Source organism: Miniopterus schreibersii (assembly GCF_964146895.1).
Source record: "Miniopterus schreibersii genome assembly, chromosome: 9".
Taxonomy (NCBI): Eukaryota; Metazoa; Chordata; class Mammalia; order Chiroptera; family Miniopteridae; genus Miniopterus; species Miniopterus schreibersii.
The window spans coordinates 58,410,607-58,924,098 of record NC_138118.1 but is presented as its reverse complement, the minus strand read 5'-3'; the positions used below and the strand labels follow the sequence as shown (position 1 = coordinate 58,924,098).

At 37.2% G+C, this 513,492-nt stretch overlaps 11 protein-coding genes across 24 annotated transcripts; 7 read left to right on the top strand and 4 right to left on the bottom strand.

Annotated features, from left to right (window-relative positions):
* Positions 1 to 18,409: 18,409 nt before the first annotated feature.
* Positions 18,410 to 42,532, top strand: FAM133B (family with sequence similarity 133 member B). 3 transcript variants are annotated; one of them, XM_081147673.1, is made up of 11 exons: positions 18,410 to 18,536; positions 26,083 to 26,180; positions 28,454 to 28,532; positions 29,202 to 29,276; positions 29,413 to 29,445; positions 29,903 to 29,965; positions 30,418 to 30,510; positions 31,803 to 31,853; positions 37,068 to 37,160; positions 39,423 to 39,470; positions 41,219 to 42,532. In XM_081147673.1, exons 1-11 carry the CDS (start codon positions 18,513 to 18,515, stop codon positions 41,303 to 41,305), a joined length of 744 nt encoding a protein of 247 aa, XP_081003799.1. In that variant the 5' UTR covers positions 18,410 to 18,512; the 3' UTR covers positions 41,306 to 42,532. The 3 variants fall into 3 exon arrangements, with proteins under 3 accessions (XP_081003799.1, XP_081003800.1, XP_081003801.1); XM_081147674.1 differs by lacking the exon at positions 31,803 to 31,853; XM_081147675.1 differs by lacking the exons at positions 37,068 to 37,160; positions 39,423 to 39,470; positions 41,219 to 42,532 and adding an exon at positions 32,801 to 33,855.
* A 1,055-nt stretch (positions 42,533 to 43,587) lies between these two features.
* On the top strand, positions 43,588 to 59,487 carry LOC308561570 (calaxin-like; the record flags this gene model as incomplete). The annotated part of the gene is made up of 6 exons (XM_081146901.1): positions 43,588 to 43,695; positions 51,441 to 51,596; positions 52,833 to 52,940; positions 54,427 to 54,581; positions 57,084 to 57,188; positions 59,431 to 59,487. The coding sequence occupies exons 1-6, from the start codon at positions 43,638 to 43,640 to the stop codon at positions 59,485 to 59,487; spliced, it is 639 nt and encodes a 212-aa protein (XP_081003027.1). The 5' UTR covers positions 43,588 to 43,637.
* A 369-nt stretch (positions 59,488 to 59,856) lies between these two features.
* RBM48 (RNA binding motif protein 48) lies at positions 59,857 to 65,973 on the bottom strand. The gene is made up of 5 exons (XM_081146900.1): positions 65,643 to 65,973; positions 64,923 to 65,113; positions 63,257 to 63,402; positions 61,236 to 61,798; positions 59,857 to 60,167 (listed from the first exon to the last, which is right to left on the bottom strand). Exons 1-5 carry the CDS (start codon positions 65,751 to 65,753, stop codon positions 60,081 to 60,083), a joined length of 1,098 nt encoding a protein of 365 aa, XP_081003026.1. The 5' UTR covers positions 65,754 to 65,973; the 3' UTR covers positions 59,857 to 60,080.
* PEX1 (peroxisomal biogenesis factor 1) lies at positions 65,893 to 108,830 on the top strand. 4 transcript variants are annotated; one of them, XM_081146898.1, is made up of 25 exons: positions 66,185 to 66,266; positions 69,921 to 70,010; positions 72,653 to 72,796; positions 75,104 to 75,187; positions 75,385 to 75,499; positions 75,598 to 76,364; positions 77,677 to 77,796; positions 80,482 to 80,605; positions 80,836 to 80,939; positions 81,801 to 81,883; positions 83,010 to 83,142; positions 84,864 to 84,960; positions 86,126 to 86,296; positions 87,738 to 87,892; positions 90,763 to 90,952; positions 91,167 to 91,333; positions 92,352 to 92,486; positions 94,810 to 94,874; positions 97,221 to 97,363; positions 97,446 to 97,549; positions 98,361 to 98,537; positions 100,250 to 100,480; positions 101,505 to 101,702; positions 101,937 to 102,067; positions 108,336 to 108,830. In XM_081146898.1, exons 2-25 carry the CDS (start codon positions 69,969 to 69,971, stop codon positions 108,418 to 108,420), a joined length of 3,765 nt encoding a protein of 1,254 aa, XP_081003024.1. In that variant the 5' UTR covers positions 66,185 to 66,266; positions 69,921 to 69,968; the 3' UTR covers positions 108,421 to 108,830. The 4 variants fall into 4 exon arrangements, 3 of the variants coding, with proteins under 3 accessions (XP_081003025.1, XP_081003023.1, XP_081003024.1); XM_081146899.1 differs by lacking the exons at positions 66,185 to 66,266; positions 69,921 to 70,010 and adding an exon at positions 65,893 to 65,986; XM_081146897.1 differs by lacking the exon at positions 69,921 to 70,010 and having other exon boundaries at positions 65,918 to 66,266.
* Positions 108,831 to 125,558: 16,728 nt separating this feature from the next.
* GATAD1 (GATA zinc finger domain containing 1) lies at positions 125,559 to 134,512 on the bottom strand. The gene is made up of 5 exons (XM_081147339.1): positions 134,021 to 134,512; positions 133,202 to 133,327; positions 131,615 to 131,674; positions 128,714 to 128,897; positions 125,559 to 127,107 (listed from the first exon to the last, which is right to left on the bottom strand). The coding sequence occupies exons 1-5, from the start codon at positions 134,279 to 134,281 to the stop codon at positions 126,917 to 126,919; spliced, it is 822 nt and encodes a 273-aa protein (XP_081003465.1). The 5' UTR covers positions 134,282 to 134,512; the 3' UTR covers positions 125,559 to 126,916.
* A 7,088-nt stretch (positions 134,513 to 141,600) lies between these two features.
* LOC308561617 (protein lifeguard 2-like) lies at positions 141,601 to 160,731 on the top strand (the record flags this gene model as incomplete). Its single annotated transcript, XM_081146976.1, has 11 exons — positions 141,601 to 141,802; positions 144,911 to 145,055; positions 146,241 to 146,512; positions 150,760 to 150,838; positions 151,008 to 151,061; positions 151,855 to 151,945; positions 155,692 to 155,729; positions 155,824 to 155,911; positions 157,260 to 157,349; positions 159,456 to 159,503; positions 160,579 to 160,731. The coding sequence occupies 11 exons, from the start codon at positions 141,601 to 141,603 to the stop codon at positions 160,729 to 160,731; spliced, it is 1,260 nt and encodes a 419-aa protein (XP_081003102.1).
* A 6,561-nt stretch (positions 160,732 to 167,292) lies between these two features.
* ANKIB1 (ankyrin repeat and IBR domain containing 1) lies at positions 167,293 to 278,980 on the bottom strand. 4 transcript variants are annotated; one of them, XM_081147850.1, is made up of 21 exons: positions 278,902 to 278,980; positions 240,034 to 240,309; positions 230,867 to 231,167; positions 226,561 to 226,743; positions 217,275 to 217,392; positions 210,388 to 210,596; positions 208,888 to 208,976; positions 201,347 to 201,491; positions 199,787 to 199,953; positions 193,596 to 193,684; positions 186,845 to 186,975; positions 181,108 to 181,242; positions 179,918 to 180,004; positions 179,761 to 179,827; positions 177,656 to 177,801; positions 176,457 to 176,635; positions 175,588 to 175,639; positions 171,906 to 172,020; positions 170,815 to 170,948; positions 169,705 to 170,482; positions 167,293 to 169,134 (listed from the first exon to the last, which is right to left on the bottom strand). In XM_081147850.1, the coding sequence occupies exons 2-20, from the start codon at positions 240,219 to 240,221 to the stop codon at positions 169,739 to 169,741; spliced, it is 3,279 nt and encodes a 1,092-aa protein (XP_081003976.1). In that variant the 5' UTR covers positions 240,222 to 240,309; positions 278,902 to 278,980; the 3' UTR covers positions 167,293 to 169,134; positions 169,705 to 169,738. The 4 variants fall into 4 exon arrangements, with proteins under 4 accessions (XP_081003976.1, XP_081003975.1, XP_081003977.1 ...); XM_081147849.1 differs by having other exon boundaries at positions 167,293 to 170,482; XM_081147851.1 differs by having other exon boundaries at positions 167,293 to 170,482; positions 171,906 to 172,002.
* A 60-nt stretch (positions 278,981 to 279,040) lies between these two features.
* Positions 279,041 to 314,325, top strand: KRIT1 (KRIT1 ankyrin repeat containing). Of its 6 annotated transcripts, none has more exons than XM_081147855.1 (17): positions 279,041 to 279,969; positions 283,668 to 283,771; positions 284,689 to 284,839; positions 287,875 to 287,967; positions 289,354 to 289,483; positions 290,839 to 291,082; positions 291,267 to 291,382; positions 291,547 to 291,690; positions 294,971 to 295,127; positions 295,776 to 295,883; positions 297,477 to 297,633; positions 298,677 to 298,828; positions 303,180 to 303,346; positions 304,124 to 304,211; positions 304,901 to 305,107; positions 311,103 to 311,219; positions 311,729 to 314,325. In XM_081147855.1, exons 2-17 carry the CDS (start codon positions 283,670 to 283,672, stop codon positions 311,795 to 311,797), a joined length of 2,202 nt encoding a protein of 733 aa, XP_081003981.1. In that variant the 5' UTR covers positions 279,041 to 279,969; positions 283,668 to 283,669; the 3' UTR covers positions 311,798 to 314,325. The 6 variants fall into 6 exon arrangements, with proteins under 6 accessions (XP_081003981.1, XP_081003979.1, XP_081003982.1 ...); XM_081147853.1 differs by having other exon boundaries at positions 284,689 to 284,848; XM_081147854.1 differs by having other exon boundaries at positions 279,493 to 279,931; positions 284,689 to 284,848.
* Positions 314,326 to 335,708: 21,383 nt separating this feature from the next.
* LRRD1 (leucine rich repeats and death domain containing 1) lies at positions 335,709 to 348,047 on the top strand (the record flags this gene model as incomplete). Its single annotated transcript, XM_081147004.1, has 5 exons — positions 335,709 to 337,661; positions 341,132 to 341,330; positions 344,540 to 344,701; positions 346,860 to 346,977; positions 347,867 to 348,047. The coding sequence occupies 5 exons, from the start codon at positions 335,709 to 335,711 to the stop codon at positions 348,045 to 348,047; spliced, it is 2,613 nt and encodes an 870-aa protein (XP_081003130.1).
* Positions 348,048 to 351,069: 3,022 nt separating this feature from the next.
* On the top strand, positions 351,070 to 369,047 carry CYP51A1 (cytochrome P450 family 51 subfamily A member 1). The gene is made up of 10 exons (XM_081147859.1): positions 351,070 to 353,640; positions 355,207 to 355,305; positions 356,154 to 356,330; positions 357,535 to 357,661; positions 359,673 to 359,847; positions 361,889 to 362,008; positions 362,411 to 362,606; positions 364,293 to 364,388; positions 364,677 to 364,845; positions 366,198 to 369,047. Exons 1-10 carry the CDS (start codon positions 353,467 to 353,469, stop codon positions 366,374 to 366,376), a joined length of 1,512 nt encoding a protein of 503 aa, XP_081003985.1. The 5' UTR covers positions 351,070 to 353,466; the 3' UTR covers positions 366,377 to 369,047.
* A 677-nt stretch (positions 369,048 to 369,724) lies between these two features.
* On the bottom strand, positions 369,725 to 507,066 carry AKAP9 (A-kinase anchoring protein 9). The gene is made up of 51 exons (XM_081147848.1): positions 506,793 to 507,066; positions 487,538 to 487,792; positions 485,022 to 485,066; positions 480,480 to 480,533; positions 479,948 to 480,118; positions 478,078 to 478,233; positions 477,036 to 477,233; positions 469,712 to 472,096; positions 463,125 to 463,338; positions 460,643 to 460,722; positions 458,344 to 458,479; positions 457,552 to 457,637; positions 452,739 to 452,853; positions 452,079 to 452,274; positions 447,416 to 447,503; positions 445,956 to 446,051; positions 441,413 to 441,769; positions 439,882 to 440,106; positions 438,422 to 438,562; positions 437,830 to 437,942; positions 435,168 to 435,376; positions 428,708 to 428,934; positions 420,440 to 420,602; positions 419,429 to 419,641; positions 417,488 to 417,526; positions 415,839 to 416,071; positions 414,789 to 414,908; positions 411,405 to 411,581; positions 410,650 to 410,754; positions 405,357 to 405,509; positions 404,827 to 405,006; positions 403,130 to 404,206; positions 401,543 to 401,683; positions 400,598 to 401,083; positions 400,108 to 400,171; positions 399,899 to 400,020; positions 399,180 to 399,371; positions 398,739 to 398,930; positions 392,743 to 392,887; positions 387,357 to 387,576; positions 386,448 to 386,598; positions 380,632 to 381,303; positions 380,021 to 380,229; positions 379,583 to 379,688; positions 377,982 to 378,164; positions 376,811 to 377,011; positions 375,672 to 375,904; positions 373,308 to 373,393; positions 372,065 to 372,194; positions 371,360 to 371,499; positions 369,725 to 370,261 (listed from the first exon to the last, which is right to left on the bottom strand). Exons 1-51 carry the CDS (start codon positions 506,838 to 506,840, stop codon positions 370,227 to 370,229), a joined length of 11,763 nt encoding a protein of 3,920 aa, XP_081003974.1. The 5' UTR covers positions 506,841 to 507,066; the 3' UTR covers positions 369,725 to 370,226.
* Between the last annotated feature and the right edge of the window lie 6,426 nt (positions 507,067 to 513,492).

Below are 513,492 nucleotides of genomic sequence, written 5' to 3'. Positions count from 1 at the left end.
AGTTCTCTGACTAGAGACAGGAATGCCATTTAAGTTTTCCCCACCTATGACACTGTACTTTTTCTACAATGCACTGCCTTGGTTTCGAAGTATCCATCTTATCTATCCCCCAGCGCTTCTATATATATTACTGCCATTACATAACCAGTAACAGGTTGCTTAAGCTGTGTGTGTGCTCTTTCTTCTTTCTCCCTTCCTTCCTTTCTTCAGTGACCTTTCTGAAAGAGCCGGAGCGTGGCTGGTGGCTGCAGTTCCACGGCCCTAGCGGGTCCCCTGGCTCTGGCTCTAACGCGCTCTCCCTACCTGGCATTCAAGACGGGCTATTCTCTCACCAGCTATAGATGGCTTGAAACTGTTACTTAGTGTTTTATGTTTTTACGGGATACACCGTCTATGTAGCATCTGGAAGAATCTCTTTGTTTTTTAGAGAGAAATATTTACTCTATGAAACACCTTTGGCTCCACCCCCCGGGCTGTGCTCGTTTCCAGAGCCTCGCGCACGCTCCCGCTGTGCGCAGAGCCGGCCTGACTCGGGCATTGAGAACAGCTTCACTCTTCCTCTTGCCTTTCTCTCTGTAGTACTTTATATTTCGGACCGTCACTGCCTTATTTGTGGTGAGTGCTCCTCTGGCTCTGATACCCAGAAGACCCAGATTAGGGGAATTTTAGCTACCTTTGCTTTCGGACTCATGTTTTGAGTTCATGTGACAGTTAGGCCACATTTAGGGTTAGAGTTTTCAAAGAAGGGACATCGTTTCACTGAGTAGAAAATGTTCCAAGGGATGTTTGTGCATAGTCAAGCCTTACTGAATGCCTCACAGCTTAATATTGTATGTGACTGTCCTGAACAAGAGATAAATTAGGAGAGTTTTCTCCTTGAGAGCTTTTTGGATCAGGAACCATTCTTTTTTAATACATATATTGTTTAACATTGTTCTGATTCGGTCACTTGAAGAGCAGGAACATTTTTCTAAAGCAAGATGAGGATGAAAAGATGGGCCATAAGAATGTTTAACACTTTCTTCATTGTGACAGCATTATGTTTTGTCATAACTGTAAATGCTTGAGATATAATGAATCCAGAGCAGTTAGGGCAAAATGTGCTAGCAGTCTCCCCTGGAAACCTGAGTTCTGCGTTTCCTCTGATAGGGAACAAAACACAAAGACATTTTTGCTGGGGCCTAGAAATTGAATTTTAAAACTTACTGCACTGGTTGATCATGAGCTTTTCTCTTAGTACCCATGGTTGAAGTGACCATAGCTTGAGTTTTTGCTTTTGCAAAATTTTCATAAGTTTGCTCGAGAAAAATGCAGCAGTTCTAAACTGGAATTCTTTCAGCATTCTTTAGAATTTTAAACAGATGAGAGCTCAACTTTTATTTGGGTTCATTTCTCAGCAGTGTTTATAAAGAAAACTTAAAGTACAAACATTATGATATTAGATCCTTGGCAAATTATCCTCTGAGAAGCCGAATGAGAGGGCATCACAGCCTCTCTGAACTTGTTAAGGGTCTGTCCCCAGCTCTTCCACGGTTGTGGTTGTGACACTTGAGTGATTACTTTCTTGTTTTCTGTCCTTTACATCAGGCTCCCGGCTTCTGGCTTCTGAAATCCAGATCCCACACCAGCACACCTGCCCTCAGGGCTCTTAGAAGCATAAAGCAGAATGCAAACTTACTGACTACAGCTATCCTTCTGTGACACATGTTTTCAAACATCTTTGCTCAAAGCTAGCCCGTGATAAGCTGAAAAGGTCACACTGCCCCAGAGTTATACTGAAGCAGCTTATAGCAATAAAAATATGGCAAGAGATTTGAAATTGCATTTGAATTTCTAGTACTTGTCCAAAAATGTGCACGATAGTTTCTATATCATACTCCATTCTGCTGGCCCAGGCATTGTGGGAACTGTTGTGCAGGGTGGAATTGTAAAAACGTACATTTAAAAAGAGTAAAGGAGAAACCTGCCCCTTTAGTCATCATAGCTATTAGGTGGCAAAGGGTAATAAAGACCTAACCTTATAACCTTAAAAACACAATTTCTAAGAGCTTGTAAGAATCCAGTGCATTGGAGCCTCCCCTGTGTCTCCCCTTTGAAGTGGATGGGAACTCAAGGAGCAAAAGAACCAGTTTTGGAAGAAAGCTTTGGGCCATTTCAGCCCCCTGTATTCTCATGATTTTCTCTCAGGAAACACTGTGAACGGCAGACTTTTCATTTAGCCCCAGGTGACCTACTAAAAATAGTGCAGAATGTTCACCTAAGAATAGAATCTCAACCTTTTAGTTTTAAGTAAAAATGAAGATTTCAGAATGCACTGGATGTTAATATTTTAAAGAAAACGTATACCTTTTAATCGAGAAATTTATAGTTTGACTCCAGGATGTGGTACTATCCATAATGATGAGGAAAAACTTAAATTGTGCCAAACATTTTGAATCTTAAATTCTGTATTTTAAATGATCTTTTAGCTAACTATAGCTGCTTCTCTTAAAAGTCGTGCCTGTAAAAGTCAGTAACGGCAATTCTCATTCCATTATGGAAATTAAATCATGTAAGCTTTTGATATCATAAACATATTAAAATTCTTCTCTCCAAAGAATTGCTTCTTTTCTTTTAAGTGACAGCTTGACTGTTTTTATGATAAGCACATGAGAGTGTCACAGATTTTCCAAAAGCAGGCTTTTGTTGCATTCTTGGGTCTAAGAAAGAATAATGTTGAAAATTTAATAAGCCCCGAGAATTACTTAATTGTGTTAGTATAGAGACTATAGAATATTTACTTTGGAAAGAAAATATTGAAATATTATAAATTCATAGATATTGACAGAATTCACAAAAATGCTTATTTTTTGCATTGTGACACGTAAAAATAATGTATTTCTAAAAATAAAGACGTTAAATGATTTCTAAATCTTTAAAAATCATAAAACAGCAGGCAGTTGATAGAGGAAAATCTAGAGAAAATGAAGGTATTCAAAGAAGGACATTTCAAAGTGAAATCTATTTTGAGGGGTATATATTTTAACAAATATATTGTAAGAATTGATACTGAAGTCATCTGGCCACTATGAACTTGGAGGAGCCATTCCAAACAATTACCATTTCAAAAGTTGAGCTGAGCAAACTAAACCATCTGTATTCCTTTCTCATTTCGTGGAAAGAAGCATCCATATGAAGCTACACTTGTTATGCAAGTCTAAGAATGTTCTTTTTTTTTTTTTAAAGAGGAATTTTTAAAAGGCATGTATTTCCTATGCCACCTGGATCTTTGAAAAATTGTGAAACCCAAACCATTTATCATGTGCATGTGTATTCAATGTATTCAGATGTATAATTAGGAAGATAGTTACATATTCCTTCTCCATAGTGGAGAAACTTCTTGAAGCTACCAAAAGCCTGTCAAGCAGTGTAAGTCCTCAGATAATTAGTAGTGGTGTTTTCCTCAAAAGCATAAAAAAACAGCATTTTCCTTAACAGTGCAGTTTTCGACCTAGTTTTGTTACACACTTATATCTCAAGCATTTCTAACATGTACTTTTTCAGAAAATAAACCAAAAATATTCTTTTGGCCTGTTCTATCTTCTGACCTTTGTAAACAACAAAAAGAGGCAGGTTCTGATTTTAAACCTTTTCGCCAATTAGGTGTTTGTGTTTTTCTTTACTGAGGCATGAGTGCGCTTTTCAAAATGATTTCTGTTTCTCAGCACTCCCAGGGAGTTAATTTAGATAAATGAATATGAACTTCCACCAACATGCTTGTTTCCTTGATACTGGTGCTCTGGCCTTCAAGAAGAAAACAAGAGCCACCTGAAAATAAGTATTGGCTTTTTCCAAGCATCAATTTCAATTGTATTACAGCAACTGGAAGTTAATATGGTAGGAAAAAGCGGTGCAAAGGTCTGTTTTAAAATTCACACTATCCTAAGTGAGTTTTGTTTTATTCCAGTATATTCCACAAGGTGGCACTTTGGGGGGGCGGGGTTGAATCTGAGCAAGGCTGACGAGATATATCTGAAGACTTCATTCTAATTTTATTTTTCTGCACATACTTAGCTCTTTCCTAGTACTTGTTTTTCAGGATGGCAAATAGTCTTCATACTATTCTGTAACTTAGATATTTTAGTTGTTAGCTAGGTTCTGAAGGATTGTCTGCAATTAAATTGTTCTTGAGAGTGGATAATACACTCATTTTGATCATGTAAGTAAGTAAAGAAAGCCTAGGCATTCATTTATTTAAGAACCATTTTTTGAGGTACCTAATTACCTCACTTTTCTAGGTGCATAAGTTTCAAAGATGGACAGGATTATTATTATTACTAAAAAGGCAACACTCATTTTGTTAGGAGTGTAAGCCCAAGCACCAAACCCCCTGTCTGCTGCTTTCACATTCCCTACATATTTTACCATGGTGGCCATTAGACGTTAAGTTTTTAATCCTAGTTAAAAAAAATCAGATGAATAAAATAGGCAACACATCAGTTATTAAATAGCAAAACTATTTTTCTAAAGAATCAGCTATGCTGAAACAGCCCTGAAATACTGAAAGACCTGGTAATTTTTCCATTTGTATAATCACAAGTGTAAATTCACAAATTATAATTTTTAAAAATTTTGTCTAAACATGAGCATACCTACACAAGTCTTTAATTTCTCCATCGTGAAGTTCTTGGCAACTTTATTATAGATGTAAATGTAGATATCCATGTACTTTTTTTTTTTTTTTTTTTTTTAAACCAGTGGTTGCCTAAGACTGGAGGTAAGGTAAGGCTTTTTTTTTTTTTTTTAAATATATCTATTGATTTCAGAGAGAGAGAGGAAGGGAGAGGGGGAGAGAGAAACATCAATGAGAGAGTCATGGATCGGCTGCCTCCTGCGCCCCCTGCCGGGGGGTCGAGCCCACAGCCCGGGCCTGTGCCCTGCCCGGGAATCGAACCCGGATCCCCTGGCTCCTAGGTCGTGCTCAGCCGCGGAGCCCGCCGGGCTGGGCTCTCCTGGTTGAAGTCACAGGTCTGCCCAGAGGCCCATTAACCCCCAGATGCCGTCTCCTTTTAGAAGGCACTTTCCCCAGTAGTGTCGCTGAAATCTAGGAGGAAGGAGATCACAGTCTTTTTCGGAGCCCCCTCAACAGCAGGGCAGGAGGCAGCTTACTGCTGATGAGCGGCAGGAGCTCCGTGGGGCCCGCTTCTCTCTAGGGAGCAGCCCTCAGGCAGGACTCGGGGGTTCCCGCAGGACCGCAGCCCCGCGCGAGGGGCCCCTGGGCCCGCCACCGGGAGCCCCTCCGGAGGGGGTGCAGCTGCAGGCCCAGCGCAGACTGCGAGTCAGCTGTCAGCTGGACCAGTCTGAATTCTATTTGCTCTATTCTATTTGTGCCCCCCCCCCCGAAACAGCCCCCACCCCCACTCCCCCCACCCCCGGGTGCGCGGCCCCGTCCCCCGCGCCCGCTGCTGTCTCGGAGGCATCTGCTCTGCAACCTGAGGCCGTCAGATGTCCCGGGACGCAGACCGGTGTCTTCTGTGCAGAAATAAGTACAACACAATTCTCCCACAGTTCAGGTAATAAAGAGATGCTGCTCTGTAGGAAGCTGTCAGGCATCTCGCAAGCTCTAAGCTCAGTTGCTTTTTTTGTTGTTGTTGTTTTAAGATGTATAATTACAGGAAAGATTTTTGTTTATTTTTTTATTTTCTATCATTCTACATTATATGAAGGCAAAAGATATGCCTGGAAAAGTTCTGTTGTGAAACTTTATTTTCTGCTTCATCCTCAGTTGGCAAAAGCTCCTAATTCTTTTGTTCCTAATTTTTGTCTTTCTCTTTTTTTTTTCTTTGTCAAGTAATGAAAGGCTTGTAAGCAAATTATCTCATGCAGTAGGGGATTTTCCTGCTTAGAGGAACTTTTGTATTAATTTTTTTGTTAAGCAAATAATCAACCATTCTATATTTTAGGAGTTTGGATTGTTAAATGTAGGTTTTCTTACGGGGGCACATAATTGTACATATTACTACCAAGAGCTATGACTGTAGCACTAATCAGCAAGCATAGAGCCACACAGTTATTTAATTTCTAACTCTCGTGGTTTCTAGCCAAATTCCATTCATGTGCTTAGGTTACAGTCCTGAAGTTACCCTTTATACCCTCACTTGAAAGTTTCTAATTTTAAGTTTTATGAAATGCAATACTATGTATTAGCTAGCAATAGTTCTGTGTTCACCAGCAATTTCCAGTTTGACCTTGAAGTCTCAATAATGAAAAGAGATTCCAGCAATAATAGATTTCTTGAACACACACCTCCCCCCAAGTGCATTATGTATCTTATCATTTTGGTCCTGTGTTTGCAACAATGTATGCGTGACTATTATGGTTCCTCACTTATTTGCATTCATTTATTTTACTATGACAAGTAATAAATACATTAGTTAGTACATGGAGTGAATAGCATCAACTACCCATAGGGTCAGCACTTAACAAGGTAAGGAATATCTATTTCAAGTTTTTCTACATTTGCATAAATTATTTCTATTATTATTCATTTATATTATTTATTTCTGTATCACACTAGTCCTGTGAAAGTACAACTGAAGGCAGGCCGAATTAAGATATGCATTTAACCTTCATTATCATGGTCTTGACGGAACTCAGAAAATAAAAATTAGATGAAGCCCCCAAATAAGCTGCATGCATTTTAACATGGTAGTAGAATTTAAGTCTATAGATATAGTGTTCTTGTGTCTAGATGTTTTAACTATCGTTATATAAAGGAATTAAAGCAAAGGACTTTGTAGTAGTTCTTTTGCAAATATTCATATAATAATATAGTGTGAAAGTACAGCAAAAATAAAAACTACAGGTAGAAAAGCATCGGATACCGCCTTAATTTAGGAACTGCCTGATGGCCATTGGAGTAGATGCCTGGGCAGTGCCTCTCGTCTGGCCTTGAGAAGCTTCCCCGGTGCGCTTTAGAGCCCTCATAGGCGTCGTGTGCAGTAATGGGAACAGGTGGTACTGTGGAAAGGAGAGCAGTGTGAGTTTTCTGTAGAAGCAGAACTGTCAGCTTGTGCCTTGAAGCTTCCAGAACGTGTTAGATGGAGAAGTCCAAGTTCGTGCTTCGCTCAACTTGGTTTTGTACAGAAGCAACCCAGTCTGGTAATAAAAACAAGGACTGTGTGTACAGGAGTCAGCTGTGGGATCTTAACAACCAACAGTTCCCAGCAACCTCAGAAGCTTGTTGCATTTCTGGTATTTTACGTTTGGATCTGAAGGTTGAGTGGCAAGTGTTTGGTCTAGCAGAGCAGTATGTGTTCAAAGAAGCACAATATCAGTGCCCGTAGAGTGCAGGTTAGAACTAGAGGGTCTTACAGGATTATCATTTCTGAGATGTGTGAAATGTATTCGTGTTTCTGCGTTCCCATTGGGCCTAGTCAAAGCTTGCTTCTAGGTTTCAGCAAGGATGTCACACCCAGTGAGCTTTTCTTTTTTTGACTTAGAATAGAAAGTGTTCTAAAAGTAGAAAAAATATTAATTTGGTTTGTGTGTTTGAAATCACAGATCTGGAGATGTAGAGACTGTGCGTGTGCATGTCAGACACTCATCTAGACTGTGTGAACCAGCCCAGGATAACCAATACTCGCCTATCCCCTGCATCTCCTCCTCCCCCCCTCTGAGGTGCTCCCGGCCCCCATCCTGGCCAGTCCATGTGGTGCTCTCCACCCTCTGCTGCTCTTGGCATCAGGGACATGATGAGAGATCTTTTCAGCATCATGGGTGTAACTCAGGCTTGGCCACCATCCTTACTTGCCCTTCTGCTGGCCACAGTCAAGAGAAAGCTCCTGGTGCCCGGTGCAGAGTGTGCTCACACCAATCTCAAATCTAGCATTTTTGTATATATCTTGATTTTTAAGCCAGGTCATTCAACAGAGCATTCCGTTTGGGCTGTGGTACAAAGAGAAAAACTAACCAAGAATACAAACCACATTTCAAGCTGCTGTTTTCTATCCATTTACAGGCTCTACTTTTACTGTATTTCTTCATACTTGAAACTCATTCTGCTATATTAATATCAGGGTACAGACTTACAAGGGTGCATGTTTCTTAAAGGTGCAAAATTGCTCTCATTCTGTTTGCTCATATTGCCACAGAATGCTCTGTTTTGGTGCTTTGGGGTCAGCAGGTCAAAGAAGCAATGTGGAAATTTACTGCCTGGAACACAGTCTTACAAGAATGCTGGCAGATGGCTTGATAGTAGATAAAGCTTCTGCTCTCTTCTCCGTATGCAAGATTGACACTGGCCTGGCAGGTTCACCTGGGTATCCTTCCTCACGAGGTACATAAACCCTGTGCTCTCCAAAAGTAGGGGTGCGGTGCATCTCTCTGAAAACAGAATCTTCCTGCATATCCAGATCACTTACCCTTAAAGAAAAATGGCCTCAGGGGTAGACAGGAACAGAATGGGGGAGGACAGTCTCACTCTAGTGACCATCCCTCCTTTCCAAACAGAAAACCCACATGAGGCCAAAAAAAAAAAAAAAAAAAAGGCATATAAAGCTTAGTTATCCCCTTCATAGCACCCTGAGCTGAATGATCTTGCTTCCTTCCCATTAGGTAGATGAAAATACAGGTCAGTTTATCTAGACTCTTCCCACCTGAAGAAAAAAAAAATTGAAAAGTAGATGTTTGTGTAGTGTAAAATATGTAAGCCAGTGGCTGCCAAAACTCACATTAAATACCCGATCATTAGCAACCTGTTTTTACAGGTAGCTCAAGTAAAGGATGCTCTATGACCCCGGGTTTCCGAGGTCAGAAGTAGCCATTCTAGCATGCGCCTTACTCTAAGATGTGCTTGGAGAGAGAACTGCCAAGAGTGAATGCTGCAGTGGCGAAGGTCACGTCAGAAAATTCAGAGGGTTACACATCAATTATCCGTTGGAAACTGGATGTCTTACTGGGTGCTAGAATGCAAATTTAGGTATTTATTGTCAGAAAATGGAAAATTTATTGTTTTTTAAGAATTGGTGTTGAAATGTCACTGTCCAGTTTTCACTTTTACACAAGCTAAACAGAAGCAAAACGAAAAAATTATTTGTATATTTGTCATGCTTTTTGTATTTCTTACAATAAGAATATTGTTAGCAAATAAAAATAATAAAAACAGCAATATGAACTGCTTTCTTGGAGATGAATCACTATCCTAGCTATATTTCTTTACTGTAATGTAAAATGAATATAACCACAGTGATAAAGTAACATAAAATAAGTTTTAGCAGAATATGTATTAAACTTTTAAAAGACTCCTTTTCAAGCTTCAAGTGTTTTTAAAAAGTAAAATAGCTCCTTGAGCTTAGAGCTTCAGTAACAGATATTTAATAAGCTCTTCTGAGTAGACTGTGCTAAACACTGAAGACCCAAAAATGAGACATGGGCAGTCCTTTCTGAAGCTCACAGACTTGAGTGTGAAAAAGGCTTATGTAACCAATTGCTGATAACCTGGAGTTGAGCTAAGAGTTCACATCGGAAGTGATGCCTGAGTGGACTCAAAAACAAGGCAATGTTTGCCAGTCCTCAAAGGAAAAATACTTGGCGTGTGCAGAGGCATGCCGTTCTGAAGGAGCGGGCAGGAAGCTGGGAGAGGCCGCACCTGGAGCAGTAGCTTTCAGACATCTGGGTCATAACCTATAGAAAAAAGATATAATCAAACAGCATGATCTGGTTCATGGACTCACATGGACATATATCAGAAACTTGTATTTCACCAAATGATACTATGAATCCCACATATGTTCTCTTTTCTATTTTATTATCTTCCACTCTGAAAATACTGGTGGCAACCCACCACGCTGATTTCACACCTCCACCAGTAGGCCCTGACTTAATGCTTGAACACAGTCAGTAAAGGGGGGTGTTCGAAGGAGTCAGGAAGTGATGTCACGAAGGGCTCAATATGCCATATAAAGAAGTTTGGAACCACTGAAGGATTTTAAGAGGGAGATAACATCTGTTAATGTTGGCCTGTTTTTCTTCGGGCCACTTACATACTAGATGCAGAGTGACAGACCAAGCAGCTCCTGAGATACACACAACAAACCAAAAGTAGGGCCATGGTTGCTGCCTGATACATGTTCCCTTCTTTGTGTACAATACCAGGTATTTTTAAATTAATCCTCCAGAAACCCCTGGGAATACTCTCATTAGGACTTGCCTCAGTTATTTTTTTCTTTTAATATATCTTTATTGATTTCAGAGAGAGGAAAGGAGAAGGAGAGAGAGAGATAAAAACATCAACGATGAGAGACATTGACCAGCCGCCTCCTGCACACCCCCGACTGGGGATCGAGCCCGCAACCCGGGCATGAGCTCTGACCCAGAATCGAACCGTGATCTCCTGGATCCTAGGTAGATGCTCAAGGGCTGAGCCACGCCTGGCCGAGCGCCTCAATTATTTTTAACAGGCCCTAAATTGCATCTAAATTTTTAAAACTACATGAAATAGTCAGGAGGAGTAATAAAGGAGTCAAGAATTTGATCTTCATTATGAAATTTAGTTTGTAATTTATTAAGAGGTCATAGTTTTATACATGTTTACAAACCATAGGCATCTACAACCAGATTCGATGACCATTTTTCTCAAAGCAGTGTACCAAAAGACCCGCCAGTCAGTTCTCTCTGCTCTACTCATACAGAACTTCATTCCATTAACAGCCTTTGCCACTGATTTTGCCCTTTGCCACGTCAACCCAATTTACACTGCTTTGTGCTCTAGGGAGGCAGGCTTGTTCTGCAAACGCTGTTTTCCTTGCCATAACAGATGGAGCAACCAGAGCATCCCACGGGATGTGAAACCAGGGGACCATGTCAGTCTGTGACATGTCTGGAACTGCTACCTGTAAATTCATGCCTGAGGGTGGCCACATTTCTCCTGTGTGTGCAGAGGAGCATGGGGAGCCAATCTGGAGAGAGGGAAATGTGCAGAGATTGAATCCAGACAACCTTCTGGTTCCTGTTCCCTGGGCTCAAACTCCCCATATCCTTAAAACGAAGTCTGCGTCCAGCTTTTATTTTTTCTTTCAATTTATGTAGCTCAACTAAATTTCTATTAATTGTAGCAAACATCCTAATACAGCTGCCTCCTCTCTGTCCACACTGCTCTGGGGCCCCTGCTCTGCATTGTAACTTCAAGCTAGTGAAAAGCTAAGTCGAAGAGTTGTGTCCTTATTTAAGTGTAAATAAGAACAAAAATAGGAGAGCCCTCACTTTTCAAACTGGGGTTCCCAGAAACCAGGGGTATGCAAGGGAGAATACAAAGCTAGATAAACAAGGTCAACCTTCCTCAAGATTCGATTTTACTCAAAGGAGAAAAATGTTTCTTATTAAAGAAAGATGCTATTTTTTAAATACATAAAAAAGTGGAATAGAATGCAAAATTCAAAATTTTTAGATAATATAGCCAACTTCAAAGACATTTTATGATTTTAATAACTGCATAAGACTGTACCACCAGATCCCCCTTGACATAATTCACTCTCCTGTGGAAATTTTTGAAAGCACTATATCAGCCAAGAGGAGACATTAGCACTTGGAATGGGGCCCATTGTTCTGAAGGCTGTACTTCCTGTGGTCTCCAGGGTTCCTCGTTGGAAAATGACATCTGTTCTGACAGTGTATTCAGAAAGCTGCTAAGGAAAGTCAATTTACATGTATTCACTGTGCATCTACCACTGGCCTCAACTCTCAAAGAGCATCTGATAGGCAGAAGTGTCAAGAGGCCTTGGATCAATGGTGTTGCTTGATGTTAACGGACCCTTAACTGGATTTCATTGTGATACAGTTATTTAACTGTGGGTGCAGCAAAAATGGCCCTCTCAAGAGGAGAAGGGGGTTCAGTGAGCCCCCAAGGGCAAGGCATTCTGGAACATTCCATACAAACTCTATCTTATTTCATCAAGTCATTCTTATCTCCGGGTGAAAAGTAAATGGTGTGGTCAGCTTTAAACAGTTCTGGAATAAGATTGCATATAACGTAAGAAAGAAATACAATTGCATATTCTAGGGTCTAGAGTTGCCTGGAACCGAGCAGAAGTTCAATTTGTGTTGAATGAATGAGTGTGGAGCTGTCCACCCCATTCAATAAATTGTGCTTTGGGGACTACTTGTTTGTTACTTTACATAGTATCCTAGATAACTTGTCCTTTCAATAAATACAAATCTACATCACCATCTATTATGGCTGTATAGCATGCCATTGTATAAATGTACTATAATTTACATAGCCAATGCTCTATTAGTAGGTATTTTTCTCCACCCTGTTCCCAATTTTCAATATATGAAACAATGCTTCCATGAGCAGTACTGTGCGTGCATCTATGTGCATGTGTCAGCAGTTTGATTTAAGTCATCTAGTCTTTGGACTTACTTATTCATTCAACCACAAGTCAAAAAATGCCTGGGGCCACAGAGAGCCAAAGAAACAAGGAGAAATTGTTCCCTAAAGCCTTCACAGGGATCACGGCCCAGCTGACACCTTGATCTTGGACTTCTAGCCTCCAGAACTGTGAGAAAATAAATTTCTGTTACTTAAGCCACCCAGTGTGGTACTTTGTTGTGGAATCTCTAGCAAAATAATACAGCAATTCAATGAGGAAAGGACATCTTTTCCACAAATGGTTCTGGAGAAATTGGATATCCATATGGGAAAAAGTGAACCTTGGTTGTTATCTCACATCATAAGAAGAAAACATAAAAGGAAATCTTTGTGACTTCAGGTTAGGCAAAAATTTCTTAGCGAAGACAAATTGAAAAATTGATAAATGGCACTTCATCAAAATTTAAAACTTTGGCTCTTTGAAAGACATTTTTTTTTAATTTTAAAGAGAGAGGAAGAGAGGGATAGAGATATAGAAACATTGATGCGAGAGGACCGTCAATTGGCTGCCTCCTGCACACCTCCCACTGGGGATCTGGCTGCAACCCGGGCATGTGCCCTGACCCGGAATCGAACCGGTGACCTCTTGGTTCATGGGTCAACAGTAGCCACTGAGCCACACCAGCCAGGCAAGACATTCTTAAGAAAATAAAAAGGAAAACCACAGATTGGGAGAAAAAGACTGCAAAACATATCCTGGCAAAGGATTGGTATTCAGACAAATACTACACTTTTTTAAATAGGAAAAAGATTTAAAATGACACTTCACCAAAGAAGATTAAAAAAACAGAAAACAAGAGCCTGAAAAGATGAACAACTGAATTAGTCGTTAGGGAAATGCAAATTAAAACCACAACGAGATATCACTACACACCTACTAGAATGGCTAAATATTTTTAAGTTGACAACACCAAGTATCAGTGAACATGGGGAACAACTGAAACTCTCACCATTGATCTCAGTAATGCAAAATGATACAGCCACTTTGCAAAGAATTGGGGAGTTAAACATATACTTACAATTCAATTCAATGATCTACAGTTCAATGTATTTACAATTCAGTGTAAATATATTCTAGGTATTTATCTTGAAAGACATGGTAACATGTATACAGGAACACTTATATATGAATGTTCAAAGCAGCTTTATTCATAATAGGCGAAAAACTGGAAACAATCCAAATGTCCATCGAAAAGTCAACAAATAAGAAAATTGTTATTTACAAATACAACAGACTACTACTTAGCAATAAAAGGGAACAACTGTTGATATACACAACATGAGTGAATCTCAAAAGTATTGTAAGTGAAAGAAGTCAGACACAAAAGGCCACTCCTATTTGATTCCACTTACATGAAATTCTAGAAAAAGCAAAACCATAGTGACAAGAAACAGATCAGTAGTTTCCAGGGACTAGAAGACAGGGAAGGGGGCTAACTGCAAAGAGATATAAGGGAATTTTTTAGAAAAATGAAAATATTCTATATCTTGATTATATATATTTGTCGAAACTCATCAAACTGTACATTTTAAACTGGTAAATTTTATTATATGTAAACTATACTTCAATAGAGCTGTGTGTGTGGTGTGTGTGTTTTTTAATTAAAGGCATTCTCTTTCAATGCTAACAAAAGCCAACCTGAAATAAGTGGCCAAAAACTTTTACAGCTTGTGAGTCACCTCAGTAGGGATGGAACAAGGGGAGAATTATAGTGAAACTATTGCACATTGATTCACTTGAAGCTCTCATGAATATCAGGAATTTTCCTTTCTGAGTCATTTTACTTGGTAACTTCCACTGCCTTGGTTCATTAGTAGTATGAACCAGGGATTTATTGAAGTGAATCGTTACTTAGTTTTCATAATTCAAATTCTGTTTTTAAAAAAATCCTCTCTATGTCTTTTACAGTGACAAATATGCCTGTCAAGAGCACAAGGTAATCATGTTTACCAGTCATTGTTTTTTCTCTGTGTAGGGAAAATTACATCCAGAAGTTACATGGTGAGTGTGAAATCAGAGAAAGGGGAGTTGATTAGCTCAGCAATCTTTCATAAAAATCAAATCAGAAAAGAAGGGGATACAGGTGAAAATAAAAATTCCTATGCCCCACCCCCTCAGCCTACTAGTACTACTAAGAAGTAACCAACACTAAGGGTTTATTGTGTAAACTTTTCAGAAAATTTTCTGGACATACTCAAGCATGTATATATATAATTATTTGAACCGTATGAAATTGAAATTCGTATAGGTTAGAGACTGCCGAATATTAACAGTTTCATATAGTTTAACCAAGATATTCTATTGCTAATGCACATGCTCTCAGATTCTATTTAGTGTTCTATAATTATCTCTCTTAATGTATAGTGGTCATTTTTTTTATATCAACACATACAGTTATACATCACTTTCTAAATATCTGGATAGTTTGTCATTGCAAAGTTGTACCATACTTTATTTAAGCAGTTTCCTTGTGATGGAAATTTAATTTGTTTCCTGTCTTTTGCTCCCTTAGTTTATATAGTTGTATGATGAAAATGGCTATTGTCTTCAAACATGAAAGAGCTATGCTTCCATCTCCAGTCTAGGGATGTGCCCAGTCAAAGGACAGACACTTGGCTTTGTGGATTGGGTTTCTGTGTCTCTCACTATTGTTAAATTTTTTAAATACCCATACAACAACAATGAAAAGTATGTGAAATTCAGCCAACTACATTATTAAATGTGGATGCACACCCAAGTTCATCTTTTATGTTAAAGATGCCATTTGAATTAAAATCTTTGAATGCTCTTCAGGTTAAAAACCCCTCCTCCTCATTATTATTATTATTATTATTATTATTATTATTATTATTGTCACTAGTTAAAGCTTTGCCTTTTATCAATGCTCATGTTACTCCCTGTTCAAGAAGCTTTGCCTGCAGAGTAAATTAAAATGTCTTCCCTTGGCATTCAAGGCCCTTGGTCTCCAGCTCCAATGTACCTTTCCAGCCTTCTTTCCCCTCTACCACACGTGGTCTGTGCTGCCACATCTCACCCCATCACCTTTCCTTTTACTCAGGCTGTTGCCTCTGTTTGGAATGTCCTTCCCCTCAGGTCCTCTGTGGGAATTCTGCCCACTTTCACAGTTCACCTGCAATGCCAGTTCTCAATTCTCCTTCACCCCTCCAAAGCCAGTGTGATGTTGTGAGGAAAGCACATGCTTTCAAGTTTGTCACACGTGCACTGGAATTCCCAGCTTCTCAACTTTCTAGCTATGGGAACTGGGGCAAATTATTTGGTTTCCTTTAGCCTCAGTTTTTCTTATCTGAAAAATGGAATGTAATCTCTTGGTTATGCCTAGAACATTTGGGAAGGCATGTAGGTCCAAGCTAGAAGGGAAATGTGTTCACACATGTATAGAGCATGTGTAAAGCATTTTTTATTCTTCTCGTTGAGTCACTGTGAGTTACATCCCAAGAAGGCTAGAACTGATCCGGTCTTTATGGAATCCACTCAGAGGAGCTCCCAATAGATTTAGCATTCTTCTTCATTATTTCTACATACTTCTCAGTCATTTTCCTGCTTCTTTGTCTCCCCTAGGATCCATGCACCATCTGGGAGGATGTGTACATTGCCAGAGGGGGAGACATCTACAGAAAACAAAAAACCCTTCTGTAGCCTTACGGCATTAGTATATGTTTTAAAAACCTCTGTATTCTGTATAATCAGCCAAAGGAAGTGAAAGGTAAGACAGAGCTAACAAGGAAAAACACCATATTCTGCCATAGGTATATTCAAGCTTATGTTGAAGTGTTGGAAATACAGTAAAACCTCAATATAACGGACTAATTCGGGCCAGGGGGTGGGTATGCATTAAAGCCGAAAGTCAGTTACATAATTAAGCAGGTTTTCCAAATGCGTATGTTAAAAGATTGACAAATTAGTTAGTTTACCTGTTTTTACTTATGTAGACACTTGGTGTAATTAAAATGAAATACGTATGGCCCTAGCCAATGTGCCTAAGTGGTTAGAGCGTGGGCTGGTGCACCTGAGGGTTGTAGGTTTGATTCCTGGTTAAGGGCAGCCTGAGTTGCGGGTTCCCTCCCCACCCCCCCCAAGGTTCCCGAGGGGGAAGCAGTCAGTGCATATCTCTCTCTCTCTCTCCATCCCTCTTCCCTCCCTTCCACGCTCTCTGAAGAGCAATGGGAAGAATATCCTCAGGTGGGGATTAACAAGAAAGAACAAAAACAAAAAATTATGAATGAAAAGTTTAATTTCACAGAAAAGTTTTTTATATGTATTACAGTAATTTTAAATTTACACTGAGTAGATTTAATAAATGCATGCATTCACCAGTCACTGAGAGTAAACAAGTGCACACAGCTGGGGGGGCCTAGAGCACGTGGGAACATAGGTCAGCACTCCTTGAAACTGCTGCAGAAGGTCACCCCACGCAACAACAGGACCAATGATCATGACGGATGCGGTGTGGTCACGTGATAATCATTCGAGAAACGTTGTTCTCAAGTGGTGACTCTCTGATTTAAATATGTAGACTATAGTTGTAGATACGTAACATTTATTTATGTCGGCAAAATTACTACAGTGTTTTTTCCAACATATGGCCTATTTGCTAAAATTTGTTAAAAATCACAGTAAATTAATAATAAAAAAATAACCTGTTAATTTAACTATAAGCAAATCTCGGTTAAAAGCATTTTAAAATTAACAGGGTGTTAATTTTCGTATATGACATACAGGGCCAAAATGTCCATCAAATCCAAAGTCCTTTAAATCGAGGTCAGAAAAATCGAGTGTTTGCTGTAATATCTGTAAAGTTCCTGGAATATTAAAAAGAAAACTATAACTGAGCCATGAAAAAAAGGTAATATTCACAGATTCTCCTCTTGCTGTTGTGCACACAGAAAAACTGTCTTTGGTTAGAGAGTCCCCCAGCTTAAGTCATGGAAGCGGAGGTGAAACGAATGACTGCGGAGGTCTAATTAGCAGTAAAAAGCAGTGGGTTACTCAGGAGAATGAATGTTTACTGGGGAGTAGAACCACTAACAGCTGCATTTGAGAGAGTTTAAGAAAGTTTTGAAACAGAAAATGGGAGTTGGGAGCATCTGTTGTGCAGTATGAGAAAAGAAGGGAAGGAGAAAACTGGGAAAGAGGACTTTAAGAATTTTTCTTGTATGTAATGTGTGAGCCCATTTTGCCATTTTCCAAGAGTCCAGAAAAGATCCAGGTTAATTTTTAATTACTTCCTAATGACACTGCTGAGATGGGCACAGAAGGCCTAGCTTTATCCAGGTCTGTAAATACTTAATAAATATAACTCCTCTGGAGCCCCCATCACCTCCCTTTAAGTTTTAATTCTGTACTGACGATATTCTGACTGGCCATGCAGTAAATTTGGCCCTGTGTAGGCTTATCTTCTATACCACGTCATAAACAGCCCCCTTGAAGGTAGGGATGTGTCTTAATCATCTTTGTGTCCTGACCCAGATCCAGCTTCCAGTCGCCAGTTAGTGCATCACACAAAGTAGATGTTCAAAAATTAGTGTGAAATGAATGTGTGGGTGATGGATAAATGGACTTGAACTTAAAGGGCGATTTCATTAGCAACATCTACGACAGTACTGTCTTCTCCCTCACCACCTGATGCACTCTGTGAAGGACCACCTCTGTCCTGGACATCACTTTATTCCCAGCGCTTGCATTATATTAAGCACACACAAAAAGTTGCAATAATTTTTGAATCCCCTAGAATGAGAATTTCAGCGCATCGGAAATGGAAGGGAGCAAGACAATCCAAGGCCAAACCGAGCGGAGCTGTCTTGGTGAGGGCTGCTGCGCAGAAGAGCAGTGCCCGCACGTCCCTGGTGGGTGGTAAAGAACTGGAATCCGCGGGTGAACCCTGGGGGCCGCGGGGGATCGCCCGCGCTGGCCTCTCCTCCGCGCCGATAGGTGGCGCTGTGGCCAGACGCGGCCGCCCGGTCGGCGCGGCGCCGCTCTCTGGGCGGGGCGGGGGAGTCGCCAGAAGGTCCGGTGCGGGCCCGCTTCGGCCGCTCCGCTGGTCTCGTCTCCCTCGGCGTCTGACTGTGCGCTCAGTCCAGCACCATGGGGAAACGGGACAACCGGGTGGTGAGTACCCGGTGGGGAAAACAATGGGGCGACGTGGGGCCTGCGGCAGAAGAGCGGGGCCCCTCACTCTTTTCGGCTGGGCCTGAGGGGCGGTTGCGGCGCTGGGACCCGGGGCCCGGAGCCTCAGCTCTCCCCCCGCCCCCCACGCCGGCTCCGGACGCGCGTGCGCCGCGCACGCAGTTGGCGCCTCCGGGGGCCCCCTCGCTATTCCTTCTTTCTTTTTTTCTTGTCCCCCTCTTTGCTCTAGCACCCCCAAACACGCCGCACCCTTTGGCGATGCTCCCTGGCTCCCTTCCCTGCCTTACTGGGGCCAGCAGTGCCGCCCCCCCCCCCTTTTTTTTTTTTTTTAAGAGCTCGGGGAGACCTGTCTGTCCTCTCCAGCATGTTTGCCGAAAGTCTGAGGTCCAGGGAGGCGCCGGGACGCGCCCCGCTTCTCGGGGTCTCGCACCCCCTCTGCGCCCGCGTCGTGCGCAGCCCGGTGGGATGGAGGCGCGGAGGCCTCCTGCGCGGTCGCCGCGCTCGGGGCCTGCGGCGCCCCGGTTCTAGCGCAGGCGGGCTCCCGTTTGAAAACCAGAATCGCAGCGTTTGTGTTGGTGGCCGCAGCGCCCAGCACTGCCTGGCACCTAGGAGGCCCCGTGAAGGAATGAATGGCCTGAAAATAGTTGACTTTGCAGTCCACTTGGAATGTTGACCGGAATGTCGGTTTGGGCCCCTCGGGAATTGGGTGACGTGGGCCAAGTTGTTTTTCTCTGAGCCTCAGTTTCTTCTGTAAAAGGAGATCATTACTTACCTTCAACCTTCAAAAAGAAAGATGGCCAGGCGAGCGCTTGGCATGAAAGTTACTGTTCTAGTAAGTGAGATAAACGAGATACATAAATAATAGAATAAGACATGGTATCTGGTAGAGATTTGAGGTTTTGAGAGCATCCAAAAGAGAAGGTACTTTTGACAAGGTGGAGATGGGAAGAAGTCATTCTAGATGGCTACTAGGTTGGTTGGTTTGGAAAACCCAGGTTGTGCATCAGATTGGATGGGCTGCAAACATAAAAGATTAGCAATAAACTTAGGTGGCATCCTTACAATTCCTGGGCTTCCCTATGACGGAGTTTTGGCCACTGAACACCAAAATGAAAAAATAAATGCAAATTAAAGCTAATGTATGTGCTAAATTGAGCATTTTCTCAACGATTATTTCCTTTGTGCGTTTTGGGTGTTTTTTTTTTTTGAAGGAGGGAGCGATGGGAAGTGCTAAGTGATCTTTGCTTTTATGAATTGATGACATTTTCCATCTTTAAAACGTTTGCTTTAATTTTATGTAGTCTTCATAAATTGAAGATGTCTTAGGAACAGCCGAAGTGAACGTTCATTACAAGGTTGAGAAATGTTCTTTTCCCCTGCTCCTCGGGCTGTAGGTCAGAGCGGCTTGTATCCTGATTCTCATAGAGTTGAAATGGTGTTCTGCTGGAACGTTCTTTAGACTTGAAGTGTTAGGAGTGTTTTGGCTCTTTAATGTGCTTGGGCCTTGAATGCTTAGAAATTTTCAGGCCTTGGGTGCAGTTTCATACAGGGGCATAAGATATTTTGTTTTACTGGGGAAATGTGTTGGTTTAAACTTAAAGCATCCCTTTAAAGCATTTGAAAAACTTTTCAAGTGATCTCCTTTACCCTAGAGCATTTTGATAAGTCTGGGCTCTGCTTATTTCTCAGTATGGTGTCTTGGCACAGTGTTCTGGTGACAATTTGTTTGCACTTCAAAGGTTGTGGGAATGAAAACATGAAATTAAGAGATAGAAGACACAGATTGTCAAATTCAGTGTTCCATTGTATGGAGGAGGAGATGTAACTGTTTAAGCTGGGACCAAAACTTGTTATCTGACACTTAGCTCGGTACATCATAATTCTTGATTTTATGTAACAAAATTAAAATATTGGCATTTTTTCTTCTTATATTGATAAAATTATAGTTTTAAAGATGACAGAATTACTTTTTAAAAAACCATTAAATTTCAAGTTGAAAGTTTTTTTAAAAAATAGACTATATTTTAGAGCAGTTTTAGGTTTACAGCAAGATTCAACAGAAAATAGAGTTCCCATATACTCCCTGCCCCAACATGTACACAGCCTCCGCCATTATCAACATCCTGCTCCAGAGTGGTACATTTGTTACAATTGATGAACCGGCATTGACATACCATTTTCACCAGAACTCCATAGTTATATTAGGGTTCATTTTGATATTGAGCATTCTTGAACAGGTTTGTTTAAGTTGAACATTTTAATTCTCGAAATTTGTAAAGGGCCCTTAAATTCATGATGATCAGTTACCCTTTGTGCCCTTTGTTTTCCAGAAATTTCCTTCATTTTTTTTCTGTTACTTTGTGCCCCCTACATAGATGTGTCCTCTAGATAAAAATAGGTAATCAAAGTAACAAATGAAGTTCTGCACATTTTGTCCTTAGTTTTACTGCATTATCTTTCCAACCTGCCCACTTAAATTCCTTTGAGCCCAGCTTGCCATCCTGAGTTTCAAAAACAAATTGTTTTCTGTTGCCCAAACTGATGCAGCAGTTTGGTGCCATAGACAGTTCTAGTTATTATATGAATATGAGTGTTTGACAGTATTTAAAGCAATTAAATGATAGATGTTTCAAGAAATTGTACAATTTCTTTATTTTAACCGATGCCTAACCACCCATCCCCGTAATGTTAGGAGTATTCTTTTTCACACTGAAGCATAACGAGTGAAAAAGCTTTACCTTTATAAAATACTTTTTTTGTTTGTTTTAAAAACCTTTCTCGTGCATAGTAAAAGCACTGTTGCTTATGATTATGAGCACAAACTATCAAGTGTTTTGCAAGGAGCCTAGTACATAAGATGTACTTAATAAATAACTGAAATAAATAATGGAGATGTTTGGGATGAATGAGAGTAGTGTTTATGGTCAGAAACTTGGAAGTTAAGCTTTATTGCATACTCAATGATATTTGATGTAATTGTACTATAAATTGTTTATAAGTAATGGCCCTAACATGTGAAGACACTACTATTTTATTTTCCTTTGAAAAATAAGCAGTAAGATAGGTTGGAATGTACTTTGGGAAAGCAGTTTTACAGTAGACATTAAGACATAATAATATTAATATACTTTTAAAGTAAATTGAAGACTTGTAAATCATGGTAAATCTGTTATGATTTTTTAAAATTAGAGTGAAAAATTACTATTGCACTATTTGTGAATTTTTACTTGAAGACAATTCAGCTCTCTGAATTGGAGTGGCAATATTGTGATCAAATTTTTCACATTTTGTTTACCTCTAATACAGTTAAACCTTAATATAATGGACTAATTTGGTCAAGGGAGTGTCTGTTAAAACCAGAAGTCTGTCATATAATAAAGGTTTTCTGAATGTTTAAAAAATTGATAAATTAGTTGGTTTACCTGTTTTTACTTACACAGACATGTTTGTGTAATTAAAAATAAGTATGTATAAAAAGTCTAATTTAACAGGAAAGTTTTCTATAGGTATTGCCATAATTTAAAATTTATACTGAATAGGCCTAGTAAATGGCATGCATTCACCAGTCACTGAGAGTAAACAAATGCACACGGCTGAGACGGGGCTCAGGCCTGCATGCATTCAAACTCAGGCCACTCTACAACAGAACCAGTACTAACCTTGAAGTGATGGGATCAGTGTTAATCACTTCCCGAACATCGTTAAATATGTAGACTATTGTTGTAGATATGTAATATTTATGTTAGTGAAATTACTAGTGTTTTTTCAACATATGCCGTTTGATAAAATTTGTTAAAAATACCTGAATTAATAACAAAAGAAACACCTGTTAATTTAGTTATAAGCAAATCTTGGTTAAAAGCATTTTAAAATTAATAGGGTGTTAATTTTCACATATGACATAAAGACGGAAATTTTGTCCATTAAATCAAGGTCTGAAAAATTGAGGGTTTACAGTATTGTGATGATATTTGTGTGTGGTTTGGGTTTTTTTTTATAAAGGTAATGAGTTATTTTTTAAAAATTTTCTCTAGTGTACGAAATGATGAAAAGTGGACATCTCCCTTTATGTTTTAGTGCATATGCATCTAGGTTTTTAAATTTTTATAGCTATTTATTAATATGGTATCTTATTTGCGGGCAACTTGCTTTTTTTGCTTTTCACTTGAGAAGTCTTGGACATCTTTCCATATCAGTTACTATAGATCTACCTCATTCTTTTTAATGGCTACATAGTATTTTATTTGGTAGGTATACTTTAATATGCTTAATGAATTATTCTGGTGGCTATTTGGATATTTTCATTTCTTCCTACTTTAGGAATTTAGTTTTGAATATTCTTGTGTATATTTGAATTCTTTGGAAATAAACAACTTTTACAATTTAAACTTAAAATATTTTACCATTGGGTACTGCTGAAATTATGATGTGATACTTGTGTTTTAAAAATGATGAACTTAGCTTACACATTTTACTTGCTTCTGGTTAGGGTTATCAGTATCATTAGCTGGGCAACCAATTCCTCTATTGCAACCTCTGGTGATTGTCATATTTACACATGAACTGACTGAAATTCTCAGCAAAGGCAATTGAATGAAATATTTGAGGGCATAACAGTTAATATAAAAAGTATTATATGCCACTGTCTTTAGCGTTGCATTTTATATCCATGTCTAGCCCTTTTTCTGTAACATCTCTGATAATAGGAGCTCTAGCATTCATTTTGGCCAGTAAGAAAATTATGTTAAAGGTTTAACTTTTTCATCCCAAGTAACTAGGCAGTGTCCAATTGAATGGAAATAGTTCTCAGAATGTATTTATAGTGATTTTGTACTGTTTAGTCTGACAGAGAAATCTAGAAATATATAACTAGTATTTGTTTTGAAGGTGGAAAATGTTGGTCGTTTTTACAGATTTTGTTAAGTAAAATTCAACAAATACATTGTTGTCTTTTGCTTCTTTTGGAACATTAAGTATTAGGGTTAAGGCCTTAAAAATCAGCCTTGAAAATCGTCATTTTCAACCAAAATTCTTTTTATAAATATTTGTTGACTTGAGTTAAATTTGGAAAACTGAATATAAAGAACAAGAGGTTGAGACTGAGTTAATAGCAGATTTTATATCTATAGCAGTGAATTTTAATAAAACAACATATCTTTGCTAAACACTGTAATTAACAAACCTGCTTTATTTTGTCTCAATATATCTTTGAAAATATGTCTAAACTGTCCTGAAATAGTAAGTGCAGTATACAGAGCATAATTTAATTTTCTGTATATTTTTTATTGTGCTAAAATATAAATAGCCTGAAGTTCAGTTTTGAATATTTCTAGGTGTATAGTTCACTGGCATTAAGTACTTTCACAGTGTTCTGCAACTATCACCACTATCTATTTCCAGAACTTTTTCATCATCTCAACAAGAAGCTCCTCTGTACCCATTGAACAATAACTCCCAATTGCCTCCCCACCCCTCGCTCCTGGTAACCTCTATTTACTTTCTGTCTCTATGAATTTGCTTATTCTAGGTATTCATATGAGTGGAATCATATAATATTTGTTCTTTTGTGTCTGCCTCAATTTACTTAGCATGTTGCCAAGATTTATCTGTGTTATAGCATGTAATAATTTCATTCCTTTCTAAGACTAAATAATACTCCATTGTATGTATATACCACATTTTATTTATCCATTCCTCTGTAGATGGACATTTGGGTGGTTTGTACCTTTTGGCTATTGTGAATAAAGCTGCTGTGAACATGGTATACTTACGTTTGAGCCCCTGCTTTCCATTCTTTTTCAATTCCATTTAGAGATGGAATTGCTGGGTCATGTGGTAATTCTGTGTTTAACTTTCTGAGGCACCACTAGACTTTTCCACAACAGCTGCACCATTTTATATTCTCACCAGTAATTCGTAAGGGTTCCATTTTCTCTACATCCTTGGCAACACTTGTTACTTTCTGTGTTCTTGATAATAGCCACCTTAATGGGTGTAAGGTGGCATCACATTGTAGATGTTTTTGTTTTTAATCTTTACCCAACGATATTTTCTTTTATTGATTTTAGAGAGGAAGAGGCGAGAGAGACAGACAGACATTGATGTGCAAGAGAAACATCTATTGGTTGCCTCCTGTATACGCCCCATTCGGGGATCAAACCCTAAACCTAGGTATGTGCCCTGACCAAGAATCAAACGCACAACCTTTCGATGTATGGGATAATGTTCCAACCAACTGAGCCACCTGGTCAGGGCTCATTGTAGTTTTGTTTTTTAAAGATGTTTTTATTGATTTCAGAGAGAGAAACATCAGTGATGAGAGAGTCATTGATGGGCTGCCTCCTGCATACCCCCTACTGGGGATGGAACTGGCACCCTGCTGCCGCCCCCCCCCCCCCCCCCCCCCCCCCCCCGTGTGCCCTGACCAGGAATCAGACCTTGACTTCCTGGTTCATAGGTCGACGACGTTCAACCACTGAGCCACGCCTGCTGGGCTCATTGTGGTGTTTTGATTTGCATTTCCCTGATGACTAGTGATGTTGAACATCTTTTCATGTGTTTGTTGAACATTTGTATATCTTCTTTGGAGAAATGTCTATTCAAGTCCTTTGTGCGTTTTTTAATTGAGTTGTTGGAGTTTTTTGTTACTGGGTTGTAAGATTTCTTAATGCATTCTGGATATTAATCCCTTACCAGACATGACTTGCAAATATGTCCTCCCATTCTGTGGATTGTGTTTTCACTCTTTTGATAGTACCCATTGATGCACATTTTAAATTTTGATGAAGTCCTATTTTTCTTTTCCTACCTGTGCATAATTTAACTTTTAATGTTAATTTGTGAATAAAATTGTTTTCAGTATGGCACAATACTAATACTTCCTGAGATAGAAAATACAGTAGAATAAGCAATTATTTTTTTTCTTTTTAAATATGTTTTTATTGATTTCAGGTAGAGGAAGGAAGAGCGAGAGATAGAAGCATCAGTGATGAGAGAGTCATTGATCAGCTGCCTCCTGCATACCCCCCTTTGGGGATCAGGCCCGAAACCCGGGCATGTGCCCAGACCAGGAATCGAACCTCGATCACCTGGATCATAGTTCAGTGCTCAACTGCTGAACCACACCAGCCTGGCAAGCAATGATTTTAGAGTTAGATCTTCTTTACTTTCTTTGGAACTGAGTTTTTCATTTGCTGGAGAGCAGTGTTATCACCCTCACAGGGTTATTGGGCTTTAAGAGAAAGCAATATAAAGCCATCTTACAGTAAGAAAGAGGTATCATTACTTTCATCAAATCTCTAGTAAAAACACAATTTTTATGAAAGCACAATATTACTCATCACTCAAACTTGTGAGGCTTAATAGAGTGTTAAGTTATTTTTTTGTAATGGAAAATTGGTTAGCCAGATTGCTCGTGCTTAGTTGGATATAATATGCATTTATTTAATAAAAATTGCTTGATAAGTAAGCGAGCTTTTGCATTTGTAATGATTATTTTAATGGAGTAAATTTTTGTTCTTTTCTCAAGGCCTACATGAACCCAATAGCAATGGCCAGATCAAGGGGTCCAGTCCAGTCTTCAGGGCCAACGATCCAAGATTATCTGAATCGACCAAGGCCTACCTGGTATTTTGAAATAATTTACCTATTTATGAAGTTTTCATAAATATTTTAAAGGTTACTGTGATAGCTTGTATTGATTGCCAAGCAGTTGACAGATGGGTAATTTTTAAAAAATTTATCTTTATTGTTAAAAGTATTACAGATGTCCCCTTTATTTTCCCCATTGCCCCCTTCCCCCCTGCCCCTGCCCTCCCCCCCTGCAGGCCTTCACTACACTGTTGTCTGTGTCCATGGGTTATGCATATAAGTTCACTCCCCACCCACTCGCCTCCCCTCTGAGATTCATCAGTCTGATGTGTAGTTTTTGAAGTAATATTTCATATGTGCTCTTTTTTTTTTAATGTATGAAACACATGCATGAGTGTAAAGGAAACATTTGAGAGCCCACCACCCAAAATAGCTAAGGCACTACCAGATAACCTTTTTATACCAATCTCTTCTCTGTCCCCTAAAAATGAACTTAACCTTGCAGTGTTCTATTTAAAATGGTAGATTTGAGTAATCTCATCCTTCGTTGAGATGTAACTAGGTGTTAGCTAGGGTAATGTTAGGTCTTGTTTCAAGTTTTATCTGCTGGCTTTTCAGTGAGTTAGAATTTCCCATTGTAAGATTTTTGCTTTAAATTGATGGTTTTTTGCCCTTGTTGAATGGCACTGACCTTTTGTAAATAAAGCTCATAGCACTGGCCTTACTGTTTGTAGTATGTCTTCCTTGTTATTGCATATCATATTCTTCCTTATTATTAAATAGCTTGACATATGATATGCTTCAGAGTTGTGAGTTACAAACTCTTTCTAAGCTCCTCTAGAAGCTAGGCAACTGTAGTTGAAAGTTGTGCTTACATGTAACAGAATCTTCCTTTGACTTAAACATGAAGTAAGCATGTCACCTTTTACAGTGTTCATGGGTATTATTGTTAACTGTGACAGAATACCAGAAAATAAATTATCCCAAAATAAAGTATATTTTGCATTTAAGTTGGAGAGAAGTAATGAACTTAACAAGGATTGTGCTCAAGCAGGTATTACCTGTGTGTCAGAGGTCCCCAAGGCAAGTCTCAGGTTGAATAATTCCCTAGGACTCACAAATAGTTGTGCTCGTGGGAAAGATTTATTACAGTGGGAGGATACCAGCCACAGTTAGCAAAAGGAAAAGGCGCATGGGTGAAGTCTGAGGGAGACTGGGGGCAGGCTTCCAAGGCTTCTCTCCTATGCAGTCGCCCAGGATGTGTTTAGTTCTGTTAGCAAGAGTTGTGATAACACATGTGAGATGTTGCCAACCAGAGGAGTTCATGGATAGTCTGTATGCCCAGGGTTTTTATCGGGAACTGGCCAGCCTTTGTGTATTAGGTGCCAAAACACCAGACTCTCCAAAGGAATGCAGGTGTTCAGCCTAAACCATAATGTTTGTACAAACAGGCACAGTGAACCACTCTTATTGGAGTGGTAAGGACCCTCCTAAAATCCAAGTTCCCAGGCGCCAGCCAGAGCCAGTCTTGTAAGCAGGCCTTTCTATGAATAAGCAGTCAGATGTGCTTGTTCTCGTTTCTGCACATGTTTGAGGAACGTTATAAGATGGATGATTTACTAATAGAATGTAGTATTTTAATCAAATAGATTTTAGCTCACGCTAATGCTGATACTATCGAAGCTTGGTGACCGTAGGCAGATTTCCTGCCTGCCCCAAGCTGCAGCTTTTTTTTTTAAATCCTCATCCAAGGATACTTTTTCAGTTGCTTTACAGAGAGAGTGGGAGGGGGAGAGAGACAGAAACATTGATTTGAAAGACACATCGATTGGTTGCAGCCCGCGTGTGCTGTGAGCTGGGCCGGGGATCGAGCCTACAACCAAGGTTTGTGCCTTTGGCTGGAATCGAACCCTGGACCCTTCAGTCCACAGACTGAGGCTCTAACCACTAAGCAAAATCAGCAAGGGCTCAAGCTGCAGCTTTTATCTGTAAAATAGTACTACTTTTGTCTTGGGATTGTTGTGAAAATTAAAGGAAAATTTATTTAAAACAGTGCCTGTAGCATGTAGTGCTGAATTGGCTTTTATAATCCATGTTTAGAAAAGTAGTGATTAGTGTTGCCTGATAGACTTTATTATGTTAATTGATTTACAAGGATGTGAACACAAATTTGAACTGTATCAATACTGGAATGGAGGTTTATAAATTAGGATATTAAGAAAAACTTTTTTATGAAATTTTGTGTTGTTTATAAGCATCCATCTCTAATTTGAATTGCTTGAAAACATTTTTACATTCTGTGTTTTAAGGGAAGAAGTGAAAGAACAACTAGAAAAGAAAAAGAAAGGCTCCAAGGCATTGGCTGAATTTGAAGAAAAAATGAATGAGGTTTGTAAATAGTACCTTTTTTAAAAAATAGACTAATATTTGTTATAAGAAGAAGGAATAATTTTTTAATAAACCAAGAGTTTGGGTCTAGTTCTGTAGGTTAAGGGGGCTCTGTATTTTATAGGTGTTTTTGTTATACTGAGTACAGGTTTGTATATAAATTTTATGACCTTTTTAAAAAATAGAGGAAAACCATCTTACAGTAATTTAAATCATCTTGAAGTTTTCTAAATGTTAGGTTTTTCCCCTTCTTTCCCCCATCCCCATGCCCCCATCTTACCCTGAGATTTCCATGGTGATATTTGCTTGCTGTGATTGCAAACATGTATGTAGTAAGTATTTCATCCACAGTAAAGATTAATTTAACTTTCACTGTTTGGAAAAAGAATCTAACCGTCTTTGTTAGAAGGAAAAAAATTCTTCAGCCTCAGTAATAATACCTACTCTCAATATATACAATATACAGTGGAGAGTTCTCATCCCTTAATATCCTCTTTGAAAAGTGCTGGTAGAGGCTCATGTGGTGGTAGTTCTGGCACCTGGAGTGTCTTTTGTAATTAGAGGCTGGGTTGGGTAAGGGGATGGAGAGAAGGAAACAGTGGCTGTCTTATCTATTAGGTCTATTAGAAGGGAGTAGATGTACCCTGATGGTATTTATAACCTTTGCAGAACTGGAAGAAAGAACTAGAAAAACACAGGGAGAAATTATTAAGTGGAAGTGAGAGCTCCTCCAAAAAAAGACAGGTAATACCATTTTTACTTTATTGCTGTCCTTAATCTCACATTTGGGTTTCCATAATACTGCTGTGTACTATTATTAATAGATACATTTGAAAATTCACACCAACTTGCTTAGATCTGTGCTTTTGTTTGCTTTTAGAGAAAGAAAAAAGAAAAGAAGAAATCTGGTAGGGTGAGCGAAACTTTTCCATTTTTCTAAATATTACAATTAAGAGCCTATGAAAAAAGTAAGAGTAATTTATATAGCCTGTATGCTAACTCTAGATCAGTCAAAGAGCCTGGAGGCCCTTTGCTTGTTATGGGTGATTTTGTTCTATTTCTGATATAAAAAACAGGTGCCAACCTCCTCATAACCTAGTAACTTCTGTATTGCTATTAAAGAGGGGAAATTGACCACCATCGCTGTATCTGTTACTGTGTGTGTGTGTGTGTGTGTGTGTGTGTGTGTGTGTGTGTGTGAGAGAGAGAGAGAGAGAGAGAGAGAGATTTGATGTTTTAGTATTTAAGTTTTATGAAAATAGCATTTGTTTCTCAGACACTAGATTGATTTTGTTAAGTATTTGAGAGACTTAGTAAAAGAAAAAAATTCCTGCATCTCACAAGCTTTAATTGTTTTGTGCTTGGTCAAGTATTCATCTTCTTCTTCATCAAGCTCTGATTCTTCCAGCAGTTCTTCAGATTCTGAAGACGAGGTAAGGATTGCCTATAACGATTCATGAAATACCTGAAATTTCTTTAATGACAAAGGAAACACATTATGGAATATCAGTTAAAAATGTTCACTTCCAGGTTTTGATTACTTATCTATAACTGAGAGCACTGACATAAATATCTAGATATTTAAATATTGATGTATATATTTTTTAGATTTCTGAATTTGTCTTGTTCATTTAAAAATAAGAGAAGAAATGATTGGAAAAATGTAAAATGCTATTTGATTAGATGCTAGGAATTGTGACTCAAATCACTTGACTTTTTTATAAAACAGGAAATTGATATGTTAAATTTTAAATATTAAATAAAACATGTTTATAAGCTGGTCCTTTCATTAACTTTTGTTCATTGATAAAGATTTGATATTAGTGAAATGCATCAATTATATTTTTGAAACAGAAAGCAAACGTTTCTAAACATTTTTATATAGGATAAGAAACAAGGAAAAAGAAAAAAGAAAAAGAAGAACCGTTCGCATAAGTCTTCTGAGAGCTCCATGTCAGAGACGGAATCAGACAGCAAGGTAAAATTACTTGAATTAGCAACATTTTGGGTAGCGAAGACATATAATTAGGTTTTTCTTTTAGTTTTTCCTATCTTAAATTGCTCTCAGTTTAAAAATGAGATACTATTTTTTATACTGTGACGCTCTCTGCCAATACCTTACATATGGCGTTTTATTATTCTTTAAATACTTACACACACATTTCTGTCTCTCAACATTTCCATGACAGCTTTATAACAAGCCTGGCAGGCATTGTTTTTCCCATTTTCATGAAGTCACAGTTCAGAGAAAAAATGTCTTGCTTAAATGTATACAGCTAGTATTAGAACTGGAAGTTGAATCTGTCTTCTCCTATTTGGTCCAATGTCTTTTCTACTGTACCTAAGTCTGTTCTGTACTATCCAGATTTTTCTGACACAGTTTGCTCTCAAACAGTAGTGGTCATAAGAAATACATGTTGCAATAAAAATGTAGATTCCTGGGCCTCATTTTCAGAGTCTGATTTAGTAAGTCTGATTAGGTTCAAAAGTCTATGTTTTTAACACATGTCCTCTGTGATTCTGACATGGGTGTCCAAGGACCACAATTGAACAAACAATGTCCTAATGTCCCAGGAGAACAAAGCAACTGTATTGTTTTGTGGCAGATATCTACCCCCAGTGAGATTTCTTCTGACAAAATGCCTGGTGTCTAGGAAGTATTCAGGAAATGTTGATTTTTTTCCTTTGTTTTTTAAAGCCGAAGAGCTAGTCTAATGACAGCAGATAGCTAACATTTATTGAATGCCTACTACATGTTACTCACAGTTCTAAGCACTTGACATGTTAACTCAGTTCTCTTAACCCTATGAAGTAGATATTTGTTGTCCCACTTTATGGATAGGAAAGGCTCAGGGACGTTAATAGCTAGAACTGGGGGATTCAAAAGCAAAAATTCTTACCTCCCTCCTTATAAGGAGAGTAGGGAAATCAGATTGGTAGATGTCCTGAGCACACAGTGAATTAGAACTCCAGTGCATGTTACCACCACAGACAAAAATACGCAATGGCATAAAGTCTTCACAGACAATATGTCATTTTTGGTGTACATAGATTTGATATATGGCCAAATACATGAAGAAGCCTCATTTCCTTACAAGCGCATACACACACACAACACATTTTTTCTGTATTTTTAAAATAAAATTCTGGTATTGAAGTAAACTTTTTTCAGTTATAGAACAAATCACCTTTTTGGTATTTTTGTCTTTATGCTATTATGCTGTATCCTTTACATTTAAAATTTATATATATATATATTTATTTGTTTAGGATAGTTTAAAAAAGAAAAAGAAGTCAAAGGATGCAAGTGAGAAAGAAAAGGTAATTATAATTTTACATCGCCTTTAGTAGTCTATCATACAATACTTCATTCACTTCAAGAAATAATGTGTTCCCCTTTTTAAATTGAGATTTAAACATTTTTTTTGCTTCTATGATGTTTTGTGCTGATTTAAGGAAATTATTTATTAGTTTCATTATTGAAGGTAAGAGATCAAAAGAGTAGTACTGCAGAAAGTTTGAATTTGTGTGGTTTAATAAATTATCTCAGATTAAAAATTTTAAGTAATAGAGATTAAACATTTCCTTTGTTTTTTCAAGTCATTTTAAAGGAGACTTTTTTTTTTTAATATATTGATTTCAGAGAGAAAGGGGGAGGGAGGAAGGGAGAGAAACATCAGTGATGAGAATCATTGATCACCTTCCTCCTGCACACCCCCTGCTGGGGATCTAGCCTGAAACCTGGGCATGTGCCCTGAGTGGGAATCGAACCTAGGTTGATGCTCAACTGCTGAGCCACGCCAGCTGGGCATAAAGGAGGCCCTTTTAATGAAAGAACATGGACTTATATTTCAAATAGAGTATATTTAGATAAGTTTTGAAAAAAATGCTTACTACTGTAAGTAGATATTTTATCTTTACTTGTGATTTAACTATAATTAATGCTAAATTTATCCCTACCCGTGTTTCAGATACACATTTTAAAATCTTATTCTGATTATTAAAAATAAAAACCTAAAGAAAGCAATTACTAATGAAAGAAAACTATGAATGAGTGTCACTATATTTTACTTTTTATATCATTTTTTAAAATTGAGGTGAAATGCACATATTCTATTAATCATCTTTAAATTACAACTCAGTGGTATTTAGTGTATGTACATGGCTATGCATCAACCACCTCGCTCTAGTATTAAAACTTTTTCATTACCCCTTTGAAAACAACCTGTTAAGTATTCAGTTCCCATTTTCTTTCCTCCCATTCCCAGGTAACCTCTAATCTGCTTTCTCTCTCTCTAGATTTGCATACTCATATTATGGATATGTCATATAAAAGCAATCATACAATATGTCATCTTTCCTGTCTGGCTTTTTTTATTTAGTGTAATATTTTTGAGGTTCATCCAAGTGGTAACATATATATCAGTATTTTGTTCCTTTTCATGAATGTATATACCACAATTTATCCATTCATCTATTGGTAGACATTTGAATTGTTTCTACCTTTTGGCTAAGATGAGTAATGCTGCTGTGAACATGTGTGTACAAGTTTCTGTGTGGAAATAATGTTTTCTTTTATCTTGGGTATATACCTAGGAGTGCTTGTGATATCAGTTTGCAAATAAAAATCCATTAAGACACTAAAAAAAAAAAATCTCATGACCAAGTTGGGTTAATTACAAGGATTCAAATATAAGAAATGCATTAATATAATTTGTGGTGTAAACTGGCCAAATGAAACCATACGATTATTTTAATAGTTTTCAAAAGGGTGTGGTGTGATTCAACATTAATTCCTCACTTTCAAAACCATTATAGAATAAGTGATTATTTTCATGTTTTTTAAAAAAAAATGTATATGTCATATGTGTGATATAAAACAAAAGCAACAAATGAACAAACCAAACAAACAAACTCATAGATACAGACACAGAATGATAGTTATGAGAGGGAAAGGATAGGGGGTTGGGGAGGGCAAACAGGGTCAAGGGGTTCAAATATGTGGTGGTGGAGGGAGACTAGACTTCGGGTGGTGGGCACACAGTGGATTATACAGGTGATGTGTTATAAAGTTGTTCACCTGGAATTTATATAATGTTTCTAACCAGTTACCCCAATAAATTTACATATTTTTGAATGTATGTGTGAAACTAAAACCTGGTAATATACAAACATGAAATACTAGAGCACCTGCTCCTGCGTTGTGATTTTGAAGCACTTCAAAATAATATAAGGTACAGAGTAATATACATAATAAAGAATAATATAAATATTCATTAACAAATGATTAACATTTTGTCATATTTGCTTCAGGTTTTGCTTTATTTTTAAAAAAAAAAAAAGTACCAGACACTTTCTCCTTACTTAGAAGCAGCCATTTCTGAAATTAGTGCCCATCCTTCCTTCCACATTTATACACTTTGATTGTATACATTCATAAATAGCATAGGGTATTTCCTATTTTCACAATGGTATCATTGTGTTTCCTTCTGAAACTTGCTTTTTTCACTCAACAGTGCTGTTGACATTTATCCTTGTTGATCCTCTCAAGTTTGCTTCTTTTGCTTATAGTATTCCATTATATTAATTTGCCACAGTTTACTTCTCCATTCTCCTGTTTGTGGACATCGAGACTGTTTTCATTTTACAGTAATGCAAAGAGTACTTCAGTGGCTATTTTTTATCCATTTTTCCTTTCCCACAAGTTATTTTTAATTTTCTGAGATATGCTTGAGATTGCAATTTCTGGGTTCTAGGATGTACATACATTTAACTTTTCTACCTTTTGCTCACCAAAGTGTTTATTATTAATTTCCATTCCCACTAGTAGCGTATGACAGTATTCTTGTTACATACATACATGTCAATACTGGGAGGCTTTCCTTTTTGTTAGTATAATGCGTATAGATCAGCAATTTTCAACCGATGTGCTGCAAGAATTTTTAAAACATGCAATACCTGACAATTTAGTCAGGGGCACTTACCTCTTTTCCCTTAGATTATCAAATAAAAAAATGGCAACAGCCAACACAACGGTAGCTGTCTAGAGTGAAGAATCAAATTATACCTTCGGTTTTTTTGGTCAGATTGGCAAAATGTATTTTTTGGCGTGCTACCAAATTTGAGTAATTATTTTATGTGCCATGAGATAAAAAGGTTGAAAGTCACTGGTATAGATGGTTGAACTTTTTAATTTACTTGTTAGCCATTCAGATTTCATCTTCTGTAAGTTGTGAATTGCCTTGTTTAGTCTTTGCCCTTTTTTTGTTGGATTGTTTTTGACCTTTCTGATTCATAAGAGTTATGTATTTTGGATACTATTACTCCTTTATACGAATGATTAACACTTTTTGGTGTATAGCGTCTCTTAATCTTGTTTAGGGTTTCTGTTGTAATCATGTAAGGGAAAGGTAATTTTAAGTCATATATCAACCATTGTTTTCAGCTCCATTTTTATTTTAAATTGTTGTGAAAGTGCAATGTGATATCCAATTAGAAAACATAGTGGAAGAAAATATCCCAGTTATAATAGTAACAAAGAATATATAAGAAAATTTTGAAGAATTGAGTAGGACTTATTTGAAGAAAACTATAAATCTATTCAGAGATGCATATGAAGATTTAATAAATGTTCCTGGGTATGACTTTCCCTACTAGATGTTTTAAATGCTTTGATTAAAACAGTGTAGTATGGTACCAGAATAGAAAAAGACAATGGAACAGAGTAGAGTTCAGGTTAAAATTTTTAAATATTTATGTAATTCACTATATGATAAAGGTTGCTTTTCTTGGGACAAAATGACTAGCCATTTGGAAAATATAAAGCTGGACACTCATTAAGGCCAAATAAATTCCAGATAAATCAGAGTTTTACATTACGAAAATATAACTAGAGAAAGACATGATTAACATAATACTGAGGTAGGGAAAGACTGTGCCTCAAAACTCAAACTTGTACCAAATAATTCTAATTCTGAATGGCAAAAAAATCACAAAAGAATAAACCATGAACAAAGTTTAAATATAATGAACAGATTTAAGTAAAACGAGGAATACATCACTCAAAAATTTAGTGATCTTCAATATTAAAGAACATTTCACATACAGAAAAACTGGTAAACTATGTGGTTAGTAATTCTAAAAGTAAATATGAACTTTAATCCAATAATCTGATAGTATGATAAAAGAGCCTGATTAAAAAAGGCTTTTTGGTAAAGTGTGACTCATAAAAGAATAAAATAAAAGACTATTGTGGGGTTGTGAGAGATTGAGAAAATCATTTGGGTGAAAGCTACTTTGGTCTTTGACTTAGTCATTATTATTAGGTAAAGATTTTGCACTCAGATACCCTTCATTATATTTCAACTTTGTCTTTAATAGCAAAGAACCCATTTGCCTGCCCTCCAGAAGGTGATTGGTTAAGTAAATTGTGGCATATACTTTCAATGAATGTCAAAGGCCGCCATAAATGACGATGTAGTTGGCATGGAAAGATACTATTGGGTGAGAAGAGCGGGTTCCAAACAGCAAGTATTTGTGTAAAATTGTAAATATACACATAGAAGGATGTTTCCAAAAATCTTAATGATGTTTAATCAACCTGGTAGTGGGATTTAGGTGAATTTTCTTACAATGAGCATTTATCATTTCTACTAAAATAATAAACCTGTTAATCACCTATAATCTAATACATAAGGTCATCACTGTTTATTTTCTACATGAATTTTTTGTTTATATCTTCAAAATTGGGTTCATGCTATATAAAGTTTTATATTATCTTTTTCTGTGTAGGATTAGGGATGAGCACTTTTTATTGTGTGGTTTTGTTGTTATAAACTACTTGAGATATACCAAAAAAGTATATGGAAAATAATAAAATGATAACCAGCATGTCCACTTTGAAGCTTTAATAAATCCTAACAGTTTTTAACAAATCCTAACACTTTTTATTTCTTAAAATATATATTTAAGTCCTAAGTACTCCTCCAGTTCCACTCTGAGACCCTCTCTTTCCCCAGAGTTATGCATTTTTTCATCATTAAAAATACTTAGGGATTAAGATTTTTTTTAAATGTGAATTGAACACTTAATACACTAAAGGAATTACTGTGTACAGATCCTTAGGTCATTGCAAGTAATTACCCACTGAATTTTCCTCTCTGCAGTACTAGGCCTGTCTGGTCCAACACTGAATAGAAACAAAAGGATTAGAATAGAAGGGACCCACATTTTACACCGTCTGTGAAATAGTTCCTTATGACTTTAAAATTCTGTCACAGAGTTAAAGAAGATGAGGAGGATGTTATATCTAAGTGGATATGTAGTTATTTGTTTTCAGGTTATTTAATAAAAGCGTTACTTTCTTGGAATTAAAGACTGAATCCTGCTAAATGTCACCAATTTTAGACATCTCTAAAATGAAAGTGGATGATTTTTACGATAATTGGAAGAAATGTTAATAGAACTTAGAAACAAACTTTGCAAGGCATAGTAATGTCTTTTTGAGTCAAGATACGTGTATTTTTTGTTTAATAGGACACTAAAGGACTCGGCAAAAAGAGAAAGATGTATCCTGAAGATAAACCTTTATCATCTGAGTCCTTATCAGAGTCAGATTATATTGAGGAGGTAAGTATATGATCAAATCTATTTTCTTTACTTTAAAATGTGTAGTTATTTGATTTAATAAATATTAATTGAAAAAATACTTCATAAGTATTTGATTTACTTTTTTAGTATGATGTACCGTTAAAAAGGAAAGAAAGTTGTTCATTTCAGAATAAGTTCTGCAATTTTCCATAATTATATTACGATTTTTATAATTAACCATATTTTCACATTTCCGATCTGAGATATGTATGTTATTTTTATTCTTCTAATAATCTTTTTATTATACTACCTTTTCGATTACATGAAGGATGCTGTGTGATGTCTAGCGGATTGAGTTCCCTTGTTTTTGTTAGAAACTGCTATTTAGGTAGCAGAAAGGTGATGAGGTGGAGCAGAAATGTTGGCATGATCTCAGTTTTTCTATCTATAAAGTGAAGGAGTAGGATGAGGTCAGTTATACAGTCCTTTTCAGCTCTGATATCCCTGTCTTGGATTTTGTACTCTCTTGGAATTGGAGTCCATTTTTAGTTAGTTTTAGGTCTGTAAGTTATCATCCTTAAAGTATTTCTTGGAATTGGTTTCCTCATTTGTAAAATAGGGCCTATTGCTGTTACGTTGTAGCAATATTTTGTAATGGACCTTGAAATGAAATTTAGTTTTTATATAAATACCTTAATTAATATATATAACACCTACACATTTTTATATTACTGTCCCCTAACAGAAATAGAAGAAAATATTGTATTGTTTTTAATTAAATTATATTTTACTACATAAATGCTTGAATATTTAATACATAAATGCTTCTAGGAAACTAATGTCTCAGGAAAAAGGAAGAATACCCTGGCCGCAGATGTATTCTGTTTCCATTTCAGTGTTTTACTGTTAGAAGTATCAGCTCAGTGTTTTGTTTGAGTTTCTTAAGGTGTAGAATGATATTAAGGTATGGTGATTCCCTCTATCTTAAAACCCTGCACAAAATACTACATGTTCACAGTACAGTAAATTTAGCTTTTCTATTATAAATAGATTCATTTCATGAATGTCTAGCAGGCTATTGAGAAGTCATGTCAGGGCTCTCCTGGACATTGCTTGATAGATAGCGTCTTGTGTCTTGGCCTGGTTATGCAACACAGCTGCTGCTACTACAGTTGTTGTCACAAGAATAACAAAAAATAATAATTTCCTAAGTGCTTTCTAGAGCACTTGTCTTAATGTAAAATATGTTACATTTGGACTTAACATTAAGTACACCTGAGCATTAGCAACTTTGAATTCAATCTGTATCAATGTTCCATACTTTAAAAGATTGAAATAAGCCCAGCCAGGCGTGGCTCAGCGGTTGAGCATCGACCTAGGATCCAGGCGATCGGGGTTCGATTCCTGGTCAGGGCACATGCCCGGGTTGCGGGCTCGATCAATGACACTGTCATCGTTGATGTTTCTATCTCTCTCTCTCCCTCTCCTTTCCTCGCTCTGAAATCAATAAAGATATATTTAAAAAATTTAAAAATTTAAAAAAAATAAAAGATTGAAATAAAATATTAATGAAGCAATCAATAATTCTTACTCAAAAGGATTTTAACTGGTTGGGTTATGCTGAGTAAACTATATGTATAGCTATTATTTATTGAACACCACAGAGTTAGAGAAATACCCATTTTATTCCAGGCACTTCCCCTGAGGGTAATACATAGCAGAGGTAGGATTCAGAGCTTGGTCAGTTTTATTTCAGAGCACATGTTTTTGTTTGTTTGTTTGTTTAAATATATCTTTATTGATTTCAGAGAGAGGAAGGGACAGGGAGGGAGAGAGAGAAGGACACATCAATGATGAGAGAGTCATTGATTGGCTGCCCCCTGCATGCCCCCGACTGGGGATCGAGCCTGCAACCTGGGCATGTGCCCTGACCAGGAGTCAAACTGGGATCTCCTCGATCCTAGGTCGATGCTCAACCGTTGAGACACTCCAGCTGGGCCAGAGCACATGTTTTTTATCCATTGTACCTCATTGCTTTTTTTAGGTTCTGAAAGGGAATATAAGAGAAGCCTTTTAGGAATTTAAGATCTTAATTTCCCTCTCTTTAAATATTTTTTATTTAATCCTCTTTGTGATGTAACAGGGGTTTGAGGTAAAACAAGGCATTTAAAATGTCATTTGGTTGTCAGTTTTTTTACATAAAGTTTTATAGATGCAAGGTATGTTAGGGAATGAAATAGAAATGCCATTAGTACAATTCACATATTTGTCTTCTGTTTTCCACAAAAACTTAAACTTTAGGTACGAGCAAAAAAGAAGAAAAGCAGTGAAGACAGAGAAAAAGCAACAGCAAGTATCACTTATGTTTTTACATGACAATAGTATAGCTGTTTTTATTTCATGTGACTGCATTTACTAGGACCAAATAAATATTTATTGTGGTGTTCAGCAGCTTCACTTAATGGCTTCTAGAAAACTAATTGGCTCAGGAAAAAGGAAGACTACGCTGGCAGCAGATGTGTTTTGTTTCCATTTCAGTGTTTTGCTGTTAGAAATGTCAGCTCAGTGTTTTGTTTGACTTTCTTAAGGTGTAGTATGATATTAAGGTATGGTGATTCCCTCTGTCTTCGATAGTAGCTACTTCTAGATCAACAAAATCTGGTGATAACTTTCTACGCACAGGCTGCAGTGAATAATAAGCTGGAATGTGACAGCATAAATGATTCACTAATAAAGATTAATCTCTTGATCATTTCTAAAGCCAGCTCTGCTATTAACACAGATTGAGAAGTAGGAAAGGAGGAAGGAGGAAAACAACGAAAATGAAAGTGGTATTCAGATGGGCCGCTGGCTCCCCTAGGGAAGTGGGAACGTACCAAAGAGTGACGGTGACCCTGTGAGCGAACTAACTTGGGAACACTCGGTATAAGTGTGGACCATGGTCTTTACAGGCATTTCCTTAAGGAGAGGTAAAATAAAGATGAGAACCATTTGTAGGTCTAAGGGTAACTCCCATAATATCCCTAGTTCTTAAGATGAGGTCCTTCTCTAATAAGAGGTTCACTTGGTAATGTATGATTCAGAATTAACATTTTATATGCCTTCAAGACCAAGGTGACATTTAAAATAATTTGAGTGAAGACTGCTTTGGTTTTTGGCTCAGATTAATTAAGATGTAAGATTAACTAATTTTGGATAATTCTGATTTATATTTTCTTTCTTCACTGTTTCATGCGTTTAGCTAGCATGTAATTATTAAGCTTTCTAGGCACTTGTCCTAGGTCTTGATAGAGCTGTTATAATGGAGTACAAGAAAAGAGGATGATATGTGAGAGAGAGTAACTTCTGGGAGGGAATGCCTGTCTGAGGAAGTAAAATTAAATTGAAATCTGATCTACAAGAAAGAGCCAACCATGTGAAGATCAAAGGAATTACATCCTAGGCAGAGAGAAGAGCTAAGGACCGCCTTCTCTTCTGCATCTAAAACAGTGACAAGAATCCGAATTCAGCAAAATTTTAGCTGTCTTTATCCAGTGGCAATCTGACTACTTTTACTAGGCTTCAATGGCATTTTCCTTTAACAGTCAAACATCTCTTACTAAGCTAAAGAAGACTTTTCAGCTCTCTGTCAATATTTTGTACCAGTTAGTTGTTAGCTGCATCAAGTCCTCCGAGCCTAAGCAGTACATGATATCTGTGTTTCTATTACATAGCAGGTTTAGTAGATCTGTTCTCTGAAAACTAACATTTGGACAAGACCGTTGCTTAGCTGTGGTGTGGGGATTCCTTTGCCGTAACTATAGTGACTTTACCTTTAGAAATTAAATAAATGAAATATAGCAATTGATACCATGATTCAGTTAAATTTATTTTCTACAGGAAATTTTGATGTAAGCTCCCTTGAGGTGCTGATGACTTAAGTGTTTCTTTACCCTCTGAAAGTCGATGTGCACTCTGTGTCCTAATAGTGATTATTGAGACTTTTCAAGAAGAAATGCTTTGAAATAACTGCATTAGCTCAGAAGTACCATGGTAAACTTGTTATTTTTAATGCATGTGTTCATGTAGAAATATCTCACATGGAACTGTCTTTACAGGAAAAATCAAAAAAGAAAAAGAAGCATAAGAAGCACAGTAAGAAAAAGAAAAAGAAGGCTGCTAGCTCCAGTCCTGGCTCACCGTGACGTCGGGAACCAGGACTCCCTTACAAAGAAGTGCAATGTCGGAGGAGATCTCAACTGTGAAAATAATAGCATCTTTACTAAAATGCATGACTTCTGTTGTTTCTAGAATTATTCCTGACCTGTTCAGTAGCCACTCAGAGCCGCTGTGTGAAAGGGCCGTAACAGTTGCCTGCTGCTTGAACATCTGTCTTTTTCTCTTCCATTGCTTACTAACTGGGAGATAATACACTGCAGTTGTACTGGTGGCTGACATTTGGGAATAAAGTTAATATTTTTGACTAGAAGTATCTGATGATAAACCAACAGAAACTGAGTCTGGATACATCATTAATATGTAAGCAGAAATGACCAGATGACTCTAATGTTTTTGAAGTAGGGATTACATTGATATTTCAAAATCCTTACTCTGTAGATAGTGTATTTTAATTTTTTCCCCTTGTATACTTTTATTTACCTGGGGAAGGAGCTTTTAAGGGTGGGGGTGGTTTGCTATTTCTTTAGCTAGCAAAATAGCGTGCCTTTTATCCTCACACCCTGTTTTTGTGGACACAGTAGCCATGCTTCATGGGGAGGTCAGAGCTGGGTACGACAGTCTTACATTTTCCTGAGTTAGTAACATCCTTGGACTCTGTCATATGCTTCTGTGAGTGAACCAGAGAAACGGCCTTTTGCAACACGAGAAAGCCCCAGAAGCTCTGGGATTTACCTCCACTTCGATAATACTGAATGATTTTTAGCATTAGAATGTGTTGTAACATTTGAATTAATTTTGACTACAGTTTGGCTTTGGGAAGGAGTCATTTCCAGTAGACACTGGTACTTTTTGAACTTGATAGCTAAAGATTCTAAAATGCATGTTTTATACTGTTAAGTTTTAACCAGTCAGGAAAATTTTATGTAACCAGTGATAGCTATTTTTTGTATGAATTTTGTTAGGCTGTAATGTTTAGCCTTTATTAACTTTTTATTCTTGCTATCTTAAATTCCTTACTGCATTAATGGCGTTCTTGCCAAAATATTTAGCATGTGAAAAGCAGGTTTTTGGTTTGGTTTGGTTTGGTTTGTTTGTAACAGCTTCATATTGAAGCTGAAACCATATACAAGTTGAGTGGCAGGCCTGGTATGCTCTGTCTTGTTACATAAAGCTCTTGCCAGAATCTTAGTAAATATAATGTTTTAAAAGTTTGTCTTTGTATATTCATAAAAAATATGACAAGTTAAACTTAACTGAGAATTACATTATTGCTCTTTCTGTGTCGTTTTACTAAGATTTTTCTGCCTCATATCTCGTGCTGAATTGTTTACTAGTTATGTTAAAGGAATTGATAAATCATTTTCACTTTACATTTTTATATAATCGGGTAACATGAAATATAATTTGATGTATAATTTTGCCTGTGTGCTAATTATAGTGGTATATGCACAAAACATTTTGGCATGACAAGAGGCTGAATAAATAGCTATTTTACTTAAAAATAGCCGTGTTCTATCAGCTCCCTTTGAGTCACAAGTAAAGTTACAGTGATTAAGAAACACAACTAGGTGTTAAGTGGCAGAAGAATAAGACATGTCTCCAAGTTTTTAGCTGTAAAAATAAGACGTTTCTTGGTTAGTTTCATTAAATTTTATGCTTAAAGCTTCATATTCTTACCTAATAAAAGATATCTGTATGCTCTTGAGTACACAGCAAGTTTGAGGGACATTTTGTACCCAAAAGGAAGTTTGGGTTTTGGCCACCTTGGACATAGTTACATCATGTTTTCCTACTAGTTAGTCAGATATAAGTTGGAGGGATAAAAGTGTAGAGTTTACTGTTTCTCTAGAAACTCCTAGATTGAAGCCTCTGTTTGGATATCATGCGAAGGTACTTGGTTTGAGTTTTCAAATGAGGTTATAACCTTTGAAGGCACTTTTTATAGCCTGGGAAATTATTTCAGTTTTAAGGTCTTTATTATGTAGCTTAATTTTGTTCAAATAGGAAGGAAACATTATCAACTGTAGAATTTGTGCTGAGGAAATAGAAATGGCAATAATATCAAGTACCATTTTCAGTGGTGGTTAGACCCAAAGAAAAGTTAAATGTTAGAATTGCTGTAATATTTAAGATCACAGTAACGTTAATGAAATCACTACATTATTACTGAGTGGTAACAATCATTGCATGTTTTTCCAGTTACTTGAGAACCTTCTGTGTTTGGTTGCGGAAATGTTGCTGTAGTCACCTTCTGTGCTGGGTATGACATAGTGGACTGGAATCAGTGGCAGCCCAGGACGCCCAGGCTTGAAGCTAGGCTATTTGAGAAGTGTGCAGTGTGCGGAAGCCACATTCAACATGGACCAGAAGGCTCTGAGGAATCTGGTGGAATCCATCAGTAAAACTATCAAGAGCTGTAAGTGCTGAGCAGACATCCAGCACTGTCTGAGCATCTTTATGCTTCGTAAGCTCCAAATTAGAGTTCCTCTGTTTTCTATATAATATTTTGGTCACTTTAAAAAATAGCAAGTGAACAATTACTCCTGCACTTACGCTGAAAATAACCAGGTGCCCTAAAATATATTTGTGTATGTGGAAAGAAGTGCTTGAAAACTTATGTGACATCATAAGTGCTAAAGGACTGTCTGCCATCCAAGGACTGATTTTTTTGTTATCTGAAATTTAATAAGAGATTTAAAAGTATGAAGGTTTACTTGGACCAGTTCTCTGAGTTCTCTGGCATAAATCCATAGAAGCAGATGATTACTCTGCTTCAGGGGATTGATAGAGATACATAACAGGATACTAGATGTTGAAGTAGCATGGTGCTTTGAATGTGACAAATGTTTATGAAAACTAGTCTAACTTAACAGATTTGGCAGGGGTAGGGGGTGTTCCTTGCCCTGACAGACCTTAAAAAGTAATGTTGTGAATGTTTTTTCTCAGGCATGACCACAAGCCATCCTGACTGATAATCTAGAGAATCTCTTTTTAGAACTGGAAGAAGTTACTTTTATTTCAGCCACATAATTTTATATACTCATTATTGGGCACTTCCACTTCTTCTCATGTGTCCTCCCTCGTAAGGATACACAACACCTTTCTAAGAATCTCATTGTAGACTTAATTGTGTTTTTTCTTATTGTGGTTGGATTTTAAATGATCTAAACCCTTCAAGCACTTCCAGGGCCTGTTTTCCAATCCTGCTGTCAGTTCAATCCTTAAATCTTATTGGCAGATTTAGCCAGTGCTTAATAAATATCTTCTGTCATTTGCTGCTTTCTTTTAACAGAGCCTGAGTTTTATGACATTCAAAAGGAAATTTGGCATACTTGAAAAAGTATAGCCCCTCTCCCCATCCTAATGAAATTATTTTTAGCAATGTCTGCTAAATACCATATTGTTATTTGAAAGCAATTCTCTGAAATAGCCTGTAAGTATGAATATGTAATACTTGATGAGACCCATATCCCACAGTCTTCTACAAAGAAGTTATTTATAACCATTGTTTGAAAAAAGAAATGAGTTACCATTTCTTTTTCCAAAGTTTCTATTTTTGTTTTCTCAATTTTTTTAAAATTTATCTTTATTGTTGAAAGTACTACAAGTATCCTTCTTTTTCCCCCCATTGTCCTCCCCACTCCTGTCCACTCCCCAGGCCTTCACCCTACAATTTTTCCAAAGTTTTGACATTGATTCCCTGTAACCAGATGAATACTTTACACTCAGATTACTAATAGCTGATGTTCATGGAGCTCTCCATTGGCAAGACACTGTGCTGAGTGGTTTATGTTCATCATCTTTAACTCAGAACAAACCAGGTGAGTAAGGTGGTAATTTCCAGTTTCAGATGAGGAAACCAAGACTTAGATTTTGTTTGTCTGAAGTTACAGTTAGTGGATTTTTCTTCCTGGTGGAGGCAGAGCTAGAACTGGAATCTTTATTTCTCAAGTTAACTCTCCTAATTAGCATTATAGACCCTCATGGTCATTCTGTATAGTGCTGTCCCATAGTGAACAATGAACATTGTTGAATTCAGCTCAGTTCTTGGGTCCTTCCATTTGAAACCGGGACAGACACTGTTCCTCTCATGAGTGGTTTTGGTTCTTAATGGGGAGTGATAAGGACTACCGCTAGTGCTGCCTTGGCCTTCTCAATAAGGGACTGTCTTTTTATTACTTCTCTTGGTGCACAAAGTTCTAATTATCCCATGTGGCTGAAAGTTGAAGTGGTTTTTCCTGGGCTTTGCTTTAGAGATTCTTAGGAAAGAGCCTTCATAAGTTGCTCAGCCCTCATATGCCATGTGGCCTCTTTGATTCAAAGGGCTATCACTGCATTTCTCTCTTTACAGAGACCCTCCACTGGTGTCCAGTGACTTCACAAAGGAAAATTAATCACCTTACCAAGCAGCTGTTTCCATTTTTTTCCAGAGAGATCTAAAGTGTATATTCTAGAGCTACTGTAACTTCCATTGATCTTCATACTGCTCTCTAGAGCTTCATTGTCCCATATGGTGACCACCAGCTACAGAGGACTATTCGAACGTAAATTATACTTAAGTGCAATTTAAAGTCCAGTTTTGGTCACAACCATTTTTCCAAGCACAATAACTAATGTGGGTTGTGGCTACCAAATTGGAGCAGCACAGATACAGAACATTCCCATCATCTCATTAGGTTATTTAATAGTGCTGCTCTAGAGTCACAAATCTCATTCCCTTTCCCAAACAATAGCTCCTTTATGTCATGTGGAGAGGCAGATAAATTCCTTCAGGATGTAATAAATGGCTTCAAATGTATACAAACTATGTTCTCATAGGGCCCTGTGCTCAGTTTAGTGCCCTGACAAAAATTTGTATTTGGACCCACAAGTTTTGTTGTCGATCCTGGCTCTGTACCTCATTCGTTGTGCGGTAGGAGTATCTCTCCACCGTCAGAATCACCTAACAGTTTGTATTGAAAATGCAGCTTCCTGGGCACTACCCTAGGCATATTTTAAAATCCCTGGAAGTGGGGCCAGACATCCAGATTGTTCACTCTGTGTATTCTTAGACACTAAAGTTTGAGGATTCCTGACCGAAACTGTCTTTTCCAGGTGAAACTTCAATCTGTCGGCCTAACATCAATCTCAACTTGATTGATAGGGAAATGGGAATTGACCCAGGCTAAGTGAAGAATTTTAAAACTCTCTGACTTCATATTGTTTGATTCAGCTGATTATTTTGGCATCTAGATGTTAACTCTCACCTGGCATGCTCCTTAACTTCTCCAGTTTACAAGTGGCTGATGATTATTTAGCAAACATTAGCCTACTACCATGCTCTGTCGGTACTACTTGATACTGAGTAGATACTAACATAAGGATGGTTAAGAGATTTTGTCACACGTCTTGTTAAAATTGAAATACTTTGTGGGCTGCATTTCTCTGATCCACTCCTAACGGGGAGAAGTAAGTCTAGTGTGATTTGCCCTTGTGAATTCATGAGCCCTTCTTTCCTAAGTGTTCGTGAGTTTTTAATATAATTGTTTTTCCTGGCACTTAGCCCTGGACCACCTACAAGCCCACCAGTCCAATATTTTTGGCTTTCACTTGTAAGACATAACATGGGCCAATAGGTGTGCTTACATAGGTTAATACACATTTTCCTGGCTATGTCTGCTGAGAAGGCTTATAAGTAACACCCCAGTAGCAACAGGCACACCCAGTACCTAGACCTTGGTTTCAAAAGAGCAATCTCCAATTTTAAAAAATTACAAAACAAAACAGGATTCCTTGACAAAGCTGAACAGTGTAAAGGAAAAACCTGCAGTACTTTTTGTTTCTCTTTGACACTACCACCACACGTCTATCACTTCTATTTGCCAGCTGGAGTTTTTCCCCAGCAAGGAATTCTGGCACCAGCTGGGTGTCCTACAGTTTAACTCAATTCTGACACTCCCTGCTGATAGAATGAGATCCCGCAGGTCAGTAGTTCAGTACTACAAGAGTGTGCCTCCCCCCACTTCAGATGCCAATCACAAGTCCAGGTTGTTACTGTGCCACAGGTTCTGACCAACTGGCTGTAAATCTGAGGTTCCCACAGCCACTTCCTTGGGTTCAATTAATTTGGTAGAGTGGCTCACAGAACTTGGGGAAACAGTTTACTTACTAGGTTAGCAATTTATTATAAAAGGATATAATTAGGAACAGCCAGGTGGAAGAGATGCATAGAACAGGTGTGTGGGGAAGGATGTGGAGCTTCTGTGCTTTCTCCCTGCACCTTAATGTTCACCAGCCCTGGGGGGTTTTGTGGAGAGTATCACATGGGCATGATTGTTACCCAAATTTCCAGCCCCTCTCCAAAGGATGGTGGGTCGGGCTGAAAGATCCAAGTTTTAATTGTGGCTTGGTCCTTCTGTTGACCAGGAGCCACCAATAGTCATGTTAAGACATTCCTATCACCCACGAAATTCTAAGGGATTTAGTTTTTTTCTATTTGGGTCAAAGACCAAATAGAAAAAAAGATGCTCGTAGTGCTTATATCACTTGGAAAATTATAGAGGTTTTAGGAGCTCTATGCTAGGAACTGGGGGCAGAGACCAACATATATTTTCCTGTTATAGGGATATTACAAATGAGCCTGGCAAGTAGTGCCAGAAAGCAAGGAATTGTTGGAAAAACAGAAGGTTGGGGATATGTGAAAGACAGGAGCCAGCTTGGAAACTCCCAATCGCCAAAGCTGGAACAATTTGAGAACAAAATAACAATATTGGTATAAAATGTGACCATATGAACGTAAATAAATGGAAAAGAGGCCAATCTTTCTTACCCAAGAATTCCAAATAGTAGTATACCCCTTCCCAAGTAGTGGCGCCTAAGTCCCTTTTCTTTGAGAGACTGGCCTCTAAAGAAATGATTGTGGAAAAGGAAAGGTAAGTACAGTGGAGAGACCTGCACACTAGCTTAACCAAGTAATCAAGGTCACATGTATGCCCCTGAGGTGTGATGACAAGGATAGCACTTTATCTCGCATTCTTCCCCCAAACACACAACCATAGTATAATCCTGAGAAAAACATTAGACAAAGCGAAATTAAGGAACATTCTTAAAATAATTCAGTCATGAAAAGCAAGGAAAAACTGAAAAGAGTAGAGGAGATATGACGACCAAATGGATCCTGGAACAAACAAAACGGACAGTGGGAAAACCACTAAATCTGTAATTTAGTTGATAATATGCCAGTTGCTGTATTCCTTTTGCCAAATGTACCATGGTTATGTAAGATGTCAGCATTAGGGAGAAACAGTGAAGGGTTTACAGGAGCTCTGTACTATGATTGCATCTCCTGTAAATCTAAAATTATTATAAACTAAAAAGCTTAATAACGTGTCAATCTCTGGCATCTCAACACCATTCTCCCTGTCCACGATTTCTCAGATGTCACACTCATACCTTGACCATGTGCATAAGGTCCTCACACTTAGTGAAATGTGAGCCACAAGAATAAACTCAGAAAAAGGTACCTGCTGAAGATTGTATCTGTAACCCCTGATTGCTTTGTTGGATGGCTTGTCAATATTTGACTCAGAGCAGCTCCTCACTTTCTTCAGGGATCCATTCAATGTCATTGGTGCTAACATTTCCACTCGGGTAGTAATTCTCCATCAGAGTAGAGCAGGACGACTGTCAGACAAGCATATATTACTATGCCCTCTGCAGAGTGTGTCCACATCTGAGCTTCCGTTTTCATCATATTCCAAAAAAGAAATGTCTTTCCAAATTGTCCTCAGAGCAATTGAATCCCTATCACCTAACCTTGAAAAGTCACATCGCCTCATTTCCACTGTACTCTATTGGTTGAAAGGAAACCGGTACAAAAGCCCCTCTAGTTTCAAGTGAGGGAGACAGACCCCACCTCTCTAAGACCAGGGTATCAAGTCTCATTGTAAGAAGGGCATATGGGGTGGCATAGATTGTTTCTATGGTCTTTGGGGAAATACAGTCTGTCACATCTGCACTCCCCATCCATAAGGTAATTTCAGGGATCTGCCAAATGATCTTCCTTAAGTGCAAATCTGATCCTGTTAACATGCCAGTTTTTCAGTAAGCTCCCCGTTGTCTTAATTTAGTTCTGCCACCTAGCCACACCAAGCCCCGTGCAGCTCCCAGAACGTGCCTCCGTGCATGCAGGCTGCCTCCTGGGCTCATGCGTACTCCTTTGGCAGGCCTTAGCTCAGGACACCTCCTTGGGACCCTGCCTGATTTCTTCCCACCTCCCCTCATTTGAGTAATTCCTTCTTTGGGTCACCCCCTAACCACTATCAATCACAGCGCTGGTACTGCCTTACTGCCCTTATTTCTTCATCTCCACTAAACTGTAACAACCTTGAGGGCAGGAACCATGGAGCAGTCCTTGCCCGGTTCACGGAAGACCCTTAAATGCTTATTGGATGGATAAAAAAGACCTTTATGCCGTATTTCAGGGCTCATAGCTACGGTGTGAAGCCTAGGGTCGAATTCTGTTCATAAAATAGTAGTATTAGGTGCTTTTGTAATGGCTTATTCTTTAGGTGTGTCAACCGTTGTCCTAGGAATCAAGTCATTGTGCCCGCAGTGGAAACCCTATTGTAAACCGCACATTTGCTGTGTGCGGTCATTCGTTTCAGTTGTGTAACCTGAAATCGCCTCGAAGACAGCATCTAAAAGAATTCTTTTCCTCCCCACCTTCCCCACAAAAAAGAAGAGGCAGAAGAACGGACAGAAAGAAAAAGAAAAAAGGAAGGGGGAGGACAAGGTAGAGAGAAAGACAAATAGTAACGAGCTTTCCCTCTTTATTTTTTTAATATGTGTTATTTCAGAGAGAAGGAGAGAGGGAGTTGAAACATCAGTGATGAGAGGTCCATTGATGGGCTGCCTCCTGCTCGCCCCCTGCTGGGGATCGAGCCCGCAGCCCTGCACGTGCCCTGACCCGGATCGAACCCCCATCGCCTGGATCCTAGGTCATGCTCAGCCGCTGAGCCACGCAGGCCGGGCTCCCTCCCCTTTTAGTTCTCTCAATCTTTGATTCATAGAATTAAACTTTTAGAAACTTGAGGACTCTCAGAGATCACTTAGGACAGACAAGACTCAGTTTTCATAGGTGAGGCATAAAGATCTAGATGACGTGTCTCTCAGCCATTTAGTCTCAGACACGGAAGGGGAACCCACGTGCTTAACTCTAGTCGTACCACCAGCCCACTGAGTCTAACCCCTTAGTTCTCAGTCCTGATGGTGCGTTGGAATCACCTGTGCACCTCTTCAATCCACCGTTAGTTCGCTAAGTTTGGAGTGCGATCCAGGTACATGGTATTAAAAAGCTTCGGTTTGAAATCAGTCCCCAGGTCCTACTGGGTTTTTTGCAGTGTCTCAGGCTCCCTCCCCGCTCTCTGCCCTCACTTCCACCTCCCTAGGCCCATCGCTCCAAGCCTGGCTTCTGTTCCTCTGGTCTCCCCTTCAGTACAGCTGGCCACTTCTCTTCCTAAACCACTTCTCAGCCCTGTGAGGCACAGAAGCGTCAACTGAGCTCTTGTTTAAAAGCTAGTTCCTGGGCCCACTGTTAGCAATTCTGAGGTAGGTCTGGGGCAAGGCCTGGCAATTTGCACGTGTAACAAGCAAATCAGGGTTTAAAGAGGGGGTTGATTTTCATACCCCCTCTCATGGTCCAAAGATGACACCATGAAAAACACTGTTCCAGTGAAATAAATGTGACTCTTCTGACCAGGCTTTCAAGACTCTACCATCAGTCCATTCTCTTCAATCATTTTTTACTTCTGCCCAAGTTTCTTGCTCCCTATAAGACATGTTCAACCTCAACCCCCATTCTACCTCTTTTCTTTACTCATGGTGTTCCCTCTCCCTGGAATTCTCCACTTGTTCACTATCCCCAACTCATTCCTTCCTATAAAAATGCTATGCATCCTTCAAGGCTCAATTCAAAGTCCACTCCCATGGAAATGGCCCAATTTCTCTTTCTGAGTGAGATCCATCTTAACTGTGTAACCTTTTAAGTAACAAGTCCATGTTGTTCTTTTAAAAAAATCTCTAGGGCATCTAGCATCATAGAAAAACATAGATTTTATTAAAAATATTTTTAATTAGGTTGAAGAACTCAGTGATTGTCATATTTATATTTTCATTTTACAGTCAAAAAAGGTGAAGTGGAGTGTCTCATAATCCTTTTTCACAACTTGGCGGAAAGAGCTGATATGAGACTTGATAACGTTGGACTAAATCGGAACACATTTCTAATGGTTCTGCACAGCTTATTTGGAATAACCGATGATAAGCTAATGAATAGGGGTAAGAAGTCATAGAGACTGAAATGGGCCAGCTGGATGGCAAACATATATATATGACATATATATATATTAAAATAGATTAATATATGGCAAATATTATATATTTAATTTTCATCAAAGACTGAGTTTTTTAATGCTGAACTAGAAAGACAATCTGGTAGTGCTGCCAATACAAATCACTAGTTGATTTTATTGTCAAGATGGTTTTTAACATAAACTTGCTCGGGATTTCGTATAACTGTACCACTTTGAGAGATAACTAGTAAATAAGCTAGCAGTATTGTTTTTTAAAGATAAGCATGTGGCTTTTAATCTTGATATCTATGAATTCACATGCTGTAGACATGTAAATTTTTAAATTATTTTTCCTCATAAAAGTGAAAAATATATTAGTATAAAAATGATACTCATTAAACTGAAAAAAATCAAAGATTTTATTTATTTAAAATACGGAGTTATTTAATGTGATCCAGTCATTTTCACTAACAGATTTTTAGTGTTCAATTTGGTAAGTTTATATGTATATATATATATACACATATATATATATACACCATTGAAATCATAACCATAATCAAAATAATTAATATATTCATCACCCCAAAAGAGTCAATAATAATTTATTTTCCATAGGATAATATTAAGATGTCATTGGTAATTTTTAAATAGTGTTATTTTAGTAATTTACCTTTAGACATCGTACAAACTCTTTAGAACAGAATTTTGCCACTTTTTTAGAATAAAAATTACCACTTGATGTTGGCTACATCATTGGACCTATTGGCTCAGAGTCACTATACAAAACATCACAAATGAAGCTCATCATTGATTATGGAGGAGAATGACTCTTTTCTTCCTATAAAAATCTGGGGAAGCCTGTCCGGGCGTGGCTCAGAGGTTGAGCGTCGACCTAGGATCCAGGCGATCGGGGTTCGATTCCTGGTCAGGGCACATGCCCGGGTTGCGGGTTCGATCAATGACTCTCTCATCACTGATGTTTCTATCTCTCTCTCTCTCCCTCTCCTTTCCTCTCTCTGAAATCAATAAAGATACATTTAAAAAAAAAAATCTGGGGAAAACATTTTCAGTAATTCTGATTCTTTCGAGAATGATTGTGCCAAAACCCTTTTCCCCCCTCAGTTTGGGAGGGAAATTTTAAAAATCTATTCATACATGCATATTTTTGAATTGTTAAATAGTTGTAAATTATAATATGCTTACATGTTCTTTTTTTCAGTATTTTTTGCATTTGACAAAGACAGTGATAACTACATAAATGTACATGAGTGGGTTAAAGGATTATCAGTGTTTCTTCTTCGAGGGACTTTTGAAGAAAAGCTGAAGTGTAAGAATTCTATATGGGATTGCTGGCTTAGTAATATATTTTGTTCATTTTGTATTTAGTAAATGTTTAAATACTTTTAAAAAATATAAAATTAGGCCCCGCCAGCATGGGTCAGTGCTTGAGTATCGACCTATGAACCAGGAGGCAACCAACTGATGTGTCTCTCACATGGATGTTTCTCTCACTCTCTCACTCTCCCTTCCACTCTCTCTGAAAAGCAATGGAAAAAATGTCCTCAGATGATTAAAAAAAAAAAAATCCCTAAATGAAACATTTAAAAAGTGGTAGCAACATTTTTTAAAAATCACCAACTTTTTGACCATTTATACTTTGTTTCTAGTTTTGTGGTTTTTCTTCTTTTCTTCAGTCCAATTTTTTACAGGATAACATTTAAATACAAGGTGGGGCAAAAGTAGGTTTATAGACATTCATATGGAAGATCATACAATAAATAATAAATAATACTACAAGAATAAACTCTGTGTTTTGAGTATTCACAACTGAAAACCTACTTTTGCCCCACCCTGGATAGCTGCCACTTAAGCTTACTGCAACATTTCTGTACAAAAGTCTCACTGAAAAGTGAAAAGCTAAGTTTCTTGGACGTGAATTCTTGTAGTAATACTAATACCTGGTGAAAACGGTTGTGACATTGAAAGTAGCTGTACATGATTGAATAGCATCATACTATCAAAAAACTTTTCCTTCTCTAACCCCACTTTCTAAAAATGTTTCATGTAAATTTCAAGATATGTTAATTTGGGTGGAAATACTACTTACAGGAGGGTTGTGTTGCAAACTCATGTATGCAAGAGATTGGAGAAGCTCAACAAAAACACACAGCTAATCTGGTACTCTGGAGTTTTATATGTGGTTCTATTGCTTTTGCTAAAACATTTCATTGGATTACAAACGCCACAAGAGCCCTTTCACTGCTGTCTTCCCAGGACCTAAGTTACTGGTGGATGAATGAGTGAACTGTGGTGGTGCTCACTCCATGAGATGGAAGTCACTCCAGGGAGAGATCTGTCATTTTGGATAGTGCAAGGGGATGACAGACTCGCTACCCAAATACACTGAAAAATGTAGGTGATGTATCAAAATGTGCACTTAGTTTTTGTGCTCTATGTAAGAAGAGAATAATAATACTGAGATTTTTACATACATATGTATATATGTTTTGTATGGTCAAAGATTTAAAAATATGTATCTCCTTTACTGCAGCTTCATAACATTTTTAAACCCTCAATTTCAAAACCCAGGAGTTATAAATCTTTCTTTTCATATTCCAAGAAGGTATTTAATCTTGTAGAAAGAAATAGAATAAAGGGTGCTTTATTTTAGAATCTCTTTACCATGTAGACCAATATTGTAGGTTGTATGAATTGTTTTTCTTTTTTATTATACATTGAAATAACTAAGGAGAAGATTAATGACATTTTAACTGCCCTTATCTAAGTCTTTAAACTTCTTATACTTTGAAAAGTCTGTTTTGAAGTTTATTATTTGAATGGCGATGATGGTTACATTTCTCGAGAGGAAATATTTGACATGCTGAGGAACAGTCTACACCAGCCGTCATCTGAGGAAGAGACTGATGAAGCAGTAAAAGAGTTGGTAGAGATAACACTGAGGAAAATGGTAAGAATGAAATACCGTAATTCATTATATCCAATCCAGTGGATGTTGGCTAAAGCTAACGATGAAGAAATTATTTTCCCCCATAATAAATGTGGCCTTTGTGAGGGCAGGAGTTTTGTTTGTTCTCTGCTCTGTCCATTGCCTAGAACAGTGTCTGGCTGATAGTGGGTGCTCAATAAATACTTATGTAATTGCTGGGCGATTAAATTAATCACTATACCAAATGAATGTTAATTTTCTTATTTTAAAATGTTTTAATATCAGTAAAACCTCACTACTTGTGTCGGGCAGGCAGCAGATTTAATTTGTATAAAATTGGATGCTATTCTAGTCTGTCTTTCTGACCTTCCCCTTCCAGTTCTTCTAAACTCTAATTCATCTAAACTCTCATTATAACAAATAACACAATAGTAAAAGATGCTCTTTATATAGTGCTTGCTATATGCCTGGCCCTTCACAGAACTTTAATATATGAACTCGTTTTATCCTCAGAACCACCCTATGAAGTAGAAATATTATCTCTATTTTGCAGATGAGAAAACTGGAGTACAGATAGGTTTACTCAAGGTCACACTAGAAAATTGGGTGCAGAATTCATCTTTCGATGAAATCAATAATATCAATGTATGATGGACATAGTAATTTCTCTTATTTTCTTAACTCTGACCCTAAACTGGGTACCAGTGAAGATTTGTGACCCTAAGGCAACCCAGGACTGGCTCACCCATTACACTGGAGTTCAAGAAATAAATGACGTGGACTGCCAAGTCTCAGCCTCAGCTAACACAGACTCCAGAGTATTGTGTTCCTTTAGAAATACTCTCACTAGATGCTGCCAGGGCTCAGGGTAGACTTCTTGAGAGATAGTATGTTCCCTCATACCAAACCCACCCCTTTCTTTTTTTGAAAGGAATGTTTTCTTTTTTTAAAATATATCTTTATTGATTTTAGAGAGATACAAACTCTCTCAATGAGGAGAGAGTCAGCGATCGGCTGCCTCATGCACGCCCCCTAGTAGGGATTGAGCCCACAACTGAGTATGTGTCCTGACTGGGAATCAAACTTTGATCTCCTGGATCCTAGGTCATTGCTTAACCATTGAGCCACACTGGCCAGGCGAGTGAACCTTTTTCTCACAATTACTCCCACCTTTCTCTAAATTAGACTTTCAGCAACCCTGACTTAGTTATGCCCAGAAGTGAAAAAAAACAAGGACCCATCAAATCAAATACAAATTTCATTTAAGCAGTTAAAGGCATTCATAATCTCCACACCTCCTACCCCATCCCCATGATTTAATCACCCACAGTCCCTGTCATGAATGCTGTACTTCTGGCCAGTCTCTCTTCTTCCTGACTTACATTCCTGCTTCCTGTCATAATCCAGGCTGGGCCATTCTGCATTTCCTCCACACGCCCCTCCGCTTGTCTAGATCCCAACCATCCTTAAAGGCCTAGCAGTGGTCTGCCTGACTAGTCCATCCTGGGCTGTTAGTGCTCTAATGCCCAGCGCCTTGCTCCTTAACTGAGCAACTGCACTTCTCTCCTTTTTGCATGATGAGCTCCCAAGAAAGAGGTCCTTTTAGGAATAGGTGTTTTGGGGTTTTTTACCCTCACCCAAGGATATTTTTTCCATTGCTTTTCAGAGAGAGTGGGAGAGAGAGAGAGAGAGAGAGAAACATCGATTGGTTGCCTCTGCATGTACGCCAACCAGGGACGGGGATCAACTGAGGTACATGCCCTTGGCTGAAATTGAACCCAGGCCAACGCTTTAATCACTGAGCCAAACCGGCTAGGGCAGGAACAAGTTTTACTACTAAAAATTTAGCTTGAGCATTTTTGGCCTATGGCACTTATTTTATCACAAAAATAGCAATATAATATTGGGCTTCCTCTAATTTTTTGTCTGTCTTGTCTAGAATATAGGGCTATATTTGGTATAAGGTAACTCAGGTGTTCATCTGCTTGGGCTGCTATAAAAAATTACCATAGACTGGGTGACTTAAACAACAAGAACTTATTTCTCACAGTTATGGAGACTGGGAAGTTCAAGATCAAGGTGCGAGCTGATTCACTTCCCTGGTGAGGGCTCTTTTCCTGGGTTGCAGACAGCCACCTCCTCAGTATGTCCTCACATGGCAGAGAGAGGGAGCTCTGGTCCCTTTCTCTACTTAACAGAATACTAATTACATCATGACCTCATCTAAACCTAATTAACTCACAAAGGCCCCCACCTTCAAATATCATCACAATGGGTTTTAAAACATGTGAACTTGGGAATCGGGGAAGGGACACAAACATTCAGCCCAAATACCAGGGATGCCTATACAATTAAGCATAAAGTAAGTGGCCTCCTTAAATAAGTACTTTTTAATTTGTAGGTAGTGCCTACAAAATGTGAACTTAGTTTTACTTGGTATAACCTTTTATTCTAGGTAGTTATTTTCCATGCAAAATTTAAAAACTACACAATCATTTATCAAGAAACCATCTTTCTCTCTAGGATTATGACACCGATGGCAAGATATCTTTTGCTGACTTTGAAAAAGCAGTGAAAGAAGAGAGACTTTTGTTGGAGGTGTTTGGACAGTGTTTACCAGAAGCAAAGGTACAGTGCTGACAGTCCCAAAGGTTGAGGGAACATTTTAAAGGACCTAAAAATAACACTTGCTAGATACTCACCTCTATAGGGCTTCAGCTCACTGTGAAGTTTAGGCAGCCATAGAAGGCTCAGCCCCCATCCTAGTGCTTCAGGAACCAAGACAGTAATGACTATTTAAGTTAATTATATTCAGACTTTTCTTTTCAGCTTATAACTTCAGCTGTACACAAGTCCTGATTTCCTGTCTGTTAATATTTTCCTTAAAAAGACAAGGGTTTATTGGGCTTGCTTAAGGAGTAGAACCGTGAATAAAGAGTAGATTCAGCAACTGCTAGGAGAAAACTTGATGTCTTTCAACCCAAATGTCAAATAAGAATGAAGTAAGTTTTAAAAAATTTGGACACGTATGGAGCATTTTGTGGTCATAAAGGTTTTTTTCATGTTTGGATTTGACAAAAGTTTTCTGAGCTAGAAGAGCCAGCCTAATAATTTATTTGACCATTAACATTTTCTTTAATTCTGCCTTTCAGCAACTATGCTTTGCAAATGTGATACATGACAGCACTTCTTTCTTTTTTGAAGAAACTTTTTTATTCTATGGTAATTTAGATGATTTTATGAACAAATGTACATGTTAAGCTATCCTTAGCCATCTCAGCTCATCCACTCTTAATTTGTCCCACTGTAGTTTATTCCCATATTTTTTTAAATCCTCACTTGAGGATATGTTTGATTTTAGAAAGAGAAGAGGGGGGGAGTGAGAGTGAGAGACATAATCCATTGCCCAGGGGTCAAACCTGAAACCTAGATATGTATCCTGACTGGGAATCAAACCTGCAACCTTTTTGGCCTATGGGACAATTCTTTAACTAACTGAGCCACCCAGCCAGGGCTATTCCCACACTTTTGTTGTCTGGAAATGTGTGGTAAAACGCAATGTGTAAAAGGCAGACTTCTCGTTTTAAGAGACTGATGGGTGAAACAGCGCTCTAGTGCTATGGATCACCTAGGAACTTATGAGAAATGCAGAATCTCAGACCCCACCCCAAACCAACTGAATCAGAATCTATTTTTGGTGCCTGATACAAGAAAGCTTTTCTTTCTCTCATCATGGTCAAATACTATATTACGTGTGTTGGTGGGGTTGGGGAGGAATACTGGCCTCTACACACAGAACAGAACAGAAATCCATACAAGAACAAAGAATCCACTTAGCAGCTCCTCCCTTTAGGACTGTCAGAGAATTTATTTTATTTTAAATATATCTATTGATTTCAGAGAGAGGGAGGAGAGGGAGAGAGAGAGAGAAACATCAATGATGAGAGTCATTGATCAGCTGCCTCTTGCATGCCCTGTACTGGGGATCGAGCCTGCAACCCAGGCATGTGCCCTGACCAGGAATCGAACCTCCATCTCCTGGATCCTAGGTCAATGCTCAACCACTGAGCCATGCCCGGCCTGGTGAGAATTTTTTTTTAATTGTGGTAAAATACACCTAACATAAACTTTACCATCCAAATCAATTTTAAGTATTCAGTTTAGTCAAGTACATTCACATTGTTTGCAATCTCCAGAACTTTTTATCTTGCAAAATTGAAACTCTATGCCCATTAAACAACTCCCCGTTCCTGCCACCTGCCAGCCACTGGCCACCATCATCAGAATTACAGTAAGACCCTGAGGTGGAGGTTCGTAACGCCTTAAAGTCTGAGAAGCCAGATCTAGACAGCAATATATTCTTTCCAATTCTGTGCTGAGGTCTCTAAAGTACCTTTTACCTGAATTCAGCAGAAATATATTACCTTATGAGGAACTAGGGCTAACCCCCCTGCCTGCAGCTTCTATTAAGACCATCCACCACTTAGTGCCCTCCTAACAAGGTTGGATCAGTAAGTCGTAAATGAAGATGAGCCTTCTTAACTGATATGTTCAAATTCAACTAGGCAGAGGCCCTTAAGGACAGGGAGAAAAGAAAAACAGATGCTGTTTGGTATGGGCCTTCGCCAGTTATTTTTATCAGTAACAATATGGAAACAGCCTGGACATAAATGGATTCCCATTGTGTGGTCTACTAATAGGAGAAAAATAAATGTGGGTGTACTATAAGTAGTGGTAGAAGTCTAGTATTTACAAATTCTAATTTGTTTCTGCCATAGATCAAGTAAATACTTCTTACAAGTTAACTAAAGCATGTAAGCTTCTAATTTCAGCTTTGTTCTAACAGTTTATTATCCTTTTTACTTTACAGATTTGTCTTGATTTTGAAGTCCTGGCATTTAGACACATCCTGACTTCTAGTTTTTGAATGTAAATCACTCAATATTTGCATTAAAATAAAAAACAGATCTTGGTTGCCTATGTTTATTTCCTTCAGTTAGTTCACATATAGTTACTGCAATGAGAGGTAATGTCATAAGAACAGTTTTTGTAATATTAAGTATGGATCAAAATAACATCTATAATAGGTAATGATAAGCTAATTTATTTATTTAAGTTAGCCAGCGACCTTGGATCTTGTGGCATACTGTGAGTCAGGCATTCCCAGACCTCTTTTCTCTTGCTTCCTAAACCACCGAAGTTAGAAACCTGAAACATTCACTATTCCAGACTCATCAGTTAGGAACAGTCATGGGCCCAGTTCTAGCCAATAAAGTGTAACTAAAGTCACTGGGTGGAGTTTCTGCAAAAGTTTTATTAAGGGAAACAGTTGGCTGGCATGTATTTTGTCACAATAAACTAATTTTGAAAGATGAAACTAAATTAGACAAGTAGCTTGAATGAAATTACAAAGAGGAGTGCATTAAAAAAACAGCAGTACAACCTCTTCAAGAATTAAAATGACAGGCTAAAAATAAAAAATAAATACTCTTAGAAAATTTTAATTTGCTACTAGTAATCTTATATTCTTCTTCTTTGTTTTAATGGATGACTTGTATGCACATCTTCTAGCTTGTCCTCTGGAGGCTTTGGCACAGATGAAACCACCTAGTTTCAAAAAAGAGAACCAGAAAAAATTTTTATAATAAAAGAGTAAATAAACTACCAGAAGATGTAGGATATATATCTAGTAGTCCAATCCTTGCTATCACATTTGAAGCAGAGCTAACGCAAGTTCAAGGTACAACCTACAAACTAGGTACAGAGCAAAATTTTCTGTCCAAACCTTGATGGGAGTGAAATTTCTAAAGCCATTTAATGTAAAAAAAATTTTGAGGGGTGAGAAGTAAACATATGCTCCACTTTAATATTTCTTTATAGATCCGAAGTCACTTGTTATTTTATGGATACAGATAGTTATCCTCGTGCATAACCTGAAACACTGGTAATGTCTAATATAGAGACATGGAGGTTTGGGGGGGGAGGGGATGAAAAATTTGAAGAAATAATGAGAAAATGGTATGATCCTCAATTTCTTAGGAAAAATGAAATCAAAACCATCATGAGAAGAGTAGGTAATAAGTTAAAGCAAAGTAAGACGTCTTCACTTAAAATGGAAAATTGTTCAAAACTGTAGTAAATTATATTTAGCATCTCTCCTTTTAGTTGTTCTACTATTTCTATACCTAGGATTTGGACCTAACACATTTCTCTTGAAAATACAGTCAGCTCTGGCTGAGACAGCTGTGTGTCTGTACCCATGCCTTAGTTCAGCTATATGTGAAGGAAGGGTTGCCAGAACAAGCTAAAAAAAATTTAAATGAGCCTTAAGCATAAAAATTGTGTCCATGGATTTTTATTATTATAAAACAACCCCTTATCCTTCGGATAATAATTTTCAGGTAAAAAATGTACATAAAATAAATTAAGCTATTTTAACCACCACCCTTAATCACATTATAAAACATAGTATTCTGTTTCTTGTTGAGGCAAAGATTAATGGTATCAAAGCAAATAAATGTGTCAATCAAATTCAGTTAATTCAACCAAGAATTATAGGAAAACATAAAACTAAAAATGAAAAAAATTGACAATGCTATAGTTCTCATAAATACTTTTCCATTTCGCGTTAGTCCTATAACCAAACCATCTCTTAGTTTTCTTCAATGATCTTACCTCTTGAAGTTTACTCCGAATTAAATTCGCTGTCGTATTCAATGAATCATCATGCATGTCCACTTTAGGTATGTCTGGTAACAGAGGCCCAATCAGAACCTCATTACTGCTCGTGCTTGATTCAAGAAAAGTTCCAAGCTTACGATCATCTTCTCTTCTTCTCTTCCGCTCCTGCAGCTGTGTTGTCCTAGGCATAAATCTGTCAACTGCCTCTGAAGCAGTAACCGCCTTCTGTGCGCCAGAGCAGGCCACTGAATTTTTAAAAGTTTTTATCTGCATTTGCTGCAAAGAGTCATTGTGGTTACAATGCCCCACTGTTTCATCATGGTTTCTACCATCCTGAGAGTTTGATGCTCTGCCCATGTACTCTCCTGACGAACACGTACATTTTGAGAAATAACATAAAGGCAACTCACAAGAATAAGGAAGACAAGGATCTGAGTTCCCAGCAGAAGTGTTCAATGCAGCTTCACAAAATCCAGACTTCTTTGAATGGAAGTCCCATCTAAAATCTTTTGTGTCTTTATGCTCTGTAACCAGTTTCTTCTTTGTCATGAAATTATCTTTATATTAAAAGGTGAGAGAAAGGCAAACAAATAGATCATTTGTTTTCTTCAGAAAAGTGTAACTCTAAAAACAAACATTACTTTAAAATGTGAACAAATGCTACTCTTACAAATTTATTTCTTGAGCAGGCAATGCGTTCATGTGGTTTAAAAGCTAAAATGGGTAAAGGTATCAAGCTACACTCTTTCTTTGCTCCCCATATGCCTGGTTTCCACCCCCCATAAGCAATCACTATTTTTACTTTCTTATCTGTCCAATATGTTAACTTTTCTTCCTTCTACCTACCCCTCTTTCTCTCCTGTAATACCCATTTCTCTGCACCTTTGCATTTTCCAGTCAACTGTAGATCCTAGAGAGTTTTTCCATGTCAATACATACAAAGCTGCTCCCCTGCTCCAGCTTCAGAGTATTCTACTGTATGAGTGTATATGTTGCTTAGTTTGGGTCAGTTTTCAAAGGAGATATGCTGGGTCCATATTTCCTAATTTCCTTTGCCCCACACACATACAAGTTTGCATGGAGCTAATTATTTACATACCTTACAGGTTAAAGTTCAGTGTCTACAAATGACCAGGGACTCTCAACAGCTCTCTTCCTAAATTTTCAGGTAAGTTTTTCAAGAGTGTCCCTCTCTTATTTCTCTCTTAACCAATACCACATGTTCATTCCCCAATCAGCCATAAACTCATCATACTCGATATTCAGTATGGACACTGCTTTGTCTTTGAACCAAAGGGTGGAAACTAGATAATCTGAGCCTCTAGTAGTATTTAGATTTCAGACTACACACACTATCTTAATCCAATTCTGACTGCTCTAGTCTTACAATCCACGTACCAGATCCCATGACTCCATTCCAAGCATCTGGAATTTGTGCCAAGGGAAATTCAATTGGGCATATGGGGCATCTGGCCAGCTGCTGGTCAAAGTGAAATGTTCCCGCTTTTAGCAGTTTTACATTAGCCACTGGGAATTGGATCCTAATTGTTTCTCACTTCCTTTAGGTCAAAGCCTTAATTCTTTAGCACAGGACACACAAGGCCCTTCACAATTCACTTCTTTTCTACTTTTCTGTTACTCCTCATTGAAGCCTCTTTGTGTGGTTAACCTGTACTACTCACAGTTTCTTAAGATGCACGATGTTCATTTATTCCTCTGGGCTTTTAAACATGCCACCTGGCCCACCTTTCCATTTCTTCCTCTCCCCTTTAGAGTAATGTCTACTTACCCTTTAAAACTCTGCCACCTCTCTCATCCTGTAGAAAGTCTTCCACAAACCAACATCTCTCTCTTCCCAGCCCCAATTACACTGAGTGCTAAAAAGAACCCTGTTATAGTTATTGAATATTCTGAACAATTACTTGCTACTCTTCCCACTAGACTTTGAGAGTTCCATGATGCTATACCTGGCAGAATGCCTGATACATAGGTGTTTAGTAATAGGCCTTCCATACCTTTATCTTTAGTAGCTCTTGCTATATAAGCCTTCCTCTCTCGTAATTTTTTTCTAGTTTCTTCAACTGTCTCAAATTCTGGAGCATAGCACACATGAAGCAATCCACCAAAGAAACTCTGTTCATCCATTTTTCTCTTGGCTATCCTAAACAGAAATACATGATAGCATGGTTTATTAATTTAGATTTACTTAGGATGAAATCTTGACTAGTATACAATGCATTGATCTAAAGAGCAAAGTCCAGTTTTTGCTATGTGTGTGTACATCCTATGGTTTGGAAATTAAGATAATGTGCTTATGGATGGAATTGACTTTATTGATCCAGTGCATACTCTGAGAGCCTTTCCTCCCCTCTCCCAACAGCGTTAATGGGGTTTGAGCTAAGTCATCCACACATATCTAGACTCCCTTTAACCAATTTGGGTAGCCTAAGGTACACAATCCGTGGTCATAAAATAGAGATTTTCTCTGTGTGGAGTTAAATGGCCCTTGAAAATTAGCTCATATCCAATTTAGCCTTTCAATACAATGTGTTCCTATAACGGGATTCATATATAAAAAGTTAATAAAAATATAATTGTAAAACCAATAATTGAGGAAATACTGAATATGTAACAACTAATCAATGAGAGGATGGTATCATTCACCACTTATTAAACATCTGTAACTGGTCAGGCATTACTACAATCAATATTTAAGTACTTCTGTGCCCAGGGATAGTAAGAAATACTGATTGAGATTTTACCACATGCCAGGCAGTGTCCTAAGTGCTTCATTTGAATTAACACTTCACAACAACCCTATGATAAAGTAAGGCCTGGAGAGATTTAGAACTTGGCCATGCTCACACTGGTTAGTGGAGCCAGGATTCAAATCCAGATGTCGAACTCCAAGGCTACTGTACTAGGCGCTATGGGAAACATAAAAACTGTGGAAAATAGCCTTACCCAACCACGAGGAGCTGGCAAGTTGGTTATAGGGAAGTGAAATTACATATAAGAGCAACCTGACCCCATAAAATAAGTGCTTTATGGCAGACAAATGCTATTTGTGGCACCGAAAAGAAAATCTGAATTATAATAACCAGGGACAGATGGGTCTTGGAACAAATTAGTAGGGGTCACATAAAAATAGAAAAGGCATTTCACATTTCAGCCTTTTTGGAGCAGAGTCTGTTATATAGAAGGCTGGAAGAGATGGGGTCAATTCACACAGGTGCACAACAATAAGAACCCCAATAGCTAATGTTTACTGCATTCTGGACAGGAGGTGTTATGCTATGCCCTTTACATGGATTACCTCATTTCATCCTCACACAACCTCAATAAACAGATCCTATTATTACACGAATTTTATAGAACAGGAAAAACAGGCTTCATAGGATTTAATAACTTGTCTAACGTCATGATATTAGTAAGCAGTGGAACTGGAAAACTTAATCTAAACCCAATTTTTAATCTACATGACAAAACTGTTAAGCATGAGAACAATGTGATCGAAAGTGTTCTGGTAAGGCTAACATTTAAAAAGACTGGAGGAAGACAGGAACAACACAGGGCCATGTTAGGTTATTGGGTAATTCAGGTATGAGTGGGGGAAACCTGGGGCCAAAATAATAGCAATGGGAATGGAGGAGATAAGACAGTGCTTAACTTGCACATTACCTTGCACTTTGTAAATTCATAAATTTAATAAGATAAACTTCTGTAAAGTCTTCTGCTGGGTATTCATCTAAAGCATTATACTGCTCAATTGCACCATATAAAGCAAATCGCTCAACTAATTCCTTCATTGCTCCCACTGCAGGAACTCCTTGTATTATTAAGTACCGAGATTCCAAATTAATTGTATATACCTAAAAGAAATGGAAAAAAGTTAAACATATTTCATTAATAAGCCTAAGACAAACCTGCTTTAAAAAATATCCCAAAGCTTTGAAAACAGTATTCTCCAACCGGTTTGCAGAAAATAGAAAATAAAAAAATTGGCCCTTCTCTCTGATAAAGAATTCACCCCACGTGATTTCACTCAACTAAAGCATAAAAGACAGACTACCTTCGACTGACACGTGTTTCAGAAGTTGGCTCGGTTGAAGTTATTGGAAAGCGTTAAACACTGAATTCTTACCATGGGCCCAGCAGTACCGTAAACACGGAAGACACTATGATTAAAACAAAGCCCTGCCGCAGAGCTGATGTCCTCGCAGTTGACCAAAGGGGTCCTGAGAGTCTTTGGTACCTGATTAGCAGGGTTCCTCCACCAACTGCAACGAGTGACGGATCTGCCAGCAGCCTTTCAAGCCTTTATCTACACAGGCTGGGCGTGTGGCGTGAGAACGCACATAAAACTACCGAGAATAACAAATGAAACCCAAATCACTTTACCCTCACGGCACGAGGCCGTCGCCCCTCCCGATACTTGGCCCGCGTGTCGCAAACAGCCCTTTGGAGGTGGTGGTCGAATAAGCTGCCGAGCTCCCCGCCGCTCGACGCCATCTTGCCGGCTTTGGCCCTCGCAGAAACGACAACATCCGCCAGGCTGCCCTCCTGTTTATCCAATAAGAGAGAGGGATAGGTCAAGACGTGCTGGGATTGGCTGGAGAATCGATAGCGTCGGCCATCGTTTCCTGAAACAAGCGGATTCGGTGAACGGGGTGCCGCCCCCCAGCGGCGCGGTGGAGAGGCCAGAAAAGACGGAGATGGCTTGCTTGCCCCGCCCCCTACCCTCGGTGAGACACGCCACGGGGAAGGGGTGGGGTCTCGGGGGCGGGGTCGCAGGGGGCGGGGCCGGTCGACGTTACCCAGCTCCGGCGCGCTGGGCCTACGGGCTTGGCCCGGGTCCGCTAGGGTGCGCAGTCGCGGCGGCCGCGTCGGCGGACGATGTGGGGCAGCGAACGCCTGGTGGGTACGGGGGAAAGCGGGGCGGCCGTGACTCTGGCCTTCACCAACGCTCGCGACTGCTTCCTCCATTTGCCGCGGCGCCTCGTGTCCCAGCTGCACCTGCGGCAGGTAAGTCGCCGGCCTCGGGCCGGGCTCCCACCCCGGAGGCTGCACACCTGGCCGGTGGTCTGGGGTCGGGTGGGCCGAGCGTGCCAGAGGCGCGGCGGCTGGCAGGCCTCTCCCGGCGGCAGGGCTCGGGCGGCGCTCAGGCCGACCGCGGGCCCCTCGAGGGCAGGGCCGGTCGGGGCCGCCTCTGCAGCCCCGCCACGTCTGGTGCAGCCCGGCCTTTAACTTAACCGGCCTTGTTCCAGCGCCTTTCACTCGGTGAATTAGGCTTTCAAGCAATTTTATATTCTACTTTTGCGTTCAGATATTACTCACTCCAGATTGGAAAGCTCTTGAGAAGTCGTTCCTTTTGCTGCTGTTTGTGTTTGTTTTTTAAAAATATTTTCCCGCCAGAGATTTCCAGGTGCCTGGACGGCTGCGGGCCGGGCCTCCAGAGGGAGGGCAGACTTGGTTGGTTGGTTGGTTGGTTTGCTGGGTCGCTGTGGGTTAACCGGGACTGAGCACCTTGTCCCACCAGCGCGATAGGTTAATAACATGAAGGTCCCGGTGTGCCAGGAATGTGCCGTGGGTTATGCATCCTTGGACGTGTGCAGTGAGGATTATTTGCACCAATGCGGTCAGTTGCCCTGCTGGAGGTTGTGATTGTGGTTCATGGCTCTAACCGTTGGCAGAGATACAACATCTCTATTTTCATAATTAAAAACAGAGGCACCTGGTCTACGAGTTTGAGCGTGCTTATGGGAGCAAAAGGCTAGAATACAGGCTTCCCTTATTGGTTCTGTCCAGGCCACTGCAATAAAACGAGTATGGCAATAAAGCCGGCGGTAATCTTTTGCTGGTGGAGGGTCTTGCTTTTAATTTGTAAAAACTGCCAACATCTGTGAAGCGCAATAAAGCAAAGCCCAATACAAGGAGATGTACCTGTATTTGAAATCCTCGAAAATCCTGGATGTGTGGTAGCCACCACTGGCTAATCCACGCAGGAAATAGGTAAGAGTTTGCAATAATTTCAAGTATCCCACCTTTCCACTTTAGCTAATTCTCGGTATCTGTTTTTCTAGATCAGCGATTTTCAACCAGTGTGCCGCAAGAATTTTTAAAACATGCAACACCTGACTATTTAGTCAGGGTCACGGATCTCTTTTCCCTTAGATTATCAAATTAAAAAATGACCACAGCCAACACAGCAGTAGCCATCTGGTGTGAATGAATCAAAATCATACCTTTTTTTTTTTTTGTCAGATTGGCAAAAAAAATATTTTTTTGGTTGCCGCAGAATTTTAGTAGTTTATGTGTACCATGAGATGAAAAAGGTTGAAAATTGCTGTTCTAAATTATTTCCCCCACCATCTTGCAAAGATTAAAAAGATCCTTCCGTTATTTCTTTTACCATAAAATAGACAGCCTTTTGGCCCTGACGAGCTTCATTCATGGCTGGAGATTAGTCACTATCATCAAATCCTAGGTAGACCCTGCCCTGTGCTCTGTCAGCTTTGACAGAGATTTTCATCGTGCTTTCAATCCTCACCTAATGAGTTTTAAAGAATAGACTCCACACCTACTGAGTTTATAGGAGTGCTCTCTTATAGTCATTCTAATAATTTGATCCTAAACTGTGAATGCTATGTTACATTCATCATTGTTTAAGAATTTAGTGGTTTTGATCTTTGTTTTAAATTTTGAGCCCTCTATAAGTATGCATAAGAATTCATGGATATCTTTTTGAAACTTAAACCTCTTCAACCTTAGAACAAATTGTTTCTGTTTAGCTTATATCAGCAGAATAGGCCAACTTTTCTCCCCAATTTTAAAAGTAATACATAATTTATAGAAAATTTGGAAAACACAGAAAATTATAAAGAAAATAAAAGTTACCCATAATCCCAAAACATAGAGATAGATGTTAACAGTTTGAATCAGATCTTCCAGTTTTGTTTCTGTTCTTTATTTTTAACACAAATGAACTCCTACACACACACCCTACACACACACTTAGAGTTTTGTCTTGTTGTTTTCCTATAGTGTTGTTTTACTTTGTTAAAAAGTAATCATTTTTCGTGGTTAATTAGTATTCTATCATAAATTTGCGTAATTTGTGTAATTATTCACTGTGTTTGAACATTTATATTGTTTTCAATTTTTAGACATTAAAAGTGATACTCTAGTTTTATTTTAATAAAATGTTAAAAATAGCTCATCTTTGTTTATAAAACATTGTTTTTATTTCGGTTATGTAGGATAGGTTCTCAGAATTATTGAGTTAGATCAGTGATTTTTCAACCCTTTTCATCTCATGCACACACAAACTACTAAAAAATCTGTGGCACACCAAAAAATATATTTTTTGCCGGTCTGACAAAAAAATATAATTGTGATTCATTCACACCAGATGGCTATCGTTGTGTTATCTGTTGTCATTTTTTAATTTTACAGTCAAAGGGAAAAGAGGTCAGTGTCCTTGACTAAACAGGTATTGCATGTTTTAACAATTATTGCAGCACACCAGTTGAAAATTGCTGGATTAGAGGTCATAGGTAATTATTAAAGCAGAAAGTCATGAGTTAAGAGTTAACAGGTTGAATTATATTATATAGGCTGAAGCATTTAGTACATAATACAGATAATGTTGTAATGGGAAGAGGGTCAGAACAGTGGTTTTCTGGTCTGTGTCAGACTTACTTTGAAGCTTTTAAAAATAAAGATATTCTGGTTCTTCCACAGACCTACTGAATCAGAATCTTGGGAGGGTGGGCATCTGTAATTTTTAAAATATCTCCAGGCTACTTGGATGCACAAACAAGTTGAGACCCACTGTTGTAGAATCATAAACTGTTGATGGTGAAAGGGACCTTAGGTATCTACAGGGATTCCTCAGAAGTATTGTGGTTCAGTTCCAGATTATTGCAATAAAGCGAGTATGGCAATAAAATGAGTCAGAATCTTTTTGCTGGTGGAGGATCTTGCTTTCAATTTGTAAAAACAAAACAAACCAAACCACACAACGTCTGTGAAGCACAGTAAAGCAAAGTGCAATAAAGCAAGGTATGCCTGTAGGTCATTTCTGTACTTTAACACATAAGGAAACTGGGACTCCTAGGCCAGTATCATTTCCATGCAATGAATTTGCCTTCTTGTCTATAACTCACTCTGCATCATCCATACAGTGTTCTCACTGTTTCTTCTGTAACCCAGCTCCTTCCCACTTCTCTACATTTTGCCTCATTCCATTCCTTTAAAAACTGAGCATAATCCTACCTCCATATAGTTTTTAAATTCTCTGTTGCCTACATTTGTCTCCTTTTCAGAACTTCATAACTGTGTTTATGTGACACACACGTTATACTCCTTTCAGTGTTTCAAGAATTATCTTTTGTTTATCCAAGCCCTTGTTTCAGGACTAGGTATGCAGTAGTTGTTTTAACTCGAGATTTCTTGACCTTGGCACTATTGACATTTTAGGCTGGATAATTTTTTTGTTGTGGGGGGCTGTCCTGGGTATTGGAAGATATTTAGCAGCATCCCAGGCCTCTAACCACTAGGTGCCAGTAGCACCCCTCCTCCCAGGGGTGACATTGCCATAGGTCTCCTGGGGAACAAAATCACCCCCATTTGAGAACAACTTTGACTCACTTACTTTGTCTGTACTCTGGGCTGAAGACTTGCTGTGATTGATGAAATAGGCGAGAGGATTTATATCCACACTGGATGCAAACAAATGAACCTAAATCGCCTTCCACAAGTGGCCAGGTACAGATTTGTCATTTCCTTTGTGTTAGACAGAGATAACCCAGGCCTGGGAACTGGCCATTCCTAAATCATTGCAGCTGATGGTTTCACCTGTAGGTTTGGGTAACAGCAGTCAATCATTTGTTGATTAGATTGAACTGGAAAAGGGGATCTTTTCTCCCCAGTCTGTCTGTTTCTTCTCTACCTGAATGCCCAGGAGTTCTGTGGTCCAAATGAAAAACTTTTGACATAAAAATAAACTCAAAACATTATTAGTCTGCAAAATTTACCAAATCCAGCTGAACATATAGTGTGATTTTTGTGGGCTGGTTACTACATTTTGACCAAATGAATAATTGAAGTATTTTTCCTGTTTAATAAAGTCGATTTCCCCCTTTTCCAGTGACTTGGTAGAATTCTCCTTTTGGATATTTCAGGGCATATTTTATATTTCCTCATTTAGCATCTCTGGTTTTAAAAGTTATTTTATGTGAAATAGGGTAATTGATCTGTGTTATACGTAACTGACTGACGAAACCCTGTAGGAAGCATCTGGGATTGGTCAGCTTCACTCTTGTAATCTCAACTCTAGCAGTTACAGCTGACATAGTAACTCAGGACATTTGACTCCAAATCTAGGTCTCTTTCTGCTTGATCACACTGTACTCAGTGGAAAGGTTTTTGTCAGCCAGAGCACTTGGACTGGCCTGTGAAGAATTGTCAGAAAAATTACACAACTTAGTGATACCCTGTGATTTTTTTTTTATATACAAAATTTTACTAACATGGTCAATTCAGAGAACATTAGAGTGCCTCAGAAGTGGCTCCTATATCCTCTGAAATTTGTTCTGTTTAAAGAAACACAATGAGCAGCCTATCACCAGTTTTGAGGTAGTAGAATATGATATATATTAATGGGTTTATTATTTAATAATTTGAATTTAGTGGATTTATTTTTATATAAGTAAATGAATTTAATACTAAAACTTCCTGATATGTTAAGTCTCTGGCTATGAATGAAATTCTCACTTTTTATTAAAAAATGATCTAGGTGTGAAAATGCTTATGATACAATGTTAAGTGGGGAAAAAAGGATACTAAATCATTACTATAATATACAACTATGTAACAAATTAGCTTGTTACTAGAGGGAAGGAGGATCGGGGAGGGCAAAGAGAGTAAAAGGGGTCAAATATATGGTGATGGAGGGAGACTAGACTAGATGGAAGGCGGTGAGCACAAATGGAGTAATATACAGATGTCATATTATAAAGTTGTACACCTGAAATTTATATAATTTTATTAACCAATGTTACCCCAAAACATTTAATTTTTAAAATTAATTAATTGAAAAATTGTGCATATAAAAAAGATTAGCCGGAAATAGACAAAATTGTTCACATGGTTTTCTTTTTGTGAAGAAAATATCAATATCTCTTTTTCCTTACAAGCTGATATATTTTCTAAGGTTTCTATAGTGAGTTTGTAATTCTTTTTTTTTTTTTTTTAAATATATCTTTTATTGATTCCAGACAGGAAGGGAGAAGGGGAGAGAGATAGCAACATAAATGAAGAGAGAGTCATTGATTGCCTGTCTCCTGCACGCCCCCAACTGGGGATCGAGCTGTAAATCTTTTTTTCTTTTTCTTTTTTTAATATTTTACTGATTTCAGAGAGAGAAAGGGAGGAGGGGAGAGAGATAGAAACATCAATGATGGGAGAGTCGTCATTGATTGGCTGCCTCCCGCACGCCCCCAACTGGGTATTGAGGCCGCAACCTGGGCGTGTGCCCTGAGTGGGAATCAAACCTAGGTCTCCTGGATCCTAGGTCGATATTCAACCGCGGAGCCACACCTGGCCGGGTGAGCTGTAATTCTTTAATCATAGAAAACATTGTTTTAATCCTTAGCCACAAACTTACATATTTTATGTAAATGCTCTTAATGAGAATAAATGTTAGTTTGCTATTTCTTAACTTATAAATATGTTTTCATAGTTCTAGAACTTTAAACATTTAAGAAGCTGAATAATATAAAATTTCTGGAAGTGTACATAAGAAGCTATTAACAGTAATTACCTCTGGAAACAGGGATCTGCCCTCGTGTTATGCTTTTGCACTTTTACCATGTACCTTTATTATTCTAATAAATAAATACTTATATTTTAATGATCATGATATGTTTCTAGTTGATTCATACTTGACTAAAATAGTAAATTTATAGCTTATTTAATAATTTTCCTACTGATAGACACTTAAGCCAGTCCTAAGTTTTCATTGTTATAGAAAATACTACAGAGATATGTTCTGCTGTAGTTTTTTTCTTCTTTGAATCATTAATTCAGAATATATATCTCAAGGCTACATAAGTTCATTGGCTATCTGTTGCCATTTTGAATTCTGGAATGGTTGAACCAATTTATAATGCCATCATAGAAATGTAACTGTATTGGTTTCATCCATAGTATCACCAGTGTTGGGTGTTAGAAATGATTATAGCTTTTTAAATGCTGTCCCAGAGGTGGTTAACAGAGAACAATCAACTATCTGTAGAACTCTTGTGTTTGTGGATTTCAGTAATAGTTTTATCATTTATGTGGATCTAGAAAAGCATGTAAACCTTTTGAAACCTTTCTCCCCCGTTTTCTGCTTATTGAATACATAGAATCAAGCTATAGAGGTATCGTGGAGTCACCGGCCTGCCTTCTTGAGCTGGGTGGAAGGCAGGCATTTTAGTGATCAAGGTGAAAATGTGGCCGAAATTAACAGACAAGTTGGTCAGAAACTTGGACTCTCAAACGGGGAGCAGGTAAGCACAAAATGTCATGACAGTGACTTTCTTTTAATATCACATAATGTAGCAGTGGAAATAGAATTTAAAGTTCAGGTTTTTAAGGAGGAGAGATGACACCTAGCTGGGGTGCCGCTGTAATGAGTCCAGGGCATTCCAGCTTACTGCGGGTGCCGTTGTTAAGTCATTATCTGCAGTGTGCGGTTAGGTCATTATGTTGCAGTCTACCTGGCGCTCTAGTTGATTTTGTATTCTGGCTATTTTCCAGGTTCCCTAATTTCGCTTTTGTGCAATTATTTTTGTTTTATAAATTATTTCATTTTATTTTCTATTATTAAACTTCTTTTTTTTCTGACAAATTTTCTAACCTTTTCAGGGCTGTACTTGATTTCTAAAAATCTCTCCTACAAAGAAGGTTGATTTTCCATTTTTGTCATGCCTGTGAATTTAATGTGCTGAGATTGTAAACTCTAAAGCTTAAGAACCCATGTGTATTTTATCATTGTAATATATTCATCAATTTATTCTTTTAAAAATATTTTAAACTACAGAAGTAATACATTATTTATTATGAATACTTTATTTACACTTTTAAGTAAAAAACCCTTTTCCCCATTCTCTAGCTCCAGCCTCAGAATGATTTTGTACTGTATGTTGGAATCTCATATCACAATACCTTTCCAATAGTAAAAACAGTATGCATTGAACATCTCTGTATATATGGAATGAAATAGTGAAAATTGAATTACCAAGTCTAGAGGGCTACACATTTAAAAATCTGATAAATAGAGCTAACTTGCTTTCTATTACTGGTGTCCCCCAACAGTACACAAGAATTTCATATTTTTTTAACTTGTTTAGACCACATATGTTTTTTGATGAGAATAGACCCTTGATGAGAAATCAATAGGCCTAGCACTAGTCCTTTGCTTACCCTAAATATTTACTAGACTCTTAAAACTTTAGTACCAGAGTGACCTTAGAAATCACTAACTTTGTTGCCTTGCTCTACAAACCTAGGGAGATGGAATATTTTGCCCCGGATTTCATAGCAAGTTAGTTCTCTTTGAGTATGTGCCACTCCCCTGTGGAGAACATCAGTTTCCTATTCCTGATCTTGATGTCTCATCAGCACGCTGAATAGTCCTGCTTGTTTATAACTCCCATTTGCTCCAAAGTGAACTTTTACCTGATTTTGGTAGATCCCCCTATATTATAGCAATGCCACTAAAGCACTGTCTCCTGAAGAATCATTGATAGGAACAGGAAATAGACTGGTTTGCCCAGGACTCTATTCTTAGTGGGCAGGAGCTGCTTTGTTCTTCCTCAGAATCACCCCTTTCAAACAGGGCTTACTGGAGGTACTGAGGAGAAATTCTCGGGGGAGTCAGATGAGGCACTTGAGGAAAGTCTGCTCCATTCCACAAAAGCAGGCAAGGAAGGGCTGGTCACCTAGAGCATTTAATACTTGATGGCTTGGAATTTTAGTCTTCCAATTTCTAGAAATGCCTACAGAAGAAAGAAGGTAAGATGGTAGATTTCAGCTTCTTGCGACACACTAGCATTTAATATATATATCTCTATACTGGAATGAGGGGGTGTTTGTTTTACTTTACTTTTAGCTGTAGATCATTATACCTCTAAATCTAAATAATTGGCTGTGATCTCTATTTCAGTGTGTTTTTTAGTTTTCTATAATAGAAGCAGCGTAGCTTGAAGTTAGTTATATAACTAACAGTTGTGAAACTTCTAGAAATAATGGTTATTTATATACTGGATCAAGCCACGACTTGATGATGTTGTTTTTTGCATTAAAGCGGGTTTTTTTATTACTATTATTTATTTATTTATTTTTAATCCTCACCTGAGGATAGTTTTTCCATTGCTTTTGAGTGAGAGTAGAAGGGGGAGAGAGAGAAAGAGAGAAACAGAAACATCGATGTGAGAGAGAGGCATCAATTGGTTGCCTCCCACACTCGCCCCAACTGGGGCTGGGCATGGAGCCTGCAACTGAGGTACATGCCCTTGGCTGGAATCGAACCCGGGACCCTTCAGTCTGTGGGCTGATGCTCTAACCACTGAGCCAAACTGGCTAGGGCTTATTTTTTTAAATGTGTTGTGCTAGGATATATTTTCCTTTTTGCAATAATTTATTATGAAATAATTTCTCCTGAAATGCTGAGTATATCAAGGCCTAAAGTATTAATATTTGTCAAATGGAGGACTGCACGCGCACACACAATTACATACCTAAAGAGAGAACTTATTTTTCAGGGATACATACAAGTCTTTTAAAAGTAGTTTTACATTTTTAATTTTTTCCAGGTGTTTCTCAAGCCGTGTTCCCATGTGGTATCATGTCAACAAGTTGAGGTGGAACCCCTCTCAGCAGATGATTGGGAAATACTGGTAAAGAAAGTAAAATGAGAACTATTCTAGTTTAAGATCAAACTACTTCAAACTGTCAGTGTCTTTAGATTTCTCTTCTCTGAGCTTCATCATATATTCTGATTTTATTTTAGTTATAAGAATGACTTGAGATTTTCCTGCTAGATATGGGATGGACAAAATGTAAAATGAGCTAATCTTTTTGTTGTTGGTTCTAGGAACTGCATGCTGTTTCCCTTGAACAGCATCTTCTAGATCAAATTCGAATAGTTTTTCCAAAAGCCATTTTTCCTGTTTGGGTTGATCAACAGACTTACATATTTATCCAGATTGGTAGGTGCCATTGTAATATTTGCCATTATCCTGTATGACACAGCATTGAGTCCAAAGCAGAGACGAACATGCACTAATAAACTTTATTTTCTACACAGTTGCACTAATACCAACTGCTACTTTTGGAAGGTTGGAGACTGACACCAGACTTCTCATTCAGCCAAAGACCCGCCAAGCCAAAGAGAATGTATTTTCAAAAGCAGATAATGCACATGGAACATGTCATAATTATGGAAGAGACCAAAAAGGATTGACAAAAGAACTCCAAACCAAGCAACTTCAGTCAAACACTATAGGAGTCACTTGGTCTAATGAAACAGATTCAGAGGATACAGTTGACTCACCATCAGTACCAAGCTTGTGGTCTAGGATAGGAAGCATTTTTTCTTTTGGGTCTGAGAAGAAACAAGAAACATCCTGGGGTATAACTGAAATCAATGCATTCAAAAATATGCAATCAAAAGTTGTTCCTCTAGACAATATTTTCAGAGTATGCAAATCTCAGCCTCCCAGTATATGCAACGCATCAGCAACTTCTGTGTTTCACAAACACTCTACCATTCATGTATTTCCATGGGACCAGGAATATTTTGATGTGGAGCCCAGCTTTACTGTGACCTATGGAAAGCTAGTTCAACTGCTTTCTCCAAAGCAACAGCAAAGTAAAACAAAGCAAAATATCCCATCATCTGAAAAAGAGAAGCAGATGTCAGAACCATTAGATCAAAAACAAATTAGCCCAGACCATAGTCCAGAAGCTGGTAAGGCTTTTGTGCTAAAGGTAGTCTGGAATGGACTTGAGGAATTGAAGAACTCCCTAAAATACACCAAAAATGTAGACACTCTCCATCTTGGGAAAGTCTGGGTTAGTATAAAATTTATAATTAGGGAAGAAATAATTTTATGTTGTTTGAATGTCCTGAAATTACGAATTAGAATAATATTTTATATATAAATTGAAAACCAGTATAATAAGAAATTGTATCTGAAGTCCCTGCAGGGACACATTTCTGGTTGCAGGGTAAAGTCCTTATTTGGGTAAAGATTGTGTATTTTCTGCCTAAGTAAACTTGGACAGTAAAATCTTAGTTACAGGCCCAGAGAGGTCAAAATTACTTGTCAGGGATTAAATAGCTAGTAAGTAGAACTGGGAGTCGAACCCAGGCAGGGTGACTCGAGTTCATGCTTACCTCGGGGTGCCCTACAAAGCCTCACATCTGTAATGCCTGCAAGTTTGTTTCCAAGTTCTTGAAAGTAAAGAAAGAATTTGTTATGTATTGGGGGAAATGCCCAGCGCAGGGAGAGGCCGACAGCTGCCTTTGACGGTGTCTGGATTGGCATGTACCCAGAAGCTGCTTACCTTGCTGGTATCAGCTCTTTAACTTGTGTGTAATTGGAAGAAGAGTTAGCAGAGCCACTGGTGTTCCACCGTCTTATTCCATCCTCAAATATAAATGCTACACCTTTGTGAAAGGAGTCACCAGCCCCCTTTACTTGTACTTAATTTTGAACCACTGTGAAGTGAAACTTCATGATGAAAAGGAAGAAATTGTTAAAATAGTGAAGAAAAGTGGGACGGGATAGGGGTTTCCTCTGTACATTTCTTTTACTCTTCCAGTTTAACCTATGACCTTTATGGAGGCAACTTATGAAGTTTTAATCTCTTTGGCCTACATCATTTTCTAAAGTTCCAGACCATTGCCTCATTATTTCCTGTTGGCTCTAAACTCAGTTTAGGAGATACCACTGCATTGTCTATGGACTTGTTATGACTTATCTCCTTTATTAATGGTTCTGCGTTAGTTGTGAATACTGTTTCACTTCCTTGAAATTGTGTGGTGAGGACGGGGTGAAGAAGTGATGATCAAGTCTTGGGGACCACATAGGATGGCAGGGAGGAGTCCACACTTCCCACACTACTTTAAATGTTGGGAGCCATGGCCGCGGGGAGTGGCAGTGGTGCCCTCAGGCACTCAGACAGGCTTGACTTGGTAGCTCAAGTTGGTCACATTCTGGTAGGGGAACAAAACGCTATGATGTCAATGGCCTTTTAAACTGTGAATCAATCATGGTAACAGTTTCATCTGAATTCATAGAAGTTAATATGAATGTGCTGTGGAATAGTTTTTAATCAAGCATTGAACATAATTATATTTTTGTTTATTTTTAAATTTCAGATTCCAGATGACCTGAGAAAGAGACTAAATATAGAAATGCATGCAGTAGTCAGAATAACTCCAGTGAAAATTACTCCTAAAATTCCAAGATCTCTAAAATTACAACCTAGAGAAAACTTAGTAGGTTCACATTTACATGTTGTGTCACAATTGTTTCACATGTGTTGTAAAATTCTAGTTGCTTTAGCTAAGTAATAATTATACAGTACTCCTTTTTGCTAGAAGGGCAAAGAAGTCTTTTTTTCCTTTATTGTAGTAAAATATGTGTAACATAAAAATGCTATTTTAACCATTTTTAGGTGTACAATTCAGTGGCATTAATTCCATTCATAATGTTGTGCAACCATCATCGCTCTTTCCAAAACTTTTCCATCAACCCAACAGAAAATCCGACCTCATTTAGTAGCTCTCTACCCTCACATCCCCTGGATCCTGGTAACCTCTAATCTGTAGTCTCTATGAATTTGCTTATTTTAGATATGTCATATAAATGGAATCATATATTTTTCCTTCGTGTCTGGCTTATTTTACTTACACATCTTCAAGGCTCATCCATGTTGTAGCATGTATCAGAACTTCATCCCTTTTTATGACTGAATAATATTCCATTCATATATATACGATGTTTGGTTTATCCATAGATCTTTTGGTTGACATTTGGGTTGTTACCACCTTTTTGGCTGTTGTGAATATTGCTGCTGTGAATGTTGGTTACAAGTATCTGTTTTAAGTCCTCACTTTCAGTTCTTTTGGTATATACCTAGGAATTGAATTGAATTAGTAATTCTGTGTGTAACTTTCTGAGAAACCAAGAAGTCTTAATAAACTAATATGCTTATTATATGTATTGTGCCAATACAAATATGATCAGTTTTGGCTTTTTAAAAGTTGATATTTTTGCCACATTTATGTAATTTAAAAAATTTCCTCCCATGTTGTTTTAGTATTAATATTGCAGCCTAAAAGAGTGCTGGACTGTTTTACTTTTCTACTCTGTTAATTCTTTAGAAACTGGTGTGGTCGGGAAATGAGGTGTTGAACTTAATTATGAAATCTTTTCAGTAGAGTACTGTCATCTGTACCAGTCTGGCTTACCAGTTTTCAGAGAATTATAATGCAGGAAAATTACTGTACTGTGTGTTTAAAAAATTCCTTCTCTGATCATTCAGATGGTACTTTTGGTTCCTCAGGATCATGATGGTCATTATGTCATGGAAGAGCCAATTTAACAGAACTTTCTAGTTGATGAAACCCCAGATAAGATAGCTTATATTATATGACTAGAGAAGAACACAGAATAAATGCCGTTTCCATAACAGTATGTAACTGAGCATTTCACACATTGGCTCAGCAGTACACAGTGATCTGTAGTTTTGTTTTAACTTTTTTGTTATTGACCTTGATGTTTTTCAAAAGTTAGGTCTCTTATGTGTGAAAATTATTAGCTACTGGTTATGAGATTTTATTTTTGTCTCAGTGATGGAGTATTACTACAGAACTCCTTTCCTGTCCTAAGTTGCATATTTTAGTGGAAGCTATATGACCTTAGCAGGTCTTTCTGGGCTATGATTATATCACTTGGGACATAAAGATGTTTGATTCTGGAGAAATTGTGAGTTACTTTCTGATTCTAAAACTCTTGATTTTAAATAAACCTCACTTTTATGACTTTGTTTAGGTCTTTAATCCCATTGCCCAATAATATCCAAAGAAGTAACTATTTCTGTGATACTTAAAAATGGGAAAGTGATATCTTTTCTTAATTTAGACTGCTTTTGGTAGTGGTCAAGTTTTGAACTGCTCTTAATCAGCAGATGAATGCTTGACTTTGAATGAAGAGAAATAATAAATATACCAGTTGGAAATGGTAGAAAGAGGTTTTATTTTCCTAGGCTGATATTAGTCATCTTTCCTATATGAGTTTTTGTGTTTCCTTTTTTTAATTTCAAATAGGTTTTAAAAACATAGTAACTTTAATTTAAAAGCCTTAACATTAGCAGTGTTTTTCTCAGAATTTCTTCATACCTTTTGAACAATTTATTAACACTCTATTGATTGAGTATATCAGCACCCCAGCCTGCTTAATAGAAAAGAAGGGGGAAAAGTGACTTGAGCATGTAACGAGTTTATTTTTGTCAGGTACAGAGAAGTTTGAGGAGCTCTAGGTAGTTAAACCATATCATCAAGGATCTAGGCTCTTTTGGTCTTTCTCTTCTGCCATCCTTAGCTTGTGACCTTCCTCCTCTTAGAAGCAAGGTATTTGCTGTCCTAGCAGCCATCATTGTCTGCATTCCAGGCAGCAGAATGGAAAGGCACAAGGCAAAAGACTTTTCCTTGCTAGGATTCTCTACCATTTAGTTAGGAAGAGAAGCCCTCCCCAAGGTTTTCTGGTTATGCACCACTGGCCAGAGTCCAGCCACGTGCACACGCACTCCCCCTCCCCCCGTGCCCCAAGCTAGGAATCCAAGCCAAGAGTTTGCTTTCCCACCTCTGTAGTAGAGAGGGGCAAGGGAGAAGGGTTGGAATGGTTACCCAGTGAGTCACATTATGGCATGTGTACAGCTGGGCATAGAGAATAACCTTAAAACTTTGCCACTTTTTAAATGTTTCTTTAGGTTACATTGTATTCATTACACTGACTGCAATGTTATATCCTAAACCTGTGCCTATAAAATGTGAACGCCCTCATTTTGTTTGGTAAGGCTTATATTTTATTAGCAAGGTAAGGTGTTAAAATAAGGATGTTAAGGTTAGAGTCAGCTATTAGTATAATTTATTCCTGTTCTTTCATATTTTTTTTGGCAGCCTAAAGACATAAGTGAAGAAAACATAAAAACTGTGTTCTCTTCATGGCTACAACAGTCTACTTCGACCACACTTCCTTTGATAATATCAGAGGAAGAATATATTAAGCTGGAAATTAAAGATGGTGTGTAAATTTTATTTGTTATTTTGATATTTTTTCTGTTGAAGAAGTCATAAAATTTTTCATTGTTTTTCCAACTTGTGACACGTGTGAATAGGAATTATAACAGTGATAATTAAACAGATTTTACATACCAAAGAATGTCTTTATTTAAATTTAGATAAATTTGATATTTAAAATCTTAAATTATTTCATCTCAGTTTCAGTACTATACATTTATTTCTTTTCAATAGGGTTGAAGGAGTTTTCTCTGAATATAGTTCATTCTTGGGAAAAAGAAAAAGAAAAAAATATTTTTCTGTTGAGTCCCAATCTGCTGCAGAAGATCACAATACAAGTAACTACATCCTATTGACTGTTCAATGAGATAATATGGACTTACCTGTAACACCTTGCATCTTAAAGTATATTAGAAACTCAAATGATAAGAATAAGGAATAACTTGATTTAAAATATTTTATTTCACAATCTCTTTCACTTATCTAAACAAATTGTTGATTTTTCCTAAATTTAAAATCAATGTTAAGTCTCAGGAATAGAGTTGATTGTGTTAACTGCCAAATGGATCATGATTTAAAATTCCTTCTGTATTGAAACAAAGGAAAACTTAGCTTCAGTGGTTTGAGTTTTAAAATTCAGATTTTTACTTGCAGTTTTGCTGCACAACCCGTATTATTTTGTCAATTCTTAAATTCTCAACTCTTTACAAATATTATTATATCACTTTTCTTCCAGAAGTATTTTTAAAGTTTTCATTTTAGACTATTATGTTTTAGTTAGGATATTTACTCTTAATTGTAATGTTGAAGATGCTCCGGTCATTTAGAACTTCAGTGGTTTGGAACTAGACGCTGTTTCTCTACTTGTAAAATTTAATTGAAGGAATACCATTCAGAGACTATACAAATGTAAGAATTGTGAAAAGAATGTATGACACAAATCAAAATTGCAGATAAAGATAGATCTATAAAATGCATTAAGGAGAGAACATTCTTTACTGCTTGTGGACCATAAATATTTGTGTTCCTTGGATGAGTTAATTATTATTGTCAAGGCTATTTTAAGTAATGATCTTTGCATGCACACTCTGTCTTTTCTCTCTGGTGTAACAATCATCAATTCATTTTCTGGGACACAAGAAAAACAAGCAAAAGATACAACTTTGAAATGTAAAACTGATTTTTCCTTGCTACTATAGGTCCTTCTAGATCCTATGCTAAAAGAAGAAAACAGTGAGGAAATTGACTTTATTCTTCCTTTTTTAAAGCTGAACTGCTTGGGGTAAGAAGTTATGGCCAAACTAGCATGTGTAGAGACATGTTCAACATTATCTCTGGCAGGGTTTTTATGTGTAAATATTAAAGTAGATGTTAATGTCATTGAATAATCTTACTAATGCATTCGTAGATTTTTTTTAAGGATTATTTATGTTTTCATACCTAGCTTAATAATTTGCCTTGTCTTCTTAGATAACAAAGTCTGAAGTTTATTAGAAATTTTTCTTTGAGATTTGACTTGTGAGAAGAAAGCTACTAGATATGACCTGGATCATAGGTGCTTGAATAAAACAATAATTCTTAGAGCTGATAAGTTTATTTTAAAAGTTAAATCTAAAAACATTAGTTCAATGTTTAAAAATATTTCAAATTAAGTTATTCCTTCAATATCTTATTAATGTATCGATCAGGATTATTTGTGTTTTCCTCAACTTTTAGACAATCAAATCTGAAAGAACCTCTTAATTTTTTAAATCTCTTATACAATATGAGATCGCATGTAAACATTACCTCTTAGAATTCTTCACAGAGGCTTTTAGTAAAGGTAATAGTAGTGATTTGATTTCCTATAATAGCATAGCCTGTAAATGTTTTATTAAAAGAATTAAACCATAATGTAACAATGTTTAAATATAGCATAATATTCATGTATAAAGTAAAATCTCTTCCTGATATTAGCAGAAGTAATTGGCAGTCAGAAGCAGGAAGTAGGTTGAAGTTCATGTTTATGTAATCTACAGATCGAAGCTGGATTTCAAAGGCGATTTTTAAGAGGAAATGAATCTTCAAGTGTCCTAACATTTCAAAAGCACCCGTTTATGATTATGTTGATTACCAAACTGAAAATCATTTTGAGGGGCATGTTTGTATATGTTAAGACAGATTCCTTAAGGAGTCCTATTTGGACAAAATGTAGTTATTGCACATGTGTGAAAGTAAAAAACTTGTTTTAAAGCTGTGATTCAGATTTGTTATTAATTCAGTTTACTTTGAACTAAGGAAGAGTTTTCTAAGATTTTACTTTTTTAAAAATCATTAACTAGCCTGGGAAGGAAAGTATCCTAATTTTTTATGGCTAGATTTTATTCTGCTTCAGTGTTTTGTCATACAACTATTTGCATGTTTTGCAGAGGAGTGAGTTCCTTAGCTGTGTCCTCCATGGAGCACATCACTCACAGCCTCCTGGGACGCCCTTTGTCTCGGCAGCTGATGTCTCTTATGGCAGGACTTAGGAACGGAGCCCTTTTATTCACAGGAGGAAAGGTATGGGGTTAAAATGTGCTCATTTTCATCAATAACTTCTAATTCCCCTCTGAGCTTTAATCACCTGTTATCTAGGGTTATTGAAACGAGATATGGAAATCATCCATTCATTCACTAATATTTTTAGTGCCTGCTGGTGGATATTAGGAAAGTGGTGATGAATAAGGTGATGCTCCCCCTGCCCTTTTCCTTTCTTTTTTTCTTTTTTTTTTGTTAATCCTCGCCCAAGGATAGTTTTTTCCATTGATTTCCTTAGAGAGAGAGTAAGGGACAGAGGGATGGGAGGAAAGAGAGAGAGAGAAACACCCATCGATCGGGTGCTTCCCACATGTACCCCAAGCGGGGCTGAGGATTGAACCTGAAACCCAGGTACGTGCCCTTCCCTTGACCGGGAGTCGAACCTGTGACCGACCCTTCAGTGCTAGGGCCAATGCTCTAACCACTGAGCAACACCAGCTGGGGCAAGTAAACCCAAATAAATACTGTAATCCCATCTTTATAAATTTGTATAAAATGTATGTAGGGTGTCTGTAAGCATGATACATCAAAACAATTGACAAAGGTTACTTCTTTGTGGTGGGATTATAGGAGATTTTTTACCTTTATTCTCTAAGTATTTACAATTATTATGGTTTTATTTGCAAAGTATTTTATAATCAAGAAAAAATAAGCTTTTACTTGAAAAAATGAATATTGGATCAAAACCCTATACAATCTAGAGTTAATGTAAAAGTAAATGGTCTACCTACCTTAATAGTCTCTGCAGCTCCTTTGTACACTAATTAGTGCTCAAGTTATACTGTAAGTCACCAAGAAACTGAATTAAAGTAACAGTTAATTTAAGATAATAGAGAAGTGGGTAATATTTTTCTATTAAAAATAATTGATTAAAAAAATTAAAAATAATTGAAATTAAGTAGGAATGTTTCATTGATCTAGAATAATTATTTAATGTTCATATTATTCCCATCTAGTAACAAATATGAAGCGTTACCTGTTTTTAAAGATAAAAGATTTAAGTATTAGTGATTGTTTTAACTAACAAATTGTAAAAACCAAATTAGATGTTTATTTGCCATGTAGACACTATAATGAGCATATGATACATTACATCCAGCTCCTATAAGCTTAAAAGAAAAGCCCTGTGTTAGTAACCTCTGCATATCTCACACAGCAGCTAAACTGGTATATACTCTTATTTCTTAACTTTTTTCAAAGCTATTATTTTTAGTATTTGTATGAATTGAGACTGGAGTTGGGGTAGGGAAATGCTCTTTTTAATAGTGTTTATAGTTCTGAGATTGTGTTGTCTTCTGTTAATCTTTAGTATGGTTATAGAGTACTGGAATCCTGCTATTAAGGCTAGGAAGCTGGAACCTCCTGGTTTCTTTGTAGAATATTTTGTGTTTTCTTTGCTAGACTTGAGTTCTAAGGAAGTAGTTTTTCCCCACTTTTCCTGCTGTACTCTTACAACTTTGTGAATCTAGATTTTCACTTCTTCCTGTTTGTTTACTTTATGTTAAATGTCTCTCACCATAATGTGATCCTAGAGTTCCAGGGATGTGGGTTTCCCCCCCAGCTTTATTGAGCTATAATTGTCAAATAACATGATATAGTATGTACTTGATTGATGAGGCTTAATCTTTGTGGTTGCCACAGTGACAGGGACCACTTCTGTGACTGCATGTATTGCGAGTTCTTATGAGTTGATTATTTTGTAGGGGAGTGGAAAGTCAACTCTAGCCAAGGCGATCTGTAAGGAAGCATTCAACACATTGGATGCCCACGTGGAGATGGTCGACTGTAAGGCTTTACGAGGTATGAATGTGGGAGCACTCTGCATGAATCCCTCAGTAGGTAGAAAGACTGAACGGTTATTGTTTAATGCTGTTAGTCTAATAAATACAAATATCTAATCTTAAATTCCTTAGAAATTTAAATCTTTGGCTGGCTTTCTAATGTATTTAATAAAATTTTTAAAAGTTTCCATATAAATAGAGGCCAATTTTTTTTTCTAGCCAAAATTCTTTGTTGACTGTATTCCTGGAAATGCCACTCTGAGAAAGTTAGTATTTAGAATATGCTCTAAAGGGTATAAATTATCCCCGAATAGCTATGGGAAACTGGCAGCATGGTTGCCTTAGGAGGGAAAGTGAGGACGTGGACGGTAAAAAGGAGAATTACAGTATACCAAGTGCACTTCTGTACTTTTAAAAGTCTTAACATTTACATTATTATCTATTCAATTAAAAAAATGATTGGAAAGATTTTACTTTTTTTTCCCTTGGTGCCACTACCATATAGATTCAACTCATCATTTTACTTTCAGGTTTTTTATCTAGTATATGGTAAGAAACTAAGAAATGGCCCGTGAAACCCATTACTCCATATGCTATAAAGGTGGTTTGGAGAGCTTGCCCATCTCCCAGCCCTGTTTGAACCCTCATGTGAAAATTTTGTTTTACAGCTAAATTACAGGAACTCTTTACATTGGTTTATGAATTGGTATGTTTTCTGTTCTTTGAAAATTAAACCTTTGTCATTCACCAGGAACTTTAAAGCCAAATTTATGTTTCAAATACAACAACTCTAGGAATATTTTTGTGTTTGATTTTTTTTCTGGATCTTGATCCCCTGTTCTCGTTCATATTTTCCCACAACCTGCCTTTTTTTACTATTTTGTGTAAGTCATCTGAAATTCCATATGGAATGATGCTAGGTATAGATAAATACATACGTTCAGAAATTATAGAAGCATATTCCTTTTTTCAGTTTTACAAAATTCAGTACTTAGTCCTTTGATGCTGTATTAATTAAACCATGTCAATGATTAACAAATGTTAATGATTGGTATATTAACAAAATATGGATCGAATTTTCATACTTAAGTCAATATTGAGCTTTTCTAATGCTTTCCAAAGGGCAACCTGAACTTTCCCAGCCATGAAATAACATTAAACCACTTGATATCTTCTGTCTTAAGGAAAAAGACTTGAAAACATACAAAAAGTCCTAGAGGTGGCTTTCTCAGAGGCAGCATGGAGGCAGCCTTCTGTTGTTCTGCTGGATGACCTGGATCTCATTGCGGGCCTGCCTGTTGCCCCGGAACACGAGCACGGTCCTGAGGTGGTGCAGAGCCAGCGGCTGGCACATGGTAATGTAATGCATCCACTCACTGGCTTCAGGCCCTTTTCTTTGACCAGGCAGCGTTTTTCATCTTAATGGTAAATCTGCTCTTTTCAGAGAATAGACTATATATGCCACGTTATGTATTGAGCTTCTGATAGCATTCTGTAGTTTTCTGTATTAGCAAAATCGGTAGAATGAGAGCAGTGTGGAAATTCTGCAACTTCATGATCAGGCTTTGGGGCCTTTTAATTCTCCTGTACTGTTTAGAAAGTGCTTAATTGTATAGATTTACTCTTGCTTTGTTCATTTGACAAATGTTTGTCTAACACTTGTGCACAGTCTGCATTCTCAAAGTCTAGGAGAAGAGAGAAAAGTAAACAGACAATTTTAGTTGAGAATACTGATACTAATAATGACAGCTGCCATGTATTGAGAGCCCCTACTGGGCTAGGGATTGCCTTGTACTCTACACACAAATATTCTCCTGGTTTTACAGGTGGGTAAACAGAAATGCAGAGAATAGGTCATTTGACCAGGGTGGTTGGATATGCTCTGCTTGGAGTATTACAGGGTACCAAAGGAGCACATACACCAAATTAGGATGCGGGGTGTGGTAAGGACTTATCAGGGAAGGCTTCTTTGAAGAGTTGATAACTGAGATATGTTTTGATGAAGGAGTAGAAATTAGCATGAAGCAGCTTCATGCTAATGAAGAACCAGAGGAAGTGTGTTCCACAGGCAAAGGCACAGAGGTACAGGAATCATGGTATGTTAGGGAATAACCCCCAACTGGAGCTTAGAATTCAAGGAGAGGACTGGGGACGGCAGTACCGGAGGACTAGGCAGCATGCAGCTGCCTCAAGGTTCTTGAGAGCTAAAATAGGTACAAAATGCAACCACAGTGGCATGGGTTATTATAAACTAGTGTTAATCTCACATTTTGAATCCTATAGCATTTGCAAAACTTGTTAGTGTAGCGATTAAGGGAATGCTGCAAATTTCTAGTCAGGACTCAGATATACATTACCAAAGACTGGTTTAATTTTGACCTCTTACCAACCAAACCTGCAAGACCTGGGGTAGAAAGAGATTGTTCAGGACGTCATAGGAATGACTGTATTTTGCTTTATTAACAGAACACAATATGGAAATGTATCATCCTTCCATAATATTTATTTCACAAACTCCTTTTCATTTACTTTATAAGATCCACAAGTAAGGAACTTCACCAGGCATTTTTCTGAGCTTATAGTGCCTCCTATTCCTCCTCCATTAGATTAGTTAGAGCCTGCCAAAAATTTTAGGAATGAACAAATGGAAGATTTAATTTTTTAAAAGTATGAAGGAGCCTTACCATTCATACTCTGCCTTAAAGCAAGACTTTAGGTTATTATTTTTAATGAATGTATCATTGAAAATTTCTGTTTATATTTCCTAAGCTTTTACACTGTATTGCTTAATTCTAGCTTTGAACAATGTTTTGAAAGAGTTTATGTCCGTGGGAAGTTTGGTTGCACTGATTGCCACAAGCCAGTCTCAGCATTCTCTACACCCTTCACTTGTTTCTGCTCAGGGAGTTCACATATTTCAGTGTGTCCGACACATTCAACCTCCTGATCAGGTAACGTAGCGCTTGGGAAGATTGTTGAACTATATCCTTTATGTAAATTATTTTTCAACTTTATTAATGACTTATGGCTCTAAACATATGCTTATGTTAATGATCTTAAGAATATTTTAGGCCCTGGCTCGGTTAGAGCATCATCCCAATATGCCAAGGTTGTAGGTTTCATCCCCAGTCGGGGCACATGCAGGAAGCAACCAGTGAATGCATAAATAAACAGAACAACAAATTGATTTTTCTTTCTTTCTCTCCCCTCCCCCTCCCTCCTCCCCCTCCCCTCCCTTCTCCCCCTCCCTCCTCCCCCTCCCCTCCCTTCTCCCCCTCCCCTCCCTCCTTCTCCCCCCTCCCTTCTCCCCCTCCCCCTATCCCTCCTTCTCCCCCCTCCCCCTATCCCTCCTTCTCCCCCCTCCCTTCTCCCCCTCCCCCTATCCCTCCTCCCTCCCCCCTCCCCCCTCCCCCTCCCCCTATCCCTCCTCCCTCCCCCCTCCCCCCTCCCCCTATCCCTCCTCCCTCCCCCCTCCCCCCTCCCTTCCCTCCCTTTCCTCCTTTCCCTTTCTTTCTCTCTCCTCTGGTCAAGGAAAAAAAATTTTTTAGGACTATTTTATTTTTTATTTATTTATTTAAATATATCTTGATTGATTTCAGAGAGAGGAAAGGAGATGGGGAGCGAGATAGAAACATCAATGATGAGAGAGTCATTGGTCGCCTGCCCACAACCCCGGGCATGTGCCCTGACCGGGAACCGAATCCCGATCTCCTGGATCCTAGGTCGATGCTCAACCGCTGAGCCACGCCCGGCCAGGCTTTAAGACTGTTTTAAAGGTGACATTTGGTGCATATTATGCTTAGGAACAATTTTCGTGTATAACTGTCTGAAATATTACTATATACTTTCTGAGGAAATGGCTTTTTGAAAACATTATTTCCTCTTTTTTTAAAACTAATGTTTTCCTTTTTTATTCCATTTAAAAAGAAACAAAAACCCTAAAAATTCTGAGCTGCTTCAATTTTTTATTGATTCAATCTGTAAATACATCATGGAAGTTAGAATTTTTTCAGCTTTATTGAGGTATGCTTGACAAAACTGTATGTATTTAAAGTGTACAACATGATGATTTGATATACATTGTGAAATATTTACCACAATCATCTTAACACATCCATCATCTCACATAGTTACCTTTCTTAAGCATTTTTTTTAATGAGTAAGAGCAGTGAGAATGCAAATACATGTCTTAAAATTTTAATTTTCTTTTTTTACCAGCACTAATATTTTGTACCCACTACAATTCCAGCATCTAATTCCAATGTGTGGGCCTTTTCCTCACACCACTAAGCAATTCTTGGACACCAGCTGGGAGACCTACAATTCAACTCAATTCTGACATTGGAGAAACAGATCCCACAGGTTAAGGGCTCAGCCCTCCACTTCAGATGCCAGTCTCAAGTCCAGGTTGTTACCTGTGCTTCTGACTGGGTAAATCAGAGGTTCCCAGAACCCCCTCCTTGGGTTTGATTAATTTACTAGAGCAACTCACACAATTCAGGAAACTATTTTACTCACTAGACTACTGACTTATTACAGAGGATGTTAAAGTATGTCCTCATAAAAGAGCTTCTGTCCTGTGGAGTTTGGGGCCCAGTACCTGGCACATGGTAGTGTCTGGTTCTCCAAGTTGGAAGCTCTGTGAACCCTCTCCTTTGTGTTTTTATGGAGACTTCATTACATTGGTGTGATTGATTAAATCATTGACCATTGGCAGTTGATTAAACCTCCTGCCCCCTCCCCCCTCCTGGGAAGTGTCAGGGGGTGGGGGGAGACTGAAAGTTTCATTTCTATTTATGGTTGGTTCCCCTGGCAACAAGCCCCCATCCTTAGGTGCTTTCCAAAAGTCACCTCATTAATATAAACTCAGATGTGATTGAAAGGGGTTTGTTGTGAATGTCAAGACACCTTTGTCACTCTCATCACTTAGGAAATTCTAAGGGGTTTAGGAAATCTGTGCCAGAAATGGGGACAAAGACCAAATATATATTTCATATTATAAATCACAATTTCACAAGCACATGGCACAGTGTCCCCTTTGGGGACTCAAGTTCATGATGGTTTTAATGGCAGTGGCTCATCTGGGACTTGGCAAGCACATTTTAATTTCTTATTTAAAATTCTTAGCTAGCATCTACCCTAAATACTCAGACCCTGTGCTAATTAATTGTTACTGAAGAATAAAGTATTGCGCTGGCCAGTGTGTCTAGGTAGGTTGAGCATCGTCCTGTGCACCAAAAGGTTGTCTGTCCGATTCCCACTCAGGGCACATATCCAGGTTGTGGGTTCAGTCTCCAGTCGGTGTATACAGGAGGCAACCGATTGATGTTTCTCTCTCCCTCTTCCTTCCTCTAAAATCAATAACATTTTTTAAAAAAGAATAAAATATACCTGTTAAGCATAACAAAATGAGAGTGGTATTGGTCATTGAACAGGTTTTTAGAAATGTTTTATAGGAGCAAAAAAACACCCTTAAAGGAACCAGATTTTACTTAAAAGGCTTTTCTTACTGGAGAAAGAAATAGCAATCATTTATCAATATGATTTAAGAAAACGAACTCATTATTTAAGATGTATAATTTGATCACTTTCAACATGTGTATATACCATGACACCATCACCACAATTAGAGTAGCAAACATTTCCATCTCTCCCAGAAGTTTCTTAGTGCCCTTTGCAGTCCATCCCTCCCTCCCTCCATTTGCAGACAACCACCAATCTGCTTTCTGTCACTGTAGATTACACCAACCTGATAGTTCTCAAAATATATGTACTAAAATTTACAGCTGAGCAAAATTAGAAATTTGTGTTTTTTCTTTAGGAACAAAGATGTGAAATTCTGCATAATGTAATAAAAAATAAACTGGACTGTGATATAAATAAGTTCACTGATCTTGACCTGCAGCATATAGCTAAAGAAACAGAAGGGTTTGTGGCTAGAGATTTTACAGTGCTTGTGGATCGAGCCATACATTCTCGTCTCTCCCATCAGAGTATATCCACCAGGGAAGGTATGTTTTACCATTAAAACCAAAGTTTGGAATCTTCATTCCATGATGGAGGAATGTAATTGTATTAAGGCAAGAATTAAATATGTTCCACTTTAGTATTCAAATACATAGTTATTTGAGTAGAAAATTGGCATTGCCAGCTGGATTCATGGCATATTTTGAAAATTCATATGCAATATGACTGCCAAAAGAAGTTTTGTTTATTTTTAAACAGAATTAGTTTTAACAACATTGGACTTCCAAAAGGCTCTCCAAGGATTTATTCCTGCATCTCTGCGAAATGTCAACCTACATAAACCTCAGGACCTGGGCTGGGATAAGATTGGTGGATTACATGAAGTTCGGCAGATACTTATGGATACTATCCAGTTACCAGCCAAGGTACTTAAAAAAATCGAGTACTTACCCCTGAAGAACCACTGAGTCATTGGCTTTGGCTTTATCGGTTGGCCTGCCTATTCTCAGTTTGATTCAACAAGTATTTACATAGTTACCAAATAAATGTCCTGCACTATTTTTGGTACGCTAACAGGTTTTTAAAATATTTGACACACTCCTTGCCCGTAAGCAGCTTGTAAAGAAAGCTGGGGTGATATCTACATTAAATACATTTTGATGTGAATTTCATAATTCTTATGTTTTGCCTGACTCATTCAGGTTGTACTAAAGCAAATGAACTGTCAGCTGGGATTTGAACAGAAATAGATAGGAGTAGCTGGGAGGTGGAAAGTCATCTAGGTCACAGGACTGATGGATTAAGCCAGATTTGCGGACTCTGTCAGACTTGGAAAGACAGAGTGATCAGACTGCATAGACCAGGCAGATGGCAGCATATGGGGGCAAATGTACATTGTTCTTCAGATCAGAAGGTAGAGTCTAGGGGGTAGTGTGTTTGAATCGGGAACCTGAGAGATGATGATCATTGCATGAGATCAGGGACCCAGGCAGAGAGAAATGGGTGAATAAGGACCTCAATTAATGTAACTAGATGGCAGATTTTACTGTCTGTTACCATTAAACAAGCCATTCTATTATTTTTCTTTCTTTGAGTATACATAGCTGGTCATAACTGCCCATGAACAATGTAAGTGGAAAGCAGTATACTTGTTAAAAGATTGGTTTTATTTTATGTAGTACTTTTATAATGTTAAAAAAAATGGAAAGAAATTTGATGCAGCTACTTGCATTTTATGTGGACTGTGTTCCATGGTCCAACTGGGAAAAATCTAAAGTAGTTTCTTTTATTTATTATTTTGAGTAATTTTATATTCTATCATTGCTCTATTAGTAAAGGTGGCAGTTATCTCCATTCGAATACCTTTTTTATACATTGATCTTTGGCTGCTGCTTAGTCATATATTTTAGATCTGAGCTCTTTGTCTATTTTTGTATTTTTCAGTACCCAGAATTATTTGCAAACTTGCCCATACGTCAGAGAACAGGAGTACTGTTGTATGGTCCTCCCGGAACGGGAAAAACCTTACTAGCTGGAGTAATTGCACAAGAGAGTGGAATGAATTTTATTAGTGTCAAGGTATGTTTTGCATTTATCTTTCTTTTTTTCTTTTTTTATTGAGGTAAAATTTATGTAACATATTAACTATTTTAAGGTGTACAATTTAGTGCCATTTAATGCAGTCACAATGCTGTGTAACCACCACCCCTCTAGTTTCAAAACTTTTTCATGCCATTGCCTATTTCCTCTGTCCCCTGGCAACCACTCATCTGCTTTCTCTCTCTGGATTTGCCTATTCTGGGCATGTCATATAAAAGGAATCTTGAAATGTGTCACATGTTGTATCTGGCTTCTTTCACTTAGCATGTTTTCAAGGCTCATCCAAGTTGTAGCATGTACTTTAGTCATCTTTATGCCTGAATGATAATTCCTTTTATGGATATGCCACTGTTTATCTATTCATCATTGGTAGACATTTGGGTTGTTTCCACTTCTTGGCTATTATGAATAATGCTGCTATAAATTGTGTACAAATTTCTGTGTGGACATGTTTTCATTTCTCTTAAATATATATACCTTGGAGTGTAATTGCTGGGTAATATGGTAATTCTGTGTGTAACTTTTTGAGGAACCGCCAAACTGTTTCTCACAATGATTGCACTATTTTATGTTCTCACCAGCGGTGTACGAGGGTGCTTTTTTCTTCACATCCTTGCCAACACCATTTATGTTTCTTGATCGTGGGTTAGTCTCATATTTGGAAAGCTAGTATGAGCAGTGATCCATTTGGTTCTCCTAATTTGTTGGCTGTTTCACCTTTGCTTGTGTCACACTAGGTCTGAATATTTTCAGAAAGAGAGTGAGTGTGGAAATGAAGGTACATGCTAGCATGTCTCATAGTCCATGTGTAATGCTTCATAGTTCACTAGTCTGGGATCAGATATCTTAGTTGTACAGTTTCAGCATCCAGCAATATTAGTTTACCAAAGAGTGATTAGATTTCAGGTAAAAGAACCATATATTGTAACCGTACTAAAAATTGATTTATAATCTGAAAGCCAGTTTAGTAATTTGCAATTGAGTTATGTGTACCCTTCTTTTATCACATGATTTTCTGTGAGCTGATTACATGGGTACTCTGGCAATAATGGAGAAACACTGTAACATTTAACTTTCCCTATCTTCTTTTTTTCTGGAGTAACTGTGACCATGCTCTTTTTTCCTTGTCATTGGAATGTGGTTTCACTGTTTTTTCAAAAAACCTAATCTCAAGATTAAAGCTTGTGAATATTGTTATATTTTCTATTGTTTCATTAGGGAGGACATCTTACCCCTTGAGTAGATATTCAAATCACAATTTGGGGTCAGTTCTCTATGGACAGTTTTGGTAGAGAGCTAATTCTCTCTTGAGTGGACCAGGGTCAATCCTAAGAGGCATGCATCAAAGACAGAGGCCTCTTTCACTGACCAAGTATGTTGCCTTGTCCCTACTATTTTGCCTTAGTTATTTCTTGTTCTATCCTCTATAGTTCTCTGATTGTATTAAGGAAATCTAATTAAATACTAGCACATTAATAGATATGTAGATGGCTGTGTATTAGATGTTCTTTATTTTGGTCACATATCCTGATCAGTGTTTGGTCTTTTCAAGGTAATGATTTTTCACTGGAGACTATTTTAGGGTCTAGTCAGTTGTTTTTTAAAAGACTATTCTCATGATTGATTTTGTTATATGTAGTAAAGTTTGTTTTAGATTACAGTATATATTCTTCAACTTCTGTACAAATAAACCTGTCTCAGTAATTGAAGATGCTGATTAATTTATCTCATTACATATTTTTTAGAGTCTCCAAAGATTTGAGATAGATGGAAAATTTTCCTGTAAACCATTTATTACTTTACTAAACAAATAATTATTCAGTACTAACTACGTGGCCGGCATTGGCACTAGAGATTCAGGGGTGAACAAAACTGCCTTTCTAGAACTTACATTCTAATGGTGAGAGACAAAAAGCAGACACATTCAATATATGATATACTGCCAGATGGTGGTAGAGGCTATTTAATAGGACAACAAGCAGGATAAGGAGGTGCAGGGTCACTGGGCTTGTCAAGTAAGGCCTTTCTAAGGATGTGGTGTTTTGTCCCGTCTAAATAGAGTGAAGCCATGGGTCATGAGGCTATCTGGGGACAGATGTTCTAGACAGAGGAAAGACCAAGTGTAGAACTTTTGGTGTGATATTTATTCTAGCCACATAATTTTTAAATGTGTTTAAGAGGCATTTATTTAATCAAATTAAAATTTTTCCATGACTGCATTAGATTTAATCATAAATAAAAATTATATATTTTAAAATATAATTTCATCTTAATTCTAATTTAATTTAATTTTATCTCATAGGGGCCAGAGTTACTCAGCAAATATATTGGAGCAAGTGAACAAGCTGTTCGGGATCTTTTTGTTAGGTTGGTTCCCTATGAGTGTTTTTTAAGTAACAGACTCTATTATTTATCAGTCAGTGCTTTCTGGTCTTCAGTTGTTTTTGTTTTTGTTTTAAAAGGACTAATGTTTGAAAACTGTGATTTATGAATAAAGATTCTGTTTTACCAAATACCATTTACATATAAAACATTTTCAGTATTAAGATTTGGAAATTATTTGGTTTTATGTTTTCAGTAGAAATATTCCCGAAATGCTGAAAGTGGAATCATAAGTGGTTATTCAAAGGAATCTCAAAGTAGATCCTTATATGAACCACATAATCACTTTAGTTTATCTCTTTTTAAGTGAAGATTCCATGTGGTCAACTTAATTAAAATAGAGTATAATGATTACTGCATTTATATAAAAATACATATGAATCAGAAGCTAATATTTAAGAATCAAAATAATTATTTAAATATGATCAGATTATAGAGAGTTTTTAAATTAAAAAGCTACTCTGTTTCATTCTTCTGAAATTTGATTATAAAATAAGCAATTAGGAGAATATATGTAATGTACATATATATACATTTTGAAGAATAATAATGATATGAACTCTTGTATATCCACCACCCAATTTTAGAAATGGAACATTACCAGGAAAGCATTGTTATAGATAAAGACAGTCCCCATATTGACAAAAGGGGTGATTTACCAGCAAGACAGTACAGTTCTAAAAATTTTTGTATCTAATACTATATAGCCTCAAAATATTTAAGGCAAAAATTGACAGAACTGCAAGGAGAAATTGACAAATCCACCTTCATAGTAGAAGATGTTAACACACGTCTCAGTAATTAGTTACATTGAGGTTTAAAAATAGTAAAAATTTAAAATATTTAAACATATTCAACAAGATTGATCTAAGCATATTTAGAACATGGACCCAACAACTGGAGAATATACATTCTTTTCAAGCACACCTGGAACATATTTGAAAACTGGCCATGTGCCACACCATACATAGCAATGGCAGTAGGTTTCAAAGAAACAGTATCATACAGACTCTATTTTCTGAAAACAGAGGATAATCCCCTCCCATACATTTAGATATTTTTTAGAAAAACAAAAAACTCTTCTAAATAATTCATGGGTTAAAGAGGAGATCATAAAAGAAAATGCTTGGCACTATTAAATAATGATAAGTTCATGTATTAAAATTATCAGATGCTGCACAACTTATTTCAAGGAAAATTTATAGCCTTAAATTCTTAGGAAAAAAGTTGAAAGTTGATCAGTAGGTATCCATCGCATGAAATTAGGAAAGTATAAACTAAAAATGAAATAATAAAGGTAAGAACAAAAATTAATGAAATAGAAAACAGTTCAGTAGAGAAGTTCACAAACCCAAATATTTTTTGAAAGCTTAGTACAATTGATCAAGCTCTAGCAAGACTGATCAAGAAGAAAGAGAGTATGAATGAACAATATTAGGGATAAAAGGTAGACATGACAAATGATATACCAGAAATGTAAAAGATAAGGGAAAATTATGAAGTAATACTATGAAATTATGCCAATACCTTTGAAACTTGGGTGACATAGACAGAAATATAAGTGACCAAAATCAAGGCAAGAAAAAACAATCTGAATAGTTTTATAACTAGGAAAAAAATGAGTAATTTGTTAAAAATCTTTTCACAAATCAAATATCAGACCCAGTTGGTTTTCTAGGAGAGTGTTGGCAGTCATTCTATGAGAGATCATTCCAGTCTGTTGTTGGCCCCAAATTTATCTTGTCATGCATTTAATAAGGTATTTGTTGGGTGTTTTTTTTCAGTCATGACAGGTGTTTTGTATTAGGGGCAATTCTTCAGACATCTAGTCCAGCCTGTTACCAGAGCTGGAATTTGTTCTCTTTTTAATTGAAACAAAATTAATTAACTAATAAATCCAAAATCAAAGTTCAAATTAGAAAAAAATAATATACATAACCAAAATATATTTTATAGAGAATTCTTACAAAACAATATGAAAATAATGAGCTTTCCAAATTTTAAGTGGACAAAATGACATGAATAGGCATTTCATAAAAGAAAGGTGGCCATTAGGCATATAAAAATGTTTACTTATGTTAAGAACCAAAGCAGCCTTTCACTTGTTGACTAAGACTCTGGGTTTGTTTCAGTCCCTGTCGAGAACCCCGGAGTCTCAAGCAAACACCTTGACCCTCTAAGACCCATTTACTGAAAGCTAGGCTCATTACATATGCCTTGCCATTTTCAAGGATTCATTGTGAAGATTTAAATAAATACATAATGGGTGTGTGTATGTATATAAAATTACTTTGCAAACTCTGAAGCCCTATTCAACTGTGTTTTTCCCAGAGCTCAGGCTGCAAAGCCCTGCATTCTTTTCTTTGATGAGTTTGAATCCATTGCTCCTCGACGTGGCCATGATAATACAGGCGTCACAGACCGCGTGGTTAATCAGCTGCTGACTCAGTTGGATGGAGTAGAAGGCTTACAGGGTAATAATTGTAAATACTGAAATGTTTTATTGTAACAAAATCTCACCAGGATTTAGTAAAGAATTTTTCCTTTTTTCCCTAGGTGTTTACGTGTTAGCTGCTACTAGTCGCCCTGACTTGATTGACCCTGCCCTTCTTAGGCCTGGCCGACTAGATAAATGTGTATACTGTCCTCCTCCTGATCAGGTGACAATTTTATATTTAGAGTCCAAAACCCAACAAATGCTACACTCTTTCCTTGTGAACTTTACTTCTGCCAGGTAATAGCAATTGTCCTCAGAAGATCCTCTTTAGGCAAAGGTCTTAGTCACTGTTTGCTCACAACGTGAAAAAGTTCTGAATTGGATACAAAGCCTCCCTTTGGTCCAGCCATTTCCATGCAAGTCTGAAAACTGTATGATCTTTCAGTGTTGGCCAGTTGGGGAAAAAAGAAAGGAAGCCTCAAGTATTGCATGTCCCCATTCTCTGTGTTTAAAGATAACACACTTCATTATCCCAATAAAAGACTGATACAGAATCAAGCATATGACCAGTAAGCACATTAGCAGGTTACATAGAGATATGATTCTTAACTCTTCTTAGTCCTGAGTTGTCCCAACTCTTCTTCCCAAATTTAGAAACTAAAGAATAAATTAGTCAGAGGTATAAAATATCTAAATGCGTCACATGTAGCTTTTATTTAAATTATTTTAATTTTCCTTTTGAAACACTTTCTCAGCACATTTGCCCAGATGTCGAAAATAAGCACTGTCTGAATAAGAAATCATTTACACTGAATAATTAAGAATGTTGATTTTCATTCATTTTCCTCCATGTGTTCCTTCTGTTAAGGAAAAAGTTCCCAGGAGAACAGATAGTAGCGTGGTGGTACATCTTTCAACTTACTTGTAAAGCTTATTGGATATGTAAAGTTAATTTATGAAAAATCATAAGATACAGTTTAAAGTAATTAATTTTATGTTTTATTGGTTAAATCAGTTAGTTTTTCTCCCTTCAGGTGTCACGTCTTGAAATTTTAAACGTTCTCAGTGGCTCTGTACTTCTGGCAGAGGATGTGGACCTTCAGCATGTGGCCTCTGTAACTGACTCCTTTACGGGAGCTGATCTGAAAGCTTTACTTTACAATGCCCAGTTAGAGGCCCTACACGGAAGGCTGCTGTCCTGTGGGCTCCCAGTAAGTTATATGAGATCGTTACTAAGGTGTTTTGTGAGTGATGAGAAAAGTTCAATATCCAAATCTCAACCTTAAAAAATTCCTATTTTTGCCAAGCCAGCATTGACCTATGATCTAGGAGATCGGGGTTCGATTTCTGGTCCGGGCACATGCCGGGGTTGCAGGCTTGATCCCCAGTGGGGGTCCTGCAGGAGGGAGCCGATCAATGAATCTCATCATTGATGTTTCTGTCTCTCCTTCTCCCTTCCTCCCTCTGAAATCAATGAAAAATTTTTAAAAATTTCTATTTTTTAGCAACTTTGGTAAACTGTATAAAAATTTACCTTTAGTCAAATATTCCCTAGTTGGAATATTGCCTTTGCAGAGAATTTGTATGTAATAATGAAGAGTTTGGTGTCTTTTTCTTTAACATTACCTTACTCTTGGTAAAATGTTGATGTGTAGAAGGATGTTATTTAAATTGGGAAATCATGAATTAGATAATAGAAAAATATTGGAGTTTTTAGTTTTATACTTTAATTTTTAAAAAAGTTATTTATTTTGAAGTTCAAATTGTCCCGGATCTGGCCAGTAGGAGCTGCTTTGGGATGGCTTCTGTATCCCTTTGATGTGTCCTCTCATTCTTTGGTCATTCTTCCTGATACAACAGGGTGTTCTTGGTTTATCTTGTGCTTTCTGTATCCCAGCCTGTTCTCTGAGGATAGTATTTTTTTTATGGCAGGTAATTTGAACTCTGCTATGTGAAGACTTTACCATACATTTTCTAGGAAGGGTTTTCCTGTGTACTTCTCTTCCCTACTTTTTACTGGAGATTCTTGCAGGTCCTGATGTTCCTAAAGCAGATACTACTAAGTTTTTGCTATTAATTTTGGCAAGCCATTGAAGTTCTTTATCTGTAAAGCACTCTATAATGATAAAGCATCTATAACATGGTTGATTCATCAGAGTTGAAAAATATGAATAGAAAAAGACATAAAAATAAAACCAGAGGTCTGACTCCTGGGTTTGTTACAGAATTTGAGAAGAGATGGCACATTATCTACACATTCCATCTTGGGGTTTTTTTTGTGTTTTTTTTTTTAAATATATCTTTATTGATTTCAGAGAGAGGAAAGGAGAGGGAGAGAGACAGAAACATCAGTGATGAGAGAGTCATTGATCGGCTGCCTCCTGCACTCCCCCAACCAGGGATTGAGCCCGCAGCCCGGTCATATGCCCTGACCGGGAATCGAACCCTGATCGCCTGGATCCTAGGTCGACGCTCAACCCCTGAGCCATGTCCGGCCAGGCTTGTCTTTTTTTAATAGTTTGATTTTTATTATGTCTTCAGAGCCATTAGAAAATAAGAGCTTTTTTGCCTGGCCGGGCGTGGCTCAGGGGTTGAGCATCAACCTAGGATCCAGATCACAGTTTGATTCCCGGTCAGGGCACATGTCTGGGTTGAGGGCTCGATCCCCAGTCAGAGGTGTGCAGGAGGCAGCTGATCAATGACTCTCTCCCTCTGCCTTCCTCTCTCTGAAATCAATAAAGAAATATTAAATAAAAAAAAAATCCAAGGGGAGAAACTAGTGTAAAAATAAAAAAGGAAAATAAGAGCTTTTTTGAAAAATGCCTCAGGTTACCTTGTACTCTTCTGTTAGAAAATGTTGTGTTGTTTATTTCTGAGTTGTATTATTTAGATCTTTATAACTGGTTGTCCTTTTGTGTTTTAGGATGGAAATTCCAGTTCTGACAGTGACCTAAGTCTGTCTTCAATGGTTTTTCTTAACCACAGCAGTGGCTCTGATGATTCAGCTGGGGATGGAGAGAGTGGCTTGGAGCAGTCCCTTGTTTCTCTAGAGATGTCTGAGGTGCTTCCAGATGAGTCAAAATTCAATATATACCGGCTCTACTTTGGAAGCTCTTATGAATCAGAACTTGGAAATGGAACCTCTTCTGATTTGGTATGTTGTGCAGTCATTGCCCAGTGCTGAGATAAAAAGCCATATGTTGATGTAAAGTTGGACAGTGATTTGTGTCCTAACCAGCCCCACATGTTCTTTCTGATGGGTGGGTTTTTCAGTAAAACAGTCTTGTTTTCCTTCCTTACACCGATTAGTTATTTTCATTCTTTGATAAGAACTAGAAGACAGAGGGGGAGCCATAGTAGCCAGTTGGTTTCTTTCAGGTTTATCTCCCTTCATCACTGATTCCAGACATCTTTAGTAGCAGATTCATTTTATATTAAACTTAAATTCTGTTATTATAGAATATTTGAGGATAATGAGAAATTTGGTACAATAATGTAAAAAATTTTTGACAACGAAAATTGTAACACTTTTGGTAGAAAGTATAAGCACAGTAAAAATGTTATGAGTAATAATGTCTCAACACAAAAAAATGTTTAGATTAAGTATGGACAATATCATTTATTTTTCTAAATTAAAATAGCGTTTAACACATATACCCCCCCCCCCCCAATTAACGGTGGTTTGCTATTATTGGCACATATAACATTTTTATATATAGTTATATTTTTCTTGGTTTTGGTAAGTTTGCCCTATTAATTCAGGTTAAAAATATAAAAGTGACCCATTTTTATTCCCAAGAATAGTAACCTCTTGTTTTAATTCTAGTCTTTAATTCTGTTTTCTGTTTCTTCTGTAAATGTCTCAGAGCCTTATATTTGTTAAAAACTAAGAATAAGACCCATTTGGACTCTATCTCTAGGGCATTAGTGTGGTGGATTTAATAACAAAGCATTATAAGAACCTTGTGTTGTGGCAGTTTCCACTTTGGTGGTTCAACAATATAGCTATAAATGACCTTTATAGAATATGAACAGTTTGTTTAATTTTAGTTAATTAAAATGTAAGCTTATCCATGTTAAGGTTTTAGTGCTTAAAGTTTTTAACTTTCTCTTTGATAAATACATACTTTTTTTCCTCTCTCCTCTTCCTTCTCTCATTATTACACCTAACCATGCAGAGCTCACAGTGTCTGTCTGCACCAAACTCCATGACTCAGGATTTTCCTGGAGTTCCTGGGAAGGATCAGTTGTTTTCACGACCTCCAATGTTCAGAACAGCTTCACAGGAAGGTTACCAAGAACTTACCCAGGAACAGAGAGATCAACTGAGAGCAGATATCAGTGTTATCAAGAGCAGATACCGGAGCCAAAGTGGAGTATGGCTTTTCTCTCCCCAACTTTTAAAAAAATTTGTTTTAATATGTATTTATCTGATTTGTAAATGAGCTATGTTTATAAACAAGGGACTGAAACGCATTGATCAAATTGCTATGTGCTTCCTGCTTTCAAACAAGTTTCAGTAGCTTATCAGTAGTCTCCTGAAAAACTGATAAGAGAACAACACTGGGGACTGCTGCTTTTTAATCATGTCATTTTCTTTTTCATTTAAGGAGGATGATTCCTTTAACCAACCAGGACCAATCAAAACCAGCCTGGCCATTAGTCAGTCGCATTTGCTGACCGCACTCAGTCACACAAGGCCATCCATTACTGAAGACGACTGGAAGAATTTTGCGGAGCTGTAAGTAACAGATTCTGATTCATACGTATAGATATTATTAGCGGTGACAGTTATTCACTTACATTTCTAAAGTTCTTAGTTAAAATCACAAATAACATTTTGAATATTTAAAAACCAATTCAGAAATTTGTTTAGTAGCTCTGCTTTTAAACACCCAGTGCCCGGCTGGCGTGGCTCAGTGGTTGAGTGTTGATCTATTCCTGGCCAGAGCACATGCCCTGGTTGTGGGCTCGATCCCCAGTAGGGGGTGTGCAGAAGTAAAAATGCATTTTCATTAACCAATTCATTTGAATTAATGAATGATTTAATTTTAAGAGCTTTAAAGAAAGAAAAGGAAAATTAAAAGCTCAAAATGATTTCAGTATATAGTTTGTAAAAATTGTTATGAAAAACATACCTGTTTCACTTTCAAAATAATTTGTTGTTTTTTTTTTATCTCAAAATATTCAATACATTCAAGTTTACTCACTTGTACACATTTGGATTTATAGTCTTCTTGCGATTGTCTCTGTAGTGACTTAGGAATCTGAGGCTCATAGATTAGGGACCATTCTAGGTGAATGATTTAACTCAAGAAATGTTTTTTCCTCTTCTTTAGAAGTTACAACTCTTTCTTATTTAACTTTATAGCACTTTGGAATATGCATGTGTGTGTACATTTGTAAGGGCAGAAAAATTTTCCCTTCTCGATTCTTTGGCTCGTCTAATAATTAAATTTACATAAGACAGATTAACAGAAAAACAAACTTAATTGCATACTTATAGGAGCCCCATAAAAATAAGAGACTTAAGACTCAAAAACTCTTAGACATTTGAGGCTTATATACTATCCTGAGCTCGGGATAGAGGCCAGGGATTTAAAAGGGAAGGAAGGTGAGAAGAGCACAGGTGTGGTAATCAATGTTTGCTCTGCAGTGCAGATAAGTCTTTCAGATAAAAGGTTACCTCTGGTGATAGCTCTTTTTCTGGCACAGGCCTCCTGTATAAATGCTTCTAGACAGATAAGGGAGCTGTAAAAAAACTCCTGAGTCTGCTGGGTCTTGATTCCCTTCAGCTCACAATGATGCACCTGCCAAAGTGGCATATTCTGCTCTTTTCAGTCCCACCTTTGAAATTTCCCCAAGAAGTTTCATAGTCCAGAAGCTGAGTTGGTAGATTGTTCCGTCTCATTGAAGCAGTCTGTCAGTCCTGAGAATAGATCCGTTTAACTAAACAGTGTGTCTTATTGCAGGAGGCGGTATACAGGCAATCAAGTATTTAATAAGAGGTGTTTCTAAGGAAACAAAAGAAAAACAAAGGTTATCAATTAGAGTAGCATAAACCCAGTCTGAGTTCTGAGGGCTGCCAGTTGAGATTTCTAGGTGTCGGATATAAGTGTCTTTTGCAGGTTGAATGTCTGATGATGTCATTGGGTGTTCAGGTAAACTTTCTGAGTAGCCCACACAGCAACAGGCACAAAGATTGTCTGTGCATATGCTGTTGTGATTTCTGGAAAGTTTATATCTGGTTGTTCACATTCAGTTTTCAGGGCTTCAGGAAAAGAACAGTTTTTGTTGACAGTGTTTCCAAGTCAACAGAGTGGGAGAATTTAGAAATGTTAATTTAGAGAGTTGTAGCCAAATACTGGAGGAAAGTAAAAGAATTCAGGATCCAGTCCAGTTTACCTGTAGAAAACAAAACATTAAAGACAAACATAATTCCTCTCTCTACATTCACCCCCATTTCTAGTGAAGAGAACCACAGTAAGGCTAATCTGTTTGCAAATTAAGTGTAGTTTCAATAAACTTGGCCTGATTATTTACATAAGTGCAGCAGGAATGGTGATTGACTATATAGGCTCTTAAAAATCTGCTTTACTGGAACTTTTCATAAGGAATCTCAGATTGAACTTTTCAAAGCCTCTCGAGGTTTTAGGAAGCCAGGCCAGGGACTCATCATCAGATTTTGTTTGCAATACCTATATCTGAGTTTGTTCCTCTCTTCTTGAAGTTCCCAAGATATCCTGAGGTTTTTGCATCTTCCAGGAAGTGATGTTCTTTACTCACCTGGGAACCCTGTAAGCAGGTACCAGGCTGATTTTCCAAGGTGCTTTATTGGCTCCATAAAGTCAACCTTACTTAGTTCCTTCTATGTGCATTCTCAAATATGATATTCCAGTTCAAGCCCTCAATCAACGTTTCTGTGTCCTGTTATAAGGAGAAAAGATTCTTATTGAACTTATGCAAGTAACTATATTGTCAAAAAAAAATAAGAATGTTCACTAAGAGTTTCTGAATTCTGGAGGGATCAGGTAGGGAGAAAAAAATGTTTAATCTTTGTTTACAAAGGTATATGTTACCAAATTACTAATAGCTTAAAAGAAAAGGTTTCCTTAAACTGGGGGGAAAACATAAAAGAACTGACAATGTTTCAAACAAAAAATTATAAAAATCCTCATTAGTTTCTCCATTAGAGGCCTACAGATTCTTACCCAGTTCAGTGGTATGCTCTGAATGAAGGTTATCAGAAACCTGTACTTGTTAGAGTACTTTTGCAGAAACACTTTTTCAAAAGCATCAAACTAAGACAGTAACTGTCTGTGAATGACCAAAGTGGCCATGATTAAAGATCTGATGTGAGTTCATTATAATCCAGTTGACAAGGTAACTTGGTTATTTCTGTGACACACAACATTTTTAAGATGATACCTGGAAACTGATATTATGTATCAAGTTTTAGAAATTTTATACAGTTTCTGAAATCCATAACAACATATATCCCTACAGATATAACCAAAAGAAGGTTTGGTATCACTTCTAGGTTTTGGTGGGTAAGTATACTCCATGATGTTACACAAAACTGTCTTAATGACACGTTCCTCAACATATCCTGTCATCAAGTGGTCCGTGACTGTGTATCTATCTAATAAGCCTAATTAGTTTAACATCTCTCTCTCTCTACAAGGAGAGAACAAATCTTTTGAGATGTCCGAGAGGTTTCTTAAAAATTTCAAAGTGAGCTTGAGGTCAAAAGACTTCATCAGAATTTCACTTGTGGGACATATGTCAAAAATATCAAAAGATTTTAAAACAGTCACATAGGATTATATGTCACTGTGAAACAATATATAGTCCATTTAACCAAAGTGACAAAAACTCTGCAGGCAAATACAGAAAGTTACACAGTTATAAAACAAACAAAAAGCAACTTTAGCTTTTTTAATAGAGAAAACTGACTTCTCTCTAAATTTGGTAGGATGTTCTGAACATGGAGGTAAATACATCCCTGAAGGACATGATTCTTCTAAGTTCACGTCCTGGCTTTCAGCATTTACGGGAGTAACCTATATGACCCCCCAGCCTGAGTGCTATCTGTAAATCTTGTAGGGAAAGGGAAGTTAAAACAGGCAGACAGTGGTACATATATACAATGGAATATTACTTGGCCATAAAAAAGAATGAAATCTTACCATCTGTGACAGCATGGATGGACCTAGAGGATTTTATACTAAGTGAAATATGTCAGAAAAAGACAAATACTGTATGATTTCACATATATGTGGAATCTAAAGAACAAAGTAAAAGAAACAAACAAAATGTAAACAGACTCATAGATACAAAGAACAGAGAGTTGGTTGCCAGAAAGGACGGGGGTGCGGGGAAGCTGGGTGGAAAGGGTGAAGGGATTATGAAGTACAGATTGGTAGTCACAAAACAGTCACAGGGATGTAAAGTACAGCACAGGGAATACAGTCGGTAATATAACTATGGTGCCAGGTGGGCACTGGAAATGTCAGGGGGAGCACTTTGTAAAGTATATGACTGTCTAGCCACTATGCTGCACACCTGAAATTAATACAAGTTATACTGAATGTAAACTAATTGAAAAAACCCAGGCAGACAGGCTGGACTTTGAGAAGGGGAGCTGACGTTGGATGTGGTGGCTCCTGTTCTCCCCCTCCCCCCCCCCCCCCCCCCCCCCGGTTGAGTCCCTGCGGCCAGCTGCTTTGTCCCGTGTGTCTTCTTCCCATAGCACCAGTAGCGCAATTGTTTAGCACAAGAGTACTCTAAAACTTTTTTAAATTTATAAGTTTTTCCAACTCAAAGGATCCATCACTTGGCCATTGACAAGTAGGATCTTACATTAACCTTAATAGTGATTCAGACCAATAAGCCTTTTTGTGACTTAACCATGGATGCAAGAATTGGCCCAAGAGGATGCAAAAGATGCAGCCCTCACAGGATCCATCAAGTTTACTCCCAGAACTAGCCAAAGGAAGCAAAGACCTTCACTGTCGTAGGTGGTAAAAATGGTGTACTGAAAACGGTGTCTGGTTTCCCGTGAGAACATGAGATGCCTCCGGTGACAGACCCGCTAATCTGTGGCACTGGGCAGGCACTCCTGGAATGGGACCTTTTCAGCACTAACAAAACCATGAAGGTTAAGACAACAAAGGCCCCTTATGGGTTGGGAGCCCTTAACTCCCTGAGAGCTGGCACAGTTGGACGGAGAGAGTGCTGCTAGGGACTTCATGCCTCAGACCCTGAGTCTACTCAGCTTGGCCAGATGCAAACCAATACGTGCATCTTCTGACTGATGGAGACCAGGGAGAATATTCTCATTGGTTACAAAGCCAAGCTTTCAAGACAGGACAAGACGAGGAAAACCTCATTCGGTATTTTTATATAGGGACCCACAGCAGAGTCCATCTACACAGATGCAGGTCTAGTGAGATCTGTGAACTCACCAGTCTGTAAGGCTGGTCTGAACCACAGGCTCATGGGACCTGTGTCTACATTCTGCCCTAGGATTTTCCTTATGACAAATGAATTTAGAAGTTAAATTCATTTACAAAACAAGTACTCATAACAAATCTTTACCAGAGTTGCTATACCCAAGGAACTAGTTCACACAAGATTTTTTCCTGTTGATCTAAATTTAGAAAAAGGACTCTCCCACTGTCACTTGCACTGGACCCTGCTGGCAGATCAGGAGACGGAGGAGGTAACAATTCTTACCTTCTGCCGGCTCTTGTGGGAGGTCCCAGGATCTCAGCTGCAGCAGGCCACTGGTAAGCTCCATGATGGGCACCAGCCAAACTGTAGATGTAGAAAAATGTCCCTTAGTTCCTTCTAGGACTCTTTGGCTGGATGAATTAAATTGACATAAGACAGATTAACAGGAGAGAAACATTTAATTTTGTACCTAATTTTATACCTACTCAAAGGTAGTGAGGCAGTTGAAGCTTCTATGCTGTTCTGAGCTAAGGAAAAGGCCAGGGCTTCAAAGAGGAAAGGGGGGGAAGGCCGTTCACAGCAAGAAGAGGCACACGTGTGCTAATCATGTTTGCCCTGCCGTGCGGGTAAGACTTTCAGATAAAGTGTACTTGGTAATGGCTCTCTTTCTGGCACAGGCCCCCTGTCTAAATTCTAGACAGTTAAGGGAGTGGTAAAAACCCAGAAAACAAAGGGAAGGAAAAATAAGAAAACAAATTTCCCTTAATCCCTCTGCCTCCCAAAGCATATTTATTTGTGTGCTCAGATGATTTTTCTTACTAAAAGAAGACACGCTGCACACACCGCTGTATAGCAGTCCCCCTTTCATCCACCCGTACATCTTGAACATTCTTTCACATTTCACATAATGTTACTATATCGTTTTTAACACATTTTATAATATAGCTATGCCACATATCCAATTTTGGGACATTTGTTTCCAGCTCTTCACTGATCAATGTGATAACTAACATTCTTGGAGCTGAATGTTTGAACATATCCTTAATTATTTCACTGGGGTAGAGGTAGAATTGTTGCATCACAAGGCAATCACATTTTGTAAGGCTTCCAAAATCTGTTGCCATGCTGCCTTCCAAAAATACTAATGTATATATTCCAACAGCAATATACTCAGTGCCCCCTTCGCCACACTCTCACTAACATTGAGTATCACAGTATTTCTCTAATCTTGGCCAATTGGAGAAAAATTCTACCTTGTTTCACAAGGTACATTTCTTTGATTAACACTATAAAGGTTATATTTTTATATTAATCATTGCCCTTTGTATTTTATCTTTTCTGAATTGTCTGTTCATCCCCTTTGCTCCTTTTTCTAGTGGGGTGTTCAACTTTTGAAAATATATTTGTAAGAGCTTACTTTAATTCCTGTTATGAACATTTTTTTTCCAGTTTGTTATTTTCCTGTTTCTTAAAAGTATTTGCAAACAATCCACTGTCTTTTGTAATTTTAGCATTTACATGTATTAAATATTAGCTCTCTCTTTTTTTTTTAGGTATGAAAGTTTTCAAAATCCAAAGAAGAGGAAATATCAGAGTGGAACAATGTTTCGGCCTGGACAGAAAGTAACTCTAGCATAAAATATACTTTTGGTTTTTTAAATTTTTGTGACTTGTCCCTATGTTGTAACAGTAAAAATGGTGTCTATAAATTTCTTTCTTTTTTTAAAATATGTCTTTATTGATTTCAGAGAGAGGAAGGGAGAGAGAGAGAAGCATCAATGATGAGAGAGTCATTGATCAGCTGCCTCCTGCAGGCCCCCTACTGGGGATTGAGCCCGAAACCTGGGCATGTGCCCTGACCGGGAATCGAACCGAGATCTCCTGGGTCATAGGTTGATGCTCAACCACTGAGCCAAGCTAGCCAGGCTGTAAATTTCTTTTTAATAATTAACTTAATCTATAAAATCACAGATTTGTAAACCAGTGGTTATGTAATGATCATGGTTGAGATTAATATTGTATAATAAACTGGGATATTTATAACAGATTCCGTATCTTATTTCCTATAAATCTATCTTAAATCCTTAATGAAATAATATTGGGCTAATAGTGTAATTTTTTCTCCTTTGAAGAAAAGATAATAGAGAATGTAATTAAATACATTTCTTAGAACTCACTGATAGTAGCATTTTCAACATCTTTCTTGCATTTGACAAGTTTTATGATTAGAAACTTCTCGACTGGTTTGGAAATCAAATGTCCTATTATTTACAAATATTTTCTTCTTATATTAGCAAATGTGGCATTTATACAAAATTCAAATAAATTTAATTATTCCCTTGACCAGAAATGAGATCACATCCCCCTATATACTCCACCCAGCTCCAAGGCCAGGATCTTGAATGATGTCCATTCCTCCCTGGCTCCCCCATGGCTTTATCTCAATATTCTTTATTCTGTGAACTACATTGTCAAGTCAGCCACCATCAACACAAACTATGTACAGTAATGCTGTAAGAGGAACGGGAAACAGAGAAAGTTAGATAAAATATACCTAAAAGGAACATGAGACAGCAAAGAACAATGTACAGGCAGTAATCATTGCCCTTTCTGCAGCTAATGAGGCCGTGGCTGTAATTTTTACTTGTTTTCCGTTACTCTTACACGTTCCCTGACTCCAGCCAGCACATCAGTGGAGTAGAGCTTTAGACGGTGGGATGGCCTAATCCTTCATTCCCATCTAAGCCATTGGTCACCTGCCTAAGCTCACAGAAGTTTTCCATTAAATGAGACCGTAAGTATTCAGTATCACCACAGGTTTCCATCCATACTTCTCCCATCCCCCATTGTGTAGCAGCAACTCTATTCACTCGGCCAACATTGTAGCCCTCCCCGTCTAAACCACTGGGGTCATCAGTGTCCCCCTTGTAGAAGCATTCCTCTTTAGCTTACCTCCAAATCAGCAAAGCCCAGAATCATGGAATAAAAGCAAAGACTCTTGGGTCACTACACGCAGTATTAACTGAGAAGTGCCAGCCCCCCAGCATTTTGGTCCCTAGATCCTTGTATTAAGGCCCTGGGCACTGGTTCACAGCATATACTGAATGTACTGCATCTCGCAGAACAGTGCTCCAACCTCACAAAGAGCCGTCTCCCCAGAAGGCCGTCAGTTTCAGGGTGGTGGTGTTTAAGTCCAGTGAATTCTAAGAGCATGGAGTGAGTCCATGAAAGATGGCACTGGCACTGGCACAAGTGTGAAGGATGGACAAAGCAAATCCAATTCCAGCACATGTCCCCTCCAGGGGGTCAGATTGCTGCCTCCTCTCTGACAGAAGAGGAACAGGCGGCTTTCAGGCTAGATGGGCAGTCAGGTCAGCCTTGGTGAATGGAAACCCACGCTGTAGAGACCACACACATACCCCCCACCCCATCCCTGCATGAATCTATTAAACAAGCAGTGGGTGGCTAGAGAGGAAGGCTGACTGGCATCTGTAGAGAGCTCCTCCAGCACACCTGATTATTAAAAGCACAGAGGACTTCGCTGAGCATTCACATAGGACACATCCTCACCCTGCGAGCCGAGCCCAAGAACTCTGGCTGTACCTTTCCCCCAGTCTGCCAGCCGTGCTTTCCAAAGCTCTGATCCACCTGTTAGGTCGTTAGCCATTCTCTAGGAGTCAGCACAGCTTTTACATCAGGCATCGCTACCTGATGGCAAATGGAAGAGACATGTTGCTCACAAAATCTCCCTTGGAGGACTTCCTGTCTCCACCGCTTGTCAAGGCTAGTCCCGAGTACAGCAGTAATGCCTTCGCTCTTACGGGCAGGTCACAGTGCAGTTCTGGGTGCCTAGGAATTAACATTAGTGCAGACCCAGTGTCTCTGATAGTCCTCAGAAATGTGGTTATTTCTCAGGACACCAGGGAAATGGCCTGTGAGTGGTTTCGGGTCCACTGGAGAAGACTCCGAGGAAGGAAGATCCCTAGCAAGTACTCATGTTACTGAAGGGCCCTTTGCCGAGACACCCGGCTTCTCCTTTATCCTTGGTCTGACCCAGACCCGAGAACTGGGTCAGGGGCCATGACTTGTGATAACCCAAATCAGGCCTTTCTTTAACAGATTTTTAAATTATAAGAATCAAATAGGACCATCTATTTTGGTCTTAAGAACCCCACAATTAGGCAACAAAGATCCCTGCAGGTCAGACCACTGAAAGTAATGCTGTGGCCTTGCTGCTGAATGTGGAAGCCACATTCACCTGGCATCTCACGTGGCAGCTACCCAACCTCTGCTACCCCAGGGTCCGCCCATCCCCACTGAAATCAGAGAGCCCACTTCTGCTGCAACATCTCCCACTTCCGTCCCCACCCATTGTTGCAGATCCTATGCACTGGCTCATTCAACATCCATTCCACACCCTCTCTCTTGCCTTCCTTTGCTCCCTGGAAAGTGAATCACCGAGTCACACGCTGTCCATTGCGGCCAGGCATGGCTGTGACATAGTTCTAGACAAGAGTGTAGGTTGGTAGAAGTCTCTGGGTGGGCTTCCTTCCTGGAACGGGGGCACAGTATCTGGAGATGCAGCAACCATCACACAAACAGGAGGGTGAAAGCCACGTGCAGTGCTAACAGCAAGAAAACAGAAGGAGCTTGGTTCCCTGATGGCAGCCCTGAGCTGACACACCAGCCCTGGATCTCCTAGAGACAGATAAACCCCTTGTTTACTTTTCTAAGTAAGGTTCCTGTTATCACCAAAACTAATCCTAGCAAATCAATGTATTTCTTTTTAAAAATATATTTTTAATTGATTTTTAGATAGGGAGATGGAGAGCTAGAAACATCGATGAGAGAGAAACACCAGCTCCTTCCTGCACACCCCCTACTGGGGATCAAGCCCACAACTCAGGCACATGCCCTGACTGGGAATCAAACCTGTGTCCTCTTGGTGCCTGGGAGGCGCTCAATCCATTGAGCCACACCAGCCGGGCACATCAATGTGTTTCTTAAGGCCTTGTGGAGGGAGTGTTTTCTGACATCCCCACTAACTTGGGGGTCAGAGATGGGTGGTGGTAAGTTGGCAAGTTGTACACCATTCACTCAACATGCCTTTCTCACAATATAATATAAAGACACCTTTCTTTATATTATACCAAGATATTTCAGGCATCTCAACTTTCTTCAGTGTGAGTCACTGAATCTGAGGCTCAGTTACCCAACCATGGAATCAATGAGAACATCCCTGGTTGCTGAATCAGCACACAGAATCAAAAGTTAAGGACATTAATAAAAAAGTTAAATACATTAATACATTAAACTTGAAAAATAATTATGTTCTTCCCAATGTAAAAAATAATACAAATGGAGCCATTTTAAAATAAAGTCAGAACTGCCACCTCAGAGGAAGTGCCTCGCATGTCTTACCCCCAAACCTTTGGAATGTTTAAACTGGTCGAAATAACCTTGAGAAGGACCGGGCCTAACACGGCACTATATTCCAAACAGCTGTTTGCAAAGGTAACAAGAAAACAGACATCATGACTACGTGACTGAAAATTAAAGACATTCTTTAGAATTTGTATCACTGTGTTAGCTTATCTGCACATATGGAACTTCCTCCATTTGTGTAATTGTTCCCCTTCCCTTTCTCATCAATACCCCCTGCCCTCACCTAATGAGAACACTGGGTTTCTCCCTCAATCAGTGCTTAGAGAATAGCGATTCTTTTGGGTATCAAAACTTTGTTCCCTCACATTTTGGCCTTTTATTTTTATTTTTTTAAATATGTTTTTATTGATCTCAGAGAGAGAAAGGGAGAAGGGGAGAGAGAGAGAGAGAAACATCAATGATGAGAGTCATTGATCGGCTGCCTCCTGCACGCCCCCCAACTGGGGATCGAGCCCACAACCTGGGCATGTGCCCTGACCAGGAATCGAACTGTGACCTGGTACACAGGTCGACGTTCAGCCACTGAGCCACGCCGGCTGGGCTGCCTTTTATTTTTAGGTTAATACCTACTTAGCCTAGCACCCACACACATATTCTATCTCGACACATATTCTTCAGATTTGAAAAAGCAAAATGCTGTAGTTCCTTTGTAGTCTAAGCTCTCTCCTGGTTTGACTTTTATTCACTCCCTGGGACCTTTTGGGGTCTGACAGTGAGGGGTTGGAGTGCATGAATCAACCTCCATTGCAGGACAGATCCCCCACACACGTGGGCATTTCAGGGTCCTTGAGCAAGGGACACAGGCTGCTTCACTGTCAAGGCAAATTCAAAAGGGCTGGGGATCCAAGGGAATCCAGTTCCTTTCATGTGTCCCCACCCCAACTTCAGGGGCTCACTCTCTTCCAACCAAGGCCTTCACTTTCCCGTAGGAGATCTGATGGCTCCGAATCCAGTGGACATTGGAATCCAAAAGACAAGGGATACTTAGAGCAGTCATTCACATGCCTAATTTTCAGTCTGTACCTTGAGCTGAAAATACAAACATCTGAGTTCGCCTTTCTCTTTTTTAAGCTCTAATGCTGTGGTCAGCTCACCTGTTTGAAATCCTCTTGTGTTTCATACCGTTCTATAGCAGCACCCATGGTTGGACACTTCCTTCCTGGGACTGGTTGGTGACATTTTGGTCAGCCGTGTGGGCACCGCATGCTGTGGACTGCCAGATTCATGCACCTTGATACAAATTGGATTTTCCTTGCCCTCAGCCTTCACCAGCCCCAGATTTTACCTTATTTTCTTGAAAGCGTGTTGCCTGAGACCACTTTTGGTACTGACTGCTGCATCCATCAGAGTATTTGGTTGTAAGCAGCAGAAACCAACCCTAGCCTTTCAAGCAAAAAAGGAATCTGTCAAAAGCTTATTGGGCCTAGAAAGCAAAGAGATGCTCAAAGACTAGTGGGGTCATGTCACCAGTCTTTGGGTGCCATGGAAACTGGCTTAAAGGGCTCCCCACTCCGAAAAACAGGCCTCCAAGAACCCACTTATCAAAAACAACCCCACCCAAAAGACCACACTTGGATGAGATCATCCCATTCACACCCCTCACAGTCTGCCCATTCCTGAACTTCCAGCTTCCCCAAAACCCCTTGTAAATCTGGCCCTGGCCGGGTGGCTCAGTTGGTCAGAGCATCATTCGTACGGCAAAAGGTTGTGGGTTTGATCCCCAGTTGGGGCTCATATGGGAGGCAACCAACTGATGTTTCTCTCCCTTTTCCCCTCCTCTCTCTCTGAAATCAAGAAACATATCCCCAGGTAAGGACTGGAAAAAAAACCCACAACTCAGCAGTCTGCTCTGCTAAGGGAGCCTGGGCCTGAGCAGCCTAGCTCATAATTACTACAGTGAACAAAAAATTCAGCTATATATTTTTATTTCAAATATTGAGAGGTGATCTCATCACCCCTCAGTATTTCCCTAATGAGTATTAATAATTCCTAACCTGCAGTATAGTCGTCTATTAAGAGTCTGACTGGGAGAACATGTAGTGTGAGTGCCGACTATTAATTTGCAGGGTTTTTTTTTTTGTTGTTGCTGTTTTTAAATCCTCACCCAAGGATATTTTTTCCATCGCTTTTCAGAGAGAGTGGAAGGGACAGAGAGAGAGAGAGAAAAACACATCGATGTGAGAGAGACACATCGATTGGTTGCCTCCCGCACGTGCCCCGACTGGGGCTGGGGATCAAGCCTGCCACTGAAGTACATGCCCTTGGCTGGAATTGAACCCGGGACCCTTCAGTCCGTGGGCCGGCGCTCTAACCACTGAGCAAATCCGGCCAGGACTGCAGTTGATCTAGCCAGGTCAGTATCCGTCATCTCCACGCAATATTGAAAATTGAAAACATCCACAGAGGGCTGGATGTTTGTGCATGTTGCTCACTGCTGTAATCTAGAGCAGTGCCTTGTGCTGGGGATCACTCAATAAATACGTGACAAATAGGTGTGAGTGAATTCTTTTTTTTTTTTAATATATCTTTATTGATTTCAGAGAGAGGAAGGGAGAGGGGGAGAGAGAGAGAAACATCAATGATGAGAGTCATTGATCGGCTGCCTCCTGCACGCCCCCCACTGTGGATTGAGCCTGCAACCCGGCCATGTGGCCTGACCTGGAATTGAACTGTAATCTCCTGAATCCTCGGTCAATGCTCAACCCCTGAGCCATGCCTGGCTGGGCTTGAATTAATTATTCTTATTTCTCAACTGAAATTGGAATAATCCTCTTCTGAATAAATAAGGGAGAAAGAAAAACAAAACAGGATCTAATATTTTAGCCCTTAACTTTTTCTTTAGATTGGAGCTGATATGATTGATCAGGAATCAGTTTGACTGTAAAAGCAATGGAAATTGGCCATCTACAATGGTTTCGGGAGACATCAGAAGTACGGATTCTTAAATAGGCACCTTACTTTCCTACAGTAAAATACTCAGTGCTCATAAGCATAAAGAAAAAAATATATAAAATGTAAAACACTGAACGATGGCATGAATCCATGGAGTTTCCTAGTTTCCTAGATAACCTGCTATTTTGGGGAAATATAGGACTCGAACTCCCAGAGAGTTTCCAAGAGTCAAGCAAATCAACAACTAAAAGCTAAGGAGTACTGCAGGGTAACGAACACCACCAACCACAGATCGACAGAGGAATTTTGCACAGTTTCAGGCAGGAAATGGAAATGAGTCGTTTGGGCCTAGAGATTTGCTCTGGCCTATTACTCAGATACTTTGTAGGAACCAGTGCCAGTGAAAGGGGATGCTACAGCTTCTTCACAAAAGTAAAAATGCTGCGATCTAAACCACTGATTTTCAAAACACCTTAACCACAGCCCAGAGTAATACATTTTACTCACGGTCCAGTTCATATATGCACACTGCTGAAAGAACCCTCGCAAAACAGTACCCACTCTTACCACACGGGATGTTCCCCTACTTTCTATTCTCTCTCATTCTACTCTATTCTTTCTTATTTTATTGTATTTCATATAAATAATGCCAGTTTGGACCCATACATGGGTTGAGAGTTGCAAATTGAAAAACACTGGCCTAAATAGGAATAAAGTACTGGATTATAGAATTGCTTTGTATTTTATGGTCACATATGTATGTATGTATGTTGAACACCCCCCTCCCCACAAACCCCCACCACTTTAAACCTACAGCTTTCTCAGCAAACCACAACCAACCTAAGTGAAAGCATGCCCTAGCGTTACGAAAGTATTGTACAATTCTACAGTAGGTAGAAATTTTTTTGTCTTTGGTGCAACTTTTACTCAGAGGCATTTGAAAGCTCTCATCCTCCAGTAAATTTGGGTAAGTGGACTTACCGTTCAATCAACCCCATCACAAAATTATTTGGATCAATGATTAGTTCCCCTTTCCCAATTCTGAAGAGATTACAGAATTTTTCAATTATCGTACATGTAAATCAGGCAAATAGTCCTTAACCTCTGAGTGGATGTCTTTGCCCTTCCGTGGAAATTGTGACAAACCAAACAAGTACAGTCAGGTGACAACGTCTGGAGATGGATCAGTCCGTTCAACAGACGTGTAAAGCTCACAGAAGTTTTACTGTGATTGGAGGGTAGTGAGTATCTTAACCACATTTTATAGGTTTTAGGGCAGGGCTTCGGTTGGTTGGATATAGATTCAACCTGAACTATGGCCTCTGATTAGTCTCCTGGCAGCGCAGAAACATGTGCAACAGCAACTGGCAGTGACTAAGAGACTTGGTGTTGAAGGCGATCTGCCCGGAGGCCAATGGCCAGCACAGCAGAGGTGGTGCTGGACCCCTTCCTCTCCGGGGCCCTCTCGGCACCTGAGGGGGGCACCCTCCTGTATTGTATAATACGATCAATGCACATTGATCCTAAGGGAGGGCAGGACTGGTACTGCAACCCACCACCACTACCAGAAACAATCCTCAAAACAAACCCATGGAGAGTCGCGGTTTCCTATTTTACTTTTTTTCACCTGTGAGTGATAAGCACAGGGCCAGGTGGACTGGAATGGTTGCCAACTGAATGGCATCACCTGATATTCGATTCTCTATTTAAAATCCAGTCTCTCTGTTACACTTAACTGGACTTTCTAAAATGTAAACAGTAACATTATTAAGCATTTACTATGTGCCAGGTACTATGCCTAATCACCTTACACATATTATCATATTTATTCTCAACTGCCTGAGAAAGTATGTAACTTGTCCAAGATTATTTGATTGTCCTTGCATTTAACCCCGGCTGTCAGAGTTTAAAACCCATGACCTTACAGCATTCTACCCTGTCCACTTAGTTCTATTCTTTGTTGGTCAAGCAGAACACTCTATGACCAATTTCACACACAAGATTTCTAAAGCCCTCTGTTTTGTTAAACTCAGTTAAGACAGTACCTTGGGAAGACACAATTAAATGGAAACCTATTCCATGCTCATGGATTGGAAGAATATTGTTAAAATGTCTGTATACCGAAAGCAATCTGATTCAATGTAATCCTTATCAAAATTCCAATGATATTTTTAACATAAATAGAGCAAACAATCCTAAAATTTGTATGGAACCACAGAAGACCTTGAGTAGCCAAAGCAATGTTGAGAAAAAGAACAAAGCTGGAGGACCGTGTGCCCTAATTTCAAACTATATTACAAAATTATACTAATCAAAACTGCATGGTATTGGCATAAAAACAGACACATAGATCAATGAAACAGAATTAAGAGCTCAGAAATAAACCCAATTAATTTATGAAAAGGAGTCAAAAATATACAATGGAGAAAGGACAGTCTCTTCAATAAATGGTGCTGGGAAAACTGGACAGGTAAATTCAAAAAAGAAAAGAAAAGAAAAGAGAACAGAAAAGAAAAGAGAAAAGAAGAAAAGAAAGAAAAGAAAAGAAAAGAAAAGAAAGAAAAGAAAAGAAAAAAGAAAAGAAAAGAAAAGAAAAGAAAAGAAAAGAAAAGAAAAGAAAAGAAAAGAAAAGAAAAGAGAAAAGAAAAGGGAGGGAGGGAGGGAGGGGAAAGAAAGAAAGAAACTAGACCACTTCCTTATACCATATATAAAAATAAACTCGAAATGAACTTAAGACTTAAATATAAGACCTGAAACCATAAAACTCCTAGAAGAAAACTTAGGCATTAAAATCTCGGACATTTCTCACAGCAATATTTTTTCTGATATGTCACCTTGGACAAGGGAAACAAAAATAAATAAACAAATAGCACCACATCAAACCAAAAAGTTTTGCACAGCAAAGGGAACCATCAACAAAATGAAAAGACAACCCACTGAATGGGAGAACATATTTGCCAATGACACATCTGATAAGGCTTAATATCCAAAATGTATGAAGAACTTATAAAACTCAACATCAAAAAAACAATCCAGGTAAACAGTGGGCAGAGGGCCTGAGTAGACTCTTCTCCACAGAGGACACACAGATAGATGGCCAATAGACATGAAAAGATGCTCAACATCACTAATCATCAGAGAGATGCAAATTAAAACCACATTAAGCCCTGTCCAGTTTGGTTCAGTGGTTAGAGAGTCGGCCTGTGGACCAAAGGGTTGTGGGTTCGATTCCCATGAAGGGCACATACCACAGTTGCAGGCTCTCCACCCTGGTCCGGGAACGTGCGGTCTGGTCCTGGTGCATTCAGAGGCAACCAGTCAATGTGTCTCTCTCACACAGACCTTGCTCTCTCTCTTTCTCTCTCTTCCCCGCCTCTTCCCTCCCTCCCACTCTCTCTAGAAATGCATGGAGAAAATGTCCTCAGGTGAGGATTTTAAAAACCCCACATGCATTAAGATGTCACCTCACACCTGTCCGAATGGTTACCATCAATAAATCAACAGACAAGTGCTGGTGAGGGTGTGGAGAAAGGGGAACACGGGGCACTGCTGGTGGGGATGCAGACTGGTGCGGCCACTGTGGAGAACAGTGTGGGGGTTCCTCAAAACACTAAAAATGGAGCTGCCTTTTGACCCAACAATTCCACTTCTGGGAGCATATCAGAAGAAACCCGAAACACTAATTTAAGAAGATCTGTGCCCCCATGTTCACTGCAGCATTTCACAATAGCCAAGATATGGGTGCAACCTAAGTGTCCATCAACAGACGAATGGATAAAGACGTGGTGAATGTATAGGGTGTCCCCCCAAAATGGAAACACACTTGAACAGCTGATAGCTCAGTTTTGAAACTGAGAAGTATTTTAATAAACACTGCCTTTATAATTATCCAAAGTGTGTGTATACATTCTGGGGGACACCCTATATAAAATGGATCAATTAAAATGAAATCTTGCCATTTGCAACAACATGGATAGACCTAGGGGGTATTATGCTAAGTGAAATAAATCAGAGAAAGACAAATACCATATGATTTCACTTATATATGGAAATCTAAAAAACAAAATAGGTGAACAAACTCATAGATACAGGGAACAAATTGATGGTTACCAGATGGGAGGGAGGTTGGGAGGCTGGGCAACACAAGCGAGGGGATTAAGAAGTGCAAATTGGCCATCATAAAGTAGTCATGGGGCTATAAAGTACAACATAGGGAATATCGTCAATAATATTGTAATAACTGTGTATAGTGCCAGGTGGGTACTAGACTTATTGGGGGGATCAATTTGTAATTGCATAAATGTATAATCACTATATTGTACACCTGATACTTATATAATATTGTATGTCAACTGTAATGGAAAAAAAAGTCAAGCTTTTAATAGTCTGCCTTGTTTTTTCTTTTTTAAAATCCTCACCCGAGGATATTTTTTCCATTGCTTTTCAACGAGAGTGGAAGGGGTGGCGGGGAGAGAGAGAAAAGGAGAGAGACACATGGATTGGTTGCCTCCCTCACATGCCCGGGCCAGGGGAGGGTGTTGAGCTTGCAACCAAAGTACTTGCCCTTGGTGGGAACCAAACCAGGGAGCCTTTAGTCTGCAGGCCGAAGCTCTAACCACTGAGCCAAACTGGCTAGGGCCCTACTCCAATTTTTAAAAAATTTTTATTTCTTGATTGATTTGCGCTCGCGCACACACACACACTCACACACACACACACAGAGGGGGAGGGGGAGAGGGAAGGAGGGAGGGAGGGCGAGGGAGAAGGAGAGGGGGAGAGAGGGAGGGAGGGAGGGAGGGAGAGGGAGAGAGAGAGAGAGAGGGGAAGGGAGGGAGGAAGGGAGGAAGGGAGGGAGGGAGAATTTGTTGTTCCACTTATTTGTGTCTCCCATCGGCTGATTCTTGTATGTGCCCTAACCAGGGACAGCCCCGCCACCTTGGTGTACCCTACAAGGCTCTAACCAACGAGCTACCAGCAGGGCCTGTGCCTCCTTCAGCTTTGATGTGCCGCTGATGAACACAGTCTGAATTTCTTAATCTATTCCCCCCGTGCCCCAGCAGTTTATGCTGGTTCAGCAGGAGGTTTCAGCAAGTCCCCTAAGGGCTGCTATCTTGCTTTCTTTAGACTGAGGGGTACCCATTCTTTTCCTGAATTGAAATAATCCTAGTCCCTGAGACCTGTCAGGACTTTGGAGATGAGGTCAGTCAGAAACCCAAATGTTGTGCGGCCCACCAGGTCTCACCATGAAAAACCCAGCGTCTCTCACACCCCAATTTTCCACCTGAAAGGTTTAGGACAAACAAACTCGAAGAGCTCAGAACGCACCGTAAGTGGAGCTTAATCCGAGGGGGGCTTACCTGAGAGAGACGAGAGACCTGAGGCCTGAGGCCTGAGACCTGAGGCCTGAGGCCTGAGACGTGAGACCTGAGACCTGAGACCTGAGACCTGAGGCCTCAGACCCGAGGCCCGGAGAGTGGCCCTGGGGGCGGCGAGCTGCACCTGCGTCTAGATGGAGACCCCGGAATCCTCAGCACCTGTCTTCGGGACCATCTTGTCGCCAAAACTAAAACAAGTTAGTAACCAGTGAGATGCCCTTTATTCAGGAGAAACAAGCCGTGGACGGGGAGCCAGACGCTGCCAGGGCCGCGGGAGCCGCGGGAGGGGAGGGGCCCTGCGGGGAGGCCCTGCCCTCGGGGCTCCCATCTACCGGCTGCAGCTGAGCTGCGGGCTGCACAGGTATTTCCCTTAAGTCCGGGCGTGGTGCAGGTTCAGATCTGTGACGCGGGGGGGCCCGATATACGAATTACCTTTTTCGGTATAAATTTTAGGCCTTGGGTTGTCTTCCTGAACTGTCCCAAAGCAGCACACTCTCAGGTCTCCTCCCTTTGTAGAAATTCAAGCTTTCATCAGCTGAACTTTATGACATACACTAAAAGAGAACTGGCCTCGGCAGTGGTTCTCATTTCTGGGGCATGTTAGAATCACCTCGAGACTTTAAGCGTTTTTTTACATTTTTAGGTTTTACTGGATTCTGTGGAACCTAGTGAGGCCCCGTCTTACTCTCAGAGGTTCTCATTTACTTGGTTGCTGTGGAGCTTCCAGGAGCAGGTTTTTTTTGTTTTGTTTTTAAGCCCCAGAGGTGGCCCTGATGTGTTTGTGATTCATTGGTACAGAGGTGGGGGAGGGCCGGGAAATCTAAACAGGTTAGAAATCCAAGTGATTAAGCGCTGAGATGGAAGGCGGGACAGTTAGATGAGAGGCCTGTGACGCTGCCAGGTCAGCACTGGCTTAGGGGAAGGTGAGCAGAAACCGAGTTTCCCTCCCGCACAGGATTGCGCTTCTGGCCCTCGGGAGCTCAGAGCCCCTCACACCTGTTAGCGCAGCCGCAAGAATGAGGATCCCCGGGGGTGTGCAGGCTGTGCCCCCTGGGCGAGCTGAGGACAGAACTCAGCCCTTGGTCTCCAAGCAAACCCTGGAGCGGCCTCCACGTTGAAACTCTCACGATGACACCAGAATGTGCTGGAGTCGCCGCCCTGATGGGAGGGCCTGAGTCAAAAAGCTGACCAAATTTAGGGTGCGCACTGTCGGGCCAATGTGACTTCAAAGTAAGAGGCTTCGTTCCCCCTCTCAAACATTAAGGGGAGAGATTTCCTCCTCTCCCTTTTTTTCAGAATATTTGCCTTAGAAAACTTGTAAATACAAGTATTTTTCTCAGCCTCTTTGAAATGTATCTTTTTAGAAACAGAATAAGCCTCTGTCAGCTTTATGACGTAGGAATGCCTTTCTCAAAGACCTGGGAGCCATCTCCGCAAAGTAAACATCGGGGATAGCACCGCTCTCCCCAGTCTCCCCAGTCTCCCCAGTCTCCCCAGTCTCCCCAGTCTCCCCAGTCTCTGTGGGATGTAGGAGGCTCGCTCCAGGTTGTAAAAGTACCTGCTGCCATAAAGACATGGGTTTGTTTCCCCCCACCCCTCTGGACAAAGTAGGTGGTCACCCCACTTACCCGGCGCAGTTAGGAAGAACTGTGTGTGACTGATGGTGCTGCCGAGTCCTCGTGGAGTTGTTGTTGATCTTGGGGACGTGTATGCAATGGGCGGCACCTGCTTGGCTATGTAATGGGCTGAGAGTTCTGTCTTTTCAATCAACCTCTTGGCCAGCTGCCTGCGATGAGCATCACGCGCTGGTTTAATGTTCAGTCGATAATAAACGTGTTTTCTTCCTCTCCTGCCTTTGTGGAGAGGATTTCTGGGCTGAGAGATTTGCATTTTTAAAAGAATTCTATTTCTGCCTGGCTGGTGTGGTTCGGTTGGTTGGGTGTCGTCCTGTGCACCAAGAGGTCACTGGTTTTAGGTCACTGGTTTGATTCCCATCTGGGCACAAGCCTGGATTTCAGGCTCCACCCCCAGTAGGGGGAGTGCAGGAGGCAGCTGATGGATGTTTCTATTTTTCTCTCTCTCCCTCTAAAAAATCAATAAAGACACATTTTTTAAAAAGAATTATATTTCCTCAGTAGTACCTTCATCCTCTATTCTAAAGTTACTGAGGTGTTTTGCTCACATCTTCCCAATTCATGGGAAGAAATATTTAAGGTGTTGTTTTTCAATCCTTACCTGAGGATATGTTTTCATTGATTTTAGAGAGAGGAAAGGGGAGAGAGAGAAACATTGATCAGCTGCCTCCCATTCTCGCCCCAACCAGGGATGGAACCTGCCACCTCTTTGGTGCACAGGACGACACTCCAACCAACCAAGACACCCAGCCAGGGCAAGGTGTTTAGGTGTTTTTGTTATAAATCTCCTCCCTTCTCTCCAGCTTCTAACATAGAAGTCAGAGTAATTTGAAATAGTGATGTCATAAGAAGTTGAGGCTATGAATGTAGTTTTTCTGCTTACAGTGTGTCATGTTGACTAAGAAACACTAGTTAATGATTCCCACTTCTTTAAGAGAAAAAAGAAAAGGGAAGAGAGAGTTGTTTGGTTTTTAATTTTATATACACATTTTTTGAAAGGTAGATATTAATTTCTTATAATCCAATCTGTTCATCTTTCCCTTAGTGATCTCCTTCATTACTTCCCATTTAAAAAAATTTATCAAAGTAATACATATACATAGGTTAAAAAAAAAAAGGCCAAATAATTCTATATAGCTTATAATGAAAAACAGCAGGGCCCTGCCATATCCATCAGGGTCTCGGCATCGGGACTTGATGGGAGAAACAGGATGGCAGAATAAAGGAGCTGTGATAGAGATTTTACCTGACGCGATTGTGGGAACCTGTTGGAGTCGGTGTAAGGCTTTTGCTTCTGCGCCTGGGGTCTAAAATCAGAAGGGCAGGGTCTGGAAGGGGAGACAGACTTGAAGTGGAGGAAAGACAGGACAAACTCGAACCTGCATCAGTCTGTCACGCTTGCCAAGCCTCCAACTTGGATGATGCAGGTGCCTTTCAACACAGAGCCAAACGTGCACCGGGCCCAGGGGCTGAGGAAGCCGAAAAAGGTCACATCTGAGTTCTTTCCTAGAATCACTAAGTGAATATATGAAATTAACTCATTCCCTGAATTTATTTCCTCAACGTGTCATTTATCTCCTTTGCAAGGGTGTAAGAATTGCGATTTATTAAATGTTCTATATACTTATGGGCTAGAAATTGGTAGTCCCTCACCAGCCGGGCAGTCTGCAAGCAAGTATGTGTCTGTGTATGCACGCTCATTGTAGAAAAGTTGGAAAATATTGAAAAGTATAAAGAAAAACGCACATTAATGCACTGTAACTTAGGCATTCCCCTCCTTTCTCCCTGGAGCTGACCTCTTGGCTTATATTTTTGGGCGGTAGGTAGGAGATACACCCTCCTACAAAAGGTATGGTTCACATCTGTTATGAAGTAAAAAACAGTTCCTAAAATATCCCAGGGTGGGAGCAAGACAAAATCCACAAAATGCCCCTCCCTTTTCTGGTCCATGGCAGAACACAATTCTGAGTATGTGTAATGTATCTATGTATTTATGCACACACACACATACATAAAATAATATTTTTATCCCAGTGTCCTTCTTTCACTTACTTATGGCTGAAATGCAATTGTGATTCAAGTTTCTCTATGGAAAACTTAGTCCTGGAAAGCCTTTCACAGCCAAGAACCTGAATGGTTTGGGATACTTTTTTCAGTTACTCATGTTAAGATTTGTGTAAGAGAACTAGTTAAAGATCATCTTAAAAACATCCTGTTAAATCAATCTTAAAACAACCTAATACTAATCAAGAAAATAACAATTTGAAATTCTACTTGAGTTGGCTGTTCAAAAGAGAATTTGAAGTTTAAGCCAAAGTTAGTATAAACTAATATTAATTAAAACAACAACAGGCATCTTTTATTTTTAATTTTTTAAATTGATTTTAGAGAGAGGAAGGGAGAGGGGTAGAAATATCGATCAGCTGAATGAAACCAGTGACCTCTTGGTTCATAGGTTGACACTCAACCACTTAAACACCCTGACCGGGCCAGGCATCTTTTAAGAACATCTAACTTGAATTCTCCTCCCGTAAGCCGGGACCTGGGTTAGGTGTTGTGGGAGTTACAAAGCTGAGTAAGTAAAACACACCATCTCTGCCCTCCAGGGAACACAGGGGTGGGGATGGGGCCAAAAGAAGTAGAAACTTAAATGCAGTAATAATAAAATAGAGATTGAGTTCAAGGAGCCATGGGAACCTGAAAAGGTCACATGGGGAGAGGGAATTTGAGGGCCTTAAGCAAGCCACAATAGTTAGAAACAAAGATAGAAAATTTTGCATGGTATCTGTTTCTGAAAAAGGAACAGTTCAGCAGGCTGAATAAAATCTAAGCTGCCCAGCTTCAAAATAGCACAATGCTGGATGGTTCGTCAACCTTATTAGTGATATTTTAATAAGATGCAATAAAAACCAGGTATTGATTTGGGGGGAGAAAGAAAAGCCTTTGTTGAAGTTGGAGAAAACAGTATGAACAAGAACTCGGAGCCAGGAAACAGGAGTGTCAGGGGAAGCATTTCAGCTGTGGTAAGAAAGGGGAGACAGGGCTGGGAACATGGGCTGGGGCAGGCCTTTGATAACAGGGGGAAAGGTCTGAATCTTCCCTGTGAGCAGTGGGAGCTGTTGGTGTTCATTGAGGAAGAAAGTGAAAATTCAATCTATTTTAAGATACTACACAAATATCCATCAATTTATAAACAAATAGTATATACTCTGGTTTTTAAATATTTCATTTTAATAAATATTAAAATATATAAAGTGTTCATTTTATCAATCAGACATTCTTTGATTTTCCTAAAATCTATTACATATTGGTGAGGAAACTCACTCCAACTTACGAATACTGCCAACACTGCTGTCTTATGTGTGTACCATTTTTGGATAGAAGGCCCTATTTTATTGTTTAAATGAAATAAATAAATCCAATGTAAATATATTGTAAGAAAATACATTTTAATACATTGTGAAAAATACATTGTGGAAACTACACTGTATTAAAAAGTATTTTTAAATACATTTTAATACATTTAAAATACACTGAATATTAGCATTTAGATAGTTATTTACAATGGTATTTACAATCAGTTTTACTATAATTCTTGTAAACAGAAAGACAACTACATACAGAGAACTAACTATGGACACAAAACTCTCCAGCTGCTTCTTTTTAACACACAAACTGTAACTGGATAGAGAAGGGTAACAGTTAGTTAAAGGTGCTATAGATCAAAATCATTATGATTGAATTAGATCCTAGCAAATTCTCCTGGGTTAAAAACACTGGCTAAGTCAGAAGAGGAGACAAGTGTATACAATCTCCACTTCTTCCCATTTTCACACTGTCGCTCCCTGACTTAACTGACTTGTGCTTGAAGTAAACATGTAGCTGAATTCTGGGAAATTTCATATACAACAGGTCTTTTAAGTCCAAGGCATTGTTTAAGCCTATTATTATGAGTTCACAGCAGGTGGTTTAACTTTGGGGTAGACTTTTTTTAGGTATCAATGCTAACAATCCATTAGACTTTTATTTTTAATTACAAAATTTTTTTAAATTTATTTTTCAATTGTAGTTGACCTATTAATCATTTTTAGGACTGTCCAATAGTTGTTCTAATGGTAGTCAAGGAACGACCAATTGGGGTGCCTACACCATTCATATTTCCTGTGTGCTTTTAGTGAGGTTAACTGTCCACACTATAAAATTTTATGGTTTCATTGAAACCCTCCTTTTGACTGAGAAAGTAGGTGAGGTCAATGCTGTTTATTAAGATCAACAAAATGATTCCGAATCCCTGTTCTCTACAGAATTAGATGAAAGTTTTAAACGGCCTGGGCTAGTAAAATTATCCACCAGTCACTTTCCTTCAGGTTAAAGCAGCCAGCAGTCTGCCACAGCATTTTCTAGATGAGAAAATAGAGCTTTGTGTAACACTATGACAGACACCGGTGGTCACAGCTATATTTTATTGGGTTCAGTCCTTGGTCAGAAGTCCAAATCTTAATTCATATTGTGTTCTTATAGAAAAATACAATCCATTTTATGTTTCTAGAAATAAATTATGGATATAAATAGACACTGTGTTCCTAATGGAAAATACACATACAGAATGTAATATTTAACTTCAAAATATATTTAATCTTTTCTATCCTTTTTAGGTAAGAAATAAGCTAATGCTTCCTGTAACTTTGTAGTCACTTTTCCATCTAAGAATTTCATTAAATAAACACGTGGCATATCTTGTAGCAGTATGAAGAGGTGATAACTGGAAATCCAGTCTTACTTTTGAAACTACAAATGGTTGGCAACCGTTTCCTTAATAGCTATTGCAGGAGTCGGTCCAACGTGAGTCCATACATAGCCCTTCTCTGGCCTGGTGGGAACTGTGGGAAATGGTGATGAGCGTGATTTGAAATACTCAGAGGGCGCGTGACAGACAAATTCCAAGTACTCCATCTTCCTTGGAAGGTCCTCCTCTGGTCCTAAAGGAAGCCAACGGAAAGGTCAAACACATTTTGAACATACATATCGTTATCACAAAGTGTTAAAATACCTAGACTCTAGGAGAAACCACTCTGGTGGTGACCTGACATTAGCCCTTGGAACATGTATTACTCTGAGGTTACTCATCTCATTTTTTCTACTTTAACCACTTAAGGAACAGTGACTCAATATAGAAAGGAATCTTAAAATAATATTTAGCCTTATATAGTGTTTATTATATGCCTGCACTGTTCTTAGTACTATACATATGTCAATACTTTAAATCCTCACAAAAGCCCTCTGTGGTGAGCACTATTATTATTCCCATTTTACATATGAGGAAAATGAGGCAAGGAAGATTCAGGAACTTGCCCAACATCACACAGCTAGTAAGTGTATGGGCTATGAACCCAGACCGCCTGGCCCTGGAGTTTGTGCTCCAGGGTCTGAGGAGGAGGAGGAGGTGGGAGAGGAGACCAGAGCTGACTCTGTCCCATCACTGCCTCTGCTGAGAATCCTATCCAATAGATCAGGTACGTGAAAGTCCACCGTTTCATGTACTCACAAGCAGAAGACTAAAACTGGTCATGTGTGAAACCTGACATGCAGGAGAGTAACAGTGGGATGTCATTTGTCCCTGAGTTCTCACTGAAAAAATTTTGTATGCTTTTCCTCAGAATGCAAAAGTAATGCATGGCCATTGCAGAAAGATTAAAAAGTTGAGTTTAAAAATTCTGAACACTTTCAAAATTGAATTATCAGTAACTTCTTTTGAGTTTACATAAAAAACTGTACCATTTCTTTTGGCAGCACTGAAATGAGTAAGAGTACAGTGCTGCTGTTCTGATGATCAACAGTGGTAATTATAAAAGGTCTAGAATGATGTGTGACATGTAGAAAGATGCATATTGAGAGTATGTAAGATTCTGAAAATAACCGTGATAGTTCCTTCAGAAATTATTTTTGAGTAGATTTTTATAAGTAACCTAAATAACCTAGTTCCTGAGCAATAAATTCTTTTAATAGTTTAATCCTGGATCACTTAAAAAAAATCTTATCTATATCACTTTTTAGTAGGTGCATGCTGCCCTAACTCTAAACAACTGACAGCACTCAAACCCCAGCTGGATAAAATGTCTTTCATGTTTCCTATAAAGCTCTCTACTTTATTGTACTTAATGCTTCTTTGTTATGGACTGAACTATAGCCCTCCCAAATTCATATGTTGAAGCCCTAACCCTCAAGTGATGGTATTTGGTGACGAGGACTTTAGGGAGGCGATTAAAGTTAAAGGAGGTCATAAGGGTGGGACCCTAATCCGCTAGGATTGTAATTCTTATAAGAAGATGAGACTGGAGGAGGAGTGTGCACTCTGGGAAGGTGGTGGTCCACAAGCCCGGAAGAGAGCTCCACCAGAAACCAATCCTGAGAGCACCTTGATCTTGAACTTCCAGCTTCCAGAATGGTGAGAAAATAAATTTCTGTTGTTTAAGTCATTCAGTCTGTGGTATTTTGTTATGGCAGTTCAAGCAGACTAATGCATTCTTATACATAATAATAGAGGCTTAACTGGGTTCAAGAACCTGCACCATTTGTCAGACTCACCTATGATGTAGGAAGCAGGATCGAATTGGTCTCTGGGGCTAGAAAGAGTGGGAATGAGCCACGTCAGTGCTGCGCTCTTCTCACAGTACTGGTCCTGGATAAAACCCCTGATCTGAGCATAGTAGGGTTTTCCATCTTGTTCATCAATCACAGAAACAACATCTCCAATTTGGTAATAGACTCCCTGGGCGAAATAAAAGATAATCCCATAGTTAAAATAAATAGAACAGCACCACAGCTATGAACTGAAACTTCCTTAATATAAAAGCAAGAGTTTTCAAAGTCGTCAATAAAAGGTCTCTGAGACGGACTAATGTACTGATGTTTATATGGTTGATGCCAATTCTAAAGTTGTTTCACTTTTGAATGAAAAAATTTCACACACACACAACTTGCATCTGGAGAACACGTGTTTATAAAAATACTTTGATTTCCTGTCACAACAGTACTGTCCCTACTTTTCTGCCTAGAGCCACTGACCTATAGAAATGCTAAGTGACTTGCTGAAAGCCACATAAGGCAGAGCAGCAGCTGAGGCTCCTATACCAGCTTGGCTGTCTATCTCTGTACTGGCTTGAAAATCTGGGCTTATCTGGTGAAAATATGCTCTATATACCTTCCTCCTCAACCATCAATTAAGGAAAAGAGATACTATAAATCCAAACCAAAAAAAAAAAAAAAAGTTAGAAACTTCCTGGCCAGTGTGGCTCAGTTGGTTGAGCATTTCCTGTGCAGGAAAGGTCACAGGTTCAATTCCCCAGTCAGGGTACATGCCTAGGTTGAGTGCTTGATCCTGATTGGGTGTGTGTGGAAGACAAGACAATCGATGCAATGTTTCACTCACTTCAATGCTTTTCTCTCTCTCCCTCTTGCTTCCTAAAATCAATTAAAAAATAAAAATTTTTTAAAAGGGAAAAAATTATTTAAAAAAAGAAATGATAGACTCTTTTGATTATAATCAGTCTTCAGGGTAGGTTTACCCTCAATTTACCATACCGCTCCCCAGTCTCACTGGCACCTGTTTTTTCCCTTCCTGTTCACTGTGATATCCTCCCACGAGACAGTTACTGGTGTTTTCCGGCATTCAAGGCCTCGTCTTATCCATACTCTGCTTCACACCCAACTAACTAATCTGTGCATGTCTTGTGTTTAGGCCTCTTATACCTCTTCCCTGGGTCCTGAACTGGAAATAATCTCTCATTTGTGCATCCATAATGGCTGACCCAAATATTTATGACACTCAGCACTGCCTCAGGTGGGTGCGAGGACCAGTCTGCAGGTGTGATTCATCGCTCCTTCCCTCGAAGGGCCTTGACAGCAGGTGAAGCTGCTGGGTGTGCACCTCAACCATAAAAATGACTCTGAGAAAACATTTCCAGTCACTGAGCTGTGACATGAGCACCTGACAGGGCAGGAGTTTCTCCTGTGAACACTTTATCCATGTGTCGGAGGGTGACTGTTGCATCTGGATCATTATGGATGGGTATAGTCAATGGGGGCCACAATCTACTACCTGCTGGTGCATGGACACAAAGTAGACAGTAATAAGTTACTGACACTTGCAATAGCAGGTCTCATGTTCTTTCCATTGAAACATGCCTAAAACTCATTAGTACACTAAGTTCTTAGCTCAGTCAGTTGCTTAGAAACTTAATCTGTTCAGCTGTGAAAATAATGCACATATTTGAAAATGTGATGATAATTTTTACTATTCATTGAGTGCTTACTCTGTTCGGTGCTTAACATACACAATCTCACTTGACCCAATGAAGTAGCTTCTATTTACAATCCCTATTTTATAGATGAAGAAACATCAGAGAGGCTGGTCCTAGCCCAATCACACAGTCACTTGCCTAAGCAGTAGAGTCAGGAGCTGAGCTCTGGATTTGGGCTCTGGCATCATCAGGTGGCCTCGCTCTATGACTGGTTGGCTATGTGCTCTTGGACAAGATAATTAACCTCTCTGTGACCCATGTCCTCATCCATAAAATGGGGATAATAGTACCCACTTCATGGAGTGGATTGAATGAAATAAAGCATGTGAAACATGCACCTAAGTGCCTGATAAATAGCAAGCACACTAAACTTTAGCTATGTATTATTAGCTATGAAGAGCTGGAAATATAGGAAAAATGTTTGCTTGTGTATAGACTACACAGATTCTGGGCTAACAAAAAGGGGTGCATTCAACGAGTATAATTGCTTGTGTTTCCCAATGTTCTGTGCACTTAGGTCAGGTACAAAGCACTAACTCACACCACTGCCCCTAAGGGACAGTAACTAATGGTTACTGCCTGTGCCAGGTCTGCCAGGCCTTAGAGGTCTTTTCTATGCTCCAACTGCATTTCTAATTTTCTGGTTCAAAAATAATAAAATGTCACTAAGGTGTCTAATGTCCATGGGCTCTGGTCCTAGGAAACCTAACCTTCTGTCTTTATTCAAAACATCTTGGGACTTTCTGACCAGGGACTTCCAGTAGGTGCTAATCCTCACTGCTCTTATCCTCTCACTTCTGCTTAAAGGCATTTTAGAATCCCAGTGCCAACTCTACCCACTAGACATCCTCTACTAGTCTCAATCCCCCCTTCAATGTCATCACATTGACTAGGATGGCTCATTCTTTCACGGTTCCACGCCATACACTAGCATTTTAAAAACAATTCCCATGATCTACGTTAAAAATTTCTTAAGACCCTCATCATAATTCAATAGGCAACTTCGCCTCCCACCCCAGCTCTGGATGAGATATTTCATAATAGCTACCTCTGGGAGAAATAGCTTAGAAAAAACACATAATCACACTTTTTACTGAGTATCACAGACCTTCAGACCAACCCAACGTTTTAATAGCACATTATCCAGTAAGCCCAAATCTTCCTCTGTAACTCTACAGATGTTTACCTTGTAGAAGATTGATTCTGCAGTGATTATGGTGGAAACTGACTCAGGTGCTTTGATGGGCTGTGGGGGAAAAGTAAAAATATTAGCACATTCATACTGTGTATGTGTGTACAGGCATTTTCCCAGCCATATATGAGAGTTCTGTAATTTGAGAAGCACTAAATCTGTTGTTTGGTGACAAAAACTGCCAAAAGACAAATGATTTTCCGAATGTTGTGGCAAAGTGCATTATGATTATTTCCACTGCTATTTCTGCTAACACTAGCTTAAAATTTCTGGGAACTGGAGGACAAACTTCTGATTATGCTGCTGAAGGTTAACACAGCCCTCTCAGAGCTTTATTACATATTAATATTTTAGCTATAAAAACATACTGCCTCTAATGGCCTGAGCATGAAAGAAACAGAATAAAAAATGGGTAGGTGAGCACTAAGTGAAAGTGTTTCCTTGATGACATTTTCCATCTCAACCTATGGAACCAGCTATGATATTTGACATCAGCAGAACTCATTTTCTAGCAAGGCTGAACTATGGCTAAAAGAAACTTCTTTGGGAGTTCTTAGTAATCTGCCACCACCTGCCCATCACTGAAATCCGTTCTTAGGCTGAAATACACACTTTTATGCCACAATAGAGAAGGCAGGCCTCCCCAAATGTCTTGATCTCATTCTTGAAGAGGCTGCTAGAGAAAATGATACTGAAATAATTGCAGAGAACATATTCTACCATACTTAAGAGGAAAACATGTTTAAATGATACAGCTATAACCAAGTGAATATTTACTTAACATGTTTTGTCTAGTCAATGAATGCCTCATTTTTAGAAGACTAAATTATAAAAATTTTAAATAAATTAGGGACAACTACTCTCAATAAGAAAAGAATCCACAATCTGCACAACATACTGGAGGCCCCTTTGTGTTTTATGAATGAATATGCCTTTACCAGTAAGTCAACCATTCCTGTTCTGAAAAGGAAAGAATACCATCTGAGATTTTAAAAAATTGTCTATAATGCATTGCCCCTTGTGTTTGACCATATATCCCCTCGTGTTTACAAAGATAATGAGAATTCACTGCACTAAAAATGTGCTTTAACTACCCCCCCCACAAATCTTTCAACAATCTGTTTTCTTATAGCAGAAGAGATAAAAGTTTGAAAAAATTTTAATTCATATTCATCAAACTGATCATATGTCATAAAAATACATTTTCTGAGCTATAATAACAAACAAATATGGAAATGAGTTCCAGTATTTATTTACTTATATCTTTAAAGAATGAAAGTAAGTTTCCTAGTGTACTTGGTCATACCATAGTCCTTTGCATAAAGAGCCCAATTAAATGCACCCGAGGTTTATGTTTCTTCTAGACTCCTAATGCATATTTCCCAGAGGAAAACGAAAAGTTAAGCCTCTGGCCACGGAGCTGAAAGAAGCCTCTTTAGAAGTCTGGCCCACTCCCCAGAATACAACAAAAGAGCTCCCAAGGGGAGGGTTAAAAGCTCAGTGGTAGGAGATGAAGGCAGTGGCGGGACACATTACACACAATGCTACTGCAGTAAAAAGCACTATCTACAATCATCTTACATTTTTTAATTTAAAAATATGTCTTCTCCCTTTTCCTTTGGTGGAAACTTTCTTTTCAGCGGCTGGAGCAGATTTGTACTTAGTGTTTCTGAGCCGAGCAGACCTCCTGTGAATTTCCTGTTTGCTCTGTTACATAAAGAATAAAAAAGAGAAAGAAATAAAAAGTGTGGAAAGGTGGCTGTCGCGATACCACCATCTCGCAAGGATCCCAGAGTATGCACTTTAGACGGAAATTCAAAAATTTAAGTAAGAGTGCCGCCTTTTCTTTTCATGCTGGGCAATCACATGAACTGGGCTCATTAACGCGGGGAGGGCCCTCGGCAAGCATCTCGAGAGCCCCCCAAAAGGCGGGAGCTGCTTGCAACAGGGCAAAGGGCAGGGCGAGGAGTAAGGCTATTCATCTGTAACGGAGGAAACCCCAACCACTCCCCTGCCCAAGGCCCGCACCTCCTTCCGACCGGGAACACTGACGGCCCAACAGGACATACGGACGAACACCCTTTACGAGCAGGGACAAGTCCGGCGGCACGGCCCCAATTTACGTATCTGCGCACGCGTGTGGATGAGGAGACGTCTGGTTGCTCCCCAAAATATTATTACAACTGGGGGATTTCCAAAAGGTTTTTAATTATCTTGCTTCTTTAGACCATCAATTTCTCACAAGAAAAGGTGTTTAGATTCGGAGGAACCAGTTATGGTCTCGTCAGGGGGTGTGGCGGCGGCCGGGCCCGGCGGGGACGCGGCGCCCCGGGAAGCCCGCGCCCACCCCGGCCCGCGCCCGGCCCGCCTCCGGCGACGGCTGGGGACCGAGGAGCTCACCTGCTTGCCGCCCCCACCCCCGTTGCTCTGCGAAGGGGCGGCTGAGGTGCTGGCGAAGGTGGCCGCCCCGAAGCCGCCGCCGCCGCCGCCGCCGCCGCTGCCCCCTGTCCCGCCGGCGGCCCCGGAGCCGGCGCCCCCGCCGCCCGCGCCGCCCCGGCCCGAGCAGTGGTGGCAGAGGATCTCCCCCTGCGGGCTCTTCTTCCACATGGACGACGACGTGGTCTTGCAGACGCTGCAGGTGGGCTTCAGGCCGAGGGGCATTGTGGCCGGCTCGGGCGGCCCCCGCGGGCGCAGCGACACGGGAATGGCGACCGCCGGCCCCGGCCGCCCAATGGCCGGCCCGCCACGTCCAACGACAGGAAGAGCGGCTGGGGCGCGGGCGCCGAGCTGTCCACGCCGGGACCAGGCCGCGGCCGCTGTCCCTGGAGGCAGGAAGCGGATCCCGCTCCTCCGCCTGCACCAGCCGCGGGCCGCCGAGCGCCGGGAGGCGGGGCCGGGGCGGGGCCTGGCCTGGGAGCAGCGCCGAGCGGCAGCCCCGAGGCGCTTCCGGCGGTGGGCGGGGCCCGCGCCGCTCCCGGCCCGCCCGGCCGGAAGTGCCCCCCCGCGGGGCGCGCTGCCCTTCAGGTTGCTGTTCGCAGCTTTTGGGCCTTAGACCTAGGATTGGCAGCTACAATACAGGACGTACAATGGAATTTGAATGTCAGATAAGCAAAGGGTAATTTTTAAAATATGTGCATCCCGTTCAATATTCGTGTTTATCCGAAATTAAAACCTGACTGGGCGTCCTGCCTTTTCATTTGCTAAATATGGCACTTCCACTTGGGATCCTTTACTCAACAAAACAGAACCAGAGGAATGGGTACGTGGGACAGACTGGCAACTGTCAGAGGAAAGGGGATGAGGGGACTGGGTGAAAGAAGGGGAGGGGGTTTGCCAAAGAGCATGTGTGCATAACCCACAGGCCGACCGCAGGGTGGCGATGCCAGGGGGCGGGGGTGGGAGCCGGGTGCAGGGGGGCGGGGGGGGGCAGTGGGACATCTGTAATAGTGTCAACAATAAAAATAAAGTTTAAAAAAGTTATAGTTTAGACCTCCAAATACTTAACTGGTTTTATATGGATTATATGCATGGACGTGTATGCGTCAGGAGCTGCAATAGACATTTCAGCCTCAGATGTCAAGCACACATTCATTAGCCATTGGGTGATGGCATCGTGCTTGAACAGTATGCCAGTGAGAGGATGAGAGTGGAAAAGGCAAATCACTGGCTTGGCGTTGTTGGGAAACCAATTGAACCCCCCGGACTCCCAGGAAGGGTCTTGGGACTTCCTGGGCCACCCTCCAGAACAGCTGGCTTAAGACAAGCTCATTGTGAAAAGCCAGCCCCCTCTGTTACTGTCTAGTGAGTACAGGCCTCGCCAGGAAAAGGAGTCTCTCCTCAGCTTCACTGGGTAAAGTTGTGGTTGCACACCTGTTTTCACCAAACTGGGTTTTTTGGACTTGACATTTTTGGAGAGATCTTGATGTGGTGTTGGTGGTGTGGGTCGAGCAGGAGATGGGGAAGACAAATGTACTGAATGCCTATGATGTCACAAAATCTCACTTTGTGCTTATGACCACTGTGGAACAAGATATTATTATGCCTGTTTTACTGTTAACTGGTCAACGGAGGAACCATGATTTGGACTGGCTGCCAGCACAGTGGCTGCTCTTGGCATCACATCCAGACCGGCCTTTACAGCAGCCCTAGGGCCTGGGCTGTGGCTCCGCCATCCTCGCTGTGAGTCTGACTTTCCCCAATGGTAAAACAGAATATTAACTACTTTTTCCAGGGCCGTTCTGGGGATTAAGACTGTAAAAGTGGTTGAGGAGAACAGGTAAAGAACGTTGCTTCCTTATTTTAGAACAATACACTCTGAGGGGCATCTAGGTATGAAATTTCATGCTCCCTAATTCCCTTCTCCTGGTAATGCATTCCCCTCTGCATCTCATCTCCAAGTTACTCCATCTCTTCACTGAAAACTTAGGCCCCTGGCTCAACAGCTTCCTCTCCACCAAAGGACACTCTCCTGGTTGGGGCAAATAGCTACAGGCATATCCACTGAACTCCATATTTTCTCCATTTCTCCTCATTCTGCTAATTTCCATCTCCTGTTCTTGGCAGCTCCCTGGTCATACCTTCTACCCTTCTGAGATAATCAGGAAGAACTACATTTTTTCCTTGTCAATTTTTTTTACAATCTTTGAAAATGAAGTATAATACACATACTGTAAAGTACCCAACTCATTCCTACACAGCTTGATTATCACAAAGTAACCACAATTGGACAACCAAATTAAGAAATAGAACATTCCTACCATAAGGGTCTCCCCCTACCCCACATTTGCCTTATATACAGAAAGAACCACTCTAATGACTTCTAACACTGTAGATTTTGTAGATTCCCTTTGTCATGTTAAGGAAGTTTCCTTCTATTTCTATTTTCGTCTCGAATGTAGAATTTTATCAAGTAATTTTCTTTACGAGATGATTGTAATGCTTTTTTATCTTTATCTATTAACGTGGATTACACAGATTTCTGAATGTTAAATTAATATTGAAACTCCTAGAATGAATCCAACTTGGTCGTGATGTACTATCCTTTTCACATATTACTGGATTTGGTTAACTAATATTTTAAGATTTTCGCATGTATGTTCATGAGTGAGATGTGCTTATAATTTTATTTTCTTATAATATCTTTGTCAGGCTTTGACATCAAGGTTATATCAACCAAAGTAAGGACTTTGGATTTTATTATGAGTGAGACAGGAGTCTCTTACATATGCTGATATGAAAAGATCTCAGATATCATTAAGGGAAGGGGAGCCATAAATTTAACCAAGGAGGTGAAAGAACTGTATACTGAAAACTACAAGACATTAATGAAAGAAACTGAGGAAGACACAATAAATGGAAAACTATTCTGTGCTTATGGATTGAAAATATTAATATTGTTAAAATGTCCATGCTATCAAAAGCAATCTATAGATTCAATGCAATCCCTATCAAAATTCCAGTGGCATTTTTCACAGAAATAGAACAAATAATCCTAAAATTTTTATGGAACCACAAAAGACCCCAAATAGCCAAAGCAATCTTGCGAAAGAAGAACATAGCTGGAGGCATAACACTTCCTGATTTCAAATTGTATTGCAAAACTATAGTAATCAGGATAGTATGGTATTGGCATAAAAGCAGACACAAAGATCAATAGAACAGAATAGCCCAAAAATAAACCCATGCATATATAGTCAGTTAATTTATAATAAAGGAACCAAGAATATACAATGGGGAAAGGACAATCTCTTCCATAAATGGTGTCAGGAAAACTGGACAGCCACATGCGAAAGAATGAAACCGGATCACTATCTCCTACTCTAAACTAAATTTAACTCAAAATGGACTAAAGATTTGAACATAAGACCTGAAACCATAAAACTAGAAGAAAACAAGCCCCTTGACATCTAAATGGAATCTTAAAAAAAGAACTAAAATAAAAAACTCAAGCTCATAGATAGTCTTGGCAATGATTTCTTTTTGAAACTGACACCAAAAGCAAAAGTAAATAAGTGGAACTACATCAAACTAAAAAACTTCTGCACAGCAAAGGAAACCATCAGCAAAATGGAAAGGTAACCTACCAAACAGGAGAAAATATTTTGCAAATCATGTATCTGGTAAGGGGTTAATATTCAAAAAATATAAAGAATTCATGTAACTCAATAGCAAAAAACCGAACAATCTGATTTTTAAAAAGGAGCAGAGGACCTGAATAGACATCTTCCAAAGAAGACATACAGCTGGCCAACAGGTACATGAAAAGATATCCAACATCACTAATCATCAGGGAAATGCAAATAAAAAATCACAGTCAGATATCTCCTCATATGTTTTAGAGCTGAGCATGTTGATAAAAGGAAAACTTGTGCGCTGTTGGTGGGAATGTAAATTAGTGCAACCACTATGGAAAACTGTATGCACTTTCCTCAAAAAATGGAAAATAGAACTCTCATATGATTCAGCAGTTTTACTTCTGAGTGTTTGTTTATCCGAAGAAAATGAAAACACTAACTTGAAAAGATATGTACGCACTCATGTTCATTGCAGCATTATTTAAAATAGCCCATATGTGGAAGCAACCAAAGTGTTCATCAATCGATAAATGGATAAAGAAAATGTTCTTTATCACACAATGGGATATTATTCAGCCATCAGAAAGAAGGAAATCTTGCCATTTAGGACAACATGGATGGACTTTGAGGATATTATGCTAAGTTAAGTAAGTCAGACAGAGAAAGACAAATACTAAATCATCTCACTTATATGTGGAATCTAAGAAAAAAAACCACAAACAAAAAACCCCAAGCTCCTAAATACAGAGAACAGGTTGATGGTTGCCAGGGTGGGGGATGGGTGAAATGGATGAAGGGGGTCAAGAGATATAAACTTCCACTTATAAAATAAGTCAAGAGGATGTCAAGGGCAGGGTGACTATAGTTAGTAATACTGTATCGCATATTTAAAAGTTGCTAAAAGAGTACATCTTGTTCTCATCACAAGAAAAAAAATTTGTTAACTATGCATGGTGATGAATATTAACTGCACTTATATGTGCTCACCTGACAATCTATGCAAATACCAAACCATTATGGTGTACATCTGAAAGTGATTAATGTTATATGTCAATTATGCTTTAATACAACTTTAAAAATATATATGTCTTTATTGATTTCAAAGAGAGGAAGGGAGGGAGAGAGAGAGAGAGAGAGAGAGAGAAACATCAATGATGAGAGGGTCATTGATAAGCTGCCTCCTGCACGCCCTCCACCAGGAATCAAGCCTGCAACCTGGGCACGTGCCCTAACCGGGAATTGAGCCTCCATCTCCTGGACCCTAGGTTGATGCTCAACCCCTGAGCCATGCCGGCTGGGCTAATACAACTTTTTGAAAAGAGGGGGGAAAAAACAATTTACACAACAGTATATAGAATATGATGACTTTAGCTTTAGCCGGTTGCTCAGTGGTTGGAGCGCTGGCCCATGGACTAGAGTCTCCTGGGTTCAGTTCTGACCAAGGGGCAGCATCTTGATTACAGGCTTGACCCCGGTGGGGCCCGAGGGGAGGCAAGCACTCGACGTGTCTCTCTCGCATCGATGTGGTCCCCCCCCCCTCCACTCTCTTGGAAAACATATCCTCAGGTGAAGATTTAAAAAAAAGGTCTGATTATTTTATGTAGATTTAAAAGCTACATGTATGTGACGGGTGCGGTTTTTTTAGTCACTTAGACAAGAAACTGTTGACAATTGGTGGCAACAGAGGTGGTGAGGACACGAGACTTTCACTTTTTATTTTGGACTATTTTGTATTGTTTAAAATTTTCTCACCAAAGGCATGCATTTTAAAATTAATCAGAACAATAACGAGGCGGAAGAGAAAAAGAAGCGGGAGGGAGGGGGAAGCATCAGATGGGAAAGGAAGGGGAGGCGGTTTCTAGGCCCCGAGAGTCCCCTCACTGGAGGCGGTGGTGCCGAGTGGACGGCGCGTGTGCCTGGCTCGGGGACCGGCTGCTGAACCCCCCGGCGCAGCTCGGTGCCTTTGCAAAGTGCGGGTGGCGTTGCCCACCACAGGGCTGCGTGCGGATTTGGCCAGGTGCTGTGCTCGGCACGCAGATGTAAGTCAGTACGCGGGCTTCTCCTTTAAGCAGCAAAGCTGTAGCGTGACAAAGCTCTTGTGCAGATGGGCCAGAGCAGGGGTTTTCAGCCCTTTTCATCTCCTGGCACACATAAACTCCTAAAATTCTGCCCCACACCAAAAACGGTATCTTTTGCCGATCTGACAAAAAATATAGGCATAATTTTGATTCATTTACACCGGACGGCTATTGCTGTGTTGGCTGTGGTCATGTTTTTATTTGACAACCTAAGAGGCCAGTGCCCCTGACTAGTCAGGTGTCGCATGGTAAAGCATTCTTGCAGCACGCGGTTGCAAATCGCTGTCCGGGAGTGACCTAGAGCAGTGTACTGCAAGGACAAGTAGGACTATTAGACTGAGAAGGCAATCGAGGGCCCAGCAGGGAGGTGAGGGACATGGGTAGGAGACAAGCTCAGGAAGGCACTGCCAGCGAAGGCTTGGACCCAATCCTCCTCTCCCTCCTGGGTGCCTCAGGAAGACCGTGAGCCATAGTTGGTCAGGCCAGGGCTTCCTGAGGTGCCAGCAGAGGGATAGCAGGCAGAGATGGATGGGGAGAGGGAGCTGTGAAGACAGAAATAAATACCTTCCAAGGTCTTAAATTAACACTAAGGGAAAGAAAGCCGAGTTCCACAGGGGATGGATTATCAGGGTCAGCATGTAGGCCAATTTGTATGATTTAGGTGGTGCATGGTTCATTAATTAACTCTTAAAGAAAAAGAAAAAAGCAGGTGCATAAATATATATCACAAGCTTGTTTCAGAGAGACACTATTCCCCACATTTTGCGTCTTGGTGAGATGGGCAGTGCAGGATCCCCGGCCCACTTGTTCTGGATACCTCAGGAGCATTGTGCCACTGGGTCTCCATTTACTTACCTGTCATTACACCTCACAGGGCTGATGTGGGGCTTCGCCGAGTTAGTACATGTGAGGTCGTAGGAAACTTTCACATCTGGTCAATGCCAACTCTGAGGCTGATAAAACAGGAGGAGGAAGCTGCATTTCTTTTGACCAGACTAGTCAAGTCATTCATTACACCCCTTCCCTGCCTGCTCACAGGAAATCTTGGAAAGAATGTAATTGACTCAAGTTGCCTATTAACGTTAGCAAACTAAAGAGAGAGACTGTGGACTGGACGGAGAGAAAGAGACCTATGGAACTGCAAGAAGTGCAAGGGAAGGGAGCCAAGGCAGGTGTTCCTGCTGACCTGCTCCGTTTCCCCCCGGGGGCAGCATGAGGTTCCACTCAGACTTCCTTCTACCTTAGGGTCCCCCTTTGTACCCGTGTCTCCTCCACCACACTATGAGCACGCTGAGCAAAGGACATTTGCCTTTTCTTCTTTGTGTTTCTTATGTTGCCCACGCCTTGCACGCAGCAGGCATGCACTAATTAGCAGTTTAATATGTGGGTTCATATATCAAGGAGCCTCTTCTCAGCAATCGTCTCCATTCGGGACAAGTGTCTGCTCCCACTGCCCCCTCCTGCCCCCCACCTCGTCATCTGACTTCTCTCACCAACAGCCCGAATCGGGCCTCCCCGGCTCCTCGTTGGCCTGCAGCTCGGGGTAGACATCTCCCGGTCCCGAGGGAGGCACCAAGGTCTTCATCGTCCGTCCACCAGGACAGCCAACGCCTGCTTTGTCATTAACGAGCCTTACAATTTGAAAGAATTGTTCAGAATCCCTGGTTGAGTTTCATGAGCATCTTCCCCCTGCAAGGAAAGAGGTGATGGCACCGGGGGCAGGATGCCACACCCTCCAGACACTTGTTGCTGAGGCTTCAGGACACTCCCTGCCCTGGAATCCGTGTTGGAGATTCAGGTGTAGCCTCCCTGGGACTCAGCTCGAAGGATGTTGGCCGTGACTCTGACCAGCATGAGGCTGGGCAAAGGGACCTGCTCAGAGCCCCTCTCCGAGGTAGCAGGGTTCCCTGGACAACCCCACACCCCAACTGCCACTCCCCTAACTGTCGCTCGGAACTCTGTTTCTCAGTCCCAGCCTGTCCTTCGGGTGACCACTGGCTTAGGAGCCGGGGAAGCATTTGGAGGACCAGGTAAAAGATTCATCTTGTGATTTGGGCACCAGCCAACTATAGTTTCACGAGGAAAACTCAGTCGCCTTTGGTTTTTGTTTGCTTGGTTTTGGTTTCAGTGCTTTGAAAACTTTGCTGCCTCTCGCCCTTCTGATTTGCAGGATGGCTGGGGAAGAAACCGACTTGGCTCTCTGAGCATCTTTTAACGCTTCTCAGCTCTGTGTGAAGATCACTTTCTTCAGAGGAGCTCCAGGCTTGATCAAAAAGGAGAAATATTTCCTTTTCTCTTCAAAATGTAAATATTTCTTTTTATATAAATAATAAATACTCATTAGAAAAATGTATGCAATTCAGAGGTATTCCTCAACTCTGCTTTGTTAGAGATAACCCTATTGATAGTTTGTAGTATATCTTTCCAGCCTTCGGAAAAGTGTGCATATATATATAAAACATTGATGTGACCTTACTAAGTATTATTCTCTAATCTGACTTTTGTTGTTGTTTTGTGTTGTTTTGTTTTGTTTAATCCTCGCTTTTCAGAGAGAGTGGAGGGGGGGCAGGGAGAGAGAGAGAGAAAGAGAGAGAGAGAGAGAGAGAGAAACATTGATGTGAGAGAGACACATCTATTGGTTGCCTCCCGCACATGCCCTGAATGGGGCCAGGGATTGAGCCTGCAACAGAGGTACGTGCCCTTGGCTGGAATCGAACCCGGGACCCCCCAGTCCTCGGGCCAATGCTCTAACCACTGAACAAAGCTGGTAGGGCTCTAATCTGACTTTTTAACTCTAAGGTGTATCGAAGTGAACATACCCCATCAGTCCATATATACCTGCCTTTTCCTTGCCGAAATTAATGTAACCATTTCCTGAAGTTGGATATGTAGCCTGTTTTAAATCTTCCGCAGTTACAAGCAATGAAGGATGCAATGAGCTTCTTTATACATGTATGGTTGCCTATTTGTGTGGGTATTTTTATGGGATAAATTCCTAAAAATGTAACTAATGAATCTAAAGTAAGGCATATTTTGAATTTTGATAGATGTGTCTAAATTATTCACCAAAAACATTTACAGACCTGCCAATTCCTGCGAGGTCATCTCAGGGCTGACCTAGCCACTGGGCAGAGTAGGCACATTGCCGAGGGCCCATGATAGTTTTAGGGGTCGTGAAAATATTTTCACTTCTTTTAAAATCAGGAGAGCCCAGCCGGGTGTGGCTCAGGGGTTGAGCGTCAACCTGGGATCCAGGCGATCGGGGTTTGATTCCCGGTCAGGGCACATGCCCGGTTGCGGGTTTGATCAATGACTCTCTCATCATTGATGTTTCTGTCTCTCTCTCTCCCTCTCCTTTCTTCTCTCTGAAGTCAATAAAGATATATAAAATAAATAAATAAATAAAAATAAAATAAAATCAGGAGAAAAAATATAATACCAGGGACTTTATAATATATACAATGGATCCAGATTGGATTGTATATTTTATATACCAATGCAGCTATAAAATATACTTTTTCATATTTTTTATGGAGAGGGGACCCATGATGGCAAATGTGTACAGGGCCTGCAAGTCACAATGTGACCCTGGGTCACCCATTCGCCACACCCCTGCCACTCTGAGAATTATTTATTTTTTTTAGTTTTTGCTAGTCTTTTATGCAAACAAAAAAATACAACATTTCACAACTGTTTCTACTCAAACTTCTTTGGTTATTTGTGAGTTAGGTATCGTCACCTAAGTTTATTGATCATTGACATGTCCTTTATTAATTGCCCATTTATGTTCTTTTATCATCTTTCTATTCAGTTGCTCATCTTTTCTTCGTTAAAAAGTTGTGGGTTTTTTTTTACAGTATAGTAAATATTGCAAATTTTATTTTCACAATTTTGCCCTTCAGAGTTACTGGTATCTTTTTGTCATGATATTTGAAGGGTTCCTATACCCCAGACCTGTCAGGCATTTCTTTTATGGTATCATTTTTACAAAGGCTTACACAAATATTCATTGGTATTTTCTTGAAGACTATCTATGGCTATTACTATTTATGATAGTATCTCTAATTCATCTGGAATGCATTTTTGTAAAAGATGTGAAATAGCGATTAAACTTTGTTTTCCAACATCATGGGACAATAAAGTACCATTTTTATCAAACATTAAATTCTCATGTATACATGAGTCTATTTCTTGAATCTCCTCCATCCCATGGATCCATTTATCTATTGTCACACTAGTACCACACTTCTAATTATGTAGCTTTACAATATTTTGATTTCTGCTAAGGTAAAACACTTCTCTCTCTCTTTTTTTTTTTTAAGTTTTTACTATATTTTTAAGTTGATTTGAGAGAGGGAGAGTGGAAAGGAGAGAGAGAGAAAAAGAGAGAGAAAGAGAGAAACATGTATTTGTTGTTCATTCATTGGTTGCTTCTTGAATGTGCCCTGACTGGGGATCAAACCCACAACCTTGGCTTATTGGGGAAACGCTCTAAACAACTGAGCTACTTGGCCAGGGCCACTTTTCTTTCCATTCTTTTCTTATTTTTTCAATCCTTGCCTGAGGATATTTTTTCCATTGCTTTTCAGGGAGAGTGGAAGGGGGAGAGAGAGATACAGACAGACAGAAACATCGATGTGAGAAGAACACATCTACGGTTGCCTCTCGCTGGCGCGCCGACCAGGGCCGGGGATCGAACCTGCGCTTCAGTCGCCAGGCCGACGCTCCAACCACCGAGCCAGACTGACTGGGGCTCAACTTTTTTCTTGATGATTCTCACACATTTACTCTTTCTGATGAACTTCAGAGTCACATTTTCCAAAAAAATCCCAATGAATTTTGTAAAAATTTACAGATTAACTTGAGGAGAAGGGAAATCTTGTTGCCCAAATGTCTGCCTCTCCAAGAGCATCATGGTATGTTGTTCGGACCTATTTCCAAACATCCCCTGTTTTCTCTAAGCCCTGGCCGTCTCAGCACTTTCCTCAGGCTCCTCCGTGGCTCGCTCTGTGGGACAGGAGGCCAGCAGCAGGGCTTGTCCAAGTCTTCTTGTCCCCAGGAGGCTAAAGGGGCCTTCTCCTTTGCCCTTTTTGGTCCATTGGGTACTGGTTTTCTAAGAACTGTGTTCCACCGCAAAGCACTGTGGCAAAGGCCACCACGGTCTCTTCCCTGGACTTCTAGTCGCTCGGCTTCCACTTTTGCATCCTCCGCCTCATTAGCCACCCTGGGCCCAGTATCATCTTTCCAGTCAGATCCCTGTGGCCCCCTGCTGGAAAACCTCCAGTGAGTCCCTGGTCCGTTAGTCACTTAGCGCTGCTGTAGCAAATTGCTACAAATGTAGTGTCTTCAAACAACACTCATTTACTATCGGAAGTCCCAAATCAGATTCCCACGGTGCCAGCATCAAGGTGTCAGGGGGCTGCGTTCCTTCCCAGAGGCTCCAGGGAGAAAGCATTTCCTGCCTTTTCCAACTTCCAGAGGCCGCCTGCCTTTCTTGGCTCACGGCCCCTTCCTCCATCTTCATACAACAGCTGTATCACTCAGACCTCTGCCTCTGGGGTCACATCTCCTCCTCTGGCTCTGATCCCCCGGCCTCCCCCTGAGAAGCATAATCACAAGGACGCTTGTGATTCTATTGGGCTCACCCAGATCATCCAGGATCCTACCCCACCTCCAAGTCCTTAACTTAATCACATCTGCAACTTTCCTTTTGCCATGTGAGGTAACGTATTCATAGGTTCCGGAGATTAGGATGTGGACATCTTTGGGGGACCCTGGTTCTGGCTACCACAGCCATGGCCTTCGGGATGCACTTGGCTTGCCAGCCGGTCAGTGACCTGCCCCACTGCCCCTCTGCTTAAGCTCATGCCACTCTCCCCTTTGAACTCCCTGCTCCAGCCACAGGAACTTCTTTCAGTTTCTGGAACCTGCCTTCCCCGCTTCCTCCAGTCCTGGTCCAGGCTGATTCCTCTGCCCGGGAAAACCTTTCCCCAGCTCTTCGCCTGACTAACTCCGACTCATCTCCAGCCTTGACTTAAACCTCGCTTTTCCTGGGAGCTTCTGGTAACCTCTTCTGCTCCCTGCACGTCCTTCCAGACTCGCTAGAGGCTCTTGCCCCACCCTCCGTGGTTCCCGGCCCTGCTTGTCCCAATGTTTGCTTGGTCACCTTCCCTTCCAACGTGTAAGCTCTCTGAGGGCCGAGGGGGTGAGGGCAGCTCTGCACCCGGCATGTAAGAGGGAACTTAGAACTCCTTGCTGAATTCATTTAACTTCATAACAGGATGCAAATAGTTTTACTCTGTAGGCATCATCTCAGAAGTATTTATTCATCATTCATTCAGCAAGTATTTATTGAACACTGAGTTGGTAAGTACTGAGCCAAGGGAGTTAACCTAAGGGGAAATCGTGTGAATGTTAGGATGCTATGGTATGACCATAAAGACCCCAATAACAATCTTCCCCCTTCAGGGAAATAGACTTGGAGGTCAGGGAACCAATAGACCTCAGTGCTGGAGATCACCAACACCTGGTCCGGAAAGCAGCGGGTGATAAGACCCAGACCAAATCGAAACAGTCCTACCAAACTTCATCCCCACCTGCGCCAGAGCAAAGTCGAGGGAAACCAAGTTCGAAGACCAGTGAGCGAGCGGATTCCTACGTGGTACAAATTTCAGAAGAGAGCAGCCCCAATGACAGCAGTGTGAACACCAGCCCGTTCTCAGACGCGGCTATCCGCAGAGGTGAGAGTAAAGAAGCTGCCTTTTGGGGAGAGAAAAGCAGATGTTCTCTTTAAAATGTTTTCACAGGGCGGATTGTCAGAAAGATTGAATTTTGCTTTTCGTTCTTCCCAGCCATGCTTTTCCATGAACCATGGGGTAGGGCTGCTGTGATAGACCGCCCCCAGGTTGCCCAGGGCATTCAGAAATTCCCGATAAACATATTAGAGTGAAAAACTTGGGGTTTTCTTAAGAATTATGAATTAGTCATCAATTGTAGAATGTTCCTACCTATATACAATGTAATACTATGATATTAGCTTCAGGGTTAAAGATTATTATTTCAATGCCTTAGATATTCTGTACAGGAAATATATTCAGCTGTGAGTAAAGAAACCGAAAAAAACTGTGGCTTAAATAAATGAAAAGTATTTTTCTTTCATGAACTATGAAGTTCAAAGGTAAAAATTTCAAGGCAAATGCCACAGGTCTCCATGACCACCTTTAGGCCTTGTCAGGGCCTAGACAACATGAGCTTCGGATGCCGTTGCTGTCTCCACGTGGCCCTCACCCTCCTTGCAGCTGGAGCTCTGGCCTTCCAGGTAGGAAAAGGCATGAGGCAAAAACAAAAAACCGCGGCTGGTCTGCCTCCCCGACAACTCCAGGGGCTGCCACTCAGGGAGAGATGCCCTGTGTGCCCTCCAAACCTGACCTCTGTCCAGAGGCTTTCCCGGAAACCACACCCAAGAGCTTCCAGTTGCTTGTCATTGACCTGACCTGGACCACATGGCCACCTCCACCTGTGGCTTTTCAGTCAGGTCCGTTGCCACCTTTCACAAGATCTGGGGTAGAGAGAGAGGAAATTGGGGAGAATGGACGTCCCTAAGCAACTAGCCACCTCTGGCACAGGTACCAACGCTTTCTCACCGGGTGTTGCGCAAGCGGAAGGTTACCGCATCTTGTCCTTACGGCCCTGTGAATGAAGTCGTCCTGGTGCCATTTCAGGACGAGGAACGGAGGCGTAAGGGGCTAGGACTGAAAGCATATGTAAAGCCTCCACACCCCTGAGAGTTAGCACTTGTGTCCGCCTCTCCTGGGGGCAGGGCCCCCTCCCCCCAATTATACAACCTATAATAAGATGAAAGAAAGTACTGGGGAGAAAAAGGAAACATATAGCAGGGTAATGGATTAAGGTTAGGGAGCTACAATTTTTGGAAAAAGCTTTATGGAGATGTATTTTACATACCATAAATTTCACCCCTCTTTAAAAAATATTTTTTTATTGATTTCAGAGAGAGGGAGAGAGAGATAGAAACATCAATGATGAGAGTCATTCGGCTGCATCCTGCACGCCCCCTGCTGGGAGTGAGCCCGAAACCCGGGCATGGGCCCTGACCGGGAATTGAACCTTGATCTCCTGGATCATAGGTTGATGCTCAACTGCTGAGCCACCCTGGTTGGTCAATTTCACCCTTTTTAAGTGTACAATTCAATTACTTTTAGTATATTTACAGAGTTTTGCAACCATTGCAACAAGAAGAAACCCACATCCATTAGCAGTCACTCCCCATCCTTTCCTCCCCGCGGTCTCTGCCAACCACTTAGCTATTGCCTGTCCCTATGGATTTGCCTAGCCTAGATAGTTCATGTAAATGGAATCATATTATATGTGGCCATTTGTGACTGCCTTCTTTCACTTAGCATAATGTTTTCAAGGTTTGCCCATGTTGCATGTGCCAGTACTTCATTCCTTCTTTATGGCTGTATAATATTCCCTTGCCTGGAGAGAACTCATTTTGTTTATCTGTTTCTTAGTTGACAGACATTTAGGTTGTTTCCACTTTTTGGCTATTATGAATAATGCTGTGATCAACATTCATATATAAGTTTTTGTGTAGACATATGCCTTCATTTCTCTTGGGTAGGAATTGCTGAGCTGTATGGTAACTTTATGTTTAATATTATGAAGAAGTACCCAAGTTTTTCAAAGAGTCTGTACCTTTTTACATTCCAACCAGCAGTGTATGAGCAGTAATTCTGTTTCCCTGCATTCTCATCAACATTTGTTATTGTCTGTCTTTTTATTATAGTCATTCTAGTGTGTGTGAAGGGATTGCTCATTGCAGTTTTGATTTGTATTTTCCTCATGACTAACTGATGTTGAGCACCTTTTCACATGCTTATTGGCCATTGCAGAAATGTCTATTCAAAACCTTTGCCCACTTTAAGAAAAAACAATCACCCCTCCGGCATGGCTCAGCGGTTGAGGGTTTACCTAGGATCCAGGAGATTACAGTTTGATTCCCAGTCAGGGCGCATGCCTGGGTTGCAGGCTCAATCTCCAGTAGGGGACGTGCAGGAGGCAGCCGATCAATGACTCATCATTGATGTTTCTCTCTCTCCCCCTCTCCTTCTCCCTTCCTCTTTGTGAAATCAATAAAGATATATTGAAAAAAACAAACTAGTCATTTTACTAGCTCTCATCATTCTGTGGGTTGCCTGGGCTCAGTTGTTGGGCAGTTCTTGTGCTGGTTGCGATTGGAGGCTCCTATGCAGTTTTAATGAGATGGTGGCTGAAGCTACAATGGCCATTAAGACTCTCTGACACGGCTGGTAGTTGGTGCTGGTTCTGTGGATCTCTTCTTGCGACTTGAGCTTCTCATCACATGGCAGCTGGCTCCCAGGAAGAAGCCTACCAGGTGGACGAGCCCCAGCGTGTGAGCCATTTATCAAGCCTCTGCTTGTATTCCACATGCCAACTTTTCATGGGGACAAGCCAGCATCAATGTGGGAGGGCACTAGCCACACAAGCTTTGCCCTTTTTAAGTTATTTGTCTTCTTGTTACTGAATTGCAATTCTTTATGTATTCTAGATATGTCCCTTACCAAAGATATGATTTGCAAATGTTTTTTTCTCTCCATATTCTGGGTTTCCTTTTGCTTTCTTCGTGGTATCATTGGAAGCACAAAGCTTTTACTGTTGATGCAATCCAGTTTATCTGTTTATTTCTCTCTTTGCTTGTGTTTTAGGTGCCAAGTCTTTAAAAGCCATTGCCTAACCCATGCGTACAGAGATTTACACCCATGCTTCCTTCTAAGAGTTTTACTATGTTCCTATCTATAGTCCATTTGTAACTGATAGATTTTGTGTATTACATGAGGAGGGGGTGCAAACTCATCCTTTGGTATGTGTATGTCCAGTTGTCCCAGCGCCATTTGTTGAAAAGACTATTCATTCTTCATTGAATTGTTCTGGCACATTTGTTAAAAATCAATTCACCATAAATGTAAGCAATTATTTCTGGATTTTCAGCTGTATTCCATTTATCTATGGAATTTATTTATGAGGCTGGGCCACATTTAATATTTATTCCCTTACAGTCCCTGATACATAGTAGATGTGAAATTAATGTTAACTGAATGAGTATTTTAATGTAGGCAGCACACATTTGGGTATATATATTCTGCTATTTTCATTACGATTGCGCAGGCCCATTTCTACATTGTCACATGTCCTATGCACAGAAACCACCCAGCAAAAGGACACAGTTGTGACCCTCTAAGTCAACTTTAAGAGCATTTCTTTTTTTCCTTTTAAAATTGGCATAAAGCCACATTCAGAGGCCCCAGGAAAACCTGTGCAGTAGGGAGTAAGCAAAAGAGATGCCTCTGCACTCAGCCTGGGGATGCTGGTCACTGGAACCCCTTGCTCTTGCTCATGATTGATCAGGTCATACCTGTGTGGTTTTCGCACAGGTAGAAGGGAAGGGAGCCGCTAAAGGCAGGCGGTGGGAGAGAAAAGTGGTGGAAAAGCTCTGCAAACTCCCGGCAGCCCAAGTCCAAGGCCAGGCCCAAGCCCAAGAGGCAAACGCCCACTCTACCAGCCGTCCCTGAGGTTCTCTGGTCTCCATCCTGCCCAAGGATGTGGCTGGATCCCCACAATGGGTCTGTGACATCCTGTGACTTTCAGATCACTTTGGGGCCTAAGAGGAAGGATGTACATCAGAAGGGGCTAAGTTCCTGAGTTCGTCTTTTAAAATCTTGGGGCTTCCGTGGCCAAACCCTCAGGCCTCCGACAAAGCCCCTGGGGCAGCCCAGACTCTTTCCCAGGAGCTGCGCGTTCAGTTGGCTGACTCAGCACTAGCGCTCCCTTTCCCATCCTCAAAAAGTCGGAGGAAACGTATTTTTGTTAACGATCAAAAATAGGCAATTACTTTTATATTTTCCTTTTCGAATACTATGTCACGAAGATAACGTTTCTGTGTCCTCAGCTTTCATCGTGAAAGTGTTCCTCCTGCTGTCAGCTCAGCTGATGGTCACCGGGGCGATTGTCAGCGTGTTTGTTTTCTGGTAAGTCGCCCTTATCGACGTCAGGGAAGCACCGAGGGCCCCACCGCTGCCACCGTCCATCGTCTAGTTCCCCCTTCCCCGGAGAAGGTTTTACTTTTATTTAAGTATTCCATTCATTAGCAAAGTTAACTACTTACTGAGTAAAACTATTGATTTTTTTTTAAACCAGGACAGATTTAAGAACTTGGGTGCGCAAGAATGCCTGGTTCACCTATGCAATCTTGTAAGTATTACTGGGTTCAGTAAAAGGTGGGTTTTCTACTAGCTATTGATCGAGGTTCGAGGTTCTTCATTAAAAATTAAGTAAAGATATAACATTCTTTTTTTATAGCTATTTTCCCCCCATCACCTTTGATCCCCCCCATACCCTCCTCAGCCTCCACCCCGCCTCAAAGATACAACATCCTTGAAATGACAAAATTATGGAGATGGGAAACAAGCAAATTAGTGGCTTCCAGGGGTTAGGGGTGTGTGTGTGTGTGTGTGTGTGTGTGTGTACCATAAAGGGATGGAACAGGGAGGTCTTTGTTGATGTTTTATTGATGGGATAGTTTCACACCTTGATTATAGTGCTGGTTACACGTATCTTCACATAGATTTCTGCCATAGTTCTATGATATAGTGCTACATAGCCACACTGTACCAATATCAAATTACTGGTTTGGGTGTTAGTATTATCCTATAAATAATGTAAGATGTAACTATTAAGGGAAACTAAGTAAAGGGTACCCAGAACTTCTCTGTCCCTCTGCAACTTCCTGTGAATCCACAATTATTTCAAAATAAAATTTTTTTAAAAATGAGCCTACAAGCTGTCTGTAGATGACAATGAGAAAAGCTAGTTTTGAAAATTAAAAAAAAAAAAAAAAAAGAGGTAAAGGAGATAATCCACATTTTTGTTTACTTTATAATACTTATTGTCAGATAATATCATATAGTGATACCTATAATCTCTACCTATATCACACGATATAATTATTGGAAGCAAGTGACACATGGTTTTAAATTACCCCCAGCCCAGCGTTTTTCGTTGTGCTTATTGTACTCGCTTGCTGTGGGAACCTCCGCCGTCAGGTGCCTGCCAATTACATCCTCCTGGGATTATTTGTAAGTAAACCTTGTTACCACCTGTCGCAGCTCACCTCTGAAATATATTTTTGTCATAATATTAAATTCATTCCTTGCATTGTGGAAAACCTTCCTGTGCATCATACAGACGGAAATTATTTGTGAGACATTCTCTTGGCTGGATTCCAGTCTCAATGACCCTGGGCTACTGCTCTTGGAGGCCACATGGGGAACCTGCTCCCCCCTCTGGGCTGCATTTCAGGAATAGTCAGCCTCACCGCCCCTGGACTCTCGTGAGGCACAACAAACACACTTTGTTATGGAGAGTAGTTTCCACGTTTAGTTCACAAACTTGTAAGAAATAGAATTATCTTTATATTTGTAAAATGTATCGTATTTCTATTTCAAGTCTCACTGGGAGCAGAAACCATCTCAGCTTGGGTTCTCCCTATTTCCCCACCTTGCTTTTCAGTCCAGGGGGTGCTTTTCCAGTTCTGGAGAGTTGGGGGCCTAGAGCTTCTGGTCCTGGCTCTTCTCCTTTATCCATAGTCTGGTTCTTGTTTCACCAGCGCCTCCTTGTGGGGCTTCCACTCACCAGGCCTCACCACACGGGCCCTTTCCCTGTGGCTCAGTGCTGCTCTGGGTCACAGAAACCTGTGTGGCTCCTTTTCTTGCCACCAGCCCTTTCTGTGCTGCCCATGGGGACTCTAGGTGCTCACCAGGTACCTGGAGCTCCTAGATTTTTTAAAACCTAAGTAAAATCTGAATTTCTATCATTTTACCCCATCCCACCCCAGGGGAGATCACAGGGCTCCTCGGGGACTCAGTAGCATCAAACCATCGCTCCCTATTTCCCTGACTCTTCTTTCTGCTTCCCAGTCAGGCCAGACCTCTCGCCTCCCTAGGCAGTGATCTCTCTGAAACTCACTGATAAGCGTTTGTAAGCATTTGCTCTCTTGAAAAATCCAGAACAGTCTCAGTGTGACCCAATATGTTGAGAAGTGATTCTTTCTGGGACAGTTGGGGTTTCCTCCCAAGCACCATTGACCACTCTCCAATGTGAAGATTTATTTACTAATTGATTTGTTCTTCATCTGGTTCCATATCAGATTTGAAGTAGCTTATAAAAATACCCACAGTATAAATGAAGATAAATTGGTGGGGATCATTAGAAACAAGCAAAATTTTCACAAAGTTAATGACAAATTTATTTCCAGTTACCCATCCAATGAAGTATGACTTCGGTAAATTTAAAAAAAAAAAGATAAATTGGTAGAAAAATATGATGAAAAAAAATAAGGGTAGAAAAATAAATCCAGTGGTTAGGTTAGTGCACAAAAGGCATAGTCCTACGCACCCGTGAGCCTAGGTTTGGAGCTGCGCCTCCTGGTGGTCAGAGTGAGCAAGGACACATGGCCAACGGTGAGACGTCCCTATCCTGCAGAGAGAGGGTCCAGTGGGATTTCTACGTCAAAGAGAACAGCTTCTTCCCGAGGCTGGAGAAGACTGGCTCTCTGATGCCCGTATTTGGGCACTTTCTTAGCTGGCGTGGATACCCTGCTCACTGACCAGGTGAGCAAGTTGGGTCTCCGAGTTCCTGCAGGAGCCACACTCCGGAAAGGGGGTGGGGGCTAAAAGCCAAACAGAAAGATGCTGAGAATCCTGGAGCAGAAGCGATGGGGCTGGGGCTGGGGCCGGGAGGGGGGTATTTTCCCAGAAATTTTTGAATTTTTTATTTTAAAAATTTCTGTGGTTTTAATTTTATTATTATTATTACAAGAAGAGATCAAAGCTACAGGTCTTAAAAGAAGCTCTCGTCTCTGAGGTTTTGCCATTTATCCCAAAGCAGGTAAAGCTTAAGAGAAGAGATATTGTTGAAGGGTAAGAATTAGTTATATTTTCCAGACTTTATGTCTTGCCCAAGTGTTAGGAAATATATGGAGAAAACCATTTCAGTAAAGGACTTGAGGGAAAAAGGAAAACACTTCCACACTGAAGACTGCTTCTGTCCCATGGAGCTGTGGCCCCTTGAGCCGGTGCTCTGAGCTCTCGAGGCCATCAGCAGGTTTGCCTTCCAAGGCCTCTTTTTACTCACTGTCTGTTCTTGGGGCTCCAGCTTGAAATCATTCCTCTCCTTCCCCCACCCCTCCCTCCCCCCTCTCTCCCTCTCACACACACAGACTTCCTCCACGTGCTCCTGAAGATGGAGAAGTGTGGAACAATTGAGCAAGTAGAAGAAAATAACCTTGAGAGGGAGGGCAGAAGCAAACACATTAAAATATCACGTACGCCCTGGCCAGGTGGCTCTGTTGGTTGGAGCATCCTCTTGTACACCAAAAGGTTGCGGGTTCGATTTCCAGTGAGGGCATGTGGAGGAGGCAACTGATTGATGTTTCTCTCTCTAAAATAAAAATAAATAAAAGTAAAAATTAAAAAAACACATATTCTCGGGTTAGAATTTTTTGAAAAGTGTATCTATTCCACGTACACATGATTATATATATTTAAATCCTCACCCGAGGATCTGTTTATTGATTTTAGAGGGAGAGGGAAAGAAAGAGGCAGAGCGAGCAAGAGAGAGATGTGAGAGAAACATCCATCGGCTGCCTCCCATATCTGCGCCCCAACTGGAAATCCCACCCGCAAACTTCTGGTGTAGGGACGGCGCTCCAGCCCACTGAGCCACCCGGCCAGGGGGATACACTTTTTCTTTTAACCTATAACGGAAATAAAGACAGCCTACTTGGTACATTGAACAAAGCAGGCCCTTACTCACCGGGTTGGGACACGGAGAGGCAATCCAGGGCTGTCAGGAGCCGGGGGCTTTCCAGGCTCTCATCCTGAGCCTCGTAGGCCTACCTCCCACCAGTCCTGGCACTGCCGTTAGGATGTGTCCTCATTTTCATTCCCCGTGACTGGAGGGTTGATTCTTTTCTGGCTCTGGCGGGTCAGCAGTGTCTGGATTCACCTCTGATGGAGCGTCCTGCCCGCTAGGGTATGTCCCCAGGCCCCCAGCTGCTCCCTGCTCATTGCAGTTCTCACGGGCCTGCCCGCCGACCTGGAGCCTGGCTGCCCGCGGGCACATCCTCCTGGTGGCTGCCCACCCCTGGCCCCTGCTGGCCCTGGGAGCCTGCGGCCTGAGGCAGCCCCGCGCAGCTCTCCTCCAGCCCCGGGTGGGCGCCTGCAGGTGCGGCTCATGCTCTGTGCCGAGCTCCGTCCACCCGCCCCTCCTACCCAGCGGGTCTCACTCTTCCTCCCGCCTCTGAGGTTCCAGGAGCATTTTATTCTCACCCCGCACCTGGGAAAGGCCGACGCTGAAGCCCTTGGTGGAGCCACAGCAGGCGCAGCACATCCTGCTCCGGTACAATGTTTCCGTGTGGACGCCCCGTCCCATGAACCATGACGTGGGCTACAGATGAACCCTTTACGTTGCTGTCCACATTCCTAATCAATACACGTTTAATTCACTAAATATGCTGAAAGTGGCTATTGTGTCCTAAAACATTTTTACTAATAAAAGAATTTTGTCTTGTTAGTCTTAGGGAGAATGTTAAGGAAATGTTTAGTTGTACTGTTTAATGTTTTTAATAATCATTTGCCCTGTAGCTTGTGTGCTAGGGTTGTGCGAATTCCCACTTGCTCCCTAGACCCCGCCAACACACGCACGCGCACACACACACGCGTGCACACACGCATGCACACACACGCACACACGCACAGTCCAGCCATCTCCTCCGCTGCTGGGCTTCAGGAATCAGGCTTCTGACTGTGCATTTTGTTTTTAGACAGTTCTTCAAGGTCTTCTGCTAGGAGCCGTAGCAGTGTAAGTCTTTGATACACATTTTCTTCTGTGCGTGTGCTTTGCATGTGAACAATCATCGGTTGTCCGTGAAGAGTAATCCAGTCTCTGGTTCTAGCTTCTATAACGCTGAGGAGGTGTTATGGGCCACGGCAGCAACCGCTCTGGTGACGTTATCGCTCACTTTATTTGCCCTTCAGACAAAAGTACGTATTATTGGAACGGGTTTCTGTCACACGGGAGTGTGTGGACGTGCTCCTCTGCCCCTCCTGCCCCTCTCCTCCCCCCACTCTCCTCTCTGCCGACCCCCGGGACTCACCTCCAGGCCTCTTCTCCCAGCCTCTGGCTTTCCCAGGAACCACACTGAAAAAAAAGAAATAGGTGAAGTGAATTTTAATATTCCACCCAATATATGCAAAGCATTAGCATTTCAACAAGCAACTGACATGACAAAAATATTAATGAGCCAGTTTACATTCTTTTTTTGAATTAAAATTCAAATCCAGTGTGTATTTTATACCGATAGCACATCTCAAGTTGGACGAGCCGCGTTCCGAGTGCTCGGTAGCCACACGTGTTGGCAGCACAGCCGTGGACGAGCTTTGGGCAGCCTCAGAATCACCTGGAAAGCCTGTTAAGCCACAGACTGCTGGCTCCACCCCTGGACTTGAAGGGCTGGGGGGGACCCAGCAATCTGCGTTTCCCAGGTGGTGCTGCTGCTGCTGGGTGATGCAGGACTCCAGCTATACTCCTTGGTGTGTTAGGGTAGGGAGGGCAGAAACAGCGGAGCTAGGAAAAAGCTCTTGCAAGAAAATGTCTTGGATTCCAGGATCCTCTTTTGTTGTATAATCCCCAGTTTTTCAGGCCAGAGGATGAATATTCTCCTTTCTTTAAAAAAATCTTAATCCCTCCGCCACCCCCCTCCCCACCGGGCTGATTTGGTCACTGATTTATAAAGGAAAAACCAAAAAGCATATTCATAAACTTCAAAATTACAAAATTATCATTAATAGTAATTTTTGAAAGCTTAGTATATATATTTTTTATTCAAAGTTATGCACACAAATGTGAAAAATGTACTCAGTAAACCTCTTGGTCTATTTTATTTCATTAACGTATTCTATGCACACACTTTTAAAATATGAGTAATTATGATAATTATGTACATCCCACTCATTCACTGTATCTTTTTATTAAGGAGAATTTTATATAAGTACAGAACTAGGGTAGTTTAATGTACCCACTACCAGGTTCCAACAATATCACCTTGTGGTGCCTATTATTTCATCCAAAGTCCTGCCCTCTTCTCCCTCCAGCAGCAAGTCCCAGGCCATACAGCACTTTTTATGTCCTGTCTTCAGGGGTTGGGGCTGATGCACACACTTTTAAAATATGAGTAATGGGCTGATGGCTTTCCACGGTTCTTGGAACTGGCCTGGGGAAATTATTGGCAAATGGGCGAGTTTCTGCCTGTGGGGTATTAGGCGCACCTCGAAACACCCTGGAACTCTGTGCAGACAGTGTTGAGCTGGGCCTTGTGTTGTGTTTCCTCAGTTGGACTTCACCCTGCTAAACGGAGTGCTCTTCGTCTCGCTCATTGTGCTTCTTCTCTACGGGATCCTCTTACTCTTCATACAGTCATATGTAAGTGGGGCTCGCACCCCGAAATCTCCGGGAACGGCTAGGAATCGGGGGTGAAGTGCTGGTGGGGTCACAGTGGACCTTCTGAGAAGCAGACACTGAGAGGGGAATGGGAGGACCTTTGTGGCAGAAATTTCTGCAAGAGAAGAGGGGTGGGGGAGCCGACGGAGGCTGGAAGAGCTGTCGGACCACGACGGCAAACGTGACCCCAAGTGAAGGGCAGGGACGGGGGTCGGTGGGAGCATTCCAGCCTGCGGAAGGCTCAGCAAGGCCACCAAGAATGTCTGGAGCTAAAGTGGACCATCACAGCGCAGTGGTCCCGTGTCTCCCCACCAATGAGGGAAGTGGAAGCGTGGCCCAGGAGCAAACTGCAGCGGGCCTGTGTCGGTGACACGCCCTCTCAGTAGCTGCAGGTCTGTGAGGCAGGTCCTAGTGGCCCCCTGGCGTGGTGCGGTTGGAGGTGCCACGGACAGGAGGCCTGGGGCATGCGGCTGGAGCCCCTGACCTCGACTCCAGCTGTCCTGAGCTAAGAGGGGCTCGGGGTGAACCCACCCACAGGGTACATCCGACTCCCTGGTTGCCTCTTTTTTGAAGTTATGGGAGTGGAGAGATGGGCTTGTTAGGACTTTTCCAACAGCAGCCTAGAGGAGGCTCCTTATTTCAACGATTTCAGAAATATAACCAACGGTTCTGCCTGAGTGGGTTTAGCTTTATGAATGACTATATAGGCTTCTAGCTTTGGAGGTAGCATCTGTATTTTAGAGACAAAGTCAAAGACATAACAAGGATATACCTTAAAAGGCCAGAGTGCTCCATTTATTATTGTTGATGGTAACACAGACATTGGTAGTAATAATACAAATATTTATTAGGTGGGTTCCATAGGCCTTTACAATAGATGCAGTTAAGAAAACTGTCTCCTACTAGATAGATGAACCCTTCTTCCTATTCTAAATTCCCTTTCACACCCTGGCCGGGCAGTGCAGTTGGTTAGAGCGTTGTCCCGATATGACCCAAGGTTGCAGATTTGACCCCCAGTTCAGGGCACATACAAACCAGTGGATGCATAAATAAGTGGGACAACAAATCCATGTTTCTCTCTCTCTCTCTCTAATCAATACATAAAAAGATTAAAATATAAAATTCCTTTCACAAATATCCAGCATATTTAACCTTACACCTATGTGTAAGTGGAAGACTTTGACAGAGCCTTGTCCTAAGTTCACGCGCTTGTCTGACTGGCAGCTTTAAATTCTTCACATCCCGGCAACCAGACGCTTGCTGACCGTTGGCTCCGTCAGGAAACGCTGTGCCTCGCCGCGCCACTGACCCCAGGGCCCCTCCTTCACCAAGGCCCTTCCCTGGGAGCAGAGCACTCTTCCCCTCCTTCCAGGGCCAGCTTGCCTGTCCTGAAGAGCGAAGGAATTGCTTTTCTCGGATGTTACACGCCACGTCCCCATCCCCTCCCCGGACAGGGCCAACCCTTCGGCATCTAGACCAGTCTCCCACTGCGACCAGGGCTGTTTTGGTTGCAAGGAGCAGACAGATACTGCTCAGACTAGCTCGGGGCAGAGACCCAGGGGAATCTCGTGGAACTTCCAGAGGAGCCCGGATTCACAGGCATGGGAAGGGCACCTTCCTCCCTTGGGCTGAGTGGCACAGAAACAGCTGCAGCACCGGCTAGTAAGGCAACAGCCTCTGCTGCGTGGGCCCCTCTGTCCCGAGGATGGAGCTCGCCTGGCCTGGGCCTGGCCGGTCCTGTGGGTGGAGACCGGCTGCTGCTGGAGTGGTCTCTGCGCCCCTCCAGCAGCTGCGGGAGGGCCACGTGGTCCCAGCGCTGAGGGGCGCAGGTCCTCGGGAAGGGCTCCGTGTCCTGCCGCACGCGAAACGCAGACGTGCGCCCTAGCTTCACGAGCCTTACTTGGCACACGCCAGGCTGGCTCCCAGTCGCTTGCTGAGTGGAATCGGGTGGATGCTCTTGACTGATCCTGTTCAAACAGATTGGACTTTCTTAAGACTGGGTCCCATCTAACAGCAGCGACCTACGGGTGCCCTTTTGTCACTTCGCATCTTGTTCTTAATATGCAGTCGTTTCCTTTCTTCCCGCAGTGGTTGCATCTACTGTACGCTGGACTCGGAACCGTGCTCTTCTCGCTTGTAAGTCACCTCTCCCTCTAGTACAGAGAGCATGGCACGTGCGTGGAAAGTGCCACCCCCGGCCGGCCTTGTGCTAGCGATCCCGTGCTCTGCCCGTCTATCCCCCCCGCCCCCAGCCCCTGGCAACCACTCCCCTTTTCACTGTTCCCAAGGTTTACCTTTTCCACAACGCAATACAATACGGCTGCAGTCGTGCCGTCGGCAGCCTTTGCAGGCTGGCTTCTCTCACTTGGTAATGTGCACTGAGGACTCCCGTGTCTTTTCGTGGCCCGAGAGCTCATGTTGGCCTGGAAGCACCACAGTCTGTGGATCCCTCCTACTGAAGGACGTGTTGGTGCTCCCGAGTTTTGGCAGTTTTGCGTGAAGCTGCTCTAGACATTCACGCGCAGGTTTTTGTGTGAACATGCTTTCAGCTCCTTTGGGTAAATGCCAAGGAGTGTGGCTGCTGGGTCACATGGCAAAGGTACAAACCTGCCCCCAGAGTTTCTGGAGTCACACAGGGAGAGGGGAGGGGAGAAGGGGAGGGGACTCAGCTGTCCAGGTGAGGCTCCTGCTTTGCCGCCCCCCCCAGCCTCGGGTTCGACCCCCTTCCCTGCCACTCCGATCACTCACGTGACCTTCCCTCATTCTATTTTGGAGACACTGACATCATCATAAAGCTCCAGGAATTCAGATTTACTGCTGCGTGTGAATCTCAATGTTGGGGAACCATTTAATTTTCACTCTTCATTCAGTGAGAACATGTGGGGAAATGGCAAACACAGGGCGTTTTGTAGTTCATCGCAGTGTCCAAAGTGCCCACACTGGTTGACTAAAGGCAAGAGGCTTCCGGGCCCGGAAAGCACAGGCTCACAGATCCGGCCCCGCCAGCTTCGGGACAAAGGCCTTGCTTGAGTCGATCGAGCACAAGCGTGGGAACCCGGGACGTTTGAGGCTGTAATAACAACATACAGAGCCCCAAATGGGCTTTCTGCAATATATGTACTGATGCTAAAATAATTTTTCCAGATGGCTCGGGACAGTCATCTGATAGAAATGAACAACTGAAGTAGCTAATTTCTCTCTCTCCTTTAAGTACTTGGTGATGGATGTGCAGCTGATGGTGGGAGGGAAACACCATCACTCTAACCTGGACCCTGAAGAGTACGTGTTCGCCGCTCTCAACATCTACTTGGACATAATCAACCTTTTCCTTTTCATTTTGCAACTGGTCGGACTGGCGCGGTAATCCACGGCCAAGGCTGGCCCGTGCCGACGGGAGGGGAGGACGGTCACTTGCGCAAGTGTTGCGAGGCTCAGACACGCAGAGGTGGCCACTTCCTAACCCCTTTCATTCAAAAGAATATTTTAAAGTACTTTTTTTTTTCTCCCCTTTTCCCAAATGAAAGCCAGCATCCAGCAGATGGTAGCTGTCGCTGTTATACTTTAAGTTCCATTGTCACGTTGCAGAACTTCCTGCGGGACATTTCTGATTTTTATAAACTCCAAAGATGAGTAGCAAAGTGCCGTACTTACAGACATTTGTAAGACGCCTGTTACCTTGTTGACATTTCCCTGGCACTAGTGAAAGCTGTAAACAGCGTCTCTCTATATGAATAAAGCTGATTACAGAAACCTGTATTTATTCCATCTCTTCTCTCGCTTCGGACGTTCTGTGGGAATCTTTTGGCACAGCCTGGCTTTAAGGGTAAGATAAGCCAAAGTGCTCAGTCTTTCTCCTGGGCCCCAGGGTCGGACTGGAGAAAGCAACAGTCCCCACCTGCTCGGGGCGGAGAGGATTAATGAAGTAAATGTACACGAAGGACCTGTTATTCCCACCGCCCCACCTCTACTTGTGGGCGTAACGCAGAGACCACCTCCTCCGATCGTCTGGGACAACTGGCCTCCTTTGAAGTCCCATAGTATTAAAAAAATTCATTTCAGTTTTAATTGTGATAAAATACACGTAATAAAATTTACCATCTTAACCATTTTTAGGTGTACAGTTCAGCAGCATTAAGTATACTTACAATATTGCGCAACCGATCTCCAGAAGTCTTTCACCTTGCCAAATGGAAACTCCGTGCCATTCACCACCAAGGAGCCATAGATTTTGCGCTGACTTTTTATTCACACACATAACCTGGTTGATGATGTTGCTGAGGGACACAGACGGGGCGGATCTTTACAGCACGGGTGAACTGTGCAGGGGGGAGGGTGGGGAAACTAGGTGACTCTTCTGGTGTCTCTCAAACTATTCATCATACAGCTTAACGCCTGTATTTAACCAAACCTACAGATCCCAGGTAGGATATCTGAATTTAAGCACAAGCACTATAGCCACACGCACTTGACTATCTGATGACCTGTCAGTTCAGTTAGCCCTAGCTCCACAGCTCTGGTGGAGCGTCTTGTGTTTATAATCTCATTACCACCAGCAAAGCCCTGAAGATGGGCACCACCTGTTGAGATGTGAGCATGAAGAACAGAAAGGGACTTGAAAGCCATCCAGCAAAAAACCTGGGAGGACCCTCCAAAGTTCTGGGTCTGGATATCTTAACAAGCATCATCACTGTGCGTACACCTGTCAGAGGCCTTGGTACCCACGTCATGGAGAATTAATTCCACACAGGAAAGCAAATTCAGCCTGAAAGCCTGAGGTTTTGCTTATTCTCTGGGCACCAAGAAAGTCTTCCTGCATATAATAGGGGCACGCTGGCCAAGTTCTTTCCCCACTCAAGTTCCTGCTGTCCCAGCACCACAGTGGGCATTTCTGTCGTCTCAGCAACGTTCCCAGCCACACCCCCCCCACTGTGTGCGTGTACTGTGTGTGCCCTCACATAGTGGCTATGGCTGGGTGAAAAGAAATTCTAATGCTTCTATGACAATCTTTTGATTTCTGCTTTTAGTAAGGACTTTGAGCAAGACACACCTCTTTTTTTTAAAACAATGTTTTTACTGATTTCTTAGAGAGAGGAGAGGGAGAGAGAGAACTATGGGTGGGCTGCTTCCTGCACGCCTCCTACTGGGGATCAAGCCCGAAACCCCAGCATGTGCCCTGATTAGGAATTGAACTGATTAGGCACGCACAGGCTCAAGGAATGTGAACGGCCAAAGGGCTGTGGCATATTTGACATTCCTGCCAAGAAGGAACATTGGCGGTTTCAGTATCATTTGCTTAACCAAAGTCCTTGAAACAAATGAACCAACTGCTGAAGATCTCTTCAACGGTCCCCACGTTGTAGCACTACTAACAGCTCACAATGTACTAAGGCAACACTGACCTGATTGTTCTAAAGTCGGGGTCAGCAAACTATAGTCCGTATGCCAAATCTGGCTTATCTTTTTAAAAAACTTTTTATTTTGAATTACAGATTTACAGGAAGTTGCAGAGATAACAGAGGCCCTGTGTACTCTTTACCTAACCACCCCTGCAGTGGTTATGTCTTACAAAATGTACAACATACAAACCAGAAAATTGACATTGGTACCATATGTATAGTTATTTTATCACGTGTACATTCATGTAACAAACATACAGACTATTCCATCACCACGTGGTCACATACATACCTTTATGGTCACATACATACCTCTCTGCCCCCCCCCAACCCCTGGCGACCACTAATTTGTTTCCATCTCTATTATTTTGTCATTTAAAAAATGTTACATAAATGGAATTACACTGTGACATTTTAAGGTTGGCTTTTTTCACTCAGCATAATGCCCTTGAGGTCCATCCAAGCTGTTACAAGTTGTGTCAATAGTTCGTTCCCTTCCATTGCTGAGTAGGGTTCCTTTGTATAGATATAGCACAAGTAACCATTCACCTGCTCCAGACCATTTTGGTGGATTCCAGTTTTTGGCTACTGCAAGTACAGCTGCTATAAACAATGTATACAGGTTTTTATGTGGACCAGGTTTTCACTTCTCTGTGATAAATGTCCTGGAGTGCAAACGCTGGGTCATGGTAAGTACATGCTTCGTTTTTAAAAAAAACCAAGCCCGGGTGGCTGTCCCATTTTACATTCCCAACAGCAACGTATGAGTGATCCAGCTTCTCTGCATCCCTGCCAGCATCTGGTGTTGATACTATTTATTTTAGCTGTTCTGGTAGCTGTGGGATGTGTTTTGTGGTTTAAACTTGCATTTCCTGATGGATAGTGAACATCTTTTCATGTGCTTCTTTCTTAACCATGATCATCTTCTGTGAAATGTCATGTCTTTTGTCCATTTCATATTGTATTGTTTTTTTACTGTTGAGTTTTGAGGAGTTCTTTACATATTCTAGATATGTAGTTGGAAAGTATTCTCTCTCACTCTGTAGCTTGTCTTTGCATCTTCATAAGGTCTTTTGCAAAGTTTTAAATTTTGATGAAGTCTAATTTATCAATGTTTTCTTTTATGGATTATGCTTTTGATAAGAATTTGAGAAGAATTATCTGCTTAACTTATATCATAAAGATTTTCTATTATTTTTCTAAAAGTTTTGTATTTTACATTTAAATCTCTTATCCATTTTATGTTTTATATAAAGTACAAGGTTTAGGGAGAGGTTCACATTCTTGCATCTTAGAACCCACTGTTGCAGCACCATTTGTTGAAGACTATTCCAACGCATTGTCACATCGCTTTTGCCCCTTTGTCAGCATCAGCTGATGACACCTGTGTGGGGCTGTTTTGGGTTCTCTGTTCCATTTAGTCCATCTGTGTGTCTATCCCTCCACCAGTATCATAGTCTTGATTACTGTAGTCTTGAAATTGGGTAGAATGACTCCTCCCACTTCATTTTTATTCTTTAAAATAGTTTTAGCCATTTTAGTTGCTTTGCCTTTCCATATAAATTTTGGACTTTTCTTCTCTATAGCTGCAAGAAGAGGTTGCTGGGATTTGGTAGAAATTGCTGCCGAGTGGTCGAACCTAGCCCAGGCACCTGTGAATTGAGACCCCTAATATACCAGTGGCTTTATTTCAGGCAGTTAAGTTGGGCACAAAATATCCCTTAAAGGGGTAGCTACTATTTTTTCATGTAAAATTAAGATACTGTTATGGTCAGGCTAGCTGCACTCCCAAACATACCATTTCTGTTTTACTTGCAAGGCCTGCTGGGCCCATGTTAATTCTGCAGTTGCAGTTCACCCACCCGGCAGTGGAGATGTCACGCCAGGTGACACACAAGGCCTCGTGGGTCAGGTGTTCAGTTTCAACGAGCACCTAGGAGGTTAATGGCTTCCTTTCCACAAAATGGGTGAACTTCCACGGACACACACAATTGTATGGGGAAGGCCTGGGGGTGGAGCGGGTGGGGGGTGAAGATCAATGGGGGGGGGGGGGGGAATATCTGTAATCCTTTCAACAATAAAGATAAATGAAACAGAAAAAAGCAAACAAAAATGGGTGTACTTGGTGGCTGTGGCAGGCAGGTGGCGATGTTGTGCTGGAAAATGGCCTGAGTGCTAAGGTTGCCAAAACAAGTGATTGCCAGTAAGTGTAAAACCAGAATATGACATACCAACAAGTTTATTCAATATTGATGTCACTACACAAAATTTTGTATGCAACACGTGGACTTAAATATTATGGCCTTTATAAATCAGCTTACACATAAAGTTACTCTTTGCCTGTGTCCCACCCTGTGAAGTGCTGCACTAACCTCCCATAGCCTTTTACTATAGGGACAGACAACTCTTCCCCTTAAGACAAGGTTAATTGCATCCGGGCTCTAGGAAAAATAAAAGATACTGGAAGTTGGAAAAAAAGGTGATTTCGCTTTCTCCTCCTGGGATTCTCTATTGTTTCTGCTGGACCACCAGAGATGGGACGAGGCAGGCTAAGGGTTAGGGAGTAATTGACGCTCCACCATCACTTCGCTACATATGGCAGTCCCTGACACCTGAGACAGATACTCATGGGCACGTAACATCAACTGCATTAGACATTTGGATTTGGGAGCCACAACGTTACACTGAATCACCCAAAGGGTCCAAGCCACTACGGAAGCCCCCCTTCCTCACTACTGAGTGTGTCCACATGCTTTTTCTAAAATGTGTGTGAGTCAGAAGCTACAACCAGGTGACAAATGGGTGTCAGATCACCCTCTTTCTCAACCAAGGGGGTGAAGAGCCGGGGGGGGGGGGGAGGCTGGCCCGTGGGGAGGAAACGTAACTGTAGGCCCTCTTTCTCCTTCAGCCCTTTGCTCCAGGCTCAGTGTCTGAACACTGGCACAACTACCTCTCCCATGGCAGTGGTAAGGCCTGTTGGCATCGAGCCAGGGCCCAGGCCTTCTCTCCGCCCCTGCACACTGCGGTCTACCCGCAGCCTTTGGCATCTTGTGTGGCTCCTGCGCTGAGCCCTCATCCTCCGCGCTGGCTAAGTGAGGGCTGGTGCGGCGAGGGCGGCCTGACCGGCACTGCTAGGCAAGGCTTTGCATTCCCTTTTGCATTTGGATAGTGGTGTGACTGCCTGCAGCCCAGCCAAATGGACTTTTTAGTCCACTCAAGGCTCTCAAACAGCAAGTTTCTTATTGCTGATCCCATTTATTTTACACTTGGGGACCCCCTGACTCCGCAGGTGCAGCCACACTGCCTTTCAGGTAGGGCTACAGGAACTGTCGACTCCTTGTCATAAAAACATTTCTTCCTCTGCCCGCCTGCAGGAATGAGCAACAACCAAGGCACCACTTGCACAGCTTGTTTCAATCCTACCTCTTGCCCTGAAGCCTGTAAACAAACATGAGCTCAACTGTTCAGTAACAGGTAGGAGAGCAGGAACCTCACTCTGTCCCACCCCTTATCTATCATGTGGGCCAGTGTTGCTACCACATAGGTTTCAGGGAGTCTTAAACAGTATTCCCAAACCTGGCCACAGTTCCTCTTGCAGAAAACCACTTCTGTCAGCATCCCATCCTTCTTGTCAAAACTGCCAGGTCAGGGATTTCCTTTTACCCTGCTCACAAACCAGGTCAGCCTATCAGTTCTGTGGATGCTGACAGGAGATCTGGGTCAGAGGTAAAGGACTTTAGCACTCAGCACAGCATGAAGAATGAGCATTAGCATGTCAGTTCCCTTGTCCCCAGGTCCACAGGAGCAACGTTATGGGCCAGGTGAACACCAAGTGTGCAGTGGGTTTGTGCTGCATCTAAGGAACCGAGTCAGAAAGGCGATGCTTTTATAGCAAGCCTGCCCTGTAGGGCTACAAGCTGTGTGAATGGCCCCGGCGATTTTGTTGCAGGCCTCGCAGTCTTGGCACACCCAAGATGTGTAGGTGCAGCAGAACTGGACTGTCTTGTCCAGTGATTCTCCCGTTCTGTATTGTGCTCTGTTCACTCTCTCATTAATCTCTCTCTCAGCCAGTCTGTAAACTGATGCCTCACACAGGCTAGGCCCTTATGCAACAGCTGGCTAAAAGAGAACACACAGGCTGATCGAGAATATTTTCAAATTAGTTTTAAAGACTGAAGAATTCCTGCAAAAGTTTGGCCACCACTCAGTTTGTGAGCTACCAGTCAGTCCTAGGTGGAACAGAGAGCAAAAGCAAGCCTTTCTGGCCCACCTTTCTTTAAGAGTATGACTACTGCAGTGCCTAAAATAAGGACAGCCATGTAATAGTCTAGAAAGAGCCACTTACATCTTTCTAGAACGAAATACACTGTTCTGGGGTATGAAATGCTCAGTGTCAAAAATATTAGGCACTGGTCAATTACATGCAGGATCCAAATTAATCCCATCATATTTGAGGGAATTTAACTGGAAGAAAATCAGCTTCCTGACTTGGTTAAAACAAAGTCTATAATGTAACGAGACAAAAGTGATGTAGTTTAAGTAATAAATGTTTAATCAAAGAATTTTACATATTATTAACAGCATTCGTTTGGCGGAACATCTACATGGTTGCAGAACCCTACCATATATAAAGGGGAATGTATCAAGTATAGACTATGAAAGTGCAAATAACAAGTCAAGGGTAGAGTAATCTCCTTTTACATTATAAAATTAACTTGTTTACAAAATAGGCTTTGCCAAATTTTATTTCTGAACTGTAAAGTCAATGACTATGATATTTTTTAAAACATGTAGCAAGGAAATACAAACTGAATAGCGACCTTTCCTCACGTTCAGGAGAGACTACCACAGAAACCAGGGCTACTTACTGCATAAGGCGCCAGGAGCCAAACTCGCAGGAACACGCGTCGCCGCCTCCACGCAGCACTTCTGTACCTACTGCAGCTCCCCAAGTCGCCTCGATAGGACACAAAGACACTTTCTATTGAAAAATTACAACTTGGTCTAAAAACTGATTGGTCTTGATATTTTTAATCCAAAATAAATTTCTAAAAAAATCCTTTAAAGGACTATTTCAGTTTAATATACAGTAAGTAATACATTATAGATAAAAGTTAATATTTACCCCAACAAAGTTTAATAAGGGCTGATATCAATGTTTCTGATAATTGCGGAAATAAAAACCCATGCGGATGTGGGAGGTCCAAAGCACAGGAACAGTTCCCACACAGTTTTCACTCCAGGGGACCCTGGGAATATTAAACAGTATAATGTCCTCGCTGCACAAGTTCCAAATACAAGAATATTTCAAAAGTAGTGTCTGGGGAAGAAGATGTAACAGAAACTGTAATCACAGCGCATATGGGCGTCAATACTGACGTAGCCTTTCACCCAGCCCAGGACTTGCCTGTATAAACTCGGTACTGAAAGTTTGGTATCTGTAGACTTCTGGTAAGAATCTGGCAAAACATTAAATGGAGTGTTGCACATCTATTTTGCTTACGTTATGCTAGTTTGGAGAATATGTAAGTAAAACAGCCATTCCAACATTTTACTCTAGTTTTAATTACGCATTGTACCACTGTATCTCAATCACAATCAAGACCAGTATTTTCTTCACAGTAAGACACTGATAACCAGGAAGTTGATTTTTTTCAACACTAAACAGTAATTACACAGCAAATGAGTGTTGTGCAACAGAACAAACACATGTCAGCATTTGCTATTGAGGCAAACAAACGGATTGAACATTTAATTGTTATATTGACTGGAAAGGCAAGGCCATGGGTGGTTTATGGAGGTCTTTGCAATTCATAGCGTAGTTACTTCAGAAGAGACACTGAAATCTGAATGACTCACTTATTTAACTGGCAACTATTCATTGAGGTTAGGCAAAGGCACGGTACCATGTTGCGCAGGATGTTTTATTAGACTTTTTAATAATCGTGGGATTTACTATAACTCATGAAAACGCCACTTTTATTTCTATTTTATAAAACACTTACCATTAAAAGTAATTGCACCCATTAGTAATTAGAATGCACTGTAAAATTGTGAAAACAAAGAACTATGATTGCACTTCCAATAAAGTGTCTCTTAAAATACAGCACCGCTGTTGCTAATCAACTGTATTTTAATATTAAAATAAACTGTTTTTAACAGCAGCATTAGGTTTAGTTAACTTAAGCTACAGGCTACATTTATTTAAATGCAGTCTCCATGGCAACAAAAGCCCATTAAAGTCTGGAATTTCATTGCTACCAAGTGGCACCTTTTACTCCCGAGAATGCTGAAACTGCTCTGGAGCCCGCTAGGACGCCACACACCTGAATGCCTTCTTAGCGCACGAGTCAGAGTTTGGCACAAGTGGACTGTAAGACATGAAAAGAAATTTTTGACTCATGTGAAAATGAAAACTAATTACATTGTGGGAGATGTAGCACTAAAGAGAAGCTTTGGACACTTGGATTCACACTGCTCAGACAAAAAGGCAGGAAGTTACGGAAGAGCACAAAGAGATTGAGAAACTCCGTGTTACCAGATCTGTCCAAAATAACTTCTAAAATGAAGACAATCTTTTTTTTTAAAAAAAGAGGAAAGCCACCCAAGGATGAGGGAGTAAGCCTTTAATTTAAATGTTCCATTTAAGTACTGCCGACCTTAGGCTCAAGAGAGGACTGCATTTTCTTAGAGTGTGGAATCTAACCTACTTACTCTGCTTGTATTTCTCTCTCTCCTGCTCTTTTTTTTTTTGTCAGCAAAAAGGGGAAAGCTATCCAATTAAATACAAAAGAAATTCCCTGTGAGGTTAAACTCCGAAATGAAGCTACCATTCAAGGGAACTCATCGTATTTAATCCTAATGTCAGTGGTTTAGGATTGAGTTAGAATTAAGTGGATCCAGTCTCTATAAAGCACACTCCACTAGCATGCCACCGGTACCTGCGATTCGCTTGGAGCCCCGAGGGTGTGCGGCTCACACTAAGTGTACTTGTTCAAGCCAGTCACTTGAGGTTTGCGGTGTATGACTGGAGAGATCTGAACCAGCCCCCTTGCTGGCCTCCTCAGTACCACTTTCACCAGCTTGAGGTGTTGCTTCCCCAGCCAGAATGTTCTCCTCCAAAGGGTTTTCTTCTCCTCTTTGGGTTCCTTTACCTTCACTGACCACAGCGTCTTCAAACACTGAGTCTTCTTCTGGCGGCACCAGTTCCACATCCCTCCTGCCTTCTGACCCATCTCTGACACAGGGGAGCGGGGAATCTGCACTGGCCTCTGTAGCCGCTGGAGGGATCAGGGCAATACTCTGTGGGTTCATGTCGTGAAACCACGCCATGATATTGCCCAGGAGATTGTCATCGATGTCGGCGTCCTGGCCAGCTGAGTCAGCGTCACTGGATGAGGGACAGAATTCACTTCTTGCCTCACTGAGAGGGTGTGAACTCAGGGTGTCAGTTGAAAATGGGTCACTTTCTGCTCCTAGTCTCAAGAGGCTGTCGTCAAGTTCCAACAGCTCACAGCTGCTCACCACAGCCGGAGGGCTATCTGTGTTCTTGGGGCCAGAGTCCAGCCTGGAAGGTAAAGAAGTGCCTATAGCTCCTAAGGAAGCTTCACTACTGAGCACGTCTCTACTTCCTTCATCGGTGGCCAGCCCAGATTCTTGCAGTGATAACTGTATTGCGAGAAGTATATTGGGATCATCTTCATCCAAGGAACTCAGAGCCTGAGGGCAACAGAAGGTAAAATCACTTTAAAATTTAAAAGAAAAATGATTTAACCCAATGAGGTTTACCACTGTTTTTTTAACCTAACAGATAATATTACCTCTATTTATACAGAATAATTATTTTACCTACTCAGATCTTACTTGTTTTCTCTTTGTCCATGTTATAGGGGAAAAAATTCCTTAAGCTAAGTATCTTTCCCTGTAGCACATCCCTGAAATAGTTTAGAATGGAAGGAAGAAAAAGGAAAGGAATAAAAGTGAAATTAGGAAACCAGGCCAAACAGAGCAAAAGCAGAGGCAAGGGTCATGAGGCTGACCAGGAAGGCTACCTGAAGAGAGTCCTGGTTCTCAGAGCGGCTGGCGGGGGTGTAGTCACGCAGGGAAGAGCTGTGCAGCATGCTCATGGATGAAGAGCTGACCACGGAGGTGCCTGGCCTGCGGCCACTACCGCCTTCTGGGAGATCTGTTTCAGAGCAAGTGGTAACAGAGACAGTTCAGCCATACAGATTTCATACATCTTTTTAGTTAAACTGCCAATTTCGCTTAGAGTGCTGGTGAAAACTTGTGTTCACACATTCGCTTAATCTTCCAGGGGCTTCTCATACGTATCTGTCTCACCAGAAGCAACAATATATACATCTCATGCCATCTACTTCAAACCCATGATTAGTTTTTGCATTTTTGTTTGCACTACATATGGTTCCATTCAAAAAGGCTAATGCTACCATCCATTCCTTTGTTTTCTTAAGCAGTAATTAATAAAGGTGTTTTAGTTTTCAGATTTTTTTAATTTAAATAAAAAGAATTTGGGAACTACAATGCCTGAAGAACAAATCTTCAGGCTCATTGATCTACTTACTAAAGATGCTCTGCTGACATTGTAAAGACTTTCAATTATAATCTATCATTTAAAGATTGATAATTAAAATAATTTATCTCTAATACCAGAAATTTTCTCTTTTGAAGAATGTTTATAGGAGAACTGAGGCTAAGAGAAAAACACTCCACGAACATAGTAACAGTAACAGTAACCAACAGCTACAATTTATGAGTGCTCACTAGGTACTACTCATGCTTACGGATTTTACACCCATTATCTCATTTAAAGCTCATGATTGGCCCCTTAGTGGCACTATCCGTATTGCTTCTTTAGAATGAGAAGACGGAAGCTTGGAGGTTCAGTGACTCAAATGAAGTGTCTCCGTGATTTGCAGCAGAGATGGGGTCATGAACCCAGGTCTGTTTGACTCTGTAGCCCACGTTCTTAATCCCCCGGGGTTTTTTGTACCCTGTGACCTTAGAAGCCGCTACATATACATTGCGTATCTAAATTTCAAACTCTTTCACAACCACTTATTTAGTTTTAAGGATAAATTCAAGAGAATTAAGAGATTAAAACATACCCAAACCCAGAGCTTACCTAAAGTGCTTTCACTTGGCTCAGCAGGGCCTGGAAGGTTACTGAGCAGACTGTGCAAGTCTCCTCGCCTGCGCTGCCCTCTGTGCCTCCTCCGATACTGAAATTCAGCATATTCCTGCATAAACCAGAGGTTATAAAATACAGGAGAGCATGCAATTTTTCTAACGCAAATAAACAACAAGCATACTTTTTTACCCCATGGGGAAAAATGTGTGATTTTATATACATACTATAAAATCACTTGGCTTTAGAAAAAGAAACTTCAGGTTTTGCCATGCTAAGAAAACAGAAAAGGGAAAAAAAAATTTTAACTAGTCATTACAATCGCCTGGGAAAATCGGGAATACTTGCAAGCTCCAATGCTAGATTGCAACTGAGCCTTATTTCATATGCCTGGGTCTTGTTATCTAATATTATAACTCATCCTGTAACGACTGTACTAATATACATTAGGCTCTCCCTGGAGGTCTGGTTTTAAAAAAGTGACCATGATATATTAGATGGAAAGAAAAGAAAAAAGCACACACTGTTCAATCCTTGTCAGATTGTTAGGTTTTGTACTTTGGGGACTGTGGCATATCACATTCACAAGTCAAATGACTAGGTTAAGAGAAAAACATAAGGTTAGCTTCAAAATGAGATGTTGTTATTTGGCTTCCTTCCTATATCAGCTAATATCTGGGGTTATCCACAACACAGGCAGGGAAATGTTTTCTATTTAACATGTGGGAAGAACACAACTGGGGTAGATATCCCTGAGTTTATTTTACATTTGTGGTAACAGTTTAAAGTAGGTTTGCCATTACAAAGGGCAGAACCTGGGGCTACCTGCTATTTCCTGGGTATAAATGTACTTTTCCAGATTTTAGTGACACAAGAGATGAGAAGAGAGGCCAGTGTGCATGGCACTAACATAAGAAGGCTAATTTTGAGTATTATTATAGATTCTTTCAATGATAAACACTAAGATCCTCAGGTTTATGGCTATCCCTGTTACCCCTGAGTCCTCAATATGCTTATATTGTGAAAGTACTGAAATAAACAAAGACAGATTTTACATCACAAATAAAACTTTCACGTCATACCACTCTGGTTAAATTTCTTTTTTGCACTCCTTCATCTGTATAACCTAGTAAGAGGTGGTAGGCATCTTACAAGATTAGGAACAAATGCATAAAAGACACAAGTGCCTGGAGGGATTATTTAGCTTCTTTAAAATTTCCTGCTTTGCTGGGGTATCATGTCCTCTTTGCCTGGAGGTGTAGGATCCAACACCACATTCCTTAGACAAAGATGACATGTAACTTTTATCTCAGTTCAAGCCTTATACTTAGGGATCATTTATTTACTTTGTATATCTGATAATGGTACAAAGTTATTCTGAATTAAATAAGCTATTACTGACCATAGAATATGCATATTTCCAATTTATAAAAATGAAAGTTTAAAAACTGTAAAAGAAACTTGTTATATAATTTTTTTGACAGAAAACTCACATAGCATTCTCTCAGGATGCAATAGGCTTTTAAAATTTGTTCTCCTAAAATTAAACTTATCTGAAAATGTCCAAGGATACCTAAGATCTTCAAGTAAGCATATGAAAAGGCTTTAGTCGGAATACTCCAAATGGTTTGAGAGTGTTAAGGCTACAGAGAAGATTAAGAGATTCTAAGTTTTATAGAAAAAAAAGGTGCTAGGGGATTTTTGTTTTAAATAATAATCGCTAGCATTAACTGAGTATCAATTTTGTCAGTGACGTAAAGAGATGCTCTAAGCCTGCCAGAACTCCAAGGTCTAACAAGTTCCTGAGCTAGACCTTGCATTTCGGTGTCCCTTAGACTTCAAGATATGATCTTTCCTCTGGGCCCCACTGCCTTTAAAGTGGTTCTAAACAAATATTTTTGCTTGTCATGGACTCATTCAGTTTAACTAAAAAAGACTAAGATGGAATTAACTTTGCTGAAAAAAAGATAAATTCAACCTAAAAGTCTACTGGAATAAAAAAAATATATATTTTTTCAGGCTATATAAAGCTAACTTTTAAAGATAAAACTTTGGCAGTTACTTGACAGTAACACACATGCAAAATTTTAAAGTTTCACACTGTGTGGTAATTCTTTAGACTTGCAATATGGTTTACATAAAAGCTTGGTGTTTCAATGTGCCTAAGACTTTAAAGAAGAGAACAGTAAAAGTGAGTTAAATAATTCTTGTAAAATATATTAACTCATAAAAAATAAATTTAAGAAGGAATTGTTATTTATACTTTCACAATTCTCAATCCCTGGAGAACAAAAGCTCAATAATTTATTTATAAATATCCCCATGTGAGGTGGCAAATCTTCCTATTTTTCACAAAATGAATCTGTGTCAGTCATATTAGCAGGTCCAAAATAGTCAAGGGCAAGTATATCAGGGTTCCTAAAGTTACTGTGAGCCAGCAGTTGCAAGATGATGCATACATGATGGTGACTACAATGGTAAAGTTTTCTTTTTGCTAAATTGTTTCTACCTTGAAATTCTGAAAGCTTCAGTACTCTTGTTTCTGATAATTGAAGATTGTTTATTTTTCCTTTTATGTAAACATTTTCCCCAAAATCCCCAAAGCTGTAATTATAACATAGAAAGAATAAGCACAGATCAGGTAAAGAAGGGGCTCATAATTTGTTTTACAATAGACATTTAATTAAGATTTTAAATTTTTGTAGAAATTTAAGTGAATTTAAAATTCCCATATCAGAGCTCCAAGCACAAGCTGTTTTCTCAAGTGGGTATTTTCTTGGATATATCTACCAACACAAAAGGCAACAAGGTGATTGCAAGTATCCTCAGTAGCTGAAAAGAGAAAGTATCTGATTTAAATAAGCCACAATCATTTCTGGATAATAATCAATTTCACTGTCTTGTAGTTGTAGGTAAAAAACAGGCTATACATGATAAACAAAGGATTCAGTATTTGTCCCTCTCCTTCCAAGAATTAAAGTTAAAAGCTTATGGTATAAAAGAGCGAGGAAGAAGACAAAGCAGAGAGAACTGCTAAAACCATTTAAAAATCAGACTCAACATGACAGTGGCAATTTAAATCTTGGATAATAGCAATGTGATTAAGATTTTCACTCTGTCTCGTTTTTATTTGCAGCAACTACTATTTGCAGTGTTAGTATTTTAAAATGGTATATAACAACAAACAAAAAACAAGAAGAGTGCAAAAATCTTAGAGAGAAGCAGAAAGCAACTAAGCAAAGCATTTCTTACTGCATAAACATCACTAATGTCAAGTTTCCACCTTAGCAACTGATTATAAATCAATTCTCTCAGGTTATTTCACTAACTTAAGAAAAAAATTCAGACTGAAACAATATTACAACTAGAAATGCATTTCTAATAAAAGTTGTATCTCTATTAACCAATTTGAAGACATTTTCCAAAAATGCATGCTATAAACTGGCCTTAATTCTGTTTGGCAATTAAAAATGATAAAGGGGAGATGAATTTAATAATGTGATCATAACCCAATACCATAAATATCTAAATATTGGCTCTGCTGAGCAGTTTTATTACAAAAGAAAAACATTGCTGACAATCTCAGGATTTAGAACAGAAGAGGGTGCAAATACAAGCAGGGTTGCACTAAGGAAAAATATAATTAACACAACAAAACAAATCCCCACAAAACAATTACCTCAGGTGATGCAAATCCTAAATATTCCCAATCCCATGTTCCACCAGCAAAGCTACAAAGAAATTAGACATACCATTTGATTTATTACCAGTACTACAAAGTACAATCAATCAGACCCTTGCCCTTTGAACATTACTTTTAATTTCTCTGCTTGGAACTTGCTTAGCCAAAGTAGATCAATTATAGAATATAATTAAAATGATACTTTCACTATTTCTTTCAAATTCTAAGTTACTTTATGTTTGTGTAAAATGGTGGAAAAATAAAAATCACCAGCTATAACAGCGTATTTTATTACTGCTTCTATTTTTAGGTTATAAATGTTTATGTAGGGTCAAAGGAATTTCTAATGCTTGTAATTATAAGTAAAAAAATATACTTCAATTTAAAATGGCATTAGTAGTATAAGTATATGAAACAACCAAAACTCAACTGTTCTTTAATGGATGAATACGGATCACTTAAATAACTTTACTAATATCAGGTTTCTAATTTCTTCACAATCTCTTACCACAAAATACAAATATGACCATGACAAGTTAGCAAGGCTTCCAAATTCTACAACATGTTTATGGCTATTGTATCACTACACATATTACATACTGGAATGACACATTAGAATACTCTCTGAATTATGAGTTAACTGAAGTGTGAAATTCACCTAGTCTAACTTAGTGAGAAACTACACAATAACAAACAAAAAATGAAAAAAATAGAAATAGTACTTGGGGGAAAATCACCAAAAAGAAGCTACCATGCTTTTACCAGCTACCCATATTTTAGGTATATAAACCCTAGTGGGGTATAAATCAACCTGCTGGTGTTTGTGGCTGGAGCTAGGATGATTCCACAGTGTGCATCCCTTTTACCTGCGCTTAGGAGCTTCAGGTGAGTCTGCAGGAGCAACTCCCCGAGCCACGGATGCCAGGAATTCCTGCCTCTTCTGCTGTACAAGGCATGCCGCCTTGATGATCTTGTGGCGGGGTGTGCGAAGGTAAGGCCTATTGACTTTTTGGGCAAGGTCTTCAGTGACCATTTCTAGGTCTGTCTATGGTAAGAAGAGAAAAAAAAAAATAGGCTGAGCGTATTAGTCAATAGCAAACCCAAATAGCAAATCCAGTGTCTATCTGGTTTCTCAGCTAACTCTAACTCTTTTGAAGTCAGAAATTAATGCACACTTTGAAGTAACTTTGCATTTAACATGTTTTTCTATTTCACGCATTACAGGAAATCAGCACTCATTTGATAGGTGTTTATAGCAAAGTAGTTGGTATGGATCACGCACAAGTAGTGAGTACACCAGCTGTGTATAAGGAATTTATAATGTGTCTATGTGGAAAAAACTAATAAATTTCAAGTCAAGTCACTATACATGCAAATGCAGGATGTGTGGTGCAGACTGTATGTAAATGCTGGAGGAATGTGAGGCAAGGCGAGACCCCTGTGATGTGGGGTCAGGTTTGAAGGCTTCATGGAGAAATGAATATTGAGAATTGAAAGAAATACAGGACATGCATTAGAAGAGGGCAATTCAAAGGGATGACATGAAAACTGTAGCAAGAGGTGAAAATTTGGTGTCTTTAAAAACAAAAGAGGAATATATAATGAAGTTGGTCAGTCACAGAATGTCAGCTGACTTAGGTGTTTTGATTTTTTAAGTCCTGTAACTTTTTTAGTTGTACTCTTAAAATAAACTGGCAAATACCAACTTTCCCATTTAGTATACAATATGTTTTTCTCCCCATTTCTGAAGATAAAATCCTAATTATCTAATTAGGATTAGGCCAGATTTCAATCTCAACCAGTTTAAAATAAAGAAATAAATGTGGTAGAAATGTTTGCATAGCTCAGAATTCATTCAGATCTGCAGAGTGACAAATTTAAACATAAAAAAAAATTTCAGCTTATTACTGGTAAACTTTTCTTTATTTAAAAACCATTCTGAAAATGAAAACAAAATTGTTTACTAGTCAGACCAAATAAGATAAAACTTAGTTAAGTGGTCAAAAAAGGAGAAAATCTGTTTTTCATAACTGCATTTAAATTTAATTTAAAAAGAATATCTTACTTGCATGAGTTCAAAAATTTCTTTCTTTGTGCTTTTAGCTTCTAAGAAGAATCCATAGGGATAAGAACACTTGAGGATGCGTCGAGTTTTTAAGAGCACGTGAACTGCATCTTCAATAAAAGTGGTATCTGGACAGCTTCCCTCAGCTAGGAAGTAAATCAGGCACGGTGAAAAAGTTTTTTGCAAATATGCTATTATAAAGTTAATCACACAACTGGAAAAAAAAAGGGGCCCCTAAGAAGAAACAGCTTGAAGTAGCTGCATAATAGTATTTATCTGAACTAGAATAAAAACCTACCTAGGAGACTTATGTGTGATTTGTATGTATTTATAAAAGAAACACACCCAGTAGCCCAGGAGCCCTGTGGCAGTCATGAAGGCACACACCACACCGATCATGGATTCTGTTCTAACCAGTTGGCAACCAATCTAGCTTTAGGTCAACTCAAAGGTCCCATGCTTTGCTTTACTAAGTTTTTTAGCTTATCCCTGGTGGAACTTTGCTAATTAAGAGCTAGAACAAATGCTTTGCTAATAAACAAAAACAAAAAACAAGTTATGCCTCTATAAAAACAACACTGTAAGGAGGAAAAGACACAACACTCGAACAACTAAGTAACTAATGCTAGGAAATGGAAAACTTCATGGAGAGAGACAAAGGAGGGAGGGGATGAAGAGGGAAGGAGAAACTGCCTAAAACCTAAGAGTGTTTCCTCCCAAAATATTATACCACTCTAGCTTTTTCCTTAACTACAAATAAATCAAAATTAAGCAGCAGAATCTAACTCATAAGTACTTCTGAACGTAAGATTATTCTGTACGTCTGTAGAAAGAAATTACACAGGTATGTACACACACTGAAATACAGACCATCCCAAAATACCTGTCCTAGCGCAGGCATCTGAACTAAGGTGTAAAAAAAGAAAAACAAAACACACCCCCCCTCCTCAATACGGCAAGTGGGTGAAGTTTTGTTTCTCCTTTCTAATCCTTATGTCTTTTAGTTCTTTCATATCTTACTCTGCTGTCTAGAGCCTGCAGAAGACTGAAGAAACAGTAATTCACACCTACAAGTATCTACTAAATGTTTACAGTGGGTTAAGCACTGTTCTAAGCATTAGGAATACATCAGTGATGCAACAGACAAAATCCCTGCTGAAGAACTGTAGAACCTGTGAGTGGTTTTTCTTTTCAATTTGTACCATGGACAATCCTTCAAGAGTTTGATATTGGTGTGATATAGTTACGTCATTACCAAAGTCTAAGAAGTAATAACTAATAAGGAGACTAAGCTGCTATTGACATATATGGTTATTGTCTTAATTAGGAAATTATCCTCATAAAAAGGGTGTTAGCACACACTACTTTTATAAACTGAAGAAAACATACATATAATTGATCATATTTTTTAGGCTTAATATCTTTTATATATAAGCTTTGATTATTTTACAAATGTGACTAAAACAAACTGCCAGAACCTATAATCCGTGTGGTCATTGTGAGGTATTATATTATACTTTTGTGAGATACTATATTCTAATTCCATTTTTAGGAATGTTCTTTTTGAACTTCCATGTCAGGATCCATAAGTTTGTCCTATCTCATGTCTTTGCTTTTTGACTCCAGTGTCTATTATTTACCAGCAAGATGATTTCTCCCCAATCTGTCCTTGATTTCCCCTCCACTAGGCACTCTGCTAAATTTTCTCACAACTCTGGGAATTCAGCCACAGACAACTGGGTGGCATGCAGATCTTGCTCTTTTCACTAGGTCAGGGATGACTTGTAGGGCCCATCTACTTTTCCCAACATTGTAGAGCATCAGCCGTGGAACAAAATAAACAAAACCACGATGTGTGTTTATCTGCTAACAGCGCAGGCTGCATTATGAGGAGATGAGGTAAGCCAGGCAGAAAATCTAATCACAGAGGCCTCAAATGCTAAGCTGCACTCTGGGCTTTAGAGAACTCCAAACAGTATCACAATGAGCTAATGGAGATAATGTATCCTTTTAAGGGCCTTAAGTTCCTACCAATGAAGTGACTGACTTAATAAGCATCAAAGGCTATTTTACATTTATTATCACATATGCCACTTATAACTTACTTTCTTTGAGAGCTCTACTCAATTGCTCCATCTTTTCTTTGGCTGTTTTAAGAAGGCGTTGTTCTAACTAAAGAAACAGAAATAAATAATTTATAACATTCTCTTTATTTATCCACAACAGTGTAATTCTGTGCATTTGAAGTGATTTGAGACATACCTGATAGCTATGCTCATGGTTTTTAAATCTCGTGTAATAGTGCATAAATCTGTCCAGTTCCTGAAACCGTTTGTGTTTTTTCTCAGCCTAGGAAACAAAACTCCGTCAGTGACTTTTATAAATAAAAGTACTAGCTCTTAAAATTGGGTTTTTTGATCACTTAAAGATTTTATTAGTAATAGTGGTAATTTATACAGACTTACTATTTTACTGAGAGAATATAATAACCAATACATTTGAAAGGCTCCCAGAACAAAGTCCTGCATTTGTGTTCCCTGTGACAAACCCCTAAATCCACAACCCCAGAGCTAAGGCAAAGATGCCCCTCAAGCCCCACACTCATCCTATCTTCAGTGTTTTATTACACTGCTTATCACTGTGAACTGAACTGTGACCCAAATTCATGTTGAAGCCCTAACCCCAATGGAGAGAAAGCCTGTGAGGTGATGAAGGTTATTAGGATGGGGTCCTAATTCCACAGACATAGTGCCCTTATAAGGTGAGGAAGAGACACCAGAGCTCTCTATCCACCATGTGAAGACAAAGCAAAAGCAGAGCTGTCTGCAAGCCAGGAGGGGTCACCACCAGAAATTGAAGTGGCAGGAATCTTGGTCTTATACTTCCTAGTTTCCAGAACTGTGAGAAATAAATTTTTGTGTTTAAGCCACCTAATCTATATTTTGTTATGGCAGTCAAGCAGACTAAGATATTATGTACTATAACATAATACTATATTGCTGACATTATGTTAAAAATGTTTGTCATGGGGACGTAATGTATAGTACAGAAAATAGAGTTAATAATATCATAATAACTTTGTATGGTGATAGATGGTCACTAGGCTTATTTTGGTGACCAAAATTTTGGTATATAAATGTCGAATCACTATGTTGTACACCTGAAATTAATACAATGTTAAATGTCAACTATACTTTAATAAAAGAATTGTTTTTAAGTCATTATAGAGGAAGGCTGGGATACATAACTTTTCTTATCCTCAATATAAAAAAAGAAAAAAATTTTAAAACAGCTCTCGTTTATAGAGCTATTTTGTTTAAATTAAGGCTACTCTAAAGTGTATTCAATTTAATGCCTCATTACGATGAAGATGGGAAAAGAAGAAATGCAAAATACTTGCAATGGTATTAAGTAGCTTAGCAAGAAGTGTTGGCTTAAACAGTGTTCTTTACCTCCACAGTCATTTCCTTAGATTGCTCCTCTACATGCTGAATGACTTCATAGCGAGTACATCTGTAATAACCGCCTGTGGACGAACTATGCTTTTTCCATTCTTCTAGGCAAATCCAGCAAAAGTCATACTTGCACTTCAAAAGAAAACATACATGCAAATATCTCTCCATGTTAATGTGCAAGATTATTGCTTATACAAATAAGTTAAATGGAAGTCATAATATTATGGATAACCTCAAGGAATCTTTAAAAATATCAATAGGATATTCTTTCCAAATCATAAAAATACATACTAACAAATGTTTCATTTTAAAGTGCATGGTAATCTTACTTAGGTCCATTAAGCTCTACCAGTCTATCTGAAAACGTCTAATAAATTTGACAAAGTGATTTTGAAACTGGGAACAAGTTTAAAAGGTCTCTTAGAACAGCTGACATAAAACCTGTTTCTCATTTTTTAGAAATTTTCAGTTTCTCAATTACTGTACTTATTAGACAATGCGAAAAAAATGATCAGTCCAGTATGACAATGCACCCCCTCTCTTTTTTATGCTAATGGTATTTGAGTCAGAAAGATCTTCCCATTCCAAGGCTATGTTTTTTCTGGTACTTTAATAGTCTATTTTCTCTTTTTAAAAACATAAATCTTTGAGCTCTTTATATTTTATCTGGGTATACAGTATGAATTCAACTGCCCAGTTGTCTCACTACCATTTTGAATAGTTCAGGTTTATGCACTGGTTGGAGACGCCTCTTTTACCATACACTAAATCCCCATTTATCTGTGTCTATTTTCTGGGGTTTCCTTCTATTCTGTTCCATTGATCTGTAGATTCACGTGCCAGCACTGTGCTATTTTAATTACTGAGCCTTTATAATATGCTTTACTATTTGACAAGGGCAGTTCGTCGTCGTTCTTTTTTAGTTTTCTTAGCTTTTTTTGCTTTGATTTTTCCAAATGTACTTTTGCATTAGCTTATCTGGATGCAGAAACAAAAACCTGCTGCTATTTTTGTTGGAATCTTTCTATCAATGAACTCAGTTATCTTTTGATTTGTCATCTTTTGTGTCCTACAGCTACAGGTCTTAAAATGTTCTTCATATGTCAGATACTTCACATACATTACTTAAGTTTCTAGATTAATGAGGTCTTCTCTTTCAGTATATATTCTATCTGGATGTTGCTAGTACACATGAAGGCTAGTGCTTTCTGCACATTCATTTTGTAATCTGTTACATAGTAAAATTTTTGTTGTTCGTAGTTTTTCAGTTGATTCTGTGGGTTTTTTAGGTATGCAATCATGCTGTCTGTAAAAAAATGATAATTTTATCATCTCATTTCCATTTTTTACATCTCCAATTTCTTTCCATTGTCTAAGTATAGTGACTGGTAACTCCAGTCCAACATTAATAATAATTGTGATGGACAGCACTCTTATCTTGTTTTTGATTTTAGCGAGAATACTTCTAGCTTTCCCACCAAATATCATGCTAACTTTTGGACTGAGGCAGACTTCTTTCTACCATACTAAGGATGATTCTGTCTATACCTATTTCTTTGAGTGTCTTATAAAGAATGGTTGATTTTTTTTGTCAAATGACTGTTCAGCATCTGCAGAAATTTCTCCATGGATCTACTAATAAGATGAAGTACAGCAATAGCTTTTAAAACATCAAACCATTCTTGTATTCCTGGAGTAAAACCCACATGATCAATTACTCTATTTTTTATTTAAATTTTTTTAATTGATATGTAATTGATGGTCAATTACTCTTTTAATGTACTGTGCTGGGCACTTGTTAATACCTGTGGGTTTTTCCCCATCTAATATATATTTTTAAAATATATTTTTATTGATTTTAGAGAGAGAGGAAGAGAGAGAGAGAAAGAGAAAAACATTGATCAGTTGCCTCCTAACTGCCCCCACCCCCAACAGGAATGTGCCCTGACCTGGAACTGAAAGGGCAACCTTTCAGTACACCGGATGACACTCAACCAATTGAGCCATATGGGCCAGGGCATCCATCTAATATCTTAATAGGACACATGCATTTTTATTTATAAGACTGATCTACAGCTGTTGTTTTTTTTTAAAATTTTAATAATCTTGTCAAGTGCTAATATCAAGGTTCTACTCACCTTACAATAACTTGAAAGTTGTCTTATTTTTAACTCCCAGAAACAGTTTAAATCACAACGGAATTACTTGTTCTCTAAAGGTTTAATAAAAGTCTATTGGGGAACCATTAGGACCTATAGCTTTAAAGGATGGAGATTACTGAAATTCTTTCTTCTATGAAAATAGGCTTGTTTGGATATCTCATCTAGGGTCAGTTTTAATAAATTATATTTTCTTAGAAAAATCAATCCATTTCAAACCCAAATTCAAATTTATATGCAAGAGTTGAGCAAAATTATCTCTTATTATTTTAGTTTGCTTTGTTTATTGAGTATTCCCCTTATTTCTCATATTTAAACTCTCTCCCTTTTTCTTATGTAAGCTTAGTGGTTTATCTTACTTTCTTCTTTAGAAACCACTTTTTGGATTTATTTATTAATTGTATTGTTTTTCAATTTTTAATTCACTGATTTGTGTGTTTTTTTAATCTTTCCTCCTGGTTTTCTTCAAGTTTATTTTGTTTTTAAGTCATATCCTTATTTCACTCATTTTCAATGTTTAAAGGTAATAAAGCTACCTACATTTCTCAGTACCGCTTTAGCTACAGCCCCTAGGTGCTGATAAAAGCATTTTTGTTATCCCAGTTTCCTAGAAATTCTTTAATTTCCTTTTTTTCCTTGAGTTGAGAGATTTAAAATTCCTAAATGAAAAGGCTTTTTGTAACTTTATTATTAGTTTCTATATTTCATTTATGACAAGACAATGTTGCATACATTATTTTCTATTTTCCAGAATATTACTTAGATTTTCTTTGATGATCAATGGTCAATTTTTTGTGTCTGCTCCATGGCAGAGTCCAGATTTCTGGATATGGAGTTTGAATATAGCAATCAGATAACCTTACTAACTTGCCATCTTCTCTGTCTTTCCTAATTTTTTCTCTACGTGGCATGTCATGAACAGAGGGCTGAATTAAAGACTCTGTATTCATCTGTCCCTTCACAAACATGTACTTATACAATAAACTGTGTGCTTGTTTCAAGACTCTGACAGTTCTTTTGTTGCCTGGCATAAGCAAACTTTGTGCATGATTTGATACAAGTACCCTGTTAAAATTAGTGGCAAACTCTACAAAATAGCCAAACTTTATATTCTATAATAAGAAAAAGAATGTAGAATCTGAATAATTTTTATATTTTAGTTGCAGCACATAGTTTTATATCATCACATGAAAATTACTAAGTGATTTAAAATATGTGAAATAGGTGAAGAGATTAGGCAAAAATAAAAACCCCAAACCTCATAGACACAGACATTAGTACAGTGATTGCCAGAGGAAGGAGGTTGGGACAGGTAGAAGAGGGTACATGGGGCATAAATGGTGATAAAAGGAGACCAGACTATGGGTGGTGAACACATAATACAATATACAGATGATATATTATAGAATTGTACACTTGAACCTATTTAATAAATGTAACCCCAATACATTCAATAAAAACATATTAAAATGTGTAAGAATGCAAAATTTAAATAGTCTCATGAAATTTATCTAAAGGGTAATAAGTAAAAATTACTGAATTATAATCAACACTGAGGCATTAATAAAAGAGTATTAAGATTTAGTCACTGTGTTAGAGCATGAATTCAATTACACATAACCTGTTTGTTGTTCCACCTTTGCATTTAAAAAAAATTCCAAAAGTATAAAAGTTTTCTGTAGCAAGCCCATTACTTTCCTAGATGTTTTCTTGTATGTCATAAGAAGTATTTATCAAGGGGAATATAGAGATAAGTTTGCAAAGTGACAGATGTCTACTAGACTTAGTGTGATCACACTGTAAGGTATATAAATGTTGAATCACTATGTTGTACATCTGAAACTAAAATAACATTGTATGCCAACGACACTTAAGTTGAAAAAAAAGTAAAATAAAAAAGGAATGACCTATTTGGTTTTTTTGTTCAATGCAAATACTTCAGATGGTATATTAAACAAGATTACTACAGTCCTGTCGTTGTGGCTCAGTGGCTGAGCATCGACCCAGGAACCAAGAGGTGACAGTTCAATTCCCAGTCAGGGCACATGGATGATGTTTCTCTCATCAATGTTTGTCCCTCTCTATCCCTTCCTCTCTCCAAAAATCAATAAAAACATATTAAAAAAAGAAAAGACTACATTTACATAGTATGTAAGTAAATGTTTCTTTTACTTAAATACTTAAAGAAGCTTAAGCAAAATCTGTTTAAGATAAACTACCTGACAAAATTAGTCTGATTAATTCATGAAAATGTTCACTCATGAAATACATATTTATTGAGTACTTACTACTTGGTAAGGTAATGTTGGATCCTGCCCCTTTGTCAGTAGCCCAATTGCTGATTTTTATGGTCAACCTGTATTTCTTTACACATCTATGTAGTCTATATAACATTTTCCAAAAAAAACTAATACGGATATTGGAGATAAGACCACAAAATAAATGAGGTAATTTTGGCCCAATCAGCTGACTAATAAGCACCTCTGAGCACTTTGCACAGAATGCTGTACTAGGTTTTTCTTCTTGCTTCTAAGGAAATTATTATTACTGTCTCACTAAGCCAATCCCTTTATGTTAATTTTGTAGTAAATAGGCTTGTAAAAATCACCAGGTAACTGCCATTATTTTTAATCACAATAGTAATAATGATCATTAGTTTTAAGGTTAAAAATGAAATAATACTTAGAAGATATTGATATATTTTATCAGAATCTTCTTAACTATTTGGATTTCTTTCATATCCTAAATTACAGAAATTACATTGTCCTTCTCTCAATCATTTAAAATATTTTTTTACATACATGGCACTTCCAATGAAAAGAAAAAAGTGGGTTATCATTACAGTTTTAAAAAATATTCATAATTGTAGGAGTAAATTAATAAAATATTATTTACCTAATTCCAGAATAGTTGTTTTAAATATGGTAGCTTCTTTCTATGCAACTAAGTCCGGAGGGTAGCCTTCTAATAGTAATTATTTATATTAATTATTTTTCAGCCAAGGTCTTCATTGACATTTTCATTTTCAATTTAGGAAGGAATTACTTATTTAATTGATAGTTTCATTAGCAGACCTAAAGTCTGCCCACTGCTTTGGGTACCTTTATTATACACACATCTATATATAGGCACCAAGACTTAGACTTGGACTTACAGGGATTGCCTAGGGCCTGGCTTGGGCCTTGAGTCTAAGCTGTGTGCTCCAAACCCAGCTTTGCAAGAGATCTATACATGGTAGCACTCTATCATTTAATACTATTATTTACACATACACAAAACTCTCTCAAGACCCTCACTTGGGAAGGGAAGGTGATGGCAGGGAAGGACTCAGGCATTTTGGACCTTCTGGCCAAATACCAATGAATCCTTATTCTTATTTTTAACATTCACCGTGAGTGTAAAATTTAGTAATATAAATCAATACTTAAGTTATTCAACAAAGAATGTAGAATACAGTCTCCTAGAATCCATCTGAAACCCAAAAAGATTTTTATGCTTACAACATTTCTTCTTTGGATTACCAATCATATTAAGATTCCAACTGCAAAACATTCACAATCCTCTTTACTTCTTACCTTAGCACACTGCATGTGATTGCATCCCTCATTCTTCTGTATTGGAGACTTACAGTTAGCACAAGGCTTGGAGTTAGTTAACAACCAGAGACAGTTGGCAGCATCCTCATAAGCTTCACTAACTCCCACAACTTTGGGATATTAAGCACAAACACAAAAACAAGTGATTTAGTGTTCAACTGCAAGGGAAAAAAACACACCCAAGTGTTCTTTGCAGGTTGTCCCTCAATTTTAATCACAGATTTATTTTCCCACTAGGTTCTATGGCAAAATTTTTAAACTGCTTCATTTTAAATAGCATGATTATAGGATAAGCAGCTATATTCTAAAAGCTCTATTTATGAAAGCTGATTTAAAGGAGATTTCTCCCTAAAGTTGTATCTTAATAAAGTGGGGAAAAAATAAATCCAAAATTTTTTTTAAAGCTGTATGTTATTCTCTGTTTAAACTAACTATTGCAGCAAAGAAAATTATAGAAAGGTTACTTTACACAATTCTGAAATAGGCGTTATAAATATAATTGCCATAAAGTCTTCCTCATAGTAAAAAAACATGAAAATTATATTGAAATATCAACACCTTTTTTACCCATGATTATTTCAGATAAGCTAAAGTGGTATGTCTAAAACTAAACTTATCATTGCCCCCAAACTTGCTCTGTTCTCTACCCCCTACCCTGGTAAAGATAATCTACCCAGAGTCAATCCTGGAAGAGCATGACCTTGGAAACACCCTTCTCTTTCTCTCACACACCATGTCCCATTGACTCTACCTCTTTTCATTCCAGTTTCTCTCCATTTCCAATTTTATTACTTTAGCTAGGGTCCTCCACACCTCTTGCCTAGACAATTAAAACATAGAAAACCAACCTATCTCCCCAGCTCCTTCTTCCTGTTCCCAACCCCCCAGTACAGCCTAAACAGTAATCTCTTTAAAATACAAATCTGCTTTAAATCTTTTAGTTGCTCCCCACTGACTACTATGGACTACCAAATAAAGTCAAATTGCTTTAGCAAATAATATAAAACCCTTTATGATTTGGCCACTGTGTACCTGGTAAGCTTCTCCTACCTCCTGTCCCCACACCAACCTTACGCTCTTCATCATCTTAAACTCAATTTATTCTACTAAATTTGAGATCTGCAATCTTAAGGAATGCCACGGTTTTTAAATATCCTAAATTTGACATTTTACATTCTATTAACTTTTCCCGCCAGTGGAGAGAGTTAGGGGCTGGAGGCAGTTCTAGATGCACAATTAAAAACTTATTTTTTTCCTGCAAGAATGTCAGTAATCAAGTTCGTTTTGTTTTCTAGCTCTACGTGCTCAGGGAAGCCCTGTTTTCTTTACTGAAAGAGATGTTGGAAAATCACTTTGGAATCACTGAAAGTGGCCTGTCCAATCAAGGCTATGATTACATATAGATACTCTCGGAAGGGTGGGGTAGAGGTTAGACCTAATGTTAAAAGCAGTGGAGAAATCAGATGTTTTGAGTTTTGAAGTTTAAAAGGAAAAGTTACCCAACCCCCAGATATAAATCCTTGGAGAGGGAAGTAGGTAAAGGTTTGAGCTGACGGAGCCCTGGGAAGTGGCTCTGTACATGAACAGAAAGAGCTGAGACTAGGCGCAGCCCTCTGAGGAAGCCCAGCAGTGGAGGAGGGGGTTATTCTGCCACAAGGAATACTTAAGTTTGTGCCAACAACAGCTGGAGTGTAAAACACTGGTCTTCAATTTTACACAGCAAAAAAACAAACAATAAAAAACAACAGCAGCAGCAATAAACTGATCAGACTCCACTCTAGTTCAAAATGCACTTGGTAGATGATGGTTTGATTAGGGTGTTAGTGGAGAGAATTCTGAGGTAATTGGGGGAGAAAATTGGTGGAGAACAGGAGTTTCAAAAAGAACTTACCATACTCATGGCCACTAAAGTCAAGCTGGAGAAGTTATGCTGTTTACAAATATAAAACTAATCACTAAGTAAAATGTCTAATTTTTGTTTACATGTAGTAGCCTTTCTCCTCCCTTCACCATCAACATCATTTTTAGCTCAGAGGCTCTCACATATTCTTATGACTCTTATTGTCCATTGTTATACTAAATAAAGCACAAAGCCATTAAAACAAAGCAGCTGTGTGGCCTGCAAAATAACAGTGTTTTTCTCCCACCCTTGGAGAGAATGCTAATTACTAACTGCATTCTAGTACGTTGCATGAAGTAAAGCATGTTTAAGAAATGGCTATTATTACAATAAAAACTTGTGCTGGAAGAAATGCCTTCACTTCCAGTTCTCCGAACATGCTCATTTCATACATGTGCTTTGTACATACTGTCCTTCACTTCTGCAATGCCCTATCTCCCCTTCAATCTACCTGGTGAGTCTTCTTCACCCCTACTGACTTCAATACTCTTCCCTTCACTTCAATTACATGTCTATTATAACTTGATCTTCTTTCCTTTATAATCTTGTGTGGTTAAGTCTTTTTCTAAGAAATATTAACTTCATTTAATCAAACATTAGAGCAAAACAGAATCTAAGACCTACTAGAAGAGTCAACATTTATGAAAGTGAAAACAAAATTCCTGAATTCTTAAAAAGATGATTTGAATTCCATTCAATAACCATTATGTACTATGAAAAAAATCTATTTTGACAATTTTATAAACTAATCATCATTTCACAAAAAATATCATTCCTGCTTTTTTTTTATTCTCACCTGAGGATATATATATTTATTTTTTCCATTGCTTTTCAGAGAGAGTGGAAGGGAGAGAGAGAGGGAGAGGAAGAGAGAGAGAAACATCAATGTGAGAGACACACATCGATTGGTTGCCTCCCACACAAGCCCTGACTGGGGCTGGGGATGAGCCTGTAACCAAGGTAACATGCCCTTGGCTGGAACAGAACCCACGACCCTTCAGTACACAGACCGATGCTCTAACCACTGAGCCAAACTGGCCGGGGCCCATTCCTGCTTCTTGTTTTGATTTAGACATACTCAAGGCAGTTTCAGAACTAAAAAACAGTACCTGAACTTTTATGTAGAATTAATTTTTGAACTGATCTCAGTTTATTATCTAATACTTTTTTTACTAGATTTTGTTGCTCCTTTTGAGTCTCATAATTCAGTGACTTCGGAAAATGGGGCATAAGGGAGAAATCTTACTCATGAATCTACAAGTTTGGCTGAAAATATTTATGCCAGATATGAGATCACGAGCTATTTAATCACTTTTCTTTTTTTGAACATTATTTTTATGTATTTAATGATTCTGTTTTATTTAAGTATTATACTTGGCCCATTACTGTTTGCTTTAAGCCTCACCCTAAATTTCATAAACTTACGTGGCCAATATAATAGTCTCTTGGTCAACACCTTTCTGCGTGGGAGGACAGTGAGAAAACTCCTGGGTTTTCTCAGCAGCTGGAAACATTCTCTACAGCCTTGGCTTTGTCTCATCTGGTAGATACTTCTTGGGTATCCTTGGTCTCCTACCTCCTACCCAATCTTCTCAAAATTTTCCATGGTTGCTGAATTAAAACCCTAGTTGGAACTTTTTGAGGGTGATCTTCAGTTTTTAACCTGAGGTCTCCCTATCTCTGGCCACCAGAGGTAACCACGTATACCATGTGTACCATTTTCTAGTTCTATTACATTTCCTTCCTCATTATCAGTATTACTATCATGTGTAAAGATATTCTGTCATAGTGCCACCAATCTGGACTTACTGGCCAGGTCATTCTCCCTCTTCTTCCCTAGTAAAAGCTTATTATCGGATATGGAGTAATTAATCCAATTTTAGAATTATAAGGGATAATTGAAAATAATCACCCATTTCAGAATACTTGCTTTACATCTCAAATCAGACACTTCTGGCTATTTTCTATTGAAGAATTAAATAATATACTATACTAATTTCTTCTTGTGGTACACTGACTCTTTTTAGGCAACTAGTAAGCACACTCGATTTTCAACTTCATACGACATCTTAACTCTCGGGCACACACCTTTCCTCCCCCATCTGCATTGCCTGTGGCTTGTTCAAGCCCTCACATCCTCTTACCTGGACATTCTGAAGCTGTCTCAGAAACAGCATTCTTACCTAGTGTTTCAGCAGTCCCTAATTCATCATCCACACCTCTGCCCAAGTGATCTTTCTAAGTAAGCATCTTCAGTTATCACTCTTCTACTCAAAACTCATCTCTCCTCCAGCCTACCCTTTCTACTCGTGTATCTTGATAAAAATCTCTGATAATGCCACTTCCCTACTTTAAAAAAATGCTTTCTATGGCTTATTCTGTTACTAGGATAAACTCAATTTGGCAAGAACTCTTGACATGTGGCAACACCTACTTTTTCAGTGTCAGATAAGGTCAGACCTCCCAGGATTACATACAACCCCATCCACACACCTGATTCAGACTTCTGTCTGTGTGGTTTGACTGTTCAATGAGCCTTCCTTTGCACTGGTTGTACTGAACTGTCTGCAGTCCAGCTGCTGCACAGCCCTCCTTTAGCATATGCCTGGAATGCCCTTCCAATTCCAACTCTGTGAAGGGCATCACCCACTTTCAAGATGCAGCTCCTTTATCTGAATTTCCTAAGTTAACCAATGATATCATGACCCACCATCTGACCCAAACTAAAAATTCACTGTCTTACTTCTGGTCTCTCTCTCTTTCAGCCTACCCTTTCTAGTTGTCTACCTTAATAAAAATATTTCTGATAATGCCACATCTGTTTTTAAAAATGTATTCTATAGCTTATTCTATTACTAGCATAAATTCAGACAATTTGGCAAGACCCCTCACAATCTGGCAACACCTAGCTTTCCAGCTTCGTCTCTTGCAGTTTCCTCCCATGGACCTTAATTTTAAGCTACAAAGATATGTATAAAAAATGTAGGTATATGAACAATAGCAAGCCATCTCTAATAGAAACACAGATGTCTTTAGGTGTCTGAAGCAGGAAAAGAAAGCAAAATCCAATTGTGTTGTCATGCTTAAAGGTGCTGTAGGTAATGGCATTAATCTCTTTATGGAACTTGCACACATATAGACCCCCATATATATCAGGAGAACAGGAAAAATGTGTGGGTGTTAAGAGAGCAATGGCACGCTATATCTGGCTTTTAAGTGAGAGACATGATGAACCTGGGGAACAGGAACAATCTAAACAGGTGCTTTTGATTTGTGAAGTGCCTAGCACATAGCAGGTACTCAAAAAATATCTGTTGATTGAATGATGAGTGTACAGGACAGAAATATTTAATCAGACCTCGCTATAAAATATCCTGCGATTATCCATTTCCCTTTGCTCCTGGATAAGAGAGCATGAGCCTTCTAATCATATGTAAAGTACCTACCTCATTAGCAATTCATAAACTGGCATTCTGCTTTACATAGTAGTCTCTTCTCCATGGTCTGAATAACCCTGAGTTGGTGCACAAAATGAATCTTGAGAATCTGAAATGCTGAGGACTAGCTCTAGGGCCATTGTATTGCCTGACACAATACAATACATGCCTGTAACAGGTCTCACAGCTGCCAGCTGGTCTCTCCCAGTGTCAGTTCAGCTGCTGACTGACATGCATACCTACCACATCTTTACCTCTGTAGATATGCTAAAACCCATTAATCTCACTGCCTTCAAGAATCTTCTTTGATGAACCCCTACAACCTAATTTAGTTCTTGTTTTTGTACTCTCATCTTTACTCAACTAAAAAGGGTGGGGCAAAAGTAGGTTTACAATTTTGAGTACGAGAAACAGATTATTCTATTATTATTATTTTCCATACGAACAACTGTCAACCTACTTTTGCCCCACCCTGCATTAGTTATCATATGATATTGTAATTATTTGACTGCTTTCCTTCTAGCCTCTGCACTCTTTGAAGGACAGCATCATTTTTATTATGTACTTTGTTCATAATAAGTACAGGTTCACTGAGTAAATTCTTAATCCTGATATGCAGTACCTCAAACTAACTCCATTATCTAAAAAGTGAAGGAAAAAAACCCATATTAATTTTCATTTACATTAATTTCAAAGAAAATAGTTGCCATAAAACACTTCAGGGGATAAAAATTATTATAAAGCATATATATTTACTTGTTAAATCCAGGAATTGCTATTAGGAAGGCTAATTTAAACCCATTCTGTTTACCAGGCCTGTGCCCTGTATTACTCAGTAGAATGTGTTATTCCTCATATGTAAAATGGGATTACTAATGTCAATCTCATAGCATTTCTGTGAGAATTAACAGAGATAATGCATTTATAGAAGTCTCAGTAAAAATAATTATTGGCATGTTATTTAACATAAGTAAGTCTACAGAACCACATTAGCAAGAAGTTAACTTGTCTTATTCTCTACTGGAAGCTACCAGGGAAATAAGAAGCTTCCTCTCACTACAGATCATACATTTCTTCCCATAAAGTACAGAGAAGTTGGTTGGCCCACCCCAGCATAACAGGGAAGGCTGGAGGAGGAGCCTTAAATGAGACTCGTTTACCCTATCTTAGGCTAGAAAATAGGTCAGCTAGAAACATGGAACGTGTCTATGATTCCCTCTTGCAAAAACCTGTCACCTCCAAAAGGATGCTGATTAAAGGGGTAATGTTAAACAGGGGAGCTCTAGCATGAACAAACTTGAAAACTTCTTAAACGAAGACTAAGAAATATGACCACATTATCTTTTGTATGCTATTAGAAATATGTAGCACAGCCATCTAAAATTCCTCTTACGTTCTTCTGGTTTCATTTCAGTTATTTTTTGTAGCCAATTTTTCCATGTTTGGCAGTCACAAGGCTCATGTGCTTCACCAAGGCACTCCCTAAGGAGGAAAACAGAGAAGGCAATTAAAAAAATATTCTTCACCAACATCAGGGTAAAAGAACAGGTGGAAAGTAACTCTTCCAATTTTAAAGTTGAGAAAACCGAGGCATGGTGACTACTGAGATGAAGTATTTCAATAGAGGAATTGAAAATGTGATTCCAAAGCTTGATACCACCAGGTCAGTTTCTTTTTAAAATCAATATATTCATTTACATATTTTTAATAAAATTCCAAATAGATTACCTTATATTTATAATTTAGTTTTGCATGCCTTAAGAGCTATAAAGTATAAAATATTTTTATCAATTAGGTTCTGCCCTAATATTTTAAATTCTTGCAACTGAAAGTGTGTTCCCTTGGCTAGCAGCATTGCTTTTACTCAGGAGCTTGTTAAACATTCAGAAAAGCAGGCCCCACTAGACCTAATGATCAGAATATGCATTTTATCAATATTATCACATAACCCTTCTGCATTTTATTATTATCTTTTATTTACTGATTTGAGAGACAGAGAGACCAATGTGCTGTTCCACTTTATTTATGCGTTCATTGGCTGTTTCTTGTATGTGCCCTGACCAGAGATGGAGCCTGCAACCTTGGTGTATTGGGCCCTTCTTCTGCATTTTAAAGTTTGATAAGTACTGTTTTATACCTCATTTATGTCATTTCTTTTACCTCTGAATCCCCAAGTGACAGCTAGGGCAATCTGATTTACTTTTCAGTTGCATATTTTCTGTTTCATTGGAATTTGACAAATTTTGATTTAAATAATTAAAAAATATCAATTTATCATTTGTGAGTTAATTTTATATTCTTTCTATTGTTATATAAAAATCAAACATTAAAAAGGGCATAAAGCATTTACAAATGATTTATTTTAATTCAATATGATGCTATATTCTTTAGTACAAGGGAAGTTATTACAGTTAATAACAAAATCTCATTTTTGGAGAAGAAAAACCCAATCTGCAGGTGCCATCATTATTATTTTAAAATAAAAAGTATTTAAATAAAGATCTTACTTGCAGAGTTTAAGAAGACACACCTACTGACTCAGATCTTACAAATTAAGAAGTAACATTTCACTATATTAAGAATGTATCGATTCTACTTCATCCCATTAGAATGGCTACTATTAAAAAAATGAAAAATAGCAAGTGTTGGGGAGGATGTGGAAAAACAGAAACCATGTGCATTGCCGTAGTGATGTAAAATGATGCAGCTACTATGGGAAACAGTTTGGTGGTTCCACAAAATGTTAAACAGAATTATCTCATGATCTATCAGCTCCACTTCTAGATATACACCTAAAAGAATTGAAAGCAAGGACTCATACTTTTACACCAATGTTCATAACAGCATTATTCACAATAGTTAAAAGATGGGAACAACCCCAGTATTCACTGACAGATGAATAGGCAAAACATATGGTATGCATACACACAGTGGAATATTAGCCAGCAATAAAGAGGAATGAAAATTCTGATACATGCTACATACACACTGTAATGCGGATGAATCTTGAGACATTAGAGACAGTATGCTAAGTGAAATAAGTCAGACACAAAAGAGCAAACACTGTATGATTCCACTTACATTAAATGCTTAGAATAGGGGAGTTCATGGATCAGAAAGCAGAATGGTGTCTACCAGTAGCTGAAGGGGAGGGAAGATGGAGAGCTTTTGCATAATGGTTACAGTTTCTATTTGGGATGATGCAAAAGTTCTGAAAATGCACCACATTATGAATGTACTTAGTACCACTGAACTGTATACTTAAAAATGGTTTAAAAACAAAAGCACCAATTACTTTGAAAATAATTTAGTTTACTTAAATTTCTGACATCACCAAATCTGGGACTTGGAAAATCTTTTCTGTAAATACAGTTTTATACAGTGCCTTAGTAACTCAGTGGTAACTTAATAGTCATTCAAAAATTATTGGGTTAATTAAAAATGGAAGTAGATATATTAAACTTACTTTAGTACATATCAAAATCAACTCTGCTTTCCCGAAATGTAAGGGACTTCTGTAATAACTTAATTTTAAATTGGCACATATATTACACCATACACTAGTGTTAGAAATATACCACAGATCTAGGAATACTGTTTCCATATTGTGCTTGAGAATGTATGTAGGAATGCAGAATCTGTATTCCTCATGACTCATTTAAAACAAAAATTAAGGTGTAGAATAGCCTTATATAGCTGCAGTACCTAAAACAAAACAAATGAAGTCAATGAAATAAATTATTTCCATTAAGTTTAAGACCCCCTCCCCCAGGAAATTAAATAGCATATTCAGTATTTTCCCCCCCTTGTAGAATCAATACCAGTATGACTGGCTCTGCTGTTAGAACGTTTTCTGACAGAACCAAGAAAATAATCACAGCTGGGAAACAAGCCCAATGTTTTCAAAAAAGTCTGAAGATACAAATACCACTTCTTCAGAAGTCTACAATTGCTTATTAGTATGTTTGATTCTCTGAAGTTGTGCTGCATTAGACAGCAGCAGGCTTCCATTTCTCACAGGGACACAGATCTGCAGCTTCCTCAGTGCTAGCCCCATTAGGAGGAAGTTATAACTGGTTGGCACAGTTTCTACTAGTTCCCAATGCAATGCTAAGAGTGGGTATAAAAAGCAGCTTATAAATAAAAGAGAAGCTAAAATAAGGGCCATAAATTAGAAAGAGCTACAGCTCTGGCGGGTGTGGCTCTGCGGTTAGAGCGTCAACCTGCACACCAAAGGGTTGTGGGTTTGATTCCCGGTCAAGAGTATGTACCTGGGTTGCAGGTTCAGTCCCTGGCCCTAGTTGGGGCATGTGAAGATGTCAATACGCACAACCATTGGCAGAAAAATAAAAAAGGTGGAAAGTGAAAAGAGCATTCAGTGTTTTGTTTTGCAGCAAGCTATTGCAGAGGCAGTGTGCACCTGAGCAGCAAGAGTGGTGCTGCTTTTACTACGTGTTAGAGCTGTTTTAGGTTTTATGTGGTATTTGGTATGATCTGATAGGTTATATTTTGGGTCTGGGAACATTCAAAATTTTTCCATATAAATTAATGGTAACTGCTTCTTCAATTTCCACTTATTCCACTTATGAAAGGTTTCATAGGAAAGCTCTACTTTAGGGTAAACCTATATTTAGACGGGCATGCTACTTTGTATAGAGGATATGATATTTAAACAGGGTCTTATGATTGATCTCTACCAAATAAATAGCATCCTGTTTTCATTCCTGGCCTAGAAAGAGTTGGGGAATGTTCTGTTGGCTGGAAGGACTCTGATACTTAAACAGCTGAATATTGCTAGTCTGGAAAAATCTCTTTCCAGAACCAGAACTATTAAGCTAAGGGTTTGAGACTCTGATTTTGCAAGAGAAGATGAGACTCAATTATTAGGTCCACAAACAAGGATAACCTCATTTTGCCCAGTGGACTCTTAAAGAGTCCCTTTGTCTGAGAAGTCTATGGAGAAGGAGATGAAGCATGAAACTACTGCTTTAACTCAATCAAGATTCATGATCCTAACAAGGGAGTACGGGTCACCAAAATACTTATCCTGGGTATTGAAAGAAAACCGAATGAGCTGATGACAATTTTAATGCCAAGACATTCACTTTCATAGTTTTCCCAAATACTTAACAAGTCTGCATGTTGTACTCTAATTCACTGGAAAGTTAAGAGGACCAGAAACCCCAAACTATGATTTCTCACCAGGTGTATCACTGATTCAAACCTCCCTGTCAGGGGTTCAAATCTGTTTCATGGTGGTGGTGACACTATTTTAAAGGCTTCCTTGTGCAGTTTCAACAAATAAATGCTCCACAGCTTCGTGATATATTAAAAACCTCACCATTTTATTACTTAGAATATTCTTGCCAGTCAATTTCAGTTAATAACCGTAAAATATGTTTGACTTCTATGGACTTAGTAGAGATGAATTCCAAGTAAGTTTCTCAATTTCCAAAGGAGATATTGGTGATTAAGGGACCAGGAGACATTCAAAGCTGACACAGGGGAGAAATGACCACTATATCAGGTTAATTTTGAGTTCTTTCCTCACAGATTAAGATTTTGGTGGCCAAGAAGTATTTCTGACAACTAATCTTTGAAGAAGAGTTAACACAGAGAAGAAAGATTTTGTGTCAGTTCACAGGGCAAAGTAGTAGTGGCATGTTCTACTTAATAAAACAAAAAACAGAGGGGAGAAGGCCACTGGCTCAAGTGAGAGTCCATCCAGGTTTTGAACACTGTCTAAGGGCAATATTGTCAAGATGAGAAACACCCCAGACAAACAGGCTGGGGGAGAACGCATTCTGGGTTGAATTATGAAGGGTACAGAATGGGTTGCTGAACAATTTATAACAGAAAGGGCTACCCTGTGGTGGGAAGGAAATAAATGCCTACTCCTACCTTCTCTCCTAACAATGAATACATTCAGTTCTACTCAGGCAGACATCTCCTGGGGGTGACTCTCAACTGATTCTGTCACATGCTGTTCTTAAAAAGAAGAAATTATTATTGCCATTTCTTGTGGTTTTTGTAATCATCTTTGGAGAATATTTCTGAGCTTTTTGGGGAAAGAAGCAAACCCAGAATCACATGCCTTTATTTTACAAAGATCTCTCTTGCAAAGCTTCCTTTTGCACGAAGCAGATTTTCTTTCTTTTTAAAACACTGAAGGACACAATTCTCCTTAGAATTTCTTTAAAAAAAGTTTTGGAATTTCTGATTATAGAAAAAGCCCTCCTGTAGGAATAAGAACAGGAAGCTACTATGTAAAACTAAGACTGTGGCTATGTTCCCATTAAACTTTATTTTCAAAAACTGGTATGGACAGTAGTTTGGCGGCACCTGACCTAGAGTTTAGTGCTATATGTAAGCTGGCAGGTGAAGAAATATTTTTAGCTAATGACAATGATGATGAGGATAAGAAACAGATCTTTTATTTTATTACTATGTCTTTTTACTATCTAGAGTGCTACAATTTGATTTTGGTTTCTAATAAGTAGCTAAGTAAAGAGTAGAGTATTAAATTCATCTAAAGTGTATCCTTGCATATGTGATAAACCTATAAATGAGCAAAAAGCAAAATACTACTTCTTTTTTGATCATTTAATTAAATAAAAAAGTTAATTAACATTGAATCTACTCTAATTAATTAAAGTTACACTGCTGATGTCAGACAAACATATACAGTTACATACTACCCATTACTGATTTATCAACAGTTTATACTTATCGAGTACATATCAGGCACTGGAAATTAAGCAAAAACACACAAAGTAGTTCCTAACTAGAACTGTGCATTAGAATCATCTAACAGCTTTTGGGAGCCCCATTCCAAAGCCTACTAAATCAAAATCTTACTTGCTGGGGCTTGGGATGAAAATTTGGTAACACTGCCCTTGCCGGGTGGCTCAGTTAGTTGGGTGTCATCCGTACACCAAAAGGTTGTGGGTTTGATTCCCAGTCAGGGCACATACCTAGGTTGTGGGTTCAATCCCCGGTAGGGGTGTGTATGGGGGGCAGTCGATGGAGGTTTTTCTCTTTCTAAAAATCAATTAAAAACAGCAACAAAAACAACAACAACAAAAAACATATCCTTGGGTGAGGGTTAAAAAAAAAAAAAATTTGGAAAAGTCGTCTTAGTAATTCTGGGCATCCCTGGTTAAGAATCACTGCTAGAGAACTTTTATTTTAAGGAAAAAAGTGACACTCGAAACATTTCCTAATCTGTGGTCAGCAATCTGATATTAGTTCATGGGCTCTGGAATCAAAGGGAGCTGGGTTCTAATACCACTTCTGCCATTTCCTAGCTGCATAACCCTGGGCAACTTCGAGCTTGAATTTATCTGTAAAATGGGTGTAATAACAGCACTCAACTCACAGCAAAGCCGGGAAAACTCAATATATCAAAATATTTGGCACAGTGGCCAGCCCATATCAAGCAATAAATGTAAACTCAGTACACATTTTTTAATTAATAAGAATGATATAAAACACTACAATTTAAAGGCCTGATTGAAGGTACAAATTCTCTTTAAAAACTATTAGAAAGGTGATTAGGCTAATTCCAAATTGTCTTGTACTGACCAGCAAAAGAGGTGTCCTTTTCCACAGTCCACAGCAGGGGCTCTGAGCAAGGGGAAGCTGAGTGTATCAGACCCAGACGTATTTGACCCTTGTTTTGTTAGTCTGACCGCTCTTTCACAGCCTGGAGTAGGACACCATTTAATGGCAGGATTATTTTCAACAAAGGCCTGTTTAAACAGCAAGAACAAAACACAACAAAAAATATTTTAACTCTAAATTCCAATATAGAGTGTGTTCCTATGTCAATTTATTTTAAAGCGGGGAAGAAAAAAAAAGAGTGAACTAATAAATAAGGAACAGTCTCAAAATACTTAAAATAGTACTAGAAAGTATAAAACTATGTGTTTTGGGGTTTTTTTAAAATATAAATGACATGTACTATTATATATTAGTTTCAGATGTACAACATAGTGATTTGACATCTGTGATCACCACAATTCCAGTAAACTCCTGTGACCGTACAAAGTTATTATAATATTATTGACTAAATTCCCTATGCTGTATATTATATCCCTGTGACTTAATTATTTTATAACTAAAAATTTGTACCTCTTAAGTGTCTTTTACATTTTTCACCCCCCCCCCAAGTCCTCCCCTCTGGCAACCATCATTTCTCTGTATCTACGAGTCTTTCTATTTTATTTTGTTTGACCTTGAGATTCCATATTTAAGTGAAATCATGAAACAACTTAGAAGAAAAGAAGTGGCAGTTACCTAGAAATGACATAGTTTTTAAAATTTACATTTTCTTTAAACTAAAAACCAGGATGATAGATGATGATAAAGTAAAAATGTAATTATTCACACAGAAATGTTTTCTCATGTCCCACTTTTCTTATGAACAAATGATACATAGAATCTTATATGTGATTATCATTTGCATTGGAACAGTAAATTTCTAAGTGGCATCCTAATAATATATAAAAAAATCAATATTATGATGCTTTCTATTTAAAGAAACAGTAGAATTTTTTAAAGAGTCTACATATTTGGGTTTAGGACACAAAAAATCTGCACATGACACTTAAAATGAACTTTTAAATCATACAAGAAAGAAACATGCATATGCTTCTGAATAAAAATATAGACAAAAGATGCAATAAACAGTATAATTCATTATATGAAACTATTACTTGAAACTAAAAGAAAACCCCATAAATTTCTAAGTTGATAATCTTTATTTCTAAATATCTATATAATGTCTTTTGGAAAATTTAAAGTAGCTACTACCTACTTTGAACACTATCCTGTTCAATCAGTTATAAAAGAACAGGCAAATCAGTAAATAGTTCTGAGCAATAAGTTTTATTTTTTTTTGGTAAATACTACTTTAGCTTTTCACTTTTACTTCTTTCATGATTATAAAATAATGCTTTAGCTTAAAACTTTAATTAATGCTACCATTCCTTTATGCAGTTTTTCTGAGACAAAAGGAAATTGTATTTTCCTTATGCAATTTTATGTGTTTTCAAAAATAAAACTAAAATATTAAACAAAATCTGTTGTATAGGTTTCATAAAATTAAAATTATGGAAACTGGACAGATAACTCCCAGCATACCTTAATATCAAACTGTAGGTATCGTTTGTCCATCTCCTTAGAAACTACACTTTCTATGATATCCACAGGTACAAGTTGGAAGCAATCATACGCAGGGCAGAAAATGTTGTGAGCTTCACCTTCTTGAATTTTCAGATTCAAAAACCTATTAAAATTATCAATTGATAGGTAATGGGCAAAGATAAAATTTATTTACACAGTCTAAGATTTATTTTCTTTATGCTGAATTTTCTGTTAGAATATAATTAAAATAACACCAATGAACCAAGTGTGGAGTATCAACCATAACACACTGATTCATATAATTCACACTACCTGACCAACCATTCATTACATATATATGAATATATACACACATGTATTTGTTTTATATATATCTTTATTGATTTCAGAGAGAGGAAAGGAGAGGGAGAGATAGAAACATCAATGATGAGAGAGTCATTAATCGGCTAGCCCGCAACCGGGAATTTGCCCTGACCGGGAATCGAACCCTGAGCGCCTGGATCCTAGGTCGATACTCAACTGCTAAGCTACGCCTGGCCGGGCTGTTTTATATATTTTTACATGTTCCTATTTCACTTCATTGCCTCCAAAATTTTGAAACAATATATTTATTTAAACATTAAAAATTCAGAAATGAGTGGTTTAGAAAGGTCATATTCAATTCTCAATATTCTGCACCTTTAAACAAAAGGGAACAATTGTACAGAATTAAACTGTGCATAATTCAAGAGATTTGGGGATGGCAATAAAATATAGCAGGACTTCTTGAAGGTTTTCTGCTTGTACTTCATTTAGACAAATATTAAAATGAGTTTCACGTCCTACTCTAGGCATACTACTTGAGGTAGTAGGGAAAAGGCATCCTGGAAAGCGGCAGGAATCTAGCCCAAGGTGGATTAAGTGGTTAAGAACAGGTTTTTGAGTTAAAGAATTCCAGGCTTGCCACTAACAAGTTATATGATCTTAAACAACTTATTTCGACTGCTCTGGATCTCAGTTTTACTATCTGTAAAATGGTGATAAAAATATGCACCTCACAGGGTTGTTATACAGATTGTATGATTTAATGTATATAAAATATATGCACGGTGCCTTGCACAGAATAAGAATTTATAAATTTTAGCAAAAGTTTTATTGTTATTATTAATACTGCCTACAATTTAAATTTTTCAAACTTTTGAAGTGTGAATTTAACACTTAAATCTAGAGAAAATGGAAAACCAGGCAATTAAATCATCATTCTCTAGTCATCACCATCAACAACAGCTCGATTACTCCACTGCCTACAGTATGTTTTCCCTTTAGTTCTCTCAGTCTCTTAATTCCACTGCACTTAAACAAATTATCAAGCTTATTGAGACCTCATCACTTCCGCTCCCTTTGTTCCATGTCCTTCTTCCTCCACAATTTCACCTTGGCACTTCAGAGAAAACAGAGTCCTCAATTAATATCCTCCCTACCATACCTCAAACGTAGTCATATCTCCCCTCTCACTTGAGTGAAAGAGGGCTTCCCTTTTACCCCCAGCCTAATTCTTAATCCTTTGGCCATGTATGCATGTATGTATGTACCTCTATCTTTTTATCTCTCTCTAATGGCTGTTATCCTTGGCGCAATATACATGCTCAAGTTTTTTCCATCCTGAAAACCTCTCTCAACCAAATGACCCTTTTTAGTTCCACTTTCCTTTCCTTACACATCAAAGTTTCTTGACAAAATAGTTTACGGTTTGTCATTCCTTCTCAAGTTCATCCCACTCACTTCTAAACCTGCAACATTCTGGCTTCTATCACCCTTCACTGAATGACCGGTCTCAACACGGCCATTAAGACTACTTATTAGCCGAAACTAGTCAAGACTTCTCAGTTTTTACTTGCTTTGACTTCTCTAGAGCATCAGACACTGCTGAACAGTTCTTTCTTTCAGATTCTCTCTGGCTCCCAGAACTACTTAACTTTGTTTCCCTGGTATTCTTCTTTCTTCTGGTTGCTCCTTGTCTATCTTTTTCACTCGTACCTTTACTCTCTTGCTCACTTATATTTTCCTGTTCCCTGTGGTTTTCATGCCAAAACTCTTCCCTTTCCATTTCATACAATCTTCCTGGGTGATTTAAATACAGCTAACATAAACTACCACCTAAATGCTAATGAGTCTGAAGTTTAAAGCCTAGATCTCCCTTGTTAGCTATAGATCTTGGTTACACATATTTTTATTCAAATATCCCATAAGCATTTTAATTCAGCATGTTTAAAATCTTCTCTATTTTCAATGTTTTACCACTACACAGGCTCCACAAAACTCTGATATATTCCAAATAGGAGGACATCTGAACCTTAGTTACACTTAAAAACGATTTGTATTACTCTCTGTCAGGAAAAACAATCTGGCAAAAGGATGGAAGAATTCAGGGGAAATGCTGTAGAGCAGCCATTCTCAAGGTATGATGTGTGGACCTGTGAGGGTTCCTGAGACTTCCCAGGGGTTTCATGAGATCAAAACTATTTTCAAAATGGTATTAGGACTTCATCTGCTTTTTGGTTAAAACTGCTGGTGCCTTAGCATGAATCATGGCAGTGGCACTAAAACTGTACTTAGTAGACTTAGTATTCTTCACTGCTTCACACTCAAAAAAACAAATGCCAGTTTTATTTAAGAATGCCCTTGATGGAGTGATAAAAATGATTAATTACTGATCAATTATTAAGGAAATGGGAAGTAGGCACAATGACCTGCTGCTGCACACCAGACAAAGCATGATGGCTGTCTCAAGAAAAGCACTTAGGAATTTGTTCAAGTTACAAGCAGACTTACCTGCTTTTATCGTGGAATACTATTTTTTTGAAAGAGTGACTACAATCAATGATAATTCAGACTTGGTTACATGGCAGACTATTTTTGAAAATGTTTTAAATAAACATGGCACATCAAGGAAAAAAGTTGAGGGTATTTACTGCCAACGATAAAATTCGAGCCTTTAAATAAAACTTAGAATTTTAAAAAATTCTTAACTGCTTGACAGCTTCCCAGTAACAGAGACTTTTCTGATGAGACTGGTAATGATATTAAATATTGTGACTTTTCAATATATTTATGAAGAGTGAAATATGTTAACATTGGAAGATCAAAACAATCCAGTGAACCAATATTTTCCAAATGATGTTACAAAACCAGATAAGAGTAAAAGAGCTATTAAAGTGCAGTGCAGCCCTAGCTGGTGTTGCTCAATGGGTAGAGCACTGGCCCGTGCACCGAAGGGTTTCGGGTTCAACTCCCAGTCAGGGGCACATACTTGGGTTGTAGGTTCGATCCCTGCCCCATGCGGGAGGCAATCAATCGATGTGTTTCTCTTACATCGATGTCTCCCCTACACTCTCTCTAAAAAGCAATGGAAAAAATATCCTCAGGTGAGGATCAACAGCGAAAGAAAACGAAACGAAACAAAACAAAAAAAGTGTATTACAGGCCAATGGGTACAAAAAGTCTACTAATAAGGTTTTTTACTTTACATTGCAATTAACCATTAAGAAACTGCCATTTGTTGAATTTTGATGTATATCAAAGAGTATCCACACTTATCTGAATATGCTTCTCTTTCCCATCTACACGTCTGTGTGAGGCCAGATTTCCTTTATGTATGTTGACCAAAACAATTTATTATAACAGACTGAATGCATAAGTGGACATGAGAATTCAGCTGTCTTCTATTATGCCAGACATTAAAGAGATTTGCAAAAAAGCAAAACAATACCACTCTCTAATTTACTAAGGGAAGTAGTTATTGTTCATAGTAAATGTTATTTATGTTAACACACAATGGATTTATTATTTTAAAGTGAACATACAAATATTAATTTTTTCAGTGTTAAGTTCTAATATAGCATATCCAGATAGATATCACCCATATAAACAGAAGCTCTTTGGAGACCTCAACAATTTTTAAGAGTGTAAAGGGATCTTGATCCTAAAAGTTAGAGAAGTGTTACTTGTAGAGTTCCCTTTTTCACATAACAGGACTCTCTTCATTTTAGTTATGAATAGGCTCCCTGGAAAGTGGGATATAACTTATCTTACAGTCAAGTGTAGCTTAACATGGGAGGATACAGTCTGAGAAATGGGCCACCAGGTGAATTCATTCCTGTCTGAACGCCACAGAGTGCACTTACACAGCTAGGTGGTGCAGCCTCTACCCACATAGGCTGCATGGTATATAGTCTATTGCTCTAGGCTACAAACCTACACAGCATGTTACTGCACTGAATACTACAGGCAATTGTAACACAATGGTAATTATTTGTATATCTAAAAATAGAAAAGGTACAGTAAAAAATGGTATAAAAGATAAAATGTGTGCACACACTGAGGGGCAGGGGAAGGGCTGTGGAGGGAGGTGCTTTTGGAAAGAGAGTAGACGTCAGGAGGAGGGAGGGGGAAAGGAGAGAGGGAAGGAAGAGATGGGGAGAGAAAGGGAGAGGAGAGATCCAGAGACCCAGAGAGATAAAGCTTGAGATGACAAGTAATAAAAGGGAGAAGAAGAGAGGAGAGGAGAAGCGAAAGAGGAGAGGGAGGAGAGGGAGGAAAAGAACTGAGAGGAAAGAGATAAAGAGAAACGGAGGGAAGGGAAATGTGTGTGTGTACACATGCACACGTGTGCACACAGCAGGTGGACAGCATGCTGAGCTTCCTCACCTGTTTAAACCACCCAGAGCTAGAAGTAAATTTGACATCATAGTTGGATCCAGCCATTCCTTTCAACACTCAAACAAACTTTTTCTAATAATCTGTTATAATCTTATGGGACCACCTTCATATATATGGTTCTTCACTGATCAAAACGTTGTTCTGTGGCACGTAGCTGTAGTGCCCTGTTGGGGTGCACAGCTTACTTAGACATAGTTACTATCTGATGATTTAAATGTCATGTATTCTCAGCACATCAGGGGACGTTTAATTATCTCTGGGGAATTAAATGATGAACTGTGAAGACCTCCCTGAGGACAGGATCATTTCTCTGAGAGCCATGCTATTAATCCTCATCGAAATATAATTTCCCACTAAATTTAAAAGCAGAACATGAAGCTGATGAAATGTTAGTGAAAGAGAGAAATCTGGGGCAAACTTTACTTATACTTTTGTCTTGTAGGTCAGTTTCACAGATTATATCACAGATAGGTTCTCTCTGCTTATTACCAAACTTAGGAAGATGATAACTAACATTTACTGAGTGGCCCTATATGGCATTCCATATAGATAAGGCCATTTAACAATAAACTGACAATAATCTATGAAGTACTTACTATAATCCTCATTTTACAGATTACAAAATTGAGGCATAGGGAGGCTCCCACTTAACAAAGTCAACAACTAATAAGCAGCAGGGAGGATATTCTAGCCTGGGTAGAAAATAATAATTTCCCTTTCATTAAGCTCTTGGTATAGGTGCTTCAAAGCATCTGGGCTGAGCTGATGAGATAAGGGAGTAGGGAAGTATAAGATAAATTGAGAGGTTTTCAAACTAAGGACCTTTAAAAATTCTTCCTTGATTTTTGAACAGAGGAGTTTCTTTTCTATATTCCTATGAAATATGAAAAGACTGCAATTAATTTAAAAATGACTATCAACGTATGAATCACCCAGCCTGAAACTTGTTTTACTGGTGCTTGATTTGGCAAGAACCGGGCAGGAGTGCATAGGAGAATCCCAGGTAGGCTGATAACGTGCTGTGGAAAACAATTATTAGATCTTTCAAATTTAAATCTTACCACAAACTTCTCAAGGCTAGTCTGTGATGAGTATAGGGGATGGCTCCGCTGGTAAGAGTAAGGTAAGGAAGGTCAAAGAAGTTGAAAAATTATCAAGTAAATTCCTGAGAGGTGAGAGGTGTGTGTCTCAGTTTTCACACAGAAACCAAGGTCAACAGTAGCAAACCTGGTAGAACCCAGATAATGGTTCCTAATATAATAAAATACTTTGGAATGAGTTCTGACCTTTGCCAATTAGTTTACCTGCATCAACTGTACTGATTTGATCTGACCTAATTAGACTCTGAGTACAGTCTAGCCTATGTTTTAAAATAAACAACCAGAGCCTGGCTGGGCGTGGCTCAGCCGTTGAGCATCGACCTAGGATCCAGGAGATCGAGGTTCGATTTCCGATCAGGGCACGTGCCCAGGTTGCGGGCTTAATCCCCAGTCGGGGGCGTGCAGGAGGCAGCTGATCAATGACTCTCTCATCATTGATGTTTCTATCTCTCCCTCTCCCTGCCTCTCTCTGAAATCAATAAAGATATATTTTTAAAAATAAATAAATAAATAAAATAACCAGATATTCTTATTAATTTTGACTTTTTTAAAGCAGTATTTTTCCCCCTTTAAATGAAATCTTGCCTCATACCCTAGTTCAGAAAACAGGTAAGAAAATGTACTCAAAATGAAACCAGAGTGACAGAAAAATGATCAGTGTTGCCTACAGACTAGAGGGAGGGGGTGGTGGTGGGAGGGTAGGAGGGAGGCAGGAGGAGAAAGGTGGGAGAGATTTCAGGGAGAAATGAGGAAACTTTTGAGGGTGAATGGATGTATTCATTATCTTGATTGTGGTAATGGTTTCACTGGTACATACATATGCCAAAGATAATAAAATTCTTTTAAATATGTGGCTTATTGTATGTCAATTATACCCCAACAAAATTGTTTAATTTGCTCATGTTCTTGCTCTCTCACCCAAAAAGGTATTCCTCTGCTCCCTAAACTTGGTACCATGAAAAAGAATAGTTTGAAAATGACATGCTTTGCTTAGGCCATCAATCAGCAGATTTATGTGTCTCCAGAGAAAACATGATATGTCTCCAAAGAGAAAACATGATATTGTATTGTTCATTATACTGATCTTCTTAATTTTGTTTATAAACCTCTCTTGAAAAGTATAACATTAGAGCAAAGTTAATGGATGTGACAAAGTATAAATCTTGGCAAGGTAATGGGTAGAAGAATAGAGATAAACATGAGAAGCAAAATAAATTTTCCACTTGTAATATATATATATACACCCAACCATGCCTAGCAGAAACATTTAACTTTGAATTTATTAAAAAGGAATTCTAAACACTCATATCCTTACAGATACTCAGGGCTATTTACTTGTTAACAAAAAATTCAGAGAAAGCATAAAAATAGATGCTTAAAAATTCTTGTTATAGAAGAAACTTGATATTTAGGTGTAGGCTTGAAATTTACATGAGATGTAATATAAATTAAAATACTAAGAAAATGTATTTATATATACCTGCTTTGTTCCCTAAAGTATTTTACATTAAGCTAAATAACACTAATTTGCTAAATTAAATAATTTTACTAAATTAATAGACAGGAAAGTTTTAAAATAAGAAAAAAATTCTTCCTTAGTAGTGAAGTGTAATATATTTCAGTGTAACTCTGTAACCAATATAAGTAATCCATGTCATTAAATATTGAAAGCAAACAATTTTATTACCAAATGAGAGTGCTATCATGGAGTAAGAAATACTAAGCTGCATATATACTCACGACTCCCAACATCCTCTACAAAAGTCATGTCCACAGGGCATATCCACTGGGTCTTCAAAGACAGAAATACTGCACATACAAATGTCACACTGCAGATAAAGAAAAGCAATGATTTAAACAAAGTCATATGCTGGAGAGAGGGCAATACGTTAATTTGTCCATTAGTTTAAGGCAAAAATACTAGTATAGTAATTATAAAAAGTTGAGCGTTTCAAAGTTACAAGAGAAGTTAAAGCTAGTATGCCTACCTCTGAATAACAAATATCATGCCTGCCTCATTATAAATGATTTTGAGATTTAAATGTTTCAATGCAAAAGTCACTCTTACATTCCAAATTCATGTATTAAATTAATCAGTGACTACACATTTGGAAAAGGAAGTACAAGAAACAAATCATTACAATCTATTAAGGTCAAGATCAAATTGCCCATTTCAAAATAACCACTTCGATATCATGTCCTTCACCCTATACTCACCCCAGAAAATCTTTAACAACAGAGTAGCTGTTTTTTCCAATATAGCAACTCATGATATTCAGAGTAGCAATTTAAGGATTTCTACCCAAGGAACCCTGCTATAAAACTATGTATCTTCTAAACAATGACTTACTAGAAACAAATTTTATAATGTTACAGATGCAAATTATAGAAGGAATCTGTTTTCTAAGAAGGCCTAGATAAAACCTGGAATATCTTAATTTATCACTTTAAAAAAAAAAAAAGTCGTTACAGAATTCAGAGAGAAGGAGAGGGAGAGAGAGAAACATCAATGATGAGAGAGTCATTGATCGGCTGCCTCCTGCACGACCCCTAATGGGGGTAGAGCCTGTAACTCGGGCCTGTACCCTGACCAGGAATCAAACCACAATCTCCTGGATCATAGGTCGATGCTCAACTGCTGAGCCACGCCAGTCAGGCAATTTATCACATATTTTGAGTGGCTGAATTGTTCAAAAAAACATCAAAATTTCTTATAACAGTACATCAATGTTATGCCAATTAAAAACAGAGACAAAGGCAGTACTGTTTCTCAGTAACATTTATTATGGAAGTGTATCTAGATGACAAACTCCAGAAGCTTTACTGAAACAAATACATAATTATCAATGTAATATAAATGTCTGGAAGAAAATATAAAATATGTTTTCATATAAAGTGCCTAACACAATCTCAGCTTTTAATATTTCAGTATGGTGTGTTTAAAAACTTTAAGCAACTAGAGCTTTTAAGTGGTAATACAGTACATGGTTTTCCTAAACTCTTTTACGTTTCCTGTTTTGAAATAGAGAAAGAAAACCTTTGTTTTTCAGTCTTTAATTCAAAGATCACAAAAATATTCTGTGATAATAAATATTTACCGAAGTGTGAACTAATGGAACCCTTTAAGAAAGGTATAGGATTCAATGACAAGAATATGACTAGAGGGCCTATGAAACAATACTAAATAATTAAAAAGGAAAACACAAAACTATAGGAAGTACACTGAATACCAAACCATACCAAACTTGTGTCCAGATCCCCAGGAGACAAACTTATTTCATCTGGAGAGGTGACAGAAGAGCGTGTAGTCCTTGGAGTTCTTGGTGAAGGGAGTGTGTCCCAGGCATTACACCCACTTGGTGGTGGAGTTGGCATTTGCACACCTGATCGTTGGCAGCAGTTCTCTGGGTTGGACATCCAAGCTTCAAGTAATTTCTCTCTGTCCCAGTCTTTAAGAAAAATGAAATGAATATCTCTCAAAAAATAGAAAATTATGGTGTTTTAAGAGGTCTATAATAACATAAATGAGCATAAATTAAAGATATAGGCTATCCAAGGGGAAAAAATTATTTATATAGAGTAATTGGAAATGAATATTCAGGTATGTTATACCCATTAATATTTTTAAACAGAATTTAAACTTTTATAATCTATTATGGATTAAACCATGTCTACAACAATATGGTCAAAATTTCCAGTCATTTCTACTAATAACCAAAGGAGGTGGCTCACTTCCAGGATTTACTAAATTCTTGTTGGCATAGGTTTGAGTAAGCTGTTTTGCCCTTTCAAGAAAAACATGTAATTTTGTAATTAGCCTCACAGGTATCAAGTTGTAAAATGATTGCATAGCTCACTACGAACATGTCAAAATGCCAACAAGTCCTAAAAATAATTTAATAAACAGCTTGAAAGCAGAAAGAACTTCTGAAGGGATTATGGTTATACATAAAGTTTTAGTGAACTAGGTATAAATTCTGTATTAAGTGAATTCCAATCTGGTCTAACTAAAAAAGATTATCTTCTTACTTTCAACACTTTTAAGATAGCCAAGTGAGGCTATCTTAAAGTCCAGAGCCATGAAATCCTAAATCTTTAAAATAATAAACTAATACATCCAATTATTTTGCTAGGTGTTTTATACACATTATTTCATTTATTTTCCCCAGCAAGCTTTTCAATCATTATTTAGGTGAAGAAACCAACACTCAGGGAAGTTCTATAACCTACCCAGGCTCACACAGAATGTGAGGAATCTGAAACTGGTTTCTGTGACTCCAAAGTGTAGCACAATAAAGTGAAGGGTCAAGAATAGAGTCAGTTATTTGCAGTAGGCTCATTCTATACAATTTTACAGTTAAAATACAAAAGCTGTTGAAATTTTCTATACAATATTTTTTTCAACCATGTTAAATCAATGTATTTGGTGGTTTAAACAGGATAATTATGACTCAGACATGCAATGAAGAAGAGGGAACGCATTTCCACCTGAGTAAACCACATGCGCAAAGGCACTGGAGTATATAGGAGAGAGGTGAGCAGTTCTGCAAAGTTACAGTAAACCTTTGGTGGTCTGGAAAGATGGAAAATAAGATTGGAAATAGGGATCAGATTACAAAGAGTAATAAAAATCCAACAACTGAAAAAAACTGCATATGAATACATTCCAGGAAATGTTGCTAAATGGATCTCAGTCTTTGATCGGTTATTACTTACTTAAAAAGTTAAAATTACTTTTCTTTAGAAGAGTATGATTATTTTTCTAAAGCCTCTATTATGTCACTTTAACAAAGGGAAAAAAGAACTATAATTCATATACAGAGATATTAAATATGCTAAATTTTAGTCTTATCTACTACAAATATTTTTCAGCAAATTACTGTTTGGATCCCATCACATTATTTATTTAGCAAATACTTATGGAGTGCCTTTTATGTGCCATGCATTGTGTCAGGCAGTAGAAATACAATAGCAGGAAAAACCAGGCACAGTTCCTGCCTTCATGAACTTAAGAGTCTAATAAGGAGAAAGACATTAAGTAAAATCAACACATTTAAAAAACAACCATCAATATCAAAAGAGACAAGAAAAAAGAGAGAATATCCCAGTCAGGGAGGTCAGAAAAGGTGACTCTGGGAAAATGGCCTGGAGTGGACATCTGAAGGATGAGTGGGACTTAAGTAGGTAAAAGGGAGAGGAGAAGACATTTTAGACAGATCAGTGCACAGCATGTTCAAAGACCTTGTGGCAGAAGGGAAGGTGGCATCCTTGTGAAATTAGAAAGGTCAATGTAGCTGGAGCATGGAGACCAGAGGGGAAGCACTGTGTGACCTGAGGCTAAAGAAATAGGTGCTGGGCCACGAAGGACTTTATTTAATAACACTGCTATCATTAGCTTAGGAGTAACAGGAAGTCACTAAAAAGTTGGGCGTGGGGTTAAGGACAGGTTTTCATGAATACATTTGTAAAGATCAGTCTGTCTACAGTATGGAAAACAAACAAACTGGATAGGGCAAGAGTGGAGGGAAGGTTGACCAGAGAGCTATTGGGTAATATAAGGGAAAGGTGATGGCAGTTAGGGCTAGGAGTTTGGTTGTAATAGTGTAGATGCAGAGAAAGGGAGAAGTTATTGATTTGGGAGGTGAAACTGACAATTTGGTGTGGAAACAGATTCTAAAAGAGAGGAAATGTCAAAACTAGTGTCCAGGTTTACCCCGTTGGTTGGCTGGTGCTGCCATCTATGTAAATAGGGAATACCAGAGAATCAGGTAGAGGTGGAAGAACATGATTTTAAGTTTTAGACATGATGAATTTAAGGTGCTTTTGAGATATCCTTAGATGTGTTTTTATCTATCTGTCTATCTATCTATCTATCTATCTATCTATCTATCTATCTATCTATCTATCTATCATCTATCTATCAATCATCATCTATCTATTCTTTTAAATTAAATTTACTGGGGTGACATTAATAAAATTATATAGGTTTCAAGTGTACAATTGTATAACACATCATCTGTATACTGCAATTTGTGTCCACCACTCAAAGTCTAATCATCATATGTGCTTTTATTTTTTTAAAAAAGATTTTAAATTGATTTTTAGAGAGAAGGGAGAGAAACATCAATGTGAGAGCAGAACATTGATCAGCTGCTTCTTGCAGTGCCCCGCACCACGGATTGAGCCTGCAACTCAGGCACGTGCCCTGACCAGGAATTGAACCAGCAACACTTTTGGTACATGGGATGGTGCCCAAACAACTGAGCCACACTGGTCAGGGCATCTTCTTTCATGCTTTTAAATAGGCCGTTACATGTAAGGGTATAGCTTGCATAAAAGAGGTCTAGTCCAGAGGGAGAAATCTATACCCTATAGAAGCCTTGGGAGAAGATATCCTTTTGCAAGAAGAGAGTAGAGTGAGAAGAGAAGATGTAGACTACCGATATTTAATTGCCTATAGAAGATGATGAGCCTCCGACAGAGCTTAAAAAAATACTTCAATATAAATTTACTCTAAGCACAAGCAAAATTAGCCTTGGTCTCATATTTTGTAAATTTTAGGTATTTTCTTATTAGGTAGTATTCAATTATATAAGCTACTTTTATTACTGAGAAAATGCTAGAGAATCACCTTTGTATTCTTAACAGAGTCCTCCTTAAAATTCAATTACTACTTAGCAAATACTGCCAAACATTTTGTCTTCTGCTTAATCAAGATCAACTTCATTACTTTGGGATTAAATTCGACAATAGATAATATAAGACTCAAATCTATTTTCCTGTGTAAAGCTGAATGAATATAGCCAAGGATACAATCTATAAATCTTCTACACAGTTCAGTTTAATAGCCTGAAACAGAGCCTGTCCTGGTTCTGAGAGCAATTAATGTAAATTGTAGCTCTGTACGCTATTTTATTCACTAACATCATTTATCTCTGTACATCTTATTTGGTTACCAAATATTACTAATATTACCTAAATAATACAGAAGAGATGTCCATTTGAAACCTGCATTAGCCTCTATTTGATGCCTTCACAGGGAAATAAAACATAAAACTTTTATTGAAAAAGTTATCACAGAATAAACAAATCCTAAATAGGAAAAGTCAATTAGTTATCACTTTATTAGAACTGACCCCTATTATGTGAAAGAAGTAACTCAGAAAATATCAATGGAGTAAAAATGGAGTTAATAATTTAATAATACTTGATGATATTATGTATAAACACACAGAGATGGAAATGTTTCTTTTAATTGCAATAAAATTACTAGTAAAGTTATCCTTAGATTCTATATAATATTGTAACTTATGATACCTCGTATTAACTTATGATACATTATATTAACTTATGTTATGATACATCATATTATCTAGCTGAATGTAGATACCTGTGGCAGAAATGGCTAGAGTACACAAAAATGCTACAGTGTAGAACAGAACTGTTGCTTAGAGTTTAAGTGTGGCTATGTAGCTGAATTCTGGTCAATGGAATATATGTAGGAATGTTGTATGCCAGGAGTGTTGCAGGACAGGCTCAAAAATTTCCCACATTTCTTTCTCCCTTCTCTTTCCCCTTTCTGACTGACTGGTTGGCTGGAATGGAGATAAACCCCAGGAATAAACCTCAGAAATCCACTTTGTATAAGATGGCAGTCTCGATCAGTTAGTGTCCTTGAGTAACTGTGTGCAACAGAGTCCCTGTCCCACTCCTAACCATAAAGAGACTTTGGACTATAACATGATTAATAAATGTTTACTGTTTGAATTTATAATTTTCTTTCAGCAGTTATCTTACCCTAACTAATACAACTGTCATGTCATGGCTCCCTACTAATGGACAGCTTCCACTTCTCTGCCAGCTCTGCATTATATTTAAAGATACTCTCTGTATTTAAAAGCTCAAGGATATACTTTCTGGTGCTGGGGAACTTACCCTAAAGAAACACAATTTAAGGCAGTCTGCATTTCTTTACAAGTTTTTATGTAATGACTAGTAAGCATTATTACTGGCTAAAAAGAAAATGTTTTATCTTTAAATTCTATTATTTTAAAAGCTATTCTGAAAATCTAAATTTCATTTTCAACCCAGGTCAAAATTTGTTTTCAAAAGGGTTATTTTAGAAAGATGGCAATGGAAAAATGTAATTTTATAATAAAATCATGAATTTTCAAAAAATATATAAATAACATTTCAGGTATACTATCTATTTATTCTATTACTATTTCTGAGGTATTAATGTATATCAGATATTATAGAAACAAACAAACAAACAACCCCAAACAATAGAAGCTGTCCTCTAAGAGCTCCCAGGTTAACACAGAAGAAAAGCAAATAGATTATCACAATATTGTATTCTAAGTGTATGACTCATACATGCGCAGGATATAATGGGAAGAGACGGGAAGGGTCTCAATGCAGACTTGGGATCAAATGAGCAGAAAAGGTTTCCTGGCAGAGGTGATTTCTCAAGGCAAATAAGAGTGGGTAAGTGAAGAAATGGGGAGATTGACAACCTAGGTGGAGAAGCCTGGGTCATGAAGGTCTACTAGAAAGTTTGGATGGTTGTAAGTCTGTGGAGACCCAGTGAAGGGTTTTTCAGTAGGGGAGTGAGATGCTCAAATTTGCATTAAGAAAGTCTAAGGGGAATAGGAAAAATTAATAGGGTGAGAGAGGAAAGGAAACACTGGAAACTAGGACTCAAGAGACTACAGTTAAATGAAAAATGACAGCCTGAATTTAAGTTGGTGGCAGTGGGAAAAGCAACAGCTAGGGAGGGTGGGAGGAGGATCAGAGATATTTAGGAAGAGAAATGAGAAGATTGGTCAAAAGTAACAGAAATGAAGGAGTCAATTCAAGTTTTTGGCTAGGGTAATTAGATAAATGTTGTTGCCCATATATCAAGACAGTGGGAGAAATGATGAATTCAGAGAAAATGTTAAATAGGCACTTAGAAATACAATCTCGAATACCTTATTAAAGTCAAGTTGTAAATATATTCTTTATTGTTTGAAGAGTATATCTGGTGGTTTTTGAAACCTTTGGTCTTATTAGATAAATGTGCACAGCAATGTTTCTGAGAGTGGTCCACTTGGCAGGCTTGTTTAAGACACTTTTTTTTTTCATGCTTTACCCTCACCTAATGACTTAAAATTCTCTGGAATTAATCCTAGGAATCTCTGGTTAGTTTCCCAGGCAATTCTTATTTACTCTAAAATTTGAATGTTGCTGGTATATAAAGCGTCAAGTACAAAACCCCAAGAAATATAAATATTAAAGGTAGCAATTCTGGAGGGTTATATGCAGTTATTCACAGTGGTGATCAAGGGATGATGAAATACAAGTTTTAAATTTAATTCTGATCAAAAGATTATTAAAAAATATTGGAAGTTGACACTCTATTTTAGTATAGATTAAAGATTTGTAGTTAAAATAGACAGGCAAGCCTCAAAATGGCTGGAATGGAATAACCATTTATCTTTCTCTTTTTAAAAAAGAAAAAAATTGTCTTTGAAACCAACCAAAATGTCAAATATCCAGAGCACAATGAGGGTCCATCTCAGGATGTGACAGCTCTCAGAATGGCTACCTAAGAGAACTTACAACGAGCTGAGTACTTTTCCTAAGTAATGTGAGTAACGTCCTCAAAACAAACAAACAAACAAACAAACCTTGAGAGATAGTGTATTCTTGTGTTGACTCTACAATTTTGTGCATTTCATGGTGAGAAACAGCTTTTACATAAAATGAACTGATAATACTAATAACATAACTGTTAAGTATTTAATTGACTTTAGTAAAAAATATTAAAACCAGGACTAGGACTATAGATTATAACTCTCAACTCTGCTCAAATCAGACACATTTCTAAAATTAGACAATCTATAAGTTGGTTTAATAGCTTGATTTTTTAAACAGAAATTCCCTATTTCTCCTCCAGTTTATACTTCAAAATACAAAATATTATGAAGATACTGAGTACTGTACAGTAACCATTGCCCAAAAAACAACTCAGACTTGTTTAACAAACTATTTTGTTCTGTATTAAAATTAAAAAATAGCCATTTTTAACTCTGAAAGTTTCAAAGGCACCCATGTGACCAGAAGCATGACATCTATTGTATTACCATGAGCTCGAAGTAAAGCTTCAGCAGTAAACAGTGGAGCCTGAAGCATGTCTGCAGTTTCCACAATAAGCATATCCTTCAATCTACGAAGATCTTGAGGCCTTAATCCTTCATATGGCTTTGAAAAGAGGAAAAACAAAGTTAAATTGGCTATTATACGCTTTGGAAGCTCTAAATGCCTATAAACAAATATAAGAGCATTATTTATTTAATCTTTCAGTTTCAGATTGATTATTGAAGTTCAAAAGGCTCTTTATGCTCCACTATCATGGACTTCAAACTACTCTTTCCCAGGTCTCTTTTAAACTGGAAAATGAGTGCCAGGGCTCATGCACCTTATCATTTTAAAATAAAAGTATCACACTATAATGACAAGACCATCCTATGTTACAGTTTTGAAAATTTGGATAATATCCAAAAACAAATAAAAGAATCTGGAAAAACCCCTGATAATCTCACCACTGAGGAATAATAATGATTAAAATTCTCAAGAATTTTTATCCAGCCTTGTTGCAAATCGACTGTATGTGAATATATGTGTGTTCATTTAGGCAATTTTACACTTATTAAGATCCAATTTAGACTGCTAGTGGGATTATATAATACCTATTAATTAATTTGGAAAGAAGTAACTATCCCATATAATTGAGACTTTCTACTCATAAACCTATTATTCCAATATTCAGGTATTCATTAATGCTCCTTAGCTTTCATATAGGTGACACATCATCTCAGGTTTTTTGTCCTTCTGGTATCCTTCTCTTTTTCCCCCTTTTAACAGAAAACATAAAGAATAAAATCACGTCTTACTACTCAATTATTGATGACATTTTTGCCTTACTTGTTTCAAGTCCTTTTAAAAATAAAGTGAAACCAAAGAAGCAGAACTTCATAATCTGTGACGTGTTCCCATCACATTTCCCTACTTTCCCTCATCCTTGCCTATGACGATCACTACCACAAATTTGATTTACAGCTGTCATAATATTACGGCACAACATTATATACAGGGTGTCCCAAAAACATGTCTACACACTTTAACGGTTGATAACTCACTTAATTTTCACTTCTTTTCAGGTTTAACTGACTTGAAATAATGGGTGAATCCAGGCTAAGCTTTGAACAAATAAAATTCATCCCCTAGACTTTTTTATTGGGGATACATAAAAGATAAGTTTTTGGTACAAAACCAGTAACTGTGGACGAGTTGAGGGCACACAAATGCCGAACTAAATGATTCTTGATGCTTGCAGTTCCACTGCTTTGCATTACCATCAGTGCCTGGACCAGAACGGTCATCAGTATGAAAACAGGCGTTGACAAAAAAATTATTCATTTCTGTAGATTTTTTTAAATTTTGAAAATGAACTATATGTTAATAAACACTGACTTTATAATCATTCCAAGTGTGTATACATTTTGGGGGGACACCCTATATATACCACTAGGCAGTCTGATTTTCTTTATTTTTATTCAGTATTGTGTTTTCATTATTAATATTGATATATTTATTTCAAACCTTTACGCAGATTTAAGCTTACTGCATGCAATATGCATAGAACTAAAGGCCACGGCTTAAAAAGCAGTAGAAATTCCCAAGTACTTATCAGAATAACAACCATTCAGGATGTCCTCTGGTAGCATCTACCACAGTTTCCAGAGAGCTCTGGGTGGTTAGCAAACCTCATCCACTGTAGGTGACTTACAGATACTTTGGAATTAGATATTATCTTTATTTCTTGCTTTGTTTGGGATCATGGAAACCATTTCATCAATTCTTAGTTAACCCTTTATGATTGGGACTCTATTCACCAGGGATAATTTCTCAGTTGACATGGTAAGTTTCTTGCTCCTTAGATGTCTTCTGGCAGGAATGCATATATAAGCAATGACTGTATTAATGACAGAAAAGAGTAACAGACTTGACTGCATAAATATCTGCCAAGATTTAAACATAAAAATTGTATCACTTTTAAAATCTAGCAAAGTGGCCAAGGCTAAAAAAAGAGATAATACTCAATACTGGAAAGGCTGCAGTGAGATGGCCCTCTGATACACGGCGGGTAAAAATAAAAATTGGTACATCATTTAACAACCAAGCATGTATCATGAACCTTTAAACGATTCATCTTTGACCCAATAATTTTACTAGCAAAAATCTATCCTAAGGTATAATCATAAATATGAGAACAACTATGGTCATTTGCAATGTTTGATATAAAAGTGACAAAATGCAAGTAACCCAAAAGTACATTAAAGGAGTTATAGGACGTCTACAAGTCAGAATAGTCAACAGTCATTCAAAATTATTTCCATGATGAGTCTGTAAATATCAAGAAGTATTAAGGAAAGCTCTGGCTGGGTAGCTCAGTTGGTTGGAGCATTGTCCCGATATACCAAGGTTGAGGGTTCAATACCTGGTCAGGGCACATATAAGAATCAACCAATGAACATAAATAAGTGGAACAAACTGATGTGTGTGTTTTTTCTCTCTCAAATCAACTTTTAAAAAAAGAAAAAAAGAAAAGAAGTATTAAGGGGGAAAAACCTAGAAGATAGAAAATATCATTCCAGTGATAAAAACTGGAAGATAATAAACATTTAAACTTTTCACTCTGCTTCTTTTTATATAGAAAGTTTTGTAGGAAATACTTAACTAAAAAATAGCCCTGGCTGGTGTGGCTTAGCAGTTAGAGCACCAGCTAGCACACCGAAGGGTCTCAGGTTCGATTCCCAGTCAAGGGCATGTACCTGGGCTGCAGGTTTGATCCCTGGCCCCAGTTGGGGCGCTCGTGGGAGGCAACCAATTGATCTGTCTCTCTCACATGGATGTTTCTCTCCCTGCCCCCACTCTCTCTAAAAAAAAAAAAATCAATGGAAAAAATATCCTAGGGTAAGGATTAAAAGAAAAAAAAGAAAAAGATAAATCACTGGGGATGTAAAGAGCTTTCAACAGTGGAGGGGAACACAGTCTGCAGTGCTATTCCTTTTAAAAATGATAGTGAAAATTTACGCTAAAGACATTTCATATGACACTGCATTAACAGCCTACTGCAACTATGTATGTGTTCAGTTATACTGCCATGAGCCTCTACATATACAGATATCATATGAACTAGAAAAAAAAAGAAAATTTAACCTAAACTACTCTATATAGGGGTACCATTAACTACAAAAGGAAAAAAATACAATTAAATACAAACTATCATTTGAAAAGCCCCCCAAATCATCAGGTACAGTTTGCTTTTAAGCTAATTTATGAACCACATTGCCCTGCAAAAACCTAACAAGTCCTTTTACGGTAACATTTGTAGTACTCACTCCAGTATAGAAATTATACACTATGTATAACATCACTTCTAAAAAATGAGTTCCAAATTCAGACTTGGGATTCCAGGTGCCTCTCTAGAATCAGCAATGAGGGTGAATATTTCTTGATATTTCTACTGGTGGCAATTGTGTTTCCTGGCATTACTTTGTAAATGTTCTTTTTTCAGAACAGTCATTTGTTGAGCAAAATAAGATTTTAGAAATATTAACAAAGGGATAATATAAAGCAATCTGCATAGATTAAGTTTCTTTAAAATGCAGTTTTAAACTTAAATAGGTTACACTGAAAGAAAAGTAGTTCTTGAAGGAGAAAGATATACTGCCTTCCTGAGCACGTGAGATATTCATTCTGAATCTCTGCAATAGAACTATAATTAGGCCATGTGAAGCATCTCAATACATTGCTTAGTCCCAAGTGGGCACCAGCCCCTTCTTCTGCAGGAAGGATTAAAATGAAGGTGCCTTTCTCTTTCCTGTTGCAAAGACAAACTGCTTCTATTTTCAGATTAAACACAAACCAGAAATAACCTTCAAAGCAGTCAGTCCTGATACAAAGAAAGAAAAAGGAAACTAATTTAAAGAGACAGTGAATATGAAAGTGCCTCTTTTGCATCAGTACATACTACTGCTACCAAAATATCACTAAAGAAATGCGAGACAACTCAACATACAAACTGTACCATTTTGATACCAAGTATAAAGTGATAGTATCTTCAAAAACTGTTTTAGAAAAGACAAAGAAGTATTTGGGGTTTTTTCCTCACAATGAAAATTGCTCCCCACTCCGATTACATAGGTAAAACATGTTCATTGCTCAGAAATGAAAAAACGAGTACTTATTTACCCAAATATATCAGTAATTGTTAAAATTTAAGACACTCAGGGAAAGGAGAGGATATTTCCAATTCCTTTTAATGCCAAGCTCTCTTTAGTGATCCGTGAGCTTAGCCTGGGAGACAGGGGAAAAGAGCTAGAGAATGTCTTTAGGATTCTCAGACCCTACCCTTCCTTTCAGTTTCTCTGGGGATGAAGACCTAGGCCAGCCTGATCTGTACTTTGACCTAAGAGGAAGGCAGCTAGTTGCTCACCCAGAGTAGGTTAAACTTTATGCTAACTGGGGTAGACAGCTAAGGCAAAGTCCAGCATATGAGTTTCCTACTAGAAAGAGCATGGAGCCTTCCTGAGTTACTGAATGGGAGGGGGAAAGAGTCTTAAGATGACTTTCATAACAACACAATGCTCAGTTTCCCCTTCATTTATCCATATGTAATCACACAATCCACTCCTACACAGCCTGTCCTCTGCTAGGCCCAAAACTCAGTAGTTTCTCTGTTCTTTCTTTGGGGCTTCAATAAATTGAATACACTGCTGTCTGCATCATTTTGTTCTTTTTTTTTTTTCTCCTTGGTTAATCCTTACCTGAGGATATTTTTTCCATTGATTTTTTTAGAAAGAGAAGAGAAAGGGGGGGGCGAGAGAAACACCAATGTGAAAGAGACACATTGATTGGCTGCCTCCTGCAAGTGGCCCTGCCGGGATCAAACCTGTAAGCCAGGTATGTGCCCTTGACCAGTAATCGAACCCAAGACCCTTCGATGCACAGGCTGACACTCTAATTACTGAGCCACACCAATCAGGGCTTCTTATTTCTCTACAGCAGTTACCATTCTCAGAAATCGTGTTAATTTATTTTTAAATTTACTTGTGTGTGTGTCTCTCCCTCTATGGTGAAATATAAACACATAGAAAGCAGGAGCTTGTCTTTGTTCCTCACTGAATGTCTAAGCACCTAAAACAGTGTCTGGCAGAGTAGTCACTTTGTAGAATGAGTGCGTAAAACAGATTTTACCATTTATAAACTAATCACCTGGAGGGAAGGATTAAACTAAAATGTGTCAAGAAGAAATTACAGAGATATATTATACAACTGTCCAGACCATTAACTGAATTAAAAACTTAGCTAAAATAAACACTGCACCCTGAGAACATAAATGTTAAAAAGTACCTAATTATGTCGCTTAATACAATTACACAGCAGGCCATGTAGAACTCTAGCACAGACAAATAATCCAAAAGTTGATCAGGGTCAAAGTGAAGGTACAAAAATGAATTTTAAAAAAGCATTGTTTACATTCAAGTAAAAAAAAAAAGGCATTGTTTTTTGTTTTTGAAAACTGCTATGAAACTCACATAACTTAGAATTAACCATTTTAAAGTGTACAATTCAGTGGCCTCTAGTAATTCACAATGTTTTACAACCATCACCTATACCTAGTTCCAAAACATTCTCATCCCAAAAGAAAACCCCAGGAAGCAGTCATTCCCGATTCCTTCTTTCTCCTAGCCCCTGGCAACCACAAATGTACTTTCTATTTCTATGGACTTATTTACTCTGGACATTTCATATAAATGGAGTTAATTCAATATGTGCCCTTTTGTGTTCTGGCTTTTTTCACTTAGCATAACATTTTTGAGGCCGACCCATATTTGTAGCATGTATTAGAGCTTCAGTTCTTTTTATGGCTGAGCAATATTCCATCATGTGTATATATCTCACATTCTATTTATTCTTTCATCTGTTGATAGACATTAGGGCTGTTTTCAACTTCTGGCTACTGTGAGTAGTGTTGCTATAAATATTTGTATGTAAGTATTTAAAAACAAAAGTACAAAACTAGAAAAAATATAGGGGCATATTAGCATGGGGCATATCACAAAGACAAGAAAAATTTACACCTTTGAATGACCTAAAAGTGAAAAACTTAGAATATGGAAAAATACTAAGTTCTCTTAGAAAGCATTAAGAAAACACAAACAATCCACACAAAGAAGCAAATGAACATCAATTCACAGAAAAATAAATAAATAAATTCAAATAGGTACCAATTATTTGACCAAACTGGCAAAAGATAAGAACACTGATAATATCCAATGTTAGTAAGAATGTAAGGAAAAGAATTCTCTAAAATGCTACTGGAAGAAAAGTAAATTAATATAATCTTTTAGGACTATTTAAGAGCTTCTATTAACTTTAAAATGTATATATCTCATGATTTGTCAAACCAATTTCTACAAATTTATAAGGAATATATTTTAGAAATGTATATATAAATGGTGAAGATCATAATTACAACAGCAGACACTTAGATCACACTTATAATGAGCCAGGCACTGTTCTAAGTATTTAATATATTAGCTCAGTTAAGGATCACTACCCTATGAAGTAGGGGCCATATTATTTCCATTTTAAGGAAGATTAAACTGAAGCAGCAGAGATTAACTTGCTCAAGGTCACATAGTAAATTGAGGGGCCAAGATACGAACCCAGTCAATCTGGTTTCAGACTCCATGTTTTTAACCACATTACTGATAAAACTAAATATATATATGTGTAACAAATAGACAAATATTCACTTTAGCGTTGTTTTTAATGGCAGAATATCTAAATTATTTAAATGTTCATTAATAGGTAAGAAATATGTTGATCATATGTTTTGACTTGGGAAAGATATTCATGATATACTGTTAAGCTGAAAAAACTATTTTCACAGAACTCAATTATTTTACTTTTGCATTAAAAATTCTATATGCATATATGTTTGTTTAAGTATGGTAGCACATAAAAGAAACTTATGACTGATGAGTAAAGTCAGGAAGGAGGACATTTTTTAGCAATAAGCATTCATTACAAATTTTAAGAAATGCATAAAAATAGAAAAAATAATAATGGTAAAGAAAATCAACATATCCACAATTATCATTTTGGTATATATCAATCTTCATCCAATATACAGTTCTTTTCTATATAATTAGTGTCAAACTATTCTGTAAGTATTTTTTAACTTAACATAACAGTTTATTATACTTATACTACCTTCATTTAGATGTTAAATCTATTAATGGTATTGATGCATACCATTATTTTGCATAAATGGTATTGATGCATACCATTATTTTTAATTATAAGTTAAGATACCTTGATGAAAAGGCCTAAATATAGTCATAAATGTCTTTCAATTTAATCACATCCACATTATTTCTAGAATATTATTGTTAAAATGTCTTCAGACTAAATTATTATATCAATTACTACATTATAATTTCTATGTCTGACTCAAGATCATGGGTTAAAAGGTAGGCAGTATACTTTGAAGTCACACTGACTTTGATGCCTGACAGGTTATTCAACTATTTTCTGGTTTATCTTCCTCATTTAAAAAAGAAGGGGTCATAATTGTCATTTTAAGGTTACTATGTGAATTAAACAACCATATGAAAGTGCTTAGGACATCAGCCCTCTCTCTATGTGCACTTAATCTGAATAAGCATTCCTCTAAAACAAACAAACTAAAAAAAAAATAAAAGGTAAAGAAAGGTAAATCTTTTAAGTCTAAGAAACTCAGTCTTTTCCCTATCTGGAAAGCATGGCAGCCCCCAAACTGCTGGGAATTCATGGGAAAAATAAAACAAAGGATACAATTAAACACAAACAATAGTTATATAATTTCTTTTAGAGTCAAGTTAGCACTGAACATCAAATCAGAGTCATTTGGGGAGGAAAAAAAATTATTGTGTCTTATAATTTCTTTATTTAAGAAATATTGGTGTCCACAGTGCATCACTGTGTTAGACACTGAAAATACTCTGCTGAATAAGGCAGTTATGGCCCTGGTCTTTGTGGAGTTGACAATCTAATAGGAGATAAGGGCAATGAACAAGTAAACAAACATATAAACAAAATAATTATGGCACATAGTAAGTATTAAGAAGGATGAACAGGATATTGTGGTAAAGAATAATGGAAGGAGAGGGATCTGTTTTAGAAAGAATGATTAAGGATTGCCTGTCTAAAGAAGTCATATTGAGCCAGCCAAGAAAAAAACTGGGAGATTTCAGACACAGAAAACAGCAAATACAAACATCTTGTAGTCTAAGTATAATAATTAGAACCAAGTGTGCTGAAGAAATAATGCTGAAGAGGTAGGTAGTAGCCAGACCATATAAGGTATTATATATGAGCAAATAGTTTGGATTTTAAGTACCATAAAAAGTTACTAAGTGATTTAAGTGATATGACCTAATTTAAGTTTAAAATTGTCACTCTGGCTTCTGTGTACAAGATGGAATCTAAGGAAACCAGAATAGAAGGAAAACCAGTAAGAAAAAACTATTACATTAGCTCAGATGAGAAGTGAGGGTGGCAAGGGCCTAGGGAGGCAGCAGTGGAGACTGGGAGGAGTAAGTTTATTTAGGTTATATTTTTTGGACATAAAACTGACAGGACTCCCAGATTGGATGTAAGAAGAGGTGAGGAATCAAGAATGCATATCATGTTTATGTTTGAACAACTCAGTAAATGGAGGTAATGTTTACTCAGACAAGAAAGACTTAAATGACTCTAGATGTTCATGACAAGTTCAGTTACATCACAGAAGGGAAGAAAGTCACACTGCAATGGGCTGAAGAGTGAATGGAAGGTGAGGAACCTGGTGTGTAGAGGCAACCCTTGAGTTTATTTTTCTCATATAAAGATTGAAGATACGAGGCTACAACTGAAGGGGACAGGGACAGGGACAGGGCTGGGGAAGAGGGGTCAATGGAAAGGCTGTTTAGCTGTTTTTGCTTTTAAAGACAGGAGTTACCAAAGTATGTTTGTTGACAAGAGCAATCCAGAAGACAAAGAGAGACCAAGGAACTAGAGGACTGAAGTGATGGATTAGCAAGAGTGGTTAGGATTCATATCACACGTTAGCATCTCTATTTATATGTAAGTAAACATACTCGCATATGTTAGAGGAAAGACTCCACCTCCAGGGTTTCTAGATATATTTTTATTCTTATGGCTATGCAGATGACAGGATATCTAGCATATTGCAAAGACCATACAAACTGGGCTTTAAACAAGAAAAAAATTTAATATAAAACCCAAATAGTTTTTTTATTTAAAATAACTCACCTCTCGTTTGTCTAATGCGGCATATTCAGCTTCTATTTCTTCAGCTTCAGGATCTCGTGAGAATACCATTTGGGATTCCAGATTAAGGGCCAAATCTTTGTGGTGTTGCTTTTCAGCACAATCACAAGGAGTATCTTTATTCTCATTCTCAGCAAACAAGTCTCCTCCATGTTTTACTAAAAGCTAAAAAGGATTTTTTTAAACTTGCAACCATAGATTAAATAAGTTATTTTCATGTTACAAATTTAAAAATATCAAACATATAATAAACACAACAAAATGCACCTAATGCAACTAATATTTAGATACTAGTTGGTTCTGATTTTAAGATTACTATTTCTTGTTTATCAGTATTAAGATGACTTCCTTTGGTTAAAAATAACAGCAACACCACCACCAATTTCTTACACTTTAAAAAGGAATTTCTTTTTTAAAATTAATTTTCAGAGAGAGAGAGAGAGAGGGAGGGAGAGAGATGTCAATTTGCTCTCCCACTTATTTATCCATTCATTGGTTAATTCTTGTAATGTGCCCTGATTGGGGGTCGAACTCCGCAACCTTGGTGTACTGGGACAATGCTCTAACCAACTGAGCAACCCAATCACAGCTAAAAAGAAATTCTTAAACATTCTGTCCAATCCAAAAATAAAGTTTTACTTAACAATAAAACCATTTATAGTTATTCAATGCTTTCACTTTTATAAATTTCTAGAAATCATTCTTCAATAAGAAGGATACTGCTGATACTGCTATTTTAACCACAAATACCTGGATGTCCTAACATAGTGGACAAACTTTTCATTTGTATCATTCATTATTTAGTCAAATACTGAAATGAAATTAGGATGAGCAAGTCACTGAAGCAAAACCGTTTTTCAACATTCCGCAAAATAAGTGATAGAGGCTTCTGGTCAAGATGGCAGCATAGGTAAATGTGGTACTCATATTCTCCCACAACCACATCAAAATTACAGCTAAACAACTATCATTGAGAACAGTCTGAATTCTAGCTGAACAACTAAGGATGTAAAGAAGCCACATCCAGACTGGCAGGAGGGGCGGTCTGGTCCCACACCCACGTGTAGCAGATAAAAATTCCTCAGCTGCAGATGTTTCCCCTGAGGAATAAGGGGTCCCAGCCCCCCAGCACAGGGTTCCAGTGCTGGCAAGAGAAGTCCCCATAACTCTGGCTGTAAAAACCAGCAAGGATTGAGGCTGAGGGAGGCTGAGGCTGCTGGAGTCCCAGGCAGTCCTCTTATAGGGCCCATGCACAGACTTGGACTCCCTCCCTCTGAGCTCCAGTGCTGGGGCAGCAGCTTGAAAGGCACAGGAATCTGTTTAAATTATTAAATGCACACATGAAATTGTCAACTGACAACTTTATCAACTCTGCCCTTATACAGAGAGAAAAACATTTCCAACAACTATAGAAGATATACTTCCATAGATATAAGCCCATAGGAGTTTAAAGCAAACAAACAACAACAAACAGGTTGGCCCCAGCCACAGAATAAAAAAATTTACCCTTAAAGGCTAGATTCTGAAATGGGATGTATTTTACTACAATCACAGATTAACAAAAAATTAGTGCTAAATGGGGTCTTTTGAGGTAATTGTGATGGTTTCCTCTTGGATGGTTGGGAATGATAATCTTGAAGAAGTTGAGTGACTCACTCAAGGTCCTACAGATAGTCACTGTGAGGACCAAGACTAGACAAGACACCAGTACTCTTAGCTTTATGAAAAAAATAAAAAATATCTTATAATACTCTCTTACTCAACCCAAACCCTTTATATCATGTTTGGTACCAATGAGCACTATGAAAATTAGAAAAACATTATATACAAATGTTACTGTAATATTATAATTATTACTCTTATGGCCAAAGAACTAAAAAGAATGATGCAGACAAATAAGTAGTTTAGGGAAAAAAATTTAAATTGCCCATGACAGTAAACTTTATAAGAGAAGTCTAAACCTTTCCCGTTCATCAAAGGAGTAGGACATGAAACGAAGATACATAACGACTAATACTCTCAGAAGTATAGTTATGTAACAGAATTTTTTAAATGAGTACATTTTATGCACTACTATTAAAAATCACAGTAAGATCTCTGGAAATTAATGTATACTTCCCAGGAAATTCTTCTACTTTAATTAACAGTAGGCATTACCGAAGTCATTCAGGGCCTAAGGCTGGGCTAGTGTACAGTCAGTATATACTATGAGATTAAAGACAGCGTTACATGGGTAAAATGATATGCTGAAATTTGTTGATGAAAACTAGAATAAATGTAACTAAGGTATCTATAGAACTCTATTCGGGATGTTTTACAGTAAGTCTAAGCACTCCTCTGAATATAGAAAAATAAGTCATCAAACGGTGTGGTTTATGTAATGTGATAGGCTGATAGGTCAAACAGTTAAAACATACACATACAGTCACATCAAGCAAATCATGAGGCATGTCAGATAGTTCAGAATAAACCTGGCACCAATTTCATTCACTGAGCAAAAAATAATGCTGATAAAAACAATACACTCTATTATTTTGAACCATTTGATAAGGATGTCATTGCAAACATAATTCAAAATCAACGATTACTAAAGCAATGTTTACAGAATTCCTGATAATAAGATATTAAGGCACCAATTTAAGAGCACTATTACTACTATCAAGAATGAGCTACTGTCTACTTTAACTCGCTTGAGAAATAATGATGCAGTCCCATCAGTAATGGTGAATCACTACAGCTGGGATTCTTTCATGGGAGGTGGGCATAGAACAATATACAAAAGGCTTGTGTAAAAGTCTCAGGAATTCTGCCAATAGCCCCACCCTTCCCCTGAAACCCTTGGACATCCTTCCACCATGCTGTGAATCAATGTTAGAAAACATTGCCTAAAAAAAAAAATAGTTTCAAGTTAATGACTGTCACTGACTAACTAGTGGGCAAAGGTGACACAAACCCAAGAAATGAAAGGTTCTAAAAGATTAACAAGTATCACAAGTAATAGCAGTAAACAAAAGGTAACATCAGGAGGGTTCTAGAAGTGAAAAGAACTGACACTTAAGATACACTAAATAACTGTCAACAATAACAACAAAAAAAGATACACTAAATAAATCATATAAATAACTGTAATCTTTTAGCCTGAGTAAGAAAATGAAAGACATCCATATTTTTCAGTACATTTATCAATGCAGAGGTATAAAGTATATACACATGAATAACACTAAGGAAATGCTAAATTTTCAGATATCCAGTTTAATCTGATTAGGACCATTGCTTTTTCAATAAAGGTCTACCTTTTTGGAAAGGCAGATACTCTGTGATCCAAATGAGAATACCCCCCACTCATAACTATATCTACACAAAAGAAGGCCTGTGAGTTATGTATAAATTGACATGAATGTAACTCAGAAAAACCTGTTGTATGTAAGTAGTGACGATACTACTATAAAGTGTGATGATTTCTTAGCTTAATTAAGATCCTACATTATCTGGCTGACCTTATCTAAGCCTGCTGTTAGATATTATATATTCATATATGAAATATATAGAGGGAAAAACTCAAATACAATATTCAGGAACACTTTAATGCAGATTAAACAGAAAAGCACATTTTAAAATTATCAATTTTTAAAAAAATATGTTTTTATTGATTTCAGAGAGAGTAAGGGAGAGGAAGAGAGAAACATTAATGATGCGAGAGAATCATTGATTGGCTGCCTCCTGCACGCCACCTACTGGGAATCGAGCCCAAAGTCTGGTCATGTGCCCTGACCCGGAATGGAACCGTCACCTCCAGGTTCATGGGTTGATTCTCAATCAGTGAACCATGCTGGCTGGGCTAAAATTATTAATGTCTTTTAAAAGACCCCAATAAATGTATTCATTAATATTCATCCCTTGCTTATGGAACTGATCAATTCTAGATCTATAACTATAGTTCCCATTGCCAAGAGTTGCCATATCCAATATGCATAAATTTTATTATACAATGGCTACTGAAAAATCAGCAAAAAATTAGAACATATTGCTACTAAATCTATTACTCTCAATATGATAGTGTTTAACTGATGACTGTTATCTTCAGGGATGTTAGCAAATTTTTAATTGCTCTTGATCCAATTTTATTTCCAAGTCTGACTGTGTAGCTGTGGGTTTGTTTTTAATATTTCTCTAAAACAGGAGAATCACTTTAAATTAAATTAACTATAAACAAAACAAACACTGATTATTACATATTTCCAAGACAAAATTTTAGCAGGCAGAATATTAAAAAAAAACAAAGTTTTACCTCTACACAGGTTTTCATTCCCGAGGCAGCAGCATAGTGCAGGGGTGTGTTTTTCTTGTTATCTACCGCATCAATAGCTGCTCTCTCATATTCGCCTTGGTCAAGTTTTGCTCCTTTCCATCTTAAGATCATCTGCAGACAATCTGCTCTTCTGAAGTCATCTTCCACGGGGCGTGCTAAGCGAGGGTGAAGGGCTCCTTCAGATATCATAATCTGAGGCCCCATACACAACAAATGCATAGACGTTTCATTGTGCACATTCCGTTTATTTGGATTTCCATCTCTACCAAAAAGAAAAGTCCTAAAATAGTAAAGAAAAAGAAGGATGAAATCCAGTTACTTCCTACTTTGAAATAAAAATACACAGACAATGACACAGTAACACTAAGAAAAACGAAGTTCAATATCTTTACAGTATTTGCTAATAAGAGAAGAGATAGGAAGGGGGGAAAAGGAAAGGAAGGAAGATGAAGGAGTGAAGAAAAAATGAAAGGCAAGAAAAGGAGAAGGAAAGAAAACAGAAAGGGCCACTTGTAGACTAGTGCGTTAACATGAATGCCTGAGAGCACATTACCGAACATTCCAAACCTACTTTTTTTCTTTATTCTCTGCCCTATTTCTCGAGTACATATTTAACAAGAATGGTGACAATATAAGCACAGCAAGTAATGTATAGGTTTAGGACTAAATTTTTAAATCTAGGAAAAATATCTCTACTTAAAATTCATCAGCTAACCTTTGAAATAATAAGGCATATATTTATAAAGTATAATACTTTTTGAGGGGAGTAAATTGTGGTTAGTTCCAGAAGACCAAGATCTAACTCTAAGGTTTGTAGTCTTTACCAATGATAGGTCTAGGTTAGCTCCCTTAACTACTGCCAAACCCAGACCTGAGAGTTGTGACTAGCTCTTAATGTATCCTTGAACGAGGGTCACAGGATTAATAGTTGAGCCAACTAGCCCTGACCCGGTGGCTTAGTTGGTTGGAGTGTCATCACCAAAAGGTTGCAGGTTTGATTCCCGGTCAAGGCACATACCTAGGTTGAGATTCTATACCTGGTCGGGGCACATATGGGGGCAACCGACGGATATTTCATGAATGTGTCTCTCCCTCACTCCCTCTAAAAAGCAATCAATAAAACAAAACAAAACACAAAAACATATCCTCAGGTGAGGATTCAAAAAAAGTTAAGCCAATTCAGTAGTTATAATAGGATACTGGAAAATGAGTTGGGAAAAACTTGCTATCCTACAATCAGCTTATACTAGAAGACACACAAATACACTATGAAATGAGCATATAAGTCCCACAGCTGAAGACAGTGCCTACATTTACTATGGAGGCTGATATCACCAGCACTGGATTATGTTCAAATCCAAATTAGCATATAGGAAGGAAATGAAGCCAAACACTAAATCCTAGTTACACTAAAAAACAAACATAATAAAAACAACCCCTGACCAAAAAGGAACTAACCAGCCAAGCTGGATATCTCTTATGAGAAAAAGGCTGAGTTAAGAGATCCTAAGGCACTAGAAGGTCCCAGACAGCTTTTACAACTCTAGATCTCTCCAGTTCTTATCATTCAAGACTTTGGAGGTCTTAACAGAGTGAAATGCTCAGTCTCCAACTCCATCTAGTTTAAGTCTGCACTGTTCCCATGGTCTTCTGGTGAACAGCTCCTGCTTTAGAGACGATAATTAGAAGAATTCTATTTGGAGCTAGAGTTTTATTTACAAAAACAGCCCCTCCCATTTCTCCCTTTCCAGGACAACAAATCGATGTTTCTTGTTTCTTTCTCCTCCTTCCCTCTCTCTCTAAAAAATCAATAAATTAAAAATAAATAAATAAGCAATTAAAAAGATTAAAACCTCTAGACCAGACTGACAGCTATCAGAGGGGAGCGGGTTGCAGGACTCTGTGAAAAGGTAAAGGGATTAAGCAAAACAAAAACAAAAACAACTCAGAGACACAGACAACAGTACGGTGATTACCAGAGGAGGAGGGTGGGGGACTGAAAAGGGTAAAGGGGGATAAACGGTGATGGAGGGGGGCTTGACTTGGGGTGGTGAACACACAGTACAATATACAGATGATGTGTTATAGAACTGTACCCCTGAAACCTACATAATTTCATTAACCAGTGTCACCCCCATAAATTAAAACCTCTTCCAATAGGCATTATTATTAACAACAAAATAGATTCCATTTTCTTAAAAATTTAAATCAAGAAGAAATTAAAAATAATTCAGACTCTCTAAGATTCTGTGCAACCACATTTATCCAGTCTTTCCTATCCCCATTTCCAATATACCATTTATTCTCTCTTTTAGTTTGTTCAGGAGACTCAGGTTCTTCACACCATGGAATTAATGCAGTTTGGAAGGATGTCAATGTATATGAATATCTATTCCCCCCGTCATTTATATATTAAACATTTCCAGATCTTCCCCAAAATAAGAGATAGTGAGATAATTTTGCAAATGTTCTCATATTCAATCTGCCACACTCTGATTACACAATAATAAACCTAAGTTTATTACTCTGAAATTAAAGTATTAAAATAGCTTTTATATATTTACTCAGGAAAGATTCTCAAATTTATCACATATAAACATTTTGTGCTAAAACTATAAAGCTAGATATTCTAACTTCATTAATTCACATTACTACTTTTCCAATATTTGTTTAAATTCAAAAATAGTCTTCCTTAATTTAAATGAATGTATAAATAGAATAATAAATATATAATTGATGTACAAGTTTTAGATAGGCCCCTTTCTATAACTATGTCAGTATTTATGAAGTGTATTTTACCACTCACTTATAAGGTTAATTCTAAAGTAGGTATAGGAGATAACTGGCAGGAAGGTGAAGTAAAGAAAACATTAACCTGGGAAAAAAAAATCCCTTCTATTTGATCCTATTAATTCATCCAGGAGCCATCTATTTTCTAGATTCTTTCACTGTTAATATTCAAGTGGCCAGCTTATAATTACTACCTCTATTTCTCCTACCTTGAACTCTCATATCACCAGGAATTCTTCATCATTGTCCTTAATTTTTGCTTTTAACTTGAAATTGCTAACTACTGACCTTTCTATTATCTTGGTTTCCATACCCTTTTCAATATCACTCTTAAATTTTTTAGTACTTCTCCTTTATCAATGGTGATGGCTCCACTTTCCACACCCTTATTGGAAGCAAATTTAGTTCTCAAACGCATTTTCTTCTTCATACACATTTCCTTTTTTTTTTTTTAAAGGATTTTTTAAAAGAATCCTCACCCGAGGACATGTTTATTGATTTTGAGAGAGAGGGAGGGAGGGAGAGAGACAGACATCGATCTGTTGCCTCTTGCATGAGTTCCAATCAGGGACTGAACTTTCAACCCAGGTATGTGCCCTGACAGGTATTCGAACCCATGAACTTTCGGTGTACAGGGTGACACTCCATCTTACTGAGCCACACCAGCCAGGGCTTACACATTTCCTTCTTTTAGAGAGCATGTCCACTTTCAAAGTCATTTATCTTTCAATGGTTTCTGTGAATATACTTTATAAATTGTAAAGTATTATAAGAACTCAAATGATAGGCAGTAGAGGCAGAATGATGGTTTCCCTCAAAGGGCTGCTACTATTACTTCTGTGATAATTCTTAATGCTCTACCACCCTGTCTGACTTCTCATCTGACCTCTAGACATATTCCAAATTCATATAGGTCCTTTTCTCTTGCATATTCCACTATCATCTCATATTCCACTGAACTCTCTCCAAAACAACAGCCTTTGCTACCAGAGCCGCAAATTTGTGCTGTAACACTCTTATTTTCCCAGTGGCCAACATATACATACACCTCCAGTTCCTTCTCCATCTTCTCTCTTATGCAACAAGTATTTATTGAGCAGTTGTTATTCGCCAGGTTCTATTCCAGAAGTGAGACATGTTGTGAAGAAGATAAGAGTAAAAAATAGAAATCAAGAACTAGAAACTCTATTTTAATTCTCAAAGCTTGGCATTAATATATGATCTAATAAAGGTTTTATGTTTTATTTATACCAAAAGACAGACCACATTTATTTCCAAAGCAAAAGAAGCTATTCTGTAAAATCTAAGGAATAAGTATTATAATCTTCATTTTATATATGACCTTCCCAAGAAGATATAACTAAGGAATTGTATATCCAAACTAAAACATGCTGGCCCGAAAGTCCAACAGTCCTTTTGCTACATTAAATAGTAACCATTTATGAATATGGACTTAGTTTCCTATGAAAGAGGCACTGTGGTGTGGCATCATGTAAATATACACCATTTGGGTTCAGAGAGATATGGATACAAACTAGCTGCTAAACTGTAAACTACTCTTCTATCATATTATTCTGCCTAAGATGACAAAAAAGTTACGCTTGCTGTTGCAGGGACCATAAAGCTAAAGGAAATGGAGGTAAAATGAAGGCCTTAACCCAAATGGGTGTTTTACTTTATGGCTAGTAGGTCCTTGATTAGGTATGTCTACCTTTGTCTACCCATATATGTCATGTGTTAGGAATCTAGGCAAACTGAGCCAGGGTCTACATTGAGGCTAACAAGCAGGTACCCCCAGAGTACATGAGGCGGGATGAGAAAATAATGACCATAAACTTGTTAGAAAGTTCACCAAGATTAAATGCAGTGAAATATTTGAAGCAATCTAGAACACAAATAATTAAAATAGAGTTGCTATTTTATTCAATGCTCATGAGTAAATAAATACTACTTATTCTGACTCTGTATGACACAATTTTAAGAGTAATTTCTTAATTCCAAAGCAACTAACATTTAAATTAATCTGATTTGTGATTTTCTCTGTACTATCTAAATAAATTTTGAAAATCAAAAGAATACACAGATTAAAAACATTAGAATTGTTTATTTTTAGGATAGGACAGCAATAAAGTAGTTTCTGATTCTAGTATAGAATATTAAAGGCTTTAATAAAGAAATTATGAGCCACCCATCTCCAAATAATTAAAAAACACTACCACCAAACACTTTAGCCTGAAGTTGAAAGTTAACTATAAAGTAAAAATATAAAGTTAAGTATAATGTATATAGCCAAATCATAAAATTAGTCCAAACTGGTAACTAAAAGAGAATATGTAGTTGCCTTCTGTGTATGCATTTGAATATTCATTCCATAGAATAATAACTACATGATGGAGACAGACAGATATATTCCTACATAGAGGAACCAAGAATATTGACCAGATCAGCAATTCTTAAACTTCTTGGTCATAGGACACTTTTACAACTAAAAATTACTGAAGATTCCTAAAAACTTTTGTTTACGTGGGTTACATATATGTTGATATTTACCATATTAAAAGTTAAAAAAGAAATTTAAAGAATATTTGTTCATTAAAAAAGAAAAAGCATTATGTATTAAACAATTCTACCATATTAAAATGAAAAATACCTATTTTTTAAAAAAATTAAGTGAAAAGAATGTCGTTGTTTTACATGTTTACAAATTTATTTTAATGTCTGACTACTCAAAGACATTCTCACAGCATTCAACCTATTGTAATATGTTGTTTTGGTTCAAGAATATAAAGAATATACAGCTTTTATACAGTTAGAAAAGGTAAAAGTACTTTAAAATAGCCCTTTCAGATAATTATGAATATTCATATTTGATACTATACCAAAAGTTCAAGTTGTCATTTATTGCTAATCAAATTTAAAGATTACTTTGCATTGTAGACTCTGAAATTATATCAATGAACCTTCTGTACTGTTAGATTAAAATCCACTGGTCTTCCTTGCATTTTGAACAAATCTTTCACCCATGCATAATTTTTAAAAATCATATAGCCCAGCCGGGCGTGGCTCAGCGGTTAAGCGTCGACTTAGGATCCAGGCGATGAGGGTTCAATTCCTGGTCAGGGCACATGCCCAGGTTGCGGGCTGCAGCCGATCAATGACTCTCTCATCATTGATGTTTCTAGTTCTCTCTCTCCCTCTCCTTTCCTCTCTCTGAAATCAATAAAGATATATTTTAAATAAATAAATACAATAAAAAATAAAAATCATATATATACTGATCTTCACAAAAATACTGATTCATCAACTTATGCAGATTTTCCAGATGCTGTCACATTTCACTTCACAATATTTTTAAAAAATCACATTAGTTTATATCACCACAAATCTCACTATAAATCTTGGTCATAAGAATATTTCCTTGTGCAATGATTCGTTTTACTTTCTATAAGATACTATGCTAGATGCTAGAAGTACAAAAAAGACACTTTTACAAAGTTGTAATTTAGGAAGGCAGAGAGAAGATACATAAAATTATAAAATACAATGAGGTAGTGTATGTCAAACAAGTAATACAAACAAAAAAGAGCCATACAATTAAAAAAAAAAAAGACTGAGGTTCCCGTGGGTTGTGACAGGCTAAGAAGATAGGACCTTAAAGGAAGGGTAAGATTTAGAAAAGAAAGAGAAAGCTGAGAGGAGTCGGGAAGGGGATACTTGGGCAGAGAAGGGAATGGCATGAAGTACTGAAGGTAATGCAAAACAAGGATCTGAAACCAAGACTACTCTATCCAGCAAGGCTGTCATTCAAAATAGATGGTGAAATACAGAGCTTCCCAGACTAAAAAAGGCTAAAGGAGTTTATCACCACCAGACCAGCACTGCAGGAGATGCTAAAGGGACTGCTATAATTAGAAGTAGAAGTAGAAGCTCTGCAAGAAATGTTAAAGGAACTGTTGTAATAATAAGAAGAAACAGAGAGAGAAACATAGGCATAAAGAATTAAAATGGCAATAAATAAGGATCTCTCAGTAATAACCTTAGGACTTTAAGGGAGAGATCACAGTCACAGTCGTGGACTTTAACACCTCACTGGATAGATCTTCCAGACAAAAAGTTAACACAGAAACAGTGACTCTAAATGGCAGACTAGATCAGATGGACTTACTTGATATTTACAGAACATTTCACCCCCTAACTGCAGAATATACATACCTCTGAAGTGCACAAGGGTCATTCTCAAAGACAGAACATGTTAGGACACAAAACCAGTCTCTACAAGCTCAAGAAGACTGAAATCATATCAAGCACCTCAGATCACAAGGGCATGAAATTAGAAACCAACTACAGTAAAAACACTCAAAAACATTAAAACACATGGAGGCTAAATAGCATGTTATTAAACAATGAATGGGTTACCAATAAGACCAAGAAAGAAATCAGCTTGGCCGGGTGTGGCTCAGCGGTTGAGCATCAACCTAGGATCTAGGCGATCAGGGTTCGATTCCCGGTCAGGGCACATGCCCGGGTTGCGGGCTCGATCAATGAGCCTCTCATCATTGATGTTTCTATCTCTCTCTCTCCCTCTCCTGTCCTCTCTCTGAAATCAATAAAGATATATTTAAAAAAAAAAAAAAAAAAAAGAAATCAAAAACTTCCTGGAAACAAATGAAAATAAACACACAACCACCCAAAATCTATGGGACACAGAGAAAGCAGTCCTAAAAGGGAAGTTCATAGTGCTGCAGGTCTACTTCAAAAAGAAAGAAACATTTTTAGTAAACTATCTAACCCTACAACTTAAAGAATTAGAAAGCTCCCCTATGAAGCCATCTAGACCAGGGCTTTTGTTTGCTGGCAGTTTTTTGTATTACTGCTTCTATTTCATTAGTTGTTAGCCTATCCAGGTTTTCTGATTTTTCCTGATGCAGTTTTACATGATCTCACTCACATGTAGAATCTAATAAAGAAAACAGACTGAGGAACAAAACAGATCCAGAGACACAGAAGCATGGAACAAACAGACTGATGAATCTCAGTGGGAAGGTGGGGGTGGGGGAGTGGGTGGAGAGAGATTAATCAAAGAATTTATGTGCATATATGCATAACCCATGGACACAGTCAACAGTGTGGTGAAGGCTTGGGGGGGGGGGGGTAAGGGATCAATGGGGAAGTAAAAGGGGGATATCTGTAATACTTTCAACAATAAAGATAAATTTAAAAAAACAACAACAGCTTAATTTGAACAATTTGTATAAAAAGAAATTTTAAAAGTTTGCAAGTTTTTTGTCTGCTTCTAAAAAGCTTTGAATCCAGTATTAAGAATTATATTTCACTGTGTAAGCAATGATGTGTTTCCTTCTGTTCTAGCATCAGGCTTCCATAGCTGCACAATCTACTTCTAAAAAAACTAAATTTGTTCTGAAACTACTTTTCTATCCTATGCTGCTTTCATTTTATAAGCTAGCAAATGTCAAGTTTAATTCCCTTGTAATTAGGTAAGAATCTTCAGATAAATATGTTTGTTGTCACTAATGCTTGAAGAGAATTTTTTAAAGTTTGTTAGTAGTTTAAGTTTTAGGGAGATGTTTCACTTTTAGAAAAGTCTTTTCAAGTAACTTAACCCTACTAAAAGAAAGGAAACTCAAATATGAGTATGACTAGATAAGGCAAGTTATCTGTTTTTCAACTTCAACTAGTAAATCAGAGCTTAGGACTTTGCTGTAGGCACCATTCCCTGCAATTGGTTGATAGCTGACAAGTATTTTTCAAGAATCAAAAGCATTGTAAATTAAACACTAAGCTACTGTCAAGAATTCATACTATGAAACATACTGAGGCGCAAAATGTATTTACAGCAACAAGAATATGTGAACCAACCTCACTATTAAAACTTTTGGTGTAGCCTGGCCGGGCGTGGATCAGCAGCTGAGCGTCGACCTAGGATCCAGGCGACCGGGGTTTGATTCCTGGTCAGGGCACATGCCCAGATTGCGGGCTCAATCCCCAGTCGGGGGCGTGCAGGAGGCAGCCGATCAATGACTCTCTCATCATTGATGTTTCTCTCTCTCTCTCTCTCTCTCTCTCTCTCTCTCTCCCCCCCCTCCTTTTCTCTCTCTGAAATCAATAAAGATATATTTTAAAAAAAAACAAAAAAAAGTTTGGTCTAATTGAGGCTTAATTTTAGAAAGTCATACTTAATAATTTAAGCGTAGTTTTAGAAAGTTTAATTCACTACAATACCATATAACATGCACATATGTCTGCATATATTTTTGAAGATCAGGTTCCCCCCCCTTCACTAATTTGTTTTCCCCCTTTCACTAATTTGTTATCAGTTGGTTTACAGTAATACTTACCCTAATATTCTATTCATTCCATGTCTAGCAGCATAGTGTAATGGAGTATTGTGCTGGTAGGGCTCCCCATAAGATGTATTTGGATCAAGGGATTCTTTTAGCTGAGGGTTGTTTTCGTATATTTGGCAGGCCAGGTTTTCATCACCATTGATGAGTGCTTTACGGAATTTGGTGGTTGTATTTCCCATGTTTTGTTTTGTTTTTCTGACAGGCAATGGCACTTTTTTCCTCTCCCTTCAGCCACTTCTTGAATGCTTCTGTAACATGTTTCACATTCTAATAGAGGAAAAAATGATCAATTTAGATTGGGAAACAGTAATTATGAAACAGTATCCTAAAGATTCCACCACAATTAGGAACACTAATAAAATCTAGGAAGAGGATGTAAGGTGACAACTATGTTCTATTTTACTAAATTTATCTTAATAGCCAAAAAAAATCTCAAATTTTTAACAATGCCCAAATTAACTTCTTGTTAAACTGTAACATTTTCCTGCACAGAGACTGTTAAGGTTTCATAGGCTGCACTTTGTACTATAAAAGTATGAGCTTTTCAATTTTTTTTTCACATGGGCAGAAAATGAATTTAAGTGAATTTTATGGTTGACTACACTTAAATCTCTGCATAAACTATGTATAAATTTGAATCAGCCAATTTGTGAGATTGTGAAAAATGTAGATTTTGCTTATGAGAACTCCAGAATAGATGTTAAATTGTAGTAAAGAAAAAGTGAAACTGCTCAGTACTTATAAAGACCTCACAGAAAAGACTTTACAAATGTAAACATATTACAGGACCACACAACTTGATGATTAATGAGACAGTCACAGCAAACCAATAAAACTGATTATACCCAGAATAATGGAAATTGATTACTCTACCTTAAGACCATTACATTTATTTCCTTCTACTATAAAGAATTTAAAACAAAGCTGAAAACATTAAATATTTATGCATACTATGTTTAGAAAGAGGTTATGATAACGGTCATATGGGCATTAACTACTGAAGCAATGTGAGGTGGGTGGGGGAAGAAGGGCATGGAAACAATCACTGGACTTGGAGTTCAAAATCTCATATTTACCTACACTAGCTGTGCAATTTTGAGCAAGTTATTTACCCTCTAAAAGCCTCACGTCCTTAACTGTACAGTAAGGGAAAATGACTATTTCTTAAGGATGGCTGTGAGGATTATAAGAGCTACTAAGTAAAGTACTTACCATAGTCCCTGACTCGTGTACTCAATAAATGCTAGCTTTGTTCCATTCCAAGAAATTATTCTGAATCTACTCTTGAACTATAATCAAAATAAGTGATAAAGGAAACAACATATGCAGAGGCAAGTATGAAACAAAAGGCTTATTCAAGGATCTAAGTATGAATTAAGTTCTGGGTCTCTAGTATTGGACTAACAGGAAATAAAACTGAAAACAGGTTAGGTCCAGACTAAAACTTTTACTTTAACCTATAAAGAACGGATAATTAAAGGCTTTAGGAAGGACAATGATGTAATTATTTTATCTTTTAGAAAACCAGCTATTGTGACTGTAGAGAAGATAGACTCTAGGAAGGAAAATTTAAAAGCAGAATACAAGAGTCTATCATGTTCCCTAATTAACTCAGTGGCAGGCTGGGCATTAAAGCATAGCTTTAAGCCTGGACAGTGTGGCTCAGAGGTTGAGAGTCAACTTAAGAACCAGGAGGTCACGGTTCGATTCCCAGTCAGGGCACATGCCCAGGTTTCAGGCTCAATCCCCAGTAGGCGAGGTGCAGGAGGCAGCCGATCAATGACTCTCTCTTATCACTGATGTTTCTATCTCTTTCTCCCTCTCCCTTATCTCCCTGAAATCGATAAAAACATAATTTTTTTAAAAAAAGCATAGCTTTAAGAAAAGTTGAAAATAGTATGTACTTGTTCAACACAAGCTTTGCATAGGCAGTAACAATTTCAACAGAATGCAAATTAAAGGACTGAAAAACAAATGAGTTGGTTCTTTCATCATTTTTTTTTAGTTTCCTATAAAACACAGACTCTCAATTTTGGCTATACATTTTAATAACCTGGAGAACTTCAGAGTCCCATTGGCCAAGCTTCATCCCAGACCAATTAAATCACCGTCTGTAGTGGGTGGCACCCAGGCCTTGGTATTTAAGCTCCTTGGGTGAGTTCAATGTGCACATACCATTGTATATAAAAAGTTCCTGAATCCTCTAGCTAAATGTTATATCTGAGTATAGAGATTAAGGTGAGCAGGCGGGGTAAGATATCTGCTATACCTATTTTAGAGATAGGTATTAACTACCTACCTACTATATCAGCACATTTTCTGGCACACAGCTATACTTAATGAGATCATCATTTGGGTATTTTAAGGGTTGTTACTGATTTTTTTTACTTTAAATATGCAAATACATATGCATAGAATTTTTTTAAAATTTGAATAAAGAAAAAATTTGAATAAAAAAACTCCTCATAGCCTATTTACTGGAAGATAAATAAATCAGCATTTTGATAAATAACCACCTTACTTATAATGTATGTAAATATGTGTTTATATGCACATATATGCACTATAAATATTTATATACATAAGTTGGATCATATTACGTAATTTTTAAATTTTTATTTAACTATTTAGAGAGTTGCTAAACCTTTAGCCTAAAGTACTCCTTTATCATCTCATCTTGAACGAGGAGCAAATTCGCCTCTCCCACAATCTATGCTTTGATACCACAATGTACTATAACCATTTTGGGGATTTTTCAGCAACAGCCTGGATTTTATTTACTTTTGTTTTTCATAGAATCTAGGAGCCATGTGTTTATCCTCAGTGAAATAATTTGTTTTGTTGTACTACTTTAAGCACTTTAAGACTTTATTACTGTTATGAGAACTCCATTCAGTTTATTGTATATTTTTGTCTATAACCAAATATAAAAAATATAATTTAGGTTCTAAAGGGTCTTTCCTAAGGATTTGGAAACTTTCAGTTGTTTGGTTTTACCTTTCTTCCCTGGTAGACTATACTCAAATTATGAACATTTTCAGAGTTTTGGACTAGACTAATAAATAATGATTTACATTATTACCTTAGAGAAATGTTGTATAAGAAAGTAATTTCTATCTAACATGTGAAAAAATACCTAAGATAGCAGTGATATCTTGGGGGTACTTCCTTAAAATAACAAGATACTTTAAAAAAATCAATAATACTCTAAATGTGCATGTAAATATTACTGTTACTCATGTTGAAAGCACAATGGCATGTGGAAACCTTTATGTGATTCTCAGTTATTTTCAAGTATGTTTCATTTTAAAAATATGAGTTCAATAAGCCTGGAAGTCACCAGGAAATGCATAATTTAAAGCAGCCATAGATCCATTCCCTCTCAGATTTATTCTCACAAGTCTTGCCTAGAAATTTGCCAGATGTGTCCTTTCACTTTTTCATAGCTACAGCTAGCATAACCTGAAGTGACTGTCCCTCTTTTTTTTTTTGAAATCAAACCCTTAAGTACTATTTCTCCAACTGTAAGATAAATATACATAGAGAGCTTCAAGAAGCAAGTGATGGATTATCAAAGAGGCATAATAATTTTTTATTTGGGGCTTCTAAGTTATAAAGGAAAATCTAGGTGAAGTTTAATCACTGACTAGTAAAGCACAGTATTTAAGTATTTAATGAAAAAGTAACAAAAATATACCGTCAATGAACACCAGAGAGCTTTCCCTAATTTTTTATTAACTTTTAATTGTGAAGGACTCTATAACTCCTGCTTTAAATCTTTGTCTTTCAACTTCCCCATTCATAGGTTAATAACTGGGTACAACAACAACTCAAGTGCACTTAAACTAATAAACTACTCCCAGAAACCTTTTACAGAAGATGAAATGCTTCAGATATAAATAATGCCTAATTGATCTGTTTCCACAAAGGTAAATAATTTAGAAGTCATAATTATGAGCTGAAGTTGTTGACCCAGACAAAATAATTGGCTCCCATTTTTCATTTAACTGGAAGAAAACCCAGTATTACACACACACACACACACACACACACACACACACACACACACACACACACTCTCTCTCTCTCGCTCTCTCTCTCTCTCTCTCAATTCATTCTTCTGCAACTTTCTGCAGATAAGAACTGATAAGCGTAACAATTTTAAATCTACAACTAAACTTCTTTTTAGCCAGAACAGAAACAAGTAGAACATTCATTCAAACAATATGTTCAACCCTACCCCCTCTTGAAATCAAAAAGATGTCTCAAGGAAGAAAATTCCAGAAAGCTCTGCATCCAAAGAAATACTCTAATTGTTATTGTAATAATATTTAGTGAAAAGGAGAGGATGATTTAAAAAAAAGACTACGAGAACTGTCAAGGGGTAAGGTAAAAAAGTAAATAAGGATAGAAGGAAAAAAGCCATGAAAAGTCAATATACTAGTGCAGACAGAAACCATGTAGGCAAATAATATATTAAGCTATCAACTCTGTTCATTCACTCATTCAACAATCATTTATTAATGTTCAGTAATTTTCGTTGATCACCATGCACTAGAATCACCACAGGAGGTGATTTTAACTGGTCTAGGGAGGATGAGGCCAGAATGAGAATTTTAAAAGCTATCCAGTTTACTATAACATACAGGTCAGGGTTAAATTAAGGACCATGGACTGGTTTTGAAACTATGCTAAGTCTAACATATTGGCAAGAGCTGTGACGGCAAGGAAAAGGGGAGTAAGAGTCAGAAAGATCTGTGCTCAAATTCTGTTTCTATTTTACCACGTAACTTAACCTCTTTGAGTTGTTTCCTCACCTGTAAACCAGAAGTGTTAATATCTACTTTCTTCAGCTAACAGATATAAGTGAACAAATAGAAACCAATACATCTATGGTGTTTATATTGCAATAGGAATAGAGATATAAACATTGGAAGGCTTTGATTTTATTCTGTTTGCAATAGGGAGCCATTACAGGTTTTTGAGCTAGATCTTTTTCAGGTTTTAGCATTTTTAGAAAAATACATTTAAGATTTATCCTTGTTGATACATGAATCAATATTTCAATTCTTTTTGTTGCTGAGTAGTAGTCCATTGTGTGGATGTACCGCTGTTTGTTTACCCATTCACATATTGCAGGACGTGCTGGTTGATACGAGTTTGGGGCAACTGTTAAATAAAGCTACGATGACATTCACATACAGTTTTGTGTGAATGTATGTTTTAATTTCCCTTGGGTAAATATCCAGGAGTGGAATTTCTGAGACATGTGGTAAAAGTTGTTTCACTTTATATAAAAAACACACACACAAAAACCATCATCTTGGTTAGCATGTGGAATCATCAGGTTTCCTTTTTTTGCCCTTTTGGTAGCCATTTTAATGGATGTATAGTGGCACCTCACAATGATACTAATTTCCATTTCCCTAATGACTACTGACATTGAGCATGCTTTCATATGCTTATTTACCAGGAGTACCTTTTTATTTACAGAGTGTCTGGTTAGATCTTATGGCCATATTTTAAGATGAATTACTATTGCATGTGAGTTCCTTATGTATTCTGTAAAAAGGCCTTTGTTAGAAATGTAATATTCTTCTAATTTGTAGCTTCCTTCTCGTTTCATTCTCTTAACAGTGTTGTTCACAGATCGAAAGTTTTAAATTCGACAAAATTAAATTTATCATTTTTTTTCCCTTTTATGAACAGAGTCATATGTCAAACTCTTTGCCTAACCCAGGTCACAGAGATTTTCTCCCTTATTTCCCTCTAGAAATTTTTTAGTTTTAGGTTTTACATTTAAGTCCGTGATCCATTTTGAGGTAATTTCTATATAAGGCATTGACTGAGATTCATTATATTTTATGTATAAACATCCAATAGTATCCAGCACCATTTGCTGAAGAGTATCCTTTCTCCACTGAATTGCCTGTGTACCCTTACCAAAAACTAATAGACCAGTAAACCAAATTCAATAATACATTAAAAGAATCATACACCACGATAAAGTGGAATTTATTCCAGGGATGCAAGTATGGTTCAACATCCATATACCAATCAATGTGATAAACCATGTTAACAAAATGAAGAATAAAAATCCTATTATCATCCCCATAGATGCAGAAAAGCATTTGACAAAATTCAACATCCATTTATAAAAACCCAACGAAGTGGGTACAGAGAGTACAAACCTCAACATAATAATAACCATATCTGACAAGCCCAAGCTAACATCATACTCAACAGTGAAAAGCTGGAAGCTTTTCCTCTAAGATCAGTAACAAGACAGGGATGATCACTCTCACCACTTTTATTCAACATGGCTTGGGAAGTCCTAGTCAGGGCAATTAGTCAAGAAAAAGAAATAAGAGGCATCCAAATTGGAAAAGAAGAAATAAGACTGTCACTAATTGCAGATGACATGTTATGTACAGAAATCCCTTACAGGCTCCACACAAAACACTGTTAGAGCTAATAAATGAATTCAGAAAAGTTACAGGATATAAGATCAATATGCAGAAATCTGTTGCATTTCTATATATTAATAACCAACTATTAGAAAGAGAAATTAAGAAGACAATCACATTTACAACTGCATCAAAAAGAATAAAATACAGTCATGCACTGTATATCAATATTATGGTCAATGATGGACTGCATATATGACAGTAGTCCCATAAGATTATGATGGAGCTGACAAGTTCCTATCGCCCAATGGTGTCATAGCCATCGTAATGCCATAGTGCAAAGGTTGCAAAGAGCAACAAGGCTGTGGTTGAGATGGCAAACAACTTTAAAGTGGGTATGGATGAAGATGACATTGAGGAGTTCCTAGAGATGGTTCCTGAGAAACTGATTAATAAGGAGCTGTTGGAATTGAAACACAAAAAAAAAAACAGCTGAAGAAAAGGCAAGAAAAAAGGAAACTGCAGGAGAAGAAAAAGAACTCTAAGAGAAAACACAGATCAGCTTTGGCAGATCTCAACAAGCTCCTTAAAATGTTTGCAAACATGGTCAAGAACACTGAAAGGTTTTCATTAATAGGCAGAAATATTCATGGTGCATTATCTGCTTACAAGCAAATCTATGATTCAAAAAGAAAAAGAAGAAACCAAGTAAACCACAGGGAACACATCTCTGAAAAGAATGACACCTCCTTAAGGAGGCCCTTAGGCAGGTCCTTCAGGAGCTACTCCAGAAGAAGGCATTGTTTATCAAAGGAGATGACAGCTCAATGAATGTTACTGCCCCTGAAGTCCTTCCAGTGAAACAAGATGTGAAAGTGAAAGACAGTGATTCTGATGATCCTGACCCTGTGTCAGCCTAGGCTAGTGTGTGTGTTTGTGTCTACATTTTTAACAAAAAAGTTTATAAAGTAAAAATTTAACTTAAAAATAGAAAAAGCTTATAGAATAAGGATACAAAGAAAAAATATTTTTGTATAGCTGTACAATGTGTGTGTATTATTTCAAAAGAGTAGAGAATTTAAAAAATTTTAAGTTTATATAATAAAAAAAAGTTACAGTAAGTTAAGGTTAACTTATTAAAGAAAATTATTTTTTATAAATTTAGTGTAGCCTAAGTATATGATGTTTATAGAGTCAACAGCAGCCTTCCCATTTACTCACCTTTCACTTACTGACTTACCCAGAGCAACTTCCAAGCCTGCAAGCTCCCATTCTGGTAAGTACCCTATACAGGTGTACCATATTTTTTACCTTTTATACTTTATTTTTACTGTACCTTTTCTATGTTTAGATACACAAATACACTGTGTTACAATAGCCTACAATATTCACAACAGTAACGTGTTGTACAGGTTTGTAGCCTACGAGCAATATACTGCACTGTACCAACAGACTAGGTGTGTAGTAGGCTATACCATCCAGGTTTGTGCAAGTGCACCCTACAATGTTTGCATGATGACTAACGTGGCATTTCTCAGAACATATCCCCGTTGTTAAGCAACACATGACTGTAGTCAACTGCTACTGTAGCTTGAAAGCCATAGGCAATATGTAATAGAATGGGTGTGGTAGTGTTTGTACTTCACTTACAAAAACAGACATGGCTATTTGGCCCACAGGCTGCAGTCTGCCCACCCCTGACTGATGGAAGAGGCATAACATAGAACCACCAGGGTTGGAATTCCACATTTACTACTTTCTAGTTCTAGTACAAATCACTTAACCTCTCTGAATCTCAATTTCCTCATCTGTAAAATGGGGATAAGGCCACCTACCTTGAAGGATTGTCATGATTACCTAGGTAAAGTAGGCAATACAGTGTCTGGCACATAGGAGGTACTAAAAAATTTTATCTTTCTTCCTCTATCAGGATCTGCAAGTGACTGGTAAAGAGTAAGTTGCTGCCTTTAAAGAATTCAATACTCATTCTTTTGAAGACAGTAAAATCTTAAGAAAATTGTCACCAACTGTATGTTCCAGATCAGGAATAATACATAACTGGTAGCCTAGACTTAATGGTTTATTAGGTATCTGACCTTTGGCAAGTTAAAAAACTATACTTTTTCAACTATCTACTGAACCAAGGTTAACTGCATTTTCACTATTTTTCTAGGTTGCTGTCAATATTAACAAGTCTCTCCTGTGTAATTGCACTTAAAAATATTAAGTGAAGCCCTGGCCGGTTTGGTTGAGTGGTTAGAGCGTCAGCCTGCAGGCTGAAGAGTCTTGGGTTCAATTCCCAGTCTAGGGCACATACCTCGGTTGCAAGTTCAATCCCCGGCCCCAGTCAAGGCTTGGGTAGGAGGCAACCAATTGATGTGTCACTCTCACGTCCATGTTTCTCTTTCTCTCTCTTTCCCCCTCCTCTGTCCCTTGCACTCTCTCTATTAAAAAAAAAAAAAAAAATCAATGGAAAAAAAATATCCTCATTGAGGATTTAAAAAAACCAACTACGTGAAGGGATATAGAATTTAGTTAAAACCAGGAATAATACATAGACTCTCACATTGTGAGTATATGGAACAAACACACATTTTTAGCAGGGAGCAAGAGATGTTAGTCTAAAATGTTGCTAAAAATGAAGTATGGTTTAAGAGATTTGGGGTTTAGCCTGCCTAATTGCATATTAAGTTGAAGTCAAATGTGGCTTTACTCTTGGTAGCTTCCTGGAGAAATTCATGAATATCCACAGTCTACAGGAAAACTTATGAATATTACAGAATACTATGACAATGATCTAAGCTGAGAAAAATCTTTTAACAAAGAATGCAACTTCCCTGTAATATGCACTCCAAAATGAGAATTAACTGCTGTTATTACAATATCTTAATATGGCAAAATTCAAAATAAAATGGGTACACAAATACAAAGGTATTACCATTATAGTACTAAAAAACTCTATGTGGTAGTTTGGCTGCCTGAAGTTTCTCAGCAACCAAGAAAAAGGAGATAATCCAACATATATATTCTGGCTGCTTTTGGGTACCTTTTATATCTATCTGGCTTTCAGTGTGGAAAAAGATGCAACTGTTAGAAAAGGAAGAAATGAAAATAGCTGCAAAGGGCAGCAGCTGACTGCCTCTTTTTGCCAAACTGGCAAGTGAACACTGAAAATAGCTAGCATGAGGTCCACAAGTGGAAAAGAGTCCAAACCTGGAGTACGACTACTGTGTGAAGCATCGCTCTTTCTGTTTCCTATCAAAATATAATTATCTGCAATGATCACAGAACACAGAACTCTCCATACAAGTAAAATTTTCAGATAGCTAAAATTTTTCTTAGGCAATATTCAGCTTTCATACATTTGACTTCTCAACTACTCAAAATGTTATGTGTTGTACTTTAACTCCCCCTTCAGAACTATTTTTCATACTTTGAATTCAAAATTTCATAGTGCTGAAAAATTAACATTTCAGGCTGTAATGCTATGGTGCTGTCAGCAAATAGCTTAATTTCAGCAACTTTGGCATCTCTGACTGTCATTCAGCAGTGTTTGTGCTCATAATGGTTGGATAATGTATTGTCCTTATTTTGTAAACATAAAAATGTTAAATTAGTAGTCTTTTATCTTGGTATTAGGAAGCCAAGGTCTCAAAGTTAACGCAATTGAGAAAAAGACAAAATTACTTATGTTTCAAAAGGCAAACCTTTTAGCCTCAAACTGAGGCTTCCTAAACTTAAATCAACTGTATATCCAATTGAAAATAAAATTTACACTATTTATGAAAGTTTAGAAATTTGTAATCAAATATTGTTTATAAAGGTAATAATATTTACTGTTTGCAAGTAGTATTAAGTGCTTGAAATTTTTAAAAAAATGAATTGTAATTGGAAATTTTGTGTCTAAACTTCAGGGAACAGAGCTGTTCCCTAAGATATCTCTAATAATTATGTACATTCAAATTTAGTACAAGTTTATAAAATAGTATTAAAAGGGAACCATTCCGTTTCTCACACTAACCACAAAGAATAAATACAAAATTGCTATAATACAAATTTTTTTTTAACATTGTCCTCATTGGAAAAGACCCCACTCTTCTCCACTGTTTTAAAGTCAGTGAGTCTACCTGGCTTTGCTAGATCTTTCATTGTGAGGACTCATTTTAACTTATTCTTTTACGGGGGGAAATCTAGAAGTATTATATTGAGTCAAGATATAACACTACTTAGCTTCTAGGAGTTCTCACTGTTTCTTATCCACTGTCCTGCTGAACCTAAAATGATTTATCACTTTGAAGTGTTTATTCAATATTACAAATTCAGCCCCATTTCTCTGAGGATGTGCGAGCCTACTGTGCAGAAGAAAGTTATTAACATTGTAGGTTTAAGATGGCTATCCTTAGAAAGGCCTGCTTACAAGATTGGCCCTTGACTGGTGTCTAGAAATCTGGATTTAAGGAGGGTGTACACCACTCCATAACTGATAGGTGTGGCTCACTGTATCTAAGTTGTTTGTATAAACAATGTGGTATATGCTAAACACTTGCTTTTTCTCCTGGGAGCCTGGAATTTTGGCACATGCTAGGCTAAATGTGCTTACATGACCAGCCTCCAATAAAAACCTTGGGGACTGAGTTTCTAGTGAGCTTCCTTTGTAGGAAACATTTCACATGTATTGTCATAATTTGATGCTGGAGAAACAGACACATCCCGTTCAATTCTGTGGGGAGAGGACTCTTAGAAACTTGTGTCTAGCTTCCTCTGGACTTTGCCCCATGTGCTTTTCAGTTTGCTGATTTTGCTGTAATGAATTTGGGCTGTGAGTACAACTACATGCTGCATCTTGTGAGTCCTCCTAGAGAATCACTGAACCTGGAGGTGATTTTGAGGACCACCTCACAACACAGTGGTGTCAGAAGTGGGATTTGCTAGACTATCTTGGACTCACTAAAATATGGTGAAAGCATTATTTGAGAATTGAAAGAATGAAGGAGTGGGAAATAATGAGCCTTTGGTGCCTGGGTAGCTAAGAGTTATCCATGACATTAAACAGCAGGTGAGCTGATTTCTGTTATGAGAGATAAGGTTGCCTATGAAATTTGAAAATGATAGACCCATCCCCAGCAGAGTTGGTTTGCTGATCTTCTGGCTGCTTTTGCCTGTGCTGGCCAAAATGGGGGAAAGGAGAGGATTGCATCCCAGGTGATATCTTTGGCTTTTGTTCTTTTCTGAAGGTTGGAGGATAAAGGGCCCAAACATTCCCAAAGATAAGCTTTGGATGGGCCAAAAATGTTGAAAGTGTGCACTGTTCTGTCCTATGAGTGAGAGGAAAAAAGGTTTTATCAGTGGTTGGGGCTGGAGCAAAGCTTTAGATAAACCCAAAGAGGGGAAAAAAGTAGAGGGGGACAACCTTCAACAGTTTCTCTCTCTGTTTTAATCTTCACCTGAGAATATTTCTTCCATTGCTTTTTAGAGAGGGGGGGGGGTGGAGAAAGAGAGAGAAACATCGATGTAAGAGAGACAAGCAATTGGTTGCCTCCTGCACGAGCCCGGAACAGAGCCTGGGACCCTTCAGTCTGCGGGCTGGTGGTCTAACCACTGAGCCAAACCGGCTAGGGCTAAACAGTTTCTTTAACCTAGCTGCTACAGCAGCAATCCCAATCCTCTTGCATTACAGCCAGGATATACCCCCAGCCCAAGACACACACACAGCTGTAATGTTAACCAGGTAAATGCTAAATTTACTTCAAGGAATATTTAAATAAATTTGCAATTTGTTGAAAAAGGGAAATTTTTATAAAATGCTTTTTTGTATTTTGTGGTTATTACATCTGGATATATGAGAAAACTAATGTAAAATATTAATGTGCTTAAAATTTCATAAATGCTAGAGGGATCATCCTAATCAGAAAAGGCTGCAAAGAAAAAATGGTAATGGGACAAAACTTCTATGCTTTTTGTTGCTGGTGGGCTGATGGAATTTAAACTTGGATATTAGAAACAGAGTATGTCTCCATAACTGACGATTTTTGCCTATTGCAGCCTCTGCAAAAAAGGAGGCAACATAAAAAGAGAGGCAATCTCTAGATGTGGATACACTTTTAGAGTTCTTTAAAAAGCAGTTTTCAGTTGCTAATGAGCTCTTATGAAATCAAGTTTCTGATCCTTAGAGGCAGATGCTTCTTCAGCCAGATATGTACACTTTTGAGTGGGTCAATTTGGACTCTAAGATTGACAAGATAAGAGCTAAGAAGGCCCTGCTTGTTACTCGGATTTGGAACACAGCTGTCTGGCCTTTGTAGAGTCTCAGATCTGCAAAGGACTAACTGCTAGGTTTGTTGGAATTCTAACTTCATAGTTCCCAACTGCCTTGGCCTGACTCTACGCTAAAAAATGATGCTGTCTGATATGGGCTGTTTTAGCCTCAGCACAAGCTCAGCTGAAAAGAAAGCAAGCAGAGGCTCAATGAACAGAACTTAGACTCTGGGAGTGTTGCAGATTTAGGACATTCTTTTGTGGTGCACTAAACTATGAAAACATCACTGGATGCCGGCTGAATTGTCTGGGTCACATCCACATGCCCAAGAGAAACAATTCATTCTCTGATGGGACCATCTAAAATTAGGCTATTGATCACCTCTACATTTCTGATGTAGAGGCTGAATGCATTCCTAACATGTGATTCCTGCCCCAAACTGCAAGTTGGAGGAGAGCACATCACAAGGAGTGTGATCCCTCCATCCACTCCACACCTGACAGACTGGATTCTGGACTCCCTCTGGGGGATGAATTTTCAGATTAGTTACAATTTACAACACTGGGCTGTTAGTATGGCTCTACTTCCCTCACCTTTCTGCTGGCAATAAATCTTAGTGAAGCATTTTAATTACTAAATATAGCTGTCCAAAAAAAAGGGGATAGCCTTTTCTTGGCTGCTCACTAGATAATTAGTCAGGACAAAAAAAAAGAGGGGAAGTTATGTTAACTCATTTTGAAAATTTTTGAAAGTCAGGATTTAATTTTGACCAATTCCTGAACATAATGTGTCTTTCTGGTCAAATTATATGAAAATATTTTTGTACCTCTTGCACTCAATCTTTGTGGATAAAAGGTCTGGGTGAGAAGAGGGGATGATTGGTTTATTGGATGATGCTCCAACTAAACCACACACCAGGGCGGCTGTTGTCATTTTTTATTTGACAACAAATAAAAAAATTTATTTATTCTAAGGGAAAAGAGGCCAGTGCCCCTGACTAAACAGTCAGGTATTGCATGTTTTAAAAATTCTTGTGGCACACCACACACTGATTGAAAATCGCTGCCCCGATAGAAGTGATTCAGTGTGCCTAAGTTGTTTGTACAAACACTGTGGTATATACTAAACACTTGCTTTTCTTCTTGGAGTCTGGAATTTTGGTACATGTTAGGTAGAAGGTGCCTATGTAACCAGGCTTCAATATAACCTTGGGCACCGAGTCTCTAGTGAGCTTGCTTAGTAGACAACATTTTACAAATGTTGTCATAATGTGATACTGGAAAAATTAGGCACAACCAGTTGACTCCATGAGGAAAGGATTCTTGGAAGCTTTCTCCTGGTTTCCTTTGGGCTTTGCCCCATTGTACCTTTTCCCTTTGCTGATTTTGCTTCATATCTCTTAGTTGTAATAACTCTAAGCTATGAGTACAACTTAGTCTTATGCGTCCTTCTAGCAAATCATCAAACCTGGGGGCTATGTTGGAGACTCCTGACATACTTATATTAGAAAGCTGCATTTAAATTGTGTCAATATTTGAAAACCAATTAATGTAACCTATTACATCAATCGACTAAAAAGGAACCAAAAAACTCCTGGAACTAATAAATGATTATAACAAACTTGTAGGATACCAGGTTAATATACAAATGTCAATAGCATTCCTATATACCAACAATGAACAAGTAAAATTCAAAATTAAAAACACAATAGCATTTACGTAACCATCCAAAAAAAATATTTAGGTATAAATCTAACAAAATATGGATGAGGAAAACTACAAAGCTCTGATAAATTAAATCAAAGAAGAACTAAAAAGATGGTGAAATTTTCCATATTCATGGATAGAAAGACTCAATACTGTCAAGATGTCAATCCTTCCCAACCCGACCTATAGATGCAATGCAATCTAAAACAAATACACAGAATTTTATTTTGTGGATATCAACAAACTGATTCTAAAGTTTATATAACGAGGTTAAAGATCCAGATTAGCCAACACAATAATGAAGGAGGAGGAAAATGTTAGAGGACTAATGCTGATTTCAGACATACTGTAAAGCTATGGTAATACATTAACAGAACAAAAATAGAGAGCCCAGAAATAGACCAACCTAAATACAGCAACTGATCTTTGACAAAGGAGCAAGGCAATATAATGAAGCAAAGATAGTCTCTTCAAGAAATGATATTGGAACAACTGCCATACACATGCAAAAATAAAAATAAATCTAGACAAAGACCTTACACCCTTCACAAAAATTAACTTAAAATGGGGCAGATCAAAAGGATCCAAGATAGTGGTAGAGTAGGTGGAAGCTACACTCCACCTAAAGGCAAATCATTATACCGATTCCAAAACCAAATAAAGACACTACAAAGAAAGAAAATTATAGGCCTATATCCCTGATGAACATAGATGCAAAAATCCTCAACAAAATATTAGCAAACTGGATCCAGCAATACATTAAAAAGATCATACACAGTGGGGTTTATTCCTGGAATACAAGGATGGTACAATATCCAAAAATCAATTAATGTGACACTCTACATAATCAAAATAAAGGATAAAAATCATATGATCATATCAATAGATGCAGAAAAAGCACTTAACAAAAGCCAGCACCCATTTATGATAAAAACTTTCAACAAAGTGGGAATAGAGGGAACATACCTCAATATAATAAAGACCATATATGACAAACCCACAGCTAACATCATCTCAATGGGGAAAAACTGAAAGCCTTTTCCTTAAGATCAGAAACAAGACAGGGATGTCCACTTGTACCACTTTTATTCAGCATAGTACTGGAAGTCCCATCCAAGGAGAAGAAATAAAAGGCATCCAAATTGAAAAGGAAGAAGTAAAACTGTCATTCTTTTGCAGATGACAGGATACTGTATATAGAGAACCCTAAAGATTCCACCAAAAAACTACTAGAACTGATAAATGAATTCAGTAAAGTAGCAGGATACAAAATATTCAGAAATTGGTTGCATTTTTATACACCAAAAATGAACTATCATAAAGAGAAACTAGGAAAACAATCCCATTCATAACTGCCTCAAAAAACACACACCAAACAACACATTAAAAAACCTAGGAATAAATTTAAACAAAGAGGTAAACATACCTCAGAAAATTATAAGACATTGAAAAACGAAACTGAAGAACATACAAATAAATGGAAGTATACGCCATGCTCATTAACAGGAAGAATTAACATCATTAAAATGTCCATACTACCCAAAGTAATCTACAGACTCAATGTAATTTCTATCAAAATACCAAGTGGCCATCAATAGACGAGTAGATAAAAGACGAGTATACATGGTATATATACATTACAGAATATTACTCAGCCATAAAAAAGAATGAAATCTTATCATTTGCAATAGTATTAATGGATCTAGAGGGTATTACACTAATCGAAATCTAAATAACAAAATAAACAAACAAAATAGAAACAGACTCATAGATTCAGAGAACAGACTGATGGTTTCCAGAGTAGAGGGGGGGCAAGAGGAGGCTGGGTTAAAAGGTGAAGGGATTACAAAGTACAAATTGTTAGTTACAAAAGAGTCATGGGATGTAATGTACAGCATAGAAAATATAGTCAATAAAGTTGTAATAACTATTTACAGTGCCAGGCAGATACTTGAAATATCTGGAGGGAGGGTCACTTTGTAAAATATATGATTGTTTAATCACTATGCTATTCACCTGAAGCTAATACAAAATAATACTGAATGTAAAGTGTAATTGGAAAAAAAAAAAGATTTCTTGGTTAAATAAAAATTAACTTAAAATGGATCAGAGATCTAAGTGTGAAACTCAAAACTATAAAACTTCTAGAAAGACAACAAAGGAGAGAACCTAGGTAACCTTTTTTTTTCCTATCCTCACTTGAGGATTTTTTAAAAATTGATTTTAGAGAGCAAGAAAAAAAAATCAACATGTGAGAGAAATATCAATGAGTTGCCCCCCTTCCCGCATGTGCCCTAACTGGGGAATCAAACCTGCAACCTTTTTGGCTTGTAGGAGGGACAACACTCCAATCAACTGATCCACCCAGCCAGGGCCTAGATAATCTTGAATGTGATGATGACTTTTTAGCTACAACACAAAAGGTACAATTCACAATAAAAAAAATAAGCTACACTTCATTAAAATTAAAAACTGCTCTCTGAAAAACAATGACAAGAAAATTAGAAGACAAGCCATGGACAGGGAGGAAATATTTGCAAGACACATCTGATAGACGACTGTTATCCAAAATATACATCACCATACTATTGTCTGTGTCCATGGGCTATGCATGTGTGTTCTTTGGCTAAATTCTTCACCTTCTTTCATCCAGCCCCAACCCCACCCCCACCTCCGCATCCATCCCCATCCCCTCTGACCTCTGTTAGTCTGTTCCATGCAAAATATACAAAGAACTCTTAAAGCTCAACAATAAGAAGGCAGCCTGACTTTAAAAACAGGCTAAAGACTTAACAGCCACCTCACCAAAGAAGATATACAGGTGCCAATAGTACTTTAAAAGATACTATAATTCTTACATCACGAAGGAAATTCAAATTAAAATGAGATACCACTACATGCCTAATAGAATGAACAAAATCTGGAACACTAAGGTAAACTATGGACTTTTAGTGATTATGCTGTGTTAATGAGTGTTCATCAACTGTAACAATGTACTACTCTGGTGAGTGATGTTGACAAAGGAAGAGGTCATGCATGTGTATGGGTGAAGGAGACCTAAGAAATCTACGTACCTTCCACTGAATTTTGCTGTGAACCTAAAAAGCTCTAAAAAAAAAGTTTTAAACCATAAAAAATACTTCAATCCTAATCTTTGTGTTAATCCCTCTTCATTTGTTTCCTTAACCATACAATGGACATGAGTTATTGTGAGAAATAAAACTAAGTATTTAGCACAGTGTGTAATACAGAGGGCATTTAATAAATGTGTGTACTTTCCTACTTTTTTCTTTTCTGAAACCTTTTTCTGCTTGCTTAATAGTTCATAACTTTAGGATGGTTGAAAGAGTTCAAAATCTGACCACCAGATAAGTGATGAATGACTGTCAAAATTCAAGCTGTAAGACAATTTCCAAGAAGTGTCTAATCACTACCTCAATTTTTGAATAGTCCTGGAAACTAAAGTTAAACTAAACCAATATACACATGGCATTAAAACAAAGCAAACAAGCCCAGCTGGGCATGGCTCAGCAGCTGAGCATCGAACTACAATCCAGGAGATCATGGTTCGATCCCCAGTCAGGGCATATGCCCAGGTTGTGGGCTCGATCCCCAGTGGGGGTCACGCAGGTGGCAGCCCACTGACTCTCATCATTGATGTTTCTATCTCTCTCTCCCCTTCTCCCTTCCTCTCTCTTTGAAATCAATAAAGATATATTTTTTAAAAAAACAACAAACACAACACAAACAAAAAGACAAGGAAATATATGCCAGGCATACCCTAAAATGAGACAAATCTGTATTAGCCTATTATGTCCACAAAGTTAAGGAATCTGAATAATATTAAATGAGATTCCTATAATTTACAGAAAACTCATAGATGAAGACCATCAACAGGGTTATAAGGATGAGTGGCTGATAAACCTAATATCACAAGTCTACTTAAATAATCTGTCTATAAATAATACACACATACACCCATATACAAACACCCACACATACATATAGCATGTAAGTGTGTGTATACCAGATTATGATATATAAAATTACTTCTTGCCCGGCCGGGCGTGGCTCAGCGGTTGAGCGCTGACCTAGGATCCAGGTGATCGGGGTTCAATTCCCAGTCAGGACACATGTCCAGGTTGCGGGCTCAATCCCCAGTCAAAGGCGTGCAGGAGGCAGCCGATCAATGACTCTCTCATCACTGATGTTTCTATTTCTCTCTCCCTCTCTTTTCCTCTCTCTGAAATCAATAAAGATATATTTTTTTAAAAATTACTTCTTACTACAGGTTATAGTTTAAAAAAAGTAACAGATGTTGTCTAGGGTAACTCCTGAGAGGTACACAGAGACTCTTGTACACTGATGCTTGTTTTGGCATTATATACAATTGCAGGGCTTGGCATCAAGCAAGCTCCACTATAGCATGAAACTGGCCGAGCAATTTCACTGTGAACTCCAACTGCAGAATGTTTAGGTCTATTCCTTTAGTCTAAATGGAGGAAGGGAGCTGGCGGAGCTCTCAACATTTAGTTTATATACTTCAACTTAATCCCATTTCCAGAATGGTGCATCACCCACAGTCTGTCCCTGTGCTTTTGGCACAGTGTGTCCAGCTAATACACTGCCTGTTTTCTTCCAGAACAGAAGAGCAATAGCTTAACTACACAGAATGGGGTAGAAGATCTGGCTAATTTTACTCCTCATAAAAATTTTCAGTCTCTGCTTTTTTTAGCCACATCCCATACTTCTTCATTCAGAGTTATCTGTGCCTTCAATACCTGGTTGTTGTTTCCTTGGTGCTCTTTAGCACGTATCAGCTTGCTTTTCTTTCTCCTTTAACAATTGTAGAATTAGGTTTGGACTTTGCTTAATCAGTTTAGTTTTGCAGTTGCCTTTTGTTTGTGTGCTCTCTAGCTTTCAAAACTTTTTGAAGTCTTTTGACTGCTGTTACCTCCTCTCTTACTCTCTTGACCTTAACATACAATTTTTTTTTCCAGTCCTCACCTGAGGATAAATTTTCCATTGTTTTTCAGAGAAAGTAAAAGGGGGAGAGAGAGAGAGAGAGAGAGAGAGAGAGAGAGAGAGAGAGAGAGAGAGAAACATTGATGTGAAAGAGACACATCGATTGGTTGCCTCCCACAAGTGCCCCGGACTGGGGCCAGGGATCAAGCCTGAAACCAAGGTACGCGCCCTTGACTAGAATCGAACCTGAGAGCCTTCAGTCTGCAGGCCGAAGCTCTAACCACTGAACCAAACTGGCTAGGGCTTAAGGTAAAATTTTGGCATCACATAAAATTTACCATTTTTATCATTTTTAGGTGTAAGTTCAGTGGCATTAAGTACATTCAAATTGTTGTGCAACCATCACCAACATCCATCTCCAGAACCTTTTCATTTTCCCAAACTGAAGAGTCTGTACCCATTAAAAGAGTCTGTCCCCATTTCTCCCTCCCCCAGCTCCTGGCAACCTCCATTCTATTTTCTGTTTCTATAAAGTTGTGTGGTTTGTTTTTTAATTCACTTTTCCAAAATGAAGATCTGTCTCCTTCATTCAGTTTTATGACAGATACTTTGATCATCTTTGCCTCTTCATTTCTCTGTTCTTCCTTTCTGGAACTCCTATTATTTGGATAATGGATTTCCTAACTATATATTCTAATTTTCTAATCTTTCTCTCATGTTCTACCTCTTTCCCCTTTTTGTTCTACTTTCAGGGAGATTTTATTAGGCTTATCCTCCATCTAGTCTACTGAATTTAAATTTCAGCAATCATATTTTAATTTCCATAGCTCTTTCTTCTCATCTGGTTGTCCCTTTCCCTACACTAACTTATTTTTTTGCATCATGGATATAACATCTCATCTCTATGAAGATACTGATCTTTTCAAAACTTTTGTAGACTCAACATAGTTAGGTCAATTCTCCTCAAATTGAGCTACAGAATTAATGCAATTACAATAAAAATCTGAGCAGGACTTTTATAGATATAGACAAGCTGATTCTAAAACTTATATGGAAAGGCAAAGGAACTAGAATAATTTAAAACAATTTTTAAAAGAATACATTGGAGGAAAAACACTAACTGATTTTAAGACTTACCCTAAAGCCAAAATAATTAAGACAGTGTGGTACTGGCAAAGAGACAGACACACAGATTCACGGAACAGAAAACAAAGTCCGGAAACAAACCCATACAAATATGGTCAATTCATCTTTAACAAAAGTACAGAAGCAATTCAATAAAGAAAAGAGAGGTTTTTTTTTTAACAAATGGTTTTGGGACAACTAGACATCCACATTCATGGGGGGGGGAGGGAAAGAACCATGACCTAAGGTATAAGGACAACTTACACAAAATTAACTAAATATGGTTCACAGATCTAAAAGTGAAACTTAAAACTTTAAGAAGAAAACACAGGAGAAAATCTTCATGACTTGGGATTAGGCAAAGAATTATTAACATGACACCAAGAACATGTTCTACTAAAGAAAAAAATTGATAAAGTAGACTTTATTAAAAAATCTTTGCTCTGTAAAAGACAATGTTGTTAACACGAGACTGAAAAAGCAAACTACAAACTGGGAGAAAATATTTACAAATCATATATCTAATAAAGGAAATAACACAAAGTGGATGAACCTCAAAGGCATTATACGGAATAAAAGAAGACAGTCTCAAAGGGTTACATACTGTGTGATTCCATTTACATGACATTTTTGAAAAGACAAAACTACTACTAGTGGCGAACAGACAGACCAATGAGTGCTAAGGGTGCGGGGTGGAAGAGGGTGTGATTACAAAGGGATAAGACAACAGAGTTTTTTGGAGTGACAGAACTGTTCTGTATTCGATTATGATGATGATTACATACCAATTTATAATGTATTAACATTCATAGAACTGCATTCTAAGAAAAGTCAATATAACTATTAAATTTAAAATATTTCCTCTATGCTCTGATTATCAAAAAATCATCTAGGTATCCCCTCTATTCATCTGTTTCAGCCTCTCTATCATATATTTGCCTATTCACATATTCGGATTCTGTTACTGAGCAATCACTATGTGTCAAGAAAAACACAACACAAAGACACTTTTCTATTAGTTCTATTTCCTTTCTCTTACTTAAACAGTAAGTCATAATACAAATACATTTATTTTTCTATCAGATTCTACTTCCTGTTTCTAAGTGAAAGATCATTTCAGAATCACAAGCTTATCTGATGTTAGCCACTCTTCTACTGCTAAATAACTATAGCCCTTAACTAAAGAAACTGGTTTAGAATCTGGAGACATTTCACTATTTTCCTGTCCCTCAATGCTATCCTACTGATTTAATCTAAAAAACATGCTATTACAAAGAAATTTCAGAAGTGAACCTATCCTACAGGCACTGTGTAATACCTTCCACCTATCCTACAGGCACTGTGTATTATATGATGAAAGATATCATTTCTAATGTTCTTTGTGCTTAAAGTCAAGCATTAAGAAAACTGGCAAACACTGTGTGTGGTCTGTTGCCACGTCTGCAAAAGCATCTTCTTGCGATGAATAATTTATACTTTAGAGTACTGCCCTCCTCAAACACCCTACCAGAAGCTGTTCTAATAATGAAGGGAATTTCTCCCTTAAATCCCTTGAACAAATGTACTAAACAAAAACTTAATATAAGGTAAAGACGGAAGAGATGCAAACTGAAAGGAAATACACAGTTCATTGTGGTAGCACTGCTATTAAGTCAAAGGACACTAATTAAAGACAAATTCTAAAAGAAGATTAAAGCCTTTAACAACATGATTGTTTCAGTTTTTAGTTCACCGATTTTATAAAAAAGTCATACTCCTTTAGAGATCAAAGGTCTACAAATGCTTTCCTACATTATATTTCAATATATTTTTATTTACCCAGCAGCTGTTCCACCCTTCTCTGGTAAGAGCAATCTAAATTTTCTGGAGAAACCCCCTCCCACCACAATCAGGACATGGTTTAGACAGGGCTGACACCACTCCAGGGGTGAGCATAAGGCCAAATCTGGCTAATCAGTGTTTTCTATTACCCTAACCACAGTGATTGGTTTATCATCCAAACTGGACCACTGATTCAATTCTAGGACTTTTGTTTGAGGGACCAAGAATGAAGACAGACATGTAACTCATCATGTTTTATAGCATGTGCTTTTCCCCATTACCACTGGCCCATAGCTACCTGGATTAAGGAAGGATGGACACCTGATCCAAAGTGAACCTTTTAGGCAAACCAGTAGCTGTTGCCTATTACAAGGTCTGGTTCAAGAGTATCCCACAGAGAAGGCTCTATATTGAACAGTCACTAATTTAACCAATCAGATTCTTTCTCACACAGAGTTTGAAGGTATGGGAAAGAAAGAACAAGAATGAACTGGGCTTTCATACTTTATCATTTCTCCTCAACCCTCCACAACCCTTCCCTCCTAGATCTACCCTCTTAGGGATCCACTCTTATCTCATGAACAAAGCAGAAGCATACAGAAGGAATGCCTTCATTTTCTCATAGTCAATCTTATAAACTAACTAGCATTTGCATTAATTTTTCTCTTCTTTTCTTCCTGTTAGGAGGAAAGTGCATCCCTTTCAAAGCAAAGGCAAATGTTCTATTTATGCTATAGGTCCCTTCCTTTTCAAAAACATTTCCTTCCTTTTCAAAATCTATGTTCCTTCATTTACCTTATCCCATTCCTATGCCATCAGTTCCCTAAAATCTAGAGAATGATCTAGGCCTAGATTACTTAATGAACATGCAAACATGTCTATTATTTTCCATCATTAAAACATCTCCTCCCTTAAAGGATGGTGTTCTCAATAAATGTTTGGTCAATTGTATCCACACGGGGGGGGGGGAATCTTGAATCCTACCTAAAGCCCCACACAAAAATCAAATTTGAGATGAATTACAGATCTAAATGTGAAAGGCAAAACAATAGTGGTTTCAGGAAAAAACAGGGCAACATCTTCGTGACTATAGGGAAAGCAAAATTATCTCAAACAAGACACTGTTAACATCAATTTACTTTACGTCCATAATGTTGTCATTTCCCCCAAAATTGTTTCAAATCTCTAATTTTTTTAAAAAATTATACACATAATTAGGTTTTCCCTCTGCCACAATCCTTCTCTACTTTCCTCTTCCAGAAAAACGACTACCTTGAAATTGTTTTTTTTTCCCCCCATTCATTTTGAGAGAGGAGAAAAAGGGAGGGAGAGGGAAACATCAACTGGTTGCCTCCCTTACTCACCCCTACAGGGGATCAAATCCACAATCGAGGTATGTGTCCTGACTGGGAATTGAACCCATGACCTTTTGGTGTATGGGATGACGTTCCAACCAACGGCCAGGGCAAAGTTGGTTGTGGGTTTTTTAAAAATATGTCTATTGATTTCAGAGAGAGGAAGGGAAAGACAGAAACATCAATGACGAGAGAGTCATTGATCAGCTGCCTCCTGCACGGCACCTGCAACCCAGGCATATGCCCTGACCAGGAATCGAACCTCGATCTCCTGGATCCTAGGTTGATGCTCAACCTCTGAGCTATGCTGGCTGGGCTGTTTGGCTTTTTTTTAAATGTGGAATAATCTAGCTATTCATCAGTAGAACAGCTAAAATGATGGTTAATCATTCAATGGAATACTATGTAGTAGCTAAAAACATACACAAAAAAATCTGTATGATCATTGTCTAAAGCAATGGTTTTTTAAATCCAATCAAAATGTAAACTTTTAAGTACGTAGTTTTATACTTCTTTGTATTTTCCATAGACAGGAGTTAAGACACTCAAGTAGAAAAATACAGAGCCCAAATATAATATTTAAAGTCATATTTGTCCTGGATTTTCTTGGAGGTGTTTACTGAACCCATAAAAAGCAGTGTAATTCTGAACACATCAGAGTAAGCAATTTATATCTAATCCCTCTATGCATTTTGCTGACGATAAGAATAACTATAAGCTAGGACTCAATTCATCATACTCAGGCATTTTGTCAGCCTTTTAAAAAAAATTTTATACTAACTTCTAAATAAAAGTACAAAATTTGAAAAAGGTGTTGAGAGTAACGCTTCTTCCCCATTCCTAATGCTTTCTTCCATTTGCAAAGAGCTCAATGGGTATCTTACTCTGACCTTCATCTACCTCAGGGATATTAGCAAATCAGGGGAAAGACTGCATATGCTTACTGTTTTGACCTCTCAACTGGTTTGGAACCCAGGGAAGAAAGAGAAGTCCTTTCAAGCCTCAAGAAAACATCAGGTTTCTTAAAACATCTTTTAAGGAAGGTGAGAAACGTAAGTTTTACCCCTTTAAACAAAGTACCACTGATCCTCATGAAAATGAAACTTCCAAAAATGACTGCAAAATTATACTATATAAACATACGCTATAAAGAAAACAATTCCCATCAATGGATTAACTTTGCTCTTTGAAGAAATGCAACTTGCAGGTTTAATATCACAGGGTTAAATTTCAGATGGTGTTGTTAATGACAATATTTAACTACAACATGAACAATACACGTGGCAGAAGTGGACTGTAAAAAGGCCAGAAGCCTATAAGGAGATGTCCATGGAAAAAATCTAATCCTGTGGTTTTCGTACTTTCTGTCATTTAATCTGTACAATAATCCCACCTGCATTTTAAAATAAAAAGACATAGGCTTTGGGAGTTTAATTATTTTGGAAAGGCCTATGGTATAGTTAGAAAATTCTGAAGACAAACTTCTGTTTGAATCCTGGTTTGAACACTTACTTGCTTATGAGCTACTTAAAAATTTTGAGACTTCCCCCACAGTAATAGTAGACAATTAAGCCTTCATTGCTGCACTTTTATAAAACAGGGTGGAAAATATATATAAAATACACTCGATATCTGCCAAACAGTAAGTACCCAGTATAACGTAGCCATCATCATTACTACTAACTTGCCTAGAATCAGTTATCCTTTTAAAAAAATACTTAATGAAATTATATACAGAAAGTTTAAAATTGGAATATATATAGAAAAATATAAAGAAGAAAATAAAAAGATGACTATAATCTTTAAATCCTGGAATAATCATATTGGCATAATTTCTTTCTATATATATAAAGCCTTCTTTTAAGTGCAGAACTGGATTGTGCTGTATAATAAAGTTGGAATTTATTCTTTTGTACTTAACTTTTATCATGAGCATTTTCCCATTTGATTAAATATCCCTTGCACACATCATTTTAATACTATCAAAGTCTTACATACAAATAATAATTTAGTCCTTTACTGCTTTACATAAGTTGGTTCTAATTTATCCATTATTATGGGTAAACTTATAAGTATTTTTGAACTTGTGCTTTTTATAAGCCATGCAGTAGGATCTGTTTTCTCAGAGAAGCCCCTATCTATTACTATACACGTTGACATTCAAGTTCTGGTTTGCCTCTGGAAGAAAGATTTCATTTATACTTTATATATCTTTAGCTACTGATATTGAATCCTAGCATTAAGTACATTCCATTGCCATAGTGACAAAACATAATTAAGGTTAAGGGCTACCCCATGTTTACTGTTTGCTTTCCAAGCCACAGACCCAGTCTGAGAATGGAAACTCTCCAACATCAGAAACAAGAACCTGAGTCCTATGTATTTAACTTAATGTTTTTAAATTTCCTTTATATTCCATATATCTTAATGAAGTAATGAAGGACAAAAATATAATAACTAACATCTAAAAAAGACAGAAAAGACTGAAATTTGAGCCATTTATGCTTCCCTGCATCCTGAAGAAATGGCAACAGGATGAACATAAGTGCTGTAGTGACTCTTTTTCAAATTGAAAAATTAGGAAATGATTCAAAACACGATCCAATAATTTGGAACAATACCTAAAATGAAAAATTCAAAGAGTATGACTTCCACAGCAAGTACATAAAATTCCAGTCTTCTCAGGCTAAGAGAAAAAGAAATTTAGTAAGACAGCAAGGTGCCTTTGTGGGACCTAACTGCTCCAATTAAGGTAGTTATTAAGTACTAGCTACATTAAAACCTACAAAACTCAAATACAAAACAAGACCACGTACTCTCAATCCATGTTTTTTACAAGGGGAAGTAGATATTGACCTTTTTGGAGAATATAAAGCTATGGGATAAAGTTGTAAATCATGATAGTCATCTAGAGGCAAGATGCATACCAAAACATTACTATGACTGCTAGGAAACACCACATTCAATGACAACAATTAATAACTTCATATACGTTACAGAAAATTAAAGGACGTTCAATTATTTCCCTAAATAATACATGAACTTAGGAACTGGAATTTTTGCCAGGGGAAGTATGTTGCAATAAAATCAGTCAGTTATTTCAAATTAAAAATAGAGGCATAGAATATATCATTTTTAGAAAAAGGGAGAAGCAAAATAACAGGCTAGAAGTCAATGACTGGTAGCCTATGCTAGAAGCACATGGCTGTCAGGTGTATTTCTCAGAAGAAAGGCATACTCCTCTAGGCAGATAAAATAAATTCATGCAACAAATATTTATTAGGTACCTACCACGTGTCAGGCATTATTCTAGGTGTAGGAGAATAAAGCAGGAACAAAATAAAAGAAAACCACTGTCCCCATGGGATTTACACATTCGATATTCAATACTATAAGGTGTTATTTAAAAAAGAATAATAATAGAGCCAGAAAGAAGATAGGAGCGTTTTGAGATGTCATAATTTTTAAAAGAATGGTTACAGAAGGTGACATTTGAGTAAAGGAGGTAGTGAGCCATGTGATATCTAGGGGAAAGAGTATTCCAGGTAGAGAAAATGGCCAGTGAACAGGAGCATGCCCAAGGCCCTGGCCAAGTAGCTCAGTTGGTTAGAGCGTCGTTCTGATACGTCAAGGTTGCAGATTCAATCCCCAGTTGGGGCATATACAAGAATTAACCAATGAATGCATAAGTAAGTGGAACAACAAATCAATCTCTCTCTCTCTCTCTCTGAAAAATCAATTAAAAAAAAAAAAGGGGAGGGGAGCATTCCCTATGTGTCCAAGGAACAGAAAGGAGCCAGTGGTACATAATGTAGAGTGAGGAAGAAAGCAGTATCTGAAGTCAAGAGAAGTGATGAGGGCAGGGGGCTGTTTAGGGACTGTAAATCACTCGGCTTTTACTCTAAGTGAAAAGGAAAGCCACTAGAGGGTTTTTAGCAAAGGAATGAAATGACCTGACTTACACTTAACAGGATTCCCCTGGTTGCCTGTCTAAGGAGACTAATGAGGGTGGCAGCAAGGCTAGAAACAAGGAGACTATTTAGGAAGAGGCTACACTAATCCAAGTAAAAGATGATAGTAGCTTGGACCTGGGAGGTTTCAGTGGAGATGGCGCATCTGTGATCAGATTCTGGATGTACTCTGAAGGTAAGAACCGACAGAATTTGCTGACATCTTGGAAGTAGGCACTGAGAAAAGGGAAAAGATAAGAATGACTCTAAGTTTCTTGGCCTGAGCACCTGGAGGGATGGAGTTACTTACCATCACTGAAAGGGGAAGATTGTAGGAAGTAAGGTGTGAGTGGGAAGGGGAAGACCTGCTTGTTTTTTTAACATGTTACACTTGAGGGGCCTACTAGATATCAGGTAGCCCAAAGGATGTACAAATCTGAAGCTAAGGCAAAAGGTCTGGGCTGGAGATATAATTTGGAAGTTGGCAATGTAGAGATTTTATACTTTTTGTGTAAGAAACTTAATGTTAAGATATAAAGCCACTGATGTTGGCCCTAGCCAGGTAGCTCAGTTGATTAGAGCGTCGTACCAATATGCCAAAATTGCAGATTCCATCCCTGGTCAGGGCACATACAAGAATCAAGCAATGAATGCATAAATAAGCAGAATAAATCCGTTTCTCCCTCTTTCTTTCTCTCTCTCTCTCTCTCCCCTCCTCCTCCCTCCTTCTCAACTCAATAGATACAAATGTTTTTAAAAAGCCACAGATGTTTTCCACATTTTTCCAATTTTGAAATACTGAGATATTTCTCCTATCTAATCCAGTCTACTGAATTATAAATTATTTAGTATATGTATATATGTGTGTGTGTGTGTTAAACAGGAATACAAAAATTAGAAGCCAGAAATCCAACTGGAGAGAAAGAAGTATAAACAAAAACTACACCAAGGATAAAGGGTATGAATAAGGAAGGTGATGAGAGGAATCATGAATAAAACTTTTAGGTTACAAATTGGCATACTGACATTATGGTACGTACTGTATTTAAAATTGGTCCTTGATTTGTGTTTGATGCTACCTAGGTTAAATTTAAGGGCACGAAATTCCTAATGAAGAGAGGTCTCTTTTATATTATATTCTGGATAAAAGGTAGATGAGAGAAGCTCCTGAGTAAATGGACCTAAACCCTGTTTTTCCCCACTTTAATCCATCCTGCACCTGACTGCTAGATTAATTTTCCTATGTCAATGCAACGTTGTTTTTACCTTTTTATGAGATAAGGTTTGGAATTATAGATTAATTTCATTCATTTTATTATTTCCCCTATCAGAGACCCTCATCTAAAGAACTCTGAACACAGAAAAATTATTTGAGGAACTATTTTTTCAATTTTCCCAAAGCTTGTATACAACAGGTACCACACTAGAGGCGTAAGAGAGAAATAAATTAATTTCATACAATAGATACCAGCAACTCCAGAAGCATGTGGGAACGTGCTAGAAATAAGACTCTCAGGTTCCATCCGACTTACTGAATCAGAAACTTTGGGAGGGGCCCAGCAATTGTGTGTTTATAATCCCCCTCCCAGTGATTCTGACAGATGCTAAACTTTGGGAAGCTTGGAACATTAAGTCTCCATTTTTTCAAGAAATGTCAGATGAAAAAGGCTACTAGGCTATAAAATCCTTGATCATAGGAATCTTATTATTTTTCATTTTCAACTGCCTAACATACCTAGCATTTAACCCACATTCAAATTGTTTTTGAACAGTTAAAAAATCATAACTACCCCTCCTTCCAAATTTCCTTGTTTTTCCTCATTCTGTGATACCAAGGTATCAGCCCAACCTTTATCCCTCCTTCCTATTCCTCCCTATTCTATATGAATAGTAATGTTCTTCCAATCAGAATATCATATCCTAACTTTTTAAGTAATTCTGTGGATGCCATGTCAAGTCACATTTCAGAGCAAGAAGAATCCTCAGAAGATTATTTATCCAAGTGTATCAACTTACAGTTGAGAAAACTGAGCCCAGAGAGATCACATGGCAAGCACATCCTTACAAAATTAGAGTCACCAAAGAATAAAATTATTATCTCTAGCCATCTTTATTTTATTTTGCCTGAGTCAAAACTGATAGTTTAACAGAGTAACAATGGAAAAAAGGCCCTTAACATTAATAAGAATGCTATTCAGCTATCTAGTGATATGGGCATGCTATGACAGTCTTGTCCTCCACAGTCCCATCAGTTCAATATTAAGTTTCCCAGAAACTAACCTCAAGACTATTTACAACTACTTAATTCAGATAATGAGGCAATTTTTCTGACCACCATTTTCCTTCCTGGTTATACTCCAACAGAGAAATTTTTGCCTGGAGAAAGCCTGGAGCTCCTTAGATACTTTGTGTCCCAGGCTGAAAACCTTTTTAATGTTACTCCAATCTTATTTCACAAAGGTTCTGAGGAAACTGACGAGCAACATACTGATAATTAAATAAGTGTGGTGGAAGGCAGCACAGTATACATGGAAACAATATGTGCTTTGGAGCCATGAACATCTTCCGTGTTCAAGTTTTAATTCTAGTCTTTACTTGCCCTCATTTTATAGGACAGAAGCCATAATATTAGTACACTGCATCATATTGTTGATATCTAGTCTTTTATATCTAGTTAAAGTACTAACTCCATGAGAATAGGAACTACTTTCTATACCTCTGTATTCCCCCCCAAACACATTATATTCACATAGGTACTCAATAAATATTTAACTAATATGGACTAGATTTTAATACATCAGATACACTTCCTATCTAACAGGTGCCCTTGTTTCCAGATCTCACTCCCAAGAGCACCTCCCCCCACCCCTCACCATCTAATACTGTAATGAAATGTTTAATCTGCTTCCCCATTGTTAAAACTTCTTGAGGACAAGGATCACATAATATTCAGTTTTATACTGGCATATGAAACACCTTTAGTATTTAAACTAGTTTAACTTTATCAAGTCTGATCTTGTCCAATTCCATTTTAAAACCTTCCCAAGGCTCCCAGCCCTTAAGGACTTAAGTTAGAAAAGTCCCTGCCAAGACCATAATTTATCTCATCACTGCCTATCTCTGATAACTCCAACCCACCTGTGAACTACTAAAGCTCCTGGAATGTTCTTACCATCCCCCTACAAGTTCCTCCTCAACAGGCTAACTCCTACTAGTCACTCAGCTTAGAAGCCATTTTTCTATCAAGTTTCCTGATCATAGTTCCTCAACCCTCAACTAACTTGGTTAGATATCCTGCCTCCCTAACTTGATAATATACTCACTCACCATCTAATACTGTAATGAAATGTTTAATCTGCTTCCCCATTGTTAAAACTTCTTGAGGACAAGGATCACATAATATTCAGTTTTATACTGGCATATAAAACACCTTTAGTATTAATTACTGAACATAATGATAAAGTCCTATGTTCTCAACAACATTAGTTTTCAATTTGAGGATATAATCATGTTTATTTCCCTATTTGCTTATAAATAACTCTGGGGGAGGGGGACCATGGCTGCCCAAGCAGTTAAAGAAAAAGATTCTTAGGCCTTATTCTGCACACATATTTATTATAACACAGAAAGAAAAATCAGCTTTATTTTTTTTCAAAGAACAGAAGATATTTCACAAGAACTTTCTATTATGGGGTACTTGCTTTGTCTTGGCCCCATCCCCAAAGCTTACAGTCACCAAACCAGATCTGATTCTCAGTTAAAACAAGGAGAGCCATGGATGATGAAAGAAGAAATAGAAATAAGTTGCTGCTCACCCTGGAATGCCATCCTGGGACCAAGAGGTGAGAAATACCCGCTATGATGACCAAAGACAAATGAGTCTGCATTTCTGATAGCATCATGAAACCACCATACCATGCTGGACAGCCTACCTCTAATTTCTCATTACTTAAGGAAAATGAACCACCCAATTTGTTAATACCACTATTTTAAAATCATCTTTCCTAATTGATAGGAAAGTTAACACAAAGCTAGAAGAAAATTTAGGAAAAAGTTACTAAAACCTAGAATGGAGAATGATATTCTCATCAGAAGCCGAACAAAAAAAGACAGACATTAATGATTATATGAAACACAAAAAAAGAAAGTATGGTAAATAATACAATAAACTAAGACAAAAGCAAAAGACAGACTGACAAAACATATTTGCAAACAAAGCTAAAGGATTTTATCTATAATATATCAAAGAGAACCAACAAATTGATAAGGAAAAATACTCCAACAGAAAAAATGAGTAAAGATACGAATAAGCAATTGAGAGAACTAAAAAACAAAAGGACCAACAAATATATCAAAAGGTGCTCAGCTTTACAAGTAGTTAGGAAAATGCAGAACTAAGTACCATCAGAAACATTTTTATACTCATTCCATTGTCAAAGAAAAGCATCAGTGATAGTGAGCTTATGGAGGAAAGTTACTCTCAGACATTAATGATGGCAATAAGAATTGTATCAACACTTCTGGAAAATAATCTGGCATTATTTATTAAAATTAAAATGGTATTATACTATGTACAAGATACTCGCTGCAATCTTGTTCATAATAGAAGACTAGAGACAATCAAATGTCCAAGATGAACAGGTATGGTTTCAGATATCTATTGCTACAGAACAAACCATGCTGAACTCAGTGACTCAGAACAATGTTATTTCTCACAATTGTGTAGGTTGGCTGGGTGGTTTCGTAGCTGCTTTCACCTCTGGTTCCTCTGCAGGTACATTCAGCTAAAGGGTCAGCTGAGCGAGTAGGTCCAAGACAGCCCACTTTCATGTCTGTTGGTTGACAATGACTGTCAACTGGAACGTCCTGGTTCTCTTCCAAAATACCTCTAATCCTCTTACAGGCTAGACTAGCTTCTTTAAAAGGCAGTTGCAGAAAAGCATTCTTTGAAGGCCTCTTAAGGACCAAGCTCCAGAACTCATACATCATTTCCACCATATTTATTGGTCAAAGCAAATCACAAGGCCAGCCAACACTCAAGAGATGGAGAAATAGATTCCACCTCTAGATAGAAGCAGCAGCAAAATCACATCGCAGAGGGGAATGTATACCAGGATGAGAGGAATTTAAGGTCATTACTCATTCTACCACAGGTCAGTAGGTGTGTGGATGTGGGTGTGTGTGTATGTGTGTCTGGATGTATATACACACATGCACACACAGAACGGAATACAATATAGTTGTTAAAAAACAAGATGTAGAACATTTACTACAGTGTGCTATCATTTGTGTGTGGGGAAGTTATGTATATATATTTCATCACATATATGTATGTTTATAAATCCTTGGTAATATAATTAAAAATTAACTAATGAAATACTGAGCCATGCAAAAGTCAGCATGCTGGCTGAGGATGCAGGGCACTCAGGGCAAGTTAGGAAGGCCAGCAGAAGTGTGAGCCAACTGGCCCACAGCCAAGAATAATGGGGTGCTGTGTGGGGATATGGACTTGCAAAGAGCTGTGAACCCTGTGAGGAGTTGTGAACCAAAAAAGAGGCACAGCCAGCAGACCCAGCAGTCAATGATACAGGGCAGTTAGAGGAAGATACAGGGTTATCTACATGGCAGGGAAAATGGTAACATACTGAGCAAGTAAGTAAAACAGCTGGGCAAATGATAACCATATTGAGCCTAATGTGAAGACAAGTTTCTTACTGCCAGAGAAGGCATTTATAAACATGGAGAGGAGGAAGGCTAGAAAGAAGCCTGGGGAACTGGACTGGAATTGGAAGTATAGAAACATAACTTATGGTTCTGTAATATATATACACAGGCATAGAAATAATTATGGATGTATATGAGTGCATTATATATACATACCATACTTACATACTCATACATTTCCTAGTTCCTGTAAGGAATGACACCCCAGTAGCAATGAGCACACTAAGCCCCTAAATCTTTGTTTTTAAATACCATCTTTTATAAAAAGAAACAACCCCCAAATAGAGCTCCTTGGAGAAATGGCTGAGACCAGGACTAGACCAGGCAAAGTACAAGATGAACCAGGAACAACATGTTCTGCCAGAAATGCACAATGAATGAGACGGTCACATGATAAATAGGCATATGAGCCAGCTTACAGAGGTTTCCTGTGGCTAAATCAGGGACAATGTAAACAGCAAAATAAATAATAACAGTAATAAATCACAACACACTAAATAAAACTGAAAACTGTCAGTCCTTACAAATTTAATAAACAAATAAATAATTAGGGAGAAAGGAAAGTTCTACCTTACCAAAAAAATAACAATACACGTAGAAGGAATAATACAAGGAGAGAACTGTCATTGGCAACTATCATAAAAGTGGAGAATTAGGGTGGGAGTCATCACTGACATCCACATAAGGCTAGTGAGCAGAAGTGTGATGAGAGAAAGGATGTTGGCATAATTTTGGAATACCTCTCCACAAATACTGATGAAATACAAAAGTAAGCCAACATGACCAAGGTGTTAATCACCAGTAGCGGCAGGGTTTGACACTGTATACCTCTGGACTAGGTTCACTGAAATGGGCACAGCCCAATTTCTGTGGTATTCCTACCAGAAATGCAGGACCTGACTGGCATCATGAAAAAATATCACATGGACCTATGTTGAGGGTCATCCTACAAAATGTAGGGCCTGTACTTTCTAAACCATCAAAGAAAAAAGCAGCTGAAGAAGTCTGAAGAGATATGACAACTAAATACAACATGTATTCCTGGAAAAGATCCTGGACCAGAAAAGAAAAAGATACTGTTGGGATAGTCAATGAAATATGAATAGGTTCTTTGAACCAATGCTCATTTTCTTATTTGGAGGGTTACATGCTGGTTATATAAGAGTACCTTGGTTTCTGAGATACAGACACTGTAGGGTTTATGGGTGATAGAACCTGTGCAGCTTGCTCTAAAAAGTTCAGAAAAAAACTATGATAATGGATATGTATTTACACACACGTATGTAATGTATGTATGGAGACAGAAAGAGAGAGGGGGAAGGTGATGGAACAAATGCAATAAAAAAATTAACAATGGTGGAATCTGAGTGAAGAAGTCCTTTGCACTCTTCTAGAATCTTTTCTGTAAGTTTAAAATTATTTCAAAATAATAAAATATGAAATAAATATGTAATATAGAACATCTAGTGCGAGAGCAAATGATAATCAGTTATTGTCTAAGGCCAAGACATAGAGTGAAAACTCTGGCTTAATATATTTATTTACATACCTTCCTTTACAATACTCTGAGGCAATACATTAACAAGGAAGGCAGCGTTTTTATGCCTGTTTGGAGAAGAGTATCTCCATGTTTTCACATGAACCTTCCTTTCTTTTCATGGACATTAAACAGGCATTTTACAGTTCAATGAGGAAAGGAATCTTGACTTACTCATCTTTGTAGTCTCAGCACCTAACACATTTATAATTTAGTCACTATTCTGTCCTTGAACAGGAATTCTACACCCAATATTGTTCCAATCAGAAAATAAAGTGACCTGATTATCAAGGATTCTGCCTACAATAGAAGGGAGAAACTGCCTAGGTGAAGTTAAAATATGTATATCAGACTAAGCACAGAAAAATATCAAGGATTACCTTTCTTAGAAACTTAGAGGAGGAATAATTATCTGCCCTACAGTCCTAAAAACAGGAGGGTGTGTAACCAGCAGCAAAAGGTCTTAGCCTAAAAAATGGCAAACTATTGACAGTTTTTGGTAGAAAAACAACAAAAACCACACAAATAAAATAAAATTTTTAGAATACAAATGAGGCTTTTGGTGAAAAGAGTTGACAGTGGAAGACCATCTTTAAAAAAATGAGAGGGTCTGAAAAATGATTTTAATGAACCATATCCAATTGATGATAAAGCATATATCCTATTAATAGATGAGTAAGATCATTTATTAACCTGAAGGAATACATTTTCATTACAGAAACCAAAACTCTCTAAGGCATTTAGATAGTTGTCAAAATTACACTTAAAAAATTTTAAAGCTAAATAGATTTCATATATCTCAATACTCTGTCCTCCCTAGAGAATACACACATTTTTTTAATACATGTTGTATACCTTAGGTCCCATTGCTGAACTAGTAAAAAAAGTTACATATGTCTGAAGACCTGTTATGGTTAACCATAATAAACTTCAGAATTGTCTTTTCAAAGGTTTAAACAACTGAAAATTATATTTTGATAGTAATTCATCTGCTTTAGAAAACAAAAGGTACTAATACCTTATAAAATTAGAATCCTTCAATTTAAAACATTATTAGGGAATTTGAAAACTGTTATAACTATATTACAATTTCTTCACCTTGAGGAGAAATTGTAAGGTCAAATCTTTTCTAGTATATTATAAATAAAGCAACATTCAGCATTACTATAAACTAGAATCTGTATGGCTTTTTTTGGTATGGTTTTTAAGTGGAGACAAATGCTTCTTACAACTGTTCTAAGAATGAGATAATGTATATAAAGCACTTAGTATGGTGGCTAGTAAGAATTAAGCACTCAATAAATAGCATTTATTATGTTTATTCTTATAGAAAGGATGTGAAACAACCCTGAAATAGTCAAATGACTTAAAAACCTATTAGAAAAATCTGTAAAGGCAGATGGATACAATCAAAGTTAAATATCTAAACTTGGCAAATTCAATGAGGAAAGCAATCTTAACTTATTTATCCTTGTAGTCCCAGAATCTAACACAGTGCCTGGCACACACAGTAGGTATTCAATAAAGGTTTACTGAAATGAAGTGAGTATGAAAGTAAGTTATCTGGAAAAGAAAAAAAAGAGGTTGTCTGAAAAAGAAACTGAGTCCAAAAATAACTATGGTCTGAGCGAGTCACTAAGAAAGAAAATAAAATACCTAAGCATTTTTAGAACCATGCATAAAAACTCACCTCAGACTGGTGTTTTTAATAATGACTGAGCCACTCTCAAATCTGTTTTGGCAAATGTGTCACATAAAAAGTCTAATATTAGAAAGAGGCATTTTTAAATTTCATCTAAAAAAAAAGTTGTGTGCATCCTCAAAGGTGGAAAATGTACCCAAAGCACTGAGGAACCTTTTCTAACTTCCAGTCAAGGAGAATCAAGTAAATTTAATTCATAGTTCTTCCATTTATTTATACATTACGTTAGCTTAAACTTTTAACTTCAAGTGAGTTGTAAACACACATATTTCACTTTCACAAGTTCAAGTGCACACCCCAGAAAAGAATATCAAGTCTATCAAAAGTGGGCAGTACTACAGAATAAAAGAGTATTTTACAAAACTCTCCCATGTCTCAGCAGTCACCTGTTAGAGCCCACACTTAGGCAAAGTCTACTAGGTTTCAGAAACCCTTGGTATTGAAGACTCAAAATTCCCAGTGCAGTAGGCAAGGGAAAAAGTGTAATATGAAAATATAGTCCTATCTTCCATACTTTACCTCCAAGAATAGGGATCAGTAGACTTTAAAAAAAAAGGACCTTTCCAAGTTATTGCCCATCACCTCACTACAGCACCACCCTCTTTTCCCCCCCCCCAATCTGTGTATGTGCCCTGACTAGGAATGGAACCTGTGACTGCCTACATGCACCGGAAGACACTCCAATAAACTGAGCCACACAAACCAGGGCAGCACCACACTCTTCTTATTTGGAAACGGATAGATTTTACTAAGGGCACACTTAACACACTCAACTCTATATAGTGTTTGGTTTCTGAATCTAGTCAGTAAAATACAATTCCAGAGAGACAGGCAGCCTACTTCAAACTAAAATCTGTGAACAGTATGAAGTTACAAATCAAATAACAGTCTCATATCAACTGCCTCAAGTAGGTTTTGAAAACAAAGCAAAAAATCATCCTTAAACACATCTACCTTTAACAAAATGACAATGTTTTCAGAAACAAACACCAATGCTAACAGTCAATGTTACAGAACAGTTTACAGGATAATTACAAAAAACCTACAATACATGGAGTAAAATTATTCTTAAATTATCATTTGCTTCCTACAGTGCCTTGAAAAGTATCAAATGCATAATGGCATGTAAGAGCTATTGTCCAGTCACCGACAGCATTACAATTATTTTAAAATCAAATTTCTGCAGTTGAAGTTTTTTTTAAAAAAGCAAATCAAATTTTAATGAGAAAAAATGCCTAGTCCAAAATCTGAAAATACACAATTTTTTTTTTAACTAAGAAGTAGGAAGGTCATAGCACCAAGGTGTGTAACATCTATAGGTAGTTGATCCAAATAAGTAAAAAATTTTAAAAAGGCCTCTCTGAATTTAAGGATTTAAAGTACTATCTTATCAAATATAATATGATACAATCTTTAAAAACCACTTTAGTGGGTTGTGGGGTTTTTTAACCACTAACAAAACAAAACCTTTCAATACAAAGATTTTCACATCTTACACGGACTTTGTAAATTAAAAACTAAATGTAATTCTAAAACCCATCTGAAACATCAGACTTTTGTTTTCACATTCATTTCTCAGATTCACTATTAAAGCCTTTATGGAACAGGTCTTCATTTCAATACAAGATTGTTCAATATGCCATACCGTGCGAACAGAGCTTGTGAGACTACTCAAAACCTCCTCAGGAGATGCTTAATTGCAGCTCTAGTTCCAATTTCCTGCGACTCAAAACAGCAACGTACAGAAAACAGCTTAGACACAATTAGGAAGGGAGAAGAATGAAGGTCCAGGAGAGGGGCCATTCTTTTGTTTTGGTGGTAAAAGCTGCAAAAATTAAGGTTCACAAGAGCCATCTGTACCTTTCCCCACCCATCACAGCCCTGCAGAGCACTTTCAGCCATCCGCTCAACACTCCAGCCCTCGAGACCCGCAGGCTTTCCTGCCCTAGAGATCCCGTGGCTTTTCATACCTCAAAGGATGGGCGGGGGAAGCTGTGAGGTCCGGGGTAAAAAGAAAAAGAGGGAGGACACAGATCCTTTGAGGACAGTGACGAGGAGAGGCATCCAAAATGGGGAGGATGGGACGCGCCACGGAGACCTGGAGGCTTGCAAATTCTCCGGGAGAAAAGCCCCGTGGGGCAGACAGAGGACACTGCCTGTTCAGGAATGGGGACAGACGGACAATCCTCAAGAGCATGGAGGCATATTTGCAGGAGACCCGGGAGGGTGTGAACTAGACGGCGCTGAACCAGGAGCCCAAAATGGGTTGAGAGAGCCTCAAACAGACCAGTACCGAGAAGCTGAGACTTACGGTTACTTCCCGGGCTGAGGGTAAGGGTCGGATGGACCCCGCAGCTCTGCAGTTCCGCTACCGCCGTTGGCCGCCCCTGCCTCTCCAGCGGAGTCGGTGACCTCGGGTACCCCCCCGCCCCACCCACCCGGGCGGGCGCCCCCTACTCGCCGGCCCGGGTGCGCCCGCCGGGCCGAGGCTGCTGGGGCCGAGGGTGCGCACTGGAGGCAAGCGGGAACGCTGCGTGAGCCGGCGGCGCCGGCGGCGAGGCTCAGAGTCGGCGGGCGCCCCCCATCCCTCGCTGGCCGCGGCACCGCCTCACTCAGGGGAGGGGAAGAGGGGGCGGTGGCTCTCGCCTCCGCCTCGCGTTCAAGTCCGGCTCATGCTCCAACGCCGCGCGCGCGCGCGCGCAGAGCCCCAGCCTTCCTCCGCCCCTCCCCGGCCTCCCGCTCAGCCGCTAGCGCACCAGGGGCCAACACCCCGGTCCCCGAAACACCCGCCACCAGCCTGAGACAGCCCGCAGACCCAGCGAGAAGCAGCAGGTACCGCAGCAGCTCGGCCGCCGACCCGGAAGTTCTCCCGCCGCCACCCGCGCGGCTGCCGGGGGTGTGAACCCGGAAGCGATTTCCTCGCCCCGGTAGCAGGCGGGATGGAAAGTTGAGGCCTTTAAAGATCTGGAATCCCCTGGTTTCGGGGTTGGGTGAGGGGTAGATGGTGTTGAGGTGAGAGGAGGAAGGACAATAAAAGAGCCCGTGGGCAAGAGGTTCTCCAAGTCCAGACTTCCGAGCTCTCGAGGCGCGGGGTAGGGAGCGCGGCCGGACACGTCCTGCAACATCGGGGGGCGACCGAGGGTTTTCCTGTCACGGGAAATTGGGCCGGGCCGCTGAGCGAGAGAAGGGAAGGAGGAATGAGAGAGCGGTGACGGGCCCCCGCCCTCACTCTGGTGACTGTCCCACCCGGGGAAGTGAATGTAGCGGCCTGGGAGGTGCTCGGCCGCCCGCGCGGGTGAGACGGGGAGCTGCAAGATTCACACTCCAGCGAGACGACAGAGGTGGGAAGCTGAACTATCTCCACGTCTAGTTTCTCCAGGCAAGACATTTATTTCTTCCAAGTAGTTACCAAGATGCGAAAGCCACTTTTTGGGTGGCCGCTCTTTGAGCCAAGAGGCGTGCACATCCTTGCTCGCTAATGGCCGTTGATGGGTGGGGGAGGAAAAACCTCCTAGGCAAAGTGTATTTTTGTCATTTCAGGAAAAGCTGTTCGTAGCACGTCGTTCCAGCTCACCTCTCCTCACTGCACCTCTCCCCATCTTTTAAGGCTTTGGCTTTCTTTGCTTTTTCTCCACGTTGCTTTTAGCTTCACCAAAAGCCTTTGATCTAGCCGGCCCGACTCTGTCTCTCACTTCATTCCCATCTCACTCTTGGAGACTTTATGTGTCTTCAGTTTCTCCCTTCATCTCGTTTTTAACTGCTTTGCTGTCCTCATGTTATGAGGGAGTGTCAAAAACTAAAGTGTTTTCGTAATATAAACCAACTCATTCCATGACCTTTTTCTTTTAACCCCATGTTAATGTTTTAGTTGGTTCCCCCTTAGAATTGGGATATAGAGCTACAGTAACAACTAATATATAGCGTATTTCGGTATATACTAGGGATGAAATCACGCTTCCCCCAATAACCTCATTAAATGTACTTGGTGTTCGCTGTAGGAATTCACTTGGTCCCAATTCCAATTATTACTTAGTTCCTTCTTTGTTAGCCGGATTTAATGCAGTTGCCTTCAAAGGCTATTTGAAGATTATTAAATATCTTAAATTGAAGAGTGGAGTGTCACATAAAGAATTTTAAAATTATTGATGCTTGTTGATAAGTGACGAGTGATATTCACATACTGAATCTTCTCTGTTGCAAAAGTCTGTCTAAGTTTGTAGATCTGTACTCTATGTAGTAGATGTTTTTTATTAAAGACATTGGCATTTGGTTAAACAGGACTGTCTAGCATAGTAAAGAGATGTTAACAGACCTGCTCATTGGGAACTAAACGGCATTTGTACACCTCCACTCCCCGAGTCATAGTGACAACCAGAAATGCCCCTACATATTTTCAAATGATCCCAATTAGGTACTTTTTGGGTGGCAGCTCTTTGAGCAAAGAGGCATGCAAGTCCTTTCCCATTAGTGGATGTTGATGGGTGGTTCCCCAGTTGAGAACCACTTCTGCATATTTGTAAGGCCTTAGGCAGCATATCATCATTTATGCCTAAGCATTTTCCAGAGTAGAATGAGCCATATAGCAAAATGCCACATATTTCCTCTACTTAGTAACTTGAACGCTTATTTAAAACTCAGTCTAAGCATATTGCAAACTTTAGTTATACCTTTACTATTTTTAGCTAAAGTTACTCTCCCAGTCCTTTGCATGTGTTTCTGCCTTAGCAGTTTTGCCTTTATATATTAGTAGCTTTTATTCTTTTCCTCACTTAATTAAGCCTTTGTTTCCTTTTTTCATGTCACTGGAATTATGTATATTTCAGATATTCAAGTATAAATATTTTTTGAAAATCAATTTTTAGAATCTTTGGGGGTTATGTTAACATTAAATGATGGAAAAACAAAATACAATAACCCTCTTTGTTATGTCTTTTATTATATCACATCTATTTATCTTTTAGAGAAGTGATGAGCATTGATAAAGCATTTTGCTTGTAGATTTTTTTTTTTCTTTTCTAATGTGAGTTGACCAGCACAGGAATTGATTCGCTTTAAATTGTGTTTAGAAAACTAAGAATTACTTGTTTTCTCTTTAAGGTGTTTAATAGAGAGAAAAAATTTCTGTAATTGTGCCATATACATCATACAGTATATTCACTATACAGTGTCTCTCTTTTGGGGGCTTGTAGTCTTCAAGGAGACATCTATACATTTCATAATTTGTGAGGTTTTATTATCTTGAAGTCATTGTTAATCTGAGGTGAAAAGTAATTGCTAAATAGAAATTCTGAGAAGAAGAAGGACTTACCTTTTTCAATAGTATAGGAAACTCTGCTGCATGAGATGGGTTTTAACAATGATCTTAACGGAAATCTGAACTGAAAACATTCTATGAGATATGGAGTGAGAATGAATGATATGTCTTCAAAATGAATGTCTCAATCTTAATGTTTTACTGTAGTTTCTCTGGTGAAATATCTATAGTTTCATTGCACCTAAATAAGTGAAAACTTTTATAATTTAAAATAAATTTTAAGGTTATTTAATTAAATAATATTAAAAATTTGTGCAATAATTTTAATGGTTTTAATCTTAGGCTAATGTTTACTTAAAGTGACAAAAGCGACTAGATTTTTAAAAGGATTTTCTTTTTAAGGAAATTTTCAAATTATAGGGCTTTTTTATTTTGTTATATAGAGAGGTGAATTAAAGTTTACAAAATGACTATTAATTGTAGTTGAGAAAACAGAAAATTCTATCTCCTCTCAAATGACATTCAAAAACCTTTCTTGAAAATGATCTTTTTATTTCTCTTTCAATGAGACTTGGAGCAATAAAGAACTCATTAAATATAAACAGATTATTTTAATGCCTAATGGACTTTAAAAAAATTGCAGAGCTTCTGTTCATCTCAACATGGCTGGGAAACTTCTTGTTTGATGTTCTTTTAAAATTTTGCTGCCCTGGCTGGTGTGGCTAATGTGGTTGGAGTGTCCTCCTGTACACCAGAAGGTGGAGGGTTCAATTCCCGGTCAGGGCATGCTCCCTGGGCGTGTTAGGGAGGCAACTGATGGATATTTCTCTCTTTCTTACTCTCTCTTCCTTCCTCTTTCTAAAAACCAATTTAAAAAATAAATAAATAAAATTCAATGTTTGTATTTAAAAAAAAAATAAATTTGCAGGTGTGTAAATGAGAGAAATCTTTTTTAAAAAGATACATAAAATACATTCATTACAAAGAGATGCATTTTAGCCTAGCCATAAAAAAATTTAATAATAGCACTTAATGAAATAGAACTATTAAACAACCAAGAGTGTGCTTGAAATTCAGTTATGTGTTGGAAATTGCTCAATGGAGATTTAAAATTAGTCTGGGGGAAAAAGTGTGCAGATATATATATGTATGTATATGTATACATGTAATATATATTTGGAAGAAGAAATATGTATTATCTAGGGAGTATCGATAACAGAAGTGGAAAATATTATTACATATTGTCAAAAGCTTTTGTCAACTGACTAAATGTTTTTGACTGTGGTAGGCACCTTCACAGGAAATTATAAGCTATACTTTAGCTTATCCAAGTGTCAAATATCAAAGTTCTCTCTAAAGATTCTGAAGAAAATGTCAATGGAAGCTACCTAGTTCCAGCTTCCAAACTATTAACCAAATAATATTAACTTGTGCAATTTATGGAAAATAAGTGTTTAACATTCTGAGTCACTATTTCAAATCACTATTTTCTTAGTATTTGTGAGACATTTTTATAATTTTATCACTTTTTTAAATATAAAAGGCAGATTTTTATGCAGTTAAGACTTCTGAAAGTATGTACCCCACAAAATTTTTTTACCTTTAACAGAAAAGGAAAAAAGGACTACAATGAAGTCTTAAATTATAAGCTAAGGTTTTGAATTGTTTAATGGTAAGATATAATCCGTCATCTCTGGCTTGCCTTTCAGGTAATATATATATTCTAAGATAGAAAAATCAACATCTTATTTTGTTGTGTTACAAAGTGATTATGTGTCCTTAAATGTAATCTCTCAAGGTATTTCTTTGATTGTTTTATAAAGCAATGGGAAATCCAGAAAACACAGAAGATGCGTATGTTGCTGTTATTCGTCCAAAGAATACTGCCAGTCTGAATTCCCGGGAATACAAAGCTAAGTCGTATGAAGTGAGAACAATTTGCTAGCATTTGATTTGCTACCATTGAATGCCATTCTCTATTGTCATTTTCATTTACATGTAGTCTTACCATATCCTGTAAATTCTTCTTGGCAAGCTAGATCTTGACAAGCTAGAATTGACAACCCTAGATCTCTTTTTTTCTGCTGTATATCTTTTGACCATTTTTCCATTCATTGATACATAAGTTATTAGATATTAAGAGGTACTTATTTGAGCTTTCCTTATAATTTATAGATTAGTTTTTAGTACGGTTTATAGAATGACTCAAAATTAAAACAAGAAAAGAAACTGTAAAAGTTTATTCAAAATTACAGTCTACATATTGTTCTTGGTTATTTTGCCAAAGAACTTGCTTTTAATAGTTCACTAAAAAAATATATTTTTACCTTCAGTTAAGTTTTAGGAGGTTAAGTTACTTTTCTGTAGTTTTTAATTATATGGTATTACATATAAATGTGATTGGAGGAAACAAACAGAATTGTTATCTTTTCTATGCAACAGATGCCAAACATCATAAAATACTTCTAATCTAACCTAACTCCAGCTAATTTCTGTAGCATTTTGCTTGAATTACTTCTTTAGGGTTAGTTATCTGAAACCTGTTAAAGGATATTGCAGGGGTTCTCAGGAAGCTGCTGCGTTAGCAGTGCTCTGGCATATTGGTTGTCAATACTGGCCACACTGTTGAATCACCTGGGCAACTTGAAAATTCCAGTACTAGTACCCCACTCCCTAAACATTCTGATGTAATAGGTCTGAGATGAATCTGGGTATTGATACTGTTTTAAAAGCTTCCCAGGTTATTCTAATATGCAGCTAGGGTTAAGAAGAACTGCTGGCTTATTATATTCTAGGGCAAATAAATTTGATTTAAACTTTCTCTTATTATTTTTCTTATTTAAGATTTTATTGCATGAAGTTCCCATTGAAGGACAGAAAAAAAAGAGAAAGAAAGTTTTGTTGGAAACTAAACTTCAAGGCAACAGTGAAATAACACAAGGCATATTGGATTATGTAGTAGAAACCACCAAACCAATTTCTCCTGCAAACCAAGGTATCAAAGGTAGGAAACTTTTTCCCTCCCTCCCTCCCTCCGTCCCTCCCTCCCTCCCTCCCATCTTTCTTTTTAACACAGTTGGCTTTAAATGCTTGTAGAGAAAGACATTTTCAAAATATATTAAAATCAGTTTTTTTATGTTCCTTTCCATTTGAAAAAGACTCAGAAATTTTTTTTAAGGTTCAGCCATGCCCCTTGAAGAAGTAACCTGAGAAAAGAAAAAGGAACTTGGCTTTAATTTTTTTAAGTTGAAAAATATTTATGTAAGTCACAGTGTTAATCATCTGTTCAGTAGAGACAGGACAACCAAGGGGTGGCATGACACTAAAAGAAAGTACAACTACTTTTGCTAGAAGTATAGTTTCCTAGGTATCTTTGAACTGCTATTTTTATTTCTCTACTCCAGGACAGAGACAACTATAAAGCTGTCTTCATAACTAAGTAAAAGTTAAGATTTGTGGATTAGAGAGAGCCCTATAAGTTACTAGGTAGCAGAGGTTTTCTTCCCATTTGGGCACAAGAAGAAAACCCATTTCAAAGAAGCCAAACTGAATTACAGAAGTATTAACCCTGAAAGATTGAGGTCCCATTTAAAATGCTAGATAATGTATAGCTTGTGAAACTCATAAAAAATTAATGATCAATTTCTCAGACCATAACCTCACAAGAAGCAGACAGCAGTTATAAGTTACAGAAATTATAAACTATTTCCAAGGTTTAGGCATTACAGTTAAAAAGGTAAAGCTAATTCCAGTCAATCAGCGGTTGAAACAGTTGTTAGTGAGGTAAAGCATATACCTCTTTAAAACTTATTCAGTATTTTTCTGTTTGTTCATCTTTATAGAGATTTGTTGTGTAACCCATCTGTTTCAGTACAGAGGCTGTTTTCGTTGCAGAGATAAGGCTGAATCCTGTGGTTTGATTTATTAGTTATTTTGGATATTTGTTCTCTAGAGATAGCTAACTGTAAACCTATTTTTCATAACTTTTAAAGGTACCATTCACCCTATTTTACCTCCCCAATAGGGCCTGAAGGATTTTTTTGGGTTTGGGTTATAAGCGTTGTAACGCAAGATTATAATAAGTACCTGCATAAATTTATGAATTTTTTATATTTATTGTGCTACAAATAGCATCTCCTTTCTGTAATTATTACCAGATTAACTTTTTAATAAAATGATCTAGAGATTGATGTTAGCTAACTAAAAAGGGGACTATCAAAGGCATATGAAAGGCTGTGTTTGGATGTCACAGATTTGTCATTCTTTTCTACTTCAGTTTCGAACTTCTCTGATATTTTCACCCAGGCTTGTTTTACTATTGCTAAATTGTTATAGTTGACAAGACCTACCCTAAGATCAAATTCCTGAAACAAAAGTCCAATGGACCCAAATCACATATTTGAGCTGAGATAGACAAGTCATAATTTGCTATGTATTAGCCAAACTCTACCACTCAGTTCATTCACCCAGAAGGAGAGAGAGAAATGGTGTCAGTGTTAACAAAAATGTTCCCTGGCCCAGAGGGCTGGGTAGTTTTCTCTTAGCAGAAGTTATGAGTGGACAGGCACCCTGAAATATGTCTAGCACAATTATGCCTGTATACTTACTAAAATGTACTATTTTTTTTCCAGGTAGCTCTTAATAAGAGAAATTAAAATACAGAAGTTTTACTTAACTAAATACACAATTATATTGACCATACCATAGCCTGACTATCTTAGTCAATTATATGAAATATTTTTGTAGATTAAGATGATTCCTTATATAAGCGTCACATGAAAATCACAAATGATTTTATAATAGTGGTGGTTATGCCTTACCTTTTTGTGCAGTGCTATTTATAATTTACAAAACACTGCCACACTTACTTATTCATGAAGTTGTTAAATTCGTCCTGTGAGTTGATATATGGTCATGTTCACATCTATAAAACGCAGACATAGGTTGTCACCTGCTAAAATAATATTCCCATTAGTGAAGGAGTTGAGACTAGAGCCTTCATTTCCCAACTTGTAGTCAGCTTTATTTTTCCACTACAACAGATCTCATAGTTTCAGCTATAATTTGCAAAGCAGGCAATTAAACAATGGAACAGAACTGGATCTGAGAAAGCAGCAAGGCAGGAAAGATTACGTAGGACAAGACTTCAGGCCAGGCAAAAAATATGTGTATTGCCCCTGGAATTTATTAGAATGTTATTCTGTATCTAACATTTATATTTTGTACAAGAATCCATTTTATAAAATAACTGGGGGCTATAATAATAATGAGCCATAATAATCACAAATATTGAGTCCAGTGTTTTGTGAACAAATGAAGCTACTGGAACTCTGATCTATCTAAAGGCATTCATCCAGGGCCAGGAAAAAAGTTCTATTTCTTGGGGTAGGGAGATTGGAAGGGTTGATAAAAATTATGGCAAAGGTATCTAGAAGATGAGAGGTTTTAGAGTATTAGACGTGTAGGTTATTATTTATGTCCTCCTTGCTGCCAAATCAGGAAAAGCAAACTAAGAATGGTGGTTACAACTCAAAACAATAATCTGTAGCCCAATCAGATTTTAATAAAAATCTGAAATTGAGGGTGGAGGTTGAAGATTAAATGAAGAGGTGCTCAACGTTAAGATTTTGCAACTTATATTACCACCATCCTTAGCCAGCTGAGACTGTAGTAAAATTCTTACCATCTACATCCCCACTGAGTGAGGAAGTATATGCCTCTTGAGCATGCAGGATGCCTTGCTGTTCAGCTGCTCTGTCAATCCTTAGCAGGACAGTTTTTCTTGCTATGCATAGGAAGCTTCTCTTCTACCGAGTTAAGACCAGGATCATGAATCTACTGGTTGATTGTCTACAAAATGAATATTATCAGAATTACCAGGTTTTATTAAGGCATATAATAAAATTGACTGGTTTTACATTTTAATTCCTCTTACTGCCTTTTAAAAAAAATTAGAATTCTCAAGATAATTTATAAAATTTAAAGGCTCATTTTAAAAAAATCTTTCCCAACTTTTCAAAAAACAATTAGGAAAGCGAGTGGTACTACTAAAGAAATTTCCTCTGGATGGGGAGAAGATGGGCAGAGAAGCAGCATTATTTATTGTTCCATCAGTTGTCAAAGGTAAAGTTCAAGTTTTATCTTATGAATCTTTTTGTGCCTTAGATGCTAAGTTAAAATCTATTGAGGAATTTAGGAATTTGCATTCATAGTTACTACTATAATACTCTTGTAAGATACATGTTGTTAATTAATGGAAGATGGAGAAATTTGTTACTTAAATGAAGATATTTTGATTTCAAAGTACTTCAGGCTTCTGGACTAAACAATAATGGTTTTGTTTCTGTTTTTAAAAATAGAATAAAGAGGTAAGGAGGGAAGCTATAATTGAAACTAAAAGTTGTCAGGTTATGCTAAGGAGTTTTTTCAAAGGATATGCTATCGATATTTAAGAATTTTGGAAAATTAAGAGATTATAATCACATCTATCTTGTATTTGGGACAAGAAAGTGTCAGTAATAGTTCTAAAACACTGCCCAACAGCGGTGGCAATATTTAAAGAACTTACATATAATATGAAAATTTAATTTGAGCCTTTGACATCTAGAATAATAGAAGAAATATTGAGTTTCAGTGCAGACCTTGCAGCAGCCCACTAATTTGTGGTCCTATGCAAATCATTTTTGTTGTTGTTAATCCTCACATGAGGATTTTTTTTAAAAGAATGTGGAAGGGAGGTAGGGAGAGGGGGAGAGAGAGAGAAACATCGGTGGGCGAGAGACACATTGACTAGCTGCCTTCTGCACACTCCGACTGCGGGTAGGGTGCAAACCTACAACCCAGGTACATTCCCTTGACTGGGAATTGAGCCCACGACCCTTCGACCCTTCAGCACGCTTGCCCATGCTCTAGCCACAGAGCCACACCAGCCAGGGTGCAAATTGCCTCTTTAAGCCTCAGCTATTTATTTATAACAGGTTTCTGCTACTACTTGGTCCATTTGCTAGAAGAATTCAATGAAGTATTCGATGTGAAAATCACTTTGGAACCTGTAGAGTACTAGTCCCGTGTAAGGTAGCAATAATACTGATTCTGTATTAATGACCCACTGTGGACATCCCATCAGCTTGCTGCTACACAGTACTTACATGTATTTTATTAGTCAGCTGTAACATTCCAGATATACTTTTTTCCCAGCCATACTTAGGTGAAAAAATCCATTATTTTAAATGGTGTTGGAAATCTTATTAATCGGAGTTTTATAACAGTGTTGAGAAAGAGAGAGGAAATAATTTCTTCAGTTCTCCAAGATTCTAAATGCTGCATTCACTCAAATGGATAAGGTCACAGAGTTGCCCATCACTTGAATCCAGATCTTCTAATTCAAAATTTAAAATAATTTGTTATACCTAACAATTTTTATATAAACATACTGTATACTTTAAATAAAAAACATGCAGCTGTAAACCTTTTTATGTGATGGCATAATTCTTAATTTTTCTTTTCCAGATAATACTAAATATACATATACTCCAGGATGCCCAATTTTTTACTGCTTGCAAGATATTATGCGAGTCTGTAGTGAATCCAGCACTCACTTTGCAACTCTTACAGCAAGGATGTTAATAGCCTTGGATAAGTAAGAATTGCCATTAAAAAATGTTTTTTAATAAATCAAATACATGTTGATGGTAGAAATTAACTCTGATAGATATCAACACTTTGGGAAGAAAATAATGAAATTAGTAATATATGTATTAATAAATGGTAAGTTTTTTAAAAATTAAATTTATCAAAGTAACATTGGTATTACATAAATTCCAGCTGTACAGAATTAGAATACGTTATCTATATACTCTATTGTGTGCTCACAGACCAAAATCTAGTTTCCTTCCTATATCATATATTCGTTCCCCTTTAACCAGTTCACCTTCCCTCCACCCCCTTTCCTCTCTGGTAACTACCATTTCGTTGTCTGTACAAGTTTGTTAGTTCATTAGTTGCTTTTTGTATTATATTCCACATATGAGTGAAATCATAAGGTTTTTGTCTTCTGTCAGACTTACTTCACTCAGCATAATTCCCTCAAGATTCATCATGTTGCAGATAGCGGTGTTTCATCGTTTTTTATGGCTGATAGTATTCCATTATATATATATGCCACACCTTCTTTATCCAGTCATCCGTTGCTGGGCACCTAGGTTGTTTCCATGTCTTGGCTATTGTAAATAAAGCTGCAAGGAACATAGGGGGTACATAAATCTTTACGAATCTGTGTTTTCATATTTTTGTGGTAGATACCCAGAAGAGGAATTGCTGGATCATATGGTAGTTCTATTCTTAATTTTTAAAAGCTCTCTCGTTTTCTGTAGTGGTTGCCCCAATTTACATTCCCACCAATAGTGCCTGAGGGTTTCCTTTTCCCTACATCCTCATCAACACTTGTTATTTCTTGTCTTTTTATAAAAATAGCCATTTAACAGGTATGAGGTGATCTCTCATTGTGATTTTGATTTGCAAGAAATGATTAGTTTTTTAGTATCATATAAAAGTGAAAAACTCCAAAGACAGGATTGTCCTTGTTTGCTTGCAACATGTTAATTTTATCTTCAAAAATGACAAAGACTGTCTTGTCTTAAGATTCCTTTGTTATAAAACTAGCCTTCGTATTGAGTTACTCTCATCAGTGAACAAGTCTTTTAACCTATCATGCCTTTGTCTTTCTGTAACAGCAGGGGTAATGTACCTACATCTTAGTGGTTTAAATTTTAAGTGCTTCATGTTTTTTGAAAGGGGTTTTTATTATTATAATGGTATATACATTTTTCAAAGTAGTTTGCTGTGTCCATTAACAAAACTTTTATTAATAGTAAATGAAGTACTTAACCAACATTAAATATTGGAAAACACCACATATCAGAATTGGATAATAATCTACTTTTATGTTCACTTTTGAACAAATACTTCTACTATCTCTACTTTCTGTTTTGCCAGGTGGTTAGATGAACGTCATGCACAATCTCACTTTATTCCAGCTTTGTTTCGACCATCTCCTCTTGAGCGAATAAAAACTAATGTCATAAATCCTGCATATGCTACTGAATCAGGTCAGACAGAAAACTCACTACATATGGGCTATAGTGCACTAGAAATAAAGAGTAAAATGTTAGCCCTAGAGAAAGCAGATACCTGTATTTACAACCCTTTGTTTGGATCAGATCTTCAGTACACAAACCGGGTAAGAACTGAATGAATTTTGGCTCTGATTTCAGAAGAATGTCATTTTTTCCCCCTGAGATAAATGAATCTATTGCTAATTGTAAACATTAAGATGGCATCCATACTTAGCTCTATTTATATATTAATGTTAAGTATTGAAAGCTCTCAAAGGTTTTTTGTTTTGTTTTATTTTCCCTTTCTAGGTTGATAAAGTGGTAATAAATCCATACTTTGGTCTTGGAGCTCCAGACTACTCAAAAATCCGAATTCCCAAGCAGGAAAAATGGCAGAGGAGCATGAGCAGTGTCACAGAAGACAAGTACTGTTTTGGTTTTACTCCACATTGCTTTTTTAAAACCTATATTCTATCATTCTAGTGTTTATAATGATATGTACAATTATTATATAGTATAGTCACTGCATAACTGATTTAGTTTGTAGCTGCTTAGTGATATATAGCTTTCAATTTGTTTTTATGAATAGGGAACGACCGTGGGTAGATGATTTTCCTCTCCATCGAAGTGCCTGTGAAGGAGATTCAGAATTATTAACTCGTCTTCTCAATGAAAGATTTTCAGTCAACCAATTAGATAATGACCACTGGGCACCTATTCATTATGCATGCTGGTAAATAGATTACTTATTATTTTCCTTTTAGAAAAAATGAATCCTTAGTTGTAAATGTTAGTGCTCCTTTTCAAAACTATTCTTATTCCAGCCACTTTTTTTCTACCATGTTTGCCTTACGAACTTTCTATTTAGATCTTTGATTACTGTATATGTGCCTCCATTCAGAATTGCCAGGTCTGCCCCATGGGAAAAGTATTGTTAGTGTCCTTAGGAATTACCAGATCATACAGAAGAATAGCTAATGACTACCAAGTGTCATTGCACAGCACAAGAACCCTTATTTATCTGTTTTGTATTGGGAGTTATGTTATGTTTGTTTATCCTTACTGTAAATTTTACATGTGTTAACTACTTATGATTTCACCTTTTATTATGTTAGAAAAATATCCTTTTAGTTCTTTGGGAAGCTGTAGAATCAGGAAACCCCCAAAAGCTTTCATTGGAATCAAAGCTTTCCCCTTTTTTTTCTTTTTTAAGATGAGAGGGATTAGCTCACAGGATTGAAGTCAGTTGTTTCCACTAGTTGCCCAATGTCGTTCTTGCTCACGTACCCTTCTCACATGGTAGTGACTCTTCCCTCAGCTGGGCTGAGTTCTTAAATTTATGTTCATAGCAGCAGTTAACAGTTTGCTATAGCCCATCCTTTAAAGAGGATGTAATAAAGTTATTTACCATATTTCTTATGGAAAAGGTGCTTATGACTTATTGGTTAAAGTGAATTTCTTTGGCTCATTTAACAAGTGCCTATATTATTTACTGCTTGTTAAGAAATGTGGACATTTCTTAAGCTGAATGACATTGAGCAAGGTATTTCATTTCATCTTTTGCCTCTCAGTTTTGTTTTTTTATCTGTATATAAAATGCACTAATTTGATCATTTCTTGAATTCTTTTCAACTCAAATTCTTTTGGTTTCACTGATTCCAATATTTGTGATAAAGAAGCTAAATGTAGTTGCTTTAAATACGTATTTTTTCTCCTTTTAAACTATGCTGTTTCCTTAAAAGACATGTTCCTTTATTCAGTAAATATGCTCTTAATTTTTTTTTCTTAAAAATATGCTTTATTCTATACATGTGTTCTTGTTTGCCCATTACAGAGAATTTTTATATCAAGTTTGGAAAGAGTCACCCTAAATCTTCAACTAGACTTACAGTTTTGTTCAAATTACTCGTAAATACTGCTAGCAGCAACAGTACTAAAAAAACCCCACATGCTTTACCTAGAACTAAATAAACAAAAAGAGATAGAGAATATGGTTCAGACCCCAAGAAAGTACACTGTGGAATTGGAAAGACAGAGGTACTGAATTTTAGTTTAGGAATTCCAAGTTTGTATTTGGCTATATTGTTGCCCTTTGGGAGGTGGGGGGCAGTGGGTTATTTTCTCCTCTAATAAAAGAATGGTAATATTTTCAACTACCTATTACATAAAAACAAATGTGATATAGTATTTCATTTATTTTGGATTGTCCCTAGGTTTCAGTCCCAACTCTTAGTTCCTGAAAGTATGACCTTTAGCAAATTAGTTAATGTCTCTAAGGATCTGTTTCTTTATCTACAAGATGGGCTTAATCATAGTACCTTTCTTAAGATTAAAGAAGAAAATGCAGTTAAATGCTTTGAGAGTACCTGGCATATAATAAGCACTCAGTAAATGTTGGCTATTACTATTAAGGTGTGTCATAATTTAAAGATTTCGATGTCTAAATCTAAAATTCATTAATCTTCAGTATTTTTATTTGAAAAATATTGTTACTATAATACACCAAGGAAAAGAGTTTTATCCTTTGATAAAATTAACTTTGTGTCGCCCTGGCCAGGTGACCCACTTGGTTGGAGCATCGTCCCATACACCAAAAGGTTGGGAGTTCGATTCCCCGTCAGAGCACATACCTAGGTTATAGGTTTGATCCCTAGTCGGGGCAGGTCCAGGAGGCAACTGATCAGTGTTTCTCTCTCTCTGTCTCTCTCTCTGTCTCACTCTCTCTCTTTCTCTCCCCCCTTCACCCCTTTCTCTCTAAAAATCAATGACAACAAATTAGCTCAGTTTGGAAGATGTGCCATTTTTCCCTTAAATGCACCATATCTAAAAGCAAATTTCCTTTCCTCTTCCCCCCTGCCACCCATTTATTTCGAAACAATGAGTTATTTTTCCACCATTGCTTCAAACTGCAGTCTTATGTAAGTATTTGGCTATAACCAAATGTTGAACTCACTATGTCTGTCACATACTTTTGTACTTTTCTGGGTTCTGGCTTTGCGGAATTACTTTTCCCACTACCTAAAATATTTTACCTCTCTTTACTATCTCTTCAGTTCATTCCTATTTAAAACCCAGTTCAAATTGTTCATCTATCAAAACTCTTCACAGCCCTAGCCAGTTTGGCTCAGTGGTTAGAGTGTTGGCCCGCAGACTAAAGGGTCCTCGGTTTGATTCCGGCCAAGAGCACGTACCTGGGTTGCAGGTTCGATCCCTAACCCTGGTCAGAGCATGTGCGGGTGGCAACCAATTGATGTGGCTCTCTCACATCGATATTTCTCTTTCTCTCCCTCCCTCCCTCCCCTTTCCACTCTCTCTGAAAAGTAATGGAAAAAATATCCTCAGGTGAGGATTTAAAAAAACAAAACCAAAACTCTTTACAGGACCGTCTTAGACTAAGATGATAATCTTCCTTTTCCAATATTTTTTAAAGCATTAATTATATACTATCTTGACAAGTACATAGTACCTTATTTTGTTGGTTAGTATCCTAAACTGTTACTTAAATTTTAGAGCATTATGTCACTGTCCTATTTTTTGTTTTACTTCTCTGATTATACTGTACTCCTTTGTCAGAGCACAGACTGTGTATTTTACATATCTTTGTGTGTCACATATTACCCAGTACAACAGCTACATACAGAATTATGTCTTTGGGCCTATTTTTCAAATCACAGGCTTTTGTGAAAAGCATTAAGTTTATGAGTTACTTTCTGATTCTGAACATTTTTTACTAAAACTTTTATCTTTTTAATTTATAATTTTTGTATTTTACTTTGTATGCTCTATCTTGTGTTTGAGGTTATATTTTTTCCAAGTTGATCAGAAGTAAACACAGTTGAATTGAACCAGAATAATTCATAAGAAATCAGTCCCTACGCACTGAAAACATTGTCAGTGTCTTCATTCCTTGCTCTCTGCCTAGAAAAATCTTAGGTTTCTTTGAGGTGTCTTTTAAAATGTGGAGTTTTAAAACACTTGAGATGACTATTTTAGGTGCTTTTTTTTTTTTATAGGCTTGGAAAGGTCGAAGCCACTCGCATACTGTTAGAGAAAGGAAAGTGCAATCCAAACCTTTTAAATGGACACCTTAGTTCTCCACTTCACTTTGCTGCGGGAGGAGGGCATGCTGAAATAGTACAGATTCTCTTAAACCACCCGGAAGTTGACAGAGTAAGTTATTTTCCAGGTTGTTTTTAAAATATTCAAGAAGTGAATAGCAAGTAATGACACTAAAATGTTCAGTAGTATACTTGAGAGGTTAGCTGAAAAATAAAAACAAATTTCACTTACTATTTAGACTAAGTGTTATATATAAACTTTGCTTTTGTAAATAAATATTTTTGATTGTGGTAAAATACTCCTTGCATAAAATTTACCTAAGCCATTTTTGGTGCACAGTTCAGTGGCATTACGTACATTCATCTTACTATTTAATCATCTCCAGAATGTACATAAAATGTAACCTCTTTTCATTTTATATTTCTTCAAAAATATATTTAAGAGTGGAAAAGATTTTCTGCCCAGTTTCTAGAATTTGTATTAACAATTATTTTGTGAAGGGAAAAAGATTAGTTTTAATAAAAGCTTCGTTGTATTTATGATCAGAACTTTAAAAAGTAATAGTCACATTGATTAGTGCTTTAAGTTGTTCATATTTGGTAATTCATGTTTATTTTAAGTATAGCATGTATAAGTAGGTTAATACTTACTTACTGCTTGAGAAGAGTCCTTTTTTAAAATCAAACTTTACTCCTGTCCCTGAGATAGCCGTGTATTTATGATGCTTTTTTTCTTATCCTCTTTTGTCCGAATTTCTAGCACATAACAGACCAACAAGGAAAATCCCCATTAAACATTTGTGAAGAAAACAAACAAAATAATTGGGAAGAAACTGCAAAATTGTTGAAGGAAGCCATTAACAAACCAGTAAGAATTACCTTCATTGTAGAGCCAAGCATCCTACTTAAATTGATAAGTAATTTGAGGATCTGTGAAAAGAGTGGAAGGATGAATGGCTGGATAACTTCTTTACTGCTTTTATAACACCTCATGGTTAGAGTTCATAAGTATTAAATTTGTTTTCATCCATAACACTTGGACATTTATTCTTGCATAAAAAAGTGAAACCTGAATAAATAAGTCTTAATGACTTAAAACTAATCTAATTTTCAGTATAATCTCTGTACTTGGTGTACTAATTACAAATTATAATCTGTTCATTGAAGCATATGTCTCTACTTAGGCCTTCTCATCAATATTTTACATTTGTAAATACTGACATTAACATCACTCATTGATTTAGTTTCAGCAAGTTACTTATGTATTATTACAGATTCATTTTCCTCCTCAAGAAAGTGAATGGTTTAAAAATAGGAGATTTCCTAGCTTTTTTGTTCTGTGTATTCAACTTGGCCTCTCCATTTAATTATGTCCAAAATAATTAGCAGTGACATTAAGGTAGAAAAGAATTAGCAATTAGAAAAATCTCAATCCTAAAAATTATAGTGATGATAAATATATCATCAATTTTAAAATGGTTTGTAAACTTGCAAACCAAAGGATTCATACCATCAGATATAGAATAAACGTTTGATACCAAAAGATATAACCCATATGTCTGAGCCTTTCCAGACATTCCCATCAATAAGTTTTTGTTGAGTATTTCTGTGAATTTAACATCATGAAATGCTGAAAGTGATAAGTGATAAAGATATATGATCTCTTCCTTTAAGGATAATTACACATCATGCACATTTTTTCAAAACACTATTACATCAGCACAACACAAGGGCAAGAAAATAGATAAGTGGCATAAGCACACCCTTATGTTATACTTAATTGCAATTTATTTTCTAATTGTATCATTAAAAGACTTTTTTTTTCTTGGCATCCAACTTTTTTTATTGGAATGAATAACATAAAAGGGATTAGGTACTTTTATCCAAAATGAACTTTCCTGAAAGTTTTTTGGAGGCCCCATAGCAACAAAAATGTATTGAGAATGTCATTTGTCTCTGGGATTTTCTGAACTGGAGGAAAGAAACCGGCTCAGGTCCATTGCTTATAACTTTTACCTGCAAAGTGACTATCAGATTCCTCTTAGGGCAAATTATTGGTGGTACACATTTCTATAGTATAATTTGTGGCCAACTAGACTCATGAAGTACTGGACTAACACCAAATTTAGTTAACCAATATATATTCCTCGTTTGATATTTACATTGTACATAACAGCTTTAAAAATCCTCTCAGAAGATTTTGAAGCTGAGTTTTTAAAAACTCATTTGCCTTAGTTTTTCAAACTTATTTGACCATGGAGAACATGTTAGAAAATATAAATAATGGAAGTAAAATTTTTAAAAGTATTGCCAGCAGATTCTCACTTAAAGCAGTTTTTCTGATATTTTCCATGTTAGAAATCTATATTAAGCAGATGAAGTTGAAATTAAAGCATTTTGTTGGATTGGGTTGTATATTTTCTAACCAGGTTGCATAATTTATTATCATTCTTTGTTCTAGTATGAAAAAGTTCGAATATACAGAATGGATGGATCATACCGTTCTGTTGAACTGAAGCATGGAAATAATACCACAGTGCAGCAGATAATGGAAGGAATGCGTCTCTCTCAAGAGACACAGCAATATTTCACTATTTGGATCTGTTCAGAAAACCTCAGTAAGGAAGTTGCTATTTTGTTGAGTGAACCTCATTATTCCTTTGTCGAGAGTGGGTTGATAAATGTCAATATAACATCAGTTTATTAATGACTTAAATTTTGAAATGATACAGTGTTCTTCTCTTTTATATAAATTATTAGTGCTCAAACTGTTGAAACAGGTAAGCCTCTGGACCCGCCCTACCCCTGACTTCATTCAAACAATGATTTAAGGGCTAAAGACCAAAACCTTTCTTCTCTGGCAATGGAATTTGATTCAAATGCCGTTAAACATGGTGCTCATCCAACTTACCTTTATTTTCAGTACTCAAAGTAATACACATTTTCTTTCTTTATATTTTCTTTCAAATCTTTTTATTTAAAATCAGTCTAATGTCACTGTAGATGTGTCTCTCAAAGTATTGCAAATACATAAAGGATTTAATTGAGGTTGTGATTGGTTATCTAATGGTTTAATTGTATTTTTTTAAGCCAAATACTACTAATTGTATCACAATTAAATAGACTGTCATGGAATTAAGAATCTTAAATAGACTTAATAAATTGTATTTCTTTTAAGAATTATTCTCATAATTCTTATTATATATATATATATTTTTTAAATCCTCACCAAAGGATGTTTTTTCCATTGCTTTTCAGAGAGAGTTGAAAGGAGGGGTGGGGAGAGAGAGAAACATTGATGTGAGAGAGACACATCGATTGGTTGCCTCCCACACATGCCCCAACCTGGGCTAGGGATTGAGCCTGCAACCTAGGTACATGCCCTTGGCCAGAATCAAACCTGGGACCCTTCAGTCCTCAGGCCAATGCTCTTAACGCCTGAGCCAAACCAGCTAGGGCAATTCTTATATTCTTAAAAACAAAAACAATTAACCTCAAGTTGGGTAGTAAATTGATTAAAGTCAGTGTTGATAAAAGTTTAGACTTTTAATTTGTGCGTGTTCAGTAATTAAGTGCAGAGAGTTTAATACAAAGTTTCTGTGCATTGATATAATTTATTTATGTTTACATTATCATTTATAAAAGGAAAGATATTTTTCAGGCCTTCAACTTAAACCTTATCATAAACCCTTGCAACATGTTCGGGACTGGCCAGAAATACTTGCTGAATTGACTAATTTGGATCCCCAAAGGGAAACACCACAGCTTTTCTTACGAAGAGATGTGAGACTTCCTTTGGAAGTTGAAAAAAAGGTTTGCTTGGAAATCTTATTTACAGTCATGTAAATGTACAGTGTTTATTGAGTTCCTATGGTAGGCACTAGAAGCAGAAATTGTGCTCTTCCTATGCGGGTGGGGTTTACTTTTGTTTTCTGTTCAATCCTCACATCCCTTTGGTAAGTGGTAGACTTTGAGTCAGACTACTTTATAAAGCTCCTGGATGGTTTTTCTGTTTTTACCTCCATTGTCCTAGAATACAAAAGAAATAAGAGACTCTATACTAAAGAGAATTAGCAACCAGATGGAAGACGGATTATACAAAAAAAATTTTTTTCAGAATAGTTAAAAAGTATAGTGTCAAAGGTAAACTTAATAACGTTAGAGGAGAGGTGATATAATGCAATCTGAAGGATGAATGGACAAAGAAGAAACCTAATGGAGGTATTACAAGTTAAACTAGGTATGATAGTCTAAATACAGTGGTAACTATAAAAATTGGGCTAGGATGGGAGTTCTGAATTCTCATAACTGTGAAAAAAATATACAGTGCATTTCCTTATTCTTTATTCAAGGAAATATTAACCACATCAGCTCGAGAAAGTTTCATTGACCATGTCCAAACTTGTGACTGACTACTCATATTGTTCCTCTTAGATAGATTTGATCCTGTTAGCCAAATATATTGGAAGGTATATAAAAATTTGTATGAAATATACCCAAAACTAAGATATTGGTTATTCATTAAAAATATGTTAGAATCACAAATAGAATGAAAGAAATAAAACCACTTGATCTTCTCAATCAACATAGAAAATTAGGAATAGACAGGAACTTCAATATGATAAATGGCATTTATGAAAACTCACAACTAACATCATACTCAATATTGAAAGACTGACAACATTCCTCTTTAAGATCTGAAACTGGACAAGGATGCCTGTTTTTACCACTGCTATTTAACACAGTACTAGAAGTTTTAGCCAGAGCAGTTAGACAAAAAAAGAAAAGGAAAGAAAAGGTACAAAAGGTATCCAAATAGGAAAGGAGAAACTAAAACTGTTTCTATTCATAAATGACATGATCCTATATTTTGGAAATCCCTAAGAATCCACAAGAAAGCTATTAGATTCAACAAAGTTGTAGGGTAGAAAAATCAGTTGTTTCTATATACCAGCAACAGACGGTCCAAAAAAGGAAATCCATTAAAAAAGCATTAAAAGAATAAAATACCTAGGAACACTTTTAATAAAAGAGGTGCAAGCCTTGTATAATGAAAACTACAAAAACTTACTGAAAAAAATTAAAGAAGACTTAAGTAACTGGAAAAACATTCCATGTTCAAGGATAAGAAGGTTTAATATCCTTAAGATGATACTAGCAAAGTGATCTGATACAATGCAGTCCCTAACAAAATTCCAATGACCTCTTGTGTGGAAATGGAAAAGACAGTCCTCAAATTCATACGAAATAGCAAAGGGCTTTAAATAGCCAAAACAGCCTTGAAAAAGAGAATAAAGTTGGGGGACTCACATTTTCTAATTTTGAAACTTGTTAAACCATAAAACTTTTAGAAGAAAACATATGGGTAAATCTTTAAATTTGGCAGTGGATTTTTTGTAGATGTGACACCAAAAGCATAAAAAACAGATACATTGGACTTCATCAAAATTAAAACCATTGTAAATAAAAAGACATTATCAAGCAAGTGAAAAGATAACTGACAGAATGGGAGAAAATATTTGCAAATCATGTATCTGAAAAGGGTTTACTATATAGAATGTATAAAGAACTACAATTCAACAACAAAAAGACAGCCCAATTAAATTGGGCAAAGGACTTGAATAACATTTCTCCAGGAAATACAAATGAGATATCAGTTCAAACCCACTAAAATGGCTATAATAATAAAAATTTATAAAGGAAAATGACAGGTATTGGTGAAGATGCAGAGAAATTGGAACCCTTTTACATTGCAGGTGGGAATGTAAAATGGTGCAGTTGCTATGGAAAAGAGTTTAGTGATTCTTCAAAAAACTAAACAATTACCATATGATCCAGCAATTTCACTCCTAGGCATATACCTGAAGAATTGAAAACAAGAAATCAAACAGATACCTGTATCTCAGTGTTCATGGCAGCACTATTCACAATAGTCAGAAAGGTGGAAACAAAGTGTCCATCAACAGATAAATGGATAAACAAAATATATGTATATTTATACATATATATATATATCTACAATGAAATAGTATTCAGCCATAAAAAGGAATGAAGTTCTTATACATGCCGTGACACGGATAAACCTTGAAAACGTTATGCTAAATGAAATAACCCAGACAAAAAGGGATAAATATTGTATGATTCTGCTTACATTAAGTATTTAAAACAGGCAAATTAATGAACATGGAAAGTAGATTAGTGGTTGCCACAGGTGAATGGTGCAGGGAGAACAAGGAGTTATTGCTTAATTGTTACAGATTTTATTTGGGTGATGAAAAGTTGTGAAAATAGTGGTTGGTGATGATTGCTCAACATTGTAATAAATGTCACTAAATTATATACTTAAAAATGGTTAAAATGGAAAATTTTTTTGTTATATTTTAATAGTTTTAAAAAATGTATTCATGAAATCTATAAATAATGTAAGTATACTTAGTCTGTCTTCCTTCTCCACCTAAGTAATATTTTAAAAGTTGACTGATAGAGAAAAAGAGCAATAATGATACTTAGATGATAAATTGCATAATTATCTTATAAATAATATAAAGTGGGCTCAAGTGAAAAAAAAGCAAGGGTTAGTAAATACTTAAGATAAATCGGAATGTCATGATCAACTGGTAAAAAGTAGTTGTGTTCTTTCACTTATTATCTAATTAAGAAAGTCCTGTTTGTGCCATCTGAAAAATAGAAGAATTACATTTATTGGTTAGCATCATTCTTTTAGGATGAAAATAGCCTGATTTCATTTAAAAGGAACAATTGTTTATGAATTCTCACTGAACATACTATTAGAAATTATAACTCAGCTGAAACTCTTCAAATTCACTAAGTCGACATTTTATTTCAATCTTTTTTCCAACATTTTATTTTGAGACATTAAAAACCCATAGGAAAGCTGAAAAAGTAAGAAAATTTACATCATATACCATTCATTAAATCACTAATTTAATATTTTGCTACATTTGCTTCCTCTTTTCTCCCTTTTCTTTGTGAACCATTTAAAAGTGAGTTGCAGACATTATGGCATTTCATTCCTGCATATTTCAACATACATCTCCCAAGGACATACCTATATACTACACTACCCTTTACAACCTAATAAAATTAATAATTCCATAACATCTAGTATCAGATACTCAGATCTAGTCAAGGTTCATGCTTTGCATTTGATTATCTCTTCAGTCTCTTGTAATCTAGAACGATTCCCTCCATTGTTTTCTATGAAATTCTATTTTTTATATTATGGAGTATTATAAGATATTATTTTAGTTAGTATGACAAAAATAATCTTTACCATAAAAAGTTTGGATCATTGTGAGTTATATTTGTAAGTATTTTAAGTATTCATTCAGAAACTGTAGTTGGTGATTATTTCCAAGTGGAACTATATTCTACAGAGTAGCATTTTTTAGTCGGTTAGTCTTACTGGATAAAGTGAAACTTTAAAAGTTTTTAAAACCTAAAAAAAGAATGCTCTCCATTAGTGTTACTTGAAAGTGCAAAGTATTTTTAGTCAAAACCTGTTTGTCTTCAACTTTTTAAATTACACTACATGTACCCTTCTGGGAATTAACACACTTCCTTTTATCTTCTTTGAGTTTATCTACTGTGTTGTGTGAAGCATGAATAGAAAAATGTTTGAGAAATATAAAGAATTTAAATAAACTTGTGCTAGAAATTACCCATATCCATACACCGATGAAAATTTTATTGGACTGTAAATCAGAGGTTAGCAAACTATGGCCTATTGCCATATCTAACCTGCTGCCTATATATATCCTGCAAGTTATTAATGGTTGAAAAAAATTCAAAAGAACTGTATTTCATGTCATGTGACAATTTTATGAAATTCAAATTTCAGTATCCATGTATAGAGCATTATTGGAATACTGCCACACCCATTTGTTGCTGTATTGCATGTAGCTGCTTTTGCACTAACAATAGCAGCTGAGTTACTTATAAGAGACTATATGGCTCATGAAGCTTAAAATAGTACTGTCTGACCCTTAATAGAAAAAAATTTTCAACCCCTGCTCTTAAGCAGTAACCACTTATTTATATATAAATATGTAATTTTTTGCTTTTCCTTTTAGATAATGACAAGTTGTACATTTATAACAGGAAATTGTAGCTTAACAACCAAATTATTCTTTTTTCTTTTAAGATTGAAGACCCACTAGCTATTCTTATTCTCTTTGACGAAGCCAGATATAATTTATTGAAGGGCTTTTATACAGCTCTTGATGCCAAACTGATAACATTGGCAAGTCTGTTGTTGCAAATAGTTTATGGAAATTATGAGAGTAAGAAACACAAGCAAGGTTTCCTAAAGTAAGTATTTCATATAATGTGTGGTCTTGTGCTATGCTTAAGATTCAGTTTAACCAAGAAAGTTTAGAAATATTTATATATTAGTTTGGAATTAAATATAGTCAGCCCTCTGTATCTGTGGATTCCACATTTACAGATTCAGCCAATCACAGGTTGAACCCACGCATACAGAGGGCTGACTAAGGGGCTGAGCATCCTTAGGAGTCCTGGAACCAACCCCCCTCAGATACCAAGGGACAACTATCATACAGGGCATGGAATGAGAAGGAAAAAACCAAAAAACTGTGGTAAAGCATTCTTTAAGTTATACTCTCTCCAAATTATTTTTCTTATATTTCACTATAGTTTGATAATCCTTATACTTTCTAAATTTTATACTTTCTTTTTTAACATATGTTTAAAGAAGTTCACTAAAATTTGAATGAGTAATAGAAAAATGTTATAAGGCATATGCATTTAGTAATCCCACCACAAAACTAGTTTCATGTTTCATGTTGAGAGAAGACGGTGAGATTTTAGCACATCTAAAGTTAGTTTATTGTTTTAAATTTTTTAAAATATTTTGTGGCTATTGAGAGAAGAAACATTTCTCTAAATTGAGCTATGTTAAGATTGTAGCTTTTGTTTAAAATTTTTTTAGAGCTCTCTGATATTTTACAACATAGTATTTTTTAGTTCAAAAATCAAGTTACTTAAAGCCTTTTGTGTCTAAATGATTATATTACTTTAGCTACTAAAGGTAATTTATTTAAAAGATGTTGGCATATTTGCTTACAGTGAAGAAAATCTAAAATCCATTGTACCCATTACCAAATTGAAAAGTAAGGCACCTCACTGGACAAACCGAATACTTCATGAATACAAGGTAAGCTGTTTAATAGAACTGACCAGACATTTTATAAGACAGTTGAAACTTTGTTAATATTATTAGTATGTTTTAAACATGGTATATAAAACATATAGTCCTGAAATTAAAAATGGATCTTCTGGTTGACATGCCTAAAACTGAAAGGAAGATATGTTTTGGGTTTTTTAAATTTTAAATTTATTTTAAAGAGAGAGGAAGGGGAAGAGAGAGAGAGATGTCTTTGTGAGAGAGAAGCATCGATTGGTTGCCTCCTTTACTTGCTTTGATCCAGGGATCGAACCCAAATCGTTTTGGTATACGGGATGACACATCAACCAACCAAGCCAGCCGGCCAGGGCAAGGAATACATTTTTATTTTTAATTTAGATTCTTTCAATAAATACCTTCTGTATGCTGGATACTGTGGTAAGGGCTAGTGATTTTTTAAAAAACATAATATCTCTGTCCATGAGTCACTTGAAAAACCTGATAGAATAGACCAAAAAAATATATTTTTAGACCTTGATATTTCCTTTTTTTAAAAAAATGTAAAATATGAAGAGAAAAATTGCTCTTGGGATAATGTCACACAGTTTTTTTCTTCTTGGGGGCAGCCCCGATTTTAGGAACTGCTTAATTGACCTATTTGGATTACCAAAGGTACCTTCTCCTTTCACATCTCTTTATTTTACTTTATTTGGTTTTAGAACCTTAGTACGAGTGAGGGTGTCAGTAAAGAAATGCATCACCTTCAGCGCATGTTCTTACAGAATTGTTGGGAAATTCCTACATATGGAGCAGCTTTTTTCACAGGACAGATATTTACAAAGGCAAGCCCCAGCAATCATAAAGTCATCCCTGTGTATGTAGGAGTGAATATAAAAGGACTTCATCTCCTCAACATGGAAACCAAGGTAGATTTTCAGCTGTTTTTGACCAATCACATTTTATAATATCTAAAATAACAGTATCTGCCTATATGAGGAATTTAGAAATGGCATATATAGAAGTCTGTTCGTTGCGGTTTCATTTTTAATAGCAAAGGATGGGGACGGGTTGTGTGAAAACTAAATGATTATCAATAGGTGTTAACACGTTAATTATAGTACATTTCTACATTGAAATACCTTGCGGCCATACAAAAGAATGAAGAATATTTTTGTGTAGAATGATCTCCAAGATAGATGTATTTAGTGGGGGAGGGAGAGGTGCTGAACCATATGTAATATGCTACCCTTTGTGTAAAAATGGGGGAAGTAGATACTTATCCAAAGAAAACCAAAACACTAACTCAAAGAAATATACACCACCATGTTCAATGTAGCATTTTTTACCGTGGTAAAGATATGGAAACAACCTAATGCATAAAGAAAATGGTAATACACACACACACACACACACACGGAATATTATTTAGCCATAAAAAGAAATGAAATCTTGCCATTTGCAACATGGATGGACCTTGAGGGCATTATGCTAAGTGACATAAGTTAGACTGAGAAAGACAAATACCATTCATTTATATGTGGAATATTACCAAAAAAGACAAAACTAATGTGTTATATGTCAATTATAGCTCAGTTTTTAAAAATTGCGGGGAAGTGAACACTATATTTACGTAAATATCTATTGCTTGTGAAGCATAAAGTCTCTTGAAGCCTTTAGAGAAGGGAACCAGGAAACTGGTAACAAGAGTAGGAAGGATACTTTTCACTCTATGCCATTTGCAACTTGTGATTATATTGCATATTTTAAAAATCAATTAGATTTAAATGAAAAAGATACATAATTGAAGAGGAAAATACAGTATCTGACACAGAAGCTTCATTTGAAAATTAGAATTAGTTACAAAAATCTTTTGAGCAGACAGGATGAAGTGTGGAAGGGATTATGAATACCCGTTGGAAGACATCAACTTGTTACTCTGTTGTGCTCCTTTTTCCAGTCGAAATCACTATAATATAAAATATGGGGTCATCAGTTATTTTTAGTATATTTACATTTTATAGGATGATCAACTTTCTAGTTTGTATAGGAAGCTAATAAAAATCAAATATATTTTGTTCAGTTAGATTTCTCAAGAATAGAACATTTTCCAAGTCAGTTAAAGTAATAACAAAGCTCATACATTAATAGAACCAGTGGCTTAGAAACATGGAACAGACTGATGAATCTCAGAGGGAAGGGGGTGTGGGGGGTGGGAAGAGATTAACCAAAGAATTTATATGCATATACACATAGCCTATGGACACAGACAGTAATGTGGGGAAGCCTGGGGCAGGGCGAGGACTGGGTGGAGGGAGGCAACGGGAGGAGTGTATCTTTAATACTCTCAACAATAAAGACTTTTTAAAAAAACATACTTTAGGCTAGGAAATTTCATCATAAACCTAATTTTTTTTTTGAATCCTCACCCGAGGATATTTTCCATTGCTTTTCAGAGAGTGGGTGGAGGGGGAGAGAAAAACATCAAGCATCGATGTGAGAGAGAGAGACATCGGTTGATTGGTTGCCTCCTGCCCTCACCCCAACCCAGAGGCCATGGGTTGAGCCTGCAACCTAGATGTGTGCCCTTGGCTGGAATTGAACCCAGGACCCTTCAGACTGAGGGCCGACGCTCTAACCACTGAGCCGAACTGGCTAGGGCCATAAACCTAATTTTTATTTTCATCATTTTTATAAGTATTATGAATCATGTAACTTCTGAAAGTATCCTAATCGCAGTTTGGTCATTTCATGATAACTCAAGATCATCCTTATGGACAGCAGTTATTTTACCATGCTGTTAGATATGCCTGTGAATGGAGGTAGAGAGTATATAGGGACATCAGGCAGAATAGGGACTGACTTCAGTAATTCACCTCAAACTTGACTTTTTTTCCTTTAATCCTCACCTGAGGATATTTTTTCCATTGCTTTTTAGAGAGTGTAAAAAGGTGGGGGAAGAGAGAGAGAAACATCGATTGGTTGCCTCCCACACATGTCTCAACCAGAGCCAGGGATCAAGCCTGCAACCGAGGTATGTGCCCTTAGCTAGAATCAAACCCAGGACCCTTTGGTTCCCAGGCCGACACACTGACTAATGAGCCAAACCAGCTAGGGCTGAAACTTGATTTTTTTAAGTTTATTTTTCAATTACAGTTGACATACAATATTATATTAGTTTTAGGTATACAACATAGTGATTAGACATTTATATACTTTACTAAGTGGTCACCCCAGTAATTCTCATACCCATCTGACACCATCTACAGCTATTACAGTATTATTGTCTATATTCCCTATGCTGTACTTTGCATCCCAAAGACTGTTTTTATGTCTGGCAGTTTGCACATCTTAATCCCTTTCACCTTTTCAACCATCCCCTCCAGTGCCCCTCCCATCTGGCAACTATCAGTTTGTTCTCTTTGAGTTTGTTTCTGTTTTGTTTGTATTGTTTTTCAAATTCTACATATGAGTGAAACCATATGATACTTGTCTTTCTTTGTCTAACTTATTTCACTTAGCATAATTTTTTTTAAGTGTCTGATGTCAGCTTGTTTTTGGATTATTTGCTTATCATTTTCTGTTTCAACTATTTTAGTGACACAAAATAGCTTTTTATTAGCTTGTAATAACCACTTTTTATGTTGTTAAAGAAAATGAAGGAGAAATTCCCCTCGCCATTTCAAGAAATTTTTCCTCTGCTACTTTAAAGTATTTTATACCAGTGTTTACAAATCCTTCATTGAAGTGGATGGTAGTGCTGAGGGTGTAATGCTGAGCCTTTTCTCTGTACTCTACTTTATGTTTGACTTTTAGCATCCAAATGATGATTCAGCAATATCTTATACCATTTCATATTATGAATAATATTAACAGTCTGCTTTTTCAGGATAAGATGTTCATTTTCTAGAAATATAAATAGAAATAGTGTGCTTGGGAATATAAAAAGATGATTGAACCCAAGGGTAATGATGTTTTCTGTCCACATAATCATTATCTTGTGCTCTGTAAGTCACTTATAAATTTATAGCACCTGTGAAAGCTCTAAAGGATTACATTTTCTAATCATCACAGGTGGGAGCAATCAACTTGTCCTCATTTGTCTTAGATTCACCAACATCTGCCAGGGTTGAATTTGACAAGCTTACTTAAACATCTTTATCAGCGAAAATACTTTCATTTGCATATAAAATCTACATGAAATACAATAGCTTCAGAGATTAATTCTGAGGAACAGCCATAGAATACAGCTGTGGGCTGTTTTTATATCATTTCTACCTTCTATATTTTGTTTCTTTTTGAAATATTGAAGGTTGTCCATCAGAAAATATAGCTCAACCAATTTCATATTCTCATCAGAGACTTGTCTGTTCTACTTACTTAAAATGTAGACACTACTGAATAGATAAATACACTGTGTTGTGGTTGAGTGTTTTACTATAGTGAATGCATTGCAGGCTTCCTAACTGAATTATACTTGTTGATATATCTTCAGCCTTAATAGTATCACTGCCAATGGATTGTTCTTTGCTAATGTCAATTTAGACCATAATGCCCCTCTGAAATAAAAGTGCTTTTTAAAATACCCATACATGCTATTCTTTGTGATTACTTGTCAACATCACAATTTCTCCTGTCTGTCCTGGTCAGCTATGTGGTACTGCTGTGGTTTTCCATTTTCTGCTCTCAAGTATCCCTGCCATTTCTCTTGTGCTTTTTTAAACACTTTGCCCTTTTTATGTTTTACCTCCTAATGAGAGCTACTTTTTCCTTCTGGAGCAGATAGATCTCTCAAAACCATAATGTGGACTCTGGCTCTTTAACCCCATTAGCTGTTTTTATTATTGTGGATTTCTCAAGAATTCCTTTTCCCCTGTACATTGGCTTTTAACAACAAAACCTTTAGTTTTAACTTGTGGTCTCAGTACTTTTATTGGTAATTTAACTTCCACATAGTTGAGTTGGTATACCACAGATGTATGTTTTCCTTATTTTAAACTGTGTTGAGGCTATATTAATGGACTATTTCCTGCCCCTTGATTAAACAAATTTCAGGTGACTGATCTTCAAAAGATAGGCAATTTGATGTATTATGAAATCTCAACTCAGTGTTTCAGTGTGCACCTTGGTAAATAGCTATTTTATCATATCCTATCTATAAAGTTATATTTTACAATATAAATGTAGATAGCTAATTTTACACAAGAATGTTACTAGTTTCCCATTATATATGATAGTCATATAAATTAATTATACTGTTTTATTTATAGAAAACCTCACTTTTAAAATACCTTAAATCATTAACTTTTTAGCATATCCTTAGTTTATTATTTATAATCATTAAGTCAAGAACTGTTAGTCATAGAAAGCTAATGTTTCTAAACATACATATTTTAAAGGATGGCATGAACACTGTGTATACAGAATATATTTTTAGGGCAAGGAAATGCAAGTTACTGCTGGGAGAGAATTATTAAAAAATAATCAAAAGAATATATTGAATGCCTACTTACATATACCATTATGTTAGGAAAGTATAAGCATAGGTTGCTCTAATGTTTTTTAAAAATAGTTCTGTTGAACTTACGAAGAGTATATTTTTAAGTATGCTTATTTTTACAATAAATATATCAGTATACTTATTTTCAGTGAGATGAAATTGCCTAAGTCAACATGTTACTCCATTACATAAATTTCAGATCTGAAAGTACTGTGTGAATATTCAAAAGATACTGAATAAAGTAAAAGGAATTGTTTTAACATGCAGAAAGTAAAGACTTGTAATACATTTAATTTTCTTGAAATTCACTGATATAATGGTCATCTTTTTTATTCCTCAGCTTTAACTGAGAGAGAATTGACATACAACATTGTGTAAGTTTAAGGTGTACAACACGTTGGTTTGATAGACATATATTGTGAAATGATTACCACAGTAGCATTAGCTAACACCTCCATCACATCATATAATTACCATTTCTTTTTTGTAGTGAGAACATTTAAGATCATTTAGCAACTTTCAGATATATAGTAGAGTATTACTTACTATAGTCCCCATGCTGTACATTAGATCCACAGAACTTATTCATCTTTTAACTGAAAGTTTGTACTCTGTAACCAACATCCCTTGGATTTCCCTCACCCACCAGCCCCTAGTAACCACCATTCTACTCTCTGATTCTAACAGTTCAGGTTTTTTTAGATGCCACATACAAGTGATATCATACAGTATTTGTCTTTCTCTATCTGACTTTTTAATTTTTTTTAAAGGCAAATCAGACTTTATTTATTTATTTATTTATTTATTTATTTTAATATATCTTTATTGATTTCAGAGACAGAGGAAGGGAGAGAGAGAGTTGAAACATCAATGATGAGAGAGTTGTCATTGATTGGCTGCCTCCTGTACCCCCCTAACTGGGGCTCGAGCCCACAACCTGGGCATGTCCCCTGACCGGGAATTGAGCCATGATCTCCTGGATCCTAGGTCCATGCTCAACCGCTGAGCCTGGCCAGGCTCTTTATCTGACTTTTAAATTCCACACACAAGTGATATCATATAGTATTTGTAATGTAATGCCCTTAGGGTCCATTCATGTGGATGCAAATGACAGGATTTCCTTATTTCTCATAGTTGAATAATATTCATATATGCACATACATGTATACATATATACACATACATACCACTGAATGAGCATCTTTTAAAATTTTTGTCAAACTGATAAAAAGAATATCATTGCTTAAGGCAGTATCCTGAGAGTCTACCATATATGTAGCTCTGTACTGCAGGCTGTGTGTAGTTAGTATGGTGCGTTCTTTGAATAAGTTTTATTCTAACATTAGACCTGACTAGATAAGCGTAGATAGTAAGAGATTGGTGTTTTTAACATTTCAATACAACAATTTTTAATTATGTTGTAGGCTTTACTCATCAGTCTTAAGTATGGCTGTTTTATGTGGCAATTGGGAGATGCTGACACATGTTTTCAGATCCATAGTATGGAAAATAAAATGAGTTTTATAGTACACACAAAACAGGTAAGTACTTATCACTTATTCTAGACTTCTAATAATGAACTACTATATTAGTAAAATTATTTTTTATAAAATTACAATCCATTTTACTTCAGTGAAAACTGCTAATATGACATGAAATTAAAACATTTAAGACCAAGGGAAAAAAGCAGGCCTTTCCTAAGCAAACAAAGTCAGAAACTTATCTGAATAATTTATTTCTGTCTTATAACAGTGGAACACTCTTTTTCTGCCATTATAAAAAGTTCTAGTCAGTATTGCCTGTCTCTTCTGCCAGGGTAGTAGATGGTCCTTCTCTGTTCTTGACCAGTATCCTATGTGAGCCACTAGTTGAATCCAGCAGGTTGTTTCTTAAATTCCTTCAAAGGCCTGAGTAAATACTCTATTCTTGACAAGTTGCCCCCTAATAAAAAAGTGTCTTTTTAAATAGCTAGAGAACTGCCTACTTTCATGCATGTCGTTTACTGATCTAACATATTTCATATTTATTGTCAACTTGTTTTACTTTGTAGGCCGGCCTGGTGGTAAAACTGTTAATGAAGCTAAATGGACAGTTAATGCCTACCGAAAGAAATCCTTGAGAGGAAAGCAATTGATACTTAAGCTGCTGCATTTTGTGATACAGACTTTTTTCCATGAAAGATTTCTTAAACTATTACTTTTAACAAGGCACCTAGTCTCTTGTAATATATATGTATACTATTACGTTGTACAGAATCTGTACTTATGTTTGGTGTGTAATATACCAATTACTTTTATATAATATCCTCATAAGCTATTCTAATTTTTCAGAGAAATGCACAAAAAAGTGTAGATTGATAGTCTGTATAATGTTAGACCAAATAGTAAGCTTTATAAAAAGTTATTTTTGGTAAATGGTAAAGAATTTAGAGCGGAATGTGATGAAATTAAAATACATACAGCTTTGCTATAATTATGTGTCATTTCAAAACATACTTGAAAGTCAACATGATTTTAATAAAGAAATGTATTTTCTACTTAAGCCATTATAACACTTATTTAAAACATTTTCTGTAATTTCTGAACATTTCTCAGCATGGTTTTGAAAGACTTGGTTAAAATGGATCTAGGATAAACTAGTAACCCCCTGCATCATAATTACCTGGGTACCTCTTTAAAAAATGAGGATTTCAGAAACTAACTTTAAATAAGTCCATTTTCACTGTGGAAGTAGCAGGGCCTGGGAATCTTAAGTTTTGGTTAGTTTTCTGTTGAAATAATTCCAGATCCAATAATGAATTTGGATCATTAAAGTTAATTTCACAAAATTGCCTGGTACACAAGCACATATGTACATAGATACATAGGTTAAATGACACTCTCTAGGTAATCGTAGTTGCATTTATTAAGTTTATGTTGTATTTTTATGAGTAGGCTTAGTGATTTATTTATATTGCCTTTACATTATAGGATGTAGATCACCAAATATTTGGTTGTTTCATTTAGGGGAATACTGATATAAATGAGGAGCTAACTTGATTAACCAGCTCTTTAATAAGCTTAGGAACAAGTCTTTCCAAGCTAGTAGATCGATGTTCTAAGTAAGTTCAGAGATAGTCATATTTAAAGTTATCCTACAGATTATAGTATTTATATATCATCACCGATTCTTTATATAAACCTCTTATTTTTAATGGTGCTCTGTCTGAGCCTTATTAAAATTAAGATTATGTAGATAAGTAGGTTTAATGATAAAGCCCGATTTAATTCTGTGCTAAGCACTTTTGATTCTGCATGGGCAATGCCCTGGTTCAGTTTCATCCATCCCAATGGCCTCAGCTGTTACAAAAAGCCCTGTTGACTGGCAAACCTAGAACCTCAGCCTCTAGAGTTCTTCTGAACTCTAGATCTTAGTTTCCAATTTTGTCCTGATAAGCCGCCACATTTTGTGATACAGACTTTTTTCCATGAAAGATTTCTTAAACTATTACTTTTAACAAGGCACTTAGTCTACCTTCACCTAGTGGCCTACACGAGGAACTTCAGTTTCATCACAGCTGGAAAGAACTGCTTCGCCTCCTTGCTCCATTCTGTGCCTACGCTCGTATTCTGTGATTGGTTAATGGCATTACCAAGCTGCACCCAGTTGCTTAGCCTGGAAATCTTGGCGTGGCCTTCAACTTTTACCTCTCATCACCCCACATGTTCCACTTACCGAGTCTGTCCAATGTCTTGCCGGTCCTTTTCCACCCCTTCCTCCATTTGCACAGCACCCACCCCAAGTCCTTGTCATCTGTTCCTAAACTCGTAGCTTCCTCCCCTGACTTGGGCTCTAACCCTGCTCTCCTGTCACATCGGTGCCAACCTAACCTTTCTCAAAGATCTGATCATTTCATTATCCTTTGAAAACTCTCCTCACTACATGTTGAATTTAACCCCAGTCCCTTATTACTGAATACAGGGCCCTTAATTCTGGCACACACCTCCCTATCCAGACTAAACGTCCAACCCTTCCACATCATCCTGTGCTCCTCCCTGCCCAGTGTTTCCTAACCCTGACTGCAGTCGCATGGGCAGTTTACTTTATGACTTGAAATTTTAGGGTGGGGCCCAAGCATTTCCATTTTTAAAGTTTCTCCATGGGATTTTGATGTATAGCTTAGGGTTTAGAACTGCTGTTATAACCAATTTTAACTAGGAGATAGCCGAATGGTGTGGAAAGGATGCAATGATACTACATTAAACAACTCCCTGCTCCATAGAATATAGTGTACCCTCCCAGAGTTGGACAGTTTCCCTTCCCTGTACAGAAGGGAAGAGAAGACTATTAGAACAGCATGGCTATGAAAGTCTTAAAAATATATAGCATTAAAAAATCAATTTTAAAAATTAGTATTGAGAAATGAACAATAAGGAGGAAATGCAAACAGCTTTTAATGACTGCCTAGAATGGGCCAGGCATTATATGTGCAGTGAGGATAAAAGATGCCATTTTCCTTTTCATCACTGGATAAATCTGAGTGCCTTTTGTGTGCCAAGGGTCCAGTAGGAAGGAAAACAAAGTCCTGCTTTTGGTGAGCAAAGTTTAATGAGGAAGATGATAATGCTCATGGAAATATATATGGATAAACTCTAATAAAGTGTGATGAAAGAAAAATCAAGTGTACTATCTAACTATAAAAAAGGGAATGATCAAGTCTTAGACAAAGCTCAGATTTGTGTGTTGAAAGATCATCCTGGGCCAGCGCACAGAAGGGCTCAAAGGGGCCTGAGTAAGAAAGTATAAGACAAGGGGAAGAAAAAGATCAATGTTTCGACAAAAGCCAGTGACCTGTGGATACGAGAGGTAAGGAAGAGAGAGGAGTTAGAAATAATTCTCTTTCTGTCCTGGGCAACTGGGAAAAGGGCTCCGTACAACTGTCTGATACAGGGAATGGACGAGGGGGGTTTAAAGAAGGAAGTGTTGAGCTCGGTGGTGATGCCTGAGGCAGGAGCTCAGAAGGTCTGTAGGAGACGACAACTGAAACTCCAGGCACCGATTCAAAGCCACACGGAGAGAGCAGAGTGAGAAGCAAGCCAAAGAACACCAGCATTTGAGAACTGGGCAGAGGGAGAGCAGTGCATATCGTCGTCAGGAAAGCTGGGTGTGCGTAAGGAAAAGAAAGAGCTCGGCCTCATCCTATGCACTGTGTATTCAACGCATTTCATATGGGCAAACGTTACGTTAAAAGATCTTTAATATCACTAAAGAGAAAAACAGAGTATGTTTTAGTGGCGGAGAGCACATTCATTTATGGATATTTGAAAAACAGCTATCATGAGAGAGAGGTGTTTAAAATGCATTTCAAGTAAAAAGGAAAGCGAAAGAATAAAAATTTAGAGCCCCTGGAACTCATGCGCGGCTGGTGGTAATGCAGACTGGCACAACCACTTCGGAAAAAACAGTTCGGTAGTTTCTTCTATGCTATACATGCACCCACTATAGGACCCAGTAATTCCACTCCTAGGCATTTATCCAAAAGACGAAAACTTATATTCATGAAAAAATCTGTATGCAAATATTAACGGGATATATTTTCTGCAACTCAAATACCCTTCAGTGGATGAGTGAGTAAACAAAGCCAGGCACATTCTATTTCTGTTCAGCGACAAAGAGAATGAACTATTGGTGCACAATATGAATACATTCCAAATGCATTATATTAACTGAAAGAGGCCAGGCTCAGAAGGTTACATGCCGTCGCATTGCCTTCCATCTAGATGGCATTCTGGAAAAGGCAAAACTATAGGGTCAGGAAGCAAACAGTGGTTATCAGAGGTTAAGGTTGGGGGTGAGGGGGTGTGGGAATAAATAAATATAAACGGGCAGCATGAAGAGATTTAGGAGAATAAAAGAACTGTTCTGTATCCTGATTTTGACTGACAAATAGTGGTGTTTTTTTAAATCTCACAAAACTGTACATCAAAAAAAGAAACATTTTACTGTACATAAATTTTGCAAGTATATCTAAGAATCACAACTTGCTATACAAGTTAAAAATTTACCAAAGTTTTCTAAAGATTTAATAGAAATATGTTAGTACTTGAATTCCAATTGTGTGTGGTCAGAGAAGATTACAGAGAGGTTATATGTTTGAAAATGCAGACAACTTTAAACAAACTGGAAATACAAATCTTTGCTAACAGAAATGCAAAATGATCTTATTAAATTTGTTAAAATTATATGAAATAATAAAAAACTACTGAGTACATAAACAAAAATTAATGGTGGCTCAGCGCTGAGATATTTTGGGTGGCACTGATCATTGGTTTAATCTTCTGGTAAAGCAGTCTGGAAAATGTTTACTCCCCTTGACCTGATGATCCCACATTGAAGACAGTCCAAGGATGAACCCATTGCCCGCACTTTCTCATTTGCAGGGTTTCAGTGGTAAAATTTCCCCATTTGCCTAGGGAATAAACTGTATGTGCTGCAATTCAATGAGGAAAAAAATAATAGTTTATAACATTACCATAAAAATAGAACAAAACTGTACAGTTAAAAATAATGTAGTCCTAGCTGGTTTGGCTCAGTGGTTAGAGCGCTGGCCTGAGGACTGAAGGGTATTGGAGTCCATTCCGGTCAAGGGCACGTACCTCAGTTCCAGGCTCGATCCCCAGCCTTGGTCGGGGTGAGTGTGGGAGGCAACCAACTGATGTGTCTCTCACATCGATGCTTCTTTCCCTTCTACTCTCTCTAAAAAAGCAATGGAAAAAATATCCTTGGGTGAGGCTTAAAAAAATATATATCCAAGGCAATTGCTTTTAAAACAAGTCTCCCCCAGAGCATACCAGGTGCTTTACCTGTTACAGAATCATGTAATTGTGCCACCAACTCAATTAGACGAGCAAATAACCCAAGTATCTGAAACCAGTAATTAAAGCATCATTTGTTGACTTTGGGAGCTGTAGGATGTTTTAATAATGTGCCTTCCCAGTTACATGTTACAGATGCTGATAATGCTTTTTTTGTGTTTACTGAATATATACCAGTAGGGTAGTAAAAGGGAATGAACCTAAAATGACAATTCATCTGCAGATAGAATAACAGATAAACAATTTTTACTAAAGTCAGCTGTGTGCCATTTTTCCTTTCTGGGTTCTTTGCTTTCAGTTAATATTTAAGTTAGTTATGTACACATAACCACTAGGAAGAATAAAAGCCAGTCTGGATTTTTTATTTATTTCAGCCATTTCACTCACAAATAATTAAATGTATATAGTTAAAAGTGGATTTTAATTAATTTTATTTGAACTTTGGCTTACTTGTTAAGTTATTTACTATTTTAAAGTATGTGGGTGTTCACAGATCACATAATATTTTATGTCATATAATAGGTTAAACACAGGGTATTACTAAGTGCTATAAAATTAATAACTTTCCCCTCTTTCTTAGTCACAGTCATGAAATGAATGGTAAAATATTTCATATTTACATTATTGTGTAAATGAGGAAAGGTACAGCAACGGAAAACTTCCAAGATGGATCAGATAAACACTATTATAGGAGCTACCAGGACAAAATGTTTTTGGAACTTATTTTCAAGTTAAGAATAAAATTTGAGACAATTCTTAGGTAAGGATAATCCTAATCTGCTTCCATCTAATGTGGAGTTTAAATCACAAATCAGAAACTTAGTATTTAAACTCCCTAAAAGAAAGGAGATGGATACAAAAACTATCTGAACTGAGAAAATAAATTTCTGTTGTTTAAGCAAAAAAAAAAAAAGAGAGAGAGAGAGAAAACTACCTGTACTCCAAAGACCAATGGTGATATAAATTTCCATGTTAAAAGTAAGAAGCATTTTTCACCTCTATGCTATGCTGAGTAAAGAAGGTAAATATACTAAACAGCAGCTTTTAATGCCCTCAACTCCCCCCACCCCCAGAGAGACTTCTGGAACACCAGCAAATTATCTGCATTTCCAACAGTATGGTATGGCACAAAACTAGCCACGCAGATCAATGGAATAGAACGGACTTCCCAGAAACAGACTTCCCACACATGGGCAATTAATTTATGACAAAGGAGCCAAGAATATACAATGGGGAAAAGATAGTGTCTTCAATAAATGGTGTTGGCGAAACTGGACAGTCACATGCAAAAGAATGAAACTGGACAACTACCTAATATTGTACACAAAAACTAATTCAAATGAATTAAAGACTTGACGGTAAGACCTGAAACCCTAAAAAGTCTACATGAAAACATTGGGGGTAGGATCCTTGACATCCGTCTTGGTGATGATCTTTTGGATCCGATACCTAAAGCAAGTGGTACTACATCGCACTAGAAAGCTGCTTCACAGCAAAGGAAACCATCAAGAGAATGAAAAGGCAACCCCAAAAACTTACTGAATGGGAGAAAATATTTGCAAATCTGATAAGAAGTTAATATCCAAATATATAAAGAACTCATACAACTCTATGGGAAAAAAACAATCTGATTTTAAAAATGGGCAGAGGCCTTGTGGGCGTGGCTCAGTGGTTGACCATCGGCCTAGGATCCAGGGGATCTCGGTTTGATTCCCCGTCAGGGCACATGCTTGGGTTTTGGGCTCAAACCCCAGTGGGAGGCGCGCAAGAGGCATCAGATCAATGACTCTTTCATCATTATTGTTTCTATCTCTCTCCCTCTCCCTTCCTCTCTCTAAAATCAATAAAGGCATATTTTTTTAAAAAATGGGCAGAGGATCTGAATAGACATTTTTCCGAATAAAACATACAGATGGCGAACAGGTACATGAAAAGGCGCTCAACATCACTAGTCAGGAAAACGTAAATCAAAACCACAGTGATATACCACCTCACGCCTGTTAGAATGGCTATTGCCAAAGACAAGAAATCACAACTGACGAGATGTGGAGGAAAGGGAGCCCTCGCGCACCGCTGGTGGGAATGGAAGTTGGTGCAGCCCCTATGGAAAATAGTGCGGGGGTTTTTCAAAAAGTTACAAACAGAACTACCATAGGGTCCAGCTCTTCCACTTCTGGGTATTTATCCAAAGGAAACAAAAACACTAACTTAAAAAGTGATATGCACCTGGACCTTTATTGCTGCATTATTCACAACAGCCAAGACAGAGAAGAAACTTAAGTGTCCGTCAACAGACGAATGGATTTAAAAAATGGGATACACGCAAATATTATTCAGCCATAAAAAAGAAATCTGGACATTTGGGACAACGTGGAGGATCTCAAGGGCATTATGCTAAGTGAAATAAGTCATCAAGAAAGATAAATACCATATGAACTCATATGTGAAATCTAAACGAAACAAACAAACAAAAACCCGAGCTCAGGGACAGAGAACAGATTGGTGGTTGCCAGAGGCAGGGGGTTTAGGGCGGGGGAAGTGGGTCAAAAGGCACAAACTTTCAGTTATAACATGAATCCTGGGGATAAATGTACAGCACGGTGACTATAGTTAATAATTCTGTATTGTACATTTAAAAGTAGCTAAAAGAGTAGATCTTAGAAGTTCTCATCACAAGAAAAAAAAATTGTAACTATGTATGGTGACAGATGTTAACTATATTTTGTAGTGATCATTTTGCAATATATACAAATATCAAATCATTGTCCTGTACACCAAACACCAGTCTACTGCTATATGCCAATCACATCTCAATTTTTAAAAAACAGCACAGGTTTCTAGAACACCAGCTAATTATAGGTATGGCCAATTAGTCACCCAGTCTTAACCCAGGCAGATGACAGCCCGCAAATCCAACCCCCGAAATAGCATACTAAAAGGCTACCCGGGCAGAATTACTATGTCAAAGGGAGCCTCGCCGCTTTTCATAAATTCTAAGTTCGTTATTTAACTTTAAATTCCAGATTGGAAGTTGGTGGTGTGGGAAGCGACTGGGAGGTCCGTGCACTGAAACAGCTCTGTAACAGTTGCGAGGCTGTGCACAAGGGCTGGGGGAGGCGGTGGGCCAGCCACCCCGACGACCAGGAAGGCTGTGACTTCCGAGGGGCGCTCAGCGACCGGCCGGGGAGGATGCCCCGCTCTGCAGACCAGGGGCCCCTGCCAACCAGCCGGGCGCCTTTGGCATGAGCCTGCGGGTGGTAACACACTGGAGGTTAAACTAGCGCTCCAAGGGCATTGTACTTACTTAATCCTCACATGGGGATATTTTTCCTGCTGCTTTTCAGAGGGAGCGGAAGGGAGGGAGAAGGGGAGGGGGAGGGGGAGGGGGAGGGGGAGGGGGAGGGGAGGGGAGGGGAGGGGAGGGGAGGGGGAGAAACATCGATGTGAGAGACACGCTGGCCCGCGGCGGGCAGGGCATGGAGCCCGGACCCCGGGCCGGCGCTCTCACACCCAGCAAAGCCCACCAGGGCCCTAAGGGCATTTTAAACACAACTCTGAAGTACAGATGCAATAGCGTTCACAAAAAGACGTAAATGAGTTAAAGTGTCAATTTAATAATATTTCATCCACGGCACAACTCACTGGCTTATTCAGTTTTGCTGTATTTCACGTGTTGGTACACCGGGCAAGGTCCTTTTCCGCTTCCCGCTTCCCTGCGGCGGCGCCGGGGTCAGGGTTCGAGTCCCGTCAGGGCACGTGCCTGGGTTGCAGGTGGGATCCGGGCCCCTGGCGGGCGTCTGCGGGAGGCCACCAAGCGGTCTCTCTCTCTCTCTCCCCCTCTTCCACTTCTTTCTCAATTAAAAAAAAAAAAATCGATGGAAATAATATCCTCGGGTGATGATTAACCAAAAACCCCAGAACCAAACCCCAAGCCCCTCTATACACGCGGTCCTTCCATCACGTCCTCACATTCTGCAAACGCGGCCTGTTTGCCGACAATCGCGCGTTGGGCCGCACTGAGCCGGGACCGCATCAGTCTGGCAACTGCCTCGCCGCGTGCAGACGACGGGAGGGGCGGGCGACGGTCCCCAGGAGCCGCCTCCGCGCTCCGCCGGGCCGCTGCACGTGCGCCCCGGCGGGCCCCCCCAAATCTCCACGTCAGGGTGCGGGCGGGATCCCCGCAGACTGGCGCCCCGGTGAGCGTTCCTCCCGGCCCCGGCCCTGGTCCTCCGGCCGGCCCGTGATCCGGGAGCCCGGCGCCGCCTGGAGAACGGCCTGCGCGGAACCGAGGCAGACGCGGGTCGGGCTCCGGGAGGGGGTTGGTCCCGCAGCGACGAGCCGGGCCCCCCGCGGCCGCACGCGGCTCCTCCCGCGGTCGGTGGGCGCGCAGGGCTCGGTCCCAGCTCCTCGCAGCGCCGCCAGCCGAGAGGTCGACTCGGGCTGATGAGCGTGGGGGAACCCGGAGGGCCAGCGCCCAGGCCCGCGGCGCTCGGGGCCGCTGCCCGTGAGAATCAGATGCCCTCCCCGATTAAACCCGAACCTCGCTCTCCAAACCCGGGAGATCCCAGTGCGCGAGCGGAGGACGCGGCCGCGCGCCCCGCCGGGCACGGAGCGGAGGCCCGGCCTGCTCCCTAGGGTCCCACTGTGACCCGGACAGCTCACAAACGCCCAGGGGCGCGGCCGAGACACGCGGGGCGCTCGCGCGGGCCCGGGGCCGCCGGGGCCGGGAGCAGGCGGCCGACCTCGCCGGGGCTGCGCCGCGCGCCGGGTGGAGCTCCAGGCGGCCGAGCGCGGCGCTGCGACTCACGCCCGCCACCTGCCAGAGCAAACCCAGGTTTTCAGTTCCTCCCGCTTCCCCTCATCACCTGCCGCTCTCCAAGTCCCCCTCTGCCGCATGCCCCAGGGGTACCCGCCTCTCCCGCGCGTGCATCCTGCCCCACGCGGCTGTAGCTTCTGTTGAGGGACACCCCCCTGCCGCCCCCGCACTCTAGGAAACAACTTGTTGACGCCGCTGCACCGTATAAGAAGGTCCTGTGGCTCCCTGAATGTCCATGTCTTTCAGATATGTAACAAATCCCAGTGGGTTACTGCTCACCTTTACTTATATATACCGAAACAGAGTTGGGATGTATTTTTGCCTGTAAAATTGGCAATATTTGCTTTAAATGAGACCTTCAGTGTATGTCAGGATGAGAGATTTTCTCGTATACAGTTTTAGAATGTTATTTAGCTGAATGTTCACATGGAAATGGTTAAATAATGGTTGGCACATCCTTCGATGGAATACACTGCAGGCGTGAAAGATAAGCTTTTTGAATATTTGATTTCAAATCACCTGTTAACTCTGATGTATATTCTGTGATGATGGAAACATTTAATGTCTGCACTGTTGAATAAGGTAGTTACCAGCCATGTGTGGCTACTGAACACTTGAAATGTGGCTACTGTGATTGAGCTAAATTGTAATTTAATTTAACTTAAATTGAAACAGTCATGTGTGACTAGTAGCTACTATATTGGACAATGATGTTACATAGTAAGGTCTCAATTTTGTAAAAAAAGAAAAAAGTATGTGTATGATATTCACCACTGGTTATTTCTGAGAAGTGGCTATAGGGGACATTATAGTTGCTTCCCTAGCCTCTGTTCTGGCTTTGGGTTGCTCTCTCCCTGATATCTATGTAACATCTATCATCTATCTATCCACCTACCTACCTACCCATCTATTTATCTAATCTATGTATCTCCCCTGCAATTTGGGAGAGGCTTATGTCACCCCTGGCTGTAGGAGTGAGGCACATGGCAGTGTCTAAAACAAGTCATGGGTTCAGGGTTGGGCACATAAGCTAATTTGGGTCAATGGAACAGGAGATTTCATCTCTGGCTCAGTTTCTCCTAGAATACCAATCCAAGTTGGGTGTAGCATTCATGGTCAATCTAGGCATTCACACATGGAGACCAGAGCAGCTTGTTTAATAAGTTTGCCATTCAAAAACAGCAGAAAAACAGCCTTTTTGTTAAACAACAATGTGAATGTATTTAATGCTACTAACTTTATGCTTAATACAGTTAAAATAATAAATTTTAGATCTATTTTACCACTATAAAAATTTAAACCAAAACAACCATTTTGCAGAAAAATGACCAGACTCCTGGGGACAAAACTACCATAAACGGTGGTTACCAATCAAGATCACAATTCCATGTATGTCATGCTTACTAAAGCCCAAGGGCTAAAGCCACCTGAAGATGCCATCCCCACAAAAACCAAATGCACAATCTGGGCTGCTACAAAAATGCCAAGATCAAAACTCTCAGGTCATAAAACCATGGATACTTGCCATCCCAGAGCCCTAATTTCCCCAATTGCATTTATTTTTCAAAGTATTCAGCCAATGCACCAGATGTTGCAATTTGAGAAGTGGTCAAAGAATAACACCCTTTCTTCCTCTCCCAAATTCTTTATCAGTAAATATAATTAGGCAGAAGGGGATCAGAATATCACATTTATTACTGATAAAACAGTTTAGAGAAAGTGTCTTTGGTCTGCTAAGTGAACTTGTAATTATTCGCCCCTGAATTTGACATACTTGCTTTGTCATCACACAGATGAACAACCTTGGCTCCCTCAGCAGGTATGCAAACCTCTGTAGAAGACAGCTAACCAGAACACAAATCTTGCAGGCAGAAGGGCCTGAAGAAAAGAGCCCCGAAGGAGCTGAGGTCATCAGTTATCTAAGTCTCTGTAGAGGAGACACTGTGGAGATGAGACTCAAAGCCAAGGGCATTGCACAGTTTTCTCCATATAGAAACATGGAGCCAGGAGAAAGCAGTTACTTCCCCACACATCTCAAGAATTAAAAGAAAACTTGGGCACACCAATAACCATTAAATCAAATTAATAAGATTTCAAAAATCAAATTTTACAGAACCTTCAGGGAACAGATCAACCCTGTTATTAGGATAAGTTACCCAGCTCATGAAGGTATAACCTTGACAGCAGAACTGGACAAGAACAATACAGAAAAGGGAAAATATTAGCAAAATTACTAATAACCATAGACATAAAATTCTGAGTAATTTAGAACTGAATTAAAAAGTAATATATCATGACCAAGTTTGATTTATGGAAGAAATGCCAATATTCAATAAAGAAAATTTATTAAGGTGATATACTACGTTAGCAGATTCAAGAAATAAGACAAAGATAGCTACTATCATCCCGCCTATTCCACATTAGACTGAAGGGCTTAACAAACGCAATAAGACAATAGTCAGGGAATTTGATAAGAAGAAACAAAAACTGCCAATACTTATAATACCGTTCTTATAGAAAATCTAAAAATGTATAAAGTTATTAGAACTAGTAAGAGAGTCCAGTCAGACTGCTGAATATAAGACCAACATACAAAATTAGTAGTGTTCCAATATACCAATTTTTTTTAACTAGAGGAAGACATAGAAAATAGATATCACCAGTAGCAACAACGATATACCATGTTATTAACTAAGAAGACTTGTTATCATAAATATATCTTTCCTTTTACAAATTAATTTACAAAAAATTCAATTCTTACTGAAATACGAGCAAGATATTTTGTGGAACTTAACACACTGACCCTGAACTTCATCTAGCTGTGTAAAGGATTGAGAATAACCACCATGGTTTTGAAGAAAAAGGGTAAGGTGAGGGGACTTTCTCTACCAGATATCAAGGTTTGGTATAAGCCCTGGCCAGGTAGCTCAGTAGCTCAGTTGGCTAGAGCATCGTCTGGATACACCAAGGTTTCAGGTTTGATCCCTGATCAGGGCACATACAAGAGTCAACCAATGAATGCATAAGTAAGTGGAACAACAAATTGATGTGTGTTTTTTTTTCTCTCTCTCTCTAAAAAAATCAATCAATAAAATTAAAAAAAAAAAGATTTAGTATAAAGTTATAATCATTAAAAGGTGGTAGTGATGCAAACTCAGACAAGCAGATAAAAGAAATAGAATTGAAAGTCCAGAAACAGCTCCATACATATATGATGTATTATTGAGGAAGCATTAAAAATTAGTGAAGAAAGGATTTACTATTCAATAAATTGTCAGAGACAATTGTCTAGACATATAAGAAAAAATTAAATTAGATCCCTACCTCATAGCACACACAAAATAATTTCTGTATAAAGAACTAACTGTGACAGGGAAAGCATAACATTTTTTAGAATTTGTGCTGGATATCTTTCATTTGTACCTTATATCAATTAGTCTCTGCTGCATAACAATGAATTAAACTCATAATTCTGTGGGCTAGACACTTGGGGGTGGCTCCGCGAGGCGGTTCTTCTGATAGTCCCGCTGGGCTCACCCATACATCTGTGATCAGCGCCAGTCAGCTAGGTCTCTCTGCTTCTGAGTGATACCTGGCTGACGGATAAAGAAACTAGTCAGGTGTTTATCACCCAGTAGGCTAGCTCAGACTTCTTCACATAGCATAGATAGTAGGGGGTCTCAGAAGCTGTGGCAGTCTTATGTTTCAACGTCTTAAGTGTCTCTCAAAACTCTGTTAGTGTCATGTCTGCTAAGGCCCCGCTGGCCAAAGTAAGTCAGGTGGCCAAGCTGAGATTCAAGAGGTGGGGGAATAGGCTCTACCTCTCAGGGCATATAAAAGAGATACAAAAAATGTACACCCATTTTTGTAATCTCCACCCTCTGACTCCGCTTTGTGTCCCAGGGGGCTAAGCTGTATGGACTGCGTCAAGTGTGTCTCACTCTCTCTGGCTTCCGTTTGTTCAGCCAGTGGGGATCTGCAGCAGAAGGTAAGAGGAATGGATGACAGTGAGAGTGGGGATTTATTCCCTTGGCTCCCTTGCTGTGGCATTGCTGTGGAGTGACTGTTTTTCCACCCAAGGGCCCAGCCCCAGTCAAGTGATCTTTGTTCACAGTGCACTGTTTCTTTCTCCCCTTCGGGCTTAGGAGCAGCAGTGAGATTAACTGTTCCTAGCCCTGGGTTACAGCATTACCCTCTGTGGTTTCTCTATACTCTACTCACACGTTTGTAAATAACCTCTCTATTAAACTTTCCCTCAGGTACTCAATTTGAGTAGATCATGTCTTTCCTGTGGGACCCTGACTGACACAGAAGTAAATATAAAACAAATTTCTTAAATGAGGCACTAAAATCAAAACCCGTCAAATTAAAATATGACAAAACACACTGTGGAAATAGAAAATTATAAGCCCAAATACGTTGACTAAGCCATAGTTAAAATTATAGTTAAAGCCATAAGCCATACATTTTGAGAAACTTTTGAGTGGAGATCATTTGGATACAGATTATTTTAATAACCTTTAACAACAAGTTAAAGCAAAATCCAAAAGTGTATTGATTAAACCCCAGTCCATCTTGGTGTGGTTAAGATTCTGTTGAAGTTAGATCTATGCACGGATGTAACATAACTTATTCAACATGTCTCCAATTATGGACACTTATGTCTTTTCCCAATCTGTTATTATTACAAACAGTGCTTTTTGTGTCCAATTAAGAATTCATTCTCATGTCAACTGTAACTGAAATTTTTTTAAAAGAGAAATGATCTGATTACTGACAGTATACTAAAAAAAAAAAAAAAAAAGAATTCATTCTCTATTCTAATGTCATAAAGACATCCTCCGGTATCATCTACTTAGAGTCTTATTGTTTTACTTTTCACATTTAAATCTATAGCCCATCTATAAAACTGATTTTGGGGATGACATGATAGAGGTCAAATATCTTCTTCTTTCCACATGAATTCCCAGTTATCTAGAATCAAGAGACATCCTTTCCCCAGTGCTCTGAGTGTCACCTTTGCCATAAGTCAAGGTCACATACAGGCATGGGTTCCACCCTTTTCATCTCACCCTTTCTATGAACTTATGCCTTAGAGTCATCTTTCAAAAATAGCACTTAGGCTTTGTTTTGTTTAGTTAAAACCTGACTTTTAATTGGTTATTTAGTCCATTCATATTTATTTTGATTATCAATATATTTGGACTTATTTCTACCTTATTTAAAAATTTTACTTCTGATTTCCCTTTTTTCTCCTTTGTTGCTTTTTAAAAAAAAATCTCACTGAATTTTTTTTTTTTTAAATATATCTTTATTGATTTCAGAGAGGAAAGGAGAGGGAGAGAGAGATAGAAACATCAAGATGTGAGAGTCATTGATCGAGCCTGCAACCCGGGCATGTGCCCTGACCGGGAATCAAACCCCGATCGCCTGGATCCTAGGTTGACGCTCAACCACTGAGCCACGCCCGGCTGGACATCACTGAATTTTGTTATTGTTCGTCTTTTGTGTTTTCCATTATTTAAAGTTTTTCTCTCTAAAAGTCAAATTTATTCCCTCTACTTTTATTCTTTTAATGACTTATAATTTATCAAATTTTATCAAGCTTGCGTAACAAAGTCTTAAAGCTGAACAACTTCCATCTACCTCAGATAAAAAAGACTTCACAACATTTTAGCTGAGGTCCTGTTAATTTATTTTGAAGTAATATTAGATTTATAGAAAACTTGCAATAGTAAAGAGAATTCCCTTTTACCCTTCTCCCAGCTTCCCCTAATATCAACATTTTTAATAATCATAGTACAATTATCAAAACAAAAATACTTAAATTGGTATAGTACTAGTACTAATAACTAAACTACAGACTTTATTTGGAATTTATGTTTTTACACTACCTTTTTTTCTGTTCCAGGGTCTAATCTGGGATCCCATATTAAATTTAGTTATCATGTCTCTCTAGTTTCCACCAATCTGTCACAGCTTCTGAGTCTTTCCTTGTCTCTTACGACCTCAACACCTTTAAAGAGTCAGTTATTTGGCAGAACGTCCCTCAATTTGGATTTGTCTGCTGTTTTTTTTCCTGGGGTTATGCAGTTTTGTCAAGAATACCACAGAAGTGACATGCCTTTCTCAGTCCTCCTTATCTGGGAGCACATGATGCATGAGTGATACTGACTTTAATCACTTGGCAAAGGAGGTGTCTACTGGGCCTCTGCACTGTAGTTACCATTACCTCCTGTAATTAATAAACTCTTTGGGGAGATTCCTGACTTAATTATTATTGTACAGTATTCCAGTTCTGCCTTCTTTAATAACAGACATGATACACAATTATTGTTCTGCAGACCACTATTTCTTTGCATTTACGTATGTGTCTGTCGTCTTACTTGCTCACCATTCCCTCTTGATAGCATTATCTGACGTCTTTTAGAGGTTCCTTTAGAGCAAGTCTCATGGTGGTAGAAGTTACAAGTTTTGTTTTTCGTCAAGTGTTTTTATTTTCCTTTTACTTCTGAATGATAATTTGGCTGGGTACCCAATTCTAGGTGGATAGTGACTTTCACCATTTCAAATAAGTTATTCCACTGTTCTCCAGCTTTTACCGTAGCTGCTCATCTTGCCATTCCTTTGTAGGTATTCCCTCCCTCCCCTTGGACTACTCCCATGATATTTTCTTTGTTTATATTGTTCTGTAGTTTTAGGATGAAATTTTATTTATTCTGGTTTGGGTATGTTGTACATAATGGATCTGTGGATTCATATTTTTCAATTCTGGAGCATTCGTAGCCATTATTTCTTTAAATATTGCCTTTCCTCCACTATGTCCACTTTCTTCTTCTGGAACTCTAATTAGATATATGTTAGTCCTTCTCTGTATTTTCCATGTGCTCTTTCATATTTTCCATCCCCTTATCTCTCTTTACTACATCTTGGATATATCTTCCAGGCATAGTTTTTAGTTCACTAATTGTTCACTAGTTGTTCTAGCATCATTTGTAAAAAGGCCGTCTTTATTTCCAGTGCTCCAAAATACCATCTTTTCCATAAACCATATCCATATGTCATAATCAAATGCCTGTTCCTGGGCCTTCTATACATTCTACTAATCTATTTGTATATTTGTTTTTTAACCTTAATTAGAAATACTTTATTGATAAAAATGCAAACTATCATCTGAGCCTTTAGCAAGCTGCAGTCTTTCAGCTGGTGGAGGATCTCGCCTCCATGTTCATGGCTGCCAACTAATCAGGGTAGTGGTTGCTGAAGGCTGAGGTGGCTGCAGTAATATCTTTTTTTTTTTTTTTTTACTTTAAATAATTTTTTATTTTTCAATTACAATTGACATACAATATTATATTAGTTTCAGGTGTACAACCCAGTGATTAGACATTACATAACTTATGAAGTGATTACCCAATAAATCTAGGACCTATCTTAATCCCTTCACATTCTTGACCCACTTCCCCCAACCCCCCTCCCATCTGGCAACTGTCAAAATGTTCACTGTATCTATGAGTCTGTTTCTGTTCTGCTTGTTGTTTTATATTGTTTTTTAGATTCCACATATAGTCATCTGGCATTTGTCTTCCTCTGTGTGACTTATTTCACTCAGCACAATACCCTCTAGGTCTGTCCATGTTGTTGCAGATGGCAAGATTTCATTCTTTTTTATGGCTGAGTCATATTCCATTGTATGTATGCACCAATTCTTTATCTGTTCATCTATTGATGGACACTTAGGTTGCTTCCATATCTTGTCTATTGTAAATATTATTACAGTGAATATACAGTTGTATATGTCTTTTTGATTTAGTGTTTTGGGTTTCTTCAGATAAATACCCAGAAGTGGAATCGCTGAGTTCTTCTTTGTCTCTCATTATAGTCTTTGTTTTAAAGTCTATGCTCTCTGGTATAAGTATTGCTACTCCAGCTTTTGGTTTGTTTGTTTCCATTTTCAGGAAATATATTTTTCCATCCCTTTACTTTCAGTCTCTGTGTGTCTTTTGACCTGAAGTGAGTCTCTTGTAGACAGCATATGTAATGGTCTTGTTTTGTTATCCATTCAGTCTCCATATGATTTTTTATTGGCCTATTTAATCCATTTGCATTTAAAGGAGTTGTTGATACATATGTATTTATTGCCGTTTTATTATTCATGATTTTTTATGTTTTTTTTCTTCTTCTTAAAGAAGACCCTTTAACATTTCATGTAATACTGGTTTGGTGGTGATGAACTCCTTTAGCTTTTTCTTGTCTGAAAAGCTCTTTATCTGTCTTTCAATTATAAATGATAGCTTTGCTGGGTAGAGTAATCTTGATTGTAGGTCCTTGTTTTTCATCACCTTGAGTATTTCTTGTCAATCCCTTTTGGCCTAAAAAGTTTCTGTTGAGAAACAGCTGACAGTCTTATGGGAGTTCCTTTGTAGATAACTAATTGCTTTTCTCTTGTTGCTTTTAAATTCTCTCTTTGTCTTTAACCTTTGGCCTTTTAATTATGATGTGCCTTGGTGTCGGCCTCTTTGTATTCATCTTGCTTTGGGATTCTCTGTGCTTCCTGGACTTGTGTGTCTATTTCTTTCACCAGGTCAAGGAAGTTTTCTGAAATTGTATTTTCAAATAGGTTTTCAGTTCCATATTCTCTCTCTTCTTCCAGCACCCTCATGATGCAAATGTTGGTATCCTTGAAGTTGTCCCAGAGGCTTCTTAAACTATCCTCATTTTTTTGGATTCTTTTTTCTTTTATTTGTATATTTTTGTACCAATACCATATCACCTTAATTACTATAGATTTATAATAAGTCCTGATATTCAACAGCAAGGCCTGCCTGGCCGGCATGGCTCAGTGGTTGAGCGTTGACCTATGAGCCAGGAGGTCACGGTTCGATTCCTGGTCAGGGCACATGCCCAGGTTTCAGGCTTCATCCTGAGTAGGGGCCATGTAGGAGGCAGCCAATCAATGATTCTCTCTCATCACTGATGTTTCTCTCTCCCCCTCTCACTTCCTATCTCTCTGAAATCAATAAAAACATATTTTTTTTTAAAAAGAATCAGATTGTTAGTTCAATAAAAATGAGATTAGGATTTTGATTAGAATTGTATTGAAAATATACATCATTTTGAAAAGAATACCTCTCCATTTATTTAGGTCTTTTATAATTACTCGTATTACATTTTATAGTTACATTAAGTAGCATTTTTTTTTCTGTAAAAGTCTTGCATATTTTTTTGTTATTGTTAACCCTCACCTGAAGATATTTTTTTCATTGCTTTTCAGAGAGAGTGGAAGGAAGGGAGCGGGAAGGCCGAGAGAGAGAGTGAGAAACACAAATGAGGGGATAGGCATCAAACTGCAACCCAAGTAAGTGCCCTTGACTGGGAATCGAACCCTAGACCGTTCGGTGTGAGGGCCAACACTCTAACCACTGAACACTGTCCAGGGCGTCTTGCACATTTTTTGGTTAGATTTATTCATAGGCACTTGATATTTCTTGATTGTAAATGATGCTTCTTTCAACTTTCATTTTCTAACTCCTTTTTATTAGCATCAGAAAGAAAACTGACTTTTATATGTTGATTTGTATTCAGCAACATTACTTTATGTTCTTATTGGTTCTAATTATCTATAGATGATCTTGGATTTTCTATATACATAATTATATTATCTGTGACTAATGGCAGTTTTACTTCTTCTTTTATAATCTTTATACCTCTTTCCCTTGCCTTATGCTGCTGGGTAAGATCTCCAGTATACTGTTGAATAGAAATGATGATAGGGGACAACACTTTCTTGCTTTCAATATCAAAGGGAAATTTTCACTGTTTCACCACCAAGAGTGATATTATAGATTTTTTTTATGGACTCCCTTTAATAGATTAAGAAAATTCCCATCTATTCCTAGTTTGCTAAAATTTTCTTTAAAATCATGAAAAATGTTGCAATTTATCAACTACTTCTGCATCTATTGAAATGATCATATGATTTTTCTCCTTTAATCTCCTAATGTGGCAAATTATGTTAATTTTCTAATGTTAAAATCCAAACTTGCATTTCTGGGACAAATGCAACTTAATCACAAAACATTTTCCTATTTATATATTGCTGCTTTTATAATTTTTTAAAAATTTACCTTTATTGTTGAAAGTATTACAGATATTCCCCCCATTTTTCCCCATTGATTCCCTCCACCTCGCATCCGCCCCCCACCCCAGGCCTTCTTCACCAAACTATTGTCTGTGTCCATGGGTTATGCATATATGCATATAAGTTCTTTGATTAGTCTCTCCCTACCCACTCCCCCACCCCCGCCTTCCCACTGAGATACATCAGTCTGTTCCATGCTTCTATGTCTCTGGATCTCTTTTGTTCCTCAGTCTGTTTTCTTTATTAGATTCCACATGTGAGTGAGATCATGTAAAACTGAATCAGGAAGAATCAGAAAACCTGAATAAGCTCGTAACAACTGATGAAATAGAAGCAGTAATAAAAAAAACTCCCAGCAAACAAAAGCTCTGGTCCAGTTGGCTTCACAGGGGAGCTTTCTAATTCTTTAAGTTGTAGGGTTAGATAGTTTACTAAAAAATTTTCTTGCTTTTTGAAGTAGGCCTGTAGTGCTATGAACTTTCCTCTTAGGTCTGCTTTCGCTGTGTCCCATAAATTTTGGGCAGTTGCGTGTTCATTTTCGTTTGTTTCCAGGAAGTTTTTGATTTCTTTCTTGGTATTATTGGTAACCCATTCATTGTTTAGTAACATGCTATTTAGCCTCCATGTGTTTGAATGTTTTTGAGTGTTTTTACTGTAGTTGGTTTCTAATTTCATGCCCTTGTGATCTGAGGTGCTTGATATGATTTCAGTCTTCTTGAACTTGTAGAGACTGGTTTTGTGTCCTAACATGTTCTATCTTTGAGAATGACCCATGTGCACTTCAGAGGTATGTATATTCTGCAGTTAGGGGGTGAAATGTTCTGTAAATATCAAGTAAGTCCATCTGATCTAGTCTGCCATTTAGAGTCACTGTTTCTGTGTTAACTTTTTGTCTGGAAGATCTATCCAGTGAGGTGTTAAGGTCCAGGACTATGACTGTATTGCTCTTGATCTCTCCCTTAAAGTCCTAAGGTTATTACTGAGAGATCCTTATTTATTGCCATTTTAATTCTTTATGCCTATGTTTCTCTCTCTATTTCTTATTATTACAGCAGTCCCTTTAACATTTCTCGAAGTGCTTCTACTTCTACTTCTAATTATAGCAGCTCCTTTAACATCTCCTGCAGTGCTGGTCTGGTGGTGATAAACTCCTTTAGCCTTTTTTGGTTTGGGAAGCTCTTTATTTCACCATCTATTTTGAATGACAGCCTTGCTGGATAGAGTAGTCTTGGTTTCAGATCCTTGTTTTGCATTACCTTGCATACTTTATGCCATTTCCTTCTGGCCTGTAGAGTTTCTGATGAAAAGTCAGCCTTATGGGGGCTCCTTTGTAGGTAACAGATTGCTTTTCTCTAGCTGCCTTTAATATTCTCTCTTTGTCTTGAATTCTTGGCATCTTAATTATGATGTGTCTGGGCATGGGCCTCTTTGGATTCTTCTCGTTTGGGACTCTCTGTGCCTCCTGAACTTGTGTGACTTTTTCCTTGACCAGGTTAGGGAAGCTTTCTGCCTTTAATTCTTCAAACAGGTTCTCTAACCCTTGCTTACTTTCAACCTCTTCTGGCATTCCTATAATGTGAATGTTGTTACATTTCACGTTGTCCCACAGCTCCCTTAGACTGTCGTCCTGTTTTTTAATTGTTTTTTCTTTTTGGATCTCTGATTGAGTGATTTTTTCCCCCACCCTGTCTAATTCCCTGATTCAATCTTCAGCTTCCTCTACTCTTCTGTTTATTCCTTCCAATGTATTCTTTATTTCTGCTATGTCATTCTTCATTTCTGACTGGTCATTTTTCATAGTTTCCATATCTTTTTTTCATGTTGTTGAGCATCCTTACAATCAGTATTGTAAACTCTCTATCTGATAGATTGCTCATCTCCATTTCATTTAGCTCTTTATCTGGAGACTTCTCTCATTCTTTCATTTGGGGCTTGATTTTTGTTTCCCCATTTTGGTTGCCTATTTGGGTTTGTTTCTATGTATTAGGTAGGCCTGCTAGGACTCTCAGTGTTTTTGGAGGGTCTCTGGAGCAGGCCAGTGTCAGATGCTGTTTGTGACTGGCCTTGAGTACCCAGTTTGAAGCTATTAACAACTCATGGCTTGAGATACCCTCTGTTGGGGCCGGGTGCATTGGATAGGACCAAGATGCACACCAAAGTCTGCTTTTCCAAGGCCCAGGTCCTGAAGCAGATCAAGCAGACTCAAAGCACTCTAAAGTTTGCCTCTGCCTGCAGGCTGATTAATCTGATTCTCTTAATGAGCCTCAGGCTGTAGAAACTCCGTGGGGTACTGTGAGAGGTTTTCCAGCAGGGTGGGGCAATTGCTTCCCCCTCAGGCAAAAGCTGCTTGGAAGGTAAATGCCTCTGCAGTATGGAGGAATGACTTGGCACAGGAATCCAGAGGTCTACCCTCTGAGCTCTATCTCCGGAGCCCACAATGCTAGATTCTCCTCACACAGCTCCAGTCCAGTCTGCCCTCCTCTGCTGGAGGCCAAGGTTAGTGGCTACACACAAAACTTTGTGCGTTGGTTCTTTAAGAGGGTGATTGCAGTTCCAGCCGTCTCTCCCTGGCAGACAGAAACCCGGCTGCTTTTCACAGCCAGATGTTATGTGGGCACCTTTCTCAGTTCTGGTGCTCTTGGCTGGGAAGTCCAGCCCGGGGTTTAGGCCCTAGAGTCCTCAGTGGGAACCCCCACAGCTGAGATATCCCTCTGGACCTTCAGCTGCTGCCTGTGGGAGCCCAGCCAGCCCTTTCATGTCTCCGCACTTCCTACCAGTCTCTAGGTGGTCTCCACGTTTCCTCCTTGGTTATGAGGGTGCTCTCCATCTTGTCTTCAGTTGCAGTTGATTATTCAGGATGGTTTTTCTATATTTTAGTTGTAATTCCAGTTTGGTCCTGGGGGAGTGTCAGTGTAGTTTCCACACAGTCCTCTGCTATTTTTAATATCCCTATATTGCTGATTTTTAGAACAGTTTTTTAATGTTTTTGAATTTTTGCCTTGAGTAAAATTGGCCTGTAATTTTGTTTTTCAGATTGTCCTCCTTAGGTGTTGATGTGAAGGTTAGTGTTCATCTCATAAAACAAGTTGGAAAATGTTCCCTCTTTTTCTCTTCTCTTAGAGAGTTTGTGAAATATTGAAACCATACCCGTTTAATAGAAAGGATTTTATTTAGGGAGGTGTGTAGAAAAGTATTAGAGATCTGAAAAGGTAAGAGGGAACTGCAATAACACAGGGAGAGTAAATCTAGGAAGTAGGTGCCATCCTGGTGATAAAGGTACAAAGGAAAGGGGTTGGGTTATTAAAAACTACAGATTTGGAGAAGGGACCTATGTGAGCTGGGACCCAGACATCTGAGGAGGGATACTCGCCAGCTGTGCGGGTACCTGAGGAGTCACGTAAAACACTTAAAGTCATTCTTCAGCGCTTGACAATGTTGTTTTACTTCTAGTATACTCTTACAGAAAGCAACCCTTAAGGAATTTTTACTTCTACCAATCAGGAAATTGTCATAAGGTACTAAATTTGTTGGGAGAAGACATTTCAGTATCATATATAAGCCTACAATGTCCACAATGCACATGAAACTCTGCATGTGGCATGGGGGACCACTGACTATCCCCTTTGTCTTCCAAAAAATCTGTTGAATTCTTTCATTCTTTTATGTATCCTTTCTAATTTTTTAAAATCTTTTTTCTTTCTATAATTTTAATATGATTTCAAGAGTTTCATGATACATGTAATCAATAAATCATCCTTAACCAGTAGTTATATATAAATTAATTAGTTATAAATGTATTTTTTTATATTTATTAAATTACTCATTATAGAATACAAAGTGTATTAAAATTCACTTGTAATTTTGACATTTTTATAACGTCTTTTATTTATTTTAAAATGTATTTTTACTGATTTCAGAGAGGGAAGAAGGGAGAGGGAGAGATTGAAACATCAATGATGAGAGAGTCATTGATCAGCTGCCTCCTGCACACACCCTCCTGGGGATTGAACCTGCAACCCAGGCAGGTCCCTGACCAGGAATCGAACCACAATCTCCTGGATCACAGGTTGATGCTCAACTGCTGAGCCATACCAGCTGGGCTAACATTTCTTCTTTTAATACCAACATTTGTTTTCTAGGTTCAAAGGAAAAAAATTAAACATGAAAATTAAAACTGAGTTACAATCTTGTATTGGTATAAAACCTATCAGCAAATAAGATGTCTGAAAAGGAGACTATTTCAGAAGCGATAGAAGATACCACTAGTCAATTCAGGGAAGAATCTAAATCACAGTTGGTGGAGGAGCCTGGATTCATTAAAAATACATCAGATTTGTTAAAGGAAGCTTCTGATGGGGAACCTTCCGACCAAATTTGTGAAACACAACCTGGAATGGACACAGTAGGTGTACACAATGATACAGTTACCTCCTCCTCTGAAAGTAAGTCTGAGAGAAATGAAGAACAAGGAAACATTCAATTTTCCGAAATGGTCGATACACATGACAACTCCCAGTCAACAACTGAAACTTCACAAGGTCCATCATTATCAGTAACTACTGATATTCAGATGACTGCTGAATATGAGGCTTTTGTTGACTTCCTATCTCATGAAATACCAGGAAAAGTTAGTTCACAATTCTCTGAAGAAAACCAGAAAGGACTTGACTTAGGATCAGATAACTTTACTGTTAACCTCAAGGCCGAGGGCTTACAAAAATTCCCTCAGGAAATTTTAAAAACAAAATATGTAAAATATCTATATTTAGATGAGAACCAAATTGAAAGTATTAAAGGAGCAGACTTAGGTGGTCTGCTAGGACTTGAAATTCTATCCTTGCAAGATAATGGGTTATCATCACTTCCATCTGAAATTCAGTTACTTCACAATTTAAGGATATTAAATGTCAGTCACAACCAAATATCACATATTCCTAATGAAATATCACAGCTTGAGAATATGAGGGAACTCTTTTTAAATAATAATTACATTGAGAATATTCCTTCTGGCTTAGAAAGACTTGGAAACTTGGAAATTTTAAGTTTGGCTAAAAATAAGTTAAGCCATATACCAGATACCTTGTCTAGTTTAAAAAACTTGAGCATTCTCAATCTGGAATATAATCAGTTAACAATATTTCCTAAAGCTCTGTGCTTCCTTCCAAAGTTAATTTCACTAAACCTTACTGAAAACCTGATAAGCAGTTTGCCAAAAGAAATTAGTGAGCTTAAAAATTTAGAAAAACTTTTCCTGGGTCACAATAAACTTATATTTTTGCCAGTGGAAATTTTTCAACTGCTCAAAATGCAAGAACTCCAACTGACTGACAATAAATTAGAAGTTATTTCAAACAAAATTGAAAATTTTAGGGTACTTAGTATTCTAATACTTGATAAAAACTTATTGAAAAAAATACCAGAGAATATTTCCCACTGCGTAATGTTGGAATGCCTTAGTCTTAGTGATAATAAATTAAAACACCTTCCTAAGAACATCCACAAGCTCAAAAATTTAAGAAAATTCCATTTAAACAGAAATAATATAGTGAGAATACCTGAAGCTATCTCATATCTTAATAATATGCTTAGTCTAGAATTGTCAGGAAATATGATCACAGATGTTCCCATTGAAATAAAAAACTGCAGGAAAATAACTGAAGTTGAATTGAGTCAAAATAAAATTAGGTATTTTCCAGTAGGTTTGTGTGCTTTAAAGTATCTTTATTATTTGAGTATTAATGGAAATTATATTTCAGAAATACCTGTGGATATATCTTTCAGTAAACAACTGCTTCATTTAGAGTTTAATGAAAACAAACTCCTCACATTTTCTGAGCACTTATGTTCTCTTATTAATCTTCAATACCTGGATCTTAGTAAAAATCAAATAAGGGGAATTCCACCATCTATTTCCAATATGGCATCACTCCACGTTCTTATTTTATGCTGTAATAAATTTGAAACTTTCCCGATAGAAGTGTGCACTTTACCAAATTTGCAAGTACTTGATATTTCAGAAAACCAAATACAGAAAATCCCTTCAGAGATCTGTAACTTAAAAGGAATTCAGAAATTAAATATCTCAAGCAATCAATTTATATATTTTCCTACTGAACTGTGTCAACTTCAATCACTGGAAGAGCTAAATATAAGTCAGATAAATGGGAAAAAGGTAAGAGATTGATATTTTGGGCTTTGCGGGGGGGGGGGGACTGGAGGGGATCAGAAACTATGATGTAGTGTATGTGTATGTGTTTTAAATTTAGCTGAACTGTTTTATTTTTTAAAGGATAGGCTTTTTTTAACCTCTAACATGGCTTACAAATACAGTTCTCAATGCAAAGCTTTATAGGAGCATATTTCATTAAAATGAAATGCCAAGTAAAGCTGATAATTACATACATACCTTTTTATTTTAGTTTAATTATAAAAGGAGTTTTAAAGTTATGGATTAATATAAACACATTACTGGAAATTTGGAAAATTGAGAAAAGTAAAAAAAAAAAAATCATTCTATAAGTACATCATTGTACTATAATTACTGGTTATATGTTGAAAACGCACTCTCAATCTTTTTTTTCCTTATGTGTATGGTTTTATAAGCCATTATAAAAAGATTACATTCAAGATTAAATTCTTCTATTTTCACTTAATGTGTTATAAGCATTTCCCCATGATATAACATGATTGTTATAACCAATACATTGTTAAGCAACTAATCTCTGTTAAGCATTTAGGGAAGTTGTGATTTTTCATCATCATAAATAATGCATGTGATAAACTTTTTAAATATAGCCTTTTTCATATTTTACTATTTCCTTAGGTAATTTTCCCTTAAAAATTGCCAGATCAATGGGAATAAATGTTCTTATAGTTTAGCATTTAATTTTACTCAAACTCTAAGAGTGAATTTTATGAACTACTTTTAAAATATTACTGATTTATATTGACTTCTTTTAATGAGAAGGACATTAACCGGCTATCTTTAATTTGACTACCACAATCAAATTAAAATCCTTTGATAGAGGCCAGACTATTATCTAGAGCAAGATTTCCCAAAGTCTGTTCCTAAAAAAACTAGTGCCATGAGCTGCTTCAAAAGAGAGTAGAGAGAGGTAGAGGGGTTCCTATTTCAACTGGCTTTGAGAAGCACTGGGTTCTCTCTTAGAATCACAGTCAATGTTAGTATATTAAAAGCTCTAAAGAGTCCTGCACTAAAGAAACTGATTTGTGTCTATTTAATCCATATTTCCCAAACTTATTTCACCTTTTTTAACCTAACACCTGCTATACCGTACATTTCCGGAAAGGCTACTCCAGGGAATAGTTGCTTAAGTGGATGGAATGAATAATGATACATGTGTTTTAAAAGATGCTCTTTTATTAAAAGACACTTTTTCTGTATTATAATCAATGAATTCTTTAGCTAATTTGTAATCCTCTCACTTTTCCCTCCTGCATCTTACTGTGGGAGTGTACAGGTTGTGTTCTTAATTTTCTCTTTTCTATTAACTCCTTCCTAGACCTCACCACACCCTCACATAACTGCGGCTGATCTCTCACCCGTGGTCTAGTCCCACAATTCTTAATTTCCCCGGAAATTCTGTTCTTTTATTCTTCTATTGGATCAAGTTCAACACAACTTCAAACTTTCCTTTCTCCCATTCCAAACCTCTCCATTTCTGTTTGTGATGCCACTTTCTTTAACCCTGCCAATCTACAAATCATGGAATCATCTCTGACTGTTCCTTTTCCATCACCATGATACTGGATCTTACACCAGAATTGTCTCTTTTTTTCTCTGAAAAAGGTCTTGGGTGATCTCCCCCATTTTCCAGTGTCACTGTGTCCATCCTGGTCCATGGTTATCACTCATGTTGTGCCTAGACTACTCTAGGAGCCTCCTGACTATTCTCGTTCATCCAGTCTCCTCCCTTTCTCAGAACTTGTCAAAACTGTCAGACTTCAGGCCTGGCCCACGTGGCTCAGTTGGATGGATGTCATCCAGTACACTGACGGGTCACTGCTTCAATTCCCAGTCAGGGCACATGCCCAGGTTTTGGGCTCACTCCCTGATCTGGGTGCGTGTAGGGGCCAGTGTTTTTCAATCTCTCACCCTTTTTCTGTATTATAATCAATGAGTTTCTTAGCTAATTTGTAATCCTCTCACTTTGCCTTCCTCTTTGTCTAAAAATCTATAAAGGTTCAAAAACCCAAACTATCAGACTTCACCCCAGAGGACCGTTCTCAGGAATCCAGACTGCATATCTATTGCCTCCTTACGGTGGGTAGCTGTAAAGCCACCAGTCCACATCATTACGACATCGTTTTAAAGGTCAACGGATAGAAAAGAATGATTTACAAAAACTCCTCTCAACAAGGGTATTCTATATGATGGGAAAGATCACTCTGATAACTTCCTTGGGATAGAGGTGACATACCCAAAGGACTAATTTATATACAGCAGATGGCCGCTGAACAGTCAACGGAAGACGAGTCAGGTTAAACTCTGGGCTTTTATTTTGCGACGTGAAGAAGGGTTCGAAGAAGGAATCTTCCTTCCACAGTAGCTTGGCCATCAGGCAGCTCCCAGGCACTTCCTCTAATAAGTGCTGAGCAAGCAGTTCAAGAACATTTGTTTGAAAGAATGTCAAACTATGGACCTTCCTACACGCCTTGATCTTGCCTCCTGCCTCACAGGTCCGGCTCTCACGTCTTCCTGTAACCAGGTTCCATGCTCCTTCCCCAAGCTTATCTCCCTCTCTACACATCCACATCTCTGTTCCATACTCTTTATTTGGCTCTGGGTTACCTCTTACTTAATGCTGTTTCCTGATTTTTCATATGCGTACGTGTTGTCCCCTGAACTAAACTTTACTCTCCTTGAAGTTAGGGGCCGTCTCTTATGCTTCTTTTATATCTGGAAGAACACTGAGCACAATATCCAGTATTTACCTTGCTTGGATATTTCTAAGGGGCCTGTAGATTCAACACTCTTTTATTTACTCATAGAGCCTCCTTTGTTTCAAAAGCCATTTGTGAAGGCCTTGTTTCTCTGAATGTACACCTTTTTTCTTCACCTTAGTAGAGTATATTAATTCCTGTTATTTTGCAGTGCTTTTTGTACCAGGAATATTAATTTGAAGTTAAATTGCCAAACTGTGTGAATCCATTCTAAAGGGGTTTACTGAACATATACTCAAAACGCACCAAGCTTAGGAACACGCATACAAAAAGTATAAAAGGTATATTGTCATTTAAAAATCCAAGGAAAACACACAAGAGACTAAAAAAAGTGTTGATGAGATTAGGAATAATGAAATCAAATGTGGGGCAGGATAAATGGAAAAGAATTCAGGGAAGACAATAAACCAAAGCAGGGTCAGATTTAGGAAGGGACAAGGTGGCAATGAACATGGAGTGTTTAGAGAGTGAGGAAAGCCCAGGGTCGAATTGGTAGCATGAGTCAGTACTCGTATACCACACAGTATGTGGTGGGTTTTAGCAAAGGGGTCACAGGAATTTGTGACATAGTGAAAAAATCTTCTTTGTAAGACAAGAAATTCCCTCCTTCCATTTGATTTTAGAATCTTCAGTCATAGAAATAATTATTAAAATATAATTGTTAAATCTTTGTTACAGTTATCAAGACTTCCACAAGAGCTGTCTAATATGACTCAACTTAAAGGACTTGATATCTCAAATAATGCAATCCGAGAGATTCCAAGAAATATAGGGGAATTGAGAAGTTTGGTTAGTTTAAATGCATGCAATAATCAAATAAGTTATCTGCCACCATCTTTTCTATCTCTAAACAAACTCCAACAACTAAACTTGAGTGGTGAGTGTCAAGCATAATCAATAAGTAGAGTATTAGTGTCTAGGTTACAAATTTTACTAACAAGACAGAACGGCAAACAGATAAGATAATGTATTAAGCGCCCATTGGAAGGGAATGGTCATCAGAGGTACATAACGTGTGAGCAGAGCATAAGGCCCGGTTCCTTCCCTGAAAGAGGTTATAATGCATTTGGGGAACCGGAACATTTTTTCATTCTGTCTTCTCTGCCTATATCTTTTCTTTCCTTTTTGAACCTGACCTCCTCCCTCCCCTTACACACACCTACCTATACAACCTTAAGGCAGCATTTTCTGTTTTCCCTTCTCTGCTGGCTCCCTTGATCCCATTTCTATACTATATTATATTCTAATACCTTACAGTCTTTTACAAGGTAATCATTACATTATCAAACAAAAAGTAAATCACTCTCTCTAAAGATTTCCCAAAGCACAACAAATACTAGACTGGTATTTTAAAAAATAATTTTTATTATGAAATATTTCAAACTTACAGAAAATAGTAAGTACTTATGTACCTATTCCCAGACATAAAGAATGTTGATTTTGTGATATTTACTTGAGATATTTTTGATTAAGAAATAAAATAATAGAGTTGAAACTTCCTTTTGTACCTTTTCCCAAACTAGAAGTAATCACTGTACTGAAATTGGTGCACATCTTTTTAGCATCCATGTTTATATATATGTATGTAGATATATCCACAAAAAGTGTTTTTAAACTTTATTAAAACTTATAATATATAGTATGTAATTTACCATTCTTGTTTTTTCATTCATCATATTTCTAAAATTAATTCATGTTAGTATATACACAGACCTATTTCATTCATTTTAAATGCTGCATATTAAATTATCTGCTTAAACAACAATTAATCCATTATCCTGTTGATAGACAATTAAGTTGCTTCCAATTTGCTTGCTGCTATCTATATCCTTATATATGTTCCTGGTATTTATCAGCCCCAGTGGAAGGATGAATAAATAAAATGTGTTATGTATGTGTGTGTATACATTATATATGTATACAATGTATATGTATATATGTATAGAATGTATATATATTCCATTATATATATAATGGAATATTATTCCTCCATAAACAGAAGGAAGTCTTGCCATTTGTGACATGGATGAACCTTGAGGGCACTATGCTAAGTGAAATAAGTCAGAGAAGGACAAACACTAATAATCTCACTTATATGTGGAATCTTTAAAACAAACAAACAAACAAACAAACAAAAATTCATAGATACAGAGAACAGATTGGTGATTGCCAGAGGTTGGGGGAGTGAGGGGTGGGAAAAATGGGTGAAAGGGGTCAAAAGGTACAAACTTCTAGTTATAAAATAAATGAATCATGGGGATGTAATGTACAGTATGATGACTATAGTTAATAATACTTTATTGTATATTTGAAAGTTGCTAAGAGAGTAGGTCTTAAAAGTTCTTATTGCAAGAAAAAATTTATAACAATATATGGTGATGAATTTTAAATAGACTTATGGTAATCATTTCACAATATATACAAACATCAAATTATGTTGCTCGCCTGATATTTCCATTATATCTCAATTTTTTAAAAAGTACTTGTATATGTACAACTCAATGAATTTTCACATACCGAAAAAGCCCATATGTGAGGACTTAGATCAAGAAACAGGGCTTTCCCAGAAACCCCTTTTTGCTCCCTTCAATCATTTCTCTCCCCTCTCTCAACCAAGGTTAACTATTATCATGATTTCCAATAGTGTATCTTAAATGAAATCACAAAGCATGTACTCTTTTGTGTATGGATTCTTTCACTCAACATAATGTTTGTGAAATTCATTCATATTATTCTGTGTAGTTGTAGACAATTCACTCTTAATGCTGTATATAGTCCACTATATGAATATACTCTTTCATTTATTCTACTATTGATAGACACATAGGAAAGCAATTGTTTCCTTGTGGTCATCTAAACTGTGATTTCAATCCTTTTAAACTTACTGGGACTAGCTTTATGGCCCAGCATATAAGCTACCTTGATATACATGTGATTTACTCCTAAAAGTATTTTGCAAATGTTAGGTAGAATGTTTTATGAACTGATATTCATATGGGTCTAGGTGATTGATAATCTTGTTGAACTCGCCTATCTTTACTAATATGTATGTCTTGCTACATTAATTGCTTAGGGAGGGGTGTTAAAATCTACAACTATATTTGTGGAATTGTATAATTTTTGCTTTGTCAATTTTTTCATATATTTTGAAGGACTGTTATTAGCTTAATCCCTACTTGAGGATGGACTAGGCTTAGTAACTCTATTCTAAAAAACAGTATGAAAAAGAAAAAGAAATCCAAACACTATATTGGAGAAACCTGGCAGACACTATTTTAGCCAAGGGATCAAGTTTAATATCCCTTCTGATGTCATGGGGGTATCAGGTACCCTGATGTGATATGATGAGGACACTTCACCTTATTGTATTCTTTCCAAAAATCTATAACTCCAGTCTAATCATGAGAAAATATACCAGGTAAACTCAAGTTAAGGAATATTCTACAACATACTTAACCAGTACAACTCAAACTATCAATATCATGAAAACAAGGAAAGACAGAAACTGCCACAGACCAGAGGAGACTAATAGCTGTGTGCAGTGCGCTGTCCTGAAATGGATTCTGAACAGGAAAAGGACATTGATGGAAAACCTAATGAAATCCCAAAATGTCCAAAGTTTAATAGTAATGTGCCAATGTTAGTTTCTTAAATTTGACAAATGTAACACTGTAACAAGATGATAACATTAGGGGAAACTAAAACTAGCTGAGGAGTACACAAGGAACTCCCTACAATTTCTGCAACTTTTCTGTAAACCTGAAATTATTCCAAATAAAAGTTTATTTAAAAAATTACCATCACACCTACTCTAAAGTCCTTTCCTGTATTATAGGAGGAAAGCCTCTTTTCTCATTTTGCCATCCTCCAGGAGAGAAAGGAACCACTGTCACTTCTATACTTCCTCTTTTTCAATCCTAGCAAGTGGACAACAGTAAGAACTTATGACTTACAATTAGCCAGCATGTTGAGGTTCTCTGGTACTTTGCCAGTGAGATGCAGTAGATGCCCTATAGATAGTTATTTGTCTCCATAGTTTTCTTTTACAGAAAAAGGTACAATTCAATTATAATTTTTTTCTATTAGGAAATAATCTTACAGCTCTGCCTAGTGGTATTCATAACCTTTCTTCGCTGAAGGATATAAATTTTGATGATAACCCTTTGCTGAGACCTCCAATGGAAATCTGTAAAGGAAAACAACTGCATACTATTGCATGCTATCTACAGAGGACAGAAGAAAGAGATGGTAGGTGATGAGTGAGTGACTAGCTTATGAGTTATTTTCTATATGTCATCTGTAAATAAAAAGATAGTTTGCTTTAATTAGAATCTTTTAATCTGGCAGAGACATTAAAATATTTATCATCTTCCCCAGGTTAAGAGTTTATTTTGGTAATTCAGATTATTTAATCTGGGTTCAATCAAATTGAATAATTGAACCAACAGTTAAATTCAAGAGGTCAGTGGGTTGCGTTGCTTCCCACCTATTGGTCTCAGTGCCCTTCAATAGGTTTTTCATCATGGTTGTGGCCAGACTCAGAGAATTTACACCCATATTTCTTCAGCACTTCTGATCAGTATCACCATATATAGTTGTTCTAAAAGTCATATTTGGCCTTCAAGGAAGTCCATAGCGCCTTTTCATTGATGCCAGTCAGTTTTTGGCCCACTATGATCACCTGTCTGCAGTCCTTGGGCAGTCTTCATTCCTTCTGTCCTTAAGTGCTCCTTTGGTTGTCCTGATTATTTCACAAAGCAGGTCCATTTTCTTTAAATGTCCTTCCTTGGGCCAGATGGAGACTGGTTTCTCCAAGACTCTGGGAGGGAAGTTCCAATTCTTTTCCAGCAACTAAGCTTTTTCCTACAACTCTGACTTTGCCGCTCATTGTCAATCTAAGAATGGATCCAGATTTAGGTCCTCCATTTTAGTGCAGTATTTAAGAAGTATTAAATCAATTTAATAAATATTGTTCCAGGTTTGGGGAAGTCTGGATATACAAAATCTGAATATATAAAACTGTGCCCCAAAATTATCAATCATGTACCCTTGTCTTATGTAATCAGAAGCATACATCAGCATAATCTCATAACCTAGTGAGATGGTCACTAAAAATGTACAGTCCTCTTGTAAGCCGCAATATACATCCATATATATGGCTATCATTCAGAAGCTTTTGCAAGACTTGAGCCTCAATGATGGAAAAACCCCAAGAAATAAAATGAAAAGTCACAGTCACTGTTTCTCTAATTTGCTAATAACCAAGTCAGTTCTGCTAATTATTATCATAAAAAAGGGACATTTTTGTGATAACTTTATTTCTGTAAAATAAAGATTTTAGGGGTTTCCAAGGATCATAAATAATTCCTGTTAGGTAGGTAACAGTGCTTTAGAGAAGGCTGTAAACTTCATGAATGAACCTCCATGCTCAAATTCTGTTACTCCAGTTCTTGAGGAAGGAGGATTCATGTGGTTCTAGCCTCTGTGGCAAAAGTACAATGGGCAATGGCAACAGATCAAAGTCAGTAAAAACAAGAGAACCCTAGCCATTTACCTCCTTTCTTTATGTCCAAGGGGCCTTCATACTGTAAGCTGGGTGCTCAGGGAAAGTAGAGAGGATGTCATCATGGGAAATGTATTTATTGTACAATTAACAAAAAAAAAATGGGGTCCCTTCCTAAAAATTTTACCTAGAAGATTGGATTTTTGTTTATATCATTAGCATACAATCTCGCTTGAGGAATTAATGGTATGAATAAAATTAAAAAACAGAAAGCATAGAACGTATTTCAGATGATTACAGAGGGGTGGGAGATTGTTGGTACTTAAAAATTCCCAAAGTACCTTGGGTCGATAACAGCAAAAAAATGAATATAGTTCAAATTAGCTAGAAACTTTTAAAAAATAAACTAAAAACTCTATATTTAAGTCAACATTCATTAAATAAGTGTTTGAATATAAAATATGCACATATACACCATATATTTTATTTTATTGATTTTAGAGAGAGAGAGGAAGGAAGAAAGAAGGAGAAAGAGAGAGAGGGAGAAACATTGATTTGCTGTTCCACTTACTTATGCATTCATTGGTTGCTTCTTGTATATGCCCTGACTGGAGATTAAACCCGCAACCTTGGCATATCGGGACAAAGCTCTAACCAACTGAGCTACCTCGCCAGGGCCTACACAGTATTTAAAGTAGATGTGAACTTGGCTTTTCAGGATAGGACATAAAGAAGCACATAAAAAAAGCCAGTTTGTGTATCAGGTCTGCGTTTTACTTTTCAATTTTACTTGACATATACATTTGGTAGGAGCACCGAAGAAACCTAGATGTAATATTAACTCAAAACATACTATGTTTTTCAAAATTATTGGCCTAAATTTTCTTTTACATTCAAATATAGAGAAACTCTTAGAGAAGATCTTCAAGATAGTTGCCAACAACATCACTGAAACAAATTTTAAATTTTTGTGTAAAAAATTAAATGTGGTAATCTCAGAAACAGACATGTCTACAAAGAGGTATGTATGAATGACAACATTTGGTATAAGGTTATTCTTATGTTCTGATTTATATTATATTAATATTACCTGGTTTTGAAACATTCATATTAACATGAATTCTAATCTGCTATAAAACACTAATTTTAGTTTATTATATATTTAAGACCCATGTGGGTATAGGAAGTAGTTAAGAGCAAGGGCTCTAAGGACAGACTGCTTAGCTTTATTTTTATTTTTTTAAAGAATACTTTACTGATTCTTAGAGAGGAAGGAAGAGAGAGGGAGAGACACATTGATGGGATGCAGAGAAGAGAGAAACCGACTGTCTTCTGCATGCCCCCTACTGGGCATCGAGCTGGCAATGATGACGTGCTCTGACAGGGAATCCCACTGACAACCTCCTGGTGCACGGGACAACACCCAACAGAGTCACAGACTGCTTAGCTTTAAATCCCAACCAGTTTTGTGACCTCAGGCAATTCTCTTTACTTTTCTGTGCCTCAGTTTCTTCACTGGTAAAATGGATAAACTTATCTAAGAGAGTTGTCATGAGATCAAGTTATAAACCATGTGGTACTGTACATGAGATCAAGTTATAAACCATGTGGTACTGTAGCAGTAGTGTACTGGTTTATAGGGAATAATCCATAATTTTGTTTTGAGGCCTCGAGTAAATCAGAATTGAATGTTAATTGAATTGTTGATTTTCTACAAGGAAGCAAGGTGGCTCAGGGCTAACATTTCCTTTCTATGTGCTAAACTCTGCTAAATTTTTATGTAGACTATGTTTACCAATTCATTTAATCCTCACTTCAGTCTGGTAAATCTGTTTAAAAACCTAGACATACAATATTTGGTAGTTTAAAACAATGTTCTTTATATAATTATTATTTAAAAACTTTTTCAGCACTGTTCCATTAAAAGAGAGAGTCCTCCAAGCACTTGAGAGGTGGAAAATGGAAAGTAACAGCTCGTCCACTACTGCTTTAAGAGACCAACTAACTCGTGCGCTAACTATGATAGGAGCATATGAAATTATGGACAAAATAACAGCTTTGAAACTTTCTGCATCTGCAATTAAATTCTGAACAGTGTATCTATAATAAAAACAGAAAACTTATGATGCACTTATATAATTAAAACTGGATATAAGGGAATTGCATGTCATGTCTCTTTACACACATTTCTAAGTGGATAACAATTTATACTACCACTCTAATATGTTAAAATAAAATATTAGACACTTTTGTGTATTTGTTCTATTGCTCTGGAATTATGATAATGAATTTTAAAAATAAGTAATTCCATTTAAAAATTCTTTGTTATATAATGCTTTTATACAACCCTAGGTTTATAGGTAATAAGGTCATTAGTAACTTTTATTGGAGTTAGAAAGCAGAAGCAGTTTCTTTTTAGATGCTGCCTTAAAACTGAAATCAATGTACTATCCCTACTGTTTCTCTATTAGGAATGGGATAGCTTTGCTAAACATAAACCAAGGCAGGGTCAGTAATCCTCTAGTTGAGTGTCCAGACAGGACTGGTGGAGTGGTCTTGCCTGTCATGTATGCCTCTCCCCTCTAACACTCTGTCATATGGGGAACCCATTTCATATATTTTAGGTAGAGCTGACCTTGTCATATGCAGTCATCTTCCCCCACCCCTGAAGCTACTAATACCATGGTCTTTTACCCATCTAACTACAGTGAATGATTCAGGGAAAGCCATTTGGCGCAAGCCACACTATTAAGAATTTCCCTTGGACCTTTCTGCACAGCTATCAGAGAAGATGTACTCTTTCTGCTGGTAGGTTATGAGTGTTGGTCTATCCTGCACACCTTGTAGTAGTCTGTCTGAGAGCTGGATGGAGAGAGAGAGATGGATCCAGCTGTATTAGTCAGGGTTCTCCAGAGAAACAGAACTAACAGGGTATGTATGTGTATATGTATCTTTATTAGATGCAGGCTCTGTATTTCAAACCCAGGATTTCCTGGATCCAGGACCCATAGTTGTTGCCTCTCTGACAGACACATGGCTTCTAAAACTTAAGCATTTCAATAAATAGTGCTGAGAAAACGGAATATCCGCATGCAAAAATGAACTCTAAATGGATTGGTCCTATACTAAGAGGTAAAACTATAAAACTCTTAGAAGAAAACACAGGCATAAATTTTTATGACCTTGGGTTAGGCAATGGTTTCTTGGATATGACACCAAAGTGCAAGCAACAAAGAAAAACACAGATAGTGATCATTTGCTGTGACCTAGTATTGTAAAGATATAATTTCAAAGCTACTGCCAGATCTTTTTGTGTCACTGAAAAGTATCCATCAGCAGTAAATAGTCCTATTATTTCAAATGCTCTAGTTGGGACAGTTTGAAACCCAGAGGATGCACAATGGGAAACCACTTCTCTCTGCATAATCATGTACAGTGCCATCTCTGTTAAGAGCAGGGAAATCTGTATGAATTTCGCTGTATTTAGGAAAATGTTTCTCTTCCTTTACTTGGCCTTACATTGTCCCAGAGCTGAGAAATGTTTGTCCTTGGGGGTGTGTGTGTGTGTGTGTGTGTGTGTGTCTGTGTGTGTGTGTGTCTGTGTGTGTGTGTCTGTGTGTCTGTGTGTGGTCCAATAAGTTACCAGAAAACTACAGAAGAAATGAAGAGGTACAGTTCAAACTGGTATAGAGACTTGCGGGACCTGGACTTGAAGTGTTAAATAGGACAGTTTTGCTTAACTGCCTCTTACTGAAAAACTCAGAGAAAAGTTTTGCATAATTGTGTACTGTTAACTGCCCTGCTGGGGAGGGGAGGGTTGGAGTTTGGGTGTGGCTGAGCGGTGGATCCTAGGGTGAAATAATATCTGGGGATTAGAGTTCTCCTAAATGGAGATTTTTACAGTAGGAATTAAAGAGAGCCCTTTCACTGAGGAGCAGTGAAGTAAGTAAGTCTCTGTTCCTGACAGAGAGTAAATTTTAGGCAATACAACCAGATACTGATGTATCCATGAAGGAAACTTCCATCCCCATGAACTGTTTAACATTTTTTTCTTTCTCTTTAGAAATAGTCTTATTTAGCAACTGATTTTAGTTTTCTCTTGGGTTCTAAAATTTTATTAATGACAATCCTTCAGTAAAGCTGTAAAGATAAATTCCTATTTAGATAGTGTGGTCTGGGGAATTTTAAGGGACTGACCCTTCCTGTCAGAGAGTAGCATCTTATTGAGGAATAAAGTGAGCAGAGCCTCAAGGTTGAGCTGAGATGGAAGAGCTCTCTGGAGAAATGGCTGCAATTTGTACTGATTCAGGAGTCAACTTAATATAATCCTCCCCTCCCCACCAAAATGTGTCAGAGGGAGATCACAGAAAGGAGAATAATTTCTAAAGAAATTATCCAAGCTAATTTTCAGTCAATCATCTTATTGTTTAAGTAAACATTTAAAAATATTTACACAAAGAAACTTTGGCTTTGATTGTAAATGCTTTATCAATCACCCAGCATTTCAGCCCACTCTTAGTTCACAATAAGGAATTAAGTTTAATTTCAATAATGTTAAAAGAGTGGTCTGATGAGAAGTATGGGCAGGTAGGAAAAAGTTTAATTACCATTATTCAACTAATAATAAGAGTTGAATCCATAGTGAATCAATAATCTTCCTTTTTATTTTATGTGTGTTTCTGAAACATCACCTTGGAAAACTCATATTAAAATAACAAAAGCTATGGTTATATAATAATGGGAATTACCTTGAAGTTTTAATGAATAAAAGATCTTGCTTTAAAATGATTTCATAGGAAGGTACTACTGGTGGTATGGAACTTTGTTCCACAGAGAACAAAAATTGAAAACCCTATAAATCATATTTTAGGTCAGCAGTTTTCAAACTTTTTGTCTCAGGACTCTTTTCACAATCTTAAAAATTATTAAAAATCCTAAAACATTTTTTAAAGATGTTAATCTATATCTTAAATATATACATATATATTTGTATATTAAAAATTAAGTGAAGAAATGAAAATATTAAAAATAGTAATGCTGTGCTAATCTATATAATGCATTTTTATTAAAAAAACAAAAACAAAAAATAGAACAGTGACACTGTTTTAGATTTTTGAAAATCTCTTTAATGCTTGGCTTAATGGAAGACATTTGAATTCTCATATGTGCTTCCGTATTTAATCTATTGTGCTACCTATATTGTTTTGGTTGAAGTATATTAAGAAAACCTAGCTTCGCACTGATGTATAGTTGAAAAAATAAATATTTTAATAACATTTTCCTATAATTATAGGTATTCCTCTTCACAATGGTAGTTGTTGTAATGTACAATCAGAAATATATCAATGAACGTTTTGTACACGCTGTAAAAATCTACTGGTGTAACTTGTACTTTAAATGGATGTTTCAACCACCTGTGATTTTCATAACATCAAGCATTAGTCATTTGAAAATACTGGTTCATTAAATTATGCAAAAGTTCAATATCTTGACACATTTTATTGTATGAAATCCACTTGTTACTAAATTTTCCTCTGTAGAAAAGTCTCAAGAATCAGTAAGCTACCAAGTTCACAGTGTTAGATATAAGTTTTCTAAAATTTAAAATTTTTATTTGAAAGGTTTAATTTTATCATGACAACAAATACTGCCAGTGGTTTTCCTTGAAAGGATTGGCTTACTTCCTTTACAAGAAATGTCTGTCAGATACCCAAATGTGAACAACCATAAGTTTGCCAGTCGTTCTTTCAAGCAAATATACATGTACTCAATAGTTAAACTTTAATATAGTTAATGTACACAATTTCACCAAGGACACTCTTAAGTGAAACAGGCAATTTTTTAGTGAAGGATAATGGCTACTAGAGTTTGGTGCCACTGCCTTTGATTTGTGCTAAGGCCCCAGAAGTTTTATTTAGTATTGATTTTACATTGCTGCAAATTCCAGGACCCCAAAAGGAAATAACAGTATTTTTTTTTATAAAGAGCTTTGACTTTGCAGATGCCGTGAAAGGGTCCTGGGGATCCCCAAAGGGCCATGGACCACGCTTTTGAGGATGGCTGTGGCAGGTATTAGGATAAACAATATAAAAACTATGCCCCCTGTCCTCAAGTTCACCTTCTCATAGAGGTGACGATTACAACATAGCTTTAGCGATGCCAGAAGTACCCGCAGCGGGGAGGAGAGATTAAAGACAAGCATGGAAGTAGAGCGCTGGTAGGATACCGCTGGGGCAAGGACACGAACCAACTTTTAAATCGGTGGAACGACAGCGTTTGGCCACTGAGTAGAGGGATGGGCGCCTGAGGCGACGAGGCGGAGGCCTCACGGGAGGGGAGGCCGACGGAGGGCTGGGAGGAGGGGAGTGCAGTCCGGGCGCCCCGACGGGAGCCGAGTGCTCCGCCTCGGGAGAGGGTGCCCCCGGCGCTGGCTGCCCCCGCGCCTTCCCGGCGGGCCTGGCACTTCCTCCCACGCTGAGGTATTCCCAGCGCCTCGCACGGCGCCTGGCCCGCAGGGTCCACCGAGCAAATCAGTACGTCGGGCCATGAGCTCGCGAGAACAGTCTGGAAGGATTAGACTTGGTGGTCACTTCATATACATGCTTATTTGACACCACAGGAGCGGGCGAGATTATGGCTGCAGGACTGAACTCCCGCTAAACTGCCACCGTCAGTGGGAAGCTGGCTCGAATAGGTCCCGACTCTGTGCATAAAACGTTCATTTTGGAAAACCTGCAAACCGACTGACCCAGATTGTTACCCCTACGGCCGCCTGTTAATACCTGTCAGACTTGTTCAGGAGGGGTGGCGGGGGACTGACCTCGTCGTCCCACACTGCAGTGTGGAGAGGGCGCCTCCCACAGTCTTCCTTTACCCGTCTATTTGGGGGAGTCTCTCGGAGCCCTCAGGACGCGGCTCCGGAGCCGGCTCAGGTGCGGCGGCCCCCGCGCCGGGAGAGGGGGCGGCGCTCAGGCCACGCGCCCCGCTGACGCGACATAGGCCGAGATCACCTCAGGCGAGCGCGGTGCAATCACGGAGCGCGCCGCCGCCCGCCGCCCCATCGCAGTCCCGGCTCTCAGATCCCTCCGCCCGCGCGCTCGCGGAATCGCCGTGTCCTGGCGTCCCGCATCCAGGGCGCACAGGCTCCGGGGGCCCGCGGTTCCCAGCGGGTGACCCCCTCTTAAGCTCACGTTCTACCCCTTCGCTGTGCCACCTAGACCATAGGTGCAGCCTGCTGCTTCTGGCCCTTTCTCCGGGGTAAGGAGACCTGGGCGTTATAGAGTCCCCGCTAGGGGGCGTGGCCAGCGGCAGGCCCCGCCCCGCCTGTGACGCCCGGGTGGTGCGCGCGGGAGCCGGGAGTAGGGGGCGGGCCCGGCTTTAGTAGGAGACCTGGGGGCCGGGGCCGCCTCCGGACGCCCGTCTGCCGGCTTCTGTCGCGCGGTCGATTCGGAAGAGCGGCGGCGACCTCGGCCTCCAGCGTCAGGGGAGAATCGAAGCGGCGGCGGGCGGGATGGCGTTGCTGGGTTTACTGCAGGCGGGCGGGTCGGTGCTGGGGCAGGCGATGGAGAAAGTGACCGGCGGCAACATCCTCTCTTTGCTTCTGATCGCCTGCGCCTTCACGCTCAGCACGGTCTACCTGCTCCGCCTCGCCGTCGGCTACCTCGCCCCCCCGCCGGCCGGGACGGTACGTGCACTCCCGGGGGCCCGGGAGGGGGACGCGGAGACTAAGGTGGGGGCAGGGTTGGGGGGCGGCGACAGCCGCTGAGCTCGGCTGGGCGTTGGCGGCGGGCGCATGGCCACTGCCCTGGCCTTGCTGGCCTGGGCGCTGACGGCCCTGATTCTGGCGGTGGCCGCGTGTCTGGTCCTGGCCGGGGTCGTGCTTGTCGCTTTTGTGGTCATAGTGACTCTGTGCTGGCCGCGGTACCGGTGGCCCTAATGGCAGAGTCAGAACTGGAGGCTGTGGCCAGGACTGTGGCGCTGGGTGCCGTGCTGGCCTCCAGAGGGGTGTTGCCGGCCAGGTGGGGGCCCTGGTGGCGATGCTGTTGGTAGCTGTGGCCCTGGTGGCCTTCATCCTGGTGACTGCCCTTGTGTGGTTCAGTGTCGTGGGGGCTGTGGCATTGCCCCTGATGGCGATTTATAGCAGTATGAAGGGGGGAGTGTGTTCATTTTGGTAGAGAGTGACTGTAGTGCTAATAAAAGCACTTTATCTAATTTAGTGGCTTTACTGACCCCTTCTCTATTTGATGAATGCATCCTTAACCAGCCCACAACTAGTTGCTTTTAAAAACTGCCCTTTTACTGACAGTGGAAGGTACAAACTATTGTCTAAGTCGTTTTAAAAATAATTTTTATTTGAACCATAACAGGCATGAGGCAGTATTATTATTTTTCTGACACATGGGATTTTTTAGGAAGTGGTATTTATCTTTGGAAAGTAAAGTAGCTTTAGTATTTTAAGATCGTTGTTACTATTTGAAGAGTGTGTAGTTCTTCTTACTCTTTGAGACCACCAAAGATCTGAGGAGTCTTTTTCAATTTCAAGTTGATTTCCAGGAGACTTAATGCTGTAATCTGCAAGTCTCTTTTGGGGGCATCTAACGTACCTTTTATAGTGAATGCCTAAGAGTTTCTGCTACAGTGGATCTACTCTTTAAAATCAGTGGATCTAGTTCATTTGCAGTGAGAGAAGCATGAGATGTGTTCTGTTTACTGATAAATGTCACTTCTTAAACATTTCCTTTATTTCTGTACCTCAAGTTACTGTTTATCTTTTTCTGTACCTTCTTTAGGCAAGATTCTGGGACTAAAATTGTGAGTGGTAATGGGAGTAAGTGGTGAAGAAACTAAGTGGTGAAGAAACTAAGTTTGCTTTTTTGGTCCCTCTCATGATTAGGCAAGTTGCCTAGAGCCACCATTAATAGTATTGGACATATTCTGGACAGTGTTCAGCATTTATAATTGCAATGCCTTTGTGTTTGTGTAGTCATTTATCCTATACCATGTTTTGAGTTTCTGTTTATTTTACTGTAGATCCCCCTAAGGTGTTTGGCATTTTAGCTGTTCTTTATTACTTTTAAAAAACTAATTTTTTTTGTTTTTCAAAATATTACAGATGTTCTTTATTACTTTTGATGCTTCATTTTTTGGTAACTTTTTAGTATTAATGGCAAATTTCATTTGTTTGGTCATGAAACTGAACTGGATTTCTCTCTTAAAATGTAAACTGAAAGTTTTTTGTTTTCTCTTGCAGAAAAGTCCACCATACATTTTCTCTCCAATTCCATTCCTTGGGCATGCCATAGCATTTGGGAAAAGTCCAATTGAATTCTTAGAAAATGCATATGAGAAGGTAAGTCTTCCAAATGATTGGAGGAAAATAAATTAATGCTTTTCAAACTTTTAAATGGCAGAACATTAAAAAAAAATGTAGCCCAGCTAGGATTTACATATGGTTTGATTTCCAAGTCTATACTTTTAGTAATAATAATAATAACAATAACAAAAACACTTATATAATGTTTATTATGGCCAAGCCATTCTGATATATGTATTTTTCTCTAATATATAGTGTGTACATATAATACATACTATATGTGTGTGTGTATATATATATATACACTAATTCTCTAACATATCTATGTTAATTTATTTAATCTTTACTACAGTTCTATGAAGTAGGTACTATTATTCCCATTTTATAGATTAGGGAAGCTGAATCACATTGTTGGTAAGATAGTGGTAAAACTGATAACTAAATAAATTTTTGGTGTCTTCACATAGCAAGTACTGTAGGAAAGGTCATATCCTTTAGCTACTCTTGTAAATTTATCTCTAGCCAATGGAAAAAATCTGTATTCTCAAAGATACTCATTGAAGAATTGTATATAACAAGTAAAAAGTTGACACATCATGCATGTCTAATAATGAAAGAATAATTATTAACATTATGATGTCTGTGTATAAGATAGAAAATATTTTCAATATAAACAGTGAAAACAGAATAAAAATTTTTATTTATATTCCATCTGCAACTGGATGAACATAATTACAAATTTGGATAAAAATTGGGGAAGAATTGCATTAAGGTTTATGAAAGTTTTTATTTTCAATAATGTATTGTTTTGTGACTTAAGAAATTAGTGTTTTAGTGCTGTATATTTTTTGGTAACATCAATATGGGTCCTTTTTTCTCTTTAGTATGGACCTGTGTTTAGTTTTACAATGGTGGGCAAGACATTTACTTATCTTCTGGGGAGTGATGCTGCTGCACTGCTTTTTAATAGTAAAAATGAAGACCTGAATGCAGAAGATGTCTACAGTCGTCTGACAACACCTGTGTTTGGGAAGGGAGTTGCATATGATGTGCCTAATCCAGTAGGTGATACTGTTTGTTATCTTCAAGAAAGATAAATTTATACTATAGTAGTTATAGTTAGTAGTGTAATAGCATACATTTAAAATGTAGAAACAGTTTATTCCTTGGTTCAAAAATCTGAGAATCATGAGATTTAACAGAAGGAAAGCCACGAGTAACTGACAAACAACGGGTATTTTGCTTTATAGTGGCTGGCATGGGCCAAGCAATTTTAAAGGGTATCTTATACAAAGAAATAGAATCAATGATGACTTAGCTTATTGGAATTTGATTTGAGAAGGTAACAAGATAATTCCATTATTTCATTGGAGGGCTTCCTACTTTCCCACTCCTGCCTGAAATTCTAGCATGAGAGCTCTTTTGAGCTAGGGATCTTTGACTTTAGAAGTTTGTTTGATTTCTTTTCCCCGCTAAAGTCAAATAGTGCTGTAAGTTGATGTAAAACCCAAATGAGATAATTGGCCCAGTTGCTTGGTGTGGGCTCTGGCTGTGAAAATATCACACATTACCTAGTACCCTACCTAGTCACTAGTAGTTAAGAGAGTTGACATTAAGTGTTGTTTCTGAGGATGGGGGAGGTGGGGGAATGAATGGCTCTTCTCAGGGCCAAAAACAAGATCCCTAGAAAAACCCTCTGGGTAGATATATCCATTTTTTTTCACACAGCTTATCAGATTCTTAAAATAGAAATGCCCAAAGATTTAAAACCATTAGTTGTCTTAGTGTGAATTTATTTTATTAAGACCATATTATATTCTAATTAAACTTCTGGAAGATAGTTTAATTGGGGAATGTTACTTGTTTGGGAATAGAACAGGAGAATATGTGAAGGAACATAAAAATATTGACACATAATGAACATTCAGGAGATTGTGTTGGTATCTGGGTTGGAAGACTAGAAAATAACAGAACAGGAAAAGGGAGTCAAATATAAAAAGGTATATAGGAAAGAAGCCAGGAAGTGGGATGCCTAATTAATCATTTGTCTAGGGCCTGTGTAACAGTTCTACGTGTTACTTCAGATGGATGCATAAATGCTCTAAGTTTCCCATATCTAGAATGATTTAAAAAAATCCTTTTACTATTTTTATTTTCAGTTTTTCAGAAGGTTATTTTCTTTGAGTGTTATAGAGTTATAGCCTAAGTGGATTTTGTGACAAAACAAAATTGTGTTTTAATGCTGTATGCCCTTAATTTTTTCAGGTTTTCTTGGAGCAGAAGAAAATGTTAAAAAGTGGCCTTAATATAGCCCACTTTAGACAGCATGTTTCTATAATTGAAAATGAAACAAAGGAATACTTTCAAAGCTGGGGAGAAAGTGGAGAAAAAAGTAAGCAATATATTTTGGTTTTGCATTTGTCCTAATATTTTTACTTTTCCAGTAACTAGAAATATAAGAATACGTGTGTATATATAAAAAACAAAGTAGAACATAATGTAAAACCACTTCATATTTAATAGATAGAACATGCTATGATTACCATGGAGTTAAAAAGATCTGAGAGGAAGTGATTATTGCTGCTCACTTTATTGCTGCAGACCTTAAAATGGGTTAATTAACATGAATGTTGTTCAACTCATTTGTACAAATAATATAAAAACGGTTCAGGATCAGATTTTGGAATAAACAGTGTAAAATTTCTCCAAGTTTATTTTAAGATAAATGTATATATTTTTTTACTCCCAATAGTCAAGTAAAAGTCTAAATGATTTAATTACATATTTAGTACCTTATTTATCTAATACTGTATGGGCATGATTTATTCTATGAAAAAAGTAAATTTAAATACATAAGCTTACTTTACCAGAAGTTTGATTCTAGCCCTTTTCAGTAGAAATCTTTTAAACTGTACTATATGCATTCTTTTTTTTTAAATCTTTTTTTTTTTTTTTAAATATATCTTTATTGATTTCAGGGAGAGGAAAGGAGAGGAGGGAGAGAGAGAGACAGAAACATCAATGATGAGAGAGTCATTGATCAGCTGCAGCCCGCAACCCGGGCATGTGCCCTCACCGGGAATCGAACCCCAATCTCCTGGATCCTAGGTCGATGCTTTAACCACTGAGCCACGCCGGGCCGGGCTATATGCATTCTTGCATTATATAGTGTACTGAATGTTTGGCTGTTTCTGGGAATCCAGTCTTTATTCTGGACTGTAGTAGGTGTTGCCTCCAGAGACAGTTGTCATAATCAAGCAACATCTGCCTCTGTGTAGGTCACCATGTTCTGGGTCTGGTCTTCAGCTCTATAAAAGGTCAAGAAACTTGATTTAAAAAAATATATATACCTGGCGTTATTGTGATTTATTTCTAACCATACAAAAAGCTGATGTATACAAGAATGCTAAGTTAATAAATACAAGTGAGACATAATTATAGCATCAAGAACACCAGAATATTTGCTGAACTTCTCTTTGTTGGCAAATCTAACTGGAAAGCTAGATGATAATGTAATTTCATTTGGTGAACATGGAATTAAAGAACATGGAATTGCTTGGATAATTTTTATGACTTAAGTGTCATACAAATAATGCTTGCCTGATGAATCTGTCTGTGTTGGGCTATATGAATTGAGAGTTAGAGTTTTCTCTCATACATGCAGTCATGACTTCAATTTTTAGTCCTGACCCTCCCATTTTGACTTGGGAAATAACTTCATTCTTCAGTTTTAGGACCGCGATTCCTTGGGAAGCACCTCTTAATTGTCATATGCACTATGACAATTGCTGGTTTTGTTATACTGTGACCTTGAACTCAGACAGCCATATTCTTTTTTTTTTTTCTTTTTAATCCTCACCTGAGGATATTTTTTCCATTGCTTTTCAGAGAGAATGGAAGAGAAGGAGGAGGGAGGGAGGGAGGGAGAGAGAGAAACATCGATGTGAGAGAGACACATCAATTGGTTGCCTCCCGAGCGGGGGCCTGGGATCGAGCCTGCAACTGAGGTACATGCCCTTGGCCGGAATCAAACCTGGGACCCTTCAGTCTGAGGGCCAACACTAACCACTGAGGCAAACCAGCTAGGGCGAGCCATATTCATTTTTATCTTTCAAGGAGAAAGGCTCTTGAGTGAGGTTTAGAGATGCCTTTGTGGCATTGATTTTGGCTGTCCAGAGGGGTGGGGTGGGTGCTTTTCCTCATTTGGTTTCTTACCTGTCTTTGTTTTGCCGGGTAAGGTAGTCACATATCTGTCTATAAGCTTTTTTGATGGTATGAGTAGGACCTTGTTGGTTCTTAAGTCAAGTTTTTATTCTCACCTTTCCCTCACAATTTTGTATCTCTAAGAAAACATTTAAAAATAATTTTGGCACTATTAATGGGAATGACCTTTTCCCCTCTAGATTTGTTTGAAGCTTTTTCTGAGATCATAATTTTAACAGCTAGCCATTGTTTACATGGAAAGGAAATCAGAAGTCAACTCAATGAGAAGGTGGCCCAGCTATATGCAGATTTGGATGGAGGTTTTAGCCATGCAGCCTGGCTGTTGCCCGGTTGGCTCCCTTTGCCTAGTTTCAGGTATGGATAAAGAAACTACCTTTGGTGATTTAACTTTGCGTAATTGTTGTAGTGTTGGTATACTTTGTGTTAACAAAGATAAAAATTAAACATTAAACAAACTGAAGAACAAATTGGCAGTTACTAAATAGTCACTGGGATGTACAGTACAGCATAGGGAATATAGTCAATAATATTGTAAAAACTATGTATGGTGCCAGGTGGGTACTAGACTTGCCGGGGGAGATCACTTGATAAGTTATATAAATGTCTCATGACTATGCTGTACAGCTAAAACTAATATAATAGTAAATGTCAGCTGTACTTGAAAAAAAATTAAACATTAAGCAAATAAATTTGGGGAGATTATGAGCTCCCATTCTTCTATAAGAATTCAAGATAGGTTTTCTTTATATACTGAGTTCATTTAAGGTAAGTTTCAGCTTATTAAGAAGGTAGTTTGTTGTCTATCTGTTCTAATATTTTAAAACCTACTTATCTCACATATTCCTTGTACTCTGGAAAGTCTCTGAACTCTACCTAAAAGTGATACGGCCTTCTAAGCACTTATTTCAGACCATTTGATTGTTTTGTAGCATATTGTGAAAGTTTTTGTTTGAAGTATTAATGCCTTTCTTTAATTTTCCCCGTCTCCTTGCCAACTGTAGTTTGATTACCTAAATGGCATGGACTGTGATACAGAGAAGTATTGCCCATAGCTTGATGGACGCTTAGTGCCTTGAATATTAGCAGGCTTTCTGCCCTTTTGTTGATTCTTTTCTATTCAGGTGAGGTGGAGAGGAGTTAAGTTGGTACTTGTCCTTTTGTGTCTGCCACTCCTGTCTATTTATAGAATAAAGAGGAGTGGGAGTAAAATGGGAAGCCAGGAGACGGTCTGGAGGTCTTTGGAATTTTTAACACCTTACATCTGTAGGGAGCTTTGCCGTTTTCCAAATGTTTTTATCCGTATCATGTTAGAACATTCAGCACAGCCCTCGACCTAGGGTGGGTTCTCCATAAATGTGCACCGAGCCTCTTCCACCTTCCCTATCTCCTGGATGAAGTCAGAAATTCCTGAGCTTGGTGTGATAGGCCCTTCACCAGACTTTCCAGCCCAGTCTTTCTCTGTTTTACCTGATTCAGCTGATTCAACCAAATTATTCATTTTCTTAAACAGCTTTATGTTTTCTGGCTCTGCTGTGTTCCTGCTGTTAAACTTCATTCAGCATCTTCTTCCCTTCTGCCCATATTATCCTCAGTAACAGACTTAAACTGAGGCAGGGCAGGAGTTTTTATTAGAAGGCTTGATTAAGAGGGGGCGAGGTAGTCAGATTGCCTGGTTTTAAATTTCGGCTCTGCTGCTGACTTTGTGATCCTGGGTAGCTCTCTGTGAAGATAATAGATTTTACCTCACAGGAGGTCAAAGTGGGTAATTCATGTAAAACACAATACGTGTTTCCTAGTGAGCACCCTATTTTAAAGGTAAAATTTTGTTTTCTGATTCTACTAGTATTTTCACCCTCCATAAACTTGGTTGTCTCAGAAAATGAAGAGTAGAGTCAAACCCTGTGTGCTGCAGGCATGTTTTGAACCCTGGATTTCAGGGGTCCTAAATAAACCCTCAGCTTCTGCAAACCCTAGATCCTGTAGGAAAACCAGAGTGACTCTTCATCTGCTTCAAGAATTAATTTCGTTAAAATAGAAATTTCATGTTAACCTAAAAAGCGTGTACTGCTCTCTGTTCAACTGAAAAAATGATTCTAGAGGAATAATCATTTGATTCTTGTTTTAGACCTTTAGTTAGAACACAGGTACAGTGTGTTAAGAATCAGTGATCTTTGTGTTAAAACACATGTTTTTGCCCTGAGGTACCCTGGAAATTCCTAGAATTATATGATTTTCATCGTTTCTTTTTTTCCTCTTGGTTCTTAGTTTTTTCACTTATTTTAGAATCATTAAAGTTAGTTAAATAAGGTTTCTTTAAGGTAGGTCCTGGTTATTTTCAAAAGAAACTTGGTGCCAGGAAGTATTTTTTGAAGTTATTTTTGTCTTTGAATTACAGACGCAGAGACAGAGCTCATCGAGAGATCAAGAGTATTTTTTATAAGGCAATCCAGAGACGCAGACAGTCAGAAGAAAAAATTGATGACATTCTCCAAACTTTACTAGATTCTACTTACAAGTAAGAGCTGTTCAGATCACATATAAGCTGAAGCAGGAGATTACACATTAAAACATAGTTAAATAATATGTCTCCAGTTAAAAAGTAATGATGCTGGCAAAATTAGTAACTGTGACCTTTGGACTTTTTAAATGGATGAGACATAAATTACTGGGATCCGGTGCCTTACTGGCATCCCATGGTGAAAAGTTTGCTAGGAAACTGCAATGAAATAATTTGTAATCGAAATCATATTTTCTATTGGTCTGTCTCTTTTCCCTAACGGAAAAAAAATTCTGACTTCTGATTCACAAATGCAAGAGACTATTATACTTGAAAAATTTACTCATTATGACCCTTTATTTAAAGGTTGAGGTATGAAATGTTAAAATGTTAAATTTGTGTGTGTGGTTCATTCTGTAGAGATGGACGTCCTTTGACGGATGATGAAATAGCAGGCATGCTTATTGGACTGCTTTTGGCAGGGCAGCATACATCCTCAACTACTAGTGCCTGGATGGGCTTCTTTTTGGCCAGAGACAAGACACTTCAAGAAAAATGTTATTTAGAACAGAAAACAGTCTGTGGAGAGAATCTGCCTCCTTTAACTTATGACCAGGTTTGTTGGATTTTCATTTTTATTGATCTGTAGTTTTACTGATGTCTTTGATAGATTTTGGTATCAGAGTAATACATGTCTCATAGAATGAGTTTAGAAGTGTTCCTTTCTCTTTTATTTTTTGAAGAGTTATTGAAGGATTGGTGGTAATTCTTTCTTACATGTCTAATAGATTTCACCAGAGAAGCCATGTGTGTGCTTTTCATTGTGGGAAGATTTTTGATTACCATTCATTCTCTAACTTGTTACAGGTTTATTCACATGTTCTATTTCTTCTTGAGTGATTTTGGTAATTTATGTCTTTCTAGGAATTTATCCATTTTATCTAGAGTACCTAATTTGTTGGCATACAGTTGTTATAATATTCTTTTATAATCCCTTTTATCTCTGTGAGGTCAGTAGTAATGTTTCCTCTTTCATTAACTTTTAAAATAGTAGCTTATTTGATGTATAATTCACATACTATAAAATTCATTCAAAGTATACAATTTACTGGTTTTAAAATATATTCATAGTTGTAAAATTATCACAATTTAATTTTAGAACATTTATATCACTCCCAGAGGAGAACCAGTACATATTAGCTGTTACTCTCGATTTTCCCTGCGCCCTATCCCTGGCAACCACTCATCTACTTTTTGTCTCTATAGATTTGCCTATTCTGGACATTTCATATAAATGACCACATTCATACAATATGTGGTCTTTTGTTACTGGTTTCTTTTACTTAGCATGTTTTCAGGGTTAATCCATGTTATAGTACTTTGGTTTTTGAATGTTTCCGTTGATGAACATTTCGATTTACAAACGCTGTAAACCCAAATTTTAGCTTCGGTTTTTGAACACGCCTTTGAAGTCGAACATGCCACATGGCTTCCGCTGAGGGCAAGATCCTGAGGCCTGGCTGTCGGCTGTTGATCCCTTAGTTTTCGAATGTTTCAGAACTCAGTCTTCCGGAAAGTATTACATTCAAAAACCTAGGTACCACTGTACTTCAGTCTTTTTATTGCCCAGTAATATACCATCATATGGATTTACCACATTTGTTTATCCATTCAGCAGTTGATGGACATTTGGGTTGTTTCCACCTTTTGTCTATTATCATTAATTCTGCTCTAAACATTTGTATACAGGTTGGAAAAGCTGACATTGATGATTTTTGCTAGTGTTTTTAGTTTTTTTTAATTTTATTTTTTTAATATATCTTTATTGATCTCGGAGAGAGGAAAGGAGAGGAAGAGGGATAGAAACATCAATGATGAGAGAGTCTCTGATCGAGCCCGCAACCTGGGCATGTGCCCTCACTGGGAATACCCCGATCGCCTGGATCCTAGGTCGATGCTCAACCGCTGAGCCACGCCCGGCCGGGCGCTAGTGTTATTTTTTAAATGAATTTTCATAGCTCCTTGTTATGCCATTCTTCAGGGTGATTGACTCTCTTCCTGTTATCTTGCCCTCTTTTCTCTTGTTGACCTTAGACAGTAATAGAACAAGATAATCTCAGCTGCTTTGAACCAGTTATCTCTGCACTTCTACCCAGAATATAAGCTATTTTGTAATAACCCAGAAAAAAAAAATTTAACTTAACTAAGTAAAATATTTAACTTATAAAATAATATTTAAGTTAAAATACTGTTGAAACATGTTAAATATTTGTAGAACTCAGGAAATATTTTCTCTTTTTAGCTCAAGGATCTAAATTTACTTGATCGCTGTATAAAAGAAACACTAAGACTTCGACCTCCTATAATGACCATGATGAGAATGGTCAAAACTCCTCAGGTGAGTCTCTAACTATGAAAGTAAAATCAGATTATGAAAGGCTCCTTGAAGTCCTACCCCTACCCCTTAGGCATTACGACTTTTTTGTGTGTATATACTTATAGCCCAATTTTGGGTCATTTGGAAATCATCTTGAGTTAAAATAATTTTTTGCTGGCCTATCATCTAGCTAGCTAGTTTTTAAATATATGTATATCTGATGTGTATGAATGCTTTATTACACAATGGCCTGATTTTTGAAAGAATATTTTAAAATTACCTAATGAAATGTTTTGCTTTCATTTGTAGGTTGTGGCAGGGTATACCATTCCTCCAGGACATCAGGTGTGTGTTTCTCCCACTGTCAATCAAAGACTTAAAGACTCATGGAGTGAACGTCTGGACTTTAATCCTGATCGCTACTTACAGGACAATCCAGCATCAGGAGAGAAGTTTGCCTATGTGCCATTTGGAGCTGGTAAGATGATTATATTTTACATTTGAAATGTTTGTCCTGATAACGTTACCAGAGCAAACACAAATAATCCATGTGAATTTTATTTACAAATATCTTTCCCTTTCCTAATAGGAACATTTTTGCAAATGTATGGCAATTTTTCCCATACCAATCTCTGTGGACACTATCTGGGTTCCTACAATTCAGGTCAATTCTGACATTCTTTACCTGGGGTTAGCACCAACTCCATTGGTTAAAGGCTCAGTCCCATAAGACTGCTTCCCTCCCCCCACTTCAGATACCAGTTGCAAGTCCAGTGGTCACCTGTTCTTCTAACCAACTGGTTATAAGTTGGAGGTTCTCTCAGTCCCCTCCTTAGGGTTCCATAATTTGTTAGAACAGCTCACAGAATTCAGAAAACAGTTTACTAACTAGACCGAAGATACAACTCAGGAACAGCCTGACTGAAGAGATGCATAGGGCGAGGTATAAGAGGGGCAGAACTTCCATGCCCTCAGAGCAGACCACCTTCCCAGGACCTTCTCGTGTTCATCAACCTGGAAACCCTTGTCTTTCTCTGACTGGTTTATTTCGCTTAGCGTAATAAAGTTTTGATTGGAAGGTTTATATTGATTTAACTAACTAGGGCTCTCTTGGGAGAGAAGCTAAGAATATTCTAGTATATTGCCAAACTAGATCAGCATCGTGTATTTCAAACCTTACATGTATTTAACCTAGATAGATGCTAAGTTTCAAAAAAAGTGATTGGAAAAGTCATACAATTACCCAAGTGGTGTTTCCCCCTAAATACAGATTATGAAAATCTCCTGGGATGTTTTTATTTATTTTATTTTTCAATTACAGTTGACATTCAATATTGTTTTATATTAGTTTCAGGTGTACAGTAAAGTGGTTGGACAATCATATACTGATTCCCCCACAATATCTCCTGGAGTTTTTGTTAACTATATTCTTGAAAAAATATATATTTTTTAATCCTCACCCAAGGATATGTTTTTTGTTTTTAGAGAGACAGGAAGGGAGAGGGAAGGAGGGGCAGAGAGGGAGGGAGAGAGGGAGGGAGGGAGGGAGGGACATTGATTGGCTGCCTTCCAACTGGGGGATCAAACTTGGGTATGTGTGCTGACCGGGAATTGAACCCTTGAGCCTTCGGTGCACACGCGAAGCTCCAACTGAGCCACATGAGCCAGGGCTACATTCTTGTTTTATGTGAAAAGACTGTCATTGTTTTATTATAATTATCTGCATATCTGTTCTTCACCTAAACTGTAGCTAAACAAATTTCATTACTCCAGGCTAAAAGAAGTGAGAAAGAATTTCAACTGATTCTTATGAAAATTTTTTTTTTACAGGGCGTCATCGTTGTATTGGGGAGAATTTTGCCTATGTGCAAATCAAGACGATTTGGTCCACTCTGCTTCGTTTATATGAATTTGATCTTATTGATGGGTATTTTCCCACTGTGAATTATACAACCATGATTCACACCCCTGAAAACCCAGTTATCCGATACAAACGAAGATCAAAATGAAAAATGCTGCAAGGAACTAATATGTGAAACATCACTGTAAACAGAAAAGCATTTGAAGAGAATGAAGTTGATGCAACAACTCTCAGTGTATTCTTTTTTGTGTTACTTTAAAAGACAGCTAATTTAATGGTTTTTATATTTTCTTAACTGAATGGTTCCATAAAATTTAATGGCCTTTCAGACATTTCCTAAGACCTTATGATGGATATTTACTACATATGCTTTAAGAAAATCAAGCTCGTCAGTGAAAACAAATTGTTCAGGGGGATCTTGGTTATTGGCAGATTCTAAACACGATTTCTAGGTATTAATTTTAAGAGTATATGTAACTCTTGGCAAGTAAGTTTAGGGTATTCAAATCTTGGACTAAATCTGCAAATATAAAAGCCCAATGAGATACTTGGAAGCCTTAGATTATTTATGCACTTCCTGTGTAATGTTTAGGTGTGTGAGGATGGGTGGGTAGGGAATAAGCTCACATTTAAAGTCTTGGAAGAAAGAGAATCCTATTAATTGTTTTGGTATGATGGATGATAATTAGCAGCAATGGAACTGTGTTGTAGAAAAATATGTCCTTAAGAAGTACTGTCTTATAGGAAATTGAGGGAGATCTATGGTAATGACTTAATTACATTTCCTAAAAAATAATATACTTATTAATTCTAAAGACTGCTTGCACTAACTTGATCTAATTACTAAATACTTCATCAACCTGATAAATTTGTATCTCGTTCCACATGGTCATATCTGTGTGGAAATCCAAAATAAAGTCCCTAAGGGATAATTTTGGTTCTCTTTGGCTCAAGGTGGTTCCCTGCTTCCTCTCCAGAATCTATTTAGGGATTTCCTGTTACTAGTTCTATTAAATCTTAATTTAGGTCAACAAGGTGTGTTGTTGTTTTTTAAATAGAAAATCTGAGATCAGGGAACTCTGGCTTTAAGATTAGGATAATATGAAGCAGGGTCCTTAATAGTAATATCATTGGCTACGTTCTGTGAAGGCTGTGTTGAAGAATCAACTCAAATGATAACTGGGGGCCTGTCTCTATACCTGTAATTTGACCATACTGTTTGTTTTGACTAAATAAGGCCAAAATAGTTTCCCTTATGTGTGTAACAGTTGAAGAGAGTGGAGGACTCAGGTTAAACTTTGTCTCTGCTTTAGTTTTTCATATTAACATTGTGTTTGAGAGAAATACAGTCTGTATTCATGAAGTGTAAAGCATGTGCTTTAGTGAGTAGAACTCAGGAATCTAGGAACTTGGATGGGAAAAAAGTCCATCCTTATTTGTATTAATTTCAAATTGTAATTTAGTATTTCCTTTATTTACAAATTTAGGCAACACACCACACTAGTATTAAGCAGTACCCATGACTGAACAGAAGTCATAGATACTTTCATATCACATGATAGGTGTTGTAGATCTTGAAGTTCTTTTACTCTCATCACTACTTTGAAATTACGGTAGTTGTTAGATCTGCTAGATCTTAGATCTTTAAACTTACATTCATATCACAAAATTTTAAATATATTTTTATTGATTTCAGAGAGAGGAAAGGAGAGGGAGAGAGAGATAGAAACATCAATGATGAGTGAGTCATTGATTGAGCCTACAACCTGGGCATGTGCCCTGACCGGGAATCGAACCCCGATCGCCTGGATCCCAGGTGGACGCTCAACCGCTGAGCCACGCCCAGCTGGGCTATATCACAAAATTTTAAAAAATTGGACTCTATGTAATTGTTTTCCTTTACAGTTCTATAATATTTCATGTCTTTAAAAAGCATTAGTTCCACAAGAAAGCTTGAGAGATTCATGGCACAAATAAAGTTAAAACCCCGAGGAAGGCTAGTCTATGTTTAGTGACTAGTCTATTTTAGACTAATAAATTTAGTTGTGTGTTTTTTTTAAAGTTCAACTCCTTTTTTTAAAAAAATACATTTTTATTTATTTCAGAGAGAGAGGAAGGGAGAGGCGGATAGAAACATCAATGATGACTGTCATTGATCGGCTGCCTCCTGCATGCCCCCTGCTGGGGATCAAGCCTGCAACCCCCGGCATGTGCCCTGACCAGGACTCGAACCTTGATCTCCTGGACCATAGGTTGATGCTCAACTGCTGAGCCACACTGGCTGGGCTAGATTTAGTTTTTAATGACAGACTAAGTATTGATAAACATTAAGAAGTTGATGGCAGAGGCCTAATGTCATAAAGAGGGCTGATCGTCAAACAGTGGGAGTGAACAGAGATTAAATCAGAGCACCTGTCCATCTGCTCCTCCTTTCTCAGAGCAAAATAGCAAGCTATGAAAGGTTTTACCCACAACCCTCACCTTCAACTATCTGCTTTAGAGTACATTTGTTATTTCTCAAACTCTTATCAAAACTCAGCTGCTAATAGGGAAAATACAGGTATTATGAAATCTTCAAGAATGTAAAATTTGTTTTTATAGCTTGTTTGTATGGGTATAAATCAGAATACCCAACGGTAAAACAAAATTCTGGTTACAAGCATCAAATACTACTACTCTTGCTGTTTTAGTGGGTTGTCGTTATCATGGAGGATTTAAGAAATAACAATGAGATTTATATTATCTCTGAGAGATTCCATCTGAACTTGGCTTAGCAGACGCTCATTATATTGTGGTTAATAAAATTTAAGATTATTTGAGTTAAATGAGTTCTGCATCATCTTAGTGGACATGGCTTTGTGAGGACACACCTTTGGACACAAGTAACATTAAATATAATAGAGCAAATAAGGATTAATCATGAAAATACCAATATAGCTTTAAAAAAATACTATACCTAGATGTAAAGTTGATAAAAGGCACATGGAAAATTCAATGGAAGGAGAGAAAAAAATCCCCAGAGTATAAGATTAGGGCAATTTTTTGAATCTCTAAGTCCTACATATTTCCTATAAGTAATGAAGTGATAAGCACTGCCGCAGACTGAATGTTTGTGTCCCCTCCACATATGTTGAAACCTAATCTCCAATTTGTTGGTATTCAGAAATGGGGCCTTTGTGGGGTGATTACATCATGGGGGAGCACTCATGAACAGGATTAGTGCCCTTATAAAAGAGCCCTCTGACAGCTCCCTCGCCCGTCTGCCATATGAGGACACTGCAAGAAGACAGCCTTCTATGAACGAGGAAGCGGGCCCCACCAGTCCCCAAATCTGGTGGTCCCTCGATCCTGGACTTCCCAGCCTCCGGAACTGTGAAAAATAAACATGTTTGTAAGTCACCCAGTCTACGGTATTTTGTTAGAGCAGCTGGAATGGACTAAGACATGCACCAAGAACTATAGCTTAGTTAAAAATGAAGAGGTTCAAATACAGTGGTTAAAATGGTGAAGTCATTTTTATTTCAGTACTTGACAAAATACCCCATAAAATTCAAAACTTCTACCATTATACAAAAATAGGTCTCTACAAGTGATATCTGTCATCACCAGTAGCAAATATATTAGGCAGAAACAGGTAACTTCAGTAGCCTTATAAGAAAAGTGCAGGACACCTCAAGCTACACATTCAGCAGTGTCATAATGCGCAAAAGTTTAATCTTTTCACCCATTTGATAAATACACCAGGTTTATAATTTAACCATTTAAATTAGCATTCCACAAATACACATGTAATTGATTACTGTGCATGAATACATACACAATGCTTATATGTACAAATTCCAGTTTGTTTTCATGTGCTGGCAGGGATTTGTATACAATCATAAGCTGTGTTTGTGTTGGTCCCATTGGATATCCACAATACAAAAAGCACAAAAGAACCATTGATTTACAAAAGGGAATTTGCTTAAAATTACTTCGATTCATGATGTTCCCAAGGATTATCTCCTCATGCCAGCATGAAAGTGAGTGGCACCTATGAGAGAAAACCAGGATATGTAAATGATTTCAAATTAGACTGTTAACCTGTACCAGAAGGGCAGATTACTACTACGCCTCCATTTAAAAATAATACTTTTCATTTTCCTAAAAAAGGTCTACATACTTCAAAACAGATTTTTAAAAGAGATTTTTAGTATATATTTAAAAATCACTGTGGATGGCTATGTATCAAGGTGAGCCTAATGTTAAGATTCTCTTTAAAGTGCCCTGCAGGCTGAATGTTCTATACCTCCTGCCTCTTGAAAAATCTTTGGGACTTAAAAATCTGGGTCTTGTGAAATTTGGATGCTCAAAACAAAGAACAAAACAAAAAATCTAGCTATGATAAAAGTTTTTTGGGTTAGATGATTTCTTATAGGAAAAGATAAACTAACTTAAAATAATGTGCTATTGGCTCTATCTAGTTTGTGGGAATAGTAGAAAAAAAGTTTTTAATAAAAGTAAAAAGAATATATAAAAGTTGACTTAAAACATATTAAATTAAAATGATTCAAAACCTCTGAATCAGGAGTGAATTGAAGGGAGACAGGAAAAAAAGGCTTTCCCGATAATCCATTTTTATTAAGTATGAAATTCTTGTGTGTTTTTGAGCAGAGAAAAATAAAAGGTCATTTTTACAGAATCTTGAATGGGATGGGTTTTACGGATCAAACATAAAAGCACAAGGTCCTCGTGTGAACAATGGCTGTGTTAAACGCTTCAAGTTCTTGCTCCCTCCTCTCATCTTCCTACCCCTTATTTGTACGCATTATTTAGCAACATGTATTACTTAGGAACATGCTCTCCAGTTGACTCCGTAAGCCTCAGAGTACTTGGTGCTCACTGTGCACTTTATCTTATCCATCTGCTGAATGAAGACAGCAGTGAAACTTTCTGGGGAGGAGTGAGACCCGGCGTGATAAATTATGTCTTGACTTAAATTCCTAAGTCTAACCTGGTAACTCATGCACTGAACTGCAAGATTTTATTATCCTAATGAGGAAGGTCAAGGAGTTTGAAAAAGAGAAAGGGGAGCTATGGGCCTATCTAGTAGCACTGTGGTGCTGCCAACTTATGGCTAAGCCAAGAGTACCTGACTGTACAGTTCCAAGGCGTCTTTGCAGTGCTTCCAGCCGAGAAATATAATCTGTCAGGGCTCTGTCAGGATCATAATTCTGAAGCTGAGAACATGCTAAGGAAGCAGGATTCAAATCAGCTGGAGGGCCCGGGTACCTATGAGGTAAAAAATATAAACATGAATCCAAATTATCCAGAAACAAGGCAAGTAACTTATCCACCAGCCTCCACCCCTCAAAAGGCAGACATCTCATACACTGCCTGATCTGTACCCCCATACTTCTAAGTCTATGTTGTATAATGGAAAAAACTCAATAAATTCAAAGCAGCAGCTATGAAGTCATCATAAGAATGTCCAGTACAATGCCTGTCACAAAGGTCCTCAATAAATGTTGCGTATTATATAAATGCATCTTGTCACGCAGACTTTAGGGTTTTTTCCCACAATGTCCAGAGACTACCAGTTTTAGTCAATACTTTCCCAATGCCTAAACCACAGCACTTACTAAACAACATTTGATCAGGTGTTTCTTATACCCTTGGAAACCAGTTACAAATCCAAAAGCTATCTTTAATTCTGAGCCTTTGATTATGTAAATCATATATTCCTGAAGATACATTTAGCTATTTCAATGCAAAGAAGTCATAGCCCTAACACTGTCCCTTCTCTATTAGTATTAGTATATTTAAGTACTCTAGGCAAGTTTTATCAAATTTTTACCTATTTTGAAAAGGTAAAGGAGACCTAGGATAGTCCAGATCTGATCTTGAACGATATGTAGTGTGTCTTGGCTCTCCATACAGCTCTAATCCACCAGGAGAAGGATAAAATAGGTCAGTCTTTTCAGCACCTAAAGTAATCCAAAACGTACCTTGTTAAAAAGAAATGCCAGGCCCTTGGAAAGTTTCTACAAATCAGATGATGGCTCAAAAGACCACTGTGCTGTGCTACACTGTCCCCTATTTACAGTTAGTGTCAGTTATTCTTGCTGCAGGAAACAACAGGGCTGTTACTTGTTTACCTTTCAATATGAGTAATTCTGCTAAGACAGAACTATAGCTCAAAGAAAATAAACTGAAGTTTACTTTTAAAAAACCTAGTTATAATTAGGGTGAAGCGAAGGGTGCCTGAGTATGTATGGTTTAGGGGAAACAATGATATGGATAAAAAATATTAGACCAATGTAGCCAAGTCATTCTTGTGATTTTATTAGAAAAAATTTGAATCAAGATTTATTAACTTACAACACAGAACGCATTATGGTAAAAACTTCAGCTGTTTCAGTGTAAGCTTAGATTCATATTTCCAAACACTTTGCTTAGGATACCAAATATATTTCCTTTCTCTGGTGCTCATGCTCAGCTACTGGTAGATGTACAGCAATACATAGCACAGTCATGCTCTATGTCTGTAACTCTGTATACTCCTCTCCTTATGCCTGGAATGTTAAGCTCTAAAGTTTGTTTCCACTCCTAGGTGTAGAGAGAAGAAACTTGAACTGTCAACCATTATTATGCAACCTATTGGTAAACTCAGAAACCTGTCCGAATATTGCTAAATTTCCAAAACATCAAACCATAACTTGTCCATATGACTGAGAACAGCAATCCTATCTTGAACCAGAGCCTTAAATGCAGCCGTAAGGAGAGTGGGTTCTGGAGCCAGACTGCCAGGGTTCGATGCTGGCTCCACCCCTTCCTACTGTGTAACTGTGGCAAATGGCCAATGCTTTCCATGCCCCAGTTTTTTATCTGTAAGGTGATAATAACAGTAACTGCACCTACATCACAGGATTGGGAGAATACATGGAAAAAGCAGGGCCTAGTGCAGACTAAGTACTCCATTTTATTCTTTGAAACAGCAAGGTCCCCAGCTGTCTTTGGAAAACAACATTATTTGGAAGGTATTACACATGGTAACTTTAGACAGTCACAGACAGAAGAAAAAACTATTTTGACTTCACCTGGATTCAGTCCAAAGCCATCCCTGTTAATGTTGATGGAACCAGAACTTGTGACTCGATGCCAGCGTTGAACTAAAAATTTCATTCTAAAAGAGATCCCAAAAAAATTTCACAGCATATCTATAATGTAAAAAGTATAAATATACACTTTGCACAAAAATCAAGTCATATATGTAGATATGAATGCAGAACAAATTTCAAAATCACATGACTGCCTAAACTATGCAAACATCTGTGGCAAAATTAACTGGAGCAGAAGAACAGGACTTCCCCAGAGGCAGCAAAAGTCTACTGTGAGGCCAACATCAGTTCTGGCTTCAGGGGTAAATGGGACACAAGAGACGGAAAGCAAAAGTAGAAGAGAAAAGTGGGTGGGCAAAGAAAGGGCGAGAAGTCGGGAAGAGCGAAAAGGAGGGAGGTGAAACGGAGAGAGTGGCAGACCCTGAGCCGGCAGGAAGAGCGAGCTGGGAAGGCTGGAGGATCCTGCGTAACCAGCGATGAGAAACTGCTGGCTTCCAAGGACCAGCGTGGCAGTGCCACGAACCAGCTGCAGCAAGGGCTGCCTGCCTTGTCCTGTCCGGACGAGCCTTCTGAAGCACTGGTTTTGATTTCTTAATTCCAATTGGTTTCAAGCTCAGTTTTAGGAGAGTCAAAATACCATAAACATATAAGAGGAGAGGAGAGAGAGAGGTAGCGTGAAGTCCTTCAATGGCAAGTGGCCTTAATGGAGACTTCCCAAATTCTTCTAATCAAAATCAGTGGTTAACCCCTGTGACCTCTCATCTGGAGCCTTCTAACTTACAGGCATACTGGTCTTCCCTAGGAGGACGTGAGCTGCCTTCAGGGGTTTAGGCAGGACTGATGTCTTTTTCATCAATGCCTCTCCCAGCACTTAACTCTGTACAAAGTGTACAAGGTGATGAAGGGAGGAACTGGAACCATGTGACCACAGTGTGGAGTAGCAGAGGCAGGGAGACTCTAGCCCATCAATAAAGTGAAACGCGAGCCTCCTTTAGAGAACCAACAGGGATGAAACTTGGGAGCCCTGGCTGGTTGTCCCAGCTCTATTACTATTTGCTTTGCAGCCTCCCCCGCCTCAGTTTCCTTATCTGTGAAATAACATTCTAGGTTATATGATCTCACACAGCTTCTAGTTAAAAAATTCCAAGTCATATTAAAAAAAAAAACAGGTAAAGAAAAAAGGGCTAAATTGCTGAAGACATCAGATGTGACCCGATAGAAACACTTTAAAAACCAAATTCCTTTCGGACTGTCTGGCTCCTACAGAAATAAAAAGGAGGGGAAGCACAGAAAAGCCTAGTACCTGGGTATATACCACCCAGGTCAGAGGACTACAGTAGGCCAGGTCCCCAAGGTAGTTTCAGTCCTGACTCCACTTCAATCAGACACAGAACAAGTGACAGAGTTCCTCACGTGGAACTACTAGAGAGTGACAAGAGCAGTAGCAGAGTCCAGTGCCCTAACCTCTGGACTGAATACAGTTAGGCCAGGGCTTTCTGTAACTGGGCTCCAGGAGTTTGTATGAACATATGTTACAGCCTAAGTAATTTTTCAAAAACATTTCTCCCTCTTATTTATATGTCTGAACTAGTTCAAGGGCTTACTCAGATTTAGAAAGAAAAAAAAAGTGCCTAAATTAGATGTGCCAGCTCTGAGTCACCAGCTGCCTGCATCTGGAACGGCCCTTTTCACCGAGTCTCTAGAGGACAACATAAGGTATCCCTGCTAAATGGATGGAAACTGAGAAAGAGGCAGGCATGTTTTAGTAAATGTCTCATACGGAGCACACAGGCAGAGAAAAGAGAGATTAAAAATAACTAATCTTTGCCCTGACCAGTGTTCCCAGTGGTTAGAGCACTGGTCTATACACCGAAGGGTCACGGGTTCAATTCCTGGTCAAGGGCATGTACCTGGGTTGCAGGTTTGATCCTCAGCCCTAGCTGGGGAGAATACAGGAGGCAATCAATTGATGTGTCTTTCTCACATCGATGTTTCTCCCCCACCCCCTCCCACTATCTCTAAAAAATCAATGGAAAAAATACTCGGGTGAAGATTAACCAAAAATACAAATACAAATACAAATACAAATACAAATAAAAATAGCCCAGCCGGGTGTGGCTCAGTGGTTGAGCATCGACCTAGGATCCAGGAGATCAAGATTCGATTCCCGGTCAGGGCACATGCCCGTCTTGTGGGCTAGGCAGACGATCAATGACTCTCTCATCATTGATGTTTCTATCTCTCTCCCCCTTCCTTTCCTCTCTCTGAAATCAATAAAGATATGCTTAAAAAAAAATCCTTTTAGAGAGTCTATTGAAATAAATTTTTTTTCAAATACTTTACCTTGAAATTGCCATGGACACTCTGGCTGCCGATCGAAACCTGGTGAAGCCCTTTGGACGGTGGGTGATCATCTCTAGATCCGTGTAGGCCGGTTGCCCCCCCATCCGGGCAAGTAGAGCCAGGGTGGCCTCTTCACACTCCTGGAAGCCACCCAGTAACAGCAGCAGGTATTTCTTCTGATAAATGAGAGCTTTCCGAAAACTTTCTGCCCTCAGGTATTTACCATAAATCCTCTACGTTTAAAGAAGGGAAGAACATAAAGACATTATCAAGAAGTGATTCAAACTGTTCTCTAGGGGAAGATGACCTAGATTTTTTTTAAAAAAGGACTAGTAGTAGAATGGCAGGTACTCTATCACTGTTTTCTACTTTATCAGCAAAGTTAAAAATAAACATAATTAACCCTAACCTTACACTTCTGCCTCTTTTTAGTCAATGGAATCTGAATACTAACCTTAAAGTTATGCTTTTTATTTTGGATATTAGCCCCTATTCACCACATTTATTGCAAAAATTTTTGTCATTCCATTATTGTCTGAGTTTTTACATTTAATTGTCTAGAGCTACTTTTATTATTATGGTCACTAATCTACTTAACTTTTTCATTGTTAACGTTTTCTGCCCTTTGATAAGTCATAAATTTATGTTCACTCCATAGCTGGAATAACTATTCCAAACATTTTTATTTCTTTTTGTTTTGGATTTTATGTTGATTAAGGTAGTTTTGCTACAATATTCATTATTAGTAGAGAGGTTATTCAGAGGGCTTACCATCTTATAGAGCAGGATGATCTATATTGACAGGAGTAGAGTTTTTGTTGGGAATTGAAAAGACAACTTTCTGTTGTCTATTAGGGGTAATATTGTGGGAAGTAGGACCATGAACTCAGGTGCTGCCAACTGTGACCATTAATAGAGCTTATAAATCTGGTCCCAGACCTGGGCTTGCATCGCTATAGATTTTTTGTCACCAGCTAGAAGCCTACATTCCTGACAGAGACTGAATAGAGAGACCCAGAAACACAGCCTGAGTGCCACCTGAATTTTCACCTGTAGAATTAAGGTTAGTGAGAGGTGAAACAAGGCGAAACAGAAGCCAGCTTTGTTTGGTATACATTTAGATGGAAGATGTCTCTGACCTTTATAGTGGCATGCTCAGAATCAGGGCTCAGATTGTGAAGTAAAGCTTCGTTTCTTAGTTCAGCTTTCAGTTTGTATACTTCAGCTTCTGCCCTCTTCAAGGATTTTTGGAGAGCCAACTTTTCTCTGTTCCAGACTTCTTTTTCAGAAGCAATGATGGCTTCAATGTTGTTGCTACCGCTGAATGAAAACCTGGAAGACTGCAGAGACCAAAGCCTACTTAATTGATTTTTAAAAAGAAGTCTCTAAAGAAAAACCTGATTTAAACATATTAAAGGTATCGCTATAGGAGATATAGAAGTCTGAGCTTCCCAACCTCAGACAGGGACATTAAAAGCCAATCTCAACTGACATTAAATAATGTACAGTAACTTTTAAGTATATGGTCCTTTGCTGAGCAGATTAACTTTGCAACTAAAAATCCTTGTGAAAGCCTAGCTCCAAAGAAGGTGTTTAGATTTAGCAGAACTTTGCAGTGAAAAAGTCTAGGGACTTAATAGATGGACCATCCGGGTCCAAATGTTGAGTCTGGTACACTGAAGAAATGGGGAAAAACCATGTGGCATGTACACAGGAAATGGATCCCTACAGAAGCTCTGCAGATGTGTTATTGTGTACCCAACTGCACAGCTGTCTTACAAGTCTCCCCTATCTTTACGTTGGGTAATGACAGAGCCAGCAATTTATTTTGCAGTTTTAAATGAAACAATTTTTTAATGAATTCCCAGAGTAGTTTATTAGACTGAAATAATTTAATGACACCTTTTGCTTGAGTTATGAACATAATAATGGGTATATAACTGATGAGAAGAGCCAGAATTCAAATTTGAACATTTCTTCAACACGTGTCTGCTGTTGGTCCATAGGTAGCAAAATATGGCTTTGGAGATAAGTTGATTTGGTTTGACTACTGATGTCAGTTTTCTCATGTCAAGGCTGGGTGTAGATTAGAGGTTCTAAACGTATAAAACCTGGAATCTGGCACAGAGAAGGCTCCTGATAGAGAAAAGCTATTATTATTATCACCATCCCTATAAAATTTTCCAATGATCCTACTAAGAATCATATACTTAATATTTTTACATTATCGGGAGTAAAAACTGAAACTAGGTAGCAGAAACTGTAATTTTGCATGATTTTTACTGTATGGCATGCTAAAAACAGACGTACATAATCTCTGCCAGCTCCTGTCTGTCGATACCACCTGATCTGCTCTTCCAGCTTCATTATCAGGTTTCTTAAATCATTCTTTTCTTCGGTCAGTTGGCTGATATGTCCTGTCAGCTCAGCATTTTGTCTCAGTAGTCTTTCAGTCAATGAGCCACAAGAGGTATTTGGGGACACTAGGCAAGGCTAGAAAGATAAAATGGCATAAGGTTGCATAAGCACAAACATTTATAAATAACACATACAAAACGTGAACAAGCACTTAGAACAACAATTTCATGAAGAAGTGGTGCTTGCACTGAGCCTTAAATAATAAGTAGGAATTTACCAGGCAGGAAAGAAGACAGGGAAGGGTATATGAAGCATGCGTAAAGGCACAAAGGCTTGAGCAAGAGTGTTGGTTTTGGGGAGCTACGGTTGCTTGGTAAGGCTGGAGTAAAGGCTGCTTTCATTTTAGGGATAACAGAACTAAATGCACACAGTGGAGAGCCATGAAAGGCTTTCGGCATGAGCATGCCATAAACAAAATTTACATGTTAGGAAGATTTCTTGGGTAAAAGTATGTGAAGTAGATTAAATTAGCAAAGATAGATCCTGGTGTGAGCAGACACATCAGCAAGTTATTGCAACAGGCTAGGCGGCAAATGCTGAAGGCCTGAATGAAGGCAATGACTAAGGGCACGTAGGATGGATGTTTAGGAGGCAGAAGGCACAGGATTTAGTGACTGCTTGGATGTGCAAGTAACAGTGAAGTAAGGTGGTCTATGGTGACTTCAGCTTTCTAAACTGGGTTTGGGACAGGAAAGAGAAAAGAAAAATAATGCTCAGTTTGGAATGTGTCTATGAGGTTCCTAAGGGGTCACTATGGAGTACATTCCCCAAAGAAATATGTCTAATAACTAACTGAAAATATAAACTTGGGACCACAGGAAAAAGGTGGTCCACTAGAACATAAGCTCCATAAGGGCAAGATTTATTTACTGTATCTCCAGAAGCCAGGAAAACACTGGACCCATAGTAGGTGCCCTATATAAGTATTTGTTCAATGAGTAAGTCCACTGAGAAATTCAGGCTGCATAAATGAATAAGCTTTCACAGTTGTCATTAGAGAAAAGAAATGGATGTGGATAGGAGGAAGAGGAACTCATGAAGGGGACTGATGAAAGAATGGAAGAAATGAGAGAATACTGACACAAAAAAAAGGGAAGGGGGTTTTTAAGATGGAAGAGGTAAAAAGTGTAAAATGTCACAAAGACAACAAGGTCAAGAAAGACAGGGGCTGAAAAGATTCACCAGATTAGTCAACTGTGAAGACACGGGTAACGTTCATGGAGTGCTGAGGGTAGCAGGCAGACTAACCTTTCAGGAAACTTGGCTATCATAATACAAGAGGTCACCATAATTATTCAATAATGATAATGAAAGTTAATTTCCCTCACGCTTTCACTATCTTTTATTGGGGGAAGGAAAATATTAATATTTAAAACAAATGAAAAGATAAAAGTAAAACTCTTTAGAAAACATGGTGCCAGTTTCAAGTGATTCATACAGTTTCCATTAAACCTTTGCTCTTGATACTTCACAAAGAGTTTTCTAAGTCATACCTCTTTGCCTGGCTCGCCAGTTAATTTTTGTAGTTGTAAAATAATTTCATCAATATTTTCCTGAACCCAAATGAAATCTTCATCATCTGCTGTTTCAAACTGCAGTCTTTAAAAAAGAAAAGAAAAGAAAAGGACATCAAGTGTGAAAACATCTTCTCAATTAGCGGTGTAGACTAGCACAAATGTTATGGACCAGGCAGCGCTCTGCTTCACCCATCACTTCTCCTTTACATTAAGTGTTCCCTCCCCCTGGGCCAAGGTGTTAATATATTTGTTTTCAGGTGTATGAATGTTGTTAGAAAATATCACCTCCTAATGTAAACAGGCATTAACTTTAAAATTTCAATTCCCCACCCTTGGCTAGCTATTAGTGAGGGGCAGATTCTGTCCAGCTTGTTTAAGAATGCTCTTTCCAAAGGTCAGGCAGAAAAGTCTAACCTATTGGAGGCTTTCTGGGCTAGATGCTGTAGTTTTGAAGCCATATGTTGAAGCTTTTGTTTGATCATTTCCAGTTCATGATTATAGCCAGTTCCTCCTTCATTCATTTCAATCAGTTTAGGATAGCTTGATTCCTTTGTCTCTCCTCCTATTTTCTGTTGAAGAACCCAATTTCTAGTTCTATCACTGGTTAAACTCCATGTGGTTGGCTGGCAATTTTGGACAGAAAAAGAAAAAGCAGTAATTATACATGAATAGCATTCTTTCTTAAGGGAACACAATTTACAGTAAGCTCTCAATGTCGTTGATAGGTTCTGTGGCTTTAAGTGAAACAACATATAACTAAATCAATTTTATCACAGGCTACCTGATACAAACAAGAGTTAAGCTCCTACTCCATCTCATCAATGTTATAACAAAATGAAGTTGAATGGAACGATGTTATTTGAAGACATGTTGTATTATTTATACGCCAAAGAAACTTGTATAGATTTCGTTTTAAAATGATTTGTACACAGCTATGTAAATAATTTAATCCAACATCAAAAGTATATGACCAAAGGGCTGCAATATTCTTTTAAAAAATATTTTAAAACAAACTGTCAATTTACCTCATTAAGATTCTGATACAGAATTCTTCTGCTTTCTCGTTTCTCTTCTCGTTCTAGTTCTTGTTTCTGGAATTGCTGCATAATTCCTTGCAGTCGCTTTCCTTCAAGGTCTAACTTATAAACTTGCTGCCTTTTCTCTTCGAGCTGGCGCTGAAGGTCTTCCACTTTGGACTGGAGCTCATGCATTTTCTTCTGTCCCTCGGTGTTGGCCTCCTGCTCTGTCTGCAGCGTCTTTCTGTGAACCTGCCTATCCTTTTCCATTTGCTGCCTTGTCTGCAAAGAATCCAGTTTGTATTTCTCAGTCTCATTTAACAGCTCCACTATGCGGCTGTGCTTCTCCTCCAGCTGTTTCTGCAGCTCTTTCAGGAGGTCCTCGGAGGGCAAAGGCGGCCGAGGCTGCCCGCCGTCATCGCTGCCTTGCTGCAGCTGAGCGAGCACTTCCCGCTCCCTGTCCAGAGTACTACTCATTTCCCGGATCCGAACTTTCTCGGATTCAAGAAGTACTTGAAGCTCTAAGTTTCGTCCTTGTTCTTCTGACAGCTGGGCATCATGGAGTGCTCTCTGTGATTCTATTTCCTGCTGTGATTCGTTTAGTAGTTGTTTCTGTCGTTCCAATAGTTGACTTAGCTGAATATTCCTTTGTTTTTGACCCTCAAGTGAAAATTTCAGATCCTTATAGAAGAAAATGATTTTAAGAATTTGTTACTATTATTAAAAAAACTTTATAAGTACACAATTGTGCTTTATTAATATTAATTTGGTAGTATTTGGTAATAGCACTGATTATTTGGTTTATTTACTTAAATTTTCAGTGGTTAGAGCATAATTATTTGGACAGCTAGGTGATTTTCATCAAAGAATATAAACAAAAGATAGCTAAGTAAATAATACTTTCTCTCCTAATATTAACCATATCTGGTTTAAATATGAAGTAGGGTAGTATATTTCTTGCAGAAACAATAACCTTTAAAAATACAAATATTTCTGAAAGAATGCAATATGAGCTTCTGAAAAACTTTGTGTTTTACTTACTAAAAATAATAATGCTTAGGGAAACCAGGGTTAGGAGCAAACTACTCAAAACGTATTCAAATTTGTAAAGATAAAAACAGGTAATCAGTACTCGAGGAGATGATATGTCTTTGACAGGTTGAAAGCTCATAAGCCTGCAGGATACCCATGCTGGACATTAAAAAATAACCCTCACAAAGGGTAGCTGAATGGATAAGAAAACAGGACCCAAATATATGCTGTCTACAAGAGACCCACCTGAGAGCAAAAGACTCACACAGGCTAAAAGTGAAGGGGTGGAGTAAAATATTCCATGCAAATGGAAAGGAAAAGAAAGCTGGAGTAGCAATTCTTATTTCTGACAAAACAGACTTCAAAATAAAGACCATAATGAGAGACAAAGATGGCCACTACATATTACTAAAGGGATCAATCCAACAGGAGGAAATAACCCTTAGGAACATTTATGCGCCCAATACAGGAGCACCTAAATATATAAAAAGTCTCTTGGGGGACTTCAAAGGGGAGATTGACAGCAATACAATCATAGTGGGGGACTTTAACACCCCACTGTCAGCACTGGACAGATCATCAAGACAACAAATCAACAGGGAAACGCAGACCTTAAATGAATCACTAGACCTAATGGATTTAATTGACATTTATAGAACATTTCACCCCAAAGCAGCAGAATACACATTCTTCTCAAGTGCACATGGAACATTCTCAAAAATAGACCACATGTTAGGGCACAAGGCAAGTCTCTACAAATATAAGAAGATTGAAATCATATCAAGTATCTTCTCGGATCACAATGCCATGAAACTAGAAATCAACCACTATAAAAAAACTCAAAAATATTCAAAAACATGGAGGCTAAATAGCATGTTATTAAACAATGAATGGGTTACCAAGGAGATCAAGGAAGAAATCAAACACTTCATGGAAAGTAACGACAATGAACAGACAACAACTCAAAACCTATGGGACACGGCAAAAGCAGTCTTGAGAGGAAAATTCATATCGTTACAGGCCTATCTCAAGAAACAAGAAAAAGATCTAATGAACCATCTAACGCAACAACTAAAAGAACTAGAACGAGAACAGCAAGAAAAGCTCCGAGCAAGTAGAAGGAAGGAAATAATAAAAATCAGAGCAGAGATTAATGATATAGAGACTAAAGAAACAATACAAAAAATCAATGAAACCAAGAGCTGGTTCTTTGAAAAGGTAAATAAGATTGATGCACCTTTAGCCAGACTCACTAAGAAACAAAGAGAGAGGACCCAAATAAATAAAATCAGAAATGAAAGAGGCGATGTAACAACTGATCCAACAGAAATACAAAGGATTGTAAGAAAATATTATGAGCAACTGTATGCCAACAAATTGGACAACATAGGGGAAATGGACAAATTCCTAGAGGCATACAACCTTCCAAAGCTGAATCAAGAAGAGGCAGAAAACCTGAATAGGCCGATAACAACTAATGAAATTGAAGCAGTAATCAAAAAACTCCCAGCAAACAAAAGTCCTGGACCAGATGGATTTACAGGTGAGTTTTACCAAACATTCAAAGAAGAATTAACACCTATTCTATTCAAACTATTCCAGAAAATTCAAGAGGAGGGAAAACTCCCAAACTCTTTTTATGAGGCCAGCATCATCCTAATCCCAAAACCAGATAAAGATACTACAAAGAAAGAAAATTACAGGCCAATATCCCTGATGAACACAGATGCTAAAATCCTCACTAAAATACTAGCAAACTGGATCCAGCAATACATTAAAAAGATCATACATCATGACCAAGTGGGATTTATTCCGGGGATGCAAGGCTGGTACAACATCCGCAAATCAATAAATGTGATACATCACATAAGTAAAATGAAGGACAAAAATCATATGATCATATCAATAGACGCAGAAAAAGCATTCGACAAAATCCAGCACCCATTTCTGATAAAAACTCTCAGCAAAGTGGGAATAGAGGGATCATACCTCAACATAATAAAGGCCATATATGACAGACCTACAGCCAACATCATACTCAATGGGCAAAAACTAAAACCATTTCCATTAAAAACCGGGACAAGACAGGGATGTCCACTTTCACCACTCTTATTCAACATAGTTCTGGAAGTCCTCGCCATAGCCATCAGACAGGAGGAAAACATAAAAGGTATCCAAATTGGAAAGGAGGAAGTAAAACTGTCATTATTTGCAGATGACATGATACTGTACATAGAAAACCCTAAAGACTCCATCAAAGTACTACTAGATTTGATAAACGAATTTGGCAAGGTAGCTGGATACAAAATCAACATCCGGAAATCAATGGCATTCTTATACACCAAAAATGAACTTTCAGAGAGAGAAACTAAAAAAGCAATACCATTTACCATTGCAACTAAAAAAATAAGATACCTAGGAATAAACTTAACCAAGGATGTAAAAGACCTGTACTGAGAAAACTACGTGACACTGAAAAAAGGAATAGAGGAAGATTTAAACAGGTGGAAGAAGATACCATGCTCATGGATTGGAAGACTTAATATCATTAAAATGTCCATACTACCCAAAGCAATTTATAAATTTAATGCAATTCCTATGAAAATACCAACAGCATATTTCACAGACCTAGAAAAAACATTTCGAAAATTTATATGGAACCAAAAAAGACTCCGAATAGCTGCAGCCATCTTGAGAAAAAAGGACAGAGTGGGAGGGATCACATTACCAGACTTCAAACTATATTACAAAGCCACTGTAATCAAAACAGCCTGGTATTGGTACAACAACAGGCTTAGAGATCAATGGGACAGACAGAGACCCCAGAAATAGACCCACGCCACTATGGTCAGTTAATATTTGACAAAGGAGGCAAGAGTATCCAATGGAGTAAGGACAGTCTCTTCAATAAGTGGTGCTGGGAAAATTGGACAGATACATGCAAAAGAATGAAACTAGACCACCAACTTTCACCATACACAAAAATAAACTCAAAATGGATAAAAGACTTAAATGTAAGTCACAAAACCATAAAAATCCTGGAAGAAAACATAGGCAGTAAAATCACAGACATCCCACGTAGTGGACTTTTCACTGATACATCTCCTAGGGCAAGAGAAACAAAGGAAAAAATAAATATATGGGACTACATCAAACTAAAAAGCTTCTGCACAGCAAAAGAAAACAGCCTCAAAATACAAAGGAACCCCACGGTCTGGGAAAACATATTTGCCAAGGATGAATCTGATAAGGGGCTAATTTCCAAAGTGTACAAAGAACTCATAGCACTCAGCAAAAGGAAGACAAATAACCCAATTAAGAAATGGGCAAAGGACTTAAATAGACACTTCTCCAAAGAGGACATACGGATGGCCAAGAGACACATGAGAAAATGCTCGATGTTGCTAATCATCAGAGAGATGCAAATTAAAACCACAATGAGGTATCACTTCACACCTGTCAGAATGGCTGCCATCAACAAATCAACAAACAACATGTGCTGGCGAGGGTGTGGAGAAAGGAGAACCCTAGTACACTGCTGGTGGGAATGCAGACTGGGGCAGCCACTATGGAAAACAGTATGGAGGTTCCTCAAAAAATTAGAAATGGAGCTGCCTTTCGACCCAGTGATTCCACTCCTAGGAATGTATCCTAAGAATCCTGAAACATTCATCAGAAGGGATATATGTACCCCGATGTTCATAGCAGCACAGTTTACAATAGCTAAGATCTGGAAACAGCCCAAGTGCCCATCAGTAGATGAGTGGATAAAAAAGCTGTGGGACATTTACACCGTGGAATACTATGCAGCTGTAAAGAAGAAGAATCTTGTACCCTTTGGGACAGTATGGATGGACCTGGAGAATATTATGCTAAGTGAAATAAGCCAGGCAGCGAAAGAAAAATATCACATGATCTCGCTTATACGTGGAATCTAAAGAACTTAATAAACTGATGAACAGAACAGATTCAATGACATGGAAGCATAGATGAGACTGATGAATGTCAGAGGGATGGAGGAGGGTGGGAGGGTGGAGGGGGAGAGAGTAACCAAAGAATTTATGTGCATATATACACAACCCAAGGACATGGACAATGGTGGGGAGAGGGACTGGGGAGGGGGAAGGAATGGGGTGGAACGGGTCATTGGGGAGAAAAAGGGACATCTGTAATATTTTAAACAATAATAAAACTTAAAAAAAAAAAAAAATAACCCTCAAAAGTAACAGGGCGGAAATGCTGGCTTTTTAGTATAGGGCTAGTGAGTGCTGGGTTATGTGGACAGAAGAGCTCTGAGCCAGTGGGGCTACCACTGAAGTGGGCACTACATGCAATACCACCTGCCTTGAGCTGAGAGCTGTGCAAAACTGTGAGAGAGCCCAGAGTGAAGGGATTCACTTTAAATTTTCTTAAAATATAGCATCCTGCTGCCAGAAAATTATCACTGCTCCCCTTCCCTCGAAGAAAACAGGAACGAAAACTACTTCTGCATTAAGCTGACATGATTGCCCTATTTATCAAATTGTATATGCACTAATCAAATTCCCAAAACACATATTGCAGGAGAACAGTCCATATGCATCCTTGGATGTAGCAAAACAAAAAAAGCATCACACTACCAGCATTCCTAGTGCAATTTAGGTATCATTGTAATAGTATTCAACACAGAGCAAACAGCCTATAGAACCTCATAAAGAGTCCAAAGTCAACATTTTAGAAAGAGAAGTCCACAGGCTCTCTTTCATCTATAGTGTTGAGTTTCCACAGATATTTAAAGACAGAGATAACAATACCTCAAGTTCTTCTTTATCCCGCTCTTCATTGCGCCCCAGTTTGGCTTTCTCTTTTTCCAAAGTCCACTGGAGCTCTCTGGATTTTTTCTGTTCACCTGCTAATGTCTCATTAAGCAAATGTACTTCATCTGTTTTATCTTTAACTTCCAACCTAAATCAGAGAGACAAATAAACTTTCATAAAACTACTTTGACTATATAGTGAGAGAGAGAGTACAGCGTCCAATGAAAAGTGGAGGCATAGAATAAACTAGCTAATAAGAAAATATAAACCATGTAAAGATTACAGATTTTTGTGGTTTATTTCAAATTAACCGTTTCTGTAATAGTACACCTATTAGTTCTTTACCACTGCAAACAATTTAGTATTACAAAATAATATTAATAAAAATTTTCCCTTGTCTTCTACTAAACATGGGAAATATCATGTTTGTGTGTGTGTGAAAACAATGTTCAAAATAAAGACTGTGCTCATAATGCATCCTTAGCATGCAGAGTATCTCAGTATTTACAGCAACAAACTTATTCTTTTTACAAACATTATCTTTTAAAGTATTTTGCATATATTAGCTAACTGAACTATGAATTCTATTGAAATCATAAATACCATTTCAAATTACTTGGTCAAATAAATGAAATAAAGGTGAAAATTATGTATCTTATATAAAAAGTCTCAAATAGAAGGGAAGCCATCGTAGAGACTATGCCAATACCTAATCATGACTTTATTATTTGTAAATATTTGGAGTTTTCCTTTCCACTGAGTTCTTCCTATACATAACAAAGTTTCATGCTACTTAAACATCATGTATATATAATATTACATTTTTGTAAGATGTGCATAATGTCTGGGACAAAATTGTTCCAATTTCTTCTCTAACAGGGTTTATAATAAGGAAGCCTGGCTCACCTGAATGCCTCTAATTCCTTGAGGTGCTTGTGCTGTGCCTTAAGTGTTGTTTCCAGTTCCAGCTTAGTCTGTGCAAGTTCACTCTTCAGTTCGGCAACCACCATCTTCTCAGAGCTCAGCTGTTCCTGCAGCTCTGCGGCCCTGTCCTTCATGCTGCTGAGCTCCACCTGCATTTCCAGCATTTGAGACTGCTTCTGCTGTATGTTATGTTCTAGGACTTCTAAATGGAAAATTATTAATATTTAAAGTATGATCAAGCAACTCATATATGGGTTAAAAATATTTTGTTGAATAAGAATTGATTTGTAATTTAGGCGATTACTATAAAGCTAATGAAAAGATTACCGTCCCAAAAGTTAGCAATTCATATAAATACATTTTATGCATGTTTTCCACAAAATCAAGATTTCAGAACTATAAATATATAAGGGTAAAAGTTTAACAGAATATATAAATGGACACAAGACTTGAAATAAGCCTGGCTGGTGTGGCTCAGTGGTTGACCATCGACCTATGAACCAGGAGGTCGCGGTTTGTTTCCAGGTCAGGGCCCATGTCCAGGTTTTGGGCTCCATCCCCAGTGGGGGGCATGAAGGAGGCAGCTGATCAATGACTCTCTCATTATTGATGTTTCAATCTCTCTCTCTTTCTCCCTTCCTCTCTTTGAAATCAATAAAAGCATATACTTTTTAAAACGACTTGAAATAAAAGAAAACTTTAGGTGTTCACACAATATTATACATAGAAACCTGTATTTGTTCATTCAGAATTTCTATAGCTCATATTAAGAATTTCCAATGGTTTTTTGTTTTGTTTTTTAATCCTCACCCAAGGACATTTTCACTGATTTTGAGAGAGAGAAAGAGAGAGAAAGGGGTGGGGAGAGAAAAAACATTGATTGGTTGTCTGTTACCTGAAACCTACATATGTGCCCTGACTGGGAATAGAACTCATGACCTTCTGGTGTATGGGACGAAGCTCCTACTGACTGAGCCACACCGGTTGGGCTCAGCAGGGCTCTACTGGTTTTTGATAGCCACATGGGGTGCTTACAGGAGTTATCACGTAACTAAGACCACAATGATCAGTGCTGCTGGCTTGTTTTGTTCAGCCTTCCTTCACAGACAGTCCCTAAGAACTTTACTGGAGAGGTAGGAAGTCTAAATCCCATTTGAAACCTCTATTTTTTTTCTATAAAAACCAACCAAACCCTTGCTACATGTCTGTTACAATGAAAACAAACTGAACTATTTAAATCCCTAGGTATAATAAATTTTAAAAAGTTACAAAATATGTATTAGGATCCCATTTCTGTGAAAAATGTAAACTTATATAGACATGCACATTTCAGGTCTGAAGAAATATTTACCTGTGTATTAGCAATCATTATTTTAGGATTTAGGAGATCCTAGAGGTGATTTTTGCTCTCCTCTTTTGCTTCTCTAGTATACCATAAATATATTTTTAACTTAAAAAATTTTATTAAAGTTCATCATTTCATATTACAATTTCTATTACTGATGTTAGGAGACAGAAATAACTTGAATTTAGAAGATAGTCATATTCATTCAGGCTTTTAAGACTATTTCTTAGGAAGGTCAAGGATCTACACATATAAATATGTATGTATGTAAAACTAAGCTTTCAATCGGGTTCTATTTAACTTAAGTAAATTAATACTAATCAGTTCTCTAAAATAATCTTCAATTAATTTTATGTCCTAATATAAGAGATATATTTAATTTGGGATCACATTATACCCATTTTCTCTGAAATATTTAAAGATATTTAAAATCTTCAGCTTTTCAATGGCAAATATAAGACTATGGTATAACTTTCAAAATCTGCAAAAGAATAGGTGTTTGTACCATTATATTAAACAAAACTGAAGACAAAGATATGTGTCTTCACTAGGTGTGATGAAAATTAGATTTCAATTTAATCTGAAATGATTTCCATCTGCAAATCTAAATTAAGAGATACCCATATTGAAAGTGGGGAAAAGATCTGAAGAAGCATAACAAAAAGCAGAAATACAGCTAGCCAATAATCATATGATAGAAGGATTAGACCACTTCAGTAAGCAGCAAATGTAAATTAAAATCACAACAATAATGCACTGCACACCCACCATACTGGCGACAAAGGTCTGACAATAACAACTATTGGCAAAGATGCAAAGCAACAGAACTCTCATACTCTGCTAGAAAGTGTACAAACTGTTGTGAACACTTTGGAAAACAGTTTGGCATTCTTTAATAAATATGAAGATACGGAAAGATGGCGGAGGACTGAGTGGAAGCTACATTGACACTCTCCCGGGACCAAACTGGAATTACAACTAAAATACAGAAAAATCATCTTGAATAATCAACTGCAATTGAAGACGAGCTGGAGAGCACCCTCATAACCAAGGAAAAGTGGAGACAGCATAGAGACTGGTAGGAAGTGCAGAGGCACGAGGGGTGGTTGGGCTCCTATAGACAGCAGCTGAAGGTCCAGAGGGATATCTCAGCTGTGGGGGGTTCCCACTGAGGACTCTGGGGCCTAAACCCCAGGCTGGGCCTCCCAGCCAAAAACACCAGAACTGGGAAAGATGCCCACATAACATCTGGCTGTGAAAAGCAGCCGGGCTTCTGTCTTCCAGGGAGAGATGGCTGAAAATGCAGGCACCCTCTTAAAGGGCCAACACACAAAGTTTTGTGTGCAGCTCCTCACCTTGAGCTCCAGCAGAGGGAGGGCAGAGTGGACTAGAGCTGTGTGAGGAAAATCTAGGGTCGTGGGCTCTGGAGATAGAGCTTAGAGGGCACCCCTCTGGATTCCTGTGCGAAGTCATTCCCCAAAAACATCTTTCTCAGGCAGATATTCAGCTGCTTTTGCCGGGAAGGGGGGAGCAATTGCCCCACGCTGCTGGAAAACCTCTCATCCTACCCCATGGAGTTTCTACAGCCTGAGGCTCATTAAGAGAATCAGATTAATCAGCCTGCAGGCAGAGGCAGACCTCAGAGTGCTTTGAGTCTCTGCCTTATCTGCTTCTGGACGCAGGCCTTGGAAAAGCAGACTTTGGTGTGCATCCTGGTACTGTCCAAATGTACCCAGCCCCAACAAAGGGTAGTTAAGGCCAGTCACAAACCGAATCTGACATCGGCCTGCACCAGAGACCCTCCAAAAACACTGAGAGTCCTAGCAGGCTTTCCTAGTACATAGAAACAAACTCAAACAGGGATCCAAAATGGGGAGACCAAAAAACAAGCCCCAAATGAAAGAACGAGAGAAGTCTTCAGAAAAAACGCTAAATGAAATGGAGAAAACCAATCTATTAGATAGAGAGTTTAGAATACTGAGTGTAAGGATGCTCAATTGCATGAAAAAAGATATGGAAACTATGGAGGAAATTAAGAATGACATAGCAGAAATAATGAATACACTGGAAGGAATAAACAGCAGGTTAGAGGAAGCTGAGGATTGGATCAGCAAATTAGAAGACAGGGTAGAAAAAAATCACTCAATCAGAGATCCAAAAAGGAAAAACAATTAAAAAACAGGACAGTCTAAGGGAGCTGTGGGACAACATGAAATGCAACAATATTCGCATCATAGGAGTGCCAGAAACGGAAAAGAAAGAGCAAGAAACAAAGAATTTGTTTGAAGAAATAATGGCAGAAAACTTCCCAGACCTGGTCAAGGAAAAAGTCACACAAGTTCAGGAGGCACAGGGAGTCCTAAGCAAGAAGAATCCAAAGAGGCCTACGCTCAGACACATCATAATTAAAATGCCAAAAATTCAAGACAGAATATTAAAAGCAGCAAGAGAAAAGCAATCCATTACCTACAAAGGAGCTCCCATAAGGCTGTCAGCTGACTTTCATCAGAAACTCTACAGGCATGAAGTATCCAAGGTAATACAAAACAAAGATCTGAAACCAAGACTACTCTATCTAGCAAGACTATCATTCAAAGTGGATGGTGAAATAACAAGCTTCTCAGACAAAAAAAGGCTAAAGGAGTTTATCACCACCAAACCAGCATTACAGGAAATGTTAAAGGAACTGCTGTAATTAGAAGTAGAAATAGAGAGAGAGAAACATACACATAAAGAATTAAAACAGCAATAGATAAGTATCTATGAATAATAACCTTAAATGCAAAACAACTCTCTACAAGTTCAAGAATATTGAAATCATATCAAGCATCTCAGACCACAAGGGCATGAAATTAGAAATCAACTACAGTAAAAATACTCAAAAACATTCAAACACATGGAGGCTAAATAGCATGTTACTAAACAATGAATGGGTTACCAATAAAACCAAGGAAGAAATCAAAAACTTCCTGGAAACAAAAGAAAATGAGCACACAACTCAAAATCTATGGAACACAGTGAAAGCAGTCCTAAGAGGAAAGTTCATAGCACTACAGGCCTACTTCAAAAAGCAAGAAAAATTTTTAGTAAACTATCTAACCCTACAACTTAAAGAATTAGAAAGCTCCCCCCTGTGAAGCCATCCAGGCCAGGGCTTTTGTTTGCTGGGAGTTTCTTTTATTACTGCTTCTATTTCATCAGTTGTTACAAGCCTATTCAGGTTTTCTAATTCTTCCTGATTTAGTTTTACATGATCTCACTCACATGTGGAATCTAATAAAGAAAACAGACTGAGGAACAAAATAGGCCCAGAGACATAGAAGCATGGAACAGACTGATGAATCTCAGTGGGCAGGTGGGGATGGGGGAGTAGGTGGGGAGTGATTAATCAAAGAACTTATATGCATATATGCATAACCCATGGACACAGACAATTGTGTGGTGAAGGCCTGATGGGGGCGTGCAGATGCAGGGTGGAGGGGATCAATGGGGGAAAAAAAGGTGGGTATCTGTAATACTTTCAACAATAAAGATAAATTTTTTAAAAATCTGAATATATATATTTTATTACCCAGCAATTCCACTCCTGGGTATGTACCTAGCAAAGTCATGCATATATGCATCAGAAACATGGTGTAACAATATGCAGACTAGCACTGAATTTAGTAGCTAAAAAGATATATAAATTGTACAATATCCACACAGAGGAATTCTGCACAGTAACGAAAATGAATGAACTAGAGATAACTGTAGTAACTTAAATTAGGATAACAGTCACCTCTAGGTTACTAGAGGAGTGTGTGGGAAGAGGGCTTCTGGGATACTTGACATGGGTGATGTTTCCACAGATACTCATTTAATTTGTTATATATATGTGTGTGTGTGTTTGTTAATTAATGTAGATATTCTCTGATATGAGAATGAGAACAAAATGTGACTAAGAAGAAATGTGTTTTAAATGAATAATAAGAAGGGAAATATTTCGACCTATGTGTTATTATATGGGCCTGTGAGACAGCGTACCTTGGCTTGGTTGATCATTCTCTTGTTCTCTTTTCAGAGTCATTTTTCTCTCACTCATTTGAGCATGCAGTGCTTGAATTTCAGACAACAAGCTCCTCCTATCTGCTTTCTGGAGGCAATCCATAGCTGTTCGATATTCAGCACCCTGTAGTAATGCAAAGTAAAAAATCATGTGAAGGGAATTATAAAGTCAATAAAATTAACAACCAGGAAGTCTGAAGAAGAATGAATGGAACCATACATGCTAAAACTTTGAAAATAAATTAACAACTTTCTTTTCCTCCTCATTTGGATATACTTCTGGTTGTTAATCTTTACACTTATTTTGAAATTCTTTAAATACACAAGAAAACATGAAAAATAATAAACACCCATGTAATTAGCCTAAGAAATAGCACCTATAAAATTAAAGGCCCCTGTGTACAACTCCTTAAATACGTTCTCCTCTGCACTACCTGGTCAAGAAATAACCAAATCCTAAGTCTTGTTATTTTCTTTTTTTTCATTTTTTAAAATATATCTTTATTGACTTCAGAGAGAGGAAAGGAGAGGGAGAGAAAGATAGAAACATCAATGATGAGAGAGTCATGGATCGGCTGCCTCCTGTACAACCCCGACTGGGGATCGAGCCCGCAACCTGGGCATGTGCCCTGACCGGGAATCGAACCCCGATTGCCTGGATCCTAGGTCGACACTCAACCACTGAGCCACATCCGGCTGGGCTAAGTCTTGTTATTTTCATACTCTCTGCATATTATGTTACATACACACATGGTAAACAATATACAATACTGTTTGGCAAGTTTTAAAACTATATATAAATATAAATGGCATCCTATTTTATCTGTCTTGGTGTAATTTGCCTTTTTCACTTACCATGTTGGTGAACCGATGGGTTGACAAATGTAGCCCTCCTTCACACTCATTTCAAAATTATATGGTATTCCATAGTATGACTAATACAGTACATTTTATTTGAGTATCTTTTCATATATTTATTGGATATTCTTCATTGTCTTCCATAAGAACATATATTTAAAGCATTTGTTCATTTTTCCATTGATTGTTTTAACATCATTAGTATTTGGTCTGTAGTTTTCTTGTGATGTCTTTGTCTGGTTTTGGAATCAGAGCAATACTGGCCTCACAGAATGGGCTGGGAAGTATTCCCTTCTTTTCTTTATTTGGATGAGTTTGTGAAGGACTGGTATTAATTCTTTAAACATTTGGTAGAATTCACGAGTGAAGTCATCTGATCCTGGGCTTTGCTTTGTGAGAAGTTTTAGAATTACTAATTTAACTCTTTATTATAGATCAATTAGATTTTCTATTCTTTTCATGAGCTAGCTTTGGTAGTTTGTATATTTTTAGGAATTTGTCCATTTAATGCTATTATAAATAATTTATTTCTAAAATTACATTTTGTTTGTTGAGAAATCAGATTATTTTTTTAATCCTCACCTGAGGACATGCTTAAAAAGAAGAAAGGGGAGTGGGGGGGGGGAGAGAGACGTAGGGAGAGAAAGAGAAAGGGGGAGAGGGAGAGGGAGACAGATATGAAAGAGAAACATGGATTGGCTGCCTTCCATATGTGCCCTGACCTGGGATTGAAACAGTAACCTTTCAGTGCACAGGGTGACACTCAACCTACTGAACCACTCTGCCAGGCAAGAAATCAGATTTTTACATCTTGACCTTCTATCCAGCAACATTATCAAACTTTCTTATCAATTCTAAAAATCTGTGTATAAAGATTCTCTTTGGTTTTCTATGTTAAGTGAACAAGGGGTCTTCCCCTCCCTCAACTCTTATTTTTCTTGCTTTGCTAGCTAAACATTTAGGACATGTTGAACAAGCTACTGAACCCTTTGTTAAGAAATATTTTTAACATTTAACTGAAAAATTTGATGTTTGTTGTAGTTTTTTTGCTAGACATACCCTTTAGTTCAAGAATTTTTTTTTTAGTTTGTTTTAGGATATTTTAAAGTATAAAATTCTTCTTCTTTTTTAAAAAAATTTATCTCTGCCCTTGCCAGCTTTGCTCAGTGGTTAGAGGGCTGGCCTGTGGACTGAAGGGTCCTGGGTTCAATTCTGGCCAAGGGCACGCACCTTAGTAGCAGGCTTGGCTCTGGCTGGGTGCATGTGGGAGGCAACCAATCGATGTGTCTCTCTCACATCGATGTTTCTCCCTTCCTCTATCTCCCCCTCCCCTTCCCTTCCACTCTCTCCAAGAAGCAATGGAAAAATATTCTTGAGTGTGGATAAAAAAATTACCCTCACTTAAGGATGTTTATTGATCTTTAGAGAGAAAGGGAGAGAGAGAAACATCGATTGGTTGCCTCCTGTTCACTCCCGGACACGGGATTGAACCCGAAACCTAGGTATGTGCCGACTGGAAACGGAACCCGTAACCTTTTGGTGTGTGGGATGACACTCCAACCAACTGAGCCGGCACCCAGCCAGGGCTAAAATTCTTCATTTTAATTTATTAGCTTTATCTCTTGAGATGATCGGTGTGTTTTTTTCCTTTTAATTTGTTAAAGTAATGAGTCACATGAGGAATTTTTAATGGTATGCTACCTTTCTATCCCTGAATAAGGGTAAGGTGATTGTGTCTTTTTTAAAAAAAATTTTTATTTATTGATTTGAGGGAGGGAGGGAGGAGAGAGAGAGAGAGAAACATTCCTTTGTTGTTCCACCTATTTTGTATTCACTGGTTGATTCCTATACATGCCCTGACTGGGGATCAAACCTGCAACCTTGTCGTATCAGGATGATGCTCTAACCAACTGAGCTACTTGGCCAGGGCCAGGTGACTCTGTCTTTAAAAATATATACATCGGTGCCCTGGCCAGTTCAGCTCAGTGGTCAGAGTAGATTTTGATTATGCACAAAAGATACCTCGTGTCCTTCATATCAGAAATACTGATGTCTTTCTGTTCCATTTCTGGTGATATTAACTGATCACCTGGGGAAGGTGGTATCTGAAGGTTTCTCCACTGCAAAGTTACCACTTTGCCTTTTGTAATAAAAAAGGATTTTCCGGACATTTACTTTAAGACTATGTAAGTATACTTTCCTGATCATATTACTAAAGTGTTTAATAAAAGGTGATGTACTAATTCCATCATTTCTCCTACATGCTAGCTGGCATTTTACTGTAAGAAAGGATTTTTATTCATTTATTATATCAGTATGAACTCACAAATTCTTCTTTTACCCTTTGGTTTATAATGTCACTCTCATTTAGTTTGATGTTCAAATTGTCCCAAATTCAGCCAGTGGGAAATCCTTTAAGCTGGCTTCTGTGATCTTTTGACATATCTTCTTAATTCTTTCAGCAATTCCGCTAACAAAACGAGATATTTCAGCTTCATCTTGCACTTTCCCTACCCCAGCTCTGGAATCAGCCATTTCTCTGAGATGTCCTAGCTCCTTTTGATGGAGAATGTACTAAAAATATCAAGATCTGGGCGCTAAGTGCTGTGAACTGATTTGTAACTAAGGATTTAATTCCTTTACAACCTATAGATCTTTAGGTTTTGTACTTTTTCCTGAATGACTTTTGCCAGGAGATAATTTTCTAGAAAACCTGTCCATTTCACCAAAGTTTTTAAATTGACATAGAATTACTCCTAACATTCCATTACTTTTATATCTCAGCTATATCTTTGGTTATGATCTCATTTTTATTCCTAACTTTTAAAAGAGTGTGCTTTTTGTTGTTGTTGTTGGGCTACAAGTATATCGTACACTCAGGAATGGGTTGCAGACTTCATCCAGTTAGAAGTGATCAGACCGGGACCCATACACAGCTTCCATAAGCCTAGAAAGTCTTAACATTAATTAACATAATTAAAAAGTTATTTGCATCTAGAAAAAATATACAGAAAACTCCTTTTGGAGCAATCTGTGCCTCAGTTTCAACGTCTGCTTGTTTCACTGACATTATCCATATACCCTCCCCGCAAAAGGTTTTCTCTAAAACCACAGACAACTGCTCCAGTCTGACCAGCCACGTACAAAGGGCGTCCACCCACCTGTGTCCTCAAGTGCTCCCCATTTTCGCAGGAAGGGTCAGCAGCACTTCTACCCAGGAAGCCTCATTTAAATCTGAATAATTCAGTCTCCCTTTTATTTCTCGGGATCAAAACAACTCGGGGTGTGGGGTTGCATAGAAAATTGGAACCTCGGAGACCGGGAAGGGGACTTTCGGGACAGAAAGGGACTCGGAAGCCGCCCTGGGGGAGGGGGGGAGGGGGGGAGGGGGGGAGGGGGGGAGGCCCTCCCCGACAGCAGGATTTTGGGATCCGAATGGGGTTCTTGAGTTGTGGGCCATTTACACCATGGAATACTATGCAGCTGTAAAGAAGAAGAATCTCGTACCCTTTGGGACAGTATGGATGGACCTGGAGAATATTATGCTAAGTGAAATAAGCCAGGCAGCGAAAGAAAAATATCTCATGATCTCACTTATGCGTGGAATCTAAAGAAATTAATAAACTGATGAACAGAATAGATTCAATGACATGGAAGCATAGATGAGACTGATGAATGTCAGAGGGATGGAGGAGGGCGGGTGGGTGGCGGGGGAGAGAGTAACCAAAGAATTTATGTGCATATATACACAATCCAGGGATATGGACAATGGTGGGGAGAGGGACTGGGGAGGGGGAAGGAACGGGGTGGAATGGGTCATTGGGGAGAAAAAGGGACATCTGTAATATTTTAAACAATAATAAAAGTAAAAATAAATAAATAAAAGAGCGTGCTTTATAGTTTTCCTTAACCAATTCTCTGGAAAAGTTTCTATTATATTAGCTTTTCAAAGAACCAACTTTTAATGTTTTTATACTCTTCTGTATAAGTGTATATATTTCACTAACTTTTTATTACAGTTGAGCCTCATTATTTGTGGATTATGTATTTATAAATTTGCCTATTCACTAAAATGTATTTGTGACCCCAAAATCAATACTTGCAGTGCTTTTACAGTAATTTGCAAACATGCAGTGGCAAAAAATTTAAATGTGTTAAATGTGCATATTACCAGCTGAAGTCAAATAAGGTGATACTCTGCCTTCTTTTTTCATCCCATTCACCAAGGGTGGGGAACATCCGGCCCATGAGCCATATATACGGCCCGCGAAATCATCTGGTCTGGCCCTGCCGAGGCAACTGTAGGTGGGACTTGAAATTCAATAAATCTAGGAGCTTTTTTCATAGCTAGTTTTTAAGTTGATAATTTTGTATGGCCCACGAGTGATGTTATAAATATCCAAATGGTCCTTGGCAGAAAAAATGTTCCCCACCCCTGCCTTACACTGTAATTGTCATTTCTGCCATCCATTTAGTGCTGTGTTTTAGACTTTTGTGCTTTTTATTGGTGATGTTTGCTGTTTAAAATGGTTTCCAAGCATAGTGATGAAGTACTATCTAGTGTTCCTAAGCACAAGAAAGCTGCATTGTATAAAGAAAACGTGTTAGATAAGCCATGAGTTATACTGTGGATGGCCATGAGTTAAATGTTAATGAATCAACAATATATAGTAAATACAGTGTTTTTCAACAGAAACACACATAAAACAAGGTTATGTACTGACTGGCTGACAAAAATGTCAAGAGCAGGGGCTCATAGAAACTGATCCCTGTATTTCCCCTAGTAGCAACGGCTCAGCATACATGGCAACTTCATAGAATCTACTGCAAATAGTAAGAACTGGCTTTATTACTCATGTCCCTTCTAATTTCTACGGGGTATTCTGTTGCTCTTTTTCTAAGTTCCCAAGTTGAATGATTAGCTCATTAATTTTCAAGCTTGCTCATTTTCTATCATAAGATATAAACATTTAAGGTAATACTTTTTCTTCTAAATATTCTTATTGGCTCCTGTTAAAATTTTAATCTTCTTACTGTAAAACTAATCAATAATTCATTTCATTACTATTAAAAAGCATTCCCCCCTTTAAGTTTTATGTAAAGTTTCATTCTGATACCTGTTCCTGTATTCTCTGTTCCAAACAGCTCAAGAATCCAGCTGCATCTCTAGTGCTCAGAGCGGCCAGCTCAGTCTGAAAGGTGGTGAGTAAAACACTGCGCTCCTTTAAGAAAACTTGCTGCAGGGCAAGCAGAAGTTCACCTCGCCAGTCTGAGAAGTTCTCATGAGATTGAAAACTATCATCATAAACCTAGCAGAGACAAAAATTAGCTCCAAATAAGTATGTTCAAAAAGGATCTAAAAAGGATATTTATCTAACCAAAATAAATATTAGAAACCTAAGAGCTTGTGAATTTATTTGCAAGTATGTGACTTGGGACATTTAAATAATAAGCAATCTATGTAAAAACACATCATAAACAACAATTTAATTTGTAAAAAGTGCCTTAAGATTGATAAAAATCATAAAACTATTGAGATGCATAATACTCTTGATTACCTCGGCTTCTCTTTGCACTTGCATTTTGGTAATTAAATCCTTAAGAGACGAGATTGTACTGAGGTAAGCTCTTCTCTCTTCTAGCCAGTATTCTGAAACTTGCTGAACAGAATGGTCCTCTCCATCACTATAGGGAGATTCAGTGAGAGAAAGCACCTGCATGCCTTCATTGTGGACAGCTCTCAGTAATCCCTGGAAACCAAAACCCAAAATTATGACTTCTTCAAAGACTGCAAAGCCAGACAAAGGGAAATTTTAAGCAAGACAGCTTTATATCTAGTTAGATTGATCTAGAAAAGCCACTGCAGGTAAGAAACACAGTCCTACCATCTTCCTATGGAGGGGAAAGCCAGTCCCAAAAGAAGGCCCATGACTTTATTCTTCTAGTTATCTAATGTGCTCTTCTTGGATTTAATGATTAGCCACTAATTTTACCAAAAGAAATATGTAGGAGATAAATTCTAGTCCTTGAGACCACTTCAATAATTTTGGCAAACAAATATTTTAGTAACAAAAATTTTCAAAAAATATTCAAATATATTGTACATTATTATCTGTAAAATAAGGAAATAAAACTAAATAGATCTCCAAGGTTCTGTCTAGCTGTGCAATTCTCTCTGCACAGAGGATCTTACTATATAACTTTGCAATAGACTATTATGTTCAATATATAAACCACATTGGCTAAGTTTCACTAAAAGATATCTGTCTTTTAGTACCTTTATTTTCTTTGGAAAGGAATCTGTTGAACTTTCACCTTCTTCTCCTCGGCCTTCTGATGACGAGTCAAATCCCTGACTTTGTGTAAGATAAAGTCCCTGACCCCAGTCTGATCCAGAATCTAAAGAAAACAACCACTGACTATTAAAAAGAAACAAATACTTTTAAAACAAGTACTATACAAATTCCAGAAATTTATATAACTTACCACTAGAACATATTTCTTTAGTCTGGTAAGCATCAGAATGTGTTAATTCAGGAACTGAGGATCCCTAATTGGAGGAAAAAAACAAAAAAATACATCACTTTCTTTGCTTTAATAAAAATAGGGCCCAATGAATAGTTTTTTTCTTTGTAATGCTATCAAAAAAACAACAACAAAGAACTTCAAGTCTGTCATACCTTTCAAAAAAAATAAAACTATCCATGGCTTACAACATGTCTTAAATTTTTTTCTTCATGGTTATTACCATAAGAAGAAACATTCATGAATTAAGGAACAGTAACACCAAGTTCCAAATCTGTACAGGAACTCTGTGGAAAGTTATTATCTGACTCTACATGAAGGAAAAACTTAAAAGCGTAAGTTTATCATAAGGAAGAGATTGTCCTAAATTTCTTTTTCTCTTAAAACTATAGAATTTTTTTTTAAAAAAATCACAGAACACTGAAAAACACATATTATAAAAACCAAATACCTGTTTAGATTTCAGACACTGTATCACTGCCTTCAAGGTACCACATTCCTCTGTCAGTAATTGAACAGCAACATAGTGTTCCCTCTTTAAGGTTTCAGTTTCTGAAATATGTCTCGATTCCATATCCAAAATTTCAGCAGCATGCAGCTCTTGCATTTGCTCAATCTTTTCAGTAAACTGTCTGATTATTTCAGTAACTTCTTCGGATGAACACTCACTCTGTAAACCAATTTGGATTCCTGCATTTCTAACACGGATTTGTGGAGTCTGATTACTGCTATTCACCTTGAGAGTCCTGTCTGTCTGGGATGCGGAGCTTTTACCCTCTTTAATAGGAAGTGGCTCTAAAAGACAGACTTTTCTGTTTTCTTGTATCTCAGTCTTCTTTTCTTTTTCTAAGAAGTATAATTTCTCTCTTGTCTCTGTGAGTTGATCCCTGACTTGGCTTAAATCTTTCTGGAGAAATGCCATATTCGTTTCTTTTACCTAAAAACATAACGAATAGAACAGCAGGACATCTAGTTAAAAATACTGAACAAAAAACTTAGGGTAGAGAGGAGAGTATAATTCACGCTAATATGTTCATTTTCCTCAAAATAATTAAAAAACACATTTCAGAAACACTCAGTCTCCATATCTATATATGTATATATATACACTTGTGGTTCTCATAGGATATACAGTTTCCTTTAACATCTTTTCTCCTCCTTCATTAACAGACTAGGGATTAAAAGTATTTTCCTAAAAAAGATTCCAAGGAAAATCAAACAAGAAGATGCTAGCAAAGAAATCTATAGTGACTTTTCATCAAAATCACAAAAGCTTTTATTTTTTTAGAGCTTTAAGTTATGGGTCTGGGTTTGTTTTCAGAGAAGAGAATATACCTTGAACTAAAATTAAGATAGGTAGAAATAAATGAATTAGGAGCTATGTTACTTATTTTACCAAAAGCTCTTCTTGAAGTTTTTCTGCCTTTTCTTTATAACTGGCAAGTTCTTCTTTGGTAGCTGCTGACTCAGCTCTAAGAGCCTCCAGTTGATAAAAGAACACACTTTCTTCACTGGCATGAATTAGCTCAGTAGTTGTCTGTATGGCAGTGGAAAAACATAATTACATAATTTTCAAAAAAAAACACAGCCAAGTTCAAGGCACATATACATTCTAATGAAGCTTTCTCGGGAATGACTACCTATCAGATAAAAGGAGCTGAAAGGATCCAGCTTCTTTCAACAAATAGGGAAACTTTTTAAGAACCCTAACTTTGTTTTCTTGAGATAGTAAGAAAAGAATAATTGTTCAGAAATGAAATGTAAATACTCTCATTTGTATATATCCTAAAAATTTATAAATTATTATTTAAAATATTTTTTGGTACCATTAAAAAAACTTTCATATTTATGTCACTTTCCTCAAAAGATACCAGGTGTTAGCCTGGCCGGGCATGGCTCAGTGGTTGAACATCGACCTAGGATCCAGGTGATCGGGGTTCGATTCCCGGTCAGGGCACATGCCCAGGTTGCGGGCTAGGCAGCCGATCAATGACTCTCTCATCATTGATGTTTCTCTCTCTCTCCTTCTCCTTTCCTCTCTCTAAAGTCAATAAAAATATATTAAAAAAAAAAAAAGATACCAGGTGTTAGTAAAATAGTTCTTAGAAGTTTTATATAAATGAAAAGTTGCAAAACTATTTTAATATTGCTTACAGTAATTTATAGTTCAGTATGCTAGGAAGAAAAAGCCTAGTAAATGGAAGAAATTATTATCCTTTGCAAAATAAATTATATATTTATAGAATCCTGATATATCAGTTAATCTGGTGTTCAGATAAGACTGCGCATTTATTATTCAAATAATAAATATAATATATAATAAATATTATATAATTATATATAATGTATTATATATAATAAATATGTAATAAATATAATAAATAATAAAAAATATATAAAGTGAGAATTTGAAAGTTAAAGTCCTTTCATATCAGTCCTATGCTAAGAAATAACTGCAATTTCAGATCTTTATGTAAGTAGACGTATAAGGGTGAAATACAAATTTTTCATAGGTAAGAATAAAATTTATTATCAGGTATAAAATATACAAAAGCTAAGGATTTATCACTTATATGTTAATTTAGTAGAACACTACAATATTTTGATATTTTCTAGTACCTAAAAGGGATGACTACATACCATGCATGTTAGAGGGAAAAGGAAAAACCCACATAAGTTCCAGGGGACATGTGCTAAACTTAACATTTCTAAGTTTCTTCTGATTACTTTATCTAATGACTATGCTAGTTGAAATAAATATAGTGATTTGAAGACCACAATAATGAATACAAAATATAGTTTGTATCATTTATTCTAGTGATAATATGTACAGACTAGTAATATTTTTTTAAAAAGCACTTTATATATGAATTGCTAGATGTAAAGAGCACTATCTTTAATTTAGTAAATTAACAATCAGCTTAAGGAACAAAGGAAAAGAGTTTTAGAGTATTTAAGTGAAAAAAATGAAATACAAACTAACCTTGGGAACTTCAAAATCTCCTTGAGAGCTTCTTTTCCTTTCTTTGCCTCCCTGTTTTTTCTCACTGTCCTCCAAAAGTTTCTGTAGTTCTAGTAGCTTCTTTTCTTTTTCCACAGCATTTTTCTCTGCGATTTCTACCTGTTCTTTTTCTAAAATCAAACTAGTCTGCATTTCAACCACCTGGCTTTCTAATTCTGATATTCTCAAGGTTAATGCTGATACATCTGACTCTATCTCGCTTTCTGTTAGTTGATTTAAATTCTGTATATTTGTTCTTTCGGGCTCTGATGAACTTGCCTGTTTATTTTGACAGAGTTCTGCATATTCCTTGACTGCATCAAGTTGGACCTGACTCACAAGAGCAGCAGCAACTTTTTCCTCAAGCATAGTCTGTAGGTCTACAATCTTCTTTTTAAGCATTTCTGTTTCAGCAAGGCCTTGCTCTTGCATGTCCTTTATTTGTTTATAACACTGGCTAAGTTCTAAGTTCTTTGCACTCACAGTGCTCTCAAGTCGCCGTATCTTTGTTTCCAAACTGTTTATGGAAACTCTGCTGTTTTCTTCAACAGATCTGAGGTAAGTCTGATTTTCTAGGGGTTGAACAGCATCCTCAGTAAGGACTACTTCTACTTCAGGTTTCTTTTTGCTCAGATCATCTACAGCCATGTTAACACTTTTCTCTGGTGTACTTTGGATTTTTTCCATATTTTCCCGCTCTCTCTTTAAGCTGCATAATTCTTGTGTTAGCTGGTTCACTTTAAAATTGGTTTCTTGAAGTACATTTTTTGTAAAGGCCATTTCTTCATTAGTGGTTTCTACTTGCTGTTCCAAAGCCAGTTTTTCAGCTAACACAATATCCAACTGATATTTTAAACTATCTGCTTCTTCTGGGAGATAATTAGCATGCCCTGATGTCTTCTGTTCAATATTTGCCAATTCCTGTTGAAGTTTTTCAATCACTTCATTAAGCTGCTCAATTTCTTCCTCTCTATTTTTCTTCACACGTTCTTGATCACTCACCAAACATTCTATTTGGGTTTTAAGATCCCTTATCAGTTCATTTTTTTCTTCAATAACCTATTAGTTAATGAAAAAAGTAACATACATAAATATACATTTATATTTTGATAATTCTACTTTATCTTAAGGCAGAACTTTCAAGTGTTGATCACAGAAAATAATATACTTCTTGGACATGCTACATTACTTTTAATATAGACCAATAGTCCCCCATCATATCAAAGAAAAACCTAATTTAGACCTTCATTTGGAAAGTTCTTTTATTATAAAGTGATTTACACTTTTAGTAGCTGATTTCCTATATGTAAAATACTCAGTATCAATATATTCTAATAGAAAAGAATGAAGTATTGAAATAAAGAGTCTATAGCAGATGGCACCCAAAAGTCATTATCTTATGTAACTCATACTAAACAGAATTTTTAATATGTTTGGTTAGAATGATATGATGAACTCTTAAGTCACCAGACACTACCTGTAAAACATGAAAAATCTTTGAAAATATTAGGAAGGGATAAAAATATACATAGTTTGTTAAATTAAAATTAATGGGTAAAGAGAACTAAGGTTTATTTGGTTTTTACAAAGAGAAACTGAAAAAAAAAATCTCCGTTTTGCCCTTTTAAAATTCTAGCTTAAATTAACTTCATGTAATAATCAATTTTAAATTAGTGTACCTTGTTATCTGTTGTAATTTTAAGTTGATGATGAAGTTTTATAATTTGCTCATTCAACTGGTCAATTTCTACCTCTTTTTCTTGCATTATTTGAGCAAATTTCCCCAACAACATATGTTGGTCCTGAGTAGAGATAGCATCAGATTCCTTTATAGCAAATCCCAGTTTCTCCATTCCATCCTAGGGACAAAAATAACCATCCCAGTTTGACAGATCATTACATGTGATTTTTAAAGTTTCTTTCAATTAACTTTTACAAAAAACATAGTGCCTAAAATGTACAAATTAAAAAGATTCAGAAATATCATACAGTTATTGCAAATCAATAATTCTTAAAATATTTTGATAAAAGGTATGCAATTTTTTTCATTTATAATGATCTAAAATGTCTCCATGCAAATCCATATGCAGCAAATGTTCCTCTGTTAAGTACTACTTAGCAGCTGGATTTAGCAAATGCTTAATACTAACATTCGCACAAGACAAAAACTATGAATTATACATAGGCAAAGTTTTCCTTCACTACTTACCTTAAATAATTTGTTTTCTTGTTCAAGTTCTTGTAGGCGGGTAGCAGATTCTTTTTTCTGAATTTCTAATTGCATATGTAGTTGCTGAACTTCTTCATTCTTATTTTCCAGTTCTTCTCTAAATTGTTCTAACTGTTCTTCTAAGTTTGTGATCTTTGATGCCAAAATTATCAAAAAGAAAGAGAAAAAAACTATTTATAAAAATGTTTGTCAAGAGAGAATGAAGAATGCCGTATTTGCTCTATAAAGTGTGTATTTTTTTTAAAAATTTATTTTGTAAATTAATTTTTAGAGAGAGGGGAAAGGGGAGAGAGAGAGAGAAAGAGAAACATCGATGTGAGAGAGAAACATTGATCGGTTGCCTCCCGTATGCACCCCGACCCGCAACCTAGGTATGTGCCCTGACTGGGAATCAAACCAGCAACTTTTGGTGTACAGGGCAAAGCTCAACCAACTAAGCCACTGACCAGGGCTATGAGAATAAAGGAAATGGGTTTCTCTAAGTCAGATGTAACTCTGGTTTCTAGACTTTTTCAAACTTAACACCCTTAAACCATCCTGCCCAAAGCAAAGAGGAGACCTTCAGAGGAAGGATATGGGAGCTATTTCCTACCTAAAATATCCTCTGGTAAAGCAGAAAAAGGATCATGGGAGAAGGAAAAAAGTCTACAATTAAAATCTTATTTGATGTTAAATGTAGCTTCTATATAAAGGTTGAAGTAAGTTGTAGAATTAAATCAGTTATTTTCACCACCAGGAGAGAATAGCTCTATTTAGGCCATATTAATACCCAATGAAAGATCTGGCTGCCATGTGCCTTGTTTAAGCAGAAGGAAGCAGAGGTGGAGGCCAGAAACACAGAAACTTAAAGAATAATTTAGTTATTAATACTATTTTAGGAGAAAATTAGGGAGCTCCTATATGTAGGACAACAGAATTTTAGCTCATTTTTGAGGACAGATTAGCATTAGTAGATAAAGTAATTTCTCTTTGATGCTTATATAGAGACTGAAACTAATTATCAATATTAGAAGTTCCTACTGTTATAATTAAAAAACTGGGTTTGATTGGGGACAGGAACAGTCATTTAGCTCATTGCTTTGTAGCTACTTATAAATATTTAATGAATGGATCTGCAAACGTGTATTTACCTGATGATCAAATTGTTGCATTAAAAACAACCTAAGATGCAGAAGCAGCATTTAATGGCAGCTGGCAGTCTATAAACCATTTATCGCCTTAGAACTTGAAAGGGGGCATGTACTTATTACACACAGATACGTGATCAGAGTCATATCTTAGGACTGACAAAGCAAAGACCTTCAAAATTGTTTAGCCTAATACTTCCTTAACAGAAACAGTAATGATACTAGTAACAATAGCCATCATTTATAGACAATTTACTGTGAGGCACTGCATAAGCACTTTAAATATATTATTTTTAAAAAACCCTGTAACAGCCTGGCCAGGCATGGCTCAGAGGTTGAGCGTCGACCTAGGATCCAGGCAATCAGGGTTTGATTCCCGGTCAGGGCACATGCCTGGGTTGTGGGCTCGATCAATGACTCATCATTAATGTTTCTGTCTCTCTCTCTCCCTCTCCCTTCCTCTCTCTGAAAACAATAAAGATATAAAAAAAAAAAGTTAAAAAAAATAAAAATAAAAACAAAAAACAAAAAACCCTGTAACAAACTTATGAGATCTTTGCTAAGAAAATCCCCAGCTCAGAGATGAGGAAGGGAGTCATTGAGAGGAGTACCTAGTCCTGAGGTCACAAGCTAGTATGTGGAAGCCAGCTTTTGAACCTGGGAGCTCACTTCTGGAGCCTTACTTTTTACCAAAAGGGAAATGGTTTTTATTTCAGTCTCCAATGCCTTGTCCTTGATATCCTTAGTTATAGGAGTTCTGTTCAGCTAGTCTTCAGGTGGTTCTCAGGATTGACTGTTCTGTAGTTTCGCTGTAATTCCGATGTGGTCACAGGGGGAGGCGAGTGCAGTATATACCTACTCCACCACCCTGACAGGCTGGAGCCTTACATTCTTAACTATCATTTATTCTGCTTCCAATAATTAATGTCTAAGACTTATATTTAAATTATTTTCTCTAACACTGGTATTAAACTCAGTAGACACACCTTAAATACACTTAGGAGTTGGGCATATATAATTATCAGGTTAGTTTGTTGAAAATTATGATTATATCTTCTTCAAAGTTATCTAATATAATAGTATTTATACCTATCACTATCTTCTACAACTTCTTTTGATGACAAGGTATTATTTCAACACATACATAGATATTTAAGCTCAAAATTGCTGCCCTAGCTCACAGGGTATTTATTTTCTTTTCGATACAATAGATTAAAGTCAAATACTTAGCTCTGTGATCTAAAGCCTTGCTATTCAAAGTGTGGTCCCTGGCGTAGCAGGACTGGCATCATCTGGGAACATATTAGATGTAAAGATTCTTAAGCCCCACCCAGACCTGCTGAATCAGAACTGTCATTTCAACAAGATCCCAGGGGGATTCATATGCACATTAAAATTCGAGAAGCACTGGTCTAAAGCACTAACATTCCTGTTATAAATAGCTGAACTTGAGGCATCACAACAGAGACTTCAATTCCCCAAAATTACACTGTAGGGCATTCTTTCCTTTTATTCAGCCACACTCCAGTTTCAGTCCCAGGCTGTATTAATATTGAGTCTATAAGAACCTTAGAGCAGAAGAATATTATTAAGGTTTAAAAATAGAATGGTAGCTATTTGTTTTAATCTTGTTTAATCTAGCTACCAAAGGATATTTATGTAGTTGCTGAACTTCTACTGGATTACATTAATTTGGCCCATTTGTGTTTTCTTTTGAAGTGTTTTTATCTTTTTAAAATGTGTATGTTTCCCTAGTGCTTGTTTTACAATTGGACAGTGGTGGTATGCATGTGGTAAGAACTCAATAAATGCTGGCCCTAGCAGGTTTCTCAGTGGTTAGAGTGTCGGACTATGGACTGAAGGGTCCTGGTTCTATTCCAGCCAAGGGCATGTACCTCAGTTGCAGGCTCCCCCTGGCTCTGGTCGGGATTTGTGTGGGAGGCAACCACTTGATGTGTGTCTCTCTCACATCCATGTTTCTCTCTCTCTCTCTCTCTCTCTCTCTCTCTCTCCCTCCCTCCCTCCCTCCCTCCCTCTCTCCCTTCCACTCTCTCTGAAAAGCAATGGAAAAAGTATCCTCAGCTGAGGATTAAAAAAATAAAAAATAAAAATAAATGCTGAATACTTATATTCTAACAAGGCAAAACATGCCCCAATGCTTTTGCAGTACAGCAATACAGAGTCCCACAATGAGAGAGAAACTGGAGGAAGTCTTGCTCACCTGCTTACTGTAGGACCATGAGCAACTTACGTCACCTCTCGTAAGACTCAGGTAAGACAGATATGACAATAGAGCTCATCCTCAGGGAGAGCGCAAGGATACTAACATAGGACATTTGAAATACTTACACTTTCTAGCACAGACATAAACAAACTATTATTACTTATTATTGTCATCTGTAAGCCATCTCTATAGGGAGCTAAAACCTACTGAAGTCGTCTTTTTCTTAAAGAGTTTTTCCTTCTATTTCTCTCTACATTATTTCCCTTCTCTTATCATCCTGAAACTCCTATCTTTTAAAGTCGTCTTCTCTTTCTAAATATTATAATAAACTTAAAAAAGTTGTATACAAATTTAGGCTATGAGAGTAGCCTAAAAGTATCTCAAATATAATGACACATACAGACATCTAATGCTTATACTCCATCAGATATCTGAAAACATTTGCAGGATAGAATGCTTAAGTTGTTTTTACTGAAAGGTATGTTCTAATTTTATGTTCCTGTCTTTCAGCCTCCAGTTACAGGCTGAGTGGGTTCTGACACCATACTTATCACTGTTATTAAAAACTAGTGGACCAGGCCCAGCTGTCGGGTTAGCTCTTTACTCATTTAACATGTCTGGTTCTATGTCATCTGTAAGAACTGGGAGTTGGTTTGTGAGGTCTCTTGCAGTTCTAAACAACTACAATTAATTCTAAGTAAAAGATAGACAGTTATTGTGTACTTACTTCAAGAAATTAAGGTGTTAGTAAAGTGATATAAAATTCAAATAATAATAAAAATATTAAAATAGTAAACTTAAATCAACTATCCATAATCAACTATCATTGGTTTGGGGTACAGTTTTAAAGGTCCATCTTTTTAGGGACCAGACAATTTCTTTGACTACTTAGTATGAAGTAAATCTTTAAATGTTAATTCTTTTCAAAATATATAGAAGTGGTTACATATAAACAAAAGTGTTCCCCATCTCTTGCACAAAAACCAAAAAACAAAATAAACAACAATCTTTTAGCTAAACATTAGTATTATGTGTTAGTGAGAAAATAATTCTGCTCATAGAAATGATTATTTCTATTAGCTTTTTTCTCCTTTAAATATATTCTCTGAGCTGTAGTTTTAGCTGATGTCTAAATCATTCTTATACTTTTCAAAGCACTTATTAACATTTATATACTTTTTAAGTTCAATAAATATTTGTTAAAATATATTAAATGTCCTGAGGAAATTATATATAGAAAGATAAAAATGTAATTAAAAAATTAAATATTCTAAATGATATAATATAGCTAGACAATATAGAGTACAATAGGTTTTAGAAAAACTAACAGACAAAGGTTTAAATATGTTATAATTTAATTACAAAGTGGAAATTACTGTTTTAAAAGTGGGGTTTTTTTGGGGGAGGGGAGAGTAGAAAAATGTAACTCTATATAATTACTTTATTATTAATCTTTTGTTTTAAGAATATGTTTAGTATATTATAAAACAGCACTATAATCTCCCAGGTCAATACAACTTAAAAAAAAAACCAACAACAAAGTAACAGTAATTCAAAGCCGATGGTAAGGTCTACCGAAAAGAAAGACACTGCCTTTGCCCTAACACTACTCACTATTTCTGTCATCTCCTCTTTATTCAATGCATATCTAACCAACCTGGCCTCCTTTTTGTCCTCAAAACTTCTTGCTGCATCAAGCCATTTACACTTGTTGTCCCCTCTACCTGTAACACTCTTCCTTCCTCACACCAGTGATCTGTTCAAATGTTTACTGTCTTCAAGGTGAACATAGGCAATGAGCTAGGAACAGTCTAAACTTTGGTTTTAGACCATAAACTCCACTCTGTTAAAATGGTATTTTCATGGTGACTTATTTATAATAATTCAAAGCACGATTGTCATTAAAAATAAAACTCTTTACCTCTTTTTCCTTTCTGTCTATGGCGTCTCTCTCAGCCTGCAATTGCACTTCTAGGGACAATTCTGTTTTAGCTTCCACAGCTCCAAATTGTTTTCGGTCCTCGACCTTTAAATATATAAGAATTTTCTCAAAATTTCAGACATTGAATCTTGATTATCCTTTTTAATTGGAGAAGTAGCAATTATATTTCTCCAAACAGAAGTAGATAATCTACATTAGTGAATTACCAAAAAGTTACAGGTATTCAGTCTTGAATGCATTTTATACAAATTCAAACAGAAATGTCTGACACTCTTAAAATTCATTCCTCAGACAAAATGAAGGCTATCCCCTCAACTGCCCCCCTCCCAAGCTGCCTTATCCTGCTCTTCTTTTTTCATTCATTTTTGCTTTTTGCAGTATAATGGGAACAGATTTCTTTACTTCCTAGTCTGTGGTAAAGCATCGCCTAAACTGGTGTCCACAGTTTTTTCACTTGGCAGTTATTTTAGAATCACAAACTTATTGATGGTTAAAAGGGTAATTAATTCTTCTGGTTTAACTAATCTTCCTTTCTCAGGATTAAGCCATGCAAGCAATATTTGGAAACAAAGACAAACAGAAATCGTTATAATGTCAATGAAGACATAGAGATACATATATTATGCAATAACATCAGTAAATAGTAATTTTTTGGGGAAAGAACTCATGTTTGTGTAACTAAGAGTAATCTGCATTAAAACGTGATAAAAATCAACCCAAAGAAAATTTTGCACCTTTTGGAAAGTGTCTGTACTAATGAGTAAGGCTTGCTCCAGTTCTCTGACTCTGAACTCCAGTTTCTCAATTTCTTCATTCCGTTCTTGTATGTCCCTCTGAAGCTGCTCTTTAGAGAGCAATAGCTCACTGCATTTGTCTGTTTTTTCTTTCAGATGATTTGTTAACTGTTCAACCTGGAAATACATAATAAACAAACACTGTAAATTTAAAACATTTCAGCAAGTTAGTAACACATCTGTCCTCATTTCAGAAAGTAATTTTAGATGCTACGCTTATTTCTTTATAAGAATAGCATCTATTGTCTCCAACTATGGTGATATTTTCTGAGTTGATAAAACTAAAAAGAACTAGGTAAGAGAAATAATATTGGTTTTAACAATACTTTAAAAGTTCTTTCCCTTAAGACTAGACTTTATCCAGCTAGAAGGAGAAATTAATTTTTAAATAATGTTGAATTATAAGCTCCAATGGCATAAGTACACTAAAACCTAATAAAGATGACAAATTTACATAGTACTAACTTAGAATATTATGTGAGTTAACATTACCTAAAAAAATCTTTCATGGATTCTATTTTTCTTTCCACAAATGCTTATAATTGATGCATAGTAATATAATGGTTTTAAATACCACAGGGATGGGAGGGGATGGGGGGGCTTTAACAAAATCGCTTGGAAAGTTTTTTCAGCCTCCACATTTCAGCAGCTCAGAATAGAGAAGAGAATGTGGGGTGGTGAGAGGGATCTGTGCACCTTCAAAGTTTCCCTAAGTGATCCTGATATGCAGGTCCATTCAAGTAAGTGGTTTTGTGATGGAAGGATACAGGAAGATTTAATAAGACAGCTTATGAAATTAGCTCTAATCAAGTGAAGAGAGAAAGCTTATTACTAAAAAAAAGTGATAGTAAGACAAAACAAAATTCTACCCTATTTCAGTGAGATACTTTGAGGAAATTATTTAAAAATGATACTTATTCCTCAAAACATGAAAAGAAATACAAGCTTACCTATAATTAATTACAGGTTCAAGAATGACCATAATAAAGCACTGGCAGACTAAGATTCAGAATAAAGTCAAGAGAAAAGACAACACAGCAGGTACAGCACAATGATACATTATACTACTACAGGTCATTTTTTTTGATCTTGAGAAAATCAGAAGCTGGGGAACCACATCTGGCAAGGTAAGGAGAGAACCAATGGGTCACAATGTTCCTGGAGAAAATAAAATATACATATACATCCTTGTTTGTTTCTTGAAGTTTCATGAATGAAGCAGGTCACACTTCTCAAATATAAGAAAGCAAACAGGAAATGATGGCAAATTCTAAAGCTTAAATATCCTTTTGAGTTTCAACAACACAGAGCTATTTTTCAAAAGTTAAAAATGTTTATTAGAAATAAGGCCAGTAAGTACAAACTCTGGGGATTGATAACTTTTCCATTGTTCTAGTAGATAAGGCCATTGTTCTATATCAGAGTACTTCTATTCAATGGAAATGTAGATCCATTTTATTTAAGGAGTTTACAGCCATTTTATACTTTCTTTGGAATGCTTTTAAGAGAAATAAAATCCAATAAACTCCATAGAAATTATATACTATAAAATTCTTAAAATTTTTTATTTATTGATTTTAGAGAGAGGGAGGGAGAGGAGAGGAGAGAGAAAAAGAGAGAAAGAAACATTGATTTGTTGTTCTACTCATTTATGCATTAACTGGTTAATTCTTACATGTGCTCCAACAGGGGAATGTACCCACAACCTCAGTGCATTCAGATGGCAAGCCGACCAACTAACCTACCCAGCCTGGGCTATCCAAAAAAATTTTTTTTAAACAGAAATTATTTTGGACCCCGGCCAGGTAGCACAGTTGGTTGCAGCATCGTCCTGATGCACCAAGGTTGTGGGTTCAATCTCTGGTCGCGGGACATACAAGAATTAACCAATGAATGCACTCTGTCCTTCTCCTCTCTCTAAAATAAAAATATTAAAAAAATTACTTTCAGAAATAATAGTTAAATGTAAGTGTTCATTATGTACCAGGCCAATATTTTGATGAGATGGTTCAATTACAATCTCTATTTTAGAAAAGAGTAAACAAGTTTTAGAAAGTGATATACACCTAGTAAAGGGCAGAGCCATGATCTGAACTAAACCCAAGCATAATGGTCTAACCCCAAGCACAATCTCTTTATAACCATGATAAGCCATCTTTAGCAATTTCTACAACAAATCTTCCCTCATTCAGGTAGCATTCATTTGATAAATATAGAGTTCTGGCTATGTTTTTATATAACAAGAAAATGGACAGTTGGGATGAAAAAGTAGAAACGCAAGAGAGAGTAGTAAGGAGGCTACCAAAACCATCGAAGCAAAAAATGGCAACAGCTAGGATTTAGGAAGATGAATGAAAATGAAAAAAATAGGAAAATGTAGTGAAACCTAACTCACCAATAGATTAGAAGTAGGGGCTGAGAAAGAGTGGGATCAAGAATGAATTCTAGGTCTCAGCAATGAGGAAGGTGGAGGTGGTATAAAAGTTACTAAAATGAAGGAACACGCTTTATTCTTTGTCGGTGGGGGCTAGTCAGGTATTAAGAGCTCTCTTCTGAACATATTAATTTTAAGACATCTAAGTGGAGATGTAGAGTGGACAGCTGAATACTCAAGTCTGGAGCTCAACTGAGATGTCAGGGCCAGATACACAAAAGTGGAGTCATTTATATATAACTGCCTGGGACGAGAATATTAATAGGGAAGAAAAGCAGGCCCAAGGCTAACATTTAGGGTGCTCTGTCATTTATTTTGGGTCAAAGAACAAAGACTAGAGAAAGAGACCAATGAAGTGGGTGTGTCACAGAAGCCAAGAGAAGGAAGTGTTTCCGGAAGAAGGCTGCATGAATGCCCCTGAATGGTCTAGTCCAATACAGACAGAGAAATGATTACTGGACATAGCCGTGAGGCTGTGGGTAACCTTCACAGAACAGTTTCCACAGAGCAGAGGATACAACCCCACTTGAGACAGAAACTTCACTGGAGTGGACTGAGAAGAGAATGGGAGATGGGGAAGTATAGAGTGAATGAATATAGACAACTCATTTGATCAGTTTTGTTGGGCATGGGAAATAGAAAAATGAGAAGGGAAGTTTGTTTCACTGGGCAATACTAAAAGATAAATATAAGTAGAAATGATTCCAGATATCAATACAAATAATTTTTAGGGTTTTAAGAACTTTCTCATAATGAAGTAATACTTATTCTGATTTTGAAGGTATACATACAACGGTAAGAATTCCTTTTAAGTTTTTCACAATATGCACCTTATTTTACAGGCAATGTATAACTTATTTTAAGACAGAAAATATCAGTAAAGTTCTTACCTCTCTAGTTTGATGTTCATTGATAGGCTGGAATCGAGGTACAACCTTAAGTTGCTGTTCTAGTTTCTGTATCTCTTGTTGGAATACATCTCTCTCATGTTCTCTATCAATGGCTTGCTCCTGAATTTTAATAACAGTAATCAAAGAAATAATATTTACTGAAGCTGTTATTTCCCTCATATCCCTTTGGTTATAGGTTATAGTTTTGTTTAAAGACAAACAACTGATGACCACAGAATACTCCAAACCAAAAGGTTTAAAAAGATAACATTTTTTTGTATGGTACATAGCCTACACGGGCTCTTCAACAAAAATTTAGGCATTTTAATATTATTTGAAGCATATTTCTTTTTATATGAGTAATGTTAAATACAAAATAAAAAAAAAATATTCTCCTTAAAATTAATTTAATTTTTGGAACAAAAGAGGAATTCCACTGTTAATTTAGTTATTAAACAAAATAAATAGAAGAAATTGTTTAGTAAGTCAATTTATTTCACACTAATCTAGGTTTTACACCTAAAATTATATAATGTATAAGGATCTGATTCTCTTCTCTGTGAAGGGAATTTCAGGCTTAAATGAAACCCCAAAGAGGAACATCCACATGAAATTAGAGATGTGACATCTTTTTGGAAGAGAGTAATGACAGCGTAACAACTATTCTAGGCCCTTGTTTCCCAGGGAACACTGTTACCTGTATGTATGTCTTTTGTGGGTGAAACAATGGCGGCGAATCACCTCTCAGGATCCTTACCTGCTTTGGCTATTGGTTAAAGGAAAGGCTAGGACAAGCTTCTTAACTATGAATTTGAAAAGGCTAACTGGTAGGGCTTCTTCATAATTTGTACCACTTTTAATTCTGATTGCTGATTCTAACAATTATTAGAATTTTTAATTGGAAAAGCTCTTTTCAATTAATTGGTAAAGACACATATAGATGAAAATATGGAATTCTTAAGTCTCTTCATAATTTAAAATTCACTAAGTACAATAGCAGCAGGTAGCATTCCACTGAGAAAAATCAATATTTAAGTTGAGAATACTTACATCTAAAAATTTTCTTGTTTTTTCCAACTGCTTTTCCAGTGCTTGGTTCTGCTGTCTTAAATCCATTAGTTCAGCATTTTTTTCTTGTTCCAGCTCTATAAACCTACTGACTTGTTCCTCAACATCTATTTCTAGAGCTTTCACTTGCTTTTGAAGGTCATCACGTACTTTTTCAGCTTGACACTGTACTTCGAGCTTTTCCTTCATCAGTTTTTCTGTCTCCTGTAGTAATTCTGTTTATAAATGCAAAATATATTATGTTAAATCACAGTGATGTTATGATAGTGAACCACCATAATTATGTTTAAATTTTACCTTCATGACATAAAGATAAGTTTTATATCAAACACATGTAGAAAAAGAAAATATTCTCATGAAAATATCAAAATAACATTCCTATATTAGTAAGCAAGTAGTATCAATAAAATGATACAGAATTAACAAAAAGAATGTCCTGTCACTAAAAACAGTATTTTTTGTGAAAACAGCACAGCACATCACCAAAAAAAAAAAAAAAAAGGGAAAAATCCACTTTTACTATGAGGAAAATGTTGAACAAAGTCTAATTAAATTCAAGCACATAAATAACTCAGGCAAAAATCAATTCATTTTAAAACCATAAAAGTCACTTTTTTATGCATACACAATACACATGAAGATCAAATACTGCAAATCTTTAACCAAGGCAAGTAAAAGTTAGAGAAAAATACAACTGCAATCAGAATTTCCTGTTAGTCTTACGCCTTATTAGATTCATATTCCTGAGTGAGTCGTGCACACTCACCTGTATGTCTATCAAGGGAAAACTGGTAAGTAGGAGAGGCAGTGTGGTGCAGTGCTTAGGAGCAGAGACTGTGGGTTTAAGTCCTAGTTCTGCCATTTATCTTATATGTGACACTTTACATAATACCCTTCGTTTCCCTTATATGTAAACTAGGGACAGTAATAGTACTGATCTCTAAGAGTTACTGTGGGATCAAATGAGTTAATATATGTAAAGAATAGTGCCTAGGGTATATGGCAGGCACTATGTAACTGTTAGCTATTATTATTACTATTAATCATACAATAATAAAATATACAGAGCCAAGTAAAACAGTCCTCTAATGAAGAAAATGGAAGAAACAAAATCCTAGAGTCTTTATACTAACTGGTCTGCCAACACTATACTCAGGATTAGGAATCTAGAAAATAGCTTTCCTTTTAAAACAACACTGATTTGGATGTTAATATAAAAGTAAATCAACCAAAAAGTCTCTTTATGAAATTTCATTGATTCTGTTGATACCATCATCTTACATACTTCCTGATTTAGAAACAGCATTTTGAAAAGCCATAGGCTGCAAGATTTAACATATTTGTTAAAGAAAAATGTTTAATAAACCAACATTTAAAAAAATCAAAATGATCTTAAGATCTGTGGGAAAACAGACATAAGATGATGATGGTCACTATGAATCTTAGTTGTTAATTTCAAATATAAATATGTATTTTTGGTGTAAGAAAAGTTTCGTTAAAGAGAAAAGTTAGTATGAAACACAACAACAAAATTAGAGGTATGCTAGTTGGCTGAAAGTCTAAGGGTCACCCAATTTTTGGAGTCGTAAGTTTACCACCCAAAGATTGGCCATGCAATTGTATAAACACACCTGATCCAGGTGCTGCATCGACTGCAGCATCTACTAGTCCTATGAGAACAGAAAAAAACAAAACAAGAACACACATACAGAACAAAAATATAATTTACATGTCTTCTATTTTCTAAAATAGGGTAATATACACACACAAAATAACTAGATGTAAAAGGTGAAACCATTGAATATTATGGTAACATGTTGAGATGTACCAGTGTTTCTTGAATATTTTACATATATGACCCATATAGTTTCCACATTAAAACTTGTGTTGAACAAATCTGAGCAACCAGAAAAAATTACATATATAGTAAAACCTCGATATAACAGACTAATTTGGGTGAGGGGGTGTCAGGTAAAGCCAAAAGTCTGTTATACAAGAAAGTAGGTTTTACGAATGTGAAAAAACTGACAAATTAGTTTACCTGTTTTTACTTATGTAGACACATTTGTGTAATTAAGTATGTATGAAAACTTTAATTTCACTGAAAAGTTTTCTATATGTATTACTGTAATTTTAAATTTATACTGAATAGGTCTAGTAAATGTGTGCATTCACCAGTCACCGCCAGTAAACAAATGCACAGGGCTGGGGCGTGGCTTAGCCCACATCGGAACACAGCACAACTACTGCAGAAAGTCACGCCAGGTGGCAACAGAGACAATTATCTCACTCGATATGGTGTGGTCACATGCTAATCATTCACTGAACACTGTTTACGAATGGTGACTCTTGGATTTAAATATGTAGATTGTAGTTGTAGATATGTAATATTTACGTCAGTGAATTTACTATAGTGTTTTTTCCAACACATGGCTTGTTTGCTATAATTTGTTAAAAATAACAGTGGCCTGGCTGGGCGTGGCTCAGCAGTTGAGCATCGACCCAGGATTCAAGCGATCGAGGTGCGATTCCTGGTCAGGGCACATGCTGGGGTTGTGGGCTCGATCCCCAGTCGGGGGCGTGCGGGAGGCAGCCGATCAATGACTCTCTCATCATTAATGTTTCTATCTTTCTCTTTCCTTCTCCTTTCCTCTCTCTGAAATCAATAAAGATATATTTTTAAAAAACCACAAAAAACAGTGAATTAATAACAAAAAAGTAACCTGTTAATTTAATTATAATCAAAACTTGGTTAAAAGCATTTTAACCAAGGAGTCAATTTTCACATATGACATACAGACCAGAAATTTTGTCTGAAGTCTGTTAAATCGAGATCCACAAAATCGAGGGTTTACTGTATTACAAAAATGTATGTTGTATTTCTACACTAATAAAATTCAACTAGTAAAACCACACACAATTCCAAAAGCTTGTGAAATAGAAAAGAGGATATGATAAAAAGGATTTAAAGTTCCATTTTTACAAAGACTGACATTTATGATTTATGTTTTTCCGGCTAAACACACTTTACTTCAAGATGTTACCTATTTTCTCACTGAAAAAAAGAAGAAAGGTTATTGGTAAATTCATGTTTTCTTTGAACTCCTACTTAGATTAAACTAGATGTCAGTCTGCTTTTAACAGTCACTGACTGACCTTTCAAGCTATTCTCTTGCAGGCCAAAATCCACCCTCACCTGCTCACTACTAGTGCCAGATCAGTGCTCTTAGTTATTTCATCCAAGTATACATTTTCACTGCCTTTCTGCTATTAAAAGAACTAAATCTTACACAAGTTAAAAAAATATCCTGTCTCATTATGTGCAGCTTTCTCTTGAGGCAGAGGTTTAAAGAAAAATGAAGAATGATCTTTTCCTGTTAAAATTTGCCAAAGGACAAAGAAAAAAAAATCCTGATTCCACATATTTGGCTAATAAGGCATTTACCAATAAGGTAGATTTTCTTATAATTTTTTGATCCCTATGAAAAATACATGAATAATAGCATTGAAAGGGGGGGAAAAGCCACCTGAACTTTTCAGGAATGTTTCATAAAAAGTCTAAAAATACATACGCTGTTCGACTGGGCCTGCCTCTGCTTTCATAGCCTCCTTCTGTCTGCATAGCAATTCTCTTTCTTCCTGGATCTGCTGTTGTTCTGCTTCCAATTCTTGTAACCTGTTACTTGCACATAACAATTCCTGCTCAAGTCGATCTATTATATCGGCTTTTTCCTGAATTTGCCTTTCATAAAGAGTTTTTTCATCTGCATAGCCATCAATGACACCTGTAAGATAAAATCAACGGGGAATGGATTACTTATTTCAAATTGTACCATTAGGTTTTATATAAACAATAAAAGGGGTATACTGCTAGCAAAACTTTAAATCATTCCAAGCTATTAAAAGTTATGGATGAATTTGCTGCTGCTGCTAACTACAATATGTTCAATGCAGCTTTTTTCTTGTTGACCATTATGCCTAAATATGAAATTCCTCTAAACATTCTATGCTAATATATCACATCATGTGGGTTTAACTCACTTTATTAAACAGATATAAATAGATGCGTTCCTGGAAAGCTTAATATAAATCAGATGCTTGTGAACTGAATCACATTTTAAATATACTAGAGAAAGTTGATAGTTTAAGTGATTCTACAAGGCCAACACCCACAATAGCATGGTACATTATAAACAGCATGCGGCTTTACAAACTTAGAGCCTGGCAGCACCATTTAATGGTAGGTGACCGTGAAAAATTATTAACATCTCTTAGCTTCAGTTTCCTCACCTTTAAATTATAAGAGTTGTCTTAGGATGGTGGGATTATGGTAACAACCCATCATCCATTTCTGTATTTTCTAAAAAGTTTTATACTTTCTATATTCTATTAAGTACTTTTTATAATTTAATATATATAGTTTTAAAAATTGTATGGAGTAATTTGAAGAAAAATTACATCTACTTTTTAATGGTCACTCTAAATTAGAGCAGATTAGTGGTTTCTAAACCTGGTTTGCATCAAAATCTCTATATTCAGACTTGAAATTTCCCACCCTCAGTTACCAATGGCAAGTTGCTCACCTTCAGCCTTACTGAGCTCCACAGCCAGCTGTTCTCTGGCCCTGGACTCCTCATGGAGGCGCTCTCGCAGCTCTTCTTGGCACTTCAGGGACTCTGTTGCTTCTCGTTTCTGTCTAAATGACTCACGCATCAACTCTGTCTGTGTAATTTTTGCATGTTCGAGCTAAACAAGGAGGGAAAGCATACAAGAAAGAAAATAATTAGTGTTGGGACTACCACTGTCATTCCCCATTAAAGCTTTCAAAGAAAATATTTTAAATAAGAATAAAGGCATACTGTTGAACTGTAGTCATTTAATATTTCTAGTACATGCTAACATTAGTATAATGGGATATCAGTAGACAAGAAGATTAGCTGTATAAGACTTTCCATAAAAGATGTATTCTAGCCCTAGCCAGTTTGGTTCGGTGGTTAGAGTGTCGGCCCACCGACTGAAGGGTCTGGGGTATGATTCTGGTCAAGGACATGTACCTTGGTTGCAGGCTTGATGGGCACTTGCAGGAGGCAACCAATCGATGTGTCTCTCTCACATCAATATCTATGTCTCTCTCTCTCTCCTTCCCTCTTCTACTCTCTCTGAAGAGCAATGGAAAAAATATCCTCGAGTGAGGATTAAAAAAAAAAAGCAGCTGTATTCTATTTTTATTGAACAAAAAAACTGCTTCTTTTGGAAATAAACCACTTTACATCACAAGATATGTATTCTAGTGTATAAAGAGATATAAAAAGTTAATAAGGCATAGGTTACTTTTGTATTTGCTATTCTATGTAACTGTACTCTATGCTAAACTTTCTTTTATATGTACATTTATTAATTAATTGTGACTCCTGCTGCACACTGTGAGGAACTAATAATATATGATTAATACAATGGCATCAATGAATAAAATCATAGTGGCAAAACAAAATGAAATTACATTTATAACCTATGTTTTACCTAAAAGCCTTATTTTCCATCCATTTGTGAAACAACTACAACTCTATTTGAATGTTCAGTTTCTTTTCAAAACCTTAGAGCACAGAGGTATTACCCATAAACACAGCCCCCTTAAAATGTTGTCACTGGCACACACTGACTACATTCTAAAACAATTTTTAAGATGACAAAATGACACTCAAGCATTGTACAAACTCAAGGCCAAAGCTCTCAAAAAACAGCGATCACTGTTATAGCTGCATAAACTTACAGAAAAGCACTGTCTCTGACTTAGTTTCTGGGCTGCTGACTGCTTATCTATTTTTATGGGAGCAACTACATGGGGAAAAATTGAGCTCAAATTGAGTACTTAGTCCTACATGGTTAACACTATTAAAAAATATTTTTAAAGCAATGATCATATACATTAATAATAGGCTCACAACAATGTCATAAGAATTTGTAAATTTATTTATAAAGTACTAAGTATATTAAAAAACATTACCATGTTTTAAGCTTAAAATATGAATCAAATATCATGGTTTCTGATTTATAGTCAGGTATCAATAATATATTATAAAATAAGAATATTTAAGGATATTTTAATTTTAAAGACATTTGCCCTTTACATGTGAGATGTATTTGCCATAGCAAATAGATTTTAGAGTTATTAAATAAAGTCTTTTATGGTCACTCTAAATCAATTTCTAAAACATCTAGTATGCAATCATTTATTTAAGACTCATAATGGAAAATTAAGCATATGTTTTAAATCAAACATTTCCTAAAATATATATAAAGTATTGTTACCTCAACAAAGATAACATTATATATGTATTTTTACTTTAGACTGGTAAAAGAGTATTTTCCTCTACAGGTGGATAATATACATTAATTTTTATTATAAAGAAACATGATAATAAAATATGAACTAATTTTTATATAACTACTCGCCTAAATTTACAGCCATGGGCTTTATTTTAAAAATATATCAATTGTTTCTACATGTACTATGTAACTTTTTTCTGTACATTATAAATTGGTTGCCTGGTATACACATGAAATCGCTAAAAGAGCTCAAAGGTCTAGCCAAAAAGGATACAAGTCTTTTTTCCGTTTTCAAATTTACTGTACAAATACAACAGAGCATTTACGCTAAAACAAATACTTTTTAGATAAGAAAATTAGGCAAGCCTTTGCTTCTGTATTCTACTTCTTGACAGGATCTAAGCCAGTCTTAAAGTACATTTAAATGTCTGCCATACTACCACAAGAAATAAGTTCAGTTTTACAAAACAAAACAAAAAAGAAGAATCAAATACCATAAATTTAGCCAACAAATTTCATTATCATAGCAGACTGCACCCACACTTTGTTGGAATAAGAGATTCCCTTCAAATGTTCATCTAAATACTTTATACTTAAAAAACCTTCTTTTCTATCCAGTTGAGGTATGATTTGTTCCTAATACCTATATAACACCTAATACTAAATATGAACTATATAAAAATTTCATATTCAATATTTTTAAATAATTTAAGAAACCTATCATTACATTAAAAGTATGTATAAAGCATCAGTAAATATTCTGTCACGTTAATATAAAAGTTACAGGGGCGGTAACAAAACTATTCTGAAAACCATCTGGCTTGTTAAATATTAGCCAGTATATTACAGTTAAAGCCATTAAAGTCATAAAAAGTGCTGAGTAACTGGTAGTTATACTGAATAACTTGTAGTGAATCATTCACAACATATTTAAGTCAAATGAACCTGAAATACCAACCTATGTTAGATACTTGTATCCTGAACAATGTTTATAAAAATGTATCTCGCCTAAAAAGCAAAAAAAGGGTATTTCCTCACAAGGTTAGTAGGCATATTAAAAACACTAAAAATAAGTTCCTTAGGGAGTTGGCAAAAAATTAAAATTAGAATCCTGGTCTCCTTTTTCCTTGGCTGAAACTACGGCCAATATGCCATATGATTGTAAACATTCCTAATTGGCTCAATGACAACTCACTTAGCTGTTATAGGTTTCACAATGCCTATTTCCTCAAATCATTCCATTTTTACTCAGGATTGACATCATAAGTATATAAAAGCAAGATTCTTCAGGACAAGCAAGATCTTTGTAAACAGCTCACCTGACACAGGAGAACTGTATTATTATCTCATTCTGCTTTCTGAAATTAAAAACTTAGTCAAGCTGGGCCTCTGAGACCAAATTTAGCCCGGCAGTACATCCAAGATGAATGAGTAGTAGTTAACACACCAGACAACAAAACAAGATTCTATTCCATTTACCCTTATTAAAGGCATTTAAACTTCATTTCTCACTATATACAGTATTTAAAAAACTAAATGTATTAAAACAAAGTATGAACTAAAACTAAAAGTAGAGAAAACCAAATATTTTATACTTACTGAATAAGGAGGGGTAGGCAGTGAAATTTTAGAAATAAGCTTTAATATGTGCCCATTTCTTTTATGAATAAAATGAAAAATAGAAGTATTAATAATTACTGAGTTATTTTCATCCAAATGTTCACACAGAGGAAATGGATGTGGTAAAGGCACACGAGATTCAACCTCATAAATGTCTTCATCTTGTTCTTCCAACCATGAGCCACTGAGTTTGACAGTTGCCAAATAGGTCCTGTAAGAATCCATTCTAGCAGATGCAGCTGCCAATGTTCCTCATTCACTTTATCAGTTTTCCATTACATTAAAAATCCTTTTTAATTTTATCGAGACATACAATAGCAGTATGAAAATTTCTTTTTAGCATTATCCAATAAACATTATAAAATGAATTCATTAAAAACTGAAAAGAAAAACCCTATAAATCTAAAAAAAAAATAGATCTTTCAGTCTTCAACAACAAAACAAAAAAACAAACAAAAATAAAAGGAAGCAAACAACTTTTTAACTAGAATAATTAAATCCTTGAAGAATGGAAGAAACAAAATATAAATATCTAATTGGCTGAGTAATAAAACTGCTTCCAGTATCAAATATGTCTGTGGAAATAAATAACCCTTCCAAGTCGAACCTGGCAGGGAAGGTCAAGTTTTAAATCTCCATAGCAGCGTCTTGAGAAATGTAGTTGCAACATTATCTCCCCTGTTCTTGTTGCTTCACTCAATTCAAAAGTAAAACCTCTTCTGAACTGAGCTATTCAAATAGCCTCTCACACTGAGCCAAAGGATTCTAGTCAGTGTCCCCTGAGGAAAAGGTCAGAACAGAGGGTGTGGTTTAATGTCTTTACCTATAGGTACCCTGGCAGGTGGAATGTGAATTAATACGCCCACAAAAAAGCCTGCCTAACAGGATCCAAGTTCCACGTAAGAGCTTTGAAAAGGGTATTTAGATAAGTTTCTAATGCTTCTGAGGTAAGCTAGTGTTTTTCCATCCCATTAAAATGTTTGTTTTAATTAAAAAATGTGAAAACACATTACCAATTAGTTCTGCAACTATATGAAATAATCATAATTATTTCTGGAAAACTAAGTACTTCTTTTTGATATTTTCTTAGAAATAATACTCATTCTTTTAAGCAGTTACTAGAATATAGGGTCGGGTAAAAGTAGGTTTACAGCTGTGAGTACACAAAACAGTTTATTCTTGTATTACTATTAATTGTATGATTTTCCATATAAGCAACAATAAACCTATTTTTGCCCCACTCCTGTACAGACAGTCCAGTTATAACCTATTCCTACAATGAACTGTTTTATAGAGTGAATGTTAACAAAAAAACACACAACACGCCTCTTTTGAAAAGCTACACTGCATATAGTAGTTGGTAATTATATGACTTAAGGTATACTATAAACTCTAACTACAACTTAAAAGCACAAGTTGTGTTTAATAGTCTTCTTGTAGCTGCAGAAACCTGGGCAATAGTGAATAAGCCAGCCACTCAAAGTTTTAAAAGATGAACAACTTACTTATTAATATTAAAAGATCCTCAAAAGTGAAAGTTGCTCTAAATAAATGAAAAAGCTTTCGTTGTGGTGCGTTTTCTCTATCTAGTAACTAAATATCCTAAACCCACAAAACTTTTATCTCTAATGGAAAAACCCACACTAAAGCAAGGAGTTGTTATTAACAAAAATCTACTTTATAGCCACTTTCACTACACAAAATTTTTGGAGGAGCGAATACTCAAGGCTAATAATTAGGGCAGAAAATTTGAGATTTTCTACAGAAAGCCCAGCATCTACAGGGAGATGGTTTGTGGTGAGGAAGGGGTAGCTGTTTCTTACAATTCTGGATTAGGGATTGAAAAATTTCTGTTTAAAGTTTCTTATGTGAGCCCTCCAGTTAGCCTGTGAATATGTCTGAACATCTGTACAAGATGGAGGCCTAATCCTACCACTGCTGCAGCTAAATTTTACATTGCTGGGACTTCAGCAGATATAAACCCATCAGTATTCTAGCCGCTCAGCTTTATGAACTGGTGGGACCCATGCTTAGCATGTCAAATAACTCTCAAAATACTCTTTCTTGGCTCCCTCTGGAAATTACAGTTTATTTGGATACTCTGGTGTCCAATTTCTCTTATTTGAAGCAAAAACAAAACCCTGAAAGTAAGAAGTACCCCTTTATAAATAGAAACATTTAGGTCAAGGTAAGAACTAACTACAAAGAAAAGAGAGAAAACACTAGGGAGGAAAACAAGACTCAAGAAAAGAGATTAAGATGATTTAGAATGGGGCGAACAGCCCTTGTAACAACAGTATGTTAACTGATGGCATATTATTTTAATTCACGTTCAGAAAGGTGATCCTGAATTAAAATAATTCAAATTATAGTCCCCCTCCCCAATTTTGGAAGCATGTAAAACTTGTTTCAATACATGTAAAAACAAACACACATACATGTAAGTGGTATCCCTTTGTAACTAAGAATGAAGTCAAGGTTAAGAAAATAACCACCAAAAAATACAGTAAAATTAGAGGAGGGAAGACTCAAAACAGCAGTTAGGATGGTTGAGGGCAGGGGCAAAGAGCTCTCCTAACAACAGGATATTAATTGACAATATCCTACATTAACCAACATTCAGAAAGATTACTCTGAATTAGAACAATTCAAGGTGTATATATATATATATATATATATATATATATATATACACACACACATATATATGTATATATATATATAATTTTAGAAAGTACATAAAACTTTTTGAAATAAAAAGTTAAAATGAAATGACTTCCATATTTAGGACACCCTTTTAATTATCCAGATTAGCTCATTTTCCCCAGGTTTCAGATAATCAAGATTTTAACATATATTTGAAGGCTTAATTTGAGGTATAGAATTATGTTTCCCAAACTAAACAGTTTTATTTGTACAATGTCAAGCTATTTAACCTTTTTTCCATAACTATTTCTATCAAATTGTAAAAGACTTCTGTTGCTCTCCTTTGGACTTTTATTTACTTATTACTCTAATGAGAGTGAACCCTGGATACAATACTCCAAACAATGTGTATAATAAGCACACTGGGGCAACGCTAATGGCAAACTGTTTCAATACAAAAATGAAAAAACAAAATCCTAACTTATACTACTGCTTCATCCTCAGGAAAAGTCTCTTTTTTTGAGAAAATATAGACACATGTAGCTTAGGACCCATTATTCTTAAAAATGATAATTAATAAACTCATGAGAGTTGCCTACAATGAAAATCACTCTGTGGGAATAAATTCTTTATTCATTAATTTCTTCCAAGGCCTTAGTAATATCTTGGTAAATAATCTCCTGTGGCTCTAAATAGTACCTCTGGGTTCTGAAAACTTTTAATTGCTGAAGGACTATTCCTACAGAACAGACTGATTTCTATTTCCACCTGACCCAAGAATCTAGACTCTAAAACCACACTCTCAAAGAAAACTTTCTGCAGAACCACAGAAGACTACTGAATAAAGAGCATGTTAAAGAGATTTACCTTAAGGGTTGTCTCTAAGCATTTTTCCTCATATTGTAATAAAAGCTATCCCAAACAGTAGGAAACCACAATAGGCTGAATATAAGCCCAATTTTATAGTAGCCTGGCTGGGCAAAAGAGAAGTAAAATCCATCATAATAAATGTACTATTATACAGATTTGGACATACCACTGGGCATATCACTTGTCAAGTCAAAAACATAACGTAAAATACTATTATAATAGATATTATGAAATCAGCCTATAAGGCAGATGCCCTGATAGTAAAGAAAATGCTTACTAGTTTATTACTTTATTATTTTTTTTAAAATAAGTTTTTATAGATTTTTTTTTGAGAGGAAGGGAGAGAGAGAGAAACATAGATGTGACAGAAACATCAATCGGTTGTCTCACTCATGTGCCCCAAACCGGGGATAAAACCTGCAACCTGGGGAGGGGCCCTGACCAGGAATCGAACCCAGGACATTTTGGTACAGAGCTAATGCTCCAACCACTTAGCCACACTGGCCAGGGCTCAGTTCAACATTTAAAATAAACATATAAATTTTCTTCATTTTAATAGCAAATAATTTTTAAAATTCTGCACAGAGTAACTTAAGAGACAATTATCATACATGGTATAAAAATTTTATAGACAGAGAAAATGGCAATTTAAGTTATAAATATCTTGCTTTAAAATTTTCTATAAAAATATTACTTTAATGTAGAAACTGTCCCACACTCTAATTTCCTAACAAGAGAGTCTTAAGTGAAATAATCTATTCATATTTGTGAAAGGATGTTAAAACCATGTGAAGAAATTGTAGGTTTGATTTGTTATCATGTTGTAATAGTAATGTTATAGTTTGTTTTCGGGATAACTTACACTATTCCTTCAAATAAATTACACATATTTTACTAGAATATTTCATATAAGGATGAAGTTAAAATCTCTTTTGGTATAAAAAAAAAAAAAGTAATACCAAAGAGTCTAGAAAATCTGAAAATTAAAACAACATTCAGTTTTAGAACCAGAAGAATCCGTCAGCACATAACATTTTACCACCTGAAAAGACAACTACTGATACCAGTGATTGCTGTCACAAAGACAACCAATTATTATTATTATTTTTAAAGTTTTTATTTACTTTAGAGGGAGAGAAAAGGAGAGGGGGAGAGAGAAACACAGATGTGAGAGAGAAACACTGATCAGTTGCCTTCTGCACACACCCCAATCTGAAAATGCTCAGCCAACTGAATGACGCTGGCCAGGGCGAGACAACCAATTATTAAGGGGGAGCCTAACTAAATTTCTGTGGAACTGTAGAGAGAAAACATTTAGTTGTTCCCTGGCTTAAAAGAAAAACTACTTCAAATTCAGTCCAAATCAGCAATATAAGGAGATTGATTACCTGACTACTGGTTTCACTTATGGCTTCTAGGAGTTTTTCAACTGCTGCTTGCAGTCGAGAGCTAATATTCAGCAGAAGTTCTTCATTTTCAGGATCAATTTCAGTTCCAGCAAAACCACTCCTCATGAGCCTCTGCGACAACTCTGTTCCTTCCTCAGTTACTTTTGACCACATGCTACTGTCATTTCTTGGCATATCACTTCCAGAATAAGATGGTATAGACTCATCTGTAACCAGAATAACAGTATTTTAAAGGCATAAATCAATAATAATTAATAACTGTAGTTAAAAAAAAAGGTTACAAAATAACAGTTCATATCATTGAAGCTACAAAAGTCTTTTAACAACAATGCGACAAAATAAAACAGACAAATACAGAATATATTATTATTTGATAAGCAAGTAGGTAAAAATGAAAAGGATAATGCTATGCCAATAGGGCTTTGCAGAAATCAGTATTTGGATTATCACTTCTTTCTTTGATAAAAACTTTAAAACAACCTTCACTAGGTATTTACTAAGTGCCTACCATGCAGGGTTTACTAAAGTATTAAGATACATAAGTGACAAGAGCCGGATCCAGTTTCAGGGAGTTTACATACAGTATAATAAGAAAATAAACACATAAACACCCAAATGAAAGGAAAAACATCATGCAATGGGATGTTCCAGACGGATGGAAGGACAGAAGTGCTTGATTTTGTCTGGAGTAGACCCTCTGATTTCTGAGTACCACACTGGGCAGCATCACCTACTCCGGCTGGGCAGTAAAAGGGACTAAGATAATTTTGCAGCTTGCTACTTTGATAAGCGATAAACTGGGGAGAAATCAGACTAATGAGCAGTTCCAATTTAGCTATGGACTTATGTATATACACTATTCTTATTTCTCATATAAAGAAAATTGAGTTTACTTGGGCAGAAGATAAGCTTTGGAAGTGTTTAAACTGAAATAAAAGCACAAGTTATTCATCACTGCCAGGGAATACACTTTCTGTGGCAACAATGCTACAACTCAACAATGAAATTTCCTGAAGATAAATTACCTATTCTTTTATCACAGGTAATACATATTTCTTATCATTAACTGTACAAAGTTAAAAAATTAAAAGCATGGGAAACTTTAATTTTCAAAGTATGTGGAATAAACAAAAGTCATGTTAATGTAGCTTGTGCCACACTGAGTTATCTTAAACTCGTGTACTAACAATATCAGATGCAGTTTCAGATCTGAATTCAGCACAATTCAGTATTCATTAAGCACCTTGTCTGTATAAGTCACTGGCTAAAAAGTTCAGAACTGCATTCTAGAAAACGATTTTAAGTGTTTGCTATTACACAGCTTTATCTAATTCTTGGAGTAACAGTTAATATAATTTTGACTTTGTATTTTTATTCTCAAAGTTAAAAAAGAGGCAACAACTAGACTGGTATTTACTTATGCTATTCCAAATATTCAAAATGGAATGCCTTAATAGGGATATTTTATATATATTCATAAGCTCAAATGATCCTGTCATTCAAAATTAATTTAGATAAAGTACAACATATACTACAAAGTTACTAAATCAAAGTACTCTTGAAAATAAATGATATTTTTGAAGAAGCTATGGAAGCAAGAAATACTAATGGTTTACAATAGATGTTTAAAAATACAAAAAATATTTATGTTGTATAGCTACTTTACCTGAGGAATTAAATGCATTCTAGTGACTTTTCTTACTAATGGATACAGAGAATGGTACAAATCTGAGGAAAGAGAATAGTCTGATATATGGATAGTCAAGGCTTTATGGGGTGAGAGTATGTGGAGAAGTGAGGATGAGGTAAGGGAAACAGCTGAAAGAGGGTAGCTGAAGAGTAAGCTGGATGTAAGTTGTGAATGATCTTAAATTTCATAAGAAACTGGGTTCTTGCTATTCATAATGGGGAGGTAAATATTTTTTTTTGAGCAGGAAGATAATATCCAACCTGGGAATCAGGAAGCAAACTGTAGCAATGCAAAGAAGGGTTGGGAAGAAGAGGTTGATTAGAGGCTATTTCAATCACCCAGACGAGAAGTGTTGAAGACATGAAATAAGATGTAGGTAGCGGGGTGGGGACCAGGGAGAGCAGGACAAAGGAAGGAAAATAGGGGACAGCTGTAATTCTGTCAACAATAAAAATAAATTTAAAAAAAGATGAAGACTGGGCACAGGTTGAAGAAGACAATGTGTAAGAAAGGGAGGAAGAAAGAAGTAAAAGATGACTCTGGGTTTCCAGCTCACATGATTCTTGGATGACAGAAGAGTCAGGAGAAAGTATACAGTGAAAGCACAAAAAATAATTAGTCTGAAGTGTTAATGGGCTATGTAGAGGAGAAGTCAACTTTTGGAAATTTGGGTCTATAGAGATTTGGGAGTCATTTGTAGAAAGGTGAGAGTCAAAATCTTGGAAATGGGTATGTCTGTTTTCGAAGCAATATTTACTGAAAGGCGGACAACTAAAGCTGCGGCCTCTGTATGTCATAAGCTGACCAAAGAACCTGTGTGGAAAAATCAGAGAGATAGGAAAGAGATTCCAGGAGACAAGAGTGCTTCAAAAAGGTAGAGATTTCAATGTTACTTGTCTAGAAAGTCAAATAGGACAAGGACTGAGAAGATGCTACTGGATTTGACCTCCTTTGAGACCGCAGCTTTGGTACCGCAGAAACAGAAAACAATGCTGCGGGAGGGAAGAGCCAGTCTACTCTCCTGTCAAGTCTGTCGAGGTTTACCTTGAGAGGGAAAAGCAAAGTTTAGGAAAACCCATGAGCACCTTTTCTTTTTTAAGGGGGTGGTGTACAGAGGAAAAAAAATCGGTGGTGAGAAAAAGACTGAAGATACTGTGTGTTACAAGGAGCAAATCTCAAGCACAAAATACAGAGTATATATAAAACAAAATTGCTTATAAAAGGCCACAGAATGTCAATTTTCAAAAATGTCAAATAAACAAAGTAGATACTAAAGTACCTAGAAAAAATAAAGATGTCAACTATCTTTATGTATTTTATTAATAACATTTGAAGGTATAAATAAAAAATAATAATATGAATATGTTCCAAAGAAGAAATAAAACTTTTTGTTCATTCCCATGAAATAAACGAGTGAGAAAGACATCATACTTATACTTTATTTCTAATAATTAGTTTTGGGGGGAAATCAGAGAATAATATACATCCAATTTCATAACATGCCAATAGAAATCTCAGAATGGTCAGTTTGGTGTATAGATTCATGATTTCAGATTGGTGAACCACTCATCTGTGTCTTAAAAATAGCAGATAATGGTTATTCAGAAGTCCCTTAGTTATTTACTCTATGGATTATACAATGTTCATTCCATACAGATAATAAGATCCTCAGGTTAAAGCAGGACGGGCGATAGAGCATTCCTCTGCCCCAATGGCCTTCAGAAGATCTCTACAGCTCCAACTAGAAACCACTGACTCTAGTGGGACTCTCAAACCTGACAGATGGAAAAACTCAACTGAAGCCCCGAGACTAAGAGATTTGCTCTAGGTCAGTGAGCTGGAACAAAAATCAAGGGCCTTCTAATTACTAATCCAGCATCCTTTCTATAACATCACACTGCTTCAAAAGGAAGTGGCAGCAAATGAGATTTAGTCCTTGGCTCCCTAAGGGAGAGTATGCATTCTACCGGTGAACCCCCGTCAGGGTGTAAGCCTCAAGGAAATTTTCTTTCAACACTAGTCTAATATTCACTCAAGTTCAAGTGATTTCACATGGGCTCAAAATGTCCCTTCAATTTCATAAACTATGAGGAAGCAAACATTAATGAATCAATTATTTGTTTTTTTAGAGTTAACAAGTCCATACATGTTAAAAATCTAAACAAGTTCAGACATGAAGGCTGAAAATAGATCACAAGTGCTACCTACAACACAGTCATATATAAAAACAGAAAAGCAGAAGTTGCCTCATAATCAGATTAAGAATGAACTTTTTCTGTTATATTAAATAAGACAAAAGAAATATTTCAAAAGTTCATTTTAGTTTTTTAATAAATAATGCACCCATTAAAAATATGAAGGAATGTCAGAAATAATTCTTACATGTGAAACTGTGTCAATATTATAAAGCCAATATTTTCTTCAAAGTTTATGAGAAAATTCAAGGTGCTAAATTACAAATTTTATTAATTCAATACTTCCTTTGAGGCAGGTCAGTAAGAAGCTAGTAAAATTCCTTGGCAAGTGGAATGGGGAAACTGAGACAGATAGCTGAACAAACTGGATGAACAATTTAAAGCCATATAATAAATCACAAGGTCTTATCTTACACATTCTAGACTGTGCTAGGGCAGCCCTGCTTCAGTCCTTCTTTGGTGACATTCTTTGAAGGTGAAACTGACCAGAGGATGAGCATGACCCCTCTATATGCTCATTTTGATGCATCAGCATATTAAAGGAAACACCTGGAAGGCTGATGAATATTCTATTGAGATCCTCTCCTAAGACCTCCCTTAAAATTCCCACCTTTAGAAAACAGATAAAAATCCTTAAAGACAAAGGACCCAGCATGCTATCTCTGCTATAATATTGCATACACTATATTTCCTAACTGCGGATTTAATTTTTCCTCTTATATCTTAATATTATTTTTTCAGAATCAGTTAACAGTTAATTAAATTTTTAAAAGGCTTAATCAAGTGCACATAAAGTGGTTGTAAGTAGAGTATCAAGTAATATGAGTTTATCTTGCCTTGAATTGGGATTTCAGTGCCTACTTCACTAGACTGTGAATTACTATAAAGCAGAGACCATAGAGAAATTGCTCAATAAATGTTTGTAGAATTGAACTGATAAGACTGCTTATAACTGAAAAACTACTATATTATTGGATATCTTAAAATAGGACACAAACATATTTAATCTATAATGGGGGATTTAGATGTAACCATGCAAGAAAATAGATCAGGTGTCCTTGCAAGTCTGCTTTCTCATAGAAAATGAACATAAACATAATCCTTTGTGCTTGCGTTAAATTACCAATTTATTTCTTCTTATAACTATGAGAACACTGCTCTGGAAGTGAATTCGCTGTCTTTTAATATATATTGTTTGCTGAGCACTTCAGCAACCACTTTGATAAAGTTCTAAAAAGAACTGCTAACAAAAACGGCATAAAATATTTTTGTACTTTATAGAACTTTCCTCAGAGTATCTTTTGAGTATGGTTTAGCTTAGGTCTTAATCCGCCCCCCTCCTCCGCCCTCATGGTTAAGTAAAACTAGTTTATGAAATAACTTTCTAAACTGGCACAAGAACTTTCTAAAACCGCATAATTTGATAAACACTCTTACAATGAAACCAAGAAAATATTACCTAATTCTTTTATATACATCAAGATTCATTTGCAGAAATAAAATAGCCCTTGATTGAGAGAGTAACTAAGAGTTAAAATTAGTTTGAAAAATACTTCTAACAAAGTTTGAGAAGAATGAATTTGAAAGAAGTTTTAAAATACAGTATTATTTAAGGTCTTATTTTACTAAAAGCAGTTTTAAAAATTATCTTTGACCTCAACTGAGATGTTTTAAATTAATTTTACTTAAAGTTCCAAATCAAGTTTTTTCCTGCACTTAGAAACATGCAACTGGCCAACTTGTAATTAGGCAAACCTTCTGTAAGTGACATGGATAATTTTTCTCATTTCTCAACATGAAACTTTAACAGAATGCTCTCAAAAACTGCATAAACTGGCATTTTTAGAATGTCAGCCTGCAATAGGGAAGAAGTGCTTAGGTGTGGAATGATAGTGACATGTGGGTTTGATCTGATACAAGAGCCAGACTCTATTTTTCTCCATCTGTCAAAAACGTTCTCCCCTTTTGATGTCCTGATTCCCTCTACAGTAAGAAACAAGGAATTAAAAAAACAGGAGACACTGGAGGTCAGCAAAAAGAAAGTAAGAAACTCAAAGAGCCCAGCCCACATAGCTGAAAAGAGTTAGGAAGGCAGCTATGTCATGTCAGGACCTAATTTCTGGATCTACACATGTTCTGCCATATTTCGCACCACTTTTCCAAAAGGAAGAAATGATGGAGGATAGTCCAAGGAGAAATTCAAACCTTGGATTTCTTATAAAGACGTTCTTCTAATCATCTCAACAGATATGTGAAACTGTTTGATTCTTAAAAGCTCTTTATTTCTAATCTTTCCTTCATTTATTGGGTGGTTGCAAGATACTGCCAATATCTCAGTTACTGGTGTATATAATGACAACTCCAAGACACCCACTTGCAAATGCTACACAATTATGGTGTTTTGAGAAGAGTGGCTCTAATGCATTTGTGTTTGGAGGTCTTTTTGTTGGAAAATACTTTAATATTTTCTATATTTTCAATACATAGCAAAGTGCCTTGAACTCCAATATTTATTGATGATGATGAAAGTTTCAAGAGAATATAAAAGTAGTACCTCCTGTGTGTTTCTCATGGACACATGACTTTATAGGTGCCTCTGCTTCTGACCTCCAAATCAGGCTGGCAGATGACTGGCCTTTACTACTAGATCTATCTAGAATACCAAGGACATGACGACCAATTGTCTCTTCAACGGCTGCTGTTGTCTTTACCACTTCTAAGAGGATCTTCAGAAGTCTGTTATTAGCTTTCTGAAGTGCATACCTGTAGAGATAAAGAAACATTTATTAAAATGTTAAATCTTTTTAAAAGCAAACACTTTGCTCATGTCCCCCGCAAAAAAGCACTACAAAATATTTGACTTGAAAAATAAAGTATCATATGATCCTCTCTATTAAAAGATTATGCAACAGTACCTACAATGAAGTGCTTTTTGTTTTGTTTTTTATTTTATAAATTTAAAAGTTTCCAGATTTAAAAAAAAATTGAGATGCAAAAGTTCAGTTTTAAAAAGTGTGGTAGTACCCAACTCGAGCATATGTAAGTTATTGAACTGGTAGTACCATTCATGGTTATTCATGTATGTTTAACATTTATTTGTGTCAAAGAATATATTTTAAAATATAATCTAAAATTCTACCAGAATTCCTGAATTGATTTGTTTGTTGTGTTCGACATGCCTCACCAGAAAAATTTAAATAAATAAATAAAATAAAAATTCCATCAGAAAAAAAATGTGTACTTGTACAACTTACTGGTGATGATCTAGATGGTTAAAGTACAAAACTGGCAGAGGCCTATTTTTAAAAAGGTCTACCGTGCAATTTCACTATCTGTTAATACCAGAGGGAATATCATAGGCCATTATATTTACTCCAGAGACAGAAATTTCTCAAATTACATATACCATCCTCATTTCAACCAGTAGAAGGAATCTATTTTCAATCAAATGAAATTAAGGTGTATTACTCTTTTTTAAAATTCTTATTAAAAAAAAAATTAGAAAATACTGCTAACCATCCACTAAAATATCTCAGCACTCAGCGATAATCACTATTGACATTTTAATGCCTATCCTTCTAGACTTTTTTTCTGTCTCTCTCTCATATATACATATATATTAATGGAATTATACCGGACAAACTATTTTTTGTAAACTTTCTGTTTTGCTTAACACAAACATCTTTCCATGTCAAAAAATATAATTCCATAAATGGTGATTCAGAAGATGATCTGATTAATCTTCTGAATAAACAATTCTCATCATAACACCTTAATTCAACAAAGGTATTACAGTGGCAAACTTTATGTTTAATACAGGTAGACAAAATAAAAGGCTTTCATGGTAGAGGTCCTCTCCCTTAAGACAGCTTTCTCTCTGTTTCACACTGTGAAAGATCACCAACAATCAGGCTAAAGGATATCTGTTTTCACAGGCACATGACATACCTATTTTTAAGACAAGGTAATAAATGCAGATTTTTTTTCCTTCAGTATTTGTCAAGTGAACAGGCAGTTCTATTTTTGAACCTAGATCAAGTTCTCTGCTTACATAAGCAAGGATATTAAAAATAAAGCTCTAAATAATTTAGTCAGTAGAGTAAGTCAAGGGTTTTCTTTCTTTAACTTCTCCTGAAATTTTGTTCAAACCCCAAACATCCCAGGACTAGAATATTTTAAAAACATTTCTATATAAGAGAAATAATTAAAACTAATATGATGGTAAAAAGAAATAAATATGAATACTAATATATCAGCACTCACTACAAAATTTCCTAATTAAACAATGCATAATTTAAAATATATGAGATAAAAAATAATTTATCTCAATTACAAAATAAATAATTATTTTATAATTATAAAATAAACATTTTGTTTATTTTATATTGCCAAGGTAGCTCTAATTTTCATACACTGTCTTTCTTGTTTGAGTTCCATACTGACTGTGTTCCATACTGATGATCCAATGGGGAAGCCAAAACCTTAGGGGCCAAATTCCTCCATGCAAGCTGAGGAAGGAGGTTAGGAGGACACAGAGGGTTGACAATCACAGAAATTGGAAAAGGAGGAAATTAAGTTAGTAGATATTAGTTTTAATTTAAAATGAAAGAAACTTTTCATTTGAACAAAACAAATTTTTAAATATTGTGCTTAAAGTCCTTAATATTAATGTGGGATAACTATTCTCATTTATATATTACATTTTTATACTAACATCTACAGAATTAAAGAAAGGGATCATTAATTTGTTCCTCTGTAACAATGAGATATGGATTAAAAGTTCTCGTTACAGAGTAAATGCATGAAAGCTACATGTGGACTATCACACTTAATTTTTTTTCTCACCACAAACAAACCAGCGGGTAGCTTATATTGAATGCATGTCCATCCAGTGAAGGAATAAATCCAAAAGGACAATTTTGTTTTTCAGTATAAAAATGCCTTATGAGCAAAATAAAATTAATCCAGAAAGGTTCAAGCACCAAATAATTCCTTAATATTTACTGAATTAAATATTTGATCAGTATCTGTTAAAAATTATATACCAGATTTTTAAATACCTGTTTGTCCATTTAAATGACCAAAAATTGTTACTCTTTACATACAAAATATAATGTACCAATAAAAGAAATATACAAGATAAAAATAAGGACAAATAAAGTTTATAACACTGAAACAACTATTTTAATTCATTCTGTGTTGAAAAAAATACATACTCTGTATACCTTTCACTGGACAGAACATCAGGAGGCACATCTTCAAGTTTTCTGTCCAATTCCTTTTCTTTAATGGTCTGTTCCTCGACTTCCCCTTGGTTTTCATTTTCATCCTGTGTAAATATGTGTAAAGGTAGAGAAGACAAGACAGAAAGAAAACCTGTCATCTTGGAAATAGCATGTCGTCCCTTTATATTGTTACAAAGTGAAACAGAAACCTTTACATGCAGAATACTGTATAAAATAATATTTAACTATATTTTATCAAGAGATTAGCATTATCAAAAAAAAGATAAAAGACTCTAGATTAAAGATGAAAAAATTTTAATGGGTTCAGGCTAATACATGCTATGGTGCGATAATAAAGTTTGTTAGTTTGCTCCATAGTGACACAAACAGTTGCTACTTAGCAATGTCAGATTCAAATTACCGGAATGTAAGGCATCCTGACTCCACCTACCTTACATGTAAGCAATTACAAATATTTTAAGTTCAATGCCTTAAAAAACACATTTCACACCAACAACAAAGACAAACAATTCCTACTGCATTGTTGATCCATTGCTCCTAGGTGGGTCAAGGTCCATACTACCTGTGTTTGCGTACTGCTGTTGCGCAGCTCACAACACAGCTTCTCTCTTCCAGCTAGAGACAGCTGCTTTAGTGCTTCCAGCTCCTCTAAAAGCACCCTCTCTCTCTCTGAAACCAGGTTTTCATTATCTATTGAGGATCTCTAAATAAGAAAAAAGGTCATGAGAGAATATTGTTTGCGATAGAAGATAAAGGCAGAAATATTAAGCAGATTTGTTTTAACCCCTTGGGACCAACACACCCTAGTTCTACCAATGATTCATATCCCATGATAAGGGGTTAAAAGCATATATAAAGTTCAATGCAAAATTTGGAAAAAAAACCAAAAAAAACAACAAACAAAAGCTAATTAAACCTAAATATTTAGGAATTTGTGCAACTCAAGTAATATTATTTTAAATGCCAATTTTGCATTGAAAATTCAGAGGTTTAAATTTACAAAATGCAATGAAGAAAAGCAAAATTAATTTTTCCAAATGATTTGTCAGCTCCCAATTTCCTATTATTTTGTATCTGAAAGAACATATTTCAAGAGTTCTCTATTTCTTATTTCTCCTCTTAAGTTTCCAAAACTGAGTAAATGTTTTAATAAGAACTTTTATATAAATATTTCTTGCTTTTCTGCAATGATTTTGTGAGCATATTATATAAAGCAATTGTAAGAATCCAGATCCCAAATACCAGGGAGTACGTAAATTTAGCCAAGAAAGGGATAGGAACATTATGTAAATTTGCGTTTCTTAAATCGAGAAGAGATGTTTCCCTGGACAAAGATCCAGAAACATACTACTTCAGATTTCCATTCATGATTTAAAAGATAGATTAAGGACAGGTTGGAGATGCTAACTGGTGGACTCACATAAAACTATAAATAAATGTGGTAAAACTGAGTATTAACTGCACCTCAGCACAAAAATTTTCAAAAACTGCCTAAGTGTTTTGCCATGTATGGTCAAATAAAAAAACAAAAACCTTGCAGCCCCTTTTCCAGTGCCTGCAAAGGAAGATAAATAAAATGGCAGGGGCAGCCCTGGTCAGTGTGCTCAGTGGTTGGAGCGTCTGCCCACAGACTGAAGGGTCTCAGGTTCAGTTCCAGTCAAGGGCACGTACCTCTGCTGCAGGCTCGATCCCGAACAGGGCATGTGCGGGAGGCAACTAACTGATCGATGTGTCTCTCTCACATCAACATCTCTCTCTTTCTCTCCCTTCCACTCTCTGAAAAGCAATAGAAAAAATATCCTTGGGTGAGGATTAAAAAAAAAAAGGCAGGGACACAATGCTCTCTGACGAGTCAGGTTTCCCTAACAAGACCTAAGGCTGCTGTGCTGATGGAGTCTATTTCTGATGGTGAGTATTTGTATTTATTCACATTTTTGGCAATGATTTTGACTTTTTAAAAAAAAGGTTACATAAAGAATACTATTATTTTAATTGGGGGAAAAGGAACTCTAAGGCCCATACCTGGTCTAATTGTCTATTCAGTCTCTTAATCTCTTCTTGTAGCTGCTCCTGGTCTTCTCGCTGTCTCTCCATTTGGCGCATGTGTGCCTGCCTTAGCAGTTCTGTTGCCTGCTGATGTTCTTGGTATTGTCGTACAAGTTCCTGCCTCATATCTTCCAACTGTTCTTCATTTAGCATTAGCTGTCTCGAAGCATCCATGCTCGATACCAAAATCCCATCATGGACCTATAAGTTAAAAAAAATTCAACCATAATACATTTTTGTAGAAAACTGTCAGAATCAATATTTTAAATAAATAAATATGAAAGCAATTAACTCTACAAAGCATCTGATTTTTAATATAACTATTATAAATAATTTTAAAAAAAGGTATTTGTCTTAGTCATAATTCTTAATCAATGCGAAGGTAGTTTATCACTTATTCTCCAAAAGCAAAAATAGCTCTTTATTGGTTATTTTAGATTTAATCTAATTCTAACAGAGAATAAAGAAGCTAAAACTCCATTTTTCCTCTTGAAATTTTTATAATGAGGAAATAATACTTATATTTTAAAATTAAATTTATAAAACATGAGAATTTTTACCTATTTAATTTATATTATGCAGTGGTAATCACAGTACTACAGAGAACTGCTTGATAAGAAACAATTGCCAATAAACTTTATTTGGAAATAAATTTTATATTCCACTTTCTCATACTCATAAGAAGTAAACTCCTGGGGGTGGGGAGATGCAGGGTGGAGGGGATCAATGGGGGGAAAGAGGGGGACATGTGTAATACTTTCAACAATAAAGATAAATTTAAAAAAAAAAAGCAAGCTCCTTAATGGATTTCTACACGTATTTCAATTCCTGAAGAGCTACTACTTAAATGGATCATTCTGATTTATTCTGCCTTGAATAGCTGCTGGTAAATTAAAGAGGTTTTCATGACCACCTCATAGGTTTTTGCACTATATAGAGTTGACAATTTTATTTAAATATGCCACTAACCAGACATAATCTATCCTAAAAAGCAATCAAAGATCTGAATTTAGATAATTTAAAAAGAGGTAGAAATTATTTTGTTAATGGCACAGTTGAGATATAGACACAGAATTGATTCTCCATTAATGAATAAGTAAAGAAAAAGAATTAGTATATACAGACTAGAATGCTTTAAACTGTTAAGTAGGTTACTATTTTCTTGTGATAGTATTATATTACATTAAGTAAACCTTTCATTCATACATATGGTTAAATTGTAGTATATTTAATCTTGAACTGACCAAAACAAAATTAATGTAGGTATAACAAGATTTTACGATGCACAATGTGTTAAGACAAATAAGAATATTATGAACCAGGTTTGTTTTAATAATATTAAGTCACTTATTCATATACCTTACAAGGTATAAAACACATTCATAATGTGAATTGTAAGACTGGATTTCATACTTTCCTTTTCTACTAAGCGACATCACTGCTAATATTTGTATATTGAAGGAAGTCACAATTTTATATGCTTTTATATTCAAGGAGGCATACTTACTGAGTCTCTAGCTATAAACGTTTTATCTTTGGAGAATAGTTCTTCTGAAATAGTCAGTTCATGGTCCTTTGATTCCATTATACCATCAACATTATCACTGTTTGATAACAGAATTTCCTTTCCATCTTCTAACTCCTTACTAAGTGGTTTAAATTCTTCTTTACATTTCATGTCCATTGTCTCTAAAGTCTGAAAACCAACCTGACCCTGTGGTAATTTCGTTTCATTTAAATAATGTTGATGTTCTTGTTGACAGAGCGCATGTGCTTCTTTCAACAATGTAGCATCTTCTTTTTCTTCAGATATTCTACATAGTTCAGTTTGTTGAGCAAATGCTACACTCATTGACACAATGACCTAAAGAATAAAGTAAACAAAAATGGGTTAGATTTATAAAAATGCTCACATCTCTGGGTACACATTCATCCAGTTTTTCTTGGGAAGCCAGCAGAGAACAGCAAAGGGACCTGGTGTTAGAGCCACAGGGCTTCATCCAGCTCTTGTACTTATCTCATTCCCCATGGAACTTTGAACATCTGACCTTCAGTTTCTTCACTGTAAGATGAAGACAATGCCTACTTTGCTAGATTGTTGGGAGAAGTGCTTAAAATAAAATAGGTGCTATGGCAGCACATTCTACAAACCAGGAGACTTAGAAGAAAATCAGCATATGCACAGCCTGTGTGGGAGATGGGCACAGCTCCAGTTTCTGTTGTAGGAACTTGCCAATTCTGTTTCCCTTGGACTCCAAGAGCTGTCATTTTTATTAAGCTTCTTTATTTTTATTATGATGTCATTAACATACTCCCCTCTGATTTTCCCTCGTTAATGACTTAACCCCCTTTCTCTGTCTCAGTATATCGTATTTATAATTTCTTTCAGTTGTCCGTAAGAAGGCTCCATCTGTAACCTCTGCCCTGTTCCCAGAGCCATCTCAGGACTCAGCAGTTTCCAGTGTCCCTGCGCCCTGCTCAGGGGTGTGTTTGTACCAGTTCCCTAAGCAGTGAGGAGCATGTTCCACTCCCCATAGACTGGGCCTTTCCAGAGTCAGTCAGAGTGCTGGACTGAGAATAAGGACAGATCTGGCCCCAGAAGGTATTAGCTGGGAATGTTTAGTTTGCTAACATCCAAAGTTGGTCTTCCCTCCGTCTTTTATGGGAACAAATTCATGTCTGTGCCCCAATGAAGAGAACTGTTTTTCCTGCTAGCTACGGACATGTGTAGCCCTGCTGTGGACCCCTCCCAACCCAGGGGGTGCCTTCGCTGCCCTGTGTCCACAGGTTTCATTCCAGATGTCCACCTGCATTCTTCCATCAGATCTCCTTACAGTCTTCCAGGTCTGCTCTCCTTGCTCGCTAATGCTTCTCTGAGCTTTCTTTGAAACAGCTGAGGGGTGGGGAGCCTAGGAGGAATAACACTTTAAAACTAAAAAAATAACAACAGTGTGTACTCTAATGGTAATCTCCACAGGGACCTAGAAGCAGGAAGCAGCTAGTGAATGACAACACTACCCTCTGGTGGCCACACTAGGCTAGAACCCAAATATTGCAGGCACTCTGGAGCAGGCAGCTTTGGGTTTCTATACAACACGGAGTTTTCCCACTAATTCCATAGAAATCATAATAAAACAATGAAAAGAATTCCCCAGAAAGCATTTGGGTCAGAAAGTAGCACAATGGAAAAGTCCCATTTTTTTAGTGTTTGATTTTTTTTTTTTGGTCCCTAGACAGTGAGCCAAATTTCTGAATAGTTCAGAGCTCACTAAAGTAGCCCAGACTTTTAAGGACATTTTATAATGCTGCTTTTTATAAATAGAATATTTAAGTCATTGCTATTTCTGTTACTGAGGGTTACTGTTGACCAAAAATACTTGTGAAATTCTCTAAAAGGAATAAAAATTTGTGCTTCTTTTGCATTAAGTAAAAATGCCAGTTTTTATGTTTATTCAAACTTAGAACAATATTTTTATATTCAGAACTCAGGTTTTTCTGTGAACCAGAAACCTGGCTTCTGTGCTCATCCACATATCCCATGAGAACATCATCTTGAAGTTGAAAGTGTCATCCAAGTTTGGTGAAGTCTGTCTTTAAGGGGGCATTTGATTAAAGTTTCAGCCACTCATAAATATCTCCAGTCTAGACTAAGGAAAAGCTTGTAGCATACTTGGAAACTGGGGTGGAGTGTTGTACTCCAAGGAGGCAAATTCCTCTTGGTATTTTCCACCCCCTGGATGCATAATCTCTCTATTCATAATTGGAAGAATCCTAGGTTCCCATTCTACCCCATTTCTGTGTGGGAAGATTCATAAGATGGATCTTTACAAAGCACTTTAAGCTTCTTTCAAGGGAACAGCTTTATGAAAGTTACCTTAGTAAAGCAGAAAAAACAGACATATATTTACATATGATACTCTGAAGTAAGAAGTGCTCAAAATATTAGAGATCAAATATACCACAAAATAAACTAGAAGTTTCAAGCAAACATGAGAGTGGAGAGTGTCCTTGCTCATTCACTGTATGAAGCTTAAGTGCCCAAGGAGTAGAAACACTGTCCTGAGGAGTGAGGCTTTCTACTGGAGTGAGAAGTATCACAGTTAAGAAAACACAGCTGACTTTCAACAACAGGGTTTGCATTGAGCAGGTCTACTTATATATGTGGATTCTTTTCAATTAATACTACAAATGTATTTTCTCTTCCCTATGATTTTCTTAATAACATTTTCTTTTCTCTCACTTACTTTAAGAATATAGTATATACATATAACATAAAAAACCTTCAATCTTTCAAACTAGTGGTCAAGACCTGAACTTTTACTTTAATTTCCTGTCTTGATTTGCTTTTCTCTTTGTCTCTCAATATGAAAAATGCAACATGGAAAGTGAAAAAGATTAAAAATACAAAAGAGAAGCAAAGAGATATGAAGACAGAGTGAGAATGTTCAACCAACATCTAGTCAGAGTTCCAAAAGGATAAATTAGAGAATGGAAAGGAAAGATTTCATGAGATAAAGGCTGAAAATATGGAAGACACCACTGCTAAGATTCAAGAAGACCAATAAGTCATAGAAGGACAAATAGAAAGAACACCAAAAACAAATGGATCTTAAAGTTTCCAGAGAAAAAATATTTATTACCTTTGAGGGAACAATTAAACTGACAAGGACTTTCTCAGCAGAAACAAGGTAAGTCAGAAAGCAATAAAATGTTATCTTTAAAGTTCTGACATAAAAATAATGAGTAATGCCAATAATCTATGTTACCGTAGGATCAAGCTGGGCCATCAATGCCGTTTCTTGGACCACAATGCCTTGGTTGCCTTTGGAACAGTTTTCACTGACCTGCACTTTGGTGTTCTGTTAAAAGCTCGGTTGAATGAAGCTTTACAAAACATATTTATATCACCTCCATTATCACTGTAATAAGACTACTTAAAAAATATATTTATAAGTCTTTATCATCTGCTAGGTGCTTTATATGTGTTAGTTCATTGAATCCATATAAGAATTACGATTATGCTTATTATTTTCCTCTTTAACATTGGAGGGACTGAGACTGAGACGTCAGGTAACTTTCCTTAGTAAACTAGGAGAACAAGAACTTAAAGATGGTATATCCTTTACCAAGCCTCATGCTCTGGACTGCTGTACTATGATGCCCTGTAATAACATCCCACTTGAGAAATTTATGTAAGAGCTCAGTACTGGAGAAAACCCACATTTCTCTAAAGAACTGGATAAGGAGAGCTATATAAAAGTGATGGTACCTTACTTTTTAGTTTGATCTCCAGGAATTAAACATTCAATTCAGATACAGAAGTGAATAAGTCCTGATGGCCCATATATTTCCTTAGGTCTTAACCTCTTCATTTAATTTATGTCAATCCACCCCATTTAAAATACATAAACTCCACAGGGACTATTATATTGGAACAGTTGAAATATTGTAACAAATAAGCAGACAAACTCAGAATTCAACTGTTATGGTATAAGAACCCAATCAGGTACATGCATTTTTTTAAAATTTTTTTTTGGTACATGCATTTTTAAAGAGGACACAAAGACAAAAGAAATGGGACCATAATGGTAGACTAGGTAATATACTTGGTATTCAAGAGTTTAAAAGAATGGCTCTGGGCACAGCAGCTAAGAGTATCTGTAGTCATTAACATTACAGTCACTTCTCTGGGAGAAGGTAGGCAAAGGTAATATACAAAAGAAGAACCACCTTCTTTCTCATTTCCTACCATATTCCCCACCTTTAAGGAGGGCCGACTCTTTCACAAGGTAACACATTTATAAAAACTTGTTTGGTTTTCTGAAAAGTTTCTAATTACTATTCCACATCAAGAAAAGGATGCCTTTCTTAAAGAAAACTTCGCATGACGTTCTACTTAAAGGCAACTGTGGTTGATACCAGTATCTGACAATTTAAAGACGAGCCGGTATAAAACAACAAAAAAATATAAAGTGCATTACCATCAATAAACCTAAGTTTTTTGAAGACTCAAAGGGAGTATAAACCACAATAATCTTCTATAAACTTACCTTAGCTACTTCTTCTTCTAATCGTTCTTGGTACTGTTTTTCCAGCAGCTTAACCATATTTGTTTCTTGTTCCACTCCAAAATCACCACCAGAAAACTAAAGTAAAAAGCAAAATATTTATACTAATTTTAATTATACACAACTTATTAAAAAAATATTTTTTATTGATTTTAGAGAGAGAGAAAAGGAGAGGTACAGAGAGAGAAAACATCAATGAGAGAGAAACATCGATCAGCTGCCTCCTGCATGCCCCCTACTGGGCATCGAGACCACAACCCGGGCATGTGCCCTGACAGGGAATTGAACCAGTGACCTCTTGGTTCATGGTTCAATGTTTAACCACTGAGCAACACTGGCTGGGCTATACACAACTTATTTTTAAACTTCTACTTTCAAAAATCTTCAAAAGATCACTATTTCTTAGAAAACTTCTGAACAGTTTTAATAAATAAATTTCAGTTCTACTATCTTAATTAAAAACAATAATTCTAGTGAATAATTCTAGTGTATAATTCTACTAAATAATTATACTTACTACTGTGAATTTAACAGATGCAAAGTGAGAAAATATTTACATATTTATAATTACTAACATATAGTTCTAGGTGGGATAAAGATACTTCTTAAATATAATGAATAAGATGTGTATTTAATTTTAAGTAATGTTAACAGTGGCCAGCTTTGCTCATAAAATTATAAGCACATTTCTTTTCTTCTTGGTACTTACTAATAGTATCCAAATTTCTATAAATACAAATTATTTTTATAAATAGAAAAACCATAAATTGTTTAAAAAGTGTAAACATATTTTTAGCATGAAAGTATTTATTTATTTACCAATTATCTCAATGTCATTCAGACAGATACTCCATATGGGATGAGTGTGAAAGAATAAAAAATGTAGCCAACATCTCTCCTCTGTATTCAGAATGAGAGAGGGCAAGGATCTTTATTTTCTGTAGGACTTAAGAACTAAAAATCTACTAAGACCAGAGTTTTACAATTATAATTCTGAAAAAACTAGCCATAAATCAGGAATATACACAATGTTGAGGAGAGGTTTACCTAGATGGCATATAATGTAAAAGATGAGGGCTTTTATATATTACATGGCCAGGGCTGAAGGAAGCCTCATCCATTGTCCCAGCCTAGCATCTTGGGTTCAGATTACAAACATTATTCTAGAGATGGTCTGGTCCAACTTGCCATGGTGAGAAGAAAAGCTGCTGCTGAGGGCATTGAAACTAATTTGTTACACAGCCCATATAATACAAAACAAGACAAGTTTAAACTGGATCACATTGGGGGGGGGGGGAACCTCATTCTTCTGGGTCTTTTAATACTCATATTTAATTATGCTTACTTCTCGGTAACTATTCATTGGATAATTACTAAACCACAGACATAAAAATGACTATAAGAAAAAAAGCAGTGCACATTACAGTTTAAAGATATAATACCTCTGTTATGTTCTGTTTCAGACAACTTTCAGGGTGTATGGTTTTCCGTACATCAGATTCAGTAATTACCATTGAATCAATGGAGAAGCTAAATATAAATAAAAGAGAGTGAAATAATTAGAGTTGGGTGTGAGTTTTACTGTTAATCCAAATTTAAAGCATGCATGAATGTGTACTGGGTCAGGGGAAACAAAAATAATAGATACTGTAACTTAAATCGTATTTTTGATTAATTTTCCCACTTAAAACTAAAGTAACATATTTGAATGAAAGAGTATTTTAACATCACCAACTGAATTTCATGTCATTTTATAAAGTCTACTACAAATATGACATGGAGCTACTCATAGGTACAAACATTTTTAAAAAGTTATCTATAACATTACTGAATAACGAAGTTTGTAAAATCTCATTTTTACTAAAAAATTATTTATACACATCTATACCAAAAACAAAAAAACTCTGGAAGAATACACATGAAAAGTAACAATGATTACCTCTTGTGGAACTGGGAAGCAGTGGCAGTAAAGGGAAGGCTCTTAATTTATAGAGTCACTTCTGAAATGCTTTTATTTTAAATTTGTGTTATCTTTTGGTATTTTGTTTAAAAAAAATTCTTAAAATGCTTAACTTGGGTCATAATAATAAGGTAAGATTAATATTTAGGTACTATGGGTAAAAAAATTAAAGGGGAAAATGAAAATTTTCTTTTTAGCTAATACAATTTCTCACTCCCATTTCTGCGTGCGCCCATGCTGCCTTCTCCATTCCCCCTCCCCTCCTGCTCACCTCCTCCTTTCTTTCTCCGAGTCTCTTCTTTTATTCTGCCACTCCCAAATGACCAGGTACAAGCTGTCATCGTCCCATTTCATAATTTACATAACTAACCCCCTACTGAAAGATATTTGATTTTTTCCAAATGTTTACTACTACAAATAATACTACAATATAGGTCTTCAGAAATATAATCTTTAGACACATCTATGGATGCTTCTATATGATAAAATCTTAATAACTGTCAGGCTTAATATTTAAAATTTTAATATAATGCTATACTCCAAAAAATTACATTAATTTTATTTCCTTAACAGTATCATTTAAATATTTTCTCAAAACTTCAGCAACATGAAGTTCTAACAGTCTTAAAACTTTGTTACAACAGGTATATCTTTATTTTCAAGACGACACGTCCTTTCAAATGCTACTGGCCAAGTAAGTTTCTTCTTCTGCAAATCACCTACTCATGTTCTATATTCATGGTCTATGTTCATGTTCAACAAATGGAAAAACTCATTTCTCTTCACTTTCTTTTCTGCTCTTTCCTGGTTTTCTTATCTTTCTCACTGTTTTGTCTCTGTTTCTTCATTGCTCCTTATGTACACTATCCTAATTCTTGGATTCATGTCTTAATTCTTGTCATAGCCTAGAAACCCTCCTGATTATTTACAGAGCCATTAAGATCCAAATTCCAAAAAAGTGCTACTAAGTCACATTAACTTCATTCTGTAGCTTTATAGCATTTGAAAGTATTTATCCCAAATTCAAAAAACATCTGGCTAAAACTGAATTCACTGCTCCTCTCTTACAGCGAAGGTCCTGCTCTCCCCACCAGCCTGATTTCTCTATCTGTATTAATGCACCATTATTCTCCATATTCTCTAAGCTAAAACAACAAACTCATCTTTGACTTTCCCCTCTGCTTTGCTCCCAAATTACTCCATCCCAATGTCTCATATTCATCCCTTGATTTCCTTTTCTCCTGGAGCTACTCCAATACTACAGAAATGTACAGGGATGGGCAGTGAAAAATCCCACACAGAGATGGGTTTAAATTCTAGTACTTTGGTTGTATCACCATGTTACATTCCCCAATCACTATTTTTTAAAAATTATTTTGTGAATAATTACTGTTTCAATTAGATTGAAGTTCCCTGAGGGAAAGGGCCACTTTATATACATCTAAAGCTTCTTCCATGGCATCTAGCCAAGGCTCTTCCCTCACAATCTTAAGGGTAGTTATTATTATTATTAATGTTATTATTGAGATGCTTAAATTATCTGCCCCATATCATACTGGCAGTAAAAAGTCAAATCAGGGGTCAAATGCAGGTCCGACTGTTGCTCCCAAGGTCCTTCAAACCCCTGCTATATCCCTAAGAGGCATCTAATATGACATAACCAAGTATTTGTTGAATAAATGACTCAATTATTTTTCTTAAACTAGTTCAAGTCTAGCTTAGAAGAACAGGCACACTCTTTATTCAAAAAATGTTATGGTTGTGTCCAAATATGTGTGACATTTACAAAAAATGATTTCGGCTCATTACTGATAGTAGAAGTGAACATGGCAGTCAGAAAATCTCTTTTAGGGGGTGGTGGTGGGACTAGTGATTTTAGTTGAAAGGTATTCTCAATACATTTCCACTAAGTATTAGAGAAACTCTAAGAGAGGATGGTGAACTGGCAAAAGTTCAAATGCAGGAAAAGCAAAGGAAGTCTACATTTCCAGAAAACTCTCCTTTCTTCATGCTTTGGATAGAAAGCATCACTAATTAAAGAAAGGCTACCAGAAATACTATAGCTGGTTATTAGAGAGTTTTGGCTATCTACCTATGTTCTTTCAAATCAGGAAACCTAAAGCAGTGGTTTCCAAGTGGCAATTCATGGACTGCCTGCATCAGAATTACCTTGTTACAAATACAAATGTCCAGGTTTTATCTCAAGGCTATTGAGTCTGTAATTGTAAGTATTCAAAAAATAATATTAAATGTCAATATAAAATTCAAAATTTAAATTAAATTTCCAATCCATGGTCAAGTTTGGAGACAACTGATCTCAAATAAAATGGAAGCTTTATAAGGCTGTGCCAATGCTTGGTGAACAATTCCAAAGCCTACATACAGGTCCTGAATCAGAGGAGAAACATACTGCTTCCAAGAAATTGTGGACATTCACTGTTTTGTCTCCAAAAAAATTGTCTTGAGGTTAGTACCTATAAAGACATCAGTCCTAGGACAGCAGAGCCAACCAGAGTTAGATGAAATATCTGAGGACTTTATAGAGCTAGTTAAACACGATAGTATAGTTCCCAAATGAATTAACTGTTCATTCATTTAACAAATACTTATTGAACACCTACTGTGCATAGGGAATTATTATAAGGTTTGGTATATATATCAGTGACTTAAATAGACAAAAATCTCCGTCCCTCTAACACTTAAAGTCCTTCACAGGAGACAGACAATAAGCAAAACAAACTACCTTCAAAAACTCCCACAAAACTATACACACACACACACACACACACACACACACACACACACACTTGTTTTTAAAAAAATATATAAGATTAAGTAATACATTAAGTAATATATTAAGTAGTTTTATATATATATAATATTAAGTAATATGAAAAAATGAAGCAGAAAATTAGGATATAGAGTTCTAAGGGGTGATTTTAACTTAAACAGGGTGATTAGAATTAGCCTCATGGAAACATGACATTTGAATAAAGATCCAATGGAGGCAAAGGTGTTGGGCATGCAAATATCTGGAGAAAGGTCACTGTAGGTAAAAAGAAACCCTTGCAGTACATTTGCTCCTGTCCAAAATGTCCACTATGATGTTTGGTTCACACAAAAAGGTCCTTGACATTTGGTCATATCAGAAACAACCATGAGCATATTTGGTTCATGAATAATGGTCCTTGATATTTGGTCCTGTTAAAAACGTCCATGCTTAGAAAATGTCTCTGGGTTCAAATATCCCATAATGTTTATACTTTTGGTCTACATGATCAATATATAAAAAATACTATCATGTTTTATTGGTTCAATAATTGTATTGTGACTGTATTGCCAATAATGACTGTTCTCATCCTGGTAGTCTAGCTGGTAATGGCACAGGGGTTAGGTAGATGGTCCGGGTTTGAATCATGCAGAAGAGCAGGATTTAAACATCAAGGATCTTTTGATATGGACCAAATGTCTCCAAAGACATTTTGACAGGATCAAATGTCCACTAATCAAAGGAAGAGCAATGAGAAGTCCCTAAAGCAGGAGCATACTGCCTTGAGAATGGTAAATGACAGGCAAGTCAATAGGAGATAAAATCAGAGAGGTAATAGGGAACCATCATGTAGGACCCCAAGAACATTGGAATAAGCTTATCTGTCTTAAATTTTAAAAGCAAAGTTCTGGAAGCATGTTGAGTTCAGGCTCTGGGGAAAAGTTAGGGTAGAAGCAGGGATATAGGCTGCTGCCATAATCCAGGTGAGACGTGATGATGGCAGGGACCAGCCATGTCTGGAATTATCATATCTTAGGGTCCTCGTGTATTCACCACATCAAAGTAGTAAAGACTGCATACAATAAACAGCAAATACATACACACTGCCTCATTTAATTCAGCATATTAATAACAACCAGCATCTTTGTAAAATACAGGTATAAGTAAAATTCCTATAATAAAATGTCTGGTTTACATTAATATTTATCTTATACATTTCAAGACAATTACCTCCTGTTCTTATTTCTTGATAATGCTACATCCCATCTCTTTCAAATAACTTTGCTTAAGTTATTTTTTTTTTCTTAAAACAACCATACTATGATTGTTACTAAGCTACAAGTACTATTGAATGAAACTATAAGTAAATGGATACCTTGGCTGAACTGAGGACTCACTAATAGCTTGAAGCCTTTTCTGCAAACAGTGGATCTGTGCTCCATAGTTTTCTTCAGTTTCTTTCAATTGCTGCTGCAAAGAAGATATGAGTTTTTCTAATTCTTGGACTTGTCCTTCAAGTTTAGTTTTTTCGATATCTTGCAGAGTAGATAACTTGCTTTTATGACTGACATCTAAGATATACAAACAGAAGAAAACATACATTTAATACAAGTTTCTTAGTGAAGTACCAGAATCACTTGTTTGTGTGTGCAGAGAATATTCATTCCTTTTTGGAAAAAATAATGAATTTTAGTACTAATAGCTCAGGTTTCAATTTAAACTCATTTTGACTGTAAAAACCAGAATACATTAATAGTGTAATTCAAGATCGTTTCTATTTTTATAACTACAATACCCCTAAGTCTACCATTTTTATGTCTTTTAACTGAAAACAGTTTAGAATCATGGAATGTAACAAGTTGGGAAGGGATCAAAGAGACGAGTCCAAACCTTTCATTTTGAGGATGGGAAAACTGAGACCAGAGTACAATGAAATGCCCAAGGTCACTAGGTTGTCTCAAATTTTTAAGTAAAAGTCAAATTATTGAATATTTGGTATAAAAATACCACACTGTGGTATATAATGAAAATTTACCAATGTGTTGTAAACCAGTCATCTGAGAATGCGTTGATAAAAACTCTGTTTCCTCCTTTGGTAGGTTTCCCTCCACATGCTCAAGTTTCACAGGATGGGTCTGCTTTCCCTGAACCTATTGAAAATAACAGAAGAAAAGCAGTGACACAAATATATGATCCAGTACCTGGAAAACCATATTATAGCGACTTAACTTTTAAAAATGTTTTTTTCAAAATCACCTAAAATTGTGATATTCTGATATAAAAATTTTCCCTTCTAAGTTATTCCATGTTCTCTTCTGACATAGTGATTCATATCCCATTCCCTTCATAGCTCTGAAATGATATTAGTTACGTATAATGTTCTTTCATATCCAGGAAGAAATTCATTTTACTACAAAAACAGGAACTGTACAGAATCTTAGTATAAAGCTCATAACAATATTTATATGACTTGGTCTTGGAAATTTCAACCCATAAAGAGTAAATTTTATATTATCAGATAATATAACTTTTATTCATCTCTGGATATTACCTATGTGTGATCTGGTAACTGACAAATGGTATACTGCTCTTTATACAAAAGGAAGAAACATAACAAAACAGGTAAATCTCAGCTTATTTCCTTAACTATTAAAACTAGGCAGCAATATTTCAGATGTATGTGTGTATTCAGCCTTTCATTAAATATTTAATAATCACCTACTATGTGGCCAGTATTGTGACAACAGAAAATAAGAATACAAGCTCAGCAAAAATATGACATATCTGTCCTCACAGACTTTATCAACTAGTTCGGGAAATAATTAATTAGAGAAGTACTAAACTAAAAGTTTGACCATATGGGCAATGACAGAGAACAAAGACAGATGTGGTCTGGGTAATTATGAAGGAAGTAAAATTTGACTTATGCCTCAATTATTTTGGGCCATGATTAGGAAAGGCAATAAGGAAGAACCAGTAAGTATTTGTGCAAGAATGACCTATTCTATAAGTAGTGAAGACAATGGTCTTGTTTAGAGGGGTTTAATTTGGGTAAGGATGGGAAAAATACACTAGATGAGACAGACGAGATTACTGAGCAACTTAAAAGCAAGAGAGAGCCTAGACTGCTAAAGCAAATGAACAAAGGGTACTGTAGAAACAGGTGCACAAAGGATAAAAGCTACTTCCCATGAAAGCTATTTTAGTTGGTTACTACCCTTATCAAGTCTTCTACCCCATTCCTACCCCAAGTACATTTCAACAGAGGACCCTGCCTCTTATTTCCCAGAGAAAATAAAGTCTATCAGATAAATTCTTCAGCTTCCAGCTTCTATATCTTCACGTAATTCATGCAGTAAACACACCTTTACCATGTGCTAAACAAAGCACTGTGCTACAATGAGGAATTAAAAATAAAGACAAGATTCCCTGATTCTGAAGGGTTTTGAGTTTAGTGGAAGAGGCAGAAGAATAAATAAATAAATGTAATAACACGAAAAATGTGAAACAAATGCAAGTTTGTATGAGGAACTATGGGAACAGAGAAGGGTAATCAAGTATTTACAATAATGGGAAAGGTGAGTGCAACAAGCAAAGGCTTGTACACATGCTGAGAATGGAGGAAGAAATGTCTAAGACTAGGAAGATAGGTAAAGAAGATGACACAGAGGAAGTAACATCCAAACCAACTGTAGGAGGAACACACCAAATGAACTGGAGGGGACAGGCAGTGTGAGGCAAAAAAAACGGCATGCAAAAAAGCCCAGAGTGTGAAAGAACAGGGTGCATTTGGGAAACTATTTCAGTATGGCTAAAATGAGGAGGAGGTTAGAACATGAGGCTAACAGGTTAGGCAGTGCTGTATTGCAGTGCTGACCAATCCCAACCAACCTCTGGGATGCCTCTCTCCGCAGTTGTAGTTAACTTACTGGCTTAAAATGTGAAATTCACTTTTACCCATTGTGTAGAAAAGAGTTAACATGGCAGTTGTGAGCCTATTTTATTTTTTTTAAATATCACAGATGTCCCTTTTTCTCCCCAATGAAGGCCTGCTTGCAAGTTTTACCCTTGGCTGCCAACTGGGGCCTTAGCTGGTAAACAGTAGCCTACACTAAAATAAAACTTCCCCTAAATGGAAAGAGTGTTTCAAGCCTCGACTGCGAGCACAATGGTTTTGCTGACCACATGCTTCCCTTTTAGAAGTCTGGATTTGGTATGTGCCAGGCAGAGGATGCCTGCATGACTGATACTTAATTAAAAAAACAACCCATGGAATCCTACACTTAGGTGAGGCTCCTTAATAGACAACACCTCGCACATACTGTCACAACTTATTGTTAAAGATATTAAGTGTGTCTTGTGCCTCCACTAGGAGAGAATTTTAGAAGTTTGTCCCCGCTTTCCTCCAGACTTGGCCCCATGAGCCTTTGTAAACCTTTCCAAGGCTGGTGTTGCTTTGTTTTCTTTTGCTGTAATAAATCTTATCCTTGAGCACAATTGTATGTTGAATCCTGTAAGTCCTAGTGAATCATCACTGAACCTGGAGGTGGTCTTTGGGACTCTCAACCCACCTATACTTTGTGCTTCATTATACACACATCTAAGGTGCAAGTTACACTGATACAGGGAATGAAAAGAAAATGAGTCATCTTGGCCCTGTTTCTTTCCTTTCCTTCCACATAATCTATCAAATTCTTTAGGTTCTTCCTTAAAATATCTTATGAATTGTCCCTTGTTCTTTTCTACCTCCCACCACCACCAGATTAATCTCCCTAAAAGTTCAACTTCCTGATGTCTACTCCATAATCACAAATTTCCAACAGCTTTTCAATGTCTACAAAATAAAAATAAGAGTCCAGCCTAGCATTCAAAGTTTGGTACAGCCTATCCTCTCTAATTTTAGAATCCATCGCTCTCTTGGAAGTATATCCCAAATATATCACAGTTACACCTCCAAGACTTGGACCGTATCACCTCTTCCACCTGGAATGCTGCTCTCCCTCCTGTTCCTTACGTAAGCCTACACATCTTTCATGCTCCAATTCAAATACCACTTCCTCCAAGAAACCTTTATTATTTGCACCTACACTCATCTACCTGTTTGCTTAATTTTGAAAGTACTTCTCTGTTAAACATTTACTTAAATGTTGCCTTGGATAACTATTTCATATATGTACATCATATTCTTTAAATTAGTTTATAAAGTCCATCAATTTATAAATTCCTTTAATCTAGTGACTTCATTTATATTGTATACTGCTTTATTCCCAGTACAGAGAACAATCTGGCATATAATTAGCAAGTGAAAATTACTGGATGGGTAACTGAATGAGAACAAAGTATATGTACATCTTTCATTTCTTTTATACTCCCTTCAGAGTATACTGCAGTATACTGGAAGGTCAGGGATTAGGGGAGAAAACTGTCTAGAATAATCCCTAAGTTCTGGTTAAATGTAATTTTTCAAAACTGAGAAGAGAGGAGGGGAAACTAGCTTAATGGGAAGAAACTGATAAATTCAAATTTTAGTATGTTCATTGAGACATACTTAAAGGATATTCAAGTACACAGATATCCAATTGGATAAGGGACTCCGCACCTCAGGAGTAAGGACTGACCTAGGCACTGAGATGGGAGAGTGGTGAGTGGCTAAGAGGAATGTGCAGCCGACGAGGGTTGAGTTCAGATCCTATGACTACAAACAGGGTGGGCAACGCCCACACCAAAGCTTAAAGAGCCAGAGAGCGGAAGTCACAAAAGCTAAGGAAAGGAAATATTCTAAGAAAGCAGCAAATACTACAAAGTCAAAAAATTACAGAATTTAAAAAAAAACTAGTTCAATATATACTGAGCATGTGTTTCATACCTAAGATTGCAAAGTGGAGGCATGACTTTAAATCCAGGCTAAAGAAGTGTTATTTTGGGGACCAAACAGTTTTTCTTACTTGCTTTTTTTCCTAATTGTTTCCTAATTAAAAGTAATAATCTTTTATTTTTAATATTTCTCAACATTTTTAAAAGCAAAAGACCACATAAAATTGATACATTTAAAGAATGAACAACACTGGGCTCCCATTCCTACATGTGGCAACATCAGGGTGAAGCTGAGCAGCCTCTGCCCCTTTTAGATGAGGTATGTTTTCCGCAGGTTTCACTTTCCCAGATTTCACTTCGTCTTTGTTTATTTTATGAGCTAAGCTTGAGCAGGCATTTAAGTCTGTGATGTCTGACATCCACCTCCTCTTCCCTCCCCAGAACTCAATTAAAATGATGGTGAAGAATCTTTGAAAGGTGTAAGTCTATAATAAACAAGAAAATAAGAGAAGAGATCAAGAGAGATTTCATATAATTTCTGGAAAACAGAAAAGGGGTGTAACAGTTGATTAAGCAAGGTGGAGGAAGCAGCAGCCCAGAGCACACAGGAAGGGAGGGAGAAAATTTGTCTGTCTAGCAGAACCCTAGAAAAACTGCTTGAAAAGAAATCTAACATATATAAACACTGTGTAAAACGTATTAGCTGTGTTCTAAACAACTATTTACTATTTTTCTCTAAAACAGACTTATTGCTTTAGAGTTATACATAAAATTAAATGCAACACTTTCATAAAGTTTACAGTTTGACATTTTATAAATATTTTATTTTATCATGATTTCAAAAATTCTCTAAAGGTGTAATAGTACTCAACTTGCAAAAATTTCTTCAACTCACTGATACTAAAAATATATGTCATTTTTGCTTAATCTCCTTTTTCATGTTCACTTATTTAAAAATTTTTTCGTTGATGCTTACAAAATAGCAGCTAGTACAATAAATGCAAACATTAATATACATTTTCTGTTTCACAGACCTTACTTAATCGTGCCCGAAGTACCAAAAGTTTGTTGTATTCTTCTGTTACTTTGTTGAGAAGACTTTGCATATTTTCTTGAAAGTCTAGACAAAAAAAATTATAATAATTTTACTCCATAGAAAAAGTCTGCTTCTTTCAATAAGTATTATTCATCAATTCATTATTCATGTCTGCTAGAAGTAAACTTCATATATTTAGCAACAAAAAACTAAAATCTCATTAATGCAAAACAGCTGCTACAAACATAACTTGACAATTTCATATTAAAATGTTAATGTCTCTTGCCACTCATTAATTTGCACACATTTTGTTCAAATGGACGGGAGTAAAAAAATTTTATTTGTCAAGAGACACGAAAAAATTGAGGCTGTAATTTATAAAAATAAAGTAATACAGGATTCCTATTAAGAAAGATTGTCTTATTCTTTTTAAAGAAGAAAATACCATTGACATAAACTTATTCAATAAATACAATAACTTTTAAAAGTTTGAATCGATGGTATTAAATTAAGAAGAGTATTATAATCAGGAATAGATGGGAGTAGAGGAACAGTGGATAAAGACACAAGAAAACTTGTGGACAGCTCCCGTTCTCTTTACATCACAATTACTGCGTTATAAAAATAAAAATGTATATTAAGTAAGATTTCATGAATCTGAAATATAGATATTAAGATGATAAACTTAAACTGGTTAAATGATTAAATCATGATGGAAGGTAAAAGTTTATCATCAATGGATTTAAGAAAATTAAATACTCTGATTAATAATGTGGTCAGCTTTTATTACCTTGAACTTCATATCTACAGTCTTGCAATTCTAATTCTTGATTTTCAGAAGTATGAACCCCAGAACTCTCTCTCTCTTCTACATTTACTTTGCATTTTAAAGCAGGAGTATGTTCACCGAGGACATTGCAAAAAGTCTGTTAACAACAAAATCAGGTATTTTATGGAATTAAAATTTTAATTTCTTCCTCTAAAGATAATTAAACATTATTTTCCTATATGCAAAAGACAGTCAAAATGACAGAAAAATCAATAAGAAAACACTCCTCCATATATACCAAATCAATCTGCAAAAGAAATAGTCAAGTCTAAATCTCTCTCTCTCTATAGGACATGAAATTCTTCTCCTATCTTTCCTGATCTAAGGAAAATATTGATAACCATCACTGAGCAAAACTATAACTTTTTCTGCTTCTTTCTAATAATGAATATATCTTGTACTTTAATTTGCCACTTTATAGCTTGGATCCTACTTTGATATTATCCCTGTAATGTCAACTACCTTTGAAAAAACACCTGAAAACAAGGATGAAAGTCCAAAAATGATGACTGGAAAGTAGTCTGTAAATCCTATAGAAATTATAACATATCAAGTAGGTTATATTCACACACTTCTATAACATGAGAGCAGTTTTCTGTGGTTTACACATACACAAAATTAAAAATGTTTGCCACATTATTTTTTTTTTCTCCCAAGCAGCAAATAATTCTATCATTTAAAACACATGCGCCATAATCATTTCATAAACTCTCTAACACATGCCCCTCACACAGCTAAAAATAACAATCAACTTCTAGACTTAAAAGCCAAACTGCTTACTGCTATTTCTAGAAATCTGTTTAAAAGTTAAACTATATTGTCAATAACTGAGTTTACTAAATTTTCAGCATAGTCCCTAAGTTGAAATCTTATATCAGAATTGATAGAAACCTGCACGATCACCCAGTTTACAGATAAAGAGAGGATTCAGAAAGATGAAATAACTAGTCCATGACAACATCAATGATTAGTCACAAAACTAGGTTTTATGACAAACTCGAGAGGGCCTCTACATTACAAAAAGCTAATTCATATTTCAACTTGAGATTAAGGGTCAGATAAAGTTATTAACAGAAGAAAATATAAAGTCAGCTTATAGATGAACTCCTGTGACTTGGGCCATCTTTCCATATTTACTGACTATCAACAATGGATATGAAAGGACAATGCCTGAACCCTTCAGTGGAGGTGGAGGCTGAAGAGTAGCTGAATGAGTAAAGGCCTTTGATGTGGTTATTTCTGTCCTTTTTTTGATGCAATACTGTACTTTGAACTATTTTATAGGTAATCAGAATCAATAATGCAGCTTTACCTGTCCCAACTAAACTACTCTTCTCCCCCTTCAATTTACAAATTGCAGGGATAGAGATCAGGACAAGCTGAAGTATGTATTTTAAATTTTGATCTATTTCAAATATGCAGAAAAAAATCCATTACCTAGCTTTAATAAATACTAATATTTTGACATATTATCTCCACATTTTTTTAAAGAAATTGAGCATTACATATAAATTTGAAGCTATGTGTCCTATTTCATTTACTTCTCTCTGCCCAGAGGTGATTGCTCTAGCATGCATGTTTTTATACTTTTTTCTTTTGAAATTTATTGGCACTAGTACAATTAGTACATATATCAAACACTGCTAAGTAGTGTTCTAGTAAATGAATATGCCAATTTGTTTATTCATTTGCCTACAGATGGAAATCCAAGTTGTTTCCAATCTTTAACTTATTACAGAGACACTTTTTCAATGAACATATCTGGTTGTGCGTATATGTGAGTGTATCTAGAAGTAAAAGAGTGGGTGTTGGGATGTACGTGGTATCTTCAATCCTGCCTAGCTGCTTTTCAATGTAGTACACTCCCACCAGCAGTGTGTAAGAGCTCCTATTTTACCCCATCTTCACAAATATAATTATAATTGGTATAATTAGAGCTTTTAAGTTTTTTCACTCAACCACCAAAATGGGCAGGGGCAGGAAACAGACCTGCTTGAGGTTCTACTGGTCCATTGTTTTCTTATTAGCTATACCTGTTGTCTGTTCTATTGCTGAGATAATTTACCTAAATTTACCGTTCCAAACTTATCAAGAAAAAAATCTTAAATTGCTCATTTTAAACTTAAAAATTCAGGACATATTTCCTATGTTCAGTACTGAAGATAGAAGGGAAAACAAAATTGGATGATTCTGCTTATCAAATTAGTAATAACTTAAAATTTAGCAATTCCTGTCTAAAAGTACTTGTTTAATATCTTACCTGTGTAAAATAAGAACATTCTTCAGATACTGCCTTGCGAAGTTTTCCAATGAGCATCTGTAAAGGCTTCACTTCATGACCTAATAGAAGATATTGCAATAAGACATCAATTTACATACTTAAATACTATTATCATGTTAAATCTAGGTCACCTTGGAAGCTTCTCTGTAATGAGATTTTGGTTTATGAGACTGACACACTACCTGCTGTGCAAGAGGACAGCTTTAAGATTAGTTTTAAGTTCTTTATTTCTTTCAAAGTATTTTCTACTGCTCAATATTAACTGTTTCAAATTTGTAGAATTTTAAATTTCTATCCTAGAAAATGATATATAGCCATGACAATTTTTTACTGCAACCCAAAACAATAAATCATATATCATAACCTATTATGTAAAACTGAAACAAAAATTTCACAAATCAATATTTACTCTTTCCACATGCTATGCACTCCAATATTTTCTGTTTTACTCTACTTTCATTTATTAAAAAAAAAAAAAAATACTCGTCATTGATACCATTATAATTAACCCAGTTATAAATAACTGGAAAGGAGCAAAAGGAAGGCCAAATATTATAGTAATTTGAGCAGCTTTGCCAAGAAGCTACAGTTTAGACCCATGCCCAGTAAAGTCTGGGTGACACAGGGAAGGTACTTGTGTCACCCAGGTCTTTGGCCAAAGTAGCAGTGGCCACTGAAAGCACGGGAAGATGTGAGATACTTAAGCTCCTAAAAAAGGAGTTTGCCCTCTTACTCTCTTGGTTCACGTTCCTGGCCTGTGGGGTTCTCACTCTCCTGCATTCACCCGGACAGCCCACAGCCATGTGAACCCCACACACAATGGACTACTGGACTGCAACTAGCCTAATGTTGTGCTAGACCACCATGGAATGGAAACTGTGGACATTGGTCTTGCTTCTAGTTCTATTGATTCCCCAGCTGCACATTTGCTAGGACTGGATTAAGGGAAATGAGACTTTAGAAACAGAGGGATATAATGCCAAGCAAATAAAGCTTTCTACCACATCTCATCCTTCTTGAAATGCTTATTCCAGCAGTACCCCAAGAGCCCCACTCCCACTAGCAAAGGAGAAAGACCATCCACACATTTCTCTGATAACAGCCATTACCCACTAAACGGACTCATTACTCATTAATTAACCTGCAGTTTGAAAAACCATGGACGGATTCTATCTGAAGACGATACCAATAAAAATAATATAATGCTTAAAATCTTATTAAATTCAAACCCAAAGAGCTCCTGAAATGAAAAGTATGGTATTCTTATTTAAGCCACTCTTTACATTCTACTCTGTTCAACAGAGTAATTCCATGGAACAAACTTATAAACCATATCTCCTTCCCACAGGTAAATTTGTCAAGAGTGGAGGCCTAGAGATACGAAGGACAGAGGATGTTTACTTAAATCCATTTAAGTTTCCTTAAATGTTGCTTTCCATAGTACCATCTTAGTCTTTTGGCTCACCCAGTAGTCTCCTAGGCCATCTTATTCTTGTCCTTGACCTCAAATGACTTGATTTCCAAATCTTTATCTTGAGCCTAAGCCTCCCTTTTGAATTTCAGACTTCTCTTTTCAAATGCCTATGTGGATATCTCTTTTTCAAAGTCAACAGGTATTTTTAATTCAATATGTTCCAAGCTGAATTTATTATTTCCCCCACAAATCTGCCTCTTATCTTATCTTCATGGTTGGAGTTACCCTGGATATGGTTACCCAAGCTAGAAACTTAGGGATCATCTCAATTCCTCCCCCTTTTACTGCTAACATTAACTGCAGACTACAATCTAATTCTTTGACTCTTGAACTTTCCTTTCCATCCTCAATGACACTTAGCTCAACATCTTATTGTTTATCAGAATTACTGCCAAAGTTGCCTAACTTCTCATCACTAATCTCATCTCCTGATTTGCTCCAAAGGTGTCATCTTAAAATAAGAAATCTTACTATGTTAACCCCCACTATAGCACAAAACTTAAACATGCTTCTCAGGGTTTATAAAGCTATTTCTGATCAAGCTCCTGCCAATAATTTGGGCTTTATCCCTCACTACTTTTTCACAAACCCTGAACTCTCAATTCTCCAAAATGGATGCAGTCTCTCGTACCTCTATGTTTAAATCTCAAGAGCTCTCCTACAATTCTAACATCCCTACTCCTGCCCACTGCCTCACCCTACTCATCCTCCAAAGAAGTAATAGACTTTTCTGCTCTCCTACCATTCGTTCTATTCATTCTTCTATTGTAGAAGTTGTCCTACTCTTTTTTAACAGTTTACTTTATATTGCTTTCCCACTGGATTCTAACTTCCTGTAGAAAAATACTTCAGTGATTTTAGATTTCTGAAACACTTAATAAACAAATTATTCCACGATTGGGATATACAGTTACCTTCCTCCATGGGTGCTAACACAAGATACTTATTTGCTTTATAGTACTTATAATTTTGTCAAAACCCATTTACCTGTTTCTTGTGTTTTTATATTCTGCAGCTCTAATTGGTGTATTTTCTGAAGTTCCTTGATCTTTTCCTCTTGAACAGAAATAAGTTCCTCTTTAAGACTGCAAAGAGCTTTATCTTTTTCTTTTTCCATGTATTCACGAACCTGATCCACATGAGTTGAATAAACCAGAGAGAGGCATATACGCTGAGCTTCCATCTGTAGCCTTAAATCATTCTTAAAAGTAAATGTATATACACATCAGAAAATTTTAAAATGACAACTCAAATCATTTAACATCTATTTTATTGCATATACTGACCACAAAGGGGAAAAATACATGAAATTATAGTTTAAAAATTCATATAAGTATAATTTTTTTTCTCACTTTTCATTCTGATGCATTGATCTACTTGTATTTTTTAAGGAAAGCAGCACAATGCTTTCATTAGCTCAACTTTATGGTAAATTTTGATATCTGGTATGGCTTCATCTTTGATTTGTTTAAAAATATTTTAAATGTAAATAAATACAAAGAATAATGTAATAAACACTCATGCATTCACACTCCAAATTAATAAATGCTAATATTTTGTCTTTTTTCCCCCTTCAATTTAGCTCCTCCCTAACACACTTTTGGTTAAAACAAAAATATAAATAAGATTTAATCTACCATATTCCCATTCCTCCTTCCCCAGAGACAATCATTAACACAAACTAGTTAGCAAGTCCAGTCCACTACTTATACTATCACTTCTCGATATACCTGTCAACAATGTACTATATATTACTTTTCTAAAGAATTTACATAAATGGTACAAAATATTTATTTTACAAACTGCTCTTCTCATTCAATATCCTTCTGAGAGTTATCCATGTAGATATAGGTTATTTTAACTGTAGTATAGTATATATGAATACACCATGATTTGTCCATTTCCTCTCTGGAGATCAACTGGGTTATTTCTAATGTCTTTATATTTCAAAAAATGTTGCAATAAATTCTTATACACATCCCCTCATACAAATGTGCTAGTGTTTTTCTAATATAGTGGTTCTCAAACCTTAGCATGCATCAGATTCATCTGGAGTGTTTATTAAAACAGATTGCTGGGCCCCTCCAAAATTTCTGGTTCTGGAGATCTGGTGTGGGACCTGGGAATTTGAATTTTAACCAGTTTCCAAGTGATACTGATGTTGCTGATCAGGGACCACACTGAGAACCATCTACAAATGTAATTTCTGGGTTGTAGCTAATGCACATTAACTGTATTAGATTTTACCAAATTATTATTATTTTTAAAATCCTCACCAGAGGATTTTTCCATTATTTTTTCAGAGAGAATGGAAGGGGGCAGGGGATCCTTCAGTTCGTGGGCTGATGCTCGAACCACTGAGCCAAACTGACCAGGGCTACCAAATTATTTTTTATGTAATTGTACCAATTTACACTGATATTAACAGTGTATATGAGTACTCATCTCCCCTATAGTCTCACCACACTTTTTATTGAGAGACTTATTTTGCAATCTGATGGGTAGAAAATGCTGTTTTATTGTTAAATCAATTTATAAAGTTAAAAGTATCTTTTCATGTTTATTAGACATTTTGGTTTACTATTTTGAGACACATCTATATATATCCACTGTTCATTTTTATAATTCTGAACCTCTCCTTTTATTAGTATTCTTTACATCATCTTGATATTAATCTTTTGTTTTTACTATATGTGGCAAATATCTAATCCAAGTCCTTCAACTTATTTTGTGGTATTATTTGTAAAACAGATATAATGACATTTTTCAATCTTTTCTTGTGACATTTTTCAATCTTTTTTTGTCCTCATTTAAAGTCCTTCTCTATCAAGACCCTAATTTCCTTTCATGTGAACACCTTTAACCAATTTGGAGTTATTTTATTCTAAAGGGTAAGGACCTAATTCCTTAACTCCCCACCCCAAATACCAAAAGGATATTTTCCAAAAAGCACGCACTGAACACTGTCAACTTTTCCTGACTTGGCTGCTTCTCTCACTGCATTCAAGCTGCTCGAATACCACCTCAGGTTTTCCCTGACCTACCCTACGTAAAAAAGCACGCATCGCCCCACTTCTGGAAGACCCATCCTCATATCATAATTTAATTTTTTCATACTACTTATTACCACTTGACATGTTATAATTTGTTTTGTTTAATGTCTACTCTAAAATACAAGCTTTATTCTTCATTGCCTATTTTTACTCATTGTTAAATCTGCAGTGTCCAGAACAATAGTAGAGGCTCCTTAGATTATACCAAGTAAGTGTTCATTTGTAGGGCCGCCTCTTCCACATACTAAATTTTCACAAGTATCTGGGTATGCTTCTGGGTTTTCCACTAAGCTCCACTGATCTACTTCTCCATCCTAGCATCAGAACTATACTGTCTATTTTAATTTTTTAATGTCTTGCTATCAAATAAAATTTTCTAGCCCGGCTGATGTTGCTCAGCGGTTGAGCACTGACCTATGAACCTGAAGGTCAGGGTTCGATTCCCGGTCAGGCCACAAGCCTGGGTTGCGGGCTTGATCCCCAGTAGGGGGCGTGCAGGAGGTGGCTGATCAATGAATCTCACTCATCACTGATGTTTCTATCTCACTCTCACTGTCCCTTCCTCTCTCTGAAATAAAACATATTTTAAAAAATAAAAATTAAAAATTAATTTTTCTAGGACTATCTTGGCTGTTCTTAAATATTTACTCTTTTATATCAATTTTAAAATCAGTTTTTCAAGATTCATGAAAAACTTTATTGGAGTTTTCATTGGAACTACAGTGAATGTAAACATTTGAGAGTAATTATATTTCTATATTATATCTTTTCACTATCAGTATGGTATATATTGTCATATAGGTAGGTCTTTAGGTACTTCAATGTTTTATAATTTTCTAAGTTCAAAACACCTTATGTAGTATTTAAAGTTTGTCTGTTCTGTTCATATCCTTTGTTTCTCATTTCTTGTCATACAGCATTAGATAGTAACTACAAGACAATATTAAAACAGTAAAGTTGATAGAGGGCATCCTAGTCCTACACTGGATTTTAACAGAAATGCTTCTAAATTTCACCATTAGAAATGTTGTCTGTTAAATATTTTGATAAAAATCATTATCATAGTCAAGAAATTTCTATTTCTGATTTCTTAGTGTTTAAAATTATAAATGAATTCTTATAACTTTTATGGATTATTTTCCAGCATCTATTAAAATGATGTATGAATGCAGAGATTAATAGATTTTTCAGATCTTCCATTTCTTGGGAAAATTTGCTAATATTTTATTTAGGATTTCTGCAACCATATTCATAAGTAAGATTAGCCTATAATTTTATTTTCTTGTACCATTGTTGTCAAGTCTTGATATCAATATTATACCAGCTTCATAAAATATACTGGGTACCTTTTCTTTCTCACTCCCTCCCTCTCTCCCCTATCTTTTACCCTATTTTAGTAAATGATTATATATTTGTTCTTTGAAGAGTTGGTACAACCACTTATAAAATGGTCTCAGTGTAGTATTTTTGGTTGGGGGAAGAGTGTAAACTTCTAACTACTATTTCAAATGCTTAAATGGTTATTGGTTTATTCAGGTTTTGCATTTCTATTTGAGTTAGATTTGATAATTTATATTTTTCCAGAAAACCATCTAGTTTATAATTTCAAATTATTCATATAGGTTACTGATAATATTCTTTTATGATTTTTAAAATCTCTATATTTGTACAATCATTTTTTCAGAGGTCTAATAACTCTTACTAATCTTTTCAAAGAATAAACTTTCAATATCATTGAACTCTCCTCCTCTTTTGGCTATTCTAACTTTGCTTATTTATGTCCTTAACTTTATTATTTCCTTCCTTCTACTTTCTTTGAGTGTATATACTTTGTTATTCTATTGAATTAATAGCTTCATTAATTTTTAATATTCTTGGCTCTTCTTGTGCATTGATTCCTCCAGATAAACTGTAAACAATTAAATTTCAAAATCTTTTTATCATAATTTTGGTTAGAATTATACAAGCCTTACGGATTTTTCTAGAGCTATATGGCATTTTACAATTTAAATATCTCCCACTGAAAAATTAGTCTTCTCATTTATACCCCATGCCTTTCATTAAAGCTTTTCATCAGTTCATTTGTTTAAACTTTCTAGGTATTTAATTACATCTGTGGATTATGACAACTGTGCTTCTCTCCATTTATACCACAAACCTTTTTGTCTCTACATTCGTTAGGACCTATGGGACAATGATGAAAAGCAAGTGATAAAAACTATCCTGAGCCCGGCCGGGCATGGCTCAGTGGTTGAGCATCGACCTAGGATCCAGGTGATCGGGGTTCGATTCCTGGTCAGGGCACATGCCCGGGTTGCGGGCTTAATCAATGACTCTCTCATCATTGATGTTTCTATCTCTCTCTCTCCCTCTCCTTTCCTCTCTCTGAAATCAATAAAGATATATTTAAAAAAACAAAACAACACAAAACAAAACTATCCTGATCTTGTTCCTAACTCTAACCTGAAGGCCTATGTTGTTTCACTGTTGGTTCTTGATAAACTGGCTTTATTTTGCTTATTCTTCCATTTACTCACTCATTTTAAAAGTTTATTAACTGCCCATTATGTGTCGGACATTGTTCTAGTTTCTAAATTCCAATACCATTTTCAATATTAATTATTACCTTCAACTTTACACATACACATTTCAATCCATGTTGTCCCCAAGCATCAATCATCAATCATATCAATAGCATTTCTGCCACTCCTCCCTCTTCCTTGCATCTCAACAGTGACAAGACTTCTATGTTTTAATTTTTCTCCTTCTGCTCAAACTTCCTAATCATATTAAAATAACACGGAATTATACTTCAAAATTATTCATTTGTTACCTTTAATTATAAAAAAATCTTAACACCTGCATTTTTTTTGGTCTCAGAGATATCTGTTCCATTTACTAAACTCAGTCCCAGTAGTATTTTTTGTGGCTTTAGTATTATTTCTAAGCATATTTAGATTGCTCTTAGATGTCACTGTTGTGTAAATTATTGCTCAGTTTTCCCAATGAGCTTCCTTCCATACATACACACTTCACTCTCCTCCCCACCAATAAGGCGGTTTGTCTTGGTAGTGATGAGTGGGCAGGGACAGTTTACACACTTGCTTCTCTTCACTTTCTGTAAGTTAATGTCACTGAAAATGTCTTTAGTAGGGAAAATAAAATTCCTATTGAAAAAGTGTGACCATTTTACCATCTTCAAATTCAGATCCTCTCCCAGTAATGCTTTTTAAAAAAATTTAAATGGTATCTACATTTTAGGATTAATGAAATCAAATTAAAACCAGTTTAAGGTTTTAAAAACAATTCCAGGTATTTAACAAGGCATTAATAATTATGCAACTTGAATTTCTTAACTCTATTTAAGTTATTAAAATGGCAAATTTCTTCACATATGATATATATTAGAATAGTAAAAACTTTCCAGTGGTTCCCTACTGTATATAGAGTAAAATCTCAACATCTTACAAAGTCTATAAGGCTCTCCAAGAACTGGCCTCTTCCTCCTTCTTCAAACTTTTCTTCCACTCTCCCTCTCTCAAAGTCAATTACATGTACCTTCATTCTGCAACTCAAATTCATCTACGCCTTCACAACTGCTCTGACTTCCTTGTGGTCGGCTCCTCCCTGCTATTCAGATCTCAGTTCAAATGTCAATTCCTCCAAGAGACCTTTCCTGACCACCCTATTTAATGCTGCCACCACCACTACCCATTATTCTCTATCACAGTACCTGTTTTATTTTCTTCACAGGATTTATCACTATTTCTAACTACTCGTTTCCTCCTATACTGCCTGCCTCCATCACTAGAATATATGCTATCTGAGAGCAGGAATCTTTCTCTTGTTTGCCATTATATACATATACCTGGCAAGGGATTCAGTAAATACTTGTTAAATAAATGAAAAAACACATAAAGCTTGAGTTAATATCATTATACAAGATACCCAGTGGAATGTTTCTGTTATTTCTAATATTAGTATGTAGTAAATATAAATTGTTGGGAGTGATCTATTATTACTTATAACATGCATTCTTTAACTGTATTTAGAATTAATACTTTTTCCCCTTTCAGGTATAAGGATACTCGAAGAAAACTCTAGGAGTTAAATGAGATTATTTTTCAGGGAAATATAGTTTCATAACTACTGAACAACTAAAGAGTAAAGTTTAAAGTTAATTTTCAGTTGTGGAAACTTGAAAACACCAATATGAATGAAAATTCTGAAACCGATCTTTGGGATTATAACAAGATAATAAAAAAATATATTTTCTAAAGGTTACATTCTCAACAAAGTTATTTAGACTCTCATCTTCCCAAAGAAAATGACAACTCTTTTAGTTCTTGAGCAGAATGTACACCATAGATTAACTGAAAGCCAACCATGTTTGAGAATTACATTATAGGGTTTACTTTCATTCTCCTGTAAGGAGGTTTATGTTCTTGGAAGATAAAAACTTTTTTTGTATGAAATGTATGTTAACGATGTATTTTAGCATATATAAATAAGCAAGCATACCTGTTCTGATTTAAGTACACTAAGTTCCTGCTGAAGTTTATCATTTTCACTGAGTTCAGTTATCCCAAGTGATAACTCATTTGCCACTGATGTCAAGTGAGCCCCACACAACTGTTCTTGTTTGCTTTCTTTTCCAACAGTCATATTTTCAACAGGTATTTTCTCATCCTCCATTATTTTTGATCCACCAAAATCCTTATTTATTTTAGAAATTGATCCTCCAGAATCCCTGCTTGTCATAGTCACAACTCCACCGTTTAAAGAGCTTAACTGAACATCACATCCACTTACATTTTCTGTCCTACTATTGTTAATTATGATTTCTAGCTCTTTACATCTCAATAAAACTTGCTCTTTCTCTTGCTTTAAAGATTTAACTTCTTCACTTAGAAAACAAATTTCACCATGTTTCTGACTTAGTTGTTCAGAAAGATCAGACAGTCTCTCTGACAATTCTAATTTTTCTCGCTTGGTTACCTCAAGTTTTTCCATAAGTTCTGTTGTATCTTTCTCAACAACCTCACCAATTTCCCATGGCTCTGCTATAAAAGGTTTGTTGTCGTCAAAGACTAAACTTTTCGTTTTTGAGGTAGTTGGATTTCTTCTTTGCAAAAGATGAAGCTCTTCACTAAGTGCTTTAAGCTTACTTTTATACTCTACCTCTTGTTTATTTTTACTGTCTTCTAAATCATTTTTTGCCTTGAGAAGGCAAGCATAATCCTCTTGTAACTCTTGATAGTTAACTTCAAAATTTTTTTCAGCAAATGAAAAAGTGTTCCTCTGCTTCTCAATCTCTTCAGTTAGCTGAATACATTGCTTTCTGAGTTCTTCATTTTCCTCTGTGAGTATTTCTCTTTCTTTCTGCCAGCCACCATCTTTGGATTTGGACTTAATGGAGTCCATGAAAATCAACCTTTCTTCTTGGTTAACAGGAGTATATATTTTCAACATGTCTTCAAGGGCTTTTTTTTCATCTTTAAGAATGCTATTCTCTGCTTCAAGTTGTACAAATTTTTCTTGAAGGTCATCTTCTTTTTCCTTCATTTGTTTTTCCAATAATTCAGTTTTAAGGTGCAATTCTTGAACTTCTTGTTCAAGTGTACCCTTTTCCTTTTCTTCTTGTCTGAGTATTTCAATTTCTTTTTGAAGTTCATTGATTTGAAGAGTCATTTCTTCTGATTTTGAGTTCACAAGGGATTGCTGTATATCTTTTAGCTTTGAAATTTCTAAAATTAATTGATTCTGCTTAGTTATTAAATTGTCTTTTTCAAACTGCATGGTTTCTATCTTTTGACTCATTTCATTCTGTAAGCCATCTATCTGCTGTTTATAGTGAATACCCAAGTTATCTTTAAGTTTTTCAATATTTATTCGATGTTCAATTTCTAAATCTTCCTTTAGTTTGGAAAGTTCTTCTTCATGACTAAACAGAAGCTGTGTTCTCAGTCTCTCTAATTCAGCCTCTTGTGATTCAGCCATTCTATCTAACACAGCATTCTTTTCTCTTTCTAACATTTCAAGTTTTATCTTATAATTTGTAACTTCTGCTTCATGTTTTAATTCTAGTTCCTTCCTGGATTCAGATGCAGATACGATCTCAGCTTTCAAATTCTCCACTGTACTGAGGGACTTATGTGCTTCATTGAGTTTACTTTCTTGTTCAGCTATTGTCTGTCTAGCTCTTTGAATTTGGTCCCTTGAAAAGCTCAATTCTTCAAATAGTTCTTCAAGCTGTCTTTGTAGAGCAGATTTCTCCCCTGAAATTCTTCCTAATTCTTCCTTGAGTTTTTCCTTTTGAGAGTTAGTATCTTGCAATTTTATGTTCAGTTCATTTATTGCTATATTCATTAACTTTATTTGATCTTCGTTAGCTGTAATATTTGGACATGATCTTAAAGCATTATCCATTTCTTCCTTATGTCGTGTTTTAAGTTCATCTATCTGTGACATGTGTTGTTTTATTAACTCTTGTTTCATCTGCACTATCTGCTGCCCATACATTTCATCCAGCTCTGCTCGGAGTTGTTCTAACTTTCTTTGTGCATCTTGTTCCATTCTTTGCAGGTTATCAGTTTCAAATTGGCTATCTTTATGGTTTTTCTTCTGAAGTTCTTCAACTGTCCCCATTAACTGTTTTATTTCCTCAGAACACTGTCTTTCCTTTTGCTTGGAATTAGTAAGCTCTAAATTCATATTTTTTATCTCGTGGTTCTTCTGTGCAACCTGTTCTTGTAAGTCTTCCAGTAATTTGTCAGCAGCTGTGACTTTATCCTTTAGTTCAAGAGTTTTTCTTTCTTCTTCAATTATTTTTGTATTTAATTCTTTGATGATTGCCTCCTTTTCTTGTATTTCTTTATTTGAGCTTTCTACTCTTTTATCTTGTTCCTTTAAAAAGAAAAAAATGAAACTATGAAAATGACATTTTTACTTCCTGGGAACTTACGTCACTTAACCCCATTACCAAGAGTAATATTTTTACATAATTCTATAGAAAGTGACTGCTGAGCGTGTCCCTCAATTTTTCCCAAGTCAATGAGATATAGGACTTGTTTACCCAACACTACTTTTGAGCAAACATTACAGTAGTGTTGGCCTTCTTGGGAGGAAGAAATTTTCTTATATTGCTATGATTAAAAGTTTTAACTTAAAAAGTCAGTCAGATTAAGATGTGTCTAAACCATTATATTTTCATATTTCTTACTAACCAACATTCTAAGTATTTAGTGTTTTCTATAGCTAGAATATTTATACTATATACTCTTTATAGTTCTAGAAAAAAAGTCTTAAAAATCAAGGTTCCTCCCATGTATTCTGATGACCTCAAGGTGTCTGATGGGCAAGTGCCTTAACTTAATCCCTGGAGCTAAGTATATTAGAAATTTAGGGATATGCAACACTTAAGTGGTTGAACTTCAAGTCACATGCAAGACAACCATACCATTTATGACATAGCAACTTGGTCCTAGACTTTTGGTTTCAATAAGAACTTGTAAGCAGGACAGATACTTTATCCTGGTGTGGGATTTTATTTTGGAATTGCATATAAGTCTAAACCCAGAACATATGCAAAAGCTGTGATTATCATTAATCACAATCATTCACAGGAGTCTTATACCACAAGGGAGTCAAGCAGAAGCCCTGGAGATGAAGTTTTGCCTCTGTTACTTAGTTGCCTAAGTAAAGGTTGTAGTCCCAAGAACAGAGAAGAAAGTAAAATCCAAAGAATGGGACAGAATATAACTAGGTAAGCAAAATCACCTTAAGGAGACAAGAGTCCCAGGCCAAGGGGATTTAAAGGCACCTCGAATGAATATATTAACATATAGAAACAAAGAACGTAAAAGCCCAGAAAAAGGAAAACCTCAGAGGGAAATGTTGGCAGAGCCCATTCATGTACAGTCCAGGGAAGAGAACCAAGGTGCCATGAAACTGAGAATTCTGATCCTTCCGGGAAAAGCATTCCAAACGTAGAAAGCAACGTAGGGGATTGTAGCAAACAGAATTTAAGAATTCCAATCCAGAGGCACAATCATTCCTACTGTGAGATGAATACATCAGGTTATTACAGCCCAATGCCCTGAATATTTGATTCCTCTAACATCCCTTGATCTCATGCTCACTAAAGAACTTTCTCTTATAATTATTTGGCTTTTCAAAAGTAAAATCCAATGAACTTGAAGTATATAGGTCTCTGGGAAAATTATTTCTCATTATAAATTAATAAGCTTATATTGAAGATTTAAATATTAGCCTCTTGAACTTGGAAAATCTGAGTTTACTTGAGATAGCTCAAGTCTCAGTTAATAGAAAATAAAAACCAAATCAGACTTCGGGACTTACAAGCAAAAGACCGGATTCTTTACTATATAAACCAAGGCAATGAATGCTATCCTGTGCAGCCACTTGAGAAAATTCTATCAGCTTTTGACTTGATATCACATAGCCCATCCAATGTTACGGTAAGTTATTACCAAGAACTGAACCTTCTTAATTTCTACACTACCAAATGACACTTAAAATCAGTTTAATCTCTGAAATCTGTGTTTTTGTCTATAAAATAAAGATAATATTTCCTCAATCTCACAAAATATGCTCAAAACTAAAATAAGTATATTAATTATTAAAACAAAATAAATATATTTTCTGTTATATATAAGTGTAATGTATTTATATACTAGAAAAAATCTATAAAGCATTATGGACCTATAAAAGAGTAAAATCAGTTCACTGAGGACAACTTCAGTTAAATTGATAATTAGTTTTGAAAATGTGAACATTGTTATAAATCTGTAACATTTCTATTTCCTGATTTCCTATGGGGGAAAACCCCTCATAAAACAGTATCATTTAATTCAAAATTGTTCATCACCTGATATAACTGCAAACAAACAACAATAATTCTTCATTTAACTATTAAACAATACAAATTCATGGTTCATTTTTCTTAGTATCGTTTATTTCAAAAATACATGGTTTTAAACCACTTATCTTGTATTGCAAAAAAACGACAGCCCTGTGATTGAAGATACAATCCTTCTACTTCTGGACACAGACCTGAGAGAGTAGGACTAATATACTTCCTACCTGTGACTACTGCACCATGGGAAGTTCACAGGATTAAGACAATGTGAGTACACCTCGAATTATCAATGCAGTTGTCTAGGGGACCAAAACAGTTTCAACTATCACCCTAATGCTCTAGTCCCTCAGCTACTCTGATGGAACTACTACTCAGGAGAATTCATTCAAAGGGAAAAAAAGAGAAATTAAAATATATATGTGACGAAAAAGAGACTGATAATAAAAAGTATTCTTGCTAACAGTCAAATAAAGGTTATTCCCCCTACATAAGTGAATTATTTGAATTTTAAATAATTTTAAATTATTCTGCCAACTAAGTATAACACAATAAAATTCAATTTCCAGGCTATTCTAACGTGAACTGTCTTTCTACTTTCATCCTGGAAAGACTCACTTTCAAAGACTATCATTTTCTAGTTAAACTATTTTTTGCTCCCTATACATTTTCAACATGTATTAGCCTGGGTCTTTATGCACACTCCACCCTCTGTCTAAAATGTACTCCCCATCTCTATCAGTTCAGATTCAGTTCATAATTTATTCACTTATTTACCAAATAAGTATTGAGTAGCTGCTATGTGCCACACATTATGACAACTGCCAAGGAAACAAAATACAATTAAAAAGATTGTTCCAACTTATAGACATACCTTACACATCACCTCCTCCCTATAGCCTACCCTGAATCATTTCCTTTACAAAGTCAGACCTACTCAGAACTTTCAACACACGTTTTACCTATGTTTATCCTTATTTTGTGGTATCTTGTATACATGGTACCATGAGATCCAGTGAAGAAAAGGGCATATTTTAAGCATCACTATCTCTTGCCAGGGCCTGGTACAAAACAGGTGTTTTGTAAATACCTACATAATACTTAAATTACCTTGGCTGTAAAGCATGTCCATTTCATAGTTTCAGTATCTTAAATTTGTATATCTTCTATTTTCTTAAGAGCAAAGTCTCTGAAGTCAGGCTACCTAGGTTTGTTATCTGGTTCTACCAACTTATTGCCTATATACTTGGGCAAATTGCTTCCTCTTGCTTTGCCTTGGTGTCCTCATCTGTAAAATGGAGGTGATAATGGTACCTCTGCCTCAGAAGGTTTTTGTAATGATTCAGTGAATTAATATGTACAAAATGCTTTGAATACTGCCTGGTGGCAAGTGAACAAAAATAGAACATAGCTAATACTTTTATTATTAACCCAACAGTACTCTTGTCTTGGAAATTTCTCAGCCTCTTGCAGAAGAGCCTCCTAAGTTTATAAAAAGTACTGTATTATATGTACAAGTCTGTCCTCATTATTTACAAATTCTGTATTTGTGAATTCATCTACTGCCAACATTTATTTTTAATCCCAAAATCAATCCTCTCAGTCATTTTCAGAAGTGTACAGCTTGTCTGGGTGTGGCTCAGCAGTTGAACATCGACCTAGAATCCAGGAGATCGGGGTTCAATTCCCGGTCAGAGCACATGCCCGGGTTGCGAGCTCGATCTCCAGTTGGGGGTGTGTAGGAGGCAGCAGATCAATGACAACTCTCTCATCATTGATGTCTCTATCTCTCTTTCTCCCTTCCTCTCTCTGAAATCAATGAAGATATATTTAACAAAAAAAACCCCAAAAAACCAAAAAAAGTGTACAGCGTGGCAAAAAATTTGAGTTGCTGGACATGTGTATTTTCAGCTGACTCCCAACAAGGCAACCACACTGTCTTCTTGCTTCAGCTCTCACATGGAGAGGAGAGATGGAGAGGAGAATAAAGACAGTAGGGGGCAGTGCAGTGTAGTACAAGATATTTTGATTCTGGGCCAGCTGGACAGTTTGAATCCCAACATTGGCAACTGTAGCAGGGTGGCCACAGGCAAGTTGCTTAACATTTCTGACCATCATTTTATCTTTTGAAAAATAAATAAAATATAATCTACCAGGATGAGCTATTTTTAGGATTTAACATTATAATTTATGAGAGACGTGTATGTGTGTGTGAGAGACGTGTATGTGTGTGTGTGTGTGTATGTGTATGTGTGTGTGTGTGTGTGTCCAAGGAGCACATATTTGCTACATAAGTGTTCCAGGCAACTATATAAAACATAACTAGGGCGGGTGGGTGGAGGAGGAGAGAGTAGCCAAAGTATTTACAGGCATATATGCACAACCCAAGGACACAGGACAATGGTGGGGAAAGGGACTGGGGAGGGGGATGGGACGGGGTGGAATGGGTCACTGGGGAGAAAAAGGGACATCTGTAATATTTTAAACAAAAATAAAATTAAAAAATATATAATAAACACTATCATCTACAAGAAAAAAAAACTAGTGTGAATAAAGAGAACTGACTTTATTTTTTCTAATTAAAATCCATAAAATTTCATTTTGTCATAAAAATATTTTCAGAATTTCATAATCATGGCTAAAATGAATAGAAATACCTATAGATGAATAAAAAGAATAGAAAATCTAGTTGTGGATTTAGATTCTCCTGAAAACTCAGTTTAACATAAGCTTGTCACTTTCAAGGAACTCAGTAATGAGTATTATCTTAAAACTCAGTAATGAGTATTATCTACTATTGTGAGATTTCTAATTGCTTTAGAAACAAATTATTTTACAAACTTAAAGAACTTTTCTTAATTATAACATTTTGTGATTCATGTACATAACAAAAAGATAAACACTTGCATATAAAACTTGAAAGTTAATTGTAAAGCTGCTACAGTTGCCTCTTTAAGATAAACATACCATTTCATATGCTTTAATTTTCTCTTGCAAAAAACTGATTTGCTTTTTGAAGTCTTCTTTCTTTTTTTGATAATCTTCTAATAGATGGTCTTGTGCTTCCAGCTGTTGCTGATGAGTGAGAATTTGTTGTTTGGCTTGTAGCAAATCTGCAGCTGTGCTACTATGAGTGCTGTTTCTCAAAGTTTCACTAGCCTGTAACTTGAAAACAGAAAGAAACCCCATAGTATTAAATTCTGAAGTGAATGCAGTAAGCAATACACACCTCCTGGAGGTATTAACTTGGCTCACAATTCTTTCTGGGAACTGTGCTGAACTTACAGGCTTGAGACCCCAGCAAACATACTGCTATGGCTGATCAGGGAGTATGGGCACATCCAAACCAAACCAGTAAGATTATTTTTCCCATGATAAAGCTGAGAAAGTTGTCTAATGAGAGAGGTAAGTTTGAGGCAGACAAGCAGAAAGGAATGGGCCTGAGATTTCCTGGGTTCCTGATGACTTTCTAGTTTCTGATCTCAATCCATTTCAGGGATCTGGTCGCAGTTCTGCCTTGAATTCTGTAAGATATGTATCCTTACATTACATTCTTCCCTTTTGCTGAAGCTATGTCCAATTATTTTCCATTACTTGCCATCAGAAACCTTAATACAATTAGATTCCTATGACTCTAATTAAACGTAAATGGAGTATATGTAGTCTAGTTACCATTTCAGACTCTAATTAAAAGCATACCAGAGTTGGCAAAGGTAGGATGTGACTACATGTTAATTTCTGCAAAACTCCACCCAATCAGACTTAAAAGGTTTTGTAGGATTTCAAAATATAGACAAAGAAGTACAAAGAAATAAAAGCAAGGAACCACTCATGAAATAGGACTTAAATTCTTGGTTAATATAACAACATATATTCACTAGTTTTTCCAAGATGATACATAATAAGCAAATGAATTTTAAACAAATTTAAATTTGATTTGGAAAGTGTGAAAAAATGCTCAATTGTTTACTAAAAATCTAATAAATTTTGTCCCACAGGTAATACTTACATACTGAAACTGAATCTGCAAATTTTGACTTTGTTCTGTCAACTCTAAGAATTCTCTCATCGTCTCGTCCTTTTCTTTTCTTGCCTGTTGTAAGTTAGCCGTGAGCCGGGTTATGATGCCATCTCTTTGTTTTATGGCAGCTTCAAATTCTTGTAACTAAAAGACATCAGTGAAATTAATAAGGGCTAGACTTACTTTTTTAAATGAAACAGATTATTTTCTTAAAAAGATATGATTTCAAAACTCACTGGCAGAAAGAGGACATACGGATGGCCAAGAGACATATAAAAAGATGCTCAACGTCACTAATCCTCAGAGAGATGCAAATTAAAACCATAATGAGGTATCACCTCACACCTGTCAGAATGGCACCATCAACAAATCAACAAACGACAAGTGCTGGCGAGGGTGTGGAGAAAAGGGAACCCTAGTACACTGATGGTGGGAATGCAGGCTGGTGCAGCCACTATGGAAAACAGTATGGAGGTTCCTCAAAAGATTAAAAATTGACCTGCCATTTGACCCAGTGATCCCACTTCTAGGAATATATCCTAAGGAAACTGAAACACCAATCAGAAAGAACTTATGCACCCCTATGTTCACAGCAGTGTAATTTACAAGTAGCTAAGATCTGGAAACAGCCCAAGTGCCCATCAGTAGATGAGTGGATAAAAAAGCTGTGGTATTTACACCATGGAATACTACACAGCTATAAAAAAGAAGAATCTCTTACCTTTTGGGAAAGCAAGGATGGAACTGGAGAATATTATGCTAAGTGAAATAAGCCAGTCAGAGAAAGAAAGTACCACATGGTGTCACTCATATGTGGAATATAATAAACAAAATAAACTGATGAACAAAATAGATCCAGAGACTGGATCAGAAGCATGGAACAGACTGAGGGATCTCAGAGGGAAGGTGGGGGTGGGGGAGTGGGTGGGGAGAGATTAATCAAAGAACTTATATGCTTCTATGCATAACCTATAACCTATGGACACAGACATTGGTATGGGGAAGGCCTGGGGGTGGGGTGGATGCAGGGTGGAGGGGATCAATGGGGGGAAAAAGGGGACATCTGTAATGCTTTCAACAATAAAGATAATTTTTTTTTTAAAAGTACATTACAGGCAAACTTAAAAAAACACACCAAAAAACTCACTGGCAGAATTATTACGATTTGTAAGCAAACTTTTCCATATTTGAAAGCTATTAGCTTGAAGGAATTGGTTTTACTTCCAAATCAACTTTAAAAAAAATCATCTGAACTTAGAAACAAAACATCTTAGGTCTAACTAGTTCATATATCTACTTCTAGGACAGTGCCTTTACACTGAGGGATGCCTCAATCTGTTCCTAGGCAACACCATCATAGACACTTGCAATCCTCACTCTTTTCTGGAGGATGAAACTGAAATATATTGTCATCCTTATCAATGTCCTATTTCGCCCTGTTTCTATAACTAACTGCCAAAAACAACAGATGTCATTTTAACCAGAAGAGGTTACTTACAAGGATTCACTGACATTTTTAATGAGTTTAAATCATATTTTGATGTGGTCTGCACAATAATTTTCTCTCAGGCCGACTACAAAAACATCTACTCTACTGAAATGATTTCAGCCTACCTATCTCAAAAAGTTAAATAAAAGAGTCCATGTTTTATTAGTCCTGTTAATGAAATCCTGTTTTTAAGTGAGGTTGCTTATAACATATATATATATATATATATATATGGAGAATTATTATGAGATGACCACAGCTATCTTTAATAACCCCATCTTTAAAGAATGTACATATACTATCATTCAAATTTCCTATTTGTTCCTATTTGTTTTTATGAGTAACAAAAACCACATAAGGTAAACATACTTGCTGCAGTCCTTCAGTCCCATAGGTGGCCCTCATTTCTTCCAGTTCTCTGTTTAGTTCTTCAGTCTCATGCTGTTTCCCAGCCAATTCATTTTCCATCACCTCTAGGTGGGTCTGACTGTACTGTGCTCCATGTTCAGAATAAGACTCATCGGCACCAAATTCTTCTTCCTAAGTCAATCCAAGATGTTGAATAATTCAGTACTACCAACATTCCTCAGGAAGAGGAATTCAAATATTCAAAACAAAGTCCACTTTAAAACATCACTCATCACTTGGGAGTTTACCGGTATGGCAACCTACTTTGTTGTTAATGTGATATATACTTCAAAAGCAAAAACAAGATATATGCAAAGTCTGTTACATCAAGTTTTAGAACAAAAGATGGATAATTTTGTTTTGTTAAACATTAAAAGCATTTAGGATTCAGCCACAGAAAGAAGTACATGCAGTAAAAAGCTTTGTTAGTAAGCCAGATGGTTTTAAACAGTTTATAAACCATTAGTATCATGAGTAGTTTTAAATACTGTACCCTTAATAAATTTGTAGGCTTTCCTGTTCTCATCACAAAACTGCAACCATTTACCTGTATAAAAATAATTTCCTGATATATTATGATTTTAAATAGAATTCTATTTATAGCTAACAACTGTATTTCTGTTAACTGTATTCACGCCTCTTTTATGCGTAGGGAAACACCTCACTGGCAAAAACAGATACAGCGATTACATTTAAGAATCTAAAAGACACGATGACTATTTCAAATGCCAACCATTCCTCAAACATTTGAGTACTTACAATGTAAAAACACTGCACTATACGTTTTCTTTTAAGTGATTTAAAGTTCTAACTATGTACAGTTTTTATTTTGTCTTCATCAGGATAACTATAAACATCAAATTACTGAATCCTCTTCTACAAAACACTGTCTTAAAATCATGTAAATAATTTTTTATTAAGTCCTATTCATTTTAAAGTAAAACTGTCTACTCGTATAAATTCACTAAAATTTGGCAAGTAGCTCTAGAGGTAAGAGATGACGAGGCGAGCAACACTCCTTCCAAAACCTTCCCCTGGGAAAAGTACTATATAGCCATGCCAGTCCTGATGGATGTGGAGATTTTCCAGAACATACTGCTGCCTGTCTCTATCACAGACATTTGGTGGTAGGAAGGACAACTCTAGGGCTGACCTGGTGGGAGATTAACTTCAGATCCCTCAGTCCATTTAACAACCTCCTCTCCCTCCCCCGCAACAGTATACAAATGAACTCTATTCCACTCACATCTTAATTATTCTCAATTCTATGGGAGTAGAATCCAAGATAATGAAGTTTCTACCGTTGAAATACATAAGATAGAATATCTTATAATTAGATCCATATGGACCAAAACACTTTAAAAAGTGGAGATTCTAACTAAGAATTCTTTAACAGAGTTTGATTCCTTTGTTTTTTTCCCTAAGGATAATTTCTGGAAAGCAAAGCTAAAGTTAAAAAAAAAATCTCCTTTATGGCAACACAATATTAAATCTGTAAAAACTATCAGAAGACAGGAGTACTACCTCTATTAAGATTATTAATAACAAGTTACTACAATAACTTCCAAATTAAATTCCTCTAAATTTCAGTTATTGATTCTGAAATGAAGCATTTTGATAAGTATCTACTAAAACTTTACTTAAGAGTAACAGTGCAACAAAATGGATTTTATTAATATCTTCAAACATATTAAGCAATAAATATTCCTTCAAGTGGTGATGCCACTATTACATAAATTAGTTAACAGTTTACAATAGAATCTAACACATTACGTAGCCAACATTAATTTTTTTCTAAGTTAAACAAATTTTACACTTGAACAATGCATATATGTATTGGCTTAAACTACTACACAACTATTTTCAAAACTTAATTATATGTTATAATAAATACAAAAATCTTGTCAATATTAATAAATTTTAAAGATTTAATATAATATATAGGTAATAAAAGATTATTCACCAGAAGTAAACTAAAAAAACAAAACATATTTCAAAGTTACAATAGAAACATTCAACAGAATATCAGGATCACCAATAGTTAGCAATAAATTATTTTTTAATGCAGAAAATTATTTTATTGCTCTAAAGGGTAGAGCAGTTACCTCTCCTTTTTATATTGGCCTACTAACACTGTACTTAGTAAACTATAATAAGAAAGTAATTTAATAACTTGATCAACCTCTCAATGTTCTTTTTCACATTTGTCAAAGTTATGTAAGGCTATTCTAATATATTCTTTCTAAATTCACAGATTTACTCAATCTGTATAAACAACTTGGAAGATTCAGGAAAGTACAAATAGGTAAATTTTAAATATAAAAATGTTCTGTAGAGATATATATCATCTCATAAAAATACTGTACTACTTACTATTCAGAAAAAAACCACAGGAAAAATAATTTTTATTTTAAAACTATAAAATGGCATTCACACAAAACTTTTTCTCTCAGTGGATATTAATTTAAACATTAAAAAAATACTTCACTATTTATGATTGTTATGTTATCCATATACTTAATTTGGTAGTACATTCAAAGTTATTAAAAACTGATGTTTTAATAAAAAATAAGAAGAAACTGATGGTTCATAAAAGTTCATGAAAATTATAGGAGTTCAAGTCCTATATGATTCAGGGAATTGGAGCCAAGTAACTAATGAGGTTAAGATGATCCATCCAAAATCAAAGTTAAATATCAAACAACTCATTGTACAACTTAATGTGATATACAATTTATTGTAATTAAATATATATACTATTTAAATTGCAAAATTATACCTCAACAAAGCTGAGGCAGCTAGGGAAAAAAATAAAGTATAAAAAAAGAAAGCCAAGTCAAAGTTGAAAGGCTAAGTTTACATTACTTTATGGCTATGGACAATGTCTTCCAACTCTAGGCAGTCATTTCATAAATGTTATGAATCATACAAGTGCCTTGGTTAAGGAGTATTAAATAATCAGATGAAATCCATAATGAAATTATATACCCTTTCTATACATAGCAAAGCATATTTATCTACCTGTCTTGTCTCTATGTTGTCTATAGCATTCCCTACTTTCTGCTCAAAGGGTATCAATAAAAATATTTTATGTAAATATGGCATTCTGGATATGAAATGTCCCTTCATTGAGGACTAAACAGATCATGTATAATTTAAATTAATTCATAAAAGGGTATTTATATTTAGTATGCTTTCTCTAGTATATATAATTGGACATATATTTATACAAAACAGATCTTAAGTAGGTCACAGGATAAAATTATCTAATTCTCTCTAGGCTTGAATCCATTTTTCAACCCAATAAACATAGGAGCTACAGAAGTCAAGAAGATTAAGTTCACACCGTATCTATATACACAAAATTTCCAAATGAAGTTCTAAATAAATATCAGAATCTAAAATCTTTCTGAGAATAACTTGATAAAAGAATTCTCGTCCCTTGTTTCAGACATATTTAGAATGAAGAAAAGCATATTATTATTACTGAGTAGCAGCAAAAAAACCCACCCAAACTTTGCTTATTGTCTTTTATATAAACACCACCATACTAAATATCATCAAATAACCCTCTCAACTACCCTGTCAGGTAGATATTATTAGCCCTGATTTACAGGTAAGGAAATTGTGTTTCAGAGTTTAAGTGATGTGCCCAAGTTCAGCTTGGAGGTAATGAAGCTGAGGTTTGAATACAGATCTTTCTGGATCCAAAGCCTCTACTTTTTCCATCACCCTATTTTCTACGTACCAGAAAAATGACAGTGATATTTAGACAAAATACAGGATAAGTATGTGGTCTAAGATTAAAACTATGTAATTTTGAAATTTTAGAACACTCAAACGCAAACCAGAACAGCCAAGATTAATAAACTGCAAATCTGGCATTTGTAGTGGTTATAATACAGGGGTTGGCAAAAGTCGGTTTATAGTTGTAAGTATGTGAAACAGATTTATTCTTGTATCATTTATTCATTATTGTATTATTTATTATTATTAACCCACTTTTGCCCACCTCTGTATATGTGTTGACTAAAAAGTAATTTCATTTTAGAGGGGGTGTGTTACTGAAAAGCAATGGCCTAAATAGGGCACCAATTTATTTATTTAACCCTGGATAATAATTTTCCTGACCAGATTACTAATAAGTACATTCAGAGCTTTTAAACACATTAAATTAATAATCCAAAACAGTAATGAGTATTTTTCCATAGCCTCATATCCTGGACCAAAGAAACAATAATCATATCTAAAAGAATAAGAGAAAGTTGCTTGGCCGGCGTGGCTCAGTGGTTGAGCATCAACCTATGATCCAGGAGATCAAGGTTCGATTCCCTGTCAGGGCACATGCCCAGGTTGCAGGCTCAATCCCCAGTAGGGGGCGTGCAGAAGGCAGCGGATTAATGACTCTCTCATCATTAATGTTTCTCTCTCTCTCTCTCTCTCTCCCTCCTCCTCTCTCTGAAATCAATAAAGATATATTTAAAAAAAAAGTAAGAAAAAGTTAGTAAGTCGACATATATTCATTAGTAATACACAAAGAAGGTATTTCCTAAGGTGGCCAATGCCTATACCAGCTTTCATCATCTAAATTAAAAATCACTATTGTAACATTAACTTCAATAAATGAATTTATATAATTAACTAGAATTCAAGCATTTATAAAAAGCATTAGTTAAAATGAAATAGCCTATATTATGAAATGTTCACTGTGTTAAATATGGATACCTTACAATAATCACATATCCTAAGAAACCAAATCAAACACTCCTCGAAACTAAAATAAGGATTTTATCTAATTAAGAACTAAGCTACTCATACAGATTTAAGACCTTAGTTAATAATCTGAAAAAAAGATATATCAGAAAAGCATAACCTCCAGGTTTTCTAGGTCATTTATATTATATCATGTTATGCAATATTTTGTTATATTTATAAAAATACAGAACCACGCGAGTTGCAAGAAGTAAAGTACTAATAATCAATAACAGTTTCAAGAAAAATATAAAATGTCAATCACAATATTATTTATTCTTACCTCTGAACTATAATCTTCTGCTGTGGTTGAGATTTCACTTTCTGGCTAAAACAAAAGTAGAAACTGATTACATTAAGGCTTTTTCCCACCTAAATATTGAATTTCATTAACCTATTACTATTAGTACTAATGACAGAAAACACATAAAAATATTACTAAAAATCTGTAAAAATTATTCAGATCTTTAAAATTTTCACTGTAACAATGGGTAAATAACACATCTAAAATTTAACACTAGGCACTTTTCTATATGTAAAAGTATCAAGAGGTACTTTCATACCAGGTCTTGTATCACTAAGAATCACTTGTAAGACAAAAGCACCAATTAAAATATCATTGCATTAATTTTTGTGTGTGTCTTTTTTTTAAATAAAAAAGTCCTAATATGTTAGTAAAAAAGTTCAATTTTTCAAAAGGAAAAATCATCAAATCTTGACGCTAGAAAATAGCAACAACTTGAAGTAATATAACAATTTGTGTTGTTATTAACACCTTTGTAGCTTACAAAGTACTTTTAAAGACATTCTTGTTTCATCCCTACATCCCTGGGATTTGCGTATAAAGTGAATGGCTTTTCCAAGCCACCCTCAGCTGAGAAGTATGGTGCTAGGAAGAGTCAAGGAGGAAAACTAAATTTTCACTGCTTTTCTCCCTCTCATCTAAGAATCTCATCTTAAAAGTGAGAAAAAAGACCCAGATATTTCACCTCTTCATTCAACAAATATGAACCACTACTGTCTCCATTCTCATCTACTTATGGAAATTTCATTCATCATTCAAGACCAAGTTTTAAGTCTACTTCCCCTATGATGTAGTAACTGATGCCAGGAACAGAAAAAAGCCCTACCCCTATTTTAAAATTCTGTTGCAGTGGTTCTTAACTCATGCGATCCTCTTTTAAATCTAAATTATTTTCATGGCAGAAGCCCTCATGGTTCACTTGCTTATGCATATTGTGTACTAAAAACAGTGGTACTGAGGCTAAGAAGACACTCTTTGCACTCAAAATGCTAAAACTAGTAAAGAGCACAAAAGGCAGAAAAACATAACGAACACATCCTCAAATCAAATCAAACACCACAAATGCCCTATTATATTATTTAAAAGGTCCAGATTTCAACAGAAAATTTCAAGATATACAAATAAAAACGAAAGTATGGCCCATGCACAAGAAAAATAGCAGTCAGTAGAAAATGTCCCTGAAGAAACACAGATATTGGGCTTAATAAACAAAGACTTTAGTTATTTTAAATTAGTCAAATAATTGAAGAAAACATCTACAAAACTAAAAGAAATTATAAAAATGTTTCGCCAAAGAAAGAATATCAACAAAGAGAAAAAATATTTTTAAAAAACCCCAAAGAAATTCTGGCGTTAAAAATTAAATAACTGAAATGAAAATTTCACTACAGGGGCTTAACAGATCTAAGGATGAAGAATAAAGAATCAGCAAACTGCAAAATAGTTCAACTGAAATTAGTCTGAAGAAGAAAAAGAGAGAAAAAAAGAATGAAGAAAAAATGAACGAGCATCAGAGATCTGTGCAACAATATAAACATACCAACATAAGCATAAAGGGAGACCCAGAAGGAGAGGAGAGAAAGGGGCAGAAAGAATATCTGAGGATATAATGGCTATAAACTTCCTAAAACAATGAAAAACATTAATCTACACATCTAAGATGCTCAATAAACTCAAAGTAGGAAAAACTACAAAAGATACTTATGATAAATAACAAATCTCAGACACTCCTGACCAGAATAAAGCACAAATCCTCATATGTCTAAATCTTTCTGTTTCCATATAAAGATACCAAGGCCCAATCCAAATTGTGATAATCTGCCTTGTCTAACACTGTTCCTCTTAAGCATTCCATCATTCTCTACTTCTAGTCTTAGTTGGTGGTTCCACCATCCCACCCACCATCCTAATCTACTCTTAGCTTCTCCCTCATCTCTATATTCTGGAAAATTACATCACTAAGGGGAGGGAGAAAACTAGTCTTTACTGAGAACTTTCTACGGACTAGGTGCAATCTCCTGCCCTTTGGCATTACCACCATTCCATCCCCATCACTTTGTGATCCATTTAAAACTAAACTACTTATGGCTTCCAAATCACATCACACTGTTTCAGGTCTTTTTTAAAGCAATCTGGCACAGAGATTGTGTCCCCTGCTTCTCTGCCTCCAGCTAAATAACCAACAAAGCTGATTTGGGCATTCTCCCAAATCATGACACATGAGAGTACCATGTATACTGTTGCTAGCATAGCTCTAATTAGGGTACAGGGCCTACCTTACATCTTGCCTCCCCACTAGACTGACTTTCCTAATGGGCAGAGACTGTCATATTTACCTTTGTATCCTTGATACTCAATCCTTGGTGTGTAACAGTTGCTCAATAAATGTTTATTGAATCAAGCTCATAAAAATTGCACAGGGTGCTAATGAGTGTTGTCATTACAACAACTTTCCACTTAAAATTTTAATGTTTAAAACCTGGATGAACACTTACTTCAACAGAGAAGACCTGGTCATGTTTGATTATTTCTCCACTGTGTAGTGTTCTCATTACTGTGGATTCAGCAGTCGAGACTGATCCTACTCCCTGAGAACTATTCATATACATCTCATCACTCTGTGATTGCTCAGTATTCAAAGCACGGTATGCTGACACATCAAGTTTACTGCTTGACGAAGTCTTCTTTTTTTTCTTCTTTGAAGGATTCTGCCCATCACATTGAGCTTTCCTTTGTCGAAACTGGGCAAGCTACAAAATAAAATAAAAAAGAAAAAGAGAAAGTCATTACTGTCAAAGATAATTTATCTTTATCACCACTAAGACAAAACAGCTTTGGAGTCACTTTCTTTAAACCATCACTAAAATGATGACAAAATAAAGGACAATTGTTAGTCCTTAATAGACAGATAACTATTAAACTGCATAGAAATTAAGTATTTCTGAAATAGTGCTTTTCTTTTTTTTTTTTTAAAGAAGAGACTACCGTTTTTGTTTTGTTTTTAAATATATCTTTGTTGATTTCAGAGAGAGGCGGGGGTGGGAAAGAGAAAGATAAAACATCAATGATGAGGGAGTCATTGATGGGCTGCCTGCTCTACATCCCCTACTGTGGATCAAGCTCAGACCTGGGCATGTGCCCTGACTAGGAATCGAACCGCTATCTCCTGGATCATACGTCGATGCTCAACCACTGAGCCACTCTAGGCTGGACTGAATAAATGCTTTTCAAATACTAAGAACTAAAATGTCAGATCTAAAGAAAAAAAACTAGCCCACAGTTGGGCAGAATAAGGGAAAACAAGCACTCTCATTCAACATTCAGTGAGAGTATAAACTCTGGATGTGAGATTATATGAAAACATAAGAGCTCTAAATAAATTTGCTTTGTGGAGTTTCTGGAACTTCTACTAATTTATACTAAATGTAATTAGTCCATGCAAAAAGTTTTAGCTATACAAATGATCACTGCAGCCTTGTAAATAATGGGAAAAAATTAGAAATAATTTTAATATCAAATAACAGTGCTTCTCATCCCTTAATCATCAGAATTCATGCCATGTCCTAGTTCCACTTATACTTATCATTTACTTAACATGTTTTAACTTGTGTGCTTTTATTTAATTTTTATTTTAAAAGGGGAATTTCTATCCCTGATATAAATTAAGAGCTAGCATCACTTTTGATTTCTTTAACAAAATAGTAAACAAAAATAAATAAAATGAAAAATAAAACAACATTATTAAAATTTTAGTTAGTTATTACTGCTGAAGTTTATATAAAAAAACAGGCAAGTGTGAGAAAAGCATAAAAGGTATATGAGCATCAAACAGACTTTTGGTTTGCCATTAGCAGATGAACTTAAAAGAAATCTAGAGAGGTAGTAACTTTCTTACAATACTATCCAGTGTTACTTAAAACTGAATTAGGATATGACCTAAAGTATCTGTCACCACCTAAAATTAGAAGTATGTATTACATACTTTGGGTAACACTGGATTAACTCAATTAAAATAACCTTAATGCAAGCCATATTAATAATAAAGATGTTTATGACACAGTAGTAGTTATAAAATAATATTGCAATGTATTCCTTTTCTTAATAAAAGGAAAATTATTTGCATCTCTTTTAACAAAGACAAGACAGGCTTCAGACTTACAGCCTTCATCAATTCATTCTAACTAGCTTGAATTTTAATAACACGTATATGTTAATATATAGGCATAGGTAAATTCTGGAAGAATATAACCATAATAGCTTTGGTATATCTCTGGATTTGAGATTACAGGTACTTTTCCTTATGCTCATTTGAAATTTCCTTTTTTATGTAATTTTCTAAATTTTATATGAAGCAACTACTAACCACCAATTCCTAAATTTAATTCGAGGTCTTGATCATTCTAGAGAAGAGAAACAAAAGCATAAGAACAGGTATAAGCCCCCTGTGCCTTAAAAAGAGGAAATATACTACCAGTAAATTAACTATATAACTATTAATTAGACCAATTACAAAGATGGCCATTAAATTTCTTAAGATGGCCTTATAGAATATAAAAATCTTTTTTAAAAATTTTATTAATTTTTTTTAACCCGCACCCGAGGAGTGAGGATATTTTTCCATTGATTTTTAGAAAGTGGAAGAAAGACATGGGGGAGGAGAGAGAGAGAAAAACATCAATGTGACAGAGACCCATACACTGGTTGGTTGCCTCCCACAGCCACCCTGGGGCAGTGCTTGGACCCACAACCTAGGTATGTGCCCCTGACTGAGAATCAAACTAATGACCTTCTGCTGCATAGGCCAACACTTTAACCACTGAGCCGTGTTGGCCAGGGCTAAAGCAATCTTAATAATTATGTTGATAGCATTAACTATCAAAATACGTGACAAAGCCCAGCCGGCGTGGCTCAGTCGTTGAGCATCGACCGCGGATCCAGGAGATCTTGGTTCAATTCCTGGTCAGGGCACCTGCCCGGGTTTTGGGCTCAATCCCCAGTAGGGGTGTGCAGGAGGGAGCCGATCAATGACTCACCATTGATGTTTCTATCTCTTCTCCCTTTCCTTCCTCTCTCTGAAATCAATAAAGACATATTTAAAAAAAAGTGACAAATACTAGAACCTATAGAATAACACAGCATATTTTATCCTTATTCTGTCTGCTGTAGATGAAGAAAAGTATATAGTGTTAATAAGAAAGCCAACTATCTAATCACTGACCTCGTAGAATATAAAAATATATCACATTAAAATTTTTTTCTCAGCTATTTAGCAACTAGCCAGTTATCCTGCTTCATGTCTACTTAAGGAACAGATGCAACACCAGTTGCCACTACTTTCACATTATTACGCTGCTGGAATGCATTTAAACTACTTTGAGGGTAGCAGATTCATTTTTTAAAATAAACCAACTGAAACACCATTATGTATTATCTGTAAATAGAATCCAAAGTCTAGGCACATCATTTTTTAAAAGATCCCTCAGTGAGAATGTAAAGTCAAGAGAAATATTAATATTGTCATTCTTGATATTTATGCTCAATTTCAAAAGCTTCTTAAAGGCCCATGTTATTTGTGTTAGAAAATATATTCAGATAACAGAGGATATCAGGACAAAGATGAAGATTCAGTTTAAAATTTCAACTGTTAGGATATATAGATATATAGATATATATATAATTTCTATTTAATATTTACTTATATGTAGAAACATAACAAAGGAGAAAACTAAAACTGCATTATAAAAAGTTCAATTAAAAAAAATACTGAGACAACAGTATCCATTACGAAATGAACCTGAGTGAAAAAGTTAATCATAGATATGGAATAAAAAGTAGAAATGGTTCTATTATAGTGTTCAGAATGAATCACTTCTAAGGGCATAAAATTATCAAGACATTGTTTTAGGCCTGCTACTGATTATATGAAGTAATTATTTTTTCAGATTAACCAGAAGATAAAGTCCATAAGGGTAAGAACTTTTGTTCACTGCTATATTTTCAAAGGCTAAAGCAGTATTTAGTAAATACGTGTTGAGTGAAATAGAATTTATCTTTTAAAGCCACCAAGTAATCACTTTAAGTACTGTTCCACAGAACCTGACAATTAAGATGCTATAATAGGCATATCTAATTCTACTATATAAAAAAGTTCCATGGTCTCAGAATTAAAAATGAGCAATTACATGAATTAAAACACAAAATAATCCCTCTCACCATAATCTCTCCTCCAATACGCCCCAACCCCGCCAAAACAAATAAGACAAAATTAAATTCTCAAAAATAATACCCACAATAGCTTTTTAGCAAGAAATTCTGTGTTATAAAAGAGGGAACAAGATCATATCATAAACCTAATGTCTTATAGCTGTCTAAATTATTTTTATTATAAATCTAAAAAATGGCAAGCTAATAGATAAGCAAATACCAGAAACTCTATTCAGTCAGCAATGATCTGATACTGAAATGATACACTTTAAATTACTGGGAAAACATTTAGTCCAAAACATGCTGAAAATTTATACTATAGCCATCTGTGTTTGTCATTTGAAAGCCAACAATAAAAATGTTAACATATGTAGGCACAAAAATAGTTGGAAGATTTACTAGAAAGATATTATGTCCACAAACATTTGTCTTTCAAAACTGATTCAGATCTTAAGCAAGTATCTTACCCTGACCAGACCATGAATAAACAACTAAATAAAAATGACTGATAATTTGTTCCTTAAACTCAATATTTATAACTTTAAAAATGACTAATCTCAATAAAACAAGGACTTTTAAAAAAATGCTGTATAAAAACATGCCAAGTTTTTATGTTACTTCAAAAACACAGCTAATTGAAATCTGTGTGTGTGCGTATTTTTATCCTCACCAGAAAATATGTTTATTGATTTTTAGGGGGGGGGAGAGAGAGAGATCAATGTGAGAAAGAAACATCCATCAGTTGCCTCCTGTATGCCCCCCCAGTACACACCCCGACAGGGGATTGAACCTGCAACCTAGGTATGTGCCCTGACTGGGAATCAAACTTGCAACCTTTTGGTGTATGGGATGATGCTACAACGAACTGAGCAACCCAGCCAGGGCTATTGTGTTTCTTGAGTGCTCATCGGAGTGTTTACTATGTGCCAGGCACTATGCTAGACACGAGTTAAAATATATGGTCCTAATAGTAGGATGTTTTAATGTAGGCCAGCCTATTTCTTCACTGAGTTGTGAGAAACAAGATAAAAGTTAGTGTATAATTTCATAAACTCAACAGTCCTCTATATATCTCCAAGAAGGTGGTATGGGGAAGCTCTCATCCTAATTTCTCAAAGATGGCTTTGTAGTTTTATATCTGTGAAGGAAATAACTTGGCATATGGCAGGTATTAAGCAGTTCATTTTTAGCAAATATTTACTGACTACCTATCCTGTGTTCAGCCCAATGCTAAAGGCAGGGCAGGTAGTGATGAATCAGATATAAATCCTACTCTACGAACTGTAATTCAGGTAGGAAGAACAAATTAAACAAATACAGATAAATATAGAAATATATCATTTCAAGAGATAAAAAGTGCTTTGAAGAAAGAGTACTAAAGAAAGCATATAACAGAAAGACTTGATTTCGATGGGGATCTGGAGAGAGGTCAGGAAGTAATGAGAAATAATGTGGAAGCTGAGATTTGAAGACGAATATGAATTACTTGTCCAAGGTCATATTCAGTAAGTGGCAAAATAGAATAGAATAAGAACATTTGACTCCAAATCCAGTATTCTTTCCATTCTACCAATTTGTATGCCATGCAATCTGAGCTATCTTTTTCTTCATTTGTCATTATACTTCAAATCCTAGAACACTAAGTTTAAACACATAAACAAATGAAATCACCAAACCAATACTTTTTTGACAAGACTGGGGGAAACCACACACACACACACACACACACACACACACACCATGCATCCCCTAAAGAGAGCATTATAAAATATTTCAAAAGTATTTCTAGTCTTTCCAGTTTTCAAATATTGCTAAAAGTAGAGCTACTGTCTATGTTTCTGCTGCAGAAAATTTAAGATATCTTAATTAATTCTAATTATGGTGATTATTTGTACTTGTCAGTGCTGCCTTTAAACATTTTTAATATTCCTCCTTAATGAACGTTGCCCAAGAATGGTGTACAAACTATTACAGCAAAACTCCAGGGGCCTAACTATGGAAGCAAAAAGATTACAACAGCTGACCCAAAGACAATTTGTATGTAGTGAAGTAGGGCAACTAAAAGCAAAGAAGACAAAAGCAACATTTTGTGCTCTGAAGCATATTTTCTAACAACATCACAGAGATACAAGCTGTTGGAAAATAACAGTGTCAAATAAACCAAGGAAAACAGATCTGGTAAAGACCACAGGACTTTACATTACTGACCCGTCTGTCCAATTTCTATCCTATAATCTCATTCAATGCTGATTTCTTTCTTAAATACAAGTGTTGGAACACCATGTCTAAGAAGAAAACAGATTCTGAAGCCTCAAGAATCATCTTAATTTTACATATTTTAACATATTTCATTGTCTGGCACATAGTAGGCACAAATATTTGTTGAATGAAAATAATGTTTCAAAAAGAATATGGATTTCATATAATAGAGTACTAAACAGTTGTGTCTACTGAGATCCTAATAAGCTAGCTATGTGACAATGGACAAGACACTTAACCTCAACAGCCTCAGCAGAACTGTTTTTTCAACTGTACAATGAAGAGGTAGATTCGAGGATCTTTTAAGATTTCTCCTAGATTTATTTAAAAAAAAATTTTTTTTAATCCTCACCTGAGGATATTTTTTTCATTGCTTTCCAGAGAGTGGAAGAGGGGCGCGGGGGGAGAGAGAGAGAAATATCGATGTGAGAGAGACACATTGGTTGCCTCCCACATGAGCACCAACCTGGGCTGGGAATTGAGCCTGCAACTGAGGTATGTGCCCTTATCCAGAATCGAACCCAGGACCCTTCAGACCAAGGGCTCTAACCACTGAGCCCAACAGGCTAGGGTAAGATTTCTCCCAGATTTAAGGGCTTTTTTTTTTTTAGACTATTTTTTCAATTGTTCCCTTTCTTTTCTCCTTTCCCTACTTTCACTTAATTATAAAAAAGAAAAAGAAAAAGAATTCTACATTAAAAAAAAATGCTTGAAAAAACAATTCAATAAGCAGTGTGTATTACAAAATGATCCCAAGTGAAAAAAGATATAGAACAAAAAGTGGAAATTATAATACATTATAATGGAATTATAATACATATAAGTGGAAAATTATTAATACATTATAGCATTATAGTATTCAGAACAAATCACTTTCTAAATATATAAAATTATCAGAATACTGTTTTAGGCTCATAGTACTGATTATACAAAGTCAAATTATTATTTCAGAACAAATACCTAGAAGGTAAGCTCCAGGAAGGCAGGGATTTTTAACTGACACTCTAAGTCTAGAATAGTGCCTGCACAGAGTGAAAAAAGATTATTTTTTATAGAAAAGAGATACCACTAAGCAATAATTTTAGGCATTATTCCTCAGAACTTCAGAATACTTGCATTGTCTCTTTAACAAAAGTAAGATGATAATATCAGGTCGATGGTTACACTACTACACAACCACACAATGTAGTATTATGTAGCTTTTGAAAATAATGTCTTTAAAACTTTTTAAAAATTTTTTAAAAATATATCTTTATTGACTTCAGGAAGAGGAAAGGAGAGGGAGAGAGAGACAGAAACATCAATGATGAGAGAGTCATTGATCAAGCCCACAACCCGAGCATGTGCCCCGACCGGAAATCGAACCCTGATCTCCTGGATCCTAGGTTGACGCTCAACTGCTGAGCCACGCCCGGTCGGGCTTAAAAACTTTTTTAATGTGAGAAAATGCTCTCAACATAAAGTCAGAGAAAAAGAGGCCAAAACTGCAAATAAGAGCATGATTGAAGTTTAAAAATATACGTACTTACACAAAGAAACAAAGAATCAACAAACTGTTAGCAGTAATTGCTTGTAGGTTATGAGACTATGGGTGATTGTTTTCTTTGAAAGAACTTCACTGCCCTTTGCCTATCTCCCCACCCCCACCCCCACAGATCTATAAAGAATGTTCACTAATAAAATGATCACAGGCCCATATGTTAATATAATTATTTTAAAAGGATATAATACAACTATACATCTATCAAAAATCTCATCCCAAAAGACAGAAATAAGGCAGAAGCCCCAGGAATATGCTGTCCTGGGGCCTGGCCTCTTTCATCAGCCGCTCCAGACACCTTTACCACATCCCATAAGCCAACACTGACAGGTCATTCATTACATTTCACTGTTCAGATGCCACCTACCTGTTTCATTTCACTGTAACCTCAGTAATTGTTAACAATGAACAGTGAGCAGAATGGCACTCTGCCCCAACCATATCTCAGTTCCAAATGGCTTTTCAGTTTCCCATGAGGCCGGGCTCTACTACTCTTACCTTCCTTTGAAATCTATCTTGACAAGAACCCTCTATTATCCCTCCCTCACTTAACTAATCTCAGTTTTTTGGGGAACAAAAGAGGCCCACTGGAGTTAGGGTGTTTACATTTAGCTACTTTAATTGCCAATATTTTATATTAAAAAACAACATGCTTCATTCGTATAGCGACAACATGAAACTGCCACAGCCCATATTCAGATCTTTTTAGGAAAGGAATAACCTCTTCAGGGGTTAAACATGCCAGCCCTGCTGGAGTGGCTCAGTTGAGCATTGTCCTATGCAACAAAAGGTTCAATTCCTGGTTAGGGCTCATAACTGGGGTTGTGGGTAGGATCCCTGGTTGAGGCACATACAGTAGGCAACTAATTGATGTCTCTCTCTCTCTCCCTCTCCCTTCTCTCTCTAAGCATGTCCTCGGGTGAGGATTAAAAAACAACACATGCCAAATACGTCTTTTAATAGTTTTCTGCCAAGTTTATGAAAAAATCCCTATTACTTAAAATGACACATATGGCTCCTCATGATCTGATCCCAGCTCTTTCTCCAGTCTAATTTTCTGCTATACAGCTTAATCCTCTGTGCTCCAGCACGAGGAGGAGGATGGCGGCTAATACTTCTTGAACACTTTTTTACAGTCTGATGAAGTTCTAAGTGCTTTATATCTATTAGCTGAATCCTCACAATGCTGGTACTATTACTGTTCTCATTTTTTTTAGATGGAGAACAGAAGTAAAGGGAGGTTAAGTAACTTGCTTACAGTCACAAAGCTAATAAATGGCAAAGACAGGATTTGGTCCCAGATGGTCTGGTCTAGTCCAAGCTTATAACCACTACAATTATAACTGCTTTTCACACAAAATCTTTGAAAAGGTAGGTAGCATTCACTATGTTTTCCTGATTCCCATTCATTCCCCATCCCATAGTAATATGAATTCTCATTTTTGACAAGTGGCCACTCTTCCTTACTTGAAACTCTCTCTTCCCTTACTTTCACAGACATTATCATCTCCTAGCTTTGTGAAGTCTGTCTGTCTCCTTTGCAGTCTCCCTCTCCACCTGCCTTTTAAACATGGGTGTGTCCACAAGGTTCAACTCAATCTGTGTCCCACTCTGGCTTCTTCCTGAGTGAACTCCCAATTTCCAGAGTGTCAGCTAGTATCTTTAAAACAATTATTTATTCATACCATGAACTTCTTTCTGTCTTAAACTCCAGACTCATATTATATTCTACATGGATCACTCCTCTAGAATGTCCTATTGGCACCCCTGACTCAATATATGCAAAACAAAACTCATTTTTATTCTACTCAAATATTTGTTTCCCTCTAAATATGCCCACGTTTCCTATTTCAAAGACCTATTTCATTAAAACTTTCCTCTCCCCCCAAATTTGTCCATGTTCCTTATCTCAACTAGCATTTATATCCCTTCAGTTGCTCAAGTCAGAAAGCTGCTGTCATCTCTTATCTTAGTCTGTTTGGAATGTTATAACAAAATACCATAGACTGGGCAGTGGATAAACAACAGAAATTTATTTCTCATAGTTCTGAAGGTTAGAAGTGCAAGATTAGGGTGCCAACAGATTTGGTGTCTGGTAAAAGACCGCTTTCTAGTTCACAGATGGCCATCTTTTTGCTATAACTTCACATGGTGAAAGGAGCAAGGGAACTCTCTTTTATAAGGGCACTAATCCCATTCATGAGGGTTCTGCCCTTATGACCTAATAACCTCCCAAATGTTCCCCCCTCCTAACCATCACCTTGAGAGTTAGGATTTCAGCATATGTATTCTGGGGGGACACAAACATTCAGACCATAGCATCTTTCTTACCCTTTACAACCAATTACCAAGGCTTCTCAATCCTACCTACTGAACGAATACTGATCAACGATGTAAGAGCCAGTGTAGGGCTGAAATTAAGAACACAATGTCTTGGGTCAAACAGACTGGGTTTGAACCCTTGCTCTGCCTCTATGACTTTATGCAAATTATTTAACTTCTTGGTTTTCCCAGCTACAAAATAGCAATACCAACAGTAGCCACAGCTCTTAGAATAGTTACAAGTATTAAATGAGATAATAAATGTAAAACCCTTAGCATAATGCCTTTGCATTAGAAGGTGCTCAAAAATTGGCAGCTACTATTATCAAATTTATACTCTTCTTTCTTCCAGTCTCAACCTTCTCATTGTCCAAGTTAGAGACAAGGAGGTAGGAACAGAAGTGGGGATAAATCAAGAAATATTTGGAAGGTAAAATCAGCAAGGTGATTAGCTGGATCTGAAAAGCAAAGAAGAGTGAGTCAGGGAAACCAAACAGAAGGGAGGTAATGTGGGCCTGATTTTTTTATTGGACAGTGGTGTTAGAATGTGAAGAAGGGCTAAGTATGAGACAAATTTTGAATTAAAAGAAAATAAGAGGTTAAGTTTTATAAGCATGCACCATATAGGAAAATAAGTACAAAATAATTCACAGGATTTTATTTTTCAACTGAGATGCTTTCTGAATAGGTATCAACTCCCAAGCCTTGGAAATATCATAGCACATGAGATATAAAAATTAAAACTGGAACATTAAAAAAATTTAAATCCAAATCCTACAGGAAAAAGACTATATATAGAGTTTTCTGTCATAAGATTAAAACTGAGTCGTACTGCTTGGCCAGGAGTGGCTCAACAGTAGACCATTGACCTAGGATCCAGGAGATCGGGGTTCGCTTCCCGGTCAGGGCACATGCCCGGGTTGCAGGCTAGGCAGCTATTCAATGACTCTCATTATTGATGTTTCTCTCTCTCTCTCTCCCCCCCTCCTTTCCTCTCTCTGAAATCAATAAAGATATATTTAAAAAAAAAAAAAAAGTGTGAGAAACTCTTAAAAACAAAACAAAACACTGAGTCGTATTGTATTTTACCCTTTGAATTAAAAAAAAACAACATATTTTTTTCAACTAAAAAAAAAAAAAATCCCAAATCTCTTTTTCTCAAACTCTATTATAAAAAATAATATTGGATGAAGTGGAAAAGTGAGAGTTCTCTTGTTGAAGCAAAGTCACTGAGCAGAAATACTCAGCTATATATTTCCATTATGAAAGGAATTTATGCACATTAAAATTTCTTTGGCAAACACTATAAAAGATTTTACATAAAAATATTTTCAATATTTTGAAGTTGTCTATGAATAGATCATTGTTTCTACAACTTTCAGCCAAAACCCATTCTTCTATATGTAAACTCCCAGCAGATATTTGTTAATGCACTTTTTACATATTTACTAGTACCCTGCCCTTTAGTGCATCTACTTATCTGTATTAAGGAATCAACATATACATGTATAGTCAACAGGCCATAAATGTTGTGGTCATTAGCTAAGATCACTGCCTTATCCCCATCTCATTTGCCTGCATCTCCCCCACACACTTTCATACATTAAATTTGGTTCTTGATAAATATGGATACTAGTATTTTTAGTTCGACCCTGTCCCTATCTTCCCTGGGAAAACAATAAGGCAACATTAACTGAAATAAAAGTGAGACCCTTGAGGAATAAATACAGCCTAATCACAGAGCCCACAACGAAGGATCCTTAGTAAATACGGAATTTTGCAGTGTGTTCCGTATCAAGAAATAGGAGAAAAAATTCTAGATTTTCTACCCTATTAGTTTTTCAGAAATCTATAAACCAGAGAACCTACTTAATCAATGCAATTTATAAATTCAAATCTTTATAGACTGAAATTTTAAATACTAAAGTTTAGTTTAGTTCTTACTAGTCAAAATAGTATCTTTTGGGGCTTTAAGCACTGACCTCTAAAAAAAGAAAAAAAAAACTTTGGGGGTTTAAAAAATGATCTCTTAAAAGGAAAAAAAAAGTTAGACTTACAGAGAAACTTTTAGAACACATAAAAATCTTAGTGAATAGCAAACCAGAATAAGAATCATAACCCTGATGGCAACTGAAAACAAACACTACACTGTTTATGAGTAAGAGGATAAAGGACACTTTCATGGTATAAAGGAATCTACAGAGTTAAATGAGTAACCTAGGCCAAACGACACTGTTTTCGAACAGGGTTAAACACACATGCAAATCAACCAAAGCTTTACATAGCATCCTAGACTAAGCATTAAGTATCCTAAGTTATATTTTGGTGACCACTACCACAATAACACTAGAAGTAAAGGGGAGACAATATGACAACAAAAACCTGTCTTAAACTAGTGAAATATCTGTATAGTCCTATAATTTTCACACATGAAAATGACAAGCCTTTTTGCTACTGAAGACTAGGTTATTTTTCCCCACAGTGAAAATGGACTGGTAATAACCAAGACAAAAACCCAACAGGTGCCCCTTGGACCAACTGCATGCACTTGTAAAACAGCTGGCTATGGAATGGAATGACTCACTGGCCCACACAGAAATCAAACTTTAGCATCATGCTCTAATCAACTTGCCAAGAACCTATTATTCAAAGGAAGTAACAGTTTAAATTTGGGCAGAGCCCATAAGGACTAAAAAGAAACCAAGATGAAAGATAATCCTACTAGAGATGTGTCTCTCATGGTCTGCTCCTCTCTGACACCTGCCTGAGCACACATGGTTCACACTCTTTCTCTGTACAGAAATATATGTAATATAAATAGAATAAATAATAATTAATAATACATAAAAGAAGTCGATAACAACTTCTACCTGGCCAGGTAGCTCTATTGGTTAGAGCATTGTTCCCATATGCCACAGTTGCAGGTTTGATCCCTGGTCAGGGCACATACAAGAATCAACAAATGAATGCATAAATAAGTGGAATAACAAATTTCTCTGTCTCTCTCTCTCCTGTCAATAATTTTTTTAAAATGGGAAAAGGACTTGAATAGACATTTCTCCAAAGATAGACAAATGACCAACAAGTACATGAAAACATGCTCAACATCCTTAGTCATTAGAAAATTACCAATCAAATGACAATGAAATACCACTTCCCACCCGCTAGAATGGCCATAATAAAAAAGTGAAAAACAGTAAATGATGGTGAGGATATGGAGAAATTAGAACCCTTACACTGAGCTAGTGGGAATGTAAAATGGTAAGTCACTATGAAAAAAACAGTTTGGCAGTTCCTCAAAAAACATAGAATTCCCATATAATCCAGAAATTCTACTCCTAAGTATATATCCAAGAGAAATAAAAACAGGCACTCAAATACTTATATATAAATATTCATACTAGCACTATTCAAATTAGCCAAAAGGTGGAAATGCCCATCAATGGATAAACAAAATGTGGTATATACATACAATGGAATATTCAGCCATAAGAGGGAATAAAGTACTGATATATACAACAACATGGATGATACTCAAAAACATTATACTAAGTGAAAAAAAACACCACCAGACACTAAGGGTCAAATATTATATGATTCCATTTATTTAAAGTAGGTAAACCCATAGAAACAGAAAACAAGTTGGTGGTTGCTAGGGGGAGGACGGATGAAGAGTAACTGCTTAATGGGTACAGGGTTTTATTCTGGTATGATAAAAATGTTTTGAAACTATATAGAAATGGTGGTTGCACAATGCTGTATATGTACTGAATGCTACTGAATTGCTCGTTTTGAGATAGTTAATTTGTTATGTAAATTTCCCTTCAATTAAAAAACTATAGCTTCTTTAAATCTAGCACCAGAAGAATATAAAAAACTCTCAAACACCTGTTGAGATTCATGTACAGGATAGGGTTATTCCCATACACAATAAGGCACAGAATTTGTGATCACTGAAATATATGCATGCTAAGTAAAAGTCGACTGCTGAAGTGGTAGGTGTTCAAAAATGTCAGTTGCACAAACAAGCAAATAATGCCAAAAAGCAGTATTATGAACACACACACATGACGCAAAACCACCTTTATAAATAAACTTTTTAAAATTCTGAAGCTTTTACAAATTCAAGTTTTTAAAGAGATGCTGACCAATGAAAGATGCCTAATTTCAACTTCGGTGGAATCTTATTGAGAAATAAGTATAGTGTTCCTTATCATTTACTACTTAATCTATCATGAGAACTCTTTGTAACTTCCATATTAGAAGAAATTCGCTTATATTTCAACAATCAGTAGTCTATAAAGATAAATATTTTGCAGTCATAGTTTAGCTCTTATTACGGAATTTTTATATATAAAAATAAGAGGTGTTTTTGTTAGAAAATACTTTTTGCCCCAATTTTGTCATATTCCAGTCACTTGGATATAGCAAATCTTTTCACTTCTTTTCCATGTCCTCATTCAACTGAGAGTTTCATTGACAGGATACCAGAGACCTCCTTGCTGAGTCTCTTCAGTGGATCTTATCCCAGTTCTTGCCATTTCTTGGATTTGCCTTAGAAATCTTTCTTCAGTACTATACACTTCTACCTGTATAGTGTATAAAACAAGAAGCCTGTTTTGCCCATTCTTTCCCCCATATTATCTCTCTTAAAACTTATGAGTCATGTTTTCCCCCCAACAAAGCCTGAAGGTCATGAATTAGGTTTTTTCCCCTTCATTATTTTTTAATTTTAATTTTATTTTTTCCATCACCTTTTATCCCCTTTATCCCCGCCACCATGAATTAGTTTTTAAATCACAGACAATGCACCACTCTTGCAATAAATGTATCAAACTGCTTATACAGTTGGAAAGCTAAATAAGCTATGTCACATATAAGAATTTAAAAAAACTAGAAAGCTTAAAAGAAATGGGGTGAAAAGCAACTTTTGTAGTAGTGGAGCAGTCAGTGTATCTGAAATATGCAAGAAAAATTTTACACCATAACTAACTTTGTCTATCAGTAATTGAAAAGTCCTGCTACTAATAACCTAATATACAGCTTGCAAAGAGCACTGTTCTTTTTGCATAAAATTGGCACCATTTTCAAACTGAAAATGCATATTAAACAAATAAAAGTCATGTAGTGACTAGTTACTGAATGTAATAGGCAAAAATTTTAATAATTATTCATCAAATAATGCCAATTATATAAATGCTGAATAGTTGGTGCAAAACTTTGGTTTTACTGAATTCTGCTACACTGGAATATTTGAAAGTATAAACAGAATATTAAAAATTATACCTACTATGAATTTACAGGAGTAATAATTTTATACTAAATACACACTATGCTCTAATTTTGTTCGCTAATATTACAATACTTTCTTTATATAACACTGCAAATAATTTTATTTGGGGAAAAAATGAAATCATTTAAAATGGAGTTAGAATAGTTTGGTTCAACACAAGGACAGCCTGTGTCGTGCTGTCCCTGTTAACACCTTGTTAATGGGATGAGCCCAACTCTGAAAATATTTACTTAATAATGCAGTAATGTCTCACATCTCCATGGGTGAGGCTTCTTGCAACATCAACACTGAGGAAGTAACTGAGGACCTAACAACAAACCAAAAAACCAACAGGTAATAGAAAAAAACTGTCATAAAGCCCATTCACTAGGCTCCACTGGCCCTTGATTTTTACAAACCATTTTATCTAACTCAGTTACCAGGTTCTCTGGTTACAGCACATCTAAAATAGCAAGTTAGGGGCAGAGGCAGATGAGAAAGAGCGAGGCATGTTAAGCATGTCCATGGCAATGAGAACTGGCAGCAAGGAAAAGTGGTAACAACTATAAAACCAGAAAGATCTATAAATGTCTAATAGTAAAGAATCCCAACTATATAATACAAACAGAAATGAAAGAAGACTGACTGTCCCGCCCGGGTGGCTCAGTTGATTGGAACGTTGCCCCATAACACCAAAAGGGTTTGATTGCAGGTCAGGGCACGTACCTAGGTTTCTGATTCAATCCCCAGTCCAAGAGTGTATGGAAGGTGACGGATTGATGTCTCTTTATATCTCTCTCTCAAATCAATAAACATATCCTCAAGTGAGGATTAAAAAAAAAAAAGAATTACAGTTCCAGAACTACACTAAAGCGACTTAAGTGAGGGCCCTTAGGAAAACTAGTTATTCCCTGCCTCATTTTCTTGTTCTGTATAACAAGCTCTTCAACATACTATATCTGATAAGCTTTGTTTTTTAAAAAATGACATTTAAACATTTTTTTTACTGATCGTAAAAGAAACACATTGTAGAGAATTTGGAAATGCTAGAAGTGTATAGAAAATTTTAATTGCCTATAACATACCACCCAGAGATGACCATCATTTACATCTTGGTGGATTTCTTTTCCAGGTGTCTTCATATATAAATATGGACATATAATTTTTTGGTAACATTTTTATTAACCTCACATTATTTGTAGGCATTTTCCCAACTCAAAAAGTCTTTGTAAGATTATTTGAATGCCTACATATACCAAAATTTATTCTCCTATCATTACAGACTTTGGTTGGTATAAAACATTTTATAAAGCATACTATATTGTATACATAACAAGTCATTTAAAAAATGATTACTTATAAAGTCTAGATACAGAAAGAAAAATGGTCAGTGAATAGCCTATTGAACATCAAGAAAAAAAGTTAATAGTTGTGGTTTGTAAAAACAGGTTATCAAATACAATATTTAAGTCCAATAAACAAACATTTAGAGAACCAAGTATCTAAATAAGTTTTGGGAATGATCATTTTAAGTGATTTCTGATGCCAGCAATAAGACACTTCCAATTAAGAGAATTCTGGAGTACTATTATTAAACTGCAATATGCCAGTAAAGTAGCACCCATTAACAACTCATAGTCATTCTGCTCATTCATTCATTAAGCAAATACTCATTGAGTATCTGCCATGCAATAGGCATTATGCTAGGCTGCATTAATATCAACTATTAAGAGACTTCCTTGTTAAAGCCTTAAAAATAATGTAGCAGTATTTAACACATTTTAACAAATGAAAAAATTCACCTCAAATCCTACTATACCTCCTCCGCTCATTTTACTTATTATCCAGTGTCTGTCTCTTCCACTAAACCGTGAGCAACTTGAGAACAAAGACTGTCACCGTCTCTATATTTCCTCTATGAAAGAGAATTTCAACATAGGTTTGCTGAATGTCTTTATATTTACAATCCAAACTTTCTAAGTCTTAATCTAAAAGCCCATGTTTCTACAAATGAAATAATGTATATACTATTTTTGATGATGTTCTTTTACTTATGTTTTCCATGTTCCTATCAATCTTCATAATCTAAATGCTGCATAATATCCCATCACGCTTACATAATATAGTTTAGAAAACAATTATCCTAATTTTGTCTTTGAAGGTTGTTTCCAGTGGTTTTATATGGTATAGCTAATGCTCCATCAAACATACCTCGCATTACAAGTCTCACAGATTTATTTCTAACTGGAAAAATTGGGCTCAACTCTAGAGGAATATAATCTTCTACAGTAAAAGTGAATGTTAAAGAGATTTTTACCCTATAGGCAGAATTTAAAAGACAAAGAACACACATACAAAGAAACTCTTAGAATTCCTTTTTGCCAAATCAAAGCAATTTAAATAAATTCTCTATTATGAAATGTGCTGTCCAAAGTAAAGTATGTTTTGTAGGACTGCTTCACACATAATTTAGAAAAGATACTTCTGGGGGCAAGGTGTAAACATTCTGAGGTAACAAACATAATGTCTAATTAAACTTCAATGCTTTTGGAAGGAGGTGTACACTTTACCTCCCCTTTCTTGGATTCATAGAACTTGCTCAGATCTGCAGGCTGCATAAATGTAAGCAACTTGGGGCTTCTGAAGATGCCTCTACGCCCCTTTCCCTCCATATATAGATCCTAAAGTAATATAATCCACCTAGTAATATACAAACACTTAAGCTTTGAAATCTGAAGGGGCTTGTGGGAAAGCCAACTATATTTTAGAAATAAGAAGCTAGTATATATACATATTCATTTAAGAAAGTTGTGCTAAGCATCTACTATATCTCTGCAGTGTGGCCCTTCAATAATTACTGAAATCATAGACCACTTCTCCTTTGTTACTTTATTTGAAGGAAGGGGAAGAAGGGAGAAAAAAGTTAACCAGATTATAATTTAATTGTGGTCCAAGTATAATTGCTAACAATCATCTCTAATAAAACAGAATATAATCTATTAAAGATAACTTCATTATAGGGAGAAAGGGGGCGTTTGAAGCCAGCCAAAAGATATGCTCAAATATGTAATTTTTTTTAATCCTCACCTGAGGATATATTTTCATTGATTTTTAGGGAGAGGGAGAGAAAAAGAGACAGAAACATTGATGTGAGAGAGAAACATCAACTGGTTGCCTCCCATACTCTCCTGGAGAGAGGATCGAACCCGAAACCTAGGTATGTGCCCTCATCAGGAATTGAACCCGCAACATTTTGGTGTAGGAGAGGACGCTCCAACCAACTGAGCCACCCGGCCAGGGCTCAAATAAGTAATTTTTTTTAAAATGCTATTTTATATTGTCTGCGTCAAATTTTTCACGAAGCCCGGTGAAAACCTGTGTATAATTTTGTATTGTTTGCTTTACAGTTTTTTTTGAAACATACACATAAGGACTCACCAAGACATATAATAAATTCAATTATTTAAAGCAAGAATTGTATAGGTGTAGCTGAGACTATGGAACCTTTCCTCCCTAGAAGTTCCATTCACATACTGCATTAACATTCTGCACAACACAAAAGCTCGTGCCATGACAAAGACCTCCAAACACAAACATACAAAGCCATGCTTCTAAAAACGCCCTTAACGCAAAGTTCACAGCTGGCACTTGTGGCACACTCAAGCCACTGATGAGACAGCTGTCACAAGCCAATCACACACCCAAGAGTGCCAGCGTGCCACCTAAGAAAGCCGAGATCATGATCAGCGTACAAATCCCCACCGAATAAAGAAAAGCCCTAAATCCCCACCTTGAAAAGCACAATGACTGCACTACCCAGAAAACTGGCCCCCAAAAGTGAAAGGCTGGACATTTAGAAGCAATAAATACCAGATTGCAGCAATACAGTAAAAGGGGTTTTATTAGAGGATTCGCGAGAAAGAAGCCACACCGCCCAATCACCAAGGAAGTACCTCCGGGGTAGTAACACCAGGCTTCCTCGAACGGGAGGAGAGCGCGAGGCGAGGCGAGGCGAACACGCAGCCCCTGCAGCGCCCTCTCCCAGGCGGCGCGCCGGGGCCCCCGGGGCCGCCGCGATCGCCGCTTCCCAGGCCCCCTCCCACCCCTCCCAGCCACCGCCGCCGCCGCGGGCCCTGCCGCCTGCGGCTCCTACCTTCGCTTTGCCGAACTCCAGCTTCTTCTGTCTCTCCTCGTCCTCCATGGCCTCTGCGGAGAAGGCTGGGGGAAGACAGAGAGAGGGTCGGGGGTAGGAAGGAAAGGTCGCTTCCGACGGAGGTGGGACCACGAGCTCGGCAGCCCCGGGCGCACAGCCGGGCCGGCGCTCCTCCCCGGACTGGAACGTCTCCGCGCTCAAGGGCTGACGGCCCTCGGGCGCACAGGCAGCGCCGTCACCGCCGCCGCCATCTTCGTCTCCACGTAAACACACGGCGGGCGGGGGGGGGGGCACGTCGGTCCGCGCAGCCGCCGCGAGCCCGCCGCGAGCCCCGCCGGCCGGGCAGGTGCGCCCGCGGCCCCGCCCCCCCACGCGCCGCCCCGCCCCGCCCCGTCGGCCCCGCGCCCTGCCCGGGGGTCACCGCTAACGGGGCTCTGACCGGCCCCCACCTGCTGAAGGCAGGCGGCGGGGGGAGCCCCTCGCCCGAGGAACGCACGGTCTCCAGCGGCGGGCCTGGCTGAGGAGGTGGGAGAGAAGGGGTTCGCCGGAGGCACCGGTGGGACCCCACGCAGCGTGCTAGGGACTCTAGTCGCTTTTAAGACATGGAGATTTTTCAGGTTACACAACTAACAGATGCCTGGTGATGGGCACAGACTTGACTTCGGGCGGTGAACACACAATACAGGGTGCGGATGAAGTGTAGAATTATGCACCTGAAACCTGTATAATTTTGTTAACCTGTATTACCCCAATAAATCCAATAAAAAGGGGAGGGGGAAGAGGAAAAAACCTCACAGAATGGGAGAAAATAATGATAATAATTAATAATAGATACCTAATGGTGGAACTGGTGAAGAGTGAAAAGCCCCAAAGGCAATGAATGGGGTGGGGGAGGGGACCCAAGGGACCTCAGTTTCTAACGTAGGCTGACTCCCCACCGGGAACACGGGAGAGCAGCCAGTCAGCTCTCACCACTTCTTAGCTGGAGGTTCCCCCCCACACACTGGGCGTCCCGGTCTCCAGTTCCTTCTTCAAGACCCACCTCATAGGCCGCCCCAAATGGCCTTTCTGATCTCTTTGTTCCCTCCACCGACCAACTGCAAGTAACATAATAACCTACAACCCTCCAGCTCCTCCTCGGAGGGTCCCCTTAGCAATGATGTCCTGGAAGGAGCGTAGGCTTTGAAACCTACTTGGGGACAAAGCCAGTATACACTAGCTTTCTAGCTTGAATGACCTTGAACAAGTTACCTATCCTCCCTGAGTTTACCTGGAAGTTGTGGAAGGGTTGTTAATATATATGAGTTAATAATATATCTGACTGCCCCTGGTGTATTAAAACATCCTCAATGAATGTCAGTTTTCTTTCTCCTCGTATTTTCTGTAGGTTCTCTGCATGATATTTTAATAATCTGTGCAATTTTTAGTTAACCTCATACTCCGGACTCCACGGCAGAGGCTGCCTTCCTCATCTTGGCATTACTAAAATGACTAGCACAGTGCTTTGCACCCAATAAACTCGTGTTGGATTGAATTGAGCCATTTTCATAAATTAAGCATTACTCTTTCATTTTTTTATCTGTTCCCTCTGTACCTCCTTTTTTCTCCCCACCCTTTTACCCTCAACTGCATTCCTGGAATGAACTACTGTACACATTTTAACGTCTCAGGTTGATTATCCAGGTTGATGATGATTCTCCTTTGTTTTGAGCTAGGTTGGACTGAAAAACTACCAGATGTGAACTAAAACAAGCTGAATTCAATCATAGAAAGGGTGTTAAGTGAAAATTGGGGTTAAAAAAGAAAAAGGAAAAAGGAAAAGACTAAAGATCTTAAGTCTACCACAAACTGAAGACTAGTTTTAAGTAGCCCTGATTTAGAAATTCTTAGATTTAAAAAAGGTTTTTATTCTCAAACTCCATAATGCATACCTAATTGTGGCAGCTTGTAACACCCAAGTATACTATGTTGTCTTGTTATCTTAACTTGAACTGGGAAGTGGGTGAGAATAGACATTTATCATAGGAATAAAAGAACTGATATAATTAAAGAAAAAGTGGCTTATTCTGTCACCCACCAAGCTAAGAATAAAACTGAAAATATCACTGTTCTAATAGAGCATGATTTAAATACTGCTTGGATTGAGGAATTATGTTTGTAGTTGTGATTGCCTGAGAGGAGGATACCCTAGGATATCTAGCAAAATATTCCTGTTTGTTAATAGATATTGCTCTCTCATTAACTAAGAAAGTCAGGTATTTGTTTCACTATGTGTTGAAAATGTTCAAGAACCTTCTTAAAGCAGCAGTTTTCAACCAGTGTGCAGCAAGAATTTTTAAAACGTGCACTACCTGACTATTTAGTCAGGGGCACTGACCTCTTTTCCCTTATACTGTCAAATTAAAAAATGACAACAGCCAACACAACAGTAGCCTTCTGGTGTGAACCATAAATATATGTTGTATAATAAAGTTACATCTTATTGGCCACATCGTATAATAAGATTTCTGACTGGTTAATTCTTGGTACCAGAAATCTTTATATATAAGTACAGGCACCTGATTTTTTAAAAACTCACTTTGGACCAATAAGGGTAGGTAATTACTATTATTTTTCTTCTGTAAACCAATCAAAATTATCCTTATTTTGTCAGATCAGCAACAAATATATTTTTTGGTGTGCTGTAGAATTTTAGTAATTACCTTATGTGTGCTATGAGATGAAAAAGGTTGGCGAGTCTCTCTATGGAGCATGCTCATGCCTTTCTCCACCCTCTCTCCCTAGGCATGGTTTCCTTGCCTCTATTCTCCTAAGCTCCAAGGTCCATTCTTTTGCCTCTTTAACTTGTTTCCTGAACCCATTCCTTCTACAGCTCACTTCTTCTACCTCTATGACTTTCAAAATAAACTTTCTCAAAACAACAACAAAAAACCCCAGCGGGTTGAAAATCACTGTTCTAAAGCAACAAGATTATTTCAATGTTTCCTTCACTAAGACCAGTCAATCATACACATCTGTTTTATACATAATGGGTGCTCAATAAATGTTGAAAGTTAATCATGTGTTGACTTCTCTTAGAAGGGCAAACATATGGCACTAATGCTCTGATGCCTCTTCATAACACTGATTCATGTCATTCATTCATTCATTCATTCAGTCAGTCAGTCAGTCAGTCAGTCAGTCGTCAGTCAGTCATTCAAGTCATCCCCTGAGAAGATGACTTTAATCAACAACTTGAAAGAGATGAGAGCATGAGCCAAGGGGATAAATGAGAGTAGAGTAAGTCTAAAGACCCATGAACCCACAACCTGGGCATGTGCCCTCACCAGGAATGGAACCCGCCACCCTTCAGTGTACAGGAGGATGCTCCAACCAACTGAGCCACACTGGCCAGGGCCAGTCAATTCATTTTAATAACCAATATATATCACTAGACTTTTACCTCACAAAAGCTGCAGAAGCAATTAAGGTAATTCCTTAGATTCTGTGAAAGGAAAAAATAAAAAAGATGGTTCTTCTTTCCTATATTGTCTTATTATCTGGGACAGTAAAATATAACTCCTAAATTCAGGAGGAGGATCATTGCAACTTGTCTTTTTCTTTAGCCTTTTCTTATATGGTCTACTTAAAATATATTTGATCACTGTAGTTGCCATTCTCTGGATCTTTGCCAAATTCTATGTACCTAATTTAAGTTAACCAATTGATTTTCATTAAATATTTGAACTGTGTCTCACCAATGCACAATTATCTTGTGTTTTCCTATATGCTTAATTCCTATTTGTGTGTCACATATTTTAGCGACAATATTACATGATTGACATTAACCTTATTTTCATTTAAATGCAGACACATTTTCTCCCTACAATTCCAGTTTTGTTTTCTATTTACCATATGGCTTTCTGGAGTTTTTACCTGAGTAAATTATTAATACGCAATTCAATCATGTCCTTGTCTATAAATCTTTATTATTATTATTATTATTATTATTATTATTCCTCACTCAAGTACGTGTTTAGTGAGAGGAAGGGAGAGAGAGAAACATCTTTGTAAGAGAGACAAGTTCCCTGACCAGGGATCGAACCCTAAATCCAGTCATGTGTCCTAGCCGGGAATCAAACTGGCAATCTCTTGGTGCAAAGGACAGCGTTCAACCAACTTAGCCACTTCAGCCAGGCTACACAGATCTTTAAAATGTACATAGGCTTTATGAATTGTAACCCAGTTCTTTAACACACCTCACCCACTGGTGAATTCTGTATTTTGTTACACAAAATGTTATACATTTAAAAGCGAGTCAGATTTCAAATAAGTCACATTCCCTTATATCTTGTCAATGACTCTTTACAAACAGGTGTCTATCTTTCTAATTTTTCAAAAGTGTTTATTGTGAAACTGAAATACCAAGAATTTTGCTTGCTTCTTTTAATTTTTTCAAATCTAGAATGATATATTGAGGATCTAGATACATGGTCCTACAGTAATAAAACTATCTTATTGTAACCTGGACCAAAATTATTTGGCGAAAACTTTCACCTATGATTTTTGTGCTAAACCAGATAGAGTAATTATCTATTCAGTTATTTCACTATTTTGTCCATCTTCATGGCTTTGCTTCCTTAGTTAGAAGACATCGCAAGCTACCATTTCCACTGAACATTTCCCACCATCACTTGTCATGAAAATTGCCTAAAACAAGATCTTCCATCTAGTAGCAACACTTCCAAACTTCTCTATTTCAGTTAACTGCTTTCTTCCAGTCTCCTCAACTTGAAATCCTGGAGACATCTTCTATTCTTTTCTATCTCATCCATCATATTTATCAGGCCTATGTCCTTTCTTTCCCAAGTCTCTTGACTCCTTCCCAGCTTTTTCTGTTCCATGGCCAACATAGTAGACCAGGCTCTCATTATCTCATATGTTGAAAATTTTAGAACACTCCAGCTGATATGTCAGCTTCATTCCTCCCCATTACACTCTAGTCCTCCTAACTCTGTCAGATTAGCTGTCTAAGATTTAATTTTCATTAAGGCATTCCATTATAAAATGACTTCCTACTGCCCATAAGATGAAAGTCAAATTCCTAAATCCATCATTCAAGGTCTTCCATAATTTGCCTGTATAACTCTGTAGTTCTAACTCCAACTCTTCCCAGTAACCAACTCCCAGTTCTAGTCAGATGGGTACTCACAGGGCTCCCCATGCATTGATTGCTGAATCACATTTTACACAATGCCAGAAATTCATACACATATAATTAAGCTTCTTTTGCAAATGTAACTACTATCCTTTACAATTAGGGTTAAAGTAAGGAGATTTCAGTTCGATTCCTGGTCAGGGCACATGCCTGAGTTGCAGGCTCCATCCCCAGTTGGAGGCATGCTGGAGGCAGCCAATCAATGGATCAATGATGACTCTCTCATCATTGATGTTTCAACTCTCTCTCCCTTCCTCTTCTCTGAAATCAATAAAGATACACTTAAAAAAAAAAAAAAAAAGAGACATTAAATGCTAAAACCAAAAATGGTTATTTTCACTTAGTAGGATAAAAGAAGTGAGAGGTATGCAAATAAAGAAAATAAAGGGGACTGGGAAGGGGGATGGGATGGGGTAGAATGGGTCATTGAGGAGAAAAAGGGACATCTGTAATATTTTAAACAAAAATTTTTAAAAATTTTAAAAAATAAAAAATAAAATAAAATAAAATAAAGGGAAGTAGAGTGGTGTATCTTCCACATTTTATAGAATAAAAACTGATGGCTTGAGAGGTTAAATGACATGCCCAACTTTCCATCGATGGGGATTTTATACCTCTAAGCAGTTGTAGAATATAAACTAAATAAGTTTTCAAAAGAGTTGTATCATGTAGTTGTTATAGTTAAGATACATTTCATCTAAATATGCAAGGAAATTTCAAATAAATTTATCTTCCAGGGCCTCTTTTGTTTTAGCCATGAGTCTGAAAAATACTAAATACTAGGCCAGCTCACCATCATCTCTCACCTTGATTTTTGCTAAGGTCATAACTGGTCTCTCTGCTTTTACCCTTGCCTCCTCATAGTATATTCTCTACACAGTAGCCAGACTGATCCTTAGAAAATGTAAATCACATCATGTCGCCCAGCCAAGAATGGCTTAGCAGTTGAGCGTCGACCTAGGATCCAGGCGATTGGGGTTAGATTCTTGGTCAGGGCACATACCCAGGTTGGGGCCTCAGTCCCCAGTCAGGGGCATGCAGGAGGCAGCAGATCAATGACTCTCTCATCATTGATGTTTCTATCTCTCTATCCCTCTCCTTTCCTCTCTCTGAAACCAATAAAGATATATTTTAAAAATAAATAATCACATCATGTCATTTTCTACTCAAAACCCTTTTATAGCATTCCATATCATTCAGAGTAAAATCCCAGATCCTCCTAACACCTACCAAATTTGGTCTCTGATCTTATCTACCCTCTCTGCCTTACTTTGATTTAGCCACACTGGCCTGCTTGGTCTTTCTTCAAAAAGCCAAGCATGTACCTGACTCAGGGTCTTTGCACTTGATATTCCCACTGCCTGAAATGTTCTTCTCCAGATAGCCAGACAGCTCACCTTCTGATCCCCTCTGCATAATTATCATCTTATCAGAGAAGGCTGTTCCTGAACACCCTGTAAATGTGTCCTCCTCTCATATTTACCCCTTTGCTTTCTCTGTTAT

Excerpts from the sequence above, each read along its gene's own strand:
- FAM133B (XM_081147673.1), top strand. The coding sequence starts at position 18,513 with ATGGGGAAACGGGACAACCGGGTG. Across the intron at positions 29,966-30,417 it reads CTTCAGATTCTGAAGACGAG|GATAAGAAACAAGGAAAAAG; the intron begins GTAAGGATTGCC and ends ATTTTTATATAG. Across the intron at positions 30,511-31,802 it reads AGACGGAATCAGACAGCAAG|GATAGTTTAAAAAAGAAAAA; the intron begins GTAAAATTACTT and ends TTATTTGTTTAG.
- RBM48 (XM_081146900.1), bottom strand. The coding sequence starts at position 65,753 with ATGGCGTCGAGCGGCGGGGAGCTCGGCAGCTTATTCGACCACCACCTC. Across the intron at positions 65,114-65,642 it reads GACGGCCTCGTGCCGTGAGG|GTATATACAATTAATTTGGA; the intron begins GTAAAGTGATTT and ends CATTTCTTTTAG. Across the intron at positions 63,403-64,922 it reads ATGAATTTACAAAGTGCAAG|GATAGCCAAGAGAAAAATGG; the intron begins GTAATGTGCAAG and ends ATTTCTGTTTAG.
- PEX1 (XM_081146897.1), top strand. The coding sequence starts at position 66,138 with ATGTGGGGCAGCGAACGCCTGGTGGGTACGGGGGAAAGCGGGGCGGCC. Across the intron at positions 94,875-97,220 it reads GTTCGGGATCTTTTTGTTAG|AGCTCAGGCTGCAAAGCCCT; the intron begins GTTGGTTCCCTA and ends TGTTTTTCCCAG. Across the intron at positions 97,364-97,445 it reads TGGAGTAGAAGGCTTACAGG|GTGTTTACGTGTTAGCTGCT; the intron begins GTAATAATTGTA and ends TTTTTTCCCTAG.
- GATAD1 (XM_081147339.1), bottom strand. The coding sequence starts at position 134,281 with ATGCCCCTCGGCCTGAAGCCCACCTGCAGCGTCTGCAAGACCACGTCG. Across the intron at positions 133,328-134,020 it reads GGGGTGGGGGCGGCAAGCAG|AGCAAACAGGAAATTCACAG; the intron begins GTGAGCTCCTCG and ends TTTATGTAACAG. Across the intron at positions 128,898-131,614 it reads CAGAATCAATCTTCTACAAG|GGAGTCTATTACCAAATTGG; the intron begins GTAAACATCTGT and ends TATTTCGCCCAG.
- ANKIB1 (XM_081147849.1), bottom strand. The coding sequence starts at position 240,221 with ATGGGAAATACAACCACCAAATTCCGTAAAGCACTCATCAATGGTGAT. Across the intron at positions 181,243-186,844 it reads ATCACATGCAGTGTGCTAAG|TGCAAGTATGACTTTTGCTG; the intron begins GTAAGAAGTAAA and ends TTTCTTTTGAAG. Across the intron at positions 170,483-170,814 it reads AGAACCAGGACTCTCTTCAG|GCTCTGAGTTCCTTGGATGA; the intron begins GTAGCCTTCCTG and ends TGTTGCCCTCAG.
- KRIT1 (XM_081147853.1), top strand. The coding sequence starts at position 283,670 with ATGGGAAATCCAGAAAACACAGAAGATGCGTATGTTGCTGTTATTCGT. Across the intron at positions 289,484-290,838 it reads ATGTTAATAGCCTTGGATAA|GTGGTTAGATGAACGTCATG; the intron begins GTAAGAATTGCC and ends CTGTTTTGCCAG. Across the intron at positions 291,691-294,970 it reads CCTATTCATTATGCATGCTG|GCTTGGAAAGGTCGAAGCCA; the intron begins GTAAATAGATTA and ends TTTTTTTTATAG.
- CYP51A1 (XM_081147859.1), top strand. The coding sequence starts at position 353,467 with ATGGCGTTGCTGGGTTTACTGCAGGCGGGCGGGTCGGTGCTGGGGCAG. Across the intron at positions 357,662-359,672 it reads GGGAGAAAGTGGAGAAAAAA|ATTTGTTTGAAGCTTTTTCT; the intron begins GTAAGCAATATA and ends TTTCCCCTCTAG. Across the intron at positions 362,607-364,292 it reads CTCCTTTAACTTATGACCAG|CTCAAGGATCTAAATTTACT; the intron begins GTTTGTTGGATT and ends TTCTCTTTTTAG.
- AKAP9 (XM_081147848.1), bottom strand. The coding sequence starts at position 506,840 with ATGGAGGACGAGGAGAGACAGAAGAAGCTGGAGTTCGGCAAAGCGAAG. Across the intron at positions 463,339-469,711 it reads GTGTACTTAAATCAGAACAG|AATGATTTAAGGCTACAGAT; the intron begins GTATGCTTGCTT and ends TTTACTTTTAAG. Across the intron at positions 428,935-435,167 it reads CCATGAGAAACACACAGGAG|ATGAGTCTATACCATCTTAT; the intron begins GTACTACTTTTA and ends TTCTGGTTACAG.